Source organism: Salminus brasiliensis, chromosome 9 (assembly GCF_030463535.1).
Source record: "Salminus brasiliensis chromosome 9, fSalBra1.hap2, whole genome shotgun sequence".
Taxonomy (NCBI): Eukaryota; Metazoa; Chordata; class Actinopteri; order Characiformes; family Bryconidae; genus Salminus; species Salminus brasiliensis.
The window spans coordinates 141,189-663,108 of NC_132886.1; the positions used below are offsets into that span (position 1 = coordinate 141,189).

The window sequence follows — 521,920 nt, forward strand, 5'->3', positions numbered from 1 at the left end:
CACCCTACACCCCAAACACTGCTCCCTACACCCTACACCCCAAACACTGCTCCCTACACCCTAAACACTGCTCCCTACACCCTAAACACTGCTCCCTACACCCTAAACACTGCTCCCTACACCCTACACCCCAAACACTGCTCCCTACACCCTAAACACTGCTCCCTACATCCCAAACACTGCTCCCTACATCCTAAACACTGCTCCCTACATCCTAAACACTGCTCCCTACACCCTAAACACTGCTCCCTACACCCTAAACACTGCTCCCTGCTTCCTACACCCCATACACTGCTCCCTACACCCTAAACACTGCTCCCTGCTTCCTACACCCTAAACACTGCTCCCTACACCCTAAACACTGCTCCCTACACCCTAAACACTGCTCCCTACACCCTAAACACTGCTCCCTACATCCTAAACACTGCTCCCTACATCCTACACCCCAAACACTGCTCCCTACACCCTAAACATTGCTCCCTACACCCTAAACACTGGTCCTTACACCCAAAGAACTGCTCCCTACACCCTAAGAACTGCTCCATAGGTCTGAACAGCTTCGGGGAATTCTAACAGTCAGCTCAGTCTCACACTCGTGCCAGCTGGTTCCAGCCTCACACTGTCGCAGAGCAGCTGCTGCTGACCACAGTGTGAATGCAGCATGGACTGGACAGAACCAGTAAATAATCAGATTGAACCACGCAGGATCAAACACGTTACCATAATATAATATTATACATATATACACATGATGAAAACTGTAACATGAACAGGAAACGGTGTTACTCTCAGACCCACAATGCAACACAATACACATCAAACATTTAAAGAAACAATAAAGTTGAACTAACAGGAGGAGCAGGATGGTCTTTTAGTCATTTGTAGGAATGGAAGAGTTGAAGAGTTTGTATGAATGAATATCTAGAGGTCCTGACGCTGAGCTCCGGCGTGCCGTGTGCAGCAGTGCACTTATGAAGTGTTTGAGTAAAGGAAACGTACAGAGCTCCTGAAATGACCGGCAGAAGTGAAGTGATCTGCAGCAGATGAATATCTGGGGAGGATCAGTGCAGATCTGAACAGCAGGGCAGAGGGAGCTTGTAGACTGGTGCTCTTCTCAGCTTGTGGAGGAAGTAGAGGCGCTGGTGGGCTTTCCTGGCCAGAGATGCTGAGTTGTTGCTCCAGCACAGGTCCTCCGAGATGTTCACCCTCATGCTCATGCATTTTCTTGAAGTGCACAACAACCTCCTTTGTCCTCTCCGCGTTCAGAGGGAGGCTGGTGTGTCCGGTCCACAGGGCCAGCTGGTTCACCTGGTCTCTGCAGTTTCTCATCGCTGTTGCTGGTGAGATCTACTACAGTTGTGTCACCAGCAACAGCTGGAACTGTGCGACGGGGTGCAGTCGCGTGGCAGAAGAGTGAATAGAAGGGGGCTCAGCACACATCCTTGGGGGGGCCCCGGTGCTCAGTGTGATGGTGCTGGATGTGTTGCTGCCGTACTGCCTGTGGTCTCCTGGTCAGGAAGTCTAACAGCCAGTAGCACAGTGAGGCGTTCAGCCCCAGCCTGTCCAGTCTGAGAGATGATGGTGTTACAGCTGAAGCAGCCTTCTAACAGACGAGTCTTTTTGTCTGGATGCGTGAGGGCTGTGTGGAGAGCAGAGGAGATGACATCATCAGTCAATTACTGATAGTCGATTGGACCGATCTGCAAACTGGAAGGCTTCTAGGGAAGGGGGAGAACGGACTTGAGGTGTTGCCTGATTTGCCGTTCGAAGCACTTCATGAGGATGGGGGCAGAGTGCCACCGGACGGTAGTCACTGAGACCGGAGGGCGGAGCCTTCTTCGGGACTGGGATGAGCCAAGCGCAGAATTCGTTCAGCTTGTTTATGGAGGTGGTGCCTCTGCAGGTCTGCTGGGGAGGCTTGTAGTCTGGGATGGTCTGAATTTCCCACCACAGGCTCCATGCATCACCGATAGGTTGTTTCTAGCTGTCCTCAGACCCACCTGATCTCCTGCTGTGAAGGCAGCGTTTCTGGCTTTCAGGAGACTGTACACCTCTTCGGTCAGCCATGGCTTCTGATTGGCCCGAACAGTGATGGTCAGTTACATCATCAATACACTTGGTGATGAGGTATGATGGGTATGAGCAGACAGTATCTGGAGATCTGTGGTGGTGGTGTTGGCAGCAGCTTCTTAAAACACATTCTGAAACAGTGAAACAGTCCTGAAGTGCCTGTCCTGTAGACTCTCCTGCTCACACTCGTACCTGCTTGTAAACTGGTTTGGTGACTTTAACCAGTGGTCTGTACGCTGGTCAGAATCGCTGATGTGGGGGGGGGGGGGGGTGTAGTGGTCCAGTGTATTGTTCCCTCGTGTTGGAAAGCCTGTGTGCTGGAATGTCTTGGGAAACATGCTCCTTGGATCTGCATGTTTGAAATTGCTCCCCGAGATGAGCATCAGGGTGGGCTGTCTGCTGCTCACCGATGTGCTGCTACAGTTCGTTTAGGGCCTCATTCAGAGGGAAAAAACAGCGACGATTATCACGGCTGGAAATTCCCTCGGTAGAGAGAACGGCCGGCCCCTAATAACCATAAACTCCACTAACAGTGGGCAGTGTTTGCAGAACACCATTAGTGATGCGAAACAAGAATGCTCCAAGAAGGACAACCGATGAACCAGCGACAGGGTAGTAGTACAGGGTAGTCTTGGTGCCAGATACTACAGGACACCTTCAGAGTCCATGCCCTGCATTTAGCAAGACCTACACATTACACTGTGTTGATTCTGTAATACACTATATGGACTAAAGTATTGGGACACCCACAGATTACCCCTACAGGAGCTTTTATATTCTGTCCCAGTCTAAACCCACAGTCATTAATATGGAGCTGGTCTCCCTCTGCAGCTCTACCAGCAGCAGCAGGTCTGGAGCTCTGCAGCTCTACCAGAGCTCGATATGGGCAAGGGCATTACCATGGTAGCCATGAAAATAGCATTATGGATCATAGGCAAAGACCTTCACCATTATGGAAGCTCAGCACTGCTCTGGAGGACCACAGGAGAGCTGGAAAACACCCATAAAATCTATGGTTTCAGTTTTAGACACAGGAGCTGAAAAAATTACATTACATGATTTCGAATCTGATTTCTTCACCTTTCCCCAAAAGTCTTTTCAGGTCTGTCTTCAACTCTAATGTAGCCTGAGACGGTAAATCCAGGTAAATTGTTTCAACTGTCTAAATGACCCTGCAGCTCTAAATGGTGGTGATTAGCGAGGGCATGTGGTAAGAGAGAGTGAGGACAGTTAATTAGTGAGCTATGAGCCCCCTGCTATCACAGTTCAGTCATCGTACTTCTGTCCGGAGGGTAATCAATAACAGCAGCAGCAGCCTGGATTTCCACTCCGCACCACAGGAAGTGCCCCTAATCATTATTATTTTTTATTAAAGAGCGTTACAGAGGCGCTGGAGCATCACAGCGGGGAATGGGGGACCTCTCTGTGGCGTAGCTGTTAATACTTACTGTACTTATTGTCTTGTGTCTTGTGTATTGTTCTGCACAATCGCGTGTCCTAACTATTCTGTCTCAGTGTGTTTTCTAATCAGCAGAAGCCACGGCTGCTGGACCAGCCCTACAGACAGGGGCGATCCAGATCAGGCACTGTTCTCTCTCTCTCTCTCTCCCTCTCTCTGTGCTGTGTATACACACACAACACTCTGACCCGCTTCCCCATTTCCAAAACACACACACACACACACACACACACCATCCTGACCTGCTTCCCCATTTCCAAAACACACTCAGCTTTCTGGCCTTCTTCCTCTGTTCCTCAGCATGACCCACATCATTGTGGAAAGGGGCAACACAGCAGGCCCAACACTGCCACTACAGCCACAGCCCCAACACACACACACACACACACACACACACACACATACACAGTCAAAACCACATACACACACAATCAAAACTCCACTTACCCACAATACACTGTTGTTAACTCTCAAGCCTCGGTCTTCACAGCTAAGCCTCTTTCAGTGTTCAGTGTTCATGTACAGCTGGGAAAGCCCACTGTTCCTGACGTCAGCTTACCTGAACATCCACAAACGCTTCTCTCAGATTAACCTGTTACTATATGCAGGATACCCACCATCTTCCTAAATACACCATCCTTCTAATGAACACATTCAGCTACTTTAAGTTACACTCTTTGCTGACCCAGATGTACAGCTTGTCTAGTCCCTGTAGAGAAGAACTGCCAATAGAATAGGACTCTCTGGAGCAGATCAACATGAACCTATTGGCTCCATGCTGCCTAATGCCAGGTGTCCAAGCAATAAGCAGGTGTCCCAATACTTTTGTCTATATTGTGTACTACATACCTACTAAGTACTCAGTGGGGACGCACTCCTGGATACAATACTGAGAAAGCAGGAAACGGGAGGAGACTCAGAACAGGTGGACGAGTTCATGGCCAGATAATGTCCACAGACAGACGACAATCTCCTACTTGTCAGTGGGAGACCCAATCAGGAGCCACTTCAATGGGTTCGTTGACAGGGTTCACTGAGCCACATGGTCACATGATCAGATCACTGATGTGTCGAGCAAAATTATCTTCATGATTTTGTTATATGACCCATGCCCATGTTACCAAGTCAGGGCTCCAGCACCACTCCTCAGCTAACGGAGCAGGCTGGGGAGCAGGCTGGGGAGCAGGCTGGGGAGCAGGCTGGGGAGCAGGTTGAGGAGGAGGTTGGAGAGCAGGTTGGAGAGCAGGTTGGAGAGCAGGCTGGGGAGCAGGTTGGAGAGCAGGCTGGAGAGCAGGCTGGGGAGCAGGCTGAGGAGTAACTGTGATTAACTCTAGAAATGAACTGTAAACGCCAGCATATCGTTATGTAACGTAGACTGAACAAAGAGCAAAACAATGAAAATAGCACCAGACTACAGCGTCCAGCAGAGAACGCCTGAGAGCATGCAGGTGTGTGTGCTCAGTACTCACTCAGGACATAGAGAGAGAGAGTTATTCCTGCCAGGAAGAAACCCTCGAAGAACCGCAGGGTGCTGAACATGGTCACATCCACAGAGAAAGCCACGGTCATCCCAAACACCAGTGTGAAAAACACTGAAATTATTAGCACTAGGTGGCGCCCAAACCTGCAAACATAAACCAAGAAAACAATGAGCAGTAATGCCGAGGCAGGAAGCGGGTCTTCAGTCAGGTGCTTTAGTCTGGAGGCAGAAAAGATGAGCAAGTCTCAGGATCACAGAGACCAGCCTAAAGACTGGACGCAGGATGAGACAGTCCCCAGTTACAGCAGAATTATGCAAGTGGAATTTGTCCTGCTCCCACAGGTGAAGACTGTGATTCACTGCAGGAAATACAAATCAGGCTTAAAGCGCCCCCACATGGACAGCTGTACACATGCATTTCTGGACAGTGTGAGAGCTGCAGAAGCTTGATCTGAAGGTGGAGCAGCATGTGGGCTGAGGTGGTAGAGTAACACTACAGGATTTTACACTAATATGACTCTATGGGTTCTGCAGCGTTACACAGCAGTTCTGGAGAGAGGTTCTCCTCTTGCAGCTCCACCATCAAAGCTCCATAGTGCAAGTCCTTAGTACAGGGACATTTTAGTCCAGATAGGCCAGTTTTCCATTATGACAGGACAGTCTCAGGTCAAGACATTTATCCATTCTTCATAAGAAATACTCACCAGTCAGCCAGAACCCCCAACACCAGGTAGCCGAAGATAGATCCCACCAGCAGAGAGAATTTGGCGATGTGAACCTTCCATGCTGAATCACAGACCAGGTTCCACTGCAGAGGAACAGGAGAGCCAGTTCAGATCCACACAAAACTGACATCATAAATCCTAAAGCATCAAAGCCTTTATGGTTCAGGATCAATAAGTAAAAATTAATTTGCTGGTGATGGTATTGTAAGATACAGTCTAAAAATCAGTGCACCAATACCAACCAATCAGATCACCAGAAATCAATACAAACCAACACGATTAACATAACCAATCAGAGCCCTCTACACCAATCCACACCAACACCTCCAGCAGTTCTGATACGGTCTGCTAACACTGCTAACAGAGAAGAGCGCGGCATTCAGCCTCATCGCCAGGGTCAGTCACGCTGGTGTTTGTGTCACATATCTAATCAGACTCCAACAAGCCTGAGGACCTTTCACCTCCACCCAGCAGAAACACCGCGTGGACACGGATCAGAAAGTGCTGAGAGACGAACACCACGGGTCGATCTTCCAGCTCAAACCCAGAACTTCTGCTGTTCCTCTGTTGTTCCTCTGCTGTTCTGCTGATTTTCAGGATAAAATGTGCTTCTGTCTGTCTGTCTGTCTCAGTGTCTGTCTGTGGGTGGTGTTTATTATTGTCTCTGTGCTGAAAAGCTTCCTCTGTTTGTTAAGCTCAGCTGTATCTAATCTCTCTCCACCAAAACAAACACACTCTGTTCAGATCCAAAAAGAATCGATCCGACCCAGAATCTAGTTCCAACTGCCTGAACAGCTCTGCTGCAGCTCAGCCCTACAGTTAAATCACCTAAACACAGACATGTGATATACACTGAGGAGGCGGAGCTACAGTCTCTCATTAGGGTGAATATTAATAATGCTCTAAATGTAGGTATTGTGATATACACTGAGGAGGCGGAGCTACAGTCTCTCATTAGGGTGAATATTAATAACGCTCTAAATGTAGGTATTGTGATATACACTGAGGAGGCGGAGCTACAGTCTCTCATTAGGGTGAATATTAATAACGCTCTAAATGTAGGTATTGTGATATACACTGAGGAGGCGGAGCTACAGTCTCTCATTAGGGTGAATATTAATAACACTAAATGTAGGTGTTGTGATATACACTGAGGAGGCGGAGCTACAGTCTCTCATTAGGGTGAATATTAATAACACTAAATGTAGGTGTTGTGATATACACTGAGGAGGCGGAGCTACAGTCTCTCATTAGGGGGAATATTAATAACTCTAAATGTAGGTATTGTGATATACACTGAGGAGGCGGAGCTACAGTCTCTCATTAGGGTGAATATTAATAACGCTCTAAATGTAGGTATTGTGATATACACTGAGGAGGCGGAGCTACAGTCTCTCATTAGGGTGAATAGTAATAACACTAAATGTAGGTGTTGTGATATACACTGAGGAGGCGGAGCTACAGTCTCTCATTAGGGTGAATATTAATAACTCTAAATGTAGCTATTGTGATATACACTGAGGAGGCGGAGCTACAGTCTCTCATTAGGGTGAATATTAATAACGCTCTAAATGTAGGTATTGTGATATACACTGAGGAGGCGGAGCTACAGTCTCTCATTAGGGTGAATATTAATAACTCTAAATGTAGGTATTGAGATATACACTGAGGAGGCGGAGCTACAGTCTCTCATTAGGGTGAATATTAATAACTCTAAATGTAGGTATTGAGATATACACTGAGGAGGCGGAGCTACAGTCTCTCATTAGGGTGAATGGGATGTGCTGTAAAAGTTGTCTGATCTAGCAACAGTAACTATGGAACGGATTAACAAATCGCTAACACACACACTCACACCTATCAACCACTTCTGTATCAGTAAACAATGAATTCCTGAAACTGACTGAAGGTAAAGTCCTGTGTGTGTGTGTGTGTGTGTGTGTGTGTCTGGGTGGTGAATATAGTATCGCTTCCTGTGTTGAGTCAGAGCTTACAAGGGTCACACACACACACACACACACACACACACACACACACACACACACACACACACACAGGGCTTCTGCCGGTCAGGAATTGTCTGTGTGTGTATGTGTGTTGCTAGACAACCAAAAGGTAAACAGACAGATTCACTCTCACCTGCAGGAAGATTTACCTGCTACAGGTAATACTGCACACACACACACACACACACACACATAAACTCACACTGAGATTGATCACACAGTGTAATTAAACAAATCCAGCTACCCTTAAACAGCTAATCAATAAACATATCGATCAGTCATCTGATCATCAGTTATCAGAGCGCTGTGAGAAAGTCTGAGCACCCTCTACTCACTTAATTTCCTGTCTATACACTAAAGTGTTTGAATCTTCAAGGTTGATGAGTGTGTGTTTCTGTTCCTGCATATCTGTGTTGTACAGGGAGTATGCAATCCAATGTGTGTGTGTGTGTGTGTGTGTGTGTGATAGTTTCATTTTCAGTTTCTATAAACAGCTGCTGGAGCTGCTGACACTGCTGTCATGGAATCTCCCCCTTCAGATTCACTAATCCCTCTGAGAGCCGTGAGAACAGCTTCTTCAGTTCAGCTGTTCCCTAAACAATATTCCACACTCATTATCCCCCTCTCATTATTCCACACTCATTATCCCCCTCTCATTATCCCTCTCTCATTATTCCACACTCATTATCCCTCTCTCATTATTCCACACTCATTATCCCCCTCTCATTATTCCACACTCATTATCCCCCTCTCATTATTCCACACTCATTATCCCCCTCTCATTATCCCTCTCTCATTATTCCACACTCATTATTCCACACTCATTATCCCCCTCTCATTATTCCACACTCATTATCCCCCTCTCATTATTCCACACTCATTATCCCCCTCTCATTATCCCTCTCTCATTATTCCACACTCATTATTCCACACTCATTATCCCCCTCTCATTATCCCTCTCTCATTATTCCACACTCATTATTCCACACTCATTATTCCACACTCATTATCCCCCTCTCATTATCCCCCTCTCATTATTCCACACTCATTATTCCCCACTCATTATCCCCCTCTCATTATCCCCCTCTCATTATCCCCCTCTCATTATTCCACACTCATTATCCCTCTCTCATTATTCCACACTCATTATCCCCCTCTCATTATCCCCCTCTCATTATCCCCCTCTCATTATCCCACACTCATTATCCCACACTCATTATCCCACACTCATTATCCCACACTCATTATTCCCCACTCATTATCCCCCACTCATTATCCCCCACTCATTATTCCACATTCATTATCCCCCTCTCATTATTCCACACTCATTATCCCTCTCTCATTATTCCACACTCATTATCCCCCCTCTCATTATTCCACACTCATTATCCCTCTCTCATTATCCCTCTCTCATTATTCCACACTCATTATTCCACACTCATTATCCCTCTCTCATTATCCCACTCTCATTATCCCACTCTCATTATCCCACTCTCATTATCCCCCTCTCATTATCCCCCTCTCATTATTCCACACTCATTGTCCCTCTCTCATTATTCCACACTCATTATTCCAAACTCATTATTCCACACTCATTATTCCACACTCATTATCCCTCTCGCTCTATTCCACACTCGTTATCCCTCTCATTCTATTCCACACTCATTATCCCTCTCACTCTATTCCACACTCATTATCCCCCTCTCATTATTCCACACTCATTATCCCCCTCTCATTATTCCACACTCATTATCCCCCTCTCATTATTCCACACTCATTATCCCTCTCTCAATGTTCCAAAGTCATTATCCCTCTCTCACTGTTCCACACTCATTATCCCTCTCTCATTATCTCTCTCACTCTATTCCACACTCATTATGCCTCTTGCACTATTCCACACTCATTATCCCTCTCTCATTATCTCTCTCACTCTATTCCACACTCATTATCCCTCTCTCACTGTTCCACACTCATTGTCCCTCTCTCACTGTTCCACACTCATTGTCCCTCTCTCACTGTTCCACACTCATTGTCCCTCTCTCACTGTTTCACACTTATTGTTCCACACTCATTGTCCCTCTCTCATTATTCCACACTCATTATCCATCTCTCACTGTTCCACACTCATTATCCATCTCTCACTGTTCCACACTCATTGTCCCTCTCACTCTATTCCACACTCATATCCCTCTCACTCTATTCCACACTCATCCATCTCTCACTGTTCCAAACTCATTGTCCCTCTCTCACTGTTCCACACTTGTTCCACACTATTTATTCCTCTCTCATTCTCCACACTCATTATCCCTCTCACTCTATTCCACACTCGTTATCCCTCTCATTCTCCACACTCATTATCCCTCTCACTCTATTCCACACTCATTATCCCTCTCTCACTATTCCACACTCATTATCCCTCTCGCTCTATTCCACACTCATTATCCCTCTCGCTCTATTCCACACTCATTATCCCTCTCTCAGTATTCCACACTCATTATCCCTCTCTCAGTATTCCACACTCATTATCCCTCTCTCAGTATTCCACTCATTATCCCTCTCTCAGTATTCCACACTCATTATCCCTCTCTCAGTATTCCACTCATTATCCCTCTCTCAGTATTCCACACTCATTATCCCTCTCTCAGTATTCCACACTCATTATCCCTCTCTCAGTATTCCACACTCATTATCCCTCTCTCAGTATTCCACTCATTATCCCTCTCTCAGTATTCCACACTCATTATCCCTCTCTCAGTATTCCACTCATTATCCCTCTCTCAGTATTCCACTCATTATCCCTCTCTCAGTATTCCACACTCATTATCCCTCTCACTCTATTCCACACTCATTATCCCTCTCTCAGTATTCCACACTCATTATCCCTCTCACTCTATTCCACACTCATTATCCCTCTCTCACTATTCCACACTCATTATCCCTCTCTCAGTATTCCACACTCATTATCCCTCTCTCAGTATTCCACACTCATTATCCCTCTCTCAGTATTCCACTCATTATCCCTCTCTCAGTATTCCACACTCATTATCCCTCTCACTCTATTCCACACTCATTATCCCTCTCTCACTATTCCACACTCATTATCCCTCTCGCTCTATTCCACACTCATTATCCCTCTCTCAGTATTCCACACTCATTATCCCTCTCACTCTATTCCACACTCATTATCCCTCTCTCACTATTCCACACTCATTATCCCTCTCGCTCTATTCCACACTCATTATCCCTCTCGCTCTATTCCACACTCATTATCCCTCTCTCAGTATTCCACACTCGTTATCCCTCTCTCAGTATTCCACTCATTATCCCTCTCTCAGTATTCCACACTCGTTATCCCTCTCTCAGTATTCCACTCATTATCCCTCTCTCAGTATTCCACTCATTATCCCTCTCACTATTCCACTCATTATCCCTCTCTCACTATTCCACTCATTATCCCTCTCTCACTATTCCACTCATTATCCCTCTCTCAGTATTCCACACTCGTTATCCCTCTCTCAGTATTCCACTCATTATCCCTCTCTCAGTATTCCACACTCGTTATCCCTCTCTCAGTATTCCACTCATTATCCCTCTCTCAGTATTCCACACTCGTTATCCCTCTCTCAGTATTCCACTCATTATCCCTCTCTCACTATTCCACTCATTATCCCTCTCTCAGTATTCCACACTCGTTATCCCTCTCTCAGTATTCCACTCATTATCCCTCTCTCAGTATTCCACACTCGTTATCCCTCTCTCAGTATTCCACACTCGTTATCCCACAGTTGGATGTTATTCACTGCAGTACCTGATCAGCCCTCTGTACATCCTCATCCCTCTCTACAGCAGAGTGTGTGGCAGTCTCTGTGTGTGTGTGTGTGTGTGTGTGAAGGCATAAAGGAAGCAGTGTGCCAGACTGCCGCATAGCAACTGCCTAGCAACAGCCTGGCAACAACCTAGCAACCCTTGTCTCCACAAAAATCCCAGAGTGGCCGAATAATAAAGATAAAAACGGTTAGAGTGGGAGTGGGCAAGAGAGAGAGAGAGACAGAGAGAGAGAGGAGAGAATCACTACATACAGACTCAGTGACCACAGCCTGGCCGTCGAGAGAGGAGAGAGTGCGTGGTCACTGCAGTACAGGTGAGGCTGAGCCAGAGGTGCACTCTCTTCTAAACCACCCCAAATATGAGTCAATCAGAACAGAATATTATAATGAGTTTGAGAAAGGTGGGTTCAGTTTCAGAGCCCTGAGACAGTTAGGGGAGGGTCCATCAGCCTCCACTGCAGCCAGATATGTGGACGAGTGTCTCACACTCCGAGACAGCGAGTGAACACCAACCAAAACAGACGTCTCTGAAATCTGGAACCATGGACTCAGGTTCCTGCTTTCATTCAGTTTCTCCATGAACTGACCACAGTGCTAATGCTAAAGTCCATATGTGTGCAGTCAGGTCAGCATGAGGCTAAAAGAACACTACAGTGACCGACAGCTGGGTAAATACAGTGTGTGTGTGTGTGTGTGTTCTGCCGAAACCGGGGCTATGCCACGACTCACTAGAAGGAGATTATCTCTACTGTTGCTACGCAACAAGCTGAGCAGCTGACATCCACTTTACTGTTCTCATTGTACTACAGTACAGTTACAGCAGTGTGTGTTACACAGTGTAGTACAGGTCTGTAGTGTGTAATGTGTAGTACATATCTCTAGTGTGTTGTATAGGTCTGTAGAGTGTAGTACAGGTCTGTAGTGTGTAGTGCTGTAGTGTGTAGTACATATCTCTAGTGTGTTGTACAGGTCTGTAGAGTGTAGTACAGGTCTGCAGAGTGTAGTACAGGTCTGTAGTGTGTAATGTGTAGTACATATCTCTAGTGTGTTGTACAGGTCTGTAGAGTGTAGTACAGGTCTGTAGTGTGTAGTGCTGTAGTGTGTAGTACATATCTCTAGTGTGTTGTACAGGTCTGTAGTGTGTAGTGCTGTAGTGTGTAGTACATATCTCTAGTGTGTTGTACAGGTCTGTAGAGTGTAGTACAGGTCTGCAGAGTGTAGTACAGGTCTGTAGTGTGTAGTGCTGTAGTGTGTAGTACACATCTCTAGTGTGTTGTACAGGTCTGTAGTGCTGTAGTGTGTAGCACAGCTCTGTAGTGTGTAATACAGGTCTGTAGTGTGTAGTGCTGTAGTGTGTAGTACAGCTCTGTAGTGTGTAGTGCTGTAGTGTGTAGCACAGCTCTGTAGTGTGTAGTGCTGTAGTGTGTAGTACAGCTCTGTAGTGTGTAGTACAGCTCTGTAGTGTGTAGTACATATCTCTAGTGTGTTGTACAGGTCTGTAGTGCTGTAGTGTGTAGTACAGCTCTGTAGTGTGTAGTGCTGTAGTGTGTAGTACAGCTCTGTAGTCTGTAGTGCTGTAGTGTGTCGTACAGCTCTGTAGTGTGTAGTACAGCTCTGTAGTGTGTAGTGCTGTAGTGTGTCGTACAGGTCTGTAGTGTGTAGTACAGCTCTGTAGTGTGTAGTGCTGTAGTGTGTAGTACAGCTCTGTAGTGTGTAGTACAGCTCTGTAGTGTGTCGTACAGCTCTGTAGTGTGTAGTGCTGTAGTGTGTAGTACAGCTCTGTAGTGTGTAGTGCTGTAGTGTGTAGTACAGCTCTGTAGTGCTGTAGTACAGCTCTGTAGTGTGTAGTGCTGTAGTACAGCTCTGTAGTGTGTAGTACAGCTCTGTAGTGTGTAGTGCTGTAGTGTGTAGTACAGCTCTGTAGTGTGTAGTACAGCTCTGTAGTGTGTAGTGCTGTAGTGTGTCGTACAGGTCTGTAGTGTGTAGTACAGCTCTGTAGTGTGTAGTGCTGTAGTGTGTAGTACAGCTCTGTAGTGTGTAGTACAGCTCTGTAGTGTGTAGTACAGCTCTGTAGTGTGTAGTGCTGTAATGTGTAGTACAGCTCTGTAGTGTGTAGTACAGCTCTGTAGTGTGTAGCTCTGTAGTGTGTAGTACAGCTCTGTAGTGTGTAGTGCTGTAGTGTGTAGTACAGCTCTGTAGTGTGTAGTACAGCTCTGTAGTGTGTAGTACAGCTCTGTAGTGTGTAGCGCTGTAGTGTGTAGTACAGCTCTGTAGTGTGTAGTACAGCTCTGTAGTGTGTAGTGCTGTAGTGTGTAGTACAGCTCTGTAGTGTGTAGTGCTGTAGTGTGTAGTACAGCTCTGTAGTGTGTAGTACAGCTCTGTAGTGTGTAGTGCTGTAGTGTGTAGTACAGCTTTGTAGTGTGTAGTACAGCTCTGTAGTGTGTAGCTCTGTAGTGTGTAGTACAGCTCTGTAGTGTGTAGTGCTGTAGTGTGTAGTACAGCTCTGTAGTGTGTAGTACAGCTCTGTAGTGTGTAGTGTAGCTCTGTAGTGTGTAGTACAGCTCTGTAGTGTGTAGTACAGCTCTGTAGTGTGTAGCTCTGTAGTGTGTAGTGTAGCTCTGTAGTGTGTAGTACAGCTCTGTAGTGTGTAGCTCTGTAGTGTGTAGTACAGCTCTGTAGTGTGTAGTGCTGTAGTGTGTAGTACAGCTCTGTAGTGTGTAGTACAGCTCTGTAGTGTGTAGTGCTGTAGTATGTCGTACAGCTCTGTAGTGTGTAGTACAGCTCTGTAGTGTGTAGTACAGCTCTGTAGTGCGTAGCTCTGTAGTGTGTAGTATAGCTCTGTAGTGTGTAGTACAGCTCTGTAGTGTGTAGCTCTGTAGTGTGTAGTACAGCTCTGTAGTGTGTAGCTCTGTAGTGTGTAGTACAGCTCTGTAGTGTGTAGTACAGCTCTGTAGTGTGTAGCTCTGTAGTGTGTAGTACAGCTCTGTAGTGTGTAGTACAGCTCTGTAGTGTGTAGTACAGCTCTGTAGTGTGTAGTGTTGTGTGTAGTACAGCTCTGTAGTGTGTAGTACAGCTCTGTAATGTGTAGTGCTGTAATGTGTAGTACAGCTCTGTAGTGTGTAGTACAGCTCTGTAGTGTGTAGTACAGCTCTGTAGTGTGTAGTACAGCTCTGTAATGTGTAGTGCTGTAGTGTGTAGTACAGCTCTGTAGTGTGTAGTACAGCTCTGTAGTGTGTAGTACAGCTCTGTAATGTGTAGTGCTGTAATGTGTAGTACAGCTCTGTAGTGTGTAGTACAGCTCTGTAGTGTGTAGTACAGCTCTGTAATGTGTAGTGCTGTAATGTGTAGTACAGCTCTGTAGTGTGTAGTGTTGTGTGTAGTACAGCTCTGTAGTGTGTAGTACAGCTCTGTAATGTGTAGTGCTGTAATGTGTAGTACAGCTCTGTAGTGTGTAGTACAGCTCTGTAGTGTGTAGTACAGCTCTGTAGTGTGTAGTACAGCTCTGTAGTGTGTAGTACAGCTCTGTAATGTGTAGTGCTGTAATGTGTAGTACAGCTCTGTAGTGTGTAGTACAGCTCTGTAGTGTGTAGTACAGCTCTGTAGTGTGTAGTACAGCTCTGTAGTGTGTAGTGCTGTAGGTCTGAAAAAACTCCTAGTTTCTGTCCAACATTCAGAGCTCTCACGCCCTCGGACATGCCACAACAGGAGAGAGAGAGAGAGAGAGAATAGACAAGAAGTCAAACCAGAACAGCAGGAATAAAGTGCACACACACACACACACACACACACTCCCCTGTAGCAGCTGTGTGGGTGGGTGTGTTAGCTGAGCGCTCTCTCTCTCTCTCTCTCTCTCTCTCTCTCTCTCTCTCTCTCTCTCTCAAATGCACACACAGCTTGTCTAGTCCCTGAAGAGAAGTACTGCCAATAGAATAGGACTCTCTGGAGCAGATCAACATGAACCTACACAGGTGGACAAAATTGTTGGTTTGAAGGGAGCCTTTTCCAGATGGCATGTTTCAGCTCCTTCCAAAGATGCCCAAAAGGATTTAGGTCAGGGCTCATAGAAGGCCACTTCAGAATAGTATATGTTTTCCTCTTAGCCATTCTTGGGTGTTTTTAGCTGTGTTTTGGGTCATTGTCCTGTTGCAGGACCCATGAACTGCGAATGAGACCAAGCTTTCTGACACTGGGCAGCACATTTCTCTCTAGATAGTCTTGAGAACCCTTGATAGTCTTGAGATTTCATTGTACCCTGCACAGATTCAAGACACCCTGTGCCAGATGCAGCAAAGCAGCCCCAGAACATAACAGAGCCTCCTCCATGTTTCATAGTAGGGACAGTGTTCTTTTCTTAATATGCTTTTTTCTGTCTGTGAACACAGAGCTGATGTGCCTTGGCAAAAAGTTCCATTGTTGTCTCATCTGTCCATAGTGTGGCTTTGGAGGTTGGCTACAGTCCCATGGATCTTAAATTTCTGAATAATATGTGCAGCTGCAGTCACAGGAACATCCAGCTACTTGGAGATGATCTTATAACCTTTACCTTTAACACGCTTGTCTATAATTTTCTTTCTAATCTCCTGAGACAACTCTTTCCTTCACTTCCTCTGGTCCATGTTGAGTGTGGTACACACCATGTCACCAAACAGCACAGTGACTACCTGTAGCTACCTGTAGTTTTCTGATTAGTTTCACAAATTGAACCCTTTAGTACTGACTAGTATTGAACTACTAAGTCTAAACTGAGTCTAAACCCCTCAAACAGTGTGTACACACTTCCATTATCAGAGAATCGCCCCACCACACGTCCCTGCAGTTACTGAGTGATACACCTTAGAGTGTGAAAAGCCTTAAACCTCAGGGTCGCTCTACTGAAGTAGCTTCACTTAATAATTTATAAAAATCATCAGACATCAGCAACACACTGCACAATCTACAGGACCAGACCAGGATTCAACAGCACTACACACACATTAGTGTGTTAAACAGTGCTACTGTTAAAGGTCTAATCACACACACACACACACAGCACAGTGATAGCATCCCCACTAATGAGAAGCAGCACAGTGACTACTAGAGCTAACAGCCAACCAGCTAACAGCCACCCACTTAACAGCCAACCAGCTAACGGCCAACCAGCTAACGGCCAACCAGCTAACAGCCAACCAGCTAACAGCCAACCAGCTAACAGCCAACCAGCTAACAGCCACCCACTTAACAACCAACCAGCTAACAGCCAACCAGCTAACATCAACCCAGCTAACATCAACCCAGCTAACAGCCAATCAGCTAACATCAACCCAGCTAAAGAGTATAATGTGGTGCTAATGCTAATGCTAAGGCAGTGCAGGTTGGCTGAGTGACACTGGGAACAGCTCTCTCTCTAATCATATTCATTAAAGCTGCGCTCTCATTAAAGGCCTCCGGGGGCGCTGATGCAATTAGAGGAGAGCTTCCCTCTCCCAGCGGACCACCAGTCAGCCCCTGGCCACACACACACACACATTCCGTGTCAGTGTGTTCAGGATGATTACTGCCTGGAGAAACGCTGGAGTCCAGCCGCCCCCACCCCTCTAGAGAAAGCAGGAGAATTTTTAAAAGGGCGCCACACGAGCCCACCCTCTGTTATAACTCCGGAAAGAGATCAATACAGTGCAGAACCAGGTTAGAACCGTGTGAAAGAACATCTGTGTGTTCTGCTGTTTTCAGAGTGGCCAATATCTACACTGCTCAAAAAAATAAAGGGAACACTTCAACAACACAATATAACTCCAAGTAAATCAAACTTCTGTGAAATCAGACTGTCCACTTAGGAAGCAGCACTGATGGACAATCAGTTTTACATGCTGTTGTGCAAATGGAATAGACAACAGGTGGAAATTACTGGCAATTAGCAAAACTCACTCAATAAAGGAGTGGTTCTGCAGGTGGGCAAAGACCACTTCTCAGTACCTCTGCTTTCTGGCTGATGTTTTGATCACTTTTGAATGTTGGTGGTGCTTTCACACTCGTGGTGGCATGAGACCCACAAGTAGCTCAGGTAGTGCAGCTCATCCAGGATGGCACATCAATGCGAGCTGTGGCGAGAAGGTTTGCTGTGTCTGTCAGCGTAGTGTCCAGAGGCTGGAGGCGCTACCAGGAGACAGGCCAGTACACCAGGAGACGTGGAAGAGGCCGTAGGAGGGCAACAACCCAGCAGCAGGACCGCTACCTCCGCCTTTGTGCAAGGAGGAACAGGCGGAGCACTGCCAGAGCCCTGCAAAATGACCTCCAGCAGGCCACAAATGTGCATGTGTCTGCACAAACGGTTAGAAACCGACTCCATGAGGATGGTATGAGGGCCTGGCGTCCACAGATGGGCGTTGTGCTCACAGCCCAACACCGTGCAGGACGCTTGGCATTTGCCAGAGAACACCAGGATTGGTAAATTCACCACTGGCGCCCTGTGCTCTTCACAGATGAAAGCAGGTTCACACTGAGCACATGTGACAGACGTGACGGAGTCTGGAGATGCCATTGAGAGCGATCTGCTGCCTGCAACATCCTTCAGCATGACCGGTCTGCAGTGGGTCAGTAATGGTGTGGGTGGCATTTCTTTGGAGGGGCTCACAGCCCTCCATGTGCTCGCCAGAGGTAGCCTGACTGCCATTAGGTACTGAGATGAGATCCTCAGACCCCTTGTGAGACCATATGCTGGTGCGGTTGGGCCTGGGTTCCCCCGAAAGCAGGGCAATGCTAGACCTCATGTGGCTGGAGTGTGTCAGCAGTTCCTGCAAGATGAAGGCATTGAAGCTATGGACTGTCCCGCCTGTTCCCCAGACCTGAATCCTATTGAGCACATCTGGGACATCATGTCTCGCTCCATCCACCAACATCACGTTGCACCACAGACTGTCCAGGAGTTGGTCCCAGGTCTGGGAGGAGATCCTCATCAGGAGCATGCCCAGGCATTGTAGGGAGGTCATACAGGCACGTGGAGGCCACACACAATACTGAGCCTCAAAGGTGGATCAGCCTGTAGTGTGTTTATCTACTTTCATTTTGTGTGTGACTCCAAATCCAGGCCTCTATTGGTTAATAAATTTGATTTCCATTGATGGTTTTTGTGTGATTTTGTTGTCAGCACATTCAACTTTGTACAGAACAAAGTATTTAGTGATATTTCATTCATTCAGATCTAGGATGTTATTTGAGTGTTCCCTTTATTTTTTTTGAGCAGTGTATTATCATCCTAATGATTATTATCAGTAATATTAGTGAATCCCCGCCCCTCAACAAGGTATTGTGATATACACTAAGGAGGCGGAGCTACAGTATTTCATTAGGGTGAATATAAATAACACTTTAAATGTAGGTATTGTGATATACACTGAGGAGGCGGAGCTACAGTCTCTCATTAGGGTGAATATTAATAACGCTCTAAATGTAGGTATAGTGATATACACTGAGGAGGCGGAGCTAGTCTCTCATTAGGGTGAATATTAATAACGCTCTAAATGTAGGTATTGTGATATACACTAAGGAGGCGGAGCTACAATATTTCATTAGAGTGAATATTAATAATGCTCTAAATGTAGGTATTGTGATATACACTGAGGAGGCGGAGCTACAGTCTCTCATTAGGGTGAATATTAATAACGCTCTAAATGTAGGTATTTTGATCTACACAGAGGAGGAGGAGCTACAGTATTTCATTAGGGTGAATATTAATGACCCTCTAAATGTAGGTATTGTGATATACACTGAGGAGGAGGAGCTACAGTATTTCATTAGGGTGAATATTAATAACGCTCTAAATGTAGATATTGTGATATACACTGAGGAGGCGGAGCTACAGTCTCTCATTAGGGTGAATATTAATAACGCTCTAAATGTAGGTATTTTGATATACACAGAGGAGGAGGAGCTACAGTATTTCATTAGGGTGAATATTAATGACCCTCTAAATGTAGGTATTGTGATATACACTGAGGAGGAGGAGCTACAGTCTCTTATTAGGGTGAATATTAATAACGCTCTAAATGTAGCTATTGTGATATACACTGAGGAGGCGGAGCTACAGTCTCTCATTAGGGTGAATATTAATAACGCTCTAAATGTAGGTATTGTGATATACACTTAGGAGGCGGAGCTACAGTCTCTCATTAGGGTGAATATTAATAACGCTCTAAATGTAGGTATTTTGATATACACAGAGGAGGAGGAGCTACAGTATTTCATTAGGGTGAATATTAATGACCCTCTAAATGTAGGTATTGTGATATACACTGAGGAGGAGGAGCTACAGTCTCTTATTAGGGTGAATATTAATAACGCTCTAAATGTAGCTATTGTGATATACACTGAGGAGGCGGAGCTACAGTCTCTCATTAGGGTGAATATTAACGCTCTAAATGTAGGTATTGTGATATACACTGAGGAGGAGGAGCTACAGTCTCTCATTAGGGTGAATATTAATAACGCTCTAAATGTAGGTATTGTGAGATACACTGAGGAGGCGGAGCTACAGTCTCTCATTAGGGTGAATATTATTAACGCTCTAAATGTAGGTATTGTGATATACACTTAGGAGGCGGAGCTACAGTCTCTCATTAGGGTGAATATTAACGCTCTAAATGTAGGTATTGTGATATACACTGAGGAGGAGGAGCTACAGTCTCTCATTAGGGTGAATATTAATAACGCTCTAAATGTAGGTATTGTGAGATACACTGAGGAGGCGGAGCTACAGTCTCTCATTAGGGTGAATATTATTAACGCTCTAAATGTAGGTATTGTGATATACACTTAGGAGGCGGAGCTACAGTCTCTCATTAGGGTGAATGGGTAGTTTACCAGTGTTTGTGGGCAGAGCATAGGAGTTTGACTAGCAGGTCTGTAACTAGGGCTTTAACCGTCTCTCTGTTCTCCTTCAACATCAACATGCAGCCTGAGTGGAACAGAACTGGTTTAACAGCTGATTAAAGCTCCGCCTCCTTAAAGAGGTTTAGGGTTAGATTAGGGTCAGTCCTTCTAAACCAGCACACACACCCCAGCGCACCCCCCCCCAGCACAGTGTGACACAGTTCCAGTCACACACACCGCTTTTATACCTGTGTCCAGTCCGACTGTGTTCTTCTACGTCAGTGCAGCTGTCATCAGAAATGTCATCATTAATATTATTATTATTATTATTTTATTACTGTTTTTACAATGAACTGTTTTATTGCTGAGGTCAAGTTAGCACTGCCCATGTGCAGGTACTAGCTGCTCCAATACTCAATCAATCAATCTGTCAATCAATCAACCAATCAATTAGTCAATCAATCAATCAATCAGTCACTGTTCTCCAGCACTGCTCTCATTGCAGTTACAGAGAAGCTCCATGCAGCTAAATCTGCCAGACTGTCATCGGTTCTGATCCTTCTTGACCTCTCCACAGCCTTTGACACAGTGGACCACAAGATCCTCCTGTCTATCCTTGCCGGTCTTGGAATTACCGGCTCTGCATGGCGATGGTTTGCATCGTACCTGCAGGGACGCTCATACCAGGTAACATGGCAGGGCGACACGTCCGCTCCTTGTAGTCTCTCCACTGGCGTTCCACAAGGCTCGGTTCTTGGTCCTCTTCTTTTCTCACTCTACACTCGCTCTCTTGGTAAAGTGATCTCCTCTCATGGATTCTCTTACCACTGTTACGCTGATGACACTCAGCTCATGCTCTCTTTCCCACCGTCTGACACACAGGTCTCCACCCGTATCTCAGCGTGTCTCACTGACGTCTCTTCTTGGATGGAGGCTCACCACCTCAAACTCAACCCCAGCAAGACGGAGCTGCTGTACATCCCGGGAACTGCTGGACCTAAAAACGATCTTGCCATCACCTTTGAGAACTCGCTGGTCACTCCTTCTACAGAAGCTGGAAGCCTTGGTGTAGCGATGGATGATCAGTTATCATTCTCAAGTCATGTTGCAAACGTAACTCTGTCCTGCAGATTTCTCCTGTACAACATCCGGAGAATTCCACCCTTCCTCTCTAGAGAGGCCACCCAGGTGCTCGTTCAGTCTCTCGTCACTTCCAGACTTGACTACTGCAACTCTCTTCTGGCTGGTCTCCCTCTGCGCACCATCAGGCCCCTGCAACTCATCCAGAATGCAGCGGCACGGGTCATCTTCAACGTTCCTAAATTCAGCCATGTCACTCCACTGCTGCCTTCTCTTCACTGGCTTCCTGTAGCTCCTGCCCGCATCAGATTCAGACCCCTGACGCTGGCCTACAAAGCCAAGACTGGACCAGCCCCTCCATACCTGATGGCAATGGTCAAAAGCCGATCCGCACCAAGAGCCCTTCGAGCTTCAAGTATGGCTCGGCTCGACCCGCCATCCCTCAAAATCCGCGGAAGACAAGCGTCCAGACGAACAAACTTCCCCTGGGTGTCTGAACGGCCGAGCCGCTCGCTGTCCTCAAACCCAGACTGAAGACCCTCCTCTTCTGAGAGGACTTGGGTGAATAGAGCACTGTGGTCTCCTTATTGTCTTGTGTTTAGTAGAGTCTAAGATTAGAGGATCTCTGAACTATTAGTCTGTTCTAACTGGCTGAGGCTTTTCCTGAGTAAACAGTAAAGCAAAGTCGCTCTGGAGAAGAGTGTCTGCTAAATGCCTTAAATGTAAATGTTCCCCCTCACTGTTCTTCCTCACTGTTCTTCCCCACTGTTCCCCCTCACTGTTCCCCCCCACTGTTCCCCCCCACTGTTCTCCAGCACTGTTCCCCCTCAGTGTTCCCCCTCAGTGTTCTCCAGCACTGTTCCCCCTCACTGATCTAAAGCATTGTTCCCTCTCACTGTTCTCCAGCACTGTTCCCCAACACTTCCCCCCCCCACTGTTCTCCCCCTCACTGTTCCCCCTCACTGTTCCCACTCACTGATCTAAAGCATTGTTCCCTCTCACTGTTCTCCAGCACTGTTCCCCAACACTTTCCCCCCCCACTGTTCTCCCCCTCACTGTTCCCACTCACTGATCTAAAGCATTGTTCCCTCTCACTGTTCTCCAGCACTGTTCCCCCTCACTGTTCTCCAGCATTGTTCCCCCCCACTGTTCTCCAGCACTGTTCCCCCTCACTGTTCCCCAGCACTGTTCCCCCTCACTGTTCCCCCTCACTGTTCTCCAGCATTGTTCTCCAGCACTGTTCCCCCTCACTGATCTAAAGCATTGTTCTCCAGCACTGTTCTCCAGCGCTGTTCCCCAGCACTGTTCCCCCCCGCTGTTCCCCCCCGCTGTTCCCCAGCACTGTTCCCCAGCACTGTTCCCCAGCACTGTTCCCCAGCACTGTTCCCCAGCACTGTTCTCCAGCACTGTTCCCCCTCGCTGTTCTCCAGCGCTGTTCCCCCTCACTGTTCCCCCTCACTGTTCTCCCCCACTGTTCTCCCCCACTGTTCTCCCCCACTGTTCTCCAGCACTGTTCTCCAGCACTGTTCCCCCTCACTGATCTAAAGCATTGTTCTCCAGCACTGTTCTCCAGCACTGTTCCCCCCACTGTTCTCCAGCACTGTTCCCCCTCACTGTTCTCCCCCACTGTTCCCCCTCACTGTTCCCCCTCACTGTTCTCCCCCACTGTTCTCCAGCATTGTTCTCCAGCACTGTTCCCACTCACTGATCTAAAGCATTGTTCTCCAGCACTGTTCTCCAGCACTGTTCTCCAGCACTGTTCCCCCCCACTGTTCTCCAGCACTGTTCCCCCTCACTGTTCTCCAGCGCTGTTCCCCAGCACTGTTCTCCCCCACTGTTCTCCCCCACTGTTCCTCCCACTGTTCTCCAGCACTGTTCTCCAACACGACAGCGGTCCTGAGAGTCCAGCACACACACACTGCCACACAGCAGCTCCACACGGTTCCAGCTACTTAACACCAGACAGGTTCCTCTACCTCTCCAGCACACACAGACCTGCCCTTCAGCACAGGTGGAGTACGCAGTGTGTGTTTACCTGTGTGTGTGTGTGTGTGTGTGGTGGTTTGGGGGGGGGTTAAACATCCTGCTCCTTACTAATGGGCATTAAGAGCAGCTCCTAAGATCAGACTGTGTTTGGTCTTGGAAAGACAATTAAACCTGGACTGTCAGCCCTGCTCCTGCTGTCCTCCTCCACCTGCACCATCACCATCACTGTAATCACTATAATCACATTGGTCACTATCAGTCATCACATCCCATCTTTGATTAATTATGGTTGCTCCTTGCTAAAGAGATTGATATTATTCTAATCTTTTATCTTTTTCCGTTTCACAGACATTAACACCCATCCAACTCCGGATCGTCCGGCCGGATCATGTGACGTAGCTTTTTGATCGGATGCACGGTTCCAAGTAGTGAAGGAATTCTGTGGAATTTTTGTCCCATAGAGAATGAATGCCACACGTGATGTCACAATGAGTCAGTCGCACAGATTTAAGGTGGAACTGCTTTATGTTCACAGTGAACTTAGAGTGAAACTTCAATTAAATTAAGGTGGCACAACATTTAATGTGCCCTTAACTCACACACCCAGCCCAATGCTCAGCGGTATCAGCACACAGAATGATTTTTAAAGGTGAAGATTTTAAGGTGGTGGGAACCATTTAAGCTGTGCCACCATTCTGCGTTTCCTTCAGGAAATGCACTTCTCCAGTTTCACAATAACATTAACATCCTCATCTTTATCACCGTCACATCACATCACTGTAATCACTTTAATCACATAGCTATCATTCATCATCACATCACCATCACCCCATCATCCCCCTCACATCACATCACTGTAATCACTTTAATCACATAGCTATCATTCATCATCACATCACCATCACCCCATCATCCCCCTCACATCACATCACTGTAATCACTTTAATCACATAGCTATCATTCATCACATCACCATCACCTCCATCATCCCCCTCACATCACATCACTGTAATCACTTTAATCACATAGCTATCATTCATCACATCACCATCACCTCCATCATCCCCCTCACATCACATCACTGTAATCACTTTAATCACATAGCTATCATTCATCATCACATCACCATCACCTCCATCATCCCCCTCACATCACATCACTGATAGAACTTTAATCACATAGCTATCATTCATCATCACATCACCATCACCTCCATCATCCCCCTCACATCACTGTAATCACTTTAATCACATAGCTATCAGTCATCATCACATCACCATCACCTCCATCATCCCCCTCACATCACATCACTGATAGAACTTTAATCACATAGCTATCAGTCATCATCACATCACCTCCATCATCCCCCTCACATCACCATCACCGTCATCTTCACCATCACATCACCACTAGTGAACTAGTGAACGGTTAGAGCGCCGAGATATTGATAACAGGGTTGTGGGTTCGATTCCCGGGCTCGGCAAGCTGCCACTGTTGGGCCCTTGAGCAAGGCCCTTTACCCTCTCTGCTCCCCAGGCACTGGAGTTGGCTGCCCACCGTGTGTGTGCTCACTGCCCCTAGCTCACTAGTGTGTGTGTGTGTGTGTGTGTGTGTGTGTGTGTGTGTGTATTCACTACCACAGATAGTTTAAATTTTGAGGGCACATTTCACTGTGCAGAGACATGCACCATCACATCATCACCACCATTGTTAGAATCACTGTTACCACCTTGATGATCATCACATTACGACCACCACAACCACTGTGATCTCCATCACCACCTTCATAACAATCCTCATCATCATCAGGGATATCATATGGGGGGGGGGGGGGGGGTACTGACTTGTGGAGTCCAGTGTAATGCTTTGTTATAGCCTGATCATCACTATGACCACCTTCATAACCATCATCATCATCATCATCATCATCATCCTCTCTTTCTCGTTCTGTGTGTATAAGAGGCTCTGTGTCTCGCGCTCGGGACACCCTGCACATTCCTCAGCTTCCCCAACCCTCCCCAGTGTAGCCGGGGGAGCTCGCGCCTCGTCAGCTGCTCGCACTGCAGATGACTCACATTCCTCACACTCAGCAGTGATCCTGCAGCGCTGTCTGCCCGCGCCCTGCCCGCGCGTGAGACCGAGCCCACACACACACACACACACACACACTCTCTCTCTCGCTCGCTCGCTTACCTTCGTGACGACATTCTGCGCGAGGCCCGTCTGCAGCTCGTAGGTCCACTGCAGCCAGGGTGGGCTCCCGGCGGCGGTGCTGCTGTTGTCCTGCGGCAGCCCGGGGTGCGCCCAGCCCAGCGTGCCGTTTCCAGCCGCCTCTACGCACGTGCTGTTGGGCTGCGCGAGGAGGAAATAGTCCGAGAACTGACTAAAGCCGATGAAGAGCGCGGGGATCCACGTGAGCGCCACGAGCCGCTTCTGGAACGCACCGAACCCGCCCAGGAAGGGCAGCACGCAGCCGTCCACGCGCGACAGGAGCGCGTGCTGCTCCGCGCTCACGAAGCCGTTCTCCGGGGGCGCGCGGGACTCGAGATCCCGCTCGCACGCGGCCGCCATCGCCTCGCTCCTCTTCCTCTCTCCGTTTCTCTCCTCGCGCTGCGTCACCACCGCGGGCGCGCGCGGACAGGACAGCGGGCGCGTTCACGGTGCGGCGGCTCCTGCGATGAGGAGAAAATAAAAACCCCGCGTGCTTCCTTCTCCTTTCCCCCTCCCCCTAGAGGAGCGGCCACAGGTAGCCAATAACACACCTGTCCGCACAGGCGCGCGACACTACACACACACACACACACACACACACACACTCACTCACTCACTCACTCACGCGCGCACACACACACACACACTCACACACAGCGCGCGAGCCGGTGGTCTTCGTGAGCCGGACCTCTCTCTCTCTCTCGCTCTCTCTCTCTCTCGCGCGCGCGCAGCTGCTGCCACTGGGACGGTAAAGCGCGAGCCGGAGGGACCACCAGCGTCCCCTGGTGGACCTCAGTAGCAACTGTGAACAACAAGCTGCCTCTTCATCCTCATACATGCAGGCAGCCAATGACGTCACACGTAAACCCCTACTGGTGCTCCACCTTGACGACATCAGTTCAACGTTTCAGCAAGGCCGTTAACTTACACTACGTGTCCACATGTTTGTGGACACCCCTTCTAAAGAATGCACTGTTGACAGAGATGTGCAAATGCACACGCAGGTGTCCCAATACTTTTGTCCATACAGCATACTTCATGCACTTTGCTTGTACTGTAGATGTTTACTGACCCCTGCAGACAACTACTGACTCCTGCTAACTCTTACAACCCAGCTAACATGTCCATGTGGGCCTGTATGGGTAGCCCAACTGGGGACCACAAGGTCAGTGATGGGCCCAGGAGGGGTTAAACATGGGCCCCATCTGGGCTGTACACTGTACACCCTAACCCTAGATGGGACCCGTGTGAGATTAAGCCCAACCCATTTGTCAAGCCCAACTGGGTCCCAGTAACAACAGAGCTGCACCACTACGACTGGCCCGTCCTGACCAGCACTGACTCATTATTCACTGTCCACTCTGATACTGTCCGGCAGTCTGCAGTGGGTATGTGTCTCCCTCTGCTGGCCGTTGTGTGTCGTGACGTGCAGAGTGAACATGTGATTAAACAGCAGGCACATTCAGAGCGCTCCAGATTTTACCCCAGTGATGATGAAGCTGGACTGGTGCATGGTGATGGTGATGATGGTGATGATAGTGATGATGATGATGGCTATGATGGTGATGATGATGATGGTGATTATAGTAATGGTTATAGTGATGATGATGGTGATGATGATAGTGATGGTGATAGTGATGATGATGATGACTATGACGGTGATGATAGTGATGATGATGATGATGATGATAGTAATGGTGATAGTGATGATGATGATGATGACGATGATGATAGTGATGGTGATGATGATGGTGATGATAGTAATGGTGATAGTGATGATGATGATGATGATGATGATGATAGTAATGGTGATAGTGATGATGATGATGATGACGATGATGATAGTGATGGTGATGATGATGGTGATGATAGTAATGGTGATAGTGATGATGATGATGATAGTGATGTTGATGATGATGGTGATGATAGTAATGGTGATAGTGATGATGATGATGATGATAGTGATGGTGATGGTGATGATAGTAATGGTGATAGTGATGATGATGATGATGATAGTGATGTTGATGATGATGGTGATGATAGTAATGGTGATAGTGATGATGATGATGATGATAGTGATGGTGATGATGGTGATGGTGATGATGGTCATGATGATCACTGTAGTGGTTGGTGTGGCGCAACAGATGACAACACTACCTGGCACTGAGCTACCACACCGTGTGAGGTTCTGGGTGACTCTGCTGCGCGTCTGCTAAATACCATAAATGTAAATGATGATGATGATGATGATGGTGATAGTGATGATGATGGTGATGATGATTGTGATAGTGATGATGGTGATAGTGATGATGGTGATGATGATTGTGATAGTGATGGTGATGGCGATTATGATGGTTATGGTGATGATGGTGATGGCGATGATTATGATGGTGGTGATGATAGTGATGATGATGATAGTGATGGTGATGATGACGATAATAGTGATGGTGGTGATGATGATTGTGATAGTGATGGCGATTATGATGGTTACAGTGATGATGGTGATGGCGATTATGATGGTGATGATGATGATGATGGTAAAGGGGTTGGTGGCCTCAGAATCTCCTGGGTGTCCGCTTTCCTGTAAAAGCTCTAAAAGGTCAAAGGTAATTTTGATGAATGCTCTGCTGTTTGTGTTTGTTCAGGCTTGTTGTCATGGCAGCAGTACACTGTTGTTATGTCAACAAGGTCAGTTATTTGCAGACGCAGACCCCAGACTGCTGAAGTGTGTTCTGCTGTTTCTGAGGTTCAGGCCCTCAGTGTTGATGTGTTGGAGTTCGTTCACACTCCTCCTACAGAGAGTGTGAACTCTGTAAATACACTCCTGCGAACACACACTCTGCTCCACAGGAAGGAAATATTCATTGAAATGCCTTTAGGCCTAATCCCAAACCTACTCTTATACATACAGATGTATGTCCCCTACATGGACAAAAGTATTGGGACACCTGCTCAATCACTGTATCTTCAGAAACCAAGGCTATTAAAAAGAGCTGATCCTGCTTCTGTTGGAGTAACTGTCTCTACTGTTTTCTGCTAGATTATGGAGAAGGAGCATCACTGTAAGGATTTGATTGTGTGTGTGCAGCTTAAAGTAGCTGTATGCATTCATTTAGACTGAGGGACAGCTTGGGATGCTCAACTCTCTTCCTGTCCTGCCTCCCCTTCCCCTTTCACCCCTTAACTCACAGACTCTGGATCCTGCACACCAAAACCACACACACTCAGTACTGAACTCTGGGTCATCTGGCCCTGATTAAACTCACCTTAACAGTCTACAAGCTCCCTCTGCCCTGCTGTTCAGATCTGCACTGATCCTCCCCAGATATTCATCTGCTGCAGATCACTTCACTTCTGCCGGTCATTTCAGGAGCTCTGTACGTTTCCTTTACTCAAACACTTCATAAGTGCACTGCTGCACACGGCACGCCGGAGCTCAGCGTCAGGACCTCTAGATATTCATTCATACAAACTCTTCAACTCTTCCATTCCTACAAATGACTAAAAGACCATCCTGCTCCTCCTGTTAGTTCAACTTTATTGTTTCTTTAAATGTTTGATGTGTATTGTGTTGCATTGTGGGTCTGAGAGTAACACCGTTTCCTGTTCATGTTACAGTTTTCATCATGTAGACGACTTTGACTTTGATTTAAAGGGGTGTGTCCACAAACATTTTTTTCAAATATTGAATATTTAGTTCAGTTCAGGGATCTGAGGGTGATGAATGTTGAACACACTGATGGGACAGTGTGTTTTAAAGTACTGTAGTCGCACACACACACACACACACACACACACACACAGGGCATGCCCAAACACTGCAGTGGTGCCTACATAGCCACCCATTACATAAGAGGCACTGCAGTGTGTGTGTGTGTGTGTGTGTGTGTGTGTGTGTGTGTGTGTGTGTGCCGCAGGCTTAGGAGTGGAGCTAAAACCTGTGTGTGTGTGTGTGTGTGTGTATGTGTGTGTAAACAATTCTGGACATGTTTCAGTAATTCACCTGAGAATAATTTCACCTATATACACACACACCCTCTAACACACCCCCCACCCCCCCCACCCCCCCCACACACACACACACCCTACACCACACCCACACACACCCCCTACACCACACCCACACATTCTACCGCAGTGTGTGTCTCTGCTCTCCTGGCTTCATTATAAAGATCTTAAATTCAATCTATGGAAGAGTCAATCTGGACCCCTGGAAAAAAAAAACCTGGACCTGCAACCTAACCCTAACCCAACCTGATAGAAGAGTCGATCTGATAAAAGAGTCGATCTGATAAAAGAGTCAATCTGATAGAAGAGTCGATCTGATAAAAGAGTCAATCTGATAAAAGAGTCAATCTGATAGAAGAGTCAATCTGATAAAAGAGTCGATCTGATAAAAGAGTCGATCTGATAGAAGAGTCGATCTGATAAGAGTCGATCTGATAGAAGAGTCGATCTGATAAAAGAGTCAATCTGATAAAAGAGTCGATCTGATAAAAGAGTCGATCTGATAGAAGAGTCGATCTGATAAGAGTCGATCTGATAGAAGAGTCGATCTGATAAAAGAGTCAATCTGATAGAAGAGTCAATCTGATAAAAGAGTCGATCTGATAGAAGAGTCGATCTGATAAAAGAGTCGATCTGATAGAAGAGTCAATCTGATAAAAGAGTCGATCTGATAAAAGAGTCGATCTGATAGAAGAGTCGATCTGATAAAAGAGTCGATCTGATAGAAGAGTCGATCTGATAGAAGAGTCGATCTGATAAAAGAGTCGATCTGATAAAAGAGTCGATCTGATAAGAGTCGATCTGATAGAAGAGTCGATCTGATAAAAGAGTCAATCTGATAGAAGAGTCAATTTGATAAAAGAGTCGATCTGATCTGATAAAAGAGTCGATCTGATAGAAGAGTCGATCTGATAAGAGTCGATCTGATAGAAGAGTCGATCTGATAGAAGAGTCGATCTGATAAAAGAGTCGATCTGATAGAAGAGTGAGTCTGATAGAAGAGTCAGTTTGATAGAAGAGTGAGTCTGATAGAAGAGTCAGTATGATAGAAGAGTAAGACTGATAGAAGAGTGAGTCTGATAGAAGAGTCAGAGCTGGTAGAAGAGTCAGTCTGATAGAAGAGTCAGTATGAAAGAAGAGACTGATAGAAGAGTCAGAGCTGGTAGAAGAGTCAGAGCTGGTAGAAGAGTCAGTCTGATAGAAGAGTCAGTATGATAGAAGAGTAAGACTGATAGAAGAGTGAGTCTGATAGAAGAGTCAGAGCTGGTAGAAGAGTCAGTCTGATAGAAGAGTAAGACTGATAGAAGAGTGAGTCTGATAGAAGAGTCAGAGCTGGTAGAAGAGTCAGTTTGATAGAAGAATAAGACTGATAGAAGAGTCAGAGCTGGTAGAAGAGTCAGAGCTGGTAGAAGAGTCCGTCTGATAGAAGAGTAAGACTGATAGAAGAGTGAGTCTGATAGAAGAGTCAGAGCTGGTAGAAGAGTCCGTCTGATAGAAGAGTAAGACTGATAGAAGAGTGAGTCTGATAGAAGAGTCAGAGCTGTTAGAAGAGTCAGTCTGATAGAAGAGTAAGACTGATAGAAGAGTGAGTCTGATAGAAGAGTCAGAGCTGGTAGAAGAGTCAGTTTGATAGAAGAATAAGACTGATAGAAGAGTCAGAGCTGGTAGAAGAGTCAGAGCTGGTAGAAGAGTCAGTCTGATAGAAGAGTCAGTCTGATAGAAGAGTAAGACTGATAGAAGAGTGAGTCTGATAGAAGAGTCAGAGCTGGTAGAAGAGTCAGAGCTGGTAGAAGAGTCCGTCTGATAGAAGAATAAGACTGATAGAAGAGTGAGTCTGATAGAAGAGTCAGAGCTGGTAGAAGAGTCAGTCTGATAGAAGAATAAGACTGATAGAAGAGTGAGTCTGATAGAAGAGTCAGAGCTGGTAGAAGAGTCAGTCTGATAGAAGAATAAGACTGATAGAAGAGTGAGTCTGATAGAAGAGTCAGAGCTGGTAGAAGAGTCAGTATGATAGAAGAATAAGACTGAAGACTGAGAGTGTAAACTTCACACACGACCATGTTAAACCCAAACTCTAAACCATCTGCCACTATTACCCATCATTCCTCTCACTACCCTGACCATCACTGCCATGACTATGTTAATTTCTTCTACACCATGATTATTATATTATGATTATGATCAGAACAGTTCAGCAGTTTAGATGGTTTGGTAACTTCTATCAATAATGTTTAAATAGTTCTGATCAGAGGAGGACGGGTCGGGTCCCCCTGTGAGTCTTGGTTCCTCCCAAGGTTTCTTCCTCCAGCTCTGAGGGAGGATCCTCCTGCATGGTGGTCTCTGGCTGCTCACTGGGGGTCTTAGATTTTTGTCTTTGTCTTTTTATGTAATTGTTTTTTTTGTCTTTTACTAATTACTGATTGTGTAAATATGCATTGTGAAAACAACAGTTATAAAAAGCTACACAGATAAATTTGACTTAACCATGTGTGAGTGTTTGATTGCATTCAGCAACAAGAGCAATAGTGAGGTCAGGATGTTGGATTATCATCCCCAACTCATCCCAAAAGTACTGGATGGAGCTCCTCCACCATCATTCCAGAGAACACAGCTCCTCCACTGCTCCACAGCTCCTCAATGCTGGGGGGCTTTATACCCCTCTAGCCCACGCCTGGCATTAGGCAGCATGGAGCCAATAGGGTCATGATGTTGATCTGCTCCAGAAAGTCCTATTCTATTGGCAGTACTTCTTCTCTACAGGGACTAGACAAGCTGTATGTGTGTGTGTGTGTGTGTGTGTGTGTGTGTGTGCATTTGCACATCTGTGTCAGCAACGAGTGCAGCTTTAAGTAGCTGAATGCATTCATTAGAAGGGGTGTCCACAAACATTTGGACATACTGTATCTAATGTAACTAGTAATGGAAGCATCAGTTATAGGAAACAGCTCATGTCTGCTAAATGCCTTAAATGTGAATGTAAATGTTCTGCACAGAACCCGGTCCAGATGTTTGGATTCAGGGCCTTTCCTTCACATCTGTGGATGTTCAGAGTGGTCTTCTTTTGACAGGCAGGTGTTGTCTCAGACGTACAGAGCAGGTTCCAGACTCACAGACGTCACACACTCCATCTGTATGTCTGCCTCACGCTGTGTGTGTGTGTGTTTCACTCTGTGTTTATAGGTAACAGTGTGTCACATAGTGTCAGACTTATCATGCTGATGTACAAATGTGTGTGTGTGAGTGTGTGTGTGTGTGTGTGTGTGTGTGCAGACACTGAGGTCATTAGGTGTGTCTTACCTGAACAGGTGTGGTGGGAGCAGATAAAACTCTACAGTTCATGATTCACTCCCTGACTGTCTTGTGTGTGTGTGTGTTTGTGTGTGTGTGTGTGTGTGTGTGTGTGTACTGTATCAATTATCTCTCTCTCTCTTTCTCTCTCTTTCTCACACACACACCGATAAGAGAGGTGGTGTGAGAAAAACTGTTTTGATTGCTATGAAGCACAAGCTAAAGAAAACACACAAACTCACACACACTCATTCACACACACATTGATACTATTCACCACAGTAGACCCACAATACCGTTCATACTCATTTTTTTCTGATCGAGCTGTTCAGTTTGTGCTGTTCCGTTTGTGCTGTTCCGTTTGTGCTGTTCGGATTGTGCTGTTCCGTTTGTGCTGTTTAGTGTGTGCTGTTCCGTTTGTGCTGTTTAGTGTGTGCTGTTCCGTTTGTGCTGTTTAGTGTGTGCTGTTCCGTTTGTGCTGTTTAGTGTGTGCTGTTCAGTTTGTGCTGTTCGGATTGTGCTGTTCGGATTGTGCTGTTCCGTTTGTGCTGTTTAGTGTGTGCTGTTCAGTTTGTGCTGTTCGGATTGTGCTGTTCAGTTTGTGCTGTTCAGTTTGTGCTGTTCGGATTGTGCTGTTTAGTGTGTGCTGTTCGGATTGTGCTGTTCAGTTTGTGCTGTTCAGTTTGTGCTGTTCGGATTGTGCTGTTCAGTTTGTGCTGTTCAGTTTGTGCTGTTTGAGCCATTCTGTCTGTGTTGTTTCCTGCGTTGCTGTCGTGGGGTCATGGCAGTTTATTCAGAAACAAAACATGAGTAATGATTCTCAGCCTTCAGTGATTCAAAAGAAAGAGGGAGGGTCAGAACAGTAGAGAAATAGAGAGAGAGAGAGAGAGTTATTATGAATCAGACACACCCTGAACTAAACCTTGCTGGGTGGGTCAGGCCACTCCTCATTACACACAGTTACACACTTTCACTTGTAAAACACACACTGACTTCTATATTTAATCAGCCTGAGGGAAACACACAGATTCACTGTGTAATAATGTGTAAAGCATATTATATTGTCTACTATTCTTCTATCTATTAGAATAAACCCAAATAAACATAAAGTCAGTGGTCAGTGAGAGTGTCTACCTGTAATTAACTCTATATAACATTAGAATAAACCCAAATAAACAGAAAGTCAGTGGTCAGTGAGAGTGTCTACCTGTAATTAACTCTATATAACATTAGAATAAACCCAAATAAACATAAAGTCAGTGGTCAGTGAGAGCGTCTACCTGTAATTAACTCTATATAACATTAGAATAAACCCAAATAAACATAAAGTCAGTGATCAGTGAGAGCGTCTACCTGTAATTAACTTTATATAACATTAGAATAAACCCTAATAAACATAAAGTCAGTGGTCAGTGAGAGCGTCTACCTGTAATTAACTCTATATAACATTAGAATAAACCCAAATAATCATAAAGTCAGTGGTCAGTGAGAGCGTCTACCTGTAATTAACTCTATATAACATTAGAATAAACCCAAATAAACATAAAGGTAAAGGTGTACGTATTCGTCACTGTACAGTGTGGACTGTACAGCGAAATGTGTCCTCCGCATTTAACCCATCTGGTAGTGAACACACACTCACACACACACACGTGTTAGGGGCAGTGAGTACACACACACACCCAGAGCGGTGGGCAGCCAACTCCAGCGCCCGGGGAGCAGAGAGGGTAAAGGGCCTTGCTCAAGGGCCCAACAGTGGCAGCTTGCCGAGCCCGGGAATCGAACCCACAACCCTGTTATCGATATCCCGGCGCTCTAACCGCTGAGCCACCACTGCCCTGTCAGTGGTCAGTGAGAGTGTCTACCTGTAATTAACTCTATATAACATTAGAATAAACCCAAATAAACATAAAGTCAGTGGTCAGTGAGAGCGTCTACCTGTAATTAACTCTATATAACATTAGAATAAACCCAAATAAACATAAAGTCAGTGGTCAGTGAGAGTGTCTACCTGTAATTAACTCTATATAACATTAGAATAAACCCAAATAAACATAAAGTCAGTGGTCAGTGAGAGTGTCTACCTGTAATTAACTCTATATAACATTAGAATAAACCCAAATAAACATAAAGTCAGTGGTCAGTGAGAGCGTCTACCTGTAATTAACTCTATATAACATTAGAATAAACCCAAATAAACATATTAGTTTACTATAGTTTATTGTATATTTGAAGGTATATATTATGATATATGTAAATGTATGTTGTGGAACCGTTGTGCTGGATGTGTGAATGTGTTGCAGCTTGTGGGAGTGTATCTGGGCTGCAGTAATAATGAGATAAAGCACAGTAAAGGAGGATACCAGGCAGGCTATGTGTGCGTGTGTGTGTGTGTGTGTGTGTGTGTGTGTGTGTGTGTGTGTGTGTGTGCAGTAAACTGGAAAAACACTTCTACTTCACAACCCCACCCCCACTCCACCACACCCCCTGCACACTGACAGAGTGAGATGTGTGTGCTGAAGGTCAGCTGGGTCAGTCTGAGAACAGAACAGCGGGAGATATTTCACACTGGGGTTCAAATCCTGACAAACACCACCCTCCTGCTGTTCCTCACTGTCTGACTGAGCGCCTCGCATTGCACTCTGGGTCTTCACAAGTTCTCTGTGAGTGCTGTGGTGGGGGTGCAGGCTGAGCGACAGATCCCGCAGCTGTAGAGCCAGTTTCAGACTCAGGCTGCTTCTTCTGTTTTGGTCTGAGATGTCGAGGAAGAAAGCCTGTTTACCACCCTGTTATTGACCTGCGCATGAAATATGCTGATTCTGTGGTGAACTGGTGAACAAGTGGTGAGATCTGATCTGACTGGCAGCTCTACGGCTCACAGGACCCTAGCCTAGCTTCACGCTATAATAAGAACATTCATTATTCCTGAGTTGGACTGGATGGTGTTGCTGTCCACTCTGTGTGGGGTGCATTTAGCTAGCTGAAGAGACTGTGGCCAGTTGGCTGGGGTTAGCTTTTAGCCTAGCACCTTCTTGCTTCCACAGATTCCTCTAGTTGGCTGTTCTGCCTTCACCAGCCTGCTAGTAGTCAAGTCAAGTCAGATTTATTTGTAGAGCTTTTTACAACTGTTGTCGTCACAAAGCAGCTTTACATAAATAGTGATTAATAAAAGACAGAGACAGAGAAGAAAGAAGAAAATAACGTAAGACATGATTGATCAAAGACCCCCAGTGAGCCCTAACGGCGACAGTGGCAAGGAGAACCTCCCTCAGAGCTGGAGGAAGAAACCTTGGGAGGAACCAAGACTCACAAGGGGACCCGACCCGTCTTCCTCTGGTCAGAACTATTTAAACATTAATGATAAAAATGACCAAACCAGGTATAACAGAAAGTTAATAATGTTTTTAACATGGTCACTAAACAGGTAGCAGTGGTAGGCGGGTGAGCCGCTGGTCTGCTATGGGTGGTGGTGGGTGGGGGACCTGCTGGTTGGACCGGTAGGTGGCAGCTGGTTTGACGCAGGTAGACCAGTAGCTCTTAGGCTTTTATCCTGTTTGCCTGCTTTCTGGACACCTGCAGAACTTTCTTCAGCTTGTCCTCTTCCACCTTCTCTTACTTTCATATTCTCCTGATGTGACATTGTGTTTGCTTTCAAAAGGCTTTCTCTAGTGGGTGGGGTTTATGTAAATGTTGGAGGTGTAAAAATAATGAGTCAAGACTGTAGAGATTCAGGTCTCTTAAAGCAAATCCTGGATCCGGATAAGACTGTTATGGAACAGTTTGGACGTAGAAACTGAACATACCCAGCATTCCTCAAGACACCCCTGTCCTAAAGACCTCAACAGTGCTCAGGGACGGTAGAAAACAAGGAAACTGTGGTTCCGTTCCATTCGGTTCTACAGTTTTCAGATCGGCATCCAGGGCCTGGATCCTGGACTCCCAGTCTGTCCGGTAAGTGGACGCTCCAACAGTAAAAGTGCAGCTCATGTAAGTTTCTCTACAGCTCAGCTCCTCCATGTACTGAACAGAGAGGACGCCATGCAGGTCCTGTAGACCACCAGCCTCTTCCAGCCAAGGCTGTCAATCACTTCATTCCTAAGTGTAGCCCCGCCTTCTTACAATAGCAGAGTAAGGGTTAAAACTGATTTCTAGGGGAAAGTATCAGCTCAGGGAGAATAACTGCTGGAACTATAGAGGAGGGAAATCAGATGGATAATGGGCGGAGTTTTGTCATTGGAAGGGTGGAGCAGACGATACCTTATCGGTGGGTCCCCTGACCCTCATTTGCTTGGAAAGCACAGACTGCTCTTCAGAACTTCAGAATCCAGAACAGAATCCAGAAATGTCCCTCTCCCCCACTGTACACGTCTCACCCACGACAGCCCAGCAAGCCCACGGTGAAGTGGTGAGACTCCGCACTCATGACAATGAGCCCAGACAGGAAGTGGAAAGAATGGAGGCCTGGTGCAAAGTAAACAACCTCTCCTCCTATGGTAAGAAAACAAAGGAGATGATTGTGGACTTAAGGAAGACGAACACTGGCCTCATTTCCTTCTACAGCAGCGTGGTGGAGAGCGTCCTCACTACCTGCATCACTGTTTGGTACAGTAGCTGCTCTGCTCCAGACAGGCAGGGGGTGGTAAAGCCCGGATCACTGAAACAGCCGGTCCTCCATCAGTCAGATTCAGACTCAGGTTTATTTATAGAGCACTTTTCACAAAGCATCCGTAAAGAAGTCCGAGCCAAGGGTGACGGTGGCAGGAAAAGTCCCTCAAGCCCAAAAGGAAGAACCCTTGAGAGGAACACATCCTTCTCTGGTCGGCACCGGATAGCAGAACAGCAAAGAACAGCAGGTGCAGGAAGAAGATCTCTCACCCTGCTAACAAACAGCCTGCCCTCCCTCCTTCAGCAAGGCTACATGCCTTTAAGGCCAGGACTACCAGGCTAGGGATCAGCTTAGGCAGAGTGATACCCAGACAGAGTGACACACAGGCAAAGTGATACCTAGAGTGACACACAGGCAGAGTGATACCCAGACAGAGTGACACACAGACGGAGTGACACACAGGCAAAGTGATACCCAGAGTGACACACAGGCAGAGTGACACACTGACAAAGTGATACCCAGATAGAGTGACACACAGACAGAGTGACACACAGGCAAAGTGATACCCAGAGTGACACACAGGCAGAGTGACACACAGGCAAAGTGATACCCAGAGTGACACACAGGCAGAGTGACACACAGGCAGAGTGACACACTGACAAAGTGATACCCAGATAGAGTGACACACTGACAAAGTGATACCCAGAGTGACACACAGACGGAGTGACACACAGGCAAAGTGATACCCAGAGTGACACACAGGCAGAGTGACACACTGACAAAGTGATACCCAGATAGAGTGACACACAGACAGAGTGACACACAGGCAAAGTGATACCCAGAGTGACACACAGACAGAGTGACACACAGGCAAAGTGATACCCAGAGTGACACACAGGCAGAGTGACACACAGACAGAGTGACACACAGGCAGGGTGATACCCAGACAGAGTGACACACTGGCAAAGTGATACCCAGAGTGACACACAGGCAGAGTGATACCCAGACAGAGTGACACACAGGCAGAGTGACACACTGACAAAGTGATACCCAGAGTGACACACAGACGGAGTGACACACAGGCAAAGTGATACCCAGACAGAGTGACACACAGGCAGAGTGACACACTGACAAAGTGATACCCAGAGTGACACACAGGCAGAGTGATACCCAGACAGAGTGACACACAGGCAGAGTGACACACTGACAAAGTGATACCCAGAGTGACACACAGGCAGAGTGACACACTGACAAAGTGATACCCAGAGTGACACACTGGCAGTGTCAGGTGAGAGGTGCAATACTAGAAACACAGTCAATGAGTGAACACTAAACTCTGCACAGAGGGAACAGCACTTCTGACTCAGATTGTGACTCAGATTGTGATTCTGATTCAGATTGTCATTCTGATTGTGATTCTGATTCAGATTGTGATTCAGATTGTGATTCTGATTCAGGTTGTGATTCAGATTCAGATTGTGATTCAGATTGTGATTCTGATTCAGGTTGTGATTCAGATTCAGGTTGTGATTCAGATTCAGATTGTGATTCAGATTGTGATTCTGATTCAGGTTGTGATTCAGATTCAGATTGTGATTCTGATTCAGATTGTGATTCTGATTTAGATTCAGATTGTGATTCTGATTCAGGTTGTGATTCAGATTCAGATTGTGATTCAGATTGTGATTTAGTCTGTTCACACTTTGCATTAACATGCGTTTTACCTTCATTCCACTCCTGAATTCCAGCCCAGAGTTTCCCCCATTTCACACTTCCTCTTCCCACTCGGGTGCGGAGGTCACCGCTCACACTGGAGTGAATGTGGTGATTCTGGAGTCTGATCACCAAACCCCCACGTTAACCTAAAGTGTTACAGATTCACATCTGATCTGAACTGAATGAATCCAGATTAAAGAGGATCTGGACTGTGTGAACCTGAGATCCAGGTGATCTGGATTAAAGTGTGTGTTGATATCAGAGTGTGTGTGTTCTGTGTTCACTGCCTTTAGTCTTTCAACTGTTTGACACTGATCCACAGCTCCTTCCGTCTGTGTGAGTGTGTGTGTGTGCGTGTGTGTGTGTGTGTGTGTGTAAGAGAGTATGTGTGTGTGTAAGAGAGTATGTCTGTCTGTCTGTGTGTGTGTGTTTTAGTGCTGGTTTTCCTGCCGTTCAGGATCAACTCGCTCTCTCCTGTCAACAATAGAAAGTGTGTGTGTGTGTGTGTGTGTGTGTGTGTGTGTGTTTGTATGTGTGTGTGTATGGGAAACATTACAGCTTCACACACAGAAGGGAGGATTCCTGGTTTGGGTGTGGTGAGCTTGGAACACACACACACACAAACACACACACACACACACACACACACACACACACTGGGTCTGACTCACTCTGGGTGTGTCCTGGCCTTTCCCTGCTTTTTACAGTCCTGCATATAATTCTCACACACATGTGCAATGGTGTGTGTGTGTGTGTGTGTGTGTGTGTGTGTGTGTTGATAAGTGTATATGGCAGAGCTATCTTCACACAGCGTTTAAAACTATCACACTCTGCATATACCACACACAGCAGAGTGCAGGAGTGTGTGCACCCTTGCTCAGGCTGCATGCAGTGAGAGTGACTCCTCTGCAGAGACTCACTCCTGTACACTCCAACACACCTGCTGATTCTTCACCTGAGCACTACCTGTGATCATTACCAGAGTATTACCTGTGATCATTACCAGAGCATTACCTGTGATCATTACCAGAGTATTACCTGTGATCATTACCAGAGCATTACCTGTGATCATTACCAGAGCATTACCTGTGATCATTACCAGAGTATTACCTGTGATCATTACCTGAGCACTACCTGTGATCATTACCAGAGTATTACCTGTGATCATTACAAGAGTATTACCTGTGATCATTACCAGAGCATTACCTGTGATCATTACAAGAGTATTACCTGTGATCATTACCAGAGCACTACATGTGATCATTACCAGAGTCTTACCTGTGATCATTACCTGAGCACTACCTGTGATCATTACCAGAGTATTACCTGTGATCATTACCTGAGCACTACCTGTGATCATTACAAGAGTATTACCTGTGATCATTACCAGAGCATTACCTGTGATCATTACAAGAGTATTACCTGTGATCATTACCAGAGCACTACATGTGATCATTACCAGAGTATTACCTGTGATTATTACCTGAGCACTACCTGTGATCATTACCAGAGTATTACCTGTGATCATTACAAGAGTATTACTTAATAGCACTACTTGTGAGCGTTACCTGTGAGCGTTACCTGTGATCATTACCAGAGTATTACCTGTGATCATTACAAGAGTATTACCTGTGATCATTACCAGAGCATTACCTGTGATCATTACCAGAGTATTACCTGTGATCATTACAAGAGTATTACCTGTGATCATTACCAGAGTATTACCTGTGATCATTACCAGAGCATTACCTGTGATCATTACAAGAGTATTACCTGTGATCATTACCAGAGCACTACCTGTGATCATTACCAGAGTCTTACCTGTGATCATTACCAGAGTCTTACCTGTGATCATTACAAGAGTATTACCTGTGATCATTACAAGAGTATTACCTGTGATCATTACCAGAGCACTACCTGTGATCATTACCAGAGTCTTACCTGTGATCATTACCAGAGTCTTACCTGTGATCATTACCTGAGCACTACCTGTGATCATTACCAGAGTATTACCTGTGATCATTACCAGAGTATTACCTGTGATCATTACAAGAGTATTACCTGTGATCATTACCAAAGCACTACCTGTGATCATTACCAGAGTATTACCTGTGATCATTACCAGAGTGTTACCTGTGATCATTACCAGAGCACTACATGTGATCATTACCAGAGTATTACCTGTGATCATTACCAGAGCACTACTTGTGATCATTACAAGAGTATTACCTGTGATCATTACCAGAGTATTACCTGTGATCATTACAAGAGTATTACTTAATAGCACTACTTGTGAGCGTTACCTGTGAGCGTTACCTGTGATCATTACCAGAGTATTACCTGTGATCATTACAAGAGTATTACCTGTGATCATTACCAGAGCATTACCTGTGATCATTACCAGAGTATTACCTGTGATCATTACAAGAGTATTACCTGTGATCATTACCAGAGTATTACCTGTGATCATTACCAGAGCATTACCTGTGATCATTACAAGAGTATTACCTGTGATCATTACCAGAGCACTACCTGTGATCATTACCAGAGTCTTACCTGTGATCATTACCAGAGTCTTACCTGTGATCATTACAAGAGTATTACCTGTGATCATTACAAGAGTATTACCTGTGATCATTACCAGAGCACTACCTGTGATCATTACCAGAGTCTTACCTGTGATCATTACCAGAGTCTTACCTGTGATCATTACAAGAGTATTACTTAATAGCACTACTTGTGAGCGTTACCTGTGAGCGTTACCTGTTAGCGTTACTTGTGAGCGTTACCTGTTAGCGTTACCTGTGAGCGTTACCTGGGGCATGTATATAGCAATAGGAAATCTAGTACAACATTTTGATCATGTTGGCATAATTCATGCGTGAAAGGTAAACTGTTCACCTGTCCTAAATCACCTGTCCTAACTTATCTACCTTCACTCCAGCTCACCTGCCCTAAACGCCCTTCATTAACTCACCTGTCCTAACGCATCCACTCATTACCTGGCTCTGAAGGTAAACCAGGTGTCAGGGCAGGTAAAGCATTTGGTACATTGTAAAATGTCTGTCTCTGCTAAGTCCACCTAAAGGCCACCTCCCACTGTAGGTGCGGCAGTGGGCGTGGCTTTAACATTCCCTCCGCGAGCTCTTCCGCCTGCGCCAGTGTGGAGAGCGCGAGGGACAGAGAGAGCCGTGTTCAGTGGTCAGTGCTTCCAGGGTGTATTTAATATACATACTGGGATTAACATGAGCGTCCATGGCTCTCACGTGAGGATGCCCATGGTGGCCCGCAGGTCCAGCTCCAGACCGGACCTCAGCATGGCCGGGTTCAGCGGGACCGGACTGCCGTCGGACGTGGGCGAGACCTTCGTGCAGCACAGCTACACCACCCGCAGCTCGGCGGGGGCCGGGGGAATGACCAGGTACGGTCTTTTGATCTTCTTTTGAAGTTGTTTGAAGTCGTTAGACTTTCTTCTCGCTTTGATGGAGATTATTTACCTGTTTGGGTCGAACCTGGTCGAATAGCAGCGAAACCGAGCCCGGGTTTGACCCATGACGGAATTCCCGGTTCCACCTTAAATCGCGCCCGGGGCTCCGGAATGCAACTGTTGCCCGATTTAAGGTGGAGCAGAGAATTCCAGGAGAAAGACAACTTCAGCCCACCTTTACAGTCGCTGCACATCCCCAGCCCCGCAGCCTGACTCTCCTTTAACTGTGCGTTCAGCCGAGTGAACCGAATGAACCGAGTCACTTTCTGAGTGAGGTGTGTGACTGCTGTACACACGACTAACAGCTCGAGAGGGGTCAGCCTGCCTCCCACAGCCCTCCTCTGCTTTAGTCTGAATCAGTCGAGCTGGAGACTGAACCCGAGCTGGACCCGAGCTGAACCCGAGCCGAACCCGAGCTGGAGTGAAGAGTGAAGTGGATTAAGTGTGAATGTTTAATCCGGGTTATTTCTGATCTGTGTGTAGGGGTTGGTTGTTGGTGTTCATAGTCCATGCAAACTAACCAAGACCTGCCCAGTGAGAGTGATCAGACACACCTTTCTGTCCACGCCCGTGTGTGTGTGTGTGTGTGTGTGTGTGTGTGTGTGTGTGTGTTCAGTAGTGTAATAAAGCTCTGCTGCTGGCAGTTAGAATGCTGGAGACTGTTTAGGAATTTTAGAAATATTTGAAAAATATATGTAATAATAATATATAATATAATATAGCAAATATATAAGAGAATATTTCTACTGTTTGTTTATGTTTGATATGTTTACGGACGAGCTTTTATAAGATTTCTAGATATTTTAGAGAATGTTTGAGGTATTTTAAAGAATATTGCTGGTTGTTTGAAACACATGTGTGTGTAAATACTAGAAAATCTAAATGTATTGAAAATATTTTACAGAATTTTCATCCTTAAAACACACCTGTAAATATTTAAGAGAATATCTGAGACACTCTGCTGATTATATGTGTGTGTATATATGTTTATAAATGTATGTGTATATATATGTATATGTGTATATATATATATATATATATATATGTGTGTGTGTGTATATATATGTGTATATATATATATGCGCGTGTGTATATGTGTGTGTGTATATATATATGTGTATATATGTGTGTGTGTGTATATATGTGTGTGTGTGTGTATATATATGTGTGTGTGTGTATATATATATATGTGTATATATATATGCGCGTGTGTATATATGTGTGTGTGTGTGTGTGTGTGTGTGTGTGTGTGTGTATATATGTGTGTGTGTGTGTATATATATGTGTGTGTGTATATATATATATGTGTATATATATATGCGCGTGTGTATATATGTGTGTGTGTGTGTGTGTGTGTATATATGTGTGTGTGTGTGTATATATGTGTGTGTGTGTGTATATATATGTGTGTGTGTGTATATATATATATGTGTGTATATATATATGCGCGTGTGTATATATGTGTGTGTGTGTGTGTGTGTGTGTATACATGTGTGTGTGTGTGTGTGTGTGTGTGTATATATGTGTGTGTATATGTTGGGAGTGTTTTAGAGAGAACTCTGATAGCTGCTATTGGCTTCAGGTCGGTGTCAGCAGGAGGTGCTGGAGGGGAAGCTGAATGGCTGTGAACTGATCCTGGAGCAGTCCTCACACTGCGTGGTGGTGGTGGTGTGGTGTTGAGTGCTGCTGTAGAGCGTTTGAGTATTTGAGCTTAGGAGCTACAGCCAGACTCCAGGCGTAGTTGCTGATGTGCTCTCGAACTCCCCACTGCTCGTTTCCTGTTTATCAGACTGGTGATGAATATGTGGAAAGATGTGAAGGCAGCAGCAGGGTTAGTGTCAGGGACGGTTCGAATGGGCGGGAGCAGATCAGCTAAACACTGAGTTTGGTGTTTTGGATGATGGACCACAGCACTGCAGTAACTACACCTCTTTAAGCACTAATGAATAGCGCAGTCATTGTTATTAGCTTGATTAGTGGTTTACTGATTGTTGGAGCTGATGATGTCTATAAATATCTCTAAAATGTAAAAATGACTAAATCTAAATTAGTCTCACACTTCCTCATTCATTAGGACGGCCTGAAGTGAGACACTGCCCAGTACAAGCACAAGGTAACGAAGCACAGCTCGCAGTGCTGAGTACTGAGGAGTACTGAGGAGTACTGAGGAGTACTGAGGAGTACTGAGGAGTGCTGAGGAGTAGGGAGTAGTACTGACGAGTGCTGGGGATTAGGGAGGAGTGCTGAGGAGTAGGGAGTAGTACTGACGAGTGCTGGGGATTAGGGAGGAGTGCTGAGGAGTGCTGAGGAGTGCTGAGGAGTGCTGGGGAGTAGGGAGTAGTACTGACGAGTACTGGGGATTAGGGAGGAGTGCTGAGGAGTAGGGAGGAGTACTGAGGAGTGCTGGGGATTAGGGAGGAGTGCTGAGGAGTAGGGAGTAGCACTGAGAGGTACTGAGGAGCACTTTTCGGTGGAGCACCAACCTGCTGAGTGCTGGATCTCCTCCATGTAACCCCCTGCAATGATGTACTTCTTGGCACCGTGGGCGAACAGGAGGAAGAGCAGAGGGCTCAGCACGCACCCCAGAGTAAGGCTGGGGGACATGTCCCCCCGTCAGGAGGTTCTAGATCTAGTGTATGTTGTGTTGATGTAAGCACAGGTGATTGGACAGTGTTGGAACAGTGTAATCACTCTTAACTGGACAGTGGAAATGTCTCATATCTCTCAGATTGCTGGAAGAATAATATTATATAATCTATTAGAATCTATTCATAGTAACATAAGGAACTTCTTTCTACACGGTTTTACATGTTTAAGCTTCAGTCCTCATCATGTCCACGTCACGTCATGTTGTGTTAAGAGAGAATATTCAGTGAAACTCTCGGCAGATTTAAACAGAAACAGAAGAAACTGCGGAATTAAACCTGTACAGAGTCGCTGTCCTGAAGGAGGGTGTGAAGGTAACCTCAGGTCTGAGGATATTCTGGAAATGTGTGTTTTTAGTAGGTGTGATGTGTTTACCGGCTCGGGGGCGGCAGGTGGGGGTTAGCGTGTTAGCTAACAGGTTCTCAGGGCAGCGCTAGCTTTGCTAAATGTTTCATATGGTGAATCAGCTTTTTGCTGCACCACAGACAGATCGTCCTCAGAGCACCATGAGCAGCTCAGCGTTCCAGCTCAGCAGCCTATTTATGAAGAGTGGATTTTCATTCATTCCTTTTTTTCATATTCATATCTATTCCAGATCTGTTTGATCTGCTTCCGTTATGTTGTGTTTTTCTGTTTTATTAAATTGTATTATTATTATCTTTTTTATTTTTGCATTCATAAAGCATCTGTTCATATTACTGTTCATAACGTTACCAGAACGGTCATATTTCCCTGTTCCAGTGTGGAGCTGTGGGTGGAGCTGCTGTAGGAGCAAATGTTGGTGTTGTCCTCTTATGAACCTGGGGTTAATATTTTTTTGTGTGTGTGTGTGTGTGTGTGTGTGTGTGTGTGTGTGTGTTGCAGCATGTCATCTGCATCAGGTCAGAAGAAGGCTCAGGTTCTCTACGGTCACTGCATGCAGAGACTTGAAATGGCCCAGCATATCCTCGAAACGGTGAGACACTCACACACACACACACACACACACACACACACAAGCATTAACCTGTGTAGAACCGAGAACATCTCAATATTAGAACTCTGATCTTTGCAGTGGTGTGCAAAAGTATGGGCACCCCTGGTCTACATGTCAGTTAGTTTCAGCTGTTGAGAGGAAGATGATCTGATCTCCAAACTGCTGAAAGTTAAACTCCATCCTGATTCAGATTCGTCTTCCAGGTTTCATTTGTTAAATATTAGATATTAGAGTGAAAGGAAAAGAGCACTGTGCAAAAGTTTGGGCACCCCAAAATTCAAAGCTTTATAAAAGCTCTGACTCCTCAAACCTCGTCCCAGCCACCAACCCGAACCCATGGCTCCCACAGTGCCCTGACCTAAACATCTTCAAACATCTGTGTATGGACCTCAGAACAGCAGAGCAGCAAGACAACCCCATAACCTCACCGGACTCCACAGAACTAGAACCTTCTGTAGGAAGAACCTTCTGTTCCTGCTGCTCGTTAGAGGGGGATGACCGAGGGCGGGTGCTCTGAGTGTGTGTGTCTGAGTGTGTGTTACTGGTGTGAAACTAAGGCTCTTCTTTAGGTCCAGAAAGTCTGAGGAGATTGAACAGAGGACTGATTGTGTGAATCTCCTTTGAGCTTCAGAAACCTGAGTGTGTGTGTTTGTGTGTGGCAGGGGCTCAGTGTGTGTGTTCAGTCCTGCAGAACTCTGAGTGTGTGTGTGGCAGGGGCTCAGTGTGTGTGTTCAGTCCTGCAGAACTATACACATGCTATATGGACAAAAGTATTGGGACGATTGGGAAGAGTTGCTTCTGTTGTGGTTCAGCAGCAGCTGAGTCACAGGAGAACGCTGCGTGAGAAAGCCGAGGTCTGAGATCAGATCTAATTGTGGGTTCAAATTAAAATGCAGTGTGTGTGTGTGTGTGTGTGTGTGTGTGTGTGTGTGTGTGTGTGTGTTTCAGAACGGTCCTATGGCTGATTTTGAGAATGCCATGTTTATGGCCTCAGAAGACCTCAGACAGCTCAGAATCTGCGCCATAGAGATGAAGAACATCGGCCTGCCCAACAACTGGATCCTCAAGAGGTGACATTCGTGTGTGAGTGTGTGTGTGTGTGTGTAGGTCTGTGTGTGAGTGAAGTAAAGGTGGTTCTGGTTCCCCCAGCGTTCCTCAGCTCTGTGGTTCTGGTTCTGTTTGGGTTTATAGACTAAAGTCAGTCCCATCGTCTCGTAAACCTCATCCATCTACCACCTCTGTGTGTGTGTGTGTGTGTGTGTGTGTGTGTGTGTGTGTGTGTGTGTGTGTGTGTGTGTGTGTGTGTGTGTACAGTGTGGATGAATGTTCTGCGATGCAGAACTTGATCCTGAGTTCGGTCGGGGGAACCACTCAGAGGAAGCGCAGCAGTGTGAGTCGAGACGATCCAGGGAGGAACTTCCTCGATGCCATGGGCTGGATCAACCAGAAAAAGGTAAACACTCACACACACACAGATTTATATATATATATATATATATATATATATATACACACACACATACACATATATACACACACACACATATACACACACATATACACAGGTAGTGTGTGTGGGCGGTCAGGCAGCGTGTGTGGACGGTCAGGCAGCGTGTGTGGACGGTCAGGCAGCGTGTGTGGACGGTCAGGCTAGGGCTGGGCGATATGACTGATATCTCGATATGCCTTAAAGAAAAGCTGATCTACGATCCTGAAGAGCGTGTAATGTCTGAGGATTGGTCTTTATTTGTAACTCCAAAGAGAACAGGCTGCCAAATCTGACTGGAATTGAAGGACCTCTACATCTTTTGCCATTTGGGAAGAAGATTCTGTGTTTTCTTGTCAGAAGACGAGACTCGACCTGCGGCCAGTAGGACACTCTGTGATGAGTTGGTGCAGCTGGGCCGTGGTCAAGTCTCTTCTCCTTTTCCAGCTAAATGAAAAACTGCTGATAACCTTCTTGCACAAAGCTACAGCGTGGTCAGTGTGGGTCATCCTTCTTTCTGCGGGACTAGAGGAAATAGGTAACAGAACAACAACAAAAAAAAACCTGATACATTTAACAACTGAATGTTTCTATTATTATTATATGTGTACTTCCATATTTTCCCATAATATGCTTATTTCCACAATGTGCTTTCATTATGGTCAGATGCCTGATTCAGCAGGTGAATCCTGAGGATTGTTTTCAGAGCAGGTTGTGATGCAAGCGATGACCAAAACACTGAAGCCTCGTCCATTCATTTAAGCTGATGGCTTAAACAGTGTTCGCGCTGTCCGTTGTGATACAGACTTGCTGTAACTCTTCCAGTCTTATGTATGGTTCACATGTTCTACTCGGCCACAAATCTGTGGTGGTGGAGAAGTGCGTAGCTCGTGATGACTTTTGTGAAATCTCATTTGGAACATCATTGTACAGTTTAGGCAGTGCCTGCTTCAGAAAGTCTTTACGTGCAGGAAGCTCGTACTTGGGGTCAATAATTTAAAGTAACCTCCTGAGCCCTTCTTTATCCGTTGTCACCATGTCTGTAGTCAAATAGAATTCCACAGACGTTATTTCCTGACACCTTTTGCTTGTTTAAGTCTTAAAAAGAAGCTGCTGGTGTTACTTACTTTCCTCCGACAGAGGAGGGGTTTTATCCCCCTGCTGAAGACGTGTTCACTGCTGACCCATGCTCTCTTCTGTGGAGTTAAAGCTGGTTTCATTCTTGTCTGTTGTTGATTTCCTCACAGTTATCAGAGCGGCGAACCTGAGTGAGCGCCAAACACCAACAGTGGCAGGGCAGCGTGGTGTGTGTGTGTGTGAGGGTAGGTGGGCGCGCGAGAGAGAGAAACCGAGAGCTGAAGCTGTGTGCACTGTTGTGAACTCAGGTGGAAACCTGCGACTCCATATAACCCATATGATCACGTTCTAAATCGTCTAAAAATGGATATTGAATATATCAATCTTTACGATCCAGCTCAAGATCAGGCAGTGTGTGTGGGGATGGTCAGGCAGTGTGTGTGGGGATGGTCAGGCAGTGTGTGTGAGAACAGCTGATGTTTATTATTTGAAGGCGGAGCTTACTGATCTGTGTTTAAACAGCCTGAAGCAGGTATTGTGTGTGTGTGTGTCTGAGGGTTCAGTGTCCAGACTAAACCGGTTTCTCAGCAATATAGTGTGTGTGTGTGTGTGTGTGTGTGTGTGTTTGTGTGTGTGTCAGTCTGAACTGCATGACTTCATCTCAGTGGAACTCACTCAACATGCACTCCTGCACACTCTCAGTCCCACTTTGTGTGTGTGTGGGGGGTGGGGGTGTGCGTGTCTGTGTGTGTGTGTGTAGGGGGGGGAGTGTGTGTGAGTAAGTAGGTCTTGCTTATCTTGCATTCCAGTGTCTGACAAAAAAAGGGCTTCAGAGTGAAAGCAAGAAATGATCGAGAGACACAGTGAGTGAGTGAGTGAGTGAGCTGTTGGGGATTTTCCATTCACTGCTTGTGTGTGTGTGTGTGTGTGTGTGTGTGTGTGTGTGTGTGTGGTAGAGCCTTTTCACATGCTAGCCTTCTTCCCTCAGCAAGGGCAGCATTGTGTGATGAGTTCTAGATAGTTGGGGGACTGGGAAGAAAAAAATCATATTTTGAAACTAAGGTTGATTTGATTGTATTCAGTGATGAGAGCGTTAGTGAGGTCAGGTCGCCACCCCCAACTCATCCCTACAGAGTGAAACCTGAGAGAGCGCAGTGGGGGTGGAGAGTGTTGGGGGGGGGGGGGTAGACAGTGGGTCATTGTTACCTGTAAAGACGGAAGCTTGTAAAACACACACACACACACACACACACATTACAACAAAGAGAGAGAGGTGTACAAGGTGTCTGTGTTGTGTGTGTGTAGGGTCATTAACTCTGCGGTCTACCAGTGTTTCTGTTCTAAAAACTTTAACTGTAATTACAGCATTAATTACAGTTTAATTAAGGAGGACGGGGGCATGGTTCCTCAGCTCTTCTCCTGTTGGTCATACCTCACCCTGGAACTTGCTCTGTGGAACACACACACACACACACACACACACACAGTTACTGATGAACTGCTGACATCTAGAGGTGAGGAAATGGAACTGTGCAAAACAGCTTTGAGTACTGAATTCTGGGTAAATCTCTGTAAGCACAGTAAACTGCACCTTTAGGCATATTCAGACAGGTTTCCATGACAACGCCCCACAAAGGTCAACACAGACACAACACAACCAAATCAACAGCAAACCCAAGTGTGTTCACTGTTTACTGTTACTTCCCTCAAGAATGATCATTTCGTCTAAATAATGCCCCTGTTGTGTGTGTGTGTGTGTGTGTGTGTGTGTGTGAAAACAGCGCCTCATTGAAACCGCCCCATTCGGAGATGACGCCGTGTCCATTGAGCAGCAGATCATGAACCACAACAAGTTCCACAGTTCCATCCAGAGGAGCACAGAGTTTCTGAGAGCTAAGGACGAGCTGGTACTGACACACACACACACTTACATTAAATCAAAGGCTGTGTCCCAAACTGCAGTACAGATAAATCAGTGCAGAACAGTACTTAGTGTGAGTGTGTGTGTGTGTGTGTGTGTGTGTGTTTGTTTGTGTGTGTGTGTGTGTGTGTGTGTGTGTAGATGCAGAAAGGAGATAAGTCTTCTCTTCATGCTCTGGAACAGGAGTGGGACAGCTTGCAGGTGAGCTTTACGTGATTCCACTCTAGTGATAAATAAACCCACCCTTCCCAAACCCCAGACCCCCGACCTGCCTGTATACAACAGAACACCCTTCTTTACACACACCTACGATGTACATCATCACCGTACATCACAATACATTATCACCATACATCACCGCACATCACAGTACATCATCACAGTACATCACCGTACATCATCACAGTACATCACAATACATCACAACCGTACATCACAGTACATCTCAATACATCACAACCGTACATCTCAATACATCATCACCGTACATCACAATACATTATCACCATACATCACCGCACATCACAGTACATCATCACAGTACATCACCGTACATCATCACAGTACATCTCAATACATCACAACCGTACATCACAGTACATCATCACTGTACATCACCACTCTAAATCACCATACATTAGTGTACATTACATCACATCACCATATATAACTGTGAATTACATCACCGTACATCATTGTACATCACTGTATATAACTGTACACCATCACTGTATGTCACTGTATCTCATCACTGTGTGTGTGTGTTTGTACGTGTGTGTTTGTACGTGTGTGTGTGTGTGTGTGTGTGTGTGTGTGTGTAGAAAATGTCCCATGGGCGGATAGTGCAGCTGCGTGACCTGCAGAGCATCATAGAGGAGATCTCTAGTGCCATCATGTGGGTGAATGACAGAGAGGAGGAGGAGCTGGTGTTCGACTGGGGAGACAAAAACATCGACGCCTACATCCCCAAAAAACAGGAGAGCTACTCGGTACGCACACACACACACACACACACACACATACACACATACACACACTCTCACAATAAGACAGGTGTGTGTCTGTGTGTGTGACTAACTGTGTGTGTGTGTGTGTGTGTGTGTGTGTGTGTGTGACTGACTGTGTGTGTGTGTGTCTGTGCCTGTGTGTGTGTGCCTGTGTGTGTGTGTGACTGACTCTGTGTCTGTGTGTGTGACTGACTGTGTGTGTGTGTGTGTGTGTGTGTGTATGTGACTGACTGTATGTGTGTATGTGACTGACTGTATGTGTGTATGTGACTGTGTGTGTGTCTGTGTGTGTATGTGACTGTGTGTGTGTATGTGACTGTGTGTGTGACTGACTGTGTGTGTGACTGACTGTGTGTGTGTATGTGACTGTGTGTGTGTCTGTGTGTGTGTCTGACTGTGTGTGTGTATGTGACTGTGTGTGTGACTGACTGTGTGTGTGTATGTGATTGTGTGTGTGTGTGGCTGACTGTGTGTGTGTGGTACAGAGGCTGATGAGGGATCTGGAGGAGAAGGAGAAGGATCTGAACAAGCTGAAAACCAAAGTGGATCAGCTACTGAAGAACCAACACCCGGCCTCTGATAAGATAGAGGTGAGCTACACCCTTCTCCCTCCACCTCCCTTCCTCCACTTTTCCTCCTCCAACTCCCTTCCTCCACCGTGAGACGCCTGCAGTTCTAAATAAAACTCTAAATAGAGGAACTCTGCAGTGTTGTAAAAACTAGTTTGTGTGTGCATTTGGGTAGGGTTGTTTATTGAAGTGTGTGTGTGTGTGTGTGTGTGTGTGTGTGTGTCCTAGGCCTACATGGACACGCTGCAGACCCAGTGGAGCTGGCTGCTCCAGATCACGAAGTGTATCCATGTCCACCTGAAAGAGAATGCAGCCTACAGCCAGGTACACCATCAGCTTCCACACCCACACACCAAGCACCCACACACCAAGCACCCACACACCAAGCACCCACACACCAAGCACCCACACACCAAGCATTCACACACCAAGCACCCACACACCAAGCACCCACACACCAAGCACCCACACACCAAACATTCACGCACCAAGCACCCACACACCAAGCACCTACACACCAAACATTCACACACCAAGCATTCACACACCAAGCATTCATACACCAAACATTCACACACCAAGCATTCATACACCAAACATTCACACACCAAGCACCCACACACCAAGCACCCACACACCAAACACCCACACACCAAACATTCACACACCAAGCACCCACACACCAAGCACCCACACACCAAGCATTCACACACCAAGCACCCACACACCAAGCACCTACACACCAAACATTCACACACCAAGCATTCACACACCAAGCATTCACACACCAAGCATTCACACACCAAGCACCCACACACCAAGCACCTACACACCAAGCACCTACACACCAAACATTCACACACCAAGCATTCATACACCAAACATTCACACACCAAGCATTCATACACCAAACATTCACACACCAAGCATTCATACACCAAACATTCACACACCAAGCACCCACACACCAAACATTCACACACCAAGCACCCACACACCAAACATTCACACACCAAGCACCCACACACCAAGCACCCACACACCAAGCACCCACACACCAAACACCCACACACCAAGCACCCACACACCAAACACCCACACACCAAGCACCCACACACCAAGCACCCACACACCAAGCATTCATACACCAAGCACCCACACACCAAGCACCCACACACCAAGCACCCACACACCAAACATTCACACACCAAGCATTCACACACCAAGCATTCACACACCAAGCACCCACACACCAAGCACCCACACACCAAGCATTCACACACCAAGCACCCACACACCAAGCACCCACACACCAAGCACCTACACACCAAACATTCACACACCAAGCATTCATACACCAAGCATTCATACACCAAGCACCCACACACCAAGCATTCACACACCAAGCACCCACACACCAAGCACCCACACACCAAACATTCACACACCAAACATTCACACACCAAACATTCACACACCAAACACCGACACACCAAGCACCCACACACCAAGCACCCACACACCAAGCACCCACACACCAAACATTCACACACCAAGCACCCACACACCAAACATTCACACACCAAGCACCCACACACCAAGCACCCACACACCCAGCACCCACACACCAAGCATTCACACACCAAGCACCTACACACCAAGCACCCACACACCAAGCACCCACACACCAAACATTCACACACCAAGCACCCACACACCAAGCACCCACACACCAAGCACCCACACACCAAGCATTCACACACCAAGCATTCACACACCAAGCACCCACACACCAAGCACCCACACACCAAGCATTCATACACCAAACATTCACACACCAAGCATTCACACACCAAACATTCACACACCAAGCACCTACACACCAAGCACCCACACACCAAGCATTCATACACCAAACATTCACACACCAAGCATTCACACACCAAACATTCACACACCAAGCATTCACACACCAAACATTCACACACCAAGCACCCACACACCAAACATTCACACACCAAGCATTCATACACCAAACATTCACACACCAAGCATTCATACACCAAACATTCACACACCAAGCACCCACACACCAAGCACCCACACACCAAACACCCACACACCAAACATTCACACACCAAGCACCCACACACCAAACATTCACACACCAAGCACCTACACACCAAGCACCCACACACCAAGCATTCACACACCAAGCACCCACACACCAAGCACCCACACACCAAGCACCCACACACCAAGCACCCACACACCCAGCACCCACACACCAAGCATTCACACACCAAGCATTCACACACCAAGCACCCACACACCAAGCACCCACACACCAAACATTCACACACCAAGCACCCACACACCAAGCACCCACACACCAAACATTCACACACCAAGCATTCATACACCAAGCATTCACACACCAAGCACCCACACACCAAGCACCCACACACCAAGCACCCACACACCAAACATTCACACACCAAGCATTCATACACCAAGCATTCACACACCAAACATTCACACACCAAGCACCTACACACCAAGCACCCACACACCAAACATTCACACACCAAGCACCCACACACCAAACATTCACACACCAAGCATTCATACACCAAACATTCACACACCAAGCATTCACACACCAAACATTTACACACCAAGCACCCACACACCAAACACCCACACACCAAACATTCACACACCAAGCACCCACACACCAAACATTTACACACCAAGCACCTACACACCAAGCACCCACACACCAAACATTCACACACCAAGCACCCACACACCAAGCACCCACACACCAAACACCCACACACCAAACATTCACACACCAAGCACCCACACACCAAGCACCCACACACCCAGCACCCACACACCCAGCACCCACACACCAAGCACCCACACACCAAGCACCCACACACCAAGCATTCACACACCAAGCACCCACACACCAAGCACCCACACACCAAACATTCACACACCAAGCACCCACACACCAAGCACCCACACACCCAGCACCCACACACCAAGCATTCACACACCAAGCATTCACACACCAAGCACCCACACACCAAGCACCCACACACCAAACATTCACACACCAAGCACCCACACACCAAGCACCCACACACCAAACATTCACACACCAAGCATTCATACACCAAGCATTCACACACCAAGCACCCACACACCAAGCACCCACACACCAAGCACCCACACACCAAGCACCCACACACCAAACATTCACACACCAAGCATTCATACACCAAGCATTCACACACCAAACATTCACACACCAAGCACCTACACACCAAGCACCCACACACCAAACATTCACACACCAAGCACCCACACACCAAACATTCACACACCAAGCATTCATACACCAAACATTCACACACCAAGCATTCACACACCAAACATTTACACACCAAGCACCCACACACCAAACACCCACACACCAAACATTCACACACCAAGCACCCACACACCAAACATTTACACACCAAGCACCTACACACCAAGCACCCACACACCAAACATTCACACACCAAGCACCCACACACCAAGCACCCACACACCAAACACCCACACACCAAACATTCACACACCAAGCACCCACACACCAAGCACCCACACACCAAGCACCCACACACCAAGCACCCACACACCAAGCACCCACACACCAAGCACCCACACACCAAACATTCACACACCAAGCACCCACACACCAAGCACCCACACACCAAACATTCACACACCAAGCACCCACACACCAAGCATTCACACACCAAGCATTCACACACCAAGCATTCACACACCAAGCACCCACACACCAAGCACCCACACACCAAGCACCCACACACCAAGCATTCACACACCAAGCACCCACACACCAAGCACTCACACACCAAGCACCCACACACCAAGCACCCACACACCAAACATTCACACACCAAGCATTCACACACCAAACATTCACACACCAAGCATTCACACACCAAACATTCACACACCAAGCACCCACACACCAAACACCCACACACCAAACATTCACACACCAAGCACCCACACACCAAGCACCCACACACCAAGCACCCACACACCAAACACCGACACACCAAACATTCACACACCAAACACCGACACACCAAGCACCCACACACCAAACATTCACACACCAAGCACCTACACACCAAGCACCCACACACCAAACATTCACACACCAAGCACCCACACACCAAACATTCACACACCAAGCACCCACACACCAAACATTCACACACCAAGCACCCACACACCAAGCACCCACACACCAAGCACCCACACACCAAGCACCCACACACCAAGCATTCACACACCAAGCACCTACACACCAAGCACCCACACACCAAACATTCACACACCAAGCACCCACACACCAAGCATTCACACACCAAGCACCCACACACCAAGCACCCACACACCAAACATTCACACACCAAGCATTCATACACCAAGCATTCACACACCAAGCACCCACACACCAAACATTCACACACCAAGCACCCACACACCAAGCACCCACACACCAAACATTCACACACCAAGCATTCATACACCAAACATTCACACACCAAGCATTCACACACCAAACATTCACACACCAAGCACCTACACACCAAGCACCCACACACCAAACATTCACACACCAAGCATTCATACACCAAACATTCACACACCAAGCACCCACACACCAAACATTCACACACCAAGCACCCACACACCAAGCACCCACACACTAAGAACTCTAACGGGGGGGGTTGTGAATTTAACGGGGGGGGGGTGAATTTAATGATGCTGATCAGGGTGAAGGTGAACAGAACTGTAGAGACGTGGAGGTGACTGTACAGGAAGTGTGATACGGGTCAGAGGAAGTTGTCAGTATTCTGATCGGGTCGGTTCTGTCTCAGTTCTTTAAGGAGGCGAACGAGACGTACACCAAGCTGCAGAAAGATCACGAGAACATCCGGAAGAAGTTCACCTGTGATAAAGCCACTTCTCTGGAGAACCTGACTGACCTGCTGAAGAACCTGGAGGTACACAGTTCTACCGTCCTGTTTCACAGGTTTCAGGGTTGTGGGCGGAGTCAGAGCTGGATTTTTACTCTGGTCAGGAGTGCTCCATCTCTAGTACAGGCTCATCTGTTCTTCAGTAAAAGGGGAGAGGTGCGATGCTGCTGGATGTTTTACTGCATTAAGCCTTGTTAAGTGTGTGTGTGTGTGTGTGTGTGTGTGCAGAAGGAAAAGGAGCGCCTGATTGAGAATAAAAGGCAGGTTCAGACTCTGGTCAATAAGTCTAAGAGCATCGTCCGCCTGAAGCCGCGCTACCCTGAGGAGAAGAGCAGCAGCCCGGTCATCGTCCAGGCCCTTTGTGACTTCAAACAGGACCAGGTAACTCACCTGTCTCACTCTCACTGACCCGGTGAGCTGTAAAAGTATCTATTCCTGCTGTTCACTCTTAACCACCTCCACTGAACATCCTTGAGAACATTTTAATGTGTGTGTGTGTGTGTGTGTGTGTGTTTTTTGTGTACAGAAGGGGATCTTTAAGGGTAATGAGGCGATTCTGAAGGATAACTCTCAGCGCAGCAAGTGGCATGTGACCGGACCTGGAGGACTGGACATGCTGGTGCCTTCAGTGTGTTTAATCATCCCCCCACCCAATCCACTCAGCATCAGCCTGGCCACCAAGTATGACCAACACACTCACACACATGAATTAGATATATACACACACTATATGGACTAGTATTGGGACACCCACAGATTACCCCTACAGGAACATTTATATTCTGTCCCAGTCTAAACCATAGGCATTCATCTGGAGCTGGTCTCCCTCTGCAGCTCTACCAGCAGCAGCAGGTCTGGAGCTCTGCAGCTCTACCAGCAGCAGCAGGTCTGGAGCTCTGCTGCAGTTACTGAGTCAGTTGGAGGCTTTTCTGCACTCTGCTCTGAGCTCAGCACTCGGCCCTGACCCCGCTCTGTAACTTTACGTGGTCTGACAGACACTCGGTGGCTGAGCTGCTCTCTGTGAGCTGTTCCTCCTAAACTCTTCCACTGTTCAATAATAACACCACTCACAGCTGATGGAGGAAGATCTAGGAGGGAGGAGATTTCACCAGCTGACTTGTTGTTGTTGGTGCAGCGGTGTCTCCTATTACATACAGAACCACGCTGGAGTTCAGTGAGCTCTTCAGAACCTCCCGTTCTTTCACTGATATGTGGAGGAAAGACAGACTGCAGGACTAGAGGCTCACACAGTGGGTTCAGTGATGAATCGTTGTCTCATTAAAAGCGTCTGTATGAAATAACACTGATGTTTGGATTGGCAGGAACGAGCAGTACTACGAGGCCATCATGGCCATATGGAACCAGCTCTACATTAACATCAAAAGCCTGATCTCCTGGCAGTACTGCATGAGGGACATCCAGTACATCAACTCCCTCACACTCAGCATGGTAAATTACACCATCACACACATCACACACTCCAATAGCCTTACTCGTGGGTTCTGACATTGTACGACTCGCTGTTATCTAGAACATGTTCTTAAAGCGGAAGCTGTTCTGCTCTCTCTTAGTTGTCTCAGATGAAGCCAGAGGAGTACAGGAACATCATCAAGAGCCTCGAGCTGCACTACCAGGAGTTCCTGCGCCTCAGCCACGGCTCCGACCTGTTCGTGGCGGAGGACAAGTCCAAGATAGAGGCGGAGTACACCGGAGCCCAGAGCCACTACGAGATCCTGCTGACCAAACTGCCCAACTTCAGTACGAACACACGCGCAATTATACACACTTATATACACACGCACACACACACACACACACACAGATATGTATATATCAGCATTTATTAGCCTGTTATACATACTCTATATACTTTATATAACATTGATGTGATATCATTAACAATATAATGAAAATGTGTGTGTGTGTGCGTGCGTGTGTGTTTGTTTGTGTGTGTGTGTGTGTGTTTGCGTGTGCAGCTGTGGTTGATGCACCTCCTCAGGTGAAACCTCAACAGCCGGTGGTCACCACGCAGTCACTCAGCCTGAACCTGCTCACTCAGATACACACACTGCGCCGCAGACTGGAGGCTGCAGAGACCGGCCTCAGCCAGCACCTGCACATCCCCCTGAAGGACAACAGCGTGCAGGAGTGTTCCCACAGACTGCAGCTGCTGCAGGTATACACACACACACACACACACACACACACACCCACACACATTTCTATATATACACACTGAGGAGCCAAAACATTAGGACCCCCCCAGATGAAGTCAATAGTGTTGATTAGGTGGTAGGTGGAGAGAAGTTTCTGCTGCTCAGCCAATCAGATTGCACGCAGACATAGCGTGTGAAAGTCAGGCTGTGAGGAAGCACAAGGTGTTTCTAATATAATGGCCAGTGAGTGTGCACTGTATGTAAGTGTATCTGTGTGTGTGTGTGTTGTACAGGGTGTTCACCATGATCTGGACTCTATCCGGGATGAGTACCTGCGGGTGAGGGAGATGGTGGTGAGGCAGCTGGAGGGCACTGCGGACCCCGAGCAGGCCAAGTTCCTGCGCTCGGAACTGGACCTCATCAACCAGAAGCTGGGCAGCCTGCAGGGCTTCTCTGCAGCATACCTACAGAGGTGCACACTACTGCCTAGCAACAGCATAGTATAGACAAAATAGCAACTGCTTAGCAACAACATAGCAACCACTTTAACTGTGTAGCAACCACCTAGCAACTCCAGTTATTGATGTATTGATGTTGTTGTTATTGTTGTTGTAGATATGTAATATAATAGTGTGTGTGTGTGTCCAGACTGACCGCTCTGCGGGCTCTCCTCCAATCGCTGACCCGTGCCGAAGACATCATTAAGGTCCATGAGGCTCGGCTAACTGAGAAAGAGACGAGTTCTCTGGATCCGACCCAGCTGCAAGACTACTGCAACACACTGAAGGTCAAAACACACGCACACACACACACTCACACATACACACACACACTTACACACACTCACACTCACACATACACTCATCAAAACAGTACACTGATCTGATCCCAGTCCTTTACTTCTAAATACAGTTTATTGTTTGTCCAGTGTTTCACTGGTTTTACTGCTGTGTGTTCTCCTGTGCAGATGATGAAGGGTGATCTGGAGCAGAAGGAGGACATCCTGACTGCTCTGGAGTCCGAGCTCTCTCAGGCCATCCACTGGAACAGTCAGATAGATCAGAACTTCCACCAGTGTGATGTCGATCTGGCCAAGTACTCCGAACTGGTGGGACAGATGGGTGACCGCTGGCGTCGGATACTGACCCAAATCAACAGCAGGTTAGACACACACACACTAGCTAGAAAGCCTTTTGTGTAATTCACAGCCCCACACCGCCCTCTGGTGGAATGTAGAGGCAGCTCCCAAATCTTAAACGGAGAATCAGGCAAACGTAACGAATTACTGATCAATGATCTTCATTTTTATGTGTTTCATTGTTTTAATCATTTAGTACTTAGATTAGATCCTCCACAAACACCAGCTTCAGTCCCGGGGGCCACTGCCCTGCTCTATTTAAGCTGAATCATCAGCTCTGGGTTTCCCAAAAGCATCTTAGCACACAGATGATTCCTAAATGGTAAAGCGAGCATCACACAGAATACTCTCTCTCCTCTCTGTCTCTGAAATCATCCTAACACTATGGTGCGTAGGTGACCTGGGTAGGACTGGAGTGGAAAACCATAGGAGAGCCGAAAGAACCTTGTATGTAGAACTTCTTAAAGGTTTCAGGAACCTTCACATGATGTACCAGCTTTAGGGTCCGTCCTGGAAGCACTACGTTCTACAAGGTTCTTTAAACTTTTTATTATTTGCAAAAACGGTTCTCCAAAGATGCATCCACTCACTGGAAAACACCTTTAAGAAAAGAACGGGTTCCTCTTTAGAATCTTGTAAAGAACCGTGTTGGGCTGTATTGGGTTCCTGGGATTAGTGTACAGTTCTGTTAGGCCTCATCATTTCAGACTCATCGGTTAGAGACCTATCATGTGAAAATCTTTGATTGTTTGCGTGTGCGCGTGTGTGTGTGTGTCAGGCTGTGGGATCTGGAGAAGCAGGAGAAGCAGCTGAAGCACTATCAGCAGTCCAGCTCTCAGGTCAGTCAGTGGATCGATAGCACCCGTCAGCGTCTGGACGGCCTGCAGACAGCCAAATTCACCAGTGTCCAGAGCCTCATGGACCAGCTCAACCAGCAGAAGGTCAGACTGGGTTGTGATTTAATGGGTAGAATTGTGGTTAAAGGCAGCAGAAAATATTTTAACTGTTTTATTTATTTCCATTTATTTATATCTTTTTATTTTTGTTTAATTATATTGTTCATTAAAGTCATTACTTAAAATAAGTAATACTTTCTTGGACTGCTACATGAGTATAGTGATTATTAGCAGCAGTAGATGCATCATTAGGAGTGTGCATAAAGCAGTGAGAAAACTTTTAAGGTACTAAAAGCCTAAGAGGCAGCAAAGATCGACACCTGCAGCTATAATAATAATCATTATTAAAGTTAGTAGTAGTAGGAGCAGCAGAAGGTGCAGTAGTAACATTAGTAGTAGTAGATGTATTTATGTTAGTAGGTGTAGTATTAGGATTATTATGAATATTATGACTGTAAGTAGTAGTAGTAAGAGTACTGTTAGTAACAGGAGTGGTAGTAGTATTAGTAGAAGGTACAGTGGGTGTGAAAATTTAAGGTTTAAAAACTATAATATATAGTATTAAAAACAGTGTGATGGTGTTTGTGTGTGATTGACAGGCGCTGCACTCTGAGATTAAGGGGAAGAAGGAGAAGGTGGAGGATGTGCAGAAGGACGCCAGCTTGTGTGCTGCCTCCATCAAGGTGATCCTCTAAAGCCTGTCTCAGTGCCTCAGGTCGTTAGAGCAGATCTGGATGTTCTGGGTCTGGTTCCTCTGGTTGTTCTAATGGGTGCTGAGTTCTGCTCTGGGTTTGTGTTTTAGGACTATGAGCTTCAGCTGACCTCATACAGCGCTGGCCTGGAGACCCTGCTCAACATCCCCATTAAGAGAACCATGCTGCAGTCTCCAGCCACCGCGCTGGGTCTGGAGGTACGTACACATGCTATAAACTGCTGAAATTCAAAAACCCCCAGGGGGCGCCAGTGCGCTGCAGAGTCCTATCATCAATAATAGAAGAGGAGGGGAGTTGGTGTTGATAAGGATGGTGATGAATATGATCCATTGTCCTTCCTGAACCAGGGAAACTACACACTGGTGTTGGGAAGGCTTACGTTAATTATACAGACCTGTGTTATATTAGCAGAAACTCAGGGACTTTCCCAGTCCCCAAATTCCCCGGCGGTGTGACGATACCTGATACCTTTATCACTGTGGTTCTAACACGTCCACTTGCTGTTCTTCCCGTTCAGGCGGCTGATCTTCAGTCCCGCTACATCGAGCTGCTGACCCGCTCCAGTGACTACTACAAGTTCCTGGGTGAGATGTTGAAGAACATGGAGGAGCTGAAGGTTAGGGCACCCATATCTGTAGTCTCTAATTAACAAACAAGTTCATATGGATTGATTGATTGATTGATTGATTGATTGTAAACACCTCACTGCTGTCTTGTCTTGAACATGGATTAGAGAGTTCCAGAGAATAGTGAGCCCAAAAATCTGTAGGTTTATCTAATGACAGGAGAAGTTATCACTGTTAATCAGTCGGTTCTCCCTGAGCTCCTCCTACCTGAGCTGTGAACCATTAGCAGCCTCACAGTCACAGCTGCCCCAGTATATATATATTAGACTATATATGGAATATTTATATTCTATATATTTATAGAATATTTTATAGAATTTTAAAGAAATGTGAATATAAACCATTTAATAACTAACATAAAAGTATTTGAAAATAAATTAAAGAACTTTAATTCGTTACATATATGACTCATATTTAATGTTTTTTTTAAACAAATTTCAATATATAAAACACAATTGTTTCATTTTCAAAATTGTTATAATCTGAGTTACCCTTAAACCTAAGTACCATTTTACTTTTGAAAATCTGTATATATCTCTTTTGGTTCATGCAGTGCACTGATACTCCACCAGGGGGCAACATGTATCTGATTTTATTTTGTTGTTTTGTTTTACTGTTAATTTATTTGTTAATTACATTTAATTACATTAATTATATATTTGACTTATTTAATTACATTAATTTATTGTTATTATTTAATATGTTATTTATATATTATTATTTTATTATTACACTAATGTCACAGAGGTCTCAAAAATATGTATACGCAAAAAATATGATACTCAAAGCCTTAACATTCCACAGTTGATTTAACACAGAGCTCTGACTCTGCTCCGGATAACTGGCTCTCTTTAACAGCCTGACTATTTTCCGGATCAGCATGGACACCAGTCCGTCTTGTCTGAGAGATAATCACTGCCACTCTTAATAAACAAATCCTCTACAGAGCTAAATAAGCTAACGTCCAGCTCCGGGATGTGCGTAGTTGTATTATAAAAAATAAAACAAATGAATGTGATTTATGAGTCAGACTTGTCAGGACTGTAGCTCACAATATGAGTGTCTGCAAAAAGCTGAGTTTAGGAAATTCAGCCAGAATCTAAACAGCGTCATGTGTGTGGGGGAAGGTTGTGTCTGTTTAGAAGGTTGTAGAACAGCCCTTAACGTGACTAACTGTCCATAAAAATTTAACTATGCTGATTTTACCCATACTGTACACATGTTTACCCCCCCCCCCCGTGGCCTTGTGTTTTTGTTCAGATGCGAAACACTAAGATCGAGCTTTTGGAGGAGGAACTAAGACGCCTGAAGGAAGATCTCCAGGATCGCTCTCAGAAGAACAAGTCAATGGAGGACACTTTAGTCCGTTACCAACTGGAGCTTTCCCAATCTAAAGAGCAGCTGATCTCGATGGAGGAGGTTAAGAGTACAGAGGCCATGAGATACAATGCCACTAAGGAAAACCTTGACAGCACCCATACCCAGCTGAGAGACCTAAATGAGCAGGTGGCTCGCCTCACGTTGCTTATTGATGAGGAGAAACGCAAACGAAGACTGGCAGAAGAGCGTTACACCAGCCAGCAGACGGAGTACGAAACCGCCATCCGCAAAAGACAGAAAGAGCTTGATGAGCTTAACTGGTCCAAGATCGACTTTGAGAAGGCCATCAAAGATAAGGAAAGGGAGATCGAGCGGCTGAAGATGCAGCTGGAGGACGAGGCCTCCCGGCGCCGGGCGGCAGAGTCTGAGACCTCTAAGGTAAGAAACCAGTTCAACCAGGAAATCACTAGCCTAAAACAAACGTATGAGTCTGAGATCCACATCACCAAGACCAGTGTCCTCAAAGCCACGCAGCAGAAGGAGGAGGACACTTCTGTGCTGAAGCTGCAGCTGGAGAGGCTCTCGGATGAGAAAAGAGATATTGAAGCAGAGCTCAGGAGACTCCGGGTCTCCATCAGCCAAACAGAAGAAGACAGGAAAAGGGCGGAGCATGAGGCCCAGCAACAGAGGTCATCTGTAACTGAGGAGAACAGGCGAAGAAAGGAACTGGAGGTACAGGTTCAAACTGTCACTCGCCAAAGGAGTGAGTTTGAGGCAATGTACAAGGAACAGCTTGCAAAGGCCAACACTGACACCCAGGAGAAGATCCGGCAGATTGCCCTGTTAAAGCAGAACCTGGAGGACGAAACCCGACAGAGGAAAGCTCTTGAAGTGGAGAACCGAAACCTTAAGCAGTCAGGGGCTGAGCTTCTTGCCAAGCACACCTCGTCTTTGGAAGTCATCAACAAGCTGAAGATAGCTGAGCAGGAGGCAAGGGTAATTCGTGTTGAGCTGGAGAAGCAAACCAGTGAAAAGGGTATAATTGAACAAAATGCTTCCAGGCTACAGACTCGCATCAAAGATCTGCAAGCCATGGTAGACAGCCTAGAAGCTGAGCTGGAGAAAGAGAAGAAAAGCAGCCAGGATGAACTCACCAGGAGAAAGAGGATAGAGGCAGAACTGGAAAGAGTGACTCAGACGTGCAGGGAGTACACGACTACCATTAACACACTGCGTATCCATAAGGAGGAGGAGAGCGCAACGGGCCGAAGGTATGAACAGGACCTCCGTCGCATCCAGGATGAGCTGGACAAGAGCCTGAGGGAGCACAAAGCCACCTCGGAGACCCTCGCCAAGCTGACGGCTGAGCTGAAGGCCCTACAGCAGCAACTGCTTCAGGAGCAGGCCCGTGTCCGGGAGGTCAACCTACGCAATGAGACCCTGTACAAGACCATAGAGGAGAAAAGCCGGGTGCTGAATGAAAGCACCAGTGAGGTGGAGAAGCTCCAGACCCTTACTCAGAAGCTCACCAAAGAACGCCTGAAGCTAGAGGAGGAGCTGAGAGCTATACGCCAAGAGCGCGATGACTTAAGGAACGACCGGAGCAGCATTGAGAGTGAACATACCACCAAACTGTCAGCCATACAGACCCAGCTGCAAAATGCCAATAAGGGAGGCCTGGAACTCCAAGTTCACATTAATGAGCTGACAAAAGAGAGGGATTATTTAAAGGCGGAAATTGCCAAAATCCAAAAGCAGTCTACGGAGGTATTTTGTGGATAAATTACATTAACAAATTCATCAAAATTCTGCAAATATAATTACGATACACTTAATCCATAATTCTATGTGCTTTGCAGCTCTGCTTAGTGCATGCTTTGCAATCAGATCTGTTTTACCAGCAATTTCTATTTCTTGAACCTGTTTTGTTTTACGCTCTATAAAAGCTGGATGGTTTCTAATCATAGTGGGGCTTTTGCTTCTTACATCATGGCACAAATCACATCTCTGTGTAAAAGCTTTTAATGACTTCGGTAACACTTTAACTGGATAGTACACTGGATAGATAATTATGGCTTTAACTGACATTCAGCTCAATGTCTATTACCATTAAGTGGCTCAGCGGTAGAGGTAGTGAAAGCTAAACCTAACCCCCACCATAAACACAATCGGTCCCACCAGATTACAGGAAAATCTGTAAATAGCTAAATAATCTGTACTATCCAGCAATGTGAGACATGTATTTGTTCCACCTTTTGGATGGATAATACAGTTTTGTGTTTGTTTTTCAGACCTCTCTGATGATCCGTGAATCTCAAACTCACTATAATGAAATCTTGCAAGAAAGGGATGGTCTCCTGGCCAAGCTCAAACTGCTGGAGATGGACAAAGGGAAGCAGCAGCGCTCCGAGGAAGAGTTGAGTCGCATCAAGGTCTCCCTGGAATCAGAGCTGCGTCAGAAGCAGCGCCTCCAGGATGAAATGGACAAGATTCGCAAGGACTTCAACTACTGGAAGAGCCAGTATGAGATAAAGGATGTGCAGTTTAGACAGTGTGAGGCAGATAAAGGCAAGTCAGAGAGAGACGGGGCTTCCTTGCGCAGCGAGATCACAAGGCTGACTGCCGAGCTGAGAAGTGTGGAGGAGCGATACCGTACCCGTCTGCAGAGCACCGAGTCTGAGGTGTCTGAGCTCACCCGCAAGAGGGAGGCCTTAGAAAGAGAGCTGATGAAGCTACGACAACGCCCAGATGCCTTCTCCAGGCAGACGCAGACAGATGAGAAAGTGACCACAGTCGACCCGGCAAAGCTCGTTTTTGATGGCATTCGACACAAAGTAACCGCTCACCAGCTTTGCGACTGTGGCATTATCGACAAGTCCACCCTCGATAAGTTGCTGAAGGGTCAGAGGACTGTGCAAGAAGTTGCAGTGGATATTCAGCCCAGTCTTAAGGGCACAGGAGTTATCGCCGGTGTGGCTCAAGGCCAGAGCAGACTGCCGATCACTGAAGCTAAAAGTAAGAATCTGCTGAGTCCAGAGAGTGCCCTAATGCTCCTGGAAGCCCAAGCTGCAACAGGCCACATCATTGATCCAAAGTTTAATGAGAAGATGTCTGTTGATGCAGCCTGCTCCAGAGGCGTCGTTGACACTGATGATAGGGATGCCTTGATTAGAGCTGAGGCAGCCTGCACAGGATTCAAGGATCCATACACAGGCAAACTCTTGTCGGTTGGACAGGCATGCAAGAAAGGTCGACTTGACAAGGAAACAGCACTTCGCCTCCTCCAGGCTCAGGAAGCTGTAGGAGGCATCATTGACCCAGTGCTAAGTGTGTTCTTGCCCAAAGATGTTGCCTTAGATCGCAGCTTGATTGATGAAGACCTTTATCGTGCGCTTAATAAAAAGCCAAGCTGCTTTGTTGATCCATCAAATGGAGGGAAGATCAGCTACAGTGAACTGAGAAAGAAGTGCATCACAGAACCTGCAACAGGCCTCCTGCTTCTTCGTGCGCAAGACAAGTCAACAACAGTGCAGGGCATCCGTCGCCAGGTCTCACTCGCTGAGCTGGTCCACTCCAACTTGATTAATGAGACAGATGTGGAGAAAGTAAAGCAAGGCCTACTCACTACTAAAGATATTGAGAACAGGCTTAAAACCTACCTGGGCGGCTCCAGCTGCATCGCTGGCGTTTATGAGGAGTCCCATGACAGAGTCTTGCCATTCTACCAGGCCATGAAAGAAGGGCTTCTCCGCCCAGGGACCACACTGGAGCTCCTGGAAGCCCAGGCTGCCTCTGGTTTCATGATTGATCCAGTTAACAATGTATGCATGACCGTGGAAGAGGCTTGGAAGAGAGGCCTAGTGGGTAAAGAATTTAAGGACAAACTACTGTCTGCAGAGAGGGCAGTCACCGGATACAAAGATCCCAATACAGGGAAGCTCATTTCACTCTTTCAGGCAATTGAGAAAGGCCTTATCGAAAAGGGTCATGGCATCCGGCTCCTGGAGGCCCAGATTGCCAGCGGTGGAATCATAGATCCCATAGAAAGCCACCGAATTGATGTGGACGTCGCTTACAGGAGAGGCTACTTCGACCATGAGATGAATGACATTCTGACGTACGAAGGAGACGACACAAAGGGCTTCTTTGACCCCAACACCCATGACAACCTGACCTATCTGCAGCTGATGAAGAGATGCGTTACAGATCCTAAGACAAGTCTAATCCTGTTGCCTCTGCATGACAAGCAGAAGCAAAAGCAGCAGACAAGCCAGAAGAACACCCTTCGCAAGAGGAGAGTGGTGATTGTAGACCCTGACACAGGCAAAGAGATGTCCGTACGTGAGGCTTACCACAGAGAGCTGATTGACTACGACACTTTTCTGGATCTGTCTGAACAGGAGTGTGAGTGGGAGGAGATCACCATCACAGATTCAGATGGCAACACCCGACTGGTCATTGTTGATCGCAAAACAGGCAACCAGTATGACATTCAGGATTCCCTAAACAAGGGCATTGTTTCTAAAAGCTCCTTAGACCAATACCGCTCGGGCTCCCTGACCCTCAACCAGTTTGCCAATCTTATTACTAGCAAATCCAGCAATTCTGAACTTACCATCTGCACCAGCATGGCAGAGGATGTGTGCAGTAGCTCAACAGAGGTGGCACCGTCTTCCCCGACAGTCCGCAAACGTCTTGCTAGCGTTTCCATCACCCTCTCACCTCCTTCTGAAATACTGGATGACCAGAGCCCAGTGGCAGCCATCTTTGACACAGAAACTTTGGAGAAGATCACAATCTCGGAAGCACAGCGGCGTGGACTCGTGGACTCCATCACTGCCCAACGACTCCTGGAGGCCCAGACCTGCACTGGAGGCATCATCAACCCCGCCACTGGGCAGAGGCTGTCTCTGCAGGATGCTGTACATCAGAGTGTCATAGATGAAACCATGGCAGCCAAGCTCAAGCCTGCTCAGAAAGCGTACGTTGGCTTCGAGGATGTTAAGACCAAAAGGAAAATGTCTGCTGCCGAGGCCATGAAAGAGAAGTGGCTGCCATATGAGGCTGGGCAGAGGTTCCTGGAGTTCCAGTACCTGACAGGAGGACTGATGGAGCCAGCGACTAGCAAGAGAGTCAGTATTGAGGAGGCCATTCGAAGAGGATGGGTGGATGGAAAAGGAGCCCAGAAGCTACAGAACACAAGGAACTATGTGAAGAACCTCACCTGCCCTAAAACCAAGCTGAAAATCTCCTACAAAGAGGCGATGGACAACTGTATGGTGGAAGAAAACAATGGCATGAAGATGCTCCAGGCCTCTTCTATGTCCACGAAGGGCATCAGTAGTCCTTACAACGTCTCATCTGGACCTGGCTCACGCACTGGATCCCGTGGCAGCTCCCGAACTGGATCCAGAAGTGGCTCGCGCAGAGGCAGCGTGGACTACTCCTCCACATACTCCTCCACTTACAGCTACACTTCCACATCCCGGGAATTCGACACCAGCTCCTTCCCTTAACATGCAGAGTGCACAATAGTCCACCTGTGGACACAAACAGTGTTTGTTATGACTACTCCATTATGGCTTTCCATGTATCTCTCAGCAGTTATTAAGTATGGTTTGGGATAAAAAAGAATGTTATCATAATTTCCGTAACTAATCAATATTCACTTCTTCTTTGGGTGCTTATTTAGAATTTGCGTGTTTAACTGGATACTGCTGTCTTCGGTAGGACTATGCATATCATGGTAGAATTTCTGAGCAAATTTTATTAATCAGTTGTTACATTTTAAAAATAATCAAATATCAAAAGTTGTTTCTTAGTTAGATGTGTTGATAATTTGCTGAAAGAAGAAATGTTTTTATACATTAGGAATGATTCGATAAGTAGTTTGTACTAAGAAAAAAAAAAAATAAACAATCTGTTTCTGCCAAGCTGCCTCTTATTCTTATTTAATGTAATTATGTAATGGAGTAATAGAGTATTTATTTAAATTTACACTATGCCTAGTATGCCAATATAGAATACACAACAAAAAAATAAATATATGTATATATATATATAGAGAGAGAGAGAGGTCTCAGGTATTATTAATATGTCCAAATGTTTTAGCTGCTGATCTGGACAGTAAGAGTTTATCCCCTCAATAAGTCACTGCTATCAGAGTAAACACTAATAATAACACTCCTACAGAAAGTGGTGGAGGTTCTCCATCACTGTGTTCATCATTAGAACATCTCCAAAGTTCTCCTCATGGAGTCTAGTATTATTTAGAGTTCTCCTCAGATCAACACCTGGTTTGGTGGTAAATCAGGGCTTAATGATGATAAATCAGGTGAGCTGCTGCTGCTGCTGCTGCTGATGGAGTTGAACACATCCTCCACGCTGTGCTGGCTGGACTGGGGGACGTCCAGGAGAACCCTGGAGGAACCGAGCTCTGTTCTTCAGACTAGCTCACCGACAAGATCTCACTACTTTCTTTCTTCAGAATGAGAAGCTCTTGTTTCTCCTTTTTACTGGATTGATGTTCAGCTGCTTTATCTGTTCTGATGAGATCTGGAGCTTCTACTGTAGAACCCTCTCACTGCTGAGAGACGGGGGGTGAGAGTGATAGGGTTAGGGGGCTAAACCTTCTAAACAGAAGTGTGTAAAAAAGCTTTATGTGGAAACTAAATCTAACTTTTGAATTTGAATTAGAATGTTTAATACAGCATCTTCAACATAGTCAACAGACTAGACACAGACACATGAGGACTGCAGAGGACTATTGGAACTATGAGACTTGGGGAAGATTAATTAAATAAAGGTAAAGGTGCACGTATTTGTCACTGAACAGTGTACAGTGTACAGCGAAATGTGTCCTCCGCATTTAACCCATCTGGTAGTGAACACACACTCACACACACGTGTTAGGGGCAGTGAGTACACACACACACACACACCCAGAGCGGTGGGCAGCCAACTCCAGCGCCCGGGAAGCAGAGAGGGTAAAGGGCCTTGCTCAAGGGCCCAACAGTGGCAGCTTGCCGAGCCCGGGAATCGAACCCACAACCCTGTTATCAATATCCCAGTGCTCTAACCGCTGAGCCACCACTGCCCCTATCGCTGAGCCACCACTGCCCCTATAATAATACCAAACAGAAATGTACAAGGAATCATAAGTAAGGAACCATACAATCTATTATATTAGTAATGTATTTATTGTTACTTGCAGTATGTTATAGAATTAACAGTTAACAGCATGCATTTCTGGTACAGAATAAAGTTGTGGGTCACAGTACGGGTAAGTAAAGTGCGAGGTGTCCACTGTGGAGACCTTCTAGAAGCCAGTATTATTATATTACCTGAATACCTCACAACTGCATCACTACACATTACTGACTAAACCTAAAGATCTAATGGAATTACATCAGGAACTCTGACACACTCCAGGATGGCATTGCTCCAGCCAGTTGGACTCTCTGTGATCCGGCCTGAGTCCGGAGTATCTCATGCTGTGCCTACCATGATCCTGACCCCCTTGCCCAACCACCAGCATGCTTTATTTAAAAAGCCACTCGAAGCATGATATTTAGACGATTTACAACTTAAACGCACTGAAGTGGACTCCCTGTCCTCCTCCCAGCAGGACCAGCACTCTGTTTGAACACACACTCTGCTCCATGATCCAGGGGTTAATTGAGGTCTCCTTGGATGCAAATAAGATAAACATCCTTCCTAAAGCAGGATGGCCTGGAAAGAACTGCAGAGTCCTGCAGAGTGCTTAGCCTTTAGATCTTTGGGCGCAGAGAAGATAGACCCCCACCCCCTAAATCTAAGGGTCTTTGATAAAGTTAAGAGCAGATGACCAAGTGTCTAAGCAGACCTGTTCATGGAGAAAATTATAATCTTGGTGATACTAATGCCTGCCTTTCTTATCCCATCTTTCACTCTTGGATGGAGACGGGGAGGATATCTAAGACCCTTATTTCTCAGGAGCGAGAGTAATCCTCAGACCTAAAGAGGATGTCTTTGGTGGGGTGGGGTGGGGTGGTCAGGGGTGGTCCACTTGAATTAGTGCTTTAAATTTCCTTTTAATCAACATTTCATGATCTTTCTTTGTCTCCTCATAGTGAGGGTCATTTTAGAGAACATTAAAAAAAACACAGCAGAGGTTCTCAATCACCATCTGCCATCTGGTTTGATCTGAGTTCCTGGTGGAGTCTCTGATGGAGTCACTGGTAGAGCCACTGGTAGAGCACACAGGATTGGGCATATATATAACTGTAGTATCGGTATGGACATTTGTAGTAAAAATATAAATTATAGGACATTTCTATAATGTATGTATGATACATACTGTTGCTATCCTAACCTTGTATCTCCATTTTTGCGTAATGAACCAATAGAAACACTCCAAAATGACTGAAGACTAAGTTCTTTTGCGTTGAAGCCGAAGGTTTTTCCTGCTCCTGTAAAGGTAAAATATATTTCCCGTATTTCAAAATGGCACATTTCCATAAGTTAGCACATAAATCACATATTTTGATATGTGCTGAATTTCATATGTCATCATATTGGAATTCTATATTTTGCCATGACTTCAGACGCTTACTGGATGTTCCCTTTTTCATTTGATGTTTTATTTCCTCAGGCTCTCGGACCTTTAGACTGCTGATTAGCTGAGGGTGAATCTGTGAACAGACGGCTACGGCGCAGAGCTTCTTCACCGCGTCTACAGAGGTTCCCTCAGTGTGTCTCAGCCGCTTGATCTGCCAAACGCTTCTACATTCATTCAGAGCCAGATGGTGTTCAGCATTTCATGCAGTGCCAAGGTGCATCACCTCAGATTAGCAGAACCAGCATCCACCAGTGGAACTGTCCAGACTCCGGCCTGTGTGACTAATGAGGGTTAATCAGTACGGTTTCAGAGCCAGACTCTCTTATTAAACAGATGCAGCTTCAAATAAAGATCTTTAAGCACATTGTTAGAACCACCAGAAGACTGCAGACCCCTGTCCTTCTGACACGCAAATACTGAGAGACTCTAAATATCTATTTCCTAATGTTCCTCCTCTCTCTGTGTCAGCAGGCCAGTGAATACTCAGAGTATCAGATGCTAGTACAAACACTGGACTTAGACTGTCACCAATTTACTCTTCTCTGTAAACGTTCTAGATAAGCTCCACCAGTCAGAGCTGTGGTTCTACAGTGGAGGTGAAGGGAAGCAGACGTCTGAAGCTCTACTAAAAGCTCCTCACAGAAAGTTCTTCACCTAATGGTGATAAAGACGCTGCCTGATGCCTGAGACACTGTTCTACCAGAGTTCTGAGAAGAGCTCGGCTCTAGAACCTGCTTTTAAAATCAGATCATTAAAATGGTGGAGGGATACATGCTGCAGGGTGTAGTGCGGCTACAGAAAGTAGTCCCTAAAGAAAACTGCATTAGTAGAGATTCTCCACTATTTTACCTTCGTCATCATCATCATCATCATTCCATATAAAACTATATAACTACATAACACCATATAAGACTGGTGTAGCTGCACTGGTGGGTCTGGATAAATGGTTTCCACTGAGTTGTGAAGGAATTCTCAGGCCCTGTGTGGGAGAGGTAACTGAGACAAAGAGGAGTCTTATAGAGAGTGTCTCTGACAGCGATGGTGAACTCTGAGAGAATCTGAGAGGAGGGGTGTCAGGAGAACTCTGGGAGTGTGCCCAGGCTGTTCTGAGCCTCTGTCCAATTGGTTTGTCCCATGTGGAAGATCAGGGGTGAGAGGTGAGGACTCCGGGGTGGGGGTTGCAGAGAGGACCACTGAAATTCTCAGTTACCCTCTTTATCCTCACCACCATTCAGAGAGAACCTCTGAGAAACACTCTCCACTAGCACGGCAGAGAACCACATCTAATCACCCGAACACACACACACACCCCGGCTGACGCCGTCCTCTCTCCACAGGTGGTTTAATCTCCGGTCAGTGAGGCAGTGTGAGCAGCCTGACAGGCCTCTGAATCAGCTAAACCAGGCAGTTCTGGTTTGAACACAAACAAACATACAGCAGCTTATATTCTCCCCGAACTGGTGAATCCCCCCACTGGGGGACTGATAAAGGAGTAAAGTCAGCCATTTACCTTCTGTCTTCAGTTACAGAGGAAATTCTCCTCATATCTCAGTGTGAGAGGAGCTCAGTCGGGGGGGTTGGGGGTGGGGGTTAGGGGTTCAGAGTGAAACGAATGGAAGCATGACTACAACACAGATACAGCCCATAATTTATGCTACACAAGTCTTCTGAGTTTTATATGGAATGATGATGATGATGAGGGTAAAATAGTAAATAGAGAATCTCAACTACTCCAGTTTTCTTTAGGGACTACTTTCTGTAGCCGCACTACACCCTGCAGCATGTATCCCTCCACCATTTTAATGATCTGATTTTAAAAGCAGGTTCTAGAGCCGAACTCTTCTCAGAACTCTGGTAGAACAGTGTCTCAGGCATCAGGCAGCGTCTTCATCACCATTAGGTGAAGAACTTTCTGTGAGGAGCTTTTAGTAGAGCTTCAGACGTCTGCTTCCCTTCACCTCCACTGTAGAACTCCAGCTCTGACTGGGGAGGTGATCTAGAACCGAGCGTTTCACACCAAACCCCCCAAACCCCCCAATCTCCCACTCTGAGTGAGTCTGATCACGTCTGAACTGATTTATTACACAGATAAAACCCAAAAGTAACACTGAGATTAACTCTAGCCTCCATCATACACCCTCATATAGACTATTCTACTGCCAGAGGTGTCAGAGCTCTAGAACAGTACTACTGAGCTGAACTGTGTCTAACAGAGTTAAGGTAGAAGATGTTCTTCAGTGGTTCTCCAGTGAATGTGGAGGTGTGGAACAGAGGGAATAAAGTCAGAGATGTATTCTTCATTTATTGTCTGAACACGTCTACTCTCAGTTAGTAAAACAGAAGGAGGGAAATGTGAGAGTTTAGGCTCTGTTTAGTCCAAAGCCTTCACCAGGGAGGAGTTCTGTCCTGCTGATCTTCACAGCACCCTTCAACCTCTTCCCTTTGAATATGTCGATCTGCTCGGAACAGGCTCTTTAGAACACAGTGTAAACCCCGCCCTCTCTGGGTCTGCTAATGGTAGTGTAAAATACCACCCTGTTACAGAAATCATTTTAAAATGGTTCTTTAAAGAATGCTGTCCTCTATAGCTGAAGAACCATTTAAACAGGCAAAGAACCACTTTCCAGTGGGTGAGCTGTCATGGTTCTGTGGAGAACCCTTCTTTAGAGTCTATATGAGCCCTTGTTAAGTAAGAGTGTATTTAAACTTTTGAAATTGTGCTAAAAGTCTCTCCGGGCTCCGAGTGTCTCTGAACTCATTCAGGTTTATCCACAGGACTGCCACAGTTACGCCGCAGACGGTCTGAAGGTCAGCATTAGTCTCTGGGGTTTCACCACGGCCTCCACATGCCGGTTCCTGAAGGTCCCTGTGCTGTTGGGGTCATTAAAGTGGGGGCGAGTCCAGGATCGGCAGGTCGGAAGCTCCCGCTCCGCAGCGCAGCCGTTTCCGCTGCCGGGAGGATCAGCCGTGCTTTCGGAAGTGTGTCGCTCAGCCGTGTGATCTGCAGCACATTCTGTGGGGGCGGAGTCATGGTCACACACCCGGCCAGATGCCCTAGCAGACGGGTCCGGAGCTCACAACTCATTCCTTCACAGGTGGACATGAAGCGAGTGACCTCAGTCATGCAGGCGCTGAAACCAGCACTGTACCTTCCCAGCGCTCGCTGCTGCAGGGTGAGGGACACTGTGGAAGAGCGTGAGCGCAGGTGAGATACACAGGTAAGAACTGACACAAATAAAAACACAGGTAAGATACATCCAGGTTCTTCCATGAAGGCAATGATTTCATCGAGAACCATGACAACTCAGGTACCTGTTTGGAAAACCCACTAACAGTTTAAACCTGGTTCTAAATAGCACCAAACAGGGTTCCACTGTCATCACGAGCCAAATGACCCTTTTATCAGAACCTATAGAACCTGTTTTGCTTAGCCCACAGGTTTAGCTGTTGTTGGTTCTGCAGTGATGTCTCAGTGGTTTAAGAGCCTGATCACAGGGTTGTGGGTTCCATACTCAAGTCCACGTTCCCACTTTGGAATTCCACGGTACTGTCCATGTGTAAAAGTGCAATGACAATGAAGGTCTACACCAACCAACTCAAGAAGAAGTCCATCTGTATCAGCAAGGACAACAACCCACCCTCATCCCACCTCTTACACATCCTGCCAAACGATAAGGGCTATTTGCACCCGGACCAACTTCCCAAAAGCTGTGGTCTCCATAACACCCCACTGATTTTACCACCAACCTGTTCATCACGACTGGATTTGGATTCCAGTGTTTGATGTACCTACAGATTGCACCTTATTTACACAGAACCTCCAACAGAACCTGTAACAAAACCTGTAACAGAACCTGTAACAGAACCCTGGGAAATCTAACGGCCTGCCTTTCTGCTTTGCGCTGCCGACGCCGTTTCTACTGGAACACTTCGGCTGATAATTCCACTGCTGGCTAAGCTGCTGTCCATGGAAATCTGTACCTGTAAATAATGTCCTGCAGTCTGAAAGACTTGTGTATAATCACAACAAACACTCTTATCTCCTATAGTAGATCCCCTTTACAGTTCTCTAGCGCCCCCTGTGCCACACTGTTCGTGCAGACGGACTGCATGTATAATTGGTTCTGCACAGCATCAAAAATGGTTCTACTGTTGAGCACAGAGCCCATCTTCTTCTAAGCTGGTCTTTAATGGTCAAGGTGGTAAAAAAGCTGGTCATCCAGTTGAAAACTGGAGAGCCACCTGGTTAAACTGGTGGACCAGTTTAGCTCTTGATTAGTATAAGGTCTATGTTTACCCCCAAACTGATCATGCTTGTCAACCAGTGTGATCATGCTGGTCATGCTGGTAAACTAGATAAACCATTAACCCATTCCATGCTGGTCAGGAGCTAAGCGTGTCCACCAGTTTAACCAGTTTGATGTCGAACCCTTTTTTTCAGCAGTGTTTTTGTTGCTGCTGGACTCACCTGCCGCCTGCGCGCGCTGCACGCTCCTCAGGTGTTTCACAGTCATCTCCAGGATTTCAGCCTTCTCCAGCTTAGAGTGGCGCGAGACCTGCACACACACACACACACACACACACACACACGTCCCTGAATACACTCAATACATCTCATATAACCAACAATTGTATCAAGCATTAATCGATACTCAGTGTGTTCTGTTTTCACTTACGTCCGCGTGCAGCGCGTGCAGGATGAGCGCCTTCAGCTGCACGAGGCTCTGATTGATGCGCGCGCGTCTCCGCTTCTCCATGATGGGCTTTGAGGACTAAACAACACCGAACACGTGATCAGTGATCAAACATTGACACCAGTCATCAATAATCATCTGATCGATAAGGGCTCTACCTTCCTGTGCTCGGAGCAGGGTTTCTTTGATGACGCGCCCACGCACGCGCTGAGTGTCTTGCGCAGTGACGCATCGTCAGGCATCCTGGAGCTTCTGAAGGGTCTGTCACCGAGGTCTCCTGATGAGCTCCGTCCTCGCGAGGATTTCAATGGGGAAAGACACGAGCGCCCGTTACTCACGCAAACGATTTAACGCGTCAGCACTGCGCTCGAGGCTCCGCCCAACCCGAGCCCGTGCCAACCCGAGCCAATCAACGTCCAGGACCGGAGCGCACACGCCGTTGGTTCGTTGGTTTGGGAACCATGGAAAAGCCCTGTGAAAAGGCCCCACCCTTCCACGCTGGGATTGGCTAGTAGAACCAGTGAGTGTGATCTATTAGCCAATCCAAGGAGAGGAGGGCGGGACCAGTCGGAAAACCAGTGGGATTCTACCTGATTGGTACCAATTAGAATTTTACAATTACAAAGCTTCTGAAAACTGGAGCATGGCAATGTCTTTGATCGTGTTAGCCAATCAGTGCGCACCTGAGGCAACCGATCAATATCAGAGACCAATCAGAGATATTTGACTTTCTATTCCTTGAGATTCCATATCTTAGGATTCTATAGTTTTGAGTTCTATAGATTTGAGGTTCCTTAGTTAGAGGTTCTATAGATCTGAGGTTCTTTAGGTTAGGGTTCTATAGATTTGAGGTTCCTTAGTTTGAGGTTCTATAGATTTGAGGTTCTATAGATTTGAGGTTCTATATATTTGAGGTTCCTTAGTTTGGGGTTCTATATATTTGAGGTTCTTTAGTTTGAGGTTCTATAGATTTCAGGTTCCTTAGTTTGGGGTTCTATAGATTTGAGATTTCTTAGTTTGGGGTTCTATATATTTGAGGTTCTTTAGTTTGAGGTTCTATAGATTTCAGGTTCCTTAGTTTGGGGTTCTATAGATTTGAGATTTCTTAGTTTGGGGTTCTATAGATTTGACGTTCTTTAGTTTTGAGTTCTATAGATTTGAGGTTCTATAGTTTTTAGTTCTATATATTTGAGGTTCCTTAGTTTGGGGTTCTATAGATTTGAGGTTCTTTAGTTTGAGGTTCTTTAGTTTGGGGTTCTATAGATTTGAGGTTCTTTATTTTTGAGGTTCTTTAGATTTGACAGTCTTTAGTTTGGGGTTCTATAGATTTGAGATTCCTTAGTTTGGGGTTCTATAGATTTGAGGTTCCTTAGTTTGGGGTTCTATAGATTTGAGGTTCTTTAGTTTGAGCTTCTATAGATTTGAGGTTCTTTAGTTTGAGGTTCTATAGATTTGACAGTCTTTAGTTTGGGGTTCTATAGATTTGAGGTTCTTTAGTTTGAGGTTCTATAGATTTGGGTTTTTTTAGTTTGAGGTTCTATAGATTTGAGGTTCTTTAGTTTGAGGTTCTATAGATTTGAGGTTCTTTAGTTTGTAGTTCTATAGATTTGAGGTTCTTTAGTTTGGGGTTCTATAGATTTGAGGTTCTTTAGTTTGAGGTTCTATAGATTTGAAAGTCTTTAGTTTGGGGTTCTATATATTTGAGGTTCCTTAGTTTGGGGTTCTATAGATTTGAGGTTCTTTAGTTTGAGCTTCTATAGATTTGAGGTTCTTTAGTTTCAGGTTCTATAGATTTGACAGTCTTTAGTTTGGGGTTCTATAGATTTGAGGTTCTTTAGTTTGAGGTTCTATAGATTATGGGTTTTTTAGTTTGAGGTTCTATAGATTTGAGGTTCCTTAGTTTGGGGTTCTATAGATTTGAGGTTCTTTAGTTTGAGGTTCTATAGATTTGAGGTTCTTTAGTTTGGAGTTCTATAGATTTGAGGTTCTTTAGTTTGAGGTTCTATAGATTTGAAAGTCTTTAGTTTGGGGTTCTATATATTTGAGGTTCCTTAGTTTGGGGTTCTATAGATTTGAGGTTCTTTAGTTTGAGCTTCTATAGATTTGAGGTTCTTTAGTTTCAGGTTCTATAGATTTGACAGTCTTTAGTTTGGGGTTCTATAGATTTGAGGTTCTTTAGTTTGAGGTTCTATAGATTATGGGTTTTTTAGTTTGAGGTTCTATAGATTTGAGGTTCCTTAGTTTGGGGTTCTATAGATTTGAGGTTCTTTAGTTTGAGGTTCTATAGATTTGAGGTTCTTTAGTTTGGAGTTCTATAGATTTGAGGTTCTTTAGTTTGAGGTTCTATAGATTTGAGGTTCTTTAGTTTGAGGTTCTATAGATTTTACAGTCTTTAGTTTGGGGTTCTATATATTTGAGGTTCCTTAGTTTGGGGTTCTATAGATTTGAGGTTCTTTAGTTTGGAGTTCTATAGATTTGAGGTTCTTTAGTTTGAGGTTCTATAGATTTGAAAGTTTTTAGTTTGGGGTTCTATAGATTTAAGGTTCTTTAGTTTAAGGTTCTATAGATTTGAGGTTCTATAGATTTGAGGTTCCTTAGTTTGGGGTTCTATAGATTTGAGGTTCTTTAGTTTGAGGTTCTATAGATTTGAGGTTCTTTAGGTTAGGGTTCTATAGATTTGAGGTTCTTTAGTTTGAGCATCTATAGATTAGAGGTTCTTTAGTTTGGGGTTCTATAGATTTGAGGTTCCTTAGTTTGAGGTTCTATATATTTGAGGTTCTTTAGTTTGAGGTTCTATAGATTTGACAGTCTTTAGTTTGGGGTTCTATATATTTGAGGTTCTTTAGTTTGAGGTTCTATAGATTTGAAAGTTTTTAGTTTGGGGTTCTATAGATTTAAGGTTCTTTAGTTTAAGGTTCTATAGATTTGAGGTTCTATAGATTTGAGGCTCCTTAGTTTTGGGTTCTATAGATTTGAGGTTCTTTAGTTTGAGGTTCTATAGATTTGAGGTTCTTTAGGTTAGGGTTCTATAGATTTGAGGTTCTTTAGTTTGAGGATCTATAGATTTGACAGTCTTTAGTTTGGGGTTCTATAGATTTGAGGTTCTTTAGTTTGAGGTTCTATAGATTTGAGGTTCCTTAGTTTGGGGTTCTATAGATTTGAGGTTCTTTAGTTTGAGGTTCTATAGATTTGAGGTTCTTTAGTTTGAGGTTCTATAGATTTGACAGTCTTTAGTTTGGGGTTCTATATATTTGAGGTTCCTTAGTTTGGGGTTCTATAGATTTGAGGTTCTTTAGTTTGGGGTTCTATAGATTTGAGGTTCTTTAGTTTGGAGTTCTATAGATTTGAGGTTCTTTAGTTTGAGGTTCTATAGATTTGAAAGTTTTTAGTTTGGGGTTCTATAGATTTAGGGTTCTTTAGTTTAAGGTTCTATAAATTTGAGGTTCTATAGATTTGAGGTTCCTTAGTTTGGGGTTCTATAGATTTGAGGTTCTTTAGTTTGAGGTTCTATAGATTTGAGGTTCTTTAGGTTAGGGTTCTATAGATTTGAGGTTCCTTAGTTTGAGGTTCTATAGATTTGAGGTTCTTTAGTTTGGGGTTCTATATATTTGAGGTTCTTTAGTTTGAGGTTCTATAGATTTGACAGTCTTTAGTTTGGGGTTCTATATATTTGAGGTTCTTTAGTTTGAGGTTCTATAGATTTGACAGTCTTTAGTTTGGGGTTCTATATATTTGAGGTTCTTTAGTTTGAGGTTCTATAGATTTGAGGTTCTTTAGTTTGAGGATCTATAGATTTGAGGTTCTTTAGTTTGGGGTTCTATAGATTTGAGGTTCCTTAGCTTGAGGTTCTATAGATTTGAGGTTCTTTAGTTTGAGCTACATGTGAAGTCCTTTTCAGATGAAACATAGAGAAGGAGATCAGTGCAAGGTGAGGGTGTGAGGGTCCTGATGATGTTCTAAAGCCATGAAACTCAGCTCCGGTTCTAGAGGAGAACTGACAGCACCATGACGACTATATCCACCCAGCAGCTTCTCTCAGCAGATCAAAGCCAAAGTCTGAGGACAGCAACCTCCTGCCTCTCGCTCCCTCTCTCGCTCCCTCTCTCGCCCGAATCCCCGGCAGGACAAAACAATATGGCCTTTCTCCCTCAGCCTCTTTTCCCATGTCAGGATGTGATCGGGGTGTGTGGAGAGGCAGTGCTGTGGTAGAGTCCTTTACAGAGACAGCCAGTCTTTCCGCCCCCAACCTCTGCCCCACCCACCACAACAAACTCCCCCAAAACAACAAAGGGGGGGGGGGGGGGGGGGGGGGGGGACACCGCTAGACCTTTCTTCCACACTCAGGAAAACCCGTCTGCAACCGATTACAGCAGACACACCTCCAAAAACACAGCAGCTTCCTCAAGGGTTCCATTTGATCTACAAACCAGCTCAGTGAAATAGCTGTTACCTTGGAAACTGTTCAACACTCAGACGTCTGATTGAGTCAAAAATATCCAAACATCACTCCTGATTTCTGATTAAATAGAGAGTTCCATCTTGACCAGAAGATTCTGATAGCCATCCAGTCATCCGCCGTTCAGTGGAAGGTCTTCTTGGCACAGACCACATATCAGACTTGAAGTGCATTGTCCTGTTGGAACTCCCCACTGTGTCTGATGGATGAGAAGATTGATAGGTTTCTATATAGGTTTTCCTATCCATCTTCTCATCCACTTCCTCCTGGTCAGGGTTATGGTGGCAAGGCAGTTTTTCATTTAAATATATTTTATTTTATAAACACTTCTGAACAACAGAGGTGTTTTCAAGGAACTGCAAACAGCAAAGACTTCGGTCACACAGTCCATCACCTCTCATGATCTTCTCAGTGAAATCATCTTCATAGATTTTTGATGTCTAACTCAAACGTCCTCTGAGTTGCTGAATTTTCACACAGGACCACGCTGGGACCTGCTTTCCCCAGACTGACCCCTGTGCTCCACCCATTGTGCCCATATGAGGACCCTTAAAGAGAAGAGGAAGAGGCGTGGCCGATGTTGACGAGCAGTTCCGATCCCCATTGTCAGATTTAGATTGATGAGTTGAGATTCGCCCCTCGCTCCACCACGAGGATCAACAGAGCATTTCACATCCCAGGCCCTGAGGTTAAGGCCAGAGTGGAGGTCCAGGTCAGGCTCCACTTTCACACTCAGAACTGAGCTCCACTTCTAAAAGACTTCTAAAGTAGAGGAACAACATGCTGAACTCAACCCCCCAGCTCAGCAGACACCCGGCCCGGTGAGATCAGCGAGGCGTTATCATTAATGCTCCTCATGCTCTCTTTCCCACCGTCTGACACACTGCCCGTATCTCAGCATGCCTCGCTGACGTCTCTTCTTGGATGGCGGCTCACCACCTCAAACTCAACCCCAGTAAGACGGAGCTGCTGTACATCTCGGGAACTGCTGGACCTCACAATGATCTTGCCATCACCTTTGAGAACTAACTGGTCACTCCTTCTACAGAAGCTGGAAGCCTTGGTGGAGTCATGGATGATCAGTTATCATTCTCAAGTCATGTTGCAAACGTAACTCGGTCCTGCAGATTTCTTCTGTACAACATCCGGAGAATTCCACCCCTCCTCTCTAGAGAGTCGCCCAGGTGCTCGTTCAGTCTTTCGTCACTTCAAGACTTGACCACTGCAGCTCTCTTCTGGCTGGTCTCCCTCTGCGCACCATCAGGCCCCTGCAGCTTATCCAGAACACAGCGGGTTGGGTCGTCTTCAACGTTCCTAAGTTCAGTCATGTTCAGCTCCTCCTCCTCTGCTGCGTTCTCTCTTCACTGGCTTCTTGTAGCTGCTGCCCTCATCAGATTCAGACCCCTGACTCTGGTCTACAAAGCCAAGACTGGATCAGCCAGCCCCTCCGTACTTGATGGCAATGATCGGAAGCCGATCTGCACCAAGAGCCCTTCCAGCTTCAAGTACGGCTCGGCTTGACCCAAATTTGGTTTGATATTGTTCATCATGGTCCCATCATGGTTTTACCTGATGGGATATGATGGTGTCTGATGGTCAGATCTGATGGGATATGATGGTGTCTGATGGTCAGATCTGATAGGGTTCAAAAGTGTGATAGATCTGTTAGTGTCATAACCGTAAACCCATTTCTGTCTTAATTCCTTCTGTTTAATCAACCCTCACACACTCCTGAAGGCATCCAGACACACACTTCTCAGATGTACAGGTAAAGGTGCACGTATTTGTCACTGTACAGCGAAATGTGCCCTCCGCATTTGACCCATCTGTGGTAGTGAACACACACACACACTAGTGAACTAGGGGCAGTGAGTACACACACACACCCAGAACGGTGGGCAGCCAACTTCAGCACCCGGGGAGCAGAGGGGTAAAGGGCCCAACAGTGGCAGCTTGCCGAGCCCAGGAATCAAACCCACAACCCTGTTATTGATAGCCCGGAGCTCTAACCGCTGTCCCCCCACCACTGCCCTAAACTCTCCCTTTACAGCTATAACAGCTTCAGCTCCTCTGGAAAGTCTCTCCACAAGGTTTAGGAGTTTTTTATGGACCTTAAGGTTTTAACATGGTCACTAAACAGGTAGCAGTGGTAGGCGGGTGAGCCGCTGGTCTGCTATGGGTGGGGGTGGGTGGGGGTCCTGCTGGTTGGACCGGTAGATGGCAGCTGGTTTGACGCAGGTAGAGGGGACCTCAGCTGTCAGGCTTCCAGCAGGTCGGGCTGGGTGACCATTTACTGGGAGAAGGTAAAGAGACAGAGTTATTTCTAAGAGGATTTTATAGAGATCAGAGAATGTTGATCAGTATCAGAGTGTGTCTGACGACTCCGGCAGGTCTGACTATAACAGTCTAATTAAAAGGAGAGAGCCAGAAGGTAACACAGACACGGGAGCACCCTGAGAACACCAGCATCTATCTGCTCCACCGTCCACAAACCTGAGTGATCGCGTGTAAGCAGAGAGACGACAGCTCCAGCATCTCAGTGTACTACAATTCCCTGTGTCCTCGAACCCCTGGACCTGCAACCTTTATCTAAGAAACATTAATTACCAAAAGCTGAACTAAACAGATGAGTTTCAGCCTAGATTTGAAGATTGAGACTGTGTCTGAGTCCCCAACATTATCTGGAAGGTTATTCCAGAGTTGGGGGGCTTTATAAGAAAAGGCTCTTCCCCCTGCTGAGGTTTTCTGAATTTTGGGAACGAGTAAGAGTCCAGCACCCTAAGATCTAAGTAGTCTTGATGGTTCATAATCAGTAATAAGATCCTGCAGGTACTCAGGAGCGAGGCCATGTAGGGCTTTATATGTTAATAGAAGAATTTTATAATCAGTGCTGAACTGAACTGGGAGCAGTGCAGTGCTGATAGAACTGGACTGATATGGTCAGATGTTCTAGGTTTAGTAAGAACCCTGGCTGCAGTATTCTACTCTAGTTAAAGTTTATTGAGGTTCCTGCTGGAACAACCTGACAGTAGTGCATTACAGTAATCTAGCCTTGAGGTAATAAAAGCATGTACTAGCTTTTCTGCATCCTATAGAGATAAGGAGTTTCTTAGTTTGGAGATGTTCCTAAGCTGCATAAAGGCTGTTCTACTAATATTAGCTATATGTTGCTCAAATGATAAATCTGAGTCGAATATGACTCCAAGATTTTTAGCTGCTAAACCAGGAATAATGGAAGCATCAGCCAAGTCTAACATTAAGTCTGATGGTTCATTTCTAGTGTCTTTTGGACCTAAAAGGAGAAGCTGGGTTTTGTCACTGTTAAGAAGAAGGAAGTTATGTGACATCCAGAGTTTTCTATTTTCAGTAATCTAGATTTATCATCAGGTTTGGCTGATATATAGAGCTGTGTGTCATCTGCATAACAGTGGAAATTAACACCATGTCTGCTTATAACTGAGCCCAGTGGTAACATGTATAATGTAAATAATAACGGTCTTAAAATTGAGCCTTGCAGAACATTATTACTTTTTTATCTTTATGAACTGAGAGCGTTCAGTTAGATATGATCTGAACCACGTTAGGGCTGTTCCTGTGATTCCAACCATGTTCTCTAATCTTTCTAGTAGAATAGTGTGATCTACTGTATCAGAGGCTGCACTGAGGTCTAGTAGAGCTAATAAAGATACATAGCCTTGATCAGAGGCAGGATGGAGATGGTGTGTAATCTTCACTAGGGCTGTCTCTGTGCTTTTCTAATATCTTGGATATAAATGTTAAGTTGGAGACGGGTCTGTAATTAGACGATACACTGGGGTCAAGATCTGGTTTCTTGATTAAAGGTTTTATGACTGCTAATTTAAGGGTTTGGGGTACATGCCCGAGGCTAAGGGATGAATTTACAATTGTTAAAAGAGGTCTGATTATGATTGGGAGTATTTATTCTAGCAATTTAGAGGGAATTGGGTTGAGTGGACTGGTTGTACAGTCTCCCATCAGTCCCCCAGCAGACACTAGCAGTCCCCCATCAGTCCCCCAGCAGACACCACCAGTCCCCCAGCAGACACCATCAATCCTCAGCTGCCATCATCAAACCCCAGCAGACACTATCAGTCTCCCATCAGTCCCCCAGCAGACACTATCAGTCTCCCATCAATTCCCCAGCAGACACTATCAGTCCCCTCCAGTCCCCCAGCAGACACCACCAGTCCCCCAGCAGACACCATCACTCCCCCTGCAGTCCCCCAGCGGACACCATCAATCCCCAGTGGACACCATCACTCCCCCAGCAGTCCCCCAGCGGACACAATCAATCCCCAGCGGACACCTCCAGTCTCCCAGCAGACGTTACCAGTCCCCCAGCAGACACTACCAGTCCACCAGTCCTCCAGCAGACACCACAAGCCCCCCAGCTGACACCATCAATCATCAGCTGACACCATTAATCCCCAGCAGTCACCATCAGTCTCCCATCAGTCCCCCAGCAGACACCACCAGTCCCCCAGCAGACACTTGAGCAGACACCATCAGTCCACCAGCAGACATCATCAGTCCCCCAGCAGACACTATCAGTCCCCCAGCAGACATCATCAGTCCCCCAACAGACATCATCAGTCCCCCATCAGTCCCCCAGCAGACACCATCAATCCTCAGCTGCCATCATCAATCCCCAGCAGACACCATCAATCCTCAGCTGCCATCATCAATCCCCAGCAGACACTATCAGTCTCCCAGCAGACCCCCAGCAGACACTACCAGTCCCCCATCAGACATCATCAGTCCCCCAGCAGACATCATCAGTCCCCAGCAGACATCATCAGTCCCCCAGCAGAAACTATCAGTCCCCCAGCAGACACCATCAGTCCCCCAGCAGACATCACCAGTCCCCCAGCAGACATCATCAGTCCCCCAGCAGAAACTATCAGTCCCCCAGCAGACACCATCAACCCTCAGCAGACCCCCAGCAGACACCATCTGTCCCCCACCAGTCCCCCAGTAGACACCACCCGTCCTTCAGCAGACACCATCAGACCCCATCAGTCCCCCAGCAGACACCACCAGTCCCCCAGCAGACACTTGAGCAGACATCATCAGTCCACCAGCAGACATCATCAGTCCCCAGCAGACATCATCAGTCCCCCAGCAGAAACTATCAGTCCCCCAGCAGACACCATCAGTCCCCCAGCAGACATCACCAGTCCCCCAGCAGACATCATCAGTCCCCCAGCAGACACCATCAACCCTCAGCAGACCCCCAGCAGACACCATCTGTCCCCCACCAGTCCCCCAGTAGACACCACCCGTCCTTCAGCAGACACCATCAGACCCCATCAGTCCCCCAGCAGACACCACCAGTCCCCCAGCAGACACTTGAGCAGACACCATCAGTCCACCAGCAGACATCATCAGTCCCTCAGCAGACACTATCAGTCCCCCAGCAGACATCATCAGTCCCCCATCAGTCCCCCAGCAGACACTATCAGTCCCCCAGCAGACATCATCAGTCCCCCATCAGTCCCCCAGCAGACACCATCAATCCTCAGCTGCCATCATCAATCCCCAGCAGACACCATCAAACCTCAGCTGCCATCATCAATCCCCAGCAGACACTATCAGTCCCCCATCAGTCCCCCAGTAGACACTATCAGTCCCCCATCAGACACCATCAGTCCCCCAGCAGACACTATCAGTCCCCATCAGTCCCCCAGCAGACACCATCAGTCCCCCAGCAGACACCACCAGTCCCCCAGCAGACACCATCAGTCCCCCAACAGTCCCCCAGCAGACACCATCAGTCCCCCAGCAGACACCACCAGTCCCCCAGCAGACACCCCAGCAGTCACTACCAGTCCACCAGCAGACACCATCAGTCCCCTACCAGTCCCCCAGCAGACACCACCAGTCCCCCAGCAGACACTATCAGTCCCTCATCAGTCCCCCAGCAGACATCAGTCTCCCAGCAGTCCCCCATCAGACATCATCAGTCCCCCAGCAGACATCATCAGTCCCCAGCAGACATCATCAGTCCCCCAGCAGAAACTATCAGTCCCCCAGCAGACACCATCAGTCCCCCAGCAGACATCACCAGTCCCCCAGCAGACATCATCAGTCCCCCAGCAGAAACTATCAGTCCCCCAGACACCAAAACAATAGAAAATAAATAGTCACTAGTTAAGAGATGAGGTGTTCTTATACATAGAGAATATGTAGAAAAAAAGAACAAGGCCAATGATAGAGCCTTGAGGCACTACTACTATCAGACTGACCCATGTGTCCCTTTTTACCATCCCCTCAATCTGGTTCTGAAAGCTCCAGATCAGACAGGTGGTGCTCATTCACCTGTAAAGTGAGGCAGAAAGATGTGTAAAGGAGACGGTCTGTGAGCCTGGGCTGTTCTGTGTTCAGTGACTCTGTCCACTCTCAGTGTGCTGATTTTCATGGTGTCAGCAGCAACACAAAGATAACCCCGCCCCCGCTGCCCTGCTCTCAGCAATGAGTCCAATCGGCCGACTGTCTGCAGCCATTGGTCAGCCATCACTGGGAGGGGTCAGAGGTTAGCTCACAGACCACACCTTCAAAGGTCAGCACTAAGATGATTAATAGACCTTTCTATAGGGTCATGGCGGGCTACTGGCTCTGAGATTAAACAAGGTCCACAGCTGGTCACCTTCATTGATGATGCTAACGGCTAATGCTTGACTGCAGCTTTGCTGACTTCATCACCAGCTTTCATTTACGGTTCTTTACCATCCTGGAAAATAACAGTGCAGACCAGCATGGATAGCTGGTCACAAGTAATTACTCAGCTTTTGTTGCAGTTGATGCTGGTCAGTCAGTACCAGACCAGTATAAACCAGTATATCTGATGTTAGACAAAATCTGAAATATAAAACATGACTTTGTTCGGATATTCCGGGACTTGTGTATTATTCTGCAGGTCTGCTTCAGCTGAATGAACTGGAAGTGCCGCTCACTTTCACAGGCTTGTTTGCCAAGTCTGACCGAACTCTAATCCAGCACGCCTGCGGGGACGGCTCAGTGGCCTCTGACCTGGCACAAGATGCACTGCGGATTAATCCAGTCTTGTGTGGCTCGCCCCTGCAGGAGAGCTGACATTGAGATAAAAATTTTACTGGTAAAATTTTTACCAGTAAAAATGTCATTCCAGATATCTACATTGATTCTCATTACACATATCTTTAAATGAATTTTGACTTTTAAATTACTTTGTGCAAATATGAATTCTATTTGAAAGTACAATTTTACTTGCATACATAAGTGATCTCCATAATTGCCCATTTTACTAGTAAAATGTAATTATAGGTTAGAGAAAGTGAGATTCCATGTAAATCAATGAGTAACGTGCGAATTAGGGTGTTAAATCCACAACCCTGTGATCAACACCCCAGTGCTTTAACCACTGAGCCACCACTGTCATGCATGCTTCATAGAGCTACAGATCTGATATAATTAGTAGTAAACATTTTATAGTAGATATCTAAAATTTGAATTTTAAAACCTTTTAAAACTGCATTACTGAATGACCTGAATTTAAGGTTTTATTTTAAAAAGGTTTACCACTGAAGAAGCCATAGAAAAAAGACCAGGGCCTAGAATAAAGCCTTGAGGCACCACTTTGGAGTATTATAGTATAATACACTGAACTACCCAAAGTCTTCAGTCAGAAAGGCAGCAATTCCACCATTTATGGGCACCCTGATTGTCTGAGTGATTACAGTAAACTCATGGAGGTGCAGAGCAAATCCACAAGATATGCAAGGGGTTGAGGTTTCAAAGATATAGGTATATCTACGTAATATTTCTGGAATTAAACTGAGCTTGTTTAGGGGACCTGTCAAAACAGGGGAGTGTGTTTGTTTACAGATTTTGCATTAATAAAACGCTTGTGGGTTCTCCACCCGGTCAGAACAGAAAGAGCTGTTGTTCTGAAGGAAGTGGAGTAGCTGTAGTCAGTCGCCTGTAGCTTCACATTCTCCAAGAAGTGCATTTACCCCCTCCCTTTTCCCCACTCAGACACAAATCTCCATAAGGGCCTGTGGGTTCAGAGCACAGAGCAGCCTGGGGGGCTTTTGAGGAGCCCCTGGAGCTTTTGTCTGGTCTGGAGCTCCAATACAAGCAGCCTATGTGATCTGCACGTGGGACGAAAGTAGTGACAAGCCAGCCCACTGAGCGTACTCAGTTTGGTCCCCCAGCTGATGGAGCAGAATAGATTTACCTACCTCAGAGCCATTCAGCAGGGCTTTTGTTTTAGGCTGGATGAAGGAGGGCCTGAAAGGGGCAAGAACGAAGCTGAGCTGAAAATATGGTGGATTTTTCCCATTAAGAAGAAAAGACTGAGGAACTGTGGGAACATGCGGAAACTCAAAATGAGCTCAAGAGGTTTCCTTCCTAACTACCAACATTCACCCAGTGGCATTATCTATAAACAGCACATTTTACTATAAATAATGATTATAAATCATTTCATTAGTATCATTATAACCGTATAATATTCTTACAATAATACAAATATGCAAAATTTAAGTTAAGAGTTAAGAGGCTGTGATTTCACTTCATAAGAAACAAGATCTTTTAAAGTTCTCAAAGCACTGCCCATGCGTCAAAAGCTTATTTTGATTTCATGTAGCACACAAGCTCTTGTCATCTCTCACCCAGGATTCCTACTCTTTAATGAAAGGACTTTCCCATTTATACCAGCAGTTTCTTTTTGGCCTCATTCAGTAACTGTAAATACACCCTCCCAAAAGCCAGGAATAGCTTTGAAAGTTCCAAGAGATGAAGATAACACTTCAGAGAGTTGAACAGATGCCTCCACCACAGCGACTATAAGCAAGAGTCCATATGAAGACATAATATCAGTTGTCAGAACATTTATATCATGCATGAGCTACAGCAGAATATAGCCACAGGCACACACAGAAACCTACACTGGCCCACAGAACTCAACAAGAGCCCATAAACACAGAACCTGCATGAGACTTCTGGAGCCCACAGAAGCCTACATAGTTCTACAAGAGCCCATGGCTGCCCACAGGAATTAACAAGAGCCAGCAAAAACCTGAGGGATCCTTCAGGGGATGGAGCTTTCAGGAGACCATAGGTGGCCGCCAAAAGCAAGAGTCTGCAGAAGTCAACAGAATAAGATAAGATAAGATAAGATAGTCCTTTATTAGTCCTGCAGTGGGGAAATTCTCAGTGTCACAGCAGAAAGGGACAGCAGACACTCAGTTACAAAAATTTTAGATAAATAATTTACACTATATACACAATATAAATAAGAATTAAAAAAGCAATAACAATATTATTTACAGCAAATGACTCTTAATTGCACATGGGGGGGTGGGGGGGAGTAGGATATTGCACATAGTATTCCCTGAACATGAACATGTGTGTGTAGTTAAGTGTGTGTGTATGTGGTCCGCTGGGAGCAGGGTTGGTTGTGTAGTCTGACGGCAGCAGGAAGGAAGGACCTGCGATACCCCTCCTTCACACACTTGGGGGGAAGCAGCCAGTCATTAAAGGAGCTGCCCAGTGCTGCCAGAGTCTCATGCATGGGGTGGGAGCTGTTCTCCAGCTTGGCAGTCATCCTCCTGTCTCCCACCACCTGCACTGGGTCTAAGAAGCACCCCAGGACAAAGCCGGCCCTCTTTATGAGTTTGTCCAGTCTCTTCTTATCTGCCGTCGAGATGCTACTGCCCCAGCAGACCACTCCATAAAAGATGGCAGATGCCACCACTGTGTCGAAGAACGTCCTCAGGAGTGCTCCCTGCACTCCAAAGGACCTCAATCTCCTCAGCAGATTTATTGCACAAGAATCCCACCGCTTCAAAAAGTTGTCTTCTCCCAACATATTATCATTTAAATACTACTGGAATCCAAATGTAGAGGAGCCCACATAAACCTACAGGAGCTCACATAAGCTTACAGAATTCTACAAGAGCCTATAGGTGCTTAAATAAATCTACAGGGACCCACAGGAGCTCACATAATCCTACTGGAGCAGAAGTTGGCCACAGAAACCTACAGTAGCAGAGTACACAGAGTGACCACCAGAAGCAACATGGGCTCAAAAAAATGTCAGTAGGAGTCAACAGAGTACTACAGGAATCCATAGAAACGTAGAGGCAGCCATAGAAATCTACAGGAGCCTCAGTGAGAGGGGTGAGGTAAGATCTGAAATAAAGAGGCCTTGTTCTTAGAGCTGAGCTAAAAATGATGGAATTAACTAATCTCACAGACATAAAGCAGCCCAGTAGCCAGCGTGGACATTTTGCTTTTGTCTTACAGTTCAAATGCCTTTAACAAATTCCAAAAAGCTTTGAGAAGGACCAAAACGTAGTTCACATGTAAGTCTCGCCATTCTAACATGAAAGTATCTCCTAACAAATACAACATTGGAGGAACCTGAATGGCCTACTTAGCATGTAGATTATATGCTGTTTTGGTGCATTGATAGACTTACCATGTGTATTTAAATGATAATATGTTGGGAGAAGGCAACTTTTTGTAGCGGTGGGATTCTTGTGCAATAGTGTGTGAAGAAATTCAGCTAGGCCTTTTTGGAACACAGAAATTGCTAAAAGCGCAATCATGGGCTAATCCAGGAACACATTACTAAGGCAGCCTGGGTAACAGGCTTAGCATGCCGTGATCTATTCCACGCTTGTGTAGTTTGGAATAGCCCAGTTCAGGCTAATTTGAAATTAAAAATGCGTGACTAAATCTCTTCAAATAAGAGGACAATAACCTCCAGCAAGATTTTTTCAAAGCGATTGGTAAATAATGAATAATGAATGAACCTGATGAACTAATCTGAATAAACTAATCTGAAGAATCAGATCTGATTCTATCCCACCTGAGTACAGTCTCTACTGTCTAAAGCAATGATTGTCGTATTTGTAAGTGTCTAAAGCAACAGGTTGGGTTGGCATTCCAGCTCTTTTCACAGAATGGACATTTAATCTGAGAGAAAAAGAAAGTTTACATATTGTCAGTGTGTCCCTTGATGTAGATATTTTATCTGACATAAAAAAAACACAAAATCAATTGTGTTCTATAGCAAAGGAAACAAAAATGCGACTGTTGAGTCCATGATGTCCCTTATATCCTCAAGTGTTTGTTGTTTGTGACATATATTAACATTGTTAGGTCTGTTTCTGACTGTGATTGAGGTGAATGTAATCTCCAGCTAGGCAAGGCAAGCATGTGTGTATGACTCTCAGATTAACAGAGCCAGATTTACATAGTTCATCAAAAACATAAATTACATAAATAATATTCACTGATGATTAATATTCTAATATTGTATTAATATGATCTTTAACTGATCTGTAGCTTATTTATCTGTAATATTTGAATGATCTTTAACTGGTAGCTGATCATTAACTGGTCTATCTATCTATTTTATCTGTTAGCCAATTCATATCCAATATTTTTTTAACATAGTTGTTAGCCAGGTAGCAGTGGCAGTAGTGTGTGCCGCTGGTCTGATATAGGTGGCAGGGGAGTCTGGTGTTCAGTCTGGTGGGCAGGCAGCTGATCTGAAGTAGGTGCAGGAGAGCCCAGTGGGCAGTCTTCTAACGGGTCGGTCTGAATGAGTGAGTGACCATTTACTGGGAGAAGGTAAAGAGACAGAGTTAGTTCTGAGAGGATTTTATAGAGATCAGAGAATGTTGATCAGTATCAGAGTGTGTCTGACGACTCCTGCAGGTCTGACTAAGGTCTGTCTAATTAAAAGGAGAGAGCCAGAAGGTAACACAGACACGGAAGCTCCCTGAAACGCTAGCGTCCATCTGCTCCACCATCCACAAACCTGAGTGATCACGTGTAAGCAGAGAGACGACAGCTCCAGCATCTCAGTGTACTACAATTCACTGTGTCCGCAAACCCCTGGACCTGCATCCTTTATCTAAGGGGAAACATTAATTACCAAAAGCTAAACTAAACAGATGAGTTTCAGCCTAGATTTAAAGACTGAGACTGTGTCTGAGTCCCCAACATTATCTGGAAGGTTATTCCAGAGTTGGGGGGCTTTCTGAATTTTGGGAATGAGTAAGAAGCAGCTCCCTGAGATCTAAGTGGTCTTGATGGTTCATAATCAGTAATAAGATCTGACAGGTACTCAGGAGCGAGGCTTTGTATGTTAATAAAAGAATTTTGGCTGCAGTGTTCTGAACCAGTTCGAAGTTACTGAAGTTCTTGCTGGAACAACCTGACAATAGTGTGTGGCTGAAGTAGTTAGCAAGCTAATAAGACTTCTGCTATATGAACACAGTAATTAACTCAAGCTTTCTGAATAAGATGGTCATCAGTCTGTGAATCAGTGTCTCTTGGTCTAGAAGTTGGATTCCCATTGTTTCCCGCACCTCTTTGAGTTAGCAGGACAGGAGCCACACCATTCCCAGAACATTCCAGAGGCAGAATTCCTTTTTCTCCCATTCATGTGCTGTTTACTTATGGGACGACCTCACCGATGCATCAATTCAAGACTCCTCTTTATCTGGTCATGAATATTCCAATAATCCGCTGCCGCTGTTCCACAGGTCTCAATACACTGAGGCTATGCGGTCACCCCCAGCCTTTTCAGCTGCACCCCTCAATCCTGCCATTCACACCCCACTCCCATTGCGGCCCTCCAGGAACCCTGACACATAGCAGTGGCTAAATCCCATAATTGATGTGTAATTGAAGGCTGAAACAGAGTGAGTGGCGAACTCTGCCTGGATAATGGAACTCTCACAAACCAGAGGGAACGGCCAACCACAGCCACGCCGCAAGACAGCAGTGTTAACCCAATTACCCTGATCGTTACACCAGAAATATCTCAATTAAAAACATCAAACCCACTGTGTTACCTAACAGCACTAACTTGCTGTTGTCAGAGAGAACTGCTGGTGGGATTGACAGAACACCAAATCAGAAGTCTGAAAAAGCTCTTCAAGAAGACTGAGCAGACTCTGGAGTGGACTAAATAGAATGGACTAAATAAACAACAAATAAACAAATGTCCAGAAATAAGTTAAATAATCATTTGTTTTGATTCAACTTTGTAATATGTACTTTTTGCAGAACCAAATATTCTAAAACAAAAATAACGTTTTCGGTTCTGCTGCAGCGTTACTGAACTCAGCTAATGATACAGCCCTGTCATCACGGGAGTAACCAATGTAAAACAATGTTCCCTCCACCGCAATACAATAATTCTCATCACAGAAGTGTTTAGTAGTGTGCAGTAATGAGTTACAGTTACACCCATACTTTCACAAATCAATCAGTGGATCAGTTACTACAGTACTACAGTACATTCACCTCATTCACATCTCCTAACACTCAGTCTATCAGTGATCAGATTCACTCTATAACAGTAAATCCCATATAGAGTAATAATCTAGAGCAATGGAATGAGCAGATAGTGCCACCTAGTGATCCTGAGAAACTACCACACTGGAGCACAGGCTGGATTAAGTCTTATTATGTCAGTGTTCTACTTTAATTAACATTAGTGATGGCTAGCAGACTGTGATGCCCAAATGCATGGTGGGATGAGTACAATACATATGAATTTGCACCACCCAGGTGTGTTTACCTGGTCATGCCTGGTTATCTATTCTGTAGCTGATCTTAAGATGATATCCAGCTGAGCTGCAGCTGATATCCTAGTTAATATGTAGTTGATCTTTAACTCCTCTAGAAAAGACATCAAACTAAATAGAAGTTTGAGGGCATATTCAGGATGGAAGCTGAATTGGCATTATTGTTATGCAAATCAGGTTATTTTCACTCCCTCCTCAAACACGAACACGGATAAACCTTGATCTGGTGATCTGAACAGACCTCACAGTGTCACCCTTTAACTTCACTCAAACACAGCTGCTCATTCCGGCCTGGCCTGCAGGTGCAGTTCCCTATTACGAGTGATAGGTGGCAGCAATGGACTAATTAACACCAAAAAAATCAAAAACTAACAGTCAGGATTCACTACCTGAACTAACAAACCAAACACAGAATAATTACTAAGTAACTTGGTCTACTTTACACCATGCCCTGAAACACACTAATCTTCAGTCAGGTGTTAGTGACCACAACTCAGAAACACTTAGAAACAATGACAGGAAGGCTCAATCATAGATACCAACTCTGAAACCCAACAATGAACCCCTGAAGCTGAAATGAACAGAACAGACTTTCCTGTTTTGCTGTTTTTGTGTTTCTTTTTGTGTTTAAAATCCATCAGATCCATTAGAGACCATTAAAAAAAACAATGACTGAATCAGGTGGACTAACTGCATTAAAGTACAGACGTTGTAAACGTTTATGAGTTAAAGAGCTGCACAAAACTGTCAAATATGTTTAGAAACAAGAATTTTCCATTAAAAAGGCAGAAGATGAATAACAGAAAGGTATACAGACTAAAAATAAGATGCTTTTAGGCTAAAAATATAAACTGTAAAAACAAATGGCTATAAACTAAGACCATAAAAAGTTCTACATGAAAGCCAGCTTGAATCATCAAATCAGTTTATTTGTTACATACATAATCATACACTGTTCAACTAGCAGTGAAATGCTTTGATAACTGCCTACTCATTTTTAGTCAGCTCAGTTACATTGTCACTCTCACTGAGTTTAAATAAAGGTTAAATTATTGACGGCAGCAGTAGTGCTGAGAGGGTTCATCTGGGGCTGCGCTGGACAACAGTGATCCTGGCTCAGTGGATGTTCATTATCTTTTTCTCCTCCCTTGTTCCTCCTCAGTGGGCTGGACTTCACTGACCATTAAACACACACAGCAGACCCACCCCACACACACTTCACGATGCCGAGTAAAGGAGACCCGTGTGAGAAGTACTCGAAGCGCTGTGTGTCCTGGGCTAAAGCGTACCGGGACAGGATCGGAGGGATTTTTCCTTCCAAAAGGAAGACGCTGACCATCTCCACCGATGACCCTTCTTACACTCTGCTCTACCTGGGCAGCTCCACCACCCTGCAGGCCAAAGGGTCGGGCTGCACCGATGCTGCGGTCAACAAGATCTGGAGAAAGAGCGAAATGGGCCGAAATGGCTCCAGGATGCTGCTGACCATCGGGGCTCAGGGCATGCGGATGGAGCACACTGCCGAAAAGAAGGCTGAAAAGAAGCCGGGTCACCTGTACCTTCTTCACCGGGTTACTTACTGCGCCACAGATCCCTCACTGCCCCGGGTTCTGGCCTGGGTCTACCGGCACCAGATGAAGCACAAAGCCATAATGCTGCGCTGCCACGTAGCCCTGTTGACCAAAGCAGAGCAGGCCAGAGCTGTGGAGAACCTGCTGAACCGGACGCTGATGACTGCGCTGACAGAGTTCCAGAGGCTCAAGCGCAGGCAGGATGCCAAGCGTCAGCAGCAGCTGCATGCTGGACACACTACCATACCGCTGGTGCCCATTAGGAAGCTCCTGAACGGACAGTGTAGTTATAGACCACCGGCCCAGAACTCCTGCAGCTACAGGTGGGTAAAACCGCAGCAGGACCAGGAGCAGACTGCAGTACACGCCTTAAAACAGTGCTTTAAGGTGCTTCATATGGTTCTGTGAGCGATGCCATAGGTTCCATAAAGACCCATGTTGGTAGTAGAGACGAGTGTGAGAAAGCTCATCCCTACTACAAACATGGTTCTTTATGGAACCAAAAGTGGTTCTTCTATGGCTTCGCTCACAGAACCATTTGAGGCACTTTTATTTGTTAGAGTGCTTAAAGGAAGTTCAAACACAGGCTATATAACATCATACGCCATTAAAACCTCCCAAACTACACTACACATCCAAATGTTTGTGGACATCCCTTCTTCACATGAATGTATTCAGATACTTTAAGCTGCACCCATTGCTGACACAGATGTGCAAATGCACACACACAGCTTGTCTAGTCCCTGTAGAGAAGTACTGCCAATAGAATAGGACTCTCTGGAGCAGATAGTAAACATTATAAACCTATTAACCCCATGCTGCCTAATGCCAGGCATGGGCTAAAGGGATATAAAGCCCCCCAGCATTGAGGAGCTGTGGAGCAGTGGAGGAGCTGTGTTCTCTGAAATGATGGTGAAGGAACTCCATCCTGTACTTTTGGGATGAGTTGGGGATGATGAGGTGGGGTGGTGATCATCAGCAAACATCCTGACCTCACTAACACTCTTGTAGCTGAATTCAATCAAATCCTCACAGCAATGCTCCTCCAGAATCTAGTAGAAAGTCTTCTTCTCTGGACAGTAGAAACAGGCAGAAGCAGTGAATGAGCAGGTGTCTATATAATACAAAATAAAACACTGCAGAGCGAGAGGAGTGATCTGCAGTAAAGCAGCTCCAGAGTGAGAGGAGTGATCTACAGTAAAGCAGCTCCAGAGTGGAGTGAGAGGAGTGATCTGCAGTATAAGAGGAAAGTTATTGGGGTAAATATGATATCTGATGTCCACTTTTGCCCACAGTGGTCAGAAACTCTGCTCCATCAGTGAGGATTGTCTAGGGGAGGAAGAGGAAGAACGCAACACTCCATTCCACAGCTACCTGGATGAGGAATGTTTGGATGAAGATGAAGATGAGGAGGAAATGTACCTGATTATCAACAACCTTCAGGAGCTGGACCTTCAAAACGAAAATACATCCCTATGTGGACAGAGCATGAGCAGTCATTCCAGCGGAGAGGTCAGCGAGGAGGAAGTGTGTGTGCAGACATGTTAACACACCTGTACAGACTGGCTAACACACATTTTATTAGATTTTCTTCATTTCATGCTGTTTTTTAATTGATATGAATTATTTATGGGAGTGTTTCCCACCTGTCTTTGGACCTGTCCCTGCTCCCAGTTCACCTGTAGCAGATGTCAGGTGTGCTGGGAGCAGTGAGGGAGAACAGGGCAGGGGAGCACTGCTCTGAGTGAACCTGTAGAGTTTGTGGAGTGTTCATATGGAGAAAGACTGACTGTAATGGATGGATATTTGCTGTGCAAAGGTAAGGCTGTATAGGGTAGTGAGTGCTGTATTAGATACAGTATCTGTCTGGAAATGCTGATCATTAATTACTGTAGTGTATCAATAAACATGTGATGAGGAGGCTGTCTGACTGTCTGAGGACCTGTTTCTAAATGGAGCTGCACACAGTGACCAGGCTGGTGTCCTGCTGTAACAATAACAGGAAATTCAGGACATTCACTCACACACTCAGCATGATCCCCCCATGATCACAGGTCAGATTACTGCTAAACTCAGCCTGGACACCAGCCATTAAATCACACAGGGAAACCTTCCTCACTACACCACGTTACTATACATGTCACTAAAGCTCAGGTAGTAGCATATTGTCTCCATACTTGGACTGCAGTTTATTTATCACTTTACTGGCCACTTTATTAGAAACCCCAACCTTGTGCTTCTACTCACTGGCCACTTTATTAGAAACATGTACCTTGTTGGTGAAGCTGAGGATTTCTGCTAGTGGCAGGTCTGTGTGTACTCAGAGTGGGATCAGTACACTGGGTGGTTAGAGAACACTGTTTGTGTGTGTGTGTGTGTGTGTGTGTGTGTGTGTGTGTGTGCGTGCACGTGAGGGGTGCAGGTGCGATCAGTGTCTGTAGGGCTGAGTGTGAACAGGATGACAGGAGAAGAGTGTGTTTACTGAAGAGGAAACAGAAAAACACAACATCCTGACCAACACTGTGCTGCTTCCTGTGTGTGTGTGAGAGAGAGGGAGAGACGAGTGTGTGTGTGTGTGTGTGTGTGTGTGAGTCTTGTCCAATTGTGTGACTGTAGTTAAGTGTGTTCAGCTCTTAGATGCTGCTGTTTACTATATTAGAACACAGAACCAGTAGGAGAACAAACAAGAACAAATGATCAGTAAGTAGTAAGTGATCATCCATTCCTAAACACCTTGGTTGCCGTAGACACCACTAATTAATACCCTATAATCAGTAAATAGTGCTAGAAACACAACTGAATGATCATGCTTTAGGACCGGTTGCATAAACGCGAGTGTCTGAGCCGTGTTTAAAGCTCTGTACACACACCCAGTTCATCTCTGACCATTGTGTTGCTGAGCAACCTCAACCTACTGTTAACCAATGACACGGATAATCCCTTTTAGGCCTCCATTTCGTTCCACTGTCTGTTGCTTAGTAACAAGATTTACAAGATTTGCATTCTGGTCCACATTCAGCTGACATAATGAGCTACAATATTTTTATTTACCAGTGCATTGTGGGAGATTGAACTGCCCACAAAATCATGTTTATATTTCAACCAGGGAGTTCAGATCAGATCTGCAGGCTAGAAAAAGTAAGTGAACCTCTGTGCTAATGACCTCTTCACTAATTGCCGTTTCAGTCCGCCTCCAAACGAAGCCTGCATTAATTACACTGTCAGTAATCATCTGATCACCTGTATCTCTCTCTCTCTCTCACACACACACACACAGTAGGAGGAGGAGGAGAAGAGTAATGAAATGTTGTTTTTCACAAGCAAGGACATCACTTCCTGTTTGTGTTGAGCTTTTGTTTTAACTTCCTGAGAGCCAGTGCAGCTGAACCACACACACACACACACACACACACACACACACTCAGATCCCAGTTCAGAATGAACACAATAAGAAAACTCCTCAGGACCTCCAGCCTCAACGGCTTCATCCCTCAGTAACTCCACCCACAGTCACTCAACTGCACGAGTACTGCACAATTAGTAACTCAGAATAGAATTCCTGGTTCCATTCACCTCCACTGTGAAGAAATCAGTCCCCCGCCCCCCAACCTGAGCTCAACTTTTCGAAAATTTGGTGGAGTTCCTCTTCTGCTAAAGAGTGAACTATTTGTTGCAATTTCTTTGTGTGTGTGTGTGTGTGTGCCCGCACTGTAGGAGGTTAGGTGGTGTGTGTGTAAACATGCAATTCCTGATCGAGCTGCTTAGCAGACTCACTGGCACACAAGCCAATAGAAGACAAACAAATCACTGCGTCCGAGTGTAAAAATAGCACACACACCCTCCTGCCTGACTGAGTGGTTATTAGAGTCTGTTGTATCATGTTCATGTTGTATCTGTAAATTTACTACTGGTCAAAAGTTTTTGAACATCACAATTATTATTTAAGCAGCTCAGAACCAGTGAATAACCTGAAATGCTACTAAGTCCAGTGACCTTAAAAGCTACAAAGGTGAGCAGTGAAGTGTCCCTTTATATTTTTACACCCCAACATTTACATAAACCCACCCACTAAAGAAAGAGACCATCCCCATCTATAGCTGAAATGTTGTCAAACACCCTCTTTACCCACAGATGCTTTTTCTGTGTGTCTGCAAAAGGGGAGCTCAAATTTAGAGAGCCAGGAAGTTAACGCCAGGGACAGAGGTGGCAAATCCAGATCCAGAAAGTAAAAACCTGTTTGAACTGGTTAACAGTATAAAAGACACCTGCCCACAACCTCAAACAGTCCCACTCCAAACTCCACTATGGTGAAGACCAAAGAGCTGTTGAAGGACACCAGAAACAAAACTGTAGACCTGCACCCGGCTGGGAAGACTGAATCTGCAATAGGCTGCAGCTTGGTGTGAAGAAATCTACTGTGGAGCAAAAAATTCACCTGCTTAAGCCAGTACATATCCGGGTGCGTCTGAAGTTTGCTAGAGAGCATTTGGATGTTCCGGAAGAGTATTGGGAGAATGTCTTATGGTCGAAACCAAAGTAGAACTGTTTGGTACAAACACAACTCGCTGTGTTTGGAGGAGAGTGAATGCTGAGTTGCATCCAAAGAACACCATACCAACTGTGAAGCATGTGGGTGGCAACATCATGCTTTGGGACTGTTTCTCTGCGAAGGGACTAGGATGACTGGTCTGTGTACATGAAGGAATGAATGGGGCTGTGTATTGTGAGATTTTGAGTGCAAACCTTCTTCCATCAGCAAGGGCATTGAAGATGAAATGTGGCTGGGTCTTTCAGCATGACAATGATCCCAAGCACACTGCCAGGGCAACAAAGGAGTGGATTCGTAAGAAGCATTTCAAGGTCCTGGAGTGGCCTAGCCAGTCTCCAGATCTCAACCCCATAGAAAACCTCTGGAGGGAGTTAAAAAGTCTGTGTTGCCCACCGACAGCCCCAAAACATCACTGCTCTAGAGGAGCTCTGCATGGAGGAATGGGCCAACATACCAGCAACGGTGTGTGCCAACCTTGTGAAGACTTACAGAAAATGTTTGACCTCTGCCAACAAAGGATATATAACAAAGTATTGAGATGAACTTGTGTTATTGACCAAATACTTATTTTCCACCATTATTTGCAAATAAATTCTTTAAAAATCAGACAATGTGATTTTCTGAATTTTTTTTCTTATTTTGTCTCTCATAGTTGAGATCTACCTATGATGTCAATTACAGGCGTCTCATCTTTTTAAGTGGGAGAACTTGCACAATTGGTGACTGACTAAATACTTTTTTCCCCACTGTATGTCAAATACAGAGGACTGATTCGTACAAATGGCGATTGAGAGGTTCTTGCGAATCATAATTTCAACACTAAACTTTCTCCAAACCCTGACCCTTACAGACACTGAAAACAAATCTATAGGAGACCTACAGAATAAAGTGACCCGGTTATCAGCCAGGCCTCTAAGGGGGAGCTGTGTAGTCAGTTGGGCGGGGGGTGTCAACAGAGTACAGTCGTTTGTGTGAGATCAGTGTTTACAATCTTTATCCTCATATTCTTTAACATTTTCCTTCAGTTCATTCTGGGAAACCTCCTTTCCCCAGAACACTTCTTAACTGATTAACCTGAGATTACGAGCCTCTTCCAGAACCAGTCGTCAAATCAAGCCTTTACAGTTCAGAGTAGAGAGCGAAGCCAGGCTGATACAGGAACAGCATGGTGACAGCCTCTGTAGAGGCTTCATTAAACAGCTGAAAAAGGTGCTCACTCGTTCATCTGTACACAGGTCAAATACTACACAGGTCAAACATCTCCTGACAGCAATGCCTTCATGAGATGAGAAGGGATGTCTGAAATGAGGGCGAGGCAGCAGTTGATTGATCCTTTTATTTTTCACAGAATTCTGTCCTCATCTCCTTCACCTGTGCAGTCCCAAACACCAGGGAATGAGTTCATGTCTTTGAGGCTTGATCTGAACTAACAGCTAACGAACTTTATAGTATTCTCCAGTACAGCACTCCTGACTGAAGTGACATGTGTCTCCTTTGCTTTCAAGGAGTACACTGTTGTGACTGGATGATGTGAAACACCTGTATAATCCAGTCTGTAAACCATCTCTTCTTAAGACTGCAGAAGCTCCAGAAGAGATTCACACAATGAATAAAATGTTCTGAGACCAAGCACCAAGAGAAGTCATGCTAATGCACCTGAATGGTCAGGTGTTCTTGTGTAATTCAACCTTTGAATGGCCATGATGGTCAGGTGTGTGGGTGTTTTGATCAGTTCACAGAAGTGTATTTAAGGGTTTCTAAGAAAGCCTTCCTTAGAGATTTATAGACTGAGGTCACGCTGATCGTTATACAATATCTATTCTGAAACTAGGAGTCAAACATTGATCACACATCTGATAGCACACACAGACAATTCACAGAAAACACACTTTCCAGAAAATAACCTACACAGAAAATCTCACACAAACCGCCGGGAAGTGCTTCATAGATCTACACTTTCTTTCCAAGCAAGAAATAAAGGGTAGGATTGCGACATTTTGTCAGAATTAATTCACCTTTAGATTAACCTGGATGGTCAGTTGAGCCATACACCAATGTTTGACTGAGTAAAATAACGTGGTGGTGCAGCGTCACACTGTGGACTCATTTAGCTTTTTTTTTTTTTCTTGTTTTCTGCATTATTTTTTATTATTGTTTTAAAAACTGCTCTTGAGTAGCAGTGTTCAGTAAAAGTTTTTCTGTTAATTTGTGATATGTGGCTCCCTCTGCTGGCCTTGGTGGGTACTGCGCATTGTTGGAGCACGTACTTGGGCTAGGCTCCGCCCCTCACCTGAGTGCACATTTAGATGGCTTTAAAACCTCTGTGTGTTTGTGCTGGTGTTTGTGAAGCTCTGGGTTTGTGAAGCTCTGGAGTTGTTTTGTGTATTTGGTGGATCAGGACATTTTGTTACCAAGCATCACAACATTCCATCTTTTGTTTCAAGAAAAGCAACAAAAAAACAAAATGGTTTGTCAAGTCAAGAGGTTTTTACTGTGATTTCAGCTCTGTACAAATAGTTCAGTCTCTGTAGTTTAAAAGTCTGACTGCTTGTGGGACAAAGCTATTGCAGAATTGTGCAGTGACAGCACATATGCTCCTGTACCTTCTGCCAGATGGCAGCAGAGAAAAAGTTCAGCAGCAGAGTCAGTAGAGTGAACAGCAGTGGGCTTAGCACACAGCCCTGGGGGGCACCGGTACTCAGTATGGTGATACTGGAGATGTTGTTGCCTGTGCTGACTGATTCTGGTCTATCAGTCAGGAAATCCAGGACCCAGTTACTGAGGAAGGTGTTCAGGCCCAGCACGCTTAGTCTTCCAATCAGGTGCTGAGGGATGATGGTGTTGAATGCTGAACTGAAGTCTATGAACAGCATTTTGACGTAGGTGTCTTTATTGTCCAGGTGGGTGAGCACTAGGTGGAGTGTGGTGGTGATGGCATCAGTTAGGACGATACGCAAACTGCAGTGAGTCCAGAGAATGGGGGAGCTGTCCTTTAATGTGCCTCATAACAATCCTCTCAAAGCACTTCATGATGATGGGAGTGAGTTTAAAGCACGTTGGGATGACTGCAGTGCTCAGAGAGATGTTGAAGATGTCCGTAAAAACATCTGATAGCTGTTCGGCACATTCTCTGAGCACTCTGCAAGGAATGCTGTCTGGTTTTTAAAGACCTGAAGCGGAAGCCCAGCATCTCCTCCATTCTCAAAAAGGAGGGGATGTACTTTCTGTGTCAGCTGAGAAAGCTGGGAAATGCATACTGCTGTTCTGTGAATAACACTGTAAAGCACACTGTATATACATGCCCTGGTGTATATATACTGTGTACTGTGTATTGTCTTTAAATTAAATGTAGAGTAGCTGTATACTGTTAATGCTAGAGAGACGCTAACAGCTGGAACAAATTCCTTGTGTGTATGAACCTACTTGGCCAATAAACCTGATTCAGATTCTGATGCTATCTGGTCCAGGGGCTTTTCGTGGGTTCACTCTGAGCAGACTTTTCCTGACGTCAGCAGTGGAAAAGCACAGAACCTGTTAGTCTGGATAAGGTGTGGTCTTCCTTGCTGTTGTGCAGTTCTGTGCTTTAAACTGAGCATAAAAGTCACATGTAGGTGATGGTGTTTTTTAGTTGTTGATGGCCTGGATGCCACGCCTCATGTGGCACATGTTTGCAGAGTCTTGAAAATGACTGTGAATATTCTGTGCATAGGTGTGCTTTGCCTCTCTGATGGCCCAGGAGAGCTTCGCTCTGGCTGTTCTGAGGCCTGCTTTATCCCCTGACTTGAACGGTTGGGGTTAGTTGTGATGACCTTGGAGACACATCATCACTGCACTTGCTGATGTAGCCAGTCACTGACTCTGTATACTCCTCCAGGTTGATGGTCTTGTTGAACAGATCTTAAAAAAACTGGCAGAATACTTAATTGAAAGTTATGATTGCTACTTTTTAGTTTATGCAGGGTGTTATATCACAGCACATGAACAGCGATGTGCAGTCTTCCAGCAGGTCTGGGTGACCATTTACTGGGAGAAGGTAAAGAGAGAGAGTTCTGAATGGATTTATAGAGATCAGAGAATGTTGATCAGTATCAGAATGTGTCTGACGACTCCGGCAGGTCTGACTACAACAGTCTAATTAAAAGGAGAGAGTCAGAAGGTAACACAGACACGGAAGCTCCCTGAAACACTAGCGTCCATCTGCTCCGTCAACAAACATAATCCATTTATTTTGTTCTAATTCTTCCTTTTTTTTAACTTCTCTCATTCTCTGAGCTCCACTCATTTATCCTTGGAAAGGCCCGACACTGACAAAAATAAAAACAACAGAAGTGATAAGATTACCCCTACAGGAGCTTTTGTGCCGTCTCATTCTAAACCCACAGTCATTAATCTGGAGCTGGTCCCCCTCTGCAGCTCTACCAGCAGCAGCAGGTCTGGAGCTCTGCTGCAGTTACTGAGTCAGTTGGAGGCTTTTCTGCACTCTGCTCTGAGTTCAGCACTCAGCCCTGACCCCAGCACTCGGCCCTGACCCCGCTCTGTACCTTTACGTGGTCTGACAGACACTCGGTGGCTGAGCTGCTCTCTGTGAGCTGTTCCTCCTAAACTCTTCCACTGTTCATACATTTATACACCTGTGGCAATGGGACTAAACAAAACACTTGAAATCAGTGATTAAGAGTTGTCCCAATACAATAAAAGACAGTAATACAATTAAAAAATTAAATCCTACAGTAGTAAATATATTTCCGACTCAAATATGTAGTTTGCAGTAATTCCACCTAAACGTTATTAATTGTTTCATTAATGTATATTATTTTTTATAACTTCTTATTTAATAATTTAGAGAAACCTTTAATATACACTTAGCAAGGGTCTCTTTAAAGTAAAAACCCATTTTCAGATAAAGTTTAATTGATTTGTTTGGGGTTTTATATGCTGTGATTGGGTATACATATCTCACTATTTTCATTCATATAAAACTAGTTTGGTTGCAGACAAATGTATGAAATAATAATATTGAAGAATTAAAGAATTGTATTATCAGTGCGAACAGGAAGCCAATTCAGTGCCAATAGAATTGGGCGTATCAATTGTTCTGTAAATTCTGAAGTAGCTGAAGTTCCTGCTGGAAAAACCTGACAATCAAGTGTTAATCAAATGATAGATCTGAATAAATTATGATGCTCAAGATTTGTAGCTGCAGAATCAAGTATAACAGAGAAATTGGCCAGAGAAATACATCTGAAAATGTATTTATTGTGGCTTTTGGATCCAAAACATTGGTTTGGGAGGAACTATTACCATGCAAGGGCAATGAAAAAGTTCTACAGTGTCTGGTTCCCTAAGTGGTGTGTGAGTGTTTGGTTCTGTGTGAACTATAGGGAGTTTCATGCATTGTCTAAAATTGATTGATACATGCTTTGCACTCCCCTGCATTGTTGAACTGCTCATTTGGGGTCTGCTTTAGTTCTGGAACTAAGAAATGTCTATAATGATAAAAATGGTTGTTTATTCGTTAGCCATGGAAATGAGTGTCACAAAGAAGCCAAACCACAGTGGAGAATCAGCAAGAATCAGCAAACATCAGCAAACACATACACACAGCATACATCAGCAAACAAGCTGTGAAAACATCCTGCTAAATTAAAGCTCCAATATTGTGATCATGTTTTTAGGATAGCACATACAATAATATTCTGCATAACCACGTTGGGATTTGGTTGGGATGTTGCTAACAGGGTCCTTTTCATCGTTCTCAGCAGAGCTGTTTGTAGTGCTGACTTGCAGTTCTTAATTCCTTGTTCCTTAGAAGATTTAACCCAGAATGCCTTCTTACATACATGGTAATATGTCTACCAAGTCTCTTTTCTACACAGAGTACAGGATAAAAAAAACATGCACATTATAAAGACAGTGAGATCTCATCTGACAGTCCAATCTCATTCATACCCAATGTGACTAAATGTGATAATGTTATAAACAAGAGAAGTACTATTAACTTCAATTCTACAATTTTATCTTGATATGCCTACTACACTTTTTCCAGCAGTGCTAAACAAAAAAGTTTGCAGTACAATGTAGACATTATCTTGAACAAAATCGCATTGCATTCATTCAGGCAAATAGCTGAATTAATTTGTACATTATAAAAAAAAAAAATACTCTTTTACATTTCTGGGCTCATCTGACAGCAAAACATAAAATCATGTTTTTGTTTGGGTAGCCATACAATTTAGAACCTTCCTCTAAATTCATTGATATTAAATCTCAATGTTTGAAGCTCCTTCAACACTAAGTGGGTGTTCCCGTTTCTCTTCTGTGAATGCGCTGGTGTTTTTGGAGATGGTGCTGTCTAGTAAAACTCTTTCCACAGTCTGAGCAGTGATACGGTTTCTCTCCAGTGTGAATGCGCTGGTGTTTTCGGAGATGATGCTGTCTAGTAAAACTCTTCCCACAGTCTAAACAGTGATACGGTTTTTCTCCAGTGTGAATGCGCTGATGTTCTTGGAGATTACTCTGTTGAGTAAAACTTCTCCCACAGTCAGAGCAGAAATACGGTTTTTCTCCAGTGTGAATGCGCTGGTGTTTCTGGAGGGTACTCTGTTGAGTAAAACTCTTCCCACACTCTGAGCAGGGATATGGCTTTTCTCCTGTGTGAATGAGCTGATGTTCATGGAGATTACTCTGTTGAGTAAAACTCTTCCCACAGTCTGAGCAGTAATACGGTTTCTCTCCAGTGTGAATGCGCTGGTGGATTTGGAGAGTACTTTGTTGATTAAAACTCTTCCCACAGTCTGAGCAGCGATACGGTTTTTCTCCTGTGTGAATGCGCTGGTGTACTTTAAGATTTTCAAGTCGACTAAAACTCTTTCCACACTCTGAACACTTGATAGATCTCCTCTTGCCTGTAATTTTTGGTGTTTGTCCAAGAGATGTAATTATGTGTTGAGTAGAAAAGGATGTTTCCAGAGAGCTGGAGTTTACGGACTCCATATTCCTATTTAATCCTGTGGCATTTCTTGATCTGCTTTATCTGTAGTAGGACAGTGGGTAAGAGCAGCAGGAAGAAAACACAAGGTTATTCCTTCCTGAAAGAGAGCGCAAAGTAAATGGTAATGGAATCACATATTTAGTTTTTTTGAATATCAGTACAGGATTCTCTTAAGCCGTGCCTGGGAAACATCATATCAACATATCTGGGGTTCAAATCCTATGCCCAGTGCTTCCTTCCTGGTTGTACCATTGGGCATTAAATTTCCCTCACTTCACCAGGTGACCCTGCTCTGCATTGATCCACTCACATTTTGAGCAATGATAACCAAATATTCTAAACATTCCATCTGTGTTACATATGTTGTGGTAACTACATCAGTATAAAACATTCAGAACCCTTTACCCAGAGCTCCCATACTGAGTTGACAACATGCTAGCAAATCTGTGCTTTTGCCCTGATATCTGGGACCGAATCCACAGTTTTCTCTCCAACAGAAAATTTGGGTTGTTTTGGCTAAGGTGAACTACTGGTACCATCATATAAATGATTTTCAAAACTACCTATCCCAAACAACATTCCCAACTCCAAAAGGCACAACCTTACCCCAGATAAAGTCATCATGGATCACAAAAGTAGGTTCCCTAGCACAAGCCTTACAAAATAATCATAAAAATGACTAATCCACACATTCACTAATGCAAGCGAAGGAATAATTGTTTGGTTGTGAAATGTAACTTTCTATGCAGGAACAGTACAGCCCATAAGGCTTAGTGAATTCCACAACTACTAGACTCAACAAAATGATGAGCAAGCAAGAATACATCTTTTTCATTAGCTTTTACAAAGTACTGCAGCGAGTGTACATCATTAACAAGCTAATCCAATCATCCATTCACCAGCACCTCCCCCAAATTTACCCAGTAATCCCAACACATAAATGTGAACATCAAACATTCTGCTTTGCTGCATGCAATTCTGACCAGCAACTACCAACCCAAACCTACCCAGTGATTCCCTTACTCAAACTTAACTGATGACCACTCCACCTCCACCTGACCAGCAGTCACTACACTCACATTTAACCCAAATCCAGTCCTTTCCAATTCTAACAGTCCCACACCAGTGTCCCTCCACCAGCTAAATATAGCTCTTATTAGGACCTTCCAGTTCTAAAGAATTGTATTCGTATGTAAAGCCCACAATTCTCCAACCAGACCGTTACTCTGAATCAGAGTGATCAACAGCACAGCACCCTACACAGCCATGGCAGTCCTACAAAATCAATACAATTCTCCACATTCTCTGCCTACAAGTGGGAAAAGGAGCCTAGACCCATCTATTGCTGGGCATTTTTAAGAATTGCAATGGGAGTTTCTTTAGTGTGTTCCTCCCTGTTTGGATCTGTCGGTGGGAAACACTGCCCAGCAGCTGACACTAGCTCAGTCTGGGTGAGGACTGCTTCTGTTAGCTCATATTTCACTTCTTACTTTTCCAAAAGTGAACATTTCTGCACCCGTTTCTGTAAGAGTGAGGTGTGAACACAGGGTCATCAGGGTGTAGAAGTGTGGAAGAGCTCTTTACCTTCAGCTGAGCAGCTCCTGCTCCTCTTCTTCTGCTCCGCTTTAGCGTCTTTACAGAACCTCATTCAGAGAACTAGCGCCCCCACCTGGCCTGCAGGGGAACTCATATTGGAACTGGTGATTTTAAAAACCCGCCTCTGTATCATATAAACTGCTTCAACTGTCAAAAAGCATTAAGTTTCATTTAAAAAATCTGATCCGTGTGACTGTGACGTGTGACCGAGGACTGAACAGAGTCATCAGTGCATCGTTTAATAGCTGACTTCATTTTTTTTTGTTTAGAGTCGATGGAAACTTGGGTGAGCAGCTGATCTGAGGCAGTAGTAGGAGACCTTGAACTTGATTATGTGAACATAATTAAAGCGACTATAACATCTAAACTAAAAAGAGAGAGCCAGAAGGTAACACAGACACGTGAGCTCCCTGAAACGCTAGCGTCCATCTGCTCCACTGTCCACAAACCTGAGTGATGGCGTGTAAGCAGCGAGACGACAGCTCCAGCATCTCAGTGTACTACAATTCCCTGTGTCCGTGAACCCCTGGACCTGCAGCCTTTATCTAAGGGGAAACATTAATTACCAAAAGCTGAACTAAACAGATGAGTTTCAGCCTAGATTTAAAGACTGAGACTGTGTCTGAGTCCCCAACATTATCTGGAAGGTTATTCCAGAGTTGGGGGCTTTATAAGAAAAGGCTCTTCCCCCTGCTGAGGGTTTCTGAATTTTGGGAACGAGTCCAGCACCCTGAGATCTAAGTAGTCTTGATGGTTCGTAATATGTAATAAGATCCCGCAGGTACTCAGGAGCGAGGCCATGTAGGGCTTTATATGTTAATAAAAGAATTTTATAATCAGTGCTGAACTGAACTGGGAGCAGTGCAGATAGAACTGGACTGATATGGTCAGATGTTCTAGTTTTAGTAAGAACCCTGGCTGCAGCATTCTGAAGTTCCTGTTGTAACACCCTGATAATAATGGGTTGAAATAATGCATTAAGCCTCTTACTCGTTCCCAAAATTCAGAAAACCTCAGCAGGTTTTTCTTATAAAGCCCCCAACTCTGGAATAATCTTCCAGATAATGTTCGGGACTCAGACACAGTCTCAATCTTTAAATCTAGGCTGAAACTCATCTGTTTAGTTTAGCTTTTGGTAATTAATGTTTTTTAGATAAAGGTTGCAGGTCCAGGGGTTCGAGGACACAGGGAATTGTAGTACACTGAGATGCTGGAGCTGTCGTCTCGCTGCTTACACGCCATCACGTTACCTTCTGGCTCTCTCCTCTTAATTAGGCTGTTATAGTCAGACCTGTCGGAGTCGTCAGACACACTCTGAACCAGCTGCCACCTACCAGTCCGACCAGCAGGCCCCACCCCCACCATCACCCATAGCAGACCAGCGGCTCACCCACCTACCACTGCTACCTGTTTAATGACCATGTTAAACCTAAATGGACTCGTTTGATCCTTCATGTCTTGCGTTATTTCTTCTTTGTCTCTGTCTTTTATTAATTACTAATTATGTAAAGCTGCTTTGTGACGACAACAGTTGTAAAAAGCTACACAAATAAATTTGACTTGACTTGACTTGAACCAGGTATGACAGAGATTTCTGTGAGTGTTTCAGTCTTTAATTTTCTTTAGTTTGTCATAAAGTTGAACTGTTATGTACAGTATGATCTTTGCTTACTGGGTATGTGCTGAAACCGCAGGTCACATCACCATATCGCACACTGGGCATGGGTGTGCCCAGTATTATTGAATGCTGACATGATCTGCGTTTTCAGACAGGTTAGTGTAGACAGAGATCTGATAGGGTTCTGATTCGGAAATAAAACGCTTGTCTTGACTAAAACCAGATCAAAAAGCCATCAGATCTGTCATTTGATCACCACATATTTTCTACATATTTCCCTGATTTATGAGAAGCAGAACAACCAGTCTGATCTCAACTTCCTAGAGGCTTCTAAACAAGCTGTGTTCATGCTTAGAACATACAGTAAAGTAAGAGGTTTCCAACGTATTTACCACAAACTACCTTAAACAATAAGACATTCTAAAATGGTGGGTCGAGCCGAGCCGTACTTGAAGCTGGAAGGGCTCTCGGTGTGGATCGGCTTTTGACCATTGCCATCAAGTACGGAGGGGCTGGTCCATTCTTGGCTTTGTAGGCCAGTTACAAGGTTTTGAATCTGATGCGGGCAGCAGCTACAGGAAGCCAGTGGAGAGAACGCAGCAGTGCAGTGACATGGCTGAATTTAGGGACATTGAAGACGACCCGTGCCGCTGCATTCTGGATGAGTTGCAGGGGCCTGATGGTGAGCAGAGGAAGACCAGCCAGAAGAGAGTTGCAGTAGTCAAGTCTGGAAGTGACGAGAGACTGAACAAGCACCTGGGCGACTCTCTAGAGAGGAAGGGTTGATCATCCATGACTCCACCAAGGCTTCCAGCTTCTGTAGGAGTGACCAGTGAGTTCTCAAAGGTGATGGCAATATCGTTTTTTGGTCCAGCAGCTCTGTCTTGCTGGGGTTGAGTTTAAGGTGGTGAGCCTCCATCCAAGAAGAGACGTCAGTGAGGCATGCTGAGATACGGGTGGAGACCTGTGTGTCAGACGGTGGGAAAGAGAGCATGAGCTGAGTGTCATCAGCGTAACAGTGGTAAGAGAATCCATGAGAGGAGATCACTTTACCAAGAGAGCGAGTGTAGAGTGAGAAAAGAAGAGGACCAAGAACTGAGCCTTGTGGAATGCCAGTGGAGAGACTACAAGGAGCGGACGTGTCGCCCTGCCATGTTACCTGGTATGAGCGTCCCTGCAGGTACGATGCAAACCATCGCCATGCAGAGCCAGTAATTCCAAGGCCGGCGAGGACAGACAGGATAATACAATGTTTTTTTGTCTACATCAAGATATATATATATATATATATATGTGTGTGTGTGTATAACATGAAATACATGAAAACGAGTTGAGAAACATGTTTAATAAACAAAATGACAGCGTGAACAACAAAAACAAAGCAGTAACAGTAGAAAAAATTGTTTAAAAGTTTATTTTTTTTTTTTACCAACATCAGGCTTCATTAGAATTGTATACAGGGATGCAGCAGGCTCTTCACACTGATCACTGAACTCCTCCGTGTGAAAATAACGAATCAACGCCTCAGAGGGATTTTTGGAAAGATAGTGGGACGAAGATTCTTCAGCCGTCAAATCATCTCGCAGCTGGTCGTAAAACTTTTTCAGGATACTCATTACAGATCCATCCGGCTGGTCAGTGACTCCAAACTCCAGATGGATGGTTTTGGGAAGGATGGTCTCGCATTCGTCCAGAACTCTGAACCACTTTTGTTTTAACACATCTAGGAAACGAACCGGCACGCCTCAATTTTACAGCCCTCACACTGTTGCTCATTCCACTCTCTGATCATATCATTAAGAGCTCGTGCGCAGATCGTTTCCTAAAGCTTTAACATTTCTGTGATTTTATCATTTATTGGTTCCCTGTTTCATCTCCAGACATGTTTCAAAACCCTTTTCTTTTTCTTCTTCTTCACGTCGACCAATCTCCTCATCCTTCACCTCATCATCATCATCATCATCAACCTCCGACTCTTTAACATCCACAGTTTCTATGTTCTCAGATCTGTCGCTCAGCCTGGTTTCATCATCATCGCTCCTGGAGGATGGCAGGTTTCTCATCTTTACGTTTCTCACATCGTCCTCTGAACTTTCCTCGTCTGTAAGGGGAGAACCGACCCGACTTTCAGTGTCGTTTTGCTTCTCGCTTAGTGAAGGTGAGGACAACCTCCCCCGTTTGTTGTTTTTAAATTCATCGTCGTCCTGGTCATTGTGACTGGTCAGCAGTGCTCTGACCCAGGTACGTCGCAGTCGATGCAGGTGCACTTGTCGCTCGCTGGTGACAGACAAAGAAAAGTGTTGAAAGGATCGGACGTGATTACTGTGATTTGAATCGTCAACCGGCAACATGAGGCATCTCTTACAGATGAACTATGGAAGTTGATTAAGGTAAAACAGTTTTACTTACCGGTCAAAAAATTTCAGCAGCGAACCTTCAATGATCTCCTCGGTCTCATTTTCGAGCGGAGTGAAACAGTAAATCTTTGCTCCTATTTCAGTACAATGACCGCAGACCATTTCCCCTAGTCTTTAATCTGGCCTTGTCTGGATAGTCTGTCAGAAAAGCGGGAAACAGAGTCGCTCGGTCTTCTTTTCTCCACGTGACGTTTTGTTTCGCATCAACCTTTTTATCACGTGTATCCCCCGAGCTTTAATCCTCGAAACGACATTTTCAGACACGAGTTCCTCTCTGATACCGGACGGCCAGTATTCCGGAGGTCTTGGAAATATTTGGAGTGGCAGTATCTTCGGCCGTAGGTGCGAGATCCTCTAAAACCATTTGCTCCCGCAACATTTTAGGCCACAGGGAAACGAGCACGTTGTACAAATGCAGGATTTTCCGAACGTGTTACGTTTCCTTAGAAAGTGGCCCTCAAAGCGCGTGTGTGGGTTTGGATCCAGCTGTTTCGCTGGTGATATGTGGAAGACCTTCGGTCAGAGGTGAGGTTTTTAAAGCAATTCCATAACGCTTCTACCGTGGGAAAAAATGGAAAAATATTTGCACACAGCTAGCTACGCGATGATGTCACGTGGGACAATTAAGTAAATCTTTTTGGCGTAAAGTGGTACTTATTACTATACCCCTGTCCAGGGAACCAGCTCTATATGTTTGCAAGGTCATGTACATTTTTTTTACAATGTCACTAAAACATCTGGAGTTGATATTGAACAGACTATCTACACTTACTTACTACACTTCTAGCTCCCCTTCTCTCTACACTCTGATACCATCTTCTGCAGTTGTTCATGATAGTTTTTTTTATTTATGTAGTAAGCATAAATAAATCATTCATGTTTATTCATTTATCTTTACTCTGTTCTCAGAAATAATTATACTTTAATGCAAATAAATTGTAAAACAACCCGATTCAATACTATTAAAATCAAAGTTACCTATGCTTCTATAATTTTTCTTAAAAGCAAATTAAAAACTTGATACTACTGATTAAATAAAAACGTATTGGACAACATCTGTCAATAAAGCTATGGTAACCAGTATCAAATTAACATCTTGTTGTTCATCTCTGATGACTGTGAAGGGCTCCAATCTGGTGACTCCAACAGCTTGAGATTAAGCAACAACTGGTTCATATCTCTAGTCATTGCAACCCTCAGGAAAGAATCAGTCTCCATAAGTCAAAGGCTGCGTCCAAAAGTTACTGTTTTTCCTACCGACCCTCCCTCTCTCATCCGTGACCTGAAACTGTCCCGAGGAGACGAAAGAAGCCGCTTAAAATGTCCCTCGAAGCGGCTTCCAGGGGAGGATACATGAGAGTATCTAACACTAACACGCTCCCTGCTTATTTACACCTGGCGTATATACTGGAACTGAGTTTAATTCACAGTTCACGCTGTTAAACGTATATGTGCTGCTCTATGCAACAGCTGTGATTGGCTGGGCAGAACTAGGGGTGTGCTGAAAGAGAGTGTTGTGATTGGCTGATCAGTAGTCAATATCGTATCTAAAAGGGATCAGCTGTCCCATTTCCCCGATTACTGCTCCTTCTCTCCATTCCTTCTGCTCCTCTCCTCCGTTCCTCCACATTCTTCCAGGGTAGGAGAGTACCCCCACAGGACAGGCTACTAGCACGTCACTCAGACAGCTTGTTCTTTAGTTCATACACCTCTTTTATGCTTTACATAAACATGTTCAACATGGGTCCTCCCAACACAGCAAAAGCAACTTGATAACCCCTAAAAAACAAACACCAGTCTACTAAAAAAAAAACTCTAAAATCTAAACAAATGGTCACGGTAAGATGTCTACTGGACTTCATCTCTACTCGGAGGGGAAATATTCTTGTTTGTTAAGAAAAATGATTCTTTAAACAAGAAATCCCTACTGCAATATATGCTACATCAATGTTTTAAAGTGTGTTTAATATCTTATAATATAGTCTGACCAATCAGCTCTCAGCTCCTGCAGTCTAATCACTTCCTGTTTTTATGTGTGAGTGTGTGTGTGTGTGTACGCACTCTGGACTGATATCTGTTGTTGTTGGTCTATTGATGTGTAATAACTGGTTTAATAACTGGGTGAATGTGCTGTGCGTTATTTGGGTTTCTAAAGCATGTGTGTATTAGCATTAGATTTAGCCTCCACTCGTTGTGAATGGGTTATTCAGTGCTGGTTTAAAAACAAAGAAAGGCGGGCGGTTCTCCAGTTCTCCCACCGATAAAACAAGAGTGTTTCAGTGATAGTTTTATAAAGGGTCAGATATTATGGTCTGTTTTTAGGTTCCACTGTAAAATAGATCCACACTGCAGAACCTCAACTCTTTAATTTTCCTTCTGAGAACATCCTTACTGCTTCCAGCTGGGCAAAAATGTACATTAATGTCATGTTGAGGATTGCATTTTGAACACTGTGGTTATAACAAAGATTAGGAACTGGATTGGGATCAAAATAGCCGATACCTGATCCATTAATCTGCAGTATTTACTTATCTTATGTGTATGTAGAAAAAATAATGCATTAAAAATTCATCAGTGGATAATAAAAACGCTCATTTAATTTTGAGAAGCAAACATTATGCTTATCACAAATCATCAAAATGATGTTTCCTTATTTGATTAGCCATACATTTTGGAACCTCCATCTAAATACACTGGTAAAACAGTAAATGACAATGTCTGAAGCTCCTGCTGCTTTTGTCTTCTGTGAGTGGGCTGGTGTTTTTTGAGGATACTTCTCGTTCTAAAACTCTTCCCACAGTCTGAGCAGTGATACGGCTTCTCTCTAATGTGAATGTGTTGGTGTTTTCGAAGATGATGCGGTTGGGCAAAACTATTTCCACACTCAGTACAGTAATACGGTTTCTCTCCAGTATGAATCCGCTGGTGTTCTTTTAGATGATGCTGTTGAGAAAAACTCTTCCCACAGTCTGAACAGTAATACGGTTTCTCTCCAGTATGAATGCGCCGGTGTTCTTTTAGATGATGCTGTTGAGAAAAACTCTTCCCACAGTCTGAACAGTAATACGGTCTCTCTCCAGTATGAATCCGCTGGTGTTCTTTTAGGTGATGCTGTTGAGAAAAGCTCCTCCCACAGTCTGAGCAATGATATGGTTTATCTCCAGTATGAATGCGTTGATGTGTTTTGAGAGATCTCTGCACAGTAAAACTCCTCCCACAGTCTGAGCATTGATATGGTTTCTCTCCTGTATGAATGCGTTGGTGTTCTTTTAGACGATTCTGTCGAGTAAAGCTTTTTCCACACTCTGAGCACTGCACAGATCTCTTTTTGTGTGTATTTTTTTGTGTCTGTTCGAGAGACACATTGGTGTGGCAAGTATTAGAGGATATTTCCTGAGTGACGGAGTTTATGGACTCCATATTCTTAAATTTAACCTTCTACAGTAAAACAAATTCCACTTGGTAATGTTTCTTGATGTGTTTAGGGAAGTACATTAGAACTATGTAGGGCAATGGGTACTAGCAGCATGAGAAGAACATGATCCTATTCCTTCCTGAAAGACAAAAAGTGGACAATTGTAAAAAGAGTAAATTAATCAATGTATTCAGTTCTGTTGAAATCAGTAAAGAATTATCTGAAGCTGTGCCTGGGAAACGTCATGTCAACATGTCTGAGGTTCACATCTCAGGGCCAACTAGGCACTTTTGGTTGTCATTGGACATAACGCTTCACCAGGTGGCACTGCTCTGCTGTCAACACTGAACTGCTTCTAGATTACCATGCCAAACATTCACAAAAATCATTTTGTATTCCATAAATTCTGGTTACTATGTGAGTATGCTGAGTTGGCATTTTGTCTACCTCATTGAAGAATGCTACTCCAGATATGCTAGTGACAATTTGTTTTCCATATCTTCAGCTTCCAAAAATCCAGATACATACTAAATATAACTCCACCCAAATTTATAGATACGACTAAACATATCCAGTTCCTCCAACTTTTACCCAGAACTCCAATAAGATCAAAGGCTAAGAGCTCGTCTTACATGTAAACTATAACATAACACAACCCTCTGAACAAGAACTGAACCACCAAAGAAACCACTCACGAGTCAATTCATAAACAGATAAATATTTATGAATATTTGGGAGCATTCTCTACATTTTCCTGAAGCAGAAAAAAGGCTTTAGTGTGCCACACTCTGCTCTTCTGTGTGGATCTTCAGGAGTAAAGTGAAATACTCCAGAGGGACAGAAGTGATCTACAGTTAAACAGAGTCTAGGATAGCAACCAGCCACAGGCTAAAAGCTAGCATTAGCCTCCTCAGCTCAGTCTTCTGTTAGCTCATATTTCACTTCTTACTTTTCCAAAAGTGAACATTTCTGCACCCGTTTCTGTAAGAGTGAGGTGTGAACACAGGGTCATCAGGGTGTAGAAGTGTGGAAGAGCTCTTTACCTTCAGCTGAGCAGCTCCTGCTCCTCTTCTTCTGCTCCGCTTTAGCGTCTTTACAGAACCTCATTCAGAGAACTAGCGCCCCCACCTGGCCTGCAGGGGGACTTACATTGGAACTGTTGTTTTCAAACTTTATCCGCATTCCAACCTCTTTAAATTAAACCTCATTAAATTATACTCCGCTCAGCTCCGCTAATACTAAATACAACTCCACCCACATTTATGGATAAGACTAAACCCCCACCAGAGACACTCCACCACCCAAACATTACCTGCGTTATGAGATTTTATTAGTCAATACAATTTCCTTCTGATGGGGTGCTTGTGGTCCACTAAGCATAAGCAAGATGACATCGAGTTCACAAACACTGTTGGACAAGGTCACCATATGTGTCACATCTCAGGCATCACCTAGAGTCCTGATTTCCCCACGTATAAGCACCACTTCTTGTGCTCGTCCTGTTTAGTGCAATTCAGAAGTGGCACAAACAGTATTTGTTTCTGACACCCCTTGAACATAGCATTATTCTAGAACTTATCATTTTAAAAGCAGCTGCCATTTTCTACCACTTTTACACACCACTGTGCATTTACATCTGCACTGGAAGGAGTGGGTATTCATGTTTAAAAAAACAATTATAATATTCTCCAAACCAACTAGAATAAGATCACAGACTAAAAGCTTGTGATAACATAACCCTCTAAACAAGAACCCCGGGCTCTAACTACCAAGAAACTCCTGATGTAAACGTCATCACACCAATTCATAAACAGATAAATATATTTGAAAATAGAGGACCATTCTCTACATTTTCCTGAAGCAAAAAAAGGAAGGCTTTAGTGTGCCACACCAGTGTGAATGAGTGTTTCAGTGATAGTTTTATAAAGGGTCAGATATTATGGTCTGTTTTTAGGTTCCACTGTAAAATAGATCCACAATGCAGAACCTCAACTCTTTAATTTTCCTTCTGAGAACATCCTTACTGCTTTCAGCTGGGCAAAAATGTACATTAATGTCATGTTGAGGATTGCATTTTGAACACTGTGGTTATAACAAATATTTGTAACTGCATTGGAATCACTATAGAAATATTTTTTTCACACTTTAGGTTCAGTTCTGTTAGTGGGGCAGCAATAGTGGCAAATTGGGGAATAAGTCAGCTGTACCACCCAACCAACCCAAGGAAAGACCATACCTGTTTCTTGGTTTGAGGTTGGGAACTATTTCTAATAGCTTCCACCTTTTCCACTTGTGATTGGATTAAGCCCTTCTCCATCGGATATCCAAGGTATTGGGTTTTCAACTGACCCCACTTACATTTGTCCACATTGAGTGTCAATCTAGCTTTGGCAATGTGTTTAAAGAGAGACATCAACATGATTGTGATGTTCATCCCAGTTTTACTGAATATCACCACATCATCAAGGTATGCTCAGCATTAATCTTCACAATCTCTTAAAACTTGGTCCATTAAAAATGTCGCTGGAGCACCATGCAGACCAAAAGACATACAGTTGCAAAAGTATGAACCTTTTGCCACATTTCAGGCTTCAGCTACATAAAGATATGAAATTGTATTTTTTTGTGAAGAATCAACAACAAAGGGGACACAATTGTGAAGTGGGGCGTGCAATATTATTGGGCCCCTTTACTTTCAGTGCAGCAAACTCACTCCAGAAGTTCAGTGAGGATCTCTGAATGATCCAGTGTTGACCTGACTGACTGATGATGATAAATCGACCCTTCCTCTCTAGAGAGTCGCCCAGGTGCTTGTTCAGTCTCTCGTCACTTCCAGACTTGACTACTGCAACTCTCTTCTGGCTGGTCTCCCTCTGCGCACCATCAGGTCCCTGCAACTCATCCAGAACGCAGTGGCACGGGTCGTCTTCAATGTCCCTAAATTCAGCCATGTCACTCCACTGCTGCGTTCTCTCCACTGGCTTCCTGTAGCTGCTGCCCTCATCAGATTCAAAACCCTGACGCTGGCCTACAAAGCCAAGAACGGACCAGCCCCTCTGTATCTGATGGCAATGGTCAAAAGCCGGTCTGAACCAAGAGCCCTTCGAGCTTCAAGTACGGCTCGGCTCGACCCACCATCCCTCAAAATCCGCAGAAGACAAGCGTCCAGGCTTTTTTCTGTCCTGCACCAAAGTGGTGGAACGAGCTGCCCCTGGGTGTCCGAACAGCCGAGTCGCTCGCTGTCTTCAAATGCAGACTGAAGACCCACCTCTTCAGAGAGTACTTGGACGAATAGTTCTATGGTCGCCTTATTGTCTTGTGTTTAGCAATGTCTAAGCTTAGAGGTATCCTTTGAATTATTAGTCTATTCTAACTAGCTAAGGCTCTTCTTGGGTAAATAGCAAAGCACTTTGTAAGTCGCTCTGGATAAGAGCGTCTGCTAAATGCCGTAAATGTAAATGTAAATGTAAATAGAATCCACCTGTGTGTAATCAATCTCTGTATGAATGCACCTGCTCTGTGATAGTCTTAGAGTTCTGTTTAAAGTGCAGAGAGCATCATGAAGACCAAGGAACACACCAGGCAGGTCCGAGATACTGTTGTGGAGAAGTTTAAAGCCGGATTTGGAAACAAAAAGATTTCCCAAGCTTTAAACATCTCAAGGAGCACTGTGCGAGCGATCATATTCAAATGGAAGGAGTATCAGACCAGTGCAAGCACAAATCTGACCTTTATGGAATAGTGGCAAGAAGAAAGCCTTTTCTCAAAGATATCCATAAAAAGTCTTGTTTAAAGTTTGCCATAAGCCACCTAGGAGACACACCAAACATGTGGAAGAAGGTGCTCTGGTCAGATGAAATCAAACTTTTTGCCCACTTGTTGATTCTTCACAAAAAATTACAATTTCATATCTTTATGGTTGAAGCCTGAAATGTGGCAAAAGATTGCAAGGCTTTGTAACAGTAAACTGTAAGGGTCCCAGTGAGGTTCAGAATGCTGTATATTCCCAAGATCCATTAGCCAGTGGAACCTGCCAGTAGCCTTTGCATAGGTCAAGTGTCGTAATGAACCGAGCATGCCCAAGTCCCTCCAGTAGGTCATCAATTCGGGGCATTGAGTACGCAACAAACCTTGAAACAGCATTGATCTTCCTGAAATCATTGCAAACCCATAGAGACTCAGTGGCTCAATGACCCCAAAATCCAGCATAGTCTGGATCTCAGTCTTAAGAGGTTCAGGTAGTCTTTGCCAAATTGGAATGTCATCTTTAAGATAAATACTATGCTGTGCCAGGTCAAGTCAAATCAAATTTATTTGTATAGCGAGGAAAAACTCCCTTAGAGCTGGAGGAAGAAACCTTGGGAGGAACCAACAGGGGGACCCGACCCGTCCTCCTGTGATCAGAACTATTTATAAATTATTGATAAAAGTTACCAAACCATCTATACTGTTGAACTGCTCTGATCATAATCATAATATATTAATCATGGTGTAGTATTATGCCGCTGGTCTGGTATGGGTGATGGTGGGGCAGGCTTGCTGGTCGGACAGGTAGGTGGCAGCTGGTCTGATGCAGGTAGAGGGGACCTCAGCTGTCAGGCTTCCAGCAGGTCGGGCTGGGTGACCATTTACTGGGAGAAGGTAAAGAGACAGAGTTAGTTCTGAGAGGATTTTATAGAGAGCAGAGAATGTTGAGCAGTATCAGAGTGTGTCTGACGACTCCGGCAGGTCTGACTATAACAGCCTAATTAAAAGGAGAGAGCCAGAAGGTAACACAGACACGGGAGCTCCCTGAAACAGTAGCGTCCATCTGCTCCACCGTCCACAAACCTGAGTGATGGCGTGTAAGCAGCGAGACGACAGCTCCAGCATCTCAGTGTACTACAATTCCCTGTGTCCGTGAACCCCTGGACCTGCAGCCTTTATCTATAATCTATCTATCTATAATCTATAATCAGTGCTGAACTGAACTGGGAGCAGTGCAGTGCTGATAGAACTGGACTGATATGGTCAGATGTTCTAGGTTTAGTAAGAACCCTGGCTGCAGTGTTCTGAACCAGCTTTATTGAGGTTCCTGCTGGAACAACCTGACAGTAGTGCATTACAGTAATCTAGCCTTGAGGTAATAAAAGCGTGTACTAGCTTTTCTGCGTCTGTCACGCCCGCGCCGCTGCGCCTGCCCCAGGGGCAGTCTTGGGCCGCGGCTCACAGGCGATCAAGAACTCCCTATCACGGTCATGTCATGGACTCCAACGTTGAAAAGGACTTTTATGCTGACAGTCATGTTTTGTTCTGGCTTCACTGTTCAGTTGCTTTTCTGTGTTTGTCTTCACGTTCTGTTGATGTGTTACACCTGTGGGCTGGTGCATTTAAGGAGGGCTAGCGCAAGCAGCCAGGGCCGAGAATTGACTTTAGTTGACTTCTGTCAACTCTTAGTAGCTCTGGTTATCTCAGGTCAACACTGGGTTGGATCTGGTGTCTCGTAGTGCTGGCCTCTGCTAATGTCAGCTAAACCTCCTCGGTCTAGGGATTCAAGTGTGGCTGCTGAACCGCTACTGCCTGCTCACCTTCGTTCATAGAGCACCGTAAGGAGTATCAGGGGCTTGGTCATGGGAGTGCGCTGAACTCTCCTCGCTTCGGTTGTGAAGCTCTCGTCAAGGAAGTCAGCTCTGGTGCGTGCTCTAGTTATCGCCTGTGTTCTGGTAAGCTGGCCCCGTCATTGTCTCGGTTCTGTTGTCTGGGTTCTAGTAAGCTGGCCCCGTCATTGTCTCGGTTCTGTTGTCTGGGTTCTAGTAAGCTGGCCCCGTCATTGTCTCGGTTCTGTTGTTTGGGTTCGGCAGCGGATCCCTCAGCTCTGGAGGTCCAGTAAGTCTCAGAAGCGCCTGACCCGCGCTGTCTTTCTGTCTCACGATTTTCCCCAGACACTGCCTGTAGGTTTAGGTTTTCTGTATCATTCTGGCTCAGCCCTGGCCTGCTAGCCTAGCCCTCGTCCCTCACCAGCCACAGGTGTGCTCTTTTGTTTGCCCAGTTTGTCACGTTTGTCTTTTGTTTATCGTTAACCCTGTTAGTCTGTTGCTGCTTTTTCCTTGTTTTCTTCCCTGTTTGAGTTAATAAACTCTCTCGCCTTGGTCCATCCCCTGCGAGTGTTCTCCCTCATTGTCTGACCCAGTGGATCATGACAGCGTCCTGTAGAGATAAGGAGTTTCTTAGTTTGGAGATGTCCCTAAGCTGCATAAAGGCTGTTCTACTAATATTGGCTATATGTTGCTCAAATGATCTGAATCGAATATGACGCCAAGATTTTTAGCTGCTAGACCAGACATAATGAAGGCATTGGCCAAGTCTAACATTAAGTCTGATCGTTTTTTTTTCTAGTGTCTTTTGGACCTAAAAGCAGCCTTGGTTTTGTTACAAATTATTGCATTTCCTTGTTTGAAAAATGGAGGGATAACTGTGGAATACCAAGGTTAAACACTTTTTTTTTTGCTGGGGAGTCAGACAAGGAAAGCTGATCCACTGCATCTTAACGTCCTCCTCTACTTGCTGGACTAACAGGACAAGGTCTGTTTCTTTAAGTATCTTCGGCAAACTTGATACTGGTGTTGCTCTGGGAGGCCATGCAGTCATATGTGAAGACTGTGTACAGCAGGGGACTCGGCGTACAGCCCTGGGGTCCCAGTGCTAACAGTTCTTGTGCTGGATGTGCGTCTGCCAGTTCTGACTGAAAAGAAACGAAAAAAGGAAATGGAGCAAAGGAGAGTATGTAAGTGTAATCGATGATTGTACCTGCTGCTAGTTTAAAGATGTATAGCCCAGTAGCATGCTTAAACTGTTAAATGTGATATGATCCAGGCAAATAAAATGTAAACTTATAGGGGGAAATTAGCATTAGCTGCAAAAATGAATGGGTAAGTGTGTATAAACTACAGCAGGGACTGAACAGGACTGAAAGCTAACCTGTTAATATAGTTTATATGAATTATTTTATGTAACTTTGTTCTGTAGCATGTTCTTTTTTTCTTAAACGGTTTTAATGCTATAGATGAGAATAGTTTGATTTCAGAGTGTTGTGCTGGCTAGGCTAGACAATGACGGGTGAACTCTCGCAGGGACGGTGTGATGCATGACTTATTAAATAAACAGGGGAAAACACAAGAGTGCAGCAATAACCAGGGATAAAGGATAAACAAGACAGACGTGACAAAACAATGTGGGCTGAACCTGAAGGCCACCTGAGGCTGGTAGGTAGCCAGGGAGCAAAGCGAGACTGGAGGGAGGAAGACTAGAACATAAAGCCACTGGGCAAGACCAGTGAAACAGAACCGCGCTCGTCAGGTGCGACTGGACTTACAAGACTCGAACTCGAGGGAATCAGACGCCGGATCCCACCGGCAACCCACCGATAAGCCAGGAAGCGACTCCCTCAGAACATGAACCGGCTCTTAAAGAGCGACTCTAGCGAACACCATAACACACCTAGAATCCTCATAACCTGAAGCCACCATACAGCTCGGCGTGGCAAGAACAATTCTTGGAAACGAGAAGATATCGTATGCTCCCTTTATACCCCAGCTCTCAGGTGGCCCAAATCAAGACGCGATACAGATGCAAATGAACATGACTCATGTCAACATAAAAGTCCTTGAAGCCTGTGGACCGCGGCTCGGGACCGCCCTCGGGGTGGGCGCGACACGGACCTGAAAGAGAGCACCATACAATTTACAGAAAAAAAGGAAAAAGAGAAAAAAATATATTAATATCCAATAGCAACCTAGCAGCACCATAGTTTACAAATATCAGTGCCTTAGCAACAACTAAGAAACACCATAGCAACCCCCTGGCATACCATAGCAACTGCCTACCAACTATCTTGCAACACAATAGCAGCCACCTAGAAACCATTTAGCAACACCATAGCAACCACAAACCAACCACCTTGACTGTTGATGCAAATAACACCAAGCAACTCCAAAGCCACTACATAGTAACACCAAAGTCAGCTAGTATAATACTGTGTAAAACTTACAAACACTTAACATCATTTGTTATAACCACATGTGCCTTATTATAATATATGAGCTTTATTACCACTTGTGATACCATAGCAATCACCTAACCAAACCATAATTATTACATAGCAACTACACAACCACTTAGCTACACACCAACCACTCAGCAACTTCCCAGCCACCCACTCAGATGTGAATGCAAATGAACAGCAAATGGGCAAGTTGATTGGCTAGTCACTGATGTGTGCAAGAACTGCAAGAACTTTTAACTCTATTCTGTATTGTACATGAAGATGTGCTCTTCAATTCCTGTCCACACTTCTGACAGCAGCCGGAGGTGCAGACACTGAAGCAGACAACGCAATACCCACCTTGTTCTAATACCAAGGGGATGGTGACTGGGGGACTCTGGAATTGCCAGTCTGCAGTGCAGAAGGCAGGTTTCATTTCAGCTTTTGCTTCTGCTCGGTCTCTAAACCTCCTGGTTCTGACTGAGACGTGGATCACCCCAGACAACTCTGCAACTCCAGCCGCCTTGTCATCCACCTTTGCCTTTTCCCACTCTCCACGAACGACTGGCAGGGGCGGCGGCACAGGTTTGCTGCTCTCTCCTCTGTGGCGCTTCACCCCGCTCTCTTTTTCTAATCTATACATTTCCTCTTTTGAAAACCATGCTGTTCCTGTCTCTTCTCCCACTAGACTCACATCACTGTTCTCTATCGTCCTCCTGGTCCTTTGGGCAGTTTCGTTGATGAACTGGACGTTCTCTTGAGTGGACTCCCTGTTGACGCCTCACTTATTCTACTTGGCGACTTCAACCTTCCATCAGAGAAGCTCCAGTCATCATGTCTTCTTCCATTGCTCTCATCCTTTGGTCTCACGTTCAGCCATTTTGCATCAGCACACAGAGCAGGGAACACTCTGGACCTGATCTTCAGCAGACCTGTCCCTGCTCTGGACGTGGCTGTGACTCCTCTGGACATCTCTGATCACCACTTTCTCTCCTTCTCACTCCCCCTCTCTGCTCCTTCAACCACTGCTTCCTCAAGTTCCTCCACTCTTCACCGCAATCTTCGCTCTTCCCCCTCAGCTCTTGCCTCAACTGTCCTGACCACTCTTCCCCATCTTGAATCTTTGTCCTCTCTCCCACTATAAACTGCTACAAATGCTTTCCTCTCATCTATCTCCACCTGCCCTTTCTCACCTAGGTCAGCAAATTCTTCTCCACCTTCCCCGTGGCTGTCAGATGTTCTCCGCAACAACCGTAGAGAGCTAAGACTGGCTGAAAGGAGGTGGAGGAAGTCACAGCACGACTCCGACCTCCACTCCTATCAGTCTCTTCTCTCCAGGTTTAGAACGGAAGTTGCTGCCGCTAAAGCATCTTACTACAGGGGGAAACTGGAATCATCTGCATCTGACCCATGTTCACTCTTCACCATCTTCTCCTCTCTCCTCAACCCTCCTACTCCCTCACCTCCCACTACCCTGTCTGCAGATGATTTTGTCTCCTTCTTTGAAGAAAAGGTTGACAAGATCCGCCGATCTTTCCCCCTGCCTCTACGCCCCTCTCTAGACATGGTCTTCCTCCTCCCTTTTCTCGGTCCTGCTTCTTTCCACAGATGACCTCCCACATCTTCTCACCTCTAATAATCCTACCACCTGTCCGCTAGACCCTGTTCCATCTACACTATTCCAAACCATTGCTCCAAACCTTCTTTTATCTCCTTTATCATAAACAGCTTCTTGTTGTCAGGTCATGTACCATCCACCTTCAAGTCTGCCAGAGTTGTGCCTATCCTAAAGAAGCCAACTCTGGACAGCTTGGACATCGGCATCTACTTTTTCTCTTCTCTCCTTCTCTCAAAGATTCTTGAACGTTCTGTCTACAACCAACTGTCTCTCTTTCTCACTCTGAACAATCTTCAGGACCCTAACCAGTCTGGCTTCAAAGCAGCTCACTCTACTGAAACTGTTCTCATTGCAGTTACAGAGAAGCTCCATGCAGCTAAAGCTGCCAGACTGTCATCGGTTCTGATCCTCCTCGACCTCTCCACAGCTTTTGACACAGTGGACCACAAGATCTTCCTGTCTATCCTTGCCGGCCTTGGAATTACCGGCTCTGCATGGCGATGGTTTGCATCGTACCTGCAGGGACGCTCATACCAGGTAACATGGCAGGGGGACACGTCCGCTCCTTGTAGTCTCTCCACTGGCGTTCCACAAGGCTCGGTTCTTGGTCATCTTCTTCACTCACTCTACACTCACTCTCTTGGTAAAGTGATCTCCTCTCATGGACTCTTTTACCACTGTTACGCTGATGACACTCAACTCCTCCTTTCTTTCCCACCGTCTGACACACAGGTCTCCACCCGTATCTCAGCATGCCTCACTGACGTCTCTTCTTGGATGGCGGCTCATCACCTCAAACTCAACCCCAGCAAGACGGAGCTGCTGTACATCCCGGGAACTGCTGGACCTAAAAACGATCTTGCCATCTTTGGAAACTCACCGGTCACTCCTTCTACAGAAGCTGGAAGCCTTGGTGTAGTCATGGATCAGTTATCGTTCTTAAGCCATGTTGCAAACGTAACTCGGTCCTGCAGATTTCTCCTGTACAACATCCGGAGAACTCCACCCTTCCTCTCTAGAGAGGCCACCCAGGTGCTCGTTCAGTCTCTCGTCACTTCCAGACTTGACTACTGCAACTCTCTTCTGGCTGGTCTCCCTCTGCGCACCATCAGGCCCCTGCTACTTATCCAGAACACAGCGGCACAGGTCGTCTTCAGCATTTCTAAATGCAGCCATGTCCCTGCACTGCTGCGTTCTCTTCACTGGCTTCCCATAGCTGCCCGCATCAGATTCAAAACCTTGACACTAGCCTACAAAGCCAAGAATGGAGCAGCCCCTCCGTACTTGATGGCAATGGTCAAAAGCCGATCCACAACAAGAGCCCTTCGAGCTTCAAATACGGCCTGGCACCAAAGTGGTGGAACGAACTTCCCCTGGGTGTCCGAATGGCAGAGTCGCTCGCTGTCTTCAAATGCAGACTGAAGACCCACTTTTTCTGAGAATACTTTGGACGGATATCAGAGTGGTCACCTTAGTGACTTTTGTTTAGTAGTGTCTAAACTTATAGGTGTCTTTGAATTTTTAGCCTATTCAAACTAGCTGAGGTTATTCTTGGGTAAATAGCAAAGCACTTTCTAAGTTGCTCTGGATAATAGCATCTGCTAAATGCTGTAAATGTAAATGTAATATGTGATTGGCCGTATTTCTGTCAATTACAGGCACAAATCAGTCCACCTGTGATTCTAATTGGCTGAAGCAAACCAAAAAATTCAATGACACATTAGGGAATAGGGAATTAGGGAATAGTTTGTAATAATGTAGAAGGAAGCATATAAGGCTACTAAAAGAAAGAAAATGTTCATAATGAGTGGTCCATGTCTTTGTTAGAGCAAGAAAGTCTACTGAATGCACCCCTTTTAGGGTTAGGTTTATTTTTAAGGTTTATTTAAGGCTGGAGCTAGGGTTATATATAGAGTTACATTCAATCGACAGTCATTTACATTCAACTGAGTTCAGTTGAATTTATTAGACTTTCAGTTGAATATTAGATCGTCAGGTGAGCATCTATGAGGCATCTTCAATGGGCTATCCAAGTAAAGTGATACTAATACATTTAAGTGTTTATTACAGCTTATGTATTTCACTGTCAAAAAAGAAACTATCTATTGGGATATACCTTATGCACTGTGATACAGCTGAAATCCTGTCATTATTATAGCAACAATAACAATAATAAATAATATATAGAAAACTGTATTTCATGAAGGAAACACAGAATAGTTGTGCAGCTAAAGTGGTTTCCACTTGAAGAGTAGTTGCTAGGCTGACCAGAACAATGAATCGCCAATGGTAACTGTAATCATTCCGAACTATGTTTCTGCAGCTCAAATGATCAAGGAAAGAGGTTCCTAAAGGAGATGGCAATATTGTGGCAAGGAGCTTTAGTTGCAGGGATGTACAGTAGCTCAGTCCTGCTGTTGTTTAGATTCAGGTAATGGACAAATCTCTTTTAGATTCGTTAACAGTCTGAGTTCAACTTCAAATGCTTCTAAACAAGTGGTGTTCATGCCTAGAATATTTGCAACATATATACAACATATTACTACAAACTACCCTGAACAACAGATACATTGCACTCTGGCTAATTTTAAATTAATTATTAAGAACATATGATTAATCACAGCGAAGTGACCCCTAAAACACTAAATTGGTTTTCCACCGTATTTATTGTAAAATTTACAAGTAACACGAAAAAGCAATAAGAACATGTCTATAATATGTCTATGTTCTAAACCAATTCAAAGCCTGTAGAAGCGGACCTTAAAAGGAGCCACAAAGTGATCAGTAAAACTGTCTATTATCTGACAAGGGGGGTGCTGCCAAAAACTGTGGGCCTCTTAAAAACTTTTTTGAAAACACATATTTAATGTTTTGGCCCAGATGACAAAACATGTTACTCAAAAATTGTTATGAAAATGTTTTTGAAACCGCTCCCACATTAAGTGTTTTTATTGTCTTTTGTGAATGCGTTGGTGTCTTTGGAGTTGATCCTGTTTATTAAAATTCTTCCCACAGACTGAGCAGTGATACTGTTTTTCCCCTGTGTGAATGCGATGATGTTTCTTGAGGGCACTACTCTCCCTAAACATCTTTCCACAGTCTGAGCAGTAATATGGTTTTTCTCCTGTGTGAATGCGCTGGTGTTGTTGGAGATGACCCCGTCGAGTAAAGTTCTTTCCACAGTCTGAGCAGTAATATGGTTTCTCTCCTGTGTGAATGCGCTGGTGTGCTTGAAGATCACTCTGCACAGTAAAACTCTTCCCACAGTCTGAGCAGTAATAAGGTTTCTCTCCTGTGTGAATGCGCTGATGTATTTGGAGAGTATTCTGATGTGAAAAACTCTTCCCACAGTCTGAGCAGTAATATGGTTTCTCTCCTGTGTGAATGCGTTGGTGTACTTTGAGAGATCTCTGTACGGTAAAACTCTTCCCACACTCTGAGCAGTGATATGGTTTCTCTCCTTTATGAATGCGCTGGTGTACTGCAAGATTTCCTGGTCGGGTAAAATGTTTTCCACAGTCTAAACACTGCACAGATCTCTCTTTGTCATTATTTTTTTTTGTTTGCTTGAGAGATGCATTTATGTGGCAAGTAGGAGAAATTATTTCTTGAGAGCTGGAGTTTATGGACTCCATATTCCCACATTTAACATCCAATGTTAACAGTGGAACCAATTCCTCAAGGTGATGTATTTTTGATGTGTGGGGAATTAGATATCAACTCTGTAGGACAGTGGGTACAAGCAGCAGCAGAAGAAAGAGGTTATTCGTCCCTGAAAGACAAAAAGTGGTAAATTGTAAAGATAATTTACAATTTGGGCACAAAACGTCCACCTAGCAACACTGCAGCAAGCGCACAAAATACCCTGGCAGTTGCCATAGAAATCATTTAGCAAAATCACTTTTACCCTCCATACATTTTTTTGTATAGAAAATGTTTATGATAATAAATATCAGAGACTTAACATGATAAATACATAATTACAGGAAAGAGTGTGTTAAAATCTTAAGTAGGTTTCTGGAAAGCTTCACATTGGCCACACTGGTGATCTTCGTCTTGAAGATCTAATTTGTTGGTTAATTAACAGGTAATTAATTTAGAATCTTGCTATTGTCCAGACATTTTCTTCAGCATTCAGCAAGGGGCAGAAGCCAGACTCCAGACTCTCCTAGACGGATATAGTTCAGATCCTGTGCTCTCAGATGGGAAGGGTTTGACTTTAAAACTGAAGCCTTTGTCTGTAATCAAAATGTTACACTGTGAATACATAAACATAAAGCACATACAAGACCATACTCCCTTTATCCATCGGTGCTTTATAGCGTTTGGTTGCTTCTGATCTTACCTGCAGTGATCTATTAAATTTAATACCCAATCTTCCCGTTCAGACAGCAAAAGACATGCTGAGTACTCATCAGTCACATACTGTCATTGGGGGGAATCTGATAGCCTTGTTCCTCTGTTTTGTTTATAAATTAGTAATAAAAACAATAAATAAACACATAATATTGTTGCCCAAGCTTATACTTTGTTTTGGATGTTATACGTATTGATCTGTGAGGCTGTGAAGTGGAAATCAAAGCAAAGAATGTTTTGTCAGATTCATCAACTGCCGTAAGTGGCTGAGACCTGGAAGTAGAAGTTGTCAGGATCTGGACATTACAAAAACATGCATGAATGGAACAAAACCTTTAAACAGGTTCTTTAAATTGTTCTAAAGTGACTAAGAATTTGTACTTTATTGTTAGGCTTAATTATTACAATGTTTACATATTATGGTAAAGGGTTTTCTTCCTCCCCCAGCCAGGTGAACTATAGAAGGAGCCTATAAAACTCTGATCTACGCTTAAAAGAAAAATGTCTGATATCATGTCAACCACGTAATCCGCAATTATCAAACAACCAGCAACACCCTAGCAACTACCTAGAAACCACATAACAACTACCTAACAGCCTAGCAAGTTTTACAACCAGCATTGCAACAGGTCTATCTAGTAACATCTTAAACAAGTTTACAAGCAAACAGCCTTTTCAGTTCCAGATGGGTATCCAGGTACAGCTTCTCTTTCCATCCAGAGCTAGGATTAACCTTCTCAGCTCAGTCCGGATGAAGGCGGCTTCTGTGTTGTCATATTTCACATCTTACTTTCCCACAAGAGCACATCTCTCCATTCAATCCTGTAAGAGTGAGGTGTAAACACAGTATAATCAGGGTGTAGAAGTGTAGAAGAGCTCTTTACCTTCCGCAGAGCAGCTCCTGCTCTTCCATAATAACACTGAAGACTGGGGTCTTCTTCTGGGCTTTATTGGCTTTGGAGAACCTCAGAAATAAAATCAGCACCCCCACCTGGACTGCAGGGGAATTGGTACAGTTCATTTTGAAACTATGTATGTATGTAAAAAAAACAAACAAACAAAAACCCCCAAAAACCTATATACTTTGATTGGTTATGAGCAGTCTGCTGATTGGAAAGCTGAGAAGTTGTTCTACAGTGCTTTGAAACAGAAAATCTTAAAGGACAGTTGTAAACCATCATTTTGAAGCTGTTATTTTAAGATACATTGCTAACAAATTTAGCTTTCAACGGTTTCAGTCATCAAGCACATAGAAAACATCCTTTTTTAAAGTTTGGTTGAATCAGCTTCTTACAGCTCCGCAAGAAAGTTAACTTAAGGAATGGGTGGATGGGTGGTCTGTATGTCACTTTACAGCTTTACACTGTGTAGAACAGGTTTGTGTAGACCATGCTGAGGAGATTTTAGCACATCACTCATAGCTTGTTCCATAGTCCACACCTGTGGCCCCAATCCTCTTTTTCATTCTTCACATCTGTCCAACAGGAGTCCTCCTAACCCAACAAAAGTGTCTTGATAACAGATTTCAGCAGATCATCTCAGTCCCTAGAAAACCAAACATCTCCAGGGCTTGAACAGTCAGTCACTGTGACACAGCCAGAACAACAGAAATCTGATGTCCAAGACCCAATTTAAGAAAACAGAGCCAACTGTGGCAATAAGAAATCTATTATTTGGAATAACATTCTTAATAAACAGTTTGAATAATAGGCCTCTGCTTCTTCCGTGTCACACTGTTCATTAACATTATTCAGAACAGATACATTCATTCAAACAATTCGGAATTATAGTTAAAAAGGTCAGTTTTAACGCGGGTAGGGTCGGTCTGGATTTTTTGAGGCCGATCTAAGCTCTAGACCATGACCACCTTCTATTGCTCTAGAGTCCAATCTTGTTGTGTTCCCTAGCAAAGTCGTTTTTGCAGGAAAGCCTCAATGACAAGTGGTTTTCTAAAGATCTACACAGCTGTTTAGTCCCTGAGTTCTACTGTTCTTCTTCTACAATTGGAGTTCACCAAACCTTTAAGTGATTCTTTTGTTCTTCTCTGTTTGGTGTAAAATAAAACACTGTCGCTCCAGAGCCCACAGACCAACCACTGAGCTAGCATTAGCCTCCTCAGCTCAGTCTGGGTGAGGGCTGCTTCTGTTAGCTCATATTTCACTTCTTACTTTTCCCAAAAATAACATTTCTCCACCCGTTTCTGTAAGAGGTCAGGGTGTAGAAGTGTGGGAGAGCTCTTTATAATAACACTGTGGACTGGCCCCTTCTTCTCTGTTAACTAGCTCCATATAAGCTCCTCCTGTGCTCCAGTATCCGTGTTTCTGAGAGGATCGAGGGTGAAGCTGTCCCGCTCAGCTGAACTGGGATAAAACCTGTTCCTCACCGCTGTAGAGCCGCTGATGCTGGTTGCTACGGTAACGTTAACGTCTCAGCTGGCCAAGATTCAAGATTCAAGATTCACAGCCGAAACAGACAGTTACGCTGTACAATGAAATTCTTACTTTGCTGTCCCTCCATTCACCAATAGATAAAGATAACAAAAAAGAAATTAATAATAAAAAATATATACAAAATAAATAAAGTATAATAATATAAGTTGAAGTAAATAAAATTAAAGTAAACTTTTTCCCTTTTTACAATTAAAAAATTAAAATAAAAGTTAAAATAAATCAGCGGACTGCTCTTACAGCATTACAGCCAATCGTAGTGTAATTGTGTAATAGTGTACTTCCAGCGTAAAAACCCCAGAACTGGTCCTGGAACTTGCACAGATATGATTGGCTAGGAGCAGTCCGCTAATTGGCAGGGGTAACTGAACTGTTCTTTAATGATTTAGTAATGCTTATTACATAAGTAATGTTCATTCATTCATCTTCAACCTGATCAAATACAATAAAATCATATTCATACTTCTATCATTAGCCTATTAATAATCTCTCAATACATCAGTAATGCTGTTAAAACGAGTGTCAAATTTACATCTTCTTGTTCATCTCTGATGACTGTAAAGGACTCTACTCTGGTGGCTTGAAGGTGAGCATTCTTATCTCCACCTCGTGTTCCTCTCCGGGAACAGTCAGTCACCATACGTGAGTCTTTTAACAATCACTGATAAGGTGTCTGAAGAAATGAGTGGATGAAAAATAGCTTTTGGCATGTGTGCAGCTTTACACCATGTAGAACAGGACTCTTTTACACACACCCGATTCTGAACAATAATAAAAAAAGCATTTTCACTTTCAATGAATAAACATTAAGGACTTATTAATGCGTAATACTAAGTAAAGAAATATCTTCTTATTATGGTATGGTGGTATTAATGGAACACATAGTGTGGGTGCCGTAGAAACCATTGACAAAAAAACTTGACTGCTGAGTGTTTTGTAAGTATGAACGCTGCTTATTTAGAGGCCTGTAAAGAGTTGAGTTCAGACTGGCTGCCGTTTGTATTTGTTGTTTGATCTGCTTAAATCATGGATGTAAAATCAGACTTTTTTTAAACCTAAAAAAAGGTGAGGTTGGTGTTTTACAACGGATAGCACCACTACAAGCCAGTGAGCTACCACACCATGTGGGAGACTGGGGTTTGATGAGCATCCGCAATGAGTACTTATTAAGCCGTTTGTAGAGGACCGCTAATCAATTCAACATGATTCATTTTCACAACAAATCAAAGCAACTTTACGAAGATCCAAAGAGGCCAAAGATACAAGCCTCTTTTAAGCATGTCAGTGGTGACAGAGGCAAGGAGAAACTCCCTCAGATAGAGAGGAGGAAACTCTAAGAACTAGATTCAAAATAGGAACCAATCCTCCAGATAGCACAATAAAAAGCAAAACAAGAATAAAGCAGCAATAAAACAATATTTTATGGACTATTTATTTTATTTATTATTTTAAGAGAATATGAAAAATGTGCCATTAAGCCATAAAAGAATAAAACTTGAGTGAAAGTCCATGCAACCATACATTCTTTTTTTTTTTTTTTTAGATTTGGCAAAATGCCTGATTTTACATCTATAAGATGCATTTCAAACAACAACTCCTTATAGGCCTTTAAATAAGCAGTGTTTAAAAACACTCACAAACACTTTTTTGTTAATGGTTTCTGTGGCACCCACACTCTGTGTCCCATGTATACCACCTGCTGGAGGTTTTACTGAACTTCTTAATAGTAACAGATTTCTTTACTTAGTTGTAAGCATTGTTAAATCCTTAATGTTTATTCATTCATTTAAACAGTGAAAATTCTTCTTTGTTAATTCAAATTCCTTTTGACATATATGGTCTCTTCTACACAGAATGAAAAGCCATACAGATTATAAAGACTATTAGTTGATGTATTTTATTTAAATTCTGGCCACAACTGACAGCAAAAGTTGAAAAACAAAGTATGCACAAGGACCTCCAACTACAGTGGTATGTGTTTAAACATCAATGTCTGAAGCCTCTCCCACAATAAGTGGCATTATTGTTTGTCTTCTGTGAATGCGTTGGTGTCTTTGGAGATGACCCTGTTCAGTAAAACTCTTTCCACAGTCTGAGCAGTGATATGGTTTCTCTCCAGTGTGAATGCGTTGGTGTTTCTTGAGGACATCGCTTGCTCTAAAACTTTTCCCACAGTCTGAGCAGTAATATGGTTTCTCTCCTGTGTGAATGTACTGGTGTTTCTGGAGGTTACCACTCACATTAAAACTCTTCCCACAGTCTGAGCAGTGATACGGTTTCTCTCCTGTGTGAATGCGCTGATGTACTTGGAGATTACTCGGCCTACGGAAACTCTTTCCACAGTCTGAGCAGTGATACGGTTTTTCTCCTGTATGAATGCGCTGGTGTTTTTGGAGATTATCATGTACCGTAAAAGACTTCCCACAGTCTGAGCAGTGATACGGTTTCTCTCCTGTGTGAATGCGCTGGTGTTTCTTGAGGGTACCACTGTCTCTAAATCTCTTCCCACATTCTGAGCAGTAATACGGTTTCTCTCCTGTGTGAATGTACTGGTGTTTCTTGAGGGCACAACTGACATTAAAACTCTTCCCACAGTCTGAGCACTGATACGGCTTCTCTCCTGTGTGAATGCGTTGGTGTACTTTGAGAGATTTCTGTACAGTAAAACTCTTTCCACACTCAGAACACTGAGGAGATGTCCCTTTGCCTTTCTTTTGTTTATGCTGGAGAGAGGAACTGATGTTTCCAGAGAAATTATAAGATTTTTCCAGAGGGTTTGGGTTTATGGACACCATATTCCTATATTTTACCTCGTTGTAGTTTTTGATGTGTTTATGAAAGTAAATTCAAACTCTGTATGGCAGTGTGTAACCAGCTGTTAACTGGTTATTCCTTCCTAAAAGAAAACAATGGAAAACAATTAGTAAACTGCAAGGACACAGCTTAACTACCATTAGCTTTTATTTTGAACATGGAGAGAAGAGCAAGCTATCTTATTCCATATGACCACAAGACCCTTACTGCTTGTTAAGACAAGCCTTAATGTAACTGCTTCATTCCATGCACTGTAACACAGCAAAACTCCCCAAGGTAGATTATGATTACAACCAATCACTAAATGTATAGTGGCATTTATACATTATTATTATTATTACTACTACTATTATTATTATTGGTACTCAAACGTTGACTTTTACATTTTTAATGAAAGGAAAAAGAGCCTAAACCCATTTCTATAAATGGAACATAAAAAAAAGCAGCAGCTCAAAAGACTCGCAACCACTGAGTAGTTCCTATAACAGCAATAGAAGCTCTTGTTCCAGCCTCTTGTGTTAGACTCGATCCTTTTCCCTTCCTTTTTTGGTGTAAACGCTGCAGCTGCAGAGGGAGATGATCATCTGCAGTACAACCTAGAGCTGATGGCGATGGTCAAAAGCCTGATCTGCACCAAGAGCCCCTCCAGCTTCAAGTCCGGCTCGGCTCGACCCGCCATCCTTTAAGATCCACGGAAGACGAGCGTCCAGACTTTTTACTGTCCTGCACCGAAGTGGTGGAACGAACTTCCCCTGGGTGTCCGAACAGCAGAGTCCAACACTCACTGTCCTCAAACCCAGACTGAAGACCCTCCTCTTCTGAGAGGACTTGGGTGAATAGAGCACTGTGGTCTCCTTATTGTCTTGTGTTTAGTAGAGTCTAAGATTAGAGGATCTCTGAACTATTAGTCTGTTCTAACTGGCTGAGGCTTTTCCTGAGTAAACAGTAAAGCTTTTTGTAAGAACTCTGGAGAATCTCTGGAGAATCTCTGGAGAATCTCTGGAGAAGAACTTCTGCTAAATGCAGAGCTGACCAACCACATGCTAAGTGCTAGCATTAGCTTCCTCAGCACAGTCTTGACGACGGCTGCTTCTATGTTAGCTCATATATTTATCCACTCGATTAGGTTGAGTGAGGTGTAAACAGAGTGTAAACAGAGTGTAGAAGTGTGGAAGAGCTCTTTACCTTCAGCAGAGCATCAGTCACAGTCACACTGCGGACTGGCCTCTTCTTCTGTGCCGCTTTAGCGTCTTTACAGAACCTCAATTATAGCACAAGCGCCCCCTTCTGGCCTGCAGAGAGGCATCCTGCCCCCCTTTACTTCTCGTCACGTCATTTTAACCACATGTATTTACACTGGGTAGTCAAATCCACCCTTTGTCCAGAAATGTCAGTGCTGTTATTATTATTATTATTATTATTATTATTATTATTATTATTAATATCAGCTACAACGTCCATGTTTCCTTAATGAAAGAAAGTCTCACACAGCATTCATGATTAATTTCACAAACTTGTATTTATAGTATTATTAATAATTATTAATAATTATTAAGTATGCTGCTTTTCCAAGTAAGCTTAGAGGCTGCATCTTTATAATTACCTGGTTAATATATATATATATATATATATATATATATATATATATATATATATGTATATAAAATTATAATTTTATTTTTTTAGATGTAGGTGAATGTTAAAAATTGTAAATTGTAGATGAGAATAATCTGTGGGTTATGTGGCTTAGAAATGCAGAATGGTTGGCTCTCATACTGTTCTTAGTAAGTGAAAAGAGAAAATGGTAAATCCAGAGTCACCTACTGTGAATGAATGGATGGACATAATGAGAGCCCCCACCTCTTTTTCAGAAAACATTCCTGAAAAAGTTGTTATAGTGCACTGAAGATGTCCAATGTGTTTTCATTCTCTGTATTTCGGGATGAAGGTGGTGCATTTCGTCAGTGTACTTGAAACCAAGAAACTATTTCCCTATAAAAATATTATATATATAAATAAACCCAAAGATATAATAATAAATTACTAGAACATACAATCAATTTATTCCACCTAATAACAGAAAAAAACTGCACAGAGACAGCTGTGAAGAAATCCAGTCTAAATACGAGTGAGAGCACAGACTTATTAAGAAAAAATAAACCATGTTTAAACTTTTAACCAATTTAAAGCCAGTGGAGGCCGACCTTAAAAGTGAAACAAAGAAGTGCAACAGTATTCATCTGACAATAGGGGTCAATAAAATGTTTAATTTCTGGGCCCAGATGACAACAAAAGATGTTAATCCAGATTAAATAAAATCATGGTTTTGAAACTCTTCCACCATTGAGTGGTGTTATTGTCTGTCTTTTGTGAATGCACTTGTGTCTTTGAAGTTGAGCATGTACAATAAAACTCCTCCCACACTCTGAGCAGTAATACATATTTTTTCCTGTGTGAGTGCTCTGGTGTTTCCTCAGGGCACCTCTCTCTCTAAAACTCTTCTCACAGTCTGAGCAGTGATATGGTTTCTCTCCTGTGTGAATTATCTGGTGTTTTCTCAGGGCACCTCTCTCTCTAAAACTCTTCTCACAGTCTGAGCAGTTATATGGTTTCTCTCCTGTGTGAATGCTCTGGTGTTTCTTGAGGGCACTACTTAGTCTAAAACATTTTCCACAGTCTGAGCAGTAATATGGTTTCTCTCCAGTGTGAATACGCTGGTGTTGTTGGAGATGACTCTGTTGATTGAAACTCTTCCCACACCCCGGGCAGTGATACGGCTTTTCTCCTGTATGAATGCGCTGGTGTGCTTGAAGACTTTCCTGTACAGTAAAACTCTTTCCACAGTCTGAACAGTGGTACGGCTTTTCTCCTGTGTGAATGCGTTGGTGCTTCTTGAGGGCACCACTCGCTCTAAAACTGTTTCCACAGTCTGAACAGAAAAATGGCTTTTCTCCTGTGTGAATGCGCTGGTGCTTCTTGAGGGCACCACTTAATCTAAAACTGTTCCCACAATCTGAACAGAAATATGGTTTCTCTCCTGTGTGAATGAGCTGGTGTGCTTTGAGAGATGTCTGTCGAGTAAAACTTTTTCCACACTCAGAACACTGGTGAGATCTTCCTTTCCCTGCAATTTCTTGTTTATGTCCAAGAGTTGAATTTATGTTGTGAGTAGGACAAGATGTTTCCTGAGTTGTGGAGTTAATGGACACCATATCCCTTGGTGATGTTTCGTGGTGTGTTTGAGGACGTAAAGCAGACTCTACAGGACAGTGTATACTAGCTGAAGAAGAAAGAGAGACCATTCCTCCCTGAAAGAGAAAATGAACAAAGCTTAATTATGAAAATACATGTATTTAACTTTGCCAAGTTTGTTAAATATCAGTACAAGAGTCATTGAAATTGTGTCTGTACAACACTATGTTAACATCTATGGGATTTAAATCTCAGGACAAACTACGCATTCCTGACTGTGCCATTTGGCATGACACTTCCCCACTTCACCAGGTGACACTGTTTGATTATAACCTTCCATAACTCCCAGAGTTGAGTTTTGTATTAGTATGAGCAAGGATCACCTAATCCTTCATTGGGAGCAGTCTCTTTTGCATATACTCTGGTAACTACATTAGCATTCAATCTTCAGAACCCTTTCCCAGAACTATTGTTTCCCCCTTATTGAGTTTACAGCTGTTCTGAGGCAAATAATAGACTGAAATATTTAACTGAAAACTGTCTAAAGAAAACACCTTTGGATATGCTTATGTGACTAAGTGAGTCTGAACATGGAGAGAAGACCAAGCTCTCTTATACAGGAGATCACAACGAGACGCTGATCGCATGGTCTAAATCTCTGACTCCTTCACTCTAGACAACTTTTTTGGTTAAGCTAAAGATCAATACAGATCAAACAGCCTGATTTATAGATTTATGAGAAACAGATTTAGCACTAAATACAGAAAACAGGTGTATTGTCAGGAATCTTGGGCCCCATGAAAAGATTACACAGGGCCCCACCACCCCAGGCCATGCCAACCCTGAAAATGTAACATTGTGCATATGTCATCTATAAGAACAATTAAGACCATATTTACAGTGTTTAACAAAAATAATGTAAAGATTTTATTATTATTATTAACAATAATAATAATAAAAACAACAAGTGGCTTATCAGTTAGAGCAGGCAATTAATGACTGGGTTGGTTCGGTTCCCGGGCTCTGCCCAATGGCCACCCACCACCCTGGGCATGTACTATTGTGTTTATTATTATTATTATCATCATCAGTGTGTGTTTGCATGTGTGTTTACTGCACTGCTGGGACAGAGACATAACTCGATCTGATGTCCAACACAAATGGTGAATATGGCTGTCTTGTGAAATTGAGACTTCAAGTCTTCGAGTCTGGGGATGTCTCCATTTGCTAAAGACATGTACAACACATTTAATATGAATAGCTGCACAAATGTGTCTGCATTGATTGATGCAGAGTAAAATGTAAACACTGAAGTTGCAGATTTCACAACATATTTGCTACAAACCACCTTCAACAATAATAGATGCATATCTCTCTGGTTAAATTTAAATAACTGCTTGAGAACACATTGATCATCACAGCAAAACAAAACATCTAAACACTGAATTGATAATACATCTTATTTAATCTATAAGAAGTCACTATAAGAAAAAGCAACAGGAATATCTATCTGGAGACAGAGGAAATCTGGTCTAAATGTACCTGGGAGTGTGGTCTGATTAAGAGACGCTGCAGGTCCAGTCAGTGATCTACAGTCCAGCACCTGAACCAACCTCAGGCCAGCATTAGCCTCCTCAGCTCAGTCTTCTGTTAGCTCATATTTCACTTCTTACTTTTCCAAAAGTGAACATTTCTGCACCCGTTTCTGTAAGAGTGAGGTGTGAACACAGGGTCATCAGGGTGTAGAAGTGTGGAAGAGCTCTTTACCTTCAGCTGAGCAGCTCCTGCTCCTCTTCTTCTGCTCCGCTTTAGCGTCTTTACAGAACCTCATTCAGAGAACTAGCGCCCCCTAGTTCATATTTTGTATGAACTCCACCTCTCCCCTCTACTCTGATAAGCGTGATTCTGAGAGCAGTGCTCTCCTGAGGTATTCAACATTTTTCTGTACTTAAGTACTGCAAGTAGCTTATTCTAAAATGCACTACTTAAGTACTGAAAGTAAAAGTACGAGTACTATGTTCTGTAGTTATTACAGAAAGCAGTCAAAAGTTTGAGTATCGTTGTTTAGAACATATCAAACGCTCAGACTTAAGGACTCTCTGACTCTCTAAACAAACTCACCCAAGAGAGAGAAAGCTGAACAGAACTGACTCAACAGCCACATACAAGAGTTTCATCTGTACAAAGCCCTGAGCTTCACTCTCTGTAAACTAAACTGCAGCTGAAAGATCTCAGGTCATTACAGACACATATGAGTATTTGCAGGAGGTGAAGATGGAGTTTGTTCTGGTGGTTGTTCTTCTTCCATCTGGAGATAAAGTAACAGAGCTCTATTGTTAGTGTCCTCACTGCAGCAGCATGCTCGCTCACAGCTCGATCGCCTGTTCTGCTCAGTGTTGAGGTGGCTTTATTAAACCCGGTGACAGCTAATAACGTTTCTAACGGCTGTATTTCTTCTAATGCTGGTTGCTACAGTAACATAAGCTCCCGGACATGTGTTTAAGGTGTTAAAGTAGATACCTCAGCAAAGCAGATGTTAATAATTGGCAAAAAAAAAAAAAAAGAGTGAGTTGCATTTGTGTGTGCTAAAGACCACAGTGTTAAGGAACTAGCTGAAAACAACTGGAATCAAGTGTGCTACTGGTTACTTAAAATGAAAACTTGAAGCCACACCGGCCCTTTGTGGATAAGATTGGACATACAGCACAGCTGCTCTGAAACATTAACAGATTTTTATGAACCTTCACAGGTGTGTATCTGTCTCTACTGTCCAGGGAAGGCTTTCTACTAGTTCTACTGCTCCACAGCCCAATACTGGGGGGCTTTATACCCCTCTAGCCCACACCTGGTATTAGGCATGGTGCCAATAGAGTTATCTTAATCTGTTCTAGAGAGTCCTACTCTATTGGCAGTCTATGAAGGCATTCATTAGTAGTGTCCACACACAATTGGACATATTGCTGGGCAATTTACCACAGTAGGACTAAAATAAATCTTAAAACTCTATGAAAACTTGTCCAATCCTGAGGAATGACTTAAAAGTGAAAAGATGACAATGAGTCAAAGTTTAAAGATATTACAACTAATATTTGAAAAAAATATTCATCATAACAGAGATACAAAACAAACAACATAGGACAGACTTGGTCAAAGCAATTACACCTCTATACAGATTAAATTTAAGCCATCCATCTATACATTTTCTTATCTGCTTTAACCTGGTCAGGGTCGCAGTGGGTCCAGAGCCTACTGGGAATCATTGGGCACAAGGCAGGAACATCACCTGAACAGGGAGCCAGTCCATAAAAGAGTACTACGCACAAGTATACTGGAAGGAATTTTTCAGCAGTGTCTAACTTCTTGTTCAGCTCAGATGACCATGATATGCTCCACTCTTGCAGCCCCAACAGTTTAAAGATGAGCACAAATTCATCAAGTGTCACTGTGTCCTTTTTCAGGAACTATCATCTCCAAACGGCAAAGAATCAATAGGAGTCATAAAGTCACTTAATAGATGAAGAAAAAGAAAGAATGAATGCAAAAGGTTTTCATGCCACATAGACCAGGCATGAAGAGGTTATGAGCAAGTCACTCAGATAGCTTGTGGTCTTGTAGTTCATATTTTTGCGGCTTGAGCACACTTTTTTTAGTTTCAGTTCTGGCCAAAACAGTGAAAGTGTCCTGATAACAGCCTTCAGAAGAATATCTCAGCCTTCTGAAAAACAAACACCAATTAGAAGATTACACATTGAGAATCATTGAAAAAAAAAGAAGTTAGAAAAAGAATATACGCTTGTAATACTATTAATAATAGGAGTGTGTGTGTGTGTGTGTGTGTGTGTGTGGGTGGGGAGGGGTGTGTGTGTGGGGGGGGTCAATCGCCCCCTCTTCAGTATTCAGGTCCTCTCATTGTCTAAAGGCACATCCTGTGGTCGTGAAAAAGATGTTCATCTGTTTCAGAAGGGTCAAATTATTGACAAGCATCAAGCAGAGGAAACATTTATTGCTGACACTACTAAAAGAACTGTCCAACGCATTATTAAAAAGTGGAAGGACAGTTTGGAAACATCATCTACAAGGAAGGAATCTTGAATGATTCTGATCGGCGATCATATAAAGGTTTGGTGAAATGCACACGCACGTGCACACACACACACGCACCAAAGAAAACTCAAGGGATCGGGACTAAACAGCCGTGTAGCCTTACAACCACTTCAGTGAGGATAACAGGCAAGAATGACTTAAATTCAATAGGGAGCATAAATACCAGACTCTGGAGCAATGGAAGAAGGTCATGTGGTTTGATGGGTCCAGATTTAACCTGTTCCAGAGTGAGGGCGCATCAGGGCAAGGAGAGAGGTGGCCGAAGCTATAGACAGTCAAAAGAAATGTGTGTGACCTTTTTTTTGCCATGCAGTGTATGTCACAGAGTATGAATGTTCTATTTCCATTTCAAAACAATAATTGAGAAAAAATGTTAACATTTTGCAGATATGTGAACAGTTCAGTAAACAGTAGGATGGAGGACCCTCCTCCTTAAATGGTCTGCTTGTCTAATAATATTGTTTTTGACTGGTTGAAAAACACCCCTGTCCAAATAATTAACAACCTCAAATGGCCAAATCAGTCTGGTACAGTCCTAAAATGTACAAAAAACAAAAAAACACAGCAGACAAGAAGAAAATTTAGTCAAGTCATAAACATTCTTGAGGGTGTGTATTGTACACATGTGTACTGTCATCATGTTTGAGTCGTTATTTGCACATTTCTCTGCCTGTTAACCTGATGTTCCAGTGAGCATAACTGGGGTTTCTGGTAGTGCTGACACTTCACTCTTCAATCTGCATCACTTGTGGACTTGTGGACCAAACCACACAATTCTTAGAGGTGTTACCACTCAGTAAGAAATGTTGCAGATGCACTCTTCCATATAATCTCTTATCTAGATCTAGAAGTTTTACAAAGATCATACGGCACTAAAATGTACAGTACAACGTCCCATAAAGCTGCAAACAAACTATGAAAACATCCTTTTTGGGATATCCTACTAGATGAAGCCTCCAAGATCGGGGTTACAGATTTAGCCCACACACTATACTAGGACATCCTGACACAGTGATCACCAGGTTGGATATCTAATCTTCTTTAATCCAAAAGACTTCTTTAAGACATCTTAACTCGACTCACCTGCAGGGTGTTTAATCCCTCAGAGCAGAGCTGGTTGTAGTGCTGACTGACGGCTCTTTACTTTTTTTAGTTTGCTGACTGTTCCACTGCAATATAGCAATGCTACACCAAGAAGGCTGGGGAAGAGCCTATGTGTCGTTCATGCATTCTTGCACATAGCTGAATAAAACAGTGGACAAAAAAAAAAATAAGAAAAAATTTGTATTTTATTTCTGGGCTGACATCAGTTTGTTTCAACAATAAAACTATTAACTCCTAAAAGTCTGCAACTACTCCTATTCTGAGCAGCGTTATTGTTTCTCCCTTCTGTGAATGCGTTGGTGTTGTTGTAGATTACTCAGTTTAGTAAAACTCTTTCCACACTCTGAGCAAAGATACGGTTTTTCTCCTGTGTGAACACGCTGGTGTATTTTAAGGGTCCCACTGCTTCTAAAAATCTGCCCACAGTCTGAGCAGTAATATGGTTTCTCTCCTGTGTGAATGCGCTGGTGTTTCTTGAGGGTACCACTCTCAGTAAAACTCCTCCCACAGTCTGAGCAGTGAAACGGTTTCTCTCCAGTGTGAATGCGCTGGTGTTTCTTGAGGGCGCCGCTCTCAGCAAAGCTCTTCCCACAGTCTGAGCAGTGGTACGGTTTCTCTCCTGTATGAATGCGCTGGTGTTTCTTAAGGGTACCGCTGTCTCTAAAAATCTGTCCACACTCTGAGCAGTGATACGGTTTCTCTCCAGTATGAATGCGCTGATGTTTCTTAAGGGAACCAGTCTCTGTAAAACGATTCCCACAATCAGAGCAGTAATACGGTTTCTCTCCTGTGTGAACACGCTGGTGTTTTTGGAGATGACTGTGTTGATTAAAACTCTTCCCACAGTCTGAGCAGTGATATGGTTTCTCTCCAGTGTGAATGCGCTGATGTTTTTGGAGATGACTCTGTTGATTAAAACTCTTCCCACAGTTAGTGCAGTGATATGTTTTCTCTCCTGTATGAATGCGCTGGTGTACTTTGAGGGCACCACTCCGTTTAAAACGTTTTCCACACTCTAAACACTGGTGAGGTCTTATTTTCCCTGTAATTTCTTGTTTATGTCTAAGAGTTGAATTCACATGATTAGTAGGAGATGATCTTTCCTGAGAGCTGGAATTTATGGACTCCATATTCCAAAATTATTGTCTCATTTTATTAGTATGACAAATTTCTCATGATGGTGTTCCTTGATGTGTCTGGGTAAATAAATAAGTACTAGCAGCAGGAGAGGGACCGGTCATTGTGTTCTGAAAGAGAAAAAGGGAAAAAAAACTATTAATAATGACAAAAAACAATTAAATGATTGAAATCATCTGCAGCCTCTGCTGTGGTGTTAAACAAATGTTTAATAGTTGATGTCCATAAAATAAAAAACTTAAAACTATGACCCTGGCCTAAAAAAACTAAAATGGACCAGCTACCGCCTACTTGATAGCACCATAACAAGAGCCTTTCATGCTTCAATGAATCTATCCACCATCTTTCAAGACATTTGGAAGAGAAGCCACATGGAACTCCGACATAGAGGCTTGTTTATCAAGAATGGAATTCCAAATAATTACAACACAAACAATGACCCAGTTTAGTAACAAAACCTCATAACTCATAATTCCTCATGATATTTCACCTAGTCTCATCCACTTTTCCCAATTTTCAAAAGGCGAAGAATGTAAGGATCTCATTTAGCACACATGCAAAACAGATGACAGTTGGGGGTGTGAGGACGGAATGTGAATCAATCAAAGTTAAGTAGCCAAAGTGTCAGAAATTGTGGTGATCAGTTAGTACGTTTTAAAGCATGCCATAAGCTGTTAGCCTATTTGTTTAATGTTTAAGGTTTTAGTAACCCCAACTCACTACATAACATGTACTATTATCTAATATACTTTTATTACTTAATTGGTATGATTAAGATTTCTACCCGGCACATTCATTAACATTTAAAAGCCAGAAGTGGTTGTTATCTCTTTACTATCTCCATGAAGTAGAGGAATTTAACAGAGGGCCAGATAAAGAGTTGAAAAACTCAGGGAGACGATTCAGTTTGTAGTGTTCAGATCCACTGCCCGAGCCCGACCTGATGCCCAAGCCCAACTCAAGCCGAGATTTCCCACCACTTTCCTCAGGCCCTGACAAAGGACTACATTTTTAATGCTTATTTTTATTTTATATAAAGCTGTAGTGTAATAACCATAATATAGCAGTAACAAATTACACTGTTAGAATCATGCAGTGCTGACCTGCGCAGTGAGCACACCTGAGCTCCTTCACCTGTCCACATTACACTTCACCTGCAGCCCTGTGTGTAGCCAGCGGGACGGGCCCGACGTCAACCTGTCCTGGAATCCTTCCTGTTCGGATTTTATTTATGTTGTTTCCTGAATGCAGAATGAATTTGTGCAATAGTGTTATTCGTTTGCAGCAACCTGAGCATCTGCTCCAGCCTGTAGCCTGTTTACTTGGTTTTGATTAGACTATAGTTTGTTTGCTAGACTGTTATAGGCCTTTATTATTTAAAGAATATCTGATGTTATCTTGGTTTATTTTGCATGAAAATGATGATATTTTATGGTATTGTTGGTCTGTTGGAGGTTAGTGATTGTGCAGTGCAGTCGTTTTGCTTTTCTGTGAGTGTTTGCACTGAGGCTATACGCTTACGATAAAAATATGCTCGTTCAAAAAGTTTTTTATATTCTTAAACCTTGCAGAATTATTGTAGAGTAGAGGAAAGTCATCCAGGCATCATTCTTGTAGCCGATTTAGCTGATGTCTGAATAAAGATCTGAACACCCTTACCCAACCAGAGACCTCACACTCAAACATCCAGCACCATCTCCGACACATGTGAAGCCAGTCACCTCCTCTTTGCGCACTGCTAGCTCGCTCGGTTCAGCCCGGCTCCCCAGCTCCGACACAGCGGCTAACAGACGCCTGTGCTGACCATCACACTGGGAGTGATGTGGGAGGAGGAGCCAGCAACCCGCCCCTGAGAGAGCAAGGCCCACTGCGCTCCCTCAGACTCATCAGGTCATAGTGGCAACGCCTCACTCCGCTGTACCACTCGATACCTCTCCATTAATCCTCTTCCACCAGCGCAGTGTGGTCAATGCCTCTCTGTTTGGATCTTCTGGTGTAAAATAAAACACTGCAGCTCCAGAGTGAGAGGAGTGATCTGCAGTAAAGCAGCTCCAGAGTGAGAGGAGTGATCTGCAGTAAAGCAGCAGCTCCAGAGTGAGAGGAGTGATCTGCAGTAAAGCAGCTCCAGAGTGAGAGGAGTGATCTGCAGTAAAGCAGCTCCAGAGTGAGAGGAGTGATCTGCAGTAAAGCAGCAGCTCCAGAGTGAGAGGAGTGATCTGCAGTAAAGCAGCTCCAGAGTGAGAGGAGTGATCTGCAGTAAAGCAGCAGCTCCAGAGTGAGAGGAGTGATCTACAGTAAAGCAGCAGCTCCAAGAGCTGACCCAACACACCATCAGCTCAACCCCAGAAAAGGAACTAGGGGCTAAACGCTAATGAGAGTAACTGAGGAGCTCCTGTGTGCTCGAAGTGTGGAAGAGCTCTTTACCTTCAGCTGAGCAGCTCCTGCTCCTCCATGACAACACTGCGGACTGAGCTCTTCTTCTGCTCCGCTTTAGCGTCTTTACAGAACCTCTGTAACACAACTAGCGCCCCCTAGTTCATATCCGCAGAAACCCCTCCTTCTCTGCTACAATTGGCAAAAAGGCTAAAAGAGCAGCATGTTGATTGGCCAGCTGAGAAGTCGTTCACGTTACCGTAACAACCAGGATTCTGAGCGGAGTAGAGTGTGAAAGTGTCTCCTTTTAGATCTTCTCTTTCTTAATGCTAGAAATCACAGCATTTAGACAAATGTAGTGTAACAGACTGTGTGATAGAGTGGATTTGAAGCATAATCAGTGTTACAGAAATGTTGCAATATTGCTGATAGAGGACCTACATGTACTGGTTCAAAGGCTGTGATAAGGTTCAGTAAGTAGTAATGGATGGGCACATCTCCAGCAGCACTTATTGCCCTTTGATCTATTGACCCGTTTTTATGGAGACAGCTAGTTGAATGTTCTGATTTAGAAAAAACTGGCACAAAAAATAGACTTTACAGTTTTACTTGGCAAGAAGTACTACATATGTGATTGTGTGGTCTAAAATTACAGCAGAAATATATTTATGTCATTACACAAACGAAAAAGACTACAAACTGAATTAAATTAAACTGATATGGTAATGAAACAAATAAATGTTTTGTTATTATTTAAAAAGACAGTGTTAATGGAATTCAAGCAAAAGCTCATGACACACACATATTCAATCAACGTCTTTAGTTCAAAAAGAAAAAAACTTTTCAGTCAGTTATTAAAGGAGAAAAAATATTTTATGTCACCATATTGCAAAATGGCAGAAAACTTACTAAACAATAAAGTACTTTAATATTGAAGATACTGAACCGATGATGCTGACAAAAATAAAGTAAATAAAGTTGTTTAAAAGAGGGAACCAAGTAAGAGCAATAAAAGAAAAAACAGGAACATAAAATGACAACTTTTAATGAAGACTAGATTTTCACACAGCCGAAAACATGAGTGCTCCATTGTATTTGCGCAAAGTTGTGAATTTTGCACTTTTCTTTCAGCAGTATTTCTAGTAAGAAACGTTTAACGGTGCATATTCAGACAAAGCTGAGTTAACCTGTGGGTGGTTTTGTTGTCTTAGCCGAGTAGCCAAACACTCCTTTCCAGCTGTTCTCGCAAAAGTGTAGAGATGGCTGCAATTGTATGAGGCAGTGATATTTTTTTGCCCATCTGGTGTGAGTGCCTCGTTAGCGCAGTAGGTAGCGCGTCAGTCTCATAATCTGAAGGTCGTGAGTTCGATCCTCACACGGGGCAGGTTGCTCTTTTAAAATCAGATGCATGCCCTTAAGCTCTGGTCTTGCTTGCATTTTTAACAAAGTGTGCAAGCTCCGTTCTCTGCCTTCACAAGCTCTGTGTTGGTTCTTCATGCTGGTCCTTGCAGAGTTAATCACACAAGCCAGAAACATGACAACACGTATCCGATCCTGCATTTCACTCATCTGTGCAACTCTTCCACAAAGACGATAAACTGGACCATAAGAGCGTGGGCTTTGATTATTATATAGACAATGCTCTTCCGCAACATATGGATACTTGTCCTCTGATGTAGAAATGGCCACATGCCGTTTGATTGCTACAGTCTGTGACGGGTGAGGAGCCGTGATCGTATAGTGGTTAGTACTCTGCGTTGTGGCCGCAGCAACCCCGGTTCGAATCCGGGTCACGGCAAGTCTTTTCAGTGTACGGCTGGCTATTGATCGCACGCTTTTCTTTGGAATCCTTTAGGGTAGAACGGGTACAAGGTTTGGTGCTTAGGATGTGGAGAGAGTCGTTTGAATTCATGTCTACTCTTTTCCTTGGGATTTGATCAGGGGCGCCCATTATCTGGTGACTTTTGAATTAGTCTCTGCTATTTGCATTTCATCGGGACTTTCCAAAGAATTCAAAATATCAAGGCAAAGTTATGAGTCGGAAATGCCAATTTATAGGCCAAATGAATGGTACCATCTTCCATCCGCTGGTCATGACACTAGCCAGGGCAAACGTTTCTCTGTTCAAAAAAGGCAACCTTGAACGAGAGCAGATCTGGACATGTACTAGACCCACATCTTCCATACATTACTCTTCAGTGTTCCATACGGTCTAGCGTTTAGTATTCCTGGTTTTCACCCAGGCGGGCAGAGTTGGACTCCAAGTATGGGAATCTTCTTGTGTCTGCTTTTACGAGCTGAGTAAAGCAGAGAACATCCTGAAGACCACAACACAAGTTGAGATTGTACTTGGCTTTGGAGTTGAATGAATCAGTTTCATGAGACATAGGCGGGAAGGTCCTCCAGAGTCCATCCCTCTTCCTGCGGCAGTGGGCCAGTGGCGCAATGGATAACGCGTCTGACTACGGATCAGAAGATTCTAGGTTCGACTCCTGGCTGGCTCGGCAACCTTTTCATTCATTACTTTTTGCCATTTGGGAACTTGTTTGATTTTCATTGGCTCCCTAGAGGTTCAAGCATGGGTAAAGCTGCCTAGATTTTCACACAGCCGAAAACATGAGTGCTCCATTGTATTTGCGCAAAGTTGTGAATTTTGCACTTTTCTTTCAGCAGTATTTCTAGTAAGAAACGTTTAACGGTGCATATTCAGACAAAGCTGAGTTAACCTGTGGGTGGTTTTGTTGTCTTAGCCGAGTAGCCAAACACTCCTTTCCAGCTGTTCTCGCAAAAGTGTAGAGATGGCTGCAATTGTATGAGGCAGTGATATTTTTTTGCCCGTCTGGTGTGAGTGCCTCGTTAGCGCAGTAGGTAGCGCGTCAGTCTCATAATCTGAAGGTCGTGAGTTCGATCCTCACACGGGGCAGGTTGCTCTTTTAAAATCAGATGCATGCCCTTAAGCTCTGGTCTTGCTTGCATTTTTAACAAAGTGTGCAAGCTCCGTTCTCTGCCTTCACAAGCTCTGTGTTGGTTCTTCATGCTGGTCCTTGCAGAGTTAATCACACAAGCCAGAAACATGACAACACGTATCCGATCCTGCATTTCACTCATCTGTGCAACTCTTCCACAAAGACGATAAACTGGACCATAAGAGCGTGGGCTTTGATTATTATATAGACAATGCTCTTCCGCAACATATGGATACTTGTCCTCTGATGTAGAAATGCCCACATGCCGTTTGATTGCTACAGTCTGTGACGGGTGAGGAGCCGTGATCGTATAGTGGTTAGTACTCTGCGTTGTGGCCGCAGCAACCCCGGTTCGAATCCGGGTCACGGCAAGTCTTTTCAGTGTACGGCTGGCTATTGATCGCACGCTTTTCTTTGGAATCCTTTAGGGTAGAACGGGTACAAGGTTTGGTGCTTAGGATGTGGAGAGAGTCGTTTGAATTCATGTCTACTCTTTTCCTTGGGATTTGATCAGGGGCGCCCATTATCTGGTGACTTTTGAATTAGTCTCTGCTATTTGCATTTCATCGGGACTTTCCAAAGAATTCAAAATATCAAGGCAAAGTTATGAGTCGGAAATGCCAATTTATAGGCCAAATGAATGGTACCATCTTCCATCCGCTGGTCATGACACTAGCCAGGGCAAACGTTTCTCTGTTCAAAAAAGGCAACCTTGAACGAGAGCAGATCTGGACATGTACTAGACCCACATCTTCCATACATTACTCTTCAGTGTTCCATACGGTCTAGCGTTTAGTATTCCTGGTTTTCACCCAGGCGGGCAGAGTTGGACTCCAAGTATGGGAATCTTCTTGTGTCTGCTTTTACGAGCTGAGTAAAGCAGAGAACATCCTGAAGACCACAACACAAGTTGAGATTGTACTTGGCTTTGGAGTTGAATGAATCAGTTTCATGAGACATAGGCGGGAAGGTCCTCCAGAGTCCATCCCTCTTCCTGCGGCAGTGGGCCAGTGGCGCAATGGATAACGCGTCTGACTACGGATCAGAAGATTCTAGGTTCGACTCCTGGCTGGCTCGGCAACCTTTTCATTCATTACTTTTTGCCATTTGGGAACTTGTTTGATTTTCATTGGCTCCCTAGAGGTTCAAGCATGGGTAAAGCTGCCTAGATTTTCACACAGCCGAAAACATGAGTGCTCCATTGTATTTGCGCAAAGTTGTGAATTTTGCACTTTTCTTTCAGCAGTATTTCTAGTAAGAAACGTTTAACGGTGCATATTCAGACAAAGCTGAGTTAACCTGTGGGTGGTTTTGTTGTCTTAGCCGAGTAGCCAAACACTCCTTTCCAGCTGTTCTTGCAAAAGTGTAGAGATGGCTGCAATTGTATGAGGCAGTGATATTTTTTTGCCCGTCTGGGGTGAGTGCCTCGTTAGCGCAGTAGGTAGCGCGTCAGTCTCATAATCTGAAGGTCGTGAGTTCGATCCTCACACGGGGCAGGTTGCTCTTTTAAAATCAGATGCATGCCCTTAAGCTCTGGTCTTGCTTGCATTTTTAACAAAGTGTGCAAGCTCCGTTCTCTGCCTTCACAAGCTCTGTGTTGGTTCTTCATGCTGGTCCTTGCAGAGTTAATCACACAAGCCAGAAACATGACAACACGTATCCGATCCTGCATTTCACTCATCTGTGCAACTCTTCCACAAAGACGATAAACTGGACCATAAGAGCGTGGGCTTTGATTATTATATAGACAATGCTCTTCCGCAACATATGGATACTTGTCCTCTGATGTAGAAATGGCCACATGCCGTTTGATTGCTACAGTCTGTGACGGGTGAGGAGCCGTGATCGTATAGTGGTTAGTACTCTGCGTTGTGGCCGCAGCAACCCCGGTTCGAATCCGGGTCACGGCAAGTCTTTTCAGTGTACGGCTGGCTATTGATCGCACGCTTTTCTTTGGAATCCTTTAGGGTAGAACGGGTACAAGGTTTGGTGCTTAGGATGTGGAGAGAGTCGTTTGAATTCATGTCTACTCTTTTCCTTGGGATTTGATCAGGGGCGCCCATTATCTGGTGACTTTTGAATTAGTCTCTGCTATTTGCATTTCATCGGGACTTTCCAAAGAATTCAAAATATCAAGGCAAAGTTATGAGTCGGAAATGCCAATTTATAGGCCAAATGAATGGTACCATCTTCCATCCGCTGGTCATGACACTAGCCAGGGCAAACGTTTCTCTGTTCAAAAAAGGCAACCTTGAACGAGAGCAGATCTGGACATGTACTAGACCCACATCTTCCATACATTACTCTTCAGTGTTCCATACGGTCTAGCGTTTAGTATTCCTGGTTTTCACCCAGGCGGGCAGAGTTGGACTCCAAGTATGGGAATCTTCTTGTGTCTGCTTTTACGAGCTGAGTAAAGCAGAGAACATCCTGAAGACCACAACACAAGTTGAGATTGTACTTGGCTTTGGAGTTGAATGAATCAGTTTCATGAGACATAGGCGGGAAGGTCCTCCAGAGTCCATCCCTCTTCCTGCGGCAGTGGGCCAGTGGCGCAATGGATAACGCGTCTGACTACGGATCAGAAGATTCTAGGTTCGACTCCTGGCTGGCTCGGCAACCTTTTCATTCATTACTTTTTGCCATTTGGGAACTTGTTTGATTTTCATTGGCTCCCTAGAGGTTCAAGCATGGGTAAAGCTGCCTAGATTTTCACACAGCCGAAAACATGAGTGCTCCATTGTATTTGCGCAAAGTTGTGAATTTTGCACTTTTCTTTCAGCAGTATTTCTAGTAAGAAACGTTTAACGGTGCATATTCAGACAAAGCTGAGTTAACCTGTGGGTGGTTTTGTTGTCTTAGCCGAGTAGCCAAACACTCCTTTCCAGCTGTTCTCGCAAAAGTGTAGAGATGGCTGCAATTGTATGAGGCAGTGATATTTTTTTGCCCGTCTGGTGTGAGTGCCTCGTTAGCGCAGTAGGTAGCGCGTCAGTCTCATAATCTGAAGGTCGTGAGTTCGATCCTCACACGGGGCAGGTTGCTCTTTTAAAATCAGATGCATGCCCTTAAGCTCTGGTCTTGCTTGCATTTTTAACAAAGTGTGCAAGCTCCGTTCTCTGCCTTCACAAGCTCTGTGTTGGTTCTTCATGCTGGTCCTTGCAGAGTTAATCACACAAGCCAGAAACATGACAACACGTATCCGATCCTGCATTTCACTCATCTGTGCAACTCTTCCACAAAGACGATAAACTGGACCATAAGAGCGTGGGCTTTGATTATTATATAGACAATGCTCTTCCGCAACATATGGATACTTGTCCTCTGATGTAGAAATGGCCACATGCCGTTTGATTGCTACAGTCTGTGACGGGTGAGGAGCCGTGATCGTATAGTGGTTAGTACTCTGCGTTGTGGCCGCAGCAACCCCGGTTCGAATCCGGGTCACGGCAAGTCTTTTCAGTGTACGGCTGGCTATTGATCGCACGCTTTTCTTTGGAATCCTTTAGGGTAGAACGGGTACAAGGTTTGGTGCTTAGGATGTGGAGAGAGTCGTTTGAATTCATGTCTAATCTTTTCCTTGGGATTTGATCAGGGGCGCCCATTATCTGGTGACTTTTGAATTAGTCTCTGCTATTTGCATTTCATCGGGACTTTCCAAAGAATTCAAAATATCAAGGCAAAGTTATGAGTCGGAAATGCCAATTTATAGGCCAAATGAATGGTACCATCTTCCATCCGCTGGTCATGACACTAGCCAGGGCAAACGTTTCTCTGTTCAAAAAAGGCAACCTTGAACGAGAGCAGATCTGGACATGTACTAGACCCACACCTTCCATACATTACTCTTCAGTGTTCCATACGGTCTAGCGTTTAGTATTCCTGGTTTTCACCCAGGCGGGCAGAGTTGGACTCAAGTATGGGAATCTTCTTGTGTCTGCTTTTACGAGCTGAGTAAAGCAGAGAACATCCTGAAGACCACAACACAAGTTGAGATTGTACTTGGCTTTGGAGTTGAATGAATCAGTTTCATGAGACATAGGCGGGAAGGTCCTCCAGAGTCCATCCCTCTTCCTGCGGCAGTGGGCCAGTGGCGCAATGGATAACGCGTCTGACTACGGATCAGAAGATTCTAGGTTCGACTCCTGGCTGGCTCGGCAACCTTTTCATTCATTACTTTTTGCCATTTGGGAACTTGTTTGATTTTCATTGGCTCCCTAGAGGTTCAAGCATGGGTAAAGCTGCCTAGATTTTCACACAGCCGAAAACATGAGTGCTCCATTGTATTTGCGCAAAGTTGTGAATTTTGCACTTTTCTTTCAGCAGTATTTCTAGTAAGAAACGTTTAACGGTGCATATTCAGACAAAGCTGAGTTAACCTGTGGGTGGTTTTGTTGTCTTAGCCGAGTAGCCAAACACTCCTTTCCAGCTGTTCTCGCAAAAGTGTAGAGATGGCTGCAATTGTATGAGGCAGTGATATTTTTTTGCCCATCTGGGATGAGTGCCTCGTTAGCGCAGTAGGTAGCGCGTCAGTCTCATAATCTGAAGGTCGTGAGTTCGATCCTCACACGGGGCAGGTTGCTCTTTTAAAATCAGATGCATGCCCTTAAGCTCTGGTCTTGCTTGCATTTTTAACAAAGTGTGCAAGCTCCGTTCTCTGCCTTCACAAGCTCTGTGTTGGTTCTTCATGCTGGTCCTTGCAGAGTTAATCACACAAGCCAGAAACATGACAACACGTATCCGATCCTGCATTTCACTCATCTGTGCAACTCTTCCACAAAGACGATAAACTGGACCATAAGAGCGTGGGCTTTGATTATTATATAGACAATACTCTTCCGCAACATATGGATACTTGTCCTCTGATGTAGAAATGGCCACATGCCGTTTGATTGCTACAGTCTGTGACGGGTGAGGAGCCGTGATCGTATAGTGGTTAGTACTCTGCGTTGTGGCCGCAGCAACCCCGGTTCGAATCCGGGTCACGGCAAGCCTTTTCAGTGTACGGCTGGCTATTGATCGCACGCTTTTCTTTGGAATCCTTTAGGGTAGAACGGGTACAAGGTTTGGTGCTTAGGATGTGGAGAGAGTCGTTTGAATTCATGTCTAATCTTTTCCTTGGGATTTGATCAGGGGCGCCCATTATCTGGTGACTTTTGAATTAGTCTCTGCTATTTGCATTTCATCGGGACTTTCCAAAGAATTCAAAATATCAAGGCAAAGTTATGAGTCGGAAATGCCAATTTATAGGCCAAATGAATGGTACCATCTTCCATCCGCTGGTCATGACACTAGCCAGGGCAAACGTTTCTCTGTTCAAAAAAGGCAACCTTGAACGAGAGCAGATCTGGACATGTACTAGACCCACACCTTCCATACATTACTCTTCAGTGTTCCATACGGTCTAGCGTTTAGTATTCCTGGTTTTCACCCAGGCGGGCAGAGTTGGACTCAAGTATGGGAATCTTCTTGTGTCTGCTTTTACGAGCTGAGTAAAGCAGAGAACATCCTGAAGACCACAACACAAGTTGAGATTGTACTTGGCTTTGGAGTTGAATGAATCAGTTTCATGAGACATAGGCGGGAAGGTCCTCCAGAGTCCATCCCTCTTCCTGCGGCAGTGGGCCAGTGGCGCAATGGATAACGCGTCTGACTACGGATCAGAAGATTCTAGGTTCGACTCCTGGCTGGCTCGGCAACCTTTTCATTCATTACTTTTTGCCATTTGGGAACTTGTTTGATTTTCATTGGCTCCCTAGAGGTTCAAGCATGGGTAAAGCTGCCTAGATTTTCACACAGCCGAAAACATGAGTGCTCCATTGTATTTGCGCAAAGTTGTGAATTTTGCACTTTTCTTTCAGCAGTATTTCTAGTAAGAAACGTTTAACGGTGCATATTCAGACAAAGCTGAGTTAACCTGTGGGTGGTTTTGTTGTCTTAGCCGAGTAGCCAAACACTCCTTTCCAGCTGTTCTCGCAAAAGTGTAGAGATGGCTGCAATTGTATGAGGCAGTGATATTTTTTTGCCCGTCTGGGATGAGTGCCTTGTTAGCGCAGTAGGTAGCGCGTCAGTCTCATAATCTGAAGGTCGTGAGTTCGATCCTCACACGGGGCAGGTTGCTCTTTTAAAATCAGATGCATGCCCTTAAGCTCTGGTCTTGCTTGCATTTTTAACAAAGTGTGCAAGCTCCGTTCTCTGCCTTCACAAGCTCTGTGTTGGTTCTTCATGCTGGTCCTTGCAGAGTTAATCACACAAGCCAGAAACATGACAACACGTATCCGATCCTGCATTTCACTCATCTGTGCAACTCTTCCACAAAGACGATAAACTGGACCATAAGAGCGTGGGCTTTGATTATTATATAGACAATACTCTTCCGCAACATATGGATACTTGTCCTCTGATGTAGAAATGGCCACATGCCGTTTGATTGCTACAGTCTGTGACGGGTGAGGAGCCGTGATCGTATAGTGGTTAGTACTCTGCGTTGTGGCCGCAGCAACCCCGGTTCGAATCCGGGTCACGGCAAGCCTTTTCAGTGTACGGCTGGCTATTGATCGCACGCTTTTCTTTGGAATCCTTTAGGGTAGAACGGGTACAAGGTTTGGTGCTTAGGATGTGGAGAGAGTCGTTTGAATTCATGTCTAATCTTTTCCTTGGGATTTGATCAGGGGCGCCCATTATCTGGTGACTTTTGAATTAGTCTCTGCTATTTGCATTTCATCGGGACTTTCCAAAGAATTCAAAATATCAAGGCAAAGTTATGAGTCGGAAATGCCAATTTATAGGCCAAATGAATGGTACCATCTTCCATCCGCTGGTCATGACACTAGCCAGGGCAAACGTTTCTCTGTTCAAAAAAGGCAACCTTGAACGAGAGCAGATCTGGACATGTACTAGACCCACACCTTCCATACATTACTCTTCAGTGTTCCATACGGTCTAGCGTTTAGTATTCCTGGTTTTCACCCAGGCGGGCAGAGTTGGACTCAAGTATGGGAATCTTCTTGTGTCTGCTTTTACGAGCTGAGTAAAGCAGAGAACATCCTGAAGACCACAACACAAGTTGAGATTGTACTTGGCTTTGGAGTTGAATGAATCAGTTTCATGAGACATAGGCGGGAAGGTCCTCCAGAGTCCATCCCTCTTCCTGCGGCAGTGGGCCAGTGGCGCAATGGATAACGCGTCTGACTACGGATCAGAAGATTCTAGGTTCGACTCCTGGCTGGCTCGGCAACCTTTTCATTCATTACTTTTTGCCATTTGGGAACTTGTTTGATTTTCATTGGCTCCCTAGAGGTTCAAGCATGGGTAAAGCTGCCTAGATTTTCACACAGCCGAAAACATGAGTGCTCCATTGTATTTGCGCAAAGTTGTGAATTTTGCACTTTTCTTTCAGCAGTATTTCTAGTAAGAAACGTTTAACGGTGCATATTCAGACAAAGCTGAGTTAACCTGTGGGTGGTTTTGTTGTCTTAGCCGAGTAGCCAAACACTCCTTTCCAGCTGTTCTCGCAAAAGTGTAGAGATGGCTGCAATTGTATGAGGCAGTGATATTTTTTTGCCCGTCTGGGATGAGTGCCTCGTTAGCGCAGTAGGTAGCGCGTCAGTCTCATAATCTGAAGGTCGTGAGTTCGATCCTCACACGGGGCAGGTTGCTCTTTTAAAATCAGATGCATGCCCTTAAGCTCTGGTCTTGCTTGCATTTTTAACAAAGTGTGCAAGCTCCGTTCTCTGCCTTCACAAGCTCTGTGTTGGTTCTTCATGCTGGTCCTTGCAGAGTTAATCACACAAGCCAGAAACATGACAACACGTATCCGATCCTGCATTTCACTCATCTGTGCAACTCTTCCACAAAGACGATAAACTGGACCATAAGAGCGTGGGCTTTGATTATTATATAGACAATACTCTTCCGCAACATATGGATACTTGTCCTCTGATGTAGAAATGGCCACATGCCGTTTGATTGCTACAGTCTGTGACGGGTGAGGAGCCGTGATCGTATAGTGGTTAGTACTCTGCGTTGTGGCCGCAGCAACCCCGGTTCGAATCCGGGTCACGGCAAGCCCTTTCAGTGTACGGCTGGCTATTGATCGCACGCTTTTCTTTGGAATCCTTTAGGGTAGAACGGGTACAAGGTTTGGTGCTTAGGATGTGGAGAGAGTCGTTTGAATTCATGTCTAATCTTTTCCTTGGGATTTGATCAGGGGCGCCCATTATCTGGTGACTTTTGAATTAGTCTCTGCTATTTGCATTTCATCGGGACTTTCCAAAGAATTCAAAATATCAAGGCAAAGTTATGAGTCGGAAATGCCAATTTATAGGCCAAATGAATGGTACCATCTTCCATCCGCTGGTCATGACACTAGCCAGGGCAAACGTTTCTCTGTTCAAAAAAGGCAACCTTGAACGAGAGCAGATCTGGACATGTACTAGACCCACACCTTCCATACATTACTCTTCAGTGTTCCATACGGTCTAGCGTTTAGTATTCCTGGTTTTCACCCAGGCGGGCAGAGTTGGACTCAAGTATGGGAATCTTCTTGTGTCTGCTTTTACGAGCTGAGTAAAGCAGAGAACATCCTGAAGACCACAACACAAGTTGAGATTGTACTTGGCTTTGGAGTTGAATGAATCAGTTTCATGAGACATAGGCGGGAGGGTCCTCCAGAGTCCATCCCTCTTCCTGCGGCAGTGGGCCAGTGGCGCAATGGATAACGCGTCTGACTACGGATCAGAAGATTCTAGGTTCGACTCCTGGCTGGCTCGGCAACCTTTTCATTCATTACTTTTTGCCATTTGGGAACTTGTTTGATTTTCATTGGCTCCCTAGAGGTTCAAGCATGGGTAAAGCTGCCTAGATTTTCACACAGCCGAAAACATGAGTGCTCCATTGTATTTGCGCAAAGTTGTGAATTTTGCACTTTTCTTTCAGCAGTATTTCTAGTAAGAAACGTTTAACGGTGCATATTCAGACAAAGCTGAGTTAACCTGTGGGTGGTTTTGTTGTCTTAGCCGAGTAGCCAAACACTCCTTTCCAGCTGTTCTCGCAAAAGTGTAGAGATGGCTGCAATTGTATGAGGCAGTGATATTTTTTTGCCCGTCTGGGACGAGTGCCTCGTTAGCGCAGTAGGTAGCGCGTCAGTCTCATAATCTGAAGGTCGTGAGTTCGATCCTCACACGGGGCAGGTTGCTCTTTTAAAATCAGATGCATGCCCTTAAGCTCTGGTCTTGCTTGCATTTTTAACAAAGTGTGCAAGCTCCGTTCTCTGCCTTCACAAGCTCTGTGTTGGTTCTTCATGCTGGTCCTTGCAGAGTTAATCACACAAGCCAGAAACATGACAACACGTATCCGATCCTGCATTTCACTCATCTGTGCAACTCTTCCACAAAGACGATAAACTGGACCATAAGAGCGTGGGCTTTGATTATTATATAGACAATACTCTTCCGCAACATATGGATACTTGTCCTCTGATGTAGAAATGGCCACATGCCGTTTGATTGCTACAGTCTGTGACGGGTGAGGAGCCGTGATCGTATAGTGGTTAGTACTCTGCGTTGTGGCCGCAGCAACCCCGGTTCGAATCCGGGTCACGGCAAGCCCTTTCAGTGTACGGCTGGCTATTGATCGCACGCTTTTCTTTGGAATCCTTTAGGGTAGAACGGGTACAAGGTTTGGTGCTTAGGATGTGGAGAGAGTCGTTTGAATTCATGTCTAATCTTTTCCTTGGGATTTGATCAGGGGCGCCCATTATCTGGTGACTTTTGAATTAGTCTCTGCTATTTGCATTTCATCGGGACTTTCCAAAGAATTCAAAATATCAAGGCAAAGTTATGAGTCGGAAATGCCAATTTATAGGCCAAATGAATGGTACCATCTTCCATCCGCTGGTCATGACACTAGCCAGGGCAAACGTTTCTCTGTTCAAAAAAGGCAACCTTGAACGAGAGCAGATCTGGACATGTACTAGACCCACACCTTCCATACATTACTCTTCAGTGTTCCATACGGTCTAGCGTTTAGTATTCCTGGTTTTCACCCAGGCGGGCAGAGTTGGACTCAAGTATGGGAATCTTCTTGTGTCTGCTTTTACGAGCTGAGTAAAGCAGAGAACATCCTGAAGACCACAACACAAGTTGAGATTGTACTTGGCTTTGGAGTTGAATGAATCAGTTTCATGAGACATAGGCGGGAAGGTCCTCCAGAGTCCATCCCTCTTCCTGCGGCAGTGGGCCAGTGGCGCAATGGATAACGCGTCTGACTACGGATCAGAAGATTCTAGGTTCGACTCCTGGCTGGCTCGGCAACCTTTTCATTCATTACTTTTTGCCATTTGGGAACTTGTTTGATTTTCATTGGCTCCCTAGAGGTTCAAGCATGGGTAAAGCTGCCTAGATTTTCACACAGCCGAAAACATGAGTGCTCCATTGTATTTGCGCAAAGTTGTGAATTTTGCACTTTTCTTTCAGCAGTATTTCTAGTAAGAAACGTTTAACGGTGCATATTCAGACAAAGCTGAGTTAACCTGTGGGTGGTTTTGTTGTCTTAGCCGAGTAGCCAAACACTCCTTTCCAGCTGTTCTCGCAAAAGTGTAGAGATGGCTGCAATTGTATGAGGCAGTGATATTTTTTTGCCCGTCTGGGACGAGTGCCTCGTTAGCGCAGTAGGTAGCGCGTCAGTCTCATAATCTGAAGGTCGTGAGTTCGATCCTCACACGGGGCAGGTTGCTCTTTTAAAATCAGATGCATGCCCTTAAGCTCTGGTCTTGCTTGCATTTTTAACAAAGTGTGCAAGCTCCGTTCTCTGCCTTCACAAGCTCTGTGTTGGTTCTTCATGCTGGTCCTTGCAGAGTTAATCACACAAGCCAGAAACATGACAACACGTATCCGATCCTGCATTTCACTCATCTGTGCAACTCTTCCACAAAGACGATAAACTGGACCATAAGAGCGTGGGCTTTGATTATTATATAGACAATACTCTTCCGCAACATATGGATACTTGTCCTCTGATGTAGAAATGGCCACATGCCGTTTGATTGCTACAGTCTGTGACGGGTGAGGAGCCGTGATCGTATAGTGGTTAGTACTCTGCGTTGTGGCCGCAGCAACCCCGGTTCGAATCCGGGTCACGGCAAGCCCTTTCAGTGTACGGCTGGCTATTGATCGCATGCTTTTCTTTGGAATCCTTTAGGGTAGAACGGGTACAAGGTTTGGTGCTTAGGATGTGGAGAGAGTCGTTTGAATTCATGTCTAATCTTTTCCTTGGGATTTGATCAGGGGCGCCCATTATCTGGTGACTTTTGAATTAGTCTCTGCTATTTGCATTTCATCGGGACTTTCCAAAGAATTCAAAATATCAAGGCAAAGTTATGAGTCGGAAATGCCAATTTATAGGCCAAATGAATGGTACCATCTTCCATCCGCTGGTCATGACACTAGCCAGGGCAAACGTTTCTCTGTTCAAAAAAGGCAACCTTGAACGAGAGCAGATCTGGACATGTACTAGACCCACACCTTCCATACATTACTCTTCAGTGTTCCATACGGTCTAGCGTTTAGTATTCCTGGTTTTCACCCAGGCGGGCAGAGTTGGACTCAAGTATGGGAATCTTCTTGTGTCTGCTTTTACGAGCTGAGTAAAGCAGAGAACATCCTGAAGACCACAACACAAGTTGAGATTGTACTTGGCTTTGGAGTTGAATGAATCAGTTTCATGAGACATAGGCGGGAAGGTCCTCCAGAGTCCATCCCTCTTCCTGCGGCAGTGGGCCAGTGGCGCAATGGATAACGCGTCTGACTACGGATCAGAAGATTCTAGGTTCGACTCCTGGCTGGCTCGGCAACCTTTTCATTCATTACTTTTTGCCATTTGGGAACTTGTTTGATTTTCATTGGCTCCCTAGAGGTTCAAGCATGGGTAAAGCTGCCTAGATTTTCACACAGCCGAAAACATGAGTGCTCCATTGTATTTGCGCAAAGTTGTGAATTTTGCACTTTTCTTTCAGCAGTATTTCTAGTAAGAAACGTTTAACGGTGCATATTCAGACAAAGCTGAGTTAACCTGTGGGTGGTTTTGTTGTCTTAGCCGAGTAGCCAAACACTCCTTTCCAGCTGTTCTCGCAAAAGTGTAGAGATGGCTGCAATTGTATGAGGCAGTGATATTTTTTTGCCCGTCTGGGACGAGTGCCTCGTTAGCGCAGTAGGTAGCGCGTCAGTCTCATAATCTGAAGGTCGTGAGTTCGATCCTCACACGGGGCAGGTTGCTCTTTTAAAATCAGATGCATGCCCTTAAGCTCTGGTCTTGCTTGCATTTTTAACAAAGTGTGCAAGCTCCGTTCTCTGCCTTCACAAGCTCTGTGTTGGTTCTTCATGCTGGTCCTTGCAGAGTTAATCACACAAGCCAGAAACATGACAACACGTATCCGATCCTGCATTTCACTCATCTGTGCAACTCTTCCACAAAGACGATAAACTGGACCATAAGAGCGTGGGCTTTGATTATTATATAGACAATACTCTTCCGCAACATATGGATACTTGTCCTCTGATGTAGAAATGGCCACATGCCGTTTGATTGCTACAGTCTGTGACGGGTGAGGAGCCGTGATCGTATAGTGGTTAGTACTCTGCGTTGTGGCCGCAGCAACCCCGGTTCGAATCCGGGTCACGGCAAGCCCTTTCAGTGTACGGCTGGCTATTGATCGCACGCTTTTCTTTGGAATCCTTTAGGGTAGAACGGGTACAAGGTTTGGTGCTTAGGATGTGGAGAGAGTCGTTTGAATTCATGTCTAATCTTTTCCTTGGGATTTGATCAGGGGCGCCCATTATCTGGTGACTTTTGAATTAGTCTCTGCTATTTGCATTTCATCGGGACTTTCCAAAGAATTCAAAATATCAAGGCAAAGTTATGAGTCGGAAATGCCAATTTATAGGCCAAATGAATGGTACCATCTTCCATCCGCTGGTCATGACACTAGCCAGGGCAAACGTTTCTCTGTTCAAAAAAGGCAACCTTGAACGAGAGCAGATCTGGACATGTACTAGACCCACACCTTCCATACATTACTCTTCAGTGTTCCATACGGTCTAGCGTTTAGTATTCCTGGTTTTCACCCAGGCGGGCAGAGTTGGACTCAAGTATGGGAATCTTCTTGTGTCTGCTTTTACGAGCTGAGTAAAGCAGAGAACATCCTGAAGACCACAACACAAGTTGAGATTGTACTTGGCTTTGGAGTTGAATGAATCAGTTTCATGAGACATAGGCGGGAAGGTCCTCCAGAGTCCATCCCTCTTCCTGCGGCAGTGGGCCAGTGGCGCAATGGATAACGCGTCTGACTACGGATCAGAAGATTCTAGGTTCGACTCCTGGCTGGCTCGGCAACCTTTTCATTCATTACTTTTTGCCATTTGGGAACTTGTTTGATTTTCATTGGCTCCCTAGAGGTTCAAGCATGGGTAAAGCTGCCTAGATTTTCACACAGCCGAAAACATGAGTGCTCCATTGTATTTGCGCAAAGTTGTGAATTTTGCACTTTTCTTTCAGCAGTATTTCTAGTAAGAAACGTTTAACGGTGCATATTCAGACAAAGCTGAGTTAACCTGTGGGTGGTTTTGTTGTCTTAGCCGAGTAGCCAAACACTCCTTTCCAGCTGTTCTCGCAAAAGTGTAGAGATGGCTGCAATTGTATGAGGCAGTGATATATTTTTCCCCGTCTGGGATGAGTGCCTCGTTAGCGCAGTAGGTAGCGCGTCAGTCTCATAATCTGAAGGTCGTGAGTTCGATCCTCACACGGGGCAGGTTGCTCTTTTAAAATCAGATGCATGCCCTTAAGCTCTGGTCTTGCTTGCATTTTTAACAAAGTGTGCAAGCTCCGTTCTCTGCCTTCACAAGCTCTGTGTTGGTTCTTCATGCTGGTCCTTGCAGAGTTAATCACACAAGCCAGAAACATGACAACACGTATCCGATCCTGCATTTCACTCATCTGTGCAACTCTTCCACAAAGACGATAAACTGGACCATAAGAGCGTGGGCTTTGATTATTATATAGACAATACTCTTCCGCAACATATGGATACTTGTCCTCTGATGTAGAAATGGCCACATGCCGTTTGATTGCTACAGTCTGTGACGGGTGAGGAGCCGTGATCGTATAGTGGTTAGTACTCTGCGTTGTGGCCGCAGCAACCCCGGTTCGAATCCGGGTCACGGCAAGCCTTTTCAGTGTACGGCTGGCTATTGATCGCACGCTTTTCTTTGGAATCCTTTAGGGTAGAACGGGTACAAGGTTTGGTGCTTAGGATGTGGAGAGAGTCGTTTGAATTCATGTCTAATCTTTTCCTTGGGATTTGATCAGGGGCGCCCATTATCTGGTGACTTTTGAATTAGTCTCTGCTATTTGCATTTCATCGGGACTTTCCAAAGAATTCAAAATATCAAGGCAAAGTTATGAGTCGGAAATGCCAATTTATAGGCCAAATGAATGGTACCATCTTCCATCCGCTGGTCATGACACTAGCCAGGGCAAACGTTTCTCTGTTCAAAAAAGGCAACCTTGAACGAGAGCAGATCTGGACATGTACTAGACCCACACCTTCAATACATTACTCTTCAGTGTTCCATACGGTCTAGCGTTTAGTATTCCTGGTTTTCACCCAGGCGGGCAGAGTTGGACTCAAGTATGGGAATCTTCTTGTGTCTGCTTTTACGAGCTGAGTAAAGCAGAGAACATCCTGAAGACCACAACACAAGTTGAGATTGTACTTGGCTTTGGAGTTGAATGAATCAGTTTCATGAGACATAGGCGGGAAGGTCCTCCAGAGTCCATCCCTCTTCCTGCGGCAGTGGGCCAGTGGCGCAATGGATAACGCGTCTGACTACGGATCAGAAGATTCTAGGTTCGACTCCTGGCTGGCTCGGCAACCTTTTCATTCATTACTTTTTGCCATTTGGGAACTTGTTTGATTTTCATTGGCTCCCTAGAGGTTCAAGCATGGGTAAAGCTGCCTAGATTTTCACACAGCCGAAAACATGAGTGCTCCATTGTATTTGCGCAAAGTTGTGAATTTTGCACTTTTCTTTCAGCAGTATTTCTAGTAAGAAACGTTTAACGGTGCATATTCAGACAAAGCTGAGTTAACCTGTGGGTGGTTTTGTTGTCTTAGCCGAGTAGCCAAACACTCCTTTCCAGCTGTTCTCGCAAAAGTGTAGAGATGGCTGCAATTGTATGAGGCAGTGATATTTTTTTGCCCGTCTGGGATGAGTGCCTCGTTAGCGCAGTAGGTAGCGCGTCAGTCTCATAATCTGAAGGTTGTGAGTTCGATCCTCACACGGGGCAGGTTGCTCTTTTAAAATCAGATGCATGCCCTTAAGCTCTGGTCTTGCTTGCATTTTTAACAAAGTGTGCAAGCTCCGTTCTCTGCCTTCACAAGCTCTGTGTTGGTTCTTCATGCTGGTCCTTGCAGAGTTAATCACACAAGCCAGAAACATGACAACACGTATCCGATCCTGCATTTCACTCATCTGTGCAACTCTTCCACAAAGACGATAAACTGGACCATAAGAGCGTGGGCTTTGATTATTATATAGACAATACTCTTCCGCAACATATGGATACTTGTCCTCTGATGTAGAAATGGCCACATGCCGTTTGATTGCTACAGTCTGTGACGGGTGAGGAGCCGTGATCGTATAGTGGTTAGTACTCTGCGTTGTGGCCGCAGCAACCCCGGTTCGAATCCGGGTCACGGCAAGCCTTTTCAGTGTACGGCTGGCTATTGATCGCACGCTTTTCTTTGGAATCCTTTAGGGTAGAACGGGTACAAGGTTTGGTGCTTAGGATGTGGAGAGAGTCGTTTGAATTCATGTCTAATCTTTTCCTTGGGATTTGATCAGGGGCGCCCATTATCTGGTGACTTTTGAATTAGTCTCTGCTATTTGCATTTCATCGGGACTTTCCAAAGAATTCAAAATATCAAGGCAAAGTTATGAGTCGGAAATGCCAATTTATAGGCCAAATGAATGGTACCATCTTCCATCCGCTGGTCATGACACTAGCCAGGGCAAACGTTTCTCTGTTCAAAAAAGGCAACCTTGAACGAGAGCAGATCTGGACATGTACTAGACCCACACCTTCCATACATTACTCTTCAGTGTTCCATACGGTCTAGCGTTTAGTATTCCTGGTTTTCACCCAGGCGGGCAGAGTTGGACTCAAGTATGGGAATCTTCTTGTGTCTGCTTTTACGAGCTGAGTAAAGCAGAGAACATCCTGAAGACCACAACACAAGTTGAGATTGTACTTGGCTTTGGAGTTGAATGAATCAGTTTCATGAGACATAGGCGGGAAGGTCCTCCAGAGTCCATCCCTCTTCCTGCGGCAGTGGGCCAGTGGCGCAATGGATAACGCGTCTGACTACGGATCAGAAGATTCTAGGTTCGACTCCTGGCTGGCTCGGCAACCTTTTCATTCATTACTTTTTGCCATTTGGGAACTTGTTTGATTTTCATTGGCTCCCTAGAGGTTCAAGCATGGGTAAAGCTGCCTAGATTTTCACACAGCCGAAAACATGAGTGCTCCATTGTATTTGCGCAAAGTTGTGAATTTTGCACTTTTCTTTCAGCAGTATTTCTAGTAAGAAACGTTTAACGGTGCATATTCAGACAAAGCTGAGTTAACCTGTGGGTGGTTTTGTTGTCTTAGCCGAGTAGCCAAACACTCCTTTCCAGCTGTTCTCGCAAAAGTGTAGAGATGGCTGCAATTGTATGAGGCAGTGATATTTTTTTGCCCGTCTGGGATGAGTGCCTCGTTAGCGCAGTAGGTAGCGCGTCAGTCTCATAATCTGAAGGTCGTGAGTTCGATCCTCACACGGGGCAGGTTGCTCTTTTAAAATCAGATGCATGCCCTTAAGCTCTGGTCTTGCTTGCATTTTTAACAAAGTGTGCAAGCTCCGTTCTCTGCCTTCACAAGCTCTGTGTTGGTTCTTCATGCTGGTCCTTGCAGAGTTAATCACACAAGCCAGAAACATGACAACACGTATCCGATCCTGCATTTCACTCATCTGTGCAACTCTTCCACAAAGACGATAAACTGGACCATAAGAGCGTGGGCTTTGATTATTATATAGACAATACTCTTCCGCAACATATGGATACTTGTCCTCTGATGTAGAAATGGCCACATGCCGTTTGATTGCTACAGTCTGTGACGGGTGAGGAGCCGTGATCGTATAGTGGTTAGTACTCTGCGTTGTGGCCGCAGCAACCCCGGTTCGAATCCGGGTCACGGCAAGCCTTTTCAGTGTACGGCTGGCTATTGATCGCACGCTTTTCTTTGGAATCCTTTAGGGTAGAACGGGTACAAGGTTTGGTGCTTAGGATGTGGAGAGAGTCGTTTGAATTCATGTCTAATCTTTTCCTTGGGATTTGATCAGGGGCGCCCATTATCTGGTGACTTTTGAATTAGTCTCTGCTATTTGCATTTCATCGGGACTTTCCAAAGAATTCAAAATATCAAGGCAAAGTTATGAGTCGGAAATGCCAATTTATAGGCCAAATGAATGGTACCATCTTCCATCCGCTGGTCATGACACTAGCCAGGGCAAACGTTTCTCTGTTCAAAAAAGGCAACCTTGAACGAGAGCAGATCTGGACATGTACTAGACCCACACCTTCCATACATTACTCTTCAGTGTTCCATACGGTCTAGCGTTTAGTATTCCTGGTTTTCACCCAGGCGGGCAGAGTTGGACTCAAGTATGGGAATCTTCTTGTGTCTGCTTTTACGAGCTGAGTAAAGCAGAGAACATCCTGAAGACCACAACACAAGTTGAGATTGTACTTGGCTTTGGAGTTGAATGAATCAGTTTCATGAGACATAGGCGGGAAGGTCCTCCAGAGTCCATCCCTCTTCCTGTGGCAGTGGGCCAGTGGCGCAATGGATAACGCGTCTGACTACGGATCAGAAGATTCTAGGTTCGACTCCTGGCTGGCTCGGCAACCTTTTCATTCATTACTTTTTGCCATTTGGGAACTTGTTTGATTTTCATTGGCTCCCTAGAGGTTCAAGCATGGGTAAAGCTGCCTAGATTTTCACACAGCCGAAAACATGAGTGCTCCATTGTATTTGCGCAAAGTTGTGAATTTTGCACTTTTCTTTCAGCAGTATTTCTAGTAAGAAACGTTTAACGGTGCATATTCAGACAAAGCTGAGTTAACCTGTGGGTGGTTTTGTTGTCTTAGCCGAGTAGCCAAACACTCCTTTCCAGCTGTTCTCGCAAAAGTGTAGAGATGGCTGCAATTGTATGAGGCAGTGATATTTTTTTGCCCGTCTGGGATGAGTGCCTCGTTAGCGCAGTAGGTAGCGCGTCAGTCTCATAATCTGAAGGTCGTGAGTTCGATCCTCACACGGGGCAGGTTGCTCTTTTAAAATCAGATGCATGCCCTTAAGCTCTGGTCTTGCTTGCATTTTTAACAAAGTGTGCAAGCTCCGTTCTCTGCCTTCACAAGCTCTGTGTTGGTTCTTCATGCTGGTCCTTGCAGAGTTAATCACACAAGCCAGAAACATGACAACACGTATCCGATCCTGCATTTCACTCATCTGTGCAACTCTTCCACAAAGACGATAAACTGGACCATAAGAGCGTGGGCTTTGATTATTATATAGACAATACTCTTCCGCAACATATGGATACTTGTCCTCTGATGTAGAAATGGCCACATGCCGTTTGATTGCTACAGTCTGTGACGGGTGAGGAGCCGTGATCGTATAGTGGTTAGTACTCTGCGTTGTGGCCGCAGCAACCCCGGTTCGAATCCGGGTCACGGCAAGCCTTTTCAGTGTACGGCTGGCTATTGATCGCACGCTTTTCTTTGGAATCCTTTAGGGTAGAACGGGTACAAGGTTTGGTGCTTAGGATGTGGAGAGAGTCGTTTGAATTCATGTCTAATCTTTTCCTTGGGATTTGATCAGGGGCGCCCATTATCTGGTGACTTTTGAATTAGTCTCTGCTATTTGCATTTCATCGGGACTTTCCAAAGAATTCAAAATATCAAGGCAAAGTTATGAGTCGGAAATGCCAATTTATAGGCCAAATGAATGGTACCATCTTCCATCCGCTGGTCATGACACTAGCCAGGGCAAACGTTTCTCTGTTCAAAAAAGGCAACCTTGAACGAGAGCAGATCTGGACATGTACTAGACCCACACCTTCCATACATTACTCTTCAGTGTTCCATACGGTCTAGCGTTTAGTATTCCTGGTTTTCACCCAGGCGGGCAGAGTTGGACTCAAGTATGGGAATCTTCTTGTGTCTGCTTTTACGAGCTGAGTAAAGCAGAGAACATCCTGAAGACCACAACACAAGTTGAGATTGTACTTGGCTTTGGAGTTGAATGAATCAGTTTCATGAGACATAGGCGGGAAGGTCCTCCAGAGTCCATCCCTCTTCCTGCGGCAGTGGGCCAGTGGCGCAATGGATAACGCGTCTGACTACGGATCAGAAGATTCTAGGTTCGACTCCTGGCTGGCTCGGCAACCTTTTCATTCATTACTTTTTGCCATTTGGGAACTTGTTTGATTTTCATTGGCTCCCTAGAGGTTCAAGCATGGGTAAAGCTGCCTAGATTTTCACACAGCCGAAAACATGAGTGCTCCATTGTATTTGCGCAAAGTTGTGAATTTTGCACTTTTCTTTCAGCAGTATTTCTAGTAAGAAACGTTTAACGGTGCATATTCAGACAAAGCTGAGTTAACCTGTGGGTGGTTTTGTTGTCTTAGCCGAGTAGCCAAACACTCCTTTCCAGCTGTTCTCGCAAAAGTGTAGAGATGGCTGCAATTGTATGAGGCAGTGATATTTTTTTGCCCGTCTGGGATGAGTGCCTCGTTAGCGCAGTAGGTAGCGCGTCAGTCTCATAATCTGAAGGTCGTGAGTTCGATCCTCACACGGGGCAGGTTGCTCTTTTAAAATCAGATGCATGCCCTTAAGCTCTGGTCTTGCTTGCATTTTTAACAAAGTGTGCAAGCTCCGTTCTCTGCCTTCACAAGCTCTGTGTTGGTTCTTCATGCTGGTCCTTGCAGAGTTAATCACACAAGCCAGAAACATGACAACACGTATCCGATCCTGCATTTCACTCATCTGTGCAACTCTTCCACAAAGACGATAAACTGGACCATAAGAGCGTGGGCTTTGATTATTATATAGACAATACTCTTCCGCAACATATGGATACTTGTCCTCTGATGTAGAAATGGCCACATGCCGTTTGATTGCTACAGTCTGTGACGGGTGAGGAGCCGTGATCGTATAGTGGTTAGTACTCTGCGTTGTGGCCGCAGCAACCCCGGTTCGAATCCGGGTCACGGCAAGCCTTTTCAGTGTACGGCTGGCTATTGATCGCACGCTTTTCTTTGGAATCCTTTAGGGTAGAACGGGTACAAGGTTTGGTGCTTAGGATGTGGAGAGAGTCGTTTGAATTCATGTCTAATCTTTTCCTTGGGATTTGATCAGGGGCGCCCATTATCTGGTGACTTTTGAATTAGTCTCTGCTATTTGCATTTCATCGGGACTTTCCAAAGAATTCAAAATATCAAGGCAAAGTTATGAGTCGGAAATGCCAATTTATAGGCCAAATGAATGGTACCATCTTCCATCCGCTGGTCATGACACTAGCCAGGGCAAACGTTTCTCTGTTCAAAAAAGGCAACCTTGAACGAGAGCAGATCTGGACATGTACTAGACCCACACCTTCCATACATTACTCTTCAGTGTTCCATACGGTCTAGCGTTTAGTATTCCTGGTTTTCACCCAGGCGGGCAGAGTTGGACTCAAGTATGGGAATCTTCTTGTGTCTGCTTTTACGAGCTGAGTAAAGCAGAGAACATCCTGAAGACCACAACACAAGTTGAGATTGTACTTGGCTTTGGAGTTGAATGAATCAGTTTCATGAGACATAGGCGGGAAGGTCCTCCAGAGTCCATCCCTCTTCCTGCGGCAGTGGGCCAGTGGCGCAATGGATAACGCGTCTGACTACGGATCAGAAGATTCTAGGTTCGACTCCTGGCTGGCTCGGCAACCTTTTCATTCATTACTTTTTGCCATTTGGGAACTTGTTTGATTTTCATTGGCTCCCTAGAGGTTCAAGCATGGGTAAAGCTGCCTAGATTTTCACACAGCCGAAAACATGAGTGCTCCATTGTATTTGCGCAAAGTTGTGAATTTTGCACTTTTCTTTCAGCAGTATTTCTAGTAAGAAACGTTTAACGGTGCATATTCAGACAAAGCTGAGTTAACCTGTGGGTGGTTTTGTTGTCTTAGCCGAGTAGCCAAACACTCCTTTCCAGCTGTTCTCGCAAAAGTGTAGAGATGGCTGCAATTGTATGAGGCAGTGATATTTTTTTGCCCGTCTGGGATGAGTGCCTCGTTAGCGCAGTAGGTAGCGCGTCAGTCTCATAATCTGAAGGTCGTGAGTTCGATCCTCACACGGGGCAGGTTGCTCTTTTAAAATCAGATGCATGCCCTTAAGCTCTGGTCTTGCTTGCATTTTTAACAAAGTGTGCAAGCTCCGTTCTCTGCCTTCACAAGCTCTGTGTTGGTTCTTCATGCTGGTCCTTGCAGAGTTAATCACACAAGCCAGAAACATGACAACACGTATCCGATCCTGCATTTCACTCATCTGTGCAACTCTTCCACAAAGACGATAAACTGGACCATAAGAGCGTGGGCTTTGATTATTATATAGACAATACTCTTCCGCAACATATGGATACTTGTCCTCTGATGTAGAAATGGCCACATGCCGTTTGATTGCTACAGTCTGTGACGGGTGAGGAGCCGTGATCGTATAGTGGTTAGTACTCTGCGTTGTGGCCGCAGCAACCCCGGTTCGAATCCGGGTCACGGCAAGCCTTTTCAGTGTACGGCTGGCTATTGATCGCACGCTTTTCTTTGGAATCCTTTAGGGTAGAACGGGTACAAGGTTTGGTGCTTAGGATGTGGAGAGAGTCGTTTGAATTCATGTCTAATCTTTTCCTTGGGATTTGATCAGGGGCGCCCATTATCTGGTGACTTTTGAATTAGTCTCTGCTATTTGCATTTCATCGGGACTTTCCAAAGAATTCAAAATATCAAGGCAAAGTTATGAGTCGGAAATGCCAATTTATAGGCCAAATGAATGGTACCATCTTCCATCCGCTGGTCATGACACTAGCCAGGGCAAACGTTTCTCTGTTCAAAAAAGGCAACCTTGAACGAGAGCAGATCTGGACATGTACTAGACCCACACCTTCCATACATTACTCTTCAGTGTTCCATACGGTCTAGCGTTTAGTATTCCTGGTTTTCACCCAGGCGGGCAGAGTTGGACTCAAGTATGGGAATCTTCTTGTGTCTGCTTTTACGAGCTGAGTAAAGCAGAGAACATCCTGAAGACCACAACACAAGTTGAGATTGTACTTGGCTTTGGAGTTGAATGAATCAGTTTCATGAGACATAGGCGGGAAGGTCCTCCAGAGTCCATCCCTCTTCCTGCGGCAGTGGGCCAGTGGCGCAATGGATAACGCGTCTGACTACGGATCAGAAGATTCTAGGTTCGACTCCTGGCTGGCTCGGCAACCTTTTCATTCATTACTTTTTGCCATTTGGGAACTTGTTTGATTTTCATTGGCTCCCTAGAGGTTCAAGCATGGGTAAAGCTGCCTAGATTTTCACACAGCCGAAAACATGAGTGCTCCATTGTATTTGCGCAAAGTTGTGAATTTTGCACTTTTCTTTCAGCAGTATTTCTAGTAAGAAACGTTTAACGGTGCATATTCAGACAAAGCTGAGTTAACCTGTGGGTGGTTTTGTTGTCTTAGCCGAGTAGCCAAACACTCCTTTCCAGCTGTTCTCGCAAAAGTGTAGAGATGGCTGCAATTGTATGAGGCAGTGATATTTTTTTGCCCGTCTGGGATGAGTGCCTCGTTAGCGCAGTAGGTAGCGCGTCAGTCTCATAATCTGAAGGTCGTGAGTTCGATCCTCACACGGGGCAGGTTGCTCTTTTAAAATCAGATGCATGCCCTTAAGCTCTGGTCTTGCTTGCATTTTTAACAAAGTGTGCAAGCTCCGTTCTCTGCCTTCACAAGCTCTGTGTTGGTTCTTCATGCTGGTCCTTGCAGAGTTAATCACACAAGCCAGAAACATGACAACACGTATCCGATCCTGCATTTCACTCATCTGTGCAACTCTTCCACAAAGACGATAAACTGGACCATAAGAGCGTGGGCTTTGATTATTATATAGACAATACTCTTCCGCAACATATGGATACTTGTCCTCTGATGTAGAAATGGCCACATGCCGTTTGATTGCTACAGTCTGTGACGGGTGAGGAGCCGTGATCGTATAGTGGTTAGTACTCTGCGTTGTGGCCGCAGCAACCCCGGTTCGAATCCGGGTCACGGCAAGCCCTTTCAGTGTACGGCTGGCTATTGATCGCACGCTTTTCTTTGGAATCCTTTAGGGTAGAACGGGTACAAGGTTTGGTGCTTAGGATGTGGAGAGAGTCGTTTGAATTCATGTCTAATCTTTTCCTTGGGATTTGATCAGGGGCGCCCATTATCTGGTGACTTTTGAATTAGTCTCTGCTATTTGCATTTCATCGGGACTTTCCAAAGAATTCAAAATATCAAGGCAAAGTTATGAGTCGGAAATGCCAATTTATAGGCCAAATGAATGGTACCATCTTCCATCCGCTGGTCATGACACTAGCCAGGGCAAACGTTTCTCTGTTCAAAAAAGGCAACCTTGAACGAGAGCAGATCTGGACATGTACTAGACCCACACCTTCCATACATTACTCTTCAGTGTTCCATACGGTCTAGCGTTTAGTATTCCTGGTTTTCACCCAGGCGGGCAGAGTTGGACTCAAGTATGGGAATCTTCTTGTGTCTGCTTTTACGAGCTGAGTAAAGCAGAGAACATCCTGAAGACCACAACACAAGTTGAGATTGTACTTGGCTTTGGAGTTGAATGAATCAGTTTCATGAGACATAGGCGGGAGGGTCCTCCAGAGTCCATCCCTCTTCCTGCGGCAGTGGGCCAGTGGCGCAATGGATAACGCGTCTGACTACGGATCAGAAGATTCTAGGTTCGACTCCTGGCTGGCTCGGCAACCTTTTCATTCATTACTTTTTGCCATTTGGGAACTTGTTTGATTTTCATTGGCTCCCTAGAGGTTCAAGCATGGGTAAAGCTGCCTAGATTTTCACACAGCCGAAAACATGAGTGCTCCATTGTATTTGCGCAAAGTTGTGAATTTTGCACTTTTCTTTCAGCAGTATTTCTAGTAAGAAACGTTTAACGGTGCATATTCAGACAAAGCTGAGTTAACCTGTGGGTGGTTTTGTTGTCTTAGCCGAGTAGCCAAACACTCCTTTCCAGCTGTTCTCGCAAAAGTGTAGAGATGGCTGCAATTGTATGAGGCAGTGATATTTTTTTGCCCGTCTGGGACGAGTGCCTCGTTAGCGCAGTAGGTAGCGCGTCAGTCTCATAATCTGAAGGTCGTGAGTTCGATCCTCACACGGGGCAGGTTGCTCTTTTAAAATCAGATGCATGCCCTTAAGCTCTGGTCTTGCTTGCATTTTTAACAAAGTGTGCAAGCTCCGTTCTCTGCCTTCACAAGCTCTGTGTTGGTTCTTCATGCTGGTCCTTGCAGAGTTAATCACACAAGCCAGAAACATGACAACACGTATCCGATCCTGCATTTCACTCATCTGTGCAACTCTTCCACAAAGACGATAAACTGGACCATAAGAGCGTGGGCTTTGATTATTATATAGACAATACTCTTCCGCAACATATGGATACTTGTCCTCTGATGTAGAAATGGCCACATGCCGTTTGATTGCTACAGTCTGTGACGGGTGAGGAGCCGTGATCGTATAGTGGTTAGTACTCTGCGTTGTGGCCGCAGCAACCCCGGTTCGAATCCGGGTCACGGCAAGCCCTTTCAGTGTACGGCTGGCTATTGATCGCACGCTTTTCTTTGGAATCCTTTAGGGTAGAACGGGTACAAGGTTTGGTGCTTAGGATGTGGAGAGAGTCGTTTGAATTCATGTCTAATCTTTTCCTTGGGATTTGATCAGGGGCGCCCATTATCTGGTGACTTTTGAATTAGTCTCTGCTATTTGCATTTCATCGGGACTTTCCAAAGAATTCAAAATATCAAGGCAAAGTTATGAGTCGGAAATGCCAATTTATAGGCCAAATGAATGGTACCATCTTCCATCCGCTGGTCATGACACTAGCCAGGGCAAACGTTTCTCTGTTCAAAAAAGGCAACCTTGAACGAGAGCAGATCTGGACATGTACTAGACCCACACCTTCCATACATTACTCTTCAGTGTTCCATACGGTCTAGCGTTTAGTATTCCTGGTTTTCACCCAGGCGGGCAGAGTTGGACTCAAGTATGGGAATCTTCTTGTGTCTGCTTTTACGAGCTGAGTAAAGCAGAGAACATCCTGAAGACCACAACACAAGTTGAGATTGTACTTGGCTTTGGAGTTGAATGAATCAGTTTCATGAGACATAGGCGGGAAGGTCCTCCAGAGTCCATCCCTCTTCCTGCGGCAGTGGGCCAGTGGCGCAATGGATAACGCGTCTGACTACGGATCAGAAGATTCTAGGTTCGACTCCTGGCTGGCTCGGCAACCTTTTCATTCATTACTTTTTGCCATTTGGGAACTTGTTTGATTTTCATTGGCTCCCTAGAGGTTCAAGCATGGGTAAAGCTGCCTAGATTTTCACACAGCCGAAAACATGAGTGCTCCATTGTATTTGCGCAAAGTTGTGAATTTTGCACTTTTCTTTCAGCAGTATTTCTAGTAAGAAACGTTTAACGGTGCATATTCAGACAAAGCTGAGTTAACCTGTGGGTGGTTTTGTTGTCTTAGCCGAGTAGCCAAACACTCCTTTCCAGCTGTTCTCGCAAAAGTGTAGAGATGGCTGCAATTGTATGAGGCAGTGATATTTTTTTGCCCGTCTGGGACGAGTGCCTCGTTAGCGCAGTAGGTAGCGCGTCAGTCTCATAATCTGAAGGTCGTGAGTTCGATCCTCACACGGGGCAGGTTGCTCTTTTAAAATCAGATGCATGCCCTTAAGCTCTGGTCTTGCTTGCATTTTTAACAAAGTGTGCAAGCTCCGTTCTCTGCCTTCACAAGCTCTGTGTTGGTTCTTCATGCTGGTCCTTGCAGAGTTAATCACACAAGCCAGAAACATGACAACACGTATCCGATCCTGCATTTCACTCATCTGTGCAACTCTTCCACAAAGACGATAAACTGGACCATAAGAGCGTGGGCTTTGATTATTATATAGACAATACTCTTCCGCAACATATGGATACTTGTCCTCTGATGTAGAAATGGCCACATGCCGTTTGATTGCTACAGTCTGTGACGGGTGAGGAGCCGTGATCGTATAGTGGTTAGTACTCTGCGTTGTGGCCGCAGCAACCCCGGTTCGAATCCGGGTCACGGCAAGCCCTTTCAGTGTACGGCTGGCTATTGATCGCACGCTTTTCTTTGGAATCCTTTAGGGTAGAACGGGTACAAGGTTTGGTGCTTAGGATGTGGAGAGAGTCGTTTGAATTCATGTCTAATCTTTTCCTTGGGATTTGATCAGGGGCGCCCATTATCTGGTGACTTTTGAATTAGTCTCTGCTATTTGCATTTCATCGGGACTTTCCAAAGAATTCAAAATATCAAGGCAAAGTTATGAGTCGGAAATGCCAATTTATAGGCCAAATGAATGGTACCATCTTCCATCCGCTGGTCATGACACTAGCCAGGGCAAACGTTTCTCTGTTCAAAAAAGGCAACCTTGAACGAGAGCAGATCTGGACATGTACTAGACCCACACCTTCCATACATTACTCTTCAGTGTTCCATACGGTCTAGCGTTTAGTATTCCTGGTTTTCACCCAGGCGGGCAGAGTTGGACTCAAGTATGGGAATCTTCTTGTGTCTGCTTTTACGAGCTGAGTAAAGCAGAGAACATCCTGAAGACCACAACACAAGTTGAGATTGTACTTGGCTTTGGAGTTGAATGAATCAGTTTCATGAGACATAGGCGGGAAGGTCCTCCAGAGTCCATCCCTCTTCCTTCGGCAGTGGGCCAGTGGCGCAATGGATAACGCGTCTGACTACGGATCAGAAGATTCTAGGTTCGACTCCTGGCTGGCTCGGCAACCTTTTCATTCATTACTTTTTGCCATTTGGGAACTTGTTTGATTTTCATTGGCTCCCTAGAGGTTCAAGCATGGGTAAAGCTGCCTAGATTTTCACACAGCCGAAAACATGAGTGCTCCATTGTATTTGCGCAAAGTTGTGAATTTTGCACTTTTCTTTCAGCAGTATTTCTAGTAAGAAACGTTTAACGGTGCATATTCAGACAAAGCTGAGTTAACCTGTGGGTGGTTTTGTTGTCTTAGCCGAGTAGCCAAACACTCCTTTCCAGCTGTTCTCGCAAAAGTGTAGAGATGGCTGCAATTGTATGAGGCAGTGATATTTTTTTGCCCGTCTGGGACGAGTGCCTCGTTAGCGCAGTAGGTAGCGCGTCAGTCTCATAATCTGAAGGTCGTGAGTTCGATCCTCACACGGGGCAGGTTGCTCTTTTAAAATCAGATGCATGCCCTTAAGCTCTGGTCTTGCTTGCATTTTTAACAAAGTGTGCAAGCTCCGTTCTCTGCCTTCACAAGCTCTGTGTTGGTTCTTCATGCTGGTCCTTGCAGAGTTAATCACACAAGCCAGAAACATGACAACACGTATCCGATCCTGCATTTCACTCATCTGTGCAACTCTTCCACAAAGACGATAAACTGGACCATAAGAGCGTGGGCTTTGATTATTATATAGACAATACTCTTCCGCAACATATGGATACTTGTCCTCTGATGTAGAAATGGCCACATGCCGTTTGATTGCTACAGTCTGTGACGGGTGAGGAGCCGTGATCGTATAGTGGTTAGTACTCTGCGTTGTGGCCGCAGCAACCCCGGTTCGAATCCGGGTCACGGCAAGCCCTTTCAGTGTACGGCTGGCTATTGATCGCACGCTTTTCTTTGGAATCCTTTAGGGTAGAACGGGTACAAGGTTTGGTGCTTAGGATGTGGAGAGAGTCGTTTGAATTCATGTCTAATCTTTTCCTTGGGATTTGATCAGGGGCGCCCATTATCTGGTGACTTTTGAATTAGTCTCTGCTATTTGCATTTCATCGGGACTTTCCAAAGAATTCAAAATATCAAGGCAAAGTTATGAGTCGGAAATGCCAATTTATAGGCCAAATGAATGGTACCATCTTCCATCCGCTGGTCATGACACTAGCCAGGGCAAACGTTTCTCTGTTCAAAAAAGGCAACCTTGAACGAGAGCAGATCTGGACATGTACTAGACCCACACCTTCCATACATTACTCTTCAGTGTTCCATACGGTCTAGCGTTTAGTATTCCTGGTTTTCACCCAGGCGGGCAGAGTTGGACTCAAGTATGGGAATCTTCTTGTGTCTGCTTTTACGAGCTGAGTAAAGCAGAGAACATCCTGAAGACCACAACACAAGTTGAGATTGTACTTGGCTTTGGAGTTGAATGAATCAGTTTCATGAGACATAGGCGGGAAGGTCCTCCAGAGTCCATCCCTCTTCCTGCGGCAGTGGGCCAGTGGCGCAATGGATAACGCGTCTGACTACGGATCAGAAGATTCTAGGTTCGACTCCTGGCTGGCTCGGCAACCTTTTCATTCATTACTTTTTGCCATTTGGGAACTTGTTTGATTTTCATTGGCTCCCTAGAGGTTCAAGCATGGGTAAAGCTGCCTAGATTTTCACACAGCCGAAAACATGAGTGCTCCATTGTATTTGCGCAAAGTTGTGAATTTTGCACTTTTCTTTCAGCAGTATTTCTAGTAAGAAACGTTTAACGGTGCATATTCAGACAAAGCTGAGTTAACCTGTGGGTGGTTTTGTTGTCTTAGCCGAGTAGCCAAACACTCCTTTCCAGCTGTTCTCGCAAAAGTGTAGAGATGGCTGCAATTGTATGAGGCAGTGATATTTTTTTGCCCGTCTGGGATGAGTGCCTCGTTAGCGCAGTAGGTAGCGCGTCAGTCTCATAATCTGAAGGTCGTGAGTTCGATCCTCACACGGGGCAGGTTGCTCTTTTAAAATCAGATGCATGCCCTTAAGCTCTGGTCTTGCTTGCATTTTTAACAAAGTGTGCAAGCTCCGTTCTCTGCCTTCACAAGCTCTGTGTTGGTTCTTCATGCTGGTCCTTGCAGAGTTAATCACACAAGCCAGAAACATGACAACACGTATCCGATCCTGCATTTCACTCATCTGTGCAACTCTTCCACAAAGACGATAAACTGGACCATAAGAGCGTGGGCTTTGATTATTATATAGACAATACTCTTCCGCAACATATGGATACTTGTCCTCTGATGTAGAAATGGCCACATGCCGTTTGATTGCTACAGTCTGTGACGGGTGAGGAGCCGTGATCGTATAGTGGTTAGTACTCTGCGTTGTGGCCGCAGCAACCCCGGTTCGAATCCGGGTCACGGCAAGCCTTTTCAGTGTACGGCTGGCTATTGATCGCACGCTTTTCTTTGGAATCCTTTAGGGTAGAACGGGTACAAGGTTTGGTGCTTAGGATGTGGAGAGAGTCGTTTGAATTCATGTCTAATCTTTTCCTTGGGATTTGATCAGGGGCGCCCATTATCTGGTGACTTTTGAATTAGTCTCTGCTATTTGCATTTCATCGGGACTTTCCAAAGAATTCAAAATATCAAGGCAAAGTTATGAGTCGGAAATGCCAATTTATAGGCCAAATGAATGGTACCATCTTCCATCCGCTGGTCATGACACTAGCCAGGGCAAACGTTTCTCTGTTCAAAAAAGGCAACCTTGAACGAGAGCAGATCTGGACATGTACTAGACCCACACCTTCCATACATTACTCTTCAGTGTTCCATACGGTCTAGCGTTTAGTATTCCTGGTTTTCACCCAGGCGGGCAGAGTTGGACTCAAGTATGGGAATCTTCTTGTGTCTGCTTTTACGAGCTGAGTAAAGCAGAGAACATCCTGAAGACCACAACACAAGTTGAGATTGTACTTGGCTTTGGAGTTGAATGAATCAGTTTCATGAGACATAGGCGGGAAGGTCCTCCAGAGTCCATCCCTCTTCCTGCGGCAGTGGGCCAGTGGCGCAATGGATAACGCGTCTGACTACGGATCAGAAGATTCTAGGTTCGACTCCTGGCTGGCTCGGCAACCTTTTCATTCATTACTTTTTGCCATTTGGGAACTTGTTTGATTTTCATTGGCTCCCTAGAGGTTCAAGCATGGGTAAAGCTGCCTAGATTTTCACACAGCCGAAAACATGAGTGCTCCATTGTATTTGCGCAAAGTTGTGAATTTTGCACTTTTCTTTCAGCAGTATTTCTAGTAAGAAACGTTTAACGGTGCATATTCAGACAAAGCTGAGTTAACCTGTGGGTGGTTTTGTTGTCTTAGCCGAGTAGCCAAACACTCCTTTCCAGCTGTTCTCGCAAAAGTGTAGAGATGGCTGCAATTGTATGAGGCAGTGATATTTTTTTGCCCGTCTGGGATGAGTGCCTCGTTAGCGCAGTAGGTAGCGCGTCAGTCTCATAATCTGAAGGTCGTGAGTTCGATCCTCACACGGGGCAGGTTGCTCTTTTAAAATCAGATGCATGCCCTTAAGCTCTGGTCTTGCTTGCATTTTTAACAAAGTGTGCAAGCTCCGTTCTCTGCCTTCACAAGCTCTGTGTTGGTTCTTCATGCTGGTCCTTGCAGAGTTAATCACACAAGCCAGAAACATGACAACACGTATCCGATCCTGCATTTCACTCATCTGTGCAACTCTTCCACAAAGACGATAAACTGGACCATAAGAGCGTGGGCTTTGATTATTATATAGACAATACTCTTCCGCAACATATGGATACTTGTCCTCTGATGTAGAAATGGCCACATGCCGTTTGATTGCTACAGTCTGTGACGGGTGAGGAGCCGTGATCGTATAGTGGTTAGTACTCTGCGTTGTGGCCGCAGCAACCCCGGTTCGAATCCGGGTCACGGCAAGCCTTTTCAGTGTACGGCTGGCTATTGATCGCACGCTTTTCTTTGGAATCCTTTAGGGTAGAACGGGTACAAGGTTTGGTGCTTAGGATGTGGAGAGAGTCGTTTGAATTCATGTCTAATCTTTTCCTTGGGATTTGATCAGGGGCGCCCATTATCTGGTGACTTTTGAATTAGTCTCTGCTATTTGCATTTCATCGGGACTTTCCAAAGAATTCAAAATATCAAGGCAAAGTTATGAGTCGGAAATGCCAATTTATAGGCCAAATGAATGGTACCATCTTCCATCCGCTGGTCATGACACTAGCCAGGGCAAACGTTTCTCTGTTCAAAAAAGGCAACCTTGAACGAGAGCAGATCTGGACATGTACTAGACCCACACCTTCCATACATTACTCTTCAGTGTTCCATACGGTCTAGCGTTTAGTATTCCTGGTTTTCACCCAGGCGGGCAGAGTTGGACTCAAGTATGGGAATCTTCTTGTGTCTGCTTTTACGAGCTGAGTAAAGCAGAGAACATCCTGAAGACCACAACACAAGTTGAGATTGTACTTGGCTTTGGAGTTGAATGAATCAGTTTCATGAGACATAGGCGGGAAGGTCCTCCAGAGTCCATCCCTCTTCCTGTGGCAGTGGGCCAGTGGCGCAATGGATAACGCGTCTGACTACGGATCAGAAGATTCTAGGTTCGACTCCTGGCTGGCTCGGCAACCTTTTCATTCATTACTTTTTGCCATTTGGGAACTTGTTTGATTTTCATTGGCTCCCTAGAGGTTCAAGCATGGGTAAAGCTGCCTAGATTTTCACACAGCCGAAAACATGAGTGCTCCATTGTATTTGCGCAAAGTTGTGAATTTTGCACTTTTCTTTCAGCAGTATTTCTAGTAAGAAACGTTTAACGGTGCATATTCAGACAAAGCTGAGTTAACCTGTGGGTGGTTTTGTTGTCTTAGCCGAGTAGCCAAACACTCCTTTCCAGCTGTTCTCGCAAAAGTGTAGAGATGGCTGCAATTGTATGAGGCAGTGATATTTTTTTGCCCGTCTGGGATGAGTGCCTCGTTAGCGCAGTAGGTAGCGCGTCAGTCTCATAATCTGAAGGTCGTGAGTTCGATCCTCACACGGGGCAGGTTGCTCTTTTAAAATCAGATGCATGCCCTTAAGCTCTGGTCTTGCTTGCATTTTTAACAAAGTGTGCAAGCTCCGTTCTCTGCCTTCACAAGCTCTGTGTTGGTTCTTCATGCTGGTCCTTGCAGAGTTAATCACACAAGCCAGAAACATGACAACACGTATCCGATCCTGCATTTCACTCATCTGTGCAACTCTTCCACAAAGACGATAAACTGGACCATAAGAGCGTGGGCTTTGATTATTATATAGACAATACTCTTCCGCAACATATGGATACTTGTCCTCTGATGTAGAAATGGCCACATGCCGTTTGATTGCTACAGTCTGTGACGGGTGAGGAGCCGTGATCGTATAGTGGTTAGTACTCTGCGTTGTGGCCGCAGCAACCCCGGTTCGAATCCGGGTCACGGCAAGCCTTTTCAGTGTACGGCTGGCTATTGATCGCACGCTTTTCTTTGGAATCCTTTAGGGTAGAACGGGTACAAGGTTTGGTGCTTAGGATGTGGAGAGAGTCGTTTGAATTCATGTCTAATCTTTTCCTTGGGATTTGATCAGGGGCGCCCATTATCTGGTGACTTTTGAATTAGTCTCTGCTATTTGCATTTCATCGGGACTTTCCAAAGAATTCAAAATATCAAGGCAAAGTTATGAGTCGGAAATGCCAATTTATAGGCCAAATGAATGGTACCATCTTCCATCCGCTGGTCATGACACTAGCCAGGGCAAACGTTTCTCTGTTCAAAAAAGGCAACCTTGAACGAGAGCAGATCTGGACATGTACTAGACCCACACCTTCCATACATTACTCTTCAGTGTTCCATACGGTCTAGCGTTTAGTATTCCTGGTTTTCACCCAGGCGGGCAGAGTTGGACTCAAGTATGGGAATCTTCTTGTGTCTGCTTTTACGAGCTGAGTAAAGCAGAGAACATCCTGAAGACCACAACACAAGTTGAGATTGTACTTGGCTTTGGAGTTGAATGAATCAGTTTCATGAGACATAGGCGGGAAGGTCCTCCAGAGTCCATCCCTCTTCCTGCGGCAGTGGGCCAGTGGCGCAATGGATAACGCGTCTGACTACGGATCAGAAGATTCTAGGTTCGACTCCTGGCTGGCTCGGCAACCTTTTCATTCATTACTTTTTGCCATTTGGGAACTTGTTTGATTTTCATTGGCTCCCTAGAGGTTCAAGCATGGGTAAAGCTGCCTAGATTTTCACACAGCCGAAAACATGAGTGCTCCATTGTATTTGCGCAAAGTTGTGAATTTTGCACTTTTCTTTCAGCAGTATTTCTAGTAAGAAACGTTTAACGGTGCATATTCAGACAAAGCTGAGTTAACCTGTGGGTGGTTTTGTTGTCTTAGCCGAGTAGCCAAACACTCCTTTCCAGCTGTTCTCGCAAAAGTGTAGAGATGGCTGCAATTGTATGAGGCAGTGATATTTTTTTGCCCGTCTGGGATGAGTGCCTCGTTAGCGCAGTAGGTAGCGCGTCAGTCTCATAATCTGAAGGTCGTGAGTTCGATCCTCACACGGGGCAGGTTGCTCTTTTAAAATCAGATGCATGCCCTTAAGCTCTGGTCTTGCTTGCATTTTTAACAAAGTGTGCAAGCTCCGTTCTCTGCCTTCACAAGCTCTGTGTTGGTTCTTCATGCTGGTCCTTGCAGAGTTAATCACACAAGCCAGAAACATGACAACACGTATCCGATCCTGCATTTCACTCATCTGTGCAACTCTTCCACAAAGACGATAAACTGGACCATAAGAGCGTGGGCTTTGATTATTATATAGACAATACTCTTCCGCAACATATGGATACTTGTCCTCTGATGTAGAAATGGCCACATGCCGTTTGATTGCTACAGTCTGTGACGGGTGAGGAGCCGTGATCGTATAGTGGTTAGTACTCTGCGTTGTGGCCGCAGCAACCCCGGTTCGAATCCGGGTCACGGCAAGCCTTTTCAGTGTACGGCTGGCTATTGATCGCACGCTTTTCTTTGGAATCCTTTAGGGTAGAACGGGTACAAGGTTTGGTGCTTAGGATGTGGAGAGAGTCGTTTGAATTCATGTCTAATCTTTTCCTTGGGATTTGATCAGGGGCGCCCATTATCTGGTGACTTTTGAATTAGTCTCTGCTATTTGCATTTCATCGGGACTTTCCAAAGAATTCAAAATATCAAGGCAAAGTTATGAGTCGGAAATGCCAATTTATAGGCCAAATGAATGGTACCATCTTCCATCCGCTGGTCATGACACTAGCCAGGGCAAACGTTTCTCTGTTCAAAAAAGGCAACCTTGAACGAGAGCAGATCTGGACATGTACTAGACCCACACCTTCCATACATTACTCTTCAGTGTTCCATACGGTCTAGCGTTTAGTATTCCTGGTTTTCACCCAGGCGGGCAGAGTTGGACTCAAGTATGGGAATCTTCTTGTGTCTGCTTTTACGAGCTGAGTAAAGCAGAGAACATCCTGAAGACCACAACACAAGTTGAGATTGTACTTGGCTTTGGAGTTGAATGAATCAGTTTCATGAGACATAGGCGGGAAGGTCCTCCAGAGTCCATCCCTCTTCCTGCGGCAGTGGGCCAGTGGCGCAATGGATAACGCGTCTGACTACGGATCAGAAGATTCTAGGTTCGACTCCTGGCTGGCTCGGCAACCTTTTCATTCATTACTTTTTGCCATTTGGGAACTTGTTTGATTTTCATTGGCTCCCTAGAGGTTCAAGCATGGGTAAAGCTGCCTAGATTTTCACACAGCCGAAAACATGAGTGCTCCATTGTATTTGCGCAAAGTTGTGAATTTTGCACTTTTCTTTCAGCAGTATTTCTAGTAAGAAACGTTTAACGGTGCATATTCAGACAAAGCTGAGTTAACCTGTGGGTGGTTTTGTTGTCTTAGCCGAGTAGCCAAACACTCCTTTCCAGCTGTTCTCGCAAAAGTGTAGAGATGGCTGCAATTGTATGAGGCAGTGATATTTTTTTGCCCGTCTGGGATGAGTGCCTCGTTAGCGCAGTAGGTAGCGCGTCAGTCTCATAATCTGAAGGTCGTGAGTTCGATCCTCACACGGGGCAGGTTGCTCTTTTAAAATCAGATGCATGCCCTTAAGCTCTGGTCTTGCTTGCATTTTTAACAAAGTGTGCAAGCTCCGTTCTCTGCCTTCACAAGCTCTGTGTTGGTTCTTCATGCTGGTCCTTGCAGAGTTAATCACACAAGCCAGAAACATGACAACACGTATCCGATCCTGCATTTCACTCATCTGTGCAACTCTTCCACAAAGACGATAAACTGGACCATAAGAGCGTGGGCTTTGATTATTATATAGACAATACTCTTCCGCAACATATGGATACTTGTCCTCTGATGTAGAAATGGCCACATGCCGTTTGATTGCTACAGTCTGTGACGGGTGAGGAGCCGTGATCGTATAGTGGTTAGTACTCTGCGTTGTGGCCGCAGCAACCCCGGTTCGAATCCGGGTCACGGCAAGCCTTTTCAGTGTACGGCTGGCTATTGATCGCACGCTTTTCTTTGGAATCCTTTAGGGTAGAACGGGTACAAGGTTTGGTGCTTAGGATGTGGAGAGAGTCGTTTGAATTCATGTCTAATCTTTTCCTTGGGATTTGATCAGGGGCGCCCATTATCTGGTGACTTTTGAATTAGTCTCTGCTATTTGCATTTCATCGGGACTTTCCAAAGAATTCAAAATATCAAGGCAAAGTTATGAGTCGGAAATGCCAATTTATAGGCCAAATGAATGGTACCATCTTCCATCCGCTGGTCATGACACTAGCCAGGGCAAACGTTTCTCTGTTCAAAAAAGGCAACCTTGAACGAGAGCAGATCTGGACATGTACTAGACCCACACCTTCCATACATTACTCTTCAGTGTTCCATACGGTCTAGCGTTTAGTATTCCTGGTTTTCACCCAGGCGGGCAGAGTTGGACTCAAGTATGGGAATCTTCTTGTGTCTGCTTTTACGAGCTGAGTAAAGCAGAGAACATCCTGAAGACCACAACACAAGTTGAGATTGTACTTGGCTTTGGAGTTGAATGAATCAGTTTCATGAGACATAGGCGGGAAGGTCCTCCAGAGTCCATCCCTCTTCCTGCGGCAGTGGGCCAGTGGCGCAATGGATAACGCGTCTGACTACGGATCAGAAGATTCTAGGTTCGACTCCTGGCTGGCTTGGCAACCTTTTCATTCATTACTTTTTGCCATTTGGGAACTTGTTTGATTTTCATTGGCTCCCTAGAGGTTCAAGCATGGGTAAAGCTGCCTAGATTTTCACACAGCCGAAAACATGAGTGCTCCATTGTATTTGCGCAAAGTTGTGAATTTTGCACTTTTCTTTCAGCAGTATTTCTAGTAAGAAACGTTTAACGGTGCATATTCAGACAAAGCTGAGTTAACCTGTGGGTGGTTTTGTTGTCTTAGCCGAGTAGCCAAACACTCCTTTCCAGCTGTTCTCGCAAAAGTGTAGAGATGGCTGCAATTGTATGAGGCAGTGATATTTTTTTGCCCGTCTGGGATGAGTGCCTCGTTAGCGCAGTAGGTAGCGCGTCAGTCTCATAATCTGAAGGTCGTGAGTTCGATCCTCACACGGGGCAGGTTGCTCTTTTAAAATCAGATGCATGCCCTTAAGCTCTGGTCTTGCTTGCATTTTTAACAAAGTGTGCAAGCTCCGTTCTCTGCCTTCACAAGCTCTGTGTTGGTTCTTCATGCTGGTCCTTGCAGAGTTAATCACACAAGCCAGAAACATGACAACACGTATCCGATCCTGCATTTCACTCATCTGTGCAACTCTTCCACAAAGACAATAAACTGGACCATAAGAGCGTGGGCTTTGATTATTATATAGACAATACTCTTCCGCAACATATGGATACTTGTCCTCTGATGTAGAAATGGCCACATGCCGTTTGATTGCTACAGTCTGTGACGGGTGAGGAGCCGTGATCGTATAGTGGTTAGTACTCTGCGTTGTGGCCGCAGCAACCCCGGTTCGAATCCGGGTCACGGCAAGCCTTTTCAGTGTACGGCTGGCTATTGATCGCACGCTTTTCTTTGGAATCCTTTAGGGTAGAACGGGTACAAGGTTTGGTGCTTAGGATGTGGAGAGAGTCGTTTGAATTCATGTCTAATCTTTTCCTTGGGATTTGATCAGGGGCGCCCATTATCTGGTGACTTTTGAATTAGTCTCTGCTATTTGCATTTCATCGGGACTTTCCAAAGAATTCAAAATATCAAGGCAAAGTTATGAGTCGGAAATGCCAATTTATAGGCCAAATGAATGGTACCATCTTCCATCCGCTGGTCATGACACTAGCCAGGGCAAACGTTTCTCTGTTCAAAAAAGGCAACCTTGAACGAGAGCAGATCTGGACATGTACTAGACCCACACCTTCCATACATTACTCTTCAGTGTTCCATACGGTCTAGCGTTTAGTATTCCTGGTTTTCACCCAGGCGGGCAGAGTTGGACTCAAGTATGGGAATCTTCTTGTGTCTGCTTTTACGAGCTGAGTAAAGCAGAGAACATCCTGAAGACCACAACACAAGTTGAGATTGTACTTGGCTTTGGAGTTGAATGAATCAGTTTCATGAGACATAGGCGGGAAGGTCCTCCAGAGTCCATCCCTCTTCCTGCGGCAGTGGGCCAGTGGCGCAATGGATAACGCGTCTGACTACGGATCAGAAGATTCTAGGTTCGACTCCTGGCTGGCTCGGCAACCTTTTCATTCATTACTTTTTGCCATTTGGGAACTTGTTTGATTTTCATTGGCTCCCTAGAGGTTCAAGCATGGGTAAAGCTGCCTAGATTTTCACACAGCCGAAAACATGAGTGCTCCATTGTATTTGCGCAAAGTTGTGAATTTTGCACTTTTCTTTCAGCAGTATTTCTAGTAAGAAACGTTTAACGGTGCATATTCAGACAAAGCTGAGTTAACCTGTGGGTGGTTTTGTTGTCTTAGCCGAGTAGCCAAACACTCCTTTCCAGCTGTTCTCGCAAAAGTGTAGAGATGGCTGCAATTGTATGAGGCAGTGATATTTTTTTGCCCGTCTGGGATGAGTGCCTCGTTAGCGCAGTAGGTAGCGCGTCAGTCTCATAATCTGAAGGTCGTGAGTTCGATCCTCACACGGGGCAGGTTGCTCTTTTAAAATCAGATGCATGCCCTTAAGCTCTGGTCTTGCTTGCATTTTTAACAAAGTGTGCAAGCTCCGTTCTCTGCCTTCACAAGCTCTGTGTTGGTTCTTCATGCTGGTCCTTGCAGAGTTAATCACACAAGCCAGAAACATGACAACACGTATCCGATCCTGCATTTCACTCATCTGTGCAACTCTTCCACAAAGACAATAAACTGGACCATAAGAGCGTGGGCTTTGATTATTATATAGACAATACTCTTCCGCAACATATGGATACTTGTCCTCTGATGTAGAAATGGCCACATGCCGTTTGATTGCTACAGTCTGTGACGGGTGAGGAGCCGTGATCGTATAGTGGTTAGTACTCTGCGTTGTGGCCGCAGCAACCCCGGTTCGAATCCGGGTCACGGCAAGCCTTTTCAGTGTACGGCTGGCTATTGATCGCACGCTTTTCTTTGGAATCCTTTAGGGTAGAACGGGTACAAGGTTTGGTGCTTAGGATGTGGAGAGAGTCGTTTGAATTCATGTCTAATCTTTTCCTTGGGATTTGATCAGGGGCGCCCATTATCTGGTGACTTTTGAATTAGTCTCTGCTATTTGCATTTCATCGGGACTTTCCAAAGAATTCAAAATATCAAGGCAAAGTTATGAGTCGGAAATGCCAATTTATAGGCCAAATGAATGGTACCATCTTCCATCCGCTGGTCATGACACTAGCCAGGGCAAACGTTTCTCTGTTCAAAAAAGGCAACCTTGAACGAGAGCAGATCTGGACATGTACTAGACCCACACCTTCCATACATTACTCTTCAGTGTTCCATACGGTCTAGCGTTTAGTATTCCTGGTTTTCACCCAGGCGGGCAGAGTTGGACTCAAGTATGGGAATCTTCTTGTGTCTTCTTTTACGAGCTGAGTAAAGCAGAGAACATCCTGAAGACCACAACACAAGTTGAGATTGTACTTGGCTTTGGAGTTGAATGAATCAGTTTCATGAGACATAGGCGGGAAGGTCCTCCAGAGTCCATCCCTCTTCCTGCGGCAGTGGGCCAGTGGCGCAATGGATAACGCGTCTGACTACGGATCAGAAGATTCTAGGTTCGACTCCTGGCTGGCTCGGCAACCTTTTCATTCATTACTTTTTGCCATTTGGGAACTTGTTTGATTTTCATTGGCTCCCTAGAGGTTCAAGCATGGGTAAAGCTGCCTAGATTTTCACACAGCCGAAAACATGAGTGCTCCATTGTATTTGCGCAAAGTTGTGAATTTTGCACTTTTCTTTCAGCAGTATTTCTAGTAAGAAACGTTTAACGGTGCATATTCAGACAAAGCTGAGTTAACCTGTGGGTGGTTTTGTTGTCTTAGCCGAGTAGCCAAACACTCCTTTCCAGCTGTTCTCGCAAAAGTGTAGAGATGGCTGCAATTGTATGAGGCAGTGATATTTTTTTGCCCGTATGGGACGAGTGCCTCGTTAGCGCAGTAGGTAGCGCGTCAGTCTCATAATCTGAAGGTCGTGAGTTCGATCCTCACACGGGGCAGGTTGCTCTTTTAAAATCAGATGCATGCCCTTAAGCTCTGGTCTTGCTTGCATTTTTAACAAAGTGTGCAAGCTCCGTTCTCTGCCTTCACAAGCTCTGTGTTGGTTCTTCATGCTGGTCCTTGCAGAGTTAATCACACAAGCCAGAAACATGACAACACGTATCCGATCCTGCATTTCACTCATCTGTGCAACTCTTCCACAAAGACGATAAACTGGACCATAAGAGCGTGGGCTTTGATTATTATATAGACAATACTCTTCCGCAACATATGGATACTTGTCCTCTGATGTAGAAATGGCCACATGCCGTTTGATTGCTACAGTCTGTGACGGGTGAGGAGCCGTGATCGTATAGTGGTTAGTACTCTGCGTTGTGGCCGCAGCAACCCCGGTTCGAATCCGGGTCACGGCAAGCCTTTTCAGTGTACGGCTGGCTATTGATCGCACGCTTTTCTTTGGAATCCTTTAGGGTAGAACGGGTACAAGGTTTGGTGCTTAGGATGTGGAGAGAGTCGTTTGAATTCATGTCTAATCTTTTCCTTGGGATTTGATCAGGGGCGCCCATTATCTGGTGACTTTTGAATTAGTCTCTGCTATTTGCATTTCATCGGGACTTTCCAAAGAATTCAAAATATCAAGGCAAAGTTATGAGTCGGAAATGCCAATTTATAGGCCAAATGAATGGTACCATCTTCCATCCGCTGGTCATGACACTAGTCAGGGCAAACGTTTCTCTGTTCAAAAAAGGCAACCTTGAACGAGAGCAGATCTGGACATGTACTAGACCCACACCTTCCATACATTACTCTTCAGTGTTCCATACGGTCTAGCGTTTAGTATTCCTGGTTTTCACCCAGGCGGGCAGAGTTGGACTCAAGTATGGGAATCTTCTTGTGTCTTCTTTTACGAGCTGAGTAAAGCAGAGAACATCCTGAAGACCACAACACAAGTTGAGATTGTACTTGGCTTTGGAGTTGAATGAATCAGTTTCATGAGACATAGGCGGGAAGGTCCTCCAGAGTCCATCCCTCTTCCTGCGGCAGTGGGCCAGTGGCGCAATGGATAACGCGTCTGACTACGGATCAGAAGATTCTAGGTTCGACTCCTGGCTGGCTCGGCAACCTTTTCATTCATTACTTTTTGCCATTTGGGAACTTGTTTGATTTTCATTGGCTCCCTAGAGGTTCAAGCATGGGTAAAGCTGCCTAGATTTTCACACAGCCGAAAACATGAGTGCTCCATTGTATTTGCGCAAAGTTGTGAATTTTGCACTTTTCTTTCAGCAGTATTTCTAGTAAGAAACGTTTAACGGTGCATATTCAGACAAAGCTGAGTTAACCTGTGGGTGGTTTTGTTGTCTTAGCCGAGTAGCCAAACACTCCTTTCCAGCTGTTCTCGCAAAAGTGTAGAGATGGCTGCAATTGTATGAGGCAGTGATATTTTTTTGCCCGTCTGGGACGAGTGCCTCGTTAGCGCAGTAGGTAGCGCGTCAGTCTCATAATCTGAAGGTCGTGAGTTCGATCCTCACACGGGGCAGGTTGCTCTTTTAAAATCAGATGCATGCCCTTAAGCTCTGGTCTTGCTTGCATTTTTAACAAAGTGTGCAAGCTCCGTTCTCTGCCTTCACAAGCTCTGTGTTGGTTCTTCATGCTGGTCCTTGCAGAGTTAATCACACAAGCCAGAAACATGACAACACGTATCCGATCCTGCATTTCACTCATCTGTGCAACTCTTCCACAAAGACGATAAACTGGACCATAAGAGCGTGGGCTTTGATTATTATATAGACAATACTCTTCCGCAACATATGGATACTTGTCCTCTGATGTAGAAATGGCCACATGCCGTTTGATCGCTACAGTCTGTGACGGGTGAGGAGCCGTGATCGTATAGTGGTTAGTACTCTGCATTGTGGCCGCAGCAACCCCGGTTCGAATCCGGGTCACGGCAAGCCCTTTCAGTGTACGGCTGGCTATTGATCGCACGCTTTTCTTTGGAATCCTTTAGGGTAGAACGGGTACAAGGTTTGGTGCTTAGGATGTGGAGAGAGTCGTTTGAATTCATGTCTAATCTTTTCCTTGGGATTTGATCAGGGGCGCCCATTATCTGGTGACTTTTGAATTAGTCTCTGCTATTTGCATTTCATCGGGACTTTCCAAAGAATTCAAAATATCAAGGCAAAGTTATGAGTCGGAAATGCCAATTTATAGGCCAAATGAATGGTACCATCTTCCATCCGCTGGTCATGACACTAGCCAGGGCAAACGTTTCTCTGTTCAAAAAAGGCAACCTTGAACGAGAGCAGATCTGGACATGTACTAGACCCACACCTTCCATACATTACTCTTCAGTGTTCCATACGGTCTAGCGTTTAGTATTCCTGGTTTTCACCCAGGCGGGCAGAGTTGGACTCAAGTATGGGAATCTTCTTGTGTCTGCTTTTACGAGCTGAGTAAAGCAGAGAACATCCTGAAGACCACAACACAAGTTGAGATTGTACTTGGCTTTGGAGTTGAATGAATCAGTTTCATGAGACATAGGCGGGAAGGTCCTCCAGAGTCCATCCCTCTTCCTGCGGCAGTGGGCCAGTGGCGCAATGGATAACGCGTCTGACTACGGATCAGAAGATTCTAGGTTCGACTCCTGGCTGGCTCGGCAACCTTTTCATTCATTACTTTTTGCCATTTGGGAACTTGTTTGATTTTCATTGGCTCCCTAGAGGTTCAAGCATGGGTAAAGCTGCCTAGATTTTCACACAGCCGAAAACATGAGTGCTCCATTGTATTTGCGCAAAGTTGTGAATTTTGCACTTTTCTTTCAGCAGTATTTCTAGTAAGAAACGTTTAACGGTGCATATTCAGACAAAGCTGAGTTAACCTGTGGGTGGTTTTGTTGTCTTAGCCGAGTAGCCAAACACTCCTTTCCAGCTGTTCTCGCAAAAGTGTAGAGATGGCTGCAATTGTATGAGGCAGTGATATTTTTTTGCCCGTCTGGGATGAGTGCCTCGTTAGCGCAGTAGGTAGCGCGTCAGTCTCATAATCTGAAGGTCGTGAGTTCGATCCTCACACTGGGCAGGTTGCTCTTTTAAAATCAGATGCATGCCCTTAAGCTCTGGTCTTGCTTGCATTTTTAACAAAGTGTGCAAGCTCCGTTCTCTGCCTTCACAAGCTCTGTGTTGGTTCTTCATGCTGGTCCTTGCAGAGTTAATCACACAAGCCAGAAACATGACAACACGTATCCGATCCTGCATTTCACTCATCTGTGCAACTCTTCCACAAAGACGATAAACTGGACCATAAGAGCGTGGGCTTTGATTATTATATAGACAATACTCTTCCGCAACATATGGATACTTGTCCTCTGATGTAGAAATGGCCACATGCCGTTTGATTGCTACAGTCTGTGACGGGTGAGGAGCCGTGATCGTATAGTGGTTAGTACTCTGCGTTGTGGCCGCAGCAACCCCGGTTCGAATCCGGGTCACGGCAAGCCCTTTCAGTGTACGGCTGGCTATTGATCGCACGCTTTTCTTTGGAATCCTTTAGGGTAGAACGGGTACAAGGTTTGGTGCTTAGGATGTGGAGAGAGTCGTTTGAATTCATGTCTAATCTTTTCCTTGGGATTTGATCAGGGGCGCCCATTATCTGGTGACTTTTGAATTAGTCTCTGCTATTTGCATTTCATCGGGACTTTCCAAAGAATTCAAAATATCAAGGCAAAGTTATGAGTCGGAAATGCCAATTTATAGGCCAAATGAATGGTACCATCTTCCATCCGCTGGTCATGACACTAGCCAGGGCAAACGTTTCTCTGTTCAAAAAAGGCAACCTTGAACGAGAGCAGATCTGGACATGTACTAGACCCACACCTTCCATACATTACTCTTCAGTGTTCCATACGGTCTAGCGTTTAGTATTCCTGGTTTTCACCCAGGCGGGCAGAGTTGGACTCAAGTATGGGAATCTTCTTGTGTCTGCTTTTACGAGCTGAGTAAAGCAGAGAACATCCTGAAGACCACAACACAAGTTGAGATTGTACTTGGCTTTGGAGTTGAATGAATCAGTTTCATGAGACATAGGCGGGAAGGTCCTCCAGAGTCCATCCCTCTTCCTGCGGCAGTGGGCCAGTGGCGCAATGGATAACGCGTCTGACTACGGATCAGAAGATTCTAGGTTCGACTCCTGGCTGGCTCGGCAACCTTTTCATTCATTACTTTTTGCCATTTGGGAACTTGTTTGATTTTCATTGGCTCCCTAGAGGTTCAAGCATGGGTAAAGCTGCCTAGATTTTCACACAGCCGAAAACATGAGTGCTCCATTGTATTTGCGCAAAGTTGTGAATTTTGCACTTTTCTTTCAGCAGTATTTCTAGTAAGAAACGTTTAACGGTGCATATTCAGACAAAGCTGAGTTAACCTGTGGGTGGTTTTGTTGTCTTAGCCGAGTAGCCAAACACTCCTTTCCAGCTGTTCTCGCAAAAGTGTAGAGATGGCTGCAATTGTATGAGGCAGTGATATTTTTTTGCCCGTCTGGGATGAGTGCCTCGTTAGCGCAGTAGGTAGCGCGTCAGTCTCATAATCTGAAGGTCGTGAGTTCGATCCTCACACGGGGCAGGTTGCTCTTTTAAAATCAGATGCATGCCCTTAAGCTCTGGTCTTGCTTGCATTTTTAACAAAGTGTGCAAGCTCCGTTCTCTGCCTTCACAAGCTCTGTGTTGGTTCTTCATGCTGGTCCTTGCAGAGTTAATCACACAAGCCAGAAACATGACAACACGTATCCGATCCTGCATTTCACTCATCTGTGCAACTCTTCCACAAAGACGATAAACTGGACCATAAGAGCGTGGGCTTTGATTATTATATAGACAATACTCTTCCGCAACATATGGATACTTGTCCTCTGATGTATGAATGTTGATGAATGTACTTCTTGAGACAGCTCAAGAAATTCAACCTGCCACAGACCCTGATGATCCAGTTCTACACAGCGATCATCGAGTCCATTATCACAGCCTCCATAACTATCTGGTTTGGTTCCTCCACCTCACAAGAAAGAACCAAACTCCAGCGCATCATCAGGACAGCAGAGAGGATCATAGGATGTAACCTGCCATCACTTCAGCAGATCTACTCCAGCAGGATGAGGAAGCGGGCTGGCAAGATTACATCTGACCCCTCACATCCTGGACACCTCCTCTTCCAGGCACTCCCCTCGGGTAGAAGACTGCGGTCCATCAAAACCAGCACAACACGTCATGCTAACAGCTTCTTCCCCAGAGCTGTAGCGCTCCTCAATCACAGTGGTCACCTCCCACTGTAAACCTCTAAACTTACAACTGAACTGTACCAAACCGGACTGAACAGTTATTTGCACTCTGCCTATTTTGCACTATGACTATTTGCACACCTGTACAGATGTTCTTTTCTTTTCTGTAAATACATCTTTCAGCTCTTTATTACCTTTATTACCTTTAGTACTTTCTACTTTTTTTAATTTATCCCCTACCCTATTTATTGTTTAGTGTAATTTTCCTTTAGTTTAAGACTGTGTTCTGTGTTTCTTTGTTACTTGTCATACGTGTTGCTCTCACCAAGACAAATTCCTTGTATGGGTAACATACTTGGTGAAATAAAGAGATTCTGATTCTGATTCTGATTCTGATTCTGATGTAGAAATGGCCACATGCCGTTTGATTGCTACAGTCTGTGACGGGTGAGGAGCCGTGATCGTATAGTGGTTAGTACTCTGCGTTGTGGCCGCAGCAACCCCGGTTCGAATCCGGGTCACGGCAAGCCCTTTCAGTGTACGGCTGGCTATTGATCGCACGCTTTTCTTTGGAATCCTTTAGGGTAGAACGGGTACAAGGTTTGGTGCTTAGGATGTGGAGAGAGTCGTTTGAATTCATGTCTAATCTTTTCCTTGGGATTTGATCAGGGGCGCCCATTATCTGGTGACTTTTGAATTAGTCTCTGCTATTTGCATTTCATCGGGACTTTCCAAAGAATTCAAAATATCAAGGCAAAGTTATGAGTCGGAAATGCCAATTCATAGGCCAAATGAATGGTACCATCTTCCATCCGCTGGTCATGACACTAGCCAGGGCAAACGTTTCTCTGTTCAAAAAAGGCAACCTTGAACGAGAGCAGATCTGGACATGTACTAGACCCACACCTTCCATACATTACTCTTCAGTGTTCCATACGGTCTAGCGTTTAGTATTCCTGGTTTTCACCCAGGCGGGCAGAGTTGGACTCAAGTATGGGAATCTTCTTGTGTCTGCTTTTACGAGCTGAGTAAAGCAGAGAACATCCTGAAGACCACAACACAAGTTGAGATTGTACTTGGCTTTGGAGTTGAATGAATCAGTTTCATGAGACATAGGCGGGAAGGTCCTCCAGAGTCCATCCCTCTTCCTGCGGCAGTGGGCCAGTGGCGCAATGGATAACGCGTCTGACTACGGATCAGAAGATTCTAGGTTCGACTCCTGGCTGGCTCGGCAACCTTTTCATTCATTACTTTTTGCCATTTGGGAACTTGTTTGATTTTCATTGGCTCCCTAGAGGTTCAAGCATGGGTAAAGCTGCCTAGATTTTCACACAGCCGAAAACATGAGTGCTCCATTGTATTTGCGCAAAGTTGTGAATTTTGCACTTTTCTTTCAGCAGTATTTCTAGTAAGAAACGTTTAACGGTGCATATTCAGACAAAGCTGAGTTAACCTGTGGGTGGTTTTGTTGTCTTAGCCGAGTAGCCAAACACTCCTTTCCAGCTGTTCTCGCAAAAGTGTAGAGATGGCTGCAATTGTATGAGGCAGTGATATTTTTTTGCCCGTCTGGGATGAGTGCCTCGTTAGCGCAGTAGGTAGCGCGTCAGTCTCGTAATCTGAAGGTCGTGAGTTGGATCCTCACACGGGGCAGGTTGCTCTTTTAAAATCAGATGCATGCCCTTAAGCTCTGGTCTTGCTTGCATTTTTAACAAAGTGTGCAAGCTCCGTTCTCTGCCTTCACAAGCTCTGTGTTGGTTCTTCATGCTGGTCCTTGCAGAGTTAATCACACAAGCCAGAAACATGACAACACGTATCCGATCCTGCATTTCACTCATCTGTGCAACTCTTCCACAAAGACAATAAACTGGACCATAAGAGCGTGGGCTTTGATTATTATATAGACAATACTCTTCCGCAACATATGGATACTTGTCCTCTGATGTAGAAATGGCCACATGCCGTTTGATTGCTACAGTCTGTGACGGGTGAGGAGCCGTGATCGTATAGTGGTTAGTACTCTGCGTTGTGGCCGCAGCAACCCCGGTTCGAATCCGGGTCACGGCAAGCCTTTTCAGTGTACGGCTGGCTATTGATCGCACGCTTTTCTTTGGAATCCTTTAGGGTAGAACGGGTACAAGGTTTGGTGCTTAGGATGTGGAGAGAGTCGTTTGAATTCATGTCTAATCTTTTCCTTGGGATTTGATCAGGGGCGCCCATTATCTGGTGACTTTTGAATTAGTCTCTGCTATTTGCATTTCATCGGGACTTTCCAAAGAATTCAAAATATCAAGGCAAAGTTATGAGTCGGAAATGCCAATTTATAGGCCAAATGAATGGTACCATCTTCCATCCGCTGGTCATGACACTAGCCAGGGCAAACGTTTCTCTGTTCAAAAAAGGCAACCTTGAACGAGAGCAGATCTGGACATGTACTAGACCCACACCTTCCATACATTACTCTTCAGTGTTCCATACGGTCTAGCGTTTAGTATTCCTGGTTTTCACCCAGGCGGGCAGAGTTGGACTCAAGTATGGGAATCTTCTTGTGTCTGCTTTTACGAGCTGAGTAAAGCAGAGAACATCCTGAAGACCACAACACAAGTTGAGATTGTACTTGGCTTTGGAGTTGAATGAATCAGTTTCATGAGACATAGGCGGGAAGGTCCTCCAGAGTCCATCCCTCTTCCTGCGGCAGTGGGCCAGTGCCGCAATGGATAACGCGTCTGACTACGGATCAGAAGATTCTAGGTTCGACTCCTGGCTGGCTCGGCAACCTTTTCATTCATTACTTTTTGCCATTTGGGAACTTGTTTGATTTTCATTGGCTCCCTAGAGGTTCAAGCATGGGTAAAGCTGCCTAGATTTTCACACAGCCGAAAACATGAGTGCTCCATTGTATTTGCGCAAAGTTGTGAATTTTGCACTTTTCTTTCAGCAGTATTTCTAGTAAGAAACGTTTAACGGTGCATATTCAGACAAAGCTGAGTTAACCTGTGGGTGGTTTTGTTGTCTTAGCCGAGTAGCCAAACACTCCTTTCCAGCTGTTCTCGCAAAAGTGTAGAGATGGCTGCAATTGTATGAGGCAGTGATATTTTTTTGCCCGTCTGGGACGAGTGCCTCGTTAGCGCAGTAGGTAGCGCGTCAGTCTCATAATCTGAAGGTCGTGAGTTCGATCCTCACACGGGGCAGGTTGCTCTTTTAAAATCAGATGCATGCCCTTAAGCTCTGGTCTTGCTTGCATTTTTAACAAAGTGTGCAAGCTCCGTTCTCTGCCTTCACAAGCTCTGTGTTGGTTCTTCATGCTGGTCCTTGCAGAGTTAATCACACAAGCCAGAAACATGACAACACGTATCCGATCCTGCATTTCACTCATCTGTGCAACTCTTCCACAAAGACGATAAACTGGACCATAAGAGCGTGGGCTTTGATTATTATATAGACAATACTCTTCCGCAACATATGGATACTTGTCCTCTGATGTAGAAATGGCCACATGCCGTTTGATTGCTACAGTCTGTGACGGGTGAGGAGCCGTGATCGTATAGTGGTTAGTACTCTGCGTTGTGGCCGCAGCAACCCCGGTTCGAATCCGGGTCACGGCAAGCCTTTTCAGTGTACGGCTGGCTATTGATCGCACGCTTTTCTTTGGAATCCTTTAGGGTAGAACGGGTACAAGGTTTGGTGCTTAGGATGTGGAGAGAGTCGTTTGAATTCATGTCTAATCTTTTCCTTGGGATTTGATCAGGGGCGCCCATTATCTGGTGACTTTTGAATTAGTCTCTGCTATTTGCATTTCATCGGGACTTTCCAAAGAATTCAAAATATCAAGGCAAAGTTATGAGTCGGAAATGCCAATTTATAGGCCAAATGAATGGTACCATCTTCCATCCGCTGGTCATGACACTAGCCAGGGCAAACGTTTCTCTGTTCAAAAAAGGCAACCTTGAACGAGAGCAGATTTGGACATGTACTAGACCCACACCTTCCATACATTACTCTTCAGTGTTCCATACGGTCTAGCGTTTAGTATTCCTGGTTTTCACCCAGGCGGGCAGAGTTGGACTCAAGTATGGGAATCTTCTTGTGTCTGCTTTTACGAGCTGAGTAAAGCAGAGAACATCCTGAAGACCACAACACAAGTTGAGATTGTACTTGGCTTTGGAGTTGAATGAATCAGTTTCATGAGACATAGGCGGGAAGGTCCTCCAGAGTCCATCCCTCTTCCTGCGGCAGTGGGCCAGTGGCGCAATGGATAACGCGTCTGACTACGGATCAGAAGATTCTAGGTTCGACTCCTGGCTGGCTCGGCAACCTTTTCATTCATTACTTTTTGCCATTTGGGAACTTGTTTGATTTTCATTGGCTCCCTAGAGGTTCAAGCATGGGTAAAGCTGCCTAGATTTTCACACAGCCGAAAACATGAGTGCTCCATTGTATTTGCGCAAAGTTGTGAATTTTGCACTTTTCTTTCAGCAGTATTTCTAGTAAGAAACGTTTAACGGTGCATATTCAGACAAAGCTGAGTTAACCTGTGGGTGGTTTTGTTGTCTTAGCCGAGTAGCCAAACACTCCTTTCCAGCTGTTCTCGCAAAAGTGTAGAGATGGCTGCAATTGTATGAGGCAGTGATATTTTTTTGCCCGTCTGGGACGAGTGCCTCGTTAGCGCAGTAGGTAGCGCGTCAGTCTCATAATCTGAAGGTCGTGAGTTCGATCCTCACACGGGGCAGGTTGCTCTTTTAAAATCAGATGCATGCCCTTAAGCTCTGGTCTTGCTTGCATTTTTAACAAAGTGTGCAAGCTCCGTTCTCTGCCTTCACAAGCTCTGTGTTGGTTCTTCATGCTGGTCCTTGCAGAGTTAATCACACAAGCCAGAAACATGACAACACGTATCCGATCCTGCATTTCACTCATCTGTGCAACTCTTCCACAAAGACGATAAACTGGACCATAAGAGCGTGGGCTTTGATTATTATATAGACAATACTCTTCCGCAACATATGGATACTTGTCCTCTGATGTAGAAATGGCCACATGCCGTTTGATTGCTACAGTCTGTGACGGGTGAGGAGCCGTGATCGTATAGTGGTTAGTACTCTGCGTTGTGGCCGCAGCAACCCCGGTTCGAATCCGGGTCACGGCAAGCCTTTTCAGTGTACGGCTGGCTATTGATCGCACGCTTTTCTTTGGAATCCTTTAGGGTAGAACGGGTACAAGGTTTGGTGCTTAGGATGTGGAGAGAGTCGTTTGAATTCATGTCTAATCTTTTCCTTGGGATTTGATCAGGGGCGCCCATTATCTGGTGACTTTTGAATTAGTCTCTGCTATTTGCATTTCATCGGGACTTTCCAAAGAATTCAAAATATCAAGGCAAAGTTATGAGTCGGAAATGCCAATTTATAGGCCAAATGAATGGTACCATCTTCCATCCGCTGGTCATGACACTAGCCAGGGCAAACGTTTCTCTGTTCAAAAAAGGCAACCTTGAACGAGAGCAGATCTGGACATGTACTAGACCCACACCTTCCATACATTACTCTTCAGTGTTCCATACGGTCTAGCGTTTAGTATTCCTGGTTTTCACCCAGGCGGGCAGAGTTGGACTCAAGTATGGGAATCTTCTTGTGTCTGCTTTTACGAGCTGAGTAAAGCAGAGAACATCCTGAAGACCACAACACAAGTTGAGATTGTACTTGGCTTTGGAGTTGAATGAATCAGTTTCATGAGACATAGGCGGGAGGGTCCTCCAGAGTCCATCCCTCTTCCTGCGGTAGTGGGCCAGTGGCGCAATGGATAACGCGTCTGACTACGGATCAGAAGATTCTAGGTTCGACTCCTGGCTGGCTCGGCAACCTTTTCATTCATTACTTTTTGCCATTTGGGAACTTGTTTGATTTTCATTGGCTCCCTAGAGGTTCAAGCATGGGTAAAGCTGCCTAGATTTTCACACAGCCGAAAACATGAGTGCTCCATTGTATTTGCGCAAAGTTGTGAATTTTGCACTTTTCTTTCAGCAGTATTTCTAGTAAGAAACGTTTAACGGTGCATATTCAGACAAAGCTGAGTTAACCTGTGGGTGGTTTTGTTGTCTTAGCCGAGTAGCCAAACACTCCTTTCCAGCTGTTCTCGCAAAAGTGTAGCGATGGCTGCAATTGTATGAGGCAGTGATATTTTTTTGCCCGTCTGGGACGAGTGCCTTGTTAGCGCAGTAGGTAGCGCGTCAGTCTCATAATCTGAAGGTCGTGAGTTCGATCCTCACACGGGGCAGGTTGCTCTTTTAAAATCAGATGCATGCCCTTAAGCTCTGGTCTTGCTTGCATTTTTAACAAAGTGTGCAAGCTCCGTTCTCTGCCTTCACAAGCTCTGTGTTGGTTCTTCATGCTGGTCCTTGCAGAGTTAATCACACAAGCCAGAAACATGACAACACGTATCCGATCCTGCATTTCACTCATCTGTGCAACTCTTCCACAAAGACGATAAACTGGACCATAAGAGCGTGGGCTTTGATTATTATATAGACAATACTCTTCCGCAACATATGGATACTTGTCCTCTGATGTAGAAATGGCCACATGCCGTTTGATTGCTACAGTCTGTGACGGGTGAGGAGCCGTGATCGTATAGTGGTTAGTACTCTGCGTTGTGGCCGCAGCAACCCCGGTTCGAATCCGGGTCACGGCAAGCCTTTTCAGTGTACGGCTGGCTATTGATCGCACGCTTTTCTTTGGAATCCTTTAGGGTAGAACGGGTACAAGGTTTGGTGCTTAGGATGTGGAGAGAGTCGTTTGAATTCATGTCTAATCTTTTCCTTGGGATTTGATCAGGGGCGCCCATTATCTGGTGACTTTTGAATTAGTCTCTGCTATTTGCATTTCATCGGGACTTTCCAAAGAATTCAAAATATCAAGGCAAAGTTATGAGTCGGAAATGCCAATTTATAGGCCAAATGAATGGTACCATCTTCCATCCGCTGGTCATGACACTAGCCAGGGCAAACGTTTCTCTGTTCAAAAAAGGCAACCTTGAACGAGAGCAGATCTGGACATGTACTAGACCCACACCTTCCATACATTACTCTTCAGTGTTCCATACGGTCTAGCGTTTAGTATTCCTGGTTTTCACCCAGGCGGGCAGAGTTGGACTCAAGTATGGGAATCTTCTTGTGTCTGCTTTTACGAGCTGAGTAAAGCAAAGAACATCCTGAAGACCACAACACAAGTTGAGATTGTACTTGGCTTTGGAGTTGAATGAATCAGTTTCATGAGACATAGGCGGGAAGGTCCTCCAGAGTCCATCCCTCTTCCTGCGGCAGTGGGCCAGTGGCGCAATGGATAACGCGTCTGACTACGGATCAGAAGATTCTAGGTTCGACTCCTGGCTGGCTCGGCAACCTCTTCATTCATTACTTTTTGCCATTTGGGAACTTGTTTGATTTTCATTGGCTCCCTAGAGGTTCAAGCATGGGTAAAGCTGCCTAGATTTTCACACAGCCGAAAACATGAGTGCTCCATTGTATTTGCGCAAAGTTGTGAATTTTGCACTTTTCTTTCAGCAGTATTTCTAGTAAGAAACGTTTAACGGTGCATATTCAGACAAAGCTGAGTTAACCTGTGGGTGGTTTTGTTGTCTTAGCCGAGTAGCCAAACACTCCTTTCCAGCTGTTCTCGCAAAAGTGTAGAGATGGCTGCAATTGTATGAGGCAGTGATATTTTTTTGCCCGTCTGGGATGAGTGCCTCGTTAGCGCAGTAGGTAGCGCGTCAGTCTCATAATCTGAAGGTCGTGAGTTCGATCCTCACACGGGGCAGGTTGCTCTTTTAAAATCAGATGCATGCCCTTAAGCTCTGGTCTTGCTTGCATTTTTAACAAAGTGTGCAAGCTCCGTTCTCTGCCTTCACAAGCTCTGTGTTGGTTCTTCATGCTGGTCCTTGCAGAGTTAATCACACAAGCCAGAAACATGACAACACGTATCCGATCCTGCATTTCACTCATCTGTGCAACTCTTCCACAAAGACGATAAACTGGACCATAAGAGCGTGGGCTTTGATTATTATATAGACAATACTCTTCCGCAACATATGGATACTTGTCCTCTGATGTAGAAATGGCCACATGCCGTTTGATTGCTACAGTCTGTGACGGGTGAGGAGCCGTGATCGTATAGTGGTTAGTACTCTGCGTTGTGGCCGCAGCAACCCCGGTTCGAATCCGGGTCACGGCAAGCCCTTTCAGTGTACGGCTGGCTATTGATCGCACGCTTTTCTTTGGAATCCTTTAGGGTAGAACGGGTACAAGGTTTGGTGCTTAGGATGTGGAGAGAGTCGTTTGAATTCATGTCTAATCTTTTCCTTGGGATTTGATCAGGGGCGCCCATTATCTGGTGACTTTTGAATTAGTCTCTGCTATTTGCATTTCATCGGGACTTTCCAAAGAATTCAAAATATCAAGGCAAAGTTATGAGTCGGAAATGCCAATTTATAGGCCAAATGAATGGTACCATCTTCCATCCGCTGGTCATGACACTAGCCAGGGCAAACGTTTCTCTGTTCAAAAAAGGCAACCTTGAACGAGAGCAGATCTGGACATGTACTAGACCCACACCTTCCATACATTACTCTTCAGTGTTCCATACGGTCTAGCGTTTAGTATTCCTGGTTTTCACCCAGGCGGGCAGAGTTGGACTCAAGTATGGGAATCTTCTTGTGTCTGCTTTTACGAGCTGAGTAAAGCAGAGAACATCCTGAAGACCACAACACAAGTTGAGATTGTACTTGGCTTTGGAGTTGAATGAATCAGTTTCATGAGACATAGGCGGGAAGGTCCTCCAGAGTCCATCCCTCTTCCTGCGGCAGTGGGCCAGTGGCGCAATGGATAACGCGTCTGACTACGGATCAGAAGATTCTAGGTTCGACTCCTGGCTGGCTCGGCAACCTTTTCATTCATTACTTTTTGCCATTTGGGAACTTGTTTGATTTTCATTGGCTCCCTAGAGGTTCAAGCATGGGTAAAGCTGCCTAGATTTTCACACAGCCGAAAACATGAGTGCTCCATTGTATTTGCGCAAAGTTGTGAATTTTGCACTTTTCTTTCAGCAGTATTTCTAGTAAGAAACGTTTAACGGTGCATATTCAGACAAAGCTGAGTTAACCTGTGGGTGGTTTTGTTGTCTTAGCCGAGTAGCCAAACACTCCTTTCCAGCTGTTCTCGCAAAAGTGTAGAGATGGCTGCAATTGTATGAGGCAGTGATATTTTTTTGCCCGTCTGGGATGAGTGCCTCGTTAGCGCAGTAGGTAGCGCGTCAGTCTCATAATCTGAAGGTCGTGAGTTCGATCCTCACACGGGGCAGGTTGCTCTTTTAAAATCAGATGCATGCCCTTAAGCTCTGGTCTTGCTTGCATTTTTAACAAAGTGTGCAAGCTCCGTTCTCTGCCTTCACAAGCTCTGTGTTGGTTCTTCATGCTGGTCCTTGCAGAGTTAATCACACAAGCCAGAAACATGACAACACGTATCCGATCCTGCATTTCACTCATCTGTGCAACTCTTCCACAAAGACGATAAACTGGACCATAAGAGCGTGGGCTTTGATTATTATATAGACAATACTCTTCCGCAACATATGGATACTTGTCCTCTGATGTAGAAATGGCCACATGCCGTTTGATTGCTACAGTCTGTGACGGGTGAGGAGCCGTGATCGTATAGTGGTTAGTACTCTGCGTTGTGGCCGCAGCAACCCCGGTTCGAATCCGGGTCACGGCAAGCCCTTTCAGTGTACGGCTGGCTATTGATCGCACGCTTTTCTTTGGAATCCTTTAGGGTAGAACGGGTACAAGGTTTGGTGCTTAGGATGTGGAGAGAGTCGTTTGAATTCATGTCTAATCTTTTCCTTGGGATTTGATCAGGGGCGCCCATTATCTGGTGACTTTTGAATTAGTCTCTGCTATTTGCATTTCATCGGGACTTTCCAAAGAATTCAAAATATCAAGGCAAAGTTATGAGTCGGAAATGCCAATTCATAGGCCAAATGAATGGTACCATCTTCCATCCGCTGGTCATGACACTAGCCAGGGCAAACGTTTCTCTGTTCAAAAAAGGCAACCTTGAACGAGAGCAGATCTGGACATGTACTAGACCCACACCTTCCATACATTACTCTTCAGTGTTCCATACGGTCTAGCGTTTAGTATTCCTGGTTTTCACCCAGGCGGGCAGAGTTGGACTCAAGTATGGGAATCTTCTTGTGTCTGCTTTTACGAGCTGAGTAAAGCAGAGAACATCCTGAAGACCACAACACAAGTTGAGATTGTACTTGGCTTTGGAGTTGAATGAATCAGTTTCATGAGACATAGGCGGGAAGGTCCTCCAGAGTCCATCCCTCTTCCTGCGGCAGTGGGCCAGTGGCGCAATGGATAACGCGTCTGACTACGGATCAGAAGATTCTAGGTTCGACTCCTGGCTGGCTCGGCAACCTTTTCATTCATTACTTTTTGCCATTTGGGAACTTGTTTGATTTTCATTGGCTCCCTAGAGGTTCAAGCATGGGTAAAGCTGCCTAGATTTTCACACAGCCGAAAACATGAGTGCTCCATTGTATTTGCGCAAAGTTGTGAATTTTGCACTTTTCTTTCAGCAGTATTTCTAGTAAGAAACGTTTAACGGTGCATATTCAGACAAAGCTGAGTTAACCTGTGGGTGGTTTTGTTGTCTTAGCCGAGTAGCCAAACACTCCTTTCCAGCTGTTCTCGCAAAAGTGTAGAGATGGCTGCAATTGTATGAGGCAGTGATATTTTTTTGCCCGTCTGGGACGAGTGCCTCGTTAGCGCAGTAGGTAGCGCGTCAGTCTCATAATCTGAAGGTCGTGAGTTCGATCCTCACACGGGGCAGGTTGCTCTTTTAAAATCAGATGCATGCCCTTAAGCTCTGGTCTTGCTTGCATTTTTAACAAAGTGTGCAAGCTCCGTTCTCTGCCTTCACAAGCTCTGTGTTGGTTCTTCATGCTGGTCCTTGCAGAGTTAATCACACAAGCCAGAAACATGACAACACGTATCCGATCCTGCATTTCACTCATCTGTGCAACTCTTCCACAAAGACGATAAACTGGACCATAAGAGCGTGGGCTTTGATTATTATATAGACAATACTCTTCCGCAACATATGGATACTTGTCCTCTGATGTAGAAATGGCCACATGCCGTTTGATTGCTACAGTCTGTGACGGGTGAGGAGCCGTGATCGTATAGTGGTTAGTACTCTGCGTTGTGGCCGCAGCAACCCCGGTTCGAATCCGGGTCACGGCAAGCCCTTTCAGTGTACGGCTGGCTATTGATCGCACGCTTTTCTTTGGAATCCTTTAGGGTAGAACGGGTACAAGGTTTGGTGCTTAGGATGTGGAGAGAGTCGTTTGAATTCATGTCTAATCTTTTCCTTGGGATTTGATCAGGGGCGCCCCTTATCTGGTGACTTTTGAATTAGTCTCTGCTATTTGCATTTCATCGGGACTTTCCAAAGAATTCAAAATATCAAGGCAAAGTTATGAGTCGGAAATGCCAATTTATAGGCCAAATGAATGGTACCATCTTCCATCCGCTGGTCATGACACTAGCCAGGGCAAACGTTTCTCTGTTCAAAAAAGGCAACCTTGAACGAGAGCAGATCTGGACATGTACTAGACCCACACCTTCCATACATTACTCTTCAGTGTTCCATACGGTCTAGCGTTTAGTATTCCTGGTTTTCACCCAGGCGGGCAGAGTTGGACTCAAGTATGGGAATCTTCTTGTGTCTGCTTTTACGAGCTGAGTAAAGCAGAGAACATCCTGAAGACCACAACACAAGTTGAGATTGTACTTGGCTTTGGAGTTGAATGAATCAGTTTCATGAGACATAGGCGGGAAGGTCCTCCAGAGTCCATCCCTCTTCCTGCGGCAGTGGGCCAGTGGCGCAATGGATAACGCGTCTGACTACGGATCAGAAGATTCTAGGTTCGACTCCTGGCTGGCTCGGCAACCTTTTCATTCATTACTTTTTGCCATTTGGGAACTTGTTTGATTTTCATTGGCTCCCTAGAGGTTCAAGCATGGGTAAAGCTGCCTAGATTTTCACACAGCCGAAAACATGAGTGCTCCATTGTATTTGCGCAAAGTTGTGAATTTTGCACTTTTCTTTCAGCAGTATTTCTAGTAAGAAACGTTTAACGGTGCATATTCAGACAAAGCTGAGTTAACCTGTGGGTGGTTTTGTTGTCTTAGCCGAGTAGCCAAACACTCCTTTCCAGCTGTTCTCGCAAAAGTGTAGAGATGGCTGCAATTGTATGAGGCACTGAAATTTTTTTTGGCCGTCTGGGATGAGTGCCTCGTTAGCGCAGTAGGTAGCGCGTCAGTCTCATAATCTGAAGGTCGTGAGTTCGATCCTCACACGGGGCAGGTTGCTCTTTTAAAATCAGATGCATGCCCTTAAGCTCTGGTCTTGCTTGCATTTTTAACAAAGTGTGCAAGCTCCGTTCTCTGCCTTCACAAGCTCTGTGTTGGTTCTTCATGCTGGTCCTTGCAGAGTTAATCACACAAGCCAGAAACATGACAACACGTATCCGATCCTGCATTTCACTCATCTGTGCAACTCTTCCACAAAGACAATAAACTGGACCATAAGAGCGTGGGCTTTGATTATTATATAGACAATACTCTTCCGCAACATATGGATACTTGTCCTCTGATGTAGAAATGGCCACATGCCGTTTGATTGCTACAGTCTGTGACGGGTGAGGAGCCGTGATCGTATAGGGGTTAGTACTCTGCGTTGTGGCCGCAGCAACCCCGGTTCGAATCCGGGTCACGGCAAGCCTTTTCAGTGTACGGCTGGCTATTGATCGCACGCTTTTCTTTGGAATCCTTTAGGGTAGAACGGGTACAAGGTTTGGTGCTTAGGATGTGGAGAGAGTCGTTTGAATTCATGTCTAATCTTTTCCTTGGGATTTGATCAGGGGCGCCCATTATCTGGTGACTTTTGAATTAGTCTCTGCTATTTGCATTTCATCGGGACTTTCCAAAGAATTCAAAATATCAAGGCAAAGTTATGAGTCGGAAATGCCAATTTATAGGCCAAATGAATGGTACCATCTTCCATCCGCTGGTCATGACACTAGCCAGGGCAAACGTTTCTCTGTTCAAAAAAGGCAACCTTGAACGAGAGCAGATCTGGACATGTACTAGACCCACACCTTCCATACATTACTCTTCAGTGTTCCATACGGTCTAGCGTTTAGTATTCCTGGTTTTCACCCAGGCGGGCAGAGTTGGACTCAAGTATGGGAATCTTCTTGTGTCTGCTTTTACGAGCTGAGTAAAGCAGAGAACATCCTGAAGACCACAACACAAGTTGAGATTGTACTTGGCTTTGGAGTTGAATGAATCAGTTTCATGAGACATAGGCGGGAAGGTCCTCCAGAGTCCATCCCTCTTCCTGCGGCAGTGGGCCAGTGGCGCAATGGATAACGCGTCTGACTACGGATCAGAAGATTCTAGGTTCGACTCCTGGCTGGCTCGGCAACCTTTTCATTCATTACTTTTTGCCATTTGGGAACTTGTTTGATTTTCATTGGCTCCCTAGAGGTTCAAGCATGGGTAAAGCTGCCTAGATTTTCACACAGCCGAAAACATGAGTGCTCCATTGTATTTGCGCAAAGTTGTGAATTTTGCACTTTTCTTTCAGCAGTATTTCTAGTAAGAAACGTTTAACGGTGCATATTCAGACAAAGCTGAGTTAACCTGTGGGTGGTTTTGTTGTCTTAGCCGAGTAGCCAAACACTCCTTTCCAGCTGTTCTCGCAAAAGTGTAGAGATGGCTGCAATTGTATGAGGCAGTGATATTTTTTTGCCCGTCTGGGATGAGTGCCTCGTTAGCGCAGTAGGTAGCGCGTCAGTCTCATAATCTGAAGGTCGTGAGTTCGATCCTCACACGGGGCAGGTTGCTCTTTTAAAATCAGATGCATGCCCTTAAGCTCTGGTCTTGCTTGCATTTTTAACAAAGTGTGCAAGCTCCGTTCTCTGCCTTCACAAGCTCTGTGTTGGTTCTTCATGCTGGTCCTTGCAGAGTTAATCACACAAGCCAGAAACATGACAACACGTATCCGATCCTGCATTTCACTCATCTGTGCAACTCTTCCACAAAGACGATAAACTGGACCATAAGAGCGTGGGCTTTGATTATTATATAGACAATACTCTTCCGCAACATATGGATACTTGTCCTCTGATGTAGAAATGGCCACATGCCGTTTGATTGCTACAGTCTGTGACGGGTGAGGAGCCGTGATCGTATAGTGGTTAGTACTCTGCGTTGTGGCCGCAGCAACCCCGGTTCGAATCCGGGTCACGGCAAGCCCTTTCAGTGTACGGCTGGCTATTGATCGCACGCTTTTCTTTGGAATCCTTTAGGGTAGAACGGGTACAAGGTTTGGTGCTTAGGATGTGGAGAGAGTCGTTTGAATTCATGTCTAATCTTTTCCTTGGGATTTGATCAGGGGCGCCCATTATCTGGTGACTTTTGAATTAGTCTCTGCTATTTGCATTTCATCGGGACTTTCCAAAGAATTCAAAATATCAAGGCAAAGTTATGAGTCGGAAATGCCAATTTATAGGCCAAATGAATGGTACCATCTTCCATCCGCTGGTCATGACACTAGCCAGGGCAAACGTTTCTCTGTTCAAAAAAGGCAACCTTGAACGAGAGCAGATCTGGACATGTACTAGACCCACACCTTCCATACATTACTCTTCAGTGTTCCATACGGTCTAGCGTTTAGTATTCCTGGTTTTCACCCAGGCGGGCAGAGTTGGACTCAAGTATGGGAATCTTCTTGTGTCTGCTTTTACGAGCTGAGTAAAGCAGAGAACATCCTGAAGACCACAACACAAGTTGAGATTGTACTTGGCTTTGGAGTTGAATGAATCAGTTTCATGAGACATAGGCGGGAAGGTCCTCCAGAGTCCATCCCTCTTCCTGCGGCAGTGGGCCAGTGGCGCAATGGATAACGCGTCTGACTACGGATCAGAAGATTCTAGGTTCGACTCCTGGCTGGCTCGGCAACCTTTTCATTCATTACTTTTTGCCATTTGGGAACTTGTTTGATTTTCATTGGCTCCCTAGAGGTTCAAGCATGGGTAAAGCTGCCTAGATTTTCACACAGCCGAAAACATGAGTGCTCCATTGTATTTGCGCAAAGTTGTGAATTTTGCACTTTTCTTTCAGCAGTATTTCTAGTAAGAAACGTTTAACGGTGCATATTCAGACAAAGCTGAGTTAACCTGTGGGTGGTTTTGTTGTCTTAGCCGAGTAGCCAAACACTCCTTTCCAGCTGTTCTCGCAAAAGTGTAGAGATGGCTGCAATTGTATGAGGCAGTGATATTTTTTTGCCCGTCTGGGACGAGTGCCTCGTTAGCGCAGTAGGTAGCGCGTCAGTCTCATAATCTGAAGGTCGTGAGTTCGATCCTCACACGGGGCAGGTTGCTCTTTTAAAATCAGATGCATGCCCTTAAGCTCTGGTCTTGCTTGCATTTTTAACAAAGTGTGCAAGCTCCGTTCTCTGCCTTCACAAGCTCTGTGTTGGTTCTTCATGCTGGTCCTTGCAGAGTTAATCACACAAGCCAGAAACATGACAACACGTATCCGATCCTGCATTTCACTCATCTGTGCAACTCTTCCACAAAGACGATAAACTGGACCATAAGAGCGTGGGCTTTGATTATTATATAGACAATACTCTTCCGCAACATATGGATACTTGTCCTCTGATGTAGAAATGGCCACATGCCGTTTGATTGCTACAGTCTGTGACGGGTGAGGAGCCGTGATCGTATAGTGGTTAGTACTCTGCGTTGTGGCCGCAGCAACCCCGGTTCGAATCCGGGTCACGGCAAGCCCTTTCAGTGTACGGCTGGCTATTGATCGCACGCTTTTCTTTGGAATCCTTTAGGGTAGAACGGGTACAAGGTTTGGTGCTTAGGATGTGGAGAGAGTCGTTTGAATTCATGTCTAATCTTTTCCTTGGGATTTGATCAGGGGCGCCCCTTATCTGGTGACTTTTGAATTAGTCTCTGCTATTTGCATTTCATCGGGACTTTCCAAAGAATTCAAAATATCAAGGCAAAGTTATGAGTCGGAAATGCCAATTTATAGGCCAAATGAATGGTACCATCTTCCATCCGCTGGTCATGACACTAGCCAGGGCAAACGTTTCTCTGTTCAAAAAAGGCAACCTTGAACGAGAGCAGATCTGGACATGTACTAGACCCACACCTTCCATACATTACTCTTCAGTGTTCCATACGGTCTAGCGTTTAGTATTCCTGGTTTTCACCCAGGCGGGCAGAGTTGGACTCAAGTATGGGAATCTTCTTGTGTCTGCTTTTACGAGCTGAGTAAAGCAGAGAACATCCTGAAGACCACAACACAAGTTGAGATTGTACTTGGCTTTGGAGTTGAATGAATCAGTTTCATGAGACATAGGCGGGAAGGTCCTCCAGAGTCCATCCCTCTTCCTGCGGCAGTGGGCCAGTGGCGCAATGGATAACGCGTCTGACTACGGATCAGAAGATTCTAGGTTCGACTCCTGGCTGGCTCGGCAACCTTTTCATTCATTACTTTTTGCCATTTGGGAACTTGTTTGATTTTCATTGGCTCCCTAGAGGTTCAAGCATGGGTAAAGCTGCCTAGATTTTCACACAGCCGAAAACATGAGTGCTCCATTGTATTTGCGCAAAGTTGTGAATTTTGCACTTTTCTTTCAGCAGTATTTCTAGTAAGAAACGTTTAACGGTGCATATTCAGACAAAGCTGAGTTAACCTGTGGGTGGTTTTGTTGTCTTAGCCGAGTAGCCAAACACTCCTTTCCAGCTGTTCTCGCAAAAGTGTAGAGATGGCTGCAATTGTATGAGGCACTGAAATTTTTTTTGGCCGTCTGGGATGAGTGCCTCGTTAGCGCAGTAGGTAGCGCGTCAGTCTCATAATCTGAAGGTCGTGAGTTCGATCCTCACACGGGGCAGGTTGCTCTTTTAAAATCAGATGCATGCCCTTAAGCTCTGGTCTTGCTTGCATTTTTAACAAAGTGTGCAAGCTCCGTTCTCTGCCTTCACAAGCTCTGTGTTGGTTCTTCATGCTGGTCCTTGCAGAGTTAATCACACAAGCCAGAAACATGACAACACGTATCCGATCCTGCATTTCACTCATCTGTGCAACTCTTCCACAAAGACAATAAACTGGACCATAAGAGCGTGGGCTTTGATTATTATATAGACAATACTCTTCCGCAACATATGGATACTTGTCCTCTGATGTAGAAATGGCCACATGCCGTTTGATTGCTACAGTCTGTGACGGGTGAGGAGCCGTGATCGTATAGGGGTTAGTACTCTGCGTTGTGGCCGCAGCAACCCCGGTTCGAATCCGGGTCACGGCAAGCCTTTTCAGTGTACGGCTGGCTATTGATCGCACGCTTTTCTTTGGAATCCTTTAGGGTAGAACGGGTACAAGGTTTGGTGCTTAGGATGTGGAGAGAGTCGTTTGAATTCATGTCTAATCTTTTCCTTGGGATTTGATCAGGGGCGCCCATTATCTGGTGACTTTTGAATTAGTCTCTGCTATTTGCATTTCATCGGGACTTTCCAAAGAATTCAAAATATCAAGGCAAAGTTATGAGTCGGAAATGCCAATTTATAGGCCAAATGAATGGTACCATCTTCCATCCGCTGGTCATGACACTAGCCAGGGCAAACGTTTCTCTGTTCAAAAAAGGCAACCTTGAACGAGAGCAGATCTGGACATGTACTAGACCCACACCTTCCATACATTACTCTTCAGTGTTCCATACGGTCTAGCGTTTAGTATTCCTGGTTTTCACCCAGGCGGGCAGAGTTGGACTCAAGTATGGGAATCTTCTTGTGTCTGCTTTTACGAGCTGAGTAAAGCAGAGAACATCCTGAAGACCACAACACAAGTTGAGATTGTACTTGGCTTTGGAGTTGAATGAATCAGTTTCATGAGACATAGGCGGGAAGGTCCTCCAGAGTCCATCCCTCTTCCTGCGGCAGTGGGCCAGTGGCGCAATGGATAACGCGTCTGACTACGGATCAGAAGATTCTAGGTTCGACTCCTGGCTGGCTCGGCAACCTTTTCATTCATTACTTTTTGCCATTTGGGAACTTGTTTGATTTTCATTGGCTCCCTAGAGGTTCAAGCATGGGTAAAGCTGCCTAGATTTTCACACAGCCGAAAACATGAGTGCTCCATTGTATTTGCGCAAAGTTGTGAATTTTGCACTTTTCTTTCAGCAGTATTTCTAGTAAGAAACGTTTAACGGTGCATATTCAGACAAAGCTGAGTTAACCTGTGGGTGGTTTTGTTGTCTTAGCCGAGTAGCCAAACACTCCTTTCCAGCTGTTCTCGCAAAAGTGTAGAGATGGCTGCAATTGTATGAGGCAGTGATATTTTTTTGCCCGTCTGGGACGAGTGCCTCGTTAGCGCAGTAGGTAGCGCGTCAGTCTCATAATCTGAAGGTCGTGAGTTCGATCCTCACACGGGGCAGGTTGCTCTTTTAAAATCAGATGCATGCCCTTAAGCTCTGGTCTTGCTTGCATTTTTAACAAAGTGTGCAAGCTCCGTTCTCTGCCTTCACAAGCTCTGTGTTGGTTCTTCATGCTGGTCCTTGCAGAGTTAATCACACAAGCCAGAAACATGACAACACGTATCCGATCCTGCATTTCACTCATCTGTGCAACTCTTCCACAAAGACGATAAACTGGACCATAAGAGCGTGGGCTTTGATTATTATATAGACAATACTCTTCCGCAACATATGGATACTTGTCCTCTGATGTAGAAATGGCCACATGCCGTTTGATTGCTACAGTCTGTGACGGGTGAGGAGCCGTGATCGTATAGTGGTTAGTACTCTGCGTTGTGGCCGCAGCAACCCCGGTTCGAATCCGGGTCACGGCAAGCCCTTTCAGTGTACGGCTGGCTATTGATCGCACGCTTTTCTTTGGAATCCTTTAGGGTAGAACGGGTACAAGGTTTGGTGCTTAGGATGTGGAGAGAGTCGTTTGAATTCATGTCTAATCTTTTCCTTGGGATTTGATCAGGGGCGCCCATTATCTGGTGACTTTTGAATTAGTCTCTGCTATTTGCATTTCATCGGGACTTTCCAAAGAATTCAAAATATCAAGGCAAAGTTATGAGTCGGAAATGCCAATTTATAGGCCAAATGAATGGTACCATCTTCCATCCGCTGGTCATGACACTAGCCAGGGCAAACGTTTCTCTGTTCAAAAAAGGCAACCTTGAACGAGAGCAGATCTGGACATGTACTAGACCCACACCTTCCATACATTACTCTTCAGTGTTCCATACGGTCTAGCGTTTAGTATTCCTGGTTTTCACCCAGGCGGGCAGAGTTGGACTCAAGTATGGGAATCTTCTTGTGTCTGCTTTTACGAGCTGAGTAAAGCAGAGAACATCCTGAAGACCACAACACAAGTTGAGATTGTACTTGGCTTTGGAGTTGAATGAATCAGTTTCATGAGACATAGGCGGGAAGGTCCTCCAGAGTCCATCCCTCTTCCTGCGGCAGTGGGCCAGTGGCGCAATGGATAACGCGTCTGACTACGGATCAGAAGATTCTAGGTTCGACTCCTGGCTGGCTCGGCAACCTTTTCATTCATTACTTTTTGCCATTTGGGAACTTGTTTGATTTTCATTGGCTCCCTAGAGGTTCAAGCATGGGTAAAGCTGCCTAGATTTTCACACAGCCGAAAACATGAGTGCTCCATTGTATTTGCGCAAAGTTGTGAATTTTGCACTTTTCTTTCAGCAGTATTTCTAGTAAGAAACGTTTAACGGTGCATATTCAGACAAAGCTGAGTTAACCTGTGGGTGGTTTTGTTGTCTTAGCCGAGTAGCCAAACACTCCTTTCCAGCTGTTCTCGCAAAAGTGTAGCGATGGCTGCAATTGTATGAGGCAGTGATATTTTTTTGCCCGTCTGGGATGAGTGCCTCGTTAGCGCAGTAGGTAGCGCGTCAGTCTCATAATCTGAAGGTCGTGAGTTCGATCCTCACACGGGGCAGGTTGCTCTTTTAAAATCAGATGCATGCCCTTAAGCTCTGGTCTTGCTTGCATTTTTAACAAAGTGTGCAAGCTCCGTTCTCTGCCTTCACAAGCTCTGTGTTGGTTCTTCATGCTGGTCCTTGCAGAGTTAATCACACAAGCCAGAAACATGACAACACGTATCCGATCCTGCATTTCACTCATCTGTGCAACTCTTCCACAAAGACGATAAACTGGACCATAAGAGCGTGGGCTTTGATTATTATATAGACAATACTCTTCCGCAACATATGGATACTTGTCCTCTGATGTAGAAATGGCCACATGCCGTTTGATTGCTACAGTCTGTGACGGGTGAGGAGCCGTGATCGTATAGTGGTTAGTACTCTGCGTTGTGGCCGCAGCAACCCCGGTTCGAATCCGGGTCACGGCAAGCCCTTTCAGTGTACGGCTGGCTATTGATCGCACGCTTTTCTTTGGAATCCTTTAGGGTAGAACGGGTACAAGGTTTGGTGCTTAGGATGTGGAGAGAGTCGTTTGAATTCATGTCTAATCTTTTCCTTGGGATTTGATCAGGGGCGCCCATTATCTGGTGACTTTTGAATTAGTCTCTGCTATTTGCATTTCATCGGGACTTTCCAAAGAATTCAAAATATCAAGGCAAAGTTATGAGTCGGAAATGCCAATTTATAGGCCAAATGAATGGTACCATCTTCCATCCGCTGGTCATGACACTAGCCAGGGCAAACGTTTCTCTGTTCAAAAAAGGCAACCTTGAACGAGAGCAGATCTGGACATGTACTAGACCCACACCTTCCATACATTACTCTTCAGTGTTCCATACGGTCTAGCGTTTAGTATTCCTGGTTTTCACCCAGGCGGGCAGAGTTGGACTCAAGTATGGGAATCTTCTTGTGTCTGCTTTTACGAGCTGAGTAAAGCAGAGAACATCCTGAAGACCACAACACAAGTTGAGATTGTACTTGGCTTTGGAGTTGAATGAATCAGTTTCATGAGACATAGGCGGGAAGGTCCTCCAGAGTCCATCCCTCTTCCTGCGGCAGTGGGCCAGTGGCGCAATGGATAACGCGTCTGACTACGGATCAGAAGATTCTAGGTTCGACTCCTGGCTGGCTCGGCAACCTTTTCATTCATTACTTTTTGCCATTTGGGAACTTGTTTGATTTTCATTGGCTCCCTAGAGGTTCAAGCATGGGTAAAGCTGCCTAGATTTTCACACAGCCGAAAACATGAGTGCTCCATTGTATTTGCGCAAAGTTGTGAATTTTGCACTTTTCTTTCAGCAGTATTTCTAGTAAGAAACGTTTAACGGTGCATATTCAGACAAAGCTGAGTTAACCTGTGGGTGGTTTTGTTGTCTTAGCCGAGTAGCCAAACACTCCTTTCCAGCTGTTCTCGCAAAAGTGTAGAGATGGCTGCAATTGTATGAGGCAGTGATATTTTTTTGCCCGTCTGGGATGAGTGCCTCGTTAGCGCAGTAGGTAGCGCGTCAGTCTCATAATCTGAAGGTCGTGAGTTCGATCCTCACACGGGGCAGGTTGCTCTTTTAAAATCAGATGCATGCCCTTAAGCTCTGGTCTTGCTTGCATTTTTAACAAAGTGTGCAAGCTCCGTTCTCTGCCTTCACAAGCTCTGTGTTGGTTCTTCATGCTGGTCCTTGCAGAGTTAATCACACAAGCCAGAAACATGACAACACGTATCCGATCCTGCATTTCACTCATCTGTGCAACTCTTCCACAAAGACGATAAACTGGACCATAAGAGCGTGGGCTTTGATTATTATATAGACAATACTCTTCCGCAACATATGGATACTTGTCCTCTGATGTAGAAATGGCCACATGCCGTTTGATTGCTACAGTCTGTGACGGGTGAGGAGCCGTGATCGTATAGTGGTTAGTACTCTGCGTTGTGGCCGCAGCAACCCCGGTTCGAATCCGGGTCACGGCAAGCCCTTTCAGTGTACGGCTGGCTATTGATCGCACGCTTTTCTTTGGAATCCTTTAGGGTAGAACGGGTACAAGGTTTGGTGCTTAGGATGTGGAGAGAGTCGTTTGAATTCATGTCTAATCTTTTCCTTGGGATTTGATCAGGGGCGCCCATTATCTGGTGACTTTTGAATTAGTCTCTGCTATTTGCATTTCATCGGGACTTTCCAAAGAATTCAAAATATCAAGGCAAAGTTATGAGTCGGAAATGCCAATTTATAGGCCAAATGAATGGTACCATCTTCCATCCGCTGGTCATGACACTAGCCAGGGCAAACGTTTCTCTGTTCAAAAAAGGCAACCTTGAACGAGAGCAGATCTGGACATGTACTAGACCCACACCTTCCATACATTACTCTTCAGTGTTCCATACGGTCTAGCGTTTAGTATTCCTGGTTTTCACCCAGGCGGGCAGAGTTGGACTCAAGTATGGGAATCTTCTTGTGTCTGCTTTTACGAGCTGAGTAAAGCAGAGAACATCCTGAAGACCACAACACAAGTTGAGATTGTACTTGGCTTTGGAGTTGAATGAATCAGTTTCATGAGACATAGGCGGGAAGGTCCTCCAGAGTCCATCCCTCTTCCTGCGGCAGTGGGCCAGTGGCGCAATGGATAACGCGTCTGACTACGGATCAGAAGATTCTAGGTTCGACTCCTGGCTGGCTCGGCAACCTTTTCATTCATTACTTTTTGCCATTTGGGAACTTGTTTGATTTTCATTGGCTCCCTAGAGGTTCAAGCATGGGTAAAGCTGCCTAGATTTTCACACAGCCGAAAACATGAGTGCTCCATTGTATTTGCGCAAAGTTGTGAATTTTGCACTTTTCTTTCAGCAGTATTTCTAGTAAGAAACGTTTAACGGTGCATATTCAGACAAAGCTGAGTTAACCTGTGGGTGGTTTTGTTGTCTTAGCCGAGTAGCCAAACACTCCTTTCCAGCTGTTCTCGCAAAAGTGTAGAGATGGCTGCAATTGTATGAGGCAGTGATATTTTTTTGCCCGTCTGGGATGAGTGCCTCGTTAGCGCAGTAGGTAGCGCGTCAGTCTCATAATCTGAAGGTCGTGAGTTCGATCCTCACACGGGGCAGGTTGCTCTTTTAAAATCAGATGCATGCCCTTAAGCTCTGGTCTTGCTTGCATTTTTAACAAAGTGTGCAAGCTCCGTTCTCTGCCTTCACAAGCTCTGTGTTGGTTCTTCATGCTGGTCCTTGCAGAGTTAATCACACAAGCCAGAAACATGACAACACGTATCCGATCCTGCATTTCACTCATCTGTGCAACTCTTCCACAAAGACGATAAACTGGACCATAAGAGCGTGGGCTTTGATTATTATATAGACAATACTCTTCCGCAACATATGGATACTTGTCCTCTGATGTAGAAATGGCCACATGCCGTTTGATTGCTACAGTCTGTGACGGGTGAGGAGCCGTGATCGTATAGTGGTTAGTACTCTGCGTTGTGGCCGCAGCAACCCCGGTTCGAATCCGGGTCACGGCAAGCCCTTTCAGTGTACGGCTGGCTATTGATCGCACGCTTTTCTTTGGAATCCTTTAGGGTAGAACGGGTACAAGGTTTGGTGCTTAGGATGTGGAGAGAGTCGTTTGAATTCATGTCTAATCTTTTCCTTGGGATTTGATCAGGGGCGCCCATTATCTGGTGACTTTTGAATTAGTCTCTGCTATTTGCATTTCATCGGGACTTTCCAAAGAATTCAAAATATCAAGGCAAAGTTATGAGTCGGAAATGCCAATTTATAGGCCAAATGAATGGTACCATCTTCCATCCGCTGGTCATGACACTAGCCAGGGCAAACGTTTCTCTGTTCAAAAAAGGCAACCTTGAACGAGAGCAGATCTGGACATGTACTAGACCCACACCTTCCATACATTACTCTTCAGTGTTCCATACGGTCTAGCGTTTAGTATTCCTGGTTTTCACCCAGGCGGGCAGAGTTGGACTCAAGTATGGGAATCTTCTTGTGTCTGCTTTTACGAGCTGAGTAAAGCAGAGAACATCCTGAAGACCACAACACAAGTTGAGATTGTACTTGGCTTTGGAGTTGAATGAATCAGTTTCATGAGACATAGGCGGGAAGGTCCTCCAGAGTCCATCCCTCTTCTTGCGGCAGTGGGCCAGTGGCGCAATGGATAACGCGTCTGACTACGGATCAGAAGATTCTAGGTTCGACTCCTGGCTGGCTCGGCAACCTTTTCATTCATTACTTTTTGCCATTTGGGAACTTGTTTGATTTTCATTGGCTCCCTAGAGGTTCAAGCATGGGTAAAGCTGCCTAGATTTTCACACAGCCGAAAACATGAGTGCTCCATTGTATTTGCGCAAAGTTGTGAATTTTGCACTTTTCTTTCAGCAGTATTTCTAGTAAGAAACGTTTAACGGTGCATATTCAGACAAAGCTGAGTTAACCTGTGGGTGGTTTTGTTGTCTTAGCCGAGTAGCCAAACACTCCTTTCCAGCTGTTCTCGCAAAAGTGTAGAGATGGCTGCAATTGTATGAGGCAGTGATATTTTTTTGCCCGTCTGGGATGAGTGCCTCGTTAGCGCAGTAGGTAGCGCGTCAGTCTCATAATCTGAAGGTCGTGAGTTCGATCCTCACACGGGGCAGGTTGCTCTTTTAAAATCAGATGCATGCCCTTAAGCTCTGGTCTTGCTTGCATTTTTAACAAAGTGTGCAAGCTCCGTTCTCTGCCTTCACAAGCTCTGTGTTGGTTCTTCATGCTGGTCCTTGCAGAGTTAATCACACAAGCCAGAAACATGACAACACGTATCCGATCCTGCATTTCACTCATCTGTGCAACTCTTCCACAAAGACGATAAACTGGACCATAAGAGCGTGGGCTTTGATTATTATATAGACAATACTCTTCCGCAACATATGGATACTTGTCCTCTGATGTAGAAATGGCCACATGCCGTTTGATTGCTACAGTCTGTGACGGGTGAGGAGCCGTGATCGTATAGTGGTTAGTACTCTGCGTTGTGGCCGCAGCAACCCCGGTTCGAATCCGGGTCACGGCAAGCCCTTTCAGTGTACGGCTGGCTATTGATCGCACGCTTTTCTTTGGAATCCTTTAGGGTAGAACGGGTACAAGGTTTGGTGCTTAGGATGTGGAGAGAGTCGTTTGAATTCATGTCTAATCTTTTCCTTGGGATTTGATCAGGGGCGCCCATTATCTGGTGACTTTTGAATTAGTCTCTGCTATTTGCATTTCATCGGGACTTTCCAAAGAATTCAAAATATCAAGGCAAAGTTATGAGTCGGAAATGCCAATTTATAGGCCAAATGAATGGTACCATCTTCCATCCGCTGGTCATGACACTAGCCAGGGCAAACGTTTCTCTGTTCAAAAAAGGCAACCTTGAACGAGAGCAGATCTGGACATGTACTAGACCCACACCTTCCATACATTACTCTTCAGTGTTCCATACGGTCTAGCGTTTAGTATTCCTGGTTTTCACCCAGGCGGGCAGAGTTGGACTCAAGTATGGGAATCTTCTTGTGTCTGCTTTTACGAGCTGAGTAAAGCAGAGAACATCCTGAAGACCACAACACAAGTTGAGATTGTACTTGGCTTTGGAGTTGAATGAATCAGTTTCATGAGACATAGGCGGGAAGGTCCTCCAGAGTCCATCCCTCTTCCTGCGGCAGTGGGCCAGTGGCGCAATGGATAACGCGTCTGACTACGGATCAGAAGATTCTAGGTTCGACTCCTGGCTGGCTCGGCAACCTTTTCATTCATTACTTTTTGCCATTTGGGAACTTGTTTGATTTTCATTGGCTCCCTAGAGGTTCAAGCATGGGTAAAGCTGCCTAGATTTTCACACAGCCGAAAACATGAGTGCTCCATTGTATTTGCGCAAAGTTGTGAATTTTGCACTTTTCTTTCAGCAGTATTTCTAGTAAGAAACGTTTAACGGTGCATATTCAGACAAAGCTGAGTTAACCTGTGGGTGGTTTTGTTGTCTTAGCCGAGTAGCCAAACACTCCTTTCCAGCTGTTCTCGCAAAAGTGTAGAGATGGCTGCAATTGTATGAGGCAGTGATATTTTTTTGCCCGTCTGGGATGAGTGCCTCGTTAGCGCAGTAGGTAGCGCGTCAGTCTCATAATCTGAAGGTCGTGAGTTCGATCCTCACACGGGGCAGGTTGCTCTTTTAAAATCAGATGCATGCCCTTAAGCTCTGGTCTTGCTTGCATTTTTAACAAAGTGTGCAAGCTCCGTTCTCTGCCTTCACAAGCTCTGTGTTGGTTCTTCATGCTGGTCCTTGCAGAGTTAATCACACAAGCCAGAAACATGACAACACGTATCCGATCCTGCATTTCACTCATCTGTGCAACTCTTCCACAAAGACGATAAACTGGACCATAAGAGCGTGGGCTTTGATTATTATATAGACAATACTCTTCCGCAACATATGGATACTTGTCCTCTGATGTAGAAATGGCCACATGCCGTTTGATTGCTACAGTCTGTGACGGGTGAGGAGCCGTGATCGTATAGTGGTTAGTACTCTGCGTTGTGGCCGCAGCAACCCCGGTTCGAATCCGGGTCACGGCAAGCCCTTTCAGTGTACGGCTGGCTATTGATCGCACGCTTTTCTTTGGAATCCTTTAGGGTAGAACGGGTACAAGGTTTGGTGCTTAGGATGTGGAGAGAGTCGTTTGAATTCATGTCTAATCTTTTCCTTGGGATTTGATCAGGGGCGCCCATTATCTGGTGACTTTTGAATTAGTCTCTGCTATTTGCATTTCATCGGGACTTTCCAAAGAATTCAAAATATCAAGGCAAAGTTATGAGTCGGAAATGCCAATTTATAGGCCAAATGAATGGTACCATCTTCCATCCGCTGGTCATGACACTAGCCAGGGCAAACGTTTCTCTGTTCAAAAAAGGCAACCTTGAACGAGAGCAGATCTGGACATGTACTAGACCCACACCTTCCATACATTACTCTTCAGTGTTCCATACGGTCTAGCGTTTAGTATTCCTGGTTTTCACCCAGGCGGGCAGAGTTGGACTCAAGTATGGGAATCTTCTTGTGTCTGCTTTTACGAGCTGAGTAAAGCAGAGAACATCCTGAAGACCACAACACAAGTTGAGATTGTACTTGGCTTTGGAGTTGAATGAATCAGTTTCATGAGACATAGGCGGGAAGGTCCTCCAGAGTCCATCCCTCTTCCTGCAGCAGTGGGCCAGTGGCGCAATGGATAACGCGTCTGACTACGGATCAGAAGATTCTAGGTTCGACTCCTGGCTGGCTCGGCAACCTTTTCATTCATTACTTTTTGCCATTTGGGAACTTGTTTGATTTTCATTGGCTCCCTAGAGGTTCAAGCATGGGTAAAGCTGCCTAGATTTTCACACAGCCGAAAACATGAGTGCTCCATTGTATTTGCGCAAAGTTGTGAATTTTGCACTTTTCTTTCAGCAGTATTTCTAGTAAGAAACGTTTAACGGTGCATATTCAGACAAAGCTGAGTTAACCTGTGGGTGGTTTTGTTGTCTTAGCCGAGTAGCCAAACACTCCTTTCCAGCTGTTCTCGCAAAAGTGTAGAGATGGCTGCAATTGTATGAGGCAGTGATATTTTTTTGCCCGTCTGGGATGAGTGCCTCGTTAGCGCAGTAGGTAGCGCGTCAGTCTCATAATCTGAAGGTCGTGAGTTCGATCCTCACACGGGGCAGGTTGCTCTTTTAAAATCAGATGCATGCCCTTAAGCTCTGGTCTTGCTTGCATTTTTAACAAAGTGTGCAAGCTCCGTTCTCTGCCTTCACAAGCTCTGTGTTGGTTCTTCATGCTGGTCCTTGCAGAGTTAATCACACAAGCCAGAAACATGACAACACGTATCCGATCCTGCATTTCACTCATCTGTGCAACTCTTCCACAAAGACGATAAACTGGACCATAAGAGCGTGGGCTTTGATTATTATATAGACAATACTCTTCCGCAACATATGGATACTTGTCCTCTGATGTAGAAATGGCCACATGCCGTTTGATTGCTACAGTCTGTGACGGGTGAGGAGCCGTGATCGTATAGTGGTTAGTACTCTGCGTTGTGGCCGCAGCAACCCCGGTTCGAATCCGGGTCACGGCAAGCCCTTTCAGTGTACGGCTGGCTATTGATCGCACGCTTTTCTTTGGAATCCTTTAGGGTAGAACGGGTACAAGGTTTGGTGCTTAGGATGTGGAGAGAGTCGTTTGAATTCATGTCTAATCTTTTCCTTGGGATTTGATCAGGGGCGCCCATTATCTGGTGACTTTTGAATTAGTCTCTGCTATTTGCATTTCATCGGGACTTTCCAAAGAATTCAAAATATCAAGGCAAAGTTATGAGTCGGAAATGCCAATTTATAGGCCAAATGAATGGTACCATCTTCCATCCGCTGGTCATGACACTAGCCAGGGCAAACGTTTCTCTGTTCAAAAAAGGCAACCTTGAACGAGAGCAGATCTGGACATGTACTAGACCCACACCTTCCATACATTACTCTTCAGTGTTCCATACGGTCTAGCGTTTAGTATTCCTGGTTTTCACCCAGGCGGGCAGAGTTGGACTCAAGTATGGGAATCTTCTTGTGTCTGCTTTTACGAGCTGAGTAAAGCAGAGAACATCCTGAAGACCACAACACAAGTTGAGATTGTACTTGGCTTTGGAGTTGAATGAATCAGTTTCATGAGACATAGGCGGGAAGGTCCTCCAGAGTCCATCCCTCTTCCTGCGGCAGTGGGCCAGTGGCGCAATGGATAACGCGTCTGACTACGGATCAGAAGATTCTAGGTTCGACTCCTGGCTGGCTCGGCAACCTTTTCATTCATTACTTTTTGCCATTTGGGAACTTGTTTGATTTTCATTGGCTCCCTAGAGGTTCAAGCATGGGTAAAGCTGCCTAGATTTTCACACAGCCGAAAACATGAGTGCTCCATTGTATTTGCGCAAAGTTGTGAATTTTGCACTTTTCTTTCAGCAGTATTTCTAGTAAGAAACGTTTAACGGTGCATATTCAGACAAAGCTGAGTTAACCTGTGGGTGGTTTTGTTGTCTTAGCCGAGTAGCCAAACACTCCTTTCCAGCTGTTCTCGCAAAAGTGTAGAGATGGCTGCAATTGTATGAGGCAGTGATATTTTTTTGCCCGTCTGGGATGAGTGCCTCGTTAGCGCAGTAGGTAGCGCGTCAGTCTCATAATCTGAAGGTCGTGAGTTCGATCCTCACACGGGGCAGGTTGCTCTTTTAAAATCAGATGCATGCCCTTAAGCTCTGGTCTTGCTTGCATTTTTAACAAAGTGTGCAAGCTCCGTTCTCTGCCTTCACAAGCTCTGTGTTGGTTCTTCATGCTGGTCCTTGCAGAGTTAATCACACAAGCCAGAAACATGACAACACGTATCCGATCCTGCATTTCACTCATCTGTGCAACTCTTCCACAAAGACGATAAACTGGACCATAAGAGCGTGGGCTTTGATTATTATATAGACAATACTCTTCCGCAACATATGGATACTTGTCCTCTGATGTAGAAATGGCCACATGCCGTTTGATTGCTACAGTCTGTGACGGGTGAGGAGCCGTGATCGTATAGTGGTTAGTACTCTGCGTTGTGGCCGCAGCAACCCCGGTTCGAATCCGGGTCACGGCAAGCCCTTTCAGTGTACGGCTGGCTATTGATCGCACGCTTTTCTTTGGAATCCTTTAGGGTAGAACGGGTACAAGGTTTGGTGCTTAGGATGTGGAGAGAGTCGTTTGAATTCATGTCTAATCTTTTCCTTGGGATTTGATCAGGGGCGCCCATTATCTGGTGACTTTTGAATTAGTCTCTGCTATTTGCATTTCATCGGGACTTTCCAAAGAATTCAAAATATCAAGGCAAAGTTATGAGTCGGAAATGCCAATTTATAGGCCAAATGAATGGTACCATCTTCCATCCGCTGGTCATGACACTAGCCAGGGCAAACGTTTCTCTGTTCAAAAAAGGCAACCTTGAACGAGAGCAGATCTGGACATGTACTAGACCCACACCTTCCATACATTACTCTTCAGTGTTCCATACGGTCTAGCGTTTAGTATTCCTGGTTTTCACCCAGGCGGGCAGAGTTGGACTCAAGTATGGGAATCTTCTTGTGTCTGCTTTTACGAGCTGAGTAAAGCAGAGAACATCCTGAAGACCACAACACAAGTTGAGATTGTACTTGGCTTTGGAGTTGAATGAATCAGTTTCATGAGACATAGGCGGGAAGGTCCTCCAGAGTCCATCCCTCTTCCTGCGGCAGTGGGCCAGTGGCGCAATGGATAACGCGTCTGACTACGGATCAGAAGATTCTAGGTTCGACTCCTGGCTGGCTCGGCAACCTTTTCATTCATTACTTTTTGCCATTTGGGAACTTGTTTGATTTTCATTGGCTCCCTAGAGGTTCAAGCATGGGTAAAGCTGCCTAGATTTTCACACAGCCGAAAACATGAGTGCTCCATTGTATTTGCGCAAAGTTGTGAATTTTGCACTTTTCTTTCAGCAGTATTTCTAGTAAGAAACGTTTAACGGTGCATATTCAGACAAAGCTGAGTTAACCTGTGGGTGGTTTTGTTGTCTTAGCCGAGTAGCCAAACACTCCTTTCCAGCTGTTCTCGCAAAAGTGTAGAGATGGCTGCAATTGTATGAGGCAGTGATATTTTTTTGCCTGTCTGGGATGAGTGCCTCGTTAGCGCAGTAGGTAGCGCGTCAGTCTCATAATCTGAAGGTCGTGAGTTCGATCCTCACACGGGGCAGGTTGCTCTTTTAAAATCAGATGCATGCCCTTAAGCTCTGGTCTTGCTTGCATTTTTAACAAAGTGTGCAAGCTCCGTTCTCTGCCTTCACAAGCTCTGTGTTGGTTCTTCATGCTGGTCCTTGCAGAGTTAATCACACAAGCCAGAAACATGACAACACGTATCCGATCCTGCATTTCACTCATCTGTGCAACTCTTCCACAAAGACGATAAACTGGACCATAAGAGCGTGGGCTTTGATTATTATATAGACAATACTCTTCCGCAACATATGGATACTTGTCCTCTGATGTAGAAATGGCCACATGCCGTTTGATTGCTACAGTCTGTGACGGGTGAGGAGCCGTGATCGTATAGTGGTTAGTACTCTGCGTTGTGGCCGCAGCAACCCCGGTTCGAATCCGGGTCACGGCAAGCCTTTTCAGTGTACGGCTGGCTATTGATCGCACGCTTTTCTTTGGAATCCTTTAGGGTAGAACGGGTACAAGGTTTGGTGCTTAGGATGTGGAGAGAGTCGTTTGAATTCATGTCTAATCTTTTCCTTGGGATTTGATCAGGGGCGCCCATTATCTGGTGACTTTTGAATTAGTCTCTGCTATTTGCATTTCATCGGGACTTTCCAAAGAATTCAAAATATCAAGGCAAAGTTATGAGTCGGAAATGCCAATTTATAGGCCAAATGAATGGTACCATCTTCCATCCGCTGGTCATGACACTAGCCAGGGCAAACGTTTCTCTGTTCAAAAAAGGCAACCTTGAACGAGAGCAGATCTGGACATGTACTAGACCCACACCTTCCATACATTACTCTTCAGTGTTCCATACGGTCTAGCGTTTAGTATTCCTGGTTTTCACCCAGGCGGGCAGAGTTGGACTCAAGTATGGGAATCTTCTTGTGTCTGCTTTTACGAGCTGAGTAAAGCAGAGAACATCCTGAAGACCACAACACAAGTTGAGATTGTACTTGGCTTTGGAGTTGAATGAATCAGTTTCATGAGACATAGGCGGGAAGGTCCTCCAGAGTCCATCCCTCTTCCTGCGGCAGTGGGCCAGTGGCGCAATGGATAACGCGTCTGACTACGGATCAGAAGATTCTAGGTTCGACTCCTGGCTGGCTCGGCAACCTTTTCATTCATTACTTTTTGCCATTTGGGAACTTGTTTGATTTTCATTGGCTCCCTAGAGGTTCAAGCATGGGTAAAGCTGCCTAGATTTTCACACAGCCGAAAACATGAGTGCTCCATTGTATTTGCGCAAAGTTGTGAATTTTGCACTTTTCTTTCAGCAGTATTTCTAGTAAGAAACGTTTAACGGTGCATATTCAGACAAAGCTGAGTTAACCTGTGGGTGGTTTTGTTGTCTTAGCCGAGTAGCCAAACACTCCTTTCCAGCTGTTCTCGCAAAAGTGTAGAGATGGCTGCAATTGTATGAGGCAGTGATATTTTTTTGCCCGTCTGGGATGAGTGCCTCGTTAGCGCAGTATGTAGCGCGTCAGTCTCATAATCTGAAGGTTGTGAGTTCGATCCTCACACGGGGCAGGTTGCTCTTTTAAAATCAGATGCATGCCCTTAAGCTCTGGTCTTGCTTGCATTTTTAACAAAGTGTGCAAGCTCCGTTCTCTGCCTTCACAAGCTCTGTGTTGGTTCTTCATGCTGGTCCTTGCAGAGTTAATCACACAAGCCAGAAACATGACAACACGTATCCGATCCTGCATTTCACTCATCTGTGCAACTCTTCCACAAAGACGATAAACTGGACCATAAGAGCGTGGGCTTTGATTATTATATAGACAATACTCTTCCGCAACATATGGATACTTGTCCTCTGATGTAGAAATGGCCACATGCCGTTTGATTGCTACAGTCTGTGACGGGTGAGGAGCCGTGATCGTATAGTGGTTAGTACTCTGCGTTGTGGCCGCAGCAACCCCGGTTCGAATCCGGGTCACGGCAAGCCCTTTCAGTGTACGGCTGGCTATTGATCGCACGCTTTTCTTTGGAATCCTTTAGGGTAGAACGGGTACAAGGTTTGGTGCTTAGGATGTGGAGAGAGTCGTTTGAATTCATGTCTAATCTTTTCCTTGGGATTTGATCAGGGGCGCCCATTATCTGGTGACTTTTGAATTAGTCTCTGCTATTTGCATTTCATCGGGACTTTCCAAAGAATTCAAAATATCAAGGCAAAGTTATGAGTCGGAAATGCCAATTCATAGGCCAAATGAATGGTACTATCTTCCATCCGCTGGTCATGACACTAGCCAGGGCAAACGTTTCTCTGTTCAAAAAAGGCAACCTTGAACGAGAGCAGATCTGGACATGTACTAGACCCACACCTTCCATACATTACTCTTCAGTGTTCCATACGGTCTAGCGTTTAGTATTCCTGGTTTTCACCCAGGCGGGCAGAGTTGGACTCAAGTATGGGAATCTTCTTGTGTCTGCTTTTACGAGCTGAGTAAAGCAGAGAACATCCTGAAGACCACAACACAAGTTGAGATTGTACTTGGCTTTGGAGTTGAATGAATCAGTTTCATGAGACATAGGCGGGAAGGTCCTCCAGAGTCCATCCCTCTTCCTGCGGCAGTGGGCCAGTGGCGCAATGGATAACGCGTCTGACTACGGATCAGAAGATTCTAGGTTCGACTCCTGGCTGGCTCGGCAACCTTTTCATTCATTACTTTTTGCCATTTGGGAACTTGTTTGATTTTCATTGGCTCCCTAGAGGTTCAAGCATGGGTAAAGCTGCCTAGATTTTCACACAGCCGAAAACATGAGTGCTCCATTGTATTTGCGCAAAGTTGTGAATTTTGCACTTTTCTTTCAGCAGTATTTCTAGTAAGAAACGTTTAACGGTGCATATTCAGACAAAGCTGAGTTAACCTGTGGGTGGTTTTGTTGTCTTAGCCGAGTAGCCAAACACTCCTTTCCAGCTGTTCTTGCAAAAGTGTAGAGATGGCTGCAATTGTATGAGGCAGTGATATTTTTTTGCCCGTCTGGGATGAGTGCCTCGTTAGCGCAGTAGGTAGCGCGTCAGTCTCATAATCTGAAGGTCGTGAGTTCGATCCTCACACGGGGCAGGTTGCTCTTTTAAAATCAGATGCATGCCCTTAAGCTCTGGTCTTGCTTGCATTTTTAACAAAGTGTGCAAGCTCCGTTCTCTGCCTTCACAAGCTCTGTGTTGGTTCTTCATGCTGGTCCTTGCAGAGTTAATCACACAAGCCAGAAACATGACAACACGTATCCGATCCTGCATTTCACTCATCTGTGCAACTCTTCCACAAAGACGATAAACTGGACCATAAGAGCGTGGGCTTTGATTATTATATAGACAATACTCTTCCGCAACATATGGATACTTGTCCTCTGATGTAGAAATGGCCACATGCCGTTTGATTGCTACAGTCTGTGACGGGTGAGGAGCCGTGATCGTATAGTGGTTAGTACTCTGCGTTGTGGCCGCAGCAACCCCGGTTCGAATCCGGGTCACGGCAAGCCTTTTCAGTGTACGGCTGGCTATTGATCGCACGCTTTTCTTTGGAATCCTTTAGGGTAGAACGGGTACAAGGTTTGGTGCTTAGGATGTGGAGAGAGTCGTTTGAATTCATGTCTAATCTTTTCCTTGGGATTTGATCAGGGGCGCCCATTATCTGGTGACTTTTGAATTAGTCTCTGCTATTTGCATTTCATCGGGACTTTCCAAAGAATTCAAAATATCAAGGCAAAGTTATGAGTCGGAAATGCCAATTTATAGGCCAAATGAATGGTACCATCTTCCATCCGCTGGTCATGACACTAGCCAGGGCAAACGTTTCTCTGTTCAAAAAAGGCAACCTTGAACGAGAGCAGATCTGGACATGTACTAGACCCACACCTTCCATACATTACTCTTCAGTGTTCCATACGGTCTAGCGTTTAGTATTCCTGGTTTTCACCCAGGCGGGCAGAGTTGGACTCAAGTATGGGAATCTTCTTGTGTCTGCTTTTACGAGCTGAGTAAAGCAGAGAACATCCTGAAGACCACAACACAAGTTGAGATTGTACTTGGCTTTGGAGTTGAATGAATCAGTTTCATGAGACATAGGCGGGAAGGTCCTCCAGAGTCCATCCCTCTTCCTGCGGCAGTGGGCCAGTGGCGCAATGGATAACGCGTCTGACTACGGATCAGAAGATTCTAGGTTCGACTCCTGGCTGGCTCGGCAACCTTTTCATTCATTACTTTTTGCCATTTGGGAACTTGTTTGATTTTCATTGGCTCCCTAGAGGTTCAAGCATGGGTAAAGCTGCCTAGATTTTCACACAGCCGAAAACATGAGTGCTCCATTGTATTTGCGCAAAGTTGTGAATTTTGCACTTTTCTTTCAGCAGTATTTCTAGTAAGAAACGTTTAACGGTGCATATTCAGACAAAGCTGAGTTAACCTGTGGGTGGTTTTGTTGTCTTAGCCGAGTAGCCAAACACTCCTTTCCAGCTGTTCTCGCAAAAGTGTAGAGATGGCTGCAATTGTATGAGGCAGTGATATTTTTTTGCCCGTCTGGGATGAGTGCCTCGTTAGCGCAGTAGGTAGCGCGTCAGTCTCATAATCTGAAGGTCGTGAGTTCGATCCTCACACGGGGCAGGTTGCTCTTTTAAAATCAGATGCATGCCCTTAAGCTCTGGTCTTGCTTGCATTTTTAACAAAGTGTGCAAGCTCCGTTCTCTGCCTTCACAAGCTCTGTGTTGGTTCTTCATGCTGGTCCTTGCAGAGTTAATCACACAAGCCAGAAACATGACAACACGTATCCGATCCTGCATTTCACTCATCTGTGCAACTCTTCCACAAAGACGATAAACTGGACCATAAGAGCGTGGGCTTTGATTATTATATAGACAATACTCTTCCGCAACATATGGATACTTGTCCTCTGATGTAGAAATGGCCACATGCCGTTTGATTGCTACAGTCTGTGACGGGTGAGGAGCCGTGATCGTATAGTGGTTAGTACTCTGCGTTGTGGCCGCAGCAACCCCGGTTCGAATCCGGGTCACGGCAAGCCCTTTCAGTGTACGGCTGGCTATTGATCGCACGCTTTTCTTTGGAATCCTTTAGGGTAGAACGGGTACAAGGTTTGGTGCTTAGGATGTGGAGAGAGTCGTTTGAATTCATGTCTAATCTTTTCCTTGGGATTTGATCAGGGGCGCCCATTATCTGGTGACTTTTGAATTAGTCTCTGCTATTTGCATTTCATCGGGACTTTCCAAAGAATTCAAAATATCAAGGCAAAGTTATGAGTCGGAAATGCCAATTCATAGGCCAAATGAATGGTACTATCTTCCATCCGCTGGTCATGACACTAGCCAGGGCAAACGTTTCTCTGTTCAAAAAAGGCAACCTTGAACGAGAGCAGATCTGGACATGTACTAGACCCACACCTTCCATACATTACTCTTCAGTGTTCCATACGGTCTAGCGTTTAGTATTCCTGGTTTTCACCCAGGCGGGCAGAGTTGGACTCAAGTATGGGAATCTTCTTGTGTCTGCTTTTACGAGCTGAGTAAAGCAGAGAACATCCTGAAGACCACAACACAAGTTGAGATTGTACTTGGCTTTGGAGTTGAATGAATCAGTTTCATGAGACATAGGCGGGAAGGTCCTCCAGAGTCCATCCCTCTTCCTGCGGCAGTGGGCCAGTGGCGCAATGGATAACGCGTCTGACTACGGATCAGAAGATTCTAGGTTCGACTCCTGGCTGGCTCGGCAACCTTTTCATTCATTACTTTTTGCCATTTGGGAACTTGTTTGATTTTCATTGGCTCCCTAGAGGTTCAAGCATGGGTAAAGCTGCCTAGATTTTCACACAGCCGAAAACATGAGTGCTCCATTGTATTTGCGCAAAGTTGTGAATTTTGCACTTTTCTTTCAGCAGTATTTCTAGTAAGAAACGTTTAACGGTGCATATTCAGACAAAGCTGAGTTAACCTGTGGGTGGTTTTGTTGTCTTAGCCGAGTAGCCAAACACTCCTTTCCAGCTGTTCTTGCAAAAGTGTAGAGATGGCTGCAATTGTATGAGGCAGTGATATTTTTTTGCCCGTCTGGGATGAGTGCCTCGTTAGCGCAGTAGGTAGCGCGTCAGTCTCATAATCTGAAGGTCGTGAGTTCGATCCTCACACGGGGCAGGTTGCTCTTTTAAAATCAGATGCATGCCCTTAAGCTCTGGTCTTGCTTGCATTTTTAACAAAGTGTGCAAGCTCCGTTCTCTGCCTTCACAAGCTCTGTGTTGGTTCTTCATGCTGGTCCTTGCAGAGTTAATCACACAAGCCAGAAACATGACAACACGTATCCGATCCTGCATTTCACTCATCTGTGCAACTCTTCCACAAAGACGATAAACTGGACCATAAGAGCGTGGGCTTTGATTATTATATAGACAATACTCTTCCGCAACATATGGATACTTGTCCTCTGATGTAGAAATGGCCACATGCCGTTTGATCGCTACAGTCTGTGACGGGTGAGGAGCCGTGATCGTATAGTGGTTAGTACTCTGCGTTGTGGCCGCAGCAACCCCGGTTCGAATCCGGGTCACGGCAAGCCTTTTCAGTGTACGGCTGGCTATTGATCGCACGCTTTTCTTTGGAATCCTTTAGGGTAGAACGGGTACAAGGTTTGGTGCTTAGGATGTGGAGAGAGTCGTTTGAATTCATGTCTAATCTTTTCCTTGGGATTTGATCAGGGGCGCCCATTATCTGGTGACTTTTGAATTAGTCTCTGCTATTTGCATTTCATCGGGACTTTCCAAAGAATTCAAAATATCAAGGCAAAGTTATGAGTCGGAAATGCCAATTTATAGGCCAAATGAATGGTACCATCTTCCATCCGCTGGTCATGACACTAGCCAGGGCAAACGTTTCTCTGTTCAAAAAAGGCAACCTTGAACGAGAGCAGATCTGGACATGTACTAGACCCACACCTTCCATACATTACTCTTCAGTGTTCCATACGGTCTAGCGTTTAGTATTCCTGGTTTTCACCCAGGCGGGCAGAGTTGGACTCAAGTATGGGAATCTTCTTGTGTCTGCTTTTACGAGCTGAGTAAAGCAGAGAACATCCTGAAGACCACAACACAAGTTGAGATTGTACTTGGCTTTGGAGTTGAATGAATCAGTTTCATGAGACATAGGCGGGAAGGTCCTCCAGAGTCCATCCCTCTTCCTGCGGCAGTGGGCCAGTGGCGCAATGGATAACGCGTCTGACTACGGATCAGAAGATTCTAGGTTCGACTCCTGGCTGGCTCGGCAACCTTTTCATTCATTACTTTTTGCCATTTGGGAACTTGTTTGATTTTCATTGGCTCCCTAGAGGTTCAAGCATGGGTAAAGCTGCCTAGATTTTCACACAGCCGAAAACATGAGTGCTCCATTGTATTTGCGCAAAGTTGTGAATTTTGCACTTTTCTTTCAGCAGTATTTCTAGTAAGAAACGTTTAACGGTGCATATTCAGACAAAGCTGAGTTAACCTGTGGGTGGTTTTGTTGTCTTAGCCGAGTAGCCAAACACTCCTTTCCAGCTGTTCTCGCAAAAGTGTAGAGATGGCTGCAATTGTATGAGGCAGTGATATTTTTTTGCCCGTCTTGCATGAGTGCCTCGTTAGCGCAGTAGGTAGCGCGTCAGTCTCATAATCTGAAGGTCGTGAGTTCGATCCTCACACGGGGCAGGTTGCTCTTTTAAAATCAGATGCATGCCCTTAAGCTCTGGTCTTGCTTGCATTTTTAACAAAGTGTGCAAGCTCCGTTCTCTGCCTTCACAAGCTCTGTGTTGGTTCTTCATGCTGGTCCTTGCAGAGTTAATCACACAAGCCAGAAACATGACAACACGTATCCGATCCTGCATTTCACTCATCTGTGCAACTCTTCCACAAAGACGATAAACTGGACCATAAGAGCGTGGGCTTTGATTATTATATAGACAATACTCTTCCGCAACATATGGATACTTGTCCTCTGATGTAGAAATGGCCACATGCCGTTTGATTGCTACAGTCTGTGACGGGTGAGGAGCCGTGATCGTATAGTGGTTAGTACTCTGCGTTGTGGCCGCAGCAACCCCGGTTCGAATCCGGGTCACGGCAAGCCCTTTCAGTGTACGGCTGGCTATTGATCGCACGCTTTTCTTTGGAATCCTTTAGGGTAGAACGGGTACAAGGTTTGGTGCTTAGGATGTGGAGAGAGTCGTTTGAATTCATGTCTAATCTTTTCCTTGGGATTTGATCAGGGGCGCCCATTATCTGGTGACTTTTGAATTAGTCTCTGCTATTTGCATTTCATCGGGACTTTCCAAAGAATTCAAAATATCAAGGCAAAGTTATGAGTCGGAAATGCCAATTTATAGGCCAAATGAATGGTACCATCTTCCATCCGCTGGTCATGACACTAGCCAGGGCAAACGTTTCTCTGTTCAAAAAAGGCAACCTTGAACGAGAGCAGATCTGGACATGTACTAGACCCACACCTTCCATACATTACTCTTCAGTGTTCCATACGGTCTAGCGTTTAGTATTCCTGGTTTTCACCCAGGCGGGCAGAGTTGGACTCAAGTATGGGAATCTTCTTGTGTCTGCTTTTACGAGCTGAGTAAAGCAGAGAACATCCTGAAGACCACAACACAAGTTGAGATTGTACTTGGCTTTGGAGTTGAATGAATCAGTTTCATGAGACATAGGCGGGAAGGTCCTCCAGAGTCCATCCCTCTTCCTGCGGCAGTGGGCCAGTGGCGCAATGGATAACGCGTCTGACTACGGATCAGAAGATTCTAGGTTCGACTCCTGGCTGGCTCGGCAACCTTTTCATTCATTACTTTTTGCCATTTGGGAACTTGTTTGATTTTCATTGGCTCCCTAGAGGTTCAAGCATGGGTAAAGCTGCCTAGATTTTCACACAGCCGAAAACATGAGTGCTCCATTGTATTTGCGCAAAGTTGTGAATTTTGCACTTTTCTTTCAGCAGTATTTCTAGTAAGAAACGTTTAACGGTGCATATTCAGACAAAGCTGAGTTAACCTGTGGGTGGTTTTGTTGTCTTAGCCGAGTAGCCAAACACTCCTTTCCAGCTGTTCTCGCAAAAGTGTAGAGATGGCTGCAATTGTATGAGGCAGTGATATTTTTTTGCCCGTCTGGGATGAGTGCCTCGTTAGCGCAGTAGGTAGCGCGTCAGTCTCATAATCTGAAGGTCGTGAGTTCGATCCTCACACGGGGCAGGTTGCTCTTTTAAAATCAGATGCATGCCCTTAAGCTCTGGTCTTGCTTGCATTTTTAACAAAGTGTGCAAGCTCCGTTCTCTGCCTTCACAAGCTCTGTGTTGGTTCTTCATGCTGGTCCTTGCAGAGTTAATCACACAAGCCAGAAACATGACAACACGTATCCGATCCTGCATTTCACTCATCTGTGCAACTCTTCCACAAAGACGATAAACTGGACCATAAGAGCGTGGGCTTTGATTATTATATAGACAATACTCTTCCGCAACATATGGATACTTGTCCTCTGATGTAGAAATGGCCACATGCCGTTTGATTGCTACAGTCTGTGACGGGTGAGGAGCCGTGATCGTATAGTGGTTAGTACTCTGCGTTGTGGCCGCAGCAACCCCGGTTCGAATCCGGGTCACGGCAAGCCTTTTCAGTGTACGGCTGGCTATTGATCGCACGCTTTTCTTTGGAATCCTTTAGGGTAGAACGGGTACAAGGTTTGGTGCTTAGGATGTGGAGAGAGTCGTTTGAATTCATGTCTAATCTTTTCCTTGGGATTTGATCAGGGGCGCCCATTATCTGGTGACTTTTGAATTAGTCTCTGCTATTTGCATTTCATCGGGACTTTCCAAAGAATTCAAAATATCAAGGCAAAGTTATGAGTCGGAAATGCCAATTTATAGGCCAAATGAATGGTACCATCTTCCATCCGCTGGTCATGACACTAGCCAGGGCAAACGTTTCTCTGTTCAAAAAAGGCAACCTTGAACGAGAGCAGATCTGGACATGTACTAGACCCACACCTTCCATACATTACTCTTCAGTGTTCCATACGGTCTAGCGTTTAGTATTCCTGGTTTTCACCCAGGCGGGCAGAGTTGGACTCAAGTATGGGAATCTTCTTGTGTCTGCTTTTACGAGCTGAGTAAAGCAGAGAACATCCTGAAGACCACAACACAAGTTGAGATTGTACTTGGCTTTGGAGTTGAATGAATCAGTTTCATGAGACATAGGCGGGAAGGTCCTCCAGAGTCCATCCCTCTTCCTGCGGCAGTGGGCCAGTGGCGCAATGGATAACGCGTCTGACTACGGATCAGAAGATTCTAGGTTCGACTCCTGGCTGGCTCGGCAACCTTTTCATTCATTACTTTTTGCCATTTGGGAACTTGTTTGATTTTCATTGGCTCCCTAGAGGTTCAAGCATGGGTAAAGCTGCCTAGATTTTCACACAGCCGAAAACATGAGTGCTCCATTGTATTTGCGCAAAGTTGTGAATTTTGCACTTTTCTTTCAGCAGTATTTCTAGTAAGAAACGTTTAACGGTGCATATTCAGACAAAGCTGAGTTAACCTGTGGGTGGTTTTGTTGTCTTAGCCGAGTAGCCAAACACTCCTTTCCAGCTGTTCTCGCAAAAGTGTAGAGATGGCTGCAATTGTATGAGGCAGTGATATTTTTTTGCCCGTCTGGGATGAGTGCCTCGTTAGCGCAGTATGTAGCGCGTCAGTCTCATAATCTGAAGGTTGTGAGTTCGATCCTCACACGGGGCAGGTTGCTCTTTTAAAATCAGATGCATGCCCTTAAGCTCTGGTCTTGCTTGCATTTTTAACAAAGTGTGCAAGCTCCGTTCTCTGCCTTCACAAGCTCTGTGTTGGTTCTTCATGCTGGTCCTTGCAGAGTTAATCACACAAGCCAGAAACATGACAACACGTATCCGATCCTGCATTTCACTCATCTGTGCAACTCTTCCACAAAGACGATAAACTGGACCATAAGAGCGTGGGCTTTGATTATTATATAGACAATACTCTTCCGCAACATATGGATACTTGTCCTCTGATGTAGAAATGGCCACATGCCGTTTGATTGCTACAGTCTGTGACGGGTGAGGAGCCGTGATCGTATAGTGGTTAGTACTCTGCGTTGTGGCCGCAGCAACCCCGGTTCGAATCCGGGTCACGGCAAGCCCTTTCAGTGTACGGCTGGCTATTGATCGCACGCTTTTCTTTGGAATCCTTTAGGGTAGAACGGGTACAAGGTTTGGTGCTTAGGATGTGGAGAGAGTCGTTTGAATTCATGTCTAATCTTTTCCTTGGGATTTGATCAGGGGCGCCCATTATCTGGTGACTTTTGAATTAGTCTCTGCTATTTGCATTTCATCGGGACTTTCCAAAGAATTCAAAATATCAAGGCAAAGTTATGAGTCGGAAATGCCAATTCATAGGCCAAATGAATGGTACTATCTTCCATCCGCTGGTCATGACACTAGCCAGGGCAAACGTTTCTCTGTTCAAAAAAGGCAACCTTGAACGAGAGCAGATCTGGACATGTACTAGACCCACACCTTCCATACATTACTCTTCAGTGTTCCATACGGTCTAGCGTTTAGTATTCCTGGTTTTCACCCAGGCGGGCAGAGTTGGACTCAAGTATGGGAATCTTCTTGTGTCTGCTTTTACGAGCTGAGTAAAGCAGAGAACATCCTGAAGACCACAACACAAGTTGAGATTGTACTTGGCTTTGGAGTTGAATGAATCAGTTTCATGAGACATAGGCGGGAAGGTCCTCCAGAGTCCATCCCTCTTCCTGCGGCAGTGGGCCAGTGGCGCAATGGATAACGCGTCTGACTACGGATCAGAAGATTCTAGGTTCGACTCCTGGCTGGCTCGGCAACCTTTTCATTCATTACTTTTTGCCATTTGGGAACTTGTTTGATTTTCATTGGCTCCCTAGAGGTTCAAGCATGGGTAAAGCTGCCTAGATTTTCACACAGCCGAAAACATGAGTGCTCCATTGTATTTGCGCAAAGTTGTGAATTTTGCACTTTTCTTTCAGCAGTATTTCTAGTAAGAAACGTTTAACGGTGCATATTCAGACAAAGCTGAGTTAACCTGTGGGTGGTTTTGTTGTCTTAGCCGAGTAGCCAAACACTCCTTTCCAGCTGTTCTTGCAAAAGTGTAGAGATGGCTGCAATTGTATGAGGCAGTGATATTTTTTTGCCCGTCTGGGATGAGTGCCTCGTTAGCGCAGTAGGTAGCGCGTCAGTCTCATAATCTGAAGGTCGTGAGTTCGATCCTCACACGGGGCAGGTTGCTCTTTTAAAATCAGATGCATGCCCTTAAGCTCTGGTCTTGCTTGCATTTTTAACAAAGTGTGCAAGCTCCGTTCTCTGCCTTCACAAGCTCTGTGTTGGTTCTTCATGCTGGTCCTTGCAGAGTTAATCACACAAGCCAGAAACATGACAACACGTATCCGATCCTGCATTTCACTCATCTGTGCAACTCTTCCACAAAGACGATAAACTGGACCATAAGAGCGTGGGCTTTGATTATTATATAGACAATACTCTTCCGCAACATATGGATACTTGTCCTCTGATGTAGAAATGGCCACATGCCGTTTGATTGCTACAGTCTGTGACGGGTGAGGAGCCGTGATCGTATAGTGGTTAGTACTCTGCGTTGTGGCCGCAGCAACCCCGGTTCGAATCCGGGTCACGGCAAGCCTTTTCAGTGTACGGCTGGCTATTGATCGCACGCTTTTCTTTGGAATCCTTTAGGGTAGAACGGGTACAAGGTTTGGTGCTTAGGATGTGGAGAGAGTCGTTTGAATTCATGTCTAATCTTTTCCTTGGGATTTGATCAGGGGCGCCCATTATCTGGTGACTTTTGAATTAGTCTCTGCTATTTGCATTTCATCGGGACTTTCCAAAGAATTCAAAATATCAAGGCAAAGTTATGAGTCGGAAATGCCAATTTATAGGCCAAATGAATGGTACCATCTTCCATCCGCTGGTCATGACACTAGCCAGGGCAAACGTTTCTCTGTTCAAAAAAGGCAACCTTGAACGAGAGCAGATCTGGACATGTACTAGACCCACACCTTCCATACATTACTCTTCAGTGTTCCATACGGTCTAGCGTTTAGTATTCCTGGTTTTCACCCAGGCGGGCAGAGTTGGACTCAAGTATGGGAATCTTCTTGTGTCTGCTTTTACGAGCTGAGTAAAGCAGAGAACATCCTGAAGACCACAACACAAGTTGAGATTGTACTTGGCTTTGGAGTTGAATGAATCAGTTTCATGAGACATAGGCGGGAAGGTCCTCCAGAGTCCATCCCTCTTCCTGCGGCAGTGGGCCAGTGGCGCAATGGATAACGCGTCTGACTACGGATCAGAAGATTCTAGGTTCGACTCCTGGCTGGCTCGGCAACCTTTTCATTCATTACTTTTTGCCATTTGGGAACTTGTTTGATTTTCATTGGCTCCCTAGAGGTTCAAGCATGGGTAAAGCTGCCTAGATTTTCACACAGCCGAAAACATGAGTGCTCCATTGTATTTGCGCAAAGTTGTGAATTTTGCACTTTTCTTTCAGCAGTATTTCTAGTAAGAAACGTTTAACGGTGCATATTCAGACAAAGCTGAGTTAACCTGTGGGTGGTTTTGTTGTCTTAGCCGAGTAGCCAAACACTCCTTTCCAGCTGTTCTCGCAAAAGTGTAGAGATGGCTGCAATTGTATGAGGCAGTGATATTTTTTTGCCCGTCTGGGATGAGTGCCTCGTTAGCGCAGTAGGTAGCGCGTCAGTCTCATAATCTGAAGGTCGTGAGTTCGATCCTCACACGGGGCAGGTTGCTCTTTTAAAATCAGATGCATGCCCTTAAGCTCTGGTCTTGCTTGCATTTTTAACAAAGTGTGCAAGCTCCGTTCTCTGCCTTCACAAGCTCTGTGTTGGTTCTTCATGCTGGTCCTTGCAGAGTTAATCACACAAGCCAGAAACATGACAACACGTATCCGATCCTGCATTTCACTCATCTGTGCAACTCTTCCACAAAGACGATAAACTGGACCATAAGAGCGTGGGCTTTGATTATTATATAGACAATACTCTTCCGCAACATATGGATACTTGTCCTCTGATGTAGAAATGGCCACATGCCGTTTGATTGCTACAGTCTGTGACGGGTGAGGAGCCGTGATCGTATAGTGGTTAGTACTCTGCGTTGTGGCCGCAGCAACCCCGGTTCGAATCCGGGTCACGGCAAGCCCTTTCAGTGTACGGCTGGCTATTGATCGCACGCTTTTCTTTGGAATCCTTTAGGGTAGAACGGGTACAAGGTTTGGTGCTTAGGATGTGGAGAGAGTCGTTTGAATTCATGTCTAATCTTTTCCTTGGGATTTGATCAGGGGCGCCCATTATCTGGTGACTTTTGAATTAGTCTCTGCTATTTGCATTTCATCGGGACTTTCCAAAGAATTCAAAATATCAAGGCAAAGTTATGAGTCGGAAATGCCAATTCATAGGCCAAATGAATGGTACTATCTTCCATCCGCTGGTCATGACACTAGCCAGGGCAAACGTTTCTCTGTTCAAAAAAGGCAACCTTGAACGAGAGCAGATCTGGACATGTACTAGACCCACACCTTCCATACATTACTCTTCAGTGTTCCATACGGTCTAGCGTTTAGTATTCCTGGTTTTCACCCAGGCGGGCAGAGTTGGACTCAAGTATGGGAATCTTCTTGTGTCTGCTTTTACGAGCTGAGTAAAGCAGAGAACATCCTGAAGACCACAACACAAGTTGAGATTGTACTTGGCTTTGGAGTTGAATGAATCAGTTTCATGAGACATAGGCGGGAAGGTCCTCCAGAGTCCATCCCTCTTCCTGCGGCAGTGGGCCAGTGGCGCAATGGATAACGCGTCTGACTACGGATCAGAAGATTCTAGGTTCGACTCCTGGCTGGCTCGGCAACCTTTTCATTCATTACTTTTTGCCATTTGGGAACTTGTTTGATTTTCATTGGCTCCCTAGAGGTTCAAGCATGGGTAAAGCTGCCTAGATTTTCACACAGCCGAAAACATGAGTGCTCCATTGTATTTGCGCAAAGTTGTGAATTTTGCACTTTTCTTTCAGCAGTATTTCTAGTAAGAAACGTTTAACGGTGCATATTCAGACAAAGCTGAGTTAACCTGTGGGTGGTTTTGTTGTCTTAGCCGAGTAGCCAAACACTCCTTTCCAGCTGTTCTTGCAAAAGTGTAGAGATGGCTGCAATTGTATGAGGCAGTGATATTTTTTTGCCCGTCTGGGATGAGTGCCTCGTTAGCGCAGTAGGTAGCGCGTCAGTCTCATAATCTGAAGGTCGTGAGTTCGATCCTCACACGGGGCAGGTTGCTCTTTTAAAATCAGATGCATGCCCTTAAGCTCTGGTCTTGCTTGCATTTTTAACAAAGTGTGCAAGCTCCGTTCTCTGCCTTCACAAGCTCTGTGTTGGTTCTTCATGCTGGTCCTTGCAGAGTTAATCACACAAGCCAGAAACATGACAACACGTATCCGATCCTGCATTTCACTCATCTGTGCAACTCTTCCACAAAGACGATAAACTGGACCATAAGAGCGTGGGCTTTGATTATTATATAGACAATACTCTTCCGCAACATATGGATACTTGTCCTCTGATGTAGAAATGGCCACATGCCGTTTGATCGCTACAGTCTGTGACGGGTGAGGAGCCGTGATCGTATAGTGGTTAGTACTCTGCGTTGTGGCCGCAGCAACCCCGGTTCGAATCCGGGTCACGGCAAGCCTTTTCAGTGTACGGCTGGCTATTGATCGCACGCTTTTCTTTGGAATCCTTTAGGGTAGAACGGGTACAAGGTTTGGTGCTTAGGATGTGGAGAGAGTCGTTTGAATTCATGTCTAATCTTTTCCTTGGGATTTGATCAGGGGCGCCCATTATCTGGTGACTTTTGAATTAGTCTCTGCTATTTGCATTTCATCGGGACTTTCCAAAGAATTCAAAATATCAAGGCAAAGTTATGAGTCGGAAATGCCAATTTATAGGCCAAATGAATGGTACCATCTTCCATCCGCTGGTCATGACACTAGCCAGGGCAAACGTTTCTCTGTTCAAAAAAGGCAACCTTGAACGAGAGCAGATCTGGACATGTACTAGACCCACACCTTCCATACATTACTCTTCAGTGTTCCATACGGTCTAGCGTTTAGTATTCCTGGTTTTCACCCAGGCGGGCAGAGTTGGACTCAAGTATGGGAATCTTCTTGTGTCTGCTTTTACGAGCTGAGTAAAGCAGAGAACATCCTGAAGACCACAACACAAGTTGAGATTGTACTTGGCTTTGGAGTTGAATGAATCAGTTTCATGAGACATAGGCGGGAAGGTCCTCCAGAGTCCATCCCTCTTCCTGCGGCAGTGGGCCAGTGGCGCAATGGATAACGCGTCTGACTACGGATCAGAAGATTCTAGGTTCGACTCCTGGCTGGCTCGGCAACCTTTTCATTCATTACTTTTTGCCATTTGGGAACTTGTTTGATTTTCATTGGCTCCCTAGAGGTTCAAGCATGGGTAAAGCTGCCTAGATTTTCACACAGCCGAAAACATGAGTGCTCCATTGTATTTGCGCAAAGTTGTGAATTTTGCACTTTTCTTTCAGCAGTATTTCTAGTAAGAAACGTTTAACGGTGCATATTCAGACAAAGCTGAGTTAACCTGTGGGTGGTTTTGTTGTCTTAGCCGAGTAGCCAAACACTCCTTTCCAGCTGTTCTCGCAAAAGTGTAGAGATGGCTGCAATTGTATGAGGCAGTGATATTTTTTTGCCCGTCTGGGATGAGTGCCTCGTTAGCGCAGTAGGTAGCGCGTCAGTCTCATAATCTGAAGGTCGTGAGTTCGATCCTCACACGGGGCAGGTTGCTCTTTTAAAATCAGATGCATGCCCTTAAGCTCTGGTCTTGCTTGCATTTTTAACAAAGTGTGCAAGCTCCGTTCTCTGCCTTCACAAGCTCTGTGTTGGTTCTTCATGCTGGTCCTTGCAGAGTTAATCACACAAGCCAGAAACATGACAACACGTATCCGATCCTGCATTTCACTCATCTGTGCAACTCTTCCACAAAGACGATAAACTGGACCATAAGAGCGTGGGCTTTGATTATTATATAGACAATACTCTTCCGCAACATATGGATACTTGTCCTCTGATGTAGAAATGGCCACATGCCGTTTGATTGCTACAGTCTGTGACGGGTGAGGAGCCGTGATCGTATAGTGGTTAGTACTCTGCGTTGTGGCCGCAGCAACCCCGGTTCGAATCCGGGTCACGGCAAGCCTTTTCAGTGTACGGCTGGCTATTGATCGCACGCTTTTCTTTGGAATCCTTTAGGGTAGAACGGGTACAAGGTTTGGTGCTTAGGATGTGGAGAGAGTCGTTTGAATTCATGTCTAATCTTTTCCTTGGGATTTGATCAGGGGCGCCCATTATCTGGTGACTTTTGAATTAGTCTCTGCTATTTGCATTTCATCGGGACTTTCCAAAGAATTCAAAATATCAAGGCAAAGTTATGAGTCGGAAATGCCAATTTATAGGCCAAATGAATGGTACCATCTTCCATCCGCTGGTCATGACACTAGCCAGGGCAAACGTTTCTCTGTTCAAAAAAGGCAACCTTGAACGAGAGCAGATCTGGACATGTACTAGACCCACACCTTCCATACATTACTCTTCAGTGTTCCATACGGTCTAGCGTTTAGTATTCCTGGTTTTCACCCAGGCGGGCAGAGTTGGACTCAAGTATGGGAATCTTCTTGTGTCTGCTTTTACGAGCTGAGTAAAGCAGAGAACATCCTGAAGACCACAACACAAGTTGAGATTGTACTTGGCTTTGGAGTTGAATGAATCAGTTTCATGAGACATAGGCGGGAAGGTCCTCCAGAGTCCATCCCTCTTCCTGCGGCAGTGGGCCAGTGGTGCAATGGATAACGCGTCTGACTACGGATCAGAAGATTCTAGGTTCGACTCCTGGCTGGCTCGGCAACCTTTTCATTCATTACTTTTTGCCATTTGGGAACTTGTTTGATTTTCATTGGCTCCCTAGAGGTTCAAGCATGGGTAAAGCTGCCTAGATTTTCACACAGCCGAAAACATGAGTGCTCCATTGTATTTGCGCAAAGTTGTGAATTTTGCACTTTTCTTTCAGCAGTATTTCTAGTAAGAAACGTTTAACGGTGCATATTCAGACAAAGCTGAGTTAACCTGTGGGTGGTTTTGTTGTCTTAGCCGAGTAGCCAAACACTCCTTTCCAGCTGTTCTCGCAAAAGTGTAGAGATGGCTGCAATTGTATGAGGCAGTGATATTTTTTTGCCCGTCTGGGATGAGTGCCTCGTTAGCGCAGTAGGTAGCGCGTCAGTCTCATAATCTGAAGGTCGTGAGTTCGATCCTCACACGGGGCAGGTTGCTCTTTTAAAATCAGATGCATGCCCTTAAGCTCTGGTCTTGCTTGCATTTTTAACAAAGTGTGCAAGCTCCGTTCTCTGCCTTCACAAGCTCTGTGTTGGTTCTTCATGCTGGTCCTTGCAGAGTTAATCACACAAGCCAGAAACATGACAACACGTATCCGATCCTGCATTTCACTCATCTGTGCAACTCTTCCACAAAGACGATAAACTGGACCATAAGAGCGTGGGCTTTGATTATTATATAGACAATACTCTTCCGCAACATATGGATACTTGTCCTCTGATGTAGAAATGGCCACATGCCGTTTGATTGCTACAGTCTGTGACGGGTGAGGAGCCGTGATCGTATAGTGGTTAGTACTCTGCGTTGTGGCCGCAGCAACCCCGGTTCGAATCCGGGTCACGGCAAGCCCTTTCAGTGTACGGCTGGCTATTGATCGCACGCTTTTCTTTGGAATCCTTTAGGGTAGAACGGGTACAAGGTTTGGTGCTTAGGATGTGGAGAGAGTCGTTTGAATTCATGTCTAATCTTTTCCTTGGGATTTGATCAGGGGCGCCCATTATCTGGTGACTTTTGAATTAGTCTCTGCTATTTGCATTTCATCGGGACTTTCCAAAGAATTCAAAATATCAAGGCAAAGTTATGAGTCGGAAATGCCAATTTATAGGCCAAATGAATGGTACCATCTTCCATCCGCTGGTCATGACACTAGCCAGGGCAAACGTTTCTCTGTTCAAAAAAGGCAACCTTGAACGAGAGCAGATCTGGACATGTACTAGACCCACACCTTCCATACATTACTCTTCAGTGTTCCATACGGTCTAGCGTTTAGTATTCCTGGTTTTCACCCAGGCGGGCAGAGTTGGACTCAAGTATGGGAATCTTCTTGTGTCTGCTTTTACGAGCTGAGTAAAGCAGAGAACATCCTGAAGACCACAACACAAGTTGAGATTGTACTTGGCTTTGGAGTTGAATGAATCAGTTTCATGAGACATAGGCGGGAAGGTCCTCCAGAGTCCATCCCTCTTCCTGCGGCAGTGGGCCAGTGGCGCAATGGATAACGCGTCTGACTACGGATCAGAAGATTCTAGGTTCGACTCCTGGCTGGCTCGGCAACCTTTTCATTCATTACTTTTTGCCATTTGGGAACTTGTTTGATTTTCATTGGCTCCCTAGAGGTTCAAGCATGGGTAAAGCTGCCTAGATTTTCACACAGCCGAAAACATGAGTGCTCCATTGTATTTGCGCAAAGTTGTGAATTTTGCACTTTTCTTTCAGCAGTATTTCTAGTAAGAAACGTTTAACGGTGCATATTCAGACAAAGCTGAGTTAACCTGTGGGTGGTTTTGTTGTCTTAGCCGAGTAGCCAAACACTCCTTTCCAGCTGTTCTCGCAAAAGTGTAGAGATGGCTGCAATTGTATGAGGCAGTGATATTTTTTTGCCCTTCTGGGATGAGTGCCTCGTTAGCGCAGTAGGTAGCGCGTCAGTCTCATAATCTGAAGGTCGTGAGTTCGATCCTCACATGGGGCAGGTTGCTCTTTTAAAATCAGATGCATGCCCTTAAGCTCTGGTCTTGCTTGCATTTTTAACAAAGTGTGCAAGCTCCGTTCTCTGCCTTCACAAGCTCTGTGTTGGTTCTTCATGCTGGTCCTTGCAGAGTTAATCACACAAGCCAGAAACATGACAACACGTATCCGATCCTGCATTTCACTCATCTGTGCAACTCTTCCACAAAGACGATAAACTGGACCATAAGAGCGTGGGCTTTGATTATTATATAGACAATACTCTTCCGCAACATATGGATACTTGTCCTCTGATGTAGAAATGGCCACATGCCGTTTGATTGCTACAGTCTGTGACGGGTGAGGAGCCGTGATCGTATAGTGGTTAGTACTCTGCGTTGTGGCCGCAGCAACCCCGTTTCGAATCCGGGTCACGGCAAGCCTTTTCAGTGTACGGCTGGCTATTGATCGCACGCTTTTCTTTGGAATCCTTTAGGGTAGAACGGGTACAAGGTTTGGTGCTTAGGATGTGGAGAGAGTCGTTTGAATTCATGTCTAATCTTTTCCTTGGGATTTGATCAGGGGCGCCCATTATCTGGTGACTTTTGAATTAGTCTCTGCTATTTGCATTTCATCGGGACTTTCCAAAGAATTCAAAATATCAAGGCAAAGTTATGAGTCGGAAATGCCAATTTATAGGCCAAATGAATGGTACCATCTTCCATCCGCTGGTCATGACACTAGCCAGGGCAAACGTTTCTCTGTTCAAAAAAGGCAACCTTGAACGAGAGCAGATCTGGACATGTACTAGACCCACACCTTCCATACATTACTCTTCAGTGTTCCATACGGTCTAGCGTTTAGTATTCCTGGTTTTCACCCAGGCGGGCAGAGTTGGACTCAAGTATGGGAATCTTCTTGTGTCTGCTTTTACGAGCTGAGTAAAGCAGAGAACATCCTGAAGACCACAACACAAGTTGAGATTGTACTTGGCTTTGGAGTTGAATGAATCAGTTTCATGAGACATAGGCGGGAAGGTCCTCCAGAGTCCATCCCTCTTCCTGCGGCAGTGGGCCAGTGGCGCAATGGATAACGCGTCTGACTACGGATCAGAAGATTCTAGGTTCGACTCCTGGCTGGCTCGGCAACCTTTTCATTCATTACTTTTTGCCATTTGGGAACTTGTTTGATTTTCATTGGCTCCCTAGAGGTTCAAGCATGGGTAAAGCTGCCTAGATTTTCACACAGCCGAAAACATGAGTGCTCCATTGTATTTGCGCAAAGTTGTGAATTTTGCACTTTTCTTTCAGCAGTATTTCTAGTAAGAAACGTTTAACGGTGCATATTCAGACAAAGCTGAGTTAACCTGTGGGTGGTTTTGTTGTCTTAGCCGAGTAGCCAAACACTCCTTTCCAGCTGTTCTCGCAAAAGTGTAGAGATGGCTGCAATTGTATGAGGCAGTGATATTTTTTTGCCCGTCTGGGATGAGTGCCTCGTTAGCACAGTAGGTAGCGCGTCAGTCTCATAATCTGAAGGTCGTGAGTTCGATCCTCACACGGGGCAGGTTGCTCTTTTAAAATCAGATGCATGCCCTTAAGCTCTGGTCTTGCTTGCATTTTTAACAAAGTGTGCAAGCTCCGTTCTCTGCCTTCACAAGCTCTGTGTTGGTTCTTCATGCTGGTCCTTGCAGAGTTAATCACACAAGCCAGAAACATGACAACACGTATCCGATCCTGCATTTCACTCATCTGTGCAACTCTTCCACAAAGACAATAAACTGGACCATAAGAGCGTGGGCTTTGATTATTATATAGACAATACTCTTCCGCAACATATGGATACTTGTCCTCTGATGTAGAAATGGCCACATGCCGTTTGATTGCTACAGTCTGTGACGGGTGAGGAGCCGTGATCGTATAGTGGTTAGTACTCTGCGTTGTGGCCGCAGCAACCCCGGTTCGAATCCGGGTCACGGCAAGCCTTTTCAGTGTACGGCTGGCTATTGATCGCACGCTTTTCTTTGGAATCCTTTAGGGTAGAACGGGTACAAGGTTTGGTGCTTAGGATGTGGAGAGAGTCGTTTGAATTCATGTCTAATCTTTTCCTTGGGATTTGATCAGGGGCGCCCATTATCTGGTGACTTTTGAATTAGTCTCTGCTATTTGCATTTCATCGGGACTTTCCAAAGAATTCAAAATATCAAGGCAAAGTTATGAGTCGGAAATGCCAATTTATAGGCCAAATGAATGGTACCATCTTCCATCCGCTGGTCATGACACTAGCCAGGGCAAACGTTTCTCTGTTCAAAAAAGGCAACCTTGAACGAGAGCAGATCTGGACATGTACTAGACCCACACCTTCCATACATTACTCTTCAGTGTTCCATACGGTCTAGCGTTTAGTATTCCTGGTTTTCACCCAGGCGGGCAGAGTTGGACTCAAGTATGGGAATCTTCTTGTGTCTGCTTTTACGAGCTGAGTAAAGCAGAGAACATCCTGAAGACCACAACACAAGTTGAGATTGTACTTGGCTTTGGAGTTGAATGAATCAGTTTCATGAGACATAGGCGGGAAGGTCCTCCAGAGTCCATCCCTCTTCCTGCGGCAGTGGGCCAGTGCCGCAATGGATAACGCGTCTGACTACGGATCAGAAGATTCTAGGTTCGACTCCTGGCTGGCTCGGCAACCTTTTCATTCATTACTTTTTGCCATTTGGGAACTTGTTTGATTTTCATTGGCTCCCTAGAGGTTCAAGCATGGGTAAAGCTGCCTAGATTTTCACACAGCCGAAAACATGAGTGCTCCATTGTATTTGCGCAAAGTTGTGAATTTTGCACTTTTCTTTCAGCAGTATTTCTAGTAAGAAACGTTTAACGGTGCATATTCAGACAAAGCTGAGTTAACCTGTGGGTGGTTTTGTTGTCTTAGCCGAGTAGCCAAACACTCCTTTCCAGCTGTTCTCGCAAAAGTGTAGAGATGGCTGCAATTGTATGAGGCAGTGATATTTTTTTGCCCGTCTGGGATGAGTGCCTCGTTAGCGCAGTAGGTAGCGCGTCAGTCTCATAATCTGAAGGTCGTGAGTTCGATCCTCACACGGGGCAGGTTGCTCTTTTAAAATAAGATGCATGCCCTTAAGCTCTGGTCTTGCTTGCATTTTTAACAAAGTGTGCAAGCTCCGTTCTCTGCCTTCACAAGCTCTGTGTTGGTTCTTCATGCTGGTCCTTGCAGAGTTAATCACACAAGCCAGAAACATGACAACACGTATCCGATCCTGCATTTCACTCATCTGTGCAACTCTTCCACAAAGACAATAAACTGGACCATAAGAGCGTGGGCTTTGATTATTATATAGACAATACTCTTCCGCAACATATGGATACTTGTCCTCTGATGTAGAAATGGCCACATGCCGTTTGATTGCTACAGTCTGTGACGGGTGAGGAGCCGTGATCGTATAGTGGTTAGTACTCTGCGTTGTGGCCGCAGCAACCCCGGTTCGAATCCGGGTCACGGCAAGCCTTTTCAGTGTACGGCTGGCTATTGATCGCACGCTTTTCTTTGGAATCCTTTAGGGTAGAACGGGTACAAGGTTTGGTGCTTAGGATGTGGAGAGAGTCGTTTGAATTCATGTCTAATCTTTTCCTTGGGATTTGATCAGGGGCGCCCATTATCTGGTGACTTTTGAATTAGTCTCTGCTATTTGCATTTCATCGGGACTTTCCAAAGAATTCAAAATATCAAGGCAAAGTTATGAGTCGGAAATGCCAATTTATAGGCCAAATGAATGGTACCATCTTCCATCCGCTGGTCATGACACTAGCCAGGGCAAACGTTTCTCTGTTCAAAAAAGGCAACCTTGAACGAGAGCAGATCTGGACATGTACTAGACCCACACCTTCCATACATTACTCTTCAGTGTTCCATACGGTCTAGCGTTTAGTATTCCTGGTTTTCACCCAGGCGGGCAGAGTTGGACTCAAGTATGGGAATCTTCTTGTGTCTGCTTTTACGAGCTGAGTAAAGCAGAGAACATCCTGAAGACCACAACACAAGTTGAGATTGTACTTGGCTTTGGAGTTGAATGAATCAGTTTCATGAGACATAGGCGGGAAGGTCCTCCAGAGTCCATCCCTCTTCCTGCGGCAGTGGGCCAGTGGCGCAATGGATAACGCGTCTGACTACGGATCAGAAGATTCTAGGTTCGACTCCTGGCTGGCTCGGCAACCTTTTCATTCATTACTTTTTGCCATTTGGGAACTTGTTTGATTTTCATTGGCTCCCTAGAGGTTCAAGCATGGGTAAAGCTGCCTAGATTTTCACACAGCCGAAAACATGAGTGCTCCATTGTATTTGCGCAAAGTTGTGAATTTTGCACTTTTCTTTCAGCAGTATTTCTAGTAAGAAACGTTTAACGGTGCATATTCAGACAAAGCTGAGTTAACCTGTGGGTGGTTTTGTTGTCTTAGCCGAGTAGCCAAACACTCCTTTCCAGCTGTTCTCGCAAAAGTGTAGAGATGGCTGCAATTGTATGAGGCAGTGATATTTTTTTGCCCGTCTGGGATGAGTGCCTCGTTAGCGCAGTAGGTAGCGCGTCAGTCTCATAATCTGAAGGTCGTGAGTTCGATCCTCACACGGGGCAGGTTGCTCTTTTAAAATCAGATGCATGCCCTTAAGCTCTGGTCTTGCTTGCATTTTTAACAAAGTGTGCAAGCTCCGTTCTCTGCCTTCACAAGCTCTGTGTTGGTTCTTCATGCTGGTCCTTGCAGAGTTAATCACACAAGCCAGAAACATGACAACACGTATCCGATCCTGCATTTCACTCATCTGTGCAACTCTTCCACAAAGACAATAAACTGGACCATAAGAGCGTGGGCTTTGATTATTATATAGACAATACTCTTCCGCAACATATGGATACTTGTCCTCTGATGTAGAAATGGCCACATGCCGTTTGATTGCTACAGTCTGTGACGGGTGAGGAGCCGTGATCGTATAGTGGTTAGTACTCTGCGTTGTGGCCGCAGCAACCCCGGTTCGAATCCGGGTCACGGCAAGCCTTTTCAGTGTACGGCTGGCTATTGATCGCACGCTTTTCTTTGGAATCCTTTAGGGTAGAACGGGTACAAGGTTTGGTGCTTAGGATGTGGAGAGAGTCGTTTGAATTCATGTCTAATCTTTTCCTTGGGATTTGATCAGGGGCGCCCATTATCTGGTGACTTTTGAATTAGTCTCTGCTATTTGCATTTCATCGGGACTTTCCAAAGAATTCAAAATATCAAGGCAAAGTTATGAGTCGGAAATGCCAATTTATAGGCCAAATGAATGGTACCATCTTCCATCCGCTGGTCATGACACTAGCCAGGGCAAACGTTTCTCTGTTCAAAAAAGGCAACCTTGAACGAGAGCAGATCTGGACATGTACTAGACCCACACCTTCCATACATTACTCTTCAGTGTTCCATACGGTCTAGCGTTTAGTATTCCTGGTTTTCACCCAGGCGGGCAGAGTTGGACTCAAGTATGGGAATCTTCTTGTGTCTGCTTTTACGAGCTGAGTAAAGCAGAGAACATCCTGAAGACCACAACACAAGTTGAGATTGTACTTGGCTTTGGAGTTGAATGAATCAGTTTCATGAGACATAGGCGGGAAGGTCCTCCAGAGTCCATCCCTCTTCCTGCGGCAGTGGGCCAGTGGCGCAATGGCTAATGCGTCTGACTACGGATCAGAAGATTCTAGGTTCGACTCCTGGCTGGCTCGGCAACCTTTTCATTCATTACTTTTTGCCATTTGGGAACTTGTTTGATTTTCATTGGCTCCCTAGAGGTTCAAGCATGGGTAAAGCTGCCTAGATTTTCACACAGCCGAAAACATGAGTGCTCCATTGTATTTGCGCAAAGTTGTGAATTTTGCACTTTTCTTTCAGCAGTATTTCTAGTAAGAAACGTTTAACGGTGCATATTCAGACAAAGCTGAGTTAACCTGTGGGTGGTTTTGTTGTCTTAGCCGAGTAGCCAAACACTCCTTTCCAGCTGTTCTCGCAAAAGTGTAGAGATGGCTGCAATTGTATGAGGCAGTGATATTTTTTTGCCCGTCTGGGATGAGTGCCTCGTTAGCGCAGTAGGTAGCGCGTCAGTCTCATAATCTGAAGGTCGTGAGTTCGATCCTCACACGGGGCAGGTTGCTCTTTTAAAATCAGATGCATGCCCTTAAGCTCTGGTCTTGCTTGCATTTTTAACAAAGTGTGCAAGCTCCGTTCTCTGCCTTCACAAGCTCTGTGTTGGTTCTTCATGCTGGTCCTTGCAGAGTTAATCACACAAGCCAGAAACATGACAACACGTATCCGATCCTGCATTTCACTCATCTGTGCAACTCTTCCACAAAGACAATAAACTGGACCATAAGAGCGTGGGCTTTGATTATTATATAGACAATACTCTTCCGCAACATATGGATACTTGTCCTCTGATGTAGAAATGGCCACATGCCGTTTGATTGCTACAGTCTGTGACGGGTGAGGAGCCGTGATCGTATAGTGGTTAGTACTCTGCGTTGTGGCCGCAGCAACCCCGGTTCGAATCCGGGTCACGGCAAGCCTTTTCAGTGTACGGCTGGCTATTGATCGCACGCTTTTCTTTGGAATCCTTTAGGGTAGAACGGGTACAAGGTTTGGTGCTTAGGATGTGGAGAGAGTCGTTTGAATTCATGTCTAATCTTTTCCTTGGGATTTGATCAGGGGCGCCCATTATCTGGTGACTTTTGAATTAGTCTCTGCTATTTGCATTTCATCGGGACTTTCCAAAGAATTCAAAATATCAAGGCAAAGTTATGAGTCGGAAATGCCAATTTATAGGCCAAATGAATGGTACCATCTTCCATCCGCTGGTCATGACACTAGCCAGGGCAAACGTTTCTCTGTTCAAAAAAGGCAACCTTGAACGAGAGCAGATCTGGACATGTACTAGACCCACACCTTCCATACATTACTCTTCAGTGTTCCATACGGTCTAGCGTTTAGTATTCCTGGTTTTCACCCAGGCGGGCAGAGTTGGACTCAAGTATGGGAATCTTCTTGTGTCTGCTTTTACGAGCTGAGTAAAGCAGAGAACATCCTGAAGACCACAACACAAGTTGAGATTGTACTTGGCTTTGGAGTTGAATGAATCAGTTTCATGAGACATAGGCGGGAAGGTCCTCCAGAGTCCATCCCTCTTCCTGCGGCAGTGGGCCAGTGGCGCAATGGATAACGCGTCTGACTACGGATCAGAAGATTCTAGGTTCGACTCCTGGCTGGCTCGGCAACCTTTTCATTCATTACTTTTTGCCATTTGGGAACTTGTTTGATTTTCATTGGCTCCCTAGAGGTTCAAGCATGGGTAAAGCTGCCTAGATTTTCACACAGCCGAAAACATGAGTGCTCCATTGTATTTGCGCAAAGTTGTGAATTTTGCACTTTTCTTTCAGCAGTATTTCTAGTAAGAAACGTTTAACGGTGCATATTCAGACAAAGCTGAGTTAACCTGTGGGTGGTTTTGTTGTCTTAGCCGAGTAGCCAAACACTCCTTTCCAGCTGTTCTCGCAAAAGTGTAGAGATGGCTGCAATTGTATGAGGCAGTGATATTTTTTTGCCCGTCTGGGATGAGTGCCTCGTTAGCGCAGTAGGTAGCGCGTCAGTCTCATAATCTGAAGGTCGTGAGTTCGATCCTCACACGGGGCAGGTTGCTCTTTTAAAATCAGATGCATGCCCTTAAGCTCTGGTCTTGCTTGCATTTTTAACAAAGTGTGCAAGCTCCGTTCTCTGCCTTCACAAGCTCTGTGTTGGTTCTTCATGCTGGTCCTTGCAGAGTTAATCACACAAGCCAGAAACATGACAACACGTATCCGATCCTGCATTTCACTCATCTGTGCAACTCTTCCACAAAGACAATAAACTGGACCATAAGAGCGTGGGCTTTGATTATTATATAGACAATACTCTTCCGCAACATATGGATACTTGTCCTCTGATGTAGAAATGGCCACATGCCGTTTGATTGCTACAGTCTGTGACGGGTGAGGAGCCGTGATCGTATAGTGGTTAGTACTCTGCGTTGTGGCCGCAGCAACCCCGGTTCGAATCCGGGTCACGGCAAGCCTTTTCAGTGTACGGCTGGCTATTGATCGCACGCTTTTCTTTGGAATCCTTTAGGGTAGAACGGGTACAAGGTTTGGTGCTTAGGATGTGGAGAGAGTCGTTTGAATTCATGTCTAATCTTTTCCTTGGGATTTGATCAGGGGCGCCCATTATCTGGTGACTTTTGAATTAGTCTCTGCTATTTGCATTTCATCGGGACTTTCCAAAGAATTCAAAATATCAAGGCAAAGTTATGAGTCGGAAATGCCAATTTATAGGCCAAATGAATGGTACCATCTTCCATCCGCTGGTCATGACACTAGCCAGGGCAAACGTTTCTCTGTTCAAAAAAGGCAACCTTGAACGAGAGCAGATCTGGACATGTACTAGACCCACACCTTCAATACATTACTCTTCAGTGTTCCATACGGTCTAGCGTTTAGTATTCCTGGTTTTCACCCAGGCGGGCAGAGTTGGACTCAAGTATGGGAATCTTCTTGTGTCTGCTTTTACGAGCTGAGTAAAGCAGAGAACATCCTGAAGACCACAACACAAGTTGAGATTGTACTTGGCTTTGGAGTTGAATGAATCAGTTTCATGAGACATAGGCGGGAAGGTCCTCCAGAGTCCATCCCTCTTCCTGCGGCAGTGGGCCAGTGGCGCAATGGATAACGCGTCTGACTACGGATCAGAAGATTCTAGGTTCGACTCCTGGCTGGCTCGGCAACCTTTTCATTCTTTACTTTTTGCCATTTGGGAACTTGTTTGATTTTCATTGGCTCCCTAGAGGTTCAAGCATGGGTAAAGCTGCCTAGATTTTCACACAGCCGAAAACATGAGTGCTCCATTGTATTTGCGCAAAGTTGTGAATTTTGCACTTTTCTTTCAGCAGTATTTCTAGTAAGAAACGTTTAACGGTGCATATTCAGACAAAGCTGAGTTAACCTGTGGGTGGTTTTGTTGTCTTAGCCGAGTAGCCAAACACTCCTTTCCAGCTGTTCTCGCAAAAGTGTAGAGATGGCTGCAATTGTATGAGGCAGTGATATTTTTTTGCCCATCTGGGGTGAGCGCCTCGTTAGCGCAGTAGGTAGCGCGTCAGTCTCATAATCTGAAGGTCGTGAGTTAGATCCTCACACGGGCCAGGTTGCTCTTTTAAAATCAGATGCATGCCCTTAAGCTCTGGTCTTGCTTGCATTTTTAACAAAGTGTGCAAGCTCCGTTCTCTGCCTTCACAAGCTCTGTGTTGGTTCTTCATGCTGGTCCTTGCAGAGTTAATCACACAAGCCAGAAACATGACAACACGTATCCGATCCTGCATTTCACTCATCTGTGCAACTCTTCCACAAAGACAATAAACTGGACCATAAGAGCGTGGGCTTTAATTATTATATAGACAATGCTCTTCCGCAACATATGGATACTTGTCCTCTGATGTAGAAATGGCCACATGCCGTTTGATTGCTACAGTCTGTGACGGGTGAGGAGCCGTGATCGTATAGTGGTTAGTACTCTGCGTTGTGGCCGCAGCAACCCCGGTTCGAATCCGGGTCACGGCAAGCCTTTTCAGTGTACGGCTGGCTATTGATCGCACGCTTTTCTTTGGAATCCTTTAGGGTAGAACGGGTACAAGGTTTGGTGCTTAGGATGTGGAGAGAGTCGTTTGAATTCATGTCTAATCTTTTCCTTGGGATTTGATCAGGGGCGCCCATTATCTGGTGACTTTTGAATTAGTCTCTGCTATTTGCATTTCATCGGGACTTTCCAAAGAATTCAAAATATCAAGGCAAAGTTATGAGTCGGAAATGCCAATTTATAGGCCAAATGAATGGTACCATCTTCCATCCGCTGGTCATGACACTAGCCAGGGCAAACGTTTCTCTGTTCAAAAAAGGCAACCTTGAACGAGAGGAGATCTGGACATGTACTAGACCCACACCTTCCATACATTACTCTTCAGTGTTCCATACGGTCTAGCGTTTAGTATTCCTGGTTTTCACCCAGGCGGGCAGAGTTGGACTCAAGTATGGGAATCTTCTTGTGTCTGCTTTTACGAGCTGAGTAAAGCAGAGAACATCCTGAAGACCACAACACAAGTTGAGATTGTACTTGGCTTTGGAGTTGAATGAATCAGTTTCATGAGACATAGGCGGGAAGGTCCTCCAGAGTCCATCCCTCTTCCTGCGGCAGTGGGCCAGTGGCGCAATGGATAACGCGTCTGACTACGGATCAGAAGATTCTAGGTTCGACTCCTGGCTGGCTCGGCAACCTTTTCATTCATTACTTTTTGCCATTTGGGAACTTGTTTGATTTTCATTGGCTCCCTAGAGGTTCAAGCATGGGTAAAGCTGCCTAGATTTTCACACAGCCGAAAACATGAGTGCTCCATTGTATTTGCGCAAAGTTGCGAATTTTGCACTTTTCTTTCAGCAGTATTTCTAGTAAGAAACGTTTAACGGTGCATATTCAGACAAAGCTGAGTTAACCTGTGGGTGGTTTTGTTGTCTTAGCCGAGTAGCCAAACACTCCTTTCCAGCTGTTCTCGCAAAAGTGTAGAGATGGCTGCAATTGTATGAGGCAGTGATATTTTTTTGCCCGTCTGGGATGAGTGCCTCGTTAGCGCAGTAGGTAGCGCGTCAGTCTCATAATCTGAAGGTCGTGAGTTCGATCCTCACACGGGGCAGGTTGCTCTTTTAAAATCAGATGCATGCCCTTAAGCTCTGGTCTTGCTTGCATTTTTAACAAAGTGTGCAAGCTCCGTTCTCTGCCTTCACAAGCTCTGTGTTGGTTCTTCATGCTGGTCCTTGCAGAGTTAATCACACAAGCCAGAAACATGACAACACGTATCCGATCCTGCATTTCACTCATCTGTGCAACTCTTCCACAAAGACGATAAACTGGACCATAAGAGCGTGGGCTTTGATTATTATATAGACAATACTCTTCCGCAACATATGGATACTTGTCCTCTGATGTAGAAATGGCCACATGCCGTTTGATTGCTACAGTCTGTGACGGGTGAGGAGCCGTGATCGTATAGTGGTTAGTACTCTGCGTTGTGGCCGCAGCAACCCCGGTTCGAATCCGGGTCACGGCAAGCCTTTTCAGTGTACGGCTGGCTATTGATCGCACGCTTTTCTTTGGAATCCTTTAGGGTAGAACGGGTACAAGGTTTGGTGCTTAGGATGTGGAGAGAGTCGTTTGAATTCATGTCTAATCTTTTCCTTGGGATTTGATCAGGGGCGCCCATTATCTGGTGACTTTTGAATTAGTCTCTGCTATTTGCATTTCATCGGGACTTTCCAAAGAATTCAAAATATCAAGGCAAAGTTATGAGTCGGAAATGCCAATTTATAGGCCAAATGAATGGTACCATCTTCCATCCGCTGGTCATGACACTAGCCAGGGCAAACGTTTCTCTGTTCAAAAAAGGCAACCTTGAACGAGAGCAGATCTGGACATGTACTAGACCCACACCTTCCATACATTACTCTTCAGTGTTCCATACGGTCTAGCGTTTAGTATTCCTGGTTTTCACCCAGGCGGGCAGAGTTGGACTCAAGTATGGGAATCTTCTTGTGTCTGCTTTTACGAGCTGAGTAAAGCAGAGAACATCCTGAAGACCACAACACAAGTTGAGATTGTACTTGGCTTTGGAGTTGAATGAATCAGTTTCATGAGACATAGGCGGGAAGGTCCTCCAGAGTCCATCCCTCTTCCTGCGGCAGTGGGCCAGTGGCGCAATGGATAACGCGTCTGACTACGGATCAGAAGATTCTAGGTTCGACTCCTGGCTGGCTCGGCAACCTTTTCATTCATTACTTTTTGCCATTTGGGAACTTGTTTGATTTTCATTGGCTCCCTAGAGGTTCAAGCATGGGTAAAGCTGCCTAGATTTTCACACAGCCGAAAACATGAGTGCTCCATTGTATTTGCGCAAAGTTGTGAATTTTGCACTTTTCTTTCAGCAGTATTTCTAGTAAGAAACGTTTAACGGTGCATATTCAGACAAAGCTGAGTTAACCTGTGGGTGGTTTTGTTGTCTTAGCCGAGTAGCCAAACACTCCTTTCCAGCTGTTCTCGCAAAAGTGTAGAGATGGCTGCAATTGTATGAGGCAGTGATATTTTTTTGCCCGTCTGGGATGAGTGCCTCGTTAGCGCAGTAGGTAGCGCGTCAGTCTCATAATCTGAAGGTCGTGAGTTCGATCCTCACACGGGGCAGGTTGCTCTTTTAAAATCAGATGCATGCCCTTAAGCTCTGGTCTTGCTTGCATTTTTAACAAAGTGTGCAAGCTCCGTTCTCTGCCTTCACAAGCTCTGTGTTGGTTCTTCATGCTGGTCCTTGCAGAGTTAATCACACAAGCCAGAAACATGACAACACGTATCCGATCCTGCATTTCACTCATCTGTGCAACTCTTCCACAAAGACGATAAACTGGACCATAAGAGCGTGGGCTTTGATTATTATATAGACAATGCTCTTCCGCAACATATGGATACTTGTCCTCTGATGTAGAAATGGCCACACGCCGTTTGATCGCTACAGTTTGTGACGGGTGAGGAGCCGTGATCGTATAGTGGTTAGTACTCTGCGTTGTGGCCGCAGCAACCCCGGTTCGAATCCGGGTCACGGCAAGCCTTTTCAGTGTACGGCTGGCTATTGATCGCACGCTTTTCTTTGGAATCCTTTAGGGTAGAACGGGTACAAGGTTTGGTGCTTAGGATGTGGAGAGAGTCGTTTGAATTCATGTCTAATCTTTTCCTTGGGATTTGATCAGGGGCGCCCATTATCTGGTGACTTTTGAATTAGTCTCTGCTATTTGCATTTCATCGGGACTTTCCAAAGAATTCAAAATATCAAGGCAAAGTTATGAGTCGGAAATGCCAATTTATAGGCCAAATGAATGGTACCATCTTCCATCCGCTGGTCATGACACTAGCCAGGGCAAACGTTTCTCTGTTCAAAAAAGGCAACCTTGAACGAGAGCAGATCTGGACATGTACTAGACCCACACCTTCCATACATTACTCTTCAGTGTTCCATACGGTCTAGCGTTTAGTATTCCTGGTTTTCACCCAGGCGGGCAGAGTTGGACTCAAGTATGGGAATCTTCTTGTGTCTGCTTTTACGAGCTGAGTAAAGCAGAGAACATCCTGAAGACCACAACACAAGTTGAGATTGTACTTGGCTTTGGAGTTGAATGAATCAGTTTCATGAGACATAGGCGGGAAGGTCCTCCAGAGTCCATCCCTCTTCCTGCGGCAGTGGGCCAGTGGCGCAATGGATAACGCGTCTGACTACGGATCAGAAGATTCTAGGTTCGACTCCTGGCTGGCTCGGCAACCTTTTCATTCATTACTTTTTGCCATTTGGGAACTTGTTTGATTTTCATTGGCTCCCTAGAGGTTCAAGCATGGGTAAAGCTGCCTAGATTTTCACACAGCCGAAAACATGAGTGCTCCATTGTATTTGCGCAAAGTTGTGAATTTTGCACTTTTCTTTCAGCAGTATTTCTAGTAAGAAACGTTTAACGGTGCATATTCAGACAAAGCTGAGTTAACCTGTGGGTGGTTTTGTTGTCTTAGCCGAGTAGCCAAACACTCCTTTCCAGCTGTTCTCGCAAAAGTGTAGAGATGGCTGCAATTGTATGAGGCAGTGATATTTTTTTGCCCATCTGGGGTGAGCGCCTCGTTAGCGCAGTAGGTAGCGCGTCAGTCTCATAATCTGAAGGTCGTCAGTTAGATCCTCACACGGGCCAGGTTGCTCTTTTAAAATCAGATGCATGCCCTTAAGCTCTGGTCTTGCTTGCATTTTTAACAAAGTGTGCAAGCTCCGTTCTCTGCCTTCACAAGCTCTGTGTTGGTTCTTCATGCTGGTCCTTGCAGAGTTAATCACACAAGCCAGAAACATGACAACACGTATCCGATCCTGCATTTCACTCATCTGTGCAACTCTTCCACAAAGACAATAAACTGGACCATAAGAGCGTGGGCTTTAATTATTATATAGACAATGCTCTTCCGCAACATATGGATACTTGTCCTCTGATGTAGAAATGGCCACATGCCGTTTGATTGCTACAGTCTGTGACGGGTGAGGAGCCGTGATCGTATAGTGGTTAGTACTCTGCGTTGTGGCCGCAGCAACCCTGGTTCGAATCCGGGTCACGGCAAGCCTTTTCAGTGTACGGCTGGCTATTGATCGCACGCTTTTCTTTGGAATCCTTTAGGGTAGAACGGGTACAAGGTTTGGTGCTTAGGATGTGGAGAGAGTCGTTTGAATTCATGTCTAATCTTTTCCTTGGGATTTGATCAGGGGCGCCCATTATCTGGTGACTTTTGAATTAGTCTCTGCTATTTGCATTTCATCGGGACTTTCCAAAGAATTCAAAATATCAAGGCAAAGTTATGAGTCGGAAATGCCAATTTATAGGCCAAATGAATGGTACCATCTTCCATCCGCTGGTCATGACACTAGCCAGGGCAAACGTTTCTCTGTTCAAAAAAGGCAACCTTGAACGAGAGCAGATCTGGACATGTACTAGACCCACACCTTCCATACATTACTCTTCAGTGTTCCATACGGTCTAGCGTTTAGTATTCCTGGTTTTCACCCAGGCGGGCAGAGTTGGACTCAAGTATGGGAATCTTCTTGTGTCTGCTTTTACGAGCTGAGTAAAGCAGAGAACATCCTGAAGACCACAACACAAGTTGAGATTGTACTTGGCTTTGGAGTTGAATGAATCAGTTTCATGAGACATAGGCGGGAAGGTCCTCCAGAGTCCATCCCTCTTCCTGCGGCAGTGGGCCAGTGGCGCAATGGCTAATGCGTCTGACTACGGATCAGAAGATTCTAGGTTCGACTCCTGGCTGGCTCGGCAACCTTTTCATTCATTACTTTTTGCCATTTGGGAACTTGTTTGATTTTCATTGGCTCCCTAGAGGTTCAAGCATGGGTAAAGCTGCCTAGATTTTCACACAGCCGAAAACATGAGTGCTCCATTGTATTTGCGCAAAGTTGTGAATTTTGCACTTTTCTTTCAGCAGTATTTCTAGTAAGAAACGTTTAACGGTGCATATTCAGACAAAGCTGAGTTAACCTGTGGGTGGTTTTGTTGTCTTAGCCGAGTAGCCAAACACTCCTTTCCAGCTGTTCTCGCAAAAGTGTAGAGATGGCTGCAATTGTATGAGGCAGTGATATTTTTTTGCCCGTCTGGGATGAGTGCCTCGTTAGCGCAGTAGGTAGCGCGTCAGTCTCATAATCTGAAGGTCGTGAGTTCGATCCTCACACGGGGCAGGTTGCTCTTTTAAAATCAGATGCATGCCCTTAAGCTCTGGTCTTGCTTGCATTTTTAACAAAGTGTGCAAGCTCCGTTCTCTGCCTTCACAAGCTCTGTGTTGGTTCTTCATGCTGGTCCTTGCAGAGTTAATCACACAAGCCAGAAACATGACAACACGTATCCGATCCTGCATTTCACTCATCTGTGCAACTCTTCCACAAAGACGATAAACTGGACCATAAGAGCGTGGGCTTTGATTATTATATAGACAATGCTCTTCCGCAACATATGGATACTTGTCCTCTGATGTAGAAATGGCCACACGCCGTTTGATCGCTACAGTTTGTGACGGGTGAGGAGCCGTGATCGTATAGTGGTTAGTACTCTGCGTTGTGGCCGCAGCAACCCCGGTTCGAATCCGGGTCACGGCAAGCCTTTTCAGTGTACGGCTGGCTATTGATCGCACGCTTTTCTTTGGAATCCTTTAGGGTAGAACGGGTACAAGGTTTGGTGCTTAGGATGTGGAGAGAGTCGTTTGAATTCATGTCTAATCTTTTCCTTGGGATTTGATCAGGGGCGCCCATTATCTGGTGACTTTTGAATTAGTCTCTGCTATTTGCATTTCATCGGGACTTTCCAAAGAATTCAAAATATCAAGGCAAAGTTATGAGTCGGAAATGCCAATTTATAGGCCAAATGAATGGTACCATCTTCCATCCGCTGGTCATGACACTAGCCAGGGCAAACGTTTCTCTGTTCAAAAAAGGCAACCTTGAACGAGAGCAGATCTGGACATGTACTAGACCCACACCTTCCATACATTACTCTTCAGTGTTCCATACGGTCTAGCGTTTAGTATTCCTGGTTTTCACCCAGGCGGGCAGAGTTGGACTCAAGTATGGGAATCTTCTTGTGTCTGCTTTTACGAGCTGAGTAAAGCAGAGAACATCCTGAAGACCACAACACAAGTTGAGATTGTACTTGGCTTTGGAGTTGAATGAATCAGTTTCATGAGACATAGGCGGGAAGGTCCTCCAGAGTCCATCCCTCTTCCTGCGGCAGTGGGCCAGTGGCGCAATGGATAACGCGTCTGACTACGGATCAGAAGATTCTAGGTTCGACTCCTGGCTGGCTCGGCAACCTTTTCATTCATTACTTTTTGCCATTTGGGAACTTGTTTGATTTTCATTGGCTCCCTAGAGGTTCAAGCATGGGTAAAGCTGCCTAGATTTTCACACAGCCGAAAACATGAGTGCTCCATTGTATTTGCGCAAAGTTGTGAATTTTGCACTTTTCTTTCAGCAGTATTTCTAGTAAGAAACGTTTAACGGTGCATATTCAGACAAAGCTGAGTTAACCTGTGGGTGGTTTTGTTGTCTTAGCCGAGTAGCCAAACACTCCTTTCCAGCTGTTCTCGCAAAAGTGTAGAGATGGCTGCAATTGTATGAGGCAGTGATATTTTTTTGCCCATCTGGGGTGAGCGCCTCGTTAGCGCAGTAGGTAGCGCGTCAGTCTCATAATCTGAAGGTCGTCAGTTAGATCCTCACACGGGCCAGGTTGCTCTTTTAAAATCAGATGCATGCCCTTAAGCTCTGGTCTTGCTTGCATTTTTAACAAAGTGTGCAAGCTCCGTTCTCTGCCTTCACAAGCTCTGTGTTGGTTCTTCATGCTGGTCCTTGCAGAGTTAATCACACAAGCCAGAAACATGACAACACGTATCCGATCCTGCATTTCACTCATCTGTGCAACTCTTCCACAAAGACAATAAACTGGACCATAAGAGCGTGGGCTTTAATTATTATATAGACAATGCTCTTCCGCAACATATGGATACTTGTCCTCTGATGTAGAAATGGCCACATGCCGTTTGATTGCTACAGTCTGTGACGGGTGAGGAGCCGTGATCGTATAGTGGTTAGTACTCTGCGTTGTGGCCGCAGCAACCCTGGTTCGAATCCGGGTCACGGCAAGCCTTTTCAGTGTACGGCTGGCTATTGATCGCACGCTTTTCTTTGGAATCCTTTAGGGTAGAACGGGTACAAGGTTTGGTGCTTAGGATGTGGAGAGAGTCGTTTGAATTCATGTCTAATCTTTTCCTTGGGATTTGATCAGGGGCGCCCATTATCTGGTGACTTTTGAATTAGTCTCTGCTATTTGCATTTCATCGGGACTTTCCAAAGAATTCAAAATATCAAGGCAAAGTTATGAGTCGGAAATGCCAATTTATAGGCCAAATGAATGGTACCATCTTCCATCCGCTGGTCATGACACTAGCCAGGGCAAACGTTTCTCTGTTCAAAAAAGGCAACCTTGAACGAGAGCAGATCTGGACATGTACTAGACCCACACCTTCCATACATTACTCTTCAGTGTTCCATACGGTCTAGCGTTTAGTATTCCTGGTTTTCACCCAGGCGGGCAGAGTTGGACTCAAGTATGGGAATCTTCTTGTGTCTGCTTTTACGAGCTGAGTAAAGCAGAGAACATCCTGAAGACCACAACACAAGTTGAGATTGTACTTGGCTTTGGAGTTGAATGAATCAGTTTCATGAGACATAGGCGGGAAGGTCCTCCAGAGTCCATCCCTCTTCCTGCGGCAGTGGGCCAGTGGCGCAATGGCTAATGCGTCTGACTACGGATCAGAAGATTCTAGGTTCGACTCCTGGCTGGCTCGGCAACCTTTTCATTCATTACTTTTTGCCATTTGGGAACTTGTTTGATTTTCATTGGCTCCCTAGAGGTTCAAGCATGGGTAAAGCTGCCTAGATTTTCACACAGCCGAAAACATGAGTGCTCCATTGTATTTGCGCAAAGTTGTGAATTTTGCACTTTTCTTTCAGCAGTATTTCTAGTAAGAAACGTTTAACGGTGCATATTCAGACAAAGCTGAGTTAACCTGTGGGTGGTTTTGTTGTCTTAGCCGAGTAGCCAAACACTCCTTTCCAGCTGTTCTCGCAAAAGTGTAGAGATGGCTGCAATTGTATGAGGCAGTGATATTTTTTTGCCCGTCTGGGATGAGTGCCTCGTTAGCGCAGTAGGTAGCGCGTCAGTCTCATAATCTGAAGGTCGTGAGTTCGATCCTCACACGGGGCAGGTTGCTCTTTTAAAATCAGATGCATGCCCTTAAGCTCTGGTCTTGCTTGCATTTTTAACAAAGTGTGCAAGCTCCGTTCTCTGCCTTCACAAGCTCTGTGTTGGTTCTTCATGCTGGTCCTTGCAGAGTTAATCACACAAGCCAGAAACATGACAACACGTATCCGATCCTGCATTTCACTCATCTGTGCAACTCTTCCACAAAGACAATAAACTGGACCATAAGAGCGTGGGCTTTGATTATTATATAGACAATACTCTTCCGCAACATATGGATACTTGTCCTCTGATGTAGAAATGGCCACATGCCGTTTGATTGCTACAGTCTGTGACGGGTGAGGAGCCGTGATCGTATAGTGGTTAGTACTCTGCGTTGTGGCCGCAGCAACCCCGGTTCGAATCCGGGTCACGGCAAGCCTTTTCAGTGTACGGCTGGCTATTGATCGCACGCTTTTCTTTGGAATCCTTTAGGGTAGAACGGGTACAAGGTTTGGTGCTTAGGATGTGGAGAGAGTCGTTTGAATTCATGTCTAATCTTTTCCTTGGGATTTGATCAGGGGCGCCCATTATCTGGTGACTTTTGAATTAGTCTCTGCTATTTGCATTTCATCGGGACTTTCCAAAGAATTCAAAATATCAAGGCAAAGTTATGAGTCGGAAATGCCAATTTATAGGCCAAATGAATGGTACCATCTTCCATCCGCTGGTCATGACACTAGCCAGGGCAAACGTTTCTCTGTTCAAAAAAGGCAACCTTGAACGAGAGCAGATCTGGACATGTACTACACCCACACCTTCCATACATTACTCTTCAGTGTTCCATACGGTCTAGCGTTTAGTATTCCTGGTTTTCACCCAGGCGGGCAGAGTTGGACTCAAGTATGGGAATCTTCTTGTGTCTGCTTTTACGAGCTGAGTAAAGCAGAGAACATCCTGAAGACCACAACACAAGTTGAGATTGTACTTGGCTTTGGAGTTGAATGAATCAGTTTCATGAGACATAGGCGGGAAGGTCCTCCAGAGTCCATCCCTCTTCCTGCGGCAGTGGGCCAGTGGCGCAATGGATAACGCGTCTGACTACGGATCAGAAGATTCTAGGTTCGACTCCTGGCTGGCTCGGCAACCTTTTCATTCATTACTTTTTGCCATTTGGGAACTTGTTTGATTTTCATTGGCTCCCTAGAGGTTCAAGCATGGGTAAAGCTGCCTAGATTTTCACACAGCCGAAAACATGAGTGCTCCATTGTATTTGCGCAAAGTTGTGAATTTTGCACTTTTCTTTCAGCAGTATTTCTAGTAAGAAACGTTTAACGGTGCATATTCAGACAAAGCTGAGTTAACCTGTGGGTGGTTTTGTTGTCTTAGCCGAGTAGCCAAACACTCCTTTCCAGCTGTTCTCGCAAAAGTGTAGAGATGGCTGCAATTGTATGAGGCAGTGATATTTTTTTGCCCGTCTGGGATGAGTGCCTCGTTAGCGCAGTAGGTAGCGCGTCAGTCTCATAATCTGAAGGTCGTGAGTTCGATCCTCACACGGGGCAGGTTGCTCTTTTAAAATCAGATGCATGCCCTTAAGCTCTGGTCTTGCTTGCATTTTTAACAAAGTGTGCAAGCTCCGTTCTCTGCCTTCACAAGCTCTGTGTTGGTTCTTCATGCTGGTCCTTGCAGAGTTAATCACACAAGCCAGAAACATGACAACACGTATCCGATCCTGCATTTCACTCATCTGTGCAACTCTTCCACAAAGACGATAAACTGGACCATAAGAGCGTGGGCTTTGATTATTATATAGACAATACTCTTCCGCAACATATGGATACTTGTCCTCTGATGTAGAAATGGCCACATGCCGTTTGATTGCTACAGTCTGTGACGGGTGAGGAGCCGTGATCGTATAGTGGTTAGTACTCTGCGTTGTGGCCGCAGCAACCCCGGTTCGAATCCGGGTCACGGCAAGCCTTTTCAGTGTACGGCTGGCTATTGATCGCACGCTTTTCTTTGGAATCCTTTAGGGTAGAACGGGTACAAGGTTTGGTGCTTAGGATGTGGAGAGAGTCGTTTGAATTCATGTCTAATCTTTTCCTTGGGATTTGATCAGGGGCGCCCATTATCTGGTGACTTTTGAATTAGTCTCTGCTATTTGCATTTCATCGGGACTTTCCAAAGAATTCAAAATATCAAGGCAAAGTTATGAGTCGGAAATGCCAATTTATAGGCCAAATGAATGGTACCATCTTCCATCCGCTGGTCATGACACTAGCCAGGGCAAACGTTTCTCTGTTCAAAAAAGGCAACCTTGAACGAGAGCAGATCTGGACATGTACTAGACCCACACCTTCAATACATTACTCTTCAGTGTTCCATACGGTCTAGCGTTTAGTATTCCTGGTTTTCACCCAGGCGGGCAGAGTTGGACTCAAGTATGGGAATCTTCTTGTGTCTGCTTTTACGAGCTGAGTAAAGCAGAGAACATCCTGAAGACCACAACACAAGTTGAGATTGTACTTGGCTTTGGAGTTGAATGAATCAGTTTCATGAGACATAGGCGGGAAGGTCCTCCAGAGTCCATCCCTCTTCCTGCGGCAGTGGGCCAGTGGCGCAATGGATAACGCGTCTGACTACGGATCAGAAGATTCTAGGTTCGACTCCTGGCTGGCTCGGCAACCTTTTCATTCATTACTTTTTGCCATTTGGGAACTTGTTTGATTTTCATTGGCTCCCTAGAGGTTCAAGCATGGGTAAAGCTGCCTAGATTTTCACACAGCCGAAAACATGAGTGCTCCATTGTATTTGCGCAAAGTTGTGAATTTTGCACTTTTCTTTCAGCAGTATTTCTAGTAAGAAACGTTTAACGGTGCATATTCAGACAAAGCTGAGTTAACCTGTGGGTGGTTTTGTTGTCTTAGCCGAGTAGCCAAACACTCCTTTCCAGCTGTTCTCGCAAAAGTGTAGAGATGGCTGCAATTGTATGAGGCAGTGATATTTTTTTGCCCGTCTGGGGTGAGCGCCTCGTTAGCGCAGTAGGTAGCGCGTCAGTCTCATAATCTGAAGGTCGTCAGTTAGATCCTCACACGGGCCAGGTTGCTCTTTTAAAATCAGATGCATGCCCTTAAGCTCTGGTCTTGCTTGCATTTTTAACAAAGTGTGCAAGCTCCGTTCTCTGCCTTCACAAGCTCTGTGTTGGTTCTTCATGCTGGTCCTTGCAGAGTTAATCACACAAGCCAGAAACATGACAACACGTATCCGATCCTGCATTTCACTCATCTGTGCAACTCTTCCACAAAGACAATAAACTGGACCATAAGAGCGTGGGCTTTAATTATTATATAGACAATGCTCTTCCGCAACATATGGATACTTGTCCTCTGATGTAGAAATGGCCACATGCCGTTTGATTGCTACAGTCTGTGACGGGTGAGGAGCCGTGATCGTATAGTGGTTAGTACTCTGCGTTGTGGCCGCAGCAACCCCGGTTCGAATCCGGGTCACGGCAAGCCTTTTCAGTGTACGGCTGGCTATTGATCGCACGCTTTTCTTTGGAATCCTTTAGGGTAGAACGGGTACAAGGTTTGGTGCTTAGGATGTGGAGAGAGTCGTTTGAATTCATGTCTAATCTTTTCCTTGGGATTTGATCAGGGGCGCCCATTATCTGGTGACTTTTGAATTAGTCTCTGCTATTTGCATTTCATCGGGACTTTCCAAAGAATTCAAAATATCAAGGCAAAGTTATGAGTCGGAAATGCCAATTTATAGGCCAAATGAATGGTACCATCTTCCATCCGCTGGTCATGACACTAGCCAGGGCAAACGTTTCTCTGTTCAAAAAAGGCAACCTTGAACGAGAGGAGATCTGGACATGTACTAGACCCACACCTTCCATACATTACTCTTCAGTGTTCCATACGGTCTAGCGTTTAGTATTCCTGGTTTTCACCCAGGCGGGCAGAGTTGGACTCAAGTATGGGAATCTTCTTGTGTCTGCTTTTACGAGCTGAGTAAAGCAGAGAACATCCTGAAGACCACAACACAAGTTGAGATTGTACTTGGCTTTGGAGTTGAATGAATCAGTTTCATGAGACATAGGCGGGAAGGTCCTCCAGAGTCCATCCCTCTTCCTGCGGCAGTGGGCCAGTGGCGCAATGGATAACGCGTCTGACTACGGATCAGAAGATTCTAGGTTCGACTCCTGGCTGGCTCGGCAACCTTTTCATTCATTACTTTTTGCCATTTGGGAACTTGTTTGATTTTCATTGGCTCCCTAGAGGTTCAAGCATGGGTAAAGCTGCCTAGATTTTCACACAGCCGAAAACATGAGTGCTCCATTGTATTTGCGCAAAGTTGTGAATTTTGCACTTTTCTTTCAGCAGTATTTCTAGTAAGAAACGTTTAACGGTGCATATTCAGACAAAGCTGAGTTAACCTGTGGGTGGTTTTGTTGTCTTAGCCGAGTAGCCAAACACTCCTTTCCAGCTGTTCTCGCAAAAGTGTAGAGATGGCTGCAATTGTATGAGGCAGTGATATTTTTTTGCCCGTCTGGGATGAGTGCCTCGTTAGCGCAGTAGGTAGCGCGTCAGTCTCATAATCTGAAGGTCGTCAGTTAGATCCTCACACGGGCCAGGTTGCTCTTTTAAAATCAGATGCATGCCCTTAAGCTCTGGTCTTGCTTGCATTTTTAACAAAGTGTGCAAGCTCCGTTCTCTGCCTTCACAAGCTCTGTGTTGGTTCTTCATGCTGGTCCTTGCAGAGTTAATCACACAAGCCAGAAACATGACAACACGTATCCGATCCTGCATTTCACTCATCTGTGCAACTCTTCCACAAAGACGATAAACTGGACCATAAGAGCGTGGGCTTTGATTATTATATAGACAATACTCTTCCGCAACATATGGATACTTGTCCTCTGATGTAGAAATGGCCACATGCCGTTTGATTGCTACAGTCTGTGACGGGTGAGGAGCCGTGATCGTATAGTGGTTAGTACTCTGCGTTGTGGCCGCAGCAACCCCGGTTCGAATCCGGGTCACGGCAAGCCTTTTCAGTGTACGGCTGGCTATTGATCGCACGCTTTTCTTTGGAATCCTTTAGGGTAGAACGGGTACAAGGTTTGGTGCTTAGGATGTGGAGAGAGTCGTTTGAATTCATGTCTAATCTTTTCCTTGGGATTTGATCAGGGGCGCCCATTATCTGGTGACTTTTGAATTAGTCTCTGCTATTTGCATTTCATCGGGACTTTCCAAAGAATTCAAAATATCAAGGCAAAGTTATGAGTCGGAAATGCCAATTTATAGGCCAAATGAATGGTACCATCTTCCATCCGCTGGTCATGACACTAGCCAGGGCAAACGTTTCTCTGTTCAAAAAAGGCAACCTTGAACGAGAGCAGATCTGGACATGTACTAGACCCACACCTTCCATACATTACTCTTCAGTGTTCCATACGGTCTAGCGTTTAGTATTCCTGGTTTTCACCCAGGCGGGCAGAGTTGGACTCAAGTATGGGAATCTTCTTGTGTCTGCTTTTACGAGCTGAGTAAAGCAGAGAACATCCTGAAGACCACAACACAAGTTGAGATTGTACTTGGCTTTGGAGTTGAATGAATCAGTTTCATGAGACATAGGCGGGAAGGTCCTCCAGAGTCCATCCCTCTTCCTGCGGCAGTGGGCCAGTGGCGCAATGGATAACGCGTCTGACTACGGATCAGAAGATTCTAGGTTCGACTCCTGGCTGGCTCGGCAACCTTTTCATTCATTACTTTTTGCCATTTGGGAACTTGTTTGATTTTCATTGGCTCCCTAGAGGTTCAAGCATGGGTAAAGCTGCCTAGATTTTCACACAGCCGAAAACATGAGTGCTCCATTGTATTTGCGCAAAGTTGTGAATTTTGCACTTTTCTTTCAGCAGTATTTCTAGTAAGAAACGTTTAACGGTGCATATTCAGACAAAGCTGAGTTAACCTGTGGGTGGTTTTGTTGTCTTAGCCGAGTAGCCAAACACTCCTTTCCAGCTGTTCTCGCAAAAGTGTAGAGATGGCTGCAATTGTATGAGGCAGTGATATTTTTTTGCCCGTCTGGGATGAGTGCCTCGTTAGCGCAGTAGGTAGCGCGTCAGTCTCATAATCTGAAGGTTGTGAGTTCGATCCTCACACGGGGCAGGTTGCTCTTTTAAAATCAGATGCATGCCCTTAAGCTCTGGTCTTGCTTGCATTTTTAACAAAGTGTGCAAGCTCCGTTCTCTGCCTTCACAAGCTCTGTGTTGGTTCTTCATGCTGGTCCTTGCAGAGTTAATCACACAAGCCAGAAACATGACAACACGTATCCGATCCTGCATTTCACTCATCTGTGCAACTCTTCCACAAAGACGATAAACTGGACCATAAGAGCGTGGGCTTTGATTATTATATAGACAATGCTCTTCCGCAACATATGGATACTTGTCCTCTGATGTAGAAATGGCCACACGCCGTTTGATCGCTACAGTTTGTGACGGGTGAGGAGCCGTGATCGTATAGTGGTTAGTACTCTGCGTTGTGGCCGCAGCAACCCCGGTTCGAATCCGGGTCACGGCAAGCCTTTTCAGTGTACGGCTGGCTATTGATCGCACGCTTTTCTTTGGAATCCTTTAGGGTAGAACGGGTACAAGGTTTGGTGCTTAGGATGTGGAGAGAGTCGTTTGAATTCATGTCTAATCTTTTCCTTGGGATTTGATCAGGGGCGCCCATTATCTGGTGACTTTTGAATTAGTCTCTGCTATTTGCATTTCATCGGGACTTTCCAAAGAATTCAAAATATCAAGGCAAAGTTATGAGTCGGAAATGCCAATTTATAGGCCAAATGAATGGTACCATCTTCCATCCGCTGGTCATGACACTAGCCAGGGCAAACGTTTCTCTGTTCAAAAAAGGCAACCTTGAACGAGAGCAGATCTGGACATGTACTAGACCCACACCTTCCATACATTACTCTTCAGTGTTCCATACGGTCTAGCGTTTAGTATTCCTGGTTTTCACCCAGGCGGGCAGAGTTGGACTCAAGTATGGGAATCTTCTTGTGTCTGCTTTTACGAGCTGAGTAAAGCAGAGAACATCCTGAAGACCACAACACAAGTTGAGATTGTACTTGGCTTTGGAGTTGAATGAATCAGTTTCATGAGACATAGGCGGGAAGGTCCTCCAGAGTCCATCCCTCTTCCTGCGGCAGTGGGCCAGTGGCGCAATGGATAACGCGTCTGACTACGGATCAGAAGATTCTAGGTTCGACTCCTGGCTGGCTCGGCAACCTTTTCATTCATTACTTTTTGCCATTTGGGAACTTGTTTGATTTTCATTGGCTCCCTAGAGGTTCAAGCATGGGTAAAGCTGCCTAGATTTTCACACAGCCGAAAACATGAGTGCTCCATTGTATTTGCGCAAAGTTGTGAATTTTGCACTTTTCTTTCAGCAGTATTTCTAGTAAGAAACGTTTAACGGTGCATATTCAGACAAAGCTGAGTTAACCTGTGGGTGGTTTTGTTGTCTTAGCCGAGTAGCCAAACACTCCTTTCCAGCTGTTCTCGCAAAAGTGTAGAGATGGCTGCAATTGTATGAGGCAGTGATATTTTTTTGCCCATCTGGGGTGAGCGCCTCGTTAGCGCAGTAGGTAGCGCGTCAGTCTCATAATCTGAAGGTCGTCAGTTAGATCCTCACACGGGCCAGGTTGCTCTTTTAAAATCAGATGCATGCCCTTAAGCTCTGGTCTTGCTTGCATTTTTAACAAAGTGTGCAAGCTCCGTTCTCTGCCTTCACAAGCTCTGTGTTGGTTCTTCATGCTGGTCCTTGCAGAGTTAATCACACAAGCCAGAAACATGACAACACGTATCCGATCCTGCATTTCACTCATCTGTGCAACTCTTCCACAAAGACAATAAACTGGACCATAAGAGCGTGGGCTTTAATTATTATATAGACAATGCTCTTCCGCAACATATGGATACTTGTCCTCTGATGTAGAAATGGCCACATGCCGTTTGATTGCTACAGTCTGTGACGGGTGAGGAGCCGTGATCGTATAGTGGTTAGTACTCTGCGTTGTGGCCGCAGCAACCCTGGTTCGAATCCGGGTCACGGCAAGCCTTTTCAGTGTACGGCTGGCTATTGATCGCACGCTTTTCTTTGGAATCCTTTAGGGTAGAACGGGTACAAGGTTTGGTGCTTAGGATGTGGAGAGAGTCGTTTGAATTCATGTCTAATCTTTTCCTTGGGATTTGATCAGGGGCGCCCATTATCTGGTGACTTTTGAATTAGTCTCTGCTATTTGCATTTCATCGGGACTTTCCAAAGAATTCAAAATATCAAGGCAAAGTTATGAGTCGGAAATGCCAATTTATAGGCCAAATGAATGGTACCATCTTCCATCCGCTGGTCATGACACTAGCCAGGGCAAACGTTTCTCTGTTCAAAAAAGGCAACCTTGAACGAGAGCAGATCTGGACATGTACTAGACCCACACCTTCCATACATTACTCTTCAGTGTTCCATACGGTCTAGCGTTTAGTATTCCTGGTTTTCACCCAGGCGGGCAGAGTTGGACTCAAGTATGGGAATCTTCTTGTGTCTGCTTTTACGAGCTGAGTAAAGCAGAGAACATCCTGAAGACCACAACACAAGTTGAGATTGTACTTGGCTTTGGAGTTGAATGAATCAGTTTCATGAGACATAGGCGGGAAGGTCCTCCAGAGTCCATCCCTCTTCCTGCGGCAGTGGGCCAGTGGCGCAATGGATAACGCGTCTGACTACGGATCAGAAGATTCTAGGTTCGACTCCTGGCTGGCTCGGCAACCTTTTCATTCATTACTTTTTGCCATTTGGGAACTTGTTTGATTTTCATTGGCTCCCTAGAGGTTCAAGCATGGGTAAAGCTGCCTAGATTTTCACACAGCCGAAAACATGAGTGCTCCATTGTATTTGCGCAAAGTTGTGAATTTTGCACTTTTCTTTCAGCAGTATTTCTAGTAAGAAACGTTTAACGGTGCATATTCAGACAAAGCTGAGTTAACCTGTGGGTGGTTTTGTTGTCTTAGCCGAGTAGCCAAACACTCCTTTCCAGCTGTTCTCGCAAAAGTGTAGAGATGGCTGCAATTGTATGAGGCAGTGATATTTTTTTGCCCGTCTGGGATGAGTGCCTCGTTAGCGCAGTAGGTAGCGCGTCAGTCTCATAATCTGAAGGTCGTGAGTTCGATCCTCACACGGGGCAGGTTGCTCTTTTAAAATCAGATGCATGCCCTTAAGCTCTGGTCTTGCTTGCATTTTTAACAAAGTGTGCAAGCTCCGTTCTCTGCCTTTACAAGCTCTGTGTTGGTTCTTCATGCTGGTCCTTGCAGAGTTAATCACACAAGCCAGAAACATGACAACACGTATCCGATCCTGCATTTCACTCATCTGTGCAACTCTTCCACAAAGACAATAAACTGGACCATAAGAGCGTGGGCTTTGATTATTATATAGACAATACTCTTCCGCAACATATGGATACTTGTCCTCTGATGTAGAAATGGCCACATGCCGTTTGATTGCTACAGTCTGTGACGGGTGAGGAGCCGTGATCGTATAGTGGTTAGTACTCTGCGTTGTGGCCGCAGCAACCCCGGTTCGAATCCGGGTCACGGCAAGCCTTTTCAGTGTACGGCTGGCTATTGATCGCACGCTTTTCTTTGGAATCCTTTAGGGTAGAACGGGTACAAGGTTTGGTGCTTAGGATGTGGAGAGAGTCGTTTGAATTCATGTCTAATCTTTTCCTTGGGATTTGATCAGGGGCGCCCATTATCTGGTGACTTTTGAATTAGTCTCTGCTATTTGCATTTCATCGGGACTTTCCAAAGAATTCAAAATATCAAGGCAAAGTTATGAGTCGGAAATGCCAATTTATAGGCCAAATGAATGGTACCATCTTCCATCCGCTGGTCATGACACTAGCCAGGGCAAACGTTTCTCTGTTCAAAAAAGGCAACCTTGAACGAGAGCAGATCTGGACATGTACTAGACCCACACCTTCCATACATTACTCTTCAGTGTTCCATACGGTCTAGCGTTTAGTATTCCTGGTTTTCACCCAGGCGGGCAGAGTTGGACTCAAGTATGGGAATCTTCTTGTGTCTGCTTTTACGAGCTGAGTAAAGCAGAGAACATCCTGAAGACCACAACACAAGTTGAGATTGTACTTGGCTTTGGAGTTGAATGAATCAGTTTCATGAGACATAGGCGGGAAGGTCCTCCAGAGTCCATCCCTCTTCCTGCGGCAGTGGGCCAGTGGCGCAATGGATAACGCGTCTGACTACGGATCAGAAGATTCTAGGTTCGACTCCTGGCTGGCTCGGCAACCTTTTCATTCATTACTTTTTGCCATTTGGGAACTTGTTTGATTTTCATTGGCTCCCTAGAGGTTCAAGCATGGGTAAAGCTGCCTAGATTTTCACACAGCCGAAAACATGAGTGCTCCATTGTATTTGCGCAAAGTTGTGAATTTTGCACTTTTCTTTCAGCAGTATTTCTAGTAAGAAACGTTTAACGGTGCATATTCAGACAAAGCTGAGTTAACCTGTGGGTGGTTTTGTTGTCTTAGCCGAGTAGCCAAACACTCCTTTCCAGCTGTTCTCGCAAAAGTGTAGAGATGGCTGCAATTGTATGAGGCAGTGATATTTTTTTGCCCGTCTGGGATGAGTGCCTCGTTAGCGCAGTAGGTAGCGCGTCAGTCTCATAATCTGAAGGTCGTGAGTTCGATCCTCACACGGGGCAGGTTGCTCTTTTAAAATCAGATGCATGCCCTTAAGCTCTGGTCTTGCTTGCATTTTTAACAAAGTGTGCAAGCTCCGTTCTCTGCCTTCACAAGCTCTGTGTTGGTTCTTCATGCTGGTCCTTGCAGAGTTAATCACACAAGCCAGAAACATGACAACACGTATCCGATCCTGCATTTCACTCATCTGTGCAACTCTTCCACAAAGACGATAAACTGGACCATAAGAGCGTGGGCTTTGATTATTATATAGACAATGCTCTTCCGCAACATATGGATACTTGTCCTCTGATGTAGAAATGGCCACACGCCGTTTGATCGCTACAGTTTGTGACGGGTGAGGAGCCGTGATCGTATAGTGGTTAGTACTCTGCGTTGTGGCCGCAGCAACCCCGGTTCGAATCCGGGTCACGGCAAGCCTTTTCAGTGTACGGCTGGCTATTGATCGCACGCTTTTCTTTGGAATCCTTTAGGGTAGAACGGGTACAAGGTTTGGTGCTTAGGATGTGGAGAGAGTCGTTTGAATTCATGTCTAATCTTTTCCTTGGGATTTGATCAGGGGCGCCCATTATCTGGTGACTTTTGAATTAGTCTCTGCTATTTGCATTTCATCGGGACTTTCCAAAGAATTCAAAATATCAAGGCAAAGTTATGAGTCGGAAATGCCAATTTATAGGCCAAATGAATGGTACCATCTTCCATCCGCTGGTCATGACACTAGCCAGGGCAAACGTTTCTCTGTTCAAAAAAGGCAACCTTGAACGAGAGCAGATCTGGACATGTACTAGACCCACACCTTCCATACATTACTCTTCAGTGTTCCATACGGTCTAGCGTTTAGTATTCCTGGTTTTCACCCAGGCGGGCAGAGTTGGACTCAAGTATGGGAATCTTCTTGTGTCTGCTTTTACGAGCTGAGTAAAGCAGAGAACATCCTGAAGACCACAACACAAGTTGAGATTGTACTTGGCTTTGGAGTTGAATGAATCAGTTTCATGAGACATAGGCGGGAAGGTCCTCCAGAGTCCATCCCTCTTCCTGCGGCAGTGGGCCAGTGGCGCAATGGATAACGCGTCTGACTACGGATCAGAAGATTCTAGGTTCGACTCCTGGCTGGCTCGGCAACCTTTTCATTCATTACTTTTTGCCATTTGGGAACTTGTTTGATTTTCATTGGCTCCCTAGAGGTTCAAGCATGGGTAAAGCTGCCTAGATTTTCACACAGCCGAAAACATGAGTGCTCCATTGTATTTGCGCAAAGTTGTGAATTTTGCACTTTTCTTTCAGCAGTATTTCTAGTAAGAAACGTTTAACGGTGCATATTCAGACAAAGCTGAGTTAACCTGTGGGTGGTTTTGTTGTCTTAGCCGAGTAGCCAAACACTCCTTTCCAGCTGTTCTCGCAAAAGTGTAGAGATGGCTGCAATTGTATGAGGCAGTGATATTTTTTTGCCCATCTGGGGTGAGCGCCTCGTTAGCGCAGTAGGTAGCGCGTCAGTCTCATAATCTGAAGGTCGTCAGTTAGATCCTCACACGGGCCAGGTTGCTCTTTTAAAATCAGATGCATGCCCTTAAGCTCTGGTCTTGCTTGCATTTTTAACAAAGTGTGCAAGCTCCGTTCTCTGCCTTCACAAGCTCTGTGTTGGTTCTTCATGCTGGTCCTTGCAGAGTTAATCACACAAGCCAGAAACATGACAACACGTATCCGATCCTGCATTTCACTCATCTGTGCAACTCTTCCACAAAGACAATAAACTGGACCATAAGAGCGTGGGCTTTAATTATTATATAGACAATGCTCTTCCGCAACATATGGATACTTGTCCTCTGATGTAGAAATGGCCACATGCCGTTTGATTGCTACAGTCTGTGACGGGTGAGGAGCCGTGATCGTATAGTGGTTAGTACTCTGCGTTGTGGCCGCAGCAACCCCGGTTCGAATCCGGGTCACGGCAAGCCTTTTCAGTGTACGGCTGGCTATTGATCGCACGCTTTTCTTTGGAATCCTTTAGGGTAGAACGGGTACAAGGTTTGGTGCTTAGGATGTGGAGAGAGTCGTTTGAATTCATGTCTAATCTTTTCCTTGGGATTTGATCAGGGGCGCCCATTATCTGGTGACTTTTGAATTAGTCTCTGCTATTTGCATTTCATCGGGACTTTCCAAAGAATTCAAAATATCAAGGCAAAGTTATGAGTCGGAAATGCCAATTTATAGGCCAAATGAATGGTACCATCTTCCATCCGCTGGTCATGACACTAGCCAGGGCAAACGTTTCTCTGTTCAAAAAAGGCAACCTTGAACGAGAGCAGATCTGGACATGTACTAGACCCACACCTTCCATACATTACTCTTCAGTGTTCCATACGGTCTAGCGTTTAGTATTCCTGGTTTTCACCCAGGCGGGCAGAGTTGGACTCAAGTATGGGAATCTTCTTGTGTCTGCTTTTACGAGCTGAGTAAAGCAGAGAACATCCTGAAGACCACAACACAAGTTGAGATTGTACTTGGCTTTGGAGTTGAATGAATCAGTTTCATGAGACATAGGCGGGAAGGTCCTCCAGAGTCCATCCCTCTTCCTGCGGCAGTGGGCCAGTGGCGCAATGGATAACGCGTCTGACTACGGATCAGAAGATTCTAGGTTCGACTCCTGGCTGGCTCGGCAACCTTTTCATTCATTACTTTTTGCCATTTGGGAACTTGTTTGATTTTCATTGGCTCCCTAGAGGTTCAAGCATGGGTAAAGCTGCCTAGATTTTCACACAGCCGAAAACATGAGTGCTCCATTGTATTTGCGCAAAGTTGTGAATTTTGCACTTTTCTTTCAGCAGTATTTCTAGTAAGAAACGTTTAACGGTGCATATTCAGACAAAGCTGAGTTAACCTGTGGGTGGTTTTGTTGTCTTAGCCGAGTAGCCAAACACTCCTTTCCAGCTGTTCTCGCAAAAGTGTAGAGATGGCTGCAATTGTATGAGGCAGTGATATTTTTTTGCCCGTCTGGGATGAGTGCCTCGTTAGCGCAGTAGGTAGCGCGTCAGTCTCATAATCTGAAGGTCGTGAGTTCGATCCTCACACGGGGCAGGTTGCTCTTTTAAAATCAGATGCATGCCCTTAAGCTCTGGTCTTGCTTGCATTTTTAACAAAGTGTGCAAGCTCCGTTCTCTGCCTTTACAAGCTCTGTGTTGGTTCTTCATGCTGGTCCTTGCAGAGTTAATCACACAAGCCAGAAACATGACAACACGTATCCGATCCTGCATTTCACTCATCTGTGCAACTCTTCCACAAAGACAATAAACTGGACCATAAGAGCGTGGGCTTTGATTATTATATAGACAATACTCTTCCGCAACATATGGATACTTGTCCTCTGATGTAGAAATGGCCACATGCCGTTTGCTTGCTACAGTCTGTGACGGGTGAGGAGCCGTGATCGTATAGTGGTTAGTACTCTGCGTTGTGGCCGCAGCAACCCCGGTTCGAATCCGGGTCACGGCAAGCCTTTTCAGTGTACGGCTGGCTATTGATCGCACGCTTTTCTTTGGAATCCTTTAGGGTAGAACGGGTACAAGGTTTGGTGCTTAGGATGTGGAGAGAGTCGTTTGAATTCATGTCTAATCTTTTCCTTGGGATTTGATCAGGGGCGCCCATTATCTGGTGACTTTTGAATTAGTCTCTGCTATTTGCATTTCATCGGGACTTTCCAAAGAATTCAAAATATCAAGGCAAAGTTATGAGTCGGAAATGCCAATTTATAGGCCAAATGAATGGTACCATCTTCCATCCGCTGGTCATGACACTAGCCAGGGCAAACGTTTCTCTGTTCAAAAAAGGCAACCTTGAACGAGAGCAGATCTGGACATGTACTAGACCCACACCTTCCATACATTACTCTTCAGTGTTCCATACGGTCTAGCGTTTAGTATTCCTGGTTTTCACCCAGGCGGGCAGAGTTGGACTCCAAGTATGGGAATCTTCTTGTGTCTGCTTTTACGAGCTGAGTAAAGCAGAGAACATCCTGAAGACCACAACACAAGTTGAGATTGTACTTGGCTTTGGAGTTGAATGAATCAGTTTCATGAGACATAGGCGGGAAGGTCCTCCAGAGTCCATCCCTCTTCCTGCAGCAGTGGGCCAGTGGCGCAATGGATAACGCGTCTGACTACGGATCAGAAGATTCTAGGTTCGACTCCTGGCTGGCTCGGCAACCTTTTCATTCATTACTTTTTGCCATTTGGTAACTTGTTTGATTTTCATTGGCTCCCTAGAGGTTCAAGCATGGGTAAAGCTGCCTAGATTTTCACACAGCCGAAAACATGAGTGCTCCATTGTATTTGCGCAAAGTTGTGAATTTTGCACTTTTCTTTCAGCAGTATTTCTAGTAAGAAACGTTTAACGGTGCATATTCAGACAAAGCTGAGTTAACCTGTGGGTGGTTTTGTTGTCTTAGCCGAGTAGCCAAACACTCCTTTCCAGCTGTTCTCGCAAAAGTGTAGAGATGGCTGCAATTGTATGAGGCAGTGATATTTTTTTGCCCATCTGGGGTGAGCGCCTCGTTAGCGCAGTAGGTAGCGCGTCAGTCTCATAATCTGAAGGTCGTCAGTTAGATCCTCACACGGGCCAGGTTGCTCTTTTAAAATCAGATGCATGCCCTTAAGCTCTGGTCTTGCTTGCATTTTTAACAAAGTGTGCAAGCTCCGTTCTCTGCCTTCACAAGCTCTGTGTTGGTTCTTCATGCTGGTCCTTGCAGAGTTAATCACACAAGCCAGAAACATGACAACACGTATCCGATCCTGCATTTCACTCATCTGTGCAACTCTTCCACAAAGACAATAAACTGGACCATAAGAGCGTGGGCTTTGATTATTATATAGACAATGCTCTTCCGCAACATATGGATACTTGTCCTCTGATGTAGAAATGGCCACATGCCGTTTGATTGCTACAGTCTGTGACGGGTGAGGAGCCGTGATCGTATAGTGGTTAGTACTCTGCGTTGTGGCCGCAGCAACCCCGGTTCGAATCCGGGTCACGGCAAGCCTTTTCAGTGTACGGCTGGCTATTGATCGCACGCTTTTCTTTGGAATCCTTTAGGGTAGAACGGGTACAAGGTTTGGTGCTTAGGATGTGGAGAGAGTCGTTTGAATTCATGTCTAATCTTTTCCTTGGGATTTGATCAGGGGCGCCCATTATCTGGTGACTTTTGAATTAGTCTCTGCTATTTGCATTTCATCGGGACTTTCCAAAGAATTCAAAATATCAAGGCAAAGTTATGAGTCGGAAATGCCAATTTATAGGCCAAATGAATGGTACCATCTTCCATCCGCTGGTCATGACACTAGCCAGGGCAAACGTTTCTCTGTTCAAAAAAGGCAACCTTGAACGAGAGCAGATCTGGACATGTACTAGACCCACACCTTCCATACATTACTCTTCAGTGTTCCATACGGTCTAGCGTTTAGTATTCCTGGTTTTCACCCAGGCGGGCAGAGTTGGACTCAAGTATGGGAATCTTCTTGTGTCTGCTTTTACGAGCTGAGTAAAGCAGAGAACATCCTGAAGACCACAACACAAGTTGAGATTGTACTTGGCTTTGGAGTTGAATGAATCAGTTTCATGAGACATAGGCGGGAAGGTCCTCCAGAGTCCATCCCTCTTCCTGCGGCAGTGGGCCAGTGGCGCAATGGATAACGCGTCTGACTACGGATCAGAAGATTCTAGGTTTGACTCCTGGCTGGCTCGGCAACCTTTTCATTCATTACTTTTTGCCATTTGGGAACTTGTTTGATTTTCATTGGCTCCCTAGAGGTTCAAGCATGGGTAAAGCTGCCTAGATTTTCACACAGCCGAAAACATGAGTGCTCCATTGTATTTGCGCAAAGTTGTGAATTTTGCACTTTTCTTTCAGCAGTATTTCTAGTAAGAAACGTTTAACGGTGCATATTCAGACAAAGCTGAGTTAACCTGTGGGTGGTTTTGTTGTCTTAGCCGAGTAGCCAAACACTCCTTTCCAGCTGTTCTCGCAAAAGTGTAGAGATGGCTGCAATTGTATGAGGCAGTGATATTTTTTTGCCCGTCTGGGATGAGTGCCTCGTTAGCGCAGTAGGTAGCGCGTCAGTCTCATAATCTGAAGGTCGTGAGTTCGATCCTCACACGGGGCAGGTTGCTCTTTTAAAATCAGATGCATGCCCTTAAGCTCTGGTCTTGCTTGCATTTTTAACAAAGTGTGCAAGCTCCGTTCTCTGCCTTTACAAGCTCTGTGTTGGTTCTTCATGCTGGTCCTTGCAGAGTTAATCACACAAGCCAGAAACATGACAACACGTATCCGATCCTGCATTTCACTCATCTGTGCAACTCTTCCACAAAGACAATAAACTGGACCATAAGAGCGTGGGCTTTGATTATTATATAGACAATACTCTTCCGCAACATATGGATACTTGTCCTCTGATGTAGAAATGGCCACATGCCGTTTGATTGCTACAGTCTGTGACGGGTGAGGAGCCGTGATCGTATAGTGGTTAGTACTCTGCGTTGTGGCCGCAGCAACCCCGGTTCGAATCCGGGTCACGGCAAGCCTTTTCAGTGTACGGCTGGCTATTGATCGCACGCTTTTCTTTGGAATCCTTTAGGGTAGAACGGGTACAAGGTTTGGTGCTTAGGATGTGGAGAGAGTCGTTTGAATTCATGTCTAATCTTTTCCTTGGGATTTGATCAGGGGCGCCCATTATCTGGTGACTTTTGAATTAGTCTCTGCTATTTGCATTTCATCGGGACTTTCCAAAGAATTCAAAATATCAAGGCAAAGTTATGAGTCGGAAATGCCAATTTATAGGCCAAATGAATGGTACCATCTTCCATCCGCTGGTCATGACACTAGCCAGGGCAAACGTTTCTCTGTTCAAAAAAGGCAACCTTGAACGAGAGCAGATCTGGACATGTACTAGACCCACACCTTCCATACATTACTCTTCAGTGTTCCATACGGTCTAGCGTTTAGTATTCCTGGTTTTCACCCAGGCGGGCAGAGTTGGACTCAAGTATGGGAATCTTCTTGTGTCTGCTTTTACGAGCTGAGTAAAGCAGAGAACATCCTGAAGACCACAACACAAGTTGAGATTGTACTTGGCTTTGGAGTTGAATGAATCAGTTTCATGAGACATAGGCGGGAAGGTCCTCCAGAGTCCATCCCTCTTCCTGCGGCAGTGGGCCAGTGGCGCAATGGATAACGCGTCTGACTACGGATCAGAAGATTCTAGGTTCGACTCCTGGCTGGCTCGGCAACCTTTTCATTCATTACTTTTTGCCATTTGGGAACTTGTTTGATTTTCATTGGCTCCCTAGAGGTTCAAGCATGGGTAAAGCTGCCTAGATTTTCACACAGCCGAAAACATGAGTGCTCCATTGTATTTGCGCAAAGTTGTGAATTTTGCACTTTTCTTTCAGCAGTATTTCTAGTAAGAAACGTTTAACGGTGCATATTCAGACAAAGCTGAGTTAACCTGTGGGTGGTTTTGTTGTCTTAGCCGAGTAGCCAAACACTCCTTTCCAGCTGTTCTCGCAAAAGTGTAGAGATGGCTGCAATTGTATGAGGCAGTGATATTTTTTTGCCCGTCTGGGATGAGTGCCTCGTTAGCGCAGTAGGTAGCGCGTCAGTCTCATAATCTGAAGGTCGTGAGTTCGATCCTCACACGGGGCAGGTTGCTCTTTTAAAATCAGATGCATGCCCTTAAGCTCTGGTCTTGCTTGCATTTTTAACAAAGTGTGCAAGCTCCGTTCTCTGCCTTCACAAGCTCTGTGTTGGTTCTTCATGCTGGTCCTTGCAGAGTTAATCACACAAGCCAGAAACATGACAACACGTATCCGATCCTGCATTTCACTCATCTGTGCAACTCTTCCACAAAGACGATAAACTGGACCATAAGAGCGTGGGCTTTGATTATTATATAGACAATGCTCTTCCGCAACATATGGATACTTGTCCTCTGATGTAGAAATGGCCACACGCCGTTTGATCGCTACAGTTTGTGACGGGTGAGGAGCCGTGATCGTATAGTGGTTAGTACTCTGCGTTGTGGCCGCAGCAACCCCGGTTCGAATCCGGGTCACGGCAAGCCTTTTCAGTGTACGGCTGGCTATTGATCGCACGCTTTTCTTTGGAATCCTTTAGGGTAGAACGGGTACAAGGTTTGGTGCTTAGGATGTGGAGAGAGTCGTTTGAATTCATGTCTAATCTTTTCCTTGGGATTTGATCAGGGGCGCCCATTATCTGGTGACTTTTGAATTAGTCTCTGCTATTTGCATTTCATCGGGACTTTCCAAAGAATTCAAAATATCAAGGCAAAGTTATGAGTCGGAAATGCCAATTTATAGGCCAAATGAATGGTACCATCTTCCATCCGCTGGTCATGACACTAGCCAGGGCAAACGTTTCTCTGTTCAAAAAAGGCAACCTTGAACGAGAGCAGATCTGGACATGTACTAGACCCACACCTTCCATACATTACTCTTCAGTGTTCCATACGGTCTAGCGTTTAGTATTCCTGGTTTTCACCCAGGCGGGCAGAGTTGGACTCAAGTATGGGAATCTTCTTGTGTCTGCTTTTACGAGCTGAGTAAAGCAGAGAACATCCTGAAGACCACAACACAAGTTGAGATTGTACTTGGCTTTGGAGTTGAATGAATCAGTTTCATGAGACATAGGCGGGAAGGTCCTCCAGAGTCCATCCCTCTTCCTGCGGCAGTGGGCCAGTGGCGCAATGGATAACGCGTCTGACTACGGATCAGAAGATTCTAGGTTCGACTCCTGGCTGGCTCGGCAACCTTTTCATTCATTACTTTTTGCCATTTGGGAACTTGTTTGATTTTCATTGGCTCCCTAGAGGTTCAAGCATGGGTAAAGCTGCCTAGATTTTCACACAGCCGAAAACATGAGTGCTCCATTGTATTTGCGCAAAGTTGTGAATTTTGCACTTTTCTTTCAGCAGTATTTCTAGTAAGAAACGTTTAACGGTGCATATTCAGACAAAGCTGAGTTAACCTGTGGGTGGTTTTGTTGTCTTAGCCGAGTAGCCAAACACTCCTTTCCAGCTGTTCTCGCAAAAGTGTAGAGATGGCTGCAATTGTATGAGGCAGTGATATTTTTTTGCCCATCTGGGGTGAGCGCCTCGTTAGCGCAGTAGGTAGCGCGTCAGTCTCATAATCTGAAGGTCGTCAGTTAGATCCTCACACGGGCCAGGTTGCTCTTTTAAAATCAGATGCATGCCCTTAAGCTCTGGTCTTGCTTGCATTTTTAACAAAGTGTGCAAGCTCCGTTCTCTGCCTTCACAAGCTCTGTGTTGGTTCTTCATGCTGGTCCTTGCAGAGTTAATCACACAAGCCAGAAACATGACAACACGTATCCGATCCTGCATTTCACTCATCTGTGCAACTCTTCCACAAAGACAATAAACTGGACCATAAGAGCGTGGGCTTTAATTATTATATAGACAATGCTCTTCCGCAACATATGGATACTTGTCCTCTGATGTAGAAATGGCCACATGCCGTTTGATTGCTACAGTCTGTGACGGGTGAGGAGCCGTGATCGTATAGTGGTTAGTACTCTGCGTTGTGGCCGCAGCAACCCCGGTTCGAATCCGGGTCACGGCAAGCCTTTTCAGTGTACGGCTGGCTATTGATCGCACGCTTTTCTTTGGAATCCTTTAGGGTAGAACGGGTACAAGGTTTGGTGCTTAGGATGTGGAGAGAGTCGTTTGAATTCATGTCTAATCTTTTCCTTGGGATTTGATCAGGGGCGCCCATTATCTGGTGACTTTTGAATTAGTCTCTGCTATTTGCATTTCATCGGGACTTTCCAAAGAATTCAAAATATCAAGGCAAAGTTATGAGTCGGAAATGCCAATTTATAGGCCAAATGAATGGTACCATCTTCCATCCGCTGGTCATGACACTAGCCAGGGCAAACGTTTCTCTGTTCAAAAAAGGCAACCTTGAACGAGAGCAGATCTGGACATGTACTAGACCCACACCTTCCATACATTACTCTTCAGTGTTCCATACGGTCTAGCGTTTAGTATTCCTGGTTTTCACCCAGGCGGGCAGAGTTGGACTCAAGTATGGGAATCTTCTTGTGTCTGCTTTTACGAGCTGAGTAAAGCAGAGAACATCCTGAAGACCACAACACAAGTTGAGATTGTACTTGGCTTTGGAGTTGAATGAATCAGTTTCATGAGACATAGGCGGGAAGGTCCTCCAGAGTCCATCCCTCTTCCTGCGGCAGTGGGCCAGTGGCGCAATGGATAACGCGTCTGACTACGGATCAGAAGATTCTAGGTTTGACTCCTGGCTGGCTCGGCAACCTTTTCATTCATTACTTTTTGCCATTTGGGAACTTGTTTGATTTTCATTGGCTCCCTAGAGGTTCAAGCATGGGTAAAGCTGCCTAGATTTTCACACAGCCGAAAACATGAGTGCTCCATTGTATTTGCGCAAAGTTGTGAATTTTGCACTTTTCTTTCAGCAGTATTTCTAGTAAGAAACGTTTAACGGTGCATATTCAGACAAAGCTGAGTTAACCTGTGGGTGGTTTTGTTGTCTTAGCCGAGTAGCCAAACACTCCTTTCCAGCTGTTCTCGCAAAAGTGTAGAGATGGCTGCAATTGTATGAGGCAGTGATATTTTTTTGCCCGTCTGGGATGAGTGCCTCGTTAGCGCAGTAGGTAGCGCGTCAGTCTCATAATCTGAAGGTCGTGAGTTCGATCCTCACACGGGGCAGGTTGCTCTTTTAAAATCAGATGCATGCCCTTAAGCTCTGGTCTTGCTTGCATTTTTAACAAAGTGTGCAAGCTCCGTTCTCTGCCTTTACAAGCTCTGTGTTGGTTCTTCATGCTGGTCCTTGCAGAGTTAATCACACAAGCCAGAAACATGACAACACGTATCCGATCCTGCATTTCACTCATCTGTGCAACTCTTCCACAAAGACAATAAACTGGACCATAAGAGCGTGGGCTTTGATTATTATATAGACAATACTCTTCCGCAACATATGGATACTTGTCCTCTGATGTAGAAATGGCCACATGCCGTTTGCTTGCTACAGTCTGTGACGGGTGAGGAGCCGTGATCGTATAGTGGTTAGTACTCTGCGTTGTGGCCGCAGCAACCCCGGTTCGAATCCGGGTCACGGCAAGCCTTTTCAGTGTACGGCTGGCTATTGATCGCACGCTTTTCTTTGGAATCCTTTAGGGTAGAACGGGTACAAGGTTTGGTGCTTAGGATGTGGAGAGAGTCGTTTGAATTCATGTCTAATCTTTTCCTTGGGATTTGATCAGGGGCGCCCATTATCTGGTGACTTTTGAATTAGTCTCTGCTATTTGCATTTCATCGGGACTTTCCAAAGAATTCAAAATATCAAGGCAAAGTTATGAGTCGGAAATGCCAATTTATAGGCCAAATGAATGGTACCATCTTCCATCCGCTGGTCATGACACTAGCCAGGGCAAACGTTTCTCTGTTCAAAAAAGGCAACCTTGAACGAGAGCAGATCTGGACATGTACTAGACCCACACCTTCCATACATTACTCTTCAGTGTTCCATACGGTCTAGCGTTTAGTATTCCTGGTTTTCACCCAGGCGGGCAGAGTTGGACTCCAAGTATGGGAATCTTCTTGTGTCTGCTTTTACGAGCTGAGTAAAGCAGAGAACATCCTGAAGACCACAACACAAGTTGAGATTGTACTTGGCTTTGGAGTTGAATGAATCAGTTTCATGAGACATAGGCGGGAAGGTCCTCCAGAGTCCATCCCTCTTCCTGCAGCAGTGGGCCAGTGGCGCAATGGATAACGCGTCTGACTACGGATCAGAAGATTCTAGGTTCGACTCCTGGCTGGCTCGGCAACCTTTTCATTCATTACTTTTTGCCATTTGGTAACTTGTTTGATTTTCATTGGCTCCCTAGAGGTTCAAGCATGGGTAAAGCTGCCTAGATTTTCACACAGCCGAAAACATGAGTGCTCCATTGTATTTGCGCAAAGTTGTGAATTTTGCACTTTTCTTTCAGCAGTATTTCTAGTAAGAAACGTTTAACGGTGCATATTCAGACAAAGCTGAGTTAACCTGTGGGTGGTTTTGTTGTCTTAGCCGAGTAGCCAAACACTCCTTTCCAGCTGTTCTCGCAAAAGTGTAGAGATGGCTGCAATTGTATGAGGCAGTGATATTTTTTTGCCCGTCTGGGATGAGTGCCTCGTTAGCGCAGTAGGTAGCGCGTCAGTCTCATAATCTGAAGGTCGTGAGTTCGATCCTCACACGGGGCAGGTTGCTCTTTTAAAATCAGATGCATGCCCTTAAGCTCTGGTCTTGCTTGCATTTTTAACAAAGTGTGCAAGCTCCGTTCTCTGCCTTTACAAGCTCTGTGTTGGTTCTTCATGCTGGTCCTTGCAGAGTTAATCACACAAGCCAGAAACATGACAACACGTATCCGATCCTGCATTTCACTCATCTGTGCAACTCTTCCACAAAGACAATAAACTGGACCATAAGAGCGTGGGCTTTGATTATTATATAGACAATACTCTTCCGCAACATATGGATACTTGTCCTCTGATGTAGAAATGGCCACATGCCGTTTGATTGCTACTGTCTGTGACGGGTGAGGAGCCGTGATCGTATAGTGGTTAGTACTCTGCGTTGTGGCCGCAGCAACCCCGGTTCGAATCCGGGTCACGGCAAGCCTTTTCAGTGTACGGCTGGCTATTGATCGCACGCTTTTCTTTGGAATCCTTTAGGGTAGAACGGGTACAAGGTTTGGTGCTTAGGATGTGGAGAGAGTCGTTTGAATTCATGTCTAATCTTTTCCTTGGGATTTGATCAGGGGCGCCCATTATCTGGTGACTTTTGAATTAGTCTCTGCTATTTGCATTTCATCGGGACTTTCCAAAGAATTCAAAATATCAAGGCAAAGTTATGAGTCGGAAATGCCAATTTATAGGCCAAATGAATGGTACCATCTTCCATCCGCTGGTCATGACACTAGCCAGGGCAAACGTTTCTCTGTTCAAAAAAGGCAACCTTGAACGAGAGCAGATCTGGACATGTACTAGACCCACACCTTCCATACATTACTCTTCAGTGTTCCATACGGTCTAGCGTTTAGTATTCCTGGTTTTCACCCAGGCGGGCAGAGTTGGACTCCAAGTATGGGAATCTTCTTGTGTCTGCTTTTACGAGCTGAGTAAAGCAGAGAACATCCTGAAGACCACAACACAAGTTGAGATTGTACTTGGCTTTGGAGTTGAATGAATCAGTTTCATGAGACATAGGCGGGAAGGTCCTCCAGAGTCCATCCCTCTTCCTGCAGCAGTGGGCCAGTGGCGCAATGGATAACGCGTCTGACTACGGATCAGAAGATTCTAGGTTCGACTCCTGGCTGGCTCGGCAACCTTTTCATTCATTACTTTTTGCCATTTGGGAACTTGTTTGATTTTCATTGGCTCCCTAGAGGTTCAAGCATGGGTAAAGCTGCCTAGATTTTCACACAGCCGAAAACATGAGTGCTCCATTGTATTTGCGCAAAGTTGTGAATTTTGCACTTTTCTTTCAGCAGTATTTCTAGTAAGAAACGTTTAACGGTGCATATTCAGACAAAGCTGAGTTAACCTGTGGGTGGTTTTGTTGTCTTAGCCGAGTAGCCAAACACTCCTTTCCAGCTGTTCTCGCAAAAGTGTAGAGATGGCTGCAATTGTATGAGGCAGTGATATTTTTTTGCCCTTCTGAGGTGAGTGCCTCGTTAGCGCAGTAGGTAGCGCGTCAGTCTCATAATCTGAAGGTCGTGAGTTAGATCCTCACACGGGGCAGGTTGCTCTTTTAAAATCAGATGCATGCCCTTAAGCTCTGGTCTTGCTTGCATTTTTAACAAAGTGTGCAAGCTCCGTTCTCTGCCTTCACAAGCTCTGTGTTGGTTCTTCATGCTGGTCCTTGCAGAGTTAATCACACAAGCCAGAAACATGACAACACGTATCCGATCCTGCATTTCACTCATCTGTGCAACTCTTCCACAAAGACAATAAACTGGACCATAAGAGCGTGGGCTTTGATTATTATATAGACAATGCTCTTCCGCAACATATGGATACTTGTCCTCTGATGTAGAAATGGCCACATGCCGTTTGATTGCTACAGTCTGTGACGGGTGAGGAGCCGTGATCGTATAGTGGTTAGTACTCTGCGTTGTGGCCGCAGCAACCCCGGTTCGAATCCGGGTCACGGCAAGCCTTTTCAGTGTACGGCTGGCTATTGATCGCACGCTTTTCTTTGGAATCCTTTAGGGTAGAACGGGTACAAGGTTTGGTGCTTAGGATGTGGAGAGAGTCGTTTGAATTCATGTCTAATCTTTTCCTTGGGCTTTGATCAGGGGCGCCCATTATCTGGTGACTTTTGAATTAGTCTCTGCTATTTGCATTTCATCGGGACTTTCCAAAGAATTCAAAATATCAAGGCAAAGTTATGAGTCGGAAATGCCAATTTATAGGCCAAATGAATGGTACCATCTTCCATCCGCTGGTCATGACACTAGCCAGGGCAAACATTTCTCTGTTCAAAAAAGGCAACCTTGAACGAGAGCAGATCTGGACATGTACTAGACCCACACCTTCCATACATTACTCTTCAGTGTTCCATACGGTCTAGCGTTTAGTATTCCTGGTTTTCACCCAGGCGGGCAGAGTTGGACTCAAGTATGGGAATCTTCTTGTGTCTGCTTTTACGAGCTGAGTAAAGCAGAGAACATCCTGAAGACCACAACACAAGTTGAGATTGTACTTGGCTTTGGAGTTGAATGAATTAGTTTCATGAGACATAGGCGGGAAGGTCCTCCAGAGTCCATCCCTCTTCCTGCGGCAGTGGGCCAGTGGCGCAATGGATAACGCGTCTGACTACGGATCAGAAGATTCTAGGTTCGACTCCTGGCTGGCTCGGCAACCTTTTCATTCATTACTTTTTGCCATTTGGGAACTTGTTTGATTTTCATTGGCTCCCTAGAGGTTCAAGCATGGGTAAAGCTGCCTAGATTTTCACACAGCCGAAAACATGAGTGCTCCATTGTATTTGCGCAAAGTTGTGAATTTTGCACTTTTCTTTCAGCAGTATTTCTAGTAAGAAACGTTTAACGGTGCATATTCAGACAAAGCTGAGTTAACCTGTGGGTGGTTTTGTTGTCTTAGCCGAGTAGCCAAACACTCCTTTCCAGCTGTTCTCGCAAAAGTGTAGAGATGGCTGCAATTGTATGAGGCAGTGATATTTTTTTGCCCGTCTGGGATGAGTGCCTCGTTAGCGCAGTAGGTAGCGCGTCAGTCTCATAATCTGAAGGTCGTGAGTTAGATCCTCACACGGGCCAGGTTGCTCTTTTAAAATCAGATGCATGCCCTTAAGCTCTGGTCTTGCTTGCATTTTTAACAAAGTGTGCAAGCTCCGTTCTCTGCCTTCACAAGCTCTGTGTTGGTTCTTCATGCTGGTCCTTGCAGAGTTAATCACACAAGCCAGAAACATGACAACACGTATCCGATCCTGCATTTCACTCATCTGTGCAACTCTTCCACAAAGACAATAAACTGGACCATAAGAGCGTGGGCTTTAATTATTATATAGACAATGCTCTTCCGCAACATATGGATACTTGTCCTCTGATGTAGAAATGGCCACATGCCGTTTGATTGCTACAGTCTGTGACTGGTGAGGAGCCGTGATCGTATAGTGGTTAGTACTCTGCGTTGTGGCCGCAGCAACCCCGGTTCGAATCCGGGTCACGGCAAACCTTTTCAGTGTACGGCTGGCTATTGATCGCACGCTTTTCTTTGGAATCCTTTAGGGTAGAACGGGTACAAGGTTTGGTGCTTAGGATGTGGAGAGAGTCGTTTGAATTCATGTCTAATCTTTTCCTTGGGATTTGATCAGGGGCGCCCATTATCTGGTGACTTTTGAATTAGTCTCTGCTATTTGCATTTCATCGGGACTTTCCAAAGAATTCAAAATATCAAGGCAAAGTTATGAGTCGGAAATGCCAATTTATAGGCCAAATGAATGGTACCATCTTCCATCCGCTGGTCATGACACTAGCCAGGGCAAACGTTTCTCTGTTCAAAAAAGGCAACCTTGAACGAGAGCAGATCTGGACATGTACTAGACCCACACCTTCCATACATTACTCTTCAGTGTTCCATACGGTCTAGCGTTTAGTATTCCTGGTTTTCACCCAGGCGGGCAGAGTTGGACTCAAGTATGGGAATCTTCTTGTGTCTGCTTTTACGAGCTGAGTAAAGCAGAGAACATCCTGAAGACCACAACACAAGTTGAGATTGTACTTGGCTTTGGAGTTGAATGAATCAGTTTCATGAGACATAGGCGGGAAGGTCCTCCAGAGTCCATCCCTCTTCCTGCGGCAGTGGGCCAGTGGCGCAATGGATAACGCGTCTGACTACGGATCAGAAGATTCTAGGTTCGACTCCTGGCTGGCTCGGCAACCTTTTCATTCATTACTTTTTGCCATTTGGGAACTTGTTTGATTTTCATTGGCTCCCTAGAGGTTCAAGCATGGGTAAAGCTGCCTAGATTTTCACACAGCCGAAAACATGAGTGCTCCATTGTATTTGCGCAAAGTTGTGAATTTTGCACTTTTCTTTCAGCAGTATTTCTAGTAAGAAACGTTTAACGGTGCATATTCAGACAAAGCTGAGTTAACCTGTGGGTGGTTTTGTTGTCTTAGCCGAGTAGCCAAACACTCCTTTCCAGCTGTTCTCGCAAAAGTGTAGAGATGGCTGCAATTGTATGAGGCAGTGATATTTTTTTGCCCGTCTGGGATGAGTGCCTCGTTAGCGCAGTAGGTAGCGCGTCAGTCTCATAATCTGAAGGTCGTGAGTTCGATCCTCACACGGGGCAGGTTGCTCTTTTAAAATCAGATGCATGCCCTTAAGCTCTGGTCTTGCTTGCATTTTTAACAAAGTGTGCAAGCTCCGTTCTCTGCCTTCACAAGCTCTGTGTTGGTTCTTCATGCTGGTCCTTGCAGAGTTAATCACACAAGCCAGAAACATGACAACACGTATCCGATCCTGCATTTCACTCATCTGTGCAACTCTTCCACAAAGACAATAAACTGGACCATAAGAGCGTGGGCTTTGATTATTATATAGACAATACTCTTCCGCAACATATGGATACTTGTCCTCTGATGTAGAAATGGCCACATGCCGTTTGATTGCTACAGTCTGTGACGGGTGAGGAGCCGTGATCGTATAGTGGTTAGTACTCTGCGTTGTGGCCGCAGCAACCCCGGTTCGAATCCGGGTCACGGCAAGCCTTTTCAGTGTACGGCTGGCTATTGATCGCACGCTTTTCTTTGGAATCCTTTAGGGTAGAACGGGTACAAGGTTTGGTGCTTAGGATGTGGAGAGAGTCGTTTGAATTCATGTCTAATCTTTTCCTTGGGATTTGATCAGGGGCGCCCATTATCTGGTGACTTTTGAATTAGTCTCTGCTATTTGCATTTCATCGGGACTTTCCAAAGAATTCAAAATATCAAGGCAAAGTTATGAGTCGGAAATGCCAATTTATAGGCCAAATGAATGGTACCATCTTCCATCCGCTGGTCATGACACTAGCCAGGGCAAACGTTTCTCTGTTCAAAAAAGGCAACCTTGAACGAGAGCAGATCTGGACATGTACTAGACCCACACCTTCCATACATTACTCTTCAGTGTTCCATACGGTCTAGCGTTTAGTATTCCTGGTTTTCACCCAGGCGGGCAGAGTTGGACTCCAAGTATGGGAATCTTCTTGTGTCTGCTTTTACGAGCTGAGTAAAGCAGAGAACATCCTGAAGACCACAACACAAGTTGAGATTGTACTTGGCTTTGGAGTTGAATGAATCAGTTTCATGAGACATAGGCGGGAAGGTCCTCCAGAGTCCATCCCTCTTCCTGCGGCAGTGGGCCAGTGGCGCAATGGATAACGCGTCTGACTACGGATCAGAAGATTCTAGGTTCGACTCCTGGCTGGCTCGGCAACCTTTTCATTCATTACTTTTTGCCATTTGGTAACTTGTTTGATTTTCATTGGCTCCCTAGAGGTTCAAGCATGGGTAAAGCTGCCTAGATTTTCACACAGCCGAAAACATGAGTGCTCCATTGTATTTGCGCAAAGTTGTGAATTTTGCACTTTTCTTTCAGCAGTATTTCTAGTAAGAAACGTTTAACGGTGCATATTCAGACAAAGCTGAGTTAACCTGTGGGTGGTTTTGTTGTCTTAGCCGAGTAGCCAAACACTCCTTTCCAGCTGTTCTCGCAAAAGTGTAGAGATGGCTGCAATTGTATGAGGCAGTGATATTTTTTTGCCCGTCTGGGATGAGTGCCTCGTTAGCGCAGTAGGTAGCGCGTCAGTCTCATAATCTGAAGGTCGTGAGTTAGATCCTCACACGGGCCAGGTTGCTCTTTTAAAATCAGATGCATGCCCTTAAGCTCTGGTCTTGCTTGCATTTTTAACAAAGTGTGCAAGCTCCGTTCTCTGCCTTCACAAGCTCTGTGTTGGTTCTTCATGCTGGTCCTTGCAGAGTTAATCACACAAGCCAGAAACATGACAACACGTATCCGATCCTGCATTTCACTCATCTGTGCAACTCTTCCACAAAGACAATAAACTGGACCATAAGAGCGTGGGCTTTGATTATTATATAGACAATACTCTTCCGCAACATATGGATACTTGTCCTCTGATGTAGAAATGGCCACATGCCGTTTGATTGCTACAGTCTGTGACGGGTGAGGAGCCGTGATCGTATAGTGGTTAGTACTCTGCGTTGTGGCCGCAGCAACCCCGGTTCGAATCCGGGTCACGGCAAGCCTTTTCAGTGTACGGCTGGCTATTGATCGCACGCTTTTCTTTGGAATCCTTTAGGGTAGAACGGGTACAAGGTTTGGTGCTTAGGATGTGGAGAGAGTCGTTTGAATTCATGTCTAATCTTTTCCTTGGGATTTGATCAGGGGCGCCCATTATCTGGTGACTTTTGAATTAGTCTCTGCTATTTGCATTTCATCGGGACTTTCCAAAGAATTCAAAATATCAAGGCAAAGTTATGAGTCGGAAATGCCAATTTATAGGCCAAATGAATGGTACCATCTTCCATCCGCTGGTCATGACACTAGCCAGGGCAAACGTTTCTCTGTTCAAAAAAGGCAACCTTGAACGAGAGCAGATCTGGACATGTACTAGACCCACACCTTCAATACATTACTCTTCAGTGTTCCATACGGTCTAGCGTTTAGTATTCCTGGTTTTCACCCAGGCGGGCAGAGTTGGACTCAAGTATGGGAATCTTCTTGTGTCTGCTTTTACGAGCTGAGTAAAGCAGAGAACATCCTGAAGACCACAACACAAGTTGAGATTGTACTTGGCTTTGGAGTTGAATGAATCAGTTTCATGAGACATAGGCGGGAAGGTCCTCCAGAGTCCATCCCTCTTCCTGCGGCAGTGGGCCAGTGGCGCAATGGATAACGCGTGTGACTACGGATCAGAAGATTCTAGGTTCGACTCCTGGCTGGCTCGGCAACCTTTTCATTCATTACTTTTTGCCATTTGGGAACTTGTTTGATTTTCATTGGCTCCCTAGAGGTTCAAGCATGGGTAAAGCTGCCTAGATTTTCACACAGCCGAAAACATGAGTGCTCCATTGTATTTGCGCAAAGTTGTGAATTTTGCACTTTTCTTTCAGCAGTATTTCTAGTAAGAAACGTTTAACGGTGCATATTCAGACAAAGCTGAGTTAACCTGTGGGTGGTTTTGTTGTCTTAGCCGAGTAGCCAAACACTCCTTTCCAGCTGTTCTCGCAAAAGTGTAGAGATGGCTGCAATTGTATGAGGCAGTGATATTTTTTTGCCCGTCTGGGATGAGTGCCTCGTTAGCGCAGTAGGTAGCGCGTCAGTCTCATAATCTGAAGGTCGTGAGTTAGATCCTCACACGGGCCAGGTTGCTCTTTTAAAATCAGATGCATGCCCTTAAGCTCTGGTCTTGCTTGCATTTTTAACAAAGTGTGCAAGCTCCGTTCTCTGCCTTCACAAGCTCTGTGTTGGTTCTTCATGCTGGTCCTTGCAGAGTTAATCACACAAGCCAGAAACATGACAACACGTATCCGATCCTGCATTTCACTCATCTGTGCAACTCTTCCACAAAGACAATAAACTGGACCATAAGAGCGTGGGCTTTGATTATTATATAGACAATACTCTTCCGCAACATATGGATACTTGTCCTCTGATGTAGAAATGGCCACATGCCGTTTGATTGCTACAGTCTGTGACGGGTGAGGAGCCGTGATCGTATAGTGGTTAGTACTCTGCGTTGTGGCCGCAGCAACCCCGGTTCGAATCCGGGTCACGGCAAGCCTTTTCAGTGTACGGCTGGCTATTGATCGCACGCTTTTCTTTGGAATCCTTTAGGGTAGAACGGGTACAAGGTTTGGTGCTTAGGATGTGGAGAGAGTCGTTTGAATTCATGTCTAATCTTTTCCTTGGGATTTGATCAGGGGCGCCCATTATCTGGTGACTTTTGAATTAGTCTCTGCTATTTGCATTTCATCGGGACTTTCCAAAGAATTCAAAATATCAAGGCAAAGTTATGAGTCGGAAATGCCAATTTATAGGCCAAATGAATGGTACCATCTTCCATCCGCTGGTCATGACACTAGCCAGGGCAAACGTTTCTCTGTTCAAAAAAGGCAACCTTGAACGAGAGCAGATCTGGACATGTACTAGACCCACACCTTCCATACATTACTCTTCAGTGTTCCATACGGTCTAGCGTTTAGTATTCCTGGTTTTCACCCAGGCGGGCAGAGTTGGACTCAAGTATGGGAATCTTCTTGTGTCTGCTTTTACGAGCTGAGTAAAGCAGAGAACATCCTGAAGACCACAACACAAGTTGAGATTGTACTTGGCTTTGGAGTTGAATGAATCAGTTTCATGAGACATAGGCGGGAAGGTCCTCCAGAGTCCATCCCTCTTCCTGCGGCAGTGGGCCAGTGGCGCAATGGATAACGCGTCTGACTACGGATCAGAAGATTCTAGGTTCGACTCCTGGCTGGCTCGGCAACCTTTTCATTCATTACTTTTTGCCATTTGGGAACTTGTTTGATTTTCATTGGCTCCCTAGAGGTTCAAGCATGGGTAAAGCTGCCTAGATTTTCACACAGCCGAAAACATGAGTGCTCCATTGTATTTGCGCAAAGTTGTGAATTTTGCACTTTTCTTTCAGCAGTATTTCTAGTAAGAAACGTTTAACGGTGCATATTCAGACAAAGCTGAGTTAACCTGTGGGTGGTTTTGTTGTCTTAGCCGAGTAGCCAAACACTCCTTTCCAGCTGTTCTCGCAAAAGTGTAGAGATGGCTGCAATTGTATGAGGCAGTGATATTTTTTTGCCCATCTGGGATGAGTGCCTCGTTAGCGCAGTAGGTAGCGCGTCAGTCTCATAATCTGAAGGTCGTGAGTTCGATCCTCACACGAGGCAGGTTGCTCTTTTAAAATCAGATGCATGCCCTTAAGCTCTGGTCTTGCTTGCATTTTTAACAAAGTGTGCAAGCTCCGTTCTCTGCCTTCACAAGCTCTGTGTTGGTTCTTCATGCTGGTCCTTGCAGAGTTAATCACACAAGCCAGAAACATGACAACACGTATCCGATCCTGCATTTCACTCATCTGTGCAACTCTTCCACAAAGACGATAAACTGGACCATAAGAGCGTGGGCTTTGATTATTATATAGACAATACTCTTCCGCAACATATGGATACTTGTCCTCTGATGTAGAAATGGCCACATGCCGTTTGATTGCTACAGTCTGTGACGGGTGAGGAGCCGTGATCGTATAGTGGTTAGTACTCTGCGTTGTGGCCGCAGCAACCCCGGTTCGAATCCGGGTCACGGCAAGCCTTTTCAGTGTACGGCTGGCTATTGATCGCACGCTTTTCTTTGGAATCCTTTAGGGTAGAACGGGTACAAGGTTTGGTGCTTAGGATGTGGAGAGAGTCGTTTGAATTCATGTCTAATCTTTTCCTTGGGATTTGATCAGGGGCGCCCATTATCTGGTGACTTTTGAATTAGTCTCTGCTATTTGCATTTCATCGGGACTTTCCAAAGAATTCAAAATATCAAGGCAAAGTTATGAGTCGGAAATGCCAATTTATAGGCCAAATGAATGGTACCATCTTCCATCCGCTGGTCATGACACTAGCCAGGGCAAACGTTTCTCTGTTCAAAAAAGGCAACCTTGAACGAGAGCAGATCTGGACATGTACTAGACCCACACCTTCCATACATTACTCTTCAGTGTTCCATACGGTCTAGCGTTTAGTATTCCTGGTTTTCACCCAGGCGGGCAGAGTTGGACTCAAGTATGGGAATCTTCTTGTGTCTGCTTTTACGAGCTGAGTAAAGCAGAGAACATCCTGAAGACCACAACACAAGTTGAGATTGTACTTGGCTTTGGAGTTGAATGAATCAGTTTCATGAGACATAGGCGGGAAGGTCCTCCAGAGTCCATCCCTCTTCCTGCGGCAGTGGGCCAGTGGCGCAATGGATAACGCGTCTGACTATGGATCAGAAGATTCTAGGTTCGACTCCTGGCTGGCTCGGCAACCTTTTCATTCATTACTTTTTGCCATTTGGGAACTTGTTTGATTTTCATTGGCTCCCTAGAGGTTCAAGCATGGGTAAAGCTGCCTAGATTTTCACACAGCCGAAAACATGAGTGCTCCATTGTATTTGCGCAAAGTTGTGAATTTTGCACTTTTCTTTCAGCAGTATTTCTAGTAAGAAACGTTTAACGGTGCATATTCAGACAAAGCTGAGTTAACCTGTGGGTGGTTTTGTTGTCTTAGCCGAGTAGCCAAACACTCCTTTCCAGCTGTTCTCGCAAAAGTGTAGAGATGGCTGCAATTGTATGAGGCAGTGATATTTTTTTGCCCGTCTGGGATGAGTGCCTCGTTAGCGCAGTAGGTAGCGCGTCAGTCTCATAATCTGAAGGTCGTGAGTTAGATCCTCACACGGGCCAGGTTGCTCTTTTAAAATCAGATGCATGCCCTTAAGCTCTGGTCTTGCTTGCATTTTTAACAAAGTGTGCAAGCTCCGTTCTCTGCCTTCACAAGCTCTGTGTTGGTTCTTCATGCTGGTCCTTGCAGAGTTAATCACACAAGCCAGAAACATGACAACACGTATCCGATCCTGCATTTCACTCATCTGTGCAACTCTTCCACAAAGACAATAAACTGGACCATAAGAGCGTGGGCTTTGATTATTATATAGACAATACTCTTCCGCAACATATGGATACTTGTCCTCTGATGTAGAAATGGCCACATGCCGTTTGATTGCTACAGTCTGTGACGGGTGAGGAGCCGTGATCGTATAGTGGTTAGTACTCTGCGTTGTGGCCGCAGCAACCCCGGTTCGAATCCGGGTCACGGCAAGCCTTTTCAGTGTACGGCTGGCTATTGATCGCACGCTTTTCTTTGGAATCCTTTAGGGTAGAACGGGTACAAGGTTTGGTGCTTAGGATGTGGAGAGAGTCGTTTGAATTCATGTCTAATCTTTTCCTTGGGATTTGATCAGGGGCGCCCATTATCTGGTGACTTTTGAATTAGTCTCTGCTATTTGCATTTCATCGGGACTTTCCAAAGAATTCAAAATATCAAGGCAAAGTTATGAGTCGGAAATGCCAATTTATAGGCCAAATGAATGGTACCATCTTCCATCCGCTGGTCATGACACTAGCCAGGGCAAACGTTTCTCTGTTCAAAAAAGGCAACCTTGAACGAGAGCAGATCTGGACATGTACTAGACCCACACCTTCCATACATTACTCTTCAGTGTTCCATACGGTCTAGCGTTTAGTATTCCTGGTTTTCACCCAGGCGGGCAGAGTTGGACTCAAGTATGGGAATCTTCTTGTGTCTGCTTTTACGAGCTGAGTAAAGCAGAGAACATCCTGAAGACCACAACACAAGTTGAGATTGTACTTGGCTTTGGAGTTGAATGAATCAGTTTCATGAGACATAGGCGGGAAGGTCCTCCAGAGTCCATCCCTCTTCCTGCGGCAGTGGGCCAGTGGCGCAATGGATAACGCGTCTGACTACGGATCAGAAGATTCTAGGTTCGACTCCTGGCTGGCTCGGCAACCTTTTCATTCATTACTTTTTGCCATTTGGGAACTTGTTTGATTTTCATTGGCTCCCTAGAGGTTCAAGCATGGGTAAAGCTGCCTAGATTTTCACACAGCCGAAAACATGAGTGCTCCATTGTATTTGCGCAAAGTTGTGAATTTTGCACTTTTCTTTCAGCAGTATTTCTAGTAAGAAACGTTTAACGGTGCATATTCAGACAAAGCTGAGTTAACCTGTGGGTGGTTTTGTTGTCTTAGCCGAGTAGCCAAACACTCCTTTCCAGCTGTTCTCGCAAAAGTGTAGAGATGGCTGCAATTGTATGAGGCAGTGATATTTTTTTGCCCGTCTGGGATGAGTGCCTCGTTAGCGCAGTAGGTAGCGCGTCAGTCTCATAATCTGAAGGTCGTGAGTTCGATCCTCACACGAGGCAGGTTGCTCTTTTAAAATCAGATGCATGCCCTTAAGCTCTGGTCTTGCTTGCATTTTTAACAAAGTGTGCAAGCTCCGTTCTCTGCCTTCACAAGCTCTGTGTTGGTTCTTCATGCTGGTCCTTGCAGAGTTAATCACACAAGCCAGAAACATGACAACACGTATCCGATCCTGCATTTCACTCATCTGTGCAACTCTTCCACAAAGACGATAAACTGGACCATAAGAGCGTGGGCTTTGATTATTATATAGACAATACTCTTCCGCAACATATGGATACTTGTCCTCTGATGTAGAAATGGCCACATGCCGTTTGATTGCTACAGTCTGTGACGGGTGAGGAGCCGTGATCGTATAGTGGTTAGTACTCTGCGTTGTGGCCGCAGCAACCCCGGTTCGAATCCGGGTCACGGCAAGCCTTTTCAGTGTACGGCTGGCTATTGATCGCACGCTTTTCTTTGGAATCCTTTAGGGTAGAACGGGTACAAGGTTTGGTGCTTAGGATGTGGAGAGAGTCGTTTGAATTCATGTCTAATCTTTTCCTTGGGATTTGATCAGGGGCGCCCATTATCTGGTGACTTTTGAATTAGTCTCTGCTATTTGCATTTCATCGGGACTTTCCAAAGAATTCAAAATATCAAGGCAAAGTTATGAGTCGGAAATGCCAATTTATAGGCCAAATGAATGGTACCATCTTCCATCCGCTGGTCATGACACTAGCCAGGGCAAACGTTTCTCTGTTCAAAAAAGGCAACCTTGAACGAGAGCAGATCTGGACATGTACTAGACCCACACCTTCCATACATTACTCTTCAGTGTTCCATACGGTCTAGCGTTTAGTATTCCTGGTTTTCACCCAGGCGGGCAGAGTTGGACTCAAGTATGGGAATCTTCTTGTGTCTGCTTTTACGAGCTGAGTAAAGCAGAGAACATCCTGAAGACCACAACACAAGTTGAGATTGTACTTGGCTTTGGAGTTGAATGAATCAGTTTCATGAGACATAGGCGGGAAGGTCCTCCAGAGTCCATCCCTCTTCCTGCGGCAGTGGGCCAGTGGCGCAATGGATAACGCGTCTGACTACGGATCAGAAGATTCTAGGTTCGACTCCTGGCTGGCTCGGCAACCTTTTCATTCATTACTTTTTGCCATTTGGGAACTTGTTTGATTTTCATTGGCTCCCTAGAGGTTCAAGCATGGGTAAAGCTGCCTAGATTTTCACACAGCCGAAAACATGAGTGCTCCATTGTATTTGCGCAAAGTTGTGAATTTTGCACTTTTCTTTCAGCAGTATTTCTAGTAAGAAACGTTTAACGGTGCATATTCAGACAAAGCTGAGTTAACCTGTGGGTGGTTTTGTTGTCTTAGCCGAGTAGCCAAACACTCCTTTCCAGCTGTTCTCGCAAAAGTGTAGAGATGGCTGCAATTGTATGAGGCAGTGATATTTTTTTGCCCATCTTGGGTGAGCGCCTCGTTAGCGCAGTAGGTAGCGCGTCAGTCTCATAATCTGAAGGTCGTGAGTTAGATCCTCACACGGGCCAGGTTGCTCTTTTAAAATCAGATGCATGCCCTTAAGCTCTGGTCTTGCTTGCATTTTTAACAAAGTGTGCAAGCTCCGTTCTCTGCCTTCACAAGCTCTGTGTTGGTTCTTCATGCTGGTCCTTGCAGAGTTAATCACACAAGCCAGAAACATGACAACACGTATCCGATCCTGCATTTCACTCATCTGTGCAACTCTTCCACAAAGACAATAAACTGGACCATAAGAGCGTGGGCTTTAATTATTATATAGACAATGCTCTTTCGCAACATATGGATACTTGTCCTCTGATGTAGAAATGGCCACATGCCGTTTGATTGCTACAGTCTGTGACGGGTGAGGAGCCGTGATCGTATAGTGGTTAGTACTCTGCGTTGTGGCCGCAGCAACCCCGGTTCGAATCCGGGTCACGGCAAGCCTTTTCAGTGTACGGCTGGCTATTGATCGCACGCTTTTCTTTGGAATCCTTTAGGGTAGAACGGGTACAAGGTTTGGTGCTTAGGATGTGGAGAGAGTCGTTTGAATTCATGTCTAATCTTTTCCTTGGGATTTGATCAGGGGCGCCCATTATCTGGTGACTTTTGAATTAGTCTCTGCTATTTGCATTTCATCGGGACTTTCCAAAGAATTCAAAATATCAAGGCAAAGTTATGAGTCGGAAATGCCAATTTATAGGCCAAATGAATGGTACCATCTTCCATCCGCTGGTCATGACACTAGCCAGGGCAAACGTTTCTCTGTTCAAAAAAGGCAACCTTGAACGAGAGCAGATCTGGACATGTACTAGACCCACACCTTCCATACATTACTCTTCAGTGTTCCATACGGTCTAGCGTTTAGTATTCCTGGTTTTCACCCAGGCGGGCAGAGTTGGACTCAAGTATGGGAATCTTCTTGTGTCTGCTTTTACGAGCTGAGTAAAGCAGAGAACATCCTGAAGACCACAACACAAGTTGAGATTGTACTTGGCTTTGGAGTTGAATGAATCAGTTTCATGAGACATAGGCGGGAAGGTCCTCCAGAGTCCATCCCTCTTCCTGTGGCAGTGGGCCAGTGGCGCAATGGATAACGCGTCTGACTACGGATCAGAAGATTCTAGGTTCGACTCCTGGCTGGCTCGGCAACCTTTTCATTCATTACTTTTTGCCATTTGGGAACTTGTTTGATTTTCATTGGCTCCCTAGAGGTTCAAGCATGGGTAAAGCTGCCTAGATTTTCACACAGCCGAAAACATGAGTGCTCCATTGTATTTGCGCAAAGTTGTGAATTTTGCACTTTTCTTTCAGCAGTATTTCTAGTAAGAAACGTTTAACGGTGCATATTCAGACAAAGCTGAGTTAACCTGTGGGTGGTTTTGTTGTCTTAGCCGAGTAGCCAAACACTCCTTTCCAGCTGTTCTCGCAAAAGTGTAGAGATGGCTGCAATTGTATGAGGCAGTGATATTTTTTTGCCCGTCTGGGATGAGTGCCTCGTTAGCGCAGTAGGTAGCGCGTCTGTCTCATAATCTGAAGGTCGTGAGTTCGATCCTCACACGGGGCAGGTTGCTCTTTTAAAATCAGATGCATGCCCTTAAGCTCTGGTCTTGCTTGCATTTTTAACAAAGTGTGCAAGCTCCGTTCTCTGCTTTCACAAGCTCTGTGTTGGTTCTTCATGCTGGTCCTTGCAGAGTTAATCACACAAGCCAGAAACATGACAACACGTATCCGATCCTGCATTTCACTCATCTGTGCAACTCTTCCACAAAGACGATAAACTGGACCATAAGAGCGTGGGCTTTGATTATTATATAGACAATGCTCTTCCGCAACATATGGATACTTGTCCTCTGATGTAGAAATGGCCACACGCCGTTTGATCGCTACAGTTTGTGACGGGTGAGGAGCCGTGATCGTATAGTGGTTAGTACTCTGCGTTGTGGCCGCAGCAACCCCGGTTCGAATCCGGGTCACGGCAAGCCTTTTCAGTGTACGGCTGGCTATTGATCGCACGCTTTTCTTTGGAATCCTTTAGGGTAGAACGGGTACAAGGTTTGGTGCTTAGGATGTGGAGAGAGTCGTTTGAATTCATGTCTAATCTTTTCCTTGGGATTTGATCAGGGGCGCCCATTATCTGGTGACTTTTGAATTAGTCTCTGCTATTTGCATTTCATCGGGACTTTCCAAAGAATTCAAAATATCAAGGCAAAGTTATGAGTCGGAAATGCCAATTTATAGGCCAAATGAATGGTACCATCTTCCATCCGCTGGTCATGACACTAGCCAGGGCAAACGTTTCTCTGTTCAAAAAAGGCAACCTTGAACGAGAGCAGATCTGGACATGTACTAGACCCACACCTTCCATACATTACTCTTCAGTGTTCCATACGGTCTAGCGTTTAGTATTCCTGGTTTTCACCCAGGCGGGCAGAGTTGGACTCAAGTATGGGAATCTTCTTGTGTCTGCTTTTACGAGCTGAGTAAAGCAGAGAACATCCTGAAGACCACAACACAAGTTGAGATTGTACTTGGCTTTGGAGTTGAATGAATCAGTTTCATGAGACATAGGCGGGAAGGTCCTCCAGAGTCCATCCCTCTTCCTGCGGCAGTGGGCCAGTGGCGCAATGGATAACGCGTCTGACTACGGATCAGAAGATTCTAGGTTCGACTCCTGGCTGGCTCGGCAACCTTTTCATTCATTACTTTTTGCCATTTGGGAACTTGTTTGATTTTCATTGGCTCCCTAGAGGTTCAAGCATGGGTAAAGCTGCCTAGATTTTCACACAGCCGAAAACATGAGTGCTCCATTGTATTTGCGCAAAGTTGTGAATTTTGCACTTTTCTTTCAGCAGTATTTCTAGTAAGAAACGTTTAACGGTGCATATTCAGACAAAGCTGAGTTAACCTGTGGGTGGTTTTGTTGTCTTAGCCGAGTAGCCAAACACTCCTTTCCAGCTGTTCTCGCAAAAGTGTAGAGATGGCTGCAATTGTATGAGGCAGTGATATTTTTTTGCCCGTCTGGGATGAGTGCCTCGTTAGCGCAGTAGGTAGCGCGTCTGTCTCATATTCTGAAGGTCGTGAGTTCGATCCTCACACGTGGCAGGTTGCTCTTTTAAAATCAGATGCATGCCCTTAAGCTCTGGTCTTGCTTGCATTTTTAACAAAGTGTGCAAGCTCCGTTCTCTGCCTTCACAAGCTCTGTGTTGGTTCTTCATGCTGGTCCTTGCAGAGTTAATCACACAAGCCAGAAACATGACAACACGTATCCGATCCTGCATTTCACTCATCTGTGCAACTCTTCCACAAAGACGATAAACTGGACCATAAGAGCGTGGGCTTTGATTATTATATAGACAATGCTCTTCCGCAACATATGGATACTTGTCCTCTGATGTAGAAATGGCCACACGCCGTTTGATCGCTACAGTTTGTGACGGGTGAGGAGCCGTGATCGTATAGTGGTTAGTACTCTGCGTTGTGGCCGCAGCAACCCCGGTTCGAATCCGGGTCACGGCAAGCCTTTTCAGTGTACGGCTGGCTATTGATCGCACGCTTTTCTTTGGAATCCTTTAGGGTAGAACGGGTACAAGGTTTGGTGCTTAGGATGTGGAGAGAGTCGTTTGAATTCATGTCTAATCTTTTCCTTGGGATTTGATCAGGGGCGCCCATTATCTGGTGACTTTTGAATTAGTCTCTGCTATTTGCATTTCATCGGGACTTTCCAAAGAATTCAAAATATCAAGGCAAAGTTATGAGTCGGAAATGCCAATTTATAGGCCAAATGAATGGTACCATCTTCCATCCGCTGGTCATGACACTAGCCAGGGCAAACGTTTCTCTGTTCAAAAAAGGCAACCTTGAACGAGAGCAGATCTGGACATGTACTAGACCCACACCTTCCATACATTACTCTTCAGTGTTCCATACGGTCTAGCGTTTAGTATTCCTGGTTTTCACCCAGGCGGGCAGAGTTGGACTCAAGTATGGGAATCTTCTTGTGTCTGCTTTTACGAGCTGAGTAAAGCAGAGAACATCCTGAAGACCACAACACAAGTTGAGATTGTACTTGGCTTTGGAGTTGAATGAATCAGTTTCATGAGACATAGGCGGGAAGGTCCTCCAGAGTCCATCCCTCTTCCTGCGGCAGTGGGCCAGTGGCGCAATGGATAACGCGTCTGACTACGGATCAGAAGATTCTAGGTTCGACTCCTGGCTGGCTCGGCAACCTTTTCATTCATTACTTTTTGCCATTTGGGAACTTGTTTGATTTTCATTGGCTCCCTAGAGGTTCAAGCATGGGTAAAGCTGCCTAGATTTTCACACAGCCGAAAACATGAGTGCTCCATTGTATTTGCGCAAAGTTGTGAATTTTGCACTTTTCTTTCAGCAGTATTTCTAGTAAGAAACGTTTAACGGTGCATATTCAGACAAAGCTGAGTTAACCTGTGGGTGGTTTTGTTGTCTTAGCCGAGTAGCCAAACACTCCTTTCCAGCTGTTCTCGCAAAAGTGTAGAGATGGCTGCAATTGTATGAGGCAGTGATATTTTTTTGCCCGTCTGGGATGAGTGCCTCGTTAGCGCAGTAGGTAGCGCGTCAGTCTCATAATCTGAAGGTCGTGAGTTCGATCCTCACATGGGGCAGGTTGCTCTTTTAAAATCAGATGCATGCCCTTAAGCTCTGGTCTTGCTTGCATTTTTAACAAAGTGTGCAAGCTCCGTTCTCTGCCTTCACAAGCTCTGTGTTGGTTCTTCATGCTGGTCCTTGCAGAGTTAATCACACAAGCCAGAAACATGACAACACGTATCCGATCCTGCATTTCACTCATCTGTGCAACTCTTCCACAAAGACGATAAACTGGACCATAAGAGCGTGGGCTTTGATTATTATATAGACAATGCTCTTCCGCAACATATGGATACTTGTCCTCTGATGTAGAAATGGCCACACGCCGTTTGATCGCTACAGTTTGTGACGGGTGAGGAGCCGTGATCGTATAGTGGTTAGTACTCTGCGTTGTGGCCGCAGCAACCCCGGTTCGAATCCGGGTCACGGCAAGCCTTTTCAGTGTACGGCTGGCTATTGATCGCACGCTTTTCTTTGGAATCCTTTAGGGTAGAACGGGTACAAGGTTTGGTGCTTAGGATGTGGAGAGAGTCGTTTGAATTCATGTCTAATCTTTTCCTTGGGATTTGATCAGGGGCGCCCATTATCTGGTGACTTTTGAATTAGTCTCTGCTATTTGCATTTCATCGGGACTTTCCAAAGAATTCAAAATATCAAGGCAAAGTTATGAGTCGGAAATGCCAATTTATAGGCCAAATGAATGGTACCATCTTCCATCCGCTGGTCATGACACTAGCCAGGGCAAACGTTTCTCTGTTCAAAAAAGGCAACCTTGAACGAGAGCAGATCTGGACATGTACTAGACCCACACCTTCCATACATTACTCTTCAGTGTTCCATACGGTCTAGCGTTTAGTATTCCTGGTTTTCACCCAGGCGGGCAGAGTTGGACTCAAGTATGGGAATCTTCTTGTGTCTGCTTTTACGAGCTGAGTAAAGCAGAGAACATCCTGAAGACCACAACACAAGTTGAGATTGTACTTGGCTTTGGAGTTGAATGAATCAGTTTCATGAGACATAGGCGGGAAGGTCCTCCAGAGTCCATCCCTCTTCCTGCGGCAGTGGGCCAGTGGCGCAATGGATAACGCGTCTGACTACGGATCAGAAGATTCTAGGTTCGACTCCTGGCTGGCTCGGCAACCTTTTCATTCATTACTTTTTGCCATTTGGGAACTTGTTTGATTTTCATTGGCTCCCTAGAGGTTCAAGCATGGGTAAAGCTGCCTAGATTTTCACACAGCCGAAAACATGAGTGCTCCATTGTATTTGCGCAAAGTTGTGAATTTTGCACTTTTCTTTCAGCAGTATTTCTAGTAAGAAACGTTTAACGGTGCATATTCAGACAAAGCTGAGTTAACCTGTGGGTGGTTTTGTTGTCTTAGCCGAGTAGCCAAACACTCCTTTCCAGCTGTTCTCGCAAAAGTGTAGAGATGGCTGCAATTGTATGAGGCAGTGATATTTTTTTGCCCATCTGGGGTGAGCGCCTCGTTAGCGCAGTAGGTAGCGCGTCAGTCTCATAATCTGAAGGTCGTCAGTTAGATCCTCACACGGGCCAGGTTGCTCTTTTAAAATCAGATGCATGCCCTTAAGCTCTGGTCTTGCTTGCATTTTTAACAAAGTGTGCAAGCTCCGTTCTCTGCCTTCACAAGCTCTGTGTTGGTTCTTCATGCTGGTCCTTGCAGAGTTAATCACACAAGCCAGAAACATGACAACACGTATCCGATCCTGCATTTCACTCATCTGTGCAACTCTTCCACAAAGACAATAAACTGGACCATAAGAGCGTGGGCTTTAATTATTATATAGACAATGCTCTTCCGCAACATATGGATACTTGTCCTCTGATGTAGAAATGGCCACATGCCGTTTGATTGCTACAGTCTGTGACGGGTGAGGAGCCGTGATCGTATAGTGGTTAGTACTCTGCGTTGTGGCCGCAGCAACCCCGGTTCGAATCCGGGTCACGGCAAGCCTTTTCAGTGTACGGCTGGCTATTGATCGCACGCTTTTCTTTGGAATCCTTTAGGGTAGAACGGGTACAAGGTTTGGTGCTTAGGATGTGGAGAGAGTCGTTTGAATTCATGTCTAATCTTTTCCTTGGGATTTGATCAGGGGCGCCCATTATCTGGTGACTTTTGAATTAGTCTCTGCTATTTGCATTTCATCGGGACTTTCCAAAGAATTCAAAATATCAAGGCAAAGTTATGAGTCGGAAATGCCAATTTATAGGCCAAATGAATGGTACCATCTTCCATCCGCTGGTCATGACACTAGCCAGGGCAAACGTTTCTCTGTTCAAAAAAGGCAACCTTGAACGAGAGCAGATCTGGACATGTACTAGACCCACACCTTCCATACATTACTCTTCAGTGTTCCATACGGTCTAGCGTTTAGTATTCCTGGTTTTCACCCAGGCGGGCAGAGTTGGACTCAAGTATGGGAATCTTCTTGTGTCTGCTTTTACGAGCTGAGTAAAGCAGAGAACATCCTGAAGACCACAACACAAGTTGAGATTGTACTTGGCTTTGGAGTTGAATGAATCAGTTTCATGAGACATAGGCGGGAAGGTCCTCCAGAGTCCATCCCTCTTCCTGCGGCAGTGGGCCAGTGGCGCAATGGATAACGCGTCTGACTACGGATCAGAAGATTCTAGGTTTGACTCCTGGCTGGCTCGGCAACCTTTTCATTCATTACTTTTTGCCATTTGGGAACTTGTTTGATTTTCATTGGCTCCCTAGAGGTTCAAGCATGGGTAAAGCTGCCTAGATTTTCACACAGCCGAAAACATGAGTGCTCCATTGTATTTGCGCAAAGTTGTGAATTTTGCACTTTTCTTTCAGCAGTATTTCTAGTAAGAAACGTTTAACGGTGCATATTCAGACAAAGCTGAGTTAACCTGTGGGTGGTTTTGTTGTCTTAGCCGAGTAGCCAAACACTCCTTTCCAGCTGTTCTCGCAAAAGTGTAGAGATGGCTGCAATTGTATGAGGCAGTGATATTTTTTTGCCCATCTGGGATGAGTGCCTCGTTAGCGCAGTAGGTAGCGCGTCAGTCTCATAATCTGAAGGTCGTGAGTTCGATCCTCACACGGGGCAGGTTGCTCTTTTAAAATCAGATGCATGCCCTTAAGCTCTGGTCTTGCTTGCATTTTTAACAAAGTGTGCAAGCTCCGTTCTCTGCCTATACAAGCTCTGTGTTGGTTCTTCATGCTGGTCCTTGCAGAGTTAATCACACAAGCCAGAAACATGACAACACGTATCCGATCCTGCATTTCACTCATCTGTGCAACTCTTCCACAAAGACAATAAACTGGACCATAAGAGCGTGGGCTTTGATTATTATATAGACAATACTCTTCCGCAACATATGGATACTTGTCCTCTGATGTAGAAATGGCCACATGCCGTTTGCTTGCTACAGTCTGTGACGGGTGAGGAGCCGTGATCGTATAGTGGTTAGTACTCTGCGTTGTGGCCGCAGCAACCCCGGTTCGAATCCGGGTCACGGCAAGCCTTTTCAGTGTACGGCTGGCTATTGATCGCACGCTTTTCTTTGGAATCCTTTAGGGTAGAACGGGTACAAGGTTTGGTGCTTAGGATGTGGAGAGAGTCGTTTGAATTCATGTCTAATCTTTTCCTTGGGATTTGATCAGGGGCGCCCATTATCTGGTGACTTTTGAATTAGTCTCTGCTATTTGCATTTCATCGGGACTTTCCAAAGAATTCAAAATATCAAGGCAAAGTTATGAGTCGGAAATGCCAATTTATAGGCCAAATGAATGGTACCATCTTCCATCCGCTGGTCATGACACTAGCCAGGGCAAACGTTTCTCTGTTCAAAAAAGGCAACCTTGAACGAGAGCAGATCTGGACATGTACTAGACCCACACCTTCCATACATTACTCTTCAGTGTTCCATACGGTCTAGCGTTTAGTATTCCTGGTTTTCACCCAGGCGGGCAGAGTTGGACTCCAAGTATGGGAATCTTCTTGTGTCTGCTTTTACGAGCTGAGTAAAGCAGAGAACATCCTGAAGACCACAACACAAGTTGAGATTGTACTTGGCTTTGGAGTTGAATGAATCAGTTTCATGAGACATAGGCGGGAAGGTCCTCCAGAGTCCATCCCTCTTCCTGCAGCAGTGGGCCAGTGGCGCAATGGATAACGCGTCTGACTACGGATCAGAAGATTCTAGGTTCGACTCCTGGCTGGCTCGGCAACCTTTTCATTCATTACTTTTTGCCATTTGGTAACTTGTTTGATTTTCATTGGCTCCCTAGAGGTTCAAGCATGGGTAAAGCTGCCTAGATTTTCACACAGCCGAAAACATGAGTGCTCCATTGTATTTGCGCAAAGTTGTGAATTTTGCACTTTTCTTTCAGCAGTATTTCTAGTAAGAAACGTTTAACGGTGCATATTCAGACAAAGCTGAGTTAACCTGTGGGTGGTTTTGTTGTCTTAGCCGAGTAGCCAAACACTCCTTTCCAGCTGTTCTCGCAAAAGTGTAGAGATGGCTGCAATTGTATGAGGCAGTGATATTTTTTTGCCCGTCTGGGATGAGTGCCTCGTTAGCGCAGTAGGTAGCGCGTCAGTCTCATAATCTGAAGGTCGTGAGTTCGATCCTCACACGGGGCAGGTTGCTCTTTTAAAATCAGATGCATGCCCTTAAGCTCTGGTCTTGCTTGCATTTTTAACAAAGTGTGCAAGCTCCGTTCTCTGCCTTTACAAGCTCTGTGTTGGTTCTTCATGCTGGTCCTTGCAGAGTTAATCACACAAGCCAGAAACATGACAACACGTATCCGATCCTGCATTTCACTCATCTGTGCAACTCTTCCACAAAGACAATAAACTGGACCATAAGAGCGTGGGCTTTGATTATTATATAGACAATACTCTTCCGCAACATATGGATACTTGTCCTCTGATGTAGAAATGGCCACATGCCGTTTGATTGCTACTGTCTGTGACGGGTGAGGAGCCGTGATCGTATAGTGGTTAGTACTCTGCGTTGTGGCCGCAGCAACCCCGGTTCGAATCCGGGTCACGGCAAGCCTTTTCAGTGTACGGCTGGCTATTGATCGCACGCTTTTCTTTGGAATCCTTTAGGGTAGAACGGGTACAAGGTTTGGTGCTTAGGATGTGGAGAGAGTCGTTTGAATTCATGTCTAATCTTTTCCTTGGGATTTGATCAGGGGCGCCCATTATCTGGTGACTTTTGAATTAGTCTCTGCTATTTGCATTTCATCGGGACTTTCCAAAGAATTCAAAATATCAAGGCAAAGTTATGAGTCGGAAATGCCAATTTATAGGCCAAATGAATGGTACCATCTTCCATCCGCTGGTCATGACACTAGCCAGGGCAAACGTTTCTCTGTTCAAAAAAGGCAACCTTGAACGAGAGCAGATCTGGACATGTACTAGACCCACACCTTCCATACATTACTCTTCAGTGTTCCATACGGTCTAGCGTTTAGTATTCCTGGTTTTCACCCAGGCGGGCAGAGTTGGACTCCAAGTATGGGAATCTTCTTGTGTCTGCTTTTACGAGCTGAGTAAAGCAGAGAACATCCTGAAGACCACAACACAAGTTGAGATTGTACTTGGCTTTGGAGTTGAATGAATCAGTTTCATGAGACATAGGCGGGAAGGTCCTCCAGAGTCCATCCCTCTTCCTGCAGCAGTGGGCCAGTGGCGCAATGGATAACGCGTCTGACTACGGATCAGAAGATTCTAGGTTCGACTCCTGGCTGGCTCGGCAACCTTTTCATTCATTACTTTTTGCCATTTGGGAACTTGTTTGATTTTCATTGGCTCCCTAGAGGTTCAAGCATGGGTAAAGCTGCCTAGATTTTCACACAGCCGAAAACATGAGTGCTCCATTGTATTTGCGCAAAGTTGTGAATTTTGCACTTTTCTTTCAGCAGTATTTCTAGTAAGAAACGTTTAACGGTGCATATTCAGACAAAGCTGAGTTAACCTGTGGGTGGTTTTGTTGTCTTAGCCGAGTAGCCAAACACTCCTTTCCAGCTGTTCTCGCAAAAGTGTAGAGATGGCTGCAATTGTATGAGGCAGTGATATTTTTTTGCCCTTCTGAGGTGAGTGCCTCGTTAGCGCAGTAGGTAGCGCGTCAGTCTCATAATCTGAAGGTCGTGAGTTAGATCCTCACACGGGGCAGGTTGCTCTTTTAAAATCAGATGCATGCCCTTAAGCTCTGGTCTTGCTTGCATTTTTAACAAAGTGTGCAAGCTCCGTTCTCTGCCTTCACAAGCTCTGTGTTGGTTCTTCATGCTGGTCCTTGCAGAGTTAATCACACAAGCCAGAAACATGACAACACGTATCCGATCCTGCATTTCACTCATCTGTGCAACTCTTCCACAAAGACAATAAACTGGACCATAAGAGCGTGGGCTTTGATTATTATATAGACAATGCTCTTCCGCAACATATGGATACTTGTCCTCTGATGTAGAAATGGCCACATGCCGTTTGATTGCTACAGTCTGTGACGGGTGAGGAGCCGTGATCGTATAGTGGTTAGTACTCTGCGTTGTGGCCGCAGCAACCCCGGTTCGAATCCGGGTCACGGCAAGCCTTTTCAGTGTACGGCTGGCTATTGATCGCACGCTTTTCTTTGGAATCCTTTAGGGTAGAACGGGTACAAGGTTTGGTGCTTAGGATGTGGAGAGAGTCGTTTGAATTCATGTCTAATCTTTTCCTTGGGCTTTGATCAGGGGCGCCCATTATCTGGTGACTTTTGAATTAGTCTCTGCTATTTGCATTTCATCGGGACTTTCCAAAGAATTCAAAATATCAAGGCAAAGTTATGAGTCGGAAATGCCAATTTATAGGCCAAATGAATGGTACCATCTTCCATCCGCTGGTCATGACACTAGCCAGGGCAAACATTTCTCTGTTCAAAAAAGGCAACCTTGAACGAGAGCAGATCTGGACATGTACTAGACCCACACCTTCCATACATTACTCTTCAGTGTTCCATACGGTCTAGCGTTTAGTATTCCTGGTTTTCACCCAGGCGGGCAGAGTTGGACTCAAGTATGGGAATCTTCTTGTGTCTGCTTTTACGAGCTGAGTAAAGCAGAGAACATCCTGAAGACCACAACACAAGTTGAGATTGTACTTGGCTTTGGAGTTGAATGAATTAGTTTCATGAGACATAGGCGGGAAGGTCCTCCAGAGTCCATCCCTCTTCCTGCGGCAGTGGGCCAGTGGCGCAATGGATAACGCGTCTGACTACGGATCAGAAGATTCTAGGTTCGACTCCTGGCTGGCTCGGCAACCTTTTCATTCATTACTTTTTGCCATTTGGGAACTTGTTTGATTTTCATTGGCTCCCTAGAGGTTCAAGCATGGGTAAAGCTGCCTAGATTTTCACACAGCCGAAAACATGAGTGCTCCATTGTATTTGCGCAAAGTTGTGAATTTTGCACTTTTCTTTCAGCAGTATTTCTAGTAAGAAACGTTTAACGGTGCATATTCAGACAAAGCTGAGTTAACCTGTGGGTGGTTTTGTTGTCTTAGCCGAGTAGCCAAACACTCCTTTCCAGCTGTTCTCGCAAAAGTGTAGAGATGGCTGCAATTGTATGAGGCAGTGATATTTTTTTGCCCATCTGGGGTGAGCGCCTCGTTAGCGCAGTAGGTAGCGCGTCAGTCTCATAATCTGAAGGTCGTCAGTTAGATCCTCACACGGGGCAGGTTGCTCTTTTAAAATCAGATGCATGCCCTTAAGCTCTGGTCTTGCTTGCATTTTTAACAAAGTGTGCAAGCTCCGTTCTCTGCCTTCACAAGCTCTGTGTTGGTTCTTCATGCTGGTCCTTGCAGAGTTAATCACACAAGCCAGAAACATGACAACACGTATCCGATCCTGCATTTCACTCATCTGTGCAACTCTTCCACAAAGACAATAAACTGGACCATAAGAGCGTGGGCTTTAATTATTATATAGACAATGCTCTTCCGCAACATATGGATACTTGTCCTCTGATGTAGAAATGGCCACATGCCGTTTGATTGCTACAGTCTGTGACTGGTGAGGAGCCGTGATCGTATAGTGGTTAGTACTCTGCGTTGTGGCCGCAGCAACCCCGGTTCGAATCCGGGTCACGGCAAACCTTTTCAGTGTACGGCTGGCTATTGATCGCACGCTTTTCTTTGGAATCCTTTAGGGTAGAACGGGTACAAGGTTTGGTGCTTAGGATGTGGAGAGAGTCGTTTGAATTCATGTCTAATCTTTTCCTTGGGATTTGATCAGGGGCGCCCATTATCTGGTGACTTTTGAATTAGTCTCTGCTATTTGCATTTCATCGGGACTTTCCAAAGAATTCAAAATATCAAGGCAAAGTTATGAGTCGGAAATGCCAATTTATAGGCCAAATGAATGGTACCATCTTCCATCCGCTGGTCATGACACTAGCCAGGGCAAACGTTTCTCTGTTCAAAAAAGGCAACCTTGAACGAGAGCAGATCTGGACATGTACTAGACCCACACCTTCCATACATTACTCTTCAGTGTTCCATACGGTCTAGCGTTTAGTATTCCTGGTTTTCACCCAGGCGGGCAGAGTTGGACTCAAGTATGGGAATCTTCTTGTGTCTGCTTTTACGAGCTGAGTAAAGCAGAGAACATCCTGAAGACCACAACACAAGTTGAGATTGTACTTGGCTTTGGAGTTGAATGAATCAGTTTCATGAGACATAGGCGGGAAGGTCCTCCAGAGTCCATCCCTCTTCCTGCGGCAGTGGGCCAGTGGCGCAATGGATAACGCGTCTGACTACGGATCAGAAGATTCTAGGTTCGACTCCTGGCTGGCTCGGCAACCTTTTCATTCATTACTTTTTGCCATTTGGGAACTTGTTTGATTTTCATTGGCTCCCTAGAGGTTCAAGCATGGGTAAAGCTGCCTAGATTTTCACACAGCCGAAAACATGAGTGCTCCATTGTATTTGCGCAAAGTTGTGAATTTTGCACTTTTCTTTCAGCAGTATTTCTAGTAAGAAACGTTTAACGGTGCATATTCAGACAAAGCTGAGTTAACCTGTGGGTGGTTTTGTTGTCTTAGCCGAGTAGCCAAACACTCCTTTCCAGCTGTTCTCGCAAAAGTGTAGAGATGGCTGCAATTGTATGAGGCAGTGATATTTTTTTGCCCGTCTGGGATGAGTGCCTCGTTAGCGCAGTAGGTAGCGCGTCAGTCTCATAATCTGAAGGTCGTGAGTTCGATCCTCACACGGGGCAGGTTGCTCTTTTAAAATCAGATGCATGCCCTTAAGCTCTGGTCTTGCTTGCATTTTTAACAAAGTGTGCAAGCTCCGTTCTCTGCCTTCACAAGCTCTGTGTTGGTTCTTCATGCTGGTCCTTGCAGAGTTAATCACACAAGCCAGAAACATGACAACACGTATCCGATCCTGCATTTCACTCATCTGTGCAACTCTTCCACAAAGACAATAAACTGGACCATAAGAGCGTGGGCTTTGATTATTATATAGACAATACTCTTCCGCAACATATGGATACTTGTCCTCTGATGTAGAAATGGCCACATGCCGTTTGATTGCTACAGTCTGTGACGGGTGAGGAGCCGTGATCGTATAGTGGTTAGTACTCTGCGTTGTGGCCGCAGCAACCCCGGTTCGAATCCGGGTCACGGCAAGCCTTTTCAGTGTACGGCTGGCTATTGATCGCACGCTTTTCTTTGGAATCCTTTAGGGTAGAACGGGTACAAGGTTTGGTGCTTAGGATGTGGAGAGAGTCGTTTGAATTCATGTCTAATCTTTTCCTTGGGATTTGATCAGGGGCGCCCATTATCTGGTGACTTTTGAATTAGTCTCTGCTATTTGCATTTCATCGGGACTTTCCAAAGAATTCAAAATATCAAGGCAAAGTTATGAGTCGGAAATGCCAATTTATAGGCCAAATGAATGGTACCATCTTCCATCCGCTGGTCATGACACTAGCCAGGGCAAACGTTTCTCTGTTCAAAAAAGGCAACCTTGAACGAGAGCAGATCTGGACATGTACTAGACCCACACCTTCCATACATTACTCTTCAGTGTTCCATACGGTCTAGCGTTTAGTATTCCTGGTTTTCACCCAGGCGGGCAGAGTTGGACTCCAAGTATGGGAATCTTCTTGTGTCTGCTTTTACGAGCTGAGTAAAGCAGAGAACATCCTGAAGACCACAACACAAGTTGAGATTGTACTTGGCTTTGGAGTTGAATGAATCAGTTTCATGAGACATAGGCGGGAAGGTCCTCCAGAGTCCATCCCTCTTCCTGCAGCAGTGGGCCAGTGGCGCAATGGATAACGCGTCTGACTACGGATCAGAAGATTCTAGGTTCGACTCCTGGCTGGCTCGGCAACCTTTTCATTCATTACTTTTTGCCATTTGGTAACTTGTTTGATTTTCATTGGCTCCCTAGAGGTTCAAGCATGGGTAAAGCTGCCTAGATTTTCACACAGCCGAAAACATGAGTGCTCCATTGTATTTGCGCAAAGTTGTGAATTTTGCACTTTTCTTTCAGCAGTATTTCTAGTAAGAAACGTTTAACGGTGCATATTCAGACAAAGCTGAGTTAACCTGTGGGTGGTTTTGTTGTCTTAGCCGAGTAGCCAAACACTCCTTTCCAGCTGTTCTCGCAAAAGTGTAGAGATGGCTGCAATTGTATGAGGCAGTGATATTTTTTTGCCCGTCTGGGATGAGTGCCTCGTTAGCGCAGTAGGTAGCGCGTCAGTCTCATAATCTGAAGGTCGTGAGTTAGATCCTCACACGGGCCAGGTTGCTCTTTTAAAATCAGATGCATGCCCTTAAGCTCTGGTCTTGCTTGCATTTTTAACAAAGTGTGCAAGCTCCGTTCTCTGCCTTCACAAGCTCTGTGTTGGTTCTTCATGCTGGTCCTTGCAGAGTTAATCACACAAGCCAGAAACATGACAACACGTATCCGATCCTGCATTTCACTCATCTGTGCAACTCTTCCACAAAGACAATAAACTGGACCATAAGAGCGTGGGCTTTGATTATTATATAGACAATACTCTTCCGCAACATATGGATACTTGTCCTCTGATGTAGAAATGGCCACATGCCGTTTGATTGCTACAGTCTGTGACGGGTGAGGAGCCGTGATCGTATAGTGGTTAGTACTCTGCGTTGTGGCCGCAGCAACCCCGGTTCGAATCCGGGTCACGGCAAGCCTTTTCAGTGTACGGCTGGCTATTGATCGCACGCTTTTCTTTGGAATCCTTTAGGGTAGAACGGGTACAAGGTTTGGTGCTTAGGATGTGGAGAGAGTCGTTTGAATTCATGTCTAATCTTTTCCTTGGGATTTGATCAGGGGCGCCCATTATCTGGTGACTTTTGAATTAGTCTCTGCTATTTGCATTTCATCGGGACTTTCCAAAGAATTCAAAATATCAAGGCAAAGTTATGAGTCGGAAATGCCAATTTATAGGCCAAATGAATGGTACCATCTTCCATCCGCTGGTCATGACACTAGCCAGGGCAAACGTTTCTCTGTTCAAAAAAGGCAACCTTGAACGAGAGCAGATCTGGACATGTACTAGACCCACACCTTCCATACATTACTCTTCAGTGTTCCATACGGTCTAGCGTTTAGTATTCCTGGTTTTCACCCAGGCGGGCAGAGTTGGACTCAAGTATGGGAATCTTCTTGTGTCTGCTTTTACGAGCTGAGTAAAGCAGAGAACATCCTGAAGACCACAACACAAGTTGAGATTGTACTTGGCTTTGGAGTTGAATGAATCAGTTTCATGAGACATAGGCGGGAAGGTCCTCCAGAGTCCATCCCTCTTCCTGCGGCAGTGGGCCAGTGGCGCAATGGATAACGCGTCTGACTACGGATCAGAAGATTCTAGGTTCGACTCCTGGCTGGCTCGGCAACCTTTTCATTCATTACTTTTTGCCATTTGGGAACTTGTTTGATTTTCATTGGCTCCCTAGAGGTTCAAGCATGGGTAAAGCTGCCTAGATTTTCACACAGCCGAAAACATGAGTGCTCCATTGTATTTGCGCAAAGTTGTGAATTTTGCACTTTTCTTTCAGCAGTATTTCTAGTAAGAAACGTTTAACGGTGCATATTCAGACAAAGCTGAGTTAACCTGTGGGTGGTTTTGTTGTCTTAGCCGAGTAGCCAAACACTCCTTTCCAGCTGTTCTCGCAAAAGTGTAGAGATGGCTGCAATTGTATGAGGCAGTGATATTTTTTTGCCCGTCTGGGATGAGTGCCTCGTTAGCGCAGTAGGTAGCGCGTCAGTCTCATAATCTGAAGGTCGTGAGTTAGATCCTCACACGGGCCAGGTTGCTCTTTTAAAATCAGATGCATGCCCTTAAGCTCTGGTCTTGCTTGCATTTTTAACAAAGTGTGCAAGCTCCGTTCTCTGCCTTCACAAGCTCTGTGTTGGTTCTTCATGCTGGTCCTTGCAGAGTTAATCACACAAGCCAGAAACATGACAACACGTATCCGATCCTGCATTTCACTCATCTGTGCAACTCTTCCACAAAGACAATAAACTGGACCATAAGAGCGTGGGCTTTGATTATTATATAGACAATACTCTTCCGCAACATATGGATACTTGTCCTCTGATGTAGAAATGGCCACATGCCGTTTGATTGCTACAGTCTGTGACGGGTGAGGAGCCGTGATCGTATAGTGGTTAGTACTCTGCGTTGTGGCCGCAGCAACCCCGGTTCGAATCCGGGTCACGGCAAGCCTTTTCAGTGTACGGCTGGCTATTGATCGCACGCTTTTCTTTGGAATCCTTTAGGGTAGAACGGGTACAAGGTTTGGTGCTTAGGATGTGGAGAGAGTCGTTTGAATTCATGTCTAATCTTTTCCTTGGGATTTGATCAGGGGCGCCCATTATCTGGTGACTTTTGAATTAGTCTCTGCTATTTGCATTTCATCGGGACTTTCCAAAGAATTCAAAATATCAAGGCAAAGTTATGAGTCGGAAATGCCAATTTATAGGCCAAATGAATGGTACCATCTTCCATCCGCTGGTCATGACACTAGCCAGGGCAAACGTTTCTCTGTTCAAAAAAGGCAACCTTGAACGAGAGCAGATCTGGACATGTACTAGACCCACACCTTCCATACATTACTCTTCAGTGTTCCATACGGTCTAGCGTTTAGTATTCCTGGTTTTCACCCAGGCGGGCAGAGTTGGACTCAAGTATGGGAATCTTCTTGTGTCTGCTTTTACGAGCTGAGTAAAGCAGAGAACATCCTGAAGACCACAACACAAGTTGAGATTGTACTTGGCTTTGGAGTTGAATGAATCAGTTTCATGAGACATAGGCGGGAAGGTCCTCCAGAGTCCATCCCTCTTCCTGCGGCAGTGGGCCAGTGGCGCAATGGATAACGCGTCTGACTACGGATCAGAAGATTCTAGGTTCGACTCCTGGCTGGCTCGGCAACCTTTTCATTCATTACTTTTTGCCATTTGGGAACTTGTTTGATTTTCATTGGCTCCCTAGAGGTTCAAGCATGGGTAAAGCTGCCTAGATTTTCACACAGCCGAAAACATGAGTGCTCCATTGTATTTGCGCAAAGTTGTGAATTTTGCACTTTTCTTTCAGCAGTATTTCTAGTAAGAAACGTTTAACGGTGCATATTCAGACAAAGCTGAGTTAACCTGTGGGTGGTTTTGTTGTCTTAGCCGAGTAGCCAAACACTCCTTTCCAGCTGTTCTCGCAAAAGTGTAGAGATGGCTGCAATTGTATGAGGCAGTGATATTTTTTTGCCCATCTGGGATGAGTGCCTCGTTAGCGCAGTAGGTAGCGCGTCAGTCTCATAATCTGAAGGTCGTGAGTTCGATCCTCACACGAGGCAGGTTGCTCTTTTAAAATCAGATGCATGCCCTTAAGCTCTGGTCTTGCTTGCATTTTTAACAAAGTGTGCAAGCTCCGTTCTCTGCCTTCACAAGCTCTGTGTTGGTTCTTCATGCTGGTCCTTGCAGAGTTAATCACACAAGCCAGAAACATGACAACACGTATCCGATCCTGCATTTCACTCATCTGTGCAACTCTTCCACAAAGACGATAAACTGGACCATAAGAGCGTGGGCTTTGATTATTATATAGACAATACTCTTCCGCAACATATGGATACTTGTCCTCTGATGTAGAAATGGCCACATGCCGTTTGATTGCTACAGTCTGTGACGGGTGAGGAGCCGTGATCGTATAGTGGTTAGTACTCTGCGTTGTGGCCGCAGCAACCCCGGTTCGAATCCGGGTCACGGCAAGCCTTTTCAGTGTACGGCTGGCTATTGATCGCACGCTTTTCTTTGGAATCCTTTAGGGTAGAACGGGTACAAGGTTTGGTGCTTAGGATGTGGAGAGAGTCGTTTGAATTCATGTCTAATCTTTTCCTTGGGATTTGATCAGGGGCGCCCATTATCTGGTGACTTTTGAATTAGTCTCTGCTATTTGCATTTCATCGGGACTTTCCAAAGAATTCAAAATATCAAGGCAAAGTTATGAGTCGGAAATGCCAATTTATAGGCCAAATGAATGGTACCATCTTCCATCCGCTGGTCATGACACTAGCCAGGGCAAACGTTTCTCTGTTCAAAAAAGGCAACCTTGAACGAGAGCAGATCTGGACATGTACTAGACCCACACCTTCCATACATTACTCTTCAGTGTTCCATACGGTCTAGCGTTTAGTATTCCTGGTTTTCACCCAGGCGGGCAGAGTTGGACTCAAGTATGGGAATCTTCTTGTGTCTGCTTTTACGAGCTGAGTAAAGCAGAGAACATCCTGAAGACCACAACACAAGTTGAGATTGTACTTGGCTTTGGAGTTGAATGAATCAGTTTCATGAGACATAGGCGGGAAGGTCCTCCAGAGTCCATCCCTCTTCCTGCGGCAGTGGGCCAGTGGCGCAATGGATAACGCGTCTGACTACGGATCAGAAGATTCTAGGTTCGACTCCTGGCTGGCTCGGCAACCTTTTCATTCATTACTTTTTGCCATTTGGGAACTTGTTTGATTTTCATTGGCTCCCTAGAGGTTCAAGCATGGGTAAAGCTGCCTAGATTTTCACACAGCCGAAAACATGAGTGCTCCATTGTATTTGCGCAAAGTTGTGAATTTTGCACTTTTCTTTCAGCAGTATTTCTAGTAAGAAACGTTTAACGGTGCATATTCAGACAAAGCTGAGTTAACCTGTGGGTGGTTTTGTTGTCTTAGCCGAGTAGCCAAACACTCCTTTCCAGCTGTTCTCGCAAAAGTGTAGAGATGGCTGCAATTGTATGAGGCAGTGATATTTTTTTGCCCGTCTGGGATGAGTGCCTCGTTAGCGCAGTAGGTAGCGCGTCAGTCTCATAATCTGAAGGTCGTGAGTTAGATCCTCACACGGGCCAGGTTGCTCTTTTAAAATCAGATGCATGCCCTTAAGCTCTGGTCTTGCTTGCATTTTTAACAAAGTGTGCAAGCTCCGTTCTCTGCCTTCACAAGCTCTGTGTTGGTTCTTCATGCTGGTCCTTGCAGAGTTAATCACACAAGCCAGAAACATGACAACACGTATCCGATCCTGCATTTCACTCATCTGTGCAACTCTTCCACAAAGACAATAAACTGGACCATAAGAGCGTGGGCTTTGATTATTATATAGACAATACTCTTCCGCAACATATGGATACTTGTCCTCTGATGTAGAAATGGCCACATGCCGTTTGATTGCTACAGTCTGTGACGGGTGAGGAGCCGTGATCGTATAGTGGTTAGTACTCTGCGTTGTGGCCGCAGCAACCCCGGTTCGAATCCGGGTCACGGCAAGCCTTTTCAGTGTACGGCTGGCTATTGATCGCACGCTTTTCTTTGGAATCCTTTAGGGTAGAACGGGTACAAGGTTTGGTGCTTAGGATGTGGAGAGAGTCGTTTGAATTCATGTCTAATCTTTTCCTTGGGATTTGATCAGGGGCGCCCATTATCTGGTGACTTTTGAATTAGTCTCTGCTATTTGCATTTCATCGGGACTTTCCAAAGAATTCAAAATATCAAGGCAAAGTTATGAGTCGGAAATGCCAATTTATAGGCCAAATGAATGGTACCATCTTCCATCCGCTGGTCATGACACTAGCCAGGGCAAACGTTTCTCTGTTCAAAAAAGGCAACCTTGAACGAGAGCAGATCTGGACATGTACTAGACCCACACCTTCCATACATTACTCTTCAGTGTTCCATACGGTCTAGCGTTTAGTATTCCTGGTTTTCACCCAGGCGGGCAGAGTTGGACTCAAGTATGGGAATCTTCTTGTGTCTGCTTTTACGAGCTGAGTAAAGCAGAGAACATCCTGAAGACCACAACACAAGTTGAGATTGTACTTGGCTTTGGAGTTGAATGAATCAGTTTCATGAGACATAGGCGGGAAGGTCCTCCAGAGTCCATCCCTCTTCCTGCGGCAGTGGGCCAGTGGCGCAATGGATAACGCGTCTGACTACGGATCAGAAGATTCTAGGTTCGACTCCTGGCTGGCTCGGCAACCTTTTCATTCATTACTTTTTGCCATTTGGGAACTTGTTTGATTTTCATTGGCTCCCTAGAGGTTCAAGCATGGGTAAAGCTGCCTAGATTTTCACACAGCCGAAAACATGAGTGCTCCATTGTATTTGCGCAAAGTTGTGAATTTTGCACTTTTCTTTCAGCAGTATTTCTAGTAAGAAACGTTTAACGGTGCATATTCAGACAAAGCTGAGTTAACCTGTGGGTGGTTTTGTTGTCTTAGCCGAGTAGCCAAACACTCCTTTCCAGCTGTTCTCGCAAAAGTGTAGAGATGGCTGCAATTGTATGAGGCAGTGATATTTTTTTGCCCATCTGGGATGAGTGCCTCGTTAGCGCAGTAGGTAGCGCGTCAGTCTCATAATCTGAAGGTCGTGAGTTCGATCCTCACACGAGGCAGGTTGCTCTTTTAAAATCAGATGCATGCCCTTAAGCTCTGGTCTTGCTTGCATTTTTAACAAAGTGTGCAAGCTCCGTTCTCTGCCTTCACAAGCTCTGTGTTGGTTCTTCATGCTGGTCCTTGCAGAGTTAATCACACAAGCCAGAAACATGACAACACGTATCCGATCCTGCATTTCACTCATCTGTGCAACTCTTCCACAAAGACGATAAACTGGACCATAAGAGCGTGGGCTTTGATTATTATATAGACAATACTCTTCCGCAACATATGGATACTTGTCCTCTGATGTAGAAATGGCCACATGCCGTTTGATTGCTACAGTCTGTGACGGGTGAGGAGCCGTGATCGTATAGTGGTTAGTACTCTGCGTTGTGGCCGCAGCAACCCCGGTTCGAATCCGGGTCACGGCAAGCCTTTTCAGTGTACGGCTGGCTATTGATCGCACGCTTTTCTTTGGAATCCTTTAGGGTAGAACGGGTACAAGGTTTGGTGCTTAGGATGTGGAGAGAGTCGTTTGAATTCATGTCTAATCTTTTCCTTGGGATTTGATCAGGGGCGCCCATTATCTGGTGACTTTTGAATTAGTCTCTGCTATTTGCATTTCATCGGGACTTTCCAAAGAATTCAAAATATCAAGGCAAAGTTATGAGTCGGAAATGCCAATTTATAGGCCAAATGAATGGTACCATCTTCCATCCGCTGGTCATGACACTAGCCAGGGCAAACGTTTCTCTGTTCAAAAAAGGCAACCTTGAACGAGAGCAGATCTGGACATGTACTAGACCCACACCTTCCATACATTACTCTTCAGTGTTCCATACGGTCTAGCGTTTAGTATTCCTGGTTTTCACCCAGGCGGGCAGAGTTGGACTCAAGTATGGGAATCTTCTTGTGTCTGCTTTTACGAGCTGAGTAAAGCAGAGAACATCCTGAAGACCACAACACAAGTTGAGATTGTACTTGGCTTTGGAGTTGAATGAATCAGTTTCATGAGACATAGGCGGGAAGGTCCTCCAGAGTCCATCCCTCTTCCTGCGGCAGTGGGCCAGTGGCGCAATGGATAACGCGTCTGACTACGGATCAGAAGATTCTAGGTTCGACTCCTGGCTGGCTCGGCAACCTTTTCATTCATTACTTTTTGCCATTTGGGAACTTGTTTGATTTTCATTGGCTCCCTAGAGGTTCAAGCATGGGTAAAGCTGCCTAGATTTTCACACAGCCGAAAACATGAGTGCTCCATTGTATTTGCGCAAAGTTGTGAATTTTGCACTTTTCTTTCAGCAGTATTTCTAGTAAGAAACGTTTAACGGTGCATATTCAGACAAAGCTGAGTTAACCTGTGGGTGGTTTTGTTGTCTTAGCCGAGTAGCCAAACACTCCTTTCCAGCTGTTCTCGCAAAAGTGTAGAGATGGCTGCAATTGTATGAGGCAGTGATATTTTTTTGCCCGTCTGGGATGAGTGCCTCGTTAGCGCAGTAGGTAGCGCGTCAGTCTCATAATCTGAAGGTCGTGAGTTAGATCCTCACACGGGCCAGGTTGCTCTTTTAAAATCAGATGCATGCCCTTAAGCTCTGGTCTTGCTTGCATTTTTAACAAAGTGTGCAAGCTCCGTTCTCTGCCTTCACAAGCTCTGTGTTGGTTCTTCATGCTGGTCCTTGCAGAGTTAATCACACAAGCCAGAAACATGACAACACGTATCCGATCCTGCATTTCACTCATCTGTGCAACTCTTCCACAAAGACAATAAACTGGACCATAAGAGCGTGGGCTTTGATTATTATATAGACAATACTCTTCCGCAACATATGGATACTTGTCCTCTGATGTAGAAATGGCCACATGCCGTTTGATTGCTACAGTCTGTGACGGGTGAGGAGCCGTGATCGTATAGTGGTTAGTACTCTGCGTTGTGGCCGCAGCAACCCCGGTTCGAATCCGGGTCACGGCAAGCCTTTTCAGTGTACGGCTGGCTATTGATCGCACGCTTTTCTTTGGAATCCTTTAGGGTAGAACGGGTACAAGGTTTGGTGCTTAGGATGTGGAGAGAGTCGTTTGAATTCATGTCTAATCTTTTCCTTGGGATTTGATCAGGGGCGCCCATTATCTGGTGACTTTTGAATTAGTCTCTGCTATTTGCATTTCATCGGGACTTTCCAAAGAATTCAAAATATCAAGGCAAAGTTATGAGTCGGAAATGCCAATTTATAGGCCAAATGAATGGTACCATCTTCCATCCGCTGGTCATGACACTAGCCAGGGCAAACGTTTCTCTGTTCAAAAAAGGCAACCTTGAACGAGAGCAGATCTGGACATGTACTAGACCCACACCTTCCATACATTACTCTTCAGTGTTCCATACGGTCTAGCGTTTAGTATTCCTGGTTTTCACCCAGGCGGGCAGAGTTGGACTCAAGTATGGGAATCTTCTTGTGTCTGCTTTTACGAGCTGAGTAAAGCAGAGAACATCCTGAAGACCACAACACAAGTTGAGATTGTACTTGGCTTTGGAGTTGAATGAATCAGTTTCATGAGACATAGGCGGGAAGGTCCTCCAGAGTCCATCCCTCTTCCTGCGGCAGTGGGCCAGTGGCGCAATGGATAACGCGTCTGACTACGGATCAGAAGATTCTAGGTTCGACTCCTGGCTGGCTCGGCAACCTTTTCATTCATTACTTTTTGCCATTTGGGAACTTGTTTGATTTTCATTGGCTCCCTAGAGGTTCAAGCATGGGTAAAGCTGCCTAGATTTTCACACAGCCGAAAACATGAGTGCTCCATTGTATTTGCGCAAAGTTGTGAATTTTGCACTTTTCTTTCAGCAGTATTTCTAGTAAGAAACGTTTAACGGTGCATATTCAGACAAAGCTGAGTTAACCTGTGGGTGGTTTTGTTGTCTTAGCCGAGTAGCCAAACACTCCTTTCCAGCTGTTCTCGCAAAAGTGTAGAGATGGCTGCAATTGTATGAGGCAGTGATATTTTTTTGCCCGTCTGGGATGAGTGCCTCGTTAGCGCAGTAGGTAGCGCGTCAGTCTCATAATCTGAAGGTCGTGAGTTCGATCCTCACACGAGGCAGGTTGCTCTTTTAAAATCAGATGCATGCCCTTAAGCTCTGGTCTTGCTTGCATTTTTAACAAAGTGTGCAAGCTCCGTTCTCTGCCTTCACAAGCTCTGTGTTGGTTCTTCATGCTGGTCCTTGCAGAGTTAATCACACAAGCCAGAAACATGACAACACGTATCCGATCCTGCATTTCACTCATCTGTGCAACTCTTCCACAAAGACGATAAACTGGACCATAAGAGCGTGGGCTTTGATTATTATATAGACAATACTCTTCCGCAACATATGGATACTTGTCCTCTGATGTAGAAATGGCCACATGCCGTTTGATTGCTACAGTCTGTGACGGGTGAGGAGCCGTGATCGTATAGTGGTTAGTACTCTGCGTTGTGGCCGCAGCAACCCCGGTTCGAATCCGGGTCACGGCAAGCCTTTTCAGTGTACGGCTGGCTATTGATCGCACGCTTTTCTTTGGAATCCTTTAGGGTAGAACGGGTACAAGGTTTGGTGCTTAGGATGTGGAGAGAGTCGTTTGAATTCATGTCTAATCTTTTCCTTGGGATTTGATCAGGGGCGCCCATTATCTGGTGACTTTTGAATTAGTCTCTGCTATTTGCATTTCATCGGGACTTTCCAAAGAATTCAAAATATCAAGGCAAAGTTATGAGTCGGAAATGCCAATTTATAGGCCAAATGAATGGTACCATCTTCCATCCGCTGGTCATGACACTAGCCAGGGCAAACGTTTCTCTGTTCAAAAAAGGCAACCTTGAACGAGAGCAGATCTGGACATGTACTAGACCCACACCTTCCATACATTACTCTTCAGTGTTCCATACGGTCTAGCGTTTAGTATTCCTGGTTTTCACCCAGGCGGGCAGAGTTGGACTCAAGTATGGGAATCTTCTTGTGTCTGCTTTTACGAGCTGAGTAAAGCAGAGAACATCCTGAAGACCACAACACAAGTTGAGATTGTACTTGGCTTTGGAGTTGAATGAATCAGTTTCATGAGACATAGGCGGGAAGGTCCTCCAGAGTCCATCCCTCTTCCTGCGGCAGTGGGCCAGTGGCGCAATGGATAACGCGTCTGACTACGGATCAGAAGATTCTAGGTTCGACTCCTGGCTGGCTCGGCAACCTTTTCATTCATTACTTTTTGCCATTTGGGAACTTGTTTGATTTTCATTGGCTCCCTAGAGGTTCAAGCATGGGTAAAGCTGCCTAGATTTTCACACAGCCGAAAACATGAGTGCTCCATTGTATTTGCGCAAAGTTGTGAATTTTGCACTTTTCTTTCAGCAGTATTTCTAGTAAGAAACGTTTAACGGTGCATATTCAGACAAAGCTGAGTTAACCTGTGGGTGGTTTTGTTGTCTTAGCCGAGTAGCCAAACACTCCTTTCCAGCTGTTCTCGCAAAAGTGTAGAGATGGCTGCAATTGTATGAGGCAGTGATATTTTTTTGCCCGTCTTGGGTGAGCGCCTCGTTAGCGCAGTAGGTAGCGCGTCAGTCTCATAATCTGAAGGTCGTGAGTTAGATCCTCACACGGGCCAGGTTGCTCTTTTAAAATCAGATGCATGCCCTTAAGCTCTGGTCTTGCTTGCATTTTTAACAAAGTGTGCAAGCTCCGTTCTCTGCCTTCACAAGCTCTGTGTTGGTTCTTCATGCTGGTCCTTGCAGAGTTAATCACACAAGCCAGAAACATGACAACACGTATCCGATCCTGCATTTCACTCATCTGTGCAACTCTTCCACAAAGACAATAAACTGGACCATAAGAGCGTGGGCTTTAATTATTATATAGACAATGCTCTTTCGCAACATATGGATACTTGTCCTCTGATGTAGAAATGGCCACATGCCGTTTGATTGCTACAGTCTGTGACGGGTGAGGAGCCGTGATCGTATAGTGGTTAGTACTCTGCGTTGTGGCCGCAGCAACCCCGGTTCGAATCCGGGTCACGGCAAGCCTTTTCAGTGTACGGCTGGCTATTGATCGCACGCTTTTCTTTGGAATCCTTTAGGGTAGAACGGGTACAAGGTTTGGTGCTTAGGATGTGGAGAGAGTCGTTTGAATTCATGTCTAATCTTTTCCTTGGGATTTGATCAGGGGCGCCCATTATCTGGTGACTTTTGAATTAGTCTCTGCTATTTGCATTTCATCGGGACTTTCCAAAGAATTCAAAATATCAAGGCAAAGTTATGAGTCGGAAATGCCAATTTATAGGCCAAATGAATGGTACCATCTTCCATCCGCTGGTCATGACACTAGCCAGGGCAAACGTTTCTCTGTTCAAAAAAGGCAACCTTGAACGAGAGCAGATCTGGACATGTACTAGACCCACACCTTCCATACATTACTCTTCAGTGTTCCATACGGTCTAGCGTTTAGTATTCCTGGTTTTCACCCAGGCGGGCAGAGTTGGACTCAAGTATGGGAATCTTCTTGTGTCTGCTTTTACGAGCTGAGTAAAGCAGAGAACATCCTGAAGACCACAACACAAGTTGAGATTGTACTTGGCTTTGGAGTTGAATGAATCAGTTTCATGAGACATAGGCGGGAAGGTCCTCCAGAGTCCATCCCTCTTCCTGTGGCAGTGGGCCAGTGGCGCAATGGATAACGCGTCTGACTACGGATCAGAAGATTCTAGGTTCGACTCCTGGCTGGCTCGGCAACCTTTTCATTCATTACTTTTTGCCATTTGGGAACTTGTTTGATTTTCATTGGCTCCCTAGAGGTTCAAGCATGGGTAAAGCTGCCTAGATTTTCACACAGCCGAAAACATGAGTGCTCCATTGTATTTGCGCAAAGTTGTGAATTTTGCACTTTTCTTTCAGCAGTATTTCTAGTAAGAAACGTTTAACGGTGCATATTCAGACAAAGCTGAGTTAACCTGTGGGTGGTTTTGTTGTCTTAGCCGAGTAGCCAAACACTCCTTTCCAGCTGTTCTCGCAAAAGTGTAGAGATGGCTGCAATTGTATGAGGCAGTGATATTTTTTTGCCCGTCTGGGATGAGTGCCTCGTTAGCGCAGTAGGTAGCGCGTCTGTCTCATAATCTGAAGGTCGTGAGTTCGATCCTCACACGGGCCAGGTTGCTCTTTTAAAATCAGATGCATGCCCTTAAGCTCTGGTCTTGCTTGCATTTTTAACAAAGTGTGCAAGCTCCGTTCTCTGCTTTCACAAGCTCTGTGTTGGTTCTTCATGCTGGTCCTTGCAGAGTTAATCACACAAGCCAGAAACATGACAACACGTATCCGATCCTGCATTTCACTCATCTGTGCAACTCTTCCACAAAGACGATAAACTGGACCATAAGAGCGTGGGCTTTGATTATTATATAGACAATGCTCTTCCGCAACATATGGATACTTGTCCTCTGATGTAGAAATGGCCACACGCCGTTTGATCGCTACAGTTTGTGACGGGTGAGGAGCCGTGATCGTATAGTGGTTAGTACTCTGCGTTGTGGCCGCAGCAACCCCGGTTCGAATCCGGGTCACGGCAAGCCTTTTCAGTGTACGGCTGGCTATTGATCGCACGCTTTTCTTTGGAATCCTTTAGGGTAGAACGGGTACAAGGTTTGGTGCTTAGGATGTGGAGAGAGTCGTTTGAATTCATGTCTAATCTTTTCCTTGGGATTTGATCAGGGGCGCCCATTATCTGGTGACTTTTGAATTAGTCTCTGCTATTTGCATTTCATCGGGACTTTCCAAAGAATTCAAAATATCAAGGCAAAGTTATGAGTCGGAAATGCCAATTTATAGGCCAAATGAATGGTACCATCTTCCATCCGCTGGTCATGACACTAGCCAGGGCAAACGTTTCTCTGTTCAAAAAAGGCAACCTTGAACGAGAGCAGATCTGGACATGTACTAGACCCACACCTTCCATACATTACTCTTCAGTGTTCCATACGGTCTAGCGTTTAGTATTCCTGGTTTTCACCCAGGCGGGCAGAGTTGGACTCAAGTATGGGAATCTTCTTGTGTCTGCTTTTACGAGCTGAGTAAAGCAGAGAACATCCTGAAGACCACAACACAAGTTGAGATTGTACTTGGCTTTGGAGTTGAATGAATCAGTTTCATGAGACATAGGCGGGAAGGTCCTCCAGAGTCCATCCCTCTTCCTGCGGCAGTGGGCCAGTGGCGCAATGGATAACGCGTCTGACTACGGATCAGAAGATTCTAGGTTCGACTCCTGGCTGGCTCGGCAACCTTTTCATTCATTACTTTTTGCCATTTGGGAACTTGTTTGATTTTCATTGGCTCCCTAGAGGTTCAAGCATGGGTAAAGCTGCCTAGATTTTCACACAGCCGAAAACATGAGTGCTCCATTGTATTTGCGCAAAGTTGTGAATTTTGCACTTTTCTTTCAGCAGTATTTCTAGTAAGAAACGTTTAACGGTGCATATTCAGACAAAGCTGAGTTAACCTGTGGGTGGTTTTGTTGTCTTAGCCGAGTAGCCAAACACTCCTTTCCAGCTGTTCTCGCAAAAGTGTAGAGATGGCTGCAATTGTATGAGGCAGTGATATTTTTTTGCCCGTCTGGGATGAGTGCCTCGTTAGCGCAGTAGGTAGCGCGTCTGTCTCATATTCTGAAGGTCGTGAGTTCGATCCTCACACGGGGCAGGTTGCTCTTTTAAAATCAGATGCATGCCCTTAAGCTCTGGTCTTGCTTGCATTTTTAACAAAGTGTGCAAGCTCCGTTCTCTGCCTTCACAAGCTCTGTGTTGGTTCTTCATGCTGGTCCTTGCAGAGTTAATCACACAAGCCAGAAACATGACAACACGTATCCGATCCTGCATTTCACTCATCTGTGCAACTCTTCCACAAAGACGATAAACTGGACCATAAGAGCGTGGGCTTTGATTATTATATAGACAATGCTCTTCCGCAACATATGGATACTTGTCCTCTGATGTAGAAATGGCCACACGCCGTTTGATCGCTACAGTTTGTGACGGGTGAGGAGCCGTGATCGTATAGTGGTTAGTACTCTGCGTTGTGGCCGCAGCAACCCCGGTTCGAATCCGGGTCACGGCAAGCCTTTTCAGTGTACGGCTGGCTATTGATCGCACGCTTTTCTTTGGAATCCTTTAGGGTAGAACGGGTACAAGGTTTGGTGCTTAGGATGTGGAGAGAGTCGTTTGAATTCATGTCTAATCTTTTCCTTGGGATTTGATCAGGGGCGCCCATTATCTGGTGACTTTTGAATTAGTCTCTGCTATTTGCATTTCATCGGGACTTTCCAAAGAATTCAAAATATCAAGGCAAAGTTATGAGTCGGAAATGCCAATTTATAGGCCAAATGAATGGTACCATCTTCCATCCGCTGGTCATGACACTAGCCAGGGCAAACGTTTCTCTGTTCAAAAAAGGCAACCTTGAACGAGAGCAGATCTGGACATGTACTAGACCCACACCTTCCATACATTACTCTTCAGTGTTCCATACGGTCTAGCGTTTAGTATTCCTGGTTTTCACCCAGGCGGGCAGAGTTGGACTCAAGTATGGGAATCTTCTTGTGTCTGCTTTTACGAGCTGAGTAAAGCAGAGAACATCCTGAAGACCACAACACAAGTTGAGATTGTACTTGGCTTTGGAGTTGAATGAATCAGTTTCATGAGACATAGGCGGGAAGGTCCTCCAGAGTCCATCCCTCTTCCTGCGGCAGTGGGCCAGTGGCGCAATGGATAACGCGTCTGACTACGGATCAGAAGATTCTAGGTTCGACTCCTGGCTGGCTCGGCAACCTTTTCATTCATTACTTTTTGCCATTTGGGAACTTGTTTGATTTTCATTGGCTCCCTAGAGGTTCAAGCATGGGTAAAGCTGCCTAGATTTTCACACAGCCGAAAACATGAGTGCTCCATTGTATTTGCGCAAAGTTGTGAATTTTGCACTTTTCTTTCAGCAGTATTTCTAGTAAGAAACGTTTAACGGTGCATATTCAGACAAAGCTGAGTTAACCTGTGGGTGGTTTTGTTGTCTTAGCCGAGTAGCCAAACACTCCTTTCCAGCTGTTCTCGCAAAAGTGTAGAGATGGCTGCAATTGTATGAGGCAGTGATATTTTTTTGCCCATCTGGGGTGAGCGCCTCGTTAGCGCAGTAGGTAGCGCGTCAGTCTCATAATCTGAAGGTCGTCAGTTAGATCCTCACACGGGGCAGGTTGCTCTTTTAAAATCAGATGCATGCCCTTAAGCTCTGGTCTTGCTTGCATTTTTAACAAAGTGTGCAAGCTCCGTTCTCTGCCTTCACAAGCTCTGTGTTGGTTCTTCATGCTGGTCCTTGCAGAGTTAATCACACAAGCCAGAAACATGACAACACGTATCCGATCCTGCATTTCACTCATCTGTGCAACTCTTCCACAAAGACAATAAACTGGACCATAAGAGCGTGGGCTTTAATTATTATATAGACAATGCTCTTCCGCAACATATGGATACTTGTCCTCTGATGTAGAAATGGCCACATGCCGTTTGATTGCTACAGTCTGTGACGGGTGAGGAGCCGTGATCGTATAGTGGTTAGTACTCTGCGTTGTGGCCGCAGCAACCCCGGTTCGAATCCGGGTCACGGCAAGCCTTTTCAGTGTACGGCTGGCTATTGATCGCACGCTTTTCTTTGGAATCCTTTAGGGTAGAACGGGTACAAGGTTTGGTGCTTAGGATGTGGAGAGAGTCGTTTGAATTCATGTCTAATCTTTTCCTTGGGATTTGATCAGGGGCGCCCATTATCTGGTGACTTTTGAATTAGTCTCTGCTATTTGCATTTCATCGGGACTTTCCAAAGAATTCAAAATATCAAGGCAAAGTTATGAGTCGGAAATGCCAATTTATAGGCCAAATGAATGGTACCATCTTCCATCCGCTGGTCATGACACTAGCCAGGGCAAACGTTTCTCTGTTCAAAAAAGGCAACCTTGAACGAGAGCAGATCTGGACATGTACTAGACCCACACCTTCCATACATTACTCTTCAGTGTTCCATACGGTCTAGCGTTTAGTATTCCTGGTTTTCACCCAGGCGGGCAGAGTTGGACTCAAGTATGGGAATCTTCTTGTGTCTGCTTTTACGAGCTGAGTAAAGCAGAGAACATCCTGAAGACCACAACACAAGTTGAGATTGTACTTGGCTTTGGAGTTGAATGAATCAGTTTCATGAGACATAGGCGGGAAGGTCCTCCAGAGTCCATCCCTCTTCCTGCGGCAGTGGGCCAGTGGCGCAATGGATAACGCGTCTGACTACGGATCAGAAGATTCTAGGTTCGACTCCTGGCTGGCTCGGCAACCTTTTCATTCATTACTTTTTGCCATTTGGGAACTTGTTTGATTTTCATTGGCTCCCTAGAGGTTCAAGCATGGGTAAAGCTGCCTAGATTTTCACACAGCCGAAAACATGAGTGCTCCATTGTATTTGCGCAAAGTTGTGAATTTTGCACTTTTCTTTCAGCAGTATTTCTAGTAAGAAACGTTTAACGGTGCATATTCAGACAAAGCTGAGTTAACCTGTGGGTGGTTTTGTTGTCTTAGCCGAGTAGCCAAACACTCCTTTCCAGCTGTTCTCGCAAAAGTGTAGAGATGGCTGCAATTGTATGAGGCAGTGATATTTTTTTGCCCGTCTGGGATGAGTGCCTCGTTAGCGCAGTAGGTAGCGCGTCAGTCTCATAATCTGAAGGTCGTGAGTTCGATCCTCACACGGGGCAGGTTGCTCTTTTAAAATCAGATGCATGCCCTTAAGCTCTGGTCTTGCTTGCATTTTTAACAAAGTGTGCAAGCTCCGTTCTCTGCCTTTACAAGCTCTGTGTTGGTTCTTCATGCTGGTCCTTGCAGAGTTAATCACACAAGCCAGAAACATGACAACACGTATCCGATCCTGCATTTCACTCATCTGTGCAACTCTTCCACAAAGACAATAAACTGGACCATAAGAGCGTGGGCTTTGATTATTATATAGACAATACTCTTCCGCAACATATGGATACTTGTCCTCTGATGTAGAAATGGCCACATGCCGTTTGATTGCTACAGTCTGTGACGGGTGAGGAGCCGTGATCGTATAGTGGTTAGTACTCTGCGTTGTGGCCGCAGCAACCCCGGTTCGAATCCGGGTCACGGCAAGCCTTTTCAGTGTACGGCTGGCTATTGATCGCACGCTTTTCTTTGGAATCCTTTAGGGTAGAACGGGTACAAGGTTTGGTGCTTAGGATGTGGAGAGAGTCGTTTGAATTCATGTCTAATCTTTTCCTTGGGATTTGATCAGGGGCGCCCATTATCTGGTGACTTTTGAATTAGTCTCTGCTATTTGCATTTCATCGGGACTTTCCAAAGAATTCAAAATATCAAGGCAAAGTTATGAGTCGGAAATGCCAATTTATAGGCCAAATGAATGGTACCATCTTCCATCCGCTGGTCATGACACTAGCCAGGGCAAACGTTTCTCTGTTCAAAAAAGGCAACCTTGAACGAGAGCAGATCTGGACATGTACTAGACCCACACCTTCCATACATTACTCTTCAGTGTTCCATACGGTCTAGCGTTTAGTATTCCTGGTTTTCACCCAGGCGGGCAGAGTTGGACTCAAGTATGGGAATCTTCTTGTGTCTGCTTTTACGAGCTGAGTAAAGCAGAGAACATCCTGAAGACCACAACACAAGTTGAGATTGTACTTGGCTTTGGAGTTGAATGAATCAGTTTCATGAGACATAGGCGGGAAGGTCCTCCAGAGTCCATCCCTCTTCCTGCGGCAGTGGGCCAGTGGCGCAATGGATAACGCGTCTGACTACGGATCAGAAGATTCTAGGTTCGACTCCTGGCTGGCTCGGCAACCTTTTCATTCATTACTTTTTGCCATTTGGGAACTTGTTTGATTTTCATTGGCTCCCTAGAGGTTCAAGCATGGGTAAAGCTGCCTAGATTTTCACACAGCCGAAAACATGAGTGCTCCATTGTATTTGCGCAAAGTTGTGAATTTTGCACTTTTCTTTCAGCAGTATTTCTAGTAAGAAACGTTTAACGGTGCATATTCAGACAAAGCTGAGTTAACCTGTGGGTGGTTTTGTTGTCTTAGCCGAGTAGCCAAACACTCCTTTCCAGCTGTTCTCGCAAAAGTGTAGAGATGGCTGCAATTGTATGAGGCAGTGATATTTTTTTGCCCGTCTGGGATGAGTGCCTCGTTAGCGCAGTAGGTAGCGCGTCTGTCTCATAATCTGAAGGTCGTGAGTTCGATCCTCACACGGGGCAGGTTGCTCTTTTAAAATCAGATGCATGCCCTTAAGCTCTGGTCTTGCTTGCATTTTTAACAAAGTGTGCAAGCTCCGTTCTCTGCCTTCACAAGCTCTGTGTTGGTTCTTCATGCTGGTCCTTGCAGAGTTAATCACACAAGCCAGAAACATGACAACACGTATCCGATCCTGCATTTCACTCATCTGTGCAACTCTTCCACAAAGACAATAAACTGGACCATAAGAGCGTGGGCTTTAATTATTATATAGACAATGCTCTTTCGCAACATATGGATACTTGTCCTCTGATGTAGAAATGGCCACATGCCGTTTGATTGCTACAGTCTGTGACGGGTGAGGAGCCGTGATCGTATAGTGGTTAGTACTCTGCGTTGTGGCCGCAGCAACCCCGGTTCGAATCCGGGTCACGGCAAGCCTTTTCAGTGTACGGCTGGCTATTGATCGCACGCTTTTCTTTGGAATCCTTTAGGGTAGAACGGGTACAAGGTTTGGTGCTTAGGATGTGGAGAGAGTCGTTTGAATTCATGTCTAATCTTTTCCTTGGGATTTGATCAGGGGCGCCCATTATCTGGTGACTTTTGAATTAGTCTCTGCTATTTGCATTTCATCGGGACTTTCCAAAGAATTCAAAATATCAAGGCAAAGTTATGAGTCGGAAATGCCAATTTATAGGCCAAATGAATGGTACCATCTTCCATCCGCTGGTCATGACACTAGCCAGGGCAAACGTTTCTCTGTTCAAAAAAGGCAACCTTGAACGAGAGCAGATCTGGACATGTACTAGACCCACACCTTCCATACATTACTCTTCAGTGTTCCATACGGTCTAGCGTTTAGTATTCCTGGTTTTCACCCAGGCGGGCAGAGTTGGACTCAAGTATGGGAATCTTCTTGTGTCTGCTTTTACGAGCTGAGTAAAGCAGAGAACATCCTGAAGACCACAACACAAGTTGAGATTGTACTTGGCTTTGGAGTTGAATGAATCAGTTTCATGAGACATAGGCGGGAAGGTCCTCCAGAGTCCATCCCTCTTCCTGCGGCAGTGGGCCAGTGGCGCAATGGATAACGCGTCTGACTACGGATCAGAAGATTCTAGGTTCGACTCCTGGCTGGCTCGGCAACCTTTTCATTCATTACTTTTTGCCATTTGGGAACTTGTTTGATTTTCATTGGCTCCCTAGAGGTTCAAGCATGGGTAAAGCTGCCTAGATTTTCACACAGCCGAAAACATGAGTGCTCCATTGTATTTGCGCAAAGTTGTGAATTTTGCACTTTTCTTTCAGCAGTATTTCTAGTAAGAAACGTTTAACGGTGCATATTCAGACAAAGCTGAGTTAACCTGTGGGTGGTTTTGTTGTCTTAGCCGAGTAGCCAAACACTCCTTTCCAGCTGTTCTCGCAAAAGTGTAGAGATGGCTGCAATTGTATGAGGCAGTGATATTTTTTTGCCCGTCTGGGATGAGCGCCTCGTTAGCGCAGTAGGTAGCGCGTCTGTCTCATAATCTGAAGGTCGTGAGTTCGATCCTCACACGGGGCAGGTTGCTCTTTTAAAATCAGATGCATGCCCTTAAGCTCTGGTCTTGCTTGCATTTTTAACAAAGTGTGCAAGCTCCGTTCTCTGCCTTCACAAGCTCTGTGTTGGTTCTTCATGCTGGTCCTTGCAGAGTTAATCACACAAGCCAGAAACATGACAACACGTATCCGATCCTGCATTTCACTCATCTGTGCAACTCTTCCACAAAGACGATAAACTGGACCATAAGAGCGTGGGCTTTGATTATTATATAGACAATGCTCTTCCGCAACATATGGATACTTGTCCTCTGATGTAGAAATGGCCACACGCCGTTTGATCGCTACAGTTTGTGACGGGTGAGGAGCCGTGATCGTATAGTGGTTAGTACTCTGCGTTGTGGCCGCAGCAACCCCGGTTCGAATCCGGGTCACGGCAAGCCTTTTCAGTGTACGGCTGGCTATTGATCGCACGCTTTTCTTTGGAATCCTTTAGGGTAGAACGGGTACAAGGTTTGGTGCTTAGGATGTGGAGAGAGTCGTTTGAATTCATGTCTAATCTTTTCCTTGGGATTTGATCAGGGGCGCCCATTATCTGGTGACTTTTGAATTAGTCTCTGCTATTTGCATTTCATCGGGACTTTCCAAAGAATTCAAAATATCAAGGCAAAGTTATGAGTCGGAAATGCCAATTTATAGGCCAAATGAATGGTACCATCTTCCATCCGCTGGTCATGACACTAGCCAGGGCAAACGTTTCTCTGTTCAAAAAAGGCAACCTTGAACGAGAGCAGATCTGGACATGTACTAGACCCACACCTTCCATACATTACTCTTCAGTGTTCCATACGGTCTAGCGTTTAGTATTCCTGGTTTTCACCCAGGCGGGCAGAGTTGGACTCAAGTATGGGAATCTTCTTGTGTCTGCTTTTACGAGCTGAGTAAAGCAGAGAACATCCTGAAGACCACAACACAAGTTGAGATTGTACTTGGCTTTGGAGTTGAATGAATCAGTTTCATGAGACATAGGCGGGAAGGTCCTCCAGAGTCCATCCCTCTTCCTGCGGCAGTGGGCCAGTGGCGCAATGGATAACGCGTCTGACTACGGATCAGAAGATTCTAGGTTCGACTCCTGGCTGGCTCGGCAACCTTTTCATTCATTACTTTTTGCCATTTGGGAACTTGTTTGATTTTCATTGGCTCCCTAGAGGTTCAAGCATGGGTAAAGCTGCCTAGATTTTCACACAGCCGAAAACATGAGTGCTCCATTGTATTTGCGCAAAGTTGTGAATTTTGCACTTTTCTTTCAGCAGTATTTCTAGTAAGAAACGTTTAACAGTTCATATTCAGACAAAGCTGAGTTAACCTGTGGGTGGTTTTGTTGTCTTAGCCGAGTAGCCAAACACTCCTTTCCAGCTGTTCTCGCAAAAGTGTAGAGATGGCTGCAATTGTATGAGGCAGTGATATTTTTTTGCCCATCTGGGGTGAGCGCCTCGTTAGCGCAGTAGGTAGCGCGTCAGTCTCATAATCTGAAGGTCGTCAGTTAGATCCTCACACGGGCCAGGTTGCTCTTTTAAAATCAGATGCATGCCCTTAAGCTCTGGTCTTGCTTGCATTTTTAACAAAGTGTGCAAGCTCCGTTCTCTGCCTTCACAAGCTCTGTGTTGGTTCTTCATGCTGGTCCTTGCAGAGTTAATCACACAAGCCAGAAACATGACAACACGTATCCGATCCTGCATTTCACTCATCTGTGCAACTCTTCCACAAAGACAATAAACTGGACCATAAGAGCGTGGGCTTTAATTATTATATAGACAATGCTCTTCCGCAACATATGGATACTTGTCCTCTGATGTAGAAATGGCCACATGCCGTTTGATTGCTACAGTCTGTGACGGGTGAGGAGCCGTGATCGTATAGTGGTTAGTACTCTGCGTTGTGGCCGCAGCAACCCCGGTTCGAATCCGGGTCACGGCAAGCCTTTTCAGTGTACGGCTGGCTATTGATCGCACGCTTTTCTTTGGAATCCTTTAGGGTAGAACGGGTACAAGGTTTGGTGCTTAGGATGTGGAGAGAGTCGTTTGAATTCATGTCTAATCTTTTCCTTGGGATTTGATCAGGGGCGCCCATTATCTGGTGACTTTTGAATTAGTCTCTGCTATTTGCATTTCATCGGGACTTTCCAAAGAATTCAAAATATCAAGGCAAAGTTATGAGTCGGAAATGCCAATTTATAGGCCAAATGAATGGTACCATCTTCCATCCGCTGGTCATGACACTAGCCAGGGCAAACGTTTCTCTGTTCAAAAAAGGCAACCTTGAACGAGAGCAGATCTGGACATGTACTAGACCCACACCTTCCATACATTACTCTTCAGTGTTCCATACGGTCTAGCGTTTAGTATTCCTGGTTTTCACCCAGGCGGGCAGAGTTGGACTCAAGTATGGGAATCTTCTTGTGTCTGCTTTTACGAGCTGAGTAAAGCAGAGAACATCCTGAAGACCACAACACAAGTTGAGATTGTACTTGGCTTTGGAGTTGAATGAATCAGTTTCATGAGACATAGGCGGGAAGGTCCTCCAGAGTCCATCCCTCTTCCTGCGGCAGTGGGCCAGTGGCGCAATGGATAACGCGTCTGACTACGGATCAGAAGATTCTAGGTTCGACTCCTGGCTGGCTCGGCAACCTTTTCATTCATTACTTTTTGCCATTTGGGAACTTGTTTGATTTTCATTGGCTCCCTAGAGGTTCAAGCATGGGTAAAGCTGCCTAGATTTTCACACAGCCGAAAACATGAGTGCTCCATTGTATTTGCGCAAAGTTGTGAATTTTGCACTTTTCTTTCAGCAGTATTTCTAGTAAGAAACGTTTAACGGTGCATATTCAGACAAAGCTGAGTTAACCTGTGGGTGGTTTTGTTGTCTTAGCCGAGTAGCCAAACACTCCTTTCCAGCTGTTCTCGCAAAAGTGTAGAGATGGCTGCAATTGTATGAGGCAGTGATATTTTTTTGCCCGTCTGGGATGAGTGCCTCGTTAGCGCAGTAGGTAGCGCGTCAGTCTCATAATCTGAAGGTCGTGAGTTCGATCCTCACACGGGGCAGGTTGCTCTTTTAAAATCAGATGCATGCCCTTAAGCTCTGGTCTTGCTTGCATTTTTAACAAAGTGTGCAAGCTCCGTTCTCTGCCTTTACAAGCTCTGTGTTGGTTCTTCATGCTGGTCCTTGCAGAGTTAATCACACAAGCCAGAAACATGACAACACGTATCCGATCCTGCATTTCACTCATCTGTGCAACTCTTCCACAAAGACAATAAACTGGACCATAAGAGCGTGGGCTTTGATTATTATATAGACAATACTCTTCCGCAACATATGGATACTTGTCCTCTGATGTAGAAATGGCCACATGCCGTTTGATTGCTACAGTCTGTGACGGGTGAGGAGCCGTGATCGTATAGTGGTTAGTACTCTGCGTTGTGGCCGCAGCAACCCCGGTTCGAATCCGGGTCACGGCAAGCCTTTTCAGTGTACGGCTGGCTATTGATCGCACGCTTTTCTTTGGAATCCTTTAGGGTAGAACGGGTACAAGGTTTGGTGCTTAGGATGTGGAGAGAGTCGTTTGAATTCATGTCTAATCTTTTCCTTGGGATTTGATCAGGGGCGCCCATTATCTGGTGACTTTTGAATTAGTCTCTGCTATTTGCATTTCATCGGGACTTTCCAAAGAATTCAAAATATCAAGGCAAAGTTATGAGTCGGAAATGCCAATTTATAGGCCAAATGAATGGTACCATCTTCCATCCGCTGGTCATGACACTAGCCAGGGCAAACGTTTCTCTGTTCAAAAAAGGCAACCTTGAACGAGAGCAGATCTGGACATGTACTAGACCCACACCTTCCATACATTACTCTTCAGTGTTCCATACGGTCTAGCGTTTAGTATTCCTGGTTTTCACCCAGGCGGGCAGAGTTGGACTCAAGTATGGGAATCTTCTTGTGTCTGCTTTTACGAGCTGAGTAAAGCAGAGAACATCCTAAAGGTAAAGGTGCACGTATTCGTCACTGTACAGCGTGGACTGTACAGCGAAATGTGTCCTCCGCATTTAACCCATCTGGTAGTGAACACACACTCACACACACACATGTGTTAGGGGCAGTGAGTACACACACACACCCAGAGCGGTGGGCAGCCAACTCCAGCGCCCGGGGAGCAGAGAGGGTAAAGGGCCTTGCTCAAGGGCCCAACAGTGGCAGCTTGCCGAGCCCGGGAATCGAACCCACAACCCTGTTATCGATATCCCGGCGCTCTAACCGCTGAGCCACCACTGCCCCGAAGACCTGAATCCTGAAGACCACAACACAAGTTGAGATTGTACTTGGCTTTGGAGTTGAATGAATCAGTTTCATGAGACATAGGCGGGAAGGTCCTCCAGAGTCCATCCCTCTTCCTGCGGCAGTGGGCCAGTGGCGCAATGGATAACGCGTCTGACTACGGATCAGAAGATTCTAGGTTCGACTCCTGGCTGGCTCGGCAACCTTTTCATTCATTACTTTTTGCCATTTGGGAACTTGTTTGATTTTCATTGGCTCCCTAGAGGTTCAAGCATGGGTAAAGCTGCCTAGATTTTCACACAGCCGAAAACATGAGTGCTCCATTGTATTTGCGCAAAGTTGTGAATTTTGCACTTTTCTTTCAGCAGTATTTCTAGTAAGAAACGTTTAACAGTTCATATTCAGACAAAGCTGAGTTAACCTGTGGGTGGTTTTGTTGTCTTAGCCGAGTAGCCAAACACTCCTTTCCAGCTGTTCTCGCAAAAGTGTAGAGATGGCTGCAATTGTATGAGGCAGTGATATTTTTTTGCCCATCTGGGGTGAGCGCCTCGTTAGCGCAGTAGGTAGCGCGTCAGTCTCATAATCTGAAGGTTGTCAGTTAGATCCTCACACGGGCCAGGTTGCTCTTTTAAAATCAGATGCATGCCCTTAAGCTCTGGTCTTGCTTGCATTTTTAACAAAGTGTGCAAGCTCCGTTCTCTGCCTTCACAAGCTCTGTGTTGGTTCTTCATGCTGGTCCTTGCAGAGTTAATCACACAAGCCAGAAACATGACAACACGTATCCGATCCTGCATTTCACTCATCTGTGCAACTCTTCCACAAAGACAATAAACTGGACCATAAGAGCGTGGGCTTTAATTATTATATAGACAATGCTCTTCCGCAACATATGGATACTTGTCCTCTGATGTAGAAATGGCCACATGCCGTTTGATTGCTACAGTCTGTGACGGGTGAGGAGCCGTGATCGTATAGTGGTTAGTACTCTGCGTTGTGGCCGCAGCAACCCCGGTTCGAATCCGGGTCACGGCAAGCCTTTTCAGTGTACGGCTGGCTATTGATCGCACGCTTTTCTTTGGAATCCTTTAGGGTAGAACGGGTACAAGGTTTGGTGCTTAGGATGTGGAGAGAGTCGTTTGAATTCATGTCTAATCTTTTCCTTGGGATTTGATCAGGGGCGCCCATTATCTGGTGACTTTTGAATTAGTCTCTGCTATTTGCATTTCATCGGGACTTTCCAAAGAATTCAAAATATCAAGGCAAAGTTATGAGTCGGAAATGCCAATTTATAGGCCAAATGAATGGTACCATCTTCCATCCGCTGGTCATGACACTAGCCAGGGCAAACGTTTCTCTGTTCAAAAAAGGCAACCTTGAACGAGAGCAGATCTGGACATGTACTAGACCCACACCTTCCATACATTACTCTTCAGTGTTCCATACGGTCTAGCGTTTAGTATTCCTGGTTTTCACCCAGGCGGGCAGAGTTGGACTCAAGTATGGGAATCTTCTTGTGTCTGCTTTTACGAGCTGAGTAAAGCAGAGAACATCCTGAAGACCACAACACAAGTTGAGATTGTACTTGGCTTTGGAGTTGAATGAATCAGTTTCATGAGACATAGGCGGGAAGGTCCTCCAGAGTCCATCCCTCTTCCTGCGGCAGTGGGCCAGTGGCGCAATGGATAACGCGTCTGACTACGGATCAGAAGATTCTAGGTTCGACTCCTGGCTGGCTCGGCAACCTTTTCATTCATTACTTTTTGCCATTTGGGAACTTGTTTGATTTTCATTGGCTCCCTAGAGGTTCAAGCATGGGTAAAGCTGCCTAGATTTTCACACAGCCGAAAACATGAGTGCTCCATTGTATTTGCGCAAAGTTGTGAATTTTGCACTTTTCTTTCAGCAGTATTTCTAGTAAGAAACGTTTAACGGTGCATATTCAGACAAAGCTGAGTTAACCTGTGGGTGGTTTTGTTGTCTTAGCCGAGTAGCCAAACACTCCTTTCCAGCTGTTCTCGCAAAAGTGTAGAGATGGCTGCAATTGTATGAGGCAGTGATATTTTTTTGCCCGTCTGGGATGAGTGCCTCGTTAGCGCAGTAGGTAGCGCGTCAGTCTCATAATCTGAAGGTCGTGAGTTCGATCCTCACACGGGGCAGGTTGCTCTTTTAAAATCAGATGCATGCCCTTAAGCTCTGGTCTTGCTTGCATTTTTAACAAAGTGTGCAAGCTCCGTTCTCTGCCTTTACAAGCTCTGTGTTGGTTCTTCATGCTGGTCCTTGCAGAGTTAATCACACAAGCCAGAAACATGACAACACGTATCCGATCCTGCATTTCACTCATCTGTGCAACTCTTCCACAAAGACAATAAACTGGACCATAAGAGCGTGGGCTTTGATTATTATATAGACAATACTCTTCCGCAACATATGGATACTTGTCCTCTGATGTAGAAATGGCCACATGCCGTTTGATTGCTACAGTCTGTGACGGGTGAGGAGCCGTGATCGTATAGTGGTTAGTACTCTGCGTTGTGGCCGCAGCAACCCCGGTTCGAATCCGGGTCACGGCAAGCCTTTTCAGTGTACGGCTGGCTATTGATCGCACGCTTTTCTTTGGAATCCTTTAGGGTAGAACGGGTACAAGGTTTGGTGCTTAGGATGTGGAGAGAGTCGTTTGAATTCATGTCTAATCTTTTCCTTGGGATTTGATCAGGGGCGCCCATTATCTGGTGACTTTTGAATTAGTCTCTGCTATTTGCATTTCATCGGGACTTTCCAAAGAATTCAAAATATCAAGGCAAAGTTATGAGTCGGAAATGCCAATTTATAGGCCAAATGAATGGTACCATCTTCCATCCGCTGGTCATGACACTAGCCAGGGCAAACGTTTCTCTGTTCAAAAAAGGCAACCTTGAACGAGAGCAGATCTGGACATGTACTAGACCCACACCTTCCATACATTACTCTTCAGTGTTCCATACGGTCTAGCGTTTAGTATTCCTGGTTTTCACCCAGGCGGGCAGAGTTGGACTCAAGTATGGGAATCTTCTTGTGTCTGCTTTTACGAGCTGAGTAAAGCAGAGAACATCCTAAAGGTAAAGGTGCACGTATTCGTCACTGTACAGCGTGGACTGTACAGCGAAATGTGTCCTCCGCATTTAACCCATCTGGTAGTGAACACACACTCACACACACACATGTGTTAGGGGCAGTGAGTACACACACACACCCAGAGCGGTGGGCAGCCAACTCCAGCGCCCGGGGAGCAGAGAGGGTAAAGGGCCTTGCTCAAGGGCCCAACAGTGGCAGCTTGCCGAGCCCGGGAATCGAACCCACAACCCTGTTATCGATATCCCGGCGCTCTAACCGCTGAGCCACCACTGCCCCGAAGACCTGAATCCTGAAGACCACAACACAAGTTGAGATTGTACTTGGCTTTGGAGTTGAATGAATCAGTTTCATGAGACATAGGCGGGAAGGTCCTCCAGAGTCCATCCCTCTTCCTGCGGCAGTGGGCCAGTGGCGCAATGGATAACGCGTCTGACTACGGATCAGAAGATTCTAGGTTCGACTCCTGGCTGGCTCGGCAACCTTTTCATTCATTACTTTTTGCCATTTGGGAACTTGTTTGATTTTCATTGGCTCCCTAGAGGTTCAAGCATGGGTAAAGCTGCCTAGATTTTCACACAGCCGAAAACATGAGTGCTCCATTGTATTTGCGCAAAGTTGTGAATTTTGCACTTTTCTTTCAGCAGTATTTCTAGTAAGAAACGTTTAACAGTTCATATTCAGACAAAGCTGAGTTAACCTGTGGGTGGTTTTGTTGTCTTAGCCGAGTAGCCAAACACTCCTTTCCAGCTGTTCTCGCAAAAGTGTAGAGATGGCTGCAATTGTATGAGGCAGTGATATTTTTTTGCCCATCTGGGGTGAGCGCCTCGTTAGCGCAGTAGGTAGCGCGTCAGTCTCATAATCTGAAGGTTGTCAGTTAGATCCTCACACGGGCCAGGTTGCTCTTTTAAAATCAGATGCATGCCCTTAAGCTCTGGTCTTGCTTGCATTTTTAACAAAGTGTGCAAGCTCCGTTCTCTGCCTTCACAAGCTCTGTGTTGGTTCTTCATGCTGGTCCTTGCAGAGTTAATCACACAAGCCAGAAACATGACAACACGTATCCGATCCTGCATTTCACTCATCTGTGCAACTCTTCCACAAAGACAATAAACTGGACCATAAGAGCGTGGGCTTTAATTATTATATAGACAATGCTCTTCCGCAACATATGGATACTTGTCCTCTGATGTAGAAATGGCCACATGCCGTTTGATTGCTACAGTCTGTGACGGGTGAGGAGCCGTGATCGTATAGTGGTTAGTACTCTGCGTTGTGGCCGCAGCAACCCCGGTTCGAATCCGGGTCACGGCAAGCCTTTTCAGTGTACGGCTGGCTATTGATCGCACGCTTTTCTTTGGAATCCTTTAGGGTAGAACGGGTACAAGGTTTGGTGCTTAGGATGTGGAGAGAGTCGTTTGAATTCATGTCTAATCTTTTCCTTGGGATTTGATCAGGGGCGCCCATTATCTGGTGACTTTTGAATTAGTCTCTGCTATTTGCATTTCATCGGGACTTTCCAAAGAATTCAAAATATCAAGGCAAAGTTATGAGTCGGAAATGCCAATTTATAGGCCAAATGAATGGTACCATCTTCCATCCGCTGGTCATGACACTAGCCAGGGCAAACGTTTCTCTGTTCAAAAAAGGCAACCTTGAACGAGAGCAGATCTGGACATGTACTAGACCCACACCTTCCATACATTACTCTTCAGTGTTCCATACGGTCTAGCGTTTAGTATTCCTGGTTTTCACCCAGGCGGGCAGAGTTGGACTCAAGTATGGGAATCTTCTTGTGTCTGCTTTTACGAGCTGAGTAAAGCAGAGAACATCCTGAAGACCACAACACAAGTTGAGATTGTACTTGGCTTTGGAGTTGAATGAATCAGTTTCATGAGACATAGGCGGGAAGGTCCTCCAGAGTCCATCCCTCTTCCTGCGGCAGTGGGCCAGTGGCGCAATGGATAACGCGTCTGACTACGGATCAGAAGATTCTAGGTTCGACTCCTGGCTGGCTCGGCAACCTTTTCATTCATTACTTTTTGCCATTTGGGAACTTGTTTGATTTTCATTGGCTCCCTAGAGGTTCAAGCATGGGTAAAGCTGCCTAGATTTTCACACAGCCGAAAACATGAGTGCTCCATTGTATTTGCGCAAAGTTGTGAATTTTGCACTTTTCTTTCAGCAGTATTTCTAGTAAGAAACGTTTAACGGTGCATATTCAGACAAAGCTGAGTTAACCTGTGGGTGGTTTTGTTGTCTTAGCCGAGTAGCCAAACACTCCTTTCCAGCTGTTCTCGCAAAAGTGTAGAGATGGCTGCAATTGTATGAGGCAGTGATATTTTTTTGCCCGTCTGGGATGAGTGCCTCGTTAGCGCAGTAGGTAGCGCGTCAGTCTCATAATCTGAAGGTCGTGAGTTCGATCCTCACACGGGGCAGGTTGCTCTTTTAAAATCAGATGCATGCCCTTAAGCTCTGGTCTTGCTTGCATTTTTAACAAAGTGTGCAAGCTCTGTTCTCTGCCTTTACAAGCTCTGTGTTGGTTCTTCATGCTGGTCCTTGCAGAGTTAATCACACAAGCCAGAAACATGACAACACGTATCCGATCCTGCATTTCACTCATCTGTGCAACTCTTCCACAAAGACAATAAACTGGACCATAAGAGCGTGGGCTTTGATTATTATATAGACAATACTCTTCCGCAACATATGGATACTTGTCCTCTGATGTAGAAATGGCCACATGCCGTTTGATTGCTACAGTCTGTGACGGGTGAGGAGCCGTGATCGTATAGTGGTTAGTACTCTGCGTTGTGGCCGCAGCAACCCCGGTTCGAATCCGGGTCACGGCAAGCCTTTTCAGTGTACGGCTGGCTATTGATCGCACGCTTTTCTTTGGAATCCTTTAGGGTAGAACGGGTACAAGGTTTGGTGCTTAGGATGTGGAGAGAGTCGTTTGAATTCATGTCTAATCTTTTCCTTGGGATTTGATCAGGGGCGCCCATTATCTGGTGACTTTTGAATTAGTCTCTGCTATTTGCATTTCATCGGGACTTTCCAAAGAATTCAAAATATCAAGGCAAAGTTATGAGTCGGAAATGCCAATTTATAGGCCAAATGAATGGTACCATCTTCCATCCGCTGGTCATGACACTAGCCAGGGCAAACGTTTCTCTGTTCAAAAAAGGCAACCTTGAACGAGAGCAGATCTGGACATGTACTAGACCCACACCTTCCATACATTACTCTTCAGTGTTCCATACGGTCTAGCGTTTAGTATTCCTGGTTTTCACCCAGGCGGGCAGAGTTGGACTCAAGTATGGGAATCTTCTTGTGTCTGCTTTTACGAGCTGAGTAAAGCAGAGAACATCCTGAAGACCACAACACAAGTTGAGATTGTACTTGGCTTTGGAGTTGAATGAATCAGTTTCATGAGACATAGGCGGGAAGGTCCTCCAGAGTCCATCCCTCTTCCTGCGGCAGTGGGCCAGTGGCGCAATGGATAAAGCGTCTGACTACGGATCAGAAGATTCTAGGTTCGACTCCTGGCTGGCTCGGCAACCTTTTCATTCATTACTTTTTGCCATTTGGGAACTTGTTTGATTTTCATTGGCTCCCTAGAGGTTCAAGCATGGGTAAAGCTGCCTAGATTTTCACACAGCCGAAAACATGAGTGCTCCATTGTATTTGCACAAAGTTGTGAATTTTGCACTTTTCTTTCAGCAGTATTTCTAGTAAGAAACGTTTAACGGTGCATATTCAGACAAAGCTGAGTTAACCTGTGGGTGGTTTTGTTGTCTTAGCCGAGTAGCCAAACACTCCTTTCCAGCTGTTCTCGCAAAAGTGTAGAGATGGCTGCAATTGTATGAGGCAGTGATATTTTTTTGCCCATCTTGGGTGAGCGCCTCGTTAGCGCAGTAGGTAGCGCGTCAGTCTCATAATCTGAAGGTCGTGAGTTAGATCCTCACACGGGCCAGGTTGCTCTTTTAAAATCAGATGCATGCCCTTAAGCTCTGGTCTTGCTTGCATTTTTAACAAAGTGTGCAAGCTCCGTTCTCTGCCTTCACAAGCTCTGTGTTGGTTCTTCATGCTGGTCCTTGCAGAGTTAATCACACAAGCCAGAAACATGACAACACGTATCCGATCCTGCATTTCACTCATCTGTGCAACTCTTCCACAAAGACAATAAACTGGACCATAAGAGCGTGGGCTTTAATTATTATATAGACAATGCTCTTTCGCAACATATGGATACTTGTCCTCTGATGTAGAAATGGCCACATGCCGTTTGATTGCTACAGTCTGTGACGGGTGAGGAGCCGTGATCGTATAGTGGTTAGTACTCTGCGTTGTGGCCGCAGCAACCCCGGTTCGAATCCGGGTCACGGCAAGCCTTTTCAGTGTACGGCTGGCTATTGATCGCACGCTTTTCTTTGGAATCCTTTAGGGTAGAACGGGTACAAGGTTTGGTGCTTAGGATGTGGAGAGAGTCGTTTGAATTCATGTCTAATCTTTTCCTTGGGATTTGATCAGGGGCGCCCATTATCTGGTGACTTTTGAATTAGTCTCTGCTATTTGCATTTCATCGGGACTTTCCAAAGAATTCAAAATATCAAGGCAAAGTTATGAGTCGGAAATGCCAATTTATAGGCCAAATGAATGGTACCATCTTCCATCCGCTGGTCATGACACTAGCCAGGGCAAACGTTTCTCTGTTCAAAAAAGGCAACCTTGAACGAGAGCAGATCTGGACATGTACTAGACCCACACCTTCCATACATTACTCTTCAGTGTTCCATACGGTCTAGCGTTTAGTATTCCTGGTTTTCACCCAGGCGGGCAGAGTTGGACTCAAGTATGGGAATCTTCTTGTGTCTGCTTTTACGAGCTGAGTAAAGCAGAGAACATCCTGAAGACCACAACACAAGTTGAGATTGTACTTGGCTTTGGAGTTGAATGAATCAGTTTCATGAGACATAGGCGGGAAGGTCCTCCAGAGTCCATCCCTCTTCCTGTGGCAGTGGGCCAGTGGCGCAATGGATAACGCGTCTGACTACGGATCAGAAGATTCTAGGTTCGACTCCTGGCTGGCTCGGCAACCTTTTCATTCATTACTTTTTGCCATTTGGGAACTTGTTTGATTTTCATTGGCTCCCTAGAGGTTCAAGCATGGGTAAAGCTGCCTAGATTTTCACACAGCCGAAAACATGAGTGCTCCATTGTATTTGCGCAAAGTTGTGAATTTTGCACTTTTCTTTCAGCAGTATTTCTAGTAAGAAACGTTTAACGGTGCATATTCAGACAAAGCTGAGTTAACCTGTGGGTGGTTTTGTTGTCTTAGCCGAGTAGCCAAACACTCCTTTCCAGCTGTTCTCGCAAAAGTGTAGAGATGGCTGCAATTGTATGAGGCAGTGATATTTTTTTGCCCGTCTGGGATGAGTGCCTCGTTAGCGCAGTAGGTAGCGCGTCTGTCTCATAATCTGAAGGTCGTGAGTTCGATCCTCACACGGGCCAGGTTGCTCTTTTAAAATCAGATGCATGCCCTTAAGCTCTGGTCTTGCTTGCATTTTTAACAAAGTGTGCAAGCTCCGTTCTCTGCTTTCACAAGCTCTGTGTTGGTTCTTCATGCTGGTCCTTGCAGAGTTAATCACACAAGCCAGAAACATGACAACACGTATCCGATCCTGCATTTCACTCATCTGTGCAACTCTTCCACAAAGACGATAAACTGGACCATAAGAGCGTGGGCTTTGATTATTATATAGACAATGCTCTTCCGCAACATATGGATACTTGTCCTCTGATGTAGAAATGGCCACACGCCGTTTGATCGCTACAGTTTGTGACGGGTGAGGAGCCGTGATCGTATAGTGGTTAGTACTCTGCGTTGTGGCCGCAGCAACCCCGGTTCGAATCCGGGTCACGGCAAGCCTTTTCAGTGTACGGCTGGCTATTGATCGCACGCTTTTCTTTGGAATCCTTTAGGGTAGAACGGGTACAAGGTTTGGTGCTTAGGATGTGGAGAGAGTCGTTTGAATTCATGTCTAATCTTTTCCTTGGGATTTGATCAGGGGCGCCCATTATCTGGTGACTTTTGAATTAGTCTCTGCTATTTGCATTTCATCGGGACTTTCCAAAGAATTCAAAATATCAAGGCAAAGTTATGAGTCGGAAATGCCAATTTATAGGCCAAATGAATGGTACCATCTTCCATCCGCTGGTCATGACACTAGCCAGGGCAAACGTTTCTCTGTTCAAAAAAGGCAACCTTGAACGAGAGCAGATCTGGACATGTACTAGACCCACACCTTCCATACATTACTCTTCAGTGTTCCATACGGTCTAGCGTTTAGTATTCCTGGTTTTCACCCAGGCGGGCAGAGTTGGACTCAAGTATGGGAATCTTCTTGTGTCTGCTTTTACGAGCTGAGTAAAGCAGAGAACATCCTGAAGACCACAACACAAGTTGAGATTGTACTTGGCTTTGGAGTTGAATGAATCAGTTTCATGAGACATAGGCGGGAAGGTCCTCCAGAGTCCATCCCTCTTCCTGCGGCAGTGGGCCAGTGGCGCAATGGATAACGCGTCTGACTACGGATCAGAAGATTCTAGGTTCGACTCCTGGCTGGCTCGGCAACCTTTTCATTCATTACTTTTTGCCATTTGGGAACTTGTTTGATTTTCATTGGCTCCCTAGAGGTTCAAGCATGGGTAAAGCTGCCTAGATTTTCACACAGCCGAAAACATGAGTGCTCCATTGTATTTGCGCAAAGTTGTGAATTTTGCACTTTTCTTTCAGCAGTATTTCTAGTAAGAAACGTTTAACGGTGCATATTCAGACAAAGCTGAGTTAACCTGTGGGTGGTTTTGTTGTCTTAGCCGAGTAGCCAAACACTCCTTTCCAGCTGTTCTCGCAAAAGTGTAGAGATGGCTGCAATTGTATGAGGCAGTGATATTTTTTTGCCCGTCTGGGATGAGTGCCTCGTTAGCGCAGTAGGTAGCGCGTCAGTCTCATAATCTGAAGGTCGTGAGTTCGATCCTCACACGGGGCAGGTTGCTCTTTTAAAATCAGATGCATGCCCTTAAGCTCTGGTCTTGCTTGCATTTTTAACAAAGTGTGCAAGCTCTGTTCTCTGCCTTTACAAGCTCTGTGTTGGTTCTTCATGCTGGTCCTTGCAGAGTTAATCACACAAGCCAGAAACATGACAACACGTATCCGATCCTGCATTTCACTCATCTGTGCAACTCTTCCACAAAGACAATAAACTGGACCATAAGAGCGTGGGCTTTGATTATTATATAGACAATACTCTTCCGCAACATATGGATACTTGTCCTCTGATGTAGAAATGGCCACATGCCGTTTGATTGCTACAGTCTGTGACGGGTGAGGAGCCGTGATCGTATAGTGGTTAGTACTCTGCGTTGTGGCCGCAGCAACCCCGGTTCGAATCCGGGTCACGGCAAGCCTTTTCAGTGTACGGCTGGCTATTGATCGCACGCTTTTCTTTGGAATCCTTTAGGGTAGAACGGGTACAAGGTTTGGTGCTTAGGATGTGGAGAGAGTCGTTTGAATTCATGTCTAATCTTTTCCTTGGGATTTGATCAGGGGCGCCCATTATCTGGTGACTTTTGAATTAGTCTCTGCTATTTGCATTTCATCGGGACTTTCCAAAGAATTCAAAATATCAAGGCAAAGTTATGAGTCGGAAATGCCAATTTATAGGCCAAATGAATGGTACCATCTTCCATCCGCTGGTCATGACACTAGCCAGGGCAAACGTTTCTCTGTTCAAAAAAGGCAACCTTGAACGAGAGCAGATCTGGACATGTACTAGACCCACACCTTCCATACATTACTCTTCAGTGTTCCATACGGTCTAGCGTTTAGTATTCCTGGTTTTCACCCAGGCGGGCAGAGTTGGACTCAAGTATGGGAATCTTCTTGTGTCTGCTTTTACGAGCTGAGTAAAGCAGAGAACATCCTAAAGGTAAAGGTGCACGTATTCGTCACTGTACAGCGTGGACTGTACAGCGAAATGTGTCCTCCGCATTTAACCCATCTGGTAGTGAACACACACTCACACACACACATGTGTTAGGGGCAGTGAGTACACACACACACCCAGAGCGGTGGGCAGCCAACTCCAGCGCCCGGGGAGCAGAGAGGGTAAAGGGCCTTGCTCAAGGGCCCAACAGTGGCAGCTTGCCGAGCCCGGGAATCGAACCCACAACCCTGTTATCGATATCCCGGCGCTCTAACCGCTGAGCCACCACTGCCCCGAAGACCTGAATCCTGAAGACCACAACACAAGTTGAGATTGTACTTGGCTTTGGAGTTGAATGAATCAGTTTCATGAGACATAGGCGGGAAGGTCCTCCAGAGTCCATCCCTCTTCCTGCGGCAGTGGGCCAGTGGCGCAATGGATAACGCGTCTGACTACGGATCAGAAGATTCTAGGTTCGACTCCTGGCTGGCTCGGCAACCTTTTCATTCATTACTTTTTGCCATTTGGGAACTTGTTTGATTTTCATTGGCTCCCTAGAGGTTCAAGCATGGGTAAAGCTGCCTAGATTTTCACACAGCCGAAAACATGAGTGCTCCATTGTATTTGCGCAAAGTTGTGAATTTTGCACTTTTCTTTCAGCAGTATTTCTAGTAAGAAACGTTTAACAGTTCATATTCAGACAAAGCTGAGTTAACCTGTGGGTGGTTTTGTTGTCTTAGCCGAGTAGCCAAACACTCCTTTCCAGCTGTTCTCGCAAAAGTGTAGAGATGGCTGCAATTGTATGAGGCAGTGATATTTTTTTGCCCATCTGGGGTGAGCGCCTCGTTAGCGCAGTAGGTAGCGCGTCAGTCTCATAATCTGAAGGTTGTCAGTTAGATCCTCACACGGGCCAGGTTGCTCTTTTAAAATCAGATGCATGCCCTTAAGCTCTGGTCTTGCTTGCATTTTTAACAAAGTGTGCAAGCTCCGTTCTCTGCCTTCACAAGCTCTGTGTTGGTTCTTCATGCTGGTCCTTGCAGAGTTAATCACACAAGCCAGAAACATGACAACACGTATCCGATCCTGCATTTCACTCATCTGTGCAACTCTTCCACAAAGACAATAAACTGGACCATAAGAGCGTGGGCTTTAATTATTATATAGACAATGCTCTTCCGCAACATATGGATACTTGTCCTCTGATGTAGAAATGGCCACATGCCGTTTGATTGCTACAGTCTGTGACGGGTGAGGAGCCGTGATCGTATAGTGGTTAGTACTCTGCGTTGTGGCCGCAGCAACCCCGGTTCGAATCCGGGTCACGGCAAGCCTTTTCAGTGTACGGCTGGCTATTGATCGCACGCTTTTCTTTGGAATCCTTTAGGGTAGAACGGGTACAAGGTTTGGTGCTTAGGATGTGGAGAGAGTCGTTTGAATTCATGTCTAATCTTTTCCTTGGGATTTGATCAGGGGCGCCCATTATCTGGTGACTTTTGAATTAGTCTCTGCTATTTGCATTTCATCGGGACTTTCCAAAGAATTCAAAATATCAAGGCAAAGTTATGAGTCGGAAATGCCAATTTATAGGCCAAATGAATGGTACCATCTTCCATCCGCTGGTCATGACACTAGCCAGGGCAAACGTTTCTCTGTTCAAAAAAGGCAACCTTGAACGAGAGCAGATCTGGACATGTACTAGACCCACACCTTCCATACATTACTCTTCAGTGTTCCATACGGTCTAGCGTTTAGTATTCCTGGTTTTCACCCAGGCGGGCAGAGTTGGACTCAAGTATGGGAATCTTCTTGTGTCTGCTTTTACGAGCTGAGTAAAGCAGAGAACATCCTGAAGACCACAACACAAGTTGAGATTGTACTTGGCTTTGGAGTTGAATGAATCAGTTTCATGAGACATAGGCGGGAAGGTCCTCCAGAGTCCATCCCTCTTCCTGCGGCAGTGGGCCAGTGGCGCAATGGATAACGCGTCTGACTACGGATCAGAAGATTCTAGGTTCGACTCCTGGCTGGCTCGGCAACCTTTTCATTCATTACTTTTTGCCATTTGGGAACTTGTTTGATTTTCATTGGCTCCCTAGAGGTTCAAGCATGGGTAAAGCTGCCTAGATTTTCACACAGCCGAAAACATGAGTGCTCCATTGTATTTGCGCAAAGTTGTGAATTTTGCACTTTTCTTTCAGCAGTATTTCTAGTAAGAAACGTTTAACGGTGCATATTCAGACAAAGCTGAGTTAACCTGTGGGTGGTTTTGTTGTCTTAGCCGAGTAGCCAAACACTCCTTTCCAGCTGTTCTCGCAAAAGTGTAGAGATGGCTGCAATTGTATGAGGCAGTGATATTTTTTTGCCCGTCTGGGATGAGTGCCTCGTTAGCGCAGTAGGTAGCGCGTCAGTCTCATAATCTGAAGGTCGTGAGTTCGATCCTCACACGGGGCAGGTTGCTCTTTTAAAATCAGATGCATGCCCTTAAGCTCTGGTCTTGCTTGCATTTTTAACAAAGTGTGCAAGCTCTGTTCTCTGCCTTTACAAGCTCTGTGTTGGTTCTTCATGCTGGTCCTTGCAGAGTTAATCACACAAGCCAGAAACATGACAACACGTATCCGATCCTGCATTTCACTCATCTGTGCAACTCTTCCACAAAGACAATAAACTGGACCATAAGAGCGTGGGCTTTGATTATTATATAGACAATACTCTTCCGCAACATATGGATACTTGTCCTCTGATGTAGAAATGGCCACATGCCGTTTGATTGCTACAGTCTGTGACGGGTGAGGAGCCGTGATCGTATAGTGGTTAGTACTCTGCGTTGTGGCCGCAGCAACCCCGGTTCGAATCCGGGTCACGGCAAGCCTTTTCAGTGTACGGCTGGCTATTGATCGCACGCTTTTCTTTGGAATCCTTTAGGGTAGAACGGGTACAAGGTTTGGTGCTTAGGATGTGGAGAGAGTCGTTTGAATTCATGTCTAATCTTTTCCTTGGGATTTGATCAGGGGCGCCCATTATCTGGTGACTTTTGAATTAGTCTCTGCTATTTGCATTTCATCGGGACTTTCCAAAGAATTCAAAATATCAAGGCAAAGTTATGAGTCGGAAATGCCAATTTATAGGCCAAATGAATGGTACCATCTTCCATCCGCTGGTCATGACACTAGCCAGGGCAAACGTTTCTCTGTTCAAAAAAGGCAACCTTGAACGAGAGCAGATCTGGACATGTACTAGACCCACACCTTCCATACATTACTCTTCAGTGTTCCATACGGTCTAGCGTTTAGTATTCCTGGTTTTCACCCAGGCGGGCAGAGTTGGACTCAAGTATGGGAATCTTCTTGTGTCTGCTTTTACGAGCTGAGTAAAGCAGAGAACATCCTGAAGACCACAACACAAGTTGAGATTGTACTTGGCTTTGGAGTTGAATGAATCAGTTTCATGAGACATAGGCGGGAAGGTCCTCCAGAGTCCATCCCTCTTCCTGCGGCAGTGGGCCAGTGGCGCAATGGATAAAGCGTCTGACTACGGATCAGAAGATTCTAGGTTCGACTCCTGGCTGGCTCGGCAACCTTTTCATTCATTACTTTTTGCCATTTGGGAACTTGTTTGATTTTCATTGGCTCCCTAGAGGTTCAAGCATGGGTAAAGCTGCCTAGATTTTCACACAGCCGAAAACATGAGTGCTCCATTGTATTTGCACAAAGTTGTGAATTTTGCACTTTTCTTTCAGCAGTATTTCTAGTAAGAAACGTTTAACGGTGCATATTCAGACAAAGCTGAGTTAACCTGTGGGTGGTTTTGTTGTCTTAGCCGAGTAGCCAAACACTCCTTTCCAGCTGTTCTCGCAAAAGTGTAGAGATGGCTGCAATTGTATGAGGCAGTGATATTTTTTTGCCCATCTTGGGTGAGCGCCTCGTTAGCGCAGTAGGTAGCGCGTCAGTCTCATAATCTGAAGGTCGTGAGTTAGATCCTCACACGGGCCAGGTTGCTCTTTTAAAATCAGATGCATGCCCTTAAGCTCTGGTCTTGCTTGCATTTTTAACAAAGTGTGCAAGCTCCGTTCTCTGCCTTCACAAGCTCTGTGTTGGTTCTTCATGCTGGTCCTTGCAGAGTTAATCACACAAGCCAGAAACATGACAACACGTATCCGATCCTGCATTTCACTCATCTGTGCAACTCTTCCACAAAGACAATAAACTGGACCATAAGAGCGTGGGCTTTAATTATTATATAGACAATGCTCTTTCGCAACATATGGATACTTGTCCTCTGATGTAGAAATGGCCACATGCCGTTTGATTGCTACAGTCTGTGACGGGTGAGGAGCCGTGATCGTATAGTGGTTAGTACTCTGCGTTGTGGCCGCAGCAACCCCGGTTCGAATCCGGGTCACGGCAAGCCTTTTCAGTGTACGGCTGGCTATTGATCGCACGCTTTTCTTTGGAATCCTTTAGGGTAGAACGGGTACAAGGTTTGGTGCTTAGGATGTGGAGAGAGTCGTTTGAATTCATGTCTAATCTTTTCCTTGGGATTTGATCAGGGGCGCCCATTATCTGGTGACTTTTGAATTAGTCTCTGCTATTTGCATTTCATCGGGACTTTCCAAAGAATTCAAAATATCAAGGCAAAGTTATGAGTCGGAAATGCCAATTTATAGGCCAAATGAATGGTACCATCTTCCATCCGCTGGTCATGACACTAGCCAGGGCAAACGTTTCTCTGTTCAAAAAAGGCAACCTTGAACGAGAGCAGATCTGGACATGTACTAGACCCACACCTTCCATACATTACTCTTCAGTGTTCCATACGGTCTAGCGTTTAGTATTCCTGGTTTTCACCCAGGCGGGCAGAGTTGGACTCAAGTATGGGAATCTTCTTGTGTCTGCTTTTACGAGCTGAGTAAAGCAGAGAACATCCTGAAGACCACAACACAAGTTGAGATTGTACTTGGCTTTGGAGTTGAATGAATCAGTTTCATGAGACATAGGCGGGAAGGTCCTCCAGAGTCCATCCCTCTTCCTGTGGCAGTGGGCCAGTGGCGCAATGGATAACGCGTCTGACTACGGATCAGAAGATTCTAGGTTCGACTCCTGGCTGGCTCGGCAACCTTTTCATTCATTACTTTTTGCCATTTGGGAACTTGTTTGATTTTCATTGGCTCCCTAGAGGTTCAAGCATGGGTAAAGCTGCCTAGATTTTCACACAGCCGAAAACATGAGTGCTCCATTGTATTTGCGCAAAGTTGTGAATTTTGCACTTTTCTTTCAGCAGTATTTCTAGTAAGAAACGTTTAACGGTGCATATTCAGACAAAGCTGAGTTAACCTGTGGGTGGTTTTGTTGTCTTAGCCGAGTAGCCAAACACTCCTTTCCAGCTGTTCTCGCAAAAGTGTAGAGATGGCTGCAATTGTATGAGGCAGTGATATTTTTTTGCCCGTCTGGGATGAGTGCCTCGTTAGCGCAGTAGGTAGCGCGTCTGTCTCATAATCTGAAGGTCGTGAGTTCGATCCTCACACGGGCCAGGTTGCTCTTTTAAAATCAGATGCATGCCCTTAAGCTCTGGTCTTGCTTGCATTTTTAACAAAGTGTGCAAGCTCCGTTCTCTGCTTTCACAAGCTCTGTGTTGGTTCTTCATGCTGGTCCTTGCAGAGTTAATCACACAAGCCAGAAACATGACAACACGTATCCGATCCTGCATTTCACTCATCTGTGCAACTCTTCCACAAAGACGATAAACTGGACCATAAGAGCGTGGGCTTTGATTATTATATAGACAATGCTCTTCCGCAACATATGGATACTTGTCCTCTGATGTAGAAATGGCCACACGCCGTTTGATCGCTACAGTTTGTGACGGGTGAGGAGCCGTGATCGTATAGTGGTTAGTACTCTGCGTTGTGGCCGCAGCAACCCCGGTTCGAATCCGGGTCACGGCAAGCCTTTTCAGTGTACGGCTGGCTATTGATCGCACGCTTTTCTTTGGAATCCTTTAGGGTAGAACGGGTACAAGGTTTGGTGCTTAGGATGTGGAGAGAGTCGTTTGAATTCATGTCTAATCTTTTCCTTGGGATTTGATCAGGGGCGCCCATTATCTGGTGACTTTTGAATTAGTCTCTGCTATTTGCATTTCATCGGGACTTTCCAAAGAATTCAAAATATCAAGGCAAAGTTATGAGTCGGAAATGCCAATTTATAGGCCAAATGAATGGTACCATCTTCCATCCGCTGGTCATGACACTAGCCAGGGCAAACGTTTCTCTGTTCAAAAAAGGCAACCTTGAACGAGAGCAGATCTGGACATGTACTAGACCCACACCTTCCATACATTACTCTTCAGTGTTCCATACGGTCTAGCGTTTAGTATTCCTGGTTTTCACCCAGGCGGGCAGAGTTGGACTCAAGTATGGGAATCTTCTTGTGTCTGCTTTTACGAGCTGAGTAAAGCAGAGAACATCCTGAAGACCACAACACAAGTTGAGATTGTACTTGGCTTTGGAGTTGAATGAATCAGTTTCATGAGACATAGGCGGGAAGGTCCTCCAGAGTCCATCCCTCTTCCTGCGGCAGTGGGCCAGTGGCGCAATGGATAACGCGTCTGACTACGGATCAGAAGATTCTAGGTTCGACTCCTGGCTGGCTCGGCAACCTTTTCATTCATTACTTTTTGCCATTTGGGAACTTGTTTGATTTTCATTGGCTCCCTAGAGGTTCAAGCATGGGTAAAGCTGCCTAGATTTTCACACAGCCGAAAACATGAGTGCTCCATTGTATTTGCGCAAAGTTGTGAATTTTGCACTTTTCTTTCAGCAGTATTTCTAGTAAGAAACGTTTAACGGTGCATATTCAGACAAAGCTGAGTTAACCTGTGGGTGGTTTTGTTGTCTTAGCCGAGTAGCCAAACACTCCTTTCCAGTTGTTCTCGCAAAAGTGTAGAGATGGCTGCAATTGTATGAGGCAGTGATATTTTTTTGCCCATCTGGGGTGAGCGCCTCGTTAGCGCAGTAGGTAGCGCGTCAGTCTCATAATCTGAAGGTCGTCAGTTAGATCCTCACACGGGGCAGGTTGCTCTTTTAAAATCAGATGCATGCCCTTAAGCTCTGGTCTTGCTTGCATTTTTAACAAAGTGTGCAAGCTCCGTTCTCTGCCTTCACAAGCTCTGTGTTGGTTCTTCATGCTGGTCCTTGCAGAGTTAATCACACAAGCCAGAAACATGACAACACGTATCCGATCCTGCATTTCACTCATCTGTGCAACTCTTCCACAAAGACAATAAACTGGACCATAAGAGCGTGGGCTTTAATTATTATATAGACAATGCTCTTCCGCAACATATGGATACTTGTCCTCTGATGTAGAAATGGCCACATGCCGTTTGATTGCTACAGTCTGTGACGGGTGAGGAGCCGTGATCGTATAGTGGTTAGTACTCTGCGTTGTGGCTGCAGCAACCCCGGTTCGAATCCGGGTCACGGCAAGCCTTTTCAGTGTACGGCTGGCTATTGATCGCACGCTTTTCTTTGGAATCCTTTAGGGTAGAACGGGTACAAGGTTTGGTGCTTAGGATGTGGAGAGAGTCGTTTGAATTCATGTCTAATCTTTTCCTTGGGATTTGATCAGGGGCGCCCATTATCTGGTGACTTTTGAATTAGTCTCTGCTATTTGCATTTCATCGGGACTTTCCAAAGAATTCAAAATATCAAGGCAAAGTTATGAGTCGGAAATGCCAATTTATAGGCCAAATGAATGGTACCATCTTCCATCCGCTGGTCATGACACTAGCCAGGGCAAACGTTTCTCTGTTCAAAAAAGGCAACCTTGAACGAGAGCAGATCTGGACATGTACTAGACCCACACCTTCCATACATTACTCTTCAGTGTTCCATACGGTCTAGCGTTTAGTATTCCTGGTTTTCACCCAGGCGGGCAGAGTTGGACTCAAGTATGGGAATCTTCTTGTGTCTGCTTTTACGAGCTGAGTAAAGCAGAGAACATCCTGAAGACCACAACACAAGTTGAGATTGTACTTGGCTTTGGAGTTGAATGAATCAGTTTCATGAGACATAGGCGGGAAGGTCCTCCAGAGTCCATCCCTCTTCCTGCGGCAGTGGGCCAGTGGCGCAATGGATAACGCGTCTGACTACGGATCAGAAGATTCTAGGTTCGACTCCTGGCTGGCTCGGCAACCTTTTCATTCATTACTTTTTGCCATTTGGGAACTTGTTTGATTTTCATTGGCTCCCTAGAGGTTCAAGCATGGGTAAAGCTGCCTAGATTTTCACACAGCCGAAAACATGAGTGCTCCATTGTATTTGCGCAAAGTTGTGAATTTTGCACTTTTCTTTCAGCAGTATTTCTAGTAAGAAACGTTTAACGGTGCATATTCAGACAAAGCTGAGTTAACCTGTGGGTGGTTTTGTTGTCTTAGCCGAGTAGCCAAACACTCCTTTCCAGCTGTTCTCGCAAAAGTGTAGAGATGGCTGCAATTGTATGAGGCAGTGATATTTTTTTGCCCGTCTGGGATGAGTGCCTCGTTAGCGCAGTAGGTAGCGCGTCTGTCTCATATTCTGAAGGTCGTGAGTTCGATCCTCACACGGGGCAGGTTGCTCTTTTAAAATCAGATGCATGCCCTTAAGCTCTGGTCTTGCTTGCATTTTTAACAAAGTGTGCAAGCTCCGTTCTCTGCCTTCACAAGCTCTGTGTTGGTTCTTCATGCTGGTCCTTGCAGAGTTAATCACACAAGCCAGAAACATGACAACACGTATCCGATCCTGCATTTCACTCATCTGTGCAACTCTTCCACAAAGACAATAAACTGGACCATAAGAGCGTGGGCTTTAATTATTATATAGACAATGCTCTTTCGCAACATATGGATACTTGTCCTCTGATGTAGAAATGGCCACATGCCGTTTGATTGCTACAGTCTGTGACGGGTGAGGAGCCGTGATCGTATAGTGGTTAGTACTCTGCGTTGTGGCCGCAGCAACCCCGGTTCGAATCCGGGTCACGGCAAGCCTTTTCAGTGTACGGCTGGCTATTGATCGCACGCTTTTCTTTGGAATCCTTTAGGGTAGAACGGGTACAAGGTTTGGTGCTTAGGATGTGGAGAGAGTCGTTTGAATTCATGTCTAATCTTTTCCTTGGGATTTGATCAGGGGCGCCCATTATCTGGTGACTTTTGAATTAGTCTCTGCTATTTGCATTTCATCGGGACTTTCCAAAGAATTCAAAATATCAAGGCAAAGTTATGAGTCGGAAATGCCAATTTATAGGCCAAATGAATGGTACCATCTTCCATCCGCTGGTCATGACACTAGCCAGGGCAAACGTTTCTCTGTTCAAAAAAGGCAACCTTGAACGAGAGCAGATCTGGACATGTACTAGACCCACACCTTCCATACATTACTCTTCAGTGTTCCATACGGTCTAGCGTTTAGTATTCCTGGTTTTCACCCAGGCGGGCAGAGTTGGACTCAAGTATGGGAATCTTCTTGTGTCTGCTTTTACGAGCTGAGTAAAGCAGAGAACATCCTGAAGACCACAACACAAGTTGAGATTGTACTTGGCTTTGGAGTTGAATGAATCAGTTTCATGAGACATAGGCGGGAAGGTCCTCCAGAGTCCATCCCTCTTCCTGCGGCAGTGGGCCAGTGGCGCAATGGATAACGCGTCTGACTACGGATCAGAAGATTCTAGGTTCGACTCCTGGCTGGCTCGGCAACCTTTTCATTCATTACTTTTTGCCATTTGGGAACTTGTTTGATTTTCATTGGCTCCCTAGAGGTTCAAGCATGGGTAAAGCTGCCTAGATTTTCACACAGCCGAAAACATGAGTGCTCCATTGTATTTGCGCAAAGTTGTGAATTTTGCACTTTTCTTTCAGCAGTATTTCTAGTAAGAAACGTTTAACGGTGCATATTCAGACAAAGCTGAGTTAACCTGTGGGTGGTTTTGTTGTCTTAGCCGAGTAGCCAAACACTCCTTTCCAGCTGTTCTCGCAAAAGTGTAGAGATGGCTGCAATTGTATGAGGCAGTGATATTTTTTTGCCCGTCTGGGATGAGTGCCTCGTTAGCGCAGTAGGTAGCGCGTCTGTCTCATAATCTGAAGGTCGTGAGTTCGATCCTCACACGGGGCAGGTTGCTCTTTTAAAATCAGATGCATGCCCTTAAGCTCTGGTCTTGCTTGCATTTTTAACAAAGTGTGCAAGCTCCGTTCTCTGCCTTCACAAGCTCTGTGTTGGTTCTTCATGCTGGTCCTTGCAGAGTTAATCACACAAGCCAGAAACATGACAACACGTATCCGATCCTGCATTTCACTCATCTGTGCAACTCTTCCACAAAGACGATAAACTGGACCATAAGAGCGTGGGCTTTGATTATTATATAGACAATGCTCTTCCGCAACATATGGATACTTGTCCTCTGATGTAGAAATGGCCACACGCCGTTTGATCGCTACAGTTTGTGACGGGTGAGGAGCCGTGATCGTATAGTGGTTAGTACTCTGCGTTGTGGCCGCAGCAACCCCGGTTCGAATCCGGGTCACGGCAAGCCTTTTCAGTGTACGGCTGGCTATTGATCGCACGCTTTTCTTTGGAATCCTTTAGGGTAGAACGGGTACAAGGTTTGGTGCTTAGGATGTGGAGAGAGTCGTTTGAATTCATGTCTAATCTTTTCCTTGGGATTTGATCAGGGGCGCCCATTATCTGGTGACTTTTGAATTAGTCTCTGCTATTTGCATTTCATCGGGACTTTCCAAAGAATTCAAAATATCAAGGCAAAGTTATGAGTCGGAAATGCCAATTTATAGGCCAAATGAATGGTACCATCTTCCATCCGCTGGTCATGACACTAGCCAGGGCAAACGTTTCTCTGTTCAAAAAAGGCAACCTTGAACGAGAGCAGATCTGGACATGTACTAGACCCACACCTTCCATACATTACTCTTCAGTGTTCCATACGGTCTAGCGTTTAGTATTCCTGGTTTTCACCCAGGCGGGCAGAGTTGGACTCAAGTATGGGAATCTTCTTGTGTCTGCTTTTACGAGCTGAGTAAAGCAGAGAACATCCTGAAGACCACAACACAAGTTGAGATTGTACTTGGCTTTGGAGTTGAATGAATCAGTTTCATGAGACATAGGCGGGAAGGTCCTCCAGAGTCCATCCCTCTTCCTGCGGCAGTGGGCCAGTGGCGCAATGGATAACGCGTCTGACTACGGATCAGAAGATTCTAGGTTCGACTCCTGGCTGGCTCGGCAACCTTTTCATTCATTACTTTTTGCCATTTGGGAACTTGTTTGATTTTCATTGGCTCCCTAGAGGTTCAAGCATGGGTAAAGCTGCCTAGATTTTCACACAGCCGAAAACATGAGTGCTCCATTGTATTTGCGCAAAGTTGTGAATTTTGCACTTTTCTTTCAGCAGTATTTCTAGTAAGAAACGTTTAACAGTTCATATTCAGACAAAGCTGAGTTAACCTGTGGGTGGTTTTGTTGTCTTAGCCGAGTAGCCAAACACTCCTTTCCAGCTGTTCTCGCAAAAGTGTAGAGATGGCTGCAATTGTATGAGGCAGTGATATTTTTTTGCCCATCTGGGGTGAGCGCCTCGTTAGCGCAGTAGGTAGCGCGTCAGTCTCATAATCTGAAGGTCGTCAGTTAGATCCTCACACGGGCCAGGTTGCTCTTTTAAAATCAGATGCATGCCCTTAAGCTCTGGTCTTGCTTGCATTTTTAACAAAGTGTGCAAGCTCCGTTCTCTGCCTTCACAAGCTCTGTGTTGGTTCTTCATGCTGGTCCTTGCAGAGTTAATCACACAAGCCAGAAACATGACAACACGTATCCGATCCTGCATTTCACTCATCTGTGCAACTCTTCCACAAAGACAATAAACTGGACCATAAGAGCGTGGGCTTTAATTATTATATAGACAATGCTCTTCCGCAACATATGGATACTTGTCCTCTGATGTAGAAATGGCCACATGCCGTTTGATTGCTACAGTCTGTGACGGGTGAGGAGCCGTGATCGTATAGTGGTTAGTACTCTGCGTTGTGGCCGCAGCAACCCCGGTTCGAATCCGGGTCACGGCAAGCCTTTTCAGTGTACGGCTGGCTATTGATCGCACGCTTTTCTTTGGAATCCTTTAGGGTAGAACGGGTACAAGGTTTGGTGCTTAGGATGTGGAGAGAGTCGTTTGAATTCATGTCTAATCTTTTCCTTGGGATTTGATCAGGGGCGCCCATTATCTGGTGACTTTTGAATTAGTCTCTGCTATTTGCATTTCATCGGGACTTTCCAAAGAATTCAAAATATCAAGGCAAAGTTATGAGTCGGAAATGCCAATTTATAGGCCAAATGAATGGTACCATCTTCCATCCGCTGGTCATGACACTAGCCAGGGCAAACGTTTCTCTGTTCAAAAAAGGCAACCTTGAACGAGAGCAGATCTGGACATGTACTAGACCCACACCTTCCATACATTACTCTTCAGTGTTCCATACGGTCTAGCGTTTAGTATTCCTGGTTTTCACCCAGGCGGGCAGAGTTGGACTCAAGTATGGGAATCTTCTTGTGTCTGCTTTTACGAGCTGAGTAAAGCAGAGAACATCCTGAAGACCACAACACAAGTTGAGATTGTACTTGGCTTTGGAGTTGAATGAATCAGTTTCATGAGACATAGGCGGGAAGGTCCTCCAGAGTCCATCCCTCTTCCTGCGGCAGTGGGCCAGTGGCGCAATGGATAACGCGTCTGACTACGGATCAGAAGATTCTAGGTTCGACTCCTGGCTGGCTCGGCAACCTTTTCATTCATTACTTTTTGCCATTTGGGAACTTGTTTGATTTTCATTGGCTCCCTAGAGGTTCAAGCATGGGTAAAGCTGCCTAGATTTTCACACAGCCGAAAACATGAGTGCTCCATTGTATTTGCGCAAAGTTGTGAATTTTGCACTTTTCTTTCAGCAGTATTTCTAGTAAGAAACGTTTAACGGTGCATATTCAGACAAAGCTGAGTTAACCTGTGGGTGGTTTTGTTGTCTTAGCCGAGTAGCCAAACACTCCTTTCCAGCTGTTCTCGCAAAAGTGTAGAGATGGCTGCAATTGTATGAGGCAGTGATATTTTTTTGCCCGTCTGGGATGAGTGCCTCGTTAGCGCAGTAGGTAGCGCGTCAGTCTCATAATCTGAAGGTCGTGAGTTCGATCCTCACACGGGGCAGGTTGCTCTTTTAAAATCAGATGCATGCCCTTAAGCTCTGGTCTTGCTTGCATTTTTAACAAAGTGTGCAAGCTCCGTTCTCTGCCTTTACAAGCTCTGTGTTGGTTCTTCATGCTGGTCCTTGCAGAGTTAATCACACAAGCCAGAAACATGACAACACGTATCCGATCCTGCATTTCACTCATCTGTGCAACTCTTCCACAAAGACAATAAACTGGACCATAAGAGCGTGGGCTTTGATTATTATATAGACAATACTCTTCCGCAACATATGGATACTTGTCCTCTGATGTAGAAATGGCCACATGCCGTTTGATTGCTACAGTCTGTGACGGGTGAGGAGCCGTGATCGTATAGTGGTTAGTACTCTGCGTTGTGGCCGCAGCAACCCCGGTTCGAATCCGGGTCACGGCAAGCCTTTTCAGTGTACGGCTGGCTATTGATCGCACGCTTTTCTTTGGAATCCTTTAGGGTAGAACGGGTACAAGGTTTGGTGCTTAGGATGTGGAGAGAGTCGTTTGAATTCATGTCTAATCTTTTCCTTGGGATTTGATCAGGGGCGCCCATTATCTGGTGACTTTTGAATTAGTCTCTGCTATTTGCATTTCATCGGGACTTTCCAAAGAATTCAAAATATCAAGGCAAAGTTATGAGTCGGAAATGCCAATTTATAGGCCAAATGAATGGTACCATCTTCCATCCGCTGGTCATGACACTAGCCAGGGCAAACGTTTCTCTGTTCAAAAAAGGCAACCTTGAACGAGAGCAGATCTGGACATGTACTAGACCCACACCTTCCATACATTACTCTTCAGTGTTCCATACGGTCTAGCGTTTAGTATTCCTGGTTTTCACCCAGGCGGGCAGAGTTGGACTCCAAGTATGGGAATCTTCTTGTGTCTGCTTTTACGAGCTGAGTAAAGCAGAGAACATCCTGAAGACCACAACACAAGTTGAGATTGTACTTGGCTTTGGAGTTGAATGAATCAGTTTCATGAGACATAGGCGGGAAGGTCCTCCAGAGTCCATCCCTCTTCCTGCAGCAGTGGGCCAGTGGCGCAATGGATAACGCGTCTGACTACGGATCAGAAGATTCTAGGTTCGACTCCTGGCTGGCTCGGCAACCTTTTCATTCATTACTTTTTGCCATTTGGTAACTTGTTTGATTTTCATTGGCTCCCTAGAGGTTCAAGCATGGGTAAAGCTGCCTAGATTTTCACACAGCCGAAAACATGAGTGCTCCATTGTATTTGCGCAAAGTTGTGAATTTTGCACTTTTCTTTCAGCAGTATTTCTAGTAAGAAACGTTTAACGGTGCATATTCAGACAAAGCTGAGTTAACCTGTGGGTGGTTTTGTTGTCTTAGCCGAGTAGCCAAACACTCCTTTCCAGCTGTTCTCGCAAAAGTGTAGAGATGGCTGCAATTGTATGAGGCAGTGATATTTTTTTGCCCGTCTGGGATGAGTGCCTCGTTAGCGCAGTAGGTAGCGCGTCAGTCTCATAATCTGAAGGTCGTGAGTTCGATCCTCACACGGGGCAGGTTGCTCTTTTAAAATCAGATGCATGCCCTTAAGCTCTGGTCTTGCTTGCATTTTTAACAAAGTGTGCAAGCTCCGTTCTCTGCCTTTACAAGCTCTGTGTTGGTTCTTCATGCTGGTCCTTGCAGAGTTAATCACACAAGCCAGAAACATGACAACACGTATCCGATCCTGCATTTCACTCATCTGTGCAACTCTTCCACAAAGACAATAAACTGGACCATAAGAGCGTGGGCTTTGATTATTATATAGACAATACTCTTCCGCAACATATGGATACTTGTCCTCTGATGTAGAAATGGCCACATGCCGTTTGATTGCTACAGTCTGTGACGGGTGAGGAGCCGTGATCGTATAGTGGTTAGTACTCTGCGTTGTGGCCGCAGCAACCCTGGTTCGAATCCGGGTCACGGCAAGCCTTTTCAGTGTACGGCTGGCTATTGATCGCACGCTTTTCTTTGGAATCCTTTAGGGTAGAACGGGTACAAGGTTTGGTGCTTAGGATGTGGAGAGAGTCGTTTGAATTCATGTCTAATCTTTTCCTTGGGATTTGATCAGGGGCGCCCATTATCTGGTGACTTTTGAATTAGTCTCTGCTATTTGCATTTCATCGGGACTTTCCAAAGAATTCAAAATATCAAGGCAAAGTTATGAGTCGGAAATGCCAATTTATAGGCCAAATGAATGGTACCATCTTCCATCCGCTGGTCATGACACTAGCCAGGGCAAACGTTTCTCTGTTCAAAAAAGGCAACCTTGAACGAGAGCAGATCTGGACATGTACTAGACCCACACCTTCCATACATTACTCTTCAGTGTTCCATACGGTCTAGCGTTTAGTATTCCTGGTTTTCACCCAGGCGGGCAGAGTTGGACTCCAAGTATGGGAATCTTCTTGTGTCTGCTTTTACGAGCTGAGTAAAGCAGAGAACATCCTGAAGACCACAACACAAGTTGAGATTGTACTTGGCTTTGGAGTTGAATGAATCAGTTTCATGAGACATAGGCGGGAAGGTCCTCCAGAGTCCATCCCTCTTCCTGCAGCAGTGGGCCAGTGGCGCAATGGATAACGCGTCTGACTACGGATCAGAAGATTCTAGGTTCGACTCCTGGCTGGCTCGGCAACCTTTTCATTCATTACTTTTTGCCATTTGGTAACTTGTTTGATTTTCATTGGCTCCCTAGAGGTTCAAGCATGGGTAAAGCTGCCTAGATTTTCACACAGCCGAAAACATGAGTGCTCCATTGTATTTGCGCAAAGTTGTGAATTTTGCACTTTTCTTTCAGCAGTATTTCTAGTAAGAAACGTTTAACGGTGCATATTCAGACAAAGCTGAGTTAACCTGTGGGTGGTTTTGTTGTCTTAGCCGAGTAGCCAAACACTCCTTTCCAGCTGTTCTCGCAAAAGTGTAGAGATGGCTGCAATTGTATGAGGCAGTGATATTTTTTTGCCCATCTGAGGTGAGTGCCTCGTTAGCGCAGTAGGTAGCGCGTCAGTCTCATAATCTGAAGGTTGTGAGTTAGATCCTCACACGGGGCAGGTTGCTCTTTTAAAATCAGATGCATGCCCTTAAGCTCTGGTCTTGCTTGCATTTTTAACAAAGTGTGCAAGCTCCGTTCTCTGCCTTCACAAGCTCTGTGTTGGTTCTTCATGCTGGTCCTTGCAGAGTTAATCACACAAGCCAGAAACATGACAACACGTATCCGATCCTGCATTTCACTCATCTGTGCAACTCTTCCACAAAGACAATAAACTGGACCATAAGAGCGTGGGCTTTGATTATTATATAGACAATGCTCTTCCGCAACATATGGATACTTGTCCTCTGATGTAGAAATGGCCACATGCCGTTTGATTGCTACAGTCTGTGACGGGTGAGGAGCCGTGATCGTATAGTGGTTAGTACTCTGCGTTGTGGCCGCAGCAACCCCGGTTCGAATCCGGGTCACGGCAAGCCTTTTCAGTGTACGGCTGGCTATTGATCGCACGCTTTTCTTTGGAATCCTTTAGGGTAGAACGGGTACAAGGTTTGGTGCTTAGGATGTGGAGAGAGTCGTTTGAATTCATGTCTAATCTTTTCCTTGGGCTTTGATCAGGGGCGCCCATTATCTGGTGACTTTTGAATTAGTCTCTGCTATTTGCATTTCATCGGGACTTTCCAAAGAATTCAAAATATCAAGGCAAAGTTATGAGTCGGAAATGCCAATTTATAGGCCAAATGAATGGTACCATCTTCCATCCGCTGGTCATGACACTAGCCAGGGCAAACGTTTCTCTGTTCAAAAAAGGCAACCTTGAACGAGAGCAGATCTGGACATGTACTAGACCCACACCTTCCATACATTACTCTTCAGTGTTCCATACGGTCTAGCGTTTAGTATTCCTGGTTTTCACCCAGGCGGGCAGAGTTGGACTCAAGTATGGGAATCTTCTTGTGTCTGCTTTTACGAGCTGAGTAAAGCAGAGAACATCCTGAAGACCACAACACAAGTTGAGATTGTACTTGGCTTTGGAGTTGAATGAATCAGTTTCATGAGACATAGGCGGGAAGGTCCTCCAGAGTCCATCCCTCTTCCTGCGGCAGTGGGCCAGTGGCGCAATGGATAACGCGTCTGACTACGGATCAGAACATTCTAGGTTCGACTCCTGGCTGGCTCGGCAACCTTTTCATTCATTACTTTTTGCCATTTGGGAACTTGTTTGATTTTCATTGGCTCCCTAGAGGTTCAAGCATGGGTAAAGCTGCCTAGATTTTCACACAGCCGAAAACATGAGTGCTCCATTGTATTTGCGCAAAGTTGTGAATTTTGCACTTTTCTTTCAGCAGTATTTCTAGTAAGAAACGTTTAACGGTGCATATTCAGACAAAGCTGAGTTAACCTGTGGGTGGTTTTGTTGTCTTAGCCGAGTAGCCAAACACTCCTTTCCAGCTGTTCTCGCAAAAGTGTAGAGATGGCTGCAATTGTATGAGGCAGTGATATTTTTTTGCCCGTCTGGGATGAGTGCCTCGTTAGCGCAGTAGGTAGCGCGTCAGTCTCATAATCTGAAGGTCGTGAGTTCGATCCTCACACGGGGCAGGTTGCTCTTTTAAAATCAGATGCATGCCCTTAAGCTCTGGTCTTGCTTGCATTTTTAACAAAGTGTGCAAGCTCCGTTCTCTGCCTTTACAAGCTCTGTGTTGGTTCTTCATGCTGGTCCTTGCAGAGTTAATCACACAAGCCAGAAACATGACAACACGTATCCGATCCTGCATTTCACTCATCTGTGCAACTCTTCCACAAAGACAATAAACTGGACCATAAGAGCGTGGGCTTTGATTATTATATAGACAATACTCTTCCGCAACATATGGATACTTGTCCTCTGATGTAGAAATGGCCACATGCCGTTTGATTGCTACAGTCTGTGACGGGTGTGGAGCCGTGATTGTATAGTGGTTAGTACTCTGCGTTGTGGCCGCAGCAACCCCGGTTCGAATCCGGGTCACGGCAAGCCTTTTCAGTGTACGGCTGGCTATTGATCGCACGCTTTTCTTTGGAATCCTTTAGGGTAGAACGGGTACAAGGTTTGGTGCTTAGGATGTGGAGAGAGTCGTTTGAATTCATGTCTAATCTTTTCCTTGGGATTTGATCAGGGGCGCCCATTATCTGGTGACTTTTGAATTAGTCTCTGCTATTTGCATTTCATCGGGACTTTCCAAAGAATTCAAAATATCAAGGCAAAGTTATGAGTCGGAAATGCCAATTTATAGGCCAAATGAATGGTACCATCTTCCATCCGCTGGTCATGACACTAGCCAGGGCAAACGTTTCTCTGTTCAAAAAAGGCAACCTTGAACGAGAGCAGATCTGGACATGTACTAGACCCACACCTTCCATACATTACTCTTCAGTGTTCCATACGGTCTAGCGTTTAGTATTCCTGGTTTTCACCCAGGCGGGCAGAGTTGGACTCAAGTATGGGAATCTTCTTGTGTCTGCTTTTACGAGCTGAGTAAAGCAGAGAACATCCTGAAGACCACAACACAAGTTGAGATTGTACTTGGCTTTGGAGTTGAATGAATCAGTTTCATGAGACATAGGCGGGAAGGTCCTCCAGAGTCCATCCCTCTTCCTGCAGCAGTGGGCCAGTGGCGCAATGGATAACGCGTCTGACTACGGATCAGAAGATTCTAGGTTCGACTCCTGGCTGGCTCGGCAACCTTTTCATTCATTACTTTTTGCCATTTGGGAACTTGTTTGATTTTCATTGGCTCCCTAGAGGTTCAAGCATGGGTAAAGCTGCCTAGATTTTCACACAGCCGAAAACATGAGTGCTCCATTGTATTTGCGCAAAGTTGTGAATTTTGCACTTTTCTTTCAGCAGTATTTCTAGTAAGAAACGTTTAACGGTGCATATTCAGACAAAGCTGAGTTAACCTGTGGGTGGTTTTGTTGTCTTAGCCGAGTAGCCAAACACTCCTTTCCAGCTGTTCTCGCAAAAGTGTAGAGATGGCTGCAATTGTATGAGGCAGTGATATTTTTTTGCCCGTCTGGGATGAGTGCCTCGTTAGCGCAGTAGGTAGCGCGTCTGTCTCATAATCTGAAGGTCGTGAGTTCGATCCTCACACGGGGCAGGTTGCTCTTTTAAAATCAGATGCATGCCCTTAAGCTCTGGTCTTGCTTGCATTTTTAACAAAGTGTGCAAGCTCCGTTCTCTGCCTTCACAAGCTCTGTGTTGGTTCTTCATGCTGGTCCTTGCAGAGTTAATCACACAAGCCAGAAACATGACAACACATATCTGATCCTGCATTTCACTCATCTGTGCAACTCTTCCACAAAGACAATAAACTGGACCATAAGAGCGTGGGCTTTGATTATTATATAGACAATACTCTTCCGCAACATATGGATACTTGTCCTCTGATGTAGAAATGGCCACATGCCGTTTGATCGCTACAGTTTGTGACGGGTGAGGAGCCGTGATCGTATAGTGGTTAGTACTCTGCGTTGTGGCCGCAGCAACCCCGGTTCGAATCCGGGTCACGGCAAGCCTTTTCAGTGTACGGCTGGCTATTGATCGCACGCTTTTCTTTGGAATCCTTTAGGGTAGAACGGGTACAAGGTTTGGTGCTTAGGATGTGGAGAGAGTCGTTTGAATTCATGTCTAATCTTTTCCTTGGGATTTGATCAGGGGCGCCCATTATCTGGTGACTTTTGAATTAGTCTCTGCTATTTGCATTTCATCGGGACTTTCCAAAGAATTCAAAATATCAAGGCAAAGTTATGAGTCGGAAATGCCAATTTATAGGCCAAATGAATGGTACCATCTTCCATCCGCTGGTCATGACACTAGCCAGGGCAAACGTTTCTCTGTTCAAAAAAGGTAACCTTGAACGAGAGCAGATCTGGACATGTACTAGACCCACACCTTCCATACATTACTCTTCAGTGTTCCATACGGTCTAGCGTTTAGTATTCCTGGTTTTCACCCAGGCGGGCAGAGTTGGACTCAAGTATGGGAATCTTCTTGTGTCTGCTTTTACGAGCTGAGTAAAGCAGAGAACATCCTGAAGACCACAACACAAGTTGAGATTGTACTTGGCTTTGGAGTTGAATGAATCAGTTTCATGAGACATAGGCGGGAGGGTCCTCCAGAGTCCATCCCTCTTCCTGCGGCAGTGGGCCAGTGGCGCAATGGATAACGCGTCTGACTACGGATCAGAAGATTCTAGGTTCGACTCCTGGCTGGCTCGGCAACCTTTTCATTCATTACTTTTTGCCATTTGGGAACTTGTTTGATTTTCATTGGCTCCCTAGAGGTTCAAGCATGGGTAAAGCTGCCTAGATTTTCACACAGCCGAAAACATGAGTGCTCCATTGTATTTGCGCAAAGTTGTGAATTTTGCACTTTTCTTTCAGCAGTATTTCTAGTAAGAAACGTTTAACGGTGCATATTCAGACAAAGCTGAGTTAACCTGTGGGTGGTTTTGTTGTCTTAGCCGAGTAGCCAAACACTCCTTTCCAGCTGTTCTCGCAAAAGTGTAGAGATGGCTGCAATTGTATGAGGCAGTGATATTTTTTTGCCCGTCTGGGATGAGTGCCTCGTTAGCGCAGTAGGTAGCGCGTCTGTCTCATAATCTGAAGGTCGTGAGTTCGATCCTCACACGGGGCAGGTTGCTCTTTTAAAATCAGATGCATGCCCTTAAGCTCTGGTCTTGCTTGCATTTTTAACAAAGTGTGCAAGCTCCGTTCTCTGCCTTCACAAGCTCTGTGTTGGTTCTTCATGCTGGTCCTTGCAGAGTTAATCACACAAGCCAGAAACATGACAACACGTATCCGATCCTGCATTTCACTCATCTGTGCAACTCTTCCACAAAGACGATAAACTGGACCATAAGAGCGTGGGCTTTGATTATTATATAGACAATGCTCTTCCGCAACATATGGATACTTGTCCTCTGATGTAGAAATGGCCACACGCCGTTTGATCGCTACAGTTTGTGACGGGTGAGGAGCCGTGATCGTATAGTGGTTAGTACTCTGCGTTGTGGCCGCAGCAACCCCGGTTCGAATCCGGGTCACGGCAAGCCTTTTCAGTGTACGGCTGGCTATTGATCGCACGCTTTTCTTTGGAATCCTTTAGGGTAGAACGGGTACAAGGTTTGGTGCTTAGGATGTGGAGAGAGTCGTTTGAATTCATGTCTAATCTTTTCCTTGGGATTTGATCAGGGGCGCCCATTATCTGGTGACTTTTGAATTAGTCTCTGCTATTTGCATTTCATCGGGACTTTCCAAAGAATTCAAAATATCAAGGCAAAGTTATGAGTCGGAAATGCCAATTTATAGGCCAAATGAATGGTACCATCTTCCATCCGCTGGTCATGACACTAGCCAGGGCAAACGTTTCTCTGTTCAAAAAAGGCAACCTTGAACGAGAGCAGATCTGGACATGTACTAGACCCACACCTTCCATACATTACTCTTCAGTGTTCCATACGGTCTAGCGTTTAGTATTCCTGGTTTTCACCCAGGCGGGCAGAGTTGGACTCAAGTATGGGAATCTTCTTGTGTCTGCTTTTACGAGCTGAGTAAAGCAGAGAACATCCTGAAGACCACAACACAAGTTGAGATTGTACTTGGCTTTGGAGTTGAATGAATCAGTTTCATGAGACATAGGCGGGAAGGTCCTCCAGAGTCCATCCCTCTTCCTGCGGCAGTGGGCCAGTGGCGCAATGGATAACGCGTCTGACTACGGATCAGAACATTCTAGGTTCGACTCCTGGCTGGCTCGGCAACCTTTTCATTCATTACTTTTTGCCATTTGGGAACTTGTTTGATTTTCATTGGCTCCCTAGAGGTTCAAGCATGGGTAAAGCTGCCTAGATTTTCACACAGCCGAAAACATGAGTGCTCCATTGTATTTGCGCAAAGTTGTGAATTTTGCACTTTTCTTTCAGCAGTATTTCTAGTAAGAAACGTTTAACGGTGCATATTCAGACAAAGCTGAGTTAACCTGTGGGTGGTTTTGTTGTCTTAGCCGAGTAGCCAAACACTCCTTTCCAGCTGTTCTCGCAAAAGTGTAGAGATGGCTGCAATTGTATGAGGCAGTGATATTTTTTTGCCCGTCTGGGATGAGTGCCTCGTTAGCGCAGTAGGTAGCGCGTCAGTCTCATAATCTGAAGGTCGTGAGTTCGATCCTCACACGGGGCAGGTTGCTCTTTTAAAATCAGATGCATGCCCTTAAGCTCTGGTCTTGCTTGCATTTTTAACAAAGTGTGCAAGCTCCGTTCTCTGCCTTCACAAGCTCTGTGTTGGTTCTTCATGCTGGTCCTTGCAGAGTTAATCACACAAGCCAGAAACATGACAACACGTATCCGATCCTGCATTTCACTCATCTGTGCAACTCTTCCACAAAGACAATAAACTGGACCATAAGAGCGTGGGCTTTGATTATTATATAGACAATACTCTTCCGCAACATATGGATACTTGTCCTCTGATGTAGAAATGGCCACATGCCGTTTGATCGCTACAGTCTGTGACGGGTGAGGAGCCGTGATCGTATAGTGGTTAGTACTCTGCGTTGTGGCCGCAGCAACCCCGGTTCGAATCCGGGTCACGGCAAGCCTTTTCAGTGTACGGCTGGCTATTGATCGCACGCTTTTCTTTGGAATCCTTTAGGGTAGAACGGGTACAAGGTTTGGTGCTTAGGATGTGGAGAGAGTCGTTTGAATTCATGTCTAATCTTTTCCTTGGGATTTGATCAGGGGCGCCCATTATCTGGTGACTTTTGAATTAGTCTCTGCTATTTGCATTTCATCGGGACTTTCCAAAGAATTCAAAATATCAAGGCAAAGTTATGAGTCGGAAATGCCAATTTATAGGCCAAATGAATGGTACCATCTTCCATCCGCTGGTCATGACACTAGCCAGGGCAAACGTTTCTCTGTTCAAAAAAGGCAACCTTGAACGAGAGCAGATCTGGACATGTACTAGACCCACACCTTCCATACATTACTCTTCAGTGTTCCATACGGTCTAGCGTTTAGTATTCCTGGTTTTCACCCAGGCGGGCAGAGTTGGACTCAAGTATGGGAATCTTCTTGTGTCTGCTTTTACGAGCTGAGTAAAGCAGAGAACATCCTGAAGACCACAACACAAGTTGAGATTGTACTTGGCTTTGGAGTTGAATGAATCAGTTTCATGAGACATAGGCGGGAGGGTCCTCCAGAGTCCATCCCCCTTCCTGCGGCAGTGGGCCAGTGGCGCAATGGATAACGCGTCTGACTACGGATCAGAAGATTCTAGGTTCGACTCCTGGCTGGCTCGGCAACCTTTTCATTCATTACTTTTTGCCATTTGGGAACTTGTTTGATTTTCATTGGCTCCCTAGAGGTTCAAGCATGGGTAAAGCTGCCTAGATTTTCACACAGCCGAAAACATGAGTGCTCCATTGTATTTGCGCAAAGTTGTGAATTTTGCACTTTTCTTTCAGCAGTATTTCTAGTAAGAAACGTTTAACGGTGCATATTCAGACAAAGCTGAGTTAACCTGTGGGTGGTTTTGTTGTCTTAGCCGAGTAGCCAAACACTCCTTTCCAGCTGTTCTCGCAAAAGTGTAGAGATGGCTGCAATTGTATGAGGCAGTGATATTTTTTTGCCCGTCTGGGATGAGTGCCTCGTTAGCGCAGTAGGTAGCGCGTCTGTCTCATAATCTGAAGGTCGTGAGTTCGATCCTCACACGGGGCAGGTTGCTCTTTTAAAATCAGATGCATGCCCTTAAGCTCTGGTCTTGCTTGCATTTTTAACAAAGTGTGCAAGCTCCGTTCTCTGCCTTCACAAGCTCTGTGTTGGTTCTTCATGCTGGTCCTTGCAGAGTTAATCACACAAGCCAGAAACATGACAACACGTATCCGATCCTGCATTTCACTCATCTGTGCAACTCTTCCACAAAGACGATAAACTGGACCATAAGAGCGTGGGCTTTGATTATTATATAGACAATGCTCTTCCGCAACATATGGATACTTGTCCTCTGATGTAGAAATGGCCACACGCCGTTTGATCGCTACAGTTTGTGACGGGTGAGGAGCCGTGATCGTATAGTGGTTAGTACTCTGCGTTGTGGCCGCAGCAACCCCGGTTCGAATCCGGGTCACGGCAAGCCTTTTCAGTGTACGGCTGGCTATTGATCGCACGCTTTTCTTTGGAATCCTTTAGGGTAGAACGGGTACAAGGTTTGGTGCTTAGGATGTGGAGAGAGTCGTTTGAATTCATGTCTAATCTTTTCCTTGGGATTTGATCAGGGGCGCCCATTATCTGGTGACTTTTGAATTAGTCTCTGCTATTTGCATTTCATCGGGACTTTCCAAAGAATTCAAAATATCAAGGCAAAGTTATGAGTCGGAAATGCCAATTTATAGGCCAAATGAATGGTACCATCTTCCATCCGCTGGTCATGACACTAGCCAGGGCAAACGTTTCTCTGTTCAAAAAAGGCAACCTTGAACGAGAGCAGATCTGGACATGTACTAGACCCACACCTTCAATACATTACTCTTCAGTGTTCCATACGGTCTAGCGTTTAGTATTCCTGGTTTTCACCCAGGCGGGCAGAGTTGGACTCAAGTATGGGAATCTTCTTGTGTCTGCTTTTACGAGCTGAGTAAAGCAGAGAACATTCTGAAGACCACAACACAAGTTGAGATTGTACTTGGCTTTGGAGTTGAATGAATCAGTTTCATGAGACATAGGCGGGAAGGTCCTCCAGAGTCCATCCCTCTTCCTGCGGCAGTGGGCCAGTGGCGCAATGGATAACGCGTCTGACTACGGATCAGAAGATTCTAGGTTCGACTCCTGGCTGGCTCGGCAACCTTTTCATTCATTACTTTTTGCCATTTGGGAACTTGTTTGATTTTCATTGGCTCCCTAGAGGTTCAAGCATGGGTAAAGCTGCCTAGATTTTCACACAGCCGAAAACATGAGTGCTCCATTGTATTTGCGCAAAGTTGTGAATTTTGCACTTTTCTTTCAGCAGTATTTCTAGTAAGAAACGTTTAACGGTGCATATTCAGACAAAGCTGAGTTAACCTGTGGGTGGTTTTGTTGTCTTAGCCGAGTAGCCAAACACTCCTTTCCAGCTGTTCTCGCAAAAGTGTAGAGATGGCTGCAATTGTATGAGGCAGTGATATTTTTTTGCCTGTCTGGGATGAGTGCCTTGTTAGCGCAGTAGGTAGCGCGTCTGTCTCATAATCTGAAGGTCGTGAGTTCGATCCTCACACGGGGCAGGTTGCTCTTTTAAAATCAGATGCATGCCCTTAAGCTCTGGTCTTGCTTGCATTTTTAACAAAGTGTGCAAGCTCCGTTCTCTGCCTTCACAAGCTCTGTGTTGGTTCTTCATGCTGGTCCTTGCAGAGTTAATCACACAAGCCAGAAACATGACAACACGTATCCGATCCTGCATTTCACTCATCTGTGCAACTCTTCCACAAAGACGATAAACTGGACCATAAGAGCGTGGGCTTTGATTATTATATAGACAATGCTCTTCCGCAACATATGGATACTTGTCCTCTGATGTAGAAATGGCCACACGCCGTTTGATCGCTACAGTTTGTGACGGGTGAGGAGCCGTGATCGTATAGTGGTTAGTACTCTGCGTTGTGGCTGCAGCAACCCCGGTTCGAATCCGGGTCACGGCAAGCCTTTTCAGTGTACGGCTGGCTATTGATCGCACGCTTTTCTTTGGAATCCTTTAGGGTAGAACGGGTACAAGGTTTGGTGCTTAGGATGTGGAGAGAGTCGTTTGAATTCATGTCTAATCTTTTCCTTGGGATTTGATCAGGGGCGCCCATTATCTGGTGACTTTTGAATTAGTCTCTGCTATTTGCATTTCATCGGGACTTTCCAAAGAATTCAAAATATCAAGGCAAAGTTATGAGTCGGAAATGCCAATTTATAGGCCAAATGAATGGTACCATCTTCCATCCGCTGGTCATGACACTAGCCAGGGCAAACGTTTCTCTGTTCAAAAAAGGCAACCTTGAACGAGAGCAGATCTGGACATGTACTAGACCCACACCTTCCATACATTACTCTTCAGTGTTCCATACGGTCTAGCGTTTAGTATTCCTGGTTTTCACCCAGGCGGGCAGAGTTGGACTCAAGTATGGGAATCTTCTTGTGTCTGCTTTTACGAGCTGAGTAAAGCAGAGAACATCCTGAAGACCACAACACAAGTTGAGATTGTACTTGGCTTTGGAGTTGAATGAATCAGTTTCATGAGACATAGGCGGGAAGGTCCTCCAGAGTCCATCCCTCTTCCTGCGGCAGCGGGCCAGTGGCGCAATGGATAACGCGTCTGACTACGGATCAGAAGATTCTAGGTTCGACTCCTGGCTGGCTCGGCAACCTTTTCATTCATTACTTTTTGCCATTTGGGAACTTGTTTGATTTTCATTGGCTCCCTAGAGGTTCAAGCATGGGTAAAGCTGCCTAGATTTTCACACAGCCGAAAACATGAGTGCTCCATTGTATTTGCGCAAAGTTGTGAATTTTGCACTTTTCTTTCAGCAGTATTTCTAGTAAGAAACGTTTAACGGTGCATATTCAGACAAAGCTGAGTTAACCTGTGGGTGGTTTTGTTGTCTTAGCCGAGTAGCCAAACACTCCTTTCCAGCTGTTCTCGCAAAAGTGTAGAGATGGCTGCAATTGTATGAGGCAGTGATATTTTTTTGCCCGTCTGGGATGAGTGCCTCGTTAGCGCAGTAGGTAGCGCGTCAGTCTCATAATCTGAAGGTCGTGAGTTCGATCCTCACACGGGGCAGGTTGCTCTTTTAAAATCAGATGCATGCCCTTAAGCTCTGGTCTTGCTTGCATTTTTAACAAAGTGTGCAAGCTCCGTTCTCTGCCTTCACAAGCTCTGTGTTGGTTCTTCATGCTGGTCCTTGCAGAGTTAATCACACAAGCCAGAAACATGACAACACGTATCCGATCCTGCATTTCACTCATCTGTGCAACTCTTCCACAAAGACAATAAACTGGACCATAAGAGCGTGGGCTTTGATTATTATATAGACAATATTCTTCCGCAACATATGGATACTTGTCCTCTGATGTAGAAATGGCCACATGCCGTTTGATCGCTACAGTCTGTGACGGGTGAGGAGCCGTGATCGTATAGTGGTTAGTACTCTGCGTTGTGGCCGCAGCAACCCCGGTTCGAATCCGGGTCACGGCAAGCCTTTTCAGTGTACGGCTGGCTATTGATCGCACGCTTTTCTTTGGAATCCTTTAGGGTAGAACGGGTACAAGGTTTGGTGCTTAGGATGTGGAGAGAGTCGTTTGAATTCATGTCTAATCTTTTCCTTGGGATTTGATCAGGGGCGCCCATTATCTGGTGACTTTTGAATTAGTCTCTGCTATTTGCATTTCATCGGGACTTTCCAAAGAATTCAAAATATCAAGGCAAAGTTATGAGTCGGAAATGCCAATTTATAGGCCAAATGAATGGTACCATCTTCCATCCGCTGGTCATGACACTAGCCAGGGCAAACGTTTCTCTGTTCAAAAAAGGCAACCTTGAACGAGAGCAGATCTGGACATGTACTAGACCCACACCTTCCATACATTACTCTTCAGTGTTCCATACGGTCTAGCGTTTAGTATTCCTGGTTTTCACCCAGGCGGGCAGAGTTGGACTCAAGTATGGGAATCTTCTTGTGTCTGCTTTTACGAGCTGAGTAAAGCAGAGAACATCCTGAAGACCACAACACAAGTTGAGATTGTACTTGGCTTTGGAGTTGAATGAATCAGTTTCATGAGACATAGGCGGGAGGGTCCTCCAGAGTCCATCCCCCTTCCTGCGGCAGTGGGCCAGTGGCGCAATGGATAACGCGTCTGACTACGGATCAGAAGATTCTAGGTTCGACTCCTGGCTGGCTCGGCAACCTTTTCATTCATTACTTTTTGCCATTTGGGAACTTGTTTGATTTTCATTGGCTCCCTAGAGGTTCAAGCATGGGTAAAGCTGCCTAGATTTTCACACAGCCGAAAACATGAGTGCTCCATTGTATTTGCGCAAAGTTGTGAATTTTGCACTTTTCTTTCAGCAGTATTTCTAGTAAGAAACGTTTAACGGTGCATATTCAGACAAAGCTGAGTTAACCTGTGGGTGGTTTTGTTGTCTTAGCCGAGTAGCCAAACACTCCTTTCCAGCTGTTCTCGCAAAAGTGTAGAGATGGCTGCAATTGTATGAGGCAGTGATATTTTTTTGCCCGTCTGGGATGAGTGCCTCGTTAGCGCAGTAGGTAGCGCGTCTGTCTCATAATCTGAAGGTCGTGAGTTCGATCCTCACACGGGGCAGGTTGCTCTTTTAAAATCAGATGCATGCCCTTAAGCTCTGGTCTTGCTTGCATTTTTAACAAAGTGTGCAAGCTCCGTTCTCTGCCTTCACAAGCTCTGTGTTGGTTCTTCATGCTGGTCCTTGCAGAGTTAATCACACAAGCCAGAAACATGACAACACGTATCCGATCCTGCATTTCACTCATCTGTGCAACTCTTCCACAAAGACGATAAACTGGACCATAAGAGCGTGGGCTTTGATTATTATATAGACAATGCTCTTCCGCAACATATGGATACTTGTCCTCTGATGTAGAAATGGCCACACGCCGTTTGATCGCTACAGTTTGTGACGGCTGAGGAGCCGTGATCGTATAGTGGTTAGTACTCTGCGTTGTGGCCGCAGCAACCCCGGTTCGAATCCGGGTCACGGCAAGCCTTTTCAGTGTACGGCTGGCTATTGATCGCACGCTTTTCTTTGGAATCCTTTAGGGTAGAACGGGTACAAGGTTTGGTGCTTAGGATGTGGAGAGAGTCGTTTGAATTCATGTCTAATCTTTTCCTTGGGATTTGATCAGGGGCGCCCATTATCTGGTGACTTTTGAATTAGTCTCTGCTATTTGCATTTCATCGGGACTTTCCAAAGAATTCAAAATATCAAGGCAAAGTTATGAGTCGGAAATGCCAATTTATAGGCCAAATGAATGGTACCATCTTCCATCCGCTGGTCATGACACTAGCCAGGGCAAACGTTTCTCTGTTCAAAAAAGGCAACCTTGAACGAGAGCAGATCTGGACATGTACTAGACCCACACCTTCAATACATTACTCTTCAGTGTTCCATACGGTCTAGCGTTTAGTATTCCTGGTTTTCACCCAGGCGGGCAGAGTTGGACTCAAGTATGGGAATCTTCTTGTGTCTGCTTTTACGAGCTGAGTAAAGCAGAGAACATTCTGAAGACCACAACACAAGTTGAGATTGTACTTGGCTTTGGAGTTGAATGAATCAGTTTCATGAGACATAGGCGGGAAGGTCCTCCAGAGTCCATCCCTCTTCCTGCGGCAGTGGGCCAGTGGCGCAATGGATAAAGCGTCTGACTACGGATCAGAAGATTCTAGGTTCGACTCCTGGCTGGCTCGGCAACCTTTTCATTCATTACTTTTTGCCATTTGGGAACTTGTTTGATTTTCATTGGCTCCCTAGAGGTTCAAGCATGGGTAAAGCTGCCTAGATTTTCACACAGCCGAAAACATGAGTGCTCCATTGTATTTGCGCAAAGTTGTGAATTTTGCACTTTTCTTTCAGCAGTATTTCTAGTAAGAAACGTTTAACGGTGCATATTCAGACAAAGCTGAGTTAACCTGTGGGTGGTTTTGTTGTCTTAGCCGAGTAGCCAAACACTCCTTTCCAGCTGTTCTCGCAAAAGTGTAGAGATGGCTGCAATTGTATGAGGCAGTGATATTTTTTTGCCTGTCTGGGATGAGTGCCTCGTTAGCGCAGTAGGTAGCGCGTCTGTCTCATAATCTGAAGGTCGTGAGTTCGATCCTCACACGGGGCAGGTTGCTCTTTTAAAATCAGATGCATGCCCTTAAGCTCTGGTCTTGCTTGCATTTTTAACAAAGTGTGCAAGCTCCGTTCTCTGCCTTCACAAGCTCTGTGTTGGTTCTTCATGCTGGTCCTTGCAGAGTTAATCACACAAGCCAGAAACATGACAACACGTATCCGATCCTGCATTTCACTCATCTGTGCAACTCTTCCACAAAGACGATAAACTGGACCATAAGAGCGTGGGCTTTGATTATTATATAGACAATGCTCTTCCGCAACATATGGATACTTGTCCTCTGATGTAGAAATGGCCACACGCCGTTTGATCGCTACAGTTTGTGACGGGTGAGGAGCCGTGATCGTATAGTGGTTAGTACTCTGCGTTGTGGCTGCAGCAACCCCGGTTCGAATCCGGGTCACGGCAAGCCTTTTCAGTGTACGGCTGGCTATTGATCGCACGCTTTTCTTTGGAATCCTTTAGGGTAGAACGGGTACAAGGTTTGGTGCTTAGGATGTGGAGAGAGTCGTTTGAATTCATGTCTAATCTTTTCCTTGGGATTTGATCAGGGGCGCCCATTATCTGGTGACTTTTGAATTAGTCTCTGCTATTTGCATTTCATCGGGACTTTCCAAAGAATTCAAAATATCAAGGCAAAGTTATGAGTCGGAAATGCCAATTTATAGGCCAAATGAATGGTACCATCTTCCATCCGCTGGTCATGACACTAGCCAGGGCAAACGTTTCTCTGTTCAAAAAAGGCAACCTTGAACGAGAGCAGATCTGGACATGTACTAGACCCACACCTTCCATACATTACTCTTCAGTGTTCCATACGGTCTAGCGTTTAGTATTCCTGGTTTTCACCCAGGCGGGCAGAGTTGGACTCCAAGTATGGGAATCTTCTTGTGTCTGCTTTTACGAGCTGAGTAAAGCAGAGAACATCCTGAAGACCACAACACAAGTTGAGATTGTACTTGGCTTTGGAGTTGAATGAATCAGTTTCATGAGACATAGGCGGGAAGGTCCTCCAGAGTCCATCCCTCTTCCTGCGGCAGTGGGCCAGTGGCGCAATGGATAACGCGTCTGACTACGGATCAGAAGATTCTAGGTTCGACTCCTGGCTGGCTCGGCAACCTTTTCATTCATTACTTTTTGCCATTTGGGAACTTGTTTGATTTTCATTGGCTCCCTAGAGGTTCAAGCATGGGTAAAGCTGCCTAGATTTTCACACAGCCGAAAACATGAGTGCTCCATTGTATTTGCGCAAAGTTGTGAATTTTGCACTTTTCTTTCAGCAGTATTTCTAGTAAGAAACGTTTAACGGTGCATATTCAGACAAAGCTGAGTTAACCTGTGGGTGGTTTTGTTGTCTTAGCCGAGTAGCCAAACACTCCTTTCCAGCTGTTCTCGCAAAAGTGTAGAGATGGCTGCAATTGTATGAGGCAGTGATATTTTTTTGCCTGTCTGGGATGAGTTCCTAGTTAGCGCAGTAGGTAGCGCGTCTGTCTCATAATCTGAAGGTCGTGAGTTTGATCCTCACACGGGGCAGGTTGCTCTTTTAAAATCAGATGCATGCCCTTAAGCTCTGGTCTTGCTTGCATTTTTAACAAAGTGTGCAAGCTCCGTTCTCTGCCTTCACAAGCTCTGTGTTGGTTCTTCATGCTGGTCCTTGCAGAGTTAATCACACAAGCCAGAAACATGACAACACGTATCCGATCCTGCATTTCACTCATCTGTGCAACTCTTCCACAAAGACGATAAACTGGACCATAAGAGCGTGGGCTTTGATTATTATATAGACAATGCTCTTCCGCAACATATGGATACTTGTCCTCTGATGTAGAAATGGCCACACGCCGTTTGATCGCTACAGTTTGTGACGGGTGAGGAGCCGTGATCGTATAGTGGTTAGTACTCTGCGTTGTGGCTGCAGCAACCCCGGTTCGAATCCGGGTCACGGCAAGCCTTTTCAGTGTACGGCTGGCTATTGATCGCACGCTTTTCTTTGGAATCCTTTAGGGTAGAACGGGTACAAGGTTTGGTGCTTAGGATGTGGAGAGAGTCGTTTGAATTCATGTCTAATCTTTTCCTTGGGATTTGATCAGGGGCGCCCATTATCTGGTGACTTTTGAATTAGTCTCTGCTATTTGCATTTCATCGGGACTTTCCAAAGAATTCAAAATATCAAGGCAAAGTTATGAGTCGGAAATGCCAATTTATAGGCCAAATGAATGGTACCATCTTCCATCCGCTGGTCATGACACTAGCCAGGGCAAACGTTTCTCTGTTCAAAAAAGGCAACCTTGAACGAGAGCAGATCTGGACATGTACTAGACCCACACCTTCCATACATTACTCTTCAGTGTTCCATACGGTCTAGCGTTTAGTATTCCTGGTTTTCACCCAGGCGGGCAGAGTTGGACTCCAAGTATGGGAATCTTCTTGTGTCTGCTTTTACGAGCTGAGTAAAGCAGAGAACATCCTGAAGACCACAACACAAGTTGAGATTGTACTTGGCTTTGGAGTTGAATGAATCAGTTTCATGAGACATAGGCGGGAAGGTCCTCCAGAGTCCATCCCTCTTCCTGCGGCAGTGGGCCAGTGGCGCAATGGATAACGCGTCTGACTACGGATCAGAAGATTCTAGGTTCGACTCCTGGCTGGCTCGGCAACCTTTTCATTCATTACTTTTTGCCATTTGGGAACTTGTTTGATTTTCATTGGCTCCCTAGAGGTTCAAGCATGGGTAAAGCTGCCTAGATTTTCACACAGCCGAAAACATGAGTGCTCCATTGTATTTGCGCAAAGTTGTGAATTTTGCACTTTTCTTTCAGCAGTATTTCTAGTAAGAAACGTTTAACGGTGCATATTCAGACAAAGCTGAGTTAACCTGTGGGTGGTTTTGTTGTCTTAGCCGAGTAGCCAAACACTCCTTTCCAGCTGTTCTTGCAAAAGTGTAGAGATGGCTGCAATTGTATGAGGCAGTGATATTTTTTTGCCTGTCTGGGATGAGTTCCTAGTTAGCGCGGTAGGTAGCGCGTCTGTCTCATAATCTGAAGGTCGTGAGTTTGATCCTCACACGGGGCAGGTTGCTCTTTTAAAATCAGATGCATGCCCTTAAGCTCTGGTCTTGCTTGCATTTTTAACAAAGTGTGCAAGCTCCGTTCTCTGCCTTCACAAGCTCTGTGTTGGTTCTTCATGCTGGTCCTTGCAGAGTTAATCACACAAGCCAGAAACATGACAACACGTATCCGATCCTGCATTTCACTCATCTGTGCAACTCTTCCACAAAGACGATAAACTGGACCATAAGAGCGTGGGCTTTGATTATTATATAGACAATGCTCTTCCGCAACATATGGATACTTGTCCTCTGATGTAGAAATGGCCACACGCCGTTTGATCGCTACAGTTTGTGACGGGTGAGGAGCCGTGATCGTATAGTGGTTAGTACTCTGCGTTGTGGCTGCAGCAACCCCGGTTCGAATCCGGGTCACGGCAAGCCTTTTCAGTGTACGGCTGGCTATTGATCGCACGCTTTTCTTTGGAATCCTTTAGGGTAGAACGGGTACAAGGTTTGGTGCTTAGGATGTGGAGAGAGTCGTTTGAATTCATGTCTAATCTTTTCCTTGGGATTTGATCAGGGGCGCCCATTATCTGGTGACTTTTGAATTAGTCTCTGCTATTTGCATTTCATCGGGACTTTCCAAAGAATTCAAAATATCAAGGCAAAGTTATGAGTCGGAAATGCCAATTTATAGGCCAAATGAATGGTACCATCTTCCATCCGCTGGTCATGACACTAGCCAGGGCAAACGTTTCTCTGTTCAAAAAAGGCAACCTTGAACGAGAGCAGATCTGGACATGTACTAGACCCACACCTTCCATACATTACTCTTCAGTGTTCCATACGGTCTAGCGTTTAGTATTCCTGGTTTTCACCCAGGCGGGCAGAGTTGGACTCCAAGTATGGGAATCTTCTTGTGTCTGCTTTTACGAGCTGAGTAAAGCAGAGAACATCCTGAAGACCACAACACAAGTTGAGATTGTACTTGGCTTTGGAGTTGAATGAATCAGTTTCATGAGACATAGGCGGGAAGGTCCTCCAGAGTCCATCCCTCTTCCTGCGGCAGTGGGCCAGTGGCGCAATGGATAACGCGTCTGACTATGGATCAGAAGATTCTAGGTTCGACTCCTGGCTGGTTCGGCAACCTTTTCATTCATTACTTTTTGCCATTTGGGAACTTGTTTGATTTTCATTGGCTCCCTAGAGGTTCAAGCATGGGTAAAGCTGCCTAGATTTTCACACAGCCGAAAACATGAGTGCTCCATTGTATTTGCGCAAAGTTGTGAATTTTGCACTTTTCTTTCAGCAGTATTTCTAGTAAGAAACGTTTAACGGTGCATATTCAGACAAAGCTGAGTTAACCTGTGGGTGGTTTTGTTGTCTTAGCCGAGTAGCCAAACACTCCTTTCCAGCTGTTCTCGCAAAAGTGTAGAGATGGCTGCAATTGTATGAGGCAGTGATATTTTTTTGCCCGTCTGGGATGAGTGCCTCGTTAGCGCAGTAGGTAGCGCGTCTGTCTCATAATCTGAAGGTCGTGAGTTTGATCCTCACACGGGGCAGGTTGCTCTTTTAAAATCAGATGCATGCCCTTAAGCTCTGGTCTTGCTTGCATTTTTAACAAAGTGTGCAAGCTCCGTTCTCTGCCTTCACAAGCTCTGTGTTGGTTCTTCATGCTGGTCCTTGCAGAGTTAATCACACAAGCCAGAAACATGACAACACGTATCCGATCCTGCATTTCACTCATCTGTGCAACTCTTCCACAAAGACGATAAACTGGACCATAAGAGCGTGGGCTTTGATTATTATATAGACAATGCTCTTCCGCAACATATGGATACTTGTCCTCTGATGTAGAAATGGCCACACGCCGTTTGATCGCTACAGTTTGTGACGGGTGAGGAGCCGTGATCGTATAGTGGTTAGTACTCTGCGTTGTGGCTGCAGCAACCCCGGTTCGAATCCGGGTCACGGCAAGCCTTTTCAGTGTACGGCTGGCTATTGATCGCACGCTTTTCTTTGGAATCCTTTAGGGTAGAACGGGTACAAGGTTTGGTGCTTAGGATGTGGAGAGAGTCGTTTGAATTCATGTCTAATCTTTTCCTTGGGATTTGATCAGGGGCGCCCATTATCTGGTGACTTTTGAATTAGTCTCTGCTATTTGCATTTCATCGGGACTTTCCAAAGAATTCAAAATATCAAGGCAAAGTTATGAGTCGGAAATGCCAATTTATAGGCCAAATGAATGGTACCATCTTCCATCCGCTGGTCATGACACTAGCCAGGGCAAACGTTTCTCTGTTCAAAAAAGGCAACCTTGAACGAGAGCAGATCTGGACATGTACTAGACCCACACCTTCCATACATTACTCTTCAGTGTTCCATACGGTCTAGCGTTTAGTATTCCTGGTTTTCACCCAGGCGGGCAGAGTTGGACTCCAAGTATGGGAATCTTCTTGTGTCTGCTTTTACGAGCTGAGTAAAGCAGAGAACATCCTGAAGACCACAACACAAGTTGAGATTGTACTTGGCTTTGGAGTTGAATGAATCAGTTTCATGAGACATAGGCGGGAAGGTCCTCCAGAGTCCATCCCTCTTTCTGCGGCAGTGGGCCAGTGGCGCAATGGATAACGCGTCTGACTACGGATCAGAAGATTCTAGGTTCGACTCCTGGCTGGCTCGGCAACCTTTTCATTCATTACTTTTTGCCATTTGGTAACTTGTTTGATTTTCATTGGCTCCCTAGAGGTTCAAGCATGGGTAAAGCTGCCTAGATTTTCACACAGCCGAAAACATGAGTGCTCCATTGTATTTGCGCAAAGTTGTGAATTTTGCACTTTTCTTTCAGCAGTATTTCTAGTAAGAAACGTTTAACGGTGCATATTCAGACAAAGCTGAGTTAACCTGTGGGTGGTTTTGTTGTCTTAGCCGAGTAGCCAAACACTCCTTTCCAGCTGTTCTCGCAAAAGTGTAGAGATGGCTGCAATTGTATGAGGCAGTGATATTTTTTTGCCCTTTTGGGTTGAGTGCCTCGTTAGCGCAGTAGGTAGCGCGTCAGTCTCATAATCTGAAGGTCGTGAGTTCGATCCTCACACGGGGCAGGTTGCTCTTTTAAAATCAGATGCATGCCCTTAAGCTCTGGTCTTGCTTGCATTTTTAACAAAGTGTGCAAGCTCCGTTCTCTGCCTTCACAAGCTCTGTGTTGGTTCTTCATGCTGGTCCTTGCAGAGTTAATCACACAAGCCAGAAACATGACAACACGTATCCGATCCTGCATTTCACTCATCTGTGCAACTCTTCCACAAAGACAATAAACTGGACCATAAGAGCGTGGGCTTTGATTATTATATAGACAATGCTCTTCCGCAACATATGGATACTTGTCCTCTGATGTAGAAATGGCCACATGCCGTTTGATTGCTACAGTCTGTGACGGGTGAGGAGCCGTGATCGTATAGTGGTTAGTACTCTGCGTTGTGGCCGCAGCAACCCCGGTTCGAATCCGGGTCACGGCAAGCCTTTTCAGTGTACGGCTGGCTATTGATCGCACGCTTTTCTTTGGAATCCTTTAGGGTAGAACGGGTACAAGGTTTGGTGCTTAGGATGTGGAGAGAGTCGTTTGAATTCATGTCTAATCTTTTCCTTGGGATTTGATCAGGGGCGCCCATTATCTGGTGACTTTTGAATTAGTCTCTGCTATTTGCATTTCATCGGGACTTTCCAAAGAATTCAAAATATCAAGGCAAAGTTATGAGTCGGAAATGCCAATTTATAGGCCAAATGAATGGTACCATCTTCCATCCGCTGGTCATGACACTAGCCAGGGCAAACGTTTCTCTGTTCAAAAAAGGCAACCTTGAACGAGAGCAGATCTGGACATGTACTAGACCCACACCTTCCATACATTACTCTTCAGTGTTCCATACGGTCTAGCGTTTAGTATTCCTGGTTTTCACCCAGGCGGGCAGAGTTGGACTCAAGTATGGGAATCTTCTTGTGTCTGCTTTTACGAGCTGAGTAAAGCAGAGAACATCCTGAAGACCACAACACAAGTTGAGATTGTACTTGGCTTTGGAGTTGAATGAATCAGTTTCATGAGACATAGGCGGGAAGGTCCTCCAGAGTCCATCCCTCTTCCTTCGGCAGTGGGCCAGTGGCGCAATGGATAACGAGTCTGACTACGGATCAGAAGATTCTAGGTTCGACTCCTGGCTGGCTCGGCAACCTTTTCATTCATTACTTTTTGCCATTTGGGAACTTGTTTGATTTTCATTGGCTCCCTAGAGGTTCAAGCATGGGTAAAGCTGCCTAGATTTTCACACAGCCGAAAACATGAGTGCTCCATTGTATTTGCGCAAAGTTGTGAATTTTGCACTTTTCTTTCAGCAGTATTTCTAGTAAGAAACGTTTAACGGTGCATATTCAGACAAAGCTGAGTTAACCTGTGGGTGGTTTTGTTGTCTTAGCCGAGTAGCCAAACACTCCTTTCCAGCTGTTCTCGCAAAAGTGTAGAGATGGCTGCAATTGTATGAGGCAGTGATGTTTATTTGCCTGTCTGGGGTGTGTGCCTCGTTAGCGCAGTAGGTAGTGCGTCAGTCTCATAATCTGAAGGTCGTGAGTTCGATGCTCACACGGGGCAGGTTGCTCTTTTAAAATCAGATGCATGCCCTTAAGCTCTGGTCTTGCTTGCATTTTTAACAAAGTGTGCAAGCTCCGTTCTCTGCCTTCACAAGCTCTGTGTTGGTTCTTCATGCTGGTCCTTGCAGAGTTAATCACACAAGCCAGAAACATGACAACACGTATCCGATCCTGCATTTCACTCATCTGTGCAACTCTTCCACAAAGACAATAAACTGGACCATAAGAGCGTGGGCTTTGATTATTATATAGACAATGCTCTTCCGCAACATATGGATACTTGTCCTCTGATGTAGAAATGGCCACATGCCGTTTGATTGCTACAGTCTGTGACGGGTGAGGAGCCGTGATCGTATAGTGGTTAGTACTCTGCGTTGTGGCTGCAGCAACCCCGGTTCGAATCCGGGTCACGGCAAGCCTTTTCAGTGTACGGCTGGCTATTGATCGCACGCTTTTCTTTGGAATCCTTTAGGGTAGAACGGGTACAAGGTTTGGTGCTTAGGATGTGGAGAGAGTCGTTTGAATTCATGTCTAATCTTTTCCTTGGGATTTGATCAGGGGCGCCCATTATCTGGTGACTTTTGAATTAGTCTCTGCTATTTGCATTTCATCGGGACTTTCCAAAGAATTCAAAATATCAAGGCAAAGTTATGAGTCGGAAATGCCAATTTATAGGCCAAATGAATGGTACCATCTTCCATCCGCTGGTCATGACACTAGCCAGGGCAAACGTTTCTCTGTTCAAAAAAGGCAACCTTGAACGAGAGCAGATCTGGACATGTACTAGACCCACACCTTCCATACATTACTCTTCAGTGTTCCATACGGTCTAGCGTTTAGTATTCCTGGTTTTCACCCAGGCGGGCAGAGTTGGACTCAAGTATGGGAATCTTCTTGTGTCTGCTTTTACGAGCTGAGTAAAGCAGAGAACATCCTGAAGACCACAACACAAGTTGAGATTGTACTTGGCTTTGGAGTTGAATGAATCAGTTTCATGAGACATAGGCGGGAAGGTCCTCCAGAGTCCATCCCTCTTCCTGCGGCAGTGGGCCAGTGGCGCAATGGATAACGCGTCTGACTATGGATCAGAAGATTCTAGGTTCGACTCCTGGCTGGTTCGGCAACCTTTTCATTCATTACTTTTTGCCATTTGGGAACTTGTTTGATTTTCATTGGCTCCCTAGAGGTTCAAGCATGGGTAAAGCTGCCTAGATTTTCACACAGCCGAAAACATGAGTGCTCCATTGTATTTGCGCAAAGTTGTGAATTTTGCACTTTTCTTTCAGCAGTATTTCTAGTAAGAAACGTTTAACGGTGCATATTCAGACAAAGCTGAGTTAACCTGTGGGTGGTTTTGTTGTCTTAGCCGAGTAGCCAAACACTCCTTTCCAGCTGTTCTCGCAAAAGTGTAGAGATGGCTGCAATTGTATGAGGCAGTGATATTTTTTTGCCCGTCTGGGATGAGTGCCTCGTTAGCGCAGTAGGTAGCGCGTCAGTCTCATAATCTGAAGGTCGTGAGTTCGATCCTCACACGGGGCAGGTTGCTCTTTTAAAATCAGATGCATGCCCTTAAGCTCTGGTCTTGCTTGCATTTTTAACAAAGTGTGCAAGCTCCGTTCTCTGCCTTCACAAGCTCTGTGTTGGTTCTTCATGCTGGTCCTTGCAGAGTTAATCACACAAGCCAGAAACATGACAACACGTATCCGATCCTGCATTTCACTCATCTGTGCAACTCTTCCACAAAGACGATAAACTGGACCATAAGAGCGTGGGCTTTGATTATTATATAGACAATGCTCTTCCGCAACATATGGATACTTGTCCTCTGATGTAGAAATGGCCACACGCCGTTTGATCGCTACAGTTTGTGACGGGTGAGGAGCCGTGATCGTATAGTGGTTAGTACTCTGCGTTGTGGCTGCAGCAACCCCGGTTCGAATCCGGGTCACGGCAAGCCTTTTCAGTGTACGGCTGGCTATTGATCGCACGCTTTTCTTTGGAATCCTTTAGGGTAGAACGGGTACAAGGTTTGGTGCTTAGGATGTGGAGAGAGTCGTTTGAATTCATGTCTAATCTTTTCCTTGGGATTTGATCAGGGGCGCCCATTATCTGGTGACTTTTGAATTAGTCTCTGCTATTTGCATTTCATCGGGACTTTCCAAAGAATTCAAAATATCAAGGCAAAGTTATGAGTCGGAAATGCCAATTTATAGGCCAAATGAATGGTACCATCTTCCATCCGCTGGTCATGACACTAGCCAGGGCAAACGTTTCTCTGTTCAAAAAAGGCAACCTTGAACGAGAGCAGATCTGGACATGTACTAGACCCACACCTTCCATACATTACTCTTCAGTGTTCCATACGGTCTAGCGTTTAGTATTCCTGGTTTTCACCCAGGCGGGCAGAGTTGGACTCCAAGTATGGGAATCTTCTTGTGTCTGCTTTTACGAGCTGAGTAAAGCAGAGAACATCCTGAAGACCACAACACAAGTTGAGATTGTACTTGGCTTTGGAGTTGAATGAATCAGTTTCATGAGACATAGGCGGGAAGGTCCTCCAGAGTCCATCCCTCTTCCTGCGGCAGTGGGCCAGTGGCGCAATGGATAACGCGTCTGACTACGGATCAGAAGATTCTAGGTTCGACTCCTGGCTGGCTCGGCAACCTTTTCATTCATTACTTTTTGCCATTTGGGAACTTGTTTGATTTTCATTGGCTCCCTAGAGGTTCAAGCATGGGTAAAGCTGCCTAGATTTTCACACAGCCGAAAACATGAGTGCTCCATTGTATTTGCGCAAAGTTGTGAATTTTGCACTTTTCTTTCAGCAGTATTTCTAGTAAGAAACGTTTAACGGTGCATATTCAGACAAAGCTGAGTTAACCTGTGGGTGGTTTTGTTGTCTTAGCCGAGTAGCCAAACACTCCTTTCCAGCTGTTCTCGCAAAAGTGTAGAGATGGCTGCAATTGTATGAGGCAGTGATATTTTTTTGCCTGTCTGGGATGAGTTCCTAGTTAGCGCAGTAGGTAGTGCGTCTGTCTCATAATCTGAAGGTCGTGAGTTTGATCCTCACACGGGGCAGGTTGCTCTTTTAAAATCAGATGCATGCCCTTAAGCTCTGGTCTTGCTTGCATTTTTAACAAAGTGTGCAAGCTCCGTTCTCTGCCTTCACAAGCTCTGTGTTGGTTCTTCATGCTGGTCCTTGCAGAGTTAATCACACAAGCCAGAAACATGACAACACGTATCCGATCCTGCATTTCACTCATCTGTGCAACTCTTCCACAAAGACGATAAACTGGACCATAAGAGCGTGGGCTTTGATTATTATATAGACAATGCTCTTCCGCAACATATGGATACTTGTCCTCTGATGTAGAAATGGCCACACGCCGTTTGATCGCTACAGTTTGTGACGGGTGAGGAGCCGTGATCGTATAGTGGTTAGTACTCTGCGTTGTGGCTGCAGCAACCCCGGTTCGAATCCGGGTCACGGCAAGCCTTTTCAGTGTACGGCTGGCTATTGATCGCACGCTTTTCTTTGGAATCCTTTAGGGTAGAACGGGTACAAGGTTTGGTGCTTAGGATGTGGAGAGAGTCGTTTGAATTCATGTCTAATCTTTTCCTTGGGATTTGATCAGGGGCGCCCATTATCTGGTGACTTTTGAATTAGTCTCTGCTATTTGCATTTCATCGGGACTTTCCAAAGAATTCAAAATATCAAGGCAAAGTTATGAGTCGGAAATGCCAATTTATAGGCCAAATGAATGGTACCATCTTCCATCCGCTGGTCATGACACTAGCCAGGGCAAACGTTTCTCTGTTCAAAAAAGGCAACCTTGAACGAGAGCAGATCTGGACATGTACTAGACCCACACCTTCCATACATTACTCTTCAGTGTTCCATACGGTCTAGCGTTTAGTATTCCTGGTTTTCACCCAGGCGGGCAGAGTTGGACTCCAAGTATGGGAATCTTCTTGTGTCTGCTTTTACGAGCTGAGTAAAGCAGAGAACATCCTGAAGACCACAACACAAGTTGAGATTGTACTTGGCTTTGGAGTTGAATGAATCAGTTTCATGAGACATAGGCGGGAAGGTCCTCCAGAGTCCATCCCTCTTCCTGCGGCAGTGGGCCAGTGGCGCAATGGATAACGCGTCTGACTACGGATCAGAAGATTCTAGGTTCGACTCCTGGCTGGCTCGGCAACCTTTTCATTCATTACTTTTTGCCATTTGGTAACTTGTTTGATTTTCATTGGCTCCCTAGAGGTTCAAGCATGGGTAAAGCTGCCTAGATTTTCACACAGCCGAAAACATGAGTGCTCCATTGTATTTGCGCAAAGTTGTGAATTTTGCACTTTTCTTTCAGCAGTATTTCTAGTAAGAAACGTTTAACGGTGCATATTCAGACAAAGCTGAGTTAACCTGTGGGTGGTTTTGTTGTCTTAGCCGAGTAGCCAAACACTCCTTTCCAGCTGTTCTCGCAAAAGTGTAGAGATGGCTGCAATTGTATGAGGCAGTGATATTTTTTTGCCCTTTTGGGTTGAGTGCCTCGTTAGCGCAGTAGGTAGCGCGTCAGTCTCATAATCTGAAGGTCGTGAGTTCGATCCTCACACGGGGCAGGTTGCTCTTTTAAAATCAGATGCATGCCCTTAAGCTCTGGTCTTGCTTGCATTTTTAACAAAGTGTGCAAGCTCCGTTCTCTGCCTTCACAAGCTCTGTGTTGGTTCTTCATGCTGGTCCTTGCAGAGTTAATCACACAAGCCAGAAACATGACAACACGTATCCGATCCTGCATTTCACTCATCTGTGCAACTCTTCCACAAAGACAATAAACTGGACCATAAGAGCGTGGGCTTTGATTATTATATAGACAATGCTCTTCCGCAACATATGGATACTTGTCCTCTGATGTAGAAATGGCCACATGCCGTTTGATTGCTACAGTCTGTGACGGGTGAGGAGCCGTGATCGTATAGTGGTTAGTACTCTGCGTTGTGGCCGCAGCAACCCCGGTTCGAATCCGGGTCACGGCAAGCCTTTTCAGTGTACGGCTGGCTATTGATCGCACGCTTTTCTTTGGAATCCTTTAGGGTAGAACGGGTACAAGGTTTGGTGCTTAGGATGTGGAGAGAGTCGTTTGAATTCATGTCTAATCTTTTCCTTGGGATTTGATCAGGGGCGCCCATTATCTGGTGACTTTTGAATTAGTCTCTGCTATTTGCATTTCATCGGGACTTTCCAAAGAATTCAAAATATCAAGGCAAAGTTATGAGTCGGAAATGCCAATTTATAGGCCAAATGAATGGTACCATCTTCCATCCGCTGGTCATGACACTAGCCAGGGCAAACGTTTCTCTGTTCAAAAAAGGCAACCTTGAACGAGAGCAGATCTGGACATGTACTAGACCCACACCTTCCATACATTACTCTTCAGTGTTCCATACGGTCTAGCGTTTAGTATTCCTGGTTTTCACCCAGGCGGGCAGAGTTGGACTCAAGTATGGGAATCTTCTTGTGTCTGCTTTTACGAGCTGAGTAAAGCAGAGAACATCCTGAAGACCACAACACAAGTTGAGATTGTACTTGGCTTTGGAGTTGAATGAATCAGTTTCATGAGACATAGGCGGGAAGGTCCTCCAGAGTCCATCCCCCTTCCTTCAGCAGTGGGCCAGTGGCGCAATGGATAACGAGTCTGACTACGGATCAGAAGATTCTAGGTTCGACTCCTGGCTGGCTCGGCAACCTTTTCATTCATTACTTTTTGCCATTTGGGAACTTGTTTGATTTTCATTGGCTCCCTAGAGGTTCAAGCATGGGTAAAGCTGCCTAGATTTTCACACAGCCGAAAACATGAGTGCTCCATTGTATTTGCGCAAAGTTGTGAATTTTGCACTTTTCTTTCAGCAGTATTTCTAGTAAGAAACGTTTAACGGTGCATATTCAGACAAAGCTGAGTTAACCTGTGGGTGGTTTTGTTGTCTTAGCCGAGTAGCCAAACACTCCTTTCCAGCTGTTCTCGCAAAAGTGTAGAGATGGCTGCAATTGTATGAGGCAGTGATGTTTATTTGCCTGTCTGGGGTGTGTGCCTCGTTAGCGCAGTAGGTAGTGCGTCAGTCTCATAATCTGAAGGTCGTGAGTTCGATGCTCACACGGGGCAGGTTGCTCTTTTAAAATCAGATGCATGCCCTTAAGCTCTGGTCTTGCTTGCATTTTTAACAAAGTGTGCAAGCTCCGTTCTCTGCCTTCACAAGCTCTGTGTTGGTTCTTCATGCTGGTCCTTGCAGAGTTAATCACACAAGCCAGAAACATGACAACACGTATCCGATCCTGCATTTCACTCATCTGTGCAACTCTTCCACAAAGACAATAAACTGGACCATAAGAGCGTGGGCTTTGATTATTATATAGACAATGCTCTTCCGCAACATATGGATACTTGTCCTCTGATGTAGAAATGGCCACATGCCGTTTGATTGCTACAGTCTGTGACGGGTGAGGAGCCGTGATCGTATAGTGGTTAGTACTCTGCGTTGTGGCCGCAGCAACCCCGGTTCGAATCCGGGTCACGGCAAGCCTTTTCAGTGTACGGCTGGCTATTGATCGCACGCTTTTCTTTGGAATCCTTTAGGGTAGAACGGGTACAAGGTTTGGTGCTTAGGATGTGGAGAGAGTCGTTTGAATTCATGTCTAATCTTTTCCTTGGGATTTGATCAGGGGCGCCCATTATCTGGTGACTTTTGAATTAGTCTCTGCTATTTGCATTTCATCGGGACTTTCCAAAGAATTCAAAATATCAAGGCAAAGTTATGAGTCGGAAATGCCAATTTATAGGCCAAATGAATGGTACCATCTTCCATCCGCTGGTCATGACACTAGCCAGGGCAAACGTTTCTCTGTTCAAAAAAGGCAACCTTGAACGAGAGCAGATCTGGACATGTATTAGACCCACACCTTCCATACATTACTCTTTAGTGTTCCATACGGTCTAGCGTTTAGTATTCCTGGTTTTCACCCAGGCGGGCAGAGTTGGACTCAAGTATGGGAATCTTCTTGTGTCTGCTTTTACGAGCTGAGTAAAGCAGAGAACATCCTGAAGACCACAACACAAGTTGAGATTGTACTTGGCTTTGGAGTTGAATGAATCAGTTTCATGAGACATAGGCGGGAAGGTCCTCCAGAGTCCATCCCTCTTCCTTCGGCAGTGGGCCAGTGGCGCAATGGATAACGAGTCTGACTACGGATCAGAAGATTCTAGGTTCGACTCCTGGCTGGCTCGGCAACCTTTTCATTCATTACTTTTTGCCATTTGGGAACTTGTTTGATTTTCATTGGCTCCCTAGAGGTTCAAGCATGGGTAAAGCTGCCTAGATTTTCACACAGCCGAAAACATGAGTGCTCCATTGTATTTGCGCAAAGTTGTGAATTTTGCACTTTTCTTTCAGCAGTATTTCTAGTAAGAAACGTTTAACGGTGCATATTCAGACAAAGCTGAGTTAACCTGTGGGTGGTTTTGTTGTCTTAGCCGAGTAGCCAAACACTCCTTTCCAGCTGTTCTCGCAAAAGTGTAGAGATGGCTGCAATTGTATGAGGCAGTGATGTTTATTTGCCTGTCTGGGGTGTGTGCCTCGTTAGCGCAGTAGGTAGTGCGTCAGTCTCATAATCTGAAGGTCGTGAGTTCGATGCTCACACGGGGCAGGTTGCTCTTTTAAAATCAGATGCATGCCCTTAAGCTCTGGTCTTGCTTGCATTTTTAACAAAGTGTGCAAGCTCCGTTCTCTGCCTTCACAAGCTCTGTGTTGGTTCTTCATGCTGGTCCTTGCAGAGTTAATCACACAAGCCAGAAACATGACAACACGTATCCGATCCTGCATTTCACTCATCTGTGCAACTCTTCCACAAAGACAATAAACTGGACCATAAGAGCGTGGGCTTTGATTATTATATAGACAATGCTCTTCCGCAACATATGGATACTTGTCCTCTGATGTAGAAATGGCCACATGCCGTTTGATTGCTACAGTCTGTGACGGGTGAGGAGCCGTGATCGTATAGTGGTTAGTACTCTGCGTTGTGGCCGCAGCAACCCCGGTTCGAATCCGGGTCGCGGCAAGCCTTTTCAGTGTACGGCTGGCTATTGATCGCACGCTTTTCTTTGGAATCCTTTAGGGTAGAACGGGTACAAGGTTTGGTGCTTAGGATGTGGAGAGAGTCGTTTGAATTCATGTCTAATCTTTTCCTTGGGATTTGATCAGGGGCGCCCATTATCTGGTGACTTTTGAATTAGTCTCTGCTATTTGCATTTCATCGGGACTTTCCAAAGAATTCAAAATATCAAGGCAAAGTTATGAGTCGGAAATGCCAATTTATAGGCCAAATGAATGGTACCATCTTCCATCCGCTGGTCATGACACTAGCCAGGGCAAACGTTTCTCTGTTCAAAAAAGGCAACCTTGAACGAGAGCAGATCTGGACATGTACTAGACCCACACCTTCCATACATTACTCTTCAGTGTTCCATACGGTCTAGCGTTTAGTATTCCTGGTTTTCACCCAGGCGGGCAGAGTTGGACTCAAGTATGGGAATCTTCTTGTGTCTGCTTTTACGAGCTGAGTAAAGCAGAGAACATCCTGAAGACCACAACACAAGTTGAGATTGTACTTGGCTTTGGAGTTGAATGAATCAGTTTCATGAGACATAGGCGGGAAGGTCCTCCAGAGTCCATCCCTCTTCCTGCGGCAGTGGGCCAGTGGCGCAATGGATAACGCGTCTGACTATGGATCAGAAGATTCTAGGTTCGACTCCTGGCTGGTTCGGCAACCTTTTCATTCATTACTTTTTGCCATTTGGGAACTTGTTTGATTTTCATTGGCTCCCTAGAGGTTCAAGCATGGGTAAAGCTGCCTAGATTTTCACACAGCCGAAAACATGAGTGCTCCATTGTATTTGCGCAAAGTTGTGAATTTTGCACTTTTCTTTCAGCAGTATTTCTAGTAAGAAACGTTTAACGGTGCATATTCAGACAAAGCTGAGTTAACCTGTGGGTGGTTTTGTTGTCTTAGCCGAGTAGCCAAACACTCCTTTCCAGCTGTTCTCGCAAAAGTGTAGAGATGGCTGCAATTGTATGAGGCAGTGATATTTTTTTGCCCGTCTGGGATGAGTGCCTCGTTAGCGCAGTAGGTAGCGCGTCTGTCTCATAATCTGAAGGTCGTGAGTTTGATCCTCACACGGGGCAGGTTGCTCTTTTAAAATCAGATGCATGCCCTTAAGCTCTGGTCTTGCTTGCATTTTTAACAAAGTGTGCAAGCTCCGTTCTCTGCCTTCACAAGCTCTGTGTTGGTTCTTCATGCTGGTCCTTGCAGAGTTAATCACACAAGCCAGAAACATGACAACACGTATCCGATCCTGCATTTCACTCATCTGTGCAACTCTTCCACAAAGACGATAAACTGGACCATAAGAGCGTGGGCTTTGATTATTATATAGACAATGCTCTTCCGCAACATATGGATACTTGTCCTCTGATGTAGAAATGGCCACACGCCGTTTGATCGCTACAGTTTGTGACGGGTGAGGAGCCGTGATCGTATAGTGGTTAGTACTCTGCGTTGTGGCTGCAGCAACCCCGGTTCGAATCCGGGTCACGGCAAGCCTTTTCAGTGTACGGCTGGCTATTGATCGCACGCTTTTCTTTGGAATCCTTTAGGGTAGAACGGGTACAAGGTTTGGTGCTTAGGATGTGGAGAGAGTCGTTTGAATTCATGTCTAATCTTTTCCTTGGGATTTGATCAGGGGCGCCCATTATCTGGTGACTTTTGAATTAGTCTCTGCTATTTGCATTTCATCGGGACTTTCCAAAGAATTCAAAATATCAAGGCAAAGTTATGAGTCGGAAATGCCAATTTATAGGCCAAATGAATGGTACCATCTTCCATCCGCTGGTCATGACACTAGCCAGGGCAAACGTTTCTCTGTTCAAAAAAGGCAACCTTGAACGAGAGCAGATCTGGACATGTACTAGACCCACACCTTCCATACATTACTCTTCAGTGTTCCATACGGTCTAGCGTTTAGTATTCCTGGTTTTCACCCAGGCGGGCAGAGTTGGACTCCAAGTATGGGAATCTTCTTGTGTCTGCTTTTACGAGCTGAGTAAAGCAGAGAACATCCTGAAGACCACAACACAAGTTGAGATTGTACTTGGCTTTGGAGTTGAATGAATCAGTTTCATGAGACATAGGCGGGAAGGTCCTCCAGAGTCCATCCCTCTTCCTGCGGCAGTGGGCCAGTGGCGCAATGGATAACGCGTCTGACTACGGATCAGAAGATTCTAGGTTCGACTCCTGGCTGGCTCGGCAACCTTTTCATTCATTACTTTTTGCCATTTGGTAACTTGTTTGATTTTCATTGGCTCCCTAGAGGTTCAAGCATGGGTAAAGCTGCCTAGATTTTCACACAGCCGAAAACATGAGTGCTCCATTGTATTTGCGCAAAGTTGTGAATTTTGCACTTTTCTTTCAGCAGTATTTCTAGTAAGAAACGTTTAACGGTGCATATTCAGACAAAGCTGAGTTAACCTGTGGGTGGTTTTGTTGTCTTAGCCGAGTAGCCAAACACTCCTTTCCAGCTGTTCTCGCAAAAGTGTAGAGATGGCTGCAATTGTATGAGGCAGTGATATTTTTTTGCCTGTCTGGGATGAGTGCCTCGTTAGCGCAGTAGGTAGCGCGTCAGTCTCATAATCTGAAGGTCGTGAGTTCGATCCTCACACGGGGCAGGTTGCTCTTTTAAAATCAGATGCATGCCCTTAAGCTCTGGTCTTGCTTGCATTTTTAACAAAGTGTGCAAGCTCCGTTCTCTGCCTTCACAAGCTCTGTGTTGGTTCTTCATGCTGGTCCTTGCAGAGTTAATCACACAAGCCAGAAACATGACAACACGTATCCGATCCTGCATTTCACTCATCTGTGCAACTCTTCCACAAAGACAATAAACTGGACCATAAGAGCGTGGGCTTTGATTATTATATAGACAATGCTCTTCCGCAACATATGGATACTTGTCCTCTGATGTAGAAATGGCCACATGCCGTTTGATTGCTACAGTCTGTGACGGGTGAGGAGCCGTGATCGTATAGTGGTTAGTACTCTGCGTTGTGGCCGCAGCAACCCCGGTTCGAATCCGGGTCACGGCAAGCCTTTTCAGTGTACGGCTGGCTATTGATCGCACGCTTTTCTTTGGAATCCTTTAGGGTAGAACGGGTACAAGGTTTGGTGCTTAGGATGTGGAGAGAGTCGTTTGAATTCATGTCTAATCTTTTCCTTGGGATTTGATCAGGGGCGCCCATTATCTGGTGACTTTTGAATTAGTCTCTGCTATTTGCATTTCATCGGGACTTTCCAAAGAATTCAAAATATCAAGGCAAAGTTATGAGTCGGAAATGCCAATTTATAGGCCAAATGAATGGTACCATCTTCCATCCGCTGGTCATGACACTAGCCAGGGCAAACGTTTCTCTGTTCAAAAAAGGCAACCTTGAACGAGAGCAGATCTGGACATGTACTAGACCCACACCTTCCATACATTACTCTTCAGTGTTCCATACGGTCTAGCGTTTAGTATTCCTGGTTTTCACCCAGGCGGGCAGAGTTGGACTCAAGTATGGGAATCTTCTTGTGTCTGCTTTTACGAGCTGAGTAAAGCAGAGAACATCCTGAAGACCACAACACAAGTTGAGATTGTACTTGGCTTTGGAGTTGAATGAATCAGTTTCATGAGACATAGGCGGGAAGGTCCTCCAGAGTCCATCCCTCTTCCTTCGGCAGTGGGCCAGTGGCGCAATGGATAACGAGTCTGACTACGGATCAGAAGATTCTAGGTTCGACTCCTGGCTGGCTCGGCAACCTTTTCATTCATTACTTTTTGCCATTTGGGAACTTGTTTGATTTTCATTGGCTCCCTAGAGGTTCAAGCATGGGTAAAGCTGCCTAGATTTTCACACAGCCGAAAACATGAGTGCTCCATTGTATTTGCGCAAAGTTGTGAATTTTGCACTTTTCTTTCAGCAGTATTTCTAGTAAGAAACGTTTAACGGTGCATATTCAGACAAAGCTGAGTTAACCTGTGGGTGGTTTTGTTGTCTTAGCCGAGTAGCCAAACACTCCTTTCCAGCTGTTCTCGCAAAAGTGTAGAGATGGCTGCAATTGTATGAGGCAGTGATGTTTATTTGCCTGTCTGGGGTGTGTGCCTCGTTAGCGCAGTAGGTAGTGCGTCAGTCTCATAATCTGAAGGTCGTGAGTTCGATGCTCACACGGGGCAGGTTGCTCTTTTAAAATCAGATGCATGCCCTTAAGCTCTGGTCTTGCTTGCATTTTTAACAAAGTGTGCAAGCTCCGTTCTCTGCCTTCACAAGCTCTGTGTTGGTTCTTCATGCTGGTCCTTGCAGAGTTAATCACACAAGCCAGAAACATGACAACACGTATCCGATCCTGCATTTCACTCATCTGTGCAACTCTTCCACAAAGACAATAAACTGGACCATAAGAGCGTGGGCTTTGATTATTATATAGACAATGCTCTTCCGCAACATATGGATACTTGTCCTCTGATGTAGAAATGGCCACATGCCGTTTGATCGCTACAGTCTGTGATGGGTGAGGAGCCGTGATCGTATAGTGGTTAGTACTCTGCGTTGTGGCCGCAGCAACCCGGTTCGAATCCGGGTCACGGCAAGCCTTTTCAGTGTACGGCTGGCTATTGATCGCACGCTTTTCTTTGGAATCCTTTAGGGTAGAACGGGTACAAGGTTTGGTGCTTAGGATGTGGAGAGAGTCGTTTGAATTCATGTCTAATCTTTTCCTTGGGATTTGATCAGGGGCGCCCATTATCTGGTGACTTTTGAATTAGTCTCTGCTATTTGCATTTCATCGGGACTTTCCAAAGAATTCAAAATATCAAGGCAAAGTTATGAGTCGGAAATGCCAATTTATAGGCCAAATGAATGGTACCATCTTCCATCCGCTGGTCATGACACTAGCCAGGGCAAACGTTTCTCTGTTCAAAAAAGGCAACCTTGAACGAGAGCAGATCTGGACATGTACTAGACCCACACCTTCCATACATTACTCTTCAGTGTTCCATACGGTCTAGCGTTTAGTATTCCTGGTTTTCACCCAGGCGGGCAGAGTTGGACTCAAGTATGGGAATCTTCTTGTGTCTGCTTTTACGAGCTGAGTAAAGCAGAGAACATCCTGAAGACCACAACACAAGTTGAGATTGTACTTGGCTTTGGAGTTGAATGAATCAGTTTCATGAGACATAGGCGGGAAGGTCCTCCAGAGTCCATCCCTCTTCCTGCGGCAGTGGGCCAGTGGCGCAATGGATAACGCGTCTGACTATGGATCAGAAGATTCTAGGTTCGACTCCTGGCTGGTTCGGCAACCTTTTCATTCATTACTTTTTGCCATTTGGGAACTTGTTTGATTTTCATTGGCTCCCTAGAGGTTCAAGCATGGGTAAAGCTGCCTAGATTTTCACACAGCCGAAAACATGAGTGCTCCATTGTATTTGCGCAAAGTTGTGAATTTTGCACTTTTCTTTCAGCAGTATTTCTAGTAAGAAACGTTTAACGGTGCATATTCAGACAAAGCTGAGTTAACCTGTGGGTGGTTTTGTTGTCTTAGCCGAGTAGCCAAACACTCCTTTCCAGCTGTTCTCGCAAAAGTGTAGAGATGGCTGCAATTGTATGAGGCAGTGATATTTTTTTGCCCGTCTGGGATGAGTGCCTCGTTAGCGCAGTAGGTAGCGCGTCAGTCTCATAATCTGAAGGTCGTGAGTTCGATCCTCACACGGGGCAGGTTGCTCTTTTAAAATCAGATGCATGCCCTTAAGCTCTGGTCTTGCTTGCATTTTTAACAAAGTGTGCAAGCTCCGTTCTCTGCCTTCACAAGCTCTGTGTTGGTTCTTCATGCTGGTCCTTGCAGAGTTAATCACACAAGCCAGAAACATGACAACACGTATCCGATCCTGCATTTCACTCATCTGTGCAACTCTTCCACAAAGACAATAAACTGGACCATAAGAGCGTGGGCTTTGATTATTATATAGACAATACTCTTCCGCAACATATGGATACTTGTCCTCTGATGTAGAAGCGGCCACATGCCGTTTGATTGCTACAGTCTGTGACGGGTGAGGAGCCGTGATCGTATAGTGGTTAGTACTCTGCGTTGTGGCCGCAGCAACCCCGGTTCGAATCCGGGTCACGGCAAGCCTTTTCAGTGTACGGCTGGCTATTGATCGCACGCTTTTCTTTGGAATCCTTTAGGGTAGAACGGGTACAAGGTTTGGTGCTTAGGATGTGGAGAGAGTCGTTTGAATTCATGTCTAATCTTTTCCTTGGGATTTGATCAGGGGCGCCCATTATCTGGTGACTTTTGAATTAGTCTCTGCTATTTGCATTTCATCGGGACTTTCCAAAGAATTCAAAATATCAAGGCAAAGTTATGAGTCGGAAATGCCAATTTATAGGCCAAATGAATGGTACCATCTTCCATCCGCTGGTCATGACACTAGCCAGGGCAAACGTTTCTCTGTTCAAAAAAGGCAACCTTGAACGAGAGCAGATCTGGACATGTACTAGACCCACACCTTCCATACATTACTCTTCAGTGTTCCATACGGTCTAGCGTTTAGTATTCCTGGTTTTCACCCAGGCGGGCAGAGTTGGACTCAAGTATGGGAATCTTCTTGTGTCTGCTTTTACGAGCTGAGTAAAGCAGAGAACATCCTGAAGACCACAACACAAGTTGAGATTGTACTTGGCTTTGGAGTTGAATGAATCAGTTTCATGAGACATAGGCGGGAGGGTCCTCCAGAGTCCATCCCTCTTCCTGCGGCAGTGGGCCAGTGGCGCAATGGATAACGCGTCTGACTACGGATCAGAAGATTCTAGGTTCGACTCCTGGCTGGCTCGGCAACCTTTTCATTCATTACTTTTTGCCATTTGGGAACTTGTTTGATTTTCATTGGCTCCCTAGAGGTTCAAGCATGGGTAAAGCTGCCTAGATTTTCACACAGCCGAAAACATGAGTGCTCCATTGTATTTGCGCAAAGTTGTGAATTTTGCACTTTTCTTTCAGCAGTATTTCTAGTAAGAAACGTTTAACGGTGCATATTCAGACAAAGCTGAGTTAACCTGTGGGTGGTTTTGTTGTCTTAGCCGAGTAGCCAAACACTCCTTTCCAGCTGTTCTCGCAAAAGTGTAGAGATGGCTGCAATTGTATGAGGCATGTAGAAAAATGTCTACATAGTGTTGCCCGTACCCCACCCCTCTTCCGGGGCGCAACACCTTGCGTGTTCGTTTTGTGGAAAGAGTCGCAGATGAGTGGAGTGAAGTTAGAAGCAAACCAAAGTATTTATTTAAGAATGCTGGATCCAGGAGAACAAATACATTAAAGACAGTGTATCAACCATCCCAAAGCAAAGTTCTGACCCCGTTCTCATCTGACTCCACGTTTATACCCCAAATGACGTGAAACCTGCCGATGAGGCGTTTCTACAGATTAGTCTATGTGAATATGCAAGATGGCACATGTTAGTACTCAGATTCACTTGTCTGACTCCACCATCATGCTTGACCTTGACTATGTTTTGTATTTTCTCAAAGCTGGACAGTGTAGCATTCTCTATGTGTGTGCGAGGCAGCTGCAGGTTAGGGAGTTACCCACACAGAGAGAAGGCCGCTTTGTCCGACCCTATCAGCATCCCCTCTACCCACACAGAGAGAAGGCCGCTCCGTCCGACCCTATCAGCATCCCCTCCATATCACTTCAGTTCAAACAAAGTACACCAGTCCCAATTGGGGCCAACACGATGGTCCATGACAGTGACTTCAGACACATGGAGTGGCCTCACTTGTCATGCTGATGTATAGTTTTAATAACGCAAATGTCTTTAAGCGTGAATCACCCGCCTTTACCATAGAACTCCATATGTTACATGTTAATGTGTCTCAGGAGGCCATGTCATGTGAGTTAGTAGGCCATACAATGTAATAAGGTTATAATATGTCTTATAGAGTCACACCAATACGTGTTACAAGTGGGTATTATGTGGGTTAGAAACAAGCCATACATTGTTAGCTATGTGTGTAAGCCTACATGATATAAGTATCGGATAATCATTTGTATAGATGCATATAAAATACAAGGTTTCACACAATGATTATGTAGTTGTTAATACTAAGTTGAGTAATCATTATTTAAGGATAATTTGTCAACAAACACAAGGTATAATAAACATTTTACTACAACAATCTCCCTTTTGACGTGTCCTCGAAGACACGTCAACACACTTGTAGTTCCTCCAAACATGTGTTTGACATGTGGTTAACATTTGTGAGAGCGAAAACCTGTCCGGCAGCCAACCAACCAATTTTGACAGGAAAAATTCTCTCACAACCCCTCTGCCCCAGGCGGCCAATTTTACCCATGTCAATGGAGGAAGTGACATTATTCCCATATAGTTATCCCCACAATGGTTTTTTATAACAGTTCCTCCTGCTCTTCCTCACCGTCCAAAATAGGTAACATATATGGTGGTTTGCGGTCTTTACCCTCCATCATACGTGTTACAATGGCCAGTATTGTGACCATTATACCCGTTAGAGTAATTGTTATTATTATCTGCAGCCATGTTGGAAGAACTGGAGGAAGTGGTGGTTCGTTATGGTGTCTGTATTTTGCCCTTTGCCACCCCCTTTTCCCGTACCAAGCCATTATTAAACAACAAATGTGTTTTCCCTCTAAGTTTCCCTCTACTTAGTAAACTATTGTCTATAACCCTATATGTGTAAGTGTTAAAGTTACAATGTGTGTTTTTTTTTTTTTTTTTACAATCTCTTAGTTCAAAGCAACCTGTAAAGAAAAAATGTTTTATTGTTCTGGGTCACCGTCAGTGCTGGACAGCTCCTCGGTGGCTCCCCTCGGGCCCGGGGGTGCTCGGATGTCGCTTGTCGTCAGCTCGGTGTCAGTTGGTCAGGTAGATGCGCTCTTGTCGCGCGTCACTCTCTCAAGGCGTGCTCAGATGGCACTTGTTGCTGATTGGATGCTTGCTTCTGCACCTGTTGGTCCCCGGGTGGCAGTGCTGGCTTGCACTGAGATAGGTGGTACCACGAGCTGCCTTTGCTCTGGAGTCGTACCGCGTGGCTGGTTCTCTCTGTCACCTGGAATGGACCTGTCCAGCGAGGCTCTGACCACTTTCGCTTAATGGCTCTCAGGTACAACCATGGGGCCACGGCCACCTCCGGGGGTATCTCGCGGTCCTCGTCTCCTCCTCTGTTTCTCCGTACCTGTACAGATAAATCCTCACACACTGATTTTAGTTTCAAAAACAGCTGTCGATATGTATCTGTTGTAATCCCAGGCGAGCCTGTATCGGGGCTCAATCTTGTTTTTGGGCCTGGAAATGCTATGCCTCTGACCAGTTCAAATGGGGAGAAGCCTGTGCTTCTATTAATTGAGTTCCGAATGCTGATCAGGGCCATTGGGAGGGCATCTAGCCAATTCATGCCCGTGGTCAGTGTAATCTTAGCTAGCTTGGATTTTAAATTTTGATTCATCCTCTCCACCTGACCCTGTGAGGCAGGATGATACACACAACCATAGCTATGGCGCAGCCCCAACGACTGCTCCACCCACTGCAGTGTCTTGCTCGTAAAATGACTCCCATTATCTGAGTGAACCTTCCTGGGGAACCCGTGTTGTGGTATCCAACAATTGATCAACATCTTGCACACAGACCTGGCATCCTCTTTTATGGTGGGAATTGCCTCCACCCACCCTGAAAATCGGTCTACTACCACCAGGAGATACCTGTATCTCCTTACTGAGTCAATCATGTCAGTATAGTCAATCTGAATTTCTTCTCCGTGTGAATCTGGCAATGGAAACTTTCCAGGTGTTGGCTTAAGTGCTTTTGCTACGTTCTGGGTGTTACAAATCTGACATTGGGTGATGTAATCTACCACTAAGGCTGACATGAATGGGTGCCACCATTGTTTTAGATTTTCCAGTGTTTGTTGTCTCCCTACGTGTGCTACTGTGTGTGCTTCTTCTAGAACTGCTTTCGCTAGTGACATTGGTAACACTGCTTGTCCCCTTTGTGACATCCACACCTGGCTGTCTGGACTAGCCCCCTTTGCTAGCCACGTTGACTTCTCCTCTGGATTTGCCTCATCCTGTAGACGTCTAAGCTCTTGTCCTGTGGGAATCGGTTCCCAGGGTACACTGGAGTCCAACACAAACATGGTGTTGGGTTCCGTGTAGCCTGCTGCTCTTTTTGCTGCCCCATCTGCTGCTTCATTCCCTCTGTTTATCATTGTGTCTCCCTTTTGGTGTCCTTTACACTTTACAATTGCTACTTTGCTCGGTTTGTGTATGGCTGCTTCTAATCGCATTAATTCTGTTTTATGTTTGACTGGTTTCCCAGCGCTTGTGACATACCCAGCTTGCTTCCAGTGTGGAATGTCTACATGTGCTGCTGTCACTACGTATGCTGAGTCGCTGTAGATAGTGACGTCTCTCCCTTCTGCCAGTTCTAGTGCTGCGATTACTGCTAGTAGTTCTGCTTTCTGTGCTGATGGATTTTGTTTCACTTCTTCTGCTATGACTGTCCAAAACTCATGTGCCTCCCCCCTTGCTTCCTGGACCACCGCGTATCCTGCTCTGACTCCACCTGTGTTTGTTCTGTACCCACACCCATCTGTCCACAAATTCCATGACCCTGGGATGGGTGTGGCCTGTAAATCTGGTCTTACTTTTCCTTGCCTCTCTACCTGTTCCTCACACTCATGTGGTGGGCCTTCCAGCATCCCCTCTGCCATGTTGACTCCTTCATGTGTGTAGGTGATGTTGGGTGCAGTCAGTGCTTTGTGAATGCGTCTCTGTCGCAAGGGAGTGAGTGTAAACATCTGTGAGTTTATGTATGCCACTACTCCGTGTGTGGTTAGTATGTGCAATGGGTATCCTGCTACCAGATGTGCTGTTTTCTGGACTAATTTGGTCAGTCCTGCTACATGTCTTGTGCACTGTGGTTGTCTCCTCTCTATAAGGTCCAATGGAACACTTAAGTACATTAGCACTGCTCTACCTTCCCCCTTTTTCTGAAACAGTACACCATTAACCAAAGTGTCTGTTTCAGAAACATCCAGGTAAAAAGGTAGTGAATAGTTAGGTCTGGCTAGGTCAGCTGCAGTAGATAAGGCCTGTTTAACATCTATAAATGCCTGTTCTGTTTCCACCGTCCAAGTCAGGTTACCAGACAAATTTCTCATCCCCACGGTTTTCACCATGTCCCTAAGAGGTTGTGTTCGTCCAACAAAGTCAGGAATGTATTGTCTACTATAGCCTGTCAGTCCTAAGAATGCTAACATGTCTTTAACAGTCTCCGGTCTTGTGTGTGACAGTATAGCGGACCTGTGTGTGGCTGACAAGCCTGTCGACCCCTGTGTTACTACCCTCCCCAGGAAAGTAACTCTAGATCTACAGCACTGTAACTTTTGTTTGGACACTTTGTACCCAGCCTTTGCTAAACATTCCAGCGCCGCCTTGGTGGCCTCAAGGCAGATTTCCGGCGTCGTGGCTGAAATAATGACGTCATCTACGTACTGAGTCAAAAGGGAGTGTTCTGGCAGTTGGCATGACTCCAGACTCTGCCTCAGAGCCTGATTAAATAGGCCCGGAGACAGGGCTAGTCCCTGAGGTAGCCTATTGTACCGGAATTGGGTGCCTTTGTGTGTGAATGCACAAATATCTCTGCAGTGTTCTGCCAGTGGCACACAGAAAAATGCGTTAGCCAAGTCAATGCAGGTGAACTACTTCATGTCCGGACCCAACTCTGATAGGGCAGTGTATGGGTTGGGAACTGGAACAGTGGCCGTAGCTAATGCTGCATTTATGGCTCTCAGATCATGGGCCATCCGATATTGGCCAGGTTCCTTTTTTGGAACCGGCAAAATCGGTGTGTTCCATGCTGATTGGCACGGTTCCAGGACTCCGGCCTCCACCAAGGCCTGGACCGTTTTGTCCAATGATTCAACAGCATCTGGCTTGTGTCTATATTGGGGAACCCAAATCGGTTCTGTAGTGGCCATGGAAAATGAGACTGGTGTCTGATCTATGTATCCTACATCGTCTGGGCCTGTGGACCACAGTGTGTCAGGCAGTGATGCCAATAATGCTTCTGTTAGCGGGTGATCAGAGTCCTCACAACCATGGTGTCTAGGTAGCAATTGATGTTGTAATGTGACTGAGATAGGTGAGTTATCAGTGATGTGGTATGTCTGTGTGGACTGTGAAAACATGACGCCGGGCAGCTGGGTCTGGACCCAATCCGTGGCCTCGTTTGCTCTTTTTACCATAGGGCCCAACTGCTTGGCCTCATGCTTCGGATGGAGAGCTAGTGAAATGTGTGGTGCTGCTGTGTCTGACATTTTATACCAACAGTGTTGTTGTGGTGTCAGTGTGACTGGTGATGCCACCCCTTCAGGACCCACATAAATCCCTGTGGTGTCAACAGACCACTGAGTACTCTCTAATTCTGTCTGAAATGTGTCATAGTAAGTTAAATCTCCCACTACATCATAGAACAGGGTGACATGGAACGGGTCGGGTGGCGGGATATAGGGTGCCATAGCCCCAATCCAAGGCGACCATTGTTGAAACAGGTCAATTAGTGGTGGTGTTGGGTCTGTTAGTTCAGACAATAGTCCCCAGCAAATGTCCACTGACTCATCCTGTTCTGGCCGTATCAGGTACATTCCATCCGTGTACCCCATCACACCCACAGTGTTATGTCCATCTAGCCATGTAAGAGTAATTCCGTCTGGTTGACATAAAATAGTGACCCCCATTTTCATCAATAAGTCTCTACCACAAATGTTCAAGGGTGCGTGTGGTGCAATCAAAAATGAATGTGACACAGTCTGTACACCAGTATTGACTGGTAACTGTCTTGTTTTTGGCAGTGATGTAGGTTTCCCCGAGAAGCCCCTAACCTGCACAGTTTGTTCACTCATCAGGTGTGCTGGTAATACTGTGGTGATGACTGACCATGTGGCTCCCGTGTCCACCAGAAAAGGGATTTTGGAGGCCCCCACAGTCAATGACAGCATGGGTTCTGCCCTAGCCCTGCTGTCCTGGTGCTCCTCTGGGCCCCGTCAGCGTCCACCCCATGGCTCCATGCTGTACTGTCCAGCAGGATGCTGCCGTGGGGCTGGTTGTGGTGCCGCGTGTGGGTGTGGTGCCTGGTGCGGATATGTCGTCTCAGGTGATAGTGGTGCTGTACATTGTGCTGCCCAGTGGCCCATGGCCCCGCATCTCAGACATGCACCTGGTCCGGGCTGGCCCCCGCCCCGCCACCGTCCACCACCCCGCCCCCTGCCCCTTGAGTAGGGCCGTTGTGGGAAGTATGGGCGTGGTCCATAACTATATGGTGGGTTTTGTGTTGGCCATGGCTGGGTGGGCATGTATGCTTGTGTGTCCATGAATGTTTGTGGTTGCTGTGGTGATGTTATCATCTGTGGTGTCTGCTCATTTGGCTGTGAGCTGTGGTGTCAGCTAGTGGTGTGTGCTCTCGGGCTGAGCCCCCCCTTTCCTGCTGCTCCACTCTGACTGTCCCTGTGTCTATGGTGAAGACTGGCAACAGAATATCTGCAGGTGGGATGTGTCTTGGGTTGTATGGCGGAGGCAGGGCGTCAGGCCCCTCCCCCTTGTGTTTTGTTTACTCACTGTCCACTGCCGCCTTCTCCGCAGATGGTGCGTTCGCCTTCGGCCGGGACGGATTCTGTATTTTCAGTGTGACTAAATCGGGTATCATGCTCAGAAATGCAGTTGTGATAGCTCTCAGCTCTGCTAAGTCCTCCTGTGCTGCTTTAAAGCTATTTTTAGCCTTTGTTCTTTTTAACAAACCAGCCCGCTTCATTTCTGCTTCAGCCTGACCTGATCTGTCTTCCAACTCTTTCTTCATCTGATTAATGCAGTGTATTAAACATGTTCTCTCTCCCGTATGTTTTTGTCCCCATGTCTCAAACCTGCTGATCACACTTTTCTGCACCTCATCTCGCTGTTTCAGATTTATCACACCCTCTTTAACCCCCTGGGCTACCCTTTCTATTTGCAGTTCAAAGGGTTTCCATTCCCAGTTTCCCACGCCGTAAAGGGCATTTAGTTCTTTACTCAAATTTCTACTACTAGCCATGTTGTGTGCAAGGTGCTGATCAAGGATGGATCTCACCTGAATGGGTCTTCGCTCTACTTCTCTCTCAAATGCGATTACGTTAACACCGCAGGGTTTCACGCATTGAGATTTTTCGAGCAGTGTCCTCCCAGGGCTCCCCCTCTGCACTTCTCCGCAGCAGCCGCTGCGCTCCGTGCTCCTCGGCGGTATATAACAGGGAAAGAGAAGAGGAAAAATTTCAGCTTTCAGCTCAGTGAAGAATTTCACAGTCTGATAATCATATACAGCACAACCGTGTGTTCGTCAAGGCTCTCTCAGGCACACTGAAAAAGCTCTTGTGTGTATCCTTTACACAACGCTAGGTACGCCTGGTCCCCGACCAGCCGGCCGAGCCGTGCTTACAGAAGCAAGTACCTGTAATTGGCACCCAGTCACACTTGTGGGCCCTCCGCCCCTTTCACACAGTTAGGCAAAATATGAAACACACAGCGGCGTGCTCACACGCACTTATATGGCCATACAGCCTCTTTTTAAACTAAACATTCACACTTAAACTACATACAGCGCCGTGTGCACGCACTTATATGGACATATCATATATGAGACATACAGCGCCGTGCGCACATGCACTTATGTGAACTCCTTTTAAACGAGACATTCAGGCCAATTACTTGTCTCTGACAAAGCGCCGCCCACACGGTCCCACTATAACCTAGTTATAGTAGTTCGATGTTCCAGGTATTACCTATACCTGCGGAGTCGCCAATCCGAGTGAAACAAAATTAAACAGCTGCTTTAATACACAAAATCACAATAAAATCATACAATACAACCCTTTTAGCAGGAACCGCTTCTGCTTTATACAATTAAAAATACACAACAATAATAACCATGACTACTTTGCGAGTGGATCAATCTCGAGGTGAGTCTCCCACCTGGCAATTATCCGACCACCTCGTCAGATGTCGGGGGGATACGCCAGCTTCCAATCCTAACCCTTGCTCCGGAATCACCCGTCGGAGTTACCTTTAGCCGGAATCACCCATCGGCATTAACCATATAAAATAGAAAAACCCTACTCCGGAATCACCCGTCGGAGTTACCTTTAGCCGGAATCACCCATCGGCATTAACCATATAAAATAGAAAAACCCTACTCCGGAATCACCCGTCGGAGTTACCTTTAGCCGGAATCACCCATCGGCATTAACCATATAAAATAGAAAAACCCTACTCCGGAATCACCCGTCGGAGTTACCCTTAGCCGGAATCACCCATCGGCATTAACCATAAATAAATTGATATGCTTCCTGCTCCCCTCCAGACAGCACTCGGACCGCCTCACCACTCAAATTTCAGATATTCAATATGCAGAATTCGATTAACAGGCTCTGCTTACCTTTTTGTGGTGCGCGCGCGAGTGGATCAGTGCCGGATGCCGTCTTTCGTCACAACTTTCCCACACGTCGGAGGTCACCAATTTGTAGAAAAATGTCTACATAGTGTTGCCCGTACCCCACCTCTCTTCCGGGGCGCAACACCTTGCGTGTTCGTTTTGTGGAAAGAGTCGCAGACGAGTGGAGTGAAGTTAGAAGCAAACCAAAGTATTTATTTAAGAATGCTGGATCCAGGAGAACAAATACATTAAAGACAGTGTATCAACCATCCCAAAGCAAAGTTCTGACCCCGTTCTCATCTGACTCCACGTTTATACCCCAAATGACGTGAAACCTGCCGATGAGGCGTTTCTACAGATTAGTCTATGTGAATATGCAAGATGGCACATGTTAGTACTCAGATTCACGTGTCTGACTCCACCATCATGCTTGACCTTGACTATGTTTTGTATTTTCTCAAAGCTGGACAGTGTAGCATTCTCTATGTGTGTGCGAGGCAGCTGCAGGTTAGGGAGTTACCCACACAGAGAGAAGGCCGCTTTGTCCGACCCTATCAGCATCCCCTCTACCCACACAGAGAGAAGGCCGCTCCGTCCGACCCTATCAGCATCCCCTCCATATCACTTCAGTTCAAACAAAGTACACCAGTCCCAATTGGGGCCAACACGATGGTCCATGACAGTGACTTCAGACACATGGAGTGGCCTCACTTGTCATGCTGATGTATAGTTTTAATAACGCAAATGTCTTTAAGCGTGAATCACCCGCCTTTACCATAGAACTCCATATGTTACATGTTAATGTGTCTCAGGAGGCCATGTCATGTGAGTTAGTAGGCCATACAATGTAATAAGGTTATAATATGTCTTATAGAGTCACACCAATACGTGTTACAAGTGGGTATTATGTGGGTTAGAAACAAGCCATACATTGTTAGCTATGTGTGTAAGCCTACATGATATAAGTATCGGATAATCATTTGTATAGATGCATATAAAATACAAGGTTTCACACAATGATTATGTAGTTGTTAATACTAAGTTGAGTAATCATTATTTAAGGATAATTTGTCAACAAACACAAGGTATAATAAACATTTTACTACACCAGGCAGTGATGTTTTTTTGCCTGTCTGGGGTGTGTGCCTCGTTAGCGCAGTAGGTAGCGCATCAGTCTCATAATCTGAAGGTCGTGAGTTCGATCCTCACACAGGGCAGGTTGCTCTTTTAAAATCAGATGCATGCCCTTAAGCTCTGGTCTTGCTTGCATTTTTAACAAAGTGTGCAAGCTCCGTTCTCTGCCTTCACAAGCTCTGTGTTGGTTCTTCATGCTGGTCCTTGCAGAGTTAATCACACAAGCCAGAAACATGACAACACGTATCCGATCCTGCATTTCACTCATCTGTGCAACTCTTCCACAAAGACAATAAACTGGACCATAAGAGCGTGGGCTTTGATTATTATATAGACAATACTCTTCCGCAACATATGGATACTTGTCCTCTGATGTAGAAATGGCCACATGCCGTTTGATTGCTACAGTCTGTGACGGGTGAGGAGCCGTGATCGTATAGTGGTTAGTACTCTGCGTTGTGGCCGCAGCAACCCCGGTTCGAATCCGGGTCACGGCAAGCCTTTTCAGTGTACGGCTGGCTATTGATCGCACGCTTTTCTTTGGAATCCTTTAGGGTAGAACGGGTACAAGGTTTGGTGCTTAGGATGTGGAGAGAGTCGTTTGAATTCATGTCTAATCTTTTCCTTGGGATTTGATCAGGGGCGCCCATTATCTGGTGACTTTTGAATTAGTCTCTGCTATTTGCATTTCATCGGGACTTTCCAAAGAATTCAAAATATCAAGGCAAAGTTATGAGTCGGAAATGCCAATTTATAGGCCAAATGAATGGTACCATCTTCCATCCGCTGGTCATGACACTAGCCAGGGCAAACGTTTCTCTGTTCAAAAAAGGCAACCTTGAACGAGAGCAGATCTGGACATGTACTAGACCCACACCTTCCATACATTACTCTTCAGTGTTCCATACGGTCTAGCGTTTAGTATTCCTGGTTTTCACCCAGGCGGGCAGAGTTGGACTCAAGTATGGGAATCTTCTTGTGTCTGCTTTTACGAGCTGAGTAAAGCAGAGAACATCCTGAAGACCACAACACAAGTTGAGATTGTACTTGGCTTTGGAGTTGAATGAATCAGTTTCATGAGACATAGGCGGGAAGGTCCTCCAGAGTCCATCCCTCTTCCTGCGCCAGTGGGCCAGTGGCGCAATGGATAACGCGTCTGACTAAGGATCAGAAGATTCTAGGTTCGACTCCTGGCTGGCTCAGCAACCTTTTCATTCATTACTTTTTGCCATTTGGGAACTTGTTTGATTTTCATTGGCTCCCTAGAGGTTCAAGCATGGGTAAAGCTGCCTAGATTTTCACACAGCCGAAAACATGAGTGCTCCATTGTATTTGCGCAAAGTTGTGAATTTTGCACTTTTCTTTCAGCAGTATTTCTAGTAAGAAACGTTTAACGGTGCATATTCAGACAAAGCTGAGTTAACCTGTGGGTGGTTTTGTTGTCTTAGCCGAGTAGCCAAACACTCCTTTCCAGCTGTTCTCGCAAAAGTGTAGAGATGGCTGCAATTGTATGAGGCAGTGATGTTCTTTTGCCTGCCTGAGGTGTGTGCCTCGTTAGCGCAGTAGGTAGCGCGTCAGTCTCATAATCTGAGGGTTGTGAGTTCGATCCTCACACGGGGCAGGTTGCTCTTTTAAAATCAGATGCATGCCCTTAAGCCCTGGTCTTGCTTGCATTTTTAACAAAGTGTGCAAGCTCCGTTCTCTGCCTTCACAAGCTCTGTGTTGGTTCTTCATGCTGGTCCTTGCAGAGTTAATCACACAAGCCAGAAACATGACAACACGTATCCGATCCTGCATTTCACTCATCTGTGCAACTCTTCCACAAAGACAATAAACTGGACCATAAGAGCGTGGGCTTTGATTATTATATAGACAATGCTCTTCCGCAACATATGGATACTTGTCCTCTGATGTAGAAATGACCACATGCCGTTTGATTGCTACAGTCTGTGACGGGTGAGGAGCCGTGATCGTATAGTGGTTAGTACTCTGCGTTGTGGCCGCAGCAACCCTGGTTCGAATCCGGGTCACGGCAAGCCTTTTCAGTGTACGGCTGGCTATTGATCGCATGCTTTTCTTTGGAATCCTTTAGGGTAGAACGGGTACAAGGTTTGGTGCTTAGGATGTGGAGAGAGTCGTTTGAATTCATGTCTAATCTTTTCCTTGGGATTTGATCAGGGGCGCCCATTATCTGGTGACTTTTGAATTAGTCTCTGCTATTTGCATTTCATCGGGACTTTCCAAAGAATTCAAAATATCAAGGCAAAGTTATGAGTCGGAAATGCCAATTTATAGGCCAAATGAATGGTACCATCTTCCATCCGCTGGTCATGACACTAGCCAGGGCAAACGTTTCTCTGTTCAAAAAAGGCAACCTTGAACGAGAGCAGATCTGGACATGTATTAGACCCACACCTTCCATACATTACTCTTTAGTGTTCCATACGGTCTAGCGTTTAGTATTCCTGGTTTTCACCCAGGCAGGCAGAGTTGGACTCCAAGTATGGGAATCTTCTTGTGTCTGCTTTTACGAGCTGAGTAAAGCAGAGAACATCCTGAAGACCACAACACAAGTTGAGATTGTACTTGGCTTTGGAGTTGAATGAATCAGTTTCAAGAGACATAGGCGGGAAGGTCCTCCAGAGTCCATCCCTCTTCCTGCGGCAGTGGGCCAGTGGCGCAATGGATAACGCGTCTGACTACGGATCAGAAGATTCTAGGTTCGACTCCTGGCTGGCTCGGCAACCTTTTCATTCATTACTTTTTGCCATTTGGGAACTTGTTTGATTTTCATTGGCTCCCTAGAGGTTCAAGCATGGGTAAAGCTGCCTAGATTTTCACACAGCCGAAAACATGAGTGCTCCATTGTATTTGCGCAAAGTTGTGAATTTTGCACTTTTCTTTCAGCAGTATTTCTAGTAAGAAACGTTTAACGGTGCATATTCAGACAAAGCTGAGTTAACCTGTGGGTGGTTTTGTTGTCTTAGCCGAGTAGCCAAACACTCCTTTCCAGCTGTTCTCGCAAAAGTGTAGAGATGGCTGCAATTGTATGAGGCAGTGATATTTTTTTGCCAGTCTGGAGTGAGTGCCTCATTAGCGCAGTAGGTAGCGCATCAGTCTCATAATCTGAAGGTCGTGAGTTCGATCCTCACACGGGGCAGGTTGCTCTTTTAAAATCAGATGCATGCCCTTAAGCTCTGGTCTTGCTTGCATTTTTAACAAAGTGTGCAAGCTCCGTTCTCTGCCTTCACAAGCTCTGTGTTGGTTCTTCATGCTGGTCCTTGCAGAGTTAATCACACAAGCCAGAAACATGACAACACGTATCCAATCCTGCATTTCACTCATCTGTGCAACTCTTCCACAAAGACGATAAACTGGACCATAAGAGCGTGGGCTTTGATTATTATATAGACAATGCTCTTCCGCAACATATGGATACTTGTCCTCTGATGTAGAAATGGCCACATGCCGTTTGATTGCTACAGTCTGTGACGGGTGAGGAGCTGTGATCGTATAGTGGTTAGTACTCTGCGTTGTGGCCGCAGCAACCCCGGTTCGAATCCGGGTCACGGCAAGCCTTTTCAGTGTACGGCTGGCTATTGATCGCACGCTTTTCTTTGGAATCCTTTAGGGTAGAACGGGTACAAGGTTTGGTGCTTAGGATGTGGAGAGAGTCGTTTGAATTCATGTCTAATCTTTTCCTTGGGATTTGATCAGGGGCGCCCATTATCTGGTGACTTTTGAATTAGTCTCTGCTATTTGCATTTCATCGGGACTTTCCAAAGAATTCAAAATATCAAGGCAAAGTTATGAGTCGGAAATGCCAATTTATAGGCCAAATGAATGGTACCATCTTCCATCCGCTGGTCATGACACTAGCCAGGGCAAACGTTTCTCTGTTCAAAAAAGGCAACCTTGAACGAGAGCAGATCTGGACATGTACTAGACCCACACCTTCCATACATTACTCTTCAGTGTTCCATACGGTCTAGCGTTTAGTATTCCTGGTTTTCACCCAGGCGGGCAGAGTTGGACTCCAACTCCAGAGTTGGACCCACCTCTTCAGAGAGTACTTGGACGAATAGTTCTATGGTCGCCTTATTGTATTGTGTTTAGCAATGTCTAAGCTTGGAGGTATCTTTTGTATTAGTCTATTCTAACTAGCTGAGGTTTTCTTGGGTAAATAGCAAAGCACTTTGTAAGTCGCTCTGGACAAGAGCGTCTGCTAAATGCCGTAAATGTAAATGCAAATGTAAGTATGGGAATCTTCCTGTGTCTGCTTTTACGAGCTGAGTAAAGCAGAGAACATCCTGAAGACCACAACACAAGTTGAGATTGTACTTGGCTTTGGAGTTGAATGAATCAGTTTCATGAGACATAGGCGGGAAGGTCCTCCAGAGTCCATCCCTCTTCCTGCGGCAGTGGGCCAGTGGCGCAATGGATAACGCGTCTGACTATGGATCAGAAGATTCTAGGTTCAACTCCTGGCTGGCTCGGCAACCTTTTCATTCATTACTTTTTGCCATTTGGGAACTTGTTTGATTTCCATTGGCTCCCTAGAGGTTCAAGCATGACTGAGTGTGTCCAGTCTTGCCCTTCTTCACGGTTCCACATTGCAGACGGTCCTAAAATGCAGCCCGGGCAGACACACACACACACACACACACACACCAGCTGGCTACAATAGTGCCGTGACCTGGATCCTGTTTCTCAAGATTAGTCTATCTCATGGTCTGCATGGTCATCGGAAGCTTTCAGATGTCCCTATTAGACTGTTTACTGAAACAACAAATACAAAGGACAATTTGGGATTCATAGTTAATTCACATAGTACTAACCCTAGTACTATCAATTTTTTTCCTCCTACATCTTTTTTTTCTTGTTCCAGTTCATTTCAATTAATTAGCGTTAATAGTGTTTAAGTGTAGCACCAAAAATGTCATTCGAAATGGGAAAGACAAGGGTTCCCCCATAAATAAAGATATGTCTGATTCTGGGTTAGGCAGAGGCAGATTCTTTGGTGAGGTGCTGCAAGAGTAAAACAAGAGACATACACTCACCTGCATTTTGCTCTACTCGAGTACTCAACCGGTCGACTGACCAAGCACTGACTGACCCAGATCAAAATGATCCAGCTGCACAACCTTATAACACACATTGCTCATCAGGTAGGCCAAACACTGATATCAAATCAACAAAAAGAGGGTAGAGTGGAGAAAGTAGATAATGCTACACCAGTCCAGGGCTTGGGCATTAATCATTTATTCACTGACCCACCTTCATTTTGCTTGTCGGGTGTTAGGCTAGTCATGCAGTCTGATGTAAAAGAACCTTCAATCTTTCGTGGAGATGAATCAGACAGAATTACAGCACACGAGTGGGAAGAGCTTATGGTGACATATTTAAGTAAACAAGAGCATTAGAGCATACTGCTTGTTGAACAGTGGAAGAGATCCTTTATGAATTAATGGGCAAAGCTAAAGACAATAAAGATAACACTTTGCAGTAATCCTACCTTGAAACCTAGAGATAACTCAAAAGTTATCTTTGATGTGAAGCAACACTTTAGCAAGATCAAATGCCTTTAGCTGATTTTTCTCACAGTCCCAGGGTCAGGGGAGAATCCTATTGAATACTGAGTTTGTCTAAATAAGGCTATTAATTAAGCAGATGAACAGTTGAGGAGGCTATGCAGGCAAATTGAGGATCCCTGTCCTGATCCCTGTCATGGCCTATGAAGTGGCCATGATGTTTTTCAAGTATTGTCCAGACCCTGCTCTCTCCGCTGTTTTCAATTCCACGCACCTGATAAATGGACGTCAGGTGAGATGGCAAGAACATCCAACCACCAGCAAAACGATGTAGGGTGTGTAAATCTGAGGATCATTTTACTCTTGCTCACTGCAGATGACAGCGACTATGTCTGAATTGTTTTCAGAAGGTACATATCAAGAGACACAAATTACAGAGCATTTGATGAGTTGTTCTATGCATCTGTCAGTGTGGAAAATAAATTCCAGCTACAGGGAATGAATGATTCAGGATCCATGACATGTACTCTTAGCAAGAAGGCAGAGACAAGAATTCTAGTAGAAAATGTCAGAATCAAAACACCTGACCCATGAAATAGTTTTGGTTGGATGTGGAGATAAATTGACCAAGCCAAAATGCATGTATGAAGTTGAGTTGATGCTGTATGTAGAAAACTTCATTGTGCCTGTTCTTGTCATGCCAGGTCAGAAAGATAAACATGAAAAAAAGTTTCATGCATCATTCTTTTTAGAACCTTTGGTCTAAGGAAAGACAATCAGCTACCAAACAAGGTGGGGACTGTTAAACTCCAACCATCAGTTACTGTAATGGCAAAGCAACAATACTTACTTTGGGGGAAATTACCATGCAGTGTTCCCATGTCTCCAGGAAGCACAGTTGTTGTTGAACCCACATTAACCAAGACCATGCCTTTATGCCATAATGGTTGGGCATATTGTTACTCATTGCGGGATGATGGATGGCTCCCCATGAAGGTCACAAATCTTTCAAATCAACCTGTTACTCTCAGAAGAAACAGCAAGCTGACAGATGTGTCGCCTTGTTTAGCTGTGGAGGCCTTTGACACGACCCTGTCACGTTTTAGCGAATTTGTTCACCAAATCCGACTCATGGATGAACAGCCTTTCTCACTCCATTACCACTGTGTACTCTGCTCATTATCAGAAGCTTTGACAAGCTCTATCAAAAATGAAGGAATAAGGTATAATTAGAAAAACTGTGAGTGAGTATGCCTCTCCTCTGGTGTTCTGGTGTGCAAAATAATGGCAATTTAACAATCTGCACAGATTTTAGGTGGTTAAATGCCAGAACCATCAAAGATGCACATCCACTCCCACACCAAGCAGACTGTTTAGGAGCACTTGGTGGGAAAGCTTTCTTTAGTACCATGGATTTGATGTCAGGTTTTTACATCATCGCAATGACCGAAGAAGACAAAAAGTACACAGCATTCACAATTAGGACTGCATGAATATAATCAGATGCCGCAGAGGTTAACGAACAGTCCAGCTTCTTTTGTGCAAATGATGCTAAGCATTTTTGGCAACCTTAACTTTAGTAGCTTGCTGTGCTGCCTTGATGATCTGCTTGTGTTCACTCCAAGCGAGGAAGAACCACTGAAAAGATTGGAAGCTGTACTTCAGTGTCTGTGGCTTTATAATCTCAAACTGATCCCAAAGAAGTGTCATTTGATGCAGGTCTCAGTATGATTTATTTACCATTACATAGATAGAAATGGAATTTCACCAGCCCCAGCTAAAGTTGAAGTCATTACCAGGATGTCAAGGGATGATTTGATGGAAGAGGATGGATGCACACCTTCAATTAAAAGTGTTAAGTCATTTCTTGGTATGGTATTCTATTACCAACATTTCATCCTGAATTGTTCTGCCATGGCTAAACCGATTTTTGCACTCACTGCAGGTCAGAAAAGGAGGGGCAGGACCAAAACAAATCTGAAGGCAGGGACATCCTTTCGTCTTAAGTTACAATGTCATTGAACTACCACTATGCCAATGCCTGTAAGTTCCCCTTGTGATACCGCAATTAAAGCTTGTCGGGATACACATGAGCAATGGGATATGTCAGCAGAGCTGAGAGCATCACATGCTATTCAGTCTCTTCAAAGCCTTACATGTTCTGGCCATGATACGTTCTTTGTCAATACCTTAGAGGAGCTCCAACCCAGTCAAGAGTCTGATCCCATGAATTTCAAAAATCATGTTATTTGTCAATCAGAAGAGCCATCAAGGTGAGAAAGGAGCAGGCTGAACTCAAAGGCCATACTCTATAGAGTGTCAAAATATCCTGTTAGCAGATAGAAAAGACACCAGTTCATTATGCCTGTGAGTGTCAGGGAGGCTCTGCATTGAGTACATGACCTTGCCGGCCATCAGGGACAAACAAGGACACTTTACCTGGCATGACAATGTTTCTTCTGGTATAAAATGGAACATGACATCTGGGAGTATATGAAGCATTGTCAGCGGTGCATTTTGGCCAAGACACCTAAGTCATCTGCTAGAGCCCCTCTAGAAAGCATTAAGACATCTGCCCCTATGGAGTTAGTCTGTTTATATTTCTAGAGCGCTTAAGATCACAAACGTTCTATCGACATACTCGTCATAACAGACCATTTTAAAACTACCCCACGATTTTGCATGTTCAAATCAAACTGCAAGGCAAGTTGCCAAGAAGTTGTGGGATCATGTCTTTTGCATGTACGTTTTCCAGAACAAATTCACTTTAGATAGGAGATAGGAGCCAACTTTGAACATGCACTTATAGCCGAGCTGTTGAAGTTGTCAGGAGTCTCCAAGTCCCGCACCACGACTTTGACATTTGCATACAATGCAAAAGTACAGTATACAGGGTACGCTCTGTTCCAGTTCGGTCACATCCCCAGACTCCCGGTCGATGTAATGTTTAAGTAGGCGTTGCTCAATCCTTTGGTTGTTGACCATGGCAGTTATGCAAAATCACTTATATTCTCACACAGCAGTCAGTTTCACACAGAAACATGCTGCCAAAGAACAGCAAAAACAAGCCGAAGAGTCACACATCTTAATATAGGAGAAAAGGTGCTCATCGCAAACCAGGTAAAAAGAGAAAAATAGAACCTTGCTGATAAATGGACCTGTCAGGTCTGCGTCGCATCCCCCAGCCACGGCCCGCAGTCTCTCATGAGGACTCTTGTTTGATATTCACGTTAATGTCTAGCTTCACGGACTCATTTTACGTCATGTGTGTTCGATTCATGTTTATTGCTTGATTCTGGTTTTGTTAATATGTTTCACCTGAGGCTGAGGTATTTAAGGGGCTAGCGCTAGCTACTCTTTGCCAACCATGTGCGTTTGGCATTCAAGTGTACAGTCCAAGAAGCCTCAAGGTCGCCGGAGAGATGCTCTCTCTCTTCAGGATCGCATTATTGTTATTGTTCATGGGCAAGCCTCTTTACCAGGTCGGTCTTACTCATGTCATTTGGGGTTCTGCAGCTGATCTCTCAGCTCTCATTTTCACATCACGTAAGTTCCCTAGTGCCTGATGAGCGCAGCTTGAGTTTTCCTCGGTTTCCCCTGGCACTGCCTGTTGGTTTTGGTTAATGTTTCTCATCCTGCTCATTCCCTCATTGCTAGCCTAGTTCCAGGATTTCCTCCAACCTCAGGTGTGTGTTCTGCTTTGCCTACATTGTGTTGTCACGGTAGTGTTTGGTTTTTCCTTTGGCCCTGTACTTTTCTGCTTTTTCTTGAGTTTAGCCCTGTTTATTTTGTTAATAAACTCTTTCGCATCGAGCCATCTCCTGCGAGGGTTCACCCTCATTGTCAGACCTAGTCAGTCATGACAGGACCCAAAAGTCTACATTGTGGAAAACAGTAAACTTCAGACCAATGTGTACAAACTGGTAAATGATGCAGGAAATCACAACATCGCAATTTGATCCTGGACATTAGTTTTCTGCCTGTAAAGTCCCTTTCAAGATTCCTGAGCGTGAAGACTCAGATGATGTGTCTAATGATTCTGTAGAAGCACAGAGTTCCATGTCCTTTTCCTCAGTTTGCGGTAGAATAGTCTCTATGCAGAAAAGTCTTCCAGGTTTCACTAAGCCAGCTTATCGGCTTCCTGCAAAACCAGCCATTTATACGAGCTGTTAGCATATGTCTTGCTCTCTGAATCTGTTAGGATGGCGTTTTACACAAGATGTCTACAGCACCTCCAGCATGTTACTGTTAACGATATTTACCGTATCAGAGTCACATCGGTTTCCTTTACCAGCAAGAGAGTGAAAGGCTTCAAACTCCAGTTACATTGATAACTATGAGGGTAAGTGAAAGCTAACACAAACTACTACAGTTTACTGTTAGTTTAGTGAGCCAGCTAGCTAGCGACATTAACTATAAATATCAAAGTAATGCTGTGTTAATGTATTAGAAGCAAAGGTGTCAAAAGTGGCGCATGTGGCAAGGCATCCAGAAAATCACAAACTACAGGACAATGCCACAGTCCTGTGACAGTAAAGCCTTCCTCCCTGATGCCCTGAACAACTTCTATGCACGGTTTGAGGCACAAAACAACACGTCGGTGAGTCAACCCACGGAAAGCTGCAGGACCAGACAACATCCCCGGCAGAGTGCTCAGAGAGTGTGCAGACCAGTTGACAGATGTTCTCACGGACATCTTCAACGTCTCCCTGTGCAGCTCCACTGTCCCAATGTGCCTCAAGACCACCACCATCGTCCCCATGCTGAAGAAGTCCACGGTGTCCTGCCTCAATGACTACCATCCCGTTGCTCTCACACCCATCATCATGATGTGCTTTGAAAGGCTAGTCATGAGGAACATCAAGACCCAACTGCCCTCTTTAGTGGACCCCCTGCAGTTTGCATATTGTCCCAACCACCCATCCTAACCCTCTTCAATAGAGGTACCATAGAGAGCATCCTGAGCAGCTGATCATCGGAGTCTCTCTGTAAGGGGTAGCTCTAGGGAAAGGCCTCCTCCTGCCACCAGGGGGAGGTCCAGAGTCACCCCAGCCAGTAATTGAGCCCAATTCCCTACGCCTGGGCAGTAGGCTATATAGGCACACAGATCCAGTTGCCCCACTGCTGGATCTTTTGATTCTGGTGGTCTGTGTGTCTGTGTGTCAGTCTGTAGTTCTCGAGCTGAAGGCTGAGTGTGTGTCACTCCCCTTCATGTGTCTCTCCAGAGTCTGTCTCCCTGTGTCTGTGCAGTGTGTGTGTGTGTGTGTGTGTGTGTGTGTAGCACTCATACACTCCTGTAGCAGAGGAAGGCAGGAGTGTCTGTCTTCCCTGGTGTCTGTGCAGTGTGTGTGTGTGTGTGTGTGTTTGCACACATACACTTGTTTTACAGAGGAAGGCAGGAGTGTCTGCCTTCCCTGTAACTTCCCAGTTTTCTCGTTTCTTTTGGGAGATCCTTTTTGCCCTTAGTTACATTTCCCTCGAGTTTTAAAGAGGTAGCCAGCTCTACCCGGCATCCTTTGTTTGTTTCCCGCCTTTATTTCGCGTTAGACACAATGTCTCCTTGTTTCTTAAATCCACCCCTTTATGTTTTATTTGTTGGCTGCATTCATAAGTGCTGCTTTGGGGAAGTGGCAGAGCGTCGGTCTCACAACGCGGTGGCCTGGGTTCAAGTCCAGAGTAGATTTATTTATCGCTTCCGTTTTTGCCTGCTCTAAGATTGAATACTCTGCACTTAGGGCCATTAGTCGCATGATCGTGATAGCTCACTCAGTAGCGCGCCGGCCCGCCAACAGGGTAGCGATAAATAAATCGGAAGCGATAAATAAATCTACTCGGGACTTGAACCCAGGCCACCGCGTTGCGAGACCGACGCTCTGCCACTATACAAATCCTGCTGTCAGTGAGCACTACATTACACTCTCCCCTCCATCATGGACATTTACACTGCCCGCTGCATCTGCAAAGCAACCAGCGTTGTGGAAGACTTCACACAGACTGTTCTCCCTCCTGCAATCAGGAAGAAGGTACCGCAGCATCTGGTCCAACACGACCAGCCTCTGCAACAGCTTCTTCCCCCAAGCCGTCAGACTTCTCAACTCCAGAGACTGAACTGATGGTTTTTCTGTTATATGCACACATACTCTCTCTATCTCTCTCTCTCTCTCTCTCATTCACCAACTATTTACCCCAGACAATGTGGGAAGCATTTGCACTAATAACTATACTACCTCACTGGACTCAATATTTATTGCATACTGCATAATTTGCACACTACCACCAATTATGTATTATTCTCTGTCTGTACTGTGTTGTGTTGTCTGTCTGCACCATGGTCCTGGAGGAACGTTGTTTCGTTTCACTGTGTACTCTGTATGTAGTTGAAATGACAATAAAACCCACTTGACTTGACTTGACAAACGAGAGGGATGAAAAACAAAACACACCTGAGACTGGGGTTTAGCTATGGGACCAGCTACTAGGCAAGAATGGCTAGGCCAATCAAACCTGGCACTGCTGCGTGAGCATGGGTTGCCTAGTCGTGGCTATATCTTGGCAGAGAGCGAGCAAGCCTCGCTTAGTTCTAGAATGGCCAGGTGGCCTGCTAGCAAACGATGATGTATCAGAATCAGAATCAGAATCTCTTTATTTCACCAAGTATGTTACACATATAAGGAATTTGTCTTGGTAAGAGCAACACGTATGACAAGTAACAAAAAACACAGAACACAGTCTTAAACTAAAGGAAAATTACACTAAACAATAAATAGGGTAGGGGATAAATTAAAAAAGTAAAAAATACTAAAGGTAATAAAGAGCTGATATTTACAGAAAGTAAAGAGCTGATATTTACAGAAAAGAACATCTGTACAGTGTGCAAATAGACATGCAAATAGCAGAGTGCAAAATAGCTGTTCAGTCCAGTTTGGTACAGTTCAGTTGTATGTTTTGAGGTTTACAGTGGGAGGTGTTCACTGTGGTTGAGGAGCGCTACAGCTCTGGGGAAGAAGCTGTTGGCATGACGTGTTGTGCTGGTTTTGATGGACCGCAGTCTTCTACCAGAGGGGAGTGTCTGGAAGAGGAGGTGTCCAGGATGTGAGGGGTCAGATGTAATCTTGCCAGCCTGCTTCCAAACCAGATAGTTATGGAGGCTGTGAGAATGGACTCGATGATCGCTGTGTAGAACTGGATCATCAGGGTCTGTGGCAGGTTGAATTTCTTGAGCTGTCTCAAGAAGAACATTCGTTGTTGAGCTTTCTTGGTGATAGAGAGGGTGTTTTCCTCCCATTTCAAGTATCTGGAGATGGTGGTGCTCAGTAACTTGAGTGACTCCACCATGGATACTGCAGTGTTGTTGATGTGGAGGGGGGAAGGGTGGGTGGATTGTGTCGGAAGTCCACCACCATCTCTACAGTCTTTTCTGTGTTTAGCAGCAGGTGGTTGTTGCTGCACCAGGACACCAGCTGCTCAATTTCCTTTCTGTAGGCAGACTCATCACCATCAGAGTGGAGTCATCTGCAAATTTCAGGATCTTTACAGCTGGATCTTTGGAGACACAGTCATTAGTGTAGATGGGAGGGGCCTATAGTGCACCACCCCCCTCCCACATTTTTCTTAAAGCCATTATGACTATAATGTTCTATTAAAATGTTCATGTTGAAAAATGTTGGGATGCACTATACTACCTGTTTCAGCAGACCACATTTGTCTGCTGTGTCTTTTCTGGAGTGTGACGTGACGTGCAGATGTGATGTTTATACTTCTCAAGTTTTGTGTTTTGTTTTTTTTTAACAATGACAAGCCATAATGAAAACAAACCAAAATGAGGCTAATTAAAAAATGCAAGGAGGAGAAAGTACAGATACTTGCGTGAAAATGTAACGAGTAGAAGTAAAAAGTCGACTGAAAAATAATTACTTAGTATAGATAACCAACATTTCTACTTAAGTAAGGTAACAAATAAATTGTAGTTTAAACTAGCAGTTTCTTGAGAGCTTAGATTATTAAAACACTACTGAATTTTATTTAGTTTAGGTTTGATTGTATAAGCGGCATTTAAGAATTTTAGACCAACATCCAAGTCAGTTAAAAATCTGAAATGCATTTTCAATTCTAAGTGGAACTAGTAGAATAATCAATATAGCATACTTAAACAAAAATGTGCATTGCTTAAACTTTTTATAAACTTACAATACTTGTTTTTTTGCAGGAGAACTGTTTTCTGTTTTTTTTGTGTCTGGGGATCTGCCTGACCTTTCAGTGCTTCGGGTAGCAGAGGTATAGGCTGGCTTCACGAAAGATGTTACACCCTTGGTCACAATAATGGAAATGTCTCCCAGCATTCCGTTAGTTGATTTTGCCTTGGGTCCAGTTCAGGCTGGCAGTGTGCTTTCTTATCAGCAGTCACCAAAGAAATCATCGCACCTCACAAGGCATAAGGATGCTCCACCTCCACCACTTTTGCTACTGAATGACTACCATCCTGAGCAATCTCGTGCACATTTGTACCCAGTTAGCAGGAGATGTTGCAACTGATTTATTTGGCAGTAACATCTGAAATGGCACACAGGACTGAGAAGGCAGCAAGGGTGCAAAGTGCAACGAGTATCATGAACTCTGGAAACCATGTGTGACTGCTTCACGCTTTAGGGAGATGTGCCATGTTAGAGGGCAGGGTTCAACAGAAAATATATGAATTGCTATATGAATTTTAAAGGGCAATCACCAGACAGGTGACATGAGACGGGGGCTGGCAATAGAGGCTGCCGCTGTGGAAAAATACTGTGGCCTGAGAAATGTAAACTTCTCACTATGTGGTTTTCTTGTGCATCCAGATGCTCTTTGGTTGGGGGCCTCTCCTGATGGTCTCATTTATGATTCCAGAGAGTACCCTCCTAATGGCCTTGTTGAAATGAAGTGCCCAAATATCAGTAGTTATGTTGACTGTCCTTACCTTGTCGCTGAGAATGGCATCCTCAGGCTGAAACACCAGCATGCCTATTACTGGCAGACATTTTTATTGAAATAATTTACATTGACAGCCAGGTGAAAAAGACAATTAGAGACAACTGAGATTACTTTTTATGTGTATCTGTACAAGTGTCTTTCTTGAAAGTTTTGTTTCAGAGGTTATTTATGTATTCTGTTCTGTTGTATTTGTTTCTTTGTTATACATACTTTAAGAAATGTATTGCAATGTTAGACATTAAAACAAACTGTCTAAAAAACAAAAGTCTAATTCCTTCATATGTATACAGTGCAATTTTGTAGTCACATGTTAAAGAGGAAACATAACAAGCAATCATTCATAACTTTTAAATGACCCATTTAACTTTAGAATAACTATAGAGTACTGTGCTTATTGTGTAACATTTCCTTCCTGACCTTTTGCCCATTCTTTGACTAAAGGTCCACGCTGTTAGTTCACCAGTAGACAGGCGACAGTGTAACGCTGGTTAATAGTTCCTGTGATGCTCAAAGGGATAACTGTGTCAAAGAGTTTGTGCTCTTTTACTCTACCCATGTGAAAAACTATATAGTTCCTATAAGGTGAACAGGTGTTTTTCTCACTTAAATCAGATATGATACCATATTATGTTTTTTATATGTTCACTACACAAGTCAGTGTTTTTGTCTTGTATGATTATGGCCACATTGATACAAAAAACACACATGACATATAAGGGAATCCTATGAGAAAACAATTTTTTGATGTAAATCTTACATTTTAACTCTATGTTTTAACATCTGACCAATAGGAAATATGTTTGTTTGTTCTTGTTTCCTAATAAAATTTTACACTGATTTCAGGAAAAAAACATGCATGATCTCTAGAAAATTTCCATATACTTTTTTTGTATTTCTTACAGTGGTTTTAACATGATGAACGTGTTTTGAACATGAACATTTGAGTGTCTGAGATTTCATTATTTTCATGATTACTGCATTATTACTATATTATCACTATATGATACACTATATGTTACACTATACGCAGAAACACAGATACTTTCTCAGACTGAACACTAAGTACTTTTGCAAGTTGCTCTGGAAAAGAGCATCTGCTAAATGCTGTAAATATGTTCATGTGTATTCAAATGCTACATTAAACACACACAAAAGGGAAAGCTTTTGACATAATTTAATAATAATAAAAGAAAAAGAAGGTAGAAAAAACTACCTACATTATGTAACTTAAACAGCACAAAAAGCACTTTAATCAATGCACATTTAAAACTGCATTGCAACTCAATACACTTTAATTCAGCTATAATTCAAAATAGCTAAATGAAATCAAACAAAACAATGTGGTGCTGACCACCTAAGTGGTAAAATAATTATCTTACAGCATGAGGCTTCTGTAGTTTCCTTTTTGCTCTTATTTGTCATGACTGGCTAGGACAATGACGGGTGAACACTCGCAGGTGTCACGCCCGCGCCGCCGCGCCCGCCCCAGAGGCTCACAGGCGATCATGAACTCCCCCTTCACGGTTATGTTTCAGGAATTTTGCGTTGACACTCATTGTCGCCATTTTGGTTCATGTTAGTGTTAGCGTCATGTGCCCGTTTCCTCGTTTGGTTAATATGTTACACCTGTGGGCTGGTGTATTTAAGTAGGGCTAGTGTCAGCTGCCGGTGGCCGAGGATTGCACTTAGTGCAGCTATAGCACTCATGGTATGGGGCAGTGGTGGCTCAGCGGTTAGAGCGCCGGGATATCGATAACAGGGTTGTGGGTTCGATTCCCGGGCTCGGCAAGCTGCCACTGTTGGGCCCTTGAGCAAGGCCCTTTACCCTCTCTGCTCCCCGGGCGCTGGAGTTGGCTGCCCACCGCTCTGGGTGTGTGTGTGTGTGTACTCACTGCCCCTAACACGTGTGTGTGTGTGTGTGTGTGTGTGTGAGTGTGTGTTCACTACCAGATGGGTTAAATGCGGAGGACACATTTCGCTGTACAGTCCACACTGTACAGTGACGAATACGTGCACCTTTATCCTTTATCCTTGTATTCAACGACTCTGTTGTACTCTGTATTCACCAGGCGAGTCATTGGAGCTTACGGAATCGAGTGGACCTTTCCAGCCACAGCTAGCTTTAGCCTACGGAGCTATCTCACTATGCGTACTCAGGGTCAAGAGCTCAGGTAACGAGCTACGCATACGCTAGTGATTCACGGAAGCTAGCCCCACCCCCAGACCGGTTCGGCCTTCAGGGTTTGGCGACCCAGACCGGTTCGGCCTTCAGGGTTTGGCGACTGATCTCTCACGCACTCACGTCTTGTAAGTTCAGAGCGCTTGACGAGCGCAGTTGTTTATGTTTTCCCCAGGCACGGCCTGTAGGTTTTGGTTCACATCTAAGTTCTAGCTCAGCTCCGGCAAGCCAGCCTAGCCCTTGAGTCTTGCCAGCCCCAGGTGTGCTTGTTTGTTTTGCCCACGTTTGGTTGCCACTGTTGTTTCTGTGTACCCCATTTTTCCCGTTAAAATTTGCTGCTTTGTTTTTGGTTTTGCTGTTTATTGGTTTTCAATAAACCTCTCGCTTTGGACCATCCCCTGCAAGTGTTCTCCCTCATTGTCAGACCGTGTGGATCATGACAGAATCCTCGGCCAAATACCCCCAAACAGCGGGGATGGATGCCAGGGATCTAGCTGCTCGCGCCCAAGGACAAGTCTTGGGGCAGCAGCAGCACTCTCTACAGAGTGTTTCTGAGGCTGTTGGTCGCCTGAGGCAGCAACAGGCGAACCAACGGCAGCAAGTCGCCCAACTAGTGGGTGACATCCAAGGGCTCACGAATCTAGTACAGACTTCGTTGGAGCCTCCTAGTCTTCCCTGCCAAGTCACTAGCCCGTATCCGATGGACATTCCGGATATGTATTCTGGTGATCCAGAGCTTTGTGAGGGGTTCTTGTTTCAGTGCTCGGTTTATTTATGTAGTCAAGGAACCAGCACTGACCAGGCGAAGGTCGTCTTTCTTGTATCCTGTCTCGCTGGAGAAGCTTTGGATTGGGCCATTGCCACCTAGGAGGAGCTTAGCGTGGAGCCCTTCTCGGAGTACCTGAAGCACTTCAAGGCAGTATTTCAGCGTCCTTGAGGGGGGCTCATGCCGGACGACCTGTTCAAATCAAATCAAAATCAAATCAAATCAAATTTTATTTGTCACATACATAGTCATACACAGTATAACTTGCAGTGAAATGCTTTTATGACAGTCTGCCCACATCAAGCTATACAATAAAAATCTACATTTAAACTTAACTAAACCTTAACTTAATGAAGTAAAGTGCAAAAGTGCAAAAGAAATAAATAAATAAATAAATAAAAATAGAATAAGTTACATTTAAGTTAAAAAATAAAATATAAAAATATGAAAATATAGAAATATAAGCAAAAAAAATACAAAATACAAATATATATACACAGATGAAATAGTGCGTGTCTGTGTGTGTATATATATATATATATATACACATATATATGTATACATATGTACATATTTATCTGTATGTGAGTGTATGTGTGAGTTAAAAAGAAATATTTTCGTTATTGTCCGTAGTGTGTTTTCCGTGAGCCATGGTTGTGTATTGTAGTGAGTGAGGGTCCAGTTTGTGTATGTAGATACTTTAATTTAGTGTCCTAGTCCCTGTCCCCATTCAAGGCACGGATGGCTTGTGGAAAGAAGCTCCTCCTCATTCTCTCTGTGTTAGCCTTCAGGGTTCTTAAGCGTTTCCCCGAGGGCAACAGAGAAAACAGTCCATTGTTGGGATGACTGGGGTCCTTCACAATCTTCTTGGCCTTGGTCCAACACCGCTTCTTGTAGATGGACTGCAGGTCAGGAAACTCCATCCTAGTGATTCGCTCTGCTGAACGTCTCACTCGTCGTAGCGCTTGCCTGTCCTGCTTGGTGCTGTTCCCAAACCAGACTGTGATGTTCCCCGTGAGGATGCTCTTGATGGTGCAGGAGTAGAAGGATCGTAGTACCTTGGAGGGCAGTCTGAAGTCCCTCAGTCGTCTCAGGTGGTATAGGCGCTGACGAGCCTTCTTCGTTATGGTGTTGATGTGGCAACTCCATGACAGGTCCTGAGAGATGGTCACTCCAAGGTATTTGAAGCTTCCTACCCTATCCACCGCCGTTCCACTGATGTGGACAGGTTGGTAGCTCCTCTGCTGTTTCCTGCTGAAGTCCACAATCAGCTCCTTCGTTTTGCTGGCATTTAGCTGGAGATTATTATCCTGGCACCAGTTCTCCAGGGTTCTAATCTCTTCCAGGTAGGCCTTCTCGTTATTTCCTGAGATCAGGCCCACCACAACTGTGTCGTCAGCAAACTTAATGATGTTGGTGGAACTGGAAGTGGCTTTGCAGTCTGAGGTGTACAGCGAGTACAGCAGAGGGCTAAGGACACAGCCCTGAGGGGCTCCGGTACTGAGGGTGAGGGTGGGTGAGACATGCTTGCCTACCCGAACAGCTTGTGGTCTGTTAGTCAGGAAGTTGGAGATCCAGTCACAGATGGATGGGTGGAGACCTAGATCTTCCAGCTTTGTGGTAAGTCTTGAGGGAATAATAGTGTTAAATGCTGAACTGTAGTCCACAAACAGCATTTTAACATAATTACCCCTCCCAGCATCCAGATGTGTCATCGATGTGTGGAGAAGGTGAGCGATGGCATCATCTGTGGAACGGTTTGGACGGTATGCAAACTGAAACGGGTCCTGTGCCCTCGCGTCTTCGGCGGTCACGTCCCAGCAAGCTAGGCTAGCGGGGTTCCTCGGCGGCTGTTCATGCTCTGCAGCCGACTGCCTCGGGGGGGGGGTTCCGGGACGCGGCTCACAGGCGATCATGAACTCCCCCTTCACGGTTATGTTTCAGGACTTTTACGTTGACACTCATTGTCCAGTGAGTGACGTGAATCCAGAACGAAAAGTCCATGACATGAACATAAACATGAGGCCTTGACCTTGAAGCCTGTGGACCGCGGCTCGGGAAAGCCCACCCTCCCACCAGCCCTTCCTTAATAATCTCTGGCAGTTCTAGAAACACAAAATTACAAAAATGTATGTTAGTAATAGATATACATGCAATTTCAATCTCTTGATCCCAAAAATTTTAATTCTTTTTAAAAACTTTTTTTATGTTGCAGTACTCTGTGAGACCTGATACATAGAACGAGCTGATGCAACAGGTCCGTAGGCCACCTGTAACTACACACTCCTTCAGGAAAGGATCTCCTGGTGCTAAAGCAGCCCTTAGGGACTGTTTTGATTCCACTGAATAGAGTGCACTGAAGGAGCCATACGGGGAGGACACTGAGGGGATTACACACTGCATGATGGACTACATGAATTTTTGCATGGAAATTGTTGTTCCTGTAAAAACTGTACGCTGCTTTGCTAACAACAAGCCCTGGATAACCTTGCTTGCTTCTTTACTTGGGTTTCATCTTTAGCTTGTGAGGTAGGCTGTTTTTTTTTTTTATTTACTTTTAACTAGATACTGCCAGTGCTCTTGTCTTTGTGTTAACATAGAAGCTTGGTGCTCATTAGTTGATTGAGGTGCTGATTCAGGTGTAGTTTCAGGTCATCTAAAAGTGTGAATTGCAGGGGAGGGGCCAACAGCCTCAATTCTTGATAAATCAGGTGTGTTAAGTCAGGTTTGTTAGATCTTCTGACTCATCACTAGGATATCAACTGCAAACATTTAACCTTATTTTGTATTGTACTTGAAGAAGTGCTCTTCAATTCCTGTCCAACTTCTGACAGCAGCCAGAGGTGCAGACACTGAAGCAGACAACGCAATACCCACCTTGTTCTAATACCAAGGGGATGGTGACTGGGGGACTCTGGAATTGCCAGTCTGCAGTGCAGAAGGCAGGTTTTATTTCAGCTTTTGCTTCTGCTCGGTCTCTAAACCTCCTGGTTCTGACTGAGACGTGGATCACCCCAGACAACTCTGCAACTCCAGCTGCCTTGTCATCCACCTTTGCCTTTTCCCACTCTCCACGAACGACTGGCAGGGGCGGCGGCACAGGTTTGCTGCTCTCTCCTCTGTGGCGCTTCACCCCGCTCTCTTTTTCTAATCTATACATTTCCTCTTTTGAAAACCATGCTGTTCCTGTCTCTTCTCCCACTAGACTCACATCACTGTTCTCTATCGTCCTCCTGGTCCTTTGGGCAGTTTCGTTGATGAACTGGACGTTCTCTTGAGTGGACTCCCTGTTGATGCCTCACTTATTCTACTTTGCGACAGAGAGAGATATAGGGGGCACTTTTCATCAAACTAGTTTTGACAGGTCGTCTCCACCAATCAGATCGTGCCACGTCATCAAACCACGCCCCCTGTACGTCCCTCCCTCGACCAATCAAAAGCGTGCATTTTCACCGGAAGTCCCGCCTTCTGGATATCCAGAAGTTTGTGCGGCAGTTAGGGTTAGAAGATAGCCGTAATAATCATGGCGTCCGATACTCCCAAAAAGATGAAACTGACTCTGGCTAAAAGGCGATTGTGCTTGAAAGACAGAATGAACAAAATCTTCTCTGAAGAATGAACAAAATCTTCAGCCCTCACCACTCCATGTGCAGTGCTTTTAAGAATGGAGAGGAGATGAGGTAATGATGTTAAGCAAAAACGTCATGACACAAAACGTGTAGGAAGGAAAGGAGATTTGAGCAAATTTTTCTCTCTCCCAAACCTTGATTACTTCATAACTTTATAACTACAAACAAAAACAACCTGTTATTTTACTGTGTTTTAGTGAGCAAACATACATTTTGGTTTTTATGCATTCCTAAATGACAAATGTAAAAGGATACAAGCTAGACAAAGCACTGAATCTCCAGTGGATCCAGTGTTTACAAAGTTTGATGTTTTGGCAACAGTTTCTACTTTTTGGTTCTTAAAACATTGTATTGACATCATAGTTAAACTGCCAAAGCACTTTGTGAAGTTAAATTAATAACAACTGCTTCTGAGCTCTTCTGAAATGTTGAATTGTGGATGTAGCTGTAGTATGCCTATGACTAACACTTGAAAAGTTGCATGCTGCCTGGAAAAAAGTGACCGATCTAGAAGATGTGTCATTGGAACTCAATAAGATGTTTTTACACGAAAATTAAATTTTATCAAGCTAATATCAGCATAAAAAAATATGACTTTACTATTCTGAGAATAAACTCTTAGAAATATGGAGTAGCATGTAAATGTATGGGAAACCCCCTGGTCAAAATATTGTTGTTTACTGTGAATTGTTCACAGTAACAACTGATCTTCAAAAAAACATAATTTACAGATAAAAGTCTTTTCAACATTTTAAGGAATGTTATTGTACACTATTTGATTTGTACAAATATACAGTGAAAAAAAAATAGCACCATGAAAAAAGTTTTACAAAGGAATCTTTGAAGGTGTTACTAAATATAGACCATGCAAGGTGTCCAAACTTTTGTATCAGACCCTTTTACCTTTAATTTCTATCAAGCTAATATCAGCAAAAAAAAAAATTATACAATTATAGACTTTACTATTCTGAGAATACACTCTTGGAAATATGGAGTAGCATGTAAATGTATGGGCACCCCCTGGTCAAAATATTGTTGTTTACTGTGAATTGTTCACAGTAACAACTGATCTTCAAAAAGCATAATTTACAGATAAAAGTCTTTTCAACATTTTAAGGAATGGTATTGTACATTTTTTGTTTTGTACAAATATAAAGTGAAAAACAAATAATAGCACCATGAAAAAAGTTTTACAAAGGAATCTTTGGAGGTGTTACTAAGTATAGACCATGCAAGGTGTCAAAACTTTTGTATCAGGCCCTTTTACCTTTTAGAAATAGTAAAATTAAAACTAATCTAAAATTAAAGCTAATCTACAGCTTAAATAAAGAAATTGCAATTTGTTTAACTTTCATCACTGTGCACAGACATTAATCAGGTGAACTCAAACATGTACATGCCACTGTTTAGGAAATCAAAAATAAACATTATAAGCTTATAATGTATAAGCTTATAAACTTATAGCTAATAGTTCTATGTTATAGCTAATAGTTCTAATAGTTCATGTAGACAAACTACATGCTTAAAACATGTTTAGAAAACACATAAGCAGGTCTATTCAGAATTGCATAAGAACTGAAGATTTGAGGTAAATGTTGATGTTTTAAGCATGTAGTTTGTCTACATGAACTATTAGAACTATTAGCTATAACATAGAACTATTAGCTATAAGTTTATAAGCTTATACATTATAAGCTTGTAATGTTTATTTTTTATTTCCTAAACAGTGGCATGTACATGTTTGAGTTCACCTGATTAATGTCTGTGCACAGTGATGAAAGTTAAACAAATTGCAATTTCTTTATTTAAGCTGTAGATTAGCTTTAATTTTAGATTAGTTTTAATTTTACCATTTCTAAAAGGTAAAAGGGCCTGATACAAAAGTTTGGACACCTTGCATGGTCTATACTTAGTAACACCTCCAAAGATTCCTTTGTAAAACTTTTTTCATGGAGCTATTTTTTTTTCACTGTATATTTGTACAAATCAAATAGTGTACAATAACATTCCTTAAAATGTTGAAAAGACTTTTATCTGTAAATTATGTTTTTTTGAAGATCAGTTGTTACTGTGAACAATTCACAGTAAACAACAATATTTTGACCAGGGGGTTTCCCATACATTTACATGCTACTCCATATTTCTAAGAGTTTATTCTCAGAATAGTAAAGTCATAATTTTTTATGCTGATATTAGCTTGATAAAATTTAATTTTCGTGTAAAAACATCTTATTGAGTTCCAATGACACATCTTCTAGATCGGTCACTTTTTTCCAGGCAGCATGCAACTTTTCAAGTGTTAGTCATAGGCATACTACAGCTACATCCACAATTCAACATTTCAGAAGAGCTCAGAAGCAGTTGTTATTAATTTAACTTCACAAAGTGCTTTGGCAGTTTAACTATGATGTCAATACAATGTTTTAAGAACCAAAAAGTAGAAACTGTTGCCAAAACATCAAACTTTGTAAACACTGGATCCACTGGAGATTCAGTGCTTTGTCTAGCTTGTATCCTTTTACATTTGTCATTTAGGAATGCATAAAAACCAAAATGTATGTTTGCTCACTAAAACACAGTAAAATAACAGGTTGTTTTTGTTTGTAGTTATAAAGTTATGAAGTAATCAAGGTTTGGGAGAGAGAAAAATTTGCTCAAATCTCCTTTCCTTCCTACACGTTTTGTGTCATGACATTTTTGCTTAACATCATTACCTCATCTCCTCTCCATTCTTAAAAGCACTGCACATGGAGTGGTGAGGGCTGAAGATTTTGTTCATTCTTCAGAGAAGATTTTGTTCATTCTGCGCCACGCATAAATCGTGTCTGTGTCTTTCAAGCACAATCGCCTTTTAGCCAGAGTCAGTTTCATCTTTTTGGGAGTATCGGACACCATGATTATTACGCTATCTTCTAACCCTAACTGCCGCACAAACACTGGCCCTTTAAATCCTTCGGCCTACAGGGCCTGTTGAATGAATGGGTGGAGACTTATGACGTTGCATACTCTGATTTGCTCGATCGTATGTATCTCGGTCACCTGATTGGGCGCCTTTTTTAAATGAATCATTGCGTGTAATACGTGATTGAATCGTAAATAAAAGTCTAAGGATCTCTGATCAACTCTCTCTCTATCTCTCACACAGTTTTGGGGGGGAGGAAATGGGTAACAGCTGTCGGAAGGGACCTGTCAGATAAGTTTGATGGATCAGGGTCTGACTGAAGGTCTGGGGACTAGGAACTTTTGACCCCGGCTAGGCTTCCCATTACATACAATGATTACACACACACACATACACATGGGCACAGCATTGGTATGTGAGAATTGATAACAGTTGTCGGAAGAGACCTGTCAAATACGTTTGATGAAAAGTGCCCCAGCTATCCGATTGGACGGCAATACACTAGGCGGGACTTCCGGAAGGCGGGATATCCAGAAGGCGGGGCTTCCTGTGAAAATGCACGCTTTTGATTGGTCGAGGGAGGGACGTACAGGGGGCGTGGTTTGATGCCGTGGCACGGTCTGATTGGTCGAGACAACCTGTCAAAACTAGTTTGATGAAAAGTGCCCCCTATATCTCTCTCTGGCGACTTCAACCTTCCATCAGAGAAGCTCCAGTCATCATGTCTTCTTCTATTGCTCTCATCCTTTGGTCTCACGTTCAGCCAGTTTGCACCAGCACACAGAGCAGGGAACACTCTGGACCTGATCTTCAGCAGACCTGTCCCTGCTCTGGATGTGGCTGTGACTCCTCTGGACATCTCTGATCACCACTTTCTCTCCTTCTCACTCCCCCTCTCTGCTCCTTCAACCACTACTTCCACAAGCTCTTCCACTCTTCACCGCAATCTTCGCTCTTCCCCCTCAGCTCTTGCCTCAACTGTCCTGACCACTCTTCCTCATCGGGAATTCGTCTCCTCTCTCCCACTAGAAACTGCTACAGACACTCTCCTCTCATCTATCTCCACCTCTACCGACCTTCTCTGCCCTTTCTCATCTAGGTCAGCAAATTCTTCTCCACCTTCCCTGTGGCTGTCAGATGTTCTCAGCAACAACCGTAGAGATAGATGTTAATGCACTTCTCCCACAGGCTGACAGCACAGACATCACAGGGAACTGTATATTCCTCTTCCTCTTCACACTGTCCACCTTAGACTTCAAGTACAACTCAGGAGTACAGAACTTGTGGGCGACTTTGTGGCATGGTGCCGTAGGAACAATGTGCTACTGAACACCACCAATACCAAGGAGAGCGCTAGGCCACTCACACAGCCTGATCCTGCAGATGTTTTACTAGGCGGTGGTGTCCAGCTGTCTTTTTATGCTGGTTGCAGGTTGCTGTTACAGAGCTACTCTACAGACTCAGGAGATCCTTTGTTCCAAGAGCCACCAGACTCTTCAGCTCTTCCCATAGGTTCCCAGAGGTTTGTTTCAAATGCATATTTTTTTGTTACAGTTTATTCTATTTATTGTTATTTTTGTAATTATTGTATTGTATTTCTGTGCTGTATTGTGCAATTGCTACTGGCTGCTAAATTTCCTTCGGCATCACTATAAGTTCCACAATGCTGTGACTACACAAAGGCTGGATACTGTGTCATACTCGAGCAAACTGTTTCTTTTATAAAGCTAACAGTTTCATTTGAAGATTAGATTGGCTTAAAATGGGCTTATGAAAGAAACAGCCTGAAATATACAGATCAGGTGAGAGTGTGTGGGTGACAGGCAGGCAACTATCAGTAGAGATAGTTGTTAGGGGTTTTGTAGCAAAGTCTTCCACATCTTTGTTTTTCACATTTGGATTTAGAGGCCATGAGGTAAGGCCAGTCGTGAAAGAACTATTGGACATAGCTAAACAATCTAGTCAATATTTGTGGATAATGATGGCTGAGGTTGGGTGGGGAAGTGCAGTGTGTAATTGAATGTGCGGGTGTAGCAGTCAATTTTCGCATATGTTGATAATGGTGTTGTTGAAGTTCATAAAAACATCAACATGAAACTGGTGGATGCATCAACAGGTACAGGAGTCAACAGGAGAGCCTGTGTGGGTCTACGAAATTGTGATGTTGGTTAAGTGGTACACACGTGGACCAAATTGTTGGTACCCCTCTGTTAATAAAAGAAAAACCCACAATGGTCACAAAAATAACTTGAATCTGACAAAAGTAATAATATATAAAAATTCTATGAAAATTAACCAATGAAAGTCAGACATTGATTTTCAACCATGCCTCAACAGAATTATAAAAAAAAATAATAAACTCATAAAACAGGCCTGGACAGAAATGATGGTACCCATAACTTAATATTTTGTTGCACAACCTTTTGAGGCAATCACTGCAATCAATCGATTCCTGTAACTGTCAATGAGACTTCTGCACCCCTCAGCAGTTATTTTGGCCCACTCCTCATGAGCAAACTGATCCAGTTGTCTCAGGTTTGAAGGGTGCCAGGTTTGCCAGATGGCATGTTTCAGCTCCTTCCAAAGATGCTCAATAGGATTTAGGTCAGGGCTCATAGAAGGCCACTTCAGAATAGTCCAATGTTTTAGATAGATCACTTAATTTATCCCACGGGGAAAGTCAGTTTTTACAGCAGCAAAATCAAACAAGAGAGCAGCAAAATAAAGGCACTTAAAATAGTAATAAGAAGTGGCAAATAGGAAACAGTAAACCGGACTATAAATACAGCTATATTAATAAATACAGCTATAATATACATAATATAACCCAATTATAAAATAAAAGTGATTGAGAAAAAGTGATTGCAGTGCAGTAATTACATTAATATGGTGTAATATACAGGATGAATTATGTGTATTGTAACAGTGCAGTAACTACATTAATATAATGTAGTGATGTAAGGCTTCCTGGGGTATCAGTACAGTATAAGTGATAAACAATAGAGTTTTAAAGTGGCAGTGCAGATGACCGAGCTGTGTGTGGCAGTACATAGTGATGAACAGAATAGTGTCCGATTGAGAAACAGCGGGACTGTTCTATTTGTACACTGAGTGCAGAATAATGTCCCGGCACAGTGACGAGGCGTTGTACAGCGAGATCGCTATTGGGAGAAACAATCTCCTGTACCGTTCCTTGCTGCAGCGGAGCTGAAGGAGCCTGTTACTGAAAGTGCTCCGCTGCTTGACCAGTAGATCATGGAGGGGGTGGGAAGTGTTCTCCAGAATGGCAGTGAGTTTGCTCAGAGTCCTCCTTTCCACAACCACCTCAAAGCCTTCCAGAGAGCAACCCAGGACTGATCCAGCTTTCCTGATCAGTTTGTTGAGCTTACTGGCGTCTCCACTCCTGATGCTGCCTCCCCAGCAGATTGCAGCAAAGAAGACAGCACTAGCAACAACAGACTGGTAGAAGGTCTCCAGCATATTGCTGCACACGTTAAAGGACCTGAGCTTCCTCAGAAAGTAGTGTCTGCTCATCCCTTTCCTGTACACAGCCTCTGTGTTGGCCTTCCAATCCAGTTTGCTGTCCAGGAGGACACCCAGGTATTTATAGGTGTCTACCCGCTCCACATCCTGACCAGTGATGGTACCGGTCGTGGTCCTCTTCCTCCACCACCATTTCCTTGGTCTTGGCCACATTGAGAATCAGGTGATTCCTCTCACTCCACACAACAAAGCTGTTAACCAGGTCCCTGTATTCTCCATCCTCATCATCCCTGATGCATCCGACTACCACAGAGTCATCAGAGAATTTCTGAAGGTGGCAGAGTTCTGACCTGTACTGGAAGTCAGTGGTGTACAGGGTAAAGAGGAAGGGAGAGAGAACAGTTCCCTGTGGTGCTCCAGTGCTGCTGACTAAGCACTCAGACCGGTTGGATCCCAGCTGCACATACTGGGGTCTGTCAGACAGGTAGTCCATGACCCAGGCAACAGTGGACCTGTCCACCTGCATTCTGTCCATCTTTCCCCCCAGCATCAGAGGTTGGATGGTGTTGAATGCACTTGAGAAATCAAAGAAAGTGATTCTCACCGAGGAGTTGTTGTGGTCCAGATGGGCGTGCACCTTCTGCAGTAAATAGATGACCGCATCATCCACTCCGACCTGCTGCTGGTAAGCGAACTGGAGGGGGTCCAGGAAAGGGCTGACTTGAGGACTGAGGTGTGTCAACATAATCCTTTCCAGGACCTTCATGACGTGTGATGTGAGGGCCACAGGTCTATAGTCGTTCAAGGAGGAGGTGGTAGACTTCTTTGGAACAGGAACCAGGCATGATGTTTTCCACAGCACTGGCACCTTCTCCTGTTTAAGGCTCAGGTTGAAGAGGTGCTGTAGGATTCCACATAGCTGGGTAGCACAGACCTTCAGTACCCTTGTGCTGATCCCATCAGGTCCTGAAGCTTTTCCCAGTTTCAGCTTCTCCAACTGTCTCTTCACCTGGCCAGTTGTCACTTCTAAGTGGGTGGGTGATTGCTGTGATTCCTCAGACAATGTTTGTGTTTGTGGGGTGAGGGGGGGTAGACGTGAGTGAGCAAGGAGTGGCGGTGGTGATGGTGAGGGGGTGGGGGAGACGCCGCCGCTGCTGGTGGAGGGAGAGAGTGTCATGCTAAATCTGTTAAAGAACACATTCAGCTTGTAGGCTTTGTCCAAAATGCCCCCAACAGTCTGCTGCTTCCCTTTGAGGCCAGTGATCTGCCTCATCCCAGTCCACACCTCCTTCGATTTGTTTTGCTGGAGCCTACCCTCCAGTTTTCTCCTGTAGGCTTCCTTGCTCTCCCTCAGTCTCACCTTCAGCTCCTTCTGCACACTCCTCAGTTGTTCCTTGTCTTTTGACTGGAATGCATGTCTCTTCTTGTTTAGAAGTTCCTTCAAGTCCTTGGTGATCCAAGGTTCTCTTGTTAGGAAAACAATGCAGCCTCCTGACTGGAACAATAGTGTCAGTGCAGAAGTTGATGTAGTCTGTGATGCAACATGTCCTGTTGTCAATGTCCTCACCAGCTGATTCACACCACACCTCCTCAAAACAGACCTGCAGAGCCTCCTCAGCCTCTGGTGACCACTTCCTGATCACCTTCCTTGTCACAGGCTGTCTTAGAACCACTGGGCAGTATGTGGGTGTCAGCAGAACCAGGTTGTGATCTGATCCCCCCAGTAGAGGTAGGGCAGAGGACCTGTATGCATCCTTAACATTTGCATACAGAAGATCTAGTACTCTGTTCTCCCTGGTAGCACAGTCAACATACTGGTGGAACTTTGGCAGCATGGTTGAGAGTGAAACATGATTAAAATCCCCAGAAATGACAATGAAGGCGTTCAGGTGCTGAGTCTGGAGTCTCGCGATGGCAGAGTGTATGGCGTCACACGCCACTTCCGCGTTGGCTGCCGGTACGATGTAGACCAAAACAAAAATGGCGACGTCAGTTCCCTCTGCAGATAGTATGGGCGGAAGCCAACGGCTAACAGTTCAACGTTCGTGCAACAGTGCTGTTCCTTTACGGTGATATGTCCCGGGTTACACCATCTGTTGTTCACAAACAGCACAACCCTACTGCCCTTCTTCTTACCGCTTAGCTCAGAGTTTCTGTCCGCCCTCACTGTCTGAAAGCTGGGGATGCTAACGTTAGCGTCCGGAATGTCCGTGTTTAGCCATGACTCGTGTTTATCCATTTTCCTCTTAGCCATTCTTGGGTGTTTTTAGCTGTCTGTTTTGGGTCATTATCCTGTTGCAAGACCCATGACCTGTGACTGACCAAGCTTTCTGACACTGGGCAGCACATTTCTCTCTAGAATCCTTTAATAGTCTTGAGATTTCTTTGTACCCTGCACAGATTCAAGACACCCTGTGCCAGATGCAGCAAAGCAGCCTCAGAACATAACAGAGCCTCCTCCATGTTTCACAGTAGGGACAGTGCTTTTTTCTTGATATGCTTCATTTTTCTGTCTGTGAACATAGAGCTGATGTGCCTTGGCAAAAATTTCCGTTCTCCCAGAAGCTTTGGGGCTTGTCAACATGTAGTTTGGCAAATTTCAGTCTGGCTTTTTTATCATTTGTTTTCAACAATGGTGTCCTCCTTGGTCATCTCCCATGAAGTCCACTTTGGCTCAAACAATGACGGATGGTGTGATCTGACACTGATGTTCTATGAGCGTGAAGTTCACCTTTAATCTCTTTAGAAGTTTTTCTGGGCTCTTTTGTTATCATTCGTATTATCCGTCTCTTTGATTTGTCATAAATTTTTCTCCTACGGCCACATAGATTGGCTACAGTCCCATGGATCTTAGTTTTCTGAATAATATGTGCAACTGTAGTCACAGGAACATCTGCTTGGAGATGGTCTTATAACCTTTAGCTTTAACATGCTTGTCTATAATTTTCTTTCTAATCTCCTGAAACAACTCTTACCTTCGCTTCCTCTGGTCCATGTTGAGTGTGGTACACACCATGTCACCAAACAGCACAGTGACTACCTGTAGCCCTATATATAGGCCCACTGACTGATTACAAGATTGTAGACACCTGTGATGCTAATTAGTGGACACACCTTGATTTAACATGTCCCTTTGGTCACATTATTTTCAGGGGTACCATCATTTCTGTCTGTTTAATGAGTTTACTTTTTTAAAAATAATTCTGTTGAAGCATGGTTCAAAATCAATGTTAGATTTTCATTCGTTCATTTTCATATAATTTTTATTTGTTATTACTTTTGTCAGATTTAAGTTATTTCTGTGACCAATGTGGGTTTTTCTTTCATTAACTGAGGGGTACCAACAATATTGTCCACGTGTGTAGTTGTGTGAAGTAAGTAGAAGTAGGTCTGGCCTACTTTAGTAATATATGGGGTAATTTCTAATGACTAATACTAGCCAGCATCAAAACTGAACTTACAAATGGGAGAGTTCAACCTTACTGGAGTTGCTTTGAACATTCTTTTAGGAATGCAAGTTGAACTGTGGAGGTCAGGTCAATAATCTCTGGCATCTGAAATGTGGTCTTTTCTTTTCAGCACCAGATGTCAGCAGGTTTCACTAACTTTGAGCAGGTTCCAGGCAGGGTCTGGGTCAGGTGGTGTCTCTGCAGTTGTTCTGAACACTGATCACTAACTTTGATTACATGGGTATGGTGGAGCGAATTTTCAAGTTCTTTATATATATATATATATATATATATATATATATATATATATATATATATATATATATAAAGAGAGAGAGAGAGAGTATTGAGATTTTTTTGTGTTTCAGTTTAATGTAGTCCAATGGGTTAAAACATCAGACATCAGATACACAAATATAACAATGTTACAACATTTTGACACAGTTCCAATCACTGACCTCCAACTTACTAAAAAACACAAACATTTCCAAGGCTCAATATTCAGGTGAATACTCCTAAACATTGTATTGTAATGTATAATACTGCTTAAAAGAAATCTCAGAAACAATAACTTAATACAAATAATAATAAAAAGACAAAAATAAATCAATAATGTTAAGATTGCAGTAAGGGGCATATAGAATATAATAGCAGTCTCGCCTAACATTGTTAAACACTACATTTAGAAACACACTTTACCACAAGGCAAGATCTTTTATCAAACCAAGACCTAGAAGTTATGAAACCTAATCTGCTCTTCCTGACAACCAACATAACATGCAGACAAGTTTCATTGGGTAATGCTGACATATAATGTGAGAGCTGTTCATAAAACAAGCTTGTGAAATGTTGCTAAAGAAAAAAAGGAGTTTATTTAGTTGAGAAAGAAACTCAAGTCTTTCTTTAAAATCAGCCGTCTTATACTACGCCCTTTTACTATGACTCTGAACTTCAACCCCTTTTACTTCATGTTAATGCCTATGGATTTAGAATGAGATGCCATGAAAGGTGCCCAAATAGTTTTGTTTATATAGTGTAGCTGCCTTTTGACGTTCAATTCCAAAAGAAGCTGCTTTTCAGTAGTGATTTAAGCCAGTGCAGCTTAAATAAGGCAGTGTAAATGACCACATTCTATATCTCCACACACTGGTGCCAGTAGAAAACAGCCAACAGTTCCAACACAGCTTGGTTTTCTTCTTTTCTTGCTCTACATGGGCTCTCTTGGTAAAGTGATATCCTCCCATGGATTCTCTTACCACTCCTACGCTGATGACAGTCATTATTTCTTTCCCACCGTCTGACACACAGGTTTCTATCCACATCTCAGCATGTCTTGCTGATGTCTCTTCTTGGATGGCAGCTCACCACCTCAAACTCCCAGCAAGACAGAGCTGCTGTACATCCCCGGTACTCCTGGACTTTACAATGATCTTGCCATCTCCTTTGAGAACTCACTGGTCACTCCATCTACAAAAGCTTGAAGCCTTGGTGTAGTCATGGATGATCAGTTATTGTTCTCAAGTCATGTAGCAAATCTGACTAGATCATGCAGATTCTTCCTGTACAACATTCAGAGAACTTGACCCTTTCTCTCTAGAGAGGCCACCCTGGTGCTTGTTCTGCACTTCAAGACTTGATTACTGCAACTCTCTTCTGGCTGGTCTCCCTTTACACACTATTAGGCCCCTGCAACTTATTCCAGAATGCAGCTGCACGGGTTGTTTTCAACTTTAACCAGGTCACTCTGCTGTGAGCTGGTTAAAGTCACAACCATAGGATTACAAACACAATCTAATTGGTTGATCCATCACCCATTCAAAATGGTAGTCTGGCTTTGTGTTAATGGTCAGGACATGCTATCAAGATAACAAAGGCCCTGAGAGGAGAGCTGATCTGTGATAGCTCTAGAAACACAGCAGTGGATACTTTCACTGATCTATTTTTTTTTACCTTAGCAGAGCTGCTTTCAGACACAAACAGAATAAATCAAACTCAACCTCAGCAAGACAGAGCTTGACAGGAACTGCTGGACTTCATAACGATCTTGCCATCTTATTTGAGAAGTCACTAGTCACTTCATTTACAGAAGCACAAAGCCTTGGTGTAGCCATGAATGATCATTTGGCCAGCCCCTCAGTACTTGATTAATACTTGACCTCAATGGTCAAAAGCCGATCTGTACCAAGAGCCCTTCCAGCTTCAAGTACAGCTCAGCTTGACTCGCCTTCCTTAAGATTCACGGAAGACAAGCGTCCAGGCTTTTTTCTGTCCTGCACCGAAGTGGTGGAACAAACTTCCCCTGGGTGTCCGAATGGCAGAGTCACTAGCTGTCTTCAAATGCAGACTGAAGATCCACCTCTTCCAAAAGTACTTGGGTAAAGTGTAGTGTCGAGTATTATGATCTCTATACTGACTTTTGTGTTCAGGTAACTTTTGGATTCTAGTCTATACAAACTAGCTAAGGGTATTTTCTGAGTAAACAGTGAAGCACTTTTGTAAGTCTCTCTGGATAAGAGATTCTGCCAAATGCCATAAATGTAAACAGTTCTGAAGTCATCGATTATAAACATGTAAACAACTGCTTATGTGAGATTTCAGATAAAGATACAGGACTGTCGATCCTTCTGCAAAATAATTGGGACTTCAGAGAAGGTACTGAAAGTCCTGGCAGTATGCCACAAGTCTGAACAATGTTCTTCAGGACGGGATCTTCTGATCGGAGTGGAATAGACATGTAGAGGCTACTGGGGAGAGGTTCCTAGCACTTACTCCCAGTGACTTGTTGTCTTTCAATGTTCTTCCAGGTGAAGATCAATGTGATAAAATTAAGCAAACATCTGAAACAGCACAAAGACAAATTAATGAAACTTCAAGGAGAAAAAAGAAATTAATGGCACTCTATAAAATCAATCAAATAAATCTTTAAATGAGTCAGGAACTGTCTGCCAGCGCTTTATCTTAAACAGACAGTGAATAGACCAGGAGTGTATTCATCATAAACCCTCAGAGACTTCAGCAACCTCCCGACATAAATATCCACCATGTTTGGAATCTGCCTCTTAATTTAGGTTTAATTCTGTACTGAAAAAAATGATAAGTTTGCATTCTCTGATTGTCTGGAACATAGAACATAGAAAGTGATAATGATGACTCTGGTGTTTAATGGCTTTTGTAATTACAGGTAAAAATGAATTCTCAGAATTTAGTCTTGATTCCAAGCTTCTGATCAACTGTTAGAAAGCTGAAAAACATTGAAAGACACAAGCCAAACCTTAGAGTCACTAAAATCAACAGACTGTAAAATTATTAAAGAAACAGAACTGATGATTTTAGTGCCACTAAAGAAGTGCCTTTCCTGAAGGAAGCACAGAATGGTAGTGCTGGTAAGTGGTTCCCACTTCCAGATAGTTGCTATGGTGTTGCTAAAGTAGTTAATATTAATAAAAGTTCCTATGGTATGGTATCCTTGATGGTTTCTAAAGTGCTGCTCCGTGGTTGTTATGGTGATGGTACATGTTTGTTATGGTGTTGCTAAGTGACTGATATGGTATACCCAGGTGATCACTATGACATTGCCAAGTGGTTGTTATGTGGTGCTAGATACTTGCAAGGGTATTGCCAAATGGTTGCTATGGTATACCTAGGTGGACACAATGATATTGCTACATGGTTGCTGTGATGTTGCTGAGTGCTTACTATGATATCACAAGTGGCAGCCAGTTGCTTGCTATTGTGTTGCCATGGTTTCTCAAGTGGTTGCAATTAGGGCTTTGTCGATAACCATATTACCACAGCATTGCAGTTACATGTAGTAATGTGCAGTAATGCATTCTGCGGTAAGGCCATCACTGCCATCACCACAGTTACTCTTAATTTATAAAATGGATTCAAAGATCTGATTAACTGAGCCACGTATAGGGTTGGGCTGTGTAAGGGGAATACCGTATATGGCTGCATTTAAAAATTATGATGGTAACTCCAAGTGAGGATGGTGTTTCTAAATTATGACGTGTCTGATGAGTCAAATTCTGACTCATCTTCAATTCTGTGTCTAGTACACAGACAAAAAAATCTTACCTGTGTTAAGAGAGCCAAAGGGTGGGGGCACTGTGGGATCTTTCAGAAACATTTCTGAGTTTCCTGTTATGGTAAGTATTGTAATTGTATTATGGTTAAGTTCTCAAGTTGCAATGGTTTAATCCTATTTAAAGAATAGTACTTGACTGATTAGTTTGGTTTCCCCCTATTATTCTACACAAAAATCATCTCACTTGGTCATTTAATTTAAAAATACACCCAAAATAGTAAATTTAACCTTCAATATACACCAGAAACAAAAAACAAAAGAGACAATCAGAAAACACAGGATGGAAGAACCTTTTCCAGTTTTGCTAACTTAGTCATTTACCAAGAATGAGGAATTAACAGTCATACCATTTCACAGGAAAAATGCAATACTCTCTTTCAGAGTCTCTTTAGATAGAATTAAGATAGATTAAATCCTCAGAAACTCAGACCTACCATTCAGTAGACAAAAACAAAGAGAGAGCTTAGCAAATTAATGCTTTAGCTTTGAGTTAAGTGGGTTGATCCATATACATGTATTAGCTTACACCTTATCTGATCCCAATAACATTAGCTTAACTGTAGCATGTGGTTAGGCATGATTAGGCCGGGACTGCTCAGCTAACTCGCGTCACTCTTTCTTTTTCACGATTTGAACTATTTTCATTAAAATATGCATAAGTGCATTCCACACTCCACAAATCATATCCTATATTTGTTTATTTCGTCACTGCAGAGAGATTTCAGCACAAAGTTCTCCTTCAACAGTGGAGTTACTGGCAGATTTGAACACTGGGATAACTGGTTCTAAAGTAAACTTTTCCAATTTGAAACACTTTATCCTAGTCCTTCAATTAATTTTGCTCTATGGTGTCAGTAGAGATGCTTTTACCTTTGACTCCCAGTCTGTTCTTTCAGAAGTCTGATCACCTCATTCTCAGAGGATGAATTTATTTACTTATTTGAGATAATTTTTAAACAACTACATTTTCATGTTAGTTTTGTTCCATTTAATGTTTTAGGCCATCTTATAATTAATAATAATTTTCATTCTCAATCCTTCCACTTGTGTCAGTATCTTCATAGGAACCAAAAGAGACCTGTATTACATTAAAAGTGTGCACCACAATACTGTGTGAATGTGTAAACCCCTAGTTTTATGTTTGTTTCTCCCCCTTTTTTTCTTTTATTGTTAATATTTTTTTTTTTACTATGTCTGACCTCACTGACATTCTCATCATCTGGGACCTCCGTTAAGCCAAAGCGCCAGAGAGGAAGCCCCCATTTGACATTTTTATTTATTTATTTTGTATTGAGACGATTCAAAGGACTGAGTGGCATTTTCCTTTATGAGAGACCCAATAAACTGCTATGGTGTTGCTGTGATACCATAGTAACCACTTGTTCACTTGGCTCCCTCTTCTTGGTTTTAACACTCCCTGGTGGCCACAGCCCCATGAATCAATAGCTTGTAGAACCACACTTAGCAGCAATAACAAAGTAATTTATTTTCTAGTCACTTTTGCATAGTTGAATCAATCAATGGATAAAAATTTCTGGGCCTAACTGACATCCAAACATGTTCATCAAAAGTTATCATTAAAATAACACTTATTTTTTTGGAAAATGAAATGATTACCTCTCAAATATCAGCAGCTCCTCCAACTTTGAGCAGTGTTATTGTTTCTTCTTTCTATGAATACGCTGGTGTTGTTGGAGATTACCCTTTTGATTAAAACACTTTCCACACTCTGTGCAGGGAAATGGTTTCTCTCCAGTGTGAATGCGCTGGTGATTTTTTAGGGTACCACGCTCTCTAAAAATCTGCCCACATTCGGAGCAAGGAAATGGTTTCTCTCCTGTGTGAATGCGCTGGTGATTCTTGAGGGTACCACTGTCTCTAAAAATCTGTCCACAGTCTGAGCAGTGGTATGGTTTCTCTCCTGTATGAATGCGTTGGTGTTTTTTAAGGGTACCACTGTCTCTAAAAATCTGTCCACAGTCTGAGCAGTGATATGGTTTCTCCCCAGTGTGAATGCGCTGGTGTGTTTTGAGATTACCTTGCTGATTAAAACTCTTTCCGCAGTCTGAGCAGTGATAGGGTTTCTCTCCTGTGTGAATACGCTGGTGTTTTTTGAGGGTATAACTGTTTCTAAAAATCTGCCCACACTCTGAGCAGAAATACGGTTTCTCTCCTGTATGAATACGCTGGTGATTCCTTAGAGTACCACTGTCTCTAAAAATCTGTCCACACTCTGAGCACTGATAGGGTTTCTCTCCTGTATGAATGCGCTGGTGTTTTTTGAGGGAACCAGCCTCAGTAAAACTATTCCCACATTCTGAGCAGTGATAAGGTTTCTCTCCTGTGTGAATGCGCTGGTGTTTTTGGAGATTACTGTGTTGATTAAAACTCTTTCCACAGTCTGTGCAATGGTATGGTTTCTCTCCTGTGTGAATGCGCTGGTGATACTTGAGGGAACCAATCTCTGAAAAACTATTCCCACATTCTGAGCAGTGATACGGCTTCTCTCCTGTGTGAATACGCTGGTGTTTCTTGAGATTACTTTGTTGATTAAAATTCTTCCCACACTCTGAACAGTGATACGGCTTCTCTCCTGTGTGAATGCGCTGGTGTACTTTGAGGGTAACGCTATATCTAAAACTCTTTCCACACTCTAAACACAGGTAAGATCTTACTTTCCTTGTAATGTTTTGCTTATGTCTGACAGACACATTCATGTGGGGAGTAGGAGATGTCTTCTGAGAGCTGAGGTTTATGGACTCCATATCCATTTAATTTCTCATTTTAACAGTAGGACAAATTCCAATTCGAGGTTTACTGTCCACTGTGTGTGTTTCACTGGTGTGTGTGTGTGTTTTCACTGCACGGATGGGATAAAAGCAGAAACCAAGTTCCATCTGTGTCCATCACAAATGGTAAATATGCTTGTTTTGTCTAGATCTCTGTAAGACAGTGGTACCAAGCAGCAGGAGAAGAACACGCCATTCCTTCCTGAAAGAAAAAAAACAGACATTGTTCAGGGATGGATATAGTCAAATGGACAAACGGTTTCATCTGGGGTTAACAAAAATCTTTTTGCAAAGAACAGCCAAATTAATATCAAAGCACAGGTCTCTGGGGTACAGGATTATCTGAGGTTTAAATCTTACCTGTGTTGAGAAGAACAATATCCACCAATCCTTTCCTCATATCTTTACTTCTACCACCAGACACCATCCTCCTTCTACTTCTGCTTTTCTCCACTTTCCATGGATTATGTCCCACAGCTTGTGACAGCAACTGTCTGCCAGACCCCATCCCATCCCATCCAAACTGTTTAATTGCTCTGGACTTCCCTTCATCTAAAACACATTCTTGTAATCAGTTCAGGTAAACAACTACAGACCCTATTTTACCTTTCTCATCCAGAATAACTATCTCTTGTTGGAAACTCCCTGGTCACTCTATCTACAGCCATGGTGTAGGTGCAGATAATCAATTATTGTTCTAGAAATTTCTCCTAAATCCTAAATGTTTGGTCCCCCTTTTCCAAGAAACGCCACTGAGGTGCTCTTTCAGTTCGGTTTCTCAAGGTTCGACTTCTGCGCCTCCATTCAGGCTCATCTTCACATGCTTGCAATCTTCTCTGCAGCTCTAGAACACAGCGGCATGACTCATCTTGGATGTTCCTAAATTCAGAATGTAACTCCTCTACTGCTTTATCTAATTGGCTTACTGTAGCTTTCCATCAGATTAAAAAACCATGACTCTGGCCTACAAAGTCAAGAATGCACCAGCCCCTCCCTACCTGATGCCAATACCTGACCATCACAAGAGTCTTTGTGTTTTAATTAATGGATCCTCTATGCTTCATGGATGGAAGAGAAGCACACAGATGAGACGATGGAACAAACTTCCATCCAAACAGTCACTCAAACATCAGCTAAAGACACATCACATAAAGACACAACAGCTCTTAACAATAATCATGACATTATTTGAAGGTTTGAGATTTTTTTGACACGAGGGGCATAGTGTAATGTTTGTATCTAAATGTCTGGTATTGTACATGCCTGGGTATCATTACTGATTTGTGCATTAGGTAGTATCTAAGTTTAGTGGTATTTCTGAACTCCTTTAACACTAGCTATGGATGCCTGTATGTTAAAGGACAGATTGATAAGAAACCTTTTGTACACCCCACATTTTATCCAAAAGCTTTGACAAAATTAGACAAGAGCATTTGCTTTCCACCATTTAACATGTTTTGTCTAAACATTTAATGTTTAGAAACAAGTATGAGCACAAAACACATTGCAACACTGTATATATCTATTAGCAAGAATATTGCAACTTCCAGGGATACCACAGCAATGACAGAAACACCACAGCAACCAACTGGCAATCACTTGACAACCACCTGAAGTACCATAGAAACCACTTGCTAACACCATAGCAACCACCTAGGAACCAGCACTCCTATGAAATGCTTTTCCACAGGAAAATGGTGGAATGCTGACATATTCAATTCTAGCTTTACCAGATGATTTACAGTGGATACCAATCCACAAGAACACTCAAACACATTACATCGTGTAATGCTTGTCTGGCAAGCATATCAAACACTCACAACATTTCTTTTACATCTGACCAATTTTCAGAAGATTTGCCTGAATTGGCCCAGCTTCTGCAGGAACCACACTCTCTAGTTGGTGTGCTGCATAATACAGCACACTGTTGCAGTTCTTACATTTGATCAGCTATTTTATCTCTAGTTAAAGTTGCTGACAAATAACAACTTTTGCAAACATTCATTTTAAGAGCAGATTTGTTTGCAATAAGAATACTGGCTGAAAACATCTTACAACCCCACCCCCTACCACCTCCCACCTCCCACCAGCAACTCTTTTCCAGCAAATACAATTCTTTTTAAGTAGAAGATTAATTTCAAAGCACAAAATTCAAGGACTTATCTACAGTAAAGCAACTCCAGAGTGAGAGCAGTAATTTACAGTAAAGCAGCTCCAGAGTGAGAGGAGTGATCTACAGAAAAGCAGCTCGAGTGAGAGGAGTGATCTACAATAAAGCAGCTCCAGAGTGAGAGGAGTGATTTACAGTAAAGCAGCTCCAGAGTGAGAGGAGTGATCTACAGTAAAGCAGCTCCAGAGTGAGAGGAGTGATCTACAGAAAAGCAGCTCGAGTGAGAGGAGTGATCTACAATAAAGCAGCTCCAGAGTGAGAGGAGTGATCCACAGTAAATCAGCAGCTCCAGAGTGAGAGGAGTGATTTACAGTAAAGCAGCTCCAGAGTGAGAGGAGTGATTTACAGTAAAGCAGCTCCAGAGTGAGAGGAGTGATTTACAGTAAAGCAGCTCCAGAAGTGAGAGCAGTGATCCACAGTAAAGCAGCTCCAGAAGTGAGAGCAGTGATCCACAGTAAAGCAGCTCCAGAGTGAGAGGAGTGATCTACAGTAAAGCAGCTCCAGAGTGAGAGGAGTGATCTACAGTAAATCAGCTCCAGAGTGAGAGCAGTGATTTACAGTAAAGCAGCTCCAGAGTGAGAGGAGTGATCTACAGAAAAGCAGCTCGAGTGAGAGGAGTGATCTACAATAAAGCAGCTCCAGAGTGAGAGGAGTGATCTACAGTAAAGCAGCTCCAGAGTGGGAGGAGTGATCCACAGTAAATCAGCAGCTCCAGAGTGAGAGGAGTGATCTACAGTAAAGCAGCTCCAGAGTGAGAGGAGTGATCCACAGTAAAGCAGCTCCAGAGTGAGAGGAGTGATCCACAGTAAAGCAGCTCCAGAGTGAGAGGAGTGATCTACAGTAAATCAGCTCCAGAGTGAGAGGAGTGATTTACAGTAAAGCAGCTCCAGAAGTGAGAGCAGTGATCCACAGTAAAGCAGCTCCAGAGTGAGAGGAGTGATTTACAGTAAAGCAGCTCCAGAAGTGAGAGCAGTGATCCACAGTAAAGCAGCTCCAGAGTGAGAGGAGTGATCTACAGTAAAGCAGCTCCAGAGTGAGAGGAGTGATTTACAGTAAAGCAGCTCCAGAGTGAGAGGAGTGATCTACAGTAAAGCAGCTCGAGTGAGAGGAGTGATCTACAATAAAGCAGCTCCAGAGTGAAAGGAGTGATCTACAGTAAAGCAGCTCCAGAAGTGAGAGGAGTGATCCACAGTAAATCAGCAGCTCCAGAGTGAGAGGAGTGATCTACAGTAAATCAGCTCCAGAGTGAGAGGAGTGATCTACAGTAAAGCAGCTCCAGAAGTGAGAGGAGTGATCTACAGTAAAGCAGCTCCAGAGTGAGAGGAGTGATCTACAGTAAAGCAGCTCCAGAGTGAGAGGAGTGATCTACAGTAAAGCAGCTCCAAAAGCTGACCCAACACACTATCAACATCACAGCTTCAGAACAGAACCAACCACACCGATACTGAGCCCAGAGTGATCCCATCAGAACTGCCCTGTCCTACAGCAGTGATCACACCAGCACCTCTCATCCACCCCCTCAAACACAGCCTGATGAGCTCATTTCCTGCAGTCTAGCTTCTCCCTTCTCCAGTTGGGTTTAGTGTGGAAGTGTGGAAGAGCTCTTTACCTTCAGCAGAGCAGCTCCTGCTCCTCTACAGTCACGCTGCGGACTGGCCTCTTCTTCTGCTTCTTTGGAGAACACAAACACAACACCGCCCCCTAGTGGATATGTCGTTCCCCACATTTTGATCATCAGATCCACAGGTTACAGTATTCCAGTAAGCATCAGTAAACTTATATATTTATTTATTTATATTTTACTTTTTATACCTTCATCATCCTCCTGCTCCACTGCTCTCTGTCAAACTCAGAATTCAGTTTGATGATACATAATTGTTTCTACTCTTCTGTGTGTTTGTTTGAACTCCAACCTGCACCACTGGCGCCACTGGCTTGCTCAAAAGAGGCTTGGACGACATTCGTTGTAAAAAGCCTATAGAAATAAATTTGAATTGAATGCATGTAGTAACCAGTGCAATTTGTTGTACATGTAACATACTGAACAAAATGGCTTGGGTGGAAATCATAACTGAATGTAAAAGTAACAGTGATAATGTTCATTATTATTATTCACCTTCAAGCTGTTGGAGCAGACAGTGGAGCCATTTGCTCACTGAAGCTGAACAATAAGAAATTCATTTGACACTGGTTACATTGCATTATGATTAGATGCCATCCAGTGTAATTTGTAGTAAATGCGTTTGTCTGTTTAACTGTAACATGAAGACTGCTTGTCTCCTGTATTCGCTGCACACTCTGCTTCTCATAAATCAGTAAGTCAGACTATTTTGTCTTTAACTACTCTGTTGGATTTCTATCAGTATCTATTTCACTGCAGTTTTTCTTTAGTGCTGTATTGTAAACATACTTTGCATAAGGCACTTTTGCTGTGGGTATATACACGTTTGTGTACAAGGAGTTTCGAGGAGATATTGGTGAGTTGAAAATCCAGTGAGAGTCCCCTGCAGCACAGGTGGGGGCGCTAGTTCAAGAACTGTTCTCCAAGAACAATAAAGTGGAGTAGAAGACGATGTCAGTCATCGGCGTTATCACAGAGAGGCTTGAGTGCAGCTGCTCTGCTGAAGGTAAACAGCCCTGCTGCTTCTTACATGCGCTGTTTACACAGTGTCTCTTTTGAAAAAAATAAGATGTGACATATGAGCACAATAACACAAATTTAGCCTGTGGTTGGTTGAGATCCTGGACTGCTTTACTGTAGATCACCTCTCTCACAACTGCAGTGTTTTGTTTTACACTAAAAGATCCAACCGAGGAAGAATATTGACCAGCACACTAAACGGAAGGACATAGGACTTAAATCACAATTCTGGAATTACTTACAGTGTCTTATGTGCTGCTGTGGCTGCTGAATAATGATTAGCATCTTAGCTATAGTTTTCTCCTGTTTTGTGGCCATTAGTTATTTTGGGGCCTGTTTACATTTTAAATGCTATTAAAATATGTTTTGTATCTGGATAATATCTAGTTCTATTATTACCAGATTCAGTTTACAGTTGTCATTACAATGTAATGTATCCCTAGTGTGACAAGATGAGTTGTTTTACTTTACCTTGTAAAAAAAAACACACCAATGTGTACATAATTTCCATTTTACTTCTGTTAGCTACTTCTCGGTTTCACAACACAATAAATTGATCAGTGTAGTGTAAAAGTGGTGATTCTACAACTTTACAAGAACAGTTCTCGCATCTGTTGTTTACCAAAAACCCACAAAAGAGAAAACTCTGGATCCACAGTACTAGTTTGTCATATTAATATTTCCACATGCCACAGAAAAACACAGAAAATGCAATACCTTTACTTGTATTAAATGTGAACCAGATCCAGCCCTCACCACCTGTGAATATGGTTTGGAATGATCTGATAACCAAAACCGCATGTTAAAGATTTTTGGGATGTTTTGTGTCAGCTAGCCTTTCCTAATGACAATTGTGAATGAGTAGCTTTAACAAGCTCATTAAGGTCACAGATTTTTGTAATAGTTTTGACAGCTCAGATTTTTTAGGTGTCCAAACCTTTTTTGTCCTGGATATATTGATTACATTTATTTTTGCTATATAATAATTAGGTGTTGTCTTTGCAATTTACCACTTTTTCTCTTTCAGGAAGGAATGACCTGTTCTTTTCCAGAATCTACTCCCCCAAGCACATCAAGAAATACTACCCAGATTAATCATCCCACTGTTAAAATTGGAGCTTAAATGTAGGGATATGGAGTTGATTAGTTCCAGCACTCATGAAATATCTTTTCCTACTCTCTGCACTAAAGTGTCTCTCAGACAAACACAAAAATTTACAGAGAAAATAAGACCTCACAAGTGTTCAGAGTGTGGAAAGACTTTTACTGTGCAAAGAGATCTCAAAGTACACCAGCGTATTCACACAGGGGAAAAGCCCTATCACTGTTTAGACTGTGGAAAGAGTTTTAACGTACAGGGTAATCTGCAAAGACACCAGCGCATTCACACAGGTGAGAAACCATATCACTGCACAATCTGTGGGAAGAGTTTTGCTTCACAGCATTACCTCCAAAACCACCGGCGCATTCACACAGGAAATAAACCGTATCACTGCGCAGACTGTGGGAACAGTTTTAAAGAGAAAAGTGCCCTCAAAAAACACCAGCGCATTCACACAGGAGAGAAACCGTTTCACTGCTCAGAGTGTGGGAAGACTTTTAGGGACACGGATTCCTTGAGGAAACACCATCGTGTTCACACAGGAGAGAAACCGTATCACTGCTCAGACTGTGGAAAGAGTTTTAGAGAGATCGGTTCCCTCAGGAATCACCAGCGCATTCATACAGGTGAAAAACCATATTACTGCTCAGAGTGTGGGAGAAGTTTTGCTCTACAGAGTCATCTTCAACAACACCAGCGCATTCACACAGGAGAAAAACCATATCACTGCTCAGACTGTGGAAAGAGTTTTACTAGACAGAGTGATCTCCAACAACACCAGCGCATTCACACAGGAGAGAAACCATATTACTGCTCAGACTGTGGAAAGAGTTTTCGTCGACAGAGTATTCTACAGGAACACAAGCGCATTCACACAGGAGAGAAATCCTATTACTGCTCAGACTGTGGGAAGTGTTTTCGTAGACAGAGCACTCTCCAAGAACACTCACGCATTCACAGTGGAGTGAAACCTTATTACTGCTTAGAGTGTGGGAGAAGTTTTACTCAACAGAGTACCCTAACAAAACACCAGCACACTCACAGAAGACAGAACTAGTAACGTCACTCAGTTTGGGAGAAGCTTCAGGCATTTCAATACCTGTAAATACATACCAGTGCATTTAGATTGAGGTTCTTATTTTTGGTGCCAAAAACGATTGCTATAATATGTATTGCATTAGGCATACCAACAAGCATACACACACCTCTTTTAAAGAAGGGTACATTTGAAAAAAGTATCAAATATTTGTTGGATAAGCAATACCTTTATTTATAATGTCACCTTGTTTGTTAATGGGGAAATAACTGGTTTGTGCTGACAGGTGAGATACTAATCTTTTGTGTTCTGAATTGTTTTTCTTTACTGTGTACAGAGAAGAGCCCCTATTGGCTTCTTAAATTGTTGTAAGAAGGCTTTCTAAATAAACAAACAAACAAACACACAGTGGATGAGGCAGCCAGGCAGAAACTATAGAGATAAAAAATGTTTAAGATGTTATGTTATAGCATTTCTGTGGTCTGCATCGTAGTACAGCTTTTTGTGACAATGTATTTTATTGTTATTTTTTTAGCACAATGGCAAAAGTAAAAGAATGTACATGTGGTTGTTTATTTATTTGTCAAAATAAACCTTTTCTTAAAGACACAGAAGCCCCACCCAGTCAAACTGTTTAGCAATGCACTGCAATTAAAAAACAACAAAATTCCAATGAAATGTAGACACTGAATTAACTTGTCTGTAGCTCGTATTAAACACTCCCATCCAGTTTCTGAAACCACTCACTGTAAAACTCTTCCATTGCCCTTACACATACCCATGTTATAGAAACTCAAGACAGTTGAGTGCAGATAAAATATGTCCTCTATAAAAAGTTTGATTTGTATTATATGCAAACTAGTAAGACATAGTAAATACTTTTAACTAATTAAGCTTAAGGTAAAAGTAATATTTAAAAACATGACTGGCTACACTACATCAAAGTCTGTAGGTAACTACAAAAGAGCAATATCTTTGGCTTAATAGTTTCTATCCCAAATGTATAGATATTAATTTGTTAAAGAGAAATACATGCTCCAAGAAATAATGTATGTACTAATGTAATATCCTACATGAGTACATACCTACCTCTTTTTAAAAAATACATTTAGACAGGTCTATTGAGATAGCTTGCTTTGTGGAACACGCCCCAAGTGGAGAATTGACCAAGGATTACATGGCACAGCACCACTGCGTTTCACCACCTTTGAGTATTGCATGGTATTATCTGTAAGAGCTAATAAAATGTGACACTGTGCTCTCCTTTTAAATGGCCCAAGGAACAACAATACCATTTTGCTTGACAGTTCAGTGTTTCCACTAAAATGCTCAGCCATGAGATAAATGTGAGCCGCATGAAATGGTTTCTCTGCTGATTTTTATTAGCACTAGGCATGAGATGACACTGGACCCTCCCTGTTCCATTTAGTAGGCAAGCAACTAATTGTTTTAACACCACAAGATTGATCCTTTTCCCTGAACATCTGTGCTACTGAACACATGCACATGGTTCCACTGGTTCAAACTTGATCTGTCATTTGTTTTAGCTTAGAGCAGCTGCTAAAATGTCAGTGGATAATATGTGATCTGAGTGGAGCAATGAGAGACAATCCCAACTGTCAAACATTGTATATTTATGAAGTGATTCTAATACAACAATTATTACAGATATACATGATCTTTATCTCTATTTTTTATAGTAACTTCAAAGAAAATGGAGTCTCTTTTTAAGCCTGGGTCCTCACCAAGTTTCTCCTTGTTAACATTTTAGTAGATTTCCATCACCACAGGAGGCTTTGGTTTGTTGAATCAGGATTGAATTGGATTAGTTTTGGCTGTGTCACAGTGACCATTTGTTCAGGCCTTGGAGATGTTTTGTAGATTGGTGTTTGTTTTTCAGAAGACTGAGATTATCTATTGAAGGCTGTAATTTTTGTGTTCAGAGGACCTCTGTTAGACTTCAGGCTGAAGCATAAAAACTTGGTTTCAGGCCACAGGTGTATGAACCATCGAACAAGCTATGTGGGTGATATATAGATACTTTATTGTTCCAGAAGGAAAATGCTAGTACCCTCTTCTCAGTATGACCTCTGCACACCTGTTTTACAACAGCCTGTTTTTATACCTGTTGTATAAAGCTTCAAAATCATGGGATAAATCTCTCTTTTTGAATCTTCTGTTTGATCTTCAGTTTTATGGAATATGGATGGTTTTTAAAAATAACAGTTATAGTGAGAGTCCCTCTGCAGTCCAGGTGGGGGCGCCAGTTCTGTAAAGACACTTAAGCGGAGCAGAAGATGATCACAGTCCGCAGTGTTATTATAAAGAAGTAGAAGCTGCTCTGCTGAAGGTAGAGCTTTTCTACACTTTTAGACCCTGGTTACACTGTTAATTAAATATTAACTATTACATAATTGTATTTATATATAAATTTAATTATTTATGTGTATTTCTACTCCACATAGAGAAAATACCTATGTGGCATATTTCCATCTGCATTATAAGGCCAAAGTTTCGTTGACACTTTCACATTCAGTGTTTTTCTATAATCAAGAGCATTACAAAGTAGTTGTCTTCCCTTCTGCTTCAGTAACTGACCATCTTTGAAGGCTTTCCACAAGACCTTAGAACATTGCACTGGTACTGATGGTACTGATGTCAGATGATTAGTTTTGGATCACCAACACAATTCCCAAAAGAATTTGCATGGTGCTCTATCACTCAAGATAATGCAGTTTCACAGCTTTTTGCTGAGAGGCTTTAAGAGGCTCTAGCCACCACATTGTATTAGGCATGGTGACCTTAGGCTCATGTGCATCTCCTCCTGAGTTACCCCACTTTCTTGGAAATGCTTTTCTGCAGAGATTATACAAACTGAGTGTTCATTTGAACAATTGTAATAAATTGTAATAAATATTACAGGTACACATAATCTTGATTCTATTTTTTAATTGGATGGGGTCCTCCATTTAATCATGTGATTTCTTAAGGTTTCTTTTTAATATCTAAAAACAAATTATTTGTAAAGTTGGCTCTAGTTTGCTCCAATCAAAGCTTGGACATCAGATTTCCATTTTTCTGGGTGGGTCACAGTAGCTGTTTGTTGAGGCCATTGTTTACCCAGGGACTGAGATGATCTTCCAAAGGATGTTATCAAGATGCCTGTGCTGTGGGGTCAACGTGAAACCTGAGGAGAAAATATTCTGGTTCCCAATTAGGCTACTCTGGTGTCAGACCAGCTTGTGACACTACCCATACATGGACATGTTAGCTGAGGTCTTACTGTTAATATCCTGATATGATAAGAATTCTGTAAGAATAGTAGTTTATGTAGCAGTATGTAGCAAGTTTTGTAAATAGTGTTTTGAGGTTTGTAGTTTACTCCAAACCAGGACTCAACCAGCCTGAAGGTGATGATGTAAAAATATTAATACATATAAATATAAATGCATGTGGTTCAAATCTTATCACAATCTTATCGCAAAGTTGCAGGCACAAGACAGAATATGACAGAATAATAACAATGTAAAGTTCAGAAAAAGTCTAAAACAGAGTGTAAATATCATAGCAGAAAGTGACAATAAGAATTGTGCTTGAAGGCACATATGGAAAAATATTGAACTGAGTAGCGCTGTGTAACCATATTTGTGTAGAATCCTGTAATATTACTAGTATTTCTCGGCTTGTCCAGAAATCCATATATAAAGCATGTCCTTTAGACAGATATATACACATTGACACTGGTAAGACACTGTATTACTGTTCAGTGTGTGGGAAGAGTTGAGAGGAGAGTGGTATCCTCAAAAACACCAGCGCATTCACACAAGAGAAACTGTAACAACGTGTCAACATGATATTTTAACTTTAAAAGCCAGTTCTGTATCTGTATAAGTTTATCCAGAAATGTATGTACAAAGCATGGCCTATATTGCTTACAGGGTGACATGTTTGTTTACCTCTGTTCAAAATGTGTTACTGTAAATGGCTAAGTGAGAAGATGAACTGATCTACAAAAGTTAAAGATGAACCATTCTTTTTCACATTTTAAGCAATACATGTGTATTATTTATGTTTTGTTTTGTTTGGTAAAGAACTCACTATACCTAGAAAAGTTCTGGGGATTTCTCTTTTTCCTCTTTAAGATCTTCTATGCAAATAAAATAAAATACATTGTAATTAGTGACCTCTTTATTCTATATATGAGTTTAATGGGTAAAACTCCATCCTGAGATTTACCTGCACAATGACAACAAGGAACAGACGGGGCATTCACACTTTCAGGAAAAGCATGTAATCTGTCAGGCTACTCCTAACACACAGCTGGGTTATAATATTAATCATTTTTAGGGTTTATGGGTAAATTACTTATTGACTTAACTTAATATTTCAAAAGTATCAATGGTACTCTTAACTAAACTAAAACTTTACATTTTACTATGACTTTTAATTATTAAGAAAACATGAAGAAATCTAGGTGTAAACAGCAGCATGACCTTAAACAGAAGACAGTAAATGCAACCCAGTGACTAAAAATGATCGAATATTAAATACAAAATCAAGGTATTTATGTAGGTCAGGTAGCAGTACCCAAAATAAAAACGAAACCAGCGCACACAGTTAAATTACTTTATCTTTAATTTGTCTCAATGCAGTCCAACAAACCAAAACATTCTGTTCAATGATGTATCAAAACAAAATCTAGGTAATAAAACATTTTAAAAGCGTTAAACATAAAATGTGTAACTTGATTAAAAATAAGGGAAATTAATAAATCTATACATCATGTTCCAGCATTAATGGCCTGGAGATTCCACCACAGATTATGCTGTTTGCCAATGGTCTGTTGCATGTTGGGGCTGTACTGCCACTAACTGCCTCCAAAATTTTTTTATCTAACATTTTTGTCCATCAGATGTTTCCACCAGGTCAATTTCCAGTCTCCCTTAAATTACCTTAGACTGTGACCCAAATTCTTTTAAAACTGGGCATTCTGACCTGCGACTTAAGATTGCCCTGCACACAAACAGCACAGCAAATGATTTGCAGACACAAATGATAACAGATGTTCATACTGAGCTGATCTGTTGTTAACCTTTCCAAACAAATAACATCATATGCATCAACTGAATACAAGTATGACACAAATACCATAATTAAGAATTAAACAACTGAGATGACATGATTATTGTTGGTTATATGTCTCAGCAAAACATATATGAGGCAGAATGTAAATTCAGTTCTAACTGACTACTAATATGGTTATTGAAAACATCACAGCACAACCTCTGTTTCTGCAGTTGATAGAAAGTAATGTGCATTTTCACTGACCTCTCTAAAGCCTAGAACAGTAATTAAGAACTACTGGTAACTAAGGAGTCACTCATGGGTTGCGCCTCAAACCAGTATGATTTAAGATCTATATTAATAATATCACCTCCTTTGTTATTGTTGGCAAATTACATTAGTATACTGATAATACCATTCCATACTGCTTAGATTACTATATTCCAAGGGCACACAAATTAAACATTTGTTAAAACAACACAGTTGTCTATTTTGGATTGGTGAAGTGATTTACACACATGCATTTACAACTACTATGAAATTGTTAGCCTCTGCTTTAAGATGCAATACTTGTGACCCCTACAGGAACAACACTGTTTAATGTATGAACAAAGTTGGAAGATCATCTCTGGCTCTGCATCAAGAAACACCCATATCTCCACATATGGCCATATACACATCATACATCACAAAAATGGTCATGTGTTTACATTATAAGTATCCTGTTTCTACCATATCTGAGTATTGTATATGCAGATCACTGTAATTACTGTTATAAAGGATGATGTAAGTATCTAGATGATTGTTACAGCGCTTCCCAGGAGGGTGCACCACAAAGCAAAGTTAGTCTGACATCTTAAGCCCAGAGGTGAAGATTGCCTATATGAATGACCCTTAGTTCTTTTCCTATTAGACAGAATTGACTTTGGGCTCAAGTTATCTGGCTACACTGACAAATTTTGGTTTGGGGTATACCCCTCAGGTATCTGCAACTCTCCGCTCTCCACAAATCATAGAAAAACACACATAAATAGTTATAAATCAAATGCAAACTAATTCTTTGCTATTATAATTGCAAGTGGGCATAGCAGAGATGATCACATGTTAAACAACAAATATATGTTTTGTATAGGCATTTAAAAAAAACAAACAGAATTGTGTATGTAGGATATTGTTGCTGTTCCGCAAATATGTTTATTTCCATTTTTGCCGTTTTTGACTTTTTAAACATAATCCGAGAGTTGGCCCTGTGTAATTTTATAGACATTCCTTAAAATTAGCTGGAATCAAATATTAACCTTCACTGAAAGTTAAGGCTTTGTCCTGCTGCTGTAAAGTTGCCATAACACATAACAGCAATGCTATATTAAAGAAAAGAACATGTGTAGACCATTTTTCAAAATAAATTTATTTTTTGTTTAAAAAATTCAGATTTTTACCTCCTTCTTACTGCATTTGTGTTTCTTCAAATTTGAAAATCTAAAACTCTTCCCACACTCCGAGCAGTGATATGGTTTTTCTCCAGTGTGAACGCGCTGGTGTACTTGGAGATTACTCTGTACAGTAAATCTCTTCCCGCAGTCTGAGCAGTGATACGGTTTCTCTCCTGTGTGAGTGCGCTGGTGTATTTGGAGATGACCCTGTCTGTTAAACCTCTTCCCGCAGTCTGAGCAATAATACGGTTTCTCTCCTGTGTGAATGCGCTGGTGTATTTGGAGATTGCTCTGTTGAGTAAAACTCCTTCCACACTCTGAGCAGCGATACGGTTTCTGTCCTGTATGAATGCGATGGTGTATTTGGAGAGAACTCTGTTGACTAAAGTTCTTCCCACACTCTGAGCAGTAATACGGTTTCTCTCCTGTATGAGTGCGTTGGTGTTCATGGAGATTACACTGTTGAGTAAAACTCTTTCCACAGTCTGAGCAGTGATATGGTTTCTCTCCTGTGTGAATGCGCTGGTGTTTTTGGAGATGACTCTGTTGAGTAAAACTTTTTCCACAGTCTGAACAGAGATATGGTTTCTCTCCAGTATGAATGCGCTGGTGTCTTTGGAGATAACTCTGTACAGTAAAACTCTTCTGACACTCTGTGCAGTGATATAGTTTCTCTCCTGTGTGAATGCGCTGGTGTGCTTGGAAATCACTCAGCCTGTTAAACCTCTTCCCACAGTCTGAGCAGTGATACGGTTTCTCTCCTGTGTGAATGCGCTGGTGAACTTGCAGACTACTCTGTCTAGTAAAACTTTTTCCACACTCTGAGCAGCTGTAAGATTTTTTCTCGCAAGTAATGTTTTGTTTTCTTTTACTAGAGCAGCAAGTATCCGAGGATGTTTTCTGATGAATACTGGAACATTGGGACACCATATTCTCACATTCCATTTTTTTCCAAATTTTAAAAGTGTTGCATATCCATTTTGGTGGTTACTTTCAAACAGAACATTCCTTCCTGAAAAAGAGACAAAAAAACAACCACCCACAAAACAAACACACATTGTCAAGTACAAAAAAACACGCAGTGTTAGGTATGTACAATTCACTCCTGTGGTCAAAAGCTTGTTGGTGCCACTTATGTCTGATTACTCTGAGAGGAGTTTGGAGAAGCCATTAAGAATGACTTTCTGGCAGTCTTAAGGAGGTTCTGGATTCCACTTCTACAGCATAGAAGAAAAGGGGCACTGAAAAGTGTTCTCCGTAACGGTGGTGAACATATGAATTCAGCTGAGGAAATTTTCAGGAGGAACACTGAGGACAAGGCACCAGAAGTGGATGAGATGTACCCCAATTGCTGAAGGGAAACACTGTGGAGTCTTGGGTCATAAACCTATGCAATGTAGCATTGACAACCCAATTCTGTTTCAAGAAAGAGGACCAGAGACACAGTCAGTATGGGCATCAGCACCTCTAAGTCTGAAACCATTGTTGTATTTCACAAAAAGATACTGTGCTCTGTCCTGATAGCGGAACCTACCCCAAATGAAGTACTTCAAATGTCTCCGGTACTTGTTTATGATTGATGGGAAGAGAGATTGTGAGACTGACTGCAGGTCAGGTGTGCCAGCTGCAGTAATGCAGTCAATATATCTGACCACAGTGGTGAAGACAGCTGAGACACAAAGCAAGGCTCTCAATTGTCTATGGTCAGAAACTCTGAACTGGGTAATAACCACAAATTGTATTTGAGACTGCAAAAGGCTGAATGAGCTTTCTCTGTCTGGTACCTTGGCTACTCTCTGAGATGGAACGAGGAGCTCTATTATCTGTGAGTCTGGGAACAGAGATGCTGCTCCTTCGTGCAGAGAGGAGCCAGCTGAAGTGGACTGGGCATTTTATAAGGATACCAATTGGAGACGCAACAGGCATGACCAACAGGGAAGAGACCCAGGGTTATTTTTAGGAAACCTCCCAAACACTTGTGCACCAAACTCTGCTTCAGAAGTAAAATATTGCTATGTCTATGACTGTACATTTTAAAACAAATACTGAAATGCACAGAAATGGTAATCAGTAGCTTTTTAAACTAAACATGGGATTCAAACAATAACCATGTACGTTTTCTAACTGTGGTGGCAGTAATATCTAATCACCTAAAGCTAGCGTTAGCCTCCTGGGCTCAAGTCTGGGCAGAGGCTGCTTCTGTTAGTTCATATCTTACTTTCCCAAAAGAGAGCATTTCTGTAAGAGTGAGTGACACAGTGGAAAAGTGTGGAAAAGTGTGGAAGAGCTGTTTACCTGCAGCACAGCAGCTCCTGCTCCTGTATAGTAACACTGCGGACTGGGATCTTCTTCTGCTCCGCTGTAGTGTCTTTACAAAACTAGCGCCCCCACCTGGGCTGCAGGGGAACTCATACTGGCTAACCCTTGCAGGCCATTTATTTATTAAATCTCGTACAAATATTTTGATATTTTGAGTAGGTAAACATATATGTACATACATAAAGATTGATATACATTATAGTACTATATGTGTTATGTATGAGATGGTAATTTAAATGTAATTTAATTACTTCATCCACACACATATACATATATTCCCCCCGGGCGCTGGAGTTGGCTGCCCACCGCTCTGGGTGTGTGTGTGTGTACTCACTGCCCCTAACACATGTGTGTGTGTGTGAGAGTGTGTGTTCACTACCAGATGGGTTAAATGCGGAGGACACATTTCACTGTACAGTGACAAATATGTGCACCTTTACCTTACATCACTGTGCCAATACTGATGTCTCCATGCACATTATTAAGATATTTATTTTGGCAATAAATGTAAAATATTTCATAGTTAGAATTGGAAGTAAACATTTATACAGTACAAACTAACACCCATTTCTTAAACTGAGTTCATATTCTGGGAGCTGGTTTGAAGAACGGAGTTGGGTTTCAGTTTTCTCCTGGACGCCACCAGCCAGTGCATAGATTTGTTCAGTTCCATTAGCAGCTCACCTGATTTAACATAATGAAGTGCTGATCAGATAAACCATGACAATTGTTATCAGGCTGCAATTAGCAGTTTAGGCAACTTTATAACATAAATTAAAAAATAATAGTTGTTCTTAACGTTTCAGGATGACTGGGCCAATTTCAATGACTTTCACAGAAAGAATGTTTTTTGGATATATTATGTTTTTTTCATTACATATACCACACTCAGTGAGAAAATATATATATGAAAACTATATGCAACTGTTTGTGGAAATCCCTTTTAATGAATGCATGCAGCTGCTTTAGGTTGCACCAATTGCCGACACAGATGTGCAAATGCACACACACTGCTTGTCTTGTCTCTTTAGAAAACCATGCATAATGCCAGGCATGAGCTAGAGGGGTATACAGTCCTCCCAGCATTGAGCTGTGGATGAGTGAAACTGTGTTCTCTGGAATGATTTTATTGGGGATGAGGTGGGGTGGTGACATCCTGACTTCCCTAACACTCTTGGTGCTGAATGCAATCAAATCATCACTGCAATGCCACAAATCTAGTATAAATCCTTCAGAGGACAGTAGAGCCACTTACAACAGCAAAAGCAGAATAAACACTTTTTAATAAGAAACAATGAATGAGCAGTGGTCCCAATACTTTTGTCCATATAGTGTACGTTCAGCATGAGCATTTACACAATGAAGAATTACAAAGAACCTTATTTTGTGATTTTAGAACATGAGACCATGTTATAATAGCATACTAGTATATTACACTGAGAGAGAGAGAGAGAGAGAGAGAGAGAGAGGTTTTAGATAAAAATCCATAATTTTGTCAGATGCTTTCATTGTTACACCTCCCTCTGTTTTGTCTCACCATGCTTCTGAGCTCATGGCTCTGTCTGTCTCTCTCTCTCCTAGCCCCGCCTGTTCATTAGTGTTCCCACCTGAGCCTCCGCTGTTACCACGCCCCCTTGTTAGTCCCAGGTGTTCCTTGTTAGTCTCTGTATTGTTAAGTAAGTAGCGCTACCCTTTTGTTTGCGCTCTCTTGTGTGATCATGCGTGTGTTTGTTTGTGGTGGTTAATGGAAAGATAGTTTGGTTTGTCTGGTTTGTGTTTTTTTTCTGTTTAGTTTTATCTTTATTAAAACCCTTCGTTTACCTCCGCCTCCAAGCTTCAATCACCTATAAATATAAATAAATATATATAACCCCAAATACATCAAATTTCTGTTGGTCTGAGAAACCAAGCCGGTCGCTTGTGTGATGAAACGCTGAACCTTACAGAGCGCGAGCAGAGACAAGCTCAGTAGCCCCGCCCCTCCAGTTTAGTCTTCAGAGCGGCTCTGAGAGAACTGCTGAACACATCGGCTTTTAGAAATGCTGCTGTATTCAAGCGTTTATACAACTTTGGAGGAGGTTCAGAAATACAAAGGTAAGAGTTGTGTACTCTTATTCAGTACCTCACCTAACGTGACTTTATGTTGGTAGTGAAATTCTCAGACTGCCAGCTAGCCTAATGCTAACGTGTGAGGGAAACCCCCTGAGTGAAAGACACTGTGTGGAGTAAGAAGCATTTCGGCTTTACATGGCTAAATTAAAAGTCATTCAACTGAACTGTTCCCTGTAACCATGTTTTATTTTTGTAATAAACGTTTGGGTGTAAGCTAGCTGCTAGTTACTGACTGAGCAGGTGATGCTAACCAGCTCGTGAGAAAGTCAGTGAGCTCCGAAAACGGCGGGAAAAAAGCTTACAGCGCCCTCTACTGAGCCCAGCTGAACACTGATGTTAATATGATTGTATTTATTTCCTCTTTTAAGCAATGTGTTATTTTTTATGACTTTAGCCTTTTATGTGTCAAACTCTTCACCACCAACACTTCCTCTTTACCTCTCAGAACTGCCCCTGAGGTCAAATCGTTTCTGGCTCTAGTCCGGTCGGACTCGGTTGGTAAAGAGGCGTTTAGCAGCGACAGTACGAGAACCTGGAGTTAACACGAAATAGGTGTGAAGCAGCCTTTAGTAAAATAGATATAATTTTAGTAAAATACATTTTAAATGTGTGTAGATTAACTGACTAACTGACAACATAAGCGATAGATTAATTAACAGAAATTGTTAGTGTCAGTCATGTTATATAAATAGAACATGTTGTTAATTGTATATTATATGGTATGTTAATATTTTTATATATTTCATATACTAAATGTTATAGTAATTCAATTTGTTTTTAAATGTCATTATCAATATCATTTTAGATACTGTTTGAGAAATAGATAAGGAGCTGCCTGACGTCACTTATCAAATATCCTTACTTTTTAATTGTAGAAATAAAATAAACGCTTCTTTTAATATAACTAATTAGTACTAATGAGGGGAGCTTTCACGGACATTCATCGCTTGTCTTTAAAATGTCAGCGGTGTTTGTGATAATCTAAACTGCTAGAAGAAATAAATATGTAAATAACTGAGAACACAGCTACAGTTTATATTCAGACTCGTAGCTGAAAATGAGCAGTGAAACGGGGTGAGTGCAAAAGTAATGGTACATTATATTTTTCCCCCTGTTGTCTTATATTCGGTATATAAATTGAAACCGTGTCTAATATGAGCACAATGTTTTATATTTAAGTTTGTTGTTTAAAATTAGTGTTTGTATTTGCACTCAGAAATCAAGGGGTGTCCAAACATTTGCATCAGACTGAGTATAAATATGTGAATAATTCCTCTACAGAAAACAAACTAATATAATAATTCCTGCATATTCCAATACAAAGTATTTACTGAATTTAACAGATTGAATCTAAAACAGTTAAATAATGTTCTTTTATATGATATTAAGTGTGCCTATTAATGTGAATCAAAATCTGTGATTTTATTAGAGCATATTGATTCCAGCAACACGTGGCATTAAAATAAAATATAAATCTCTTCTACAATAACATTTATCTTAATTGAAATGTTTTTGCAGTTTAAAATAAAGACAAATTTGAAAGCAAAAAAATCTGTTTGTGTTAATGCGCACATTGTGTACTCTAAGCATATCCTTGTCCCAAATAAGCTTGCAACAATATATTTAATTTAAAAATGGTTTATTTAAAAATGTTCTAGATATCATTAAAAAATGTTTTTTTTAGATAACACAATAACAAGTATCAAGCCACTAAAATCTAACAGTGCATTTACACTAATTGCTTCATTACAGTAAACTAGATGGCTTGGCTATGAACATTTAGGAGGATGCAGATATAGTGTTTGTGTGTAAAGTTCACTTATTATTTTAAAATTATAAATCTTTAAAAGTGATTTGTAAAGTTACTGGTGTTTGCATGTTCCATTTTTATGAATCACGCCGTTTCTGCACTGCATTTCATTATATATATATATATAAAATGGAGTTTATGCTTTATGTATCTCATTATTAAACTAACTAAAGAACATTTTGTCTTAATCAATTTTTAAGTTTAAAGTAATAGCCATCATGAATGTTTAAGGTCCTGTTTAAAGGTATATGAAATGTAAACTAGACTGTAAAGAATGTTGAAAGTATATATTAAATATGAAATACTTGCATAGAAATTTAATGCAAGTCATCTTAAACAGAGCACACAGAGTTTAACTGGGCAGCAGTCATTTATGAAAAGAAATATTAGATACAGAATTTAGAAAATGTCTTATACATCAAACTGTGCGCTGACTTAATATGAACAAACACTAATAAGTGTCTAAGTACTCAAAAAAGGGAGAGTCGCTGTTGGTTTTACACAAAGAATATATGCTGGTTTGATGCATCAATTACCTTTTCTAACCATGATGGCATGTTTTTTAACCAGTTAAAAAAAAGTTTATTATATTATGTCATAGAAATAATTGTGATCAAATTCATCAGAATATTAGGAATTATTTAATGTATTAATATAATAAAAATAATCATACAATAGCATAGTAACAGAGTTATGCTCTTTTAAAGAGTTATGATGGTTTGATCATTACAATATTCAAATACTGCAATTAAATCTAAATGTTTAAATATTGCTAATGGATGCAATAGAAAGCAATCAAATCCTCACAGTATTACTCCATAATATAGTAGAAAGGCTTCCCTGAACTGTACAGACAGTTACCTCAACAAAAGCCGCATTAACTTTTTAATACCCTTGATTTTGGAAGAAACAATAAATGAGCAGGTGTCCCAATACTTTTTCAAATGTAGTGTAGTAAGCAGAGCAAATTGATTGATTATAATAGAGGGGATGAGTACTGATGACATCTTGATTAAGAACGTCAAAAAATATGGGGGAAGTAAAACAGCTACGTTGCTGTAGTGAGAGTTTTTGTCTTTTCTGTTATCTTATAGCTGTATGATCAGGTTGATGCCATCCACTCTTTGACGGCCATGATATGTTGCCACTTCAGCTTTTTAAAATCTAGTAATGGAGACGAGATAAGAAAACTTGGCTTAGGCACGGTTCTCTTCCCATCCACCTGCTGGGAGAAGATTGACATCTTTGAGAGGTAAGAAACTGGTGCCTTAATTGTGCCTTACCATCTACAAAATTATCTATATAACTACCAATAGTATACTCCCTGAACTGAACTATTACTGTTTACTGATATCAGAAACAATTACACAGAGCAACAGTATGTCAGGTAAGTACCAAGTAAGTGGTAAAACATGAGACCAGAGAAAGGACAAACAAAACATAGAACTAATGTAAGCATCAGCATCTGATCCACACAGGTCCCTGATCATATTCTCTACAAACCTGAACCATATTACTTCCCCACGACCTTCTACATTCTCCCTGCATAATTTTGTCACTTCTTTGAGGAAAAAGTCCACCAATCCTTTCAACACACTGTATTTATCTCCTCCTACTTCTCTTCAACTCCATTTACACTTACCCCTCCCATCCTTTTATCATTCTCAACCTAAAAGGTCCTTGTCATCAGGTCATGTAACATCTGCCCTCAAGTCTGCCAGAGCGCTCATCAGATTAAAGAAGCCAGCACTGGACATCTCAGACCTTACCAACTAGACCCTAATATATCTGCTTTGTTCTTCTCAAAGATTCTTTAATGTTCGGTTTACAATCAAATGTCTCTTTCTCATGTGGAACAATCTTCCTTTCAACACAATTTACAGAAACTGTCATCATAGTAGTCACAGAAAGGTCGTCCAAATTGTCATCAGTTTTGATTCTTTTTGATCACTTAGCAGTCTTTGACACAGTTAACCACAAGATCCTCCTGTCGTCATAAGTCTTGAAATCACAGACTCTGCATGGCAGTGGTTTGCATCCTACCTAGAGGGGTACTTTCACTAGATAACATGGAGAAAGACCACATCTGCTCTGTGCAGACTCTTTTACTGGTGTCCCACAAGGCTTGGTGCTTGATCCACTTCTGTTTTCATCTCTGAAAATATAGGTTCCTACCACAATCTTGCCATCTCCTTTGAGAATTCTCTGGTCACACAATCTGCAGAAGCACGAAACCTTGACATAGTAGTGGATAACCAGTTATAACTTTTGACTTCTTAACCACCATCCTGCCAAAACCTAAGGAAGACTGTCATCTTCATCTTGGCACGAAGGTAGTGGAATGAAATGCCCCTGGGTGTCATAAACAGGTGAGTCATTAACTAAATATGACTGAAAACCCATCTCTTGCCACTAAATTTGTTTATGTATCTAGTTGTTGGGTATTGTGCATCCTTTGTGCATCCGACAAACTGTATCACCTGAAAACAGTTGTGTCCTCTGGCACCAGGTCTCCCATTAAATGATACTTCACAACAATTCAACTTAAGACTGTAAACAACAATTAAAACACATTAACTACAAAAAAACACCATACAATTTCTTCCAAAGCTTGAAATTCTGACCTGTGATTGATGATGAGTCACACACAAGCAGCACATCACAGACTTGGACAAAAAAAAATCTTTGTGTTGATTTGTTGTTAACCCTCTCAAATAAGAAGAATCACAAGCAATAACTTAATACAATTAAATATATATATATATATATATATATATATATATATATATATATATATATATATATATATATATATATATATATATATGACCACAGAGATGACGATTTGTTAATAATAAAAGTTGTATATAACTTGAATTGCATTTTTGCATGCTTAGTGTTAATTTGCCTTATAAATACGTTTCTGGAGAAGCCTAATCATTGTTTATAAGATGGACACGTGGTTGATTTTTGGGCAAGTTTTTACTGTGTACATGGTTAATACTACAGGAAAACTCCTTGGCTTAACACTGAAAAAAAAACAACAACAATCAGTCGGCACTCAAAAGGTATAAACAACCACAAAAGAACACAAAAAAACATCCAAATGAACTACACTTTTTCTCTAAAATGGTATTCAATTATGTAATAATACATGAAATGGAAAACATTCCAAGTTCTGGGCATAGCTGATTAAAAATATTTAATATTTATTTATTTGTTTTGTATTTTTATGTGTCTTTAAATGTGAATGCCTGAAATTCTTCCCACACTCAGAGAAGTATAATGTTTTTTCTCCTGTATGAATGCGCTGATGTGTTTGGAGATTACTCTGTCTATTAAAACTCTTCCCACATTCAGAGCAGTGATACGGTTTCTCTCCTGTGTGAATGATCTGGTGTTTTTTTAGAGTACCACTGTCTCTAAACACCATACCACAGTCTGAGCAGTAATATGGCTTCTCTCCTGTGTGAATACGCTGGTGTCTTTGAAGATTACTCTGTACAGTGAAAGTCTTCCCACAGTTTGAGCATTGATATGGTTTCTCTCCTGTGTGAATGCGCTGGTGTGCTTTGAGGGTACCTTTGTCTCTAAAACTATTCCCACACTCTGAGCAGTAATATGGTTTTTCTCCTGTGTGAATGCGCTGGTGTCTATGGAGAGCACTCTGTACAGTAAAACTACTCCCACACTCTGAGCAGTGATACGGCTTTTCTCCTGTGTGAATGCGCTGATGTACTTTAAGGGTACCACTGTCCCTAAAACTCTTTCCACACTCTGAGCAGCAATATGGTTTGTCTCCTGTATGAGTACGCTGGTGTCTTTGGAGAGCACACTGTTCAGTAAAAGTGTTCCCACTCTTTAAACAGTAACAGGGTTTCTCTCCTGTGTAAATGTGCGGGCATCTTTGGAGATCATCCTGTTGGGTAAAGCTGTCCCCACAGTCTGAGAATAGATACAGTTTCTCTCCACTGTCAGTGTCCTGATGTTTGTGGTGATTGCTCTTGTGGTGATTGCTCTTGAAGCTATTCCCACAGTCTTTTTCTTTGCCTGTATTGTTTTGTGATTGTCCGCTAAAAGCATTGGTTTGGCGGGTAGTAGAGGATGCTTTCTGAGTACTGGAGTCTTGGGACACTATTTGGTCATATTCCATCTCTCCCAAAGTGTTTTGTATTCCTTTTGGTGGCAATTTTGTAACAGTTCATTCTTTCCTGAAACAGAATAATAATTAAAAAAAAACAACACATTAAACGTCAGAAACGTCAAATACAAATTGAGGTATTCATAGTGAAATGGAGAAAAAGCAGTGTTGATGCACTGCAGTTTACTAGACGAAGCACTGACAGATGTGGCTCTATGTGCACAGCACATGTTACTGTAGCATACAGCCAGAAATGTTCTGTCTTAGACACATTCTCATTACAGGAAATGCTCTATGTTGTTTAGGCAAGGAGCAGCACCGTTGTAGAGCTTGCAGGAGGCATGGCCTGATTCAAAAAGTACACTGCCAAAATAGCATAGGATCTTGGGTTGTGTCTAAAACTCGAGGTGATAAAGGTATGTAAAATCACAAAGGCAACAATACAGGATTTCTTATATTTCAGATACAGCTTTGGATTTCCACCAATTGCTCCTCTATTCACACATGGGCTAACTCAGACATTACCATGAGTACAACAAGGAGTTTTCAGCAAGTTAATTAGTTTGGTCAGATGTGCTGTGAGCAGGGTATGTGCTAATCTCCATTAGGCCGGTCACCAAGCTCAGCAACTTGTGAATCAGCACAGCACCTCCATGTGTAATGGAGTGTTGGATTTCTTGATGAACAGACCTTAGGCCGTGATGTTCGCTAGCTAGCCTCATTCTCTGGTTGCGTGCTGAACCCTTTGCTCTTCTCCCAGGTCACCAAGGTACACTATATTTTCAAAAGTATTCATTCACTCATCCAAATAATTGAATTCAGGCGTTCCAAACAATTCCATGGCCACAGGTGTATAAACCCAAGCACCTAGGCATGCAGACTGCTTCTACAAACATTTGTGAAAGAACGACTCACTCTCAGGAGCTCAGTGAATTCCAGCATGGTCCAGTGATAGGATGCCACCTGTGCAACAAGTCTAGTCGTGAAATATGCTCGCTACTAAAAAATCCAGTTAACTGTCAGTGGTAATACAACAAAGCGATTGGGAATAACAGAAACTCAGCCATGAAGTGGTAGGCCACGTAAAATGACAGCAGAGTCCGCCAATGCCATGTGGCCTTCAGATTAGCTTAGGAACAGGGAGTGTAGAGAGCTTCATGAAATGAGTTTCCATGGCCGAGCAGCTGCATCCAAGCCTTACATCAAGCGCAATGCAAAGCATGGGATGCAGTGGTGTAAAGCTCGCCGCCACTGGACTCTAGAGTAGTGTAGACGTGTTCTCTGGAGTGACCGATCATGCTTCTCTGTCTGGCAATCCGATTGACGAGTCTGAGTTTGGCGGTTGACAGGAGAATAGTACTTGTCTGACTGCATTGTGCCGAGTGTAAAGTTTGCTCCCAACTTCGAGGGTACAGTTTGGGGACATTACATTCATGTTCAAACATAACTGTGCATCAGTGCACCATGCAAGGTCCATAAAGACATGAATGATCGCGTTTGGTGTAGAAGAACGTGACTGTCCTTCTTGTACAACATCGGTGTCTGACCTTACAAATGTGCTTCTGGAAGAATTGTCAAAAAGTCTTATGGACACACTCTTATGAAATGACTTGAAGAAGAATTGAAACTGAAAAAGGGTGGCCTGGCATCATATTAAACTAGTTCATATACATGCGAATACTTTTGGCAATATAGTGTATGTCCATCATCATGAAGTTTGCATACAACACCACAGTGATCAGACACTTCAGAGACAATAATAAATCATACTACATGGAGGAAAATCAGCATATGGTGGGTTAGTGTTCCTCAAACAACCTCTCCCTCAAAACAGAGAAAACCAAAGAGCTCACTGGTGATTACTGGGAAACCAAAGCCTTCTCATCTCCCTCTACTATAATATTCTGGTATATACATTAAAACACAGTGTTTAACATTTCTTATACTCTCTTCTGTTTTGGAACAATGTTACCATCTGTGCTTTTGGTAGATGCTATGAATAAGCAGAATTTATTGGCTTTGTACTTAGCAATTACAACGTTGAATCCACCTATCTGTGATGGTCATAAAGTATATTGTGTCATTTAAAAACAACAAACTCAACACCATTTTAAAACTATTATGTGTAAGATATGCCAGGTGTTTTTACAAAGCGTTTTAAATAATATTACTATATAAGAATATGTAAGAGGGCCATTATTAGAATTCAATCAATTCTGTGGAAAAACAGGTGGAAAAACAAACGTCTGGAAGCTGCAAGTTCTCTCTGTCTCTCTGAAATATATATATAAAATAATGAAACAGCCTGTTTTTATTCTTGCTTCTCGTGTATAAATGTTACTGGTTAAGCCAGCGCAAGTTTAGCGCTTTTACGTCAAATCAAATATATTATAATTCGAGTCAGGTTACATTATATTTCCGGTCCGGTTATATTTATAATGTGATATTGTAACGTAAGAGACTCCAATATGTCTTTATCCTATATAAGTGTAGGATAACCCCTAGTGTGATAACCCCTTACCTGCTTGCGGATCCTGTTTCCCTCTGCTTCTGTAGGAGTGACAGTGTGGCAGCAGTAAGCTGGGGAAAGCTGCTTTACGGGTTCTTTGTAATAAAACTGCGAACTACGACCTTCTTCTCCGGGTTTTTTGTGCCTGGCGAAACAGTTGTAGCGACCTCACGTGGGCTGCAGAGGCACTCACACTGGAGCGGTTATTTATAGCTGGGTCATTCTGGTACTCTTGGCTAAATTCTGGTACTCTTGGCTAAATTCTGGTACTCTTGGCTAAATTCTGGTACTCTTGGCTAAATTCTGGTACTCTTGGCTAAATGGCCGTACGAGCAGTCAGCTGTTTGGCCTGCGAAGTCGTCCACGTTACTGTAGCAGCATGAAAAAACAGCGGGTAGAAACAGAGGCTCTAACAGAGATATTATTATTATTGTGGATGTTTTTCCTTGAGTTTTATTAAGAGTTTTAGTGTAAAGCATGTGAAGTCTAGAGTCATGTGGAAAAGTTAGGACATCCCATGAAAACAATCTTCATGATAAAAAAAACAACACTTGGAGATGGGGTAATGTAATTGAACAAAAATACAACTGAAGAAATTCATTAAAAATAGTTTGTAAAATATTTGTAAAATGTAATGTTTTCTTGTGTGACATTTAATACTGCTTAAAATGCTTACAATTAGAATTACATACAGCACATCAGCTGCACATTATTATAGATCATCATCAGAGAGCAGATTTTAGAGGAACCTGTCGCATTTAAGCTTTTGGTTTGCTGTGGTTGAAGTGAATGGCTTCACAGTTGTGAGATCAAGAGCTCGCTGATGCTTTCAGAAAAAAATGTCTGTAGATGCAGTTTATATGTCTGAAAGGGATTTAAAAATTTTAACCGTCTGTGAAATAATTTACAAGTGGAAAAGTTGCCAACGTGGCCAGGTCAGGCCCCCCTCGCAAGTTCAGCCCAAGAGCAGAACCTTAAGATGTCTCCAACTATCCTAAAATGTCATCACTGGACCTACAAATAGCTTATGCCTCAGGAGATGTCACAAGTACAGCATCCAGAAAGAGACAAGACACAAAGACACAAACATTTTGGATTTCACAGAAGGAGAGCAATAGGGGAAATGGGAGAGTAATGTAACAGATAATAAACTGCTTTATTGGAAAGCTATGACCTGACCTTGAATTAAGCAGTGTCATTGGTACCAGAAGCGAAAAAAAATTAAAATGAGTATATTGGGATTAACAGCATCAAAAGCTGCACCTTACATTTAAACATTTATGTTTAAAATATTTGCAAAAAAGGTTAGTATAAGTTAATAAGCTCTGAACAAGTTTGTGTTTAGGTATAATCTTTTTTCATACATTTCTCTTCTTGTCTGCCGTCAAGATGCTACTGCCCCAGCAAACCACTCCATAAAAGATGGCAGATGCCACCATTGTGTCGAAGGAAGTCCTCAGGAGTGCTCCCTGCACTCCAAAGGACCTCAATCTCCTTTTGGAGAAACAATAGATTAGGAAGACCTTTTGGATGATGGTACACTAAAATACAAGTGTGTTTCCTTTCAAATTGTCATCTGTGAGTAATGATGAGATTCACATGCAAACAGCACATCACATCACTTACTTTGACAAGTATCTCAACAAATGTTCATGTTAACCTGGTATTTCACAAAGGAATGCATGTATGAACTGAATGCAAGCAGAATACAAATACTTATATATAAGTAAAATATTTTAACTTCAATAATACTTCATGCATTTGTGGGTCTTTAAGTGTAAAGGTCTGAAGCTCTTTCCACACTTAGCAATAATACCACTTCTCTCCTGTATAAATGCACTGGTGTCTTTGTAAAGCTCTTGCCACACTCTGCGCAGTACAGTACAATATAGTTTTTCTCCAATGTGAATTCACTGGTGTGGTAGGAGATTCTTTGCAGATTATTTCCCTTATGAACAGAGGATCTTAGCAACAACCTGAGACACAGTAACAAAAATCCTTGAATACCATAGAAACTGCCTAGCAACCACCTAGCATTATTTAATCAACTTCACAACAACCACCCAGCAACACAAAATAACCCAGAAAGCTTTACAGTTTTGTTTCCTACTAAAGTAAAGAAAATGGTGATTTCAAGTAGTGTAGGTATCACGGTCAGGTCCACTGTCAGAATTCTTGGTGTGTGGAACAGAAATCAAAAGCTGGCTATTGATATTGAATTATTTTTTTTCAGTAAATGAATCAACACCGCCCAACAAATAATTTTGACTATTTTATTTTAAACTATAGATATTCAATTAAGACATGCAAATATAAAAAACATATATATAAAATAAAATGTTTTTCAAAATAAGGAAAGAAAACATAAAACATTGGTGAAATATGTTAAGCATTACATTAATCGAAAACAATTGCAAGAAAAAGTAAGATCCATCTAGAATCACCTAGATTTATGCATTGCTAAAACTAATAATAAATGTGGTCTAATCATTATTTAAGTCATAATTATAAACACACAATCTAACTAAACTATTAACTTGCAAAAGCTGCACTGCTCATGTATTTTATTGTACACATTGAGTAACCATCAACAGTGCAGGCTAAATCTCTGTCTGGGACTTCTTCTAGGTGTTTTAAGTAATAAGATGAGATTAAAAGTGTAGGTTTTACAGGTGCTTTGCCCATTAAATAAAGGCACACAAAGCCTGGTACCTGACAGTTTTTCTCAAGAAAGCTTAGTTTCTGTGTACCCATGTCTCAATGCAAACACCTTTTAAAAACCAAAAAAAAGGTGTGTTAGAGATGCATGAAGCTGGAAAGGGACACGAAAACATTAACACTGGGTAAAGCTAGGTTCACACCAGTCCATGGTAAGACAGAACCTAAAAGGACTCTACAAACTGCAAAAAAAAAAAAAAAAAAAAAAAAAAACATCAAGTTTGCCCAAGACGACCTGGACATTCCACAGTGCTTATGGTAAGAGATGAAAGTGTAACTTTTGCACATGTGTTTTGTAATGGTCAAGTTATATTCCTGACATTAAAACTATTGAAATGTTAGAGTATGACCTAAAAAAGGCTGTGCTTGCAAAGCATTCCAGAAATACTAATGAACTGAAACATCTGACAGGAGCAATGGTCCAAAGTATTTCCTCAACATTGTGCAAATTTTATTTGCTGTAACAGAAAATGTTGAGATGGTTGCTGCTAAATTAGATATAGATTTACTCACTTTTTTCCTTCTCTGGACTACAGGCATTTATTCAGTGTGTTCAATAAAAGACATAAACAGTAGTACAGAACACTTGTGCATTATTAGGTAAGTTAGATGGTATTTGTCTAGAACTATGGCTTAGTTAGTGATTCAACCACATTTAAAAGAAAAGATGTTTAGTTTAAAAAGGTGTACCAACCTTCATGCCAATGCACTCTTATGATGAAAATGCACTTTAGACTGTAGTGCACCTACAATGTCCTGACAGCACAATCTCTATCAAAACTGGACATTGTGGCATCTGAATGACAGTCAAACCCAAACAGCACATCACACACACATTAGAGACTACTCTGTTGTCAAGCCTTTTAAAAATAATTCATGCATGGATTTAATAGATGTTAAACACAAAGGCTTTAAACATTGTGAGATTACATAGGAACTATTGATTATCCCTTTTGACAGCAGAACATCTCAATCATGTGGGACAACTAGTTAGAATTTTTTTAATAAAAATGGACAGCATCTACAGCCTCTCTCCACAGAGCAGGACAAGACTTTCAGATAAGTTTTTCTACAGATGACAAACTGATTCTTTGCTATTATGAATCAAGAAAACATTGCAGTCATAATAATAATAAGTTCACAAAAGTTTTTTTGAATGTTGAAAAATAGTAATCATATCTATAAACACTCCAAAGTATAAATAATTAAAGATTTGGCACCTTTGGTAATGGATTTGAACAAAAATGGATTTCTGTTATGCAAGTAGCTGAATGAGAAAAAAGAAATACCAATTAAGGGATAACTCATATTAGAACCACGAATGATGAGTCTTATTATATCATCAGGATGATAACTCAGGTTTCTTCTTCCCTCTTAATGCATTTGTGTGTCTTGTAATTTGAATGTCTGAAGCTCTTCCCACAGTCTGAGCAGTGATACGGTTTCTCTCCTGTGTGAATTCGCTGGTGTATTTGAAGACTACTGTGTTGGGTAAAACTCCTACCACACTCTGAGCAGTGATACGGTTTGTCTCCGGTGTGAATGCGCTGGTGTGTTTGCAGATTGCTTTGTACAGTAAAACTCTTCCCACACTCTGAGCAGTGATATGGTTTGTCTCCGGTGTGAATGCGCTGGTGTGCTTGGAGATGACTCAGTCTACTGAAACTGTTTCCACACTCTGAGCATTGATACGGTTTTTCTCCAGTGTGAATGCGCTGGTGTATTTGGAGACTGCTGTGCTGAATAAAACTCCTTCCACACTGTGAGCAGTGATACGGTTTCTCTCCTGTGTGAATGCGCTGGTGTATCTGGAGACTACTCCGTTGGGTAAAACTTTTCCCACATTCTGAGCAGTGATATGGTTTGTCTCCTGTGTGAGTTTGCTGGTGTGTTTGGAGATTACTCTTTTGAGTGAAACTCTTCCCACACACTGCACAGCAATATGGTTTATCTCCTGTGTGAATGCGCTGATGTGCTCGGAGATGACTCTGTAAAGTAAAATTCTTTCCACACTCTGAGCAGTTATACGGTTTCTCTCCTTTGTGAATCCTCTGGTGTGTTAGCAGATTACTCTGCACAGTAAAACTCCTTCCACACTCTGAACAGTTATACGGTTTCTCTCCAGTGTGAATGCGCTGGTGTGTTTGGAGAGTACTCTGTCTATTAAATCTTCGTCCACACTCTGAGCAGTGATAAGGTTTTTCTCCAGTGTGAATGATCTGGTGTCTTTGGAGATAAATACGTTGAGTAAAACTCTTTCCACAGTCTGAGCAGTGATATGGTTTCTCTCCAGTGTGAATGCGCTGGTGTGTTTTGAGAGTACTCTTTTGAGTAAAAGTCTTCCCGCAGTCTGAGCAGTGGTGAGCTTTTTCTCCACCTGTAATATTTTGTTTTCGCCCGCCAGATATGTTGATGTGGTGAGTATCAGAGGATGTCTTCTGAGCACAGGAGGTGTGGGAAACCATATTCTCATATTCCATCTTTCCTATTTTTAAGTGTTGTTGTAGTTGAAGATTTAATAGTTCCTGTTTTAATAAGAAAATAAAAAATAAACATTAAACATTATTGTCAAGTCCAACAAAGCGGCGACAAACACTAAGTGTTCCAGTGTTAGTAGTGAATTGGAAAAAGGGGGTGACTGGTTTATTACACAAAAACTGACCCAATTGACTAACACAGAGTACTATAGCAAAGCCTTCGAGGTTTTGTGCAAACCTGAGAAGGATGTTCAGGGATTTACACAAGTCAGGACTGGGCATTGGCATTGGGAACTTTGTCATGGTTTAAAGTTTATATCTGAACCACATGGACCAAGAACAATCCTCATGGAGGAAAGTTAAAGCATAACACACCATTACAAAGCATTACACACCAAGAACAGTGTCTCAACTGTTAAGCATGATAGTGGTAGCAACATGGTCTTGGGCTGTTTTGTAAATTATACATAGCATAAAGTCTATAGAATAAAAAAAGACGACCACATATTTTAAGCATGAACTAAAATCAGTTAGATGGTCAAATATTGGATGAGGACAAGTGTTCATGGAGGACAATTAACCCTTTGTCTCAAACACAAATATGTAGTAGTTAGATGGATATGTGTCTGGAAAGTCACAAATGTAATTGTTAAGAGTGGTAGACTATCCAGCAAAACACTCGGTTAACTTCACCAATAAAAATAGAAATCTGTTTTTTTCTATTGAAGATGCATGTTGTCATTTATTCTGCCCCAGAAAAGGATTTTACTAAAAGCCCAAAATTGCATATGTCTATGTAAAGATCCAACCACAACTGTACATTCTTAAACAGTTAATGAACAAAAATAAGTGTTTTTGTAAAGATTGTATGTTCTAGATAATTCATTCTCATTGAATCTCCAATTTTATTTCATTCCAAATTATTAGCAAACTCTCAATAAAGTTATGGTTAATTAAGCGTAATATGTAGGAACATTTCAGGTACTATGTTAGGGTTTATTAATTAAACAATATGACTGTCTAGAACGTTTCATGAAAGAATTGCAGGTGTATATTTTTAAGAATATTATAATGTAGCGTTTTCATTTAGTTTAGTTTTCATTCACAAGTTCTCAGATTTACAACTTCACTGATGCTGACGCATACGATTACTCACAAAAGATTTTCTAAAAGATTTAGATCAATTCGACTGAAAATCTATTCCTGGAAGAGTATTCCTGGAAGAGTAACTTGTAAATTGGGTATAAGCGTGTTGAAGAGCTCTTTACCTGAAGCGGAGCAGCTCCGGGTTCTCTATAATAACACTGCGGACTGGGATCTTCTTCTACTGCGCTTTATTTTGGAGAAACACTTACAAAACTTGCGCCCCCACTTGGACTGCAGGCGGACTCACACTAAACCTGACACCTTTAACCGCCCGTATTACGGTAAACCCCGTCAGTCAGAATCCGAGGATCTCCAGCGGTTAGAAACGGAGGCTCTAACAGGATGGTTATAGGTGTTCTACAACATAAAGTTATTGTCCAACAGAACATCTGTCTGAACGTTTTGCAACACAGTGACGTGGTTACATATTAACCAGTGTTTTCAAATTCATTTAATTTTTATTGTTATATGTTAATGATGTTTAAATATTAATTTACTCAAAAATAATGGGCATCTAGCTACCTATTTAAAAATGCAGTAGGAATAAAGGGAACAGCTATCCACACATCCAACTTCTGGATCCTCTGGACCTCCTGTAGTGGGTTTAGACCAGCCTGTTTGTAGCCCCCAGGATAACACAGCAAAGATCAGATATCAAAAGCAGGCAATTAAAAAGCAAGCTACTAAGTCAACACAGCTTCTTCCAGATGTATTTTAAAGAACAGACATGAAAGAGCACTGCAAATGTAAAATAATACAAAAACACAAAACTGATTCAGTACATTGGTAAAGTACATAAAAGTATTGCACTGATTTAAACATACATACAAAATAAGTAAGTAAGCCTTTTGGATATTCTGGATTGATCACTGATGATTTGTTTCCCAGACAAAATTACAGACAGTTGTAGTATTTATGTCATTTATTGAAAACACTGAATAAACAGTTCACCTGCCCATGGTTAGACAAACAGCATGTAGCTACAACATTGATGTATGCATGAAAACACTTTATTTCACCCGTTATTTCTCTCCCCAAAAGTGTGTATCTTGTAAAGATCACTCAAAGAGCACAAGTAATCCTGAATAAGGTGAGGACTAACCCAAGTATAACAGTAAACGATTTCCAGATCACTCTACTGTTCATGTGTTTTCTATTAGAAAAACATTGAGCAAGAATGATGTTCGTAGAATGACACAACCAAAATAAAAAAAATAACTAAATAAACATAAAACATAAATAAAACACTGTGTCTAACGTTTGCTTGAGACCACCTAGATGTTTCATAATGCTTCTTGAAAATTATTCTATAGACAGATGGGACAAAATGGAAACAAAAAACAAACAAACAAACAAAAAAACCCTTTCACTTATCTTTTCCTTGCAACTGTAAAGAAAAATAGGTATGAAAGGAAAACTAAATAAGGTTTAAAAACTGTGCCAGTCTTTATGGTTACATATCTCAACATATGTTCATATTGAGCTGATCTGTAAAGCCTCTTGAAAAAAGCATACATAAAATTAACATAGGTAGAATAAAAATGCCTTAAGAATGACTATGAGATTACAGGACTACTATTGATTATATTACTACTATTGTCTAATAACAGCAGAGCATATCAATCATATAATGAGATCAGTAATTAAGCAGAATTAGCTCTCTAAATAGATTATTATACTGATCTTTAGCCAATCATTCAAAGCAGCACTAACCGGTCTCTTTAACTCTCCTTTCTTGCCAGAGCATACACATAATAAACAGCTTTGGTCAGCTGTAGAATAACTAATTCTTGGCAGTTATGAATCAAAGAGACATAGCAGAGAATCATTAGTTACCAAACAATACAAACTACAACCGAAATGGATTTCAGTTATGTAAGTAGTTAAACTAAAAATACAAAACAAGGAAAAGTAAAGTTCTGCTGCAAAAATGGTTTGTTTTAAGACTCAGGTTTCTTCCTCCTTCTTAATGCATTTGTGTGTCCTAAAATTTGAATGTCTGAAGCTCCTCCCACACTGTGAGCAGTGATACGGTTTCTCTCCTGTGTGAATGCGCTGGTGTATCTGGAGACTACTGTGTTGAGTAAAACTTTTCCCACATTCTGAGCAGTGATACGGTTTGTCCCCAGTGTGAATGTGCTGGTGTGTTTGGAGATTACTCTTTTGTGTAAAACACTTTCCACAGTCTGTACAGCGATAAGGTTTCTCCCCAGTGTGAATGCGTTGGTGTACTTGGACATCACTCTGTCTAGTAAAACTCTTCCCACACTCTGAGCAGTTATATGGTTTCTCTCCAGTGTGAATCCTCTGGTGTGTTAGCAGATTACTCTGCACAGTAAAACTCCTTCCACACTCTGAACAGTTATACGGTTTCTCTCCAGTGTGAATGCGCTGGTGTGTTTGGAGAGTACTCTGTCTATTAAATCTCTGTCCACACTCTGAGCAGTGATAAGGTTTCTCTCCAGTGTGAATGATCTGGTGTCTTTGGAGATAAATCCGTTGAGTAAAACTCTTTCCACAGTCTGAGCAGAGAAACGGTTTCTCTCCAGTGTGAATGCGCTGGTGTGTTTTGAGAGTACTCTTTTGAGTAAAAGTCTTCCCGCAGTCTGAGCAATAGTGAGTTTTTTCTTTGCCTGCATTTTTTTGTGTTTCTCTGCAAGTTGTGTTGGTGTGGAGACTAGTAGAGGATGTTTTCTGAGTACTGGAGTTTTGGGACTCCATATTCTTATATTCCATTTTCATATATGTCCCGTATTCCTTTCAGTGGGGTTTCTTGATTTATTTATGAAAATGAATTCAAACTGCAGCAATGTTGGCACTAAAGATGATTCTGAAAGAGGAGCTCATTTCTTTCTGAAAAACAGAAGAAAAAACATTTAATGGGAAGTACAGACAACAATCAGCAACAACTTTATACAATTTTAGGTTCACCATTGCTCAGCACTGCCTGTAACTATGTTTGGGCAATATCACCACACACAGTTGCAAACTTATCATGGACATGAAGGTCATGGCAATATTGGGCTACAGCATACATTTTTAATAGAATTATTTTTTTCCTAAATTAACACAGGGTCAAAATTATACATATACCCACTTTTATTATCAATTCAGTTGTGCGGAAAGTTCTGAAATATACACCTTGCCAAGGCCAAGTACTCTTAACTTCCTGTTAGTGATCATGATTAATTAGAGCTGGTCGTTTTTCCGGTCTAATCAAGAGTTTGACCATGATCATAGATTTACTCAAGTCTTGGCTTATTTGTTTACACCTCCATAATTTACATACAGCCAGCACACTAAAGTAAGCCCTAGTGAAAGCTGCCATGTTGACAGACTTCACCTCCAGACACAGGTTGCTAAAGAAACCAGGTCGCATGACCATATTTTTTTCTGTGGCAGTGTCTACAGTACATAAAGTTTAGGAATAATTACAGTGTTTTAGTGAAATTATGCTATAATATGTGGGTTTCTGTGAGCTGTTTCCAGTGTTGTAAACCAGCCAATAAAACTTGTGCATTTTTTTGTTTTTTTACAAGCTCTCCCTTAAAAGAAAAAAAAAAAACCTACTACTAATGCACTAAAGAACATCTTCACATACCCAAAAAAGGTATCCCATTGCATTTTAAAGTTTTGTGCTTTAAAGTGACCCTTTTTTTTTACACCTGGCACAGGTATGTTATTTGTATGGAAATGCAAATACAGTGCAGTATAGTTTTCCCCCATAAGTGCTCAGATTTACAACAATTTACAACAACTGTAACACTGGCATGGTCATAAAATACTTTTAAAGTGATTTTGTATTCCCATTTGGCTGAACATTAAGAGTGTCCAACTGTTCCACTATTTCTGTAAGAGTGAGGTGTAAACACAGTGTAATCAGGGTGTAGAAGTGTAGAAGAGCTCTTTACCTTCTGCAGAGCAGCTCCTGCTTCTCTATAATAACACTGCGGACTGGGATCTTCTTCTTCTCTGCTTTATTGTCTTTACAAAACCAAACTTATAGAACTAGTGCCCCCACCTGGAAGGATACTCACAGTGGAATTATTTTTAAACCTACCCACTTTCGGACAAACCCCACCTCAACCTGCCATAATATGTGCAAGACAACGGTTAAATAAGTATTCATTACCTAACTAAGGCAAATTATTACATATTGTCATATTAGGCAATAAGGGAGTATACTGTTGACTTACCAAAAGACCTTTTATTCCCTGATTGTGTACTTAAGAGATACATATTGGTCTGTGCACCATGTTACATTAACTGCCTTATACTGCAGGTTATGCTCCTGTTAAATGATTACCTGGGATCCATCAACTCTAATTTAACAGGAAAAAAACATCCTTCTGACCATAACATTTCTTTCAGCACCACATTATTTGGTCATCCTAGCATCCTATGCTACCATAGTCTCTCCATGCCTCTTACCTTTCCTACATCCTGTAGCAGCCAGGCTTACTAATGTCCAGTTTATACACTGGATGATCTCATCTGTGGAAATCAATCCACTGCCTTACAAAGGTCTCTTTGGCCAAATGAAAAAACTTTGTAACAGGTACATTCTGTCCATATTTTAGACACACCATGGCGTTGGACATGTTCCATAAGAACCAGACGTATCCATAGTCAAAACTAAAGACTACAAAAAAAAACATAAATAAAAAAGCCATGTAGTCAAAGACAGCCATATTTACAATTTGTGTTGGACACATAAGTAAAAAAACATGTAGACAAATTTATAAGGAATAAGCTTTGTATTGGGAAAACTGATATCCTTATATAGTAGAATAGTCATCAAACTAATGAATTTTAAAACAATCATACTGGTCTTTTGTATTTGGAAACATGAATTGTATAAAAGCATGGACAATCTGTAGTAAGTACTATATGAATAATTACATTAAATACTTTATTTACACAACATATACCCTGTTAAACATGTTTTAGTGAGGTTTACAATTAGTAATTAAAGAAAACAAAGTGATAAATATTATCCTAACTATCCAAACATTTCTTCATTGAGATTAACGAATGTGGCACTATTTTAAGATGAAACACAAGAAAGCAAAAAGGACTTTGATTATGATTGGTTTCATTTGTAGGTACCCCACCTGGCTGTTGTGTATACAAAAGCTCTGTGAGCATCTACTCCATCTTAAATACTAAAAATAATCTGCCTCCCTCCCTATGATTGGCTAAGACTATAAGAGGACTCTGCTTATTGGTCAGCTCAGAATGTTGTTTATGTTACCCTTGCAATTTCTGTAGCTCAGTGTACACCTCTGAGCCAAAACCAGCTACTACACAGTGGTGACAGCTGCTCAACATACAGTCAATGGTGTAACAAGGTCGTCTGTAGCCGTCTTGAGTTTTCTACAACATGCACTTTGAAAGCCTGACCTGGCGTTCTGTAGTTGATAACATTACTCCATATATAGCAGTCAAAGTTTGCCTCATTTATAAGACATGTCTATATTTTTTTCAGTGAAATGTTTTATGTTTTATTTTCGCCGCCCAGATATGCTGATGTGGTAAGTAACAGAGGATGTCTTCTGAGCACAGAAGGTTTGGGAAACCATATTCTCATTTTCCATCTCTCCTAATTTTAAGTGTTGTGTATTCCTTTTCATGACAAAGTAGACACTAATAGCTGAAGTTTGAATAGTTCCTGTTTGAATAACAAAAACATTAAGTGTTCCAGTGCTTTGGAAAAAGGGGGGACTGTGGTTTATTACAATAAACATGATAGACAAGCATAATTCTAACCATTGAGACATGTCTGTGCTCTGTTTTGTATTTAGCACATCCCAAACTGTGTAAAATATTTAAATTGGCAGGGGGGCTCATCATCAGATCATGATTACAGCCGTCAGCTTCACCGAGCCACATAAAGAAGTTTGTCTGACAGTATATATTGGACTGTTTATTCGACTGACTGACCAACACAGAGTACTAGGGGAAAGCCCTAGAGGCTAAGTGCAAACCTGAGAAGGATGGTCAATGATAAACAAAAGTCAGGAATGTCTCTCAGGCATTGGGAACTTTGCCAAGGTCTGGAAGAAGACCCAAAAAGTTAGTTCAAGAATAACCCAAATACCACCAATGCACACCCTGCCATGTACTGTTAGCTGCTGGAACACCAGTGTCACTGTGTACAGTCAAGCAAGTTTTACATCAAGCAAGTTAAAACTGCAGTCCAGAAAGCAGTTGTTGCTCAACACATTTATTAAGTACTAATTATGTAAAGCTGCTTTGTGACGACAACAGTTGTAAAAAGCGCTATACAAATAAATTTGACTTGACTTGACTTGACTTTTAGGCTTGACTAACATTTGTATCTGAACCACATGGACCAAGAAAAATGTTCATTACACACCAAGAACAGTGTTTCAACTGTTAAGTATGGTATTGATAGCAACACGCTCTGGGGCTGTTTTGGTCAAGTGTATGGAATAATAAAGAGGACAACATTTGCCTAAAACCAGTTATATGGCCAAACCTTGGACACAAGTGAGTGTCCAAAGAGGACAATGAACCCTTTGTCTCAAACACAAGTATTTAGTGGTTAGATGGATATGTGTCTGGAAACTAACAAATGTAAGTGTCAAGAGTGGTAGAATATCCAGCAATAAATCTGTTAGATGTTTGCAAAAGCATATGGTAAAGGTGTAACTTGCTAACTTCAGACACCCCCCCCCCACACACACACACACACTCTTTTTTCTATTAAAGATGTATGCTGTATGCGGTATCACCCAGAAAAAGAACAGTACAAGGAATTCAAGGAAAAGGAGGATTCAAGGAAGTCTATGTGAAGCTCCAACCACAATGGTTCCTTTTTAAACAGTTAATGAACAAAAATTTTGAATTCTGATTTCTGTATGTTTTAGATAATTCAGTCTCATTGAATCTCAAATATTTACTTAATTTCACAATTAAATCTCTCAATAAAGTTATGGTTAATTAGGTGTAATGTGATAGGAAAATTACTAGTATTATGTTTGTGTTTATTAATTAGAGAATATGACTGTCTAGGCCTTGAAATAATTGTATGTGTATATTTTTAAGAATACAATAATGGACTGTTTTACTTTATTTATTTAGTTTATTTTTCATCCACAAGTTCTCAGATTTACAACTTTACTTATTCTGATGCATGTCTTTACTTACAGAAGATTTATTCCTTAAATCGTCTGAAAATGTATTCCTGGAAGAGTAACTTGTAAATTGGGTATAAGCGTGTTGAAGAGCTCTTTACCTGAAGCGGAGCAGCTCCGGGTTCTCCATAATAACACTGCGGACTGGGATCTTCTTCTACTGCGCTTTATTTTGGAGAAACACTTACAAAACTGGCCTGCAGGCGGACTCACATTAGACCTAACGTTTTTAGCCACACCTTATTACAATAAACCCCGCCTCTTCTGCTGCTCGTCTGTACGAACAGCAAGCTGATTAGATAGCTGCGAAGTCGTTCTCGTTACCATAGCAACCAGAATCCGTTGTGTTGGTCTAGAAAACATCTGGCTGAACGTCCTGCAGTCACGTCATTAATGCTGTTTAAGTAGTCATTTATTTACATAAGGTGCATCTTACTACTCGTCTAAAAAAAAAAAAAAGCAGTAGGAATAAAGGGAAGAGCCAGCCACTCATCCCACTTCTCCTGGATCCTCTGGACCTTCTCTAGTGGATTTGGGCCAGCCAGTTTGGAGCCCCCAGGAGGACACAGCAAAGATCACAAATCAAATGTAGACTTTTGAAAAGCAAGCAACACTGCTTAAAATTGCTTCCATTTATTACAAATAATAGACATGCAAGAACACTGTAAAATGTCAAATAAAAAAAAACTGATTCAATACATAAAATAAATAATACATAAAATACATTAAAAGTTAAATACATAAAAGTTTTACACTGTTTAGAACAAACATACAAAAAAAGTAAGTGAGTCTTTTGGAATTTCTGGATTGATCATTGATGCAATGTGTTTTGTTATCCAAGTCAGAATTACAGACAGTTGTAACACTCTAACTCTCCTTTCATGCCAGAGCAGATAAAATAATACACATAATGAACAGTCATTCTGATTCTGAGCAGTTATGAATCAAGGAGACACAGCAAAGAATCATTAGTTAACAAACAAAATTACAACAAAAGTTGATTTTAGTTATATTAGTAGTTACATTAAAAAAACAAAACAAGGAAAAGTAAAGTTCTGCAGCAAAAAATGGTTTGTTTTAAGACTCAGGTTTCTTCCTCCTCCTTAATGCATTTGTGCGTCTTAAAATTTGAATGTCTGAAGCTCCTCCCACACTGTGAGCAGTGATACGGTTTCTCTCCTGTGTGAATGCGCTGGTGTATCTGGAGACTACTGTGTTGAGTAAAACTTTTCCCACATTCTGAGCAGTGATACGGTTTGTTTCCAGTGTGAATGTGCTGGTGTGTTTGGAGATGACTGTGTTGATTAAAACTCTTCCCACACTCTGAGCAGTTATACGGTTTCTCTCCTTTGTGAATCCTCTGGTGTGTTAGCAGATTACTCTGCACAGTAAAACTCCTTCCACACTCTGAGCAGTTATACGGTTTCTCTCCAGTGTGAATCCTCTGGTGTGTTAGCAGATTACTCTGCACAGTAAAACTCCTTCCACACTCTGAGCAGTTATACGGTTTCTCTCCAGTGTGAATGCGCTGGTGTGTTTGGAGAGTACTCTGTCTATTAAATCTCTGTCCACACTCTGAGCAGTGATAAGGTTTTTCTCCAGTGTGAATGATCTGGTGTCTTTGGAGATAAGTCCGTTGAGTAAAACTCTTTCCACAGTCTGAGCAGAGAAACGGTTTCTCTCCAGTGTGAATGCGCTGGTGTGTTTTGAGAGTACTCTTTTGAGTAAAAGTCTTCCCGCAGTCTGAGCAATAGTGAGTTTTTTCTTTGCCTGCATTTTTTTGTGATTCTCTGCTAGTTGTGTTGGTGTGGAGACTAGTAGAGGATGTTTTATGAGTACTGGAGTTTTGGGACTCCATATTCTTATATTACATTTTTCTTATTTTAACAGTGACCCATATTCCTTTTAGTGGGGTTTCTTGATTTGTTTGCAAAAGTAAATTAAAGCTGGAGCAAAATTGACACCAAAGGCAAGGGATGGTTCTGAAAGAGATCATTTCTTTCTGAAAAGAGGAGAAAAAATAGTCAAGTGCTACAAACAGCAAGTGTTTTAAGAACAAGTGTTAGTAGTGAACTGGACAAATGTGGGAACAGCAGTATTGGCTGTTTTGCTACACAATATGAAGACAAAGAAAGAAAAGAATGTAACTGTCTGGGCAATATCACCACACACAGTTGCAAACTTATCATGGACATGAAGGTCATGGCAATATTGAGCTACAGCATAGATTTTTAATATAATTTTATTTTTCTGAAATTAACACTGTCAAAATTATACCTATACCCACTCTTATTATCAGTTCTGTGGTGCTGAAAGTTCTCAAATGTACTGACTTGCCAAAGCCAAGTCCTCTTAACAGTCTGTTAGTGATCATGATTGATTAGAGCTGGTAGTTTTTCCTGCATCTAATTAAAGAGTATGACCGACTCAGGGCAGATGGGAGACGGATGATCATAGATTTACACAAGTCAGGAATGTTTCTTGGAACCAGTGACACTGCCAGGGATTTTGGGCCCAATGAAAAGAAATTACACTGGGCCCCACAACTCTAACACCAAAATACTCAATTATTACATCCTTAAACCCCAACCAACAAACTGAAACTGTTAGGAAACAGTCTTGATTTATTTGTTTGCACCCCCAAAATGTACATACACCCAGCTCATTATAAAGTTTCACTAAGCCCTAGTGAAAGCTGCCAATATGTTGACAGTGACTTTAGAAGAAAATAGTGTTGTTGATACTGGAGAGCAAAACATCACCTCCAGACTCTACCAGATATTGGAATACGGTTTGCTAAGAAAACCAGGGCGTGTGACCTGATTTTTCTGTGCCAGTGTCCGCAGTATGTAAGGTTGGTTAGTGTTAAAACTATGCTATTATTTGTGGGGTTCTGTGAGCTGTGTCGTAAAACCAGCCAATAAAAGTCAAGCAATTTTTTTTTTTTTAAACATTAAACAATATCTGGGTATTTTTTGACAAACCTACTATTTGTACATCAAAGAACAACTTCACATACCTAAAAATGTATATTTCACTTTAATGGTTTGTGATTTAAAATGACCCAAATTCTCTTTTCACACATGGCACAGGTATGTTATTTGAATGGCAATGTAAATACTGGAGTATAGTTTCTCCCCACAAGTGCTCAGATTTACAACAATTTACAACCACTCTAACGCTGGCATGTTCATAACATACTTTAAAGCGACCTGTATTTCCATTTGGTTGAACTTCAATAGTGTCCATGAGCGTAACTGTTTCACTAAACACAGTGTAATCAGGGTGTGGAAGTGTGGAAGAGCTCTTTACCTTCAGCTGAGCAGCTCCTGCTCCTCTACAGTCACGCTGCGGACTGGGATCTTCTGCTTCTCTGCTTTATTGTCTTTAGAGAACCACAGTTACAGGACTAGTGCCCCCACCTGGAAGGATACTCACAGTGGAACTGTTATTTTTAAATCCACCCACTTTCGGACAAACCCCACCTCAACCTGCCATAATACGGACAAGACAGCGGTTACATTAGCATTTACTACTCAACTAAGGTAAATTATCACATCAGGTTAAATCATACTAAGGATCAGAAGACTATTTTCAATCTTACTTCAACAAAGGATTCAATAATTTCTTCTAATTGCATGTGCTGGTCCAGGGAATATACGGCTGACCTACCGAAATACATTTTATTCTCTGATTGGGTACTCAAGGGATAATTATTAGTCTTTGTGCACTAATTATGCTATATTGTATTCAGGTTAATACTGTAATAGTCTGGACAGCAAAAAGCCACATGAAAACAGATTTGACCTAAAATAGCAAAGGATTGGTGCCATGCCCAGGGTAAAGTCCTGCGTTGTGAAAAAGCTGTACTTGATGGCGAACACCAAAGAGACACTAAATAACAATATAAATCAAAATATTTTCTAAATGAAAACATCTGTTACAAAATGTACACACGGGTTGAACGAGTTTAATAACAAAGGTAGGTAAAATCCAGGAGTAATGCCAGAAGGATATATAGCAAAGCTGACTCAGGGTAATAGTAGACACAAAAGATATTGAAAAATTAAGTTTATAGAAATTTATGTCTTATGGATACTCTGAACATTTACAGCAGAATACACATCATGCCACACTGTAAAGCAGGAGCATTTACATTCAACATATTTACTTGACCTTTGGTTGAGAAGAGGCTTGACCAGAGTTTTTTTGGTTGTTTTGGGAATCGACTAAGAGGCCAGTGAATTTTCATCAAGTTTGTGTCTTCTGATGGGACAAGGGCCTAGCTGAAGCAAGAGTAGAAAGAGAGGCCAGCAATTCAATTCTAAAGCTGATGAGTAGTGTAGAATGGTAAATTTTAGGGGTGCATAGGAGGGCTGGCACACACTGAGGGGTGTCAGTAAAAACACAAGGATGCAGGATTTTAAGCCACAAGCTTTACTGAGAATCCTCTTCAATACAGCAAAGCCATGCACTAGATTACTAGGCTCTGAGAAACCCCTTTGATCTTGAATGGGTGATTGTGTGTTGGGGTGCCTATAACACAAAATGGATAAGAGAGTATCTGTGAATGTTAAAACCATCCCAAAATAATGCACAGACTGTACAGATGATATAGAGGCCATGGAAACTAGAAATAATTAAGAATAAGCAGAATATACCTCATTTAGCTCACTCAGCAAAAGTGCCTAACAACACAAACAAGCAGTACTTTTAGTTGAGGCAATTAGGCACGTATCAGCAGCTCTGAGAAAGGCTGACTGTATCAACAGTAAACAAGAGCTAATCGATTGTTAGGAATTATAAACTCACTTCACTCTCATGGACACAGACTGAGAGAAAAAAAGGGCAGCGAACACAGAAATCCACCATTCTGATATCTGCCCATTGCATTTTGCCTTTAGGAACTTCTTACAGTCTTTTTGCACTTCTAGGCAAGTGTATAACACCCCCTATTGGTCTTTTTAACAGAGATGACAAGGCCTCAAATTCTCACCACCAAGAGAAATCCTCAAGCCATTTCATTTCATTCAGAGTTTGGATATTAGGAAAGTCCATTTCTCTGTTGAACGAGTATTATTGGTTCTCCTTGCTGAAAAGAGATGTTTGAAGTGGCATTCCAATCTCAACACTCTTACAGGTCTCCAGTAAAGGTCAAGAATCTCATTTAAATGTGAAAGCCTGGGTCCTTCTATGTTCTCGGGAATACATAACACTGTTTCAGAGTCTTAAAACCCAATTTCTAAAAAATCAGCAGAAAGTTTATTCTGGTGAAATTCTAGTAGCTCTACAATCAGTCAACCAAACCAAACCGAAAAAAAACCCCAAAACCATAGGAATCTTACCATCTAATTTGTGGGCCCAGCTCCCCCCGCTTTAGCACTCAAATGAGCATGTTTCTCTTAATGCATTTTTAAATTACACATGAATGGTCCTGCTGAGTAAAACTCTTCCCACATTCTGAGCAGTGGTAAGATTTCTCTGCAGTGTGAATGCGCTGGTGTCGCCGAAGAGCAGTCTGGAAGGTGAAACTAGTGCCACACTCTAAGCAGTGATATGGTTTCTCTCCTGTATGAATGCGCTGGTGTATTTGAAGATTACCCTGTTGAGTAAAACTCTTTCCACAGTCTGAGCAGTTATATGGTTTCTCTCCAGTGTGAATGCGCTGGTGTTTTAGGAGATTACCCTGTTGAGTAAAACTCTTCCCACAGTCTGAGCAGTGATAAGGTTTCTCTCCAGTGTGAATGCGCTGGTGTGCTCGGAAATAACCCTGTTCATTAAAACTCTTCCCACACTGAGAACAGTGATACGGTTTCTCTCCAGTATGAATGCGCTGGTGTGCTTGGAAATTATTATGTTGGGTAAAACTCTTCCCACACTCTGAACAAAAATACGGTTTTTCTCCTGTGTGAATGCGCTGGTGTGCTAGGAGATTACCCTGTACAGTAAAACCCTTCCCACAGACTGAACAGTGATACGGCTTCTCTCCTATATAAATGCAATCATGTTTTTTTAGGCCACCACTCTCTCTGAAACTCCTCCCACACTCTGAACAGTGATACGGTTTTTCTCCTGTGTGAATGCGTTGGTGTACTTTGAGAGCACTCTGTACAGTGAAGCTCCTCCCACAGTCTGAACAGTGATAGGGTTTCTCTCCTGTGTGAATGCGTTGGTGTACTTTGAGAGATCTCTGTCGAGTGAAACTCTTTCCACACTCTGAACACTTGATAGAGCTCCCTTTGCTTGTAATTTGTTGACTATGTTCGATAGATGCAGTCAGGTGGCAAGCTGAAGAGGTTTCCTGAGTACTGGAGCTTATAGACTCCATATCTCTACAGGGGATAAATTCCACTTGGTGGCGTTTCTTGATTTGTTTAGGGAAGTAAATAAGAACTCTTTCGGGCAGTGGGTACTGAAACAAAGTTGTTCATTCCTGAAAGACAAAAAGAAAAAACAAATAGTTAGTTACAAAAACAAATCTCAGGTTCAAATCTCTAGTAGATGTGTCATTGGGCATGACACTTCACCAAGTGGTAATGCTCTGCTGGCGACATTGAGCTGCTTTCAGAATCCCTTAACTTAATCTTTGCCGTGAGCAATGTTGGCCAAAACCTCCAAAAGGGGGCAATATGTGACACATAGAACTTGGTCACTACATTAATTTAGAATAGACAGGACAATTCTCCAGAACTCTGTATTTGCCTTAGTAAGTCAATAGATTTTCAGCAAACCACACAATCCATTCTGAACCAAAACAACTAGACTAAAGACTAGTTGTCTAGATAAAGCATTTGCAAACATTTTGTCATGTTGACATACATAACATAACTGTGGAGAAAAATAAGTAACATGGGCATCACAAGTTAGAAAGAAAAGGAATACAACTACTCTACAAAATGGTTCCAAAAAAGCTCATTTCATTTACAATCTTAATGTTTCATTTAAGAGTACACTTCTAAATGTACTGTGATTAACTATGTATCAGACAAATAAACTCTATTAATATTAAATTAATAATAAACATTATTATACATGCATAGAAAATATATGTACCTTCACCAAGCCTTTTAACAAAAGTCTCACAATTCAGAGCTGACTCATCAATAAAAGGCAATACATCCCGAGGCATCACACCTGGAAAGCTCCAGTATCAGGTGTTCAGTTCATTGATAGAGGTCAGAGACACAAAACCATTAATGAGACAGGACAGAAGAAAGAACTTTACACCATTTTTAACAAAGGCCATCACCAACTGGTGAATTTAAAGAGGGACACGTTACTGCTTTAACAAAAACTACTGGCTTACCACTGAGTGATTATATGGTCATGCTTCTTGCAAATGAATTTTTTTTTTAGAAACAAGAACTCCAGAAGAATACTTTTTAAATGAACATGATTAAAGAGTGAGTCTTATAAAACAAGCCTTCACACCATGTTCAGATCTTGGTTTACCAACACAACTAGCCTTGAGTAGAACAAACTCCTTTACTCAGAATGCAGCTTTGCAGTTCTCTTTGATCATTTACCTGGTCAATCAGTTAGTACAGCACCAGACAGCCCGTTCCTAAATTCCTTGAGCAGAAGAATTCGCGTAAGCGGTTGTTTGGTGTGTGGTGAGCTCATTTCCTAACTTCTCCAGTTTATAGTTTGTAGTGTGTAAAAGTATAGAAAAGCGTTTCACCTTCAGCAGAGCAGCTCCTGCTCCTCTATAATCACCCTGCGGACGGTCATCTTCTTCTGCTCCGCTATTCTGTCTTTGGAGAATATCAGTTTCAGAACTAGCGCCGCCACCTGGACTGCATGTGCACGCACACTGGACATGTTATTTTTATTATTACCACCATTAAAACATCCTCCTCCTGAGCTACAACTGGCCACGAAGCTGTAAGAACCGTTTGTTAGCCAGCTGAGAAGTCGTTTACGTTACTGTTGCAACCAGCATCAGAGGATCCACGGCGGTTTAGCATCAGAAGATCTAACACCAGAGTTTAATACCAGTTCCGCTCATCGGGACACTTACACGCCTCTCTTCTCAGAAACACCATGTTCTTCTTGTTTTGACAAAATCTCTTCCTAAAAATATTCACTAATAGTTTTGCTTCTTATTCCACCAGTATTTCTGTATTTACTCATCACACAAAGCTGACTATTAGTTTCTTATTTGAATTCCATTTTACCTTAAATACTATATCACTCCATCAGTCTACAGCAGGGGTCTCCACCCATGAGACAGGAGGCCTTCTGACCAGCACATCTTAATGCTTGCCTTGCTCCCAGGACACTCGATACAACTATTTAACTCCTTCATGAGTTTGCTGAAAAATTCAGCTCAAAACCAGGATTTGCTGATAGCTGGTATTAGTATTTACCTTTATCCTTTTTTAGATGGTTTATGCAAGTTGACTGGTTACGCATATGTTTTTATTTGAGTTCAAGAAATTCTCTCAAGTACTATTAATAATATAATAATTAATAGTTATAATAACAAGACAAAACAGCCTTAGAATAAGTTACATGTATTTAATTAATTAAGAACCAAGAACACATTAAAGAGTAAAGAAGTACAACATCCTGAAAACTAAATCTGCAGAGCACTAGAACACTAACAGCAGAACATCTGTGACAAAAAGTTACTAAGAACAGGTAAAATACAAAAGTAATATGGGGTAACTATAAATAGATATACAAAAGATAAAGAGAGATATATATATAGATAGAGATATATATATATATTATAGAACCATTCCAAGCTTAACACATTTACCAGCCTTTTTGGCTATACATTTCATATATGTATGTAGCACATTATCTTATTAACTTAAAAAAAAAAAAACATTGTAATGTTTTAAGCATGACTTAATTCAATATCAAACACAATAGTTTGACACACTCTAGTTTTAAAAAGAATGGCAAATATAATACCACACAAACATGTCACAAGGTGTTACAAATGTGACATTTTCAATCTAAGATAATGGAAAAAACTTGCAAGTGATGTTTTCCCACACGACAACATCTCACCTTTTCGCATTACAGGATTAAGTATTGAAGGAGAATTGGGAGCTTGGGTTGTTGTCCCTACACAACGCTGTTTCAGGGCCTTAATGCCCAATTAATGCCAGAAAGTATTATTGTGAAATGCTACAATCAGTGAATTAAAAACTGATCAACAAAATAACACAAAACATCATCAAAATAATGTTTGCTTTTGTCTTAACACCCAGATTAGAATGTCAGTCAATGAACTGTTCCTGAAGGTCTGAATGGTCCTGCTGACTAAAGCTTTCCACATTCTGAGCACTAACATGATTTCTCTCCTGTGTGAATGCGTTGATGGCGCCGGAAAGCAGTCTGGAATGTGAAGCTCTTCTCACAGTCTGAGCAGTGATATGGTTTCTCTCCTGTGTGAATGCGCTGATGTCGCCGAAAAGCAGTCTGGAATGTAAAGCTTTTCCCACAGTCTGAGCAGTGATATGGTTTCTCTCCTGTGTGAATGCTCTGGTGTTTTCTGAGATTACCCCGCTGAGTAAAACTCTTCCCACAATCTGAACAGTGATACGGTTTCTCTCCTGTGTGGATGCGCTGGTGTTTTACAAGACTACACTGCACAGTAAAACTCCTCCCGCACTCTGAGCAGTGATATGGTTTCTCTCCTGTGTGAATACGCTGGTGTATTCGGAAATGGCCCTGTTGTGTAAAACTCTTTCCACAGTCTGAGCAGTGATACGGTTTCTCTCCAGTATGTATCCGCTGGTGTGTTTGAAAATTATTATGTTGAGTGAAACTCTTCCCACAATCTGAGCAATAAAATGGTTTTTCTCCTGTGTGAATGCGCTGGTGTGCTAGGAGATTACCCTGTACAGTAAAACCCTTCCCACAGTCTGAACAGTGATACGGCTTCTCTCCTATATAAATGCAATCATGTTTTTTCAGAGCACCACTCTCTCTGAAACTCCTCCCACACTCTAAGCAGTGATACGGTTTCTCTCCTGTGTGAATGCGTTGGTGTACTTTGAGAGCACTCTGTACAGTGAAGCTCCTCCCACAGTCTGAACAGTGATAGGGTTTTTCTCCTGTGTGAATGCGTTGGTGTATTTTGAGAGCTCTCTGTCGAGAAAAACTCTTTCCACACTCTGAACACTGGTTAGGGGTCCCTTTGCCTGTAGTTTTTTGCTTACGTCTAATAGACACATTCATGTGATAAGCAGAAGAAGTTTCCTGACTGCTGGAGTTCATAGACTCCATATCCCTTTTATATTTAACGTCCAACTGTAGAGAGAAATTCCACTTGTTGGTGTTTCTGAAGTGTTTGGGGACGTTAACAAGAACCAAGTTCCTTCCTGAAAGACAAAAAGGGGAAACAAATAGTAAATTGCAAAGATATAATTTTTTAACCTATCTGGTCCTTTTTAATATTGGTACAGGATTTCCTGATACTATGTTTGGACAACATCATGTCAACATTATCTAAGGTACAAATCTACTGGACACTTCAGGATGTGCCATGGGCATGACACTTCCCTCACAAACCTTTATTCAAGCAGCAAAATTAATTATAGCTTCTTCCCTTACTTTTATAGTGATGACATGACCAAACCACAGAAACTGGTACATTCCACAGAGAAACTGGCACAAAGGCCATCTTAAAGAGGCAGAGGATAGGAAATTCCCACTCCTGTGGACACCCCTTGGCTTACCTTGAACACAGCAGACTGACATGCAGAAGCAGAGCTAAGCAGGGGACTGCTTTATGGAAACAAGCAGTAGCACAAATAATGATCAGAAATGGCTAGTTTCAGGTTTTAGGAAGAAGCCTGAAGTAGACTGCTCTCAACTGGTTTGCCAGTTACAGGAATGAGAGACAAAATGGCTACATACATTTTTTGGTTGGGTGCAAGAACAATTTTGATACAAATCACAGTATTGTGTAACATCTGACTTAACACCAGGTGAGGAAAAACAAAAGACATTACACAAGGTTCATTTTCACAAGAGCCCTCCCCTAATCATGGGATGTCTGTCTGTCAACTTTCTCAGAAATAATGCTGTCCTACAGTTTAAGCAAAGTTTGAATCCTTATGTAATGGAAATATCTTGCCAAACGCTTCACAATTTAACTTGCCTCTAGCTACAAATGGGGCAGTGGTGGCTCAGCGGTTAGAGTGCCGGGCTGTCGATAACAGGGTTGTGGGTTCGATACCCAGGCTCGGCAAGCTGCCACTGTTGAGCAAGGCCCTTTACCCTCTTTACTCTCTGCTACCTGGGTGCTGGAGTTGGCTGCCCACTGCTCTGGGTGTGTGTGTACTCACTGCCCCTAGTTCACTTGTGTGTGTGTGTGTGTGTGTGTGTGTGTTCACTACCACAGATGGGTTAAATTCAGAGGACACATTTCGCTGTGCAGTGACAAATACGTGCACCTTTACCTTTAAATGTTTCGCAAGGAAAATAATAGACAACCCAACTAACATCCTCACCTTGAATGGCTTTTCTTACATCTCTTAGACATTGTCCACACAACTGCACACATAGTTAACGTGTCAGTGTATACTCAGTGTACTACTCAAGGTAATCAATGGCATCTAATATCTGATTAATAGATATTGCCTAAAAAGCAGGGAGCACAAGTTATTATTGGTCAAGCTGGCTGACCAGTATAGGGTATGTTTTGTTTTGTTAGGGTTTGCTGGATTAGAAGGTCTACAAGCATGATCAACCTGGCCAAAGTGAACAACCATTGACCAAGTTTTACCACGCTAGTCCACCGCCATGACCACCAGAACCAGCATGACAAGCAGGGCCATGTTGGGTGACCAGTATGACCAGTATGCCCAAAATCAAATCTAACAAACACTATGCTGGTCAACAGCTGCTTACCATACCACAGGATGTGTTTTCCCCTGGATGACCAGCTCTGTACCTACCTTGACTATCAGACACCAGCTACGAGCAAAAGCGGACGTCCAGCGGATGTTCAGGCAGGAGGGCTATCTTTAAAAAGTGAGCCATATGCAACAGGCCCATTTGCTCCTGATCTACGTTTATCAATAAAGCTGTCTTCTGCTAAGACAGGAGCTTGCCCATTTGCACATTTCGACCAGGTAGTAATTCCAGCACCAGACAAGCTGTTCTTAAACTGCCCTACGCTTTTCTTTATTTTCTCTTTATCTTCTGACCTGATTTACTACCGTCTTCGGATTGTTTGTGCTAATATGTAGAAGAGCTGTTTACCTTCAGCAGAGCGGCTCCAGCTCCTCTGTAATAACACTGCGGACTGGGAGCTTCCTCTGCGTCTTTCACTGTCTTTTGGAGAATCACAGAACTAGAACTAGCGCCCCCACATGGGCCGCAGGTGGACTGTTTATACCCACCCGCACTAAAACATCTCCTCCTCGCTACGATGAGCTATACTGTTAGAGCAGCCTGCTGATTGGTCGGCTGAAAAGTCGTTCACGTTACCATAGCAACCAGCACCAGAGGCTCTGCAGTCGTGGACAAAATCTGAGACTAACACCATATTTGTTAATCAGTGCTTGGGTTGTTTTTATGTGTTCTTGTTTGTCCACCCTTTTTGAGGACTGACCACAGGTTCTCAGTGGGACTGAGATCTGGAGTTTCCTGGTAATGAAAAATGTTCATTTTGTTCACCGAGCCACTTGCTGATTACTTGCCTTGTGACATGGTGCTCGGCCATGCTGGAAAAAAGCATTGTTCATCACCAAATTGCTCCTGGATCATTAAATCAGTAAAATTGTTAGCAGGCCTTTTGTGGCAGGGCTGAAATGCATTACATTTTGTGATAAAGTTAATTCCCATGGCAAGGAATGACTTTGCAATTCATTTTTTATTGTATAGCTTGATGTGGGCAGACTGTCAAAAAAGCATTTCACTGCAAGTTATACTGTGTATGACTATGTATGTGACAAATAAAATTTGATTTGATTTTGATTTTGATTTGATTTGTGAAAACAAAGATTTGTGTCAGTCTCAAAACCTTTGGCCACGACTGTACAGCAGTTAGGAATAGAAGAGGACACATTTATCCCAGATCAGCGCATCAGGACACTTCTACACTCTACTTCTTTCAGAAACATGTCTATTTCTGTTCAGTCTGTACCCTCCCAAGTACAAGCAAAATGTCCTTTTGAAATGCATCTGGTAGAAATCAGAGCAGCCCTTCTTCAACTGTTCAATGTCACAATTATTGCACGATTACAGCAACGAACCGCATTTTTCTTCTCCCCTTTAAACAAATTCACTAATACTTTGCATCTCACCACACAAGTATGTTTTTATTTATCTATCACACAAGACTGCTAGTTTCTTATTTGATATTTTAGCTGAAATACTGCAGGATTCTGGGGCCTCACAGTGGTGGTGGTGGAGGCATAATGACATTACTTACTTTTCCCCCAGCATACCTGACCCATATATTTAACTTATTAACGACTCTGCGGAAAAATGCAGCTTAAGACGAGGATTTGTCGGTAACTGGTATCAGATGGCCATATAACCTTCCATATGCTAGTTCTCCAGCTTGATATGGTGTGGTATGTTTTCTATAAATGACTTTTAACATACAATGGTCTTTTAACATAGCCAACTTGACCAAGCTGGATCTTGACAAATCCATTGTTCCATCCTTAATGTTAAAACTGCAAAGAATAATGGGTTAGTTAACATTTTGTTTTTGCAAAAAAAAAAAAAAACATTCTCAAAAAGAAGTTTCACATAGGTCAACTACATTTAATTAAAAAAAAAAGATACAAAACACAGGAATAATATATGATAGGTGTATTGCAACACTAGACAAGGTAAAATAATTAAAAAGATTGGTATATTAAAGTAATTGCCTCATGATCTCACTGAACAGTCTCTTTGGATACCCATTGTTACGTTGTTAAAAGAAAGCAGGAAACTGCGTAATTGAAAGCATTTGGTTTGGCTAAAGCCCTCAGTTGTTTTGGTGATTGTTCTGGGAATCAGGGTTAAAGCCATTGCATTTTCATTAAGAGGTTTGTATGAATTGTCCTGCTTCCTGTTAAGACAAGGGCCTAGCTAAGGTAAGAGTGGGATCAGCCAGAAACCTGACTTCCAACTCCAATGTTGAAAAACAGTAAGACCTTCCACTGGTTGTGTTTGCTGATGGGACACATTCCAATCCATTAGCAATCTCACCACTTGTACTGGGCTCAGTGTTTCAAGAATTACACTATATTTCAAGATCAAACATGATATGGTTTTAAAGATTCCACCAGGTACTTAATGAAACAGAATAGCATATTAATACAATACTATGACACAAACAACATAACATGTCACAGGATGTTACAAATTTTCTATATCAAATAATGTAAACTGAATCTGCAAATAAAAAATATATATAACATTTTTGGACCCAGCAAAATGCCAGGTACATCAAACATTGTTATCATAAAAGTGATATCCCTCTAAATGCATTTGAAGCTTAACATGAATAATCTGGATGAATAAATCTCAGCATTAACATGGTTTCTCTCCTGTGTGAACACGCTGGTGTCGTCGGAAAGCAGTCTGAAATGTAAAATTCTTCCCACATTCTGAGCAGTGATATGGCTTCTCTCCCGTGTGAATGCGCTGGTGTTTTTGGAGATTACTCTGTTGAGTGAAACGCTTTCCACAATCTGAACAGTAATATGGTTTCTCTCCAGTGTGAATTCGCTGGTGTTTTACTAGACTGCTCTGTACTGTAAACTTCTTCCCACAGTCTGAGCAGCTATAGGGTTTTTCTCCAGTGTGAATACGCTGGTGTGTTTGGAAATTATGATGTTGATTAAAACTCCTCCCACATTCTGAGCAATAAAACGGTTTTTCTCCTGTGTGAATTCGCTGGTGTGCTTGTAGGTTACTCTGTACAGTAAAACCCTTCCCACATTCTGTGCATTGATAAGGTTTCTTTCCTATATTAATGCAGTGGTGGTTTTTGAGGGCACCACTCTCTCTGAAACTCCTCCCACATTCCGAACAGTGATACGGTTTCTCTCCTGTGTGAATGCGTTGGTGTACTTTAAAAGCACTCTGTACAGTGAAGCTCCTCCCACAGTCTGAACAGTGATAGGGTTTCTCTCCTGTGTGAATGCGCTGGTGTACTTTTAGAGTACTCTGCACAGCAAAGCTCCTCCCACAGTCTGCACAGCGATATGGTTTTTCTCCTGTGTGAATGCGTTGGTGTACTGTGAGAGCACTCTGTACAGCGAAGCTCCTCCCACAGTCTGTGCAGTGATAGGGTTTTTCTCCTGTGTGAATGCGTTGGTGTACTGTAAGCGCACTTTGTACAGTGAAGCTCCTCCCACACTCTGTGCAGTGATAGGATTTCTCCCCTGAATGAATGCGTTGATGTACTTTGAGAGATCTTTGTCGGGTAAAACTCTTTCCACACTCTGAACATTTGATAGAGCTCCCTTTACCTGTACTTTTGTGTTTATGTCTGATAGATGCAGTCATGTGGTGAGTTGAAGAGGATGTTTCCTGAGTGCTGGAGCTTATGGACTCCATACCACTACATTTAACTTCCAATTTAGACTGGGGGACAATTTCCACATGGTGTCATTCTTCATGTGTTTAGGAATGTAAATATGAACTCTGTAGACAGTGGATCCTAAAAAGGCGAAAACAATGAAAGTTGTTTCTTCCTGAAAGACAAAAATAATTTATAATTATTATAATAAAAATGATAATAAAAATTGTATTCATTGTACCTGGTTCTTTTGTAAAATATTACAAGAAAAGATCCTGCACCTAATACTTGGGGTTACACAGGGGCCCCAGCCCATTACCTTCACCCATATTCTAATTACCCACTATGTGTCTTGTGCCTTTCCTCCAGAAGCACTACTTTTTTTCCCTTATATGCCACGTACTGCTGGGAACCAAATGCTCACAATGAGAAAAAAAGATCTCTAAGCAATTGTCAATCATAACTAAATGAAGCACAATTTAGTCTTTCCTTAAAGTCCAACTCCAAAATAGCACCAGAAGATCCCCATCTAGTCATAACCTAAAATAAAACATAACCCCAGCTACAGGGAGAGATGAATGAACACAGTCACAAACAAAGATTTGAATTTGATGTAAAGGTTTTTCTATAACATCATGATAAGTACTTATGTACCAGTGGCTGTGAAGACAACTATCTCAGTATCCCTTAGGATATGTACAGGTACCCCAATCTTATATGAAAAACTAAGTAGCCTTAGAAAAACAGAAAACAGTTCAAAACACACTAGAGATACTAAATAAGGTTAAATAAGTGGTGAAACTGCAGTGAATCTGCGTAGTTACAGAATATCCTTCATCACAGCTTCAGAACAGAACCAACCACACCGATACCGAGCCCAGAGTGATCCCATCAGAACTGCCCTGTCCTACAGCAGTGATCACACCAGCACCTCTCATCCACCCCCTCAAACACAGCCTGATGAGCTCATTTCCTGCAGTCTAGCTTCTCCCTTCTCCAGTTGGGTTTAGTGTGGAAGTGTGGAAGAGCTCTTTACCTTCAGCAGAGCAGCTCCTGCTCCTCTACAGTCACGCTGCGGACTGGCCTCTTCTTCTGCTCCGCTTTAGCGTCTTTGGAGCACGACAGCGCACCACGTGGTCTGCAAGGGGACTCACAATGGACCTGTTATTAATTAAAATCCACTTGTCTACCGTATAAACTCCTTCTCTATTATGGTTGGCTATCAGACAGTAAGAACAGGTCGATGATTGGCCAGGTCAGAAGTCGTTAATGTTACTGCAGCATCCAGCATTAGAGGAACATCATATCTAACAGGAGAGTTTTATCCCTGTTCAGCTCTACAGGACATTTTAAACTCCCAGAACCAGAATCTGTTTCTGTTCAACCCGTTCCCTCTCAAGCACAAGCAAGCTCTTAGGCTTCCTTTCAGAGCAGGTTCTACTCAAAATTACTCAACTGCTTAACTCATTAAACGCAGAGACCAGGATATACGTAGAAAATTAAGCTAACTTAACCTTGTGTGATTAATACTACATGAAGATAGACTAGTGGTTTCAGTTGGTATCTGGATTCAGATGGTCTAAGATGGTTCTTCAATGGTCATGGTGGTTGAAAAGCTCATCATCCAGGTGAAATCATACCTTATGCCTGCTGGTTGATCTTAGCTAGAGCTTAGCTTTTGTTGAGCTTAGTGTAGGTTGTCAATCTGTTACAATTAAAAAGTTATTATTTATGTTCTGAACAATAAGTATATTTTGACAACTCAAATTATGTCCCAGGCATTAAATATCTTAAAGATTTAACAGAGCAATTTTTACAGCAGTAGAACATCTGTGACAAAAGGTACAAACATGGGTAAACCAAGTTTAATAAGAAACATCAAATAGAGGAATAATACACATCAGCTATATAACAAAGATAAAAAAACAAGGTAATAATAGAAATACAAAGGTATACCAAAATAATTTGACTTATGATCACACTGAACACACTAAAGTAGAATAAAGCTTTACATTTGTCATTTTAGATTGACCTTGAGCTAAAACAAAAGGCTTGGCCAAAACTATTGGTTCTAAGTGGTTGGTTTGAGAATTGCAAAGCAGTGCATTTACATTTATGGCATTTAGCAGACGCTCTTATCCAGAGCGACTTACAAGGTTACTCGTATTACAGAGGTGGGCCAATGTAGTGTTAGGAGTCTTGCCCAGGGACTCTTATTGGTGTAGCGCAGAATAGTCACCTAGACCGGGAATCGAACCCTGGTCTCCCACATGGTGTTATTGTAATGCAACGGTAGGTGGTGGTGTTATCTGTTGCGCCACACCAACCACACCAGCATTTGCATCCAGAGCTTTGTATGCATTGTCTTGTCCCCTGTTAAGCCAAGGCCCTAGCTGAGGTAAGCATTGGATTGGCCAGAGAGCTGGAGTCAGAAACTCTGAAGATTGATTAACAGAGATGAGATGATTTTTAAATCACAACACTAGAAGAAATTCTCAAGTTGGTTATAACCATTGGTTATCTTTGTTGTTGGGATATGTTTGGAAAAGCATTACTGGACTGTATTTATAATTTATGTGTTTTTTTATTTTTATAATTTATAGTATTTAGTACATTATCCAAAAACATCTTAATGTTTCAAGTATGACAGGACATTTCATTTAATATCATACGCAACATGGTGACATATCACAAATACAAAAAAACAACATATTAATACAAGAATATTACACAAACATGTCACAGTCGGTTATAAATGTTGTCAGGACAACACAACACTTTCATGCCTATTTTCTTTTTTAGAAACCAGCAAAACGTTGAATTCTGGTAACATGCTAGAGCTCCAACAATAAGTGTAAGGGGGAAAAGTTAAATATTGATTATATTTCTATGTCCAGCTGACAAAGATCAAATATCATTATTAAAATTATGCATTTTTGTTCTGACACTCAAATCGGTTTGTTCCTTGTGAAGGTTTAAAGCTCCATATGAATGAAACTGTTGAGTAAAACTCTTCCCACACTAATGTGGTTTGACCCCTGTGTGAATGCGCTGATGTGTTTGGAGATGACACTGCCTGGTAAAACTCTTTCCACAGTTTGAGCAGTGATATGGTTTCACTCCTGTGTGAATGTGCCGGTGTGCTTGGAGATGACACTGTTGGGTAAAACTCTTCCCACAGTCTGAGCAGTGATACGGTTTCTCTCCTGTATGAATGCGCTGGTGTGCTTGGAGGCCACACTGTTGGGTAAAACTCTTCCCACAGTCTGAGCAGTGATACGGTTTCTCTCCTGTGTGGATGCGCTGGTGTGCTAGCAGACTACACTGTACAGTAAAACTCTTTCCACATTCTGAGCAGGGATACGGTTTCTCTCCTGTGTGAATGCGCTGGTGTTTCCTGAGGGAACTACTCTCTCTAAAACTTCTTCCACACTCTGAGCACTGATACGGTTTCACCCCTGTGTGAATGCGCTGGTGTGCTTGTAGATGACTCTGTCTAGCAAAAGACTTCCCACACTCTGAGCACTGATACGGTTTCACCCCTGTGTGAATGCTCTGGTGTCCTTGTAGATGACTCTGTCTAGCAAAAGACTTCCCACACTCTGAGCACTGATATGGTTTAAGCCCTGTGTGAATGCGCTGGTGTCCTTGTAAATGACTTTGTCTACCAAAAGACTTCCCACACTCTGAGCACTGATACGGTTTTAGTCCTGTGTGAATGCACTGATGTACTTGGAGATCATTCTGTGGGCTAAAACTCTTCCCACACTCCCCACACGGATTCTCTCTTGTATGAATGCGTTGGTGAACTTCAAGATTACTCTGTAGAGTAAAACACTTTCCACAGTCTGAACACTTGAAACATCTCCCTTTTGTCATTGTCATTTTCTGTTCATGTCTGATAGATGCAGTCATGTAACAAGTAGAAGATGAGGTTTTCTGAGGTCTTGAGCTTCTCGACTTCATATCCCTACATAAGTACGGAAGAACTCTGTTGTACAGTAGGTAGTAGCAGCAGGAGAAGAACAAGGTGGTTTTCCTTCCTGAAAGAGAAAAAGAAGACATTTTTAAGAATACATAAATTATAAACCCATAAAGTAAATATGGGTTATATCAAGGACAGCAAAACAGTCATATATTGTACAACATGTAGATCATACTGAATTTTTTTTTTAAATAAAACACCATCCCCAAAATATCTTTAAGGATTTTAATGTAATGATGGAGCACTAAAAATTAATAATAGCTTCTTCGTTTCTATACGGAAGCATACGTATGCAGTAATAGGCCATCTGAATATAATCGTAAAATCAAACCCAGAATGAAGTCAGTCTTTGCTATATTTGGTACAATTATACTGAAATACATAAATGTTTCTTGAGATTACTTTAATGTGAGTTTTCACATGACATTTATTTCTCCAAACAGTTTATACAGGGCAATAGAAGTAGATATTTTCACAAGTTTCAGTGCACAGTGCAAGGCCTTTTAACTGACGAGATGACCAACTATAGAGCGTGGGAAGACCTTCTGAGGGTGAGGCTGCGACCCCTTCCTCTGAAAACCCCTGGGGATATAAGGTATAGGCACACCACTGCCTACATTTACTGGACTTTTAGCCAAACCGTGTTGGTTACAAATCAACGTGTGGAATTGTCCCGTCATCAGGTGTCCAGGTGCGAACTTTGCCAGCACTTTTTTGTAATTCTGAGCCAGAAACGAATTCTAATCTAATCTAATTACACCCACAAACACACAGCAGCTAAATACCAGCTAATTAACCTCTCAAACCCCCACCAAACGAACTAATACTGTAACTCAAGTTAGCTACCTAAATACATACACAAAACCCACTAATACTGACGGTTTCCTTTATCTAATTACACCTACAACACATGCAGCAGCTACAGTTAGAAGAATCTGAACTCTTGTGAACTGAAGGAGAAAGTAGGTTCCTGTGATCACTGAGAGACTGGAGTAGAAGTTAAAGCTACACTAGCCGAGTGTTCCCACACTGCACTATCCAACAGCAGTGGACATACAAGCACAGGATCTTCCATTTAAATCCTCAAATACACACTGATAACTTTAATTCTTATCTTCTACAGCTTTCATTTTAGTGTGTACAAGTGTACAAGAGCCATTTACCTTCTATAATAACACCTGGAGCTTGGAGATGGTCCTCACTGCAAAGTCTGTAGTCCAGAGGGACTGGAGCTGGATCGTCTTCTTCTTTAGGGATAATGGCTGGTGGCAAACTAACTGCAGATGCATTACCGCCATCTACTGAGCTGGAGTGTGAAGTAGGCTTTAAGATAGTGTCCTACTGTGCATAAATGATCTGTGCATTGCTGCTCTCTCCTCTGTGGCGCTTCACCCTGCTCTCTTTTTCTAATCTATACATTTCCTCTTTTGAACACCATGCTGTTACTGTCTCTTCTCCCACTAGACTCACATCACTGTTCTCTATCGTCCTCCTGGTCCTTTGGGCAGTTTCGTTGATGAACTGGACGTTCTCTTGAGTGGACTCCCTGTTTACGTCCCACTTATTGTACTTGGTGACTTCAACCTTCCATCAGAGAAACTCCAGCAGAAACTCCATGCAACTAAAGCTGCCAGACTGTCCTCGGTTCTGATCCTCCTCGACCTCTCTGCAGCTTTTGACACAGTGGACCACAAGATCCTCCTGTCTATCCTTGCCAGCCTTGGAATTACCGGCTCTGCATGGCGATGGTTTGCATCTCTTGCTCTCTTGGTAAAGTGATCTCCTCCCATGGACTCTCTTACCACTGTTACGCCAACGACACCCAACTCATCCTTTCTTTCCCACCGTCTGACACACAGGTCTCCACCCGTATCTCAGTGTGTCTCACTGATGTCTCTTCTTGGATGGCGGCTCACCACCTTAAACTCAACCCCAACAAGACGGAGCTGCTGTACATCCCGGGAACTGCTGAACTTCAAAACGATCTTGCCATCTTCTTGGTCATCTACAGAAGTGGCATGGGTTGTCTTCAACGTTTATAAGATCAGCCATGTAACTCCGCTGCTGCGTTCTATTCACTGGCTTCCTGTAGCTGCTGCCCTCACCAGTTGAGCCAGTGTAGTGTTAGGAATCTTGCCCAAGGACTCTTGTTGATGTAGCACGGCAGTCTCCCACATGGTGTGTTAGCTCACTGGCAGGTGGTGTAGTGGTGTTATCTGTTGTGCCACAACAACCACGCCTACAAAGCCAAAGCGAACGTCCAGGCTTTTTCTGTCCTGGCACCAAAGTGGTGGAACAGACTTCCCCTGGATGTCCGAACGTCAGAGTTGCTCATCGTCTTCAAGCGCAGACTGAAGACCCACCTCTTTCGAGAGTACTTGGGCAAATAGTAGAGTACTATGATCTCCCTATTGACTTGTGTTTAGTAGTGTTTAAACTTAGAGGGATCTTTGAAATTTTAGCCTATTCAAACTTGCAAATCATATAAAATGCTTCACACAGTGAATATCTCTCGAAGTGCAGTTCTCGATCAAGAGTTCCAAAGTGGGCTGTAGTTTCAGATGTGCAGTTTAAAATGAATGCTGCCATATTCCACTGACAAATCCAGCTCTAGACCAGCTTTTGTCTATGCTGACAAAGAGCTAAGCTTTTTGTAGGTGTAATCAAATCAAAAGTCTTACTTTCCCTATTTTTAGCCAAGCCTGAGAGTAGTATCAGTATTGACATAAATGACATTATAAATTCATTACACATAAAGTGACAATTAGAAACCAGAATATTTCATAAGCTCAAACAGAAATACAATACTGCACAATACAGAAATGTCCAACTTCTCACAAGTATGTTCATTTATACACCTAATACTTGGTTGGGTGTATATATTACTGCTTCAATGCAGTGTGGCATGAAGCCAATCAACTTGTGGCAATGTTACTGAAGCCCAGGTTTCTTTGATGGTGGGCTTTAGCTTGTCAGCAATACTCATCCCTGTTGCATGTGCACCTTTTCCTAACACATTTTGCATTTTATAACAACTTTCCATTAATTTGCTTCAATTTAATATGCTCTGTAAACAGTCAGCCTTTTAAGCAATGATCTTATATCGCTACATCAAGAATCTACAGCTCTATGTGAAATACTCTTTAAATATTAATGCGTTTTCTCTTCTGTGTGAATGTGTTGATGTGTTTGGAAATGACTCTGTCTAGTAAAACTCCTCCCACACACTGAGCAGTAATATGGCTTCACTCCAGTGTGAATGTGCTGATGTCTTTGGAAATTATCCTGTCTAGTAAAATTCCTCCCACAGCCTGAGCAGTGATACAGTTTGTCCCCTGTGTGAATGTGCTGGTGTGCTTGGAGATCACTCTGTCTAGAAAAAGGCTTTCCACAATCTAAACATTGAAACGGTTTCTCTCCAGTGTGAACACACTGGTGTGCTTGGAGATAACTTTGCCTAGCAAAACTCTTCTCACAGTCTGAGCACTGATATGTTTTTTTCCCTGTGTGAATATGCTGGTGTCTTTGGAGATTACCCAGTCTAGTAAAACTCCTCCCACACTCTGAGCAGTAATACGGTTTCTCTCTAGTGTGAACACACTGGTGTGCTTGGAGATGACTCCGCCTTGCAAAACTCTTTACACAGTCTGAGCACCTATAAGGTTTTTCCCCTGTGTGAATGTGTTTGTGAACTTTGAGATTACTCTTTAGTGTAAAACACTTTCCACACTGTGTTTTTTGTCTGACTGATGGAGTCATGTTGTGAGTAGAAGAGGATGTGTTGCAAGTTCTGAAGCTTATAGTCTTCAAATCCCCACATTGAACCTCCAATTGTATGGTGGCATTTCCTCAAGTGTTTGAGGAACAAATGAGAACTCTGTAGGACAGTGGTTACTAGCAACAGAATGGCTTTTATTCCTGAAAGAGAAAACAGAAGGAAAATAGTAAATTGTATATTTAAAACCTTATTATAAAATGTAAAAACCACAAAATGTATTTAAGATAATCAGTTCATTTAAATATCAGTACATGATTCCCTAATGTTGTGTCCAGTGAACACAATGTCAACATGTCTGAGGATCAAATCTCCACAGGACACTCCTGGTTGTACCACTTGGCATGACACCTCAAAACTTCTTACTCCAACTTCACCAGGTGGCGCTGCTTTGCTGGCAAACTTATCTACATCAGTTTGAATTGCACAGGACAATTTCCCAGAACTTTTGTCATATGGAGCCAAGAGAGAATCTTCAGCAAATCATACACAGACAATAGTGAACTGTAAAGCAGTATGCAGAAGAATGAAGAATATGACTAATCTCCTTTATTTATAATTATGCTTCATTTTCAGTCATCACTTACTAAAATGTCAGGGAAAAAAGATTTTTCTATCATGGGATCAACCTAGGCCCTACTATTTTGTAAAGACTCTGTAACAACACAAACTTTAACAATCAATTAATGATTCATATAGAATTCTCACGGTGTGAGAAAGCACACCCGTGAGTTTTTTCTGCTCTAGCACTGCTTTAAGTACTACCTAGTTTTCTAGAGTCAATTTGGATTGTAGTCTACTAAAGATTGTTTGAACTGTTGAACCGTTAGTGGTATATCATAGCCAATATAGCCATTAGTACAGTGTTCTTACTGTGTTCTTATCTGCTTAAAATTTCTTAAATTTAGTGAAAGTCATCATTTTTTAAACTCCCTGACAGTGGGAGAATGAACAAACCAAAGTGATAATATTCAGTTGGCATGCTTATATTTCTTCTTCTCATCTATATGCAGTACTTCAAAACAATCACACACTAGTAATAGGTTGGTTAGTGAGTTAATAGTAGTGAAAACCATATGGAGGTGATCACAGTGCAGTTTTATAACTCTGTTCTTTAACCTGTTGATAAATATATAAAAAATGAGGCTCAGAAGGTCAGTCAGGGGAGAGGATTTTGCCTGTTTTAAGCTTCACATTTTTGTAAATCTGAGTTTAGTCCAGTCTGTTTGTAGTAATAGGCTTGCATGACATGCAGCTTGTAAGAGAGTAAGAGAAGAAAGCTGAGCCCAATAAAACAGTGTAAAAACTTGGGCAAACTGGGGAACTGCTCAATTAAAGCCTTGCCTGTCAGAAGCCAGTTAATTTGTTAGGGGTGTATAGACATATAAAAGTTCTTCCAAGAAGTATTTTAAATAAATCCTTTCAAAAAGTTAGTAATAATAGTCTTAGTTTTATATGGAACACATGCCCATGGCATATGTTGTAAGAACTTTAACTAAATATGCAGCTGTTGCTCGGCCAAACTCACACTTGCATCAAAGTCAAGTCTTCAGTAACAAGCCATTTGAATCTTCCTGTTAACTGGCAACCACCATTCTATTTAACCGCAATGAAGGCCTACGAGCAGAAACACATTGGTTACAAACCAAAACGAATTCTCCAGTCATCAAGCATCCGTCAGCACTTTTCTGTGATTCTTAGTCAAAACATAATACTGGAACTACAGTTAGTTAAATATAACCATACCCACAAAACGCAGCAAAACGCAAATCACAGCAGCTACAGATAGCTTGGTAATTAAACTAACAAAATATGACCAAATGAACTAATACTGTAGCTAAAAATAGCTAACAAAACTAAACCCATCTTAACTTAAGTAGGTTTCTGTCCTCACTGATAGACTGGAGTAGAAGTAGAAGAAACAGCCAGGAAAGAAATGCATCAGGGTTTCTGAAGAACATGGGTGTGAGGAAATGGAGAGTTACTACATACCTCTGATCACAGCTTCAGAACAGAACCAACCACACTGATACTGAGCCCAGAGTGATCCCATCAGAACTGCAGCATCCTACAGCAGTGATCACACAAACACCTTTCATTTACCCCCTCAAATACAGACTGATTACCTAATTTCCTACCTTCTCCAGTTTGGTTTTAGAGTAAAAGAGCCTTTATCTTCAACAGAGTAGCGCCTGCTCCTCTACAATAACACTACCATCTTGAAGATATTTGTCACTTCAGACCCAGTAGTGCAGAGACACTGGAACTAAAACTTCTTCTTTTATAATTATTGGGGCAGACCAATACTGTGTACTGTGGGAATAGTCAGAAAGGATCAAGTAAAAAACTACTTACCTCACTTTAGAAACAGAACTTGCTTATGTACCAAACCCATCCCTGGTCCATGAAACAACAATCCATTCCAAGAAAAATATTTGAGAGCCATCATTACACGCATATCAAATAAAATCTGTCTTTACCCAGAATGCTTTACACATTGAGGCAGTACATGTTCATATGCTCACAATACCGAAAAAGCCTAATGTTGTGTTTTTTAAATAGGTGAAGAAAGGAATTCAAGCCAAGTACACACCACATATTGTCTCTGACCTTATCCCCCAACTAAACTTATACAGATGTCTGCCTTTAGTCTCTGCCACAAACTCTGCCATAAGTTCTGCACATGAATCTTAGCAATTACTACCTCTGCTTTACTGCTAATTGGCAAGATCACATCCCTGGGGCTTCAAACAATGCGTTCCTGCTATGGCACTTACACTGACGCTTTTGGAGCCTCAGTCTCATTGGCTTTCAATATCAGATTTGGCCTACAAGAGGACCATCCAGATCAAAAACTCTGAAGAGTCAGCTAGTGTTATAATTCCTACGGTAGGATGCTTAGATCCATCTGTATACACCTGCAAAACACTGCAATAGAACTGCAATAGAATCAGCAGGCCTATTGTTAATTATAGACAAATTAACATTAGGTCCTGGAAACAGCCAAGGTGGAATCACTGGCCAAGGTACTGATCTACAAAGCAGTCACACAGGCACATGCTCTCAGCTTTCCCCATCACTCAGACATGCAAGATTCTCAGTGATACTGTGAAAATGGTCAGTACATTCATGTATATTAGATGACAAATGATGACTCCTTTCATGCCTTTTATATTTACTCAATACAGAGTCAACAAAGCCTTTCAATGTCATCTAAAAGACACAGGGGGTGACCTGACCACCTCACAGGACAATCTATACAAAATTGTCAGTCTATACATCACACACCTATATTTAAAAACTGAAGTCAGTAACACAAATATATAGGTGTGAGGCGTGATCAGCCCCCCAGTTACATCCTGCAAGGTATTTAAGAATATTTAGGCCACATTTACACTTATCCAGAACTTATTATATGGTATATGGGGTTCCAGGTCAATTTTGAGTCCATTCACATGCCAAGAAACCTGACCACCTATACTTGTTCCATCCCCAGAACATACAGTTTGAGACCCAGAGGAGCAGATTTACACTGCTTCGAGAAACAAATAACCAGGGTCTTAAGCACAGACCGCTTAATGCACCAGTCAGTAACTCACCCACAATTTTTATGGCTTCCTGCCTTTTTTTTGTTAATAAAAAGGAGATTCCTTCCCCTATTTCCACAAAGCCCCCTCATCTGCATACAGAGATTTAGCTCTGTCTGTTCCCTAATGCGGAAAGCAACTAACTAGCACCCCCTACGGATCTGCTTATAAACACTGAACATTTACAGAAGGTACCCATTGTTTCACATGGTAAAGGAAAGCATATTTAAAGGACTCAACAGAGCACTTTTTATAGCTGTAAAACATCTGTAAACTACATTTATTAACAAAGAATAGATAAATACAGGAGTAATACAGAACAGCTATATATTAAAGGTGAAACAAGGAAGAAATATACTGGCATATTAAATTACTTTTTCTTAGGGTCACACCAAACAGTTTCAGTATTTCAAGACATTCATCATGCCATATTGCACAGGAAAGCAGGAAAAAGCTTTAAATTTACATTCAACATTACTTGACCATGGGACCAGAATTGGCAAAAGCCATCAGACTTCGGAGGTTGCTCTGGACATCTAACTATTTGTATTCATTGTCCTGTCTTGTAATTAGAAGGGTCAGCCAGAGAGCTGAAG

The 521,920-nt window shown here is 44.3% G+C and overlaps 12 protein-coding genes, 460 non-coding genes and 1 pseudogene across 476 annotated transcripts in view; 464 read left to right on the forward strand and 9 right to left on the reverse strand.

Moving 5' to 3' along the window:
* Positions 1–26,395, reverse strand: part of LOC140562033 (solute carrier family 22 member 23-like) — a 34,837-nt gene extending 8,442 nt beyond the window's left edge. Inside the window, 6 exon segments of the mRNA XM_072687395.1 lie at positions 1,243–1,380; positions 1,496–1,639; positions 4,685–4,824; positions 4,995–5,153; positions 5,714–5,817; positions 25,671–26,395. Coding sequence (XP_072543496.1) covers positions 1,243–1,380; positions 1,496–1,639; positions 4,685–4,824; positions 4,995–5,153; positions 5,714–5,817; positions 25,671–26,048 — 1,063 coding nt within the window. The 5' untranslated portion in view covers positions 26,049–26,395.
* Positions 26,396–42,481: 16,086 nt separating this feature from the next.
* dspa (desmoplakin a) lies at positions 42,482–70,335 on the forward strand. 2 transcript variants are annotated; one of them, XM_072687053.1, is made up of 24 exons: positions 42,482–42,727; positions 46,304–46,394; positions 47,364–47,485; positions 47,730–47,868; positions 50,760–50,885; positions 51,041–51,100; positions 51,721–51,888; positions 52,392–52,496; positions 52,704–52,799; positions 57,455–57,580; positions 57,782–57,934; positions 58,080–58,234; positions 58,876–59,002; positions 59,125–59,311; positions 59,530–59,729; positions 60,003–60,181; positions 60,358–60,496; positions 60,677–60,870; positions 61,626–61,788; positions 62,343–62,426; positions 62,546–62,653; positions 62,974–63,072; positions 64,343–66,169; positions 66,694–70,335. In XM_072687053.1, exons 1-24 carry the CDS (start codon positions 42,552–42,554, stop codon positions 69,916–69,918), a joined length of 8,049 nt encoding a protein of 2,682 aa, XP_072543154.1. In that variant the 5' UTR covers positions 42,482–42,551; the 3' UTR covers positions 69,919–70,335. The 2 variants fall into 2 exon arrangements, with proteins under 2 accessions (XP_072543154.1, XP_072543155.1); XM_072687054.1 differs by having other exon boundaries at positions 64,343–64,840.
* A 4,988-nt stretch (positions 70,336–75,323) lies between these two features.
* Positions 75,324–77,951, reverse strand: LOC140561860 (transcription factor HES-1-like). The gene is made up of 4 exons (XM_072687109.1): positions 77,854–77,951; positions 77,678–77,773; positions 77,470–77,557; positions 75,324–76,184 (listed from the first exon to the last, which is right to left on the reverse strand). Exons 1-4 carry the CDS (start codon positions 77,935–77,937, stop codon positions 75,832–75,834), a joined length of 621 nt encoding a protein of 206 aa, XP_072543210.1. The 5' UTR covers positions 77,938–77,951; the 3' UTR covers positions 75,324–75,831.
* A 19,036-nt stretch (positions 77,952–96,987) lies between these two features.
* LOC140562035 (protein FAM43A-like) lies at positions 96,988–99,252 on the forward strand. The gene is made up of 2 exons (XM_072687397.1): positions 96,988–97,658; positions 98,631–99,252. The coding sequence occupies exons 1-2, from the start codon at positions 96,988–96,990 to the stop codon at positions 98,881–98,883; spliced, it is 924 nt and encodes a 307-aa protein (XP_072543498.1). The 3' UTR covers positions 98,884–99,252.
* An 8,121-nt stretch (positions 99,253–107,373) lies between these two features.
* LOC140561857 (uncharacterized) lies at positions 107,374–110,494 on the reverse strand. The gene is made up of 2 exons (XM_072687105.1): positions 110,460–110,494; positions 107,374–108,917 (listed from the first exon to the last, which is right to left on the reverse strand). The coding sequence occupies exon 2, from the start codon at positions 108,875–108,877 to the stop codon at positions 108,176–108,178; it is 702 nt and encodes a 233-aa protein (XP_072543206.1). The 5' UTR covers positions 108,878–108,917; positions 110,460–110,494; the 3' UTR covers positions 107,374–108,175.
* A 6,591-nt stretch (positions 110,495–117,085) lies between these two features.
* Positions 117,086–119,008, reverse strand: LOC140561853 (uncharacterized). Its single transcript, XM_072687100.1, has 2 exons — positions 118,965–119,008; positions 117,086–118,060 (listed from the first exon to the last, which is right to left on the reverse strand). The coding sequence occupies exon 2, from the start codon at positions 117,924–117,926 to the stop codon at positions 117,165–117,167; it is 762 nt and encodes a 253-aa protein (XP_072543201.1). The 5' UTR covers positions 117,927–118,060; positions 118,965–119,008; the 3' UTR covers positions 117,086–117,164.
* A 7,313-nt stretch (positions 119,009–126,321) lies between these two features.
* LOC140562037 (uncharacterized) lies at positions 126,322–128,998 on the forward strand (annotated as a pseudogene).
* A 1,208-nt stretch (positions 128,999–130,206) lies between these two features.
* On the reverse strand, positions 130,207–138,406 carry LOC140561868 (uncharacterized). Its single transcript, XM_072687119.1, has 3 exons — positions 138,362–138,406; positions 136,428–137,258; positions 130,207–131,052 (listed from the first exon to the last, which is right to left on the reverse strand). The coding sequence occupies exons 2-3, from the start codon at positions 137,155–137,157 to the stop codon at positions 130,508–130,510; spliced, it is 1,275 nt and encodes a 424-aa protein (XP_072543220.1). The 5' UTR covers positions 137,158–137,258; positions 138,362–138,406; the 3' UTR covers positions 130,207–130,507.
* Positions 138,407–139,220: 814 nt separating this feature from the next.
* Positions 139,221–149,216, reverse strand: LOC140561851 (uncharacterized). Of its 3 annotated transcripts, XR_011980101.1 has the most exons (5): positions 149,138–149,216; positions 147,817–147,954; positions 145,556–146,823; positions 144,636–144,737; positions 143,435–144,083 (listed from the first exon to the last, which is right to left on the reverse strand). XR_011980101.1 is itself a non-coding variant. In XM_072687097.1 (3 exons), the coding sequence occupies exons 2-3, from the start codon at positions 146,704–146,706 to the stop codon at positions 139,495–139,497; spliced, it is 1,650 nt and encodes a 549-aa protein (XP_072543198.1). In that variant the 5' UTR covers positions 146,707–146,823; positions 147,817–148,842; the 3' UTR covers positions 139,221–139,494. The 3 variants fall into 3 exon arrangements, 1 of the variants encoding a protein (XP_072543198.1); XR_011980100.1 differs by having other exon boundaries at positions 143,435–144,737; XM_072687097.1 differs by lacking the exons at positions 143,435–144,083; positions 144,636–144,737; positions 149,138–149,216 and adding an exon at positions 139,221–140,288 and having other exon boundaries at positions 145,851–146,823; positions 147,817–148,842.
* Positions 149,217–150,397: 1,181 nt separating this feature from the next.
* trnam-cau (transfer RNA methionine (anticodon CAU)) lies at positions 150,398–150,470 on the forward strand. The gene has a single exon. It is a non-coding gene; the product is annotated as a tRNA-Met (tRNA).
* A 342-nt stretch (positions 150,471–150,812) lies between these two features.
* On the forward strand, positions 150,813–150,884 carry trnah-gug (transfer RNA histidin (anticodon GUG)). The gene has a single exon. It is a non-coding gene; the product is annotated as a tRNA-His (tRNA).
* A 633-nt stretch (positions 150,885–151,517) lies between these two features.
* On the forward strand, positions 151,518–151,590 carry trnar-acg (transfer RNA arginine (anticodon ACG)). Its single transcript has one exon. It is a non-coding gene; the product is annotated as a tRNA-Arg (tRNA).
* A 346-nt stretch (positions 151,591–151,936) lies between these two features.
* trnam-cau (transfer RNA methionine (anticodon CAU)) lies at positions 151,937–152,009 on the forward strand. The gene has a single exon. It is a non-coding gene; the product is annotated as a tRNA-Met (tRNA).
* Positions 152,010–152,351: 342 nt separating this feature from the next.
* Positions 152,352–152,423, forward strand: trnah-gug (transfer RNA histidin (anticodon GUG)). The gene has a single exon. It is a non-coding gene; the product is annotated as a tRNA-His (tRNA).
* A 633-nt stretch (positions 152,424–153,056) lies between these two features.
* Positions 153,057–153,129, forward strand: trnar-acg (transfer RNA arginine (anticodon ACG)). Its single transcript has one exon. It is a non-coding gene; the product is annotated as a tRNA-Arg (tRNA).
* Positions 153,130–153,475: 346 nt separating this feature from the next.
* trnam-cau (transfer RNA methionine (anticodon CAU)) lies at positions 153,476–153,548 on the forward strand. The gene has a single exon. It is a non-coding gene; the product is annotated as a tRNA-Met (tRNA).
* A 342-nt stretch (positions 153,549–153,890) lies between these two features.
* trnah-gug (transfer RNA histidin (anticodon GUG)) lies at positions 153,891–153,962 on the forward strand. Its single transcript has one exon. It is a non-coding gene; the product is annotated as a tRNA-His (tRNA).
* Positions 153,963–154,595: 633 nt separating this feature from the next.
* trnar-acg (transfer RNA arginine (anticodon ACG)) lies at positions 154,596–154,668 on the forward strand. The gene has a single exon. It is a non-coding gene; the product is annotated as a tRNA-Arg (tRNA).
* A 346-nt stretch (positions 154,669–155,014) lies between these two features.
* Positions 155,015–155,087, forward strand: trnam-cau (transfer RNA methionine (anticodon CAU)). Its single transcript has one exon. It is a non-coding gene; the product is annotated as a tRNA-Met (tRNA).
* Positions 155,088–155,429: 342 nt separating this feature from the next.
* Positions 155,430–155,501, forward strand: trnah-gug (transfer RNA histidin (anticodon GUG)). Its single transcript has one exon. It is a non-coding gene; the product is annotated as a tRNA-His (tRNA).
* A 632-nt stretch (positions 155,502–156,133) lies between these two features.
* trnar-acg (transfer RNA arginine (anticodon ACG)) lies at positions 156,134–156,206 on the forward strand. The gene has a single exon. It is a non-coding gene; the product is annotated as a tRNA-Arg (tRNA).
* A 346-nt stretch (positions 156,207–156,552) lies between these two features.
* On the forward strand, positions 156,553–156,625 carry trnam-cau (transfer RNA methionine (anticodon CAU)). The gene has a single exon. It is a non-coding gene; the product is annotated as a tRNA-Met (tRNA).
* Positions 156,626–156,967: 342 nt separating this feature from the next.
* Positions 156,968–157,039, forward strand: trnah-gug (transfer RNA histidin (anticodon GUG)). The gene has a single exon. It is a non-coding gene; the product is annotated as a tRNA-His (tRNA).
* A 632-nt stretch (positions 157,040–157,671) lies between these two features.
* trnar-acg (transfer RNA arginine (anticodon ACG)) lies at positions 157,672–157,744 on the forward strand. The gene has a single exon. It is a non-coding gene; the product is annotated as a tRNA-Arg (tRNA).
* A 346-nt stretch (positions 157,745–158,090) lies between these two features.
* On the forward strand, positions 158,091–158,163 carry trnam-cau (transfer RNA methionine (anticodon CAU)). The gene has a single exon. It is a non-coding gene; the product is annotated as a tRNA-Met (tRNA).
* Positions 158,164–158,505: 342 nt separating this feature from the next.
* On the forward strand, positions 158,506–158,577 carry trnah-gug (transfer RNA histidin (anticodon GUG)). The gene has a single exon. It is a non-coding gene; the product is annotated as a tRNA-His (tRNA).
* Positions 158,578–159,209: 632 nt separating this feature from the next.
* trnar-acg (transfer RNA arginine (anticodon ACG)) lies at positions 159,210–159,282 on the forward strand. The gene has a single exon. It is a non-coding gene; the product is annotated as a tRNA-Arg (tRNA).
* Positions 159,283–159,628: 346 nt separating this feature from the next.
* trnam-cau (transfer RNA methionine (anticodon CAU)) lies at positions 159,629–159,701 on the forward strand. Its single transcript has one exon. It is a non-coding gene; the product is annotated as a tRNA-Met (tRNA).
* Positions 159,702–160,043: 342 nt separating this feature from the next.
* trnah-gug (transfer RNA histidin (anticodon GUG)) lies at positions 160,044–160,115 on the forward strand. Its single transcript has one exon. It is a non-coding gene; the product is annotated as a tRNA-His (tRNA).
* A 632-nt stretch (positions 160,116–160,747) lies between these two features.
* On the forward strand, positions 160,748–160,820 carry trnar-acg (transfer RNA arginine (anticodon ACG)). The gene has a single exon. It is a non-coding gene; the product is annotated as a tRNA-Arg (tRNA).
* A 346-nt stretch (positions 160,821–161,166) lies between these two features.
* Positions 161,167–161,239, forward strand: trnam-cau (transfer RNA methionine (anticodon CAU)). Its single transcript has one exon. It is a non-coding gene; the product is annotated as a tRNA-Met (tRNA).
* A 342-nt stretch (positions 161,240–161,581) lies between these two features.
* On the forward strand, positions 161,582–161,653 carry trnah-gug (transfer RNA histidin (anticodon GUG)). The gene has a single exon. It is a non-coding gene; the product is annotated as a tRNA-His (tRNA).
* Positions 161,654–162,285: 632 nt separating this feature from the next.
* trnar-acg (transfer RNA arginine (anticodon ACG)) lies at positions 162,286–162,358 on the forward strand. The gene has a single exon. It is a non-coding gene; the product is annotated as a tRNA-Arg (tRNA).
* A 346-nt stretch (positions 162,359–162,704) lies between these two features.
* On the forward strand, positions 162,705–162,777 carry trnam-cau (transfer RNA methionine (anticodon CAU)). Its single transcript has one exon. It is a non-coding gene; the product is annotated as a tRNA-Met (tRNA).
* A 342-nt stretch (positions 162,778–163,119) lies between these two features.
* On the forward strand, positions 163,120–163,191 carry trnah-gug (transfer RNA histidin (anticodon GUG)). The gene has a single exon. It is a non-coding gene; the product is annotated as a tRNA-His (tRNA).
* A 632-nt stretch (positions 163,192–163,823) lies between these two features.
* Positions 163,824–163,896, forward strand: trnar-acg (transfer RNA arginine (anticodon ACG)). Its single transcript has one exon. It is a non-coding gene; the product is annotated as a tRNA-Arg (tRNA).
* A 346-nt stretch (positions 163,897–164,242) lies between these two features.
* Positions 164,243–164,315, forward strand: trnam-cau (transfer RNA methionine (anticodon CAU)). Its single transcript has one exon. It is a non-coding gene; the product is annotated as a tRNA-Met (tRNA).
* Positions 164,316–164,657: 342 nt separating this feature from the next.
* trnah-gug (transfer RNA histidin (anticodon GUG)) lies at positions 164,658–164,729 on the forward strand. Its single transcript has one exon. It is a non-coding gene; the product is annotated as a tRNA-His (tRNA).
* Positions 164,730–165,361: 632 nt separating this feature from the next.
* Positions 165,362–165,434, forward strand: trnar-acg (transfer RNA arginine (anticodon ACG)). The gene has a single exon. It is a non-coding gene; the product is annotated as a tRNA-Arg (tRNA).
* A 346-nt stretch (positions 165,435–165,780) lies between these two features.
* trnam-cau (transfer RNA methionine (anticodon CAU)) lies at positions 165,781–165,853 on the forward strand. Its single transcript has one exon. It is a non-coding gene; the product is annotated as a tRNA-Met (tRNA).
* A 342-nt stretch (positions 165,854–166,195) lies between these two features.
* trnah-gug (transfer RNA histidin (anticodon GUG)) lies at positions 166,196–166,267 on the forward strand. The gene has a single exon. It is a non-coding gene; the product is annotated as a tRNA-His (tRNA).
* A 632-nt stretch (positions 166,268–166,899) lies between these two features.
* trnar-acg (transfer RNA arginine (anticodon ACG)) lies at positions 166,900–166,972 on the forward strand. Its single transcript has one exon. It is a non-coding gene; the product is annotated as a tRNA-Arg (tRNA).
* A 346-nt stretch (positions 166,973–167,318) lies between these two features.
* Positions 167,319–167,391, forward strand: trnam-cau (transfer RNA methionine (anticodon CAU)). The gene has a single exon. It is a non-coding gene; the product is annotated as a tRNA-Met (tRNA).
* Positions 167,392–167,733: 342 nt separating this feature from the next.
* Positions 167,734–167,805, forward strand: trnah-gug (transfer RNA histidin (anticodon GUG)). Its single transcript has one exon. It is a non-coding gene; the product is annotated as a tRNA-His (tRNA).
* Positions 167,806–168,437: 632 nt separating this feature from the next.
* Positions 168,438–168,510, forward strand: trnar-acg (transfer RNA arginine (anticodon ACG)). Its single transcript has one exon. It is a non-coding gene; the product is annotated as a tRNA-Arg (tRNA).
* Positions 168,511–168,856: 346 nt separating this feature from the next.
* trnam-cau (transfer RNA methionine (anticodon CAU)) lies at positions 168,857–168,929 on the forward strand. The gene has a single exon. It is a non-coding gene; the product is annotated as a tRNA-Met (tRNA).
* Positions 168,930–169,271: 342 nt separating this feature from the next.
* On the forward strand, positions 169,272–169,343 carry trnah-gug (transfer RNA histidin (anticodon GUG)). The gene has a single exon. It is a non-coding gene; the product is annotated as a tRNA-His (tRNA).
* Positions 169,344–169,975: 632 nt separating this feature from the next.
* On the forward strand, positions 169,976–170,048 carry trnar-acg (transfer RNA arginine (anticodon ACG)). Its single transcript has one exon. It is a non-coding gene; the product is annotated as a tRNA-Arg (tRNA).
* Positions 170,049–170,394: 346 nt separating this feature from the next.
* Positions 170,395–170,467, forward strand: trnam-cau (transfer RNA methionine (anticodon CAU)). The gene has a single exon. It is a non-coding gene; the product is annotated as a tRNA-Met (tRNA).
* Positions 170,468–170,809: 342 nt separating this feature from the next.
* On the forward strand, positions 170,810–170,881 carry trnah-gug (transfer RNA histidin (anticodon GUG)). Its single transcript has one exon. It is a non-coding gene; the product is annotated as a tRNA-His (tRNA).
* Positions 170,882–171,513: 632 nt separating this feature from the next.
* trnar-acg (transfer RNA arginine (anticodon ACG)) lies at positions 171,514–171,586 on the forward strand. The gene has a single exon. It is a non-coding gene; the product is annotated as a tRNA-Arg (tRNA).
* Positions 171,587–171,932: 346 nt separating this feature from the next.
* Positions 171,933–172,005, forward strand: trnam-cau (transfer RNA methionine (anticodon CAU)). The gene has a single exon. It is a non-coding gene; the product is annotated as a tRNA-Met (tRNA).
* Positions 172,006–172,347: 342 nt separating this feature from the next.
* Positions 172,348–172,419, forward strand: trnah-gug (transfer RNA histidin (anticodon GUG)). Its single transcript has one exon. It is a non-coding gene; the product is annotated as a tRNA-His (tRNA).
* Positions 172,420–173,051: 632 nt separating this feature from the next.
* On the forward strand, positions 173,052–173,124 carry trnar-acg (transfer RNA arginine (anticodon ACG)). Its single transcript has one exon. It is a non-coding gene; the product is annotated as a tRNA-Arg (tRNA).
* A 346-nt stretch (positions 173,125–173,470) lies between these two features.
* trnam-cau (transfer RNA methionine (anticodon CAU)) lies at positions 173,471–173,543 on the forward strand. Its single transcript has one exon. It is a non-coding gene; the product is annotated as a tRNA-Met (tRNA).
* Positions 173,544–173,885: 342 nt separating this feature from the next.
* trnah-gug (transfer RNA histidin (anticodon GUG)) lies at positions 173,886–173,957 on the forward strand. The gene has a single exon. It is a non-coding gene; the product is annotated as a tRNA-His (tRNA).
* A 632-nt stretch (positions 173,958–174,589) lies between these two features.
* On the forward strand, positions 174,590–174,662 carry trnar-acg (transfer RNA arginine (anticodon ACG)). Its single transcript has one exon. It is a non-coding gene; the product is annotated as a tRNA-Arg (tRNA).
* A 346-nt stretch (positions 174,663–175,008) lies between these two features.
* trnam-cau (transfer RNA methionine (anticodon CAU)) lies at positions 175,009–175,081 on the forward strand. The gene has a single exon. It is a non-coding gene; the product is annotated as a tRNA-Met (tRNA).
* Positions 175,082–175,423: 342 nt separating this feature from the next.
* On the forward strand, positions 175,424–175,495 carry trnah-gug (transfer RNA histidin (anticodon GUG)). Its single transcript has one exon. It is a non-coding gene; the product is annotated as a tRNA-His (tRNA).
* A 632-nt stretch (positions 175,496–176,127) lies between these two features.
* On the forward strand, positions 176,128–176,200 carry trnar-acg (transfer RNA arginine (anticodon ACG)). The gene has a single exon. It is a non-coding gene; the product is annotated as a tRNA-Arg (tRNA).
* A 346-nt stretch (positions 176,201–176,546) lies between these two features.
* On the forward strand, positions 176,547–176,619 carry trnam-cau (transfer RNA methionine (anticodon CAU)). The gene has a single exon. It is a non-coding gene; the product is annotated as a tRNA-Met (tRNA).
* A 342-nt stretch (positions 176,620–176,961) lies between these two features.
* Positions 176,962–177,033, forward strand: trnah-gug (transfer RNA histidin (anticodon GUG)). Its single transcript has one exon. It is a non-coding gene; the product is annotated as a tRNA-His (tRNA).
* A 632-nt stretch (positions 177,034–177,665) lies between these two features.
* trnar-acg (transfer RNA arginine (anticodon ACG)) lies at positions 177,666–177,738 on the forward strand. Its single transcript has one exon. It is a non-coding gene; the product is annotated as a tRNA-Arg (tRNA).
* A 346-nt stretch (positions 177,739–178,084) lies between these two features.
* trnam-cau (transfer RNA methionine (anticodon CAU)) lies at positions 178,085–178,157 on the forward strand. Its single transcript has one exon. It is a non-coding gene; the product is annotated as a tRNA-Met (tRNA).
* Positions 178,158–178,499: 342 nt separating this feature from the next.
* trnah-gug (transfer RNA histidin (anticodon GUG)) lies at positions 178,500–178,571 on the forward strand. Its single transcript has one exon. It is a non-coding gene; the product is annotated as a tRNA-His (tRNA).
* A 632-nt stretch (positions 178,572–179,203) lies between these two features.
* On the forward strand, positions 179,204–179,276 carry trnar-acg (transfer RNA arginine (anticodon ACG)). Its single transcript has one exon. It is a non-coding gene; the product is annotated as a tRNA-Arg (tRNA).
* A 346-nt stretch (positions 179,277–179,622) lies between these two features.
* Positions 179,623–179,695, forward strand: trnam-cau (transfer RNA methionine (anticodon CAU)). Its single transcript has one exon. It is a non-coding gene; the product is annotated as a tRNA-Met (tRNA).
* Positions 179,696–180,037: 342 nt separating this feature from the next.
* Positions 180,038–180,109, forward strand: trnah-gug (transfer RNA histidin (anticodon GUG)). The gene has a single exon. It is a non-coding gene; the product is annotated as a tRNA-His (tRNA).
* Positions 180,110–180,741: 632 nt separating this feature from the next.
* trnar-acg (transfer RNA arginine (anticodon ACG)) lies at positions 180,742–180,814 on the forward strand. Its single transcript has one exon. It is a non-coding gene; the product is annotated as a tRNA-Arg (tRNA).
* Positions 180,815–181,160: 346 nt separating this feature from the next.
* trnam-cau (transfer RNA methionine (anticodon CAU)) lies at positions 181,161–181,233 on the forward strand. The gene has a single exon. It is a non-coding gene; the product is annotated as a tRNA-Met (tRNA).
* Positions 181,234–181,575: 342 nt separating this feature from the next.
* Positions 181,576–181,647, forward strand: trnah-gug (transfer RNA histidin (anticodon GUG)). Its single transcript has one exon. It is a non-coding gene; the product is annotated as a tRNA-His (tRNA).
* A 632-nt stretch (positions 181,648–182,279) lies between these two features.
* trnar-acg (transfer RNA arginine (anticodon ACG)) lies at positions 182,280–182,352 on the forward strand. Its single transcript has one exon. It is a non-coding gene; the product is annotated as a tRNA-Arg (tRNA).
* Positions 182,353–182,698: 346 nt separating this feature from the next.
* Positions 182,699–182,771, forward strand: trnam-cau (transfer RNA methionine (anticodon CAU)). Its single transcript has one exon. It is a non-coding gene; the product is annotated as a tRNA-Met (tRNA).
* Positions 182,772–183,113: 342 nt separating this feature from the next.
* Positions 183,114–183,185, forward strand: trnah-gug (transfer RNA histidin (anticodon GUG)). The gene has a single exon. It is a non-coding gene; the product is annotated as a tRNA-His (tRNA).
* Positions 183,186–183,817: 632 nt separating this feature from the next.
* Positions 183,818–183,890, forward strand: trnar-acg (transfer RNA arginine (anticodon ACG)). Its single transcript has one exon. It is a non-coding gene; the product is annotated as a tRNA-Arg (tRNA).
* Positions 183,891–184,236: 346 nt separating this feature from the next.
* trnam-cau (transfer RNA methionine (anticodon CAU)) lies at positions 184,237–184,309 on the forward strand. Its single transcript has one exon. It is a non-coding gene; the product is annotated as a tRNA-Met (tRNA).
* Positions 184,310–184,651: 342 nt separating this feature from the next.
* On the forward strand, positions 184,652–184,723 carry trnah-gug (transfer RNA histidin (anticodon GUG)). Its single transcript has one exon. It is a non-coding gene; the product is annotated as a tRNA-His (tRNA).
* A 632-nt stretch (positions 184,724–185,355) lies between these two features.
* Positions 185,356–185,428, forward strand: trnar-acg (transfer RNA arginine (anticodon ACG)). Its single transcript has one exon. It is a non-coding gene; the product is annotated as a tRNA-Arg (tRNA).
* Positions 185,429–185,774: 346 nt separating this feature from the next.
* On the forward strand, positions 185,775–185,847 carry trnam-cau (transfer RNA methionine (anticodon CAU)). The gene has a single exon. It is a non-coding gene; the product is annotated as a tRNA-Met (tRNA).
* A 342-nt stretch (positions 185,848–186,189) lies between these two features.
* On the forward strand, positions 186,190–186,261 carry trnah-gug (transfer RNA histidin (anticodon GUG)). The gene has a single exon. It is a non-coding gene; the product is annotated as a tRNA-His (tRNA).
* Positions 186,262–186,893: 632 nt separating this feature from the next.
* On the forward strand, positions 186,894–186,966 carry trnar-acg (transfer RNA arginine (anticodon ACG)). Its single transcript has one exon. It is a non-coding gene; the product is annotated as a tRNA-Arg (tRNA).
* A 346-nt stretch (positions 186,967–187,312) lies between these two features.
* On the forward strand, positions 187,313–187,385 carry trnam-cau (transfer RNA methionine (anticodon CAU)). The gene has a single exon. It is a non-coding gene; the product is annotated as a tRNA-Met (tRNA).
* A 342-nt stretch (positions 187,386–187,727) lies between these two features.
* On the forward strand, positions 187,728–187,799 carry trnah-gug (transfer RNA histidin (anticodon GUG)). Its single transcript has one exon. It is a non-coding gene; the product is annotated as a tRNA-His (tRNA).
* A 632-nt stretch (positions 187,800–188,431) lies between these two features.
* Positions 188,432–188,504, forward strand: trnar-acg (transfer RNA arginine (anticodon ACG)). The gene has a single exon. It is a non-coding gene; the product is annotated as a tRNA-Arg (tRNA).
* A 346-nt stretch (positions 188,505–188,850) lies between these two features.
* trnam-cau (transfer RNA methionine (anticodon CAU)) lies at positions 188,851–188,923 on the forward strand. The gene has a single exon. It is a non-coding gene; the product is annotated as a tRNA-Met (tRNA).
* A 342-nt stretch (positions 188,924–189,265) lies between these two features.
* On the forward strand, positions 189,266–189,337 carry trnah-gug (transfer RNA histidin (anticodon GUG)). The gene has a single exon. It is a non-coding gene; the product is annotated as a tRNA-His (tRNA).
* A 632-nt stretch (positions 189,338–189,969) lies between these two features.
* On the forward strand, positions 189,970–190,042 carry trnar-acg (transfer RNA arginine (anticodon ACG)). The gene has a single exon. It is a non-coding gene; the product is annotated as a tRNA-Arg (tRNA).
* Positions 190,043–190,388: 346 nt separating this feature from the next.
* trnam-cau (transfer RNA methionine (anticodon CAU)) lies at positions 190,389–190,461 on the forward strand. The gene has a single exon. It is a non-coding gene; the product is annotated as a tRNA-Met (tRNA).
* A 342-nt stretch (positions 190,462–190,803) lies between these two features.
* On the forward strand, positions 190,804–190,875 carry trnah-gug (transfer RNA histidin (anticodon GUG)). Its single transcript has one exon. It is a non-coding gene; the product is annotated as a tRNA-His (tRNA).
* A 632-nt stretch (positions 190,876–191,507) lies between these two features.
* On the forward strand, positions 191,508–191,580 carry trnar-acg (transfer RNA arginine (anticodon ACG)). The gene has a single exon. It is a non-coding gene; the product is annotated as a tRNA-Arg (tRNA).
* Positions 191,581–191,926: 346 nt separating this feature from the next.
* On the forward strand, positions 191,927–191,999 carry trnam-cau (transfer RNA methionine (anticodon CAU)). Its single transcript has one exon. It is a non-coding gene; the product is annotated as a tRNA-Met (tRNA).
* A 342-nt stretch (positions 192,000–192,341) lies between these two features.
* On the forward strand, positions 192,342–192,413 carry trnah-gug (transfer RNA histidin (anticodon GUG)). Its single transcript has one exon. It is a non-coding gene; the product is annotated as a tRNA-His (tRNA).
* A 632-nt stretch (positions 192,414–193,045) lies between these two features.
* trnar-acg (transfer RNA arginine (anticodon ACG)) lies at positions 193,046–193,118 on the forward strand. The gene has a single exon. It is a non-coding gene; the product is annotated as a tRNA-Arg (tRNA).
* A 346-nt stretch (positions 193,119–193,464) lies between these two features.
* trnam-cau (transfer RNA methionine (anticodon CAU)) lies at positions 193,465–193,537 on the forward strand. Its single transcript has one exon. It is a non-coding gene; the product is annotated as a tRNA-Met (tRNA).
* Positions 193,538–194,583: 1,046 nt separating this feature from the next.
* Positions 194,584–194,656, forward strand: trnar-acg (transfer RNA arginine (anticodon ACG)). The gene has a single exon. It is a non-coding gene; the product is annotated as a tRNA-Arg (tRNA).
* A 346-nt stretch (positions 194,657–195,002) lies between these two features.
* Positions 195,003–195,075, forward strand: trnam-cau (transfer RNA methionine (anticodon CAU)). Its single transcript has one exon. It is a non-coding gene; the product is annotated as a tRNA-Met (tRNA).
* Positions 195,076–195,417: 342 nt separating this feature from the next.
* On the forward strand, positions 195,418–195,489 carry trnah-gug (transfer RNA histidin (anticodon GUG)). Its single transcript has one exon. It is a non-coding gene; the product is annotated as a tRNA-His (tRNA).
* A 632-nt stretch (positions 195,490–196,121) lies between these two features.
* trnar-acg (transfer RNA arginine (anticodon ACG)) lies at positions 196,122–196,194 on the forward strand. The gene has a single exon. It is a non-coding gene; the product is annotated as a tRNA-Arg (tRNA).
* A 346-nt stretch (positions 196,195–196,540) lies between these two features.
* On the forward strand, positions 196,541–196,613 carry trnam-cau (transfer RNA methionine (anticodon CAU)). The gene has a single exon. It is a non-coding gene; the product is annotated as a tRNA-Met (tRNA).
* A 1,106-nt stretch (positions 196,614–197,719) lies between these two features.
* On the forward strand, positions 197,720–197,791 carry trnah-gug (transfer RNA histidin (anticodon GUG)). The gene has a single exon. It is a non-coding gene; the product is annotated as a tRNA-His (tRNA).
* A 632-nt stretch (positions 197,792–198,423) lies between these two features.
* trnar-acg (transfer RNA arginine (anticodon ACG)) lies at positions 198,424–198,496 on the forward strand. Its single transcript has one exon. It is a non-coding gene; the product is annotated as a tRNA-Arg (tRNA).
* Positions 198,497–198,842: 346 nt separating this feature from the next.
* On the forward strand, positions 198,843–198,915 carry trnat-cgu (transfer RNA threonine (anticodon CGU)). The gene has a single exon. It is a non-coding gene; the product is annotated as a tRNA-Thr (tRNA).
* A 342-nt stretch (positions 198,916–199,257) lies between these two features.
* On the forward strand, positions 199,258–199,329 carry trnah-gug (transfer RNA histidin (anticodon GUG)). The gene has a single exon. It is a non-coding gene; the product is annotated as a tRNA-His (tRNA).
* Positions 199,330–200,380: 1,051 nt separating this feature from the next.
* On the forward strand, positions 200,381–200,453 carry trnam-cau (transfer RNA methionine (anticodon CAU)). Its single transcript has one exon. It is a non-coding gene; the product is annotated as a tRNA-Met (tRNA).
* A 342-nt stretch (positions 200,454–200,795) lies between these two features.
* trnah-gug (transfer RNA histidin (anticodon GUG)) lies at positions 200,796–200,867 on the forward strand. Its single transcript has one exon. It is a non-coding gene; the product is annotated as a tRNA-His (tRNA).
* A 632-nt stretch (positions 200,868–201,499) lies between these two features.
* trnar-acg (transfer RNA arginine (anticodon ACG)) lies at positions 201,500–201,572 on the forward strand. The gene has a single exon. It is a non-coding gene; the product is annotated as a tRNA-Arg (tRNA).
* Positions 201,573–201,918: 346 nt separating this feature from the next.
* On the forward strand, positions 201,919–201,991 carry trnam-cau (transfer RNA methionine (anticodon CAU)). The gene has a single exon. It is a non-coding gene; the product is annotated as a tRNA-Met (tRNA).
* Positions 201,992–202,333: 342 nt separating this feature from the next.
* Positions 202,334–202,405, forward strand: trnah-gug (transfer RNA histidin (anticodon GUG)). Its single transcript has one exon. It is a non-coding gene; the product is annotated as a tRNA-His (tRNA).
* Positions 202,406–203,037: 632 nt separating this feature from the next.
* Positions 203,038–203,110, forward strand: trnar-acg (transfer RNA arginine (anticodon ACG)). Its single transcript has one exon. It is a non-coding gene; the product is annotated as a tRNA-Arg (tRNA).
* Positions 203,111–203,456: 346 nt separating this feature from the next.
* On the forward strand, positions 203,457–203,529 carry trnam-cau (transfer RNA methionine (anticodon CAU)). The gene has a single exon. It is a non-coding gene; the product is annotated as a tRNA-Met (tRNA).
* A 342-nt stretch (positions 203,530–203,871) lies between these two features.
* trnah-gug (transfer RNA histidin (anticodon GUG)) lies at positions 203,872–203,943 on the forward strand. The gene has a single exon. It is a non-coding gene; the product is annotated as a tRNA-His (tRNA).
* Positions 203,944–204,575: 632 nt separating this feature from the next.
* trnar-acg (transfer RNA arginine (anticodon ACG)) lies at positions 204,576–204,648 on the forward strand. The gene has a single exon. It is a non-coding gene; the product is annotated as a tRNA-Arg (tRNA).
* Positions 204,649–204,994: 346 nt separating this feature from the next.
* trnam-cau (transfer RNA methionine (anticodon CAU)) lies at positions 204,995–205,067 on the forward strand. Its single transcript has one exon. It is a non-coding gene; the product is annotated as a tRNA-Met (tRNA).
* Positions 205,068–205,409: 342 nt separating this feature from the next.
* trnah-gug (transfer RNA histidin (anticodon GUG)) lies at positions 205,410–205,481 on the forward strand. The gene has a single exon. It is a non-coding gene; the product is annotated as a tRNA-His (tRNA).
* A 632-nt stretch (positions 205,482–206,113) lies between these two features.
* On the forward strand, positions 206,114–206,186 carry trnar-acg (transfer RNA arginine (anticodon ACG)). The gene has a single exon. It is a non-coding gene; the product is annotated as a tRNA-Arg (tRNA).
* Positions 206,187–206,532: 346 nt separating this feature from the next.
* trnam-cau (transfer RNA methionine (anticodon CAU)) lies at positions 206,533–206,605 on the forward strand. Its single transcript has one exon. It is a non-coding gene; the product is annotated as a tRNA-Met (tRNA).
* Positions 206,606–206,947: 342 nt separating this feature from the next.
* Positions 206,948–207,019, forward strand: trnah-gug (transfer RNA histidin (anticodon GUG)). The gene has a single exon. It is a non-coding gene; the product is annotated as a tRNA-His (tRNA).
* Positions 207,020–207,651: 632 nt separating this feature from the next.
* trnar-acg (transfer RNA arginine (anticodon ACG)) lies at positions 207,652–207,724 on the forward strand. Its single transcript has one exon. It is a non-coding gene; the product is annotated as a tRNA-Arg (tRNA).
* Positions 207,725–208,070: 346 nt separating this feature from the next.
* trnam-cau (transfer RNA methionine (anticodon CAU)) lies at positions 208,071–208,143 on the forward strand. Its single transcript has one exon. It is a non-coding gene; the product is annotated as a tRNA-Met (tRNA).
* A 342-nt stretch (positions 208,144–208,485) lies between these two features.
* Positions 208,486–208,557, forward strand: trnah-gug (transfer RNA histidin (anticodon GUG)). Its single transcript has one exon. It is a non-coding gene; the product is annotated as a tRNA-His (tRNA).
* Positions 208,558–209,189: 632 nt separating this feature from the next.
* Positions 209,190–209,262, forward strand: trnar-acg (transfer RNA arginine (anticodon ACG)). Its single transcript has one exon. It is a non-coding gene; the product is annotated as a tRNA-Arg (tRNA).
* Positions 209,263–209,609: 347 nt separating this feature from the next.
* On the forward strand, positions 209,610–209,682 carry trnam-cau (transfer RNA methionine (anticodon CAU)). Its single transcript has one exon. It is a non-coding gene; the product is annotated as a tRNA-Met (tRNA).
* A 1,046-nt stretch (positions 209,683–210,728) lies between these two features.
* trnar-acg (transfer RNA arginine (anticodon ACG)) lies at positions 210,729–210,801 on the forward strand. Its single transcript has one exon. It is a non-coding gene; the product is annotated as a tRNA-Arg (tRNA).
* A 346-nt stretch (positions 210,802–211,147) lies between these two features.
* On the forward strand, positions 211,148–211,220 carry trnam-cau (transfer RNA methionine (anticodon CAU)). The gene has a single exon. It is a non-coding gene; the product is annotated as a tRNA-Met (tRNA).
* A 342-nt stretch (positions 211,221–211,562) lies between these two features.
* Positions 211,563–211,634, forward strand: trnah-gug (transfer RNA histidin (anticodon GUG)). Its single transcript has one exon. It is a non-coding gene; the product is annotated as a tRNA-His (tRNA).
* A 632-nt stretch (positions 211,635–212,266) lies between these two features.
* trnar-acg (transfer RNA arginine (anticodon ACG)) lies at positions 212,267–212,339 on the forward strand. Its single transcript has one exon. It is a non-coding gene; the product is annotated as a tRNA-Arg (tRNA).
* A 346-nt stretch (positions 212,340–212,685) lies between these two features.
* Positions 212,686–212,758, forward strand: trnam-cau (transfer RNA methionine (anticodon CAU)). The gene has a single exon. It is a non-coding gene; the product is annotated as a tRNA-Met (tRNA).
* A 342-nt stretch (positions 212,759–213,100) lies between these two features.
* Positions 213,101–213,172, forward strand: trnah-gug (transfer RNA histidin (anticodon GUG)). The gene has a single exon. It is a non-coding gene; the product is annotated as a tRNA-His (tRNA).
* Positions 213,173–213,804: 632 nt separating this feature from the next.
* On the forward strand, positions 213,805–213,877 carry trnar-acg (transfer RNA arginine (anticodon ACG)). Its single transcript has one exon. It is a non-coding gene; the product is annotated as a tRNA-Arg (tRNA).
* A 347-nt stretch (positions 213,878–214,224) lies between these two features.
* Positions 214,225–214,297, forward strand: trnam-cau (transfer RNA methionine (anticodon CAU)). The gene has a single exon. It is a non-coding gene; the product is annotated as a tRNA-Met (tRNA).
* A 1,046-nt stretch (positions 214,298–215,343) lies between these two features.
* On the forward strand, positions 215,344–215,416 carry trnar-acg (transfer RNA arginine (anticodon ACG)). Its single transcript has one exon. It is a non-coding gene; the product is annotated as a tRNA-Arg (tRNA).
* Positions 215,417–215,762: 346 nt separating this feature from the next.
* trnam-cau (transfer RNA methionine (anticodon CAU)) lies at positions 215,763–215,835 on the forward strand. Its single transcript has one exon. It is a non-coding gene; the product is annotated as a tRNA-Met (tRNA).
* A 342-nt stretch (positions 215,836–216,177) lies between these two features.
* Positions 216,178–216,249, forward strand: trnah-gug (transfer RNA histidin (anticodon GUG)). The gene has a single exon. It is a non-coding gene; the product is annotated as a tRNA-His (tRNA).
* A 632-nt stretch (positions 216,250–216,881) lies between these two features.
* On the forward strand, positions 216,882–216,954 carry trnar-acg (transfer RNA arginine (anticodon ACG)). The gene has a single exon. It is a non-coding gene; the product is annotated as a tRNA-Arg (tRNA).
* Positions 216,955–217,300: 346 nt separating this feature from the next.
* On the forward strand, positions 217,301–217,373 carry trnam-cau (transfer RNA methionine (anticodon CAU)). The gene has a single exon. It is a non-coding gene; the product is annotated as a tRNA-Met (tRNA).
* Positions 217,374–217,715: 342 nt separating this feature from the next.
* Positions 217,716–217,787, forward strand: trnah-gug (transfer RNA histidin (anticodon GUG)). Its single transcript has one exon. It is a non-coding gene; the product is annotated as a tRNA-His (tRNA).
* A 632-nt stretch (positions 217,788–218,419) lies between these two features.
* Positions 218,420–218,492, forward strand: trnar-acg (transfer RNA arginine (anticodon ACG)). The gene has a single exon. It is a non-coding gene; the product is annotated as a tRNA-Arg (tRNA).
* A 346-nt stretch (positions 218,493–218,838) lies between these two features.
* Positions 218,839–218,911, forward strand: trnam-cau (transfer RNA methionine (anticodon CAU)). Its single transcript has one exon. It is a non-coding gene; the product is annotated as a tRNA-Met (tRNA).
* A 342-nt stretch (positions 218,912–219,253) lies between these two features.
* On the forward strand, positions 219,254–219,325 carry trnah-gug (transfer RNA histidin (anticodon GUG)). The gene has a single exon. It is a non-coding gene; the product is annotated as a tRNA-His (tRNA).
* A 632-nt stretch (positions 219,326–219,957) lies between these two features.
* On the forward strand, positions 219,958–220,030 carry trnar-acg (transfer RNA arginine (anticodon ACG)). The gene has a single exon. It is a non-coding gene; the product is annotated as a tRNA-Arg (tRNA).
* A 346-nt stretch (positions 220,031–220,376) lies between these two features.
* trnam-cau (transfer RNA methionine (anticodon CAU)) lies at positions 220,377–220,449 on the forward strand. The gene has a single exon. It is a non-coding gene; the product is annotated as a tRNA-Met (tRNA).
* Positions 220,450–220,791: 342 nt separating this feature from the next.
* Positions 220,792–220,863, forward strand: trnah-gug (transfer RNA histidin (anticodon GUG)). Its single transcript has one exon. It is a non-coding gene; the product is annotated as a tRNA-His (tRNA).
* A 632-nt stretch (positions 220,864–221,495) lies between these two features.
* Positions 221,496–221,568, forward strand: trnar-acg (transfer RNA arginine (anticodon ACG)). The gene has a single exon. It is a non-coding gene; the product is annotated as a tRNA-Arg (tRNA).
* Positions 221,569–221,914: 346 nt separating this feature from the next.
* trnam-cau (transfer RNA methionine (anticodon CAU)) lies at positions 221,915–221,987 on the forward strand. Its single transcript has one exon. It is a non-coding gene; the product is annotated as a tRNA-Met (tRNA).
* Positions 221,988–222,329: 342 nt separating this feature from the next.
* Positions 222,330–222,401, forward strand: trnah-gug (transfer RNA histidin (anticodon GUG)). Its single transcript has one exon. It is a non-coding gene; the product is annotated as a tRNA-His (tRNA).
* Positions 222,402–223,033: 632 nt separating this feature from the next.
* trnar-acg (transfer RNA arginine (anticodon ACG)) lies at positions 223,034–223,106 on the forward strand. Its single transcript has one exon. It is a non-coding gene; the product is annotated as a tRNA-Arg (tRNA).
* A 346-nt stretch (positions 223,107–223,452) lies between these two features.
* On the forward strand, positions 223,453–223,525 carry trnam-cau (transfer RNA methionine (anticodon CAU)). The gene has a single exon. It is a non-coding gene; the product is annotated as a tRNA-Met (tRNA).
* A 342-nt stretch (positions 223,526–223,867) lies between these two features.
* On the forward strand, positions 223,868–223,939 carry trnah-gug (transfer RNA histidin (anticodon GUG)). The gene has a single exon. It is a non-coding gene; the product is annotated as a tRNA-His (tRNA).
* A 632-nt stretch (positions 223,940–224,571) lies between these two features.
* trnar-acg (transfer RNA arginine (anticodon ACG)) lies at positions 224,572–224,644 on the forward strand. The gene has a single exon. It is a non-coding gene; the product is annotated as a tRNA-Arg (tRNA).
* A 346-nt stretch (positions 224,645–224,990) lies between these two features.
* Positions 224,991–225,063, forward strand: trnam-cau (transfer RNA methionine (anticodon CAU)). Its single transcript has one exon. It is a non-coding gene; the product is annotated as a tRNA-Met (tRNA).
* Positions 225,064–225,405: 342 nt separating this feature from the next.
* Positions 225,406–225,477, forward strand: trnah-gug (transfer RNA histidin (anticodon GUG)). Its single transcript has one exon. It is a non-coding gene; the product is annotated as a tRNA-His (tRNA).
* A 632-nt stretch (positions 225,478–226,109) lies between these two features.
* On the forward strand, positions 226,110–226,182 carry trnar-acg (transfer RNA arginine (anticodon ACG)). The gene has a single exon. It is a non-coding gene; the product is annotated as a tRNA-Arg (tRNA).
* A 346-nt stretch (positions 226,183–226,528) lies between these two features.
* On the forward strand, positions 226,529–226,601 carry trnam-cau (transfer RNA methionine (anticodon CAU)). Its single transcript has one exon. It is a non-coding gene; the product is annotated as a tRNA-Met (tRNA).
* Positions 226,602–226,943: 342 nt separating this feature from the next.
* trnah-gug (transfer RNA histidin (anticodon GUG)) lies at positions 226,944–227,015 on the forward strand. Its single transcript has one exon. It is a non-coding gene; the product is annotated as a tRNA-His (tRNA).
* A 632-nt stretch (positions 227,016–227,647) lies between these two features.
* On the forward strand, positions 227,648–227,720 carry trnar-acg (transfer RNA arginine (anticodon ACG)). The gene has a single exon. It is a non-coding gene; the product is annotated as a tRNA-Arg (tRNA).
* Positions 227,721–228,066: 346 nt separating this feature from the next.
* trnam-cau (transfer RNA methionine (anticodon CAU)) lies at positions 228,067–228,139 on the forward strand. Its single transcript has one exon. It is a non-coding gene; the product is annotated as a tRNA-Met (tRNA).
* Positions 228,140–228,481: 342 nt separating this feature from the next.
* On the forward strand, positions 228,482–228,553 carry trnah-gug (transfer RNA histidin (anticodon GUG)). The gene has a single exon. It is a non-coding gene; the product is annotated as a tRNA-His (tRNA).
* A 632-nt stretch (positions 228,554–229,185) lies between these two features.
* On the forward strand, positions 229,186–229,258 carry trnar-acg (transfer RNA arginine (anticodon ACG)). Its single transcript has one exon. It is a non-coding gene; the product is annotated as a tRNA-Arg (tRNA).
* Positions 229,259–229,604: 346 nt separating this feature from the next.
* trnam-cau (transfer RNA methionine (anticodon CAU)) lies at positions 229,605–229,677 on the forward strand. Its single transcript has one exon. It is a non-coding gene; the product is annotated as a tRNA-Met (tRNA).
* Positions 229,678–230,019: 342 nt separating this feature from the next.
* On the forward strand, positions 230,020–230,091 carry trnah-gug (transfer RNA histidin (anticodon GUG)). The gene has a single exon. It is a non-coding gene; the product is annotated as a tRNA-His (tRNA).
* A 632-nt stretch (positions 230,092–230,723) lies between these two features.
* Positions 230,724–230,796, forward strand: trnar-acg (transfer RNA arginine (anticodon ACG)). The gene has a single exon. It is a non-coding gene; the product is annotated as a tRNA-Arg (tRNA).
* Positions 230,797–231,142: 346 nt separating this feature from the next.
* trnam-cau (transfer RNA methionine (anticodon CAU)) lies at positions 231,143–231,215 on the forward strand. Its single transcript has one exon. It is a non-coding gene; the product is annotated as a tRNA-Met (tRNA).
* A 342-nt stretch (positions 231,216–231,557) lies between these two features.
* Positions 231,558–231,629, forward strand: trnah-gug (transfer RNA histidin (anticodon GUG)). Its single transcript has one exon. It is a non-coding gene; the product is annotated as a tRNA-His (tRNA).
* Positions 231,630–232,261: 632 nt separating this feature from the next.
* trnar-acg (transfer RNA arginine (anticodon ACG)) lies at positions 232,262–232,334 on the forward strand. The gene has a single exon. It is a non-coding gene; the product is annotated as a tRNA-Arg (tRNA).
* Positions 232,335–232,680: 346 nt separating this feature from the next.
* trnam-cau (transfer RNA methionine (anticodon CAU)) lies at positions 232,681–232,753 on the forward strand. The gene has a single exon. It is a non-coding gene; the product is annotated as a tRNA-Met (tRNA).
* Positions 232,754–233,095: 342 nt separating this feature from the next.
* On the forward strand, positions 233,096–233,167 carry trnah-gug (transfer RNA histidin (anticodon GUG)). Its single transcript has one exon. It is a non-coding gene; the product is annotated as a tRNA-His (tRNA).
* Positions 233,168–233,799: 632 nt separating this feature from the next.
* On the forward strand, positions 233,800–233,872 carry trnar-acg (transfer RNA arginine (anticodon ACG)). The gene has a single exon. It is a non-coding gene; the product is annotated as a tRNA-Arg (tRNA).
* A 346-nt stretch (positions 233,873–234,218) lies between these two features.
* Positions 234,219–234,291, forward strand: trnam-cau (transfer RNA methionine (anticodon CAU)). Its single transcript has one exon. It is a non-coding gene; the product is annotated as a tRNA-Met (tRNA).
* A 342-nt stretch (positions 234,292–234,633) lies between these two features.
* Positions 234,634–234,705, forward strand: trnah-gug (transfer RNA histidin (anticodon GUG)). The gene has a single exon. It is a non-coding gene; the product is annotated as a tRNA-His (tRNA).
* Positions 234,706–235,337: 632 nt separating this feature from the next.
* On the forward strand, positions 235,338–235,410 carry trnar-acg (transfer RNA arginine (anticodon ACG)). The gene has a single exon. It is a non-coding gene; the product is annotated as a tRNA-Arg (tRNA).
* Positions 235,411–235,756: 346 nt separating this feature from the next.
* On the forward strand, positions 235,757–235,829 carry trnam-cau (transfer RNA methionine (anticodon CAU)). The gene has a single exon. It is a non-coding gene; the product is annotated as a tRNA-Met (tRNA).
* Positions 235,830–236,171: 342 nt separating this feature from the next.
* Positions 236,172–236,243, forward strand: trnah-gug (transfer RNA histidin (anticodon GUG)). The gene has a single exon. It is a non-coding gene; the product is annotated as a tRNA-His (tRNA).
* A 632-nt stretch (positions 236,244–236,875) lies between these two features.
* On the forward strand, positions 236,876–236,948 carry trnar-acg (transfer RNA arginine (anticodon ACG)). The gene has a single exon. It is a non-coding gene; the product is annotated as a tRNA-Arg (tRNA).
* Positions 236,949–237,294: 346 nt separating this feature from the next.
* On the forward strand, positions 237,295–237,367 carry trnam-cau (transfer RNA methionine (anticodon CAU)). Its single transcript has one exon. It is a non-coding gene; the product is annotated as a tRNA-Met (tRNA).
* Positions 237,368–237,709: 342 nt separating this feature from the next.
* Positions 237,710–237,781, forward strand: trnah-gug (transfer RNA histidin (anticodon GUG)). Its single transcript has one exon. It is a non-coding gene; the product is annotated as a tRNA-His (tRNA).
* A 632-nt stretch (positions 237,782–238,413) lies between these two features.
* Positions 238,414–238,486, forward strand: trnar-acg (transfer RNA arginine (anticodon ACG)). The gene has a single exon. It is a non-coding gene; the product is annotated as a tRNA-Arg (tRNA).
* Positions 238,487–238,832: 346 nt separating this feature from the next.
* On the forward strand, positions 238,833–238,905 carry trnam-cau (transfer RNA methionine (anticodon CAU)). The gene has a single exon. It is a non-coding gene; the product is annotated as a tRNA-Met (tRNA).
* Positions 238,906–239,247: 342 nt separating this feature from the next.
* trnah-gug (transfer RNA histidin (anticodon GUG)) lies at positions 239,248–239,319 on the forward strand. The gene has a single exon. It is a non-coding gene; the product is annotated as a tRNA-His (tRNA).
* Positions 239,320–239,951: 632 nt separating this feature from the next.
* On the forward strand, positions 239,952–240,024 carry trnar-acg (transfer RNA arginine (anticodon ACG)). The gene has a single exon. It is a non-coding gene; the product is annotated as a tRNA-Arg (tRNA).
* A 346-nt stretch (positions 240,025–240,370) lies between these two features.
* Positions 240,371–240,443, forward strand: trnam-cau (transfer RNA methionine (anticodon CAU)). Its single transcript has one exon. It is a non-coding gene; the product is annotated as a tRNA-Met (tRNA).
* Positions 240,444–240,785: 342 nt separating this feature from the next.
* Positions 240,786–240,857, forward strand: trnah-gug (transfer RNA histidin (anticodon GUG)). The gene has a single exon. It is a non-coding gene; the product is annotated as a tRNA-His (tRNA).
* Positions 240,858–241,489: 632 nt separating this feature from the next.
* On the forward strand, positions 241,490–241,562 carry trnar-acg (transfer RNA arginine (anticodon ACG)). Its single transcript has one exon. It is a non-coding gene; the product is annotated as a tRNA-Arg (tRNA).
* Positions 241,563–241,908: 346 nt separating this feature from the next.
* On the forward strand, positions 241,909–241,981 carry trnam-cau (transfer RNA methionine (anticodon CAU)). Its single transcript has one exon. It is a non-coding gene; the product is annotated as a tRNA-Met (tRNA).
* Positions 241,982–242,323: 342 nt separating this feature from the next.
* trnah-gug (transfer RNA histidin (anticodon GUG)) lies at positions 242,324–242,395 on the forward strand. The gene has a single exon. It is a non-coding gene; the product is annotated as a tRNA-His (tRNA).
* Positions 242,396–243,027: 632 nt separating this feature from the next.
* On the forward strand, positions 243,028–243,100 carry trnar-acg (transfer RNA arginine (anticodon ACG)). Its single transcript has one exon. It is a non-coding gene; the product is annotated as a tRNA-Arg (tRNA).
* Positions 243,101–243,446: 346 nt separating this feature from the next.
* trnam-cau (transfer RNA methionine (anticodon CAU)) lies at positions 243,447–243,519 on the forward strand. The gene has a single exon. It is a non-coding gene; the product is annotated as a tRNA-Met (tRNA).
* Positions 243,520–243,861: 342 nt separating this feature from the next.
* Positions 243,862–243,933, forward strand: trnah-gug (transfer RNA histidin (anticodon GUG)). The gene has a single exon. It is a non-coding gene; the product is annotated as a tRNA-His (tRNA).
* Positions 243,934–244,565: 632 nt separating this feature from the next.
* trnar-acg (transfer RNA arginine (anticodon ACG)) lies at positions 244,566–244,638 on the forward strand. The gene has a single exon. It is a non-coding gene; the product is annotated as a tRNA-Arg (tRNA).
* Positions 244,639–244,984: 346 nt separating this feature from the next.
* Positions 244,985–245,057, forward strand: trnam-cau (transfer RNA methionine (anticodon CAU)). The gene has a single exon. It is a non-coding gene; the product is annotated as a tRNA-Met (tRNA).
* Positions 245,058–245,399: 342 nt separating this feature from the next.
* trnah-gug (transfer RNA histidin (anticodon GUG)) lies at positions 245,400–245,471 on the forward strand. The gene has a single exon. It is a non-coding gene; the product is annotated as a tRNA-His (tRNA).
* A 632-nt stretch (positions 245,472–246,103) lies between these two features.
* On the forward strand, positions 246,104–246,176 carry trnar-acg (transfer RNA arginine (anticodon ACG)). The gene has a single exon. It is a non-coding gene; the product is annotated as a tRNA-Arg (tRNA).
* A 346-nt stretch (positions 246,177–246,522) lies between these two features.
* On the forward strand, positions 246,523–246,595 carry trnam-cau (transfer RNA methionine (anticodon CAU)). Its single transcript has one exon. It is a non-coding gene; the product is annotated as a tRNA-Met (tRNA).
* A 342-nt stretch (positions 246,596–246,937) lies between these two features.
* On the forward strand, positions 246,938–247,009 carry trnah-gug (transfer RNA histidin (anticodon GUG)). Its single transcript has one exon. It is a non-coding gene; the product is annotated as a tRNA-His (tRNA).
* A 632-nt stretch (positions 247,010–247,641) lies between these two features.
* trnar-acg (transfer RNA arginine (anticodon ACG)) lies at positions 247,642–247,714 on the forward strand. Its single transcript has one exon. It is a non-coding gene; the product is annotated as a tRNA-Arg (tRNA).
* A 346-nt stretch (positions 247,715–248,060) lies between these two features.
* Positions 248,061–248,133, forward strand: trnam-cau (transfer RNA methionine (anticodon CAU)). The gene has a single exon. It is a non-coding gene; the product is annotated as a tRNA-Met (tRNA).
* A 1,046-nt stretch (positions 248,134–249,179) lies between these two features.
* On the forward strand, positions 249,180–249,252 carry trnar-acg (transfer RNA arginine (anticodon ACG)). The gene has a single exon. It is a non-coding gene; the product is annotated as a tRNA-Arg (tRNA).
* Positions 249,253–249,598: 346 nt separating this feature from the next.
* trnam-cau (transfer RNA methionine (anticodon CAU)) lies at positions 249,599–249,671 on the forward strand. Its single transcript has one exon. It is a non-coding gene; the product is annotated as a tRNA-Met (tRNA).
* Positions 249,672–250,013: 342 nt separating this feature from the next.
* On the forward strand, positions 250,014–250,085 carry trnah-gug (transfer RNA histidin (anticodon GUG)). The gene has a single exon. It is a non-coding gene; the product is annotated as a tRNA-His (tRNA).
* A 1,051-nt stretch (positions 250,086–251,136) lies between these two features.
* trnam-cau (transfer RNA methionine (anticodon CAU)) lies at positions 251,137–251,209 on the forward strand. The gene has a single exon. It is a non-coding gene; the product is annotated as a tRNA-Met (tRNA).
* A 342-nt stretch (positions 251,210–251,551) lies between these two features.
* On the forward strand, positions 251,552–251,623 carry trnah-gug (transfer RNA histidin (anticodon GUG)). The gene has a single exon. It is a non-coding gene; the product is annotated as a tRNA-His (tRNA).
* Positions 251,624–252,255: 632 nt separating this feature from the next.
* trnar-acg (transfer RNA arginine (anticodon ACG)) lies at positions 252,256–252,328 on the forward strand. Its single transcript has one exon. It is a non-coding gene; the product is annotated as a tRNA-Arg (tRNA).
* Positions 252,329–252,674: 346 nt separating this feature from the next.
* Positions 252,675–252,747, forward strand: trnam-cau (transfer RNA methionine (anticodon CAU)). The gene has a single exon. It is a non-coding gene; the product is annotated as a tRNA-Met (tRNA).
* Positions 252,748–253,089: 342 nt separating this feature from the next.
* On the forward strand, positions 253,090–253,161 carry trnah-gug (transfer RNA histidin (anticodon GUG)). Its single transcript has one exon. It is a non-coding gene; the product is annotated as a tRNA-His (tRNA).
* Positions 253,162–253,793: 632 nt separating this feature from the next.
* trnar-acg (transfer RNA arginine (anticodon ACG)) lies at positions 253,794–253,866 on the forward strand. Its single transcript has one exon. It is a non-coding gene; the product is annotated as a tRNA-Arg (tRNA).
* A 346-nt stretch (positions 253,867–254,212) lies between these two features.
* Positions 254,213–254,285, forward strand: trnam-cau (transfer RNA methionine (anticodon CAU)). Its single transcript has one exon. It is a non-coding gene; the product is annotated as a tRNA-Met (tRNA).
* Positions 254,286–254,627: 342 nt separating this feature from the next.
* Positions 254,628–254,699, forward strand: trnah-gug (transfer RNA histidin (anticodon GUG)). Its single transcript has one exon. It is a non-coding gene; the product is annotated as a tRNA-His (tRNA).
* A 632-nt stretch (positions 254,700–255,331) lies between these two features.
* trnar-acg (transfer RNA arginine (anticodon ACG)) lies at positions 255,332–255,404 on the forward strand. The gene has a single exon. It is a non-coding gene; the product is annotated as a tRNA-Arg (tRNA).
* Positions 255,405–255,750: 346 nt separating this feature from the next.
* trnam-cau (transfer RNA methionine (anticodon CAU)) lies at positions 255,751–255,823 on the forward strand. Its single transcript has one exon. It is a non-coding gene; the product is annotated as a tRNA-Met (tRNA).
* Positions 255,824–256,165: 342 nt separating this feature from the next.
* On the forward strand, positions 256,166–256,237 carry trnah-gug (transfer RNA histidin (anticodon GUG)). The gene has a single exon. It is a non-coding gene; the product is annotated as a tRNA-His (tRNA).
* Positions 256,238–256,869: 632 nt separating this feature from the next.
* Positions 256,870–256,942, forward strand: trnar-acg (transfer RNA arginine (anticodon ACG)). The gene has a single exon. It is a non-coding gene; the product is annotated as a tRNA-Arg (tRNA).
* Positions 256,943–257,288: 346 nt separating this feature from the next.
* Positions 257,289–257,361, forward strand: trnam-cau (transfer RNA methionine (anticodon CAU)). The gene has a single exon. It is a non-coding gene; the product is annotated as a tRNA-Met (tRNA).
* Positions 257,362–257,703: 342 nt separating this feature from the next.
* Positions 257,704–257,775, forward strand: trnah-gug (transfer RNA histidin (anticodon GUG)). Its single transcript has one exon. It is a non-coding gene; the product is annotated as a tRNA-His (tRNA).
* A 632-nt stretch (positions 257,776–258,407) lies between these two features.
* On the forward strand, positions 258,408–258,480 carry trnar-acg (transfer RNA arginine (anticodon ACG)). Its single transcript has one exon. It is a non-coding gene; the product is annotated as a tRNA-Arg (tRNA).
* Positions 258,481–258,826: 346 nt separating this feature from the next.
* trnam-cau (transfer RNA methionine (anticodon CAU)) lies at positions 258,827–258,899 on the forward strand. The gene has a single exon. It is a non-coding gene; the product is annotated as a tRNA-Met (tRNA).
* A 342-nt stretch (positions 258,900–259,241) lies between these two features.
* On the forward strand, positions 259,242–259,313 carry trnah-gug (transfer RNA histidin (anticodon GUG)). Its single transcript has one exon. It is a non-coding gene; the product is annotated as a tRNA-His (tRNA).
* Positions 259,314–259,945: 632 nt separating this feature from the next.
* Positions 259,946–260,018, forward strand: trnar-acg (transfer RNA arginine (anticodon ACG)). Its single transcript has one exon. It is a non-coding gene; the product is annotated as a tRNA-Arg (tRNA).
* A 346-nt stretch (positions 260,019–260,364) lies between these two features.
* On the forward strand, positions 260,365–260,437 carry trnam-cau (transfer RNA methionine (anticodon CAU)). The gene has a single exon. It is a non-coding gene; the product is annotated as a tRNA-Met (tRNA).
* A 342-nt stretch (positions 260,438–260,779) lies between these two features.
* trnah-gug (transfer RNA histidin (anticodon GUG)) lies at positions 260,780–260,851 on the forward strand. Its single transcript has one exon. It is a non-coding gene; the product is annotated as a tRNA-His (tRNA).
* Positions 260,852–261,483: 632 nt separating this feature from the next.
* trnar-acg (transfer RNA arginine (anticodon ACG)) lies at positions 261,484–261,556 on the forward strand. The gene has a single exon. It is a non-coding gene; the product is annotated as a tRNA-Arg (tRNA).
* A 1,465-nt stretch (positions 261,557–263,021) lies between these two features.
* trnar-acg (transfer RNA arginine (anticodon ACG)) lies at positions 263,022–263,094 on the forward strand. Its single transcript has one exon. It is a non-coding gene; the product is annotated as a tRNA-Arg (tRNA).
* A 346-nt stretch (positions 263,095–263,440) lies between these two features.
* trnam-cau (transfer RNA methionine (anticodon CAU)) lies at positions 263,441–263,513 on the forward strand. The gene has a single exon. It is a non-coding gene; the product is annotated as a tRNA-Met (tRNA).
* A 342-nt stretch (positions 263,514–263,855) lies between these two features.
* Positions 263,856–263,927, forward strand: trnah-gug (transfer RNA histidin (anticodon GUG)). Its single transcript has one exon. It is a non-coding gene; the product is annotated as a tRNA-His (tRNA).
* A 632-nt stretch (positions 263,928–264,559) lies between these two features.
* Positions 264,560–264,632, forward strand: trnar-acg (transfer RNA arginine (anticodon ACG)). The gene has a single exon. It is a non-coding gene; the product is annotated as a tRNA-Arg (tRNA).
* A 1,465-nt stretch (positions 264,633–266,097) lies between these two features.
* On the forward strand, positions 266,098–266,170 carry trnar-acg (transfer RNA arginine (anticodon ACG)). Its single transcript has one exon. It is a non-coding gene; the product is annotated as a tRNA-Arg (tRNA).
* Positions 266,171–266,516: 346 nt separating this feature from the next.
* trnam-cau (transfer RNA methionine (anticodon CAU)) lies at positions 266,517–266,589 on the forward strand. The gene has a single exon. It is a non-coding gene; the product is annotated as a tRNA-Met (tRNA).
* Positions 266,590–266,931: 342 nt separating this feature from the next.
* Positions 266,932–267,003, forward strand: trnah-gug (transfer RNA histidin (anticodon GUG)). The gene has a single exon. It is a non-coding gene; the product is annotated as a tRNA-His (tRNA).
* A 632-nt stretch (positions 267,004–267,635) lies between these two features.
* On the forward strand, positions 267,636–267,708 carry trnar-acg (transfer RNA arginine (anticodon ACG)). Its single transcript has one exon. It is a non-coding gene; the product is annotated as a tRNA-Arg (tRNA).
* Positions 267,709–268,054: 346 nt separating this feature from the next.
* Positions 268,055–268,127, forward strand: trnam-cau (transfer RNA methionine (anticodon CAU)). Its single transcript has one exon. It is a non-coding gene; the product is annotated as a tRNA-Met (tRNA).
* A 342-nt stretch (positions 268,128–268,469) lies between these two features.
* On the forward strand, positions 268,470–268,541 carry trnah-gug (transfer RNA histidin (anticodon GUG)). Its single transcript has one exon. It is a non-coding gene; the product is annotated as a tRNA-His (tRNA).
* A 632-nt stretch (positions 268,542–269,173) lies between these two features.
* On the forward strand, positions 269,174–269,246 carry trnar-acg (transfer RNA arginine (anticodon ACG)). Its single transcript has one exon. It is a non-coding gene; the product is annotated as a tRNA-Arg (tRNA).
* A 761-nt stretch (positions 269,247–270,007) lies between these two features.
* trnah-gug (transfer RNA histidin (anticodon GUG)) lies at positions 270,008–270,079 on the forward strand. The gene has a single exon. It is a non-coding gene; the product is annotated as a tRNA-His (tRNA).
* A 632-nt stretch (positions 270,080–270,711) lies between these two features.
* On the forward strand, positions 270,712–270,784 carry trnar-acg (transfer RNA arginine (anticodon ACG)). Its single transcript has one exon. It is a non-coding gene; the product is annotated as a tRNA-Arg (tRNA).
* Positions 270,785–271,545: 761 nt separating this feature from the next.
* On the forward strand, positions 271,546–271,617 carry trnah-gug (transfer RNA histidin (anticodon GUG)). The gene has a single exon. It is a non-coding gene; the product is annotated as a tRNA-His (tRNA).
* Positions 271,618–272,249: 632 nt separating this feature from the next.
* trnar-acg (transfer RNA arginine (anticodon ACG)) lies at positions 272,250–272,322 on the forward strand. Its single transcript has one exon. It is a non-coding gene; the product is annotated as a tRNA-Arg (tRNA).
* Positions 272,323–272,668: 346 nt separating this feature from the next.
* trnam-cau (transfer RNA methionine (anticodon CAU)) lies at positions 272,669–272,741 on the forward strand. Its single transcript has one exon. It is a non-coding gene; the product is annotated as a tRNA-Met (tRNA).
* Positions 272,742–273,083: 342 nt separating this feature from the next.
* trnah-gug (transfer RNA histidin (anticodon GUG)) lies at positions 273,084–273,155 on the forward strand. Its single transcript has one exon. It is a non-coding gene; the product is annotated as a tRNA-His (tRNA).
* A 632-nt stretch (positions 273,156–273,787) lies between these two features.
* Positions 273,788–273,860, forward strand: trnar-acg (transfer RNA arginine (anticodon ACG)). The gene has a single exon. It is a non-coding gene; the product is annotated as a tRNA-Arg (tRNA).
* Positions 273,861–274,621: 761 nt separating this feature from the next.
* On the forward strand, positions 274,622–274,693 carry trnah-gug (transfer RNA histidin (anticodon GUG)). The gene has a single exon. It is a non-coding gene; the product is annotated as a tRNA-His (tRNA).
* Positions 274,694–275,325: 632 nt separating this feature from the next.
* On the forward strand, positions 275,326–275,398 carry trnar-acg (transfer RNA arginine (anticodon ACG)). Its single transcript has one exon. It is a non-coding gene; the product is annotated as a tRNA-Arg (tRNA).
* Positions 275,399–275,744: 346 nt separating this feature from the next.
* trnam-cau (transfer RNA methionine (anticodon CAU)) lies at positions 275,745–275,817 on the forward strand. Its single transcript has one exon. It is a non-coding gene; the product is annotated as a tRNA-Met (tRNA).
* A 342-nt stretch (positions 275,818–276,159) lies between these two features.
* trnah-gug (transfer RNA histidin (anticodon GUG)) lies at positions 276,160–276,231 on the forward strand. The gene has a single exon. It is a non-coding gene; the product is annotated as a tRNA-His (tRNA).
* Positions 276,232–276,863: 632 nt separating this feature from the next.
* Positions 276,864–276,936, forward strand: trnar-acg (transfer RNA arginine (anticodon ACG)). Its single transcript has one exon. It is a non-coding gene; the product is annotated as a tRNA-Arg (tRNA).
* A 346-nt stretch (positions 276,937–277,282) lies between these two features.
* On the forward strand, positions 277,283–277,355 carry trnam-cau (transfer RNA methionine (anticodon CAU)). Its single transcript has one exon. It is a non-coding gene; the product is annotated as a tRNA-Met (tRNA).
* A 342-nt stretch (positions 277,356–277,697) lies between these two features.
* Positions 277,698–277,769, forward strand: trnah-gug (transfer RNA histidin (anticodon GUG)). The gene has a single exon. It is a non-coding gene; the product is annotated as a tRNA-His (tRNA).
* A 632-nt stretch (positions 277,770–278,401) lies between these two features.
* trnar-acg (transfer RNA arginine (anticodon ACG)) lies at positions 278,402–278,474 on the forward strand. The gene has a single exon. It is a non-coding gene; the product is annotated as a tRNA-Arg (tRNA).
* Positions 278,475–279,235: 761 nt separating this feature from the next.
* trnah-gug (transfer RNA histidin (anticodon GUG)) lies at positions 279,236–279,307 on the forward strand. The gene has a single exon. It is a non-coding gene; the product is annotated as a tRNA-His (tRNA).
* Positions 279,308–279,939: 632 nt separating this feature from the next.
* On the forward strand, positions 279,940–280,012 carry trnar-acg (transfer RNA arginine (anticodon ACG)). The gene has a single exon. It is a non-coding gene; the product is annotated as a tRNA-Arg (tRNA).
* A 346-nt stretch (positions 280,013–280,358) lies between these two features.
* trnam-cau (transfer RNA methionine (anticodon CAU)) lies at positions 280,359–280,431 on the forward strand. Its single transcript has one exon. It is a non-coding gene; the product is annotated as a tRNA-Met (tRNA).
* A 342-nt stretch (positions 280,432–280,773) lies between these two features.
* On the forward strand, positions 280,774–280,845 carry trnah-gug (transfer RNA histidin (anticodon GUG)). The gene has a single exon. It is a non-coding gene; the product is annotated as a tRNA-His (tRNA).
* Positions 280,846–281,478: 633 nt separating this feature from the next.
* On the forward strand, positions 281,479–281,551 carry trnar-acg (transfer RNA arginine (anticodon ACG)). Its single transcript has one exon. It is a non-coding gene; the product is annotated as a tRNA-Arg (tRNA).
* Positions 281,552–282,312: 761 nt separating this feature from the next.
* Positions 282,313–282,384, forward strand: trnah-gug (transfer RNA histidin (anticodon GUG)). The gene has a single exon. It is a non-coding gene; the product is annotated as a tRNA-His (tRNA).
* Positions 282,385–283,016: 632 nt separating this feature from the next.
* Positions 283,017–283,089, forward strand: trnar-acg (transfer RNA arginine (anticodon ACG)). The gene has a single exon. It is a non-coding gene; the product is annotated as a tRNA-Arg (tRNA).
* Positions 283,090–283,435: 346 nt separating this feature from the next.
* On the forward strand, positions 283,436–283,508 carry trnam-cau (transfer RNA methionine (anticodon CAU)). Its single transcript has one exon. It is a non-coding gene; the product is annotated as a tRNA-Met (tRNA).
* A 342-nt stretch (positions 283,509–283,850) lies between these two features.
* On the forward strand, positions 283,851–283,922 carry trnah-gug (transfer RNA histidin (anticodon GUG)). The gene has a single exon. It is a non-coding gene; the product is annotated as a tRNA-His (tRNA).
* A 632-nt stretch (positions 283,923–284,554) lies between these two features.
* On the forward strand, positions 284,555–284,627 carry trnar-acg (transfer RNA arginine (anticodon ACG)). Its single transcript has one exon. It is a non-coding gene; the product is annotated as a tRNA-Arg (tRNA).
* Positions 284,628–284,973: 346 nt separating this feature from the next.
* On the forward strand, positions 284,974–285,046 carry trnam-cau (transfer RNA methionine (anticodon CAU)). Its single transcript has one exon. It is a non-coding gene; the product is annotated as a tRNA-Met (tRNA).
* Positions 285,047–285,388: 342 nt separating this feature from the next.
* trnah-gug (transfer RNA histidin (anticodon GUG)) lies at positions 285,389–285,460 on the forward strand. The gene has a single exon. It is a non-coding gene; the product is annotated as a tRNA-His (tRNA).
* Positions 285,461–286,092: 632 nt separating this feature from the next.
* Positions 286,093–286,165, forward strand: trnar-acg (transfer RNA arginine (anticodon ACG)). Its single transcript has one exon. It is a non-coding gene; the product is annotated as a tRNA-Arg (tRNA).
* Positions 286,166–286,926: 761 nt separating this feature from the next.
* Positions 286,927–286,998, forward strand: trnah-gug (transfer RNA histidin (anticodon GUG)). The gene has a single exon. It is a non-coding gene; the product is annotated as a tRNA-His (tRNA).
* Positions 286,999–287,630: 632 nt separating this feature from the next.
* Positions 287,631–287,703, forward strand: trnar-acg (transfer RNA arginine (anticodon ACG)). The gene has a single exon. It is a non-coding gene; the product is annotated as a tRNA-Arg (tRNA).
* Positions 287,704–288,049: 346 nt separating this feature from the next.
* Positions 288,050–288,122, forward strand: trnam-cau (transfer RNA methionine (anticodon CAU)). The gene has a single exon. It is a non-coding gene; the product is annotated as a tRNA-Met (tRNA).
* Positions 288,123–288,464: 342 nt separating this feature from the next.
* On the forward strand, positions 288,465–288,536 carry trnah-gug (transfer RNA histidin (anticodon GUG)). Its single transcript has one exon. It is a non-coding gene; the product is annotated as a tRNA-His (tRNA).
* A 633-nt stretch (positions 288,537–289,169) lies between these two features.
* trnar-acg (transfer RNA arginine (anticodon ACG)) lies at positions 289,170–289,242 on the forward strand. The gene has a single exon. It is a non-coding gene; the product is annotated as a tRNA-Arg (tRNA).
* Positions 289,243–289,588: 346 nt separating this feature from the next.
* On the forward strand, positions 289,589–289,661 carry trnam-cau (transfer RNA methionine (anticodon CAU)). The gene has a single exon. It is a non-coding gene; the product is annotated as a tRNA-Met (tRNA).
* A 342-nt stretch (positions 289,662–290,003) lies between these two features.
* On the forward strand, positions 290,004–290,075 carry trnah-gug (transfer RNA histidin (anticodon GUG)). Its single transcript has one exon. It is a non-coding gene; the product is annotated as a tRNA-His (tRNA).
* Positions 290,076–290,708: 633 nt separating this feature from the next.
* On the forward strand, positions 290,709–290,781 carry trnar-acg (transfer RNA arginine (anticodon ACG)). The gene has a single exon. It is a non-coding gene; the product is annotated as a tRNA-Arg (tRNA).
* Positions 290,782–291,127: 346 nt separating this feature from the next.
* Positions 291,128–291,200, forward strand: trnam-cau (transfer RNA methionine (anticodon CAU)). The gene has a single exon. It is a non-coding gene; the product is annotated as a tRNA-Met (tRNA).
* A 342-nt stretch (positions 291,201–291,542) lies between these two features.
* On the forward strand, positions 291,543–291,614 carry trnah-gug (transfer RNA histidin (anticodon GUG)). Its single transcript has one exon. It is a non-coding gene; the product is annotated as a tRNA-His (tRNA).
* A 632-nt stretch (positions 291,615–292,246) lies between these two features.
* Positions 292,247–292,319, forward strand: trnar-acg (transfer RNA arginine (anticodon ACG)). The gene has a single exon. It is a non-coding gene; the product is annotated as a tRNA-Arg (tRNA).
* A 346-nt stretch (positions 292,320–292,665) lies between these two features.
* Positions 292,666–292,738, forward strand: trnam-cau (transfer RNA methionine (anticodon CAU)). Its single transcript has one exon. It is a non-coding gene; the product is annotated as a tRNA-Met (tRNA).
* Positions 292,739–293,080: 342 nt separating this feature from the next.
* Positions 293,081–293,152, forward strand: trnah-gug (transfer RNA histidin (anticodon GUG)). The gene has a single exon. It is a non-coding gene; the product is annotated as a tRNA-His (tRNA).
* A 632-nt stretch (positions 293,153–293,784) lies between these two features.
* trnar-acg (transfer RNA arginine (anticodon ACG)) lies at positions 293,785–293,857 on the forward strand. The gene has a single exon. It is a non-coding gene; the product is annotated as a tRNA-Arg (tRNA).
* A 346-nt stretch (positions 293,858–294,203) lies between these two features.
* trnam-cau (transfer RNA methionine (anticodon CAU)) lies at positions 294,204–294,276 on the forward strand. Its single transcript has one exon. It is a non-coding gene; the product is annotated as a tRNA-Met (tRNA).
* Positions 294,277–294,618: 342 nt separating this feature from the next.
* trnah-gug (transfer RNA histidin (anticodon GUG)) lies at positions 294,619–294,690 on the forward strand. The gene has a single exon. It is a non-coding gene; the product is annotated as a tRNA-His (tRNA).
* A 633-nt stretch (positions 294,691–295,323) lies between these two features.
* On the forward strand, positions 295,324–295,396 carry trnar-acg (transfer RNA arginine (anticodon ACG)). Its single transcript has one exon. It is a non-coding gene; the product is annotated as a tRNA-Arg (tRNA).
* Positions 295,397–295,742: 346 nt separating this feature from the next.
* On the forward strand, positions 295,743–295,815 carry trnam-cau (transfer RNA methionine (anticodon CAU)). Its single transcript has one exon. It is a non-coding gene; the product is annotated as a tRNA-Met (tRNA).
* Positions 295,816–296,157: 342 nt separating this feature from the next.
* Positions 296,158–296,229, forward strand: trnah-gug (transfer RNA histidin (anticodon GUG)). The gene has a single exon. It is a non-coding gene; the product is annotated as a tRNA-His (tRNA).
* Positions 296,230–297,280: 1,051 nt separating this feature from the next.
* Positions 297,281–297,353, forward strand: trnam-cau (transfer RNA methionine (anticodon CAU)). Its single transcript has one exon. It is a non-coding gene; the product is annotated as a tRNA-Met (tRNA).
* Positions 297,354–297,695: 342 nt separating this feature from the next.
* On the forward strand, positions 297,696–297,767 carry trnah-gug (transfer RNA histidin (anticodon GUG)). Its single transcript has one exon. It is a non-coding gene; the product is annotated as a tRNA-His (tRNA).
* A 632-nt stretch (positions 297,768–298,399) lies between these two features.
* Positions 298,400–298,472, forward strand: trnar-acg (transfer RNA arginine (anticodon ACG)). Its single transcript has one exon. It is a non-coding gene; the product is annotated as a tRNA-Arg (tRNA).
* Positions 298,473–298,818: 346 nt separating this feature from the next.
* On the forward strand, positions 298,819–298,891 carry trnam-cau (transfer RNA methionine (anticodon CAU)). The gene has a single exon. It is a non-coding gene; the product is annotated as a tRNA-Met (tRNA).
* A 342-nt stretch (positions 298,892–299,233) lies between these two features.
* On the forward strand, positions 299,234–299,305 carry trnah-gug (transfer RNA histidin (anticodon GUG)). Its single transcript has one exon. It is a non-coding gene; the product is annotated as a tRNA-His (tRNA).
* Positions 299,306–299,937: 632 nt separating this feature from the next.
* Positions 299,938–300,010, forward strand: trnah-aug (transfer RNA histidin (anticodon AUG)). The gene has a single exon. It is a non-coding gene; the product is annotated as a tRNA-His (tRNA).
* Positions 300,011–300,356: 346 nt separating this feature from the next.
* Positions 300,357–300,429, forward strand: trnam-cau (transfer RNA methionine (anticodon CAU)). The gene has a single exon. It is a non-coding gene; the product is annotated as a tRNA-Met (tRNA).
* A 342-nt stretch (positions 300,430–300,771) lies between these two features.
* trnah-gug (transfer RNA histidin (anticodon GUG)) lies at positions 300,772–300,843 on the forward strand. Its single transcript has one exon. It is a non-coding gene; the product is annotated as a tRNA-His (tRNA).
* Positions 300,844–301,475: 632 nt separating this feature from the next.
* Positions 301,476–301,548, forward strand: trnar-acg (transfer RNA arginine (anticodon ACG)). Its single transcript has one exon. It is a non-coding gene; the product is annotated as a tRNA-Arg (tRNA).
* A 346-nt stretch (positions 301,549–301,894) lies between these two features.
* Positions 301,895–301,967, forward strand: trnam-cau (transfer RNA methionine (anticodon CAU)). The gene has a single exon. It is a non-coding gene; the product is annotated as a tRNA-Met (tRNA).
* Positions 301,968–302,309: 342 nt separating this feature from the next.
* trnah-gug (transfer RNA histidin (anticodon GUG)) lies at positions 302,310–302,381 on the forward strand. The gene has a single exon. It is a non-coding gene; the product is annotated as a tRNA-His (tRNA).
* A 632-nt stretch (positions 302,382–303,013) lies between these two features.
* trnar-acg (transfer RNA arginine (anticodon ACG)) lies at positions 303,014–303,086 on the forward strand. Its single transcript has one exon. It is a non-coding gene; the product is annotated as a tRNA-Arg (tRNA).
* A 346-nt stretch (positions 303,087–303,432) lies between these two features.
* trnam-cau (transfer RNA methionine (anticodon CAU)) lies at positions 303,433–303,505 on the forward strand. Its single transcript has one exon. It is a non-coding gene; the product is annotated as a tRNA-Met (tRNA).
* Positions 303,506–303,847: 342 nt separating this feature from the next.
* trnah-gug (transfer RNA histidin (anticodon GUG)) lies at positions 303,848–303,919 on the forward strand. The gene has a single exon. It is a non-coding gene; the product is annotated as a tRNA-His (tRNA).
* Positions 303,920–304,551: 632 nt separating this feature from the next.
* Positions 304,552–304,624, forward strand: trnar-acg (transfer RNA arginine (anticodon ACG)). The gene has a single exon. It is a non-coding gene; the product is annotated as a tRNA-Arg (tRNA).
* Positions 304,625–304,970: 346 nt separating this feature from the next.
* On the forward strand, positions 304,971–305,043 carry trnam-cau (transfer RNA methionine (anticodon CAU)). The gene has a single exon. It is a non-coding gene; the product is annotated as a tRNA-Met (tRNA).
* Positions 305,044–305,385: 342 nt separating this feature from the next.
* trnah-gug (transfer RNA histidin (anticodon GUG)) lies at positions 305,386–305,457 on the forward strand. The gene has a single exon. It is a non-coding gene; the product is annotated as a tRNA-His (tRNA).
* A 632-nt stretch (positions 305,458–306,089) lies between these two features.
* trnar-acg (transfer RNA arginine (anticodon ACG)) lies at positions 306,090–306,162 on the forward strand. Its single transcript has one exon. It is a non-coding gene; the product is annotated as a tRNA-Arg (tRNA).
* A 346-nt stretch (positions 306,163–306,508) lies between these two features.
* trnam-cau (transfer RNA methionine (anticodon CAU)) lies at positions 306,509–306,581 on the forward strand. The gene has a single exon. It is a non-coding gene; the product is annotated as a tRNA-Met (tRNA).
* Positions 306,582–306,923: 342 nt separating this feature from the next.
* On the forward strand, positions 306,924–306,995 carry trnah-gug (transfer RNA histidin (anticodon GUG)). The gene has a single exon. It is a non-coding gene; the product is annotated as a tRNA-His (tRNA).
* A 632-nt stretch (positions 306,996–307,627) lies between these two features.
* Positions 307,628–307,700, forward strand: trnar-acg (transfer RNA arginine (anticodon ACG)). The gene has a single exon. It is a non-coding gene; the product is annotated as a tRNA-Arg (tRNA).
* A 346-nt stretch (positions 307,701–308,046) lies between these two features.
* trnam-cau (transfer RNA methionine (anticodon CAU)) lies at positions 308,047–308,119 on the forward strand. The gene has a single exon. It is a non-coding gene; the product is annotated as a tRNA-Met (tRNA).
* A 342-nt stretch (positions 308,120–308,461) lies between these two features.
* trnah-gug (transfer RNA histidin (anticodon GUG)) lies at positions 308,462–308,533 on the forward strand. The gene has a single exon. It is a non-coding gene; the product is annotated as a tRNA-His (tRNA).
* Positions 308,534–309,165: 632 nt separating this feature from the next.
* Positions 309,166–309,238, forward strand: trnar-acg (transfer RNA arginine (anticodon ACG)). Its single transcript has one exon. It is a non-coding gene; the product is annotated as a tRNA-Arg (tRNA).
* A 761-nt stretch (positions 309,239–309,999) lies between these two features.
* Positions 310,000–310,071, forward strand: trnah-gug (transfer RNA histidin (anticodon GUG)). Its single transcript has one exon. It is a non-coding gene; the product is annotated as a tRNA-His (tRNA).
* A 632-nt stretch (positions 310,072–310,703) lies between these two features.
* On the forward strand, positions 310,704–310,776 carry trnar-acg (transfer RNA arginine (anticodon ACG)). Its single transcript has one exon. It is a non-coding gene; the product is annotated as a tRNA-Arg (tRNA).
* A 346-nt stretch (positions 310,777–311,122) lies between these two features.
* trnam-cau (transfer RNA methionine (anticodon CAU)) lies at positions 311,123–311,195 on the forward strand. The gene has a single exon. It is a non-coding gene; the product is annotated as a tRNA-Met (tRNA).
* Positions 311,196–311,537: 342 nt separating this feature from the next.
* On the forward strand, positions 311,538–311,609 carry trnah-gug (transfer RNA histidin (anticodon GUG)). Its single transcript has one exon. It is a non-coding gene; the product is annotated as a tRNA-His (tRNA).
* Positions 311,610–312,242: 633 nt separating this feature from the next.
* Positions 312,243–312,315, forward strand: trnar-acg (transfer RNA arginine (anticodon ACG)). The gene has a single exon. It is a non-coding gene; the product is annotated as a tRNA-Arg (tRNA).
* Positions 312,316–312,661: 346 nt separating this feature from the next.
* trnam-cau (transfer RNA methionine (anticodon CAU)) lies at positions 312,662–312,734 on the forward strand. Its single transcript has one exon. It is a non-coding gene; the product is annotated as a tRNA-Met (tRNA).
* Positions 312,735–313,076: 342 nt separating this feature from the next.
* trnah-gug (transfer RNA histidin (anticodon GUG)) lies at positions 313,077–313,148 on the forward strand. The gene has a single exon. It is a non-coding gene; the product is annotated as a tRNA-His (tRNA).
* Positions 313,149–313,781: 633 nt separating this feature from the next.
* On the forward strand, positions 313,782–313,854 carry trnar-acg (transfer RNA arginine (anticodon ACG)). The gene has a single exon. It is a non-coding gene; the product is annotated as a tRNA-Arg (tRNA).
* A 346-nt stretch (positions 313,855–314,200) lies between these two features.
* On the forward strand, positions 314,201–314,273 carry trnam-cau (transfer RNA methionine (anticodon CAU)). The gene has a single exon. It is a non-coding gene; the product is annotated as a tRNA-Met (tRNA).
* Positions 314,274–314,615: 342 nt separating this feature from the next.
* Positions 314,616–314,687, forward strand: trnah-gug (transfer RNA histidin (anticodon GUG)). Its single transcript has one exon. It is a non-coding gene; the product is annotated as a tRNA-His (tRNA).
* A 632-nt stretch (positions 314,688–315,319) lies between these two features.
* Positions 315,320–315,392, forward strand: trnar-acg (transfer RNA arginine (anticodon ACG)). Its single transcript has one exon. It is a non-coding gene; the product is annotated as a tRNA-Arg (tRNA).
* A 346-nt stretch (positions 315,393–315,738) lies between these two features.
* Positions 315,739–315,811, forward strand: trnam-cau (transfer RNA methionine (anticodon CAU)). The gene has a single exon. It is a non-coding gene; the product is annotated as a tRNA-Met (tRNA).
* Positions 315,812–316,153: 342 nt separating this feature from the next.
* On the forward strand, positions 316,154–316,225 carry trnah-gug (transfer RNA histidin (anticodon GUG)). The gene has a single exon. It is a non-coding gene; the product is annotated as a tRNA-His (tRNA).
* Positions 316,226–316,857: 632 nt separating this feature from the next.
* Positions 316,858–316,930, forward strand: trnar-acg (transfer RNA arginine (anticodon ACG)). Its single transcript has one exon. It is a non-coding gene; the product is annotated as a tRNA-Arg (tRNA).
* Positions 316,931–317,276: 346 nt separating this feature from the next.
* trnam-cau (transfer RNA methionine (anticodon CAU)) lies at positions 317,277–317,349 on the forward strand. Its single transcript has one exon. It is a non-coding gene; the product is annotated as a tRNA-Met (tRNA).
* Positions 317,350–317,691: 342 nt separating this feature from the next.
* On the forward strand, positions 317,692–317,763 carry trnah-gug (transfer RNA histidin (anticodon GUG)). Its single transcript has one exon. It is a non-coding gene; the product is annotated as a tRNA-His (tRNA).
* Positions 317,764–318,396: 633 nt separating this feature from the next.
* Positions 318,397–318,469, forward strand: trnar-acg (transfer RNA arginine (anticodon ACG)). The gene has a single exon. It is a non-coding gene; the product is annotated as a tRNA-Arg (tRNA).
* Positions 318,470–318,815: 346 nt separating this feature from the next.
* Positions 318,816–318,888, forward strand: trnam-cau (transfer RNA methionine (anticodon CAU)). The gene has a single exon. It is a non-coding gene; the product is annotated as a tRNA-Met (tRNA).
* A 342-nt stretch (positions 318,889–319,230) lies between these two features.
* trnah-gug (transfer RNA histidin (anticodon GUG)) lies at positions 319,231–319,302 on the forward strand. Its single transcript has one exon. It is a non-coding gene; the product is annotated as a tRNA-His (tRNA).
* A 632-nt stretch (positions 319,303–319,934) lies between these two features.
* On the forward strand, positions 319,935–320,007 carry trnar-acg (transfer RNA arginine (anticodon ACG)). Its single transcript has one exon. It is a non-coding gene; the product is annotated as a tRNA-Arg (tRNA).
* Positions 320,008–320,353: 346 nt separating this feature from the next.
* Positions 320,354–320,426, forward strand: trnam-cau (transfer RNA methionine (anticodon CAU)). Its single transcript has one exon. It is a non-coding gene; the product is annotated as a tRNA-Met (tRNA).
* Positions 320,427–320,768: 342 nt separating this feature from the next.
* trnah-gug (transfer RNA histidin (anticodon GUG)) lies at positions 320,769–320,840 on the forward strand. Its single transcript has one exon. It is a non-coding gene; the product is annotated as a tRNA-His (tRNA).
* A 632-nt stretch (positions 320,841–321,472) lies between these two features.
* trnar-acg (transfer RNA arginine (anticodon ACG)) lies at positions 321,473–321,545 on the forward strand. The gene has a single exon. It is a non-coding gene; the product is annotated as a tRNA-Arg (tRNA).
* Positions 321,546–321,891: 346 nt separating this feature from the next.
* Positions 321,892–321,964, forward strand: trnam-cau (transfer RNA methionine (anticodon CAU)). The gene has a single exon. It is a non-coding gene; the product is annotated as a tRNA-Met (tRNA).
* Positions 321,965–322,306: 342 nt separating this feature from the next.
* Positions 322,307–322,378, forward strand: trnah-gug (transfer RNA histidin (anticodon GUG)). Its single transcript has one exon. It is a non-coding gene; the product is annotated as a tRNA-His (tRNA).
* A 632-nt stretch (positions 322,379–323,010) lies between these two features.
* On the forward strand, positions 323,011–323,083 carry trnar-acg (transfer RNA arginine (anticodon ACG)). Its single transcript has one exon. It is a non-coding gene; the product is annotated as a tRNA-Arg (tRNA).
* Positions 323,084–323,429: 346 nt separating this feature from the next.
* On the forward strand, positions 323,430–323,502 carry trnam-cau (transfer RNA methionine (anticodon CAU)). The gene has a single exon. It is a non-coding gene; the product is annotated as a tRNA-Met (tRNA).
* Positions 323,503–323,844: 342 nt separating this feature from the next.
* On the forward strand, positions 323,845–323,916 carry trnah-gug (transfer RNA histidin (anticodon GUG)). The gene has a single exon. It is a non-coding gene; the product is annotated as a tRNA-His (tRNA).
* A 632-nt stretch (positions 323,917–324,548) lies between these two features.
* Positions 324,549–324,621, forward strand: trnar-acg (transfer RNA arginine (anticodon ACG)). The gene has a single exon. It is a non-coding gene; the product is annotated as a tRNA-Arg (tRNA).
* A 346-nt stretch (positions 324,622–324,967) lies between these two features.
* Positions 324,968–325,040, forward strand: trnam-cau (transfer RNA methionine (anticodon CAU)). The gene has a single exon. It is a non-coding gene; the product is annotated as a tRNA-Met (tRNA).
* Positions 325,041–325,382: 342 nt separating this feature from the next.
* On the forward strand, positions 325,383–325,454 carry trnah-gug (transfer RNA histidin (anticodon GUG)). The gene has a single exon. It is a non-coding gene; the product is annotated as a tRNA-His (tRNA).
* A 632-nt stretch (positions 325,455–326,086) lies between these two features.
* trnar-acg (transfer RNA arginine (anticodon ACG)) lies at positions 326,087–326,159 on the forward strand. The gene has a single exon. It is a non-coding gene; the product is annotated as a tRNA-Arg (tRNA).
* A 346-nt stretch (positions 326,160–326,505) lies between these two features.
* On the forward strand, positions 326,506–326,578 carry trnam-cau (transfer RNA methionine (anticodon CAU)). Its single transcript has one exon. It is a non-coding gene; the product is annotated as a tRNA-Met (tRNA).
* A 342-nt stretch (positions 326,579–326,920) lies between these two features.
* Positions 326,921–326,992, forward strand: trnah-gug (transfer RNA histidin (anticodon GUG)). The gene has a single exon. It is a non-coding gene; the product is annotated as a tRNA-His (tRNA).
* Positions 326,993–327,624: 632 nt separating this feature from the next.
* Positions 327,625–327,697, forward strand: trnar-acg (transfer RNA arginine (anticodon ACG)). Its single transcript has one exon. It is a non-coding gene; the product is annotated as a tRNA-Arg (tRNA).
* Positions 327,698–328,043: 346 nt separating this feature from the next.
* Positions 328,044–328,116, forward strand: trnam-cau (transfer RNA methionine (anticodon CAU)). Its single transcript has one exon. It is a non-coding gene; the product is annotated as a tRNA-Met (tRNA).
* A 342-nt stretch (positions 328,117–328,458) lies between these two features.
* Positions 328,459–328,530, forward strand: trnah-gug (transfer RNA histidin (anticodon GUG)). Its single transcript has one exon. It is a non-coding gene; the product is annotated as a tRNA-His (tRNA).
* Positions 328,531–329,162: 632 nt separating this feature from the next.
* trnar-acg (transfer RNA arginine (anticodon ACG)) lies at positions 329,163–329,235 on the forward strand. The gene has a single exon. It is a non-coding gene; the product is annotated as a tRNA-Arg (tRNA).
* Positions 329,236–329,581: 346 nt separating this feature from the next.
* On the forward strand, positions 329,582–329,654 carry trnam-cau (transfer RNA methionine (anticodon CAU)). The gene has a single exon. It is a non-coding gene; the product is annotated as a tRNA-Met (tRNA).
* Positions 329,655–329,996: 342 nt separating this feature from the next.
* On the forward strand, positions 329,997–330,068 carry trnah-gug (transfer RNA histidin (anticodon GUG)). Its single transcript has one exon. It is a non-coding gene; the product is annotated as a tRNA-His (tRNA).
* Positions 330,069–330,700: 632 nt separating this feature from the next.
* On the forward strand, positions 330,701–330,773 carry trnar-acg (transfer RNA arginine (anticodon ACG)). Its single transcript has one exon. It is a non-coding gene; the product is annotated as a tRNA-Arg (tRNA).
* A 346-nt stretch (positions 330,774–331,119) lies between these two features.
* trnam-cau (transfer RNA methionine (anticodon CAU)) lies at positions 331,120–331,192 on the forward strand. Its single transcript has one exon. It is a non-coding gene; the product is annotated as a tRNA-Met (tRNA).
* Positions 331,193–331,534: 342 nt separating this feature from the next.
* Positions 331,535–331,606, forward strand: trnah-gug (transfer RNA histidin (anticodon GUG)). Its single transcript has one exon. It is a non-coding gene; the product is annotated as a tRNA-His (tRNA).
* A 632-nt stretch (positions 331,607–332,238) lies between these two features.
* Positions 332,239–332,311, forward strand: trnar-acg (transfer RNA arginine (anticodon ACG)). The gene has a single exon. It is a non-coding gene; the product is annotated as a tRNA-Arg (tRNA).
* A 346-nt stretch (positions 332,312–332,657) lies between these two features.
* Positions 332,658–332,730, forward strand: trnam-cau (transfer RNA methionine (anticodon CAU)). Its single transcript has one exon. It is a non-coding gene; the product is annotated as a tRNA-Met (tRNA).
* Positions 332,731–333,072: 342 nt separating this feature from the next.
* Positions 333,073–333,144, forward strand: trnah-gug (transfer RNA histidin (anticodon GUG)). Its single transcript has one exon. It is a non-coding gene; the product is annotated as a tRNA-His (tRNA).
* Positions 333,145–333,776: 632 nt separating this feature from the next.
* On the forward strand, positions 333,777–333,849 carry trnar-acg (transfer RNA arginine (anticodon ACG)). The gene has a single exon. It is a non-coding gene; the product is annotated as a tRNA-Arg (tRNA).
* A 346-nt stretch (positions 333,850–334,195) lies between these two features.
* trnam-cau (transfer RNA methionine (anticodon CAU)) lies at positions 334,196–334,268 on the forward strand. Its single transcript has one exon. It is a non-coding gene; the product is annotated as a tRNA-Met (tRNA).
* Positions 334,269–334,610: 342 nt separating this feature from the next.
* On the forward strand, positions 334,611–334,682 carry trnah-gug (transfer RNA histidin (anticodon GUG)). The gene has a single exon. It is a non-coding gene; the product is annotated as a tRNA-His (tRNA).
* Positions 334,683–335,314: 632 nt separating this feature from the next.
* Positions 335,315–335,387, forward strand: trnar-acg (transfer RNA arginine (anticodon ACG)). The gene has a single exon. It is a non-coding gene; the product is annotated as a tRNA-Arg (tRNA).
* A 346-nt stretch (positions 335,388–335,733) lies between these two features.
* trnam-cau (transfer RNA methionine (anticodon CAU)) lies at positions 335,734–335,806 on the forward strand. The gene has a single exon. It is a non-coding gene; the product is annotated as a tRNA-Met (tRNA).
* A 342-nt stretch (positions 335,807–336,148) lies between these two features.
* trnah-gug (transfer RNA histidin (anticodon GUG)) lies at positions 336,149–336,220 on the forward strand. The gene has a single exon. It is a non-coding gene; the product is annotated as a tRNA-His (tRNA).
* A 632-nt stretch (positions 336,221–336,852) lies between these two features.
* trnar-acg (transfer RNA arginine (anticodon ACG)) lies at positions 336,853–336,925 on the forward strand. Its single transcript has one exon. It is a non-coding gene; the product is annotated as a tRNA-Arg (tRNA).
* Positions 336,926–337,271: 346 nt separating this feature from the next.
* Positions 337,272–337,344, forward strand: trnam-cau (transfer RNA methionine (anticodon CAU)). Its single transcript has one exon. It is a non-coding gene; the product is annotated as a tRNA-Met (tRNA).
* A 342-nt stretch (positions 337,345–337,686) lies between these two features.
* trnah-gug (transfer RNA histidin (anticodon GUG)) lies at positions 337,687–337,758 on the forward strand. The gene has a single exon. It is a non-coding gene; the product is annotated as a tRNA-His (tRNA).
* Positions 337,759–338,390: 632 nt separating this feature from the next.
* On the forward strand, positions 338,391–338,463 carry trnar-acg (transfer RNA arginine (anticodon ACG)). The gene has a single exon. It is a non-coding gene; the product is annotated as a tRNA-Arg (tRNA).
* Positions 338,464–338,809: 346 nt separating this feature from the next.
* trnam-cau (transfer RNA methionine (anticodon CAU)) lies at positions 338,810–338,882 on the forward strand. Its single transcript has one exon. It is a non-coding gene; the product is annotated as a tRNA-Met (tRNA).
* A 342-nt stretch (positions 338,883–339,224) lies between these two features.
* trnah-gug (transfer RNA histidin (anticodon GUG)) lies at positions 339,225–339,296 on the forward strand. Its single transcript has one exon. It is a non-coding gene; the product is annotated as a tRNA-His (tRNA).
* Positions 339,297–339,928: 632 nt separating this feature from the next.
* trnar-acg (transfer RNA arginine (anticodon ACG)) lies at positions 339,929–340,001 on the forward strand. The gene has a single exon. It is a non-coding gene; the product is annotated as a tRNA-Arg (tRNA).
* A 761-nt stretch (positions 340,002–340,762) lies between these two features.
* trnah-gug (transfer RNA histidin (anticodon GUG)) lies at positions 340,763–340,834 on the forward strand. The gene has a single exon. It is a non-coding gene; the product is annotated as a tRNA-His (tRNA).
* A 632-nt stretch (positions 340,835–341,466) lies between these two features.
* Positions 341,467–341,539, forward strand: trnar-acg (transfer RNA arginine (anticodon ACG)). The gene has a single exon. It is a non-coding gene; the product is annotated as a tRNA-Arg (tRNA).
* A 346-nt stretch (positions 341,540–341,885) lies between these two features.
* trnam-cau (transfer RNA methionine (anticodon CAU)) lies at positions 341,886–341,958 on the forward strand. Its single transcript has one exon. It is a non-coding gene; the product is annotated as a tRNA-Met (tRNA).
* Positions 341,959–342,300: 342 nt separating this feature from the next.
* trnah-gug (transfer RNA histidin (anticodon GUG)) lies at positions 342,301–342,372 on the forward strand. The gene has a single exon. It is a non-coding gene; the product is annotated as a tRNA-His (tRNA).
* A 943-nt stretch (positions 342,373–343,315) lies between these two features.
* Positions 343,316–343,388, forward strand: trnar-acg (transfer RNA arginine (anticodon ACG)). Its single transcript has one exon. It is a non-coding gene; the product is annotated as a tRNA-Arg (tRNA).
* A 761-nt stretch (positions 343,389–344,149) lies between these two features.
* Positions 344,150–344,221, forward strand: trnah-gug (transfer RNA histidin (anticodon GUG)). The gene has a single exon. It is a non-coding gene; the product is annotated as a tRNA-His (tRNA).
* A 632-nt stretch (positions 344,222–344,853) lies between these two features.
* trnar-acg (transfer RNA arginine (anticodon ACG)) lies at positions 344,854–344,926 on the forward strand. Its single transcript has one exon. It is a non-coding gene; the product is annotated as a tRNA-Arg (tRNA).
* A 346-nt stretch (positions 344,927–345,272) lies between these two features.
* Positions 345,273–345,345, forward strand: trnam-cau (transfer RNA methionine (anticodon CAU)). Its single transcript has one exon. It is a non-coding gene; the product is annotated as a tRNA-Met (tRNA).
* A 342-nt stretch (positions 345,346–345,687) lies between these two features.
* Positions 345,688–345,759, forward strand: trnah-gug (transfer RNA histidin (anticodon GUG)). Its single transcript has one exon. It is a non-coding gene; the product is annotated as a tRNA-His (tRNA).
* Positions 345,760–346,702: 943 nt separating this feature from the next.
* trnar-acg (transfer RNA arginine (anticodon ACG)) lies at positions 346,703–346,775 on the forward strand. The gene has a single exon. It is a non-coding gene; the product is annotated as a tRNA-Arg (tRNA).
* Positions 346,776–347,536: 761 nt separating this feature from the next.
* trnah-gug (transfer RNA histidin (anticodon GUG)) lies at positions 347,537–347,608 on the forward strand. Its single transcript has one exon. It is a non-coding gene; the product is annotated as a tRNA-His (tRNA).
* Positions 347,609–348,240: 632 nt separating this feature from the next.
* On the forward strand, positions 348,241–348,313 carry trnar-acg (transfer RNA arginine (anticodon ACG)). The gene has a single exon. It is a non-coding gene; the product is annotated as a tRNA-Arg (tRNA).
* A 346-nt stretch (positions 348,314–348,659) lies between these two features.
* trnam-cau (transfer RNA methionine (anticodon CAU)) lies at positions 348,660–348,732 on the forward strand. The gene has a single exon. It is a non-coding gene; the product is annotated as a tRNA-Met (tRNA).
* A 342-nt stretch (positions 348,733–349,074) lies between these two features.
* On the forward strand, positions 349,075–349,146 carry trnah-gug (transfer RNA histidin (anticodon GUG)). The gene has a single exon. It is a non-coding gene; the product is annotated as a tRNA-His (tRNA).
* Positions 349,147–350,197: 1,051 nt separating this feature from the next.
* Positions 350,198–350,270, forward strand: trnam-cau (transfer RNA methionine (anticodon CAU)). The gene has a single exon. It is a non-coding gene; the product is annotated as a tRNA-Met (tRNA).
* Positions 350,271–350,612: 342 nt separating this feature from the next.
* Positions 350,613–350,684, forward strand: trnah-gug (transfer RNA histidin (anticodon GUG)). The gene has a single exon. It is a non-coding gene; the product is annotated as a tRNA-His (tRNA).
* Positions 350,685–351,316: 632 nt separating this feature from the next.
* Positions 351,317–351,389, forward strand: trnar-acg (transfer RNA arginine (anticodon ACG)). Its single transcript has one exon. It is a non-coding gene; the product is annotated as a tRNA-Arg (tRNA).
* A 346-nt stretch (positions 351,390–351,735) lies between these two features.
* trnam-cau (transfer RNA methionine (anticodon CAU)) lies at positions 351,736–351,808 on the forward strand. Its single transcript has one exon. It is a non-coding gene; the product is annotated as a tRNA-Met (tRNA).
* A 342-nt stretch (positions 351,809–352,150) lies between these two features.
* On the forward strand, positions 352,151–352,222 carry trnah-gug (transfer RNA histidin (anticodon GUG)). The gene has a single exon. It is a non-coding gene; the product is annotated as a tRNA-His (tRNA).
* A 632-nt stretch (positions 352,223–352,854) lies between these two features.
* trnar-acg (transfer RNA arginine (anticodon ACG)) lies at positions 352,855–352,927 on the forward strand. Its single transcript has one exon. It is a non-coding gene; the product is annotated as a tRNA-Arg (tRNA).
* Positions 352,928–353,273: 346 nt separating this feature from the next.
* trnam-cau (transfer RNA methionine (anticodon CAU)) lies at positions 353,274–353,346 on the forward strand. Its single transcript has one exon. It is a non-coding gene; the product is annotated as a tRNA-Met (tRNA).
* A 342-nt stretch (positions 353,347–353,688) lies between these two features.
* Positions 353,689–353,760, forward strand: trnah-gug (transfer RNA histidin (anticodon GUG)). Its single transcript has one exon. It is a non-coding gene; the product is annotated as a tRNA-His (tRNA).
* Positions 353,761–354,703: 943 nt separating this feature from the next.
* trnar-acg (transfer RNA arginine (anticodon ACG)) lies at positions 354,704–354,776 on the forward strand. Its single transcript has one exon. It is a non-coding gene; the product is annotated as a tRNA-Arg (tRNA).
* A 761-nt stretch (positions 354,777–355,537) lies between these two features.
* Positions 355,538–355,609, forward strand: trnah-gug (transfer RNA histidin (anticodon GUG)). The gene has a single exon. It is a non-coding gene; the product is annotated as a tRNA-His (tRNA).
* Positions 355,610–356,241: 632 nt separating this feature from the next.
* On the forward strand, positions 356,242–356,314 carry trnar-acg (transfer RNA arginine (anticodon ACG)). Its single transcript has one exon. It is a non-coding gene; the product is annotated as a tRNA-Arg (tRNA).
* A 346-nt stretch (positions 356,315–356,660) lies between these two features.
* On the forward strand, positions 356,661–356,733 carry trnam-cau (transfer RNA methionine (anticodon CAU)). Its single transcript has one exon. It is a non-coding gene; the product is annotated as a tRNA-Met (tRNA).
* A 342-nt stretch (positions 356,734–357,075) lies between these two features.
* Positions 357,076–357,147, forward strand: trnah-gug (transfer RNA histidin (anticodon GUG)). The gene has a single exon. It is a non-coding gene; the product is annotated as a tRNA-His (tRNA).
* A 1,051-nt stretch (positions 357,148–358,198) lies between these two features.
* trnam-cau (transfer RNA methionine (anticodon CAU)) lies at positions 358,199–358,271 on the forward strand. Its single transcript has one exon. It is a non-coding gene; the product is annotated as a tRNA-Met (tRNA).
* Positions 358,272–358,613: 342 nt separating this feature from the next.
* trnah-gug (transfer RNA histidin (anticodon GUG)) lies at positions 358,614–358,685 on the forward strand. Its single transcript has one exon. It is a non-coding gene; the product is annotated as a tRNA-His (tRNA).
* A 632-nt stretch (positions 358,686–359,317) lies between these two features.
* Positions 359,318–359,390, forward strand: trnar-acg (transfer RNA arginine (anticodon ACG)). Its single transcript has one exon. It is a non-coding gene; the product is annotated as a tRNA-Arg (tRNA).
* Positions 359,391–359,736: 346 nt separating this feature from the next.
* Positions 359,737–359,809, forward strand: trnam-cau (transfer RNA methionine (anticodon CAU)). Its single transcript has one exon. It is a non-coding gene; the product is annotated as a tRNA-Met (tRNA).
* A 342-nt stretch (positions 359,810–360,151) lies between these two features.
* Positions 360,152–360,223, forward strand: trnah-gug (transfer RNA histidin (anticodon GUG)). The gene has a single exon. It is a non-coding gene; the product is annotated as a tRNA-His (tRNA).
* A 632-nt stretch (positions 360,224–360,855) lies between these two features.
* Positions 360,856–360,928, forward strand: trnar-acg (transfer RNA arginine (anticodon ACG)). The gene has a single exon. It is a non-coding gene; the product is annotated as a tRNA-Arg (tRNA).
* Positions 360,929–361,274: 346 nt separating this feature from the next.
* trnam-cau (transfer RNA methionine (anticodon CAU)) lies at positions 361,275–361,347 on the forward strand. Its single transcript has one exon. It is a non-coding gene; the product is annotated as a tRNA-Met (tRNA).
* Positions 361,348–362,393: 1,046 nt separating this feature from the next.
* trnar-acg (transfer RNA arginine (anticodon ACG)) lies at positions 362,394–362,466 on the forward strand. The gene has a single exon. It is a non-coding gene; the product is annotated as a tRNA-Arg (tRNA).
* Positions 362,467–362,812: 346 nt separating this feature from the next.
* On the forward strand, positions 362,813–362,885 carry trnam-cau (transfer RNA methionine (anticodon CAU)). The gene has a single exon. It is a non-coding gene; the product is annotated as a tRNA-Met (tRNA).
* A 342-nt stretch (positions 362,886–363,227) lies between these two features.
* Positions 363,228–363,299, forward strand: trnah-gug (transfer RNA histidin (anticodon GUG)). The gene has a single exon. It is a non-coding gene; the product is annotated as a tRNA-His (tRNA).
* A 632-nt stretch (positions 363,300–363,931) lies between these two features.
* Positions 363,932–364,004, forward strand: trnar-acg (transfer RNA arginine (anticodon ACG)). Its single transcript has one exon. It is a non-coding gene; the product is annotated as a tRNA-Arg (tRNA).
* Positions 364,005–364,350: 346 nt separating this feature from the next.
* trnam-cau (transfer RNA methionine (anticodon CAU)) lies at positions 364,351–364,423 on the forward strand. Its single transcript has one exon. It is a non-coding gene; the product is annotated as a tRNA-Met (tRNA).
* Positions 364,424–364,765: 342 nt separating this feature from the next.
* Positions 364,766–364,837, forward strand: trnah-gug (transfer RNA histidin (anticodon GUG)). The gene has a single exon. It is a non-coding gene; the product is annotated as a tRNA-His (tRNA).
* A 632-nt stretch (positions 364,838–365,469) lies between these two features.
* trnar-acg (transfer RNA arginine (anticodon ACG)) lies at positions 365,470–365,542 on the forward strand. Its single transcript has one exon. It is a non-coding gene; the product is annotated as a tRNA-Arg (tRNA).
* A 761-nt stretch (positions 365,543–366,303) lies between these two features.
* trnah-gug (transfer RNA histidin (anticodon GUG)) lies at positions 366,304–366,375 on the forward strand. The gene has a single exon. It is a non-coding gene; the product is annotated as a tRNA-His (tRNA).
* Positions 366,376–367,007: 632 nt separating this feature from the next.
* trnar-acg (transfer RNA arginine (anticodon ACG)) lies at positions 367,008–367,080 on the forward strand. Its single transcript has one exon. It is a non-coding gene; the product is annotated as a tRNA-Arg (tRNA).
* Positions 367,081–367,426: 346 nt separating this feature from the next.
* trnam-cau (transfer RNA methionine (anticodon CAU)) lies at positions 367,427–367,499 on the forward strand. Its single transcript has one exon. It is a non-coding gene; the product is annotated as a tRNA-Met (tRNA).
* A 342-nt stretch (positions 367,500–367,841) lies between these two features.
* trnah-gug (transfer RNA histidin (anticodon GUG)) lies at positions 367,842–367,913 on the forward strand. Its single transcript has one exon. It is a non-coding gene; the product is annotated as a tRNA-His (tRNA).
* Positions 367,914–368,546: 633 nt separating this feature from the next.
* On the forward strand, positions 368,547–368,619 carry trnar-acg (transfer RNA arginine (anticodon ACG)). Its single transcript has one exon. It is a non-coding gene; the product is annotated as a tRNA-Arg (tRNA).
* Positions 368,620–368,965: 346 nt separating this feature from the next.
* On the forward strand, positions 368,966–369,038 carry trnam-cau (transfer RNA methionine (anticodon CAU)). The gene has a single exon. It is a non-coding gene; the product is annotated as a tRNA-Met (tRNA).
* A 342-nt stretch (positions 369,039–369,380) lies between these two features.
* trnah-gug (transfer RNA histidin (anticodon GUG)) lies at positions 369,381–369,452 on the forward strand. The gene has a single exon. It is a non-coding gene; the product is annotated as a tRNA-His (tRNA).
* A 633-nt stretch (positions 369,453–370,085) lies between these two features.
* On the forward strand, positions 370,086–370,158 carry trnar-acg (transfer RNA arginine (anticodon ACG)). Its single transcript has one exon. It is a non-coding gene; the product is annotated as a tRNA-Arg (tRNA).
* A 346-nt stretch (positions 370,159–370,504) lies between these two features.
* On the forward strand, positions 370,505–370,577 carry trnam-cau (transfer RNA methionine (anticodon CAU)). Its single transcript has one exon. It is a non-coding gene; the product is annotated as a tRNA-Met (tRNA).
* A 342-nt stretch (positions 370,578–370,919) lies between these two features.
* On the forward strand, positions 370,920–370,991 carry trnah-gug (transfer RNA histidin (anticodon GUG)). Its single transcript has one exon. It is a non-coding gene; the product is annotated as a tRNA-His (tRNA).
* A 632-nt stretch (positions 370,992–371,623) lies between these two features.
* On the forward strand, positions 371,624–371,696 carry trnar-acg (transfer RNA arginine (anticodon ACG)). The gene has a single exon. It is a non-coding gene; the product is annotated as a tRNA-Arg (tRNA).
* Positions 371,697–372,042: 346 nt separating this feature from the next.
* Positions 372,043–372,115, forward strand: trnam-cau (transfer RNA methionine (anticodon CAU)). The gene has a single exon. It is a non-coding gene; the product is annotated as a tRNA-Met (tRNA).
* Positions 372,116–373,161: 1,046 nt separating this feature from the next.
* On the forward strand, positions 373,162–373,234 carry trnar-acg (transfer RNA arginine (anticodon ACG)). The gene has a single exon. It is a non-coding gene; the product is annotated as a tRNA-Arg (tRNA).
* A 346-nt stretch (positions 373,235–373,580) lies between these two features.
* Positions 373,581–373,653, forward strand: trnam-cau (transfer RNA methionine (anticodon CAU)). The gene has a single exon. It is a non-coding gene; the product is annotated as a tRNA-Met (tRNA).
* Positions 373,654–373,995: 342 nt separating this feature from the next.
* Positions 373,996–374,067, forward strand: trnah-gug (transfer RNA histidin (anticodon GUG)). The gene has a single exon. It is a non-coding gene; the product is annotated as a tRNA-His (tRNA).
* A 632-nt stretch (positions 374,068–374,699) lies between these two features.
* Positions 374,700–374,772, forward strand: trnar-acg (transfer RNA arginine (anticodon ACG)). The gene has a single exon. It is a non-coding gene; the product is annotated as a tRNA-Arg (tRNA).
* A 346-nt stretch (positions 374,773–375,118) lies between these two features.
* Positions 375,119–375,191, forward strand: trnam-cau (transfer RNA methionine (anticodon CAU)). Its single transcript has one exon. It is a non-coding gene; the product is annotated as a tRNA-Met (tRNA).
* Positions 375,192–375,533: 342 nt separating this feature from the next.
* On the forward strand, positions 375,534–375,605 carry trnah-gug (transfer RNA histidin (anticodon GUG)). Its single transcript has one exon. It is a non-coding gene; the product is annotated as a tRNA-His (tRNA).
* A 632-nt stretch (positions 375,606–376,237) lies between these two features.
* Positions 376,238–376,310, forward strand: trnar-acg (transfer RNA arginine (anticodon ACG)). The gene has a single exon. It is a non-coding gene; the product is annotated as a tRNA-Arg (tRNA).
* A 346-nt stretch (positions 376,311–376,656) lies between these two features.
* On the forward strand, positions 376,657–376,729 carry trnam-cau (transfer RNA methionine (anticodon CAU)). Its single transcript has one exon. It is a non-coding gene; the product is annotated as a tRNA-Met (tRNA).
* A 342-nt stretch (positions 376,730–377,071) lies between these two features.
* On the forward strand, positions 377,072–377,143 carry trnah-gug (transfer RNA histidin (anticodon GUG)). The gene has a single exon. It is a non-coding gene; the product is annotated as a tRNA-His (tRNA).
* Positions 377,144–377,775: 632 nt separating this feature from the next.
* On the forward strand, positions 377,776–377,848 carry trnar-acg (transfer RNA arginine (anticodon ACG)). The gene has a single exon. It is a non-coding gene; the product is annotated as a tRNA-Arg (tRNA).
* A 346-nt stretch (positions 377,849–378,194) lies between these two features.
* trnam-cau (transfer RNA methionine (anticodon CAU)) lies at positions 378,195–378,267 on the forward strand. The gene has a single exon. It is a non-coding gene; the product is annotated as a tRNA-Met (tRNA).
* A 342-nt stretch (positions 378,268–378,609) lies between these two features.
* On the forward strand, positions 378,610–378,681 carry trnah-gug (transfer RNA histidin (anticodon GUG)). The gene has a single exon. It is a non-coding gene; the product is annotated as a tRNA-His (tRNA).
* Positions 378,682–379,313: 632 nt separating this feature from the next.
* Positions 379,314–379,386, forward strand: trnar-acg (transfer RNA arginine (anticodon ACG)). The gene has a single exon. It is a non-coding gene; the product is annotated as a tRNA-Arg (tRNA).
* A 346-nt stretch (positions 379,387–379,732) lies between these two features.
* Positions 379,733–379,805, forward strand: trnam-cau (transfer RNA methionine (anticodon CAU)). Its single transcript has one exon. It is a non-coding gene; the product is annotated as a tRNA-Met (tRNA).
* A 1,046-nt stretch (positions 379,806–380,851) lies between these two features.
* trnar-acg (transfer RNA arginine (anticodon ACG)) lies at positions 380,852–380,924 on the forward strand. The gene has a single exon. It is a non-coding gene; the product is annotated as a tRNA-Arg (tRNA).
* Positions 380,925–381,270: 346 nt separating this feature from the next.
* On the forward strand, positions 381,271–381,343 carry trnam-cau (transfer RNA methionine (anticodon CAU)). The gene has a single exon. It is a non-coding gene; the product is annotated as a tRNA-Met (tRNA).
* A 342-nt stretch (positions 381,344–381,685) lies between these two features.
* Positions 381,686–381,757, forward strand: trnah-gug (transfer RNA histidin (anticodon GUG)). Its single transcript has one exon. It is a non-coding gene; the product is annotated as a tRNA-His (tRNA).
* A 632-nt stretch (positions 381,758–382,389) lies between these two features.
* On the forward strand, positions 382,390–382,462 carry trnar-acg (transfer RNA arginine (anticodon ACG)). The gene has a single exon. It is a non-coding gene; the product is annotated as a tRNA-Arg (tRNA).
* A 346-nt stretch (positions 382,463–382,808) lies between these two features.
* On the forward strand, positions 382,809–382,881 carry trnam-cau (transfer RNA methionine (anticodon CAU)). Its single transcript has one exon. It is a non-coding gene; the product is annotated as a tRNA-Met (tRNA).
* Positions 382,882–383,223: 342 nt separating this feature from the next.
* On the forward strand, positions 383,224–383,295 carry trnah-gug (transfer RNA histidin (anticodon GUG)). Its single transcript has one exon. It is a non-coding gene; the product is annotated as a tRNA-His (tRNA).
* Positions 383,296–384,346: 1,051 nt separating this feature from the next.
* On the forward strand, positions 384,347–384,419 carry trnam-cau (transfer RNA methionine (anticodon CAU)). Its single transcript has one exon. It is a non-coding gene; the product is annotated as a tRNA-Met (tRNA).
* Positions 384,420–385,466: 1,047 nt separating this feature from the next.
* trnar-acg (transfer RNA arginine (anticodon ACG)) lies at positions 385,467–385,539 on the forward strand. The gene has a single exon. It is a non-coding gene; the product is annotated as a tRNA-Arg (tRNA).
* Positions 385,540–387,005: 1,466 nt separating this feature from the next.
* On the forward strand, positions 387,006–387,078 carry trnar-acg (transfer RNA arginine (anticodon ACG)). Its single transcript has one exon. It is a non-coding gene; the product is annotated as a tRNA-Arg (tRNA).
* A 1,466-nt stretch (positions 387,079–388,544) lies between these two features.
* trnah-aug (transfer RNA histidin (anticodon AUG)) lies at positions 388,545–388,617 on the forward strand. The gene has a single exon. It is a non-coding gene; the product is annotated as a tRNA-His (tRNA).
* A 346-nt stretch (positions 388,618–388,963) lies between these two features.
* On the forward strand, positions 388,964–389,036 carry trnam-cau (transfer RNA methionine (anticodon CAU)). The gene has a single exon. It is a non-coding gene; the product is annotated as a tRNA-Met (tRNA).
* A 1,047-nt stretch (positions 389,037–390,083) lies between these two features.
* On the forward strand, positions 390,084–390,156 carry trnar-acg (transfer RNA arginine (anticodon ACG)). Its single transcript has one exon. It is a non-coding gene; the product is annotated as a tRNA-Arg (tRNA).
* Positions 390,157–390,502: 346 nt separating this feature from the next.
* On the forward strand, positions 390,503–390,575 carry trnam-cau (transfer RNA methionine (anticodon CAU)). The gene has a single exon. It is a non-coding gene; the product is annotated as a tRNA-Met (tRNA).
* Positions 390,576–390,917: 342 nt separating this feature from the next.
* Positions 390,918–390,989, forward strand: trnah-gug (transfer RNA histidin (anticodon GUG)). The gene has a single exon. It is a non-coding gene; the product is annotated as a tRNA-His (tRNA).
* A 1,051-nt stretch (positions 390,990–392,040) lies between these two features.
* On the forward strand, positions 392,041–392,113 carry trnam-cau (transfer RNA methionine (anticodon CAU)). The gene has a single exon. It is a non-coding gene; the product is annotated as a tRNA-Met (tRNA).
* Positions 392,114–393,159: 1,046 nt separating this feature from the next.
* Positions 393,160–393,232, forward strand: trnah-aug (transfer RNA histidin (anticodon AUG)). Its single transcript has one exon. It is a non-coding gene; the product is annotated as a tRNA-His (tRNA).
* A 346-nt stretch (positions 393,233–393,578) lies between these two features.
* trnam-cau (transfer RNA methionine (anticodon CAU)) lies at positions 393,579–393,651 on the forward strand. Its single transcript has one exon. It is a non-coding gene; the product is annotated as a tRNA-Met (tRNA).
* Positions 393,652–394,698: 1,047 nt separating this feature from the next.
* Positions 394,699–394,771, forward strand: trnar-acg (transfer RNA arginine (anticodon ACG)). Its single transcript has one exon. It is a non-coding gene; the product is annotated as a tRNA-Arg (tRNA).
* Positions 394,772–396,237: 1,466 nt separating this feature from the next.
* trnar-acg (transfer RNA arginine (anticodon ACG)) lies at positions 396,238–396,310 on the forward strand. Its single transcript has one exon. It is a non-coding gene; the product is annotated as a tRNA-Arg (tRNA).
* Positions 396,311–396,656: 346 nt separating this feature from the next.
* trnam-cau (transfer RNA methionine (anticodon CAU)) lies at positions 396,657–396,729 on the forward strand. The gene has a single exon. It is a non-coding gene; the product is annotated as a tRNA-Met (tRNA).
* A 342-nt stretch (positions 396,730–397,071) lies between these two features.
* On the forward strand, positions 397,072–397,143 carry trnah-gug (transfer RNA histidin (anticodon GUG)). The gene has a single exon. It is a non-coding gene; the product is annotated as a tRNA-His (tRNA).
* Positions 397,144–398,194: 1,051 nt separating this feature from the next.
* On the forward strand, positions 398,195–398,267 carry trnam-cau (transfer RNA methionine (anticodon CAU)). The gene has a single exon. It is a non-coding gene; the product is annotated as a tRNA-Met (tRNA).
* Positions 398,268–398,609: 342 nt separating this feature from the next.
* Positions 398,610–398,681, forward strand: trnah-gug (transfer RNA histidin (anticodon GUG)). The gene has a single exon. It is a non-coding gene; the product is annotated as a tRNA-His (tRNA).
* Positions 398,682–399,732: 1,051 nt separating this feature from the next.
* Positions 399,733–399,805, forward strand: trnam-cau (transfer RNA methionine (anticodon CAU)). Its single transcript has one exon. It is a non-coding gene; the product is annotated as a tRNA-Met (tRNA).
* Positions 399,806–400,851: 1,046 nt separating this feature from the next.
* On the forward strand, positions 400,852–400,924 carry trnah-aug (transfer RNA histidin (anticodon AUG)). The gene has a single exon. It is a non-coding gene; the product is annotated as a tRNA-His (tRNA).
* A 346-nt stretch (positions 400,925–401,270) lies between these two features.
* trnam-cau (transfer RNA methionine (anticodon CAU)) lies at positions 401,271–401,343 on the forward strand. The gene has a single exon. It is a non-coding gene; the product is annotated as a tRNA-Met (tRNA).
* Positions 401,344–402,390: 1,047 nt separating this feature from the next.
* Positions 402,391–402,463, forward strand: trnar-acg (transfer RNA arginine (anticodon ACG)). The gene has a single exon. It is a non-coding gene; the product is annotated as a tRNA-Arg (tRNA).
* A 346-nt stretch (positions 402,464–402,809) lies between these two features.
* trnam-cau (transfer RNA methionine (anticodon CAU)) lies at positions 402,810–402,882 on the forward strand. Its single transcript has one exon. It is a non-coding gene; the product is annotated as a tRNA-Met (tRNA).
* Positions 402,883–403,224: 342 nt separating this feature from the next.
* trnah-gug (transfer RNA histidin (anticodon GUG)) lies at positions 403,225–403,296 on the forward strand. Its single transcript has one exon. It is a non-coding gene; the product is annotated as a tRNA-His (tRNA).
* Positions 403,297–404,347: 1,051 nt separating this feature from the next.
* Positions 404,348–404,420, forward strand: trnam-cau (transfer RNA methionine (anticodon CAU)). The gene has a single exon. It is a non-coding gene; the product is annotated as a tRNA-Met (tRNA).
* A 1,045-nt stretch (positions 404,421–405,465) lies between these two features.
* Positions 405,466–405,538, forward strand: trnah-aug (transfer RNA histidin (anticodon AUG)). Its single transcript has one exon. It is a non-coding gene; the product is annotated as a tRNA-His (tRNA).
* Positions 405,539–405,884: 346 nt separating this feature from the next.
* trnam-cau (transfer RNA methionine (anticodon CAU)) lies at positions 405,885–405,957 on the forward strand. Its single transcript has one exon. It is a non-coding gene; the product is annotated as a tRNA-Met (tRNA).
* Positions 405,958–406,299: 342 nt separating this feature from the next.
* Positions 406,300–406,371, forward strand: trnah-gug (transfer RNA histidin (anticodon GUG)). Its single transcript has one exon. It is a non-coding gene; the product is annotated as a tRNA-His (tRNA).
* A 632-nt stretch (positions 406,372–407,003) lies between these two features.
* trnar-acg (transfer RNA arginine (anticodon ACG)) lies at positions 407,004–407,076 on the forward strand. The gene has a single exon. It is a non-coding gene; the product is annotated as a tRNA-Arg (tRNA).
* Positions 407,077–416,877: 9,801 nt separating this feature from the next.
* On the forward strand, positions 416,878–416,950 carry trnam-cau (transfer RNA methionine (anticodon CAU)). The gene has a single exon. It is a non-coding gene; the product is annotated as a tRNA-Met (tRNA).
* Positions 416,951–417,292: 342 nt separating this feature from the next.
* On the forward strand, positions 417,293–417,364 carry trnah-gug (transfer RNA histidin (anticodon GUG)). Its single transcript has one exon. It is a non-coding gene; the product is annotated as a tRNA-His (tRNA).
* A 632-nt stretch (positions 417,365–417,996) lies between these two features.
* Positions 417,997–418,069, forward strand: trnal-aag (transfer RNA leucine (anticodon AAG)). Its single transcript has one exon. It is a non-coding gene; the product is annotated as a tRNA-Leu (tRNA).
* Positions 418,070–418,415: 346 nt separating this feature from the next.
* trnam-cau (transfer RNA methionine (anticodon CAU)) lies at positions 418,416–418,488 on the forward strand. The gene has a single exon. It is a non-coding gene; the product is annotated as a tRNA-Met (tRNA).
* A 342-nt stretch (positions 418,489–418,830) lies between these two features.
* Positions 418,831–418,902, forward strand: trnah-gug (transfer RNA histidin (anticodon GUG)). Its single transcript has one exon. It is a non-coding gene; the product is annotated as a tRNA-His (tRNA).
* Positions 418,903–419,535: 633 nt separating this feature from the next.
* On the forward strand, positions 419,536–419,608 carry trnar-acg (transfer RNA arginine (anticodon ACG)). Its single transcript has one exon. It is a non-coding gene; the product is annotated as a tRNA-Arg (tRNA).
* Positions 419,609–419,954: 346 nt separating this feature from the next.
* On the forward strand, positions 419,955–420,027 carry trnam-cau (transfer RNA methionine (anticodon CAU)). Its single transcript has one exon. It is a non-coding gene; the product is annotated as a tRNA-Met (tRNA).
* A 1,263-nt stretch (positions 420,028–421,290) lies between these two features.
* trnah-aug (transfer RNA histidin (anticodon AUG)) lies at positions 421,291–421,363 on the forward strand. Its single transcript has one exon. It is a non-coding gene; the product is annotated as a tRNA-His (tRNA).
* A 26,759-nt stretch (positions 421,364–448,122) lies between these two features.
* On the reverse strand, positions 448,123–506,690 carry LOC140561838 (uncharacterized). Of its 2 annotated transcripts, XM_072687079.1 has the most exons (5): positions 506,406–506,690; positions 503,853–504,824; positions 500,026–500,778; positions 495,617–496,227; positions 488,250–489,907 (listed from the first exon to the last, which is right to left on the reverse strand). In XM_072687079.1, exons 2-5 carry the CDS (start codon positions 504,727–504,729, stop codon positions 489,272–489,274), a joined length of 2,877 nt encoding a protein of 958 aa, XP_072543180.1. In that variant the 5' UTR covers positions 504,730–504,824; positions 506,406–506,690; the 3' UTR covers positions 488,250–489,271. The 2 variants fall into 2 exon arrangements, with proteins under 2 accessions (XP_072543179.1, XP_072543180.1); XM_072687078.1 differs by lacking the exons at positions 488,250–489,907; positions 495,617–496,227; positions 500,026–500,778; positions 503,853–504,824; positions 506,406–506,690 and adding exons at positions 448,123–450,607; positions 453,475–454,848; positions 458,426–458,489.
* On the forward strand, positions 459,363–462,396 carry LOC140561844 (uncharacterized). The gene is made up of 2 exons (XM_072687087.1): positions 459,363–459,443; positions 460,485–462,396. The coding sequence occupies exon 2, from the start codon at positions 460,591–460,593 to the stop codon at positions 461,614–461,616; it is 1,026 nt and encodes a 341-aa protein (XP_072543188.1). The 5' UTR covers positions 459,363–459,443; positions 460,485–460,590; the 3' UTR covers positions 461,617–462,396.
* Positions 506,691–508,222: 1,532 nt separating the features above from the next.
* LOC140561843 (uncharacterized) lies at positions 508,223–511,062 on the reverse strand. Its single transcript, XM_072687086.1, has 2 exons — positions 511,014–511,062; positions 508,223–510,152 (listed from the first exon to the last, which is right to left on the reverse strand). Exon 2 carries the CDS (start codon positions 510,013–510,015, stop codon positions 508,984–508,986), a length of 1,032 nt encoding a protein of 343 aa, XP_072543187.1. The 5' UTR covers positions 510,016–510,152; positions 511,014–511,062; the 3' UTR covers positions 508,223–508,983.
* Positions 511,063–511,962: 900 nt separating this feature from the next.
* The window catches only part of LOC140561866 (uncharacterized), a 25,569-nt gene continuing 15,611 nt past the window's right edge, over positions 511,963–521,920 (reverse strand). The window contains 2 exon segments of the mRNA XM_072687113.1: positions 511,963–513,842; positions 517,189–517,643. Coding sequence (XP_072543214.1) covers positions 512,885–513,842; positions 517,189–517,643 — 1,413 coding nt within the window. The 3' untranslated portion in view covers positions 511,963–512,884.

Bases quoted from the DNA above. Each gene is read 5' to 3' on its own strand.
- LOC140561851 (XM_072687097.1), bottom strand. From the start codon at position 146,706: ATGGAGTCCATAAATTCCAGCTCTCAGGAAAGATCATCTCCTACTAAT. The intron at 140,289-145,850 runs AATAACGCTGCT...GGAAAGGAAGAT, and splicing joins CATTCACAGAAGGGAGAAAC to CTCACCAGTGTTCTGAGTGT.
- LOC140561857 (XM_072687105.1), bottom strand. From the start codon at position 108,877: ATGGAGTCCGTAAACTCCAGCTCTCTGGAAACATCCTTTTCTACTCAA.
- LOC140562035 (XM_072687397.1), top strand. From the start codon at position 96,988: ATGCCGAGTAAAGGAGACCCGTGTGAGAAGTACTCGAAGCGCTGTGTG. The intron at 97,659-98,630 runs GTGGGTAAAACC...TTTTGCCCACAG, and splicing joins CAGAACTCCTGCAGCTACAG to TGGTCAGAAACTCTGCTCCA.
- LOC140561860 (XM_072687109.1), bottom strand. From the start codon at position 77,937: ATGCCTGACGATGCGTCACTGCGCAAGACACTCAGCGCGTGCGTGGGC. The intron at 77,558-77,677 runs GTAAGTGAAAAC...GTGTGTGTGCAG, and splicing joins TGCACGCGCTGCACGCGGAC to GTCTCGCGCCACTCTAAGCT. The intron at 76,185-77,469 runs GTGAGTCCAGCA...GCTCTTCCACAG, and splicing joins GCAGCGCGCGCAGGCGGCAG to TGTCCCTCACCCTGCAGCAG.
- LOC140561868 (XM_072687119.1), bottom strand. From the start codon at position 137,157: ATGGTGTCCATAAACCCAAACCCTCTGGAAAAATCTTATAATTTCTCT. The intron at 131,053-136,427 runs GTCATCTCCAAA...TTACCCGACCAG, and splicing joins AAAGAGTTTTACTGAACAGG to GAAATCTTGCAGTACACCAG.
- LOC140561853 (XM_072687100.1), bottom strand. From the start codon at position 117,926: ATGGAGTCCATAAACTCCGTCACTCAGGAAATATCCTCTAATACTTGC.
- LOC140561838 (XM_072687079.1), bottom strand. From the start codon at position 504,729: ATGGAGTCTATGAACTCCAGCAGTCAGGAAACTTCTTCTGCTTATCAC. The intron at 500,779-503,852 runs AGAGCTTCACAT...CTCAGGAAACCT, and splicing joins TCACTGCTCAGACTGTGAGA to CTTCAGCTTGCCACCTGACT. The intron at 496,228-500,025 runs GTGGCACTAGTT...ACTATTGCTCAG, and splicing joins ACCATATCACTGCTTAGAGT to ACTGCGGGAAGACTTTTACT.
- LOC140561844 (XM_072687087.1), top strand. From the start codon at position 460,591: ATGGAGTTGATTAGTTCCAGCACTCATGAAATATCTTTTCCTACTCTC.
- dspa (XM_072687053.1), top strand. From the start codon at position 42,552: ATGAGCGTCCATGGCTCTCACGTGAGGATGCCCATGGTGGCCCGCAGG. The intron at 47,486-47,729 runs GTGACATTCGTG...GTGTGTGTACAG, and splicing joins AACAACTGGATCCTCAAGAG to TGTGGATGAATGTTCTGCGA. The intron at 60,182-60,357 runs GTGCACACTACT...GTGTGTGTCCAG, and splicing joins TCTGCAGCATACCTACAGAG to ACTGACCGCTCTGCGGGCTC.
- LOC140561843 (XM_072687086.1), bottom strand. From the start codon at position 510,015: ATGGAGTCCATAAGCTCCAGCACTCAGGAAACATCCTCTTCAACTCAC.